Here is a 565,315-nt window from a genome sequence, read left to right as displayed (position 1 = left end):
GCCTGGCATGGAATTTTTTTTGATCTTCCTTCCTCAGCCTCCTGGGATTACAAGGATTTGTATTTTATAAACTCTAATCACATTTAAAGTTTGACCAATGTAGAATGTAATCTTATTTTATTGTCCAAGGAAAACATACTTTAAAGTCAAAAAGAGATTCTTTCTTTGTGAGTTTATACAAATAAATTCTCAGCATTGGAAACTTTTTCATTTCCGCTTTGAGTAGGCTTCTTTCCCTTTTGCAGTTTAAAGAAATAATTTCTTCTTCCTCCTCCTCCTCCTCGTCCTCCTCCTCCTCTTCTTTTTTGTGTTTTTAATTCTTGGTAGCCAGAACTAAACTACCTTGTCAGCAAATTATACCCTTTGCCTTTTACCCATTCAGTAGGTTTTATTAGCAGTGTTGTACGAACTCACTCATGTAATTTATCCCCCACGCCTTCTCTAGGCTGTCTGCTTTCTGGAATGCCTTTAGGCAGATACTTAATCTGTAATATCTTAAGAATCTGGAATTGTTCCAGAAAGATGTAAAGGAATATGATTTGCTGACAAGTTCATTTTCAGGAATAAAACCTGCACTGAAGTGATAACAGGAAGGAATGATGAGGTCTAGGTTAAGAGAATTAAACATATAATACCAAATGCCTGATCAAGTACCACCTTTTTTTTTTTTTTTTAACCTCTGTTCCTCTCATCCTCCAACAAAACCAAAACCAAAAATTGAAAATAAAATTTTGGGCTTTGAGGGGCTGGGGTTGTGGTTCAGTAGTAGAGCGCTCGCCTCGCACGTTCGAGACCCTGGGTTGGATCCTCAGCACCACATAAAAATAAATAAGTGAAATAAAGGTATTGTGTCCAACTACAACTAAAAAAATAAATAAATTTTTAAAAAATATTTATTTTTTAGGTGTAGATGGACACAACACAATGTCTTTATTTTTATTTTTATGTGGTGCTGAGGATCGAATCTGGGTCCCGCTTGCGCTAGGCTAGCACTCTACAGCTGAGCCACAATCCTAGCCCCAAATAATTTTTTTTTTTTAAGTTTGGGTTTGAAGTTAGACAGGACTTGGGACCAGTTCTGGTGTTATGATCTCGGACAACTGCCGCAGTGTCCTCATCTCAAACATAGATTTTAATTGATTGCTGTGAGATGCCTATAGTAATTGGGTGACAAGTGTAAATTAAGCACAGAGTGGGTGCTAAATATCAACTAGTGTTCTAATATTCACCCGACTCCATGATTTGTAGTTTTGTTTTGCGGGGGGGGGGGGGGGGGGGGCGGGGGGCGCTGCAGTGCCAGGGATTGAACTCAGGGGCCACATCCCCAGCCCTATTTTGTATTTTATTTAGAGACAGGGTCTCACTGAGTTGCTTAGGGCCTCAATCAGTTGCTGAGACAGGCTTTGAACTCTTGATCCTCCTGCCTCAGCCTCCTGAGCCACTGGGATTACAGGTGTGTGCCACTGTACCCAGCTAGATGCAATTTTAATGGTGTGTAACACCAGGGAAAGCACAAAGCTAAAGAAGGAGAAGGAAAAGGAGAAGGAGAAGGCGACAAATGGATGATTATTACTTTAAAGCAAACATAAAAGGGAAGTAACATTGAAACAAACTCAAACTCTCAAGCTAAAGTTTGTGCTGTCTTGAAAATATCAAGATAAGCCTCCTCTGGCAGGCCCTAGCAAACACAGCAGTCCTGCAGGACCGGGCAGAGTCAAGGGACACTGGCATTTAAAGTGAAGGGGTTCATATCCTTACTTTGAAACTGGATGTAGTCAAATGTAACAATGAGTTGCTTTGTTTTCCATGCTGTGTAGATGTTTGGAGAACAGAATCATCCCATCAATCATGTGGATGAACATAGGAAGTAATCAGATGCACCTTAAAAGAAATCCTTTCTTCTGAAGTGTTGTATTTGGAAGCTGTCCAAAACCGGTAGAACTATAGAGGGAAATGGAGACCTACCTGGGCATCACATTCCAGAACACAGTAATTTTAAAGGACCTCCACCTACATGATCTCACTCGGTCCTGCATAACTGTGAGGAAAATATTAGCACCCCTGTTTTGTAGATGACAGACAGATTAGACATGTTGCTAATTAGTGACAAAATGGGTCTAGAACTGAAGTTATTCTTTCCAAACACAAAGAGGTTCTTCCCATAAATGAAAGCTTGTGGGAGGGAGTAGTGGAGGAAGATGGCAGTGAAAAGTAAAATTAGGCACTGTGCTTAATACTGTAAGGAGTACATGTGGAAACCAAGAGGCAAATAATTTCATGAAAAGTTTGGATACATTTAAAATGTAAGTTTTACCTTCTTGTCCATTTAAGATGGATAGGGCATTATTCAAGTCTTACGTGATACGGTGAAGGCTGTAGGGAATCTCTTGAGGTTGACAAGTGGGACAATTGGGGCTCAAGCACAGCCCTCATGTCAGAGCTGGCACTGGTCACTTGGTTGCAGTCATTCTCTCCTGAGGTTGAGATATTGCTCTAGGCTGAGCGTCAAAGATGGCTAAAGCTGGTCCACCCCTCAGGAGACTAACATCTAATACAGGAGCTAGACATGTCAAGAGCCACTGTGACATATTTTGAGGAGTGTTCTTATTAAAGGAAAAGGGAAGGATGTCTGGAGCCAGTCAAACAAGGAAGATTTTTTTTTTAATTGAGGTTATAAAAGTCAGTATTGAGGTCCCATTAGCCCTGTTAGTCCTCTTACGGTCTCCCTGGAAAATGTGGAGTCAGTTTTTGGGACAATTTCCAGTAACTTTTGTGAGGGTTCTGCTTTGATAGACTGGCATCTAGTCATTTAGTAATGCCAAAATGTGCAGACAAGGATCCAAAGATGCTTGCTTAAAGTTGGCATACACAATTCTTCCTGTACCACCTTATAACAAGCAACCAGGGACATTGCTGCCAAGGTTTATGCTGCCAGTTCTACATCTTTGATTCTATCAATTAAATAAATGCAGAGTGGATACAGAAGTGGTAAAGTAAACTCCTTGTTTGCCTATAAAAGGTCCATTAGTTTCCCCCCCTTTTTTTTGTACTTGGCATTGAATTTAGGGGCACTGTACCACTAAGCTATATATCTCCAGCCCTTTTCAATTTCATTCTGAAACAGAGTCTTGCTACATTGCTGGGCTGATCTACAATTTGTGATCCTACTGCCTTAGTTTCCCAGGTAGCTGGGATTATAGGCATGCTTCTCTTCTTCTTTGTCTAATGGCCCTCAGATTTTCCTTTCTGAAGGAAGCAATATTTACCCTTCCTTATTAGACAGCACCCCACGCTCCACTAATGGGCTTTGAGTTAATTTTATCCTCAGTCTATGGATCGCTCAGAGACCAATCCCATCAGAACTCCAGGCATTGGAATGTTTGTCCAGTAGGTGATTTGGTTTCACCTTTGCTCTTACTAGAGGCAAGTGATGATATGGCCCAGATGAAGCCAGCCTGAGATCATAGCACCAAGCCAGAGAAGATAGATCCAGGGAATCATAGGACCCAAAATAAAGTATTGTAAATCCTTTGGGCCTCAGTTTTCTGATCTGCAAAATGAGATAAGGAAAAGGCTGAGGTATATAATTAATGCATGTCTCGTGTAATTCCCAATACACAAGAATGAGCTGGTAATTAATGGTAATGACTGTATTGGTGCCCTGACTTTAACACAAAAGGCATGCTTTAATTATGAGTAGTAATTTTTTCATAAACTATCATGTCAGGCTATATGATGTAATTGGAAGAGGTCTGTACTGGGAATCCAAAGACCTGGCTTTGATCCTGCCAATGAGTGATTTTAGGCAGTTAATTTAGGTTTTCTGGGCCCAGATTTCAACCATATAATTTGATTTGTTATGAATCAAGAAAATTTCCAGGAACCCTTCTAGCTCAAAAATTATGACAATTTAAGTAACAGTATAAGCCATAAAAAGTCTTACATTCTTTCTTTGACTGTAACAGAAGGTGGCAAGTAACAGGGGAAGAAGTCCAAGTCTCTCCATGTTGAGATCAGAGAGTTAATTTGGAGACATATTTATGTTCACAGATCAACTACAAATTCACCATAGACACCTGCATGGATGTTATATTAGTCAGCTTCACATTACCATAACAAAATAGCTAAGCCATCAACTTACAAAGAGAAAGAGTTTGTTTTGACTCAAGGTTCTGGAGATTCTAGTCTAAGATCAAGTGATCCTATGCATTGGGTCTCTGGCAAGGTCAGCACGTATTGGCAGGAGCAGGTGGTGGAGCAAATCACCAACCTCCTGAGCCAAGAAACAGAGAAACAAAGGAGAGGAAGAAATTGGGGGAGGTTCACACAATCCCCTTCAAGGGCATGCTCCCAGTGCCCCACTCCCCCGACAGCATCATCCTGGGGACCAAGTCTTTTAACGTGTGGACTGTTGCATTGCACTCATACAAATCATAGAAGATATGTATAAACCACACAATTATTGAAGCAATGGCATGATAAAATAGAAAAAAAATCTGATTTAGGGACCAGGAGTTCTAGAAGCTATATATAAACTATGGATTTGTTTGAGCCATTGTAAGGCAGGAGGCTGCTTTTCTGGGAACTCCCAGGTGAAATTCCTGGTTCAAGAAAGCCCAGATCATGCTAGTGCCCTGCTGTAGCTCACAGCCCTAGTTTCAAATGCAGCCAACTGGAGATGGACGTAACCTGCCAAGCCCCAAACAACTTGTTTTCCCCACTCTTATTCTGTTTTCCTAAAGAATTCCTTACTAATCCCTTCAGTGTGTCCCACTATAAATAAAGCATTTGTGGCCTTTTTGTTTATATATATATATATATATATATATATATATATATATATATATCTTCATTCAAAAGTGGGGGCTTGACCGGTGGAAAAGATCTGATAGGTCTTATCATATATATATATATCTTCTTTTGTGTTTATTTCTTAATATTACTTGCCTAGCTTTTATATCCAGCTGGCCCACACCTGCGATGGGTACCTACTCTCTTCCCACATAGGTCCTGAGCAGGACAGGATATTAACATTCATTTATTTTCCATAACCCACTACCTGTCTGACTTGAGCAAAGCTTTGAATTTCTCTGTGCTTAGAATCTCAGCTCTATAAGGCAAATCCAGAACTGATTTTGTAAATACAGTCAAGAATAGGCGAATTATGCCCATTTTTTGTTAAGAACTGTGATTTAAGAACACTTTTTGACTACTTTATTTATTTATTTATTTTTACATGGTGGGGAAAGATCAAAAAGAATTTTTTTTGTTTGTTTTGGTATCATGTGAAAGAGTACATCAATAAAGTTCTATTGGACACATTCATGTGGTCTTAGTTTTCTGTTGCTATAGTTGAAATATAGACTGGGTAATTTTTTTTCTTTTTTCTTTTTTGGTACTGAGGATTAAATCCAGAAGTGCTTAACCACTGAACCATATCCCAGCCCCCCCCCCCCGCTTTTTAAAAAATATTTTATTTAGAGAAGGGTCTTGCTGAGTTGCTTAGGACCTCTTTAAGTCCCTGAGGCTGGCTTTGAACTCGAGATTCTCCTGCTTCAGCCTCCCGAGCTGCTGGGATTACAAGCAGGCACCACTGTGCCTGGCCAGATTGGGTAATTTATAAAGAATAGATGCTTCCTTTGCTCACAGTTCTGGGAAGTCCTAGAGCAGGTCAGCTTCTGCTGGGCTTCTGGCGCGGGTCTTCTTAATAGCATTGTAGTGCAGCCAGAGCAAGACAGCCAGAGAGAGCTCACTTCACAACAAAGCCATTCCCAGGATAACCTCAGCCTTCAGGATCCCGTCACCTCCCAAAGGTTCCACCTCTCAACACTGTTGCCCTGTGTTAAGTTTCCAACAAAATAAACTTTGGGAAACCAGACCACATGCCTGAATCGTCTACACCTGCTTTTATGCTACAAGAACAGAGCTAATTAGTCATAGCAGAGAGAAACTATAGGACCCAATGTCTAAAACATCTTACCTGGGCCTTTACAGAAAACCAGTCCATCTAGCTCTAAAATTCTGTGAACTAATACCCCTAAACACTTTGTAAACTCGTTTACACTCATTCACATGTAAGGGGTTTGCATAAAATGGAATTCTGAAATTTAGAAGGCACAGCCAGAAGACTCATGCCCAACAAACATTGTTTATGATGGAGAGGCTCTGGATAGTGCCAAGATTAATCCTGTGCAGCTAGGAAATTCTTTGGAATTAAAAGCAAAGTTGAAAAAAAAAAAAAGGAGAAAATCATCTGGATGACATTAAAGAAGTCATGTAATTTTGCTCCTTTTACGGTAAAATAGCCTCTGATTCACAGCAGGGGTCTTTATAGCAAATTGTTCTTTCTTCCTACATGCAAACTCTTGGTGTGTCATCGAAGGGCACAAAGCCCCAAGAGGGTGCCGCAGGACAAGCCAGAGAGAAATATGCTCCTTCAAGGCAGAGGAATGTTCCTACTCCATTTGGTAAGTGGGAAGTGAGCGCACTCCCTGACCAGAAGGCAGCCCTGTGTGGGTGTGAATGCTGGCCATGGCTGCATATGACTTTGACCTTGCTCCTAGACATTTGCTTGAAAGAAAATATGCTTTTTGCACGCTAAGTCTTCAAGTACTCTTATTTATTGGGAATAATGGAGCTACTATTTGTCAAGGCGTATTTGGTACCAGAAACAATATTAAATAACTTGATGTATTTTATTTTGTTGAGGCTTATAAAAATAGGGGTTGTTATTTTTCATGGTTGAGGAAATAGAGGTATGATAATAATAAATAACTTCCAAACTAGAGACATTCAAACCAGTTTTGTACAATTTCAAGACTCCCACAATTTTTCCTACTCAGAAAACTAATTATATAATTAACAATTGATTTTATGTTAAAATTTCATAGATTGTTTTAAAATAATTTTTTGAGCTACTCAGGATTAAACCCAGGGGCTCCTTACCACTTGAGCTATATCCCCAACATTTTTATTTATTTATTTTTTTGTTTTGAGACAGAGTCTTGCTAAATTATTGAGGATGACCTCAAACTTGCAATTCTCCTGCTAGGATTACAGAAGTGCATCATCACTCTCAGCTACTAAAATTTCATAAAATTTTAAAAATTAGAAATGTCTTGACAAATAGGTCATAAATTATAAAAAGACCAAAGACTTTAACCATGGGTATTATTTCTATTCTTTTTTTTTTTTTTTTGGTACCAGGGACTAAACCCAGGGGCACTTAACCACCGAACAACATCCCTAGCCCTTTTTATATTTTATAGAGAGACAGGGCCTCACTGAGTTGCTTAGGGCTTCACTAAATTGGTAAGGCTGGCTTTGAACTTGCAATCCTTCTGCTTCAGCCCCCCAAGCTGCTGGAATTATAGGCGTGCACCATCATGCCCAGGTATTAATGATTTCTTGAATTCTCAAATATTTAATTAATGCTAGAAAATATTGAATTGGAGGTTGGAAGAATTGGGTTCCAATTTTGATTTTGCTATTTCCTAACTGTGGGAGTTGGGGCATTTACTTAAACTCTACTGGCCTCAGTTTTCCTTATCTGTAAAACAGGGGCAGCAAAGTCTACCTTGCAAACATCTCAGGGATTTTGTGAGGATCAAATAATATATGTGAAAGTGCTTTATAAACACTTATTCATATGAATCTTGACCAGTGTAATTCCATATCATGTACAACCACAAGAATGGGAAGTTATATTCCATGTGTGTGTAATGTTAAAATACATACTACTGTCATGTAGAACAAATAAAAAAATAAGCATTTATTAGTTCTTGGTCACTGTTTAGATTCTTTTTTATGTTGAATTTTTTTGGGGGGGTGGTACTGAGGATTGAACTTAGGGGCACTTTACCACTGAGTTATATCCCCAGCCTTGTTTATTTTTTATCTTGAGACAGGGACTCACTTAGTTGCTTTGGACATCACTAAATTGCTGAGGCTGGCCTCAAACTTGTGATTCTCCTGTAACAGCCTCACAAGTTGCTGGGATTGCAGGCACGGGCCACCTTGCCCTGCAGTTTTGAATTTTTTTGTATTAAGATGTTACTATCCTAAGGTAAACAGGAACATACTTCAAAGATTTAAATAGCAATAATGCAAGCTTCATACATACTATTGGCTTAAAAATGTACTTTTTTTTTTTTAACAAGGAGAGAAATGAATTACAGTGGATGGGGTAGAGAGAGAAGATGGGAGGGGAGGGAGGGGGGATGGTAGAGGATAGGAAAGGTAGCAGAATACAACAGACACTAATAGGGCATTATGTAAAAATGTGGATGTGTAACCGATGTGATTCTGCAATCTGTATTTGGGGTAAAATTGGGAGTTCATAACCAACTTGAATCTAATGTATGAAATATGATATGTCAAGAGCTTTATAATGTTTTGAACAACCAATAAAAAAAATAAAAATAAAAAAATAAATAAATTACATTTATTACAGGCAAAAAAAATGTACTTTTTTAAAAAAAATGTATGCCCCTTGTAGTAAGTCTTTTAAAAGGAAAATTATTGCCACAAAGAAAAAAAAAACACTTTCTAACTTTCTGTAAGATGGTATGAAAAGAGAATGGCTCTGCGACAAAGTCCTACAGGGTTTGAATTTTAGACAGAGGTGGCAAAAGATTCCATATCTACATACCAGACTGTGCACATCCACACGTGCCTAGATTTTAACCCCCACAAGTATTTCCATAAGTCCCTGCTTTTGTAGCCTTTCAAATCTCAGGAAACGCTGGGCCACAGCTTATTAGTAGTCTCCATGCTCAGCAATCACCACACCGGGGCGGCTCAGCTACCCATCTGCGAATACCTGCAAATTGAAAAGGGCACCATGAACTAAAGGTGTTCCCTTCTCCATGGAAAGCTGTTCCGATCAACATCGCCATCTGCTGGCTGGCTCGAGGAAGGAAGTCAATTATACACATTTTTCCTCAGACCTCTTTGATTATTTCTATTATTTCACAGTGTACAATTAATTCGACCTCAGGAAAATTTTCTTTTCAGTACTGGAAATTGATCTCAGGGTGCTCCACCACTGAGCCTCATCCTTAATACTTTTTATTTGTTTTATTTTGAGACAGGGTCTTACTCATTTGCTGAGCCTGTCCTCCAACTGGCAATCCTCGTGCCTCAGCCTCCTTCCTGCTGGGGATTATAGGCATGATCCACCACGTTGGGCAAGGAAATCATTCTTTTACACACATCCTCCTTCATTTCCATATTAGTTTGCTAGAGTTGCTGTGGGTGGCTTAAACAGAAATTTATTGTCTCATGGCTCTGAAGGTTGGGAGTCTGAGATCAAGATCTTGGTGGGCTGGTTCCTTCTGGGAAGGAAGGAAGACTCTGTTCTGTGCCTTTCTCCTTGGCTTGTAGATGGCCACCCTCATGTTCACATGGTGTTCTTCTTGGGTGCCCGTCTCTGCGTCCAAAATTTCCCTTTTTATGAGGACAACAGTCATATTGGATTTTGGCCCTTCCAAATGACCTCATTTTTTAAACTTTTTTTTAACTACTTACATCTGCGATGGCATTATTTCCAAATATGGTCACATTATGAGATACTGAGGGTTACCACTTCAACACATGAATTTTGGGGAAAACACAATTCAATACATAACAACGCCTTTCTTCCTTCTTCCAACTTACTGAGACACCCCCAAGGCAATCTTATATTCTACTTCTTCCTTGTATCCTCCCCTCCACCTCCCTTTCAACTAGTAGATTATCCCATAGATGATGGGAATGCAAAATAGGCATGTTTAGGAAAAAAGAAAGCCATGTGCTTTGAAATTCAACTGGACCTGCAGAGGGATGTGAGCACCTCTGAGACCACTCAGAAGATTTGATTCTCCATCAGAATGTCCTTCCTAGTCCTCCTCTATTCCAACCATCTGATTTTCTTTTTCTCAAACACCATCATAAAAGATAACTATTTCTTATGCAGCATTTTCCCCATTCCAATCACTAATATTCAAATAGTATTTTGTTCTTCTGTATGTTCATCAGTGTGTAGTATTTTATCTTTTTTAAAATAAACTGGGGAAAAAAATCCTAATGAGATGGTAACTATCCCTCTATGCCCTTTGCCCCATGTTATCCCTACCCCACAATCATCACTACATTTTTTTGTCTAGGTATTTATTGAGTACCAATTATGTGCTGGGCATCATGGTAGATGTTGGCGATCCAAACTTAAGTGGGTTTTGCTGTTTGCTATCCAGATAGACAGATACAAGCATTTCTGTAGGTCTTATAATGGTCAGTTTTTAATAATATGATACAACAACAGAGAAGATGGAGGGATTGATTAAGTATCAGAAATCAGAAATCACCAGCCCCTGTCCATCTAATCAGTGATATCCTTCTTGGAGAAGGTTCAATTTCTTAATAGGTTGAATGATAAGAGAAAGGCCGCCCTGCAGAAGCAAAGGGCTTTTTAGCACATTGTGGGTGAACCAGGAGATAGGTGGGGGCGTATGATATCAGATGAAAGGATCTTTGAGCAGTCTTGTGCCCAACCACTGGTTCGGCCTATTGCTGTGGATTAGTTTGAATTTGTTAAAGACCCCGGAATGTTAAAGTGATGGATGCTGTCTTTGTCCTCAGGGACATGCACATTGCTCAGTGGAAATGAATGAAGTATTTCTGAACTTGCTTTTAAAAAAACTGCAATTCAAGCCCCTTCATCAACTTACAAGAGTCATTATAATCATCCAACCAGTGAATTGTTGACACACTATTTCATCTACCCTACAGATGACTATTATGAGCTGCAATGGGGCCAGTCATCCAGAGAAACTTTTAATTTTCTCTTGGTAGTTAGTTTCACATCATTTCCACTTGCACTGATTCTCTAAGTTTCTTTGAGGCTGAAATATTTCAGCATTTGCCACATACTCATGGAGCAAAACCTGGATGCACCCGTAAGGAGGCTTTAGAATTATTCTTTGGTAAAAAAGGCATCAGAATCTCAATTGTTATTTAAGCCATTTATTGGATTGTGTTATCAAAATCAGAAGGACAATGTCAGTGGTTTTCTTTCTTTTTTTCACCCTTTTATTTTTGTTTCGTTTCTTTTTATTTATGTCTAAAATGCCAAGATTTGGTTAGGATTTTACACAGAGTCTTCTCTAACCACTGATTTCTCACTTTTAACTTCTTATCAGTTAATAGGAGGTGATTTTATTTGCTCTAGTTTGGATTTTGAATATCCCCCCAAAGGCCCATGTGTTAAAGGATTGGTCCCCAGGGTGGTGCCACTGGAAGGTGCTGGGATCTTCAGGAGGTAGATCCTTATGGAGATGCTACAGTCATGGGGTGTGTCCTTGAGGGGAACCCTGACCTCTTCCTCTCTTGCTTCTTAGCCATGAAGTGAGCAGTTTGAGCCACCACACTTCCTGCCATTGCCATTTGGCACTGGAGTCCTAAAAGTAGTGCATCCACCTGATTATGAACTGGAACCTCTGAAACCATGAGCCAAAACAAACCTTTTCTCTTTATAAGTTAAATATCTCAGGTATTTTGTCATAGTTACAGCACGTTGAATACAATATTCATGACCCATTATTTTATTCAGCTTTTTTTGTCACTGTGGTCAAAACCCTGACAAGAACAACTTAGGGAAGGAAAAATATTTTTTAGGCTCACAGTTTCAGAGGTCTTAGTCCATAGATGATTAACTCCATTGTCCTGGGCTCAATGTGAGACAGCACATCATGGGGAAAGGACCCAGCAGAAGAAAACTTCTCAGCTCATGTCAGGGTCAGGAATCAGAGTGGGTGGGGTGGGGAGAGAGGAAGGGGAATGGGCTGTAGTAATAGCACCCCTTCTAAGGCAGGTCCCAGTGACCCATCTCCTCAAGGCATACCCAACCTGTGTACAGTTACCACTCAGTCCATTTAAACTATGGCTATCATAATTTAATAATTCCACTTCTGAATACCTGCATTAACAGGAGCTTTTAGGGATACTTCTTATCCAAACCATGATACTCACATTGCTCCAACCAAATCTTAGGCTCTGCCTTGAAATGGATTTCTGTCCCCAAAATTGTACAGAACCAAGACATTTCAGAATTTTAAAGCTGAGAGAGTTAGAACTCATTTTATCCACTATATCCTCCCCCCCCCCTTCCTTATAGTGCTTGGATTGAACCTAAAGCCTCACTCATGCCAGCAGCATCCTCAGCCTTCTACCATGCACTTTTATGGTGAAGAAGCTGAGACCAGAGAAATGACCTGTCTAGCACAATCCAAAAGAATCCAGCCTCCATCCCCCAATGTTTAGTTCTTGTTTTTGAACACCAGGGATTGAACCCAGGTGCGCTCTATCACTGATCTATATTCCCAGACCTTTTTTGAGACAGGGTCTCACTAAATCACCCAGGCTGGCCTTGAACTTGTGATCCTCCTGCCTCACCCTCTCAAGCTGCTGGGGTTACAGGCACGTGCCTCCACACCAGGCTCCTCAGTTTTGCTTTTAATGTTTTCCATTCTATTTTTTATTCTGTTCCCACCCTCACCTTTTTCTACATGTGAGCCGTGTTAAGGATTCTTATATAAAGAGATGGGGGTCAACTTAAGGGGGTTTTTGTTTTGTTTTGTTGTTTTAAAATATTTTTGTTTGGGGTAGCGTGCTCGCCTGGCATGCGTGCGGCCCGGGTTCGATCCTCAGCACCACATACAAACAAAGATGTTGTGTCCGCCAAGAACTAAAAAATAAAAAAAAAATAAAAATTAAAAAATTCTCTCTCTCTCTCTCTTTAAAAAAAATATATTTTTGTTTAAAAAATATTTAATGGACCTTTAAAGTTGTTGTTGGACCTTTATTTTATTTATTTATATGTGGTGATGAGAATCAAACCCAGTGCCTCACACATGCTAGGCAAGCACTCTACCACTGAGCTACAACTCTAGCCCCAAATGAAGGGTTTTAAGGCCAGAGTGAGCATGACCCATTTTATACATTTTTTTAAAAAAACTCCCTAATGGCAGGTAGAGAATGTATTCAGGTAGTACTATAACAAATATGTCATGGGGTTTCCCTGACCACAGTCCTGACTTGGCTCCATGTGCCTCTTGTAGCCCATTCATTCACCCAGAACACTGCTCAGTGTCATTGGATGGACACCCAAGGACAACAAATCTGGCTATGACCAAGTCATCCAAATAGAGATACTTGGTAAGACCTTACTCTCTCTCCTCCAGAGATTATGATTGAATTATCAAGATGAGACTCCTTTTTAATGGGGATTTTATTTATTTTTTAGTGTGTGGTACAGGACAAACACAGGTCCTTGAGCACACCAGGCAGGTGCTCTACTACCGAGCTCCATCACCAGAAAGTCTAATTTTTCCAATGCCCCAAGTGACTTCAATGACAAGCCCATTTTGGGAGCCATTACTCCAGTGAATCTGAATTAAGAGATACAGAAAAGATTCTCAGCTGTGGTGGGCACTGGACTAGGGTTGTGGTATTGGAGCTTGAAATACTTTGGGGCCAAGTACCAAGTGAATATTTAGAAGACAGAGGCAGGGAAGGGTGTGAGGGACTGTGTTTCTGAATTCCCAGTTGCTCAGGACTTGCTTGTACTTTATTTTGTATCCCCATAACTTATAAGAATATTGGATCTTTACAGTAATCCTTCCTTCTCCACTGCGCCTGTGTGCCTGTGTGCATGAATGTGCGCACGCCCACACCAAGTCAAATGGGTTTCTGATCCTTGCACTGGAACTCCCATGAAGTTGGAGAAATACACAGGCATTCCTTATCTTTTCCTTCCTTAACTCTCTCTTCTCCCTCGTTCACTCCCATCCAAACCCATATCTTTGTCATGGTCTTCCTCTCTTCCCAGGAATGACCTAATCCAACTTGGGGTGTTATCAAATACCAGATAAAGCTGTGGCGGGCACAGGTCTACTGGAGAGCCCTTCCAGAATTCCCAGAGCACACAAAATACTGGGTTCTTGGAAAGCTCAGGGACCACAGTGAGCTGAGCAGGAGGAGGGTGGTTTATGATGGCAGTGTTAGGGGGCTGCCTTATGTCCTATGTTTCGATCACATGTTGACAGTAGAGAGAGATCAGACAAGCCTGCTCCAAAAACTCTGATTTCAGCATTTACTCAGAATCCTGAAAATTCAACTTCATGCCACAAACAGAAACTTTAGTACTGGCCTTTTCTCAAGTCACAAGGACCTGAAAAGCACATTGTATTACCTGTTCAGAGTTAGATCTTTGTAGATGGAGCTAAAAGAATCTACTGAAGGACACAAGAGCAACATTTTATTTAGAAGTGGGTCAAATTAGCTGGTTGTGGTAGTGCATGCCTGTAATCCCAGCAACTCAGAGGCTGAGGCAGGAGGACTGAAACTTTAAACCCAGTCTCAGCAATTTAGCAACATCCTGTATTAAAATAAAAAGGGCTGGGGGTATAGTTCAGTGGCAGAGTGTCCCTGGGTTCAATCCCCAGTGCCCAAAACACAAGAGAATTGGATCAAATGAGGGAAATGGCAGTCACTGCTCTCAAGAAATTTATTTTTCTAGTAGAGTAATCCTTAATGTGTGAACACACACACACACACACACACAAATGTGTAGGTAAAAATTTTGGATTCCCAGAATGTTAACTGAGATTAACTTTGGATGAAGTCATGAGTTTTTATTTTTACTTGTTTAGTCTTTGCTTATCTGTTTTTTAAAAAATAGTTTAAATAATGAATATGACATTTGCAAACACTATTGCATTAGTATTGGAAGAAAATAAAGCATAAAAACTCATTTTTGTAAAAAGAAAGAAAGAAAGGAAATATAGAGAGAAAAAAAAAAGAAATAAAATTAGAAGAGGGAGGGAGTCAGGAAGCAATCTCTTGGAGTCGTGCTCTCATTGTCTAGACCCCGCAGTCTGCCCTGGTGTGTTTTCTTGACCTGTTCTGCAGAGATGGGTTTCCAAGCCCTGTGTGTGAAATGTGGAGGCTAATCTTGCCACCAAGAAGGGAAAAACAGAGGGCCACCATCTGCATGCGGAGAAGTTCCTCCAACAGAGGATTTACTCAATAGTAAAAACACTTTGTTCCTGTTTCAAGTTTAAATTATAGCCACCGCGATATTGAAAACTTGATGAAAGGATCGTTCAGGTCAACTTCAAAGCGGGGCTGAGATGCTGGCTCTGTCAGAGGAGAGCGCCACACCTCCATCCACCTCCTCCCCGACTAAACAAGCCCAGCTTGCTTTGTTGGTTCTCAGGGGATTTAACTGATGGAATCAAGATGAGGAGGCTTCAAGCATGCTGCATTTTTCTGTTTTCTTTTTCTCTCTTCCCTTCCTTGCTATGTCTTTATATTTGTTTACTCTTTAGAGATAAAATTCACCCCCACCCCACCTTCTCTCCCTTTCTGTCAAAAGCCTAGAATGAAAATCTCCTAAAACCAGGAGCTGCCTGGTTGTGTGTGCACCGGGCTGTGACTGTGATTCACAAGCTCCTTCCGAATTGACTGGCTGCATTATCTGCCAGGGCTCAGTCCCAAGATGGGAACTGACCTGGATATAATTTAGAATCTTTCTGATTTTTTTTTTTGGGGGGGGGGGGGCGGTGTGTGCCAGGGATTGAACTCACAGGCACTTGACCACTGAGCCATATCCCCAGCCCTATTTTGCATTTTATTTAGAGACAGGGTCACACTGAGTTGCTTAGCTCCTTCTTTTGCTGAGGCTGGCTTTGAACTCACGATCCTCCTGCCTCAGCCTTCCAAGGTGCTGTACCACGGCACCCAGCTCTTTTAATTTTATTTTTAAGATTGCTTTAAGGATCCCTAAGGATATTTATGTTTTTTTTTCTATAAAAATACATTCATTTCAATTCTTCTAGTACAGATAAGCCTAAAGATGATACCAAACAGGTCAGATTAAACTAGCATTACAGCAAAACTACAATTTAAATTCTGAGCCTCAGAGGTCACATTTCAGAAAAAAAGTATTTCCTTATTTTACCAATAATATCAATCAGCAATTGTGTTTTGTTTTTCACACATACAAAGCATTTTTATTTATCTGACTGCACATACTAGGCAAGCGCCTGACCACTGAGCTATAACCTCGGCCCCTCATTTTCACACTGTCTCAGGTGAAACTTTCTACAACCCTGCAAAGGAAACAGGGCAACTATTGCCTTCATTCCAATTTACAACGATGAGTGAGACTAAAAGAACTAGCGACCTTCAGAAGAAGGTAGCCAGTTGGGAAAAAGCTGAGGTGCCACTGTTTGGCCCATGTCTAGGGCCCTCTCCTGCTCAGCTCCTTCCCAAAAGGAAACACTTCCTCCCCTGGCCTTACCCATACTGCCCTCAGCACCGCTGAGGGTCTGGGGGAGAAGTTGGAGGATCCCTAAAATAAATACATTGTCAGTATATCTTAAAATATTTTATGTCTAATAATTGTTTATCAAAAAAATTTAAAATATATGTGCTGTTTTGATTAACCAAACCCTAATAATATTGAACTCATTCCAGAATAAATTTTTTAAACACCATCTTAGAGACCTAGGAAATCAAATCATTTACATGTATATTTTTATTGTACAAAATTACGATAAGGTAGTCAGTAAAAACTTTCAAGCATAACAAGATAACTAGAAAACATTTTTATGGGAGAAGTGAAATGGAAACACCAGTCTGGGAAGGAAAGGAACATTCCAAACTGTTCCACCATAGAGAAGAGCTTTTCTAAGTACTGCGAATTCATTCCTGTTGGTAGTTTGTCAACCAACTAGTTGGTGATCGTGGTTATAAATTAAATATACTATTTGTAGTTCAGTGGATGTATTCAAAAGAGAAAGATAATGGTGTTGTTTTTAAACTGTTGATATTTATAATACAATAGAAATTGTATCCTTTCTATCAAATTACCTTAGTGATAAAAATTAGATGTCAAAACTATTTAAATATGAGGGGTGCAAATTTTTTTTAATAAAAATTCTTTGAAACCGATATTTTAATGCATTAGGGAAACTGCTGCCTCATCTGAGGATGGAAGCAACAGTGAAAGGTACTTTTCTTAAAAACCTATTTAGTTATTTAGTGGGAGAGAGGAACTTCCAATGGACTAATACAGGCCTATTACCAAATTGGAAACAAGACTTCATTTTGCATTAGATTGCACTTGGCATTTTAAAAGCTTCTAATAAGAGCTGTGGGATGGGGGATTTGACAGAGTACTTTTAAAAAGGCAATAATGGGATACTAAATTGAACTGTTTTGTAATCAATCAAGTCCTGACTGTTCAACAAACCACTTATATATCTTTCTGCCAAAACCATAGTCTTCTTCCTTTAATTAATTCAGCTGAACAGTGCAAATAGCCTAAGGAGAGCCACAGTAGGTTCTCTCCTTAATTAAGGCAGAGCAATATCAGCCTGCACACTCCCAGGAAAGGGGGTGAGGCAGGAAGGGCTTTTCCTAATTTGTAGAAACTTCAAGAAGGGATCCCAGTAGTGAGAGGCCAGAGGGAATTCTGTGTGTTTGTATGTGTGCAAGGTGTCCTGAAAAAATCTTTCTTGATGCTAGCTGGAATTAAAAAAAAAAAAATCATTCGTGTATCTATGAATAAATATATTTATTGCTCTAATGAAATAGGGTTAGTATAATTTTTATTGATTGAACTTGGGGCCTTGCACGTGCTAGACAAGTGCTCGACCACTGAGCTACATCAACAACTCTTTTAATTTTATTTTGATTTTAAGTTAACCAGGATAGACTGGACTTGTGATCCTCCTGCCTGAGCCTTCCAAGTAGCTGGGATTGCAGGTATATGCCAACACATCCTGCAGGTTAGTATGAATTTTATTCCTTTTAAAATGTAAAAACTGAGAACTTCTGTTCATATAAATAATTATATAAGAATGGAAGGTATTCTTTTTTTCCTTGTGGTGCTGAGGATTGAACCCAGGGCCTTGTGCATGCAAGGCAAGCACCCTAACAACTGAGCTATATCCCTAGCCCATTGTTTTTTTTTTTTGTTTTTTTTTTTGTTTGTTTGTTTGTTTTGTTTTAACAGCAAAATCCCTCAGTCTTTTTACCTTCATTAGAATATTCTGTAATCAAAATTATTTTTAATGTTTGGCCTAGAACTCAAAAAGGTCACCCTTCAATTTTATTGAAAACAAATACAAAAATATGTACCTGATCACCAGAATCACTTTCTCAACACTGACTCTGATACAATCTGTCAAATTGACCTTTTCTTAGGCACCCAGATGCTTGTCAGACCCAGGGCCATGCAATGTAGTGAGATGTGAGATGGGTTTTATTTTTCTTTTGTAAAATGGAAGAGGGACAGTTTTTAAAGGAGCAGTCGGAATGAGGGTCTTTGGGCTGACAGGTACGTTGCTGAGTGTGATATTTTAAGAAATAGAAACAGACCCTGACTTTCCATAGCTCAACTTAGAATTTTTCAACTTTCCTGATGGTGCAAAAGTGATATGGATCTGATGGAAACCATGCTTTGAATTTTGAATTTTGAGATTTTTTTCCAGGCTGGCAGGAATTCTGCACCTTCCTCTCTCAAAATGCTGGCCACAGTTCCCAGTCAGCCACGTGATCATCAGGAGAAACCACTGGTACTCTACGGGAACTGTGTTGCCGGTGTTTTTTGGATTCAGGTATTTAATAACTGACATGAGATGTTCAAACACTTTATTATAAAGTAGGCCTTGTGTTAGGTGATTTCCCCAGCCGTAGGCTAATCTCAGTGTTCTGAGCAAATTTAAGATAGGCTAAACTAAGCTGTTATATTTGGTATTAGGTGTATTAAAGGTCTTTTCAACTTTGATGTTTTTGATGTAGGATGAGTCACTCCAGAGCATCTGTATATAGAGGGATGTTGATGATCGAACTTGTTTCTTTTAAAGCTATCTGTGAAGCCAGATGTGGTGGCACATGCCTGTAATCCCAGTGGCTCGGGAGGCTGAGGCAGGAGGATCACGAGTTCAAAGCCAGCCTAACAGTGAGCCTCAGCAATGGCAAGGCACTAAGCAACTCAATGAGACCCTGTCTCTAAATAAGATACAAAATAGGGCTGGGGATGTGACTCAGTGGTTGTGTGTCCCTGAATTCAGTCCCTGTACACACACACACACACACACACACAAAGCTATCTGTGAGCTGCATACCTCTTTAAAGAATTTGTGTACTGCAGAGGTAATACGTTCCAGCTTGAAGACCACCGCCCAGGTGAGTGTCTAGGCTGCATCCCACTCACAGTAACCTCTACTTCTTTGCCCTGTTCCCTCCCTGCCATCTATCCCCTGCCCTATCTCCTCAGGATGTTTGGCTTCACATCTGCTTTCTGAGTCGGTCCTATCCCATCCCTCTTTCCAGCCAAGCATCTCAGAACTCAGCCTGAGTATAGTTCAGAACAAAAACAAATAGACAAAAAAAAAAAAAGACTTGAAAAACTCAGTATTAAATAGCTCAAAATTAAATAAGATAGCCAGTTATTTCAGGAACTTCAGCAAGGACCCTCTTCTATAAAATTGCACAAGGATGCCACAGTGAATCCTGTATATGTATATATCACTATATAGTGATAATGCACTAATTAATAGTAGTACTAGTGGTAGTGAAATACTGCTACTACTACTACTACTACTACAATAATAATAATAGTTTAGGTAGCTAAATGGAAGTGATATGAGCTAGAGATGGGACAGAGTAGAAAATATTATGTGGCCCATGGTCAGAGGAAGATTTTATAAGGATAAACCCACAGTGGAGTAGAGCAAATAGATTGGGGTGAGGGAAGAGGGGAGGAAAACAGAAGGTACTAGGGAAGGAGACTAAGCAAATTATGTTACATGAATGCACAAATAGGGCAAAATTAGTCCCACTCTTAAGTATAATTATAATACACCAATTAAAAAATTACACAAAAAAGGGGTGGGGAAGAGGAGAGAAGAGGTGAAGGGCCCCATAAACAGCAGCAACTACAATAATTGTGATAATAGTTATCAGCAATTGAGGATTACCGTGCGGGGAGATGGGGGGAGAGTCTTCTGTCCATTAAGGCCAAAGAAGCATAGTAAGATTAGAGATGGGTACTATCTTTCTTTTGTAATATGGAAAATCAACAATTATGAAAAGAATGAAGTCCTGATAATGAAGACAATCATCTGCAGTCAATTTTATACTTATTTAATGAATGAGGCAACTAGAAATGTAGGGGTTTGGATAGGCTGCCTGAAGAGAGTCTTAGGAACTAGTTGGTGGAGCTTGAATTAAAGCCCACACTGCTGATTCCCAAGTCCATGGTCTTATCTATTATGCCCTCCAAGCAAATACATGAAAAGTGACCATTTATGGCCTAATCCACCTCTATGCACGGTTAGAGGTGGCAGTCAAGAGCCGCTGATCACCCTTGTTTTCCTGTGACCTACAACCTCCCTGACTCCCCTCTTGCTTTTGCAGTTTCCTTCAGATATACCAATGTCTGCGGGCTTCTAGAGGCACCCTGGGCACTGCACATTCCTGCCCACGTCGCAGAACTCTGTGTACCCTGTCTTTTGTGAAGGATGTTCTGGATTTAGGCCTGTTTCTATGTCACATTCCATTCCTGGACCATTCCCCCCCCCCTGCACTGAAGCCCACACAGAGTAATTAATGCCAAATAATAAGACAAGTTCTTCAATAATTAACACCTAGAAAGAAGCCAGCCAACTGGCATCAAAGCCAGGCACCGCGCAACTGGACTTCATGAGCTGGACAGATAATGAAGAAAAGAACATTTAGTCACCACGGGAGCATTTGGGTGGCAGTGGAAAAAAAAGCTGCATGACAAGCCAGCACACAAAGATCCCTATCTTTGATAAGACAGTGGAAGCCATGTGGAATAATGATGTGGACGAGGGCAGCCCAAGCCAAGTGACGTGCACGGGAGATAGGACACAGTGGAAAATACCATGTGGCCCATGGACAGAGGAAGGCTTTACAGAGTTAAAACCACAGGTCTCATGAGTTCCCGTAAGTTCTGTGCCGCCAGTGAGATGGGGCATTTGGAATAGCTAAACAGTTTTCTGAAATCAGTTCTGTCCCCTCAGAGCTGGCTATGCCCGGGGGCATGAGGAGCAATGGCATAGCTGGTGTGAAATGAGCAGAAAGCCCCACCCTCACAAATGCCATCCTGGTCATCTTTGTTGTGCCGCCGCACATGCCCCACTAGTTACCTTCTGGGTGAGAGCACTAGAGGTGTCCGTGTCCCTGGAGAGCATGTTGGAGGATCCTAATGGGAGCACCAAGCTGTTGCCTTTCATTGATGGAAGTGATCTTTTGCGGGCTGGTTAGGTTTCCCTCCTCCACCAGGCCAGCTGCTTCATGACCTGTGCGTGACAAAGGCATGCCCACCCCCGGCCAGCCACAGATGCTTTGGCAGCTCCTAATGGCAGGAGGGGCCAATTACTCTGCTGCTCTACCATGACATAGACAATGCAGTCTGACTCTAAAGAGCAGTTTAAAGTCCACCGTTTATGACCACCTTTGTTTTAGGTTTTTGTTTTTCAAAGAAAATGTCTCCTCAGTTTTTGCTTGGGTTGACTGAAATAGTCATGTGCCACATAAAAACACTTCAGTCTAGGATGGACCCCATCTCCAGCAGCGCTTGCACAATATTACATAACCTAGAATACAATACACCCTACGATGTCCACACAACGACATCCCCTAATGACTCGGCTCTCAGAACGTTGTCCCCAGTGTTAAGCAGCACATGACTGTACCTAAAAAAATACCTAGAGAATGGAACTTCTGCTTCAGTGAAAATTAAATGCCCTAAAAAAATCACCCTCATTAGCGAGTGATTCATTTCTTTTTTTTTTTATTTCAATTGAGGTGAAATTCACATAACATCAAATTATCCATTTTAATATGAATGATTCAGCCAACTGACATCAAAGCCAGACTCAATGCAATTTGGTTTCATTGAGCTGGACAGATAATAAAGAAAATGAGCAACATTTAGTCACTCACCAGTGTATTGGGGGCAGTAGTGAAGTAATAAAAATTGGACAACAGTGGTATTTAGAACATTCAGGATGTTGTGCAACCATCCCCTCTACCTAGTTCCCAAACATTCTTACCACCCCAAAAGGAAACTTTATACCTGTTCAGCAACCACCTGATTCTTTCTTTCTCTCAGTTCCTGACAACCACCAGTCTGTGTTCTATCTCTGTGGATTTATTTATTCTGGCTATTCCAGGTGAACAGACAGAATAAATAAATGTGACTTTTAGAGTCTGGCTTCTTTAACTTATTTTTTTAATGTTTATTCACATAGTAGTATGTATCAGTAGTTCAGATCTTTTTTCCGCTGCATGATGTTTCACTGCATGAATATACCACAGTTTTGTTTATCTATTCATCTATCAATGGACATATGAGTTGTTGTCACCTCTGGTCATTGTGAAAAATGCTGCTCTGAACCCCTGTGTCCATATATTTGTTTAAATCCCTGTTTCAATTCACTGATGTGTACTTAGGAGTGGAATGAAGGGAATCGTGTTATTTATTTATTTATTTTGTACTGAGGATTGAACCCAGGGGTGCTTTACCACTGAGCCACATCCCTAACCCTTTTCAGTTTTTTTGTTTTGTTTTGTTTTGTTTTTTGAGACAGTGTTCTGCTAAAATGCTTAGGACCTCTCTAAATTTCCAAGGTTCCTCAAACTTGCCATCCTCCTGCCTCAGCCTCCTGAGTCACTGCTATTACAGGTGTGAGCCACTGTGCTCTGCTCATTTTTACTTGTATTACCTCATCGAATCCTCATGACAACCCTATGAAATATATTTAATAGAAGAAAAAACTGAGATACAAATTACTCCTAATCACACAGCTAGAAAATGGTAAAGCTGGGACTTAAGACACTTTTTGGATAGACATGAGGAAAGGTAAAATAGGGTTGGATTGAAGTAGTCCTCCACTCCAATTTTTTTGCCCTGACAATGCTCTTTGAAAGGTGGTTTTTCAGGTTAGTTTGGGCTCCAGAGTTCCATGAAGCTATTCGGAGAGGAAGAGCTGTCATATTCAGAACTGAAATATCTTCAAGAGGGCGAGGGTTCTGGGAGTCTTAAAAGAATATCCATAAAAATAGAAAAAGGAGTTGACTACAATAAGCAGTCCTTGGAGGTGAAATAGACAAGTTTCAGCAAAAACCTGTATGAATTTCCTCTGGTGAATGGGATCCATGAAGGAGGAGAAGTGAGGAAGAGGAGCTCTTCAAAGTGCTAAGACCAAGAGCTCAGTAAAGAACACATGGGAGCCGATGCCGTGGCTCACACCTATAATCTCAGCAGCTCTGGAGGCTGAGGCAGGCAGATTGCGAGTTCAAAGCCAGCCTCAGCAATTTAGCAAGGCGCTAAGAAACTTAGCAATACCCTGTCTCTAAATGAAATATAAAAAGGGCTGGGGATGTGGTTCAGTGGTTAAGCACCCCTGGATCCATCCCCTAACCCCCAAAAGAACACATGGCTATTGATTCCCTACCTCAGAAGATGGGAAGCTTGTTGATGGCTCAGAGATACATCACCAGATGGAAACTTAATGAAAACCAGGGAATCAAAATGCTCATTGGGGAATTTAAAAATAAAATAAAATAAAAACTCAGTGGTTTATGTTTTAACTCAGAAGAAAAAGCCATTCCAAATACCCTGAGTAAGCTTTTTAGTTTTATTTTGTAGCTGGACTCATTAAATAAAGGATGTGCTCAAACTTCACCCTGAAACTATGCTAAATAGCCTTTGATAATGTTATTGGCTTGATAATGAGTGTAATAATAAACCTAAAAACATTAATAAGTTTTAACATAATAATAAATAATAAACCTAGAAACATGAATAAGTTTTAACATAAGTGGGCCCTGAACCTGAGATACATCATATTCCCCTAAAAACCTTCGTTTCTTCACCCACTCCTATCTCTTTATTTAGCTCTTTCTTTCAAGTCTTTTTCCGTCACTAGAAAATACATGTTAATTGATAGCCAGAATTTAGGTGTATAAGAAACTTTAAAAAACTGGATAACTAAATGCCAGAATAAAAGTGGGGTGGGGGAATTTGGAAACCAAGTTGATTTGATGAAGAGAACAAAACTGGCAAAGAATGGGATAAAAGCCAACTGCCCGAGGACACAGGTTGGATTCTGAGTTTCACATCTGATAGTCAACAGACTTGGCAACTAGCCAGTCACCTGCTGCATAGACATTCACTGTGAACTATCAGTAGACACAGAACAATGCTTAACCAAGGTAAGCCTGAGAAGCAGCTTTGAAATTCAGCACAACTGCTGTGCACATGCAGCAGGGAGCAGTGACGTGTTCCCTTGAATTAAAAAAAAAAAAAAGAGCTTGTTACTTCATTAGTCACGCATGTTATCAAATGATGGTCATCTCCTCGGACTCTGTCCATCAAGGGGCGCGTAGATACGATCGTGGGAAGACTGAGGGAGGGAAGAGAGATTACTAGACAGAGTTAGAAAAGATGTCCCTGTGGAGTAAGGTTTGGAGAAGGTTCTGTAAAAAGGAGCCGCCAGAGTCAGGGGTGAGGGGCAGGAAGGATGTGGGAGTCCTTCAGCTGGGGTGGGGGCAGGGAACAGAGACTTCCTGAAAGAGAGGTCGAGAGAGTGTGTGCTCAGACAAAATGAGGGAGGGGAGTCCGCAAGGCAACTGGGATGAGAATGGCACAGTGTGGCAGTGGCCAAGTGCAGAGAAGGGGCTGCCTTGTGGGGGGGAAAGAAAGTTGTGGCTGGGTCAGAAAGTCTGGAGGGTGAGATTATTCTGGAAGCAATATTTGGACCTCAGAAAACAAGAAGGTTGGTTAGAGCATGGGTCACACTGGCCAGGCGGGTCCTGAGAAGCAGGCTTTTGTTTTGATTTGTTGGTTTGGCAGGTGGGATGTGAGATGGGTGCCATCTGTATTGAATCCTGAAACCTCCCGTACAGCATTGATCCGCACGGGCTCAGTCAATGATGGTCCTCATCCCTATGATATATTTCTCTGGCAACAAGAGGAGTAAAATACTGATGATTAATTCAGTGCTTCTCAACCAGCGGTAGTTTTGCATTTGGCAATGTCCGGAGATGTTTTGTTTTTCACACCTGGGAAAACGAGGTGGTGCTATTGATGCGGTGGGTGGAGCACAGGGTGTTTAGCAAGGCACAGGGCAGAGCCCACAACTATTATCTGATCCAAAATGTCAATAGTGCCAAGGGTGAAAAGCCTCCATGCAACAGATTTCCCTTCTCTTGTGCTCTATGTCCACACACGAACACATGGGAATGCACACACTTGAACATGCATGCACATGCACACATATCACACACATGTAAACACACACACCACAGTCACAAACCAATGCACACAAGAGCACACATGCAGAATGCATTCAGGAATCTGGGTTTCAGTCCCAAATGCCAAGGTGGTGGGCTGTCACCTGGAGACCAGAATGACTGCGTAATGACAATGACAGCTACGGATCTGGAGTTTTGTGCCGGGTGCTGTACTTTATCCATCTCTTTTTTCATCCCTATGTGGCCCTGCAAGTCAGGTATTCTCAGTTTGATTTCACAAAGGAAGAAATGGACTTGGGAGGCTGAGGCAGGAGGATTGCAAGTTCAAAGCCAGACTCAGCAATTTAGCAAGGCCCTAAGCAACTTAACAAGACCCTGTTTCAAAAAAAAAAAAAAAAAAAAAAAAAAAAAATATATATATATATATATATATATATATATATTAGGTTTGTGGCTCAGTAGTTAAACATCCTTTGATTTAATCCCTGATACCAAAGAGAGAGAGAGAGAGAGAGAGAGAGAGAGAGAGAGAGAGAGAGAGAGAAGAGAAGAGAAGAGAAGAGAGGAGAAGAGACGAAACTAAGACTCAGTTACATATCTTATCAGGGTCATTCCAGCCAGCCCCTTTAAGGGCTTAGCCAGGATTCAGAACCCTGTTCTGATCAGATTTCTAAAGCCAGGTTTCTAATCAAACTGATTTGACATCCACTGTGAAGCTGGAGCCAGGAATATTTTGCTGTGGAGAGAAAAGGGGCATTAAAGGCTCAGCTGTTTTTTCTACTTTTTTCTTTTTGTGGTTCTGGGGATTGAACTCAGGCCTTGTGCCTGCAGTGTAAGCACTCTACCAACTGAGCTATAGCCCCAGCCCCTCAGCTCTCTTTTGTTTAACCAATGACATTTTGGTCTGATCTTGACCTTCACCCCTTTGATTGAAACTGAGTGAGGCTCAGGGGGCGCTGAGGGATGGAGACAGGCTCAGGAATACCTGTTATTTTAGATTTTATAAGGTAATGTAAACAAAGTGACAGGAAGGTGGCCCGGCTTTGGCCCTTTCGCTGCACGGTGCTCCCACATTTCTTCCCGGTGGGTCATCTTGTGGGGTTTGGCGGGCAGCCTACATTTGTTTTCTTAAATGACAAAGCATTCTATCTCCCGACTGCCCTTCTCCCCTCTCCACAATCTCTCAGCAATGTGAACACTATTACCTCCCTCCGGGTCTCGGCAACCATTTCACAAGTGCTCCTGCTATCTCTTCATTCCTGTGCGTGGTGCAATGTGAGCCTGTGCTGCACATTTATCCATCTCTTCTCCAGAACCGGAACATCCTGTAAGGCAAGGACCATGTCTTTTTTTACCTTTGAAATCCAGTTCCTAGTACATTGCTGACACTCAGTAGTCTTAGTGACTACTATTCGGATGAGTGAGCCTCAAACACGAGGTTTAAAGACCGAGTTCTGGTTGGTACCTTCACTTCCACCTCTGTTTCTCAGGGTTGAGGGGCCATGCCTCAAAGCCATAATACTATGGAAACACTGGATTCTGGTTACTTCAAGCATGGCAGTTGGTCTTTTGTCCCAGTAGAGAATTAGAGAGTCACGGTATTTGTAAAAAGGGGAATTTGATGGAGATTGTTATGGTTGGGATCTGGAATGTTCCCCAAAGGCTCATGTGTTGACCAATGCAGTAATGTCCAGAGGTGGAGTTTGAGGGAAGGGATTGGATCATGAGGGCTCTAATCTCACCAGTGGATTAATCCACTGACAGCTGAATGGATTGCTGAGAGATGGTGGAAACTGTAGGCAGGTGGGGCATGATTGGAGAAAGGAGGTCATGTAGGGTGTGTCCTGGAAAGCACACCCAGCCCCTTCCCCTCTTTCTCTGACACAGCCCCCTCCTCTCTTTCTCTGCTTTCTGACCATCATGAGATGAGCAGCTATGCTACACCACATCCTCTCTGCCATGATGTTTTGCCTTACCTCAGACCCATGGCAATGGAACCAACTAACCATAGACCAAAACCTCCAAAGCTATAAGCCAAAATAAATAGTTTGTCCTCTACTTAATTTTTCTCAGGTACTTGTCACGGTAACAAAAAAGATGAATAACAGAGATACACTCTTTTCTCTGAATTTCAGTACGCTTTTTTTTTTCTTTTTTAATCTGCTTTTTATTTTGGCTTCCTAAGTTTCCTCACATGGCTTTTGCTTTTTTTTATTATTTTTTTTAAAGAGAGAGAGAGAGAATTTTTTTAATATTTTATTTTTCAGTTTTCGACGGACACAACATCTTTGTATGTGGTGCTGAGGATGGAACCCGGGCCGCACACATGCCAGGCGAGCACGATACCGCTTGAGCCACATCCCCAGCCCCTTTATTTTTTCTTAAAATTCAAAATAACCACAATATCAAACATTTAAAATTTATTATGTATTTTCTGAATTATAGCTTAAATAAAGATTAATTTAAAATTCAATAAAGAAGAGGAGAGGATGAGGAGAAAAAAAGAAGGGAGGTGTAATTCTAATTGTACTACCACTTCGTTGTTTCCCCAGAAAAAATGTGTGCTTAGACAGTGGATCTTGGAATTGAAAAACAAACAAAATATGTCCTTAGTGAGTGGGGCTTTTCTTTTTCTTTTTTCATTGATTTTTATAGTACAAATTAAAGAATATTGTTTTTATAGTTCTGGGTTTGATAAAAATCACCCTGGAAAATGATTTTGGAATGTTACTGATTGCAAGAGACTGTTTATTCCATTACTTTGACCAAGCCCACATCTTTCTCTAAAGTATGTCTTATTTTTAGGGTTTATAAATCAGATGTATTGTAGAGCTGGAATGCTGCAAGAAATGTGCTCAAAACAAAAAGCCAGTCTTATGCAGCAGCTTTTACACAGGATAAACAAGAGTGGAGCCTCTAAGACTTTTTATTCCGTCAAGGCCTTTTTGGAAACATTTAACATGTGCTCTCATTTTTTTTTTTTTTTTTTTAGAGTTGGAAATCTGACTTTAAAGAAAAAATCTGGCTACTTGGACAAATTCTTAGCAGGAGAGAGAGGAGCCAACATTTTATTTCAACATTAAAGCATTCAAGTTTTAAATATTTAAAAACTGCTTGAGATATATGAATATGTAAAATGAGTATAATGATAAAAATAGGTAGAAAAAAGTAATTCATTAACATGTGATCCACTCCATATCTAAAAAAGCAAGGATGTGCTCTTAATGAGTGGCTTGTCCTATCTGGGCCCAAGTTCCTTGCCTGAGAGATGAACAGGTGGAACTACAGATGTCCAGCTTCTTCCTCGTATCACATACTATGATTCCCTCTTTCTCACTCTTCAGTGTATTAACCACTTCATAACTCTCCTATGTTAGTCAGTTTTCTGTTACTATAACAAAATATCTGAGATAATCAACTTAAAAAGAGGAAAGGTGTACTTTGGTTCAGTTTCAGAGGCTTCAATCCATGACCAATTTGCCCTGTTGTCTTGGGCTAGTGGCAACACAGTACATCATGGTGGGAGCACATGGTAAAAGAAGCTGCTCACCTCATGGTAGCCAGGAAGCAAAGGGAGAGGAAGGAGCGGGGGTCCCACTATCTTCTTTAAGGGCACATCCCAGCAACCTAACTTCCTCCCACGAGGCCCTACCTCCTAAAGTTGCCACCACCTCCTAATAGCACCACAGGCTGGGGACCAAGCTTTCACCACATGGCCCTTTGGGGGATCCATCCAACCACAGTAGTCACCCATATTTTCATTAATATTGACCCTTAGCTATTTGACAGGGTTCTCTTTTACACATGAGTCTTATGGGAATTTTTGATTCTGCTTGAAAATGGAACAAAATTCTTGGGGGAAATCAAGCTGACGAGAGAAGGGCCAAGTCTGCTGTGATTCACTGTTAAGAGTTAACACAGACCCATGATGAGAAAGGTTTCTTGAGTTTTTCTGGCAGGATCCTGGTTACTAAAGAGCCTTTTATCCCTATCCCCACACCAGCGGCCCCAGCCTCTGGGGAGTCAAATGCCCATGCCCATGTCCATATTATCACATCGAGTCTTAGGCTCAGTACTCCAGGTTTGTTTTCTCGTCCTGGTTATATCTCTGATACATCCCTTAAACCACATCCCGTGTCTGTCCTATGGGCCCTTGCAACTTGACTCCTTGCAAAATTTTTATGCTCGCTGGGTGTTTGGAAATGGCAGTCACCAAGAAGAACCTCAGAACACCTGTTTTCTAAAAATAGCCATTTAATTAATTTATTTATTTAAAAAAACTTCATTTTATTTATTTATTTTATTTTTATGTGGTGCTGAACCCAGTGCCTCACACATGCTAGGCAAGCACTCTACCACTGAGCCACAACCCCAGCAGCCATTTTATTTAAAAACAAAACCAAAGCAAATAAACCTTGCATATTTCACTGTCTTTACTCATCAGGAAAATGAGAATAATAGCCTTTGCTTCCTCACTGAGATGTTGTAAGAATAGAATAAAATGTGTGTGTGTATGTGTGTGTGTGTGTGTGTGTGTGTGTAGTGAAATACAATTTGTGGGAAGCTATCTGAGCTCCTGCACTAGTAACTCCAAACAAAAATGAAGTTACTTACGGTGCATTCCATCCAACAAAACCCAAACTGAGGGGTTATCTGAGGAGCTGGGAGAGAGGGCGAAGCCCAATCCTCACACAAGCTGGTTTTAGTGGGCATGATAAGGAAGTCTCCTCTGCTTTAATAAGGAGTGATTTTGAAACAACAAATCCACATTTTGTTCTGTTTCTGCCTTCCTCAGCCTTTCCTGACTATGAAGCAACCTCCTCTGCCCAGCCCATGGGAACATTCATTCTATTTTTTTTTTTTTTTTTTTAGGATAAGATGTTGCCAGAGTCTAGAATCACAAATAAAAAGCAATTAAGATTTCTGAAATTTGTCATAATTTTGTCCTCAGGCGATATGTGAAACGAGGTCTGAAAAAAATTTCATTACGTATGATATCAGCATAAAGTAATATCCCACAATGAAATTAATGTTAGAACAATCTCCAAGAAATATTATTAAATGTGTGTGATGCCTCTTTGTATTGGCTGATAAATTATAGCTTTCAGATCCAAGTTAATGGAGCGGTGGGAAAAGATCCTTCCTCTCCCCATGCCTCCCACCCGTTCTTTTCTCCTTGCCCGAAACATCTGGCGGCCCTTTGTAGTTCTGGATGATTTGATTTGGAATTCATTAGTAATAATTGATGTGCTTTCTGGAATTTGTTTAAACAGTTAATCATGTGGTGGGTAGCCAAGCCAAAAACGACTGTTCAAAAGGAGCCTGCCAACCTGGTAGAGCTGAGATGGGCAAAGGCTGAGTCCTGGCCGCCGGGGGCGTAGGAAAGCTCCCTACACCCCTGCCCTGCCCCTCACCCAGTTTGGGTGTGAAGGAGCTTGTCCATCATGGCAGAAGCTTACTTTCCTTGAAGTGTGTGTTTTAAGAGCTCCCCTTTTGGCAAAGTAATGAGGAGAGCAGCCAACCAAAGGCATTTGTACTTACTGACTATAGATGAGGGGTCCACACAGATGTGTAGAGTTAGCATTTGAGAAGTTTAGAATCTGGGCAGGCGAACGTCCACTCAGGCAACTATAAGCAGAGTGGAGCAACTCCAAGGCAAGTCTAGGGCAAGGGTTCCTCATCTTTTGGGGTGGGAGGGGTCATGGACCTCTACAAGAATCTACTAAAGTTACCGATATACTTGTGCAAGGGTATGAATGTGTTTGAGTGTGTTATTGTGCAATTAATTCCATTTGGCATACAATTTCAAGTGGTTCACAGGTCCCTGAAGCACATCCAAGAATCCAGGTTAAGAAAAGGGCTGAGGGCACCATAAAGAAGAATGAAATTCTGGTATTTGCTGGTAAATGGATGGACCTGGAGAATATCATGCTAACCGAAATAAGCCAACCCCAAAGAACCAAAGGTCAAGTGTTTTCTCTGCTATGCGGATGCTAATTCACACTGGGGAGAGGGAAGAACAGAGGTATTTGGACTAGACAGAGGGGAATGAAGGGACTGGATTGGGTAAGAGGGTAGGAAGGATAATAGAATGAATTGTGCATTTATGATTACTTGACCAGTGTGATTCTATATCATGTATAACCAGATGAATGAGAAGTTATATTCCATTTATGTATGATGTGTCAAAATGCATTCTACTGTTCTGTATAACTAATTAGAACAAATATATATATATATATATATATATATACACACACACACACACATACATACACACACACACACATTAAAAAAGAAGAGAAAAGGGCTGAGGGCTGAGGGCATAGCACCATGCTGAAGTGCTTGCCTAGCATGTGTGCAGTCCTGGGTTTGAGCCTCAGTACTGCACCAAACAAAAATAATAAAAAAGCCCTGAAACAGTGATGATAAAATACTAAATATCATGCCAGTTATGAATCTTTCTGTTATAGATATCAGGAAATATGTCTTTTTTTTAAAGCATCATTTAAAAAAATTATTCAGTGAGCTCAAAATTACTCTGTCAAATTGCTATAAAAAGTGTCTGAGATGGTTTAGATACCAGGTGTCCCCCCAAAGTTCCTGTTCATGCAGGAATATTCAGAGGTGAAACAGCTGGATCACCACAGCTGTAGCCTCATCTGTCCATCTGAGTTTGAGTGGCCCGACTGGGTGATAAACGTAGGGGTAGGGGGCTGGGGAGGGGCATGACAGGAGGAGGTGGGTCACTTGGGTGTACCCGGAATGGTGGTTTTTCCTTTGGCCCCTTCCTCTCTCTTTTCTTTCTTGCTCCCATGAGGGAAGCAGCTGTCCTCCATTGGTCCCCTCTGCCATGTTGTGCTGCCTTACCTTAGGCTCAGAGCAATGGAGTCAGTTGTCTATGGACTGAAAACCTCTGTAACCATGAGCCCCAAATAAACTTCTCCACCTCTAAGTTGATCTTGTTGGGTATTTTGGTCATAGTGACACAAAAACTGAGGAAAAAAAATCCAAAAACCTAGTTTGTACAAGTATACTCTCAACGTCTGTACTTATGTTATTGAGGACTAGTTAGTCAATACTTTGTAGGCTGTTGTGAGTCCCTGGATCCCTCTCAGTAGCCAGCCCTGTACTAGGTCACACCACTTCTTGTCTACCCAGAAACATGACTCCAAAATCCTCCCCTCTGTCTCCTGGATAATCAGTTTTCTCCCTCTTTACGAAATAACCACCACCATCATTCAAACACACTGTTAAGAAAACACTGCAAACTGACTTAATCATGTCAGGGAATTTCTTGATAACTTATAACCACACAGAACCATCACGAAATGTCTTAAAGACTATTTTACCCCTAAACAGTTCAGTTTAATAGTCTAAAAATTAAGGGCAGTTTCGTATATAACTGTTCTACTAATAACCTAAGACAATATAACAATAATTCCTTAAGATCATCCAATTTCCCCAACTATTCCTCTATTATTTGTTTACAGTAGCTTTATTTTAATCAGGATCCAAATAAGGCTCACACATTGCATTGCTGGCTCTGCCTCCTCAGACTCATAATCTTCAATAGTTTCTCCCCCATCAGCACACATCATTTCTCCCATGCCATTGACTTGTTGAGTTTTGTTTTTTTGTTTGTTGTTTTTGGTGGTACTAGGGATTGAACCCAGGATCTTGTGCATGCTAGGCAAGCACTCTACCAATTGAGCTATATCCCCAGCCCCCGCCATTGACTTGTTGAAAAGATGATCGGTTACATTGCAAAGTCACACATGCTCTATTCCTCTATGGGCTTCCTTATAATGTTGTTTAACCAGATCTTCTAACTATTGTATTTCCTATAAACTGGAAGTCAGATCCAAGGCTTGATTAAACTTGGGTTTAAACTTTTTGATGAGAATATTTGATAATGATGCAATCTATTCATAATGTATGGTATTTGAAGTATAATGACTTATCCGCCCCCACACTTTTTTTTTTTTTTTTTTTTTTTTTGGTCCTGAGGATTGAACTCAGGGGCACTCAACCACTGGGCCACATGCCCAGCCTTATTTTGAACTTTATTTAAAGACAAGGTTTCACTGAGTTGCTCAGCACCTCGCCATTGCTGAGGCTGGATTTGAACTCATGATCCTCCTGCCTCAGCCTCCAGAGCTGCTGAGATTACAGGCATGTGTCACTGTGCCTGGTTCCTTTCATTTTTTGTAGAACAAAAAAAATTTATCAGTAGAACGAGGTGTGGTGGTACATGTCTATAATCCCAGATACTCAGGAGCATGGCTCAGGAGGATTGCAAATTTGGGAACAGCTTTGGCAACTAAACAAGACCCTGTCTCAAGATTTAAAAATAATATCCAAGGGCTGGGGATGTAATTCAGTGGTAGAGCACTCCTGGGCTCAATCCTTAGTGTCACAGGGGAGTGGGGCACTGAAGCTCCAAACCTCTGCTCTTGTGTTCTGACAAAAGAAAATTTAAAGTCAGACATGAAAAGCCAAACAAGAGAATTTTATTATAAATGGAAATAAAGCAAGGCTCAAGGAGAGAGAGAGAGAGAGAGAGAGAGAGAGAGAGAGAGATCTCCTCACAGAGACGGACAAAAGAAACCATGCTGCTTCTAAACTTATTGGTTTGGTGTTTACAAGGAAAACTGGGTTCCACCTTCTTCAGTCTTTACCAATCATATTTTTATCTCCTTCTTCCCATTGGGCAAGGGAACTGTCATGGTGACTATCTTATTCAGGGGGCTTCATCCTCAAGTCAATCCTATGTTAATTCAGGTGCTAGGGTCAATTACCAGGCTGAGTTCATCTTAGTGCATCTGTGCTATTGATGAAATTCCCTTCTGAAATATATTGAGAAATCTCTATCCGTGAATCCTAACTTTACAGTGGCCTCAGTAGACCCTGCCAGGAACTAGCCCCACTGATCTTTCTTGAAGTATTTCTTACTTGACTCCCTCTGTTTCTACCTGTTTATTCTCAGGGTTAGTACACCTGTTATTGTTCTATAAGTTACTTCAATGTTCATTAAAAGGCAATTTCAAGAAAACCCTGTGATTCTGCTGTTATTGGTTCACATTTCACTTTTCATATTACTGCCTAACACCAGTATTGGGAAGAAAAAAAAAGATCAGTGAGTTCAAGAGATGACAATCTTTCTCTCCTTGATAAAGAAACTTGTCTCCATTTATGATCAAGGAATCATCCATGGGTTGATGCAAAGTGTTACAGAATATCAAAAAAGGCTACCTCTGCAATTAATGGCTAATGCCAGAGGCTAGGTAGCTTCTTACAGACATGAGATTGCTTTCCTTTGGGAACTTTCTTACTAAACACTCATGTAATATTTCTGACCAGGTTCAATCTTCCAGAACTCCAGCTGCCACAACAGATAGAGAAATTCCTGTACAATCCTGGGCAGTTTTTCCTTCCGTGTGATTAGGTTTCAGCAGTATGGTAGGAACTCCTCTTATCAAGCCCTTAATCCTCTTCCTCAATAACATAGAACCTGACAAAACTTGTAAGGATTGATGACACTGAATATTTGGTCTGTTTTTCTTTTCCACAAAACAATGCAGTTGTTAGATGTCAAGTATTTTTTCAAGTCTTCTTTTTCTTTTGATTTATGGTATTTGTTCCTCTTCATTTTTTTTCTCTTTTCCTCAAGTTTAAAATTTCAGATTATTCATTCCCAATTGTCTACCGACAAATATTATTGAAGCCAAGTCCTTGTCCTGGAGCAGCAGAGCAGTGGCCCAGGTGGGCTGGGGCATGGCAAGACAGAGCAAGAGGAGCCAGGGCACGCTGACCTGTTGCCCCATAGCAGCCTGGGCCCAGCCCCTGGCACAGTGCCACAGCTCTGAACCCTCAAGCATCCACAATCTACCAACCTCTACTTCCTGGGAAGACCTCAAAAATTGTCATCGCTTGATTACAGCCAAGTGGGGAGAAAGTGGAAGTGAGGCACACCTGAATGAAAGTTTAGACACAAGGATTAACCAATAGTTAGTCATTAGACTCTTGGTTTCTCATTGTGTTATCAAATAGATAAATTATCAAAATAGAATCTAAATGAATGAGAATATTTTTAAAAATTGGAACTAAAGACAAATTATGATGCTATTTATAAACTTATGACCAACCCCCCCCAATACACAAATATCTAATAAATTTTTCTCTCAGATACAGATATGGACATTTCTGAAAGTTTGTAAATACATAGGAGGTATAGAATCTCAGAACTGGGGGCGGATCATAAAGTCATGAAGTCTAAACACCCATCTTATCCCTACTCCCACAGTCTGACCAACGGAGGGGTCAAGTGACCTCTGCTGCGACCTTCCACAAGTGGAGCCATCTCCAGCATTACTCTCCTCATTTTATTGAGCACTTGCAAGGAGCCAGATGCTGAGCCAGGGCCTGATGACTTCAAGAAGCACCTATGTGGGTACAAAGAAAAGGCATAGAAGTGAGGAACTGGAAAGAAAACTGGAACAAAGTGAGATGCTTCTGGATGTCGACAATCAAAACAAAACATAGTGTATCCCACAACATGTAAGGAGCATTTCCTTTCTGCCCTTACACCATCCCTACTGACAGTTGTTCAGCAGACTCACATAGGTGATTTTGTGTTTTCATTCTATGTTCTCAAAAATATCATCACACTGGGTGCGGTGCCACACGCCTATAATGCCATGACTTGGGAGCCTGAGGCAGGAGTATCACAAGTTTGAGGGCAGGCCTCAGCAATTTAGCAAGACCCTCAGCCACTTGAGACCCTGTCTCAAAATTTTAAGAGTGGGGGGCAGTGCTAGGGATGTAGTTTATCAGTAAAGCACCTCTGGGCTCAATTCCTAATGCCAAAAAAGAACAAGAAAAAAATTATTTTATCATTCTGGACCACATTATAGTGACCCACATTCTTGTCAAAGGGTTTTATGATTTAAATCCCATAGAAGTCGAGATGACACTTTAAAAGAATGGGAAGTTTCTGTTCTGTGTCTCCACTTGCTCTTATCAGGACAAACTGTGGATACCGCGTGGGACTCCGTACAGCCAAGTGGTAAATTACATGTCCTGTCATTTCCTAGGACACATTTTCCCCTACTAAATCCCTCAACACAGTCTTTGAACAGCACATGGTAACCTGCCTACAGGTAACCTCTCCATGGGGCTTTCTTGGGCTCTATCAGTGAAAAAAAAGTGGGGAGGAAGGGAGAGAAGTTGAGCTATACTGTGGACATTCAAGGGGAAGGGAAGGAGCCCAGGGGAAAGCAGATGACAACTCCTATCTGTAAAGCTAATCACTCTGTTGTGAGCAAGCTATGCCATTTATATAGGCCAGACACATCTGTATCTCTCCACAATGTCAGAATTTATTGATTAACAATAAACTCACAGGCTACATCATTTTCGTCGGTTGTAATTTAGCAAGTACTTGTGGGTCTGTTGGTAGCCATAAACCTGGCAATCATAGGTTCTTTTATTCCAATCTTGATTACTAATATCTATAACACTCAAGTCACACATCACACTTCACCCAGTGATTTAAATCGGTTACAGAAAGGCTAAGAACTGGTGTGAGGAGGCTGCACTGACAGAAAAGGCAGAAGTCAGATACAAATGCAGAAGTCACTGTGGGTGGTCAGATAAGAACCAGAACCAGCTGAAGAATTTGCTCAGGGAGTGGAGCAGTCAGGGCATGGAATCTTTTCTAAGGCAGGGTCTGGTCTGAGCGCAATTTCAAAGAGGGCCAGATCCAAGCAGGGAGACGGAGCTGAGCTAGAACCCGGGGCATGGTTTCTCTGATATGGGTTTGCTATACCATGCATCCACGTCCTTTTGATTTAATTTGATAAGTTTACAGGTGGACATTTTTTATGAGCACAATGAACTTACTTATCAGTTTATGCCTTCCACTGGTGCTGAGCTGCTGGGGGTTATTGACTTGTACAAAGGTGTAGAGTCAACCTATTTTAGCACTTATACTCAAAATGGAGTCACTCATGGAAAACTACTGCTTTTTAAAATAGAATAGCTGGGGGTGGGCACAGCAGGAACACTGCTGCTCTGCACATCATGGAGTAACTCAGAGCAGGACACACCTGCTCTCCATACTCCACGACACCCACTGCTTCTCTTAGGAATAGGATGGCGCTTTGGCCCCCGAGCCACTAGGCTATTGTTCCCACACACTGACAGGAAGGTTGTGGCTTCCATTTGCCCTATAGGGGTCTCAGTGTCCATTTGATTTCTTTTTTATTTTTCATTTATCCCTTTCCTCATCCTTCCTGTGTGTGTGTGTGTGTGTTATTTTGTTTTTTTTGTTTCGTTTTCTTCCATGATTTCGCTCTTTTTGTTCTCTCTTGCTCTATCAGTCTGTCTTCTCCCTCCCCCGGTTAATGTCTCTCCTGTAGACAGAGAACATTCTGGACTTTGATCTAGAGACTGAGATCAAAGTGTTACTGGAGCACAGGGCTGACAGAACATGGGGCTAAGGTTCAGGAAACCTGCATTCTCTTCCTGGCTTTGTCATTAATATCTATGACAGACAAGATGAGATGAAAGACATGAATGTACTTTGAAAAATAAAACAGAGTGCAATTGTCTATTCTTCCCAGGCCAGTACTATCATAGTGTGATTGTGGATGCCCAACGACAATAAGAAATCCATCCAGTCACCCTACCGCTGTGCCTGGCATTGGGGCAGAGACTTCATTCAGCATGTAGAACTTGTCTGAATTTAAAAAGATCCATTTATAGCAAGAAACCCTAAAGAATGCCTGCAATACCAGGCATGCAGCGAAACCTGAGAACACAGTCATTCCTGAGCTCATTTTAAAATCAAGATCAATGTCATTCTTCAATCACTGTTCCACTGAGCCCCATGCCAAGGATGACTGCCACACTGAGCCATGGGAGCCATTGGATCCAGCTCCACACCATGAAAGCATAACACATGCAGGCACTGTGATCTCTACGCACATACTTGAACCACTACTGATCTCTCTGATAGGGATTCATTCTCATAAACATGCTGCATGGAAGAAAAGTGATCTTTACAAACTGTGTGCTTGCTTAGGGTGGTCATCGCTTCAAAATACCCATGCACTCAAGTCCCCTTTTCACTTCTGGATTTTTCAAAGTAAAGTATACAAAGAAGAGTCAAATAGCTAAAATGGAACATGATGGCTGCTGGGTGACCTGTTCTGATTCAGGACTTAAATCAGACAAAGCAGAAATTCTCACAGTGTGGTCCCCAGTCTAGCAGCATCCACATCTCCTGAGAGCTTGTTAGAAATTCAAATTATCAGGCCCCTCCAAAGATCTTCTGAGTCAGAAATCTTAGGGGATGGGGCCCAGCAACCTGAATTTAACAAGTCTTCCAGTCTTCCAAACTACATGTCTTGGTTTTCTATCACTGCCGTGACAAAGTACAACACCTTTAGTGCTTTGACACAACCCTCAAGTGTTACCTTGCAGTTTTATAGATGTAAGTTCATTGTGCTCATAAAAAATGTCCACCTGTAAACTTATCAAATTAAATTATAACTTATCAAATCAAATTAAAGTCTGACAAGAGTCTCACTGGGCTGAAATCAAGGTGTTGTCAGGGCTGAGTTCCTTTCTGAAGGCTCTGGGGGAATCTGGTCCATGCCTCTTGCAGCTCCTATATTATGCCTCTATTTCTGCTCACGGCCCCTTTCCTCCACTGACAAATCCAGCAACAGTGGGTCCAGTGCTTTTCTCTCTCCTCTTTCTCATTCTCTGACTCTTTTTCTTGCACTTTTAAGGACATATGATTAGACTGGGTCCACTGAGATGACCTAGACTAATCTCCCCATCTCCCAATGTCGGCTCAGTAGCAGCCTGCGTGGCATCTGAAATCTTAATTCCTTTTTGCTATGTCATATAACATGCTCACAGGTTCCAGGATGTGGACATATTGGGTGGCTCACATTATTCCGCCAACCACAGTCCACACCGTGGCCTTCAAAGATCCATGCTGTTCCCATATGCAAAATACATTCATTCTCTCCAGGTGCCCCAAAATCTCCACCCACTACAGCATCAACCCAGAGTACCAAATCTCATCTAGATGAAGTGTGGGTGAGCCTCTGGAAGTACCCCATTGGGGGCATTACTGTGGACTTGGGAACTAAAGAGACAATAGAGTCATTTGCTCGGAAAATACAATGACAACACAGTCATTGGATAACAGAATTGGAAATTCCCATTCCAAACAGGAGAAAATTGAAGAAAAAAGAAATCACCATCAAGCAATTTCAAAATCCAGCTAGGTGAACTCAATTTGGTTTTAGGACCTGGGAATAAACTTCTATGGCTTACTGCTCTGCTGTATGTACATCCTACCTTTTCCATAAAAGGAAACTGAGTGGTTTTCTTATCGCTTTCCTGAATTTTGAAGGATCAGCAGGCTTCTTTCATTCTGCATTCTCTCTGTCTCTTATGGTCAAGAATGAATCTTGTAGTTCTCCAATGGAAGATGGGATTTGCTCCGTTAGATAAGAAGATCTCTCAAAGATATTTCTTAGATAGCTCCATGATTATTTTTTATTTCAGATGATATGTCAAAGCTGAAGAAGGGATTCATGAGCCACATAAATCTGAACTCTATGAAGAGTTTTTTTCATGTGTGATCAAAGACTCAGGGACAAGTATTTTTTTTTTAATTACATAGATTGTTTTTCATCACAATATAATTTAAATTTGTTAGAAATGTTATTCAATTGAATTCTCAGAGACATATACCATATATTTTGTATTCAATTCTCATATTAAACTCGAATTATATACAGTAATGTGCTACATATTAATGGAGCACTGTATATACACGGCGGTCCCATAAGATCATATCACTTGGTGACATTGTAGACTTCTTAATTTGGTTAAGCACCATGACATTCACAAAAGGATAAGATCAACTAACCCAGTTCTCAGGGCATATCTCCTTTGTCAACTGACTCATGACTGCCTTGTTTGGCCTCTAAGGAAACGCTATGTAATAAAAAAGAAAAGAAAGAAAGAAATGTTTAACATCTGTGCAATCCAATATGGTAGCTATTAGCCACACGTGGTGATTGAGCACTTGAAATATGGCCAGTGAAAGACTTTTAAAGGAGAAAAAATGTAAGAGAATTATAATACACAATAACTTAGGTAATATTGTTTTGATGATCTCTTCTTCCAAATGTTCTCCATTTGATGAAACTCAGGTATTCAAGAGAGAAATCAATATAAAGACAATAGAAGTAGAGAAACTGTAATAAAAGGATAAAAGGACTGTGGCTGAACTTTGTTCCATTTAAGTAAAGAGCTACAACTAATAATTGAGTATTTTGGATCACAAAATAAACTATAAATTCTATAAATTGTGCCTAACAAACTAAAAATAAAATAAGTCACAAAATCTGGAATGGGTTGTAAGAAGATAGAAGAAATTTTCATAGTAAAGTGGTCATTGGTACTGCCTAAAATCTTCCAATGCAATTAAAAAATAAAATAAGATTCACACTTCTGAGTGGTAAAAATATCATAGTTGATCCACTTTTAGAAGATTCACAACATACTTGAAGGTATTATAGGATCTGACTAGCCACAGCAACAGAGAGAATTTCTCAAATTTTCCACAGAATACTTTTCACATGATGTTTCATGGGACATACTTCTAAGAAGGCAGCTCTAGTCACAGCATGTAGACAATGACAACTGTCAGGAATTCTGCTGAGAACTGAAGCTGTTTGATCTATTAAAGACAGAAATGGAGTAATCATGGCTTTTAAGTATATGAAGAATTCTGAGACAGGGTCTTACTAAGTTACCCTTGAACTTGCCATCCTCCTGCCCCAGTCTCTAGATTGGCTGAAATTAGAGGGGTGTGTCACCACCCTTGATAGCTTATTGGTTTTTAAACCGTTAACAAAGCAAATTGTGAGAATCATTAGAGACCACACGGCAGACTAGACTCGGGACCTGTGCTGGGGGAAATGGCAGAATGAGGCAGATGAGGTTCCTCCTGCAGGGGGCTCTGTCTTAGTGGAGACATTTCCCTGGAAAACTTGAAGTTTCAGACAGTTCTGTGAAAGGGAAGAATTGAACACAGTACTAACTAAAGTCAATGGGGGTAAATGACATCCTCATTCTGGAGAGCCTACAGCCAATACTGGATTGTGTGAATGCTCTTGTACTTCATCACAAGATGGCCTGAAGAAGACTCTATCAAAACTTGGTCAAGTGGTGAACAAGCACACTTACACCCTGAAGGAGCCCTGAGAGAACCATCTCATCACTTATAATGTGATAATTTCAAGTCAGGCTGTGCAGGTCAGGTTGGCTCAGTGGATATGCGTGTATATGTCTCAGAATCATTCTACCACAGAGTTTGAAGGCTTGGCTCACAGCGGCTGCATTGACCAGAATGTCCTGACCACCAACTGGGTCACTTGTGGGATGGGTGGTGGGCATGGACAACACTAGACCCCATGGAAGCATGCCTAGCTGTTTTGTTTTTAAATGTATGTTAATACTAGAAGGAGTGAAGATATGTTTTTGTTTAGTTTTGTTTAAGAGAGGAAGAAAGGGTAGGGAAATTTAAACACTTAAGGGCACCCAGAAATGTGCTATCCTCTTTGGAGGAGTTTCAGATTTGTGCCTGGTGTTGGTTTACATTCAGGAGCCTATAAAAGGATTTAATGTGACTTGAACCCATAGAACCAAATTTCATCATAGATTAACATTCAACTAAAATTAATGATAAAGAAGATATCATTTGAAGTTATATTAGTTCTCTCATCTTTATCCTTTCATTTTCCTATCTCCTTTCTTGATCATCTTCCTCTCTTTTTCTTTCCCTCTCCCCTTATGTTTGCAACTTATAAATTGGAAGACTAAAGCCCATTAGAACACCTTACTAACATATTAACTTTGCACACACACATGCACAAAGATCCGTCCACAAATACCTGAGCCTGTCCTTAGAGTTTAAGCCTAGGGAAGCATCCCTGAGGTATTAGCTTGTGATGTAGCTCCCATAGTACACCAAGTTAATGTGGGTCCAGAAGGGCTGTAGGATGACCTTGCCTCTGTGTGGTCATGGTGAGATTTGTCCTAGAGCAAAAAGTGCCATCTTCTTTATACCATTCCATTGAGGTCATATAATGTTAGAATTAGTAGTCTGCCACTGTCCCAAGTACTTTGTATTTTGATTTGCTAAATCCTTACAGCATCCCTAAGTGGTAGATACTTTACTCCCAACTTACAGATAGGGAAATTGAAGCACCTGACATTAATACAGAAATTAATCAAGGAAATATGAACATTAAATACAGAATTTAATCAAGGAAATCTGACTCCAAAGCTTATTTTTTTGCTACTCTGCCATACCATCTTGAATCAATGTGTTGTTTTTTCCCATATTTTTTTTATTGGTGCATGATAGTTGTGGGATTTATTGTTACATATTTGTATGCACACAGAAAAACTTGGCCAATATCATTTCTCATTGGATCAATGTGATATAGCTTGTAAAATAAAATATTTTGAAGGAAAACAAAGTCTGTATCTTCATGACATTCCCATGCTATATAATCCTTTAAATTCCATTCCCTAACCTATCACATCTCCATATCAAATCCATAACACCATGATGTACACATAGTGCCACACACCAAATCAATTGTCAGTTTCTGTTCATTACTTTCTATCATTCTCACGTAGATGACAAATCAGCTCTTGAACATTTGCCCATGGATTATCCACCTTTCAAATAAGCTCATCTTCAAGAACTACTTTCTATGCATCTGGCAGGCATTCAGGGTCATGCAGTACATGTTGGAGAATCTGTAGAAATAACAAGATTAAGGGTCCTATTAAAATCCAGAAAGAAAATTTGACTTCTAACCAATGGAGAATAATGGATGGCTTTGAGCAAAAGACTGGTAAAGAGTTGAATATTCAAGTTGGGAAAGAACTTCGAGATCATCCCAACCAGTGCTGGCAAATACACTGAGAGACGCCATCATTGCTTCCTTCCACACATGGGGCAGACATTACTCTTTCCCACAAAGCTCAGAGGGAGCCTCAGAATGTTTTCAACCAACACTCCAGGTATCTGCTACTAATGGAATTGGTTTGAAAAATAGAACCTATTCCATATTTAGATCTAGATCAATCCTTGGCTGGGAATGAAGCTTCATGGTAGAGCAGTTGCCTAACATGCACGCACACATTTATGAATCTTCTAATTTTGTAAATGTAGAAACTGAGTATTAGGTTAAATGAACTGCACAAGATCACATCACTCATGAAAAACTGGAACAGCAAGAGCTGGCATCTGAGTCTTCTGGTTTCTACTCCAGTGCTCTTCTGGGGTAGCACACTATAGCAGTAGTTCTCCAGGAAGCCTACAGGAGAGAGTCATGGAGAGGAGAGAGATTGGGGCTGTCAAACCAGGTAAGTGGCTGTCATAAAAGTTTGACAATAAAATTAATCTCTAGAAACAATCAAAGAAAATAACCCTCAACATACTCAAGAGTTGATGTGATCATCACTACAGCACTATGGGCTAATGTGCATGCAGTGTTCCCATTGGAGGGCAGGGTCATGAAACAGGTCAGAGCAAAGGGACAATCTGCCCAAGTTCAAATCCCAGCATTGCTCCTTGGGGCAAGTTATATCACATCTCCGTGCCTACTCAGAGTCATAAGCTCATCAGTAGTAAAGCCAGGCGTGGACCCTAAATCTCTACACTCCACATCCAGTCCCCGTCCCACAATGCCACAGTGATTAGACACCAGCAAAGAGACTTTGAGTCACACACCACACAATAATGTTTCCATCAAGTGCAGACTGCATATACAACAGTGGTCCCATAAGATTATGAGGGAGCTAAAAATTCCTGTCACCTGGTGACACTGTAGCCTTGTAGTATGTTAGCACAATGCATTACTCATGTTTGTGGTGAAAACAAACTTTATACCAGTTGTATAAAGATAGAATATACACAATTTTATGTGTGGTACATAACACTTGATGGTGACAATAAATGATTGTGTTACTGGTTTATGTATTCACTAAACTACACTTTTTAATTTTGGTACTGGGGATTGAGCTTGGGGGCCCTCAATCACTGAACCATCCTCAGCCCTAGTTTGTATTTTATTTAGAGATAGGGTCTCACTGAATTGCTTAGTGCCTCACCATTGCTGAATCTGGCTTTGAACTCATGATCCTCTGGCCTCAGTTTCCTGCACCGCTAGGATCATGGACATGTGCCACTGCACCTTGCTTAAATTATAATTTTTATCATTATTTTAGAGTATATGTCTATTTTTATTTTTAGTTTTACCATAAAACTTATTCTGTGGGCTGGGGTTGTAGCTCAAGTGGTGGAGTGCTTGCCTCAGATATATGAGGCACTGGATTCAATCCTCAGCTCCACGTAAAAATAAATAAAGAAAATAAAGGTATTATGTCCATCTACAACTAAAAAACAAACAAACAAACAAAAATTTATGCAGTGTTACACTGACAGCAGCCTCATATATTTCATGCTTACTACATCACTCCATTGCATTGAGACACATCCAGTGATTGACATAGACCATCTAGGTTTGTATAAACACACTCCTTCAGGTTTGCACAGTGACAAAATAACCTAAGGATGCAGTCTTAGGACCTATTAAGCAACACTAATATTTCAAAGCAGTTTACAGATGGAACTAGAGACTATCATGCTAAATGAAATAGGCCAGTCCCAAAAAACCAAAGGCTGATTGTTCTCAGATATGGGGATGCTGACACACAAGGGTGTAGGAGTATAGAAGTTCAGTGGAGTAGATAAAGGGGAATGAGGGGAAGTGGGAGTATGGGAATAGGAAAGACAGTAGAATGAATTGGACATGACTTTCCTATGTTCATATATGAATACACAACCAGTGAAACTCCACATAATGTTCAACAACAATAGTGGGATCCTAATTAGAATAATTTATACTCCAGGCATGTATAATATGTCAAAATATACTCTACTGTCATATGTATCTAAAAAGAACAAATTTTTAAAAAATCAGTATTTGGTGGTATCAATCCTAGAGACAGGAAAACTAAGCAAAGAGAGCAAGCTCAGTTCAGGTGCACATGTGGTTGAATTGCTTGTTTGGAAGATCAGGTTGAAAAAGATTGAGCTGTTTTCCTGATCCACCAAGATTACACTAAATATTTTAAGTAAGAGTTTCAGTAAAATTTAAAAGTTTTTCTAATTAGTTATATATGACAGTAGAACGCACTTTGACACATCATACATAAATGGAGTATAACTTCTCATTCTCTGGTTCTATGTGATGTAGAATCCCACCGGTTGTAGGAGCAACGGTTTCCGTGCACCACTTGCCTCTACAGAGCCTTTCATTCCTTTTACTTGAAAAGCTTCAAATGTGAAAATGGCAAGTTTCTTAGAGACAGGATGTAAGACCCAGGTCATGAATAACTGGATGGAGAAAGAGGAGAGGAAGTCGGAAATGGAGAGTCTCTGCTCATCTAGGTAAATGAAAAAGGGAAGTAGTTAGTGATATATAATAACATCTTAAAATAAAATCACAACACTTGGCAGCTTATAAAAAATGTGCTACCATGAGAACTCTTAGGGATACCCATTAATAGAATAAATGGGATCAACATTTTTACAAATTATCTACATCTCAGATTTCACTCTCCCAAAGTAATAGCTACCAAACACCTTTTTCCAAGGTGTAATTATTTAGAGTCTGGGATCAACTGCCAAGATTGTAAGCTGGTCTTAGGAAGTAGTCTGGGTGGGAAGCAGTATTTTCATGACAGTCTAAGCCATTGATAGGATGTATGTGTATGTGAAAATGCTCTTTTTTTAAATGAGTAGTGTTTTTGCTTCTGTAATGATAGGAACAAGATTGGTAAAATGTTCAGTACAAAAAGTTATGGACCATTGCCCTAACACCCACCTGGAGACTATTTCAATCTAACCAAAAGATCAGTTCTAAAATAGGGTATAATCTTGCAGGAATGGCAGTTAAATGCAGAGCAAATTTTGAAGTAACAAATTCCTTGAAAATATGATTCTGAAATATAAATACTTATTGCAAGACCTGATTTTACAGGAGACTATAGAGATCAATAAGGTGGGAAGGGGGGATGGACATTGCAAAAGAATATAAGGTGGATTTAAATTTTTTTTTCTAATTAGTCATACATGACAGTAGAATGCACTTTGACACATCATACATAAATGGAGTATAACTTCTCACTCAACGTGAGGTAGAATCACGTAGTAATATATGAACATAGGACAATAATGTCCAATTCATCCTACTATCATTCCCACCCCCATAAGGTGGATTTTTGTTTTGAGTTTGGATCCAAGCAGTATTTTTTCCTGGAGAGCAGATGTTCACGAGGATCTGGGAATATTGAGTTCAACCAAGAATGTCCCTGCTTTGTTTTCAACACACACCAGCAAACAAAAACCCTCCAGGGAATCTTCTTTTTGTGACTGCCCTCTCCAGGTGACATGAAACAAACACAGCCACCCACACCAAATGGGAGCTGTGTCTGGCTGGAGACTGCTCCAGAGTGTTCTACAATGTGTGGGTGGAGCATTCCAGCTCACTGTACCCCAGAAGACTGAACCATCCCAGGGAAGAGGGTGGAGGGTATTGCATGGCATCCTGGGATAATGCTTTTGCCAAATGCGAAGGCTTCAAAGTCTTTTATCAATAAACTCAAAGCAAATGGGAATTTATCAGGCTTCAACTTTGTTTCTTAAAAAAAAATTCCAGGACAAGTCTATCCACCTCCCCCCACCACACACACACACAAAGCCTGGTTTAACTTCCTGACTTTCTGTGTGTTTTCTCCCCCGGGCTCTTTCTTTCTTTTGAAGGGGCAAAATCAAAGCTTTATTATTAAAGCTGTGTTACATTTTTGTGTTTCTGGGTATCAAATCTATGTGCTCAGGCATGCTAGGCAAACACTCTACTGAGTGTTAAAGATGCCTTATAGACAAATACCCCTAGCACTTTGTATTAATACATGCTAATAGCTAGGTACAGTGGCATATGCCTGTAATCCCAGCAATTTAGGAGGCTGAGGCAGGAGGATCATAAATTCAAAGCCCCTGGGCTATTTCTTATATCACTTTTTGAGTATAAACTTTCAGAGAACTAGTGTGAATAGTCTCTGAACAGGATCTATATTTATAACACACTTGCAGAGTTTAGAAGGAAAACTCAGAGTGGCCAGGATGGTTTCTCCTGGGAGACACTTAATAAATGCCACCAAACCCTTTAGTGTTGTTAGTCCAAAGGAGAGCCTTGGTGCAAATCTCCGCTCTTTAACCCTCGGTCTCCTCATTATAGAATTATTCTCAAAAGCAAAGTGCATTTGGCCATTGATAAGTCAGAAACAATGAAGGATCTGAAATTTTACCCTGCTTGAAGGTTAACAAGTTAGTCTGATGTGAGTGTATATGTGTGTGTGTGTGTGTGTGTGTGTACTGACATCATACAAGAGACTTCTGGGTCAGAAAATGAACCACATCCCCTATGTGATGAGATCAGATGTTACCTGTATGTGCAGTGGGGTGAATCACAAGAGAGGAACCCTGAAATTAGGAAAAAATCTAATCACATGTACATCTGCTGGTGACCTTCCCATCCCTTCTAGAGAAAGAGGGATTACTCATTACCTTAGAATGTAAGCAAATCTCTTCTGGGAAGGGGAAGAAGAGGTCTTTATCTTTATTACCCTGGGATGTCTCTAGAAAGAGAGACATCTCTAAGCTTTATTATTCTGGAATGTCTCCTTATATGAACATTAGCTATAAGTGCCTGTGCTCAGAGATCCATGCAGAAACAGAAGGAATTCATGGATAAATGTCTCTCAGCAGCCACTTACTTGCTTGAAACCCTTGGTGGCTTCCCCCTGCAATTAGAATAACACCCAATTCTGCCTTGTTGTGGCCTCAGAGGCCAGACTTGATCTGGCCCTGACCAACCTTTCCAGTCTCACCTCATTCATTCCCCAGTAGGTACCAGCTTCACTGACCTTATTTGTATAATTGGAACATACCGAGTTTTTTTTTTTTTTCCTTTCTTTCATCTTGGAATTCTCAAACTTGCTGTTTCCTCTATCTGCACCACTATTCGGTGGAACATACCCATGACTGTCTTCTGATCCTCATTTAAAACATAATTCTAGTGTCGCTTCCTCATAGAAGCTTTCCCTCCCCCAACTCCATCACATGATCATTCATTGTCTTCCTCGCCCCTATTAATTGCTTTTGCTCACTGTCTGCCCCTGAAAGTATGTAAATTCTATCAGAATTTTGTTCTCTTATTTTGTACTTGTTTGCCAGGCACGGAAGCTGGGGAAAGCAAGTCATTCAAAAGAGTGGGAAGCCACCGTATTAGAACGGACGGAGCCTGGGATCACATTGAAGAATACAGTAAAGTCTGAATAAGAAGTTCAGACCTAGACCCAGAAAAGAAATGGGAGTGAACAAAGATTTAAGGGACACAGAAGGATAATGGGGGCACACCAATGTTGCAGTTATGTTATCTGACATTAGTCTGTGGGGACCTGCAGAGAGACCATACTGGTCCCAGTGAGAATTGATGAGAATCCAAACCAGGGAGGTAACCATGAGAATGGGGAGGAGGGATGGATACAAGTATTGCTGGAAAATAATTAGATTGCCCCCCACCCTTCTTAATAATACAATGGGTACATCCATGGGGTCTTGGAATCAGCCTGAGTTCACATTCTGAATCCACTGCTTTGGGGACTTAATTATTCAGTGTGTGGATTTCCTCATCTTTAAAATGGGGATAGCATTAGTACCTCTAGGGCATAAATGTATACAAAGAACTTAGAATAGTGTCTAGAAACATATTCAGCCAATAAAACAAAGCAATTATCTCCATTAAGGTCTTTGGGATCTGGCTCCCAGACTTCCTTTCCACTTCCTCCCATTAACCCACCAGACCTGAGTGTACACTATACACACAAGGCCTTCACTATTCATGCCCAAGCCTTTTCTATTTCAGTGGCCTAGCTTTAACACCCCTCATCTTCACTACTTTTCTGGAAACTTGCCTTGGATCTTGTCATCCAGAACCATTTTAATATCCAAAACTTTAAGCTGCTACACTCTACTTTCTCCATAGTCTAGCTCTTAAAAAAAACTAATTTTAAAAAATTTATTTATTTATTCTAACTGGGTACATATGACAGCAGAGTGCATTTCTATTCATTGTACACAATTGCCACACAACTTTTCATTTCTCTGCTTGTACATGATGTAGTGTCGAAACATATGTGCAGTCATACATGTACCTAGAGTAATGATGTCCATCTCATTCCACCATCTTTCCTGCCCCCATGCCCCCTCCCCTCCTCATCCTCCCTTTGTCTGATCATTTTTCCTCCGTTTTTCAAGTTCCTCCATTTTCCCCATGCCCTCCCCGCCATCATGGATCAGCATCCACTTATCAGAGAGAATATTTGGCCTTTGGTTTTTTGGGATTGGCTAACTTCACTTAGCATGATATTCTCCAACTCCATCCATTTACCTTCAAATGCCATAATTTTATTCTCTTTTAATGCTGATTAATATTCCATTGTGTATATATACCATAGTTTCTTTATCCATTTATCTATTGAAGGGCATCTAGGTTGGCTCCACAGTTTAGCTATTGTGAATTGAGCTGCTGTAAACATTGATGTGGCTGCGTCACTATAGTATGATGATTTTAATTCCTTTGAGTATTGACCAAGGAATGGGATAGCTGGATCAACTGTTGGTTCCATTCCAAGTTTTCTAAGGAATCTCCATACTGCTTTCCAGACTGGTTGCACCAATTTGCTGTCCCACCAGCAATGTATAAATCTGCTTTTCCCCCATATCCTGGACAACACTTATTGTTGTTTGTATTCTTGATAACTGCCATTGTGACTGGCGTGAGATGAAATCTTAGAGTAGTTTTGATTTGCATTTCTTTAATTATTAGAGATGTTAAACATTTTTTCATATATTTGTTGATTGATTGTATATCATCTTCTAAGAAGTGTCTGTTCAGCTCCTTAGCCCATTTATTGATTGGGTTGTTTATTTTATTTATTTATTTTGGTGTTAAGTTTTTTTTAAGTTCTTTGTATATCATATAGATTAGTGTTCTGTCTGACGTACGTGTGGCAAAGATTTGCTCCCAAAATATAGGCTCTCTCTTCACCTCATTGATTGTTTCTTTCGCTGAGAAGAAACTTTTTAGTTTGAATCCATCCAATTTATTAATTCTTGATTTTATTTCTTGTACTTTAAGCTCCTGCTCTAACTGGGCCCTCTCCAATGAAGTTCTTTTTTTTTTTTTTTTTTAAGATTTTATTGGATCATGGAAAGTCAGAGCTATTTCACTCATAGGTATTCATGATCATTTACTCACACAAAATATATTTGGAAGTCTATTAAATATTATAAAAACCATGGTCACTTTGTCCTTGAAAAAAATGCTTCAATTTGGCCTTGACCACTCCAGTGACCACTCCAATGAAGTTCTGATCATCAAATCTGATGAACATAATTCAGATCGTCTTATGGACTTCTGTCTTGGAGACTCTTGTTCTCACTGTCCTTGAAGCATTTCACTCCTTTAGAATCCATGACAATCACGCCTCCTCCAACTGCATATCTACCGGCTTCTTCATGGGCTTCCTTTAGCTCTAATCATCCCTTAGAGCCTGCCACCTCTATCCTTGACTCTCTGCTTCTCTTACACTGCATACTTTCCTAGAGCAATTGCAGATGATTTTATCCTTTCTTATGGTTTCAACCACTGTGTACATGCCAATAACTGCCAAAATCTGTATCTACAGATCTTTTCTGGGTTCCAGACATATACATCCTATTCCCATATCCCACTGACATTTCAAACTTGATGTGTTCAAAGTGCAGCTCACCATTTTTCTTTTAAACCAGTTCACCTGCTTATTATTATTTTTTTAATCTCTCAGTTGGCAATGCTTCTTATTTTAATCCAATCACAAAAAGTTGGCAGATGCTTTGGATTCCTCCCCCTGCTTTCCTTATCCCTCACGTCCAAGCAGTCATTCACACCAGCTGAATTTACTTTCTGAACATTTCTGGGCCCTGTTCTTTCCTTAGCACCCTAGGTTGGGCCCTCGTTCTCTCCTGCTTCTCGAGGGCCACAGTGAGTGCCTATTAATTAGTTCCCCTGCGTTCAGTCTTAAAACCCACAAGTCTATTCTCTTTTCTTATTGAATCAAATCCAAGCTTTTTAATAGAGCAGAGGTTTCTCCACAATATGGCACCTGACAAATTTGGTATCCTCATCTCTTGCCCTTTCTTGCCTCACACTTTACACACCTGAGACCTTGACCTGCTTTTGTTCCCTGACCTTGCTCTGCTCTTCCACATTTCTGGTGCTTTTTTTTTTTTTTTAATGCAGAGTACACCCTCTGGCTCCTATACCTCCAACACACACTCACCTTCACCTGCTCAGTACAGCTTCACTTTTTTTGTGGGAGGAAGGAAGGAGGGAGGGAAGGAAGGATCATTTTGTAGTGGGAAAATATAACTTTCATAGACAACAGGCTGATGAAATACAGCAATAAAGAACACAATCATAAACACTTCAGTTCTGTCTTGGTTAAAACTAAAATTACAGATCAGAATCAATTTGATTCTTAGGGACAAGATCTTGTACATCGAACACTGGTTATTAATACAGAGGTGGGCTGAAAAACAACTTCACTCTGATAGTCTCTGTGGTGTAAAGAACAAAGAGTCATTCAGGAGGGAAATGTTTTGTTTAGTTTATGTTTGAATGTACAAGCCATGCCCACTGCTCATGTTTTCTGCAGAGAAAGAAAAAGCTTCCTGAGATGTTCACAAGTTTGTCAAGTGTCTCTCTTTTTTTTTTTTTACCTTAATGGTCCTAAAAGATAAATGCATAGTTGCTGGAATGTAAACTTTAATCTCAAAGCATGTAAAGCAGTGAATTGTTTATTTAATCTATAGAACACATTTGTCTCAGGGACTGGAATTTGCTCACTTTAATTATAAATTAACTGTTAATCTGATTCATCATTATATAAATTGTAGGGAAGTATTTGTTACTAGAGAAAGTTATTCAAGCCCCTGGATCTAGTGTTTCTCTATGCCAATCATGTGATTCCTAATAAAAATAACATCTTGTGGCTGAGCCAAACCCAAACATAAAAAGAAGTCTAGTTTCTTTCTTTTTTAAAATATTTTTTTAGTTGTCAATAGTTCTTTTAATTAATTAGTTGATTAATTAATTGACATATGATGCTGAGGATCAAACCAGGGCCTCACACATGCTAGGCAAGCACTCTCCAACTGAGCCGCAACCCCAGCCCAGAAGTCTAGTTTCTTTGAAAATATATCATCCCTTTTTTCAGTCACATCTTTTTTTTTAATTTTTTAATATTTATTTTTTAGTTTTCAGTGGACACAACATCTTTATTTTATTTTTATGTGGTGCTGAGGATTGAACCCAGCACCCTGCGCATGCGCTACCACTGAGCCACATCCCTAGCCCTCAGTCACATCTTATTATTCTGAATCCATGTTTCTAAAAAGCAGTGCTAAAGAGACAGTTTTTTAGTCTCTGGATAGAAGTTTCTTTTAAAAATCATAGTCTTCATTTATTTTTAAACTTTTTTTTTAATGGAAAAAATAATACAAAGATCCTCTACTTGACCATAGTCCTGAATTTCCCAAACATTGGAAACAATTTGAGGCTGTTCCTTCACCCTATTTTTCCATTTCAGTCATATTTTCCTTTTAAGATATTGAGGTTATTTTCCATTTCATGATTAGGCTGTTAATAATAGGGCATTTAAGAACAGATAGCAGGGAGGGCTGGAAATGTAGCTCAGTGGTAGAATGCTTGGGTAGCATGAATAAAGTGCTGGGTTCAATCCCTAGTACCAGCAATATATATATAAAACAAAACAAAACAACTGATAGCAGAGAAAAGTTACATGGCCAGGAGCTCTGATCCTAGGGTGGGACCACATTCCTTGTCTAATTCTATCACCATGTACCCAAATGAAACACTTCTGCCCAAGAGCATGGCAACAGCCCAACTGTTAGGTGAACAGGTAAAGTGCTGACCTTGGCAGCCTGTATGAAGTAGAACTTGATACTGTGGAAGGCTTGTGCTGTGGTCAGAATGTTTGTGTTTTCCCAAAGTTTATGTGTTGGGACGTAACCACCAGGGTGATGGTATTAAGTGGTGGGCCCTCTGGTAGCATTAGTTTAGGAGGGCTCCACCCTTAGGAATGAGATTTGTGCCCTTATAAAAGAGGCCCATTCTGGGCCCCTGTGCAAGAGTGTGGCCCCTTGGACACAAGAACATCTACTGCAGTGACCAGAGAGACAGGAGTGCCTCTCACTTCTACTCTTTGGTAACCTGCAGGGGACCCAGTGCCTTAGAGAGGTGTCTGAGGGCACCCCACCCTTTCATCTCTAGCTGTACATCCAGAAGACTGTTCAGCCCTATGAGGTGGTTGTTTCTAAATGGTACAACTTGTGATATGACCAGAGGATTTCATGACATGGGCACTCCTCAAACTTCCTTTGTGTGCAGTGGGTACCCTGGTCAATGCTGTGTTCTATGGGATTCAGTGAGCCTGCAAGATGTAATATTAGAATGCATCCGTTCATCCAGTAACATTTTTGAACATATATCTGATGCCATACTTTATTTGAGGTTTGGAAAACTAAGATAAGTATACAACACCAATCCCTGAAGCTCTTCTGACCAAAGTGGATAGATAAAGAAGGACAAACAGCCTAGGATGCCGCTTTGATGGTGTCTCTGTGGTGGGATCTGGGAGGACATTCCAGCAGTCTGTGCAGTTAAGATATTTGAGCTGAATATTTGAGGTTGAGGAGAACTTAGCCAGGAAAAAACAGATGGCAGAGGTATTTGTAGTTGAAGGCAGCCAATGTGGCTAAGTGTAGATTTGCACAAGGAACTGGGAGGAGCTGAGGTTTCTCTGGGTGGTGGGCAGGAAAAAAGTCATTAGGAACCTTTCTGCCATATTAGCAGTAAGGACCTGTGTTAGTCAAACTTTTCGTTACTATGAAAAATACCTGAGACAATCAATTTATAAAGGTTTATTTTGTAATCCCAGCAACTCTAGAGGCTGAGACAGGAGGATTGTGAGTTCAAAGCCAGTCTCAGCAAAAGTGAGGCGCTAAGCAACTCTCAATGAGAACCTGTCTCTAAATAAAATTCAAAATGGGGCTGGGCATGTGGCTTAGTTGGTCAAGTGCCCATGAGTTCAATCCCTGCTTCCCACCGACCCTCCAAAAAATATTTATTTTGGCTCAGTTTTCAAGGTTCTAGTCCATGATTGGTTGGCTCTTGTGCCTTGGGCCTGGGTCAGGACATCATGGCAGGAATGTGTGGTAGAAAAAAAAAACTGATAATTTCATGGCCAAGAAGCAAAAGAAAGGAAGGAAGGGGCAGGGTCTCCTCATCCCTTTCAAGTCACGCCCCAAAGACCTAAAAACCTCCCACTAGACTCCACCTCTTAAGGGTTCCACTGCCTATCAATAGTGACAGAGGATGGGGACCAAGTTTTCCACACATGGAGCTTTAGGGGACACTTAAGATCAAACCTATGCTAGAAATTCCTGAAATTATTTAAATACATTTGTGTTGCAGAAACCCCTCCATCCTTCCAATGTGGAAGATGAACTGAAGGTGAACAGTGATGGTGGCATAAGAAGCAGAATGGGTGGGCCTTGGGGACTGGGTGTCAGAGAGATGGAGGCACCAAGAAGACTGCAGGGGTGGGCGAAGGTGGCACTGAAACAGGAACAGCCAAGGAGAACTGCATGATGGTGTGTTCAGATCTCCTCTGAGATCTCCAGGTGAGCAGCAAGAGAGAGAAATCTGGAGCTAAAAACTGCACAGACCCCGAGGCTCCCTCCCCCAGTCCCAGTGCTCCTGATGGGACCTAATGACTGCACTTAAAACTCTCCCAGGAAGAGGGAAGGAGACGGCGGACACCTCAAAGGGGACAAGCCCCTGCTCTGTGATTAAGTGAGAGCTGACTAATAGGAAGGGGCCCCAAAACCTGAAGCTTCCTGTAAGGAGAACTCTGCTACCGCAGACAACAGGTAATCACAAGGTGTAGCATCCCTATTTTCGTGATAAACAGGAGGTCTGAACATTTGCAAGCCAATAAAACATTTTGAAGGCTTGATGATGAGCGTACTTTAAGAGTTTGGATGAATGCCATTCAGAGAGTGCTTCCTTTTGGAAGGTGTCATTATAATAATGAATGTTTTGCATTTGGGGGAAGTGGTGTAATATGTGGAATGTTCACCCAAAGGGGAAAAGAGTCATAGCTGGTTGTAATACTTCTGGAAAACATGAGAATTTTAGTTTGAATCATTTTTCCCCCCTTCCCCCAAAGTTAAAGCCAGAGTGGAATAAGGAAAAATTGAAAACAAAAACCAGTAAGCTGACTGTATCCTAATAATTGTAAAAGTACTTAATCATATATTTCAATAACTTTTAAAAGTGCTTTGACATTGAATATCCAATTTGACTTAACTTATAAACAAAGTACAATGAAGGCAGCTTGGTTATGCCATTTATCTATCTATCTGTCATCTATCTACCAATCATCTATCTATCTATCTATCTATCTATCTATCTACTTACTTACTTACTTATAATTGAACCCAGGGGCATCTTCCACTGAGGTACATTCCAAGCCCTTTTAATTTTTTTTTTTTTTTAATTTTGAGACAGTGTATCACCAAGTTGCACTGGCTGTCCTCAAACTTGTGATCCTCCTGCCTCAGCCTCCTGAGTCACTGGAATTACAGGTATGTGCCACCACACCTACTATGACAATCCTTATTTAAAGAAATGAGGACACTGAAGATGATACAGCTTTTTCCTCTGTAGTGACATTCTTAGAGAGAAGGCCCAAATTATATACCTCTTCCTGATATATGATAACCATCCCTTCCTCCTCGCTTTCCTTCCTTCCTTCAGAAAAGCATAACTGAGTACTCTGCCTTATACCATATATATAAGATACTCAATCTAAGAAAATCTTATTACAGCCCGTGCTTCCATATCATTCTAATTTCAAATAGACATTCTTTCTAGACTTTGGTGTATAGGAAATGAGAGACAACCTGCATTATGGTTTGGGACATGGGTATTGCATGGTCTTGTATTCACTCACAAGCTCCTTGGACCAGATAGTTAGATAAATTTAAAATGTCTCAGTTTTGTCACTTGTCAAATACCTCCCTTGCTTTTTTTTTTCCTTTTGGTACTAGGGATTGAACCCAAGGCCTCACACATGTTAGGCAAGTGCTCTACCACTGATCCCAATAATAACTCCCTTAGAGGATTATTAGGAGTATTAAATGAATATGTGTTAAGCCCCTACCTGGCACTCAGCACACATAATAAAAGTGTGTTTAATAAATAAACGAGCAGGCTCTGCTGAAGATCCCTCTGTAGAGAAGGATTATTCTTGATTCTCATTGCTCAGCAACTTGTTCACTCGATTATAACTAATCTGCAAACACACAGGAACAGGTCATGTATTGCTTCTCTTCTTTCCACCATGTAGAAGAGATTCCACAGATGAAAGGGTTTATAAGAACTAAATACATATCACCAAACATTTCCTCTGAGGGCTCAGATCCAATGCCTACTTTAGGGGAAAAAAAAAAAAAAAAAGACCGACTTCTGCCCTGTGCTCCCTTATCCCAAACCCAGAGGCATTCTGTATCTGAAATGTTGAGGCGGATGATTCCAGAGTTTTGAGACTATTGAGCTGATTTTATCAGTTCCCTGCATCTGGGGGTGGTGGGAAGATTTTACAGTCTGCTACCGATTCTTTCCAACTGCTGGAGAAGGCGAATATTCACTCATGGTTGCTTCTGCTAAGGTCCTGAGGTCACAGCTTGATTTTTTTTTTCTTTTGTCCTTACAAGGAAATCTTCAAAACTTTCTTCACACAGGAAACCAAAAATAGTGACAAAGAGAAAGGGCTGCCAAGTGTGTGTCCTTTTTCCCCCCTTTATTTCATTTATAGTAAAATCTTAAATCTCTGAGAGTGGTTTTGCACGTTCCTGTCACTAGACACTGTTTATTTCCAGTGGTAATTCTTGCTGCATTTACCCCTTGGCTCTGGAGATATCTTATGTTTTAGTATCGTTGTGACTGTTTGTTTTCTCTTATCAATAATTTTCCAGAAAGTTGAGCTCACCTCTTTCTGACTTAGCCAAGTTTTGTGGGATGTCTGTTGTCTCTGAAAAAGGCATCTGTGGATAGATACACCAGGGTCTCTGGGGAGAGAAGGAGCCACCGCTGGCTTTGAACTCTGGGGAAGGTATCTGTCTTCTGTACTTTCTCACTTGAGACAATCAGATGATACTGTTGCTGCTCTTTCTTCCTCACAGAACTGTCAGAAAGGTCAAGTTAAATAACAATGTAGAAGAACACAACAGCTCCATTCAAAAGTTACATCATTGCAGAGGTTCTCGCCTATAATCCTAGCAACTCCAGAGGCTGAGACAGGAGGATCGTAAGTTCAAGGCCAGCCTCAGCAACATAGCCAGGCCCCGAGCAACTTAGCAAGACCTTGTCTCAAAATAAAAAAAATTAAAAATGAGCTGAGGAATGTGGCTCAGTGGTTGAGTGTCCCTGGGTTCAATCCTCAGTTGGAAAACAAAGTTATATTGACACTTTATGTATTTACTCCTGTAAGGAGAAAATGCATTATATTTCACAATAGAAAAGTTGAATGTGAAAAATATAACTTTGTGATAATTATAAATAATTGTCCAATTTGCAAGATAGAATGTAGCTTATTCAGCAGTTAGTTGCTACCCTAAAAGTTCAAATAAAAAATACATTGTATACTTCAGACACAAATATATGTGAAGTATTAGACGTGTCCTAATGAGGGCTACAAACTTGTGATTTAGCAACTCTGAAATTTTAGAACCTAAGATTTAGAAAACAGATTTTACCCCCTTCAGATGACATTTTTGCATCTTTCCTCATTTGTTTGCATCATTGCTTCACTTTCTGAAGTGAGTAAAAAATAATGTAGATGCAGTCGCATTTGTGGCAGCTTATGAGAAATTCCCATCCTCTCTTCCTTCAGATGAACTTGTTTTTAGATGGGTACACTGGCACCCTGCTACAGCTGGCTTGCAGCTATTTATGGCCATCAACTACGCTTTGGCCAAGAGATATAAGCAAGAGTGAGGTGTGAGACTTCTAGAAAGTTCCATAAAAGGGAGAAGTAGCACTCCTTCCCTTGCACTTCCTGCGATGTTAGGAAGGTGTCTGAGTCAGCAGAAATGTGGCAGCCATCTTGGACATGAAGAAGCAGGCCACGTCCTGGGCATGGATCCTAGTTAGGCCAGAAGGACTTTATACCTCTGGAGACAATGGACGCAGCATCTAAACCTGGATCACCTTGTTCTGGACTTTATATGTGCAAAAAGAATAAACCCCTATCTTGTTTGCCTTTGTTGCAAGGATAGAAGGAAAGTCTCTGTTATTCACAACAGAAGCTTACTTTTCCTGAAAAAACAAAAATGTCAATCTATGGCCCATCAGTTTTAAAGACAAAGTTTGAGCCTCTTTCCTAAAGTAGGAGACCAAGAGACAAAATCATTATTTGGCAATTTACTGATGATTTTGAGATAAACCCCTATAACTTTTGAATTTTCAGTCTGTCATAAACAATATGACTTCAACACAGCATAAGGTTTACCAGTGTCAGCCAGAATAGAATGGACAGAGTAGCTTTAAAAAAAAAAAAATCTACCTGTGGGAACCATGAATCAAGCAGAACATGATAGACTTCCATGTCACTTGATCTTGGAATTCTTTTTTGAAAGAGTAGCCCAGTCACTCATCACGGGTCTACTGAGGATCTAGGGAGGCACACAGGGTGAATGGAAGTCCCTGTGTAGGTACCTGGGCCCATAATTTTATGTGTATCACTGAGGAAATTTAGCTGAACAATGTTTGTACCTGTATCTGGAAACTAATGAAGAGACTGAATATCCCACTTGGATTGATTGGCCACCATGTTTTTGCATTGATACTAAAGACAGTCCCTCTGGGAAAGCATGACGTGATCGCCACGTCCTCAGAATACATGATGCTGTGCTCTCACATATTCATCCAATCACTCAGCAAGTACTTCTGGAGTTCCTGCTGCATCCCAGATAACACATTAAACTGCTGGAACATCTTGGCTCATGAGATTCTCCTTTCTGGGGTGACATCCTTTTATTCTCTCCTTATCTAAGATCCATGTTGTCAGAGGCCCAGGTCTGATTCAGGAAGGACTTCCTTGACCACCGCAGGGCTCAGTGATGGCTCTGTGCTTTGCTCTGAGTTCCTATAATGCTGTGTACCTACACAACCAAACAGGTACTTAGCCAGCGTTGTATTTATTCTGTTTGGCTGTGAGCACCAGAGACACATAGTTGGTGCTTAAAAAGTGCTTGTTGTTGGTATCCTGTTCACTTAGTGCTGAATTTCTTTTTGTTAACATTAATTGGCACCTCCTGCATGCCTTGTACTAAGTGCCAGTGGAAAGAAAAGATGAATATGATTCAGGCTCACAGTCCAACTGGAGAAAGCAAACATTATAATATAACAATAGGTATGTTAGAATAGAACTTGGATAGAGTACTAGAAAAGAGCCTTTTGATTTATTCTTGGAAAATTAAGGCAGACTTCCCAGAAGCACCTGCTCTGGGAAGGGAAGGAAGGTCAGGTGTGTGAGGGGAGTAGTTCAGGTGCATTCCATCAGTGATGTTCCACAACCTCTAGTGAAGTAGGCAGGGCAGGTATAATTTCTCCACTCCACCCATCAAGAACAAAACATGTCAGGGCCCTTCTTGGTTGCAAAGAGAAATGAAGTGTGCCCAGAACCCCAAGACCAGCCTCCTAATCTGGTTCTCTTACTACCAAATCTAACTGCCTCCCTAAATAACATTGATGACCACCATTTCCGCCCTGGAGGAGATCAGGTGTTTCTTATTTTCTCAGGGAAAATGATTCAGGCAACCCAATTTATTTAATTTATTGCCTTTTCCCCTTCCATTTTTCATAATCTTCATTTATGAGGCCAAAGTTCTCAGTAATTCCCCTTCTAGGAATCTTCCCTAAGGAGATAATCAGAGAGGCAGACATAGATTTATGTATAAAAACTTTCATTGCAGAGCTATTTATAATAACAGAAAATAGGAAACAACCAAAATTTCCAACAAAAACAGACCAGTGGGCAGGCCCTAGACAGATTTCCATAGAATTTTAATGACATTTTAAAAATGCTTACAATTAATCTTATTGAAGAAAAGACCAATTAAGGTCTCATGATGCTAATTTTGTGGAGTCTATTTGTCTATATATGCATAGGAAAAAAGGGTACTCAGCAAAATGTTTACTGGGACAATCTTTACACTATTTGCTTGTGTTTTCTACATTTCTCACAATACACATTTTTATCATATAAAAAAACAACAATAAAAATTATTTAATAAAATGCAAACATCTTCTAGAGGGCAATAGTAACAGATATTGGATTTCTGTCAGGGTTCTCCTGAGAAATAGAACTAATAGGAAGTTTGTGTGTGTGTGTGTGTGTGCGTGTGTGCACGCGCATGTGTGAGCATGCACACAGATGCTCCTTGACTTATGATGGGATTACATCATGACAAACCCATAATAAGTTGAAAATATTGTTAAGTTGAAAGTGCATTCATTATGTAACCTAATCTACTGCACATGATAGCTTAGCCTCATCCTTATTAAACATGCTCAGAATGCTTACATTAGCCTACAGTTGGGCCAAATCATGTAACACAAACCTATTTTATAAAGTGTTGAAAATTACATGAGCGATTCAACACTTTACGAATACTGTACTGAAGGTGAAAACAAAATTGCCTCATAGGATGCTCTCATAGCCTCGTAAATTCAAAAGATTGTAAGTCGAACCATTGTAAGTCAGGGACTCTGTGTGTGTACAATTTTTCCCTCAGTATCTATGAGGGATTGTCTCTGGGACCCCCTGTGGATTCTAAAATTTGCAGATGCTCAGTCCCTTATAGAAATGGCTTTATATTTGCATATAATGTATGCATATCCTCCCATAGTCTTTAAATCATCTCTAGATTACTAGGAATACATAATAACATGTAAATGCTATGTAAATAGTTGGTACACTGTATTGTTTAGGAGATGATGACATGTTCAGTACAGATAAATTTTTTTTCCTGAATATTTTTGATCTGTGCTTGGTTGAATCTATAAATGTAAAACACAGAGACGTGGAGCGCCAGCTGTGTGTGTGTGTGTGTGTGTGTGCGTGCGCACGCATGCACGCACACACACACACACACACACCTGCTCATGCACACAACAAAAAGAAAGAGAGATATTTTAAGGAATTTTAGAGAACTAACACAAGCAATTGTGGAGGTGCAATTCTAAACTCTGCAGGGAAGGCCAAGAAGCCAGAGACTCAGGGAAGAGTTACAGTTCCAATCAGAGGGCCTTTTGCCAACCAAATCTTCTCTTATTCAGGGAAGACCAGTCTTTTCCTATTAAGGCCTTCAACTGATCAGATGAAGCTCACCAATCTGTAATCTCTTTTACTTAAAGGGCACTGACTTGAACATTAATCTCATCTGAAAAAGATCTTCACAGAAACTTCTAGAATGTTTGACCAAATATCTGGGTAAGGTGGCCTAGCCATGTGACACATAAAATTACCTTACAATTTCTTAATCATTGAAGATTTCATGTAGGATTTATCCCCAGTGGACCTGACTGAAGACAGGGGCTCTGTCCTCCCCATCTTCCTGTTGTCCAGCAAAGGGTCTGCCTCATGGCAGACATTCAGCAGCCATTGGCACCAGTGGTCTGGGGAGTGAGGGAGTGAGGAAGTGAACTGCTAAGAGGATAAGCAACAATATTACAAAATTATCAACTCACAATGTCACAAATCTACAGCCAGGATTCCTTAGCCTGGGACATGGCCAGCCACCTCAAAGTTTTCCTCCATGTTTCTCACTATAGGGTAAGCCCTGACACCACAGTTATCCCAAACCGTTTCCCACCCTCCTATTTAGACCTACTGAAAACTTGCTTACAGCCCAGGGATTACTGAGGACATTCAGTTTGCCCCAATGGGGTTCCAAGCAGTGGTCAGTGAGAGTCAAGAGTCCTTCAGGACCAGAGACGTGGGCCTTCTGGGGGCTGCCTAGTATAGAATCCCCACTGGAAGCCTCCATTGCTTCAGCCTAAGCAGGTGGCTCTGGGACCAGCTCCTTATGACAAACTCCAGCCTGACAGAAGCTCCTGCTGCTTCAGCCCCTGTTGAGAGGGTATAGCTTCCGCAGGCCCCGAGTTTTCTCCCATTCTGGATGTGGTTTTTCATCCCTTCTGAGTTTCTAGTTTCGCTGGTTGGCTCAACTCTTGCCTTGGGCTAGAATCTTTCTTAAAGTCACAGAATCCCAGATCCTCTGACCCTCTGCTGTTCCTCCTCCTACTGAAGCCTCAGAAGGGCAGGATTCCAGGTTCCCAGTCAGTTCAGTAATGACATTTTGATGGCTATAATCTCTAAAGAGCAGAGGTCAAGAAACTCAAGGGGCCATAAAGTCATGTGAAAGAAGCAGCAAGCAGCAAGGTTGGCTTCCTTACCCTGTGGACAGATAAAAATCTCCCATAAAAAAATATTCCCATTTGATAAGGCAATCTTGTTCTGGTTATGAAAAAAAATGTTTTTTATTTTACAAAAATCTACTATGAGAAATAAGTTCTAATACCTCACTTACATTAAGGAAAATTCAGATCCGAGCCTCCCAATGAAAAGAAGGAGATAATGTTTGCGTTTAGGAGTCTAGAGAGAAACTGTGGCCAGCAGACATCAGATCAAGCCAAAACCCTGTCGCAGGCAAGTCTGAGGTGGTGGAGGGAGCCAGGCATCCCCACGTTGGAGGACCAGGCCTGCTTAATGAGCTTGTGCCTTTTTAAACACAGTAGGGTTGGCATGGGTGCTAACTCGTGTGCAGCAGATGAGAAGCATACCTGGGTGGCCAGGAGGCCCTGAAAATCAACTATCTAGAAAGCACAGCTCATTGATGTTGTCTGATGGACAAGAATGTCACCTATTTTTGGAGTACTGACCATGTACCAGGCACTGCTCCAAGTACTCTGCATAGATAATCTCATTTAATCCTTGTATTTAATCCTATTTAATCCTCTATGAAGTAACTACAAAAGTTATCCCTCTTTTCTAACAAAAGAAGCAGGCCTACAGAGCTGACATGGCTTCATTTGCCCAGAGTGCAGATCTAGTTGGTGGTGTAATTGGGACTCTATTGCAGCATTGCAGTCCCACAACCACCGCTCTTAAACACTCAGTCGCACTGGACACACATATGCACACATATACAATCTTGAGATTCCAAAGCAGATGCCTTTTCTTTTCTCCTCTTGCACAAAAATTACACACAAGCCCATTTGATTACTTTCCCAATCTCAGTCTGAAACAATTTGACTGCTGACCCTGTTCCATCTTGTCACAACATTCCAGTAATAAATCTAACCAGCAGTATCCTGGTCCTTCTTTATGTTCCTTGAGCTTTATGTTCCAGGCCCAGAAATCATCCCTTACTGAAAAAGCAGTCATTCTGAGCCCACTCAACACTTGCTTTTTGTAGTAGTCATGGGGAAGCATGGAAGAGAAGAAGATGAGCCCCAGATCAGGACCTAAGTGACCCTTTCATCAACCAAAGGGGTACCCTCTTGAGCACAGTGTTCTTATCTCTGATTGAAGGATTTGGTCTCAATGATCCACAAAATGTTAGCAAGTTGTGTTTCAATGGTCTCTTTCCAGGAACGTGAGATGGGTCATCCTTCCTTTTGTACCTACTGTGTTTCCCAGGGAGCCTGATGATCAGTCTTTTGGCAAGAATGAGACACAGGGAAATTCAGGAGGAAGGCAAGCATTTCTGGATTGCAACTGAAGGGTGGAAAAGCAGAGGGTGTCTTAGGTTTGGGGAGATCCCTCCTAAATGTCCTCCACATCTCCATGCCCTCAATGGGTACAATCTGGGCTAGGCATAGGATTGCTCCAGCTGGCACCAAGAACTGCACTGAATGATGAGTAAGCAGTGCTCCCTTCCTCCCTAGGTGCCCCCTGCATGTATCATGGAGCAAAACAGGGCCCTGTGCAGACTGCAGCTCACTCATGTGCCGGGGAGGCCTGCATGATATGGGGAGGAAGGTGTGAAGGAGCCACAGAGAGCCGTCTTGATGAAAGCTATGGACAGCAACTCAGGGTACCATCAGACACTGGAAAACAGCGTGCAGAGGGCATATTTAATATCTCCATGAGGGACAGCAGGGACACCACACAAGGGAGAGTAGACTGTATTTGGTATGCACAGATCTTTGGTTTCAAAAGTTTGAGCAACAATGGTTCATGAATTGGGCACCCAGAACTATTACAGGTTAGAGTTCCCTGGGCAGGCAGTGTTTATAAACAGAAAAGGGAAGTGATATACAGAGACAGCTTGATTGGTGACAACTCTGGCATTTGCTTTATTTGGATGTGGCCTGATCCGTGGGCAGCCTGGAGCTGCATTGCTATGATGGGTTGTGACAGTTATTTGTTAGAAAAAATGTAGTCCTAACTGAGCCTTTTAGTTTGTTTCTATACTAAGTCAGGTTGCAGTTCCTTAGATGTGAATTCAAGGTGCAGAGGTAGCCTCAGACTAAATTTAAGTTAAACAGATCTTTGAAAGTGACTTGATGTATACATTATGGGAATGGTGACTGCGGACCTCGTATCCAATGGATCACCTGGAAATACCTGACAACATGGTATCTGGTCCAGCTAGAAGTGGCTGGACAACCAGGGAAGAGGCCACAGGTTTACAAAGAGCTTCCCAGTCTGTTTCCTGGAGGTTTGTGAAAACAGCCTCCACAATCATGAGTACATTACTTCCACCAGAAGCTTGCCACTGATCACCCTTCATCTCAGTGTCCCCTTCAGATGATAAAGATCTCTGATCACAGGGAAAATCTTGCTTGTCCTCTAAACTGTGGAGGCTTATATCCATACCCAGACCATCCCGCTGAGGACATAGAGAAAATACCTGAGTCCTAGGTAGAAGCCAGCAGCCATAGAGCTCCATGGAGAAGGGGATCAAAGTCTTAGAGGTGTTTAGGGCCATCTCCTCTGATTATGCTAAGGATGGGGAGATTCCAACATGCCTTCTGCAAATGTGTTCATGAAATTATATAATGCGTTTGTGGAAATATATTCTCTTCTCTTCTAATTGCAGCACCTCCTCCAATGCCCAACAAAGGGGCAACAGCAATGGCGACACATGCGTTACAGCAAGTGCTTTGGATATGGAGTCTCCAGATTCTGGACACATACATACAGCAGTAGCAGGAGTAGCTCTATGGATTCAAGAGGAAGTGGAGCCGGCATGTCCAGAGCAGGCATCCTCAGAGGGATTCCACATAGTTAGGGCAAGTGCTTTAAGCATGTCCTTGTCCTCAGAGGGTACCTCCAGTATGTCAGCAGGAGCTGACGGCCTCTCCCGGAGGGAAGCATGGTAGTGGTCCCATAGCAGGATGCCCTCCTGTCATCCTTGCAGAGTAAAGACCACAACCACATGAGTGACCATCTAAGACTAAAGCCCAGAGGGAGACAAAGGAAAAGGACAGAACTCCCACAAGAGGTCATTGTCATCACCATATGACTGGAGAGGACAAGTCAATCCTAATACCATCCATCTTCTGGTCCTTACCCTGCCATGCAACCACTGAGAGTGAAAAAGAAAAGGCTTGAGCAGCCCAAGGGGCTGAGGACACATCTCCTTCTGCTAGGGAAATGCCAGCCTCAGCCCTGCCACAGAGGAATCTGACATCTCAAACTAGGAGAAGTGCCAAACTACCAAGAGTTCAGTTGATGCAGAAATGGCTCTTTGTGAACTTCCAAGTCCACCTTACCACACAAGGTAGAGAGAGGGAATTGTGTCCAAGATGACAGAGGAGAGGAGCAGGGAAGCCAGTATGCAGTCAGAAGAGGAAGGCAGGGACAGGAGATCACCAGGACATACCTGAGACCAGTGGGACAATAACCTAAAAGCCCATCAAACAAGGATTCAGAGCACAGAGTATGGAGAACAAAGTGTTTCTGATTTAGCTGGTCTTAGGCTTAAGTAGATTAACAAAAATAAATAAAATATATCATAAGAATAATTTTAAAAACACATAAAGCACAAAAGAAAGAAAGAAAGAAAAAAGAATGAGACAATGCGATTTAGAAAACTGGCCAAACACACACACACACAGCATTTACAGCATCCTTTGGGCCATGCTAAGAAAGATCTGGACACTCACAGTGAATGTGTCTTAGCCAGGTCTCTCAGAGGAGGCTTCTGATACACAGGTTTGACTTTACTGCTCAATTCAAAACAGCTTGCTCTTCTTTTCCTTTCAGGATATTTACAGAGAAGAACTGTGGGACTACTCAGCCATTTGGCGAACATGAAAATGGCATGAGATGAAATGACTAACCTTTTTTAAATCGAGAAGAGTTTCTTGGGATCCAGCTTTGAGAAAGATAAATATTTGTAGTTTATCCATTCTGTGCATTAAAGGGCATTAGGAAAGCACTAAAGAGCAAATATAGTTTCTGGGGGTGGGGGGTGGAGGGGCAGGCAGACATCCAGAAGCCTAGAGGAAGCTGAGCAGAGGCCAAGGAGCCCCATGTTGTTAGGGAAACCACTCCTCACAAGCAAGGGCACAGCCAGCTTGGCTTTGATGCATCGCCCGGGCCTTTGCCAGTTGCTGATCCTTCCTTAGAATCGTGGGATTAATGCTGTGGATCTCAGGCTCTTTCAGATCTTGCTGGGTCACCGAAACCAAGAGAGAAAATAAATATGGTTATTGGCTTGGTAGCCAATGAGGTGGGCGGGGTGCTAATATTTTGTCATTGCTGACTAATTGGTTTCTTACTTTATAAAACCCTCCTTTGTGAAGTAGAATCCCCCCAAAACTACATTTCCCAGCTTCACTTGCATCTAAATCATAGGCATGTAACTAGGGCCAACTATATAATTTGTAGGATCCAGTGAAAACTGAAAAGGTAGACCCAGTGGCTTGCACCTGTGTTCCCAGCTACTCAGAAGGCTGAGGCAAGAGACTTCAGAGTTCAAAGTCAGTCTGGGCAATTTAGAGAGAACTTCATCTTAACAAACAACAAAAAAGGTAGAATCTCATTCAAACAGCAAGGGGGAAAGTGTAGTTAAAGTTACTAAAATATAATCAATTTTTCTTTAAAAATATTTTATTACTTATAAATATACCATAGGGTAATAGTGATACATGGACAGCAAACTTATAACATTGCAAAAAAGTGCCAATTTTAATAATATAAGGAATAATATTAATGTCATACATTGAGCATAAAATTTTTCTAACTTTCTTTTTATTCAAATTTATTTACTAGGTCATCAAAATATATGCTTTTAGCAGCATCACTTTTAATCAGTATAATTGAAAACAATATTGGTTGCTCTTGGCAAATGCAAGATCTCAAATAATTTTTTTTATAATTTTTAATTTCAAGAAAGACTTTTCCTCAAGCGGTAGCACTCTTGCCTGGCATGCGTGCGGCCCGGATTCGATCCTCAGCACCACATACAAACAAAGATGTTGTGTCCACCGAAAACTAAAAAAAAAAACATTAAAAAAATTCTCTCTCTCTCTCTCTCTCTCTCTTTAAAAAAAATTTAAAAAAAAAAGACTTTTCTGTTGATGCCACTGTTGCTGGATTTCTCATATACGTATATGTATACATATGCATGGTACATATATATATATAAATGCACACATATGTATAATAAATATTTTTTAATATGAATTTTTTTAGTTGTCAACGGAACTTTATTTTTTTTTTATTTATATGTGGTGCTGAAAATTGAACCCAGAGCTCTTCCACTGAGCCATAACTCCAGTCCCTCATATGTATATTTCATAGTCTGAAAACATTGGGATAGGGGCTGGGGTTGTGGCTCAGTGGAAGAAAGCTTGCCTTGCACATGTGAGGCACTGGGTTCAATCCTCACATAAAAAAATAAATAAACAAAATAAAAATATTGTGTTCATGTGTAACAAAAAAAATATTTTTTAAAAAAACATTGAAATAAATTTTTGATAATTTTATTTGAAACATAAATGTTAGTACATCCAGGCCTGATGGTTTTCGTAGAGTAAAATTTTCCAAAAAGCTATAACTCTTCATACAAATCAGTTTTGTGTAACGGAATTTAATTTAAGAAGAAAAGTTCTACAGTGGAATTTTACTGTTTCCTTTGACATTTCCTATACCTTGTTGAAATCACACAGGAAACTGAAAGTGGCATCATGATTTGTAGGTAGTTCAAAACACCACTTTGTACATTCTATCACTGTGTCTTCAAATACAAAGAAAAACTTATCATAAAATCATCTTCCACGTGAATATTTGGTACATTCAAAGCTTTATATGGGGATGAAGTTCTTTTCCATCCAATGTGAGAGTTAAAATTTAATTTGTTTCTAACCCTGTGGATATTTACTGTATAATGTTGCAGCAGTTTTCAAAACCAAAGATTCTAAACTATTTTGAGAATTCTAATAATTCCTTGATAGGCTTCATTGCAATGTCTCTGTGTATGCTCTTCTTTTTTTAATAATACCAAGTGCCAGCAGTTCTTATCCCAATTCTCAGACTGCAGGGCTAATACTCCCTGTGCCGAGGCTGCAGTGATGCAGAGGTAACCTGGCCCTTCTCCTTCCCCTTTCCTCTCCCAGGGCCATTATGGACCCTACACAACAGTGGCTACTGCTTATTCTGCTGCTACTATTACTATTATTGCTACCAATCTGGGACCAAGTCCTTGCCAGGCCTCCACCTGGGAACCTCCATCATCTGGAACTATCCAGATGAGGATGTAGACAATGGACATCTAAGCCAATTGATCAGTGCACCCGCCCACCTTTCGCCTGCGGGCCTGAGCCCTGTGTGCATGTGCTACCACACAGGGTGTCTCCTCTGCACGCACATGCTCCATTGTCCCATCAGACGTCTCAAACACAAGTTCAGACATGAAACTGTGAAGAATTTCAAGATTTCGACAGCAACAGAGCATTAAACTAATATGAGGAGAGGAAGCCTGTGGGACCGCACAGGATGTGGGCCATGAAGCCACCCCTGTGTGCAAACACTGTTCCATTGATCAGACACACCCCTGAAAGTATGATTCAGAGGCCGGCTGTGCAGAGAAGCAGGCGTGATGGGGTTTTGCTTTACCAGTGTGACTGCTATGGAGGCAGTCTGCTCCTGGGAGAGACCGTGGCAGCAGCTACCACATAGTGTGGCCAGAATGGTGGAGTGGAGACAGCAACACCTTGATCAGGCCAATTGGGAAAGGCTCTGGGAGTTATTCCTGGAAATCTACCCTGGAGTCCATTTCTTTTCTCTGGGGTTCTCTGGGCCATCTAGTATCCCTTAATTGCTTTCTGCTTAGACAGTTTGATAAAGAGTGAATTCTTGTTTGCAACTAAGAACCCCAATAATATGGTATGTGTCGTTTTCTTCATTTTACAGATGAAGAGATTCGAAGTCATGGAGAACTTGCCAATGCCACAGAACCCGCGAATGGTAGAATGAAGATTCAGACCCCCAAACTAGACTGTTAATCATGGTACCACATCAGTTCTTCAAATGATGTCAAAGAACTCCCTAAATCATCCTTCATATTGCATTAGACCTCTACTGAATATCATTTTGTCCTTAGCTAACATCTTTTTTCATTGGGGAATTGCCTCTTTTACACCTGACGAGATTATCGATCACATGCCGGGACTCCACCATAAATGTGAGATGTGTGATACGGGCTGGGATGATCAGCGCATCCCCTCCTCCTAAACACAACAGTGGAAGATAATATCATTTAGAGCCCACTTAAGAGGACTAATAGGGAAAAGAAGGGCTCTCCTCCTAAGGCTGTAGGCTGATAGGGGCTATTTTTTTCCCTATCCAACTGAGAATGAAAAATCAGCATGGGAAAAAGCAAAACTGAGAAACAGTTCTGATGATGTTATTTGAGTCCTTGGATCTAGCCATTCCTGGAGCCTAATAAGTGAGCCAAGAAATTCCTCTTTTTATCTATGCTAGTTTGAGTTGTTTTCTGTCTCTAAAATATTTTTGAAAACTGCAAAATACTTCATATAGCCAATGGGGCAACAGACTCGCTGCCTGCTTCTGTAACTACTTGTGGAGATTTCTACTCTGTCCCAAACAGCACACCAGGGGGTCATCTCTCTTCCATTATTTACTTTTACTGTGGTTGACAATGGAGGATACATGGAACAGAAATCACTGCCACAACCATCCGCTATACATATATTTCAGCCATCTTTCTTTCTCTTTGCACTCTCTTCCTGTTAAATGGAAAGCATCATTGATCCTTGAGGGAGGCAGAGGTATGCAGAAAAAACTCCTCTTGAAATCCTAGGCTGCCTCTATACTATCTGACAGCACCAGAAGCAACAAAATGCTCTGGATGATGTGATTTATTTTAGATAATGTGAGTTGGCTAATATCAGTGTTTGGATTTTCTTCAGAAATATAAACAAAAATGTACTGAAAGGTACCATGGAGATGCTTCCTTTCAGTGTCAGCCAAGAGTGGGATGATTCTCACAAATATAGAAGAAAGGATTCCATCAGAACATGGACGTAGCATGAGATAGCACTAGATGAGAAGTAAGCCAGTCTTTCCTGGATCTAATCAGGATACAACAACAGACAACCAGGAATTTAGGGTCTGTCTTTAAAGTATCCAGCTTGCATTCTTAAAAAAAAAAAAAAAGTCAGCATCATGAAAGACAAAGTCTGAGGCATGGTTCATATTTAAAAGACTAAGAGACAGGGTCATTAAATACAAAACATCATCTGAACTGGTTTCTGTACCAGGAAACAATGCAAAACATGACATTCCTTCTTGAGTCCAATTGACAAAATTGAATTATAGACTGCAGTCAGATGGAAGTATTACACAATGTTAAGATTCTTCAGTATGATAATTATACTGTGATTATGAAAGAAGATACCCATGTTCTTAGAAAACGCATACCTGAGTATTAAGGGCAGGGTATATGCAACCTGCTTAATGGTTCAAAAAATACATATAAGGAGAGAGAGAGAGAGAATGGTAAGGCAAATATGGTCAGTGTTCAAAACTGGTAAATCCATTAGTAGGAATATAAATTAGTACAGTCATTGTTGAAAACAGCATGGAGGTGCTCAAAAATAAAGTAAAATAAAACCTAGAATTAGAACTACCAGGGCTGGTGTTATGGTTGGATATGAAGACAATGCAAGAATGTTCAAGGGCAAATGATTAGATTATAAGAGCTCTAATCAAATCAATGGTTTAATCCACTCATATGGATCAATTGGGTTGCAACTGTAGGCAGGGAGGGTGTGGCTGGAGGAAGTAGGTCACTGGATGCATGCCTTTCCGTTATATATTTTACTGCATGATCTCACCTACATGTGCTGATGGAGGCTTCTCTGCTTCCTTGTTGCCAAGTCCTGAGCTCCTTCCCTCGTCATGCCTTCTGCCATGATGTTCTGCCTCACCTTGAGTTCATAGCTATCAAGTGGGCCAACCATGAACTGAACCTCTGAAACCATGAGCCCCAAATAAACTTGTCATCCTCTAATTATTCTCATCAGGTCTTTTTGTCACAACAACAAAAACGCTGGCTAAAACAGCTCAGTGGTAAAATGCTTGCTTACCATGCATGAGGTCCTGGGTTAGATTCCCATTTCTAGGAAAAAAAGAAAAGAAAAAACCTACTATATGATCCAGCAGTCCCACTTCTGGATATATGTTCCAAGGAAATGAAATCAGTATGTTCAAGAGACATCTGCACTCCCATATTCACTATAACACTATTCACAGTAGCCAAGAAATGGAACCAACCTAAGTGTCCGTCAACTGATGAATGGATGAAGAGAATGTGATCTATACATAATGAAAGACTGCTCAATCTTAAACAAAGACAGAAATTCTGTCATTTGGGACAACACTGAGGAACCTGGAACAAACAATGTTAAGTGACATAAGCCAGGCATAGAAGGACAAATACTGTATGAGCTCACCCACATGTGCAATTCAAAGGAGAAGGAAGTAGAACATGGTTACCAATGGCTGGAAGAAGGGGAGTTTGGGATATGTTGGTCAAAGGATACAAAAATAGAATAAATAAATTCAAGAGATCTGTTGTGTGGCATGGTCACTATAGTTAATAACAATGTATTAAATACTTGAAAACAACTCAGAATATTTTAAGTGGTGTCACCAGGAAATAATAACAGGTATGCAAGGTAATGCATATGTTATCTAGCTCAGTTTAGCGATTCTACCATTGCTTTGTTATCTCCAAACAACATATTGTATGTGATAAAAACAAAAAACTCACCCAATCTTAGGTGATCAGGATTCTAAAAGATATCCTGGCTTGTGAACCTAAGTTGTATTTAAGGGTTGAAGGGGACTATGGAAAGAGTGGGAAAGCCCTCCTGTGTCTGGCTCCCAGCATCCAAGCTTTGGCTTATTACCACTGGCCACAGATTCCTGGCCTTGTGGATGTCTGTCCATCTCTGGTGCAGAAACTTGATCCTAATTGCTGCAAAAGATGGCTTGTTTTGGCTTACTGTTGAGAAAACAAAACAAAACCCCCTGATAAAGTCAGATAAAAAAAATTACTGGAGTTCTTTTATACAGTCCTTATTGTATAAGTCTGAAATCATTTTAAAACAAAACAAAAAAATTTCTTATGAAAGAGTCAGCCAGTCTTTCAAGTTTCTTTCAACTTGTGATTATGTCAAAGAGAAAGTATCAGTTTGGGAATAATATATCTTTAACACTTTTCTAACACTGCTAATCTCTCCCTTTAATAAAGAGCACACAAGCCTCAGGCTCAGAACCTTTGGCAACCGGCTAGAACTTAATAACATCGTTCTGCTTTTTTTGAACTTACTTTTGCATTTGCTTTTTTATTTGTGGAAAGCAGTGTAGCTTTTGTATGGTAAGATGTAAATTACCTCTTAAATAAATGTGTATAGTTCAAAAGGTGCTCATGTAATGAAAAAATGTCAACATCAAAGTACAGGGGTAGAAAAAAAATATTTAATGACCATTGGGATGGCATTTAAGTCTATTCTAAAGGCCTTATCTTATAGATGGGGAAGCCAGAACTCTGAAAGTTAAATATCTAGGATTATGTAGTTACTAGGGATGAACGTGAGGCAAGTATAGTCAGCTGTTTGTATCTATGGGTCCTGCATCTGCAGATGCAGATTGAAAATATTCAGAAAAAATAGTTTCATCTGTACTGAACATACGCACACTCTCTCCATCATCCTCTAAGCAAGGTAGAATAACCACTATATATCCTGTACATTATATTAGGTGTTGTAAGTAATCAACAGATAATTTAAAGTACACAGGAGGATGTAGGTAGGTTACAAGCAAATCTACATCACTTTATATAAAGGACTTCAGTATCCATGGACTTCAGCATTCGTGGGGGACCTGGAATCAATCTCCCATGGATACTAGATACTGAAGGGTGACTGCACACATACCAAGGAGTTCTGATTCATTGCCCATTCCACCATGCTTTGTTATGTGACCCATGACACAAGCTGCCAAGAGCCGACCCTGTAATAAGAAACACAGCTTAAAGTAGCATCATTTGTTATTTGCACACACAAAGGAACACACGAAAACTCATTATCCATTTTGCAAGTCGGGCAACTCAGCAAAATCCAGTCTCACTGTTGGCCAATTCTCGCTGCTTCTTTTTTCATTTCCAGAGTGACCAATGAAACAGAGTGATTCGTTTCTATATAGTTTATGAACTTAAACTTTATAGTTTAGGTTCAAAAACACTCTTTTTAATTTTTTTTTTTACAAAACGCTCTTTTTAAAAAGCACTAATATGACCCCAGAATCCTGAAAACTTGAAAGAGCGGCTCGATCAATCCTGTAAATAGTTTCAGAAGTGGGGAGGGAGCCACGCTGAGCATTGGCATGCTCCCGGGCACCAGCCCCGTATCCTGGCTCTCATGCTCACCATGCCAGGCATTGACAGTTAAAATATTTTCCTTGTTCTCTGACATTCTTTCTCTCTTAATGCTGTTTTCTATAAATCTGTGGGTGGATTTTATTTGGCTTTGAGTGAAAAGCTAGAACTGCCAGGGCAAGTGCTAATGGTCATGTCTGATCTGATTGTGCCCCCCACCCAGCCCCCAGTCCCAGCCCCGCTGCTGTCAGGAAATTCAACTCATAAACCTCACGAGCAAGGAGGGAATGCCACTTGCCTACAGGGGTGCCAGGGAAGGTCATTTTACCATTTCCTTAAACTCATTCCAGGGTCTAGCCACTCTGTCAGGACAGTCCCCTGCTCCCCACCACACTCCTTGAGGTCACTTGGCCTCCCCATTCTCTCCTTCATGGTGGGCAAATGGCCTCCAATCTTTGTAAAATAACCTCTATGTGTTTGAAGATTATTGCCAATCCTCCCTAAAGTGCACTCACCCCAGGATTTCCATTTTCAAGTAAAAATAACACTTTCTAATCTATGTATCATCTTCAAGGATCACCTTTGAGTTTTCATATTATTTTTTTCCCATCACTCTTCAATTGTGGAGACTATAACAAAGCACAATATTCTGAGGGTTTGTGCAGTCAAAATGCCCAACATTCCTGCTTCCTTGGAAGGCCCAAACTTCCCAGTGCATGCCAGGATCTCCTGACTCCCTGGGCTGGAGCAAATCAGTTCTGAGGCCCTTGGAATCTTAAATATGCCTTCGGTGGTTCAAGTCTCAGCCATACAACACTTTAGATTAAAGGTGGTTGAAAGACCTCAGAGATATACCCTGTAACTATTTTTTTTTTAACCCATGGCCTTGTAGATGCCAAGCAAGTATTCTACCACTGAAACCACACCTCAGCCTTCTCCCTGTGCCTGCCAATTATTTTTATTTATTATTATTTTAATAAATATTTTATTTATTATTATTTTATTATTATTTTTTCAATTTGAGACAGGTTTGGCTAAGTTGACCAGACAGGCCTCAAAAATGCAATCCTCCTCCCTCAGCCTCCTAAATAGCCATGATTACAAATGTATGCTACTGTATCTGGCCTTACCCTTAAACTTCTTAAATGGAAAGTCCAGTTTAGTACTAGTACTAGTCCAGTTTAGTACCCGGTGGTTTAGAAGACAACTAAGTGGTTGACTCAGTCTTAAAATTCCCAGAATGGACCAAATTAACTGTTAGGGGAGCTGATATGAATAGGACATTCTGGGAATTGTCAAACTCTTACCAAAGCAATCCAATTATCTGAGGCTGCTGTAGGGAATTATTTTAGGGGACACTAAAAATTAGAGATGCCTCTCTCCCTAGGACACTGGAAGAAATTCTACACTGTGACCTAATTTCAATTCATTAGGGCTTCATTTAGCAATTCAGCTTAAGAATCTTGCCTGTCCACCTGAGAAAATATAGAGTGGGACTCTTTGAAAACTGTCCAGGTAGGAGAAGAACAGAGAGGAGAGAAGGACAGGGTCCAAGGTGAGAGTTTTTACACAGCTCTGTCTCTGAGGAAGTCTCAGAACTGTCCCAGCCCCTGACCATCACTAAGACCCAAGGCCAGTTCACAACTGAAAGACTTACCTGGGCATGTTTAAGGAGTCAGCTCACCCAAATTTCCAGATTCCCTCAGGGATAGAATGGAAGGTTGTCAAAAGACATCATATTAGACAATTTACCCAAATGGTGAAGAAATTATTCTCTAAGCAGAGTTTTATGCTGGTCACAGGAAGCCAATGAATCTACACTACTTAACACACACATGGAGAAACTGAGGTCCAGTCAGAGTGACATTCCAAGGTCAGACAGGAATTGGCATAACCAGCGCTCTCTGACCTTGACCTTTTTGCCCCCACCCGCTTTGTAAATCCTAGAGCATCAGTATTAGAGATGCCCCCATCTCTCTGTCTAGACATCTGTGATAAATGGGGGCATATGAACAGCCATTCTCCGGTTCAGCTCAGACAGTGAATGTGCGGTGGGTAAGTGGGAGGCAGGGTTGAACAGTGTATGTATACATTTCACTTCTTTCTTTGCATTTTGGTTACATTTAACAATGTGTTACCTCTTCACAGAGTAGTTTATATCATTTGCAGGATGCCAAGAATGACATCAACATCTATTAAAACCTAACATTTTACATTCTCCACTGTAAACATTAACATTGCTTCGTTTCCAGATATAAACTCAAAGTCATTCTCAAGTTGGATGGTTTCTTTCCAAGAAAGTTGGTGTTACTGTAATGAAATTTACCTAATTAATCTCCTTAAGGAGAGAAGGGATCCAATGATGACTATTAATAAAGACCGCAAGGTTCTTCTTATAATCAGTGTAAGGCAATCTGTGGATTCATTTTGGGAAAGACCATAACTTTCCAAATAAATCTTAGTAAAGCTTTGCAGACAGGGCTCTTGAGCGATTTCCCCACTTGGCTGGCTGGCTTTCAGCCTTAACCAGGCCCTGCGTAAACATCTCTAGAATCTCTGTGTGTATTTTTATTCACCTGTGACCTTGGACCCTGATATCCAGGGTCACCATTCTTAATACCAAGAACTATATGAACCAGTCATTCACAGAAACTCTCAGTCTGCTATATTTCACACCATCCCCTCCCTGGCCATGATCAGCACACATCAGCATGGACTCGCTTACTCACTACCCAATTTCCTTTGTTTTTTTTTGATACCAGGGATTGAACCCAGGGACGGTTTACCATTGAGCCACATTTAATCCCGTTTTTGTTTTTTTTGTTTTGTTTTTTTTTTTTTTAGACAAGATCTTGGTAAGTTTCTTAAGACCTCACTAAGTTACTGAGGCTGGATTTGAACTCATGATACTCCTGCCTCAGCCTCCTGGGTCCCTGGGATTACACATGTGTGCCACCATGCCTGGCATGGATCCACTTCCTGATACTAAGCAGTGAGTTTAGAATACAGAGACAGACACCTTCTGCCAGCAGCTTCCCTGAACACCAGTGGGGCCATCCCCACACACATATATGTACTCAAGAATTTCTCCTTTCAAGGGAGTGCAATGTATCACACTAGGGATAGAAGTCTCCTGGTTCTGAGTTCAAGATAGCTGGAGGAGAAGGGGATCCCCAGGGAAGAGGCTTGTGAGAGACAGCCTCCTGTGAAGATGTGCTGGAAGAGATGGAGTTTATTAGCCCTGAAACTAGAAACCCAAGAAGTGTAAAGGATATTATTGATGGTGGTGAGACCCTGGGGAGATTTGGTCAGGGTAATAGAGGAGTTTGGGAAGTTACAGAGAAAGTTGGCAATGCAGCAGAAATCCCATTTTCAAAAGTGGGATAGCTGGTAACAAATACTCAAAGGTAACTTGATCCTCTGCACCGCCCCCCCCTAACTGATAGCTGGGTCTGTTAAAGTTCTTACTGATTTCAGGATATGACCAAACTGAGAAGTGGGGTGCTGCTAGGTTTGCAGGTGACAGGTGGAATGGAGGATGTCAAGGAAGATAGCACAACAGGCCTGACCCCTATCCCAGTAAAGCAGTCAATAAGTAGTCCCAGGAGACTAGGACCCTGAGTACAATTTTCAAGGACAGAATCCTCCCACTCTTTCCATTCTTCTATGGAAGAATATTTTTCAGTCCTTGAGAGGGTAGCATTCTGAAATTTATCCTTACATGGTCATGGTGGTCATTCCATGCTCTGCTGTCTCCAGACTCTTGTTAGGGTTCTGAAATCTGGGACTAGGTTCAGCCTTAATTATAACATCACCCAATGTGGATTGTAAGCTCTATGAAGACAGGGAAGAGATCTATTTCTGTAGATCAATTTCTAGCACAACAAATACTCATGGAATGAATGCATAATGGTGGTTGGTATTACTAGGCTTGAGGATTTACTTTCTACTCTTGTCCCCAATGACTTTGGGCTTGGCTATGTTACCTGCTGTGGCCAAAGGGATACAGGTGGACCTGTTACAGGCACACCTGAGGGGAAGACTGAAGTGTGATCGTGTGGCCTGGGTTGGCCTTGTGTGCTCCTGTTCTTGCAACCAGAGTGCATGTTGCAGGTAAGGGCTGCTCCCTCAGCCTGAGTTCCAGAACAAGAAGCTGCGAGAAGCAGTCAGTCAGTCCATGGCCCAGAACAGAGCTGTGGTCATCTGCTTCTCTCATGTAATATGATGGAGAAATGAACGTTTACTGTAAACCAGTAGAATTCCAGAGTCGGTTGCCAGGGCCAAAGCCCTGACTCTGGAAGAACAAGGCTTCTCCTATTTAATCTTCAATGAAGTGCTGGCACAGCTGCCTTTGATGCCTTGAATTTCCCGAAGCTGGGAGCAGATGGCTAGCAGTCTACCTTGCTGCATACCTTCTAGAAAGCAGTCTTTTCACTGTCCTCCCCAAGAACACCCAGAGAGCCTCTTCTGCCCCAGAGAAACCTAACGGCGAACTGTCAAGGCTCCTTAAACTGAAAAGTGGCCTGACAGCAAGTTTACATATCATATTTTAAACATTTATGTAGTTTTAAAATAAATACAATCCTGCTCTGGCTCCGGTCCCCTCCATTTCTTCACCTGCCAGGCTTTCTCCAATTCTTCAAGAAGCCAGAATTATTTGGGTGCTGGAGGGAGGAGCATTGGCTAGAATCTGCCAGTGATCTGCCTGGAATCTCAAGGACTTTTTCTTCCATGCCAGTCTTCATTTTATTTGGGGAAGATCTTTGAATGTAAAATGTGCATAGCATCTGGAGCACAAGAAAAAGAAGACTGAAAGAAACTCTGGTAACGCTCTGTTCTTTATTCAGTTCTACTATGTGTTTTTGTTGTTGTTTTTGTTTTGGGGGGTTTGTTTTATTTGTTTGTTTGTTGTATTGGACCCAGGGATGCTCTACCACAGAGTTACATTCCCAGCTCTTTTAATTTTTAATTTTGAGACTGAGTCTCACCAGGTTGCCAAGGCTGGCTTCAAGCTCATTATCCTCCTGCCTCAGCCTCCTGAGTCACTGAGATTGCACGCTGTGTCATCACATCTGACGAGTTGTGCTGTCTTTCATGAGAGCTGTCTGGATGGTGTTACAACTTTTGACAAAAAGTAGAAAATAATGCAGTCCGATCTATGAGATACCAAACTGACAAATATTTGGAAACAACTCAATGGTTCAGGCTTTCATCAGAGGCTGTCATGACACCCACATCTACCCTCATAATCTCAGCCCGCACCAATATTGTGATGATTCCGAATTCTACATTTCCAACCTTGACTTTTCTCACAAGGTACAGATCCTTATAGCCACTCGATTGTCCACAACACTTCAGTCTTAATGTTGGAAATTAAATTTTGGATATCTTTCTGAACACTGACTCCTTTCCCTTCATTACCTGCGTGGATTAAGGCGACCTCATGCTCCCAGTTATCCAAGCAGGAAAGTGGGTGTGTGGCTGGGTGCTTTCCTCTCCCTCTGCCCATGGATTCATCGGGTTGTCCAACCCAGTGGTGCTGTCCGCAAACACTTTGTGGGATAAAGCTAGTGATAAGTAATTCATATCCAAAGACATAAAGGTCCTATTTGGTCCTATTTATAGTATTCCTAAAATTTCCCTAAAACTCCTTCCCTCATTCCACTCTGCGTCCCCACCCTGATTGCCTTGGTTCATCTGACCTTGGCATCCAATAGGCCCTGCTTTGGACCAGAGTCCTCTTCCTAAACATGAATCTAAGGATATTACTTCCTTCTAGAAAAGTCCGCTGTGACTTTCCCTGGACTATAGAATAAAACTCAAAGAACCAAGACCTCTGTGACTGGCCATCATGAATCTTCCCGGTTGATCCTTCACAACTCTCCCAGCTAAACCCAACCACCACTCCAAACTCCACCATTTTGGATGTTCTATGTTCCTTTTCCCTGTGTTTACCTGGGGACCCAGCCCTAGGATCTTGCGTGCTCTGAAGGCTGCCCTGACCCTTGAGCAGAGTTAGACAGCCCCTGCTCTGACTTAAAGCCCCATTTCAGCCCCCATGGCACAGATTTTAGAGATATGTTTGCCTCCTCTAGCAAAGTGCAAGTGAAGGGAAGGTCAACCTGAGTTCTCTCTGTCCTCAGGGCCAGACACATGGCCTATTTCCTGTAAATATGAATAAATGGGAGGTGGAAGAGCAAGCTCTCCAGCCATAGCCAATGTATCCTTAAGTGAATAAATGACGAAGTACATTAATTTTCCTTTCTATAAATGAAAATCAGAATGAGAATCAGTAAGGCAGATTTTTTTTAAAAATGTTCTTCAAAAATGAGAGGGAAATGATGGTGACACAGCATTATTACTTATGGAGTGATAATGACATTTGTTACAGAACTGGAACGGAGGATTGTGACAATATCGACATAAAGCACCAACATCCCAGTGGGGTACTATAAAGCGGGTGGGAGCTATTATCTGAAACCTAAGCTTTTTTCTTTTTTTTGTTATCAGAGATTTAACGGAGGGGCACTGTACCACTGAGCCACATTCCAGTCCTTTTTATTTTGAGACAGGCTCTTGCCAGGTTGCTTAGGTCCTCACTAAGTTTCTGAGGCTGGCTTCAAACTTGCCTCAGCCTCCTGAGCCCCTGGTATTACAGGCATGTGCCACTGTATCTATCTCTAAGCTTTTTCCTTTGTGATGAAGAAGTAAAAAGTCCTTTAAATCTATGTAGAGCTCCTCAGACTTCTATATTTTAGCAGGGACTTAGGAGCCAAACTCTGGAAGTTTGAGACTCAGACTCAACATTCACTGGCTCTGTGATTTTGAACTAAGAAGTTAACTTCTTTATAACTCAATTTTTCTATATGTAAAATTAGTACAGTCAACTCTTCATATCACAGGTTCTGCATCCTCAGATTCAATCAATGTTGGATTAAAAGTAGTTTTTGAAGATTGACTCTACTTTGAACATGTACAGACTTTTCCCTCCTTGTCTTTAGAGCTTAAACAATATAGTATAACAAAAATTTACATAGTATTTACATTGTATTAGATGTTTTAAGCAATCTAGATGTTATTTAAAGTGCAGGGGAAGATGTACATGGGTTATATGCAAATAGTGCAGTCTGGATTGAGCTTCTGTGGGGGTTCTGGAAACAATCCCCCATAGATACTGAGAGACGATTACATATTAATAGTGCTTACCCTATAGGTTATTATAAGGGTTAAATGAATTAATGTAGACAAAGCACACATAAGGTGCAGGCATAGCAGAAATGTATGAAATGAAGACATACATTTTGTCCCAAATAGTAAGACACATTTTCTAAGTATCAGAGGTGGTTAGATCCACTTTCAATGGTATTCTTCCTACCTAATCAAGGGTTATTTTTGTATTTTTATGGTTTCTTGTCATTGATTATTGTCCAGGGTTCTGCAAACTCCAATTTTACAAAATATCTATGGAGATTTCGAGAAACAGATCTAATTTGGAGAGCTTCTGAGAGCCTGTCATCAGCTCCCTGCTTCCACTAGGCCCCAGGTTTTGTTCAGGGAAGATCAAGTCAGGACAGGGGTCTGTAGGAACCCGGGAGGCTCATGGAATGTACCTATGTCACTGTGCCATCTAGTGGACACTAGATGGAGTGGAGTTCAGTAGCCAGTGGAGGCCCTCTCAGAACTCCTGGAAGGGAGGGTTTATAGCCTTAACTGTCCTGATGCATCCAGCCAGCTCCCAGATGATCTCATAACTCCATCCCTTTGATGTGCATCATCGGCTCTAATCATCTGAGACACCGGGAATCCCTCTTATGAACCGACAACTCAATGACTGTATTCAGCCTGCCCATCCTCCCTTGCAGTCGGACTGGCAAACCCAGGCAGAGAAGAAAGGAATGAAAATGGATGCAACAGAATTTATAATAATGAGAAAGAAGCTAGCCAACATTCACCTATATTTTAATAAGGATATGTCAAATCAGCCAGCCAGCAAGCTGGGTCGGTGCTTAGTAACTTTTTGACCTCTGTTTCTGGCTTCAACACATCTTGGCACAAAGAAACCTGAGGCTGACAAGGGCTGAATCCTACTTTATTGAAGTATTTTTAGAGGAGGCCAACTACTCTTTGTAAGTGATTAAAAGCTTATCCCCAGAAGGCAAGTAATCACTCCCCCACCAATAACTCAGCTCTGGCATGCAGAGCAAGGGGTATGAACACCATAATGGGGAGAGAGTATCCACATAAAAACCCAATCAAAAGCCAGGCTTGCCTTGGAGGGGCGCTTGGAGGACAATAATCCACCTCGCTTTTATTTTTCTATGCAAAGTTCCTGGCCACAGTGGCCAAGTGGGCCAGCGTTAAACTTGAAAGACAATGGGCTTGAAGTCAACAACTGAAATCCCTCATGTAGGCCCCGGTTCATTGCATTCTGGCAACAGACATAAGAACCATTGTGAAGGTGATGGGCGAGTTCCACTGTATCTCGTCCCAAGTGCAAAATCTTCAACTGATGGATTTATCACATCGTCCTCGAAAATTGCATATTATTAATGTTAGAAAAAATAAAATCTCTGGGACACTATTTGTCTTAGACCACTTAATGTTTCTATGGCAAAACAAATCAAGAAGAGAATTCAAATAGGAAAGATCTAACATGATTTCAAAAAACAAGGGAGTCGGGAGGAAGGGTTACAGCACAGGCATGTTTCGTCACATAAGCAGATACTCATGGTTCTCCCTTTTTGAAACGTCCAACATTACAGAGTTTAAGCCTTCCTCTATTTAGGCCAATCAGAGAGCGTAAACTTAGTCAAAGCATCATCTGGTTTAGTAGCCTTTCGATAGTCCTATTTAAACAGCAGAAGTTTGCCAGTGAGAAGAAATTCTTGTCCCTCTGCTTGGTGACCTGCTCTGCTGAGCCTCACAGTTCAGTCTAGTCCCTTAATGGTGGTCTTCTGTGGATGCAGGTTTGATGGATCTTGAACCAAGAGAGAAGCACCTCTTGCCATCCCTCCTCCCAACAATCCATGCAGGACCCAAGGAGGTTAACAATTATCCAGTAAGTGGCAGAGCTGGGATCCAAAGCACTAAAGTTCATGTTCTTAATTTCATTTTCCATGCTTCTGCAACAGAAACCCATTTGGGGAGAAATACATTCATTCAAAACCGATTTTGAGCTCCAACAAAATATAATTTTACTGTGCATAAAATATAGCCCTAGTGAGTTTGCCATCCAATGGAGAAAATAAGACATCCACCATTAAGGAACAGTGTGATGAGCCTGTTGGATGGGTCCACATGCTATGGGTGTATGACAGAAGCTTCTGAGTCGGCACTGAAGGGTGGAGCAAGGTTTCCCTAAAAGCTGACACTGAACCCCAAACAGTGAGTTGGAGTCAATCAGAAGACTGTAGAAAAGTCCTCTGGAGAGTCCACACATAGGAAAGTATGGTAAGTAAAGGGAATTCCAAAAGTTGCACACAGTTAGATCATAATGCATCTAGACATGAACAATGTGTGTGTAGGTGTGTGAGTGCTGTGGTTGTCAAGGGGAGTGCTGGTAAAGGAGAAAGAAAAAGAACAACAGAGTCCGGGAGAAGCTAGGCCTATGAGTCTTGAATGCCCTACTTCAAAGTGAAGGCTTTAGCCTAGACTATTTACATCAAGATAGACCACTTACATCAAGATGGACCATTTACATCAAGCAAGTACAACTGCTGCTCCTTGTAACCTGAGAAGGGTAAGGAACATGCACTGGTACCCAGCTGCACTGGAGATTCATGGATGAAAACGCAGAAACTCAGATTCATCTGTGTTTTACAGACTGTCTTTTAATGTTCCTACATGTGGTTTTCTAGTCTGGTTTCTTATAGACGAGAGCTATAGGGTCCATAAGTCCTCATCTCTGGGTGATATCATAGAAATGCCCTGAGCAGGCTCAAGAAAACAGCAGCCTAGGAATCTAGCAGACAATTTGAAGGTACAGGCAAACAGTAGGCTCCCACCCTAGTAAGCTCCAGAGACTACAAAGAGATGAGCATATGAGGAATGAACTGTTTCAAGACAGCAAAGCCAGGTCTGCATCTCCTCAGTGCCAGACTTCAGTTTTTAGTTTCTCTGCACAAGCCTTACTGAGCATGTGCTGAGACCAGATTGGCCTAGAGGACTGGGGAGGATCCAGGAAAAATGGGGGGCACATTCTGAAAGACTTTGGGATCTCCGTGGGAAGGATGTAGACTCAGGACACATTGCCAAAATCTGAGGTATAAATATTTACTTTTATTGTACATTTATTATATACCTTGCCAGGCAGCATTCCAGATACTTTTGGAAATTGTCTCTAGCCCTGACCAGTCCTGCAAGACAGATATTGTACCATGTTACACTATTATGCAAGATACAGAGAAGTTCATTTTTCTAGCACACAAAACCAATAGGAAGCTATGGCAGGCTCCCAGGAGAAAAGCAATACAATGACAATGGCACTTTGGAACAACTAATTGGGAAATGATTTTCAGGATTACCCTAAAGTAGAAGAGACTATATGTATTTTATACTAATCTATGCAGAACATGAGGCAGGCTTGTTGCTGTGGAAATAAATGAGCGAGCTTTGAAGAGAGAGATGGGCACTCACCATAGAGCCAGAGGAAAGATCCCGTAAGAGATGACCCAATTGAAGTCAAAAGAATGTTCACTGATGTCAAGTTGTAGATACATGCTCAGAACATACAGACTCAGTTCAAAGTCCCACATCTTCTATCAGATCAGAAAAAAAGAAATTAAAAGTAAACATGTGAGGTTCACAAAGTCCCTTAATCTGAATGACTTTTGGAGGCAACAATATTTGGAGCAGCAATGCCCGCACAAGGCTACAGTTACTGCTCAGCCCACCCCCACTATGCCCCCATGCAAACCTTTGCTGATGAGATGAGTGTAGGTGGCCATATATGGGTATGAGTCCATCTCCAGCATATGCCCATTCACAAGGAGTGGATGTCTGACCCACTGGCCAGTCCCTAGTCAACTTTCTCTCAAAACCCTGAAGTTCAATAGTGACACCATGATCTGATGGAGAATGCCTGGCTCCTAACTGTGACCTATTCCTGTTATGTATTGTGCTTGTTCTTTGGATTTATGTTCAAGCAAAATCACCTTTTATACACTTAGAGATGATGGTCCTTTACTTGAGCTAGCTCAAGTAGAACTATGTTCTTAAGAAACCAAAGGATCCTGGACTAACCAGCTAGGCCAGGAGGAGCATCCAGGGGAGAGCACAGATGTGTCTGCTCTGTCCCAGGCAGCTGTTGCTGCTGTCGTTTTAATTTGAATGTGATTGCCTTTGGACAGAGCATATTATCTTCAATTTGCCTCAGCCCCTTCTACGCCCTATCATATTACCATAATACCTGCACCTCCTCAATCATTTCGCATTACCTGCTTCACCCTGTAATTATTTGAGTTTGAAATCTTTGTTCTATACCTGGGATGTGTGTGTGTGTGTGTGTGTGTGTGTGTGTAGGAGGTAAACTGTACCTGTACCTGTCAATGAGGTATGACCACAATGAGGTAAAATGGAAAGAACACAAGGCTAGAAGCAGAGTTCCCTTTCATCTTTTCAGTTCCTAGGAAGCGAATGTATTTTGTTAGTGAAAATCTTTGGAAACAAAAAAATACAGTGTGTAATCAAAAAGTACAGCCAAGTTTCCCTGATGTTTTGTTCAGGGGCCGTTGCGTAACTTGGTGAATGGGTACAGTGGCTGCATTACTTGGGATGCTTTTGTTTGCGAGTGGCAGAAACCCAGCTCAAATTAGGCTATCAAGGGGTGAGAGGGAGTGGGGGATCTGCCTCAGTATCAAAGGAAGAGCTTCTATAAATGCAGCCTTCAGAGACAGCGGACCTAGTACCCCAGGCCTCTCTCTCTCTCTGCTTCTCATCTCTGTATATGGTCTCTCTCTCTCTCTCTATTGCTGGTTTTATTTTGCTGAAAGTTCTCTTTTTCTTGGAAGATGATTGCTAGCATCCCTGTACCTACATAATCCAAATTCAGCCACCCCCTGGAAAAGAGACCTCTCTCTGCCACCATCATGGGGACAGGACTGACTCCCACAGGAGAGTTTTTAATTAACCCCAGTAGGGTCAGTCTCTAGAGGAATGGGATTCTTTAGTTTGCTGGCCCACACCATGTACCCATGCTATTGGGATTCTGCTACCCAAAAAGAGGGAGACAGAAGAAAATTTGTTAGAAAACAAAAACAATAGCTATGTAACTTACAATTGGTTAAAAAAAAATTCTAGTTAAATAACCAAACTTATATTACTTTGCCCAATGAAGGCATACACTTATCTACTCATATGGTAGGTATTTTTAAGCCATTCCTGGGGTCCCACTAAAGGCCCCCCCACACCCTGTATTGATGAAGCAAGAAGAAGTTCTCATTTTTCTGGCAAAGATTTCTAAAGTTTTTGAGTATTTCTAGAAATTAAAAACTTCCTTCCTCCACTTAATCCAGATTATACCCAAACCAAACAACTAACAAAAGACAACTACTCATACTCATGCATAGGCTAATTAGTCAGAAGACCTTTGGTAGGGGTGGGAAGTTTGGCATTAGGAAGAAAAAAGAAAAGGGAGAGCCTTTAGGGGTTTCCAGAGAAAGGAAGAGGAAGTCACTTATAGGTAGGAGGTGAGAAGATGTCAAAAGCAAATGCAACTTGTTTTGAAATTTTTCTTGAAAATAAGACCAAAGTGCTGGGGAGTGAAATCAGCTACATTACATTGTTATATTGTGTGCATGTACAAATGGGAAACAACAAATCCCATCGTTTTGTACAACTATAATACACTAATAAAAAATGTGGAAAAAAAAGAAAGAAAGAAAATAGTCCAAATGCTACTGGCTCAGGGCTTCCCTGGGCTATCCATTGGTACAAATTAGGGAGGTTCCAAGTTAACCTCAAGAAGATTCACACTGAATCCAGGGCAACTTGACACAAATGGTAGAGATGCTTAGAAGGTGGTTCCGGAAAGCAGAAATTCTACTGTCCCACAAGAGCCAATGAGAAAGAAAAGAAAACGAGGAAGAGGAAGAGGAAAAAGAAGAAGGGGGGAGAGGAAGAAGAAGGAGGAAGGAGAGGATGGGGGGGGAGGGACTCAAAATGGCCATGATTAGCCAGCAAGATAACTGAGAGAAAGGCCTAAAGAAAGGGCCGGAAGATGATTTAGGAATAGCTAAGCAGAGTGAAAGTGCAACTGAAATTAATTGTAACAATTTGAAGAAAGAATGTGACCACAGTGTAGGGGAGGAAAATAATGAACTCTCTACCCTTCTGAGCTCTTAGCTGGGTTGGACCCCTGTAACAAAAGACAGATTAACAAGAGAAAAACAAACAAGTTTATTGACATGTGTATTTCATATATGCTTGGTAAATACCAGGAAATGAGTAATTCTCAAAGAACTGGCTTAGGACTCTTGGCTTATATAGAAACTTCAACAAAGAACAGTCAAGCCTTAAGGAAATGACAAGACACTTATTTTAGTCTCTAAGATGGCAACTTGTAGGAAGGCACCTTAATGGGAGTCTGTCATATGGATTTCTCTGGTGCCATTTCCAGATTGATAGGGTCTAAAGTTATCTTCAGGAATCTTCTTTGTCCTCCCTGGTAGAGAGGGGGAAAGGGAGACTTAGACCTTTGTGTATTTGTGTCATAATTTTAGGAAAATTATGGGAGGGCAGAGAGCTTTTCTTGCATCTGCTTCCTCTCGGTTACCTTCAGCTCAAATAATCCTCATGGCAAAGTGGCACATTTTGGGGTTGTATGTTCCTTACAACAGACCAGGGTTGCAGAGGTTGCTTTGAGTCCTGAGAAGGAAGGGAGACTCTCTAGTCAGACATATCCAAGACGGGGAGCCCGCCAAGCAGAGTCACACTTTAAGACACTCAATTAAGTTCATGTACCAGCATGTTTTCTTGTTGGTTCTGAAGCCCCAGATGCTTAAAGTGATTCATCACATGTAATACGAGCTACTATTTTATGTACTACAAAGAAAACAATCGTACCAATTCCCTATAACAAAATGGTTTCTTATCACTTCGACTTTTAGTCTCTTAGACTATTTTAAGCTTATTTGGATATAGATTTTATCCTACACCAAACCTTGTGCATTTATTAAAAGAAAATTTAACTGAAATGAAGTGGCTACAATAATCCTAAAATTTCCTAATATGCAATGTCTGATTCTTCTGAATCATATTTAGACTTGGTGTCTTTGACATATATTTTTTACTAGCCAATAACATCGCTGGACCTTCGACAATGTTGGTAATACAGTCTTTCTCTCTCTCTCTCTCTCTCTCTCTCTCTCTCTCTCTCTCTCTCTCTCTCAGTAATACTGCATTTCTTACAAAAGAAAAAGACAAATCTGAAATTAGGACATCAAGTTTCTTGGTTGTGATAATGATATAGCTTAGAAAAACGGCCTTGTGCTTTAAAAGATCCATGATGAAGTTCTTAGAAATGAAGTATCATGTTATTTATTCGTCCTTCTACATGATCCAGAAAATAAATAAACAAAAACACCCCCCCCCCAAAGAAAAGAGAGAAATAGTGAGAGGTAATGTCTCAAAATAATATCAACAGAAAAATCTAAGTGAAGAAAATATAGGTAGTCACTGAAATGTTTTTGTTTTGTTTTTTAACATTTTTGTAAATTGAAATGTTTTCAAAGTAAAATGTTACATGGAAAATGTTATAGGGGATTTTTTTTCAAAACAAAATGTTCTGAGCTCCCCTCAAAAATCCACTCTATTTCCTCCCAAGTTTTCTCAAGCTACAACACATGTATCCTTTGCAATATGAAGGTTGCAAGGAATATGAGCTCTTGTCCCATCTGATTATGCCACTAACTTCTCTGCTACTGAGAAGAATAATGAGACTGCATTGCCTGTTCCTGTCTTCAAACAAATTGTGTTGCTGCTATACTTCATTCGATTATTGTGAACACAGAGAGACAAAAAAGAAAAGGGGGGGGCATGAAATACCATTGTTATAAGAACAAAGGTCTTTGAAAGGACAGATAGGAATAATGATCCACAAGAGAGCAGAAGAGCCTTTCTTGTTTAATGAAGTTATTTACTCTCATTCCTTTGGTTCCTGAAGGGAAGATAATCTCAGGAGCTTGTTTTGCTAGCCTTTCCTTTTGTTTGCCCCTTTGGATATTAAAAGCCTGTTCTGAATTACTCAAATATGCCTAGAACCCAACAACATGCTTAGGATGATGTCCTTTTACACATTTAAAGTGGAAAACCCTCGCGAACAAGCACACAGGAATGCGCAGGGGTAAGGAGCCTAGGAGCCTCCTCCCTCCAGGGGTTGCAAAGCAGTGGGGCAGCGCTCAGGTCCTGAAGCCCAGCTGTGCTCAGCCATCAGCGGTGCCACCTTGTACCCCACAGCTGCAGGGCTGTCCTTCCCACAGAGCAGAGCAATCCCTGGAGTGCAAATCCTGACTTGTTGACATTTACTCAACAAGGGGAGGAAATGTAAGTAAATCAAGGCAAACAGAAGTGACTCAACCTTCTGCTTTAGGACTTGGAACACATAAAGATGAAGCGGGCAGATGAAGAAGCACTTTGCCCAGGGCTACCAGGCTCCTTGAACCAGCAAGGCTCAGGCTGGTGACTCTGCACTCCACCCTGTTTTGATCACCTCCTCTTCCCGCAGTCGGTGATGGAGGGAGTCCCGCCCTAGCTTCTGGGGACAGCTGGACACGCAATCCCCGGACACTGGACAGATGAAATCCACACCAGCTCATTAGTCACATAGACTCACAGCCCAGGCGATGAAGACCACATGCCCTGCAGGGCCACACGAGGGTTGCACCTGGGAACAGAGAGAACCAACAAGGACTGTGTGTGGGAGGCAGGACTCCTCTGGCAAGAGGGTGGGGTGCCCTGGTTCCCATTGGAGGTTGGGATGGGCTCCTTGAAGAACTGCGTGGGTCGGCAGCGAACAGAAGCCTGATACTCAGGGACAAGCGGGAACTGTGCCTGTTCCCTGATGCAGAGGGTTATTTGGCCTGAGGGACCTTATCCACGGCAGCAGAGTGGGAAGGGGAACTTGCAGTGATGCCATTCTGGCCTCAGAAGTCAAAGCAGCGTGTAATATTGGGTCTTAATTTTAAGCCCTTAACACACACCCTGTACCACATGTTCATCCCCAGGGCTGCAAAAGCCCCAATGTTCTGTATTATTTTCCGATCCCAAAGAAAGAACTTAGAGGCCTCAACTGAGAGGGTTTGGACATTTTATTACCCATGCACTCCTGGGTGGTAGTGACAGGCCAGGACAAAATGGAGAGCTGTATCACCCCTTCAAGCAGGGGGAAATAAACAAATATCTACAGGATAGATTGCATGCCAATGGCTCATATGGTTTTTGTGTGTGTGTGTGTGTGTGTGTGTTTTGTTTTGTTTTTAGATGTTATATGACTTTACAACCAAGGTCTTTCTGCTTTGATTCCCCACCTCAAGATTGGTGGTAAGGAAAATTTGCCAGTTTCTTCCTCTTTTTTAATATTTATTTTTTAGTTGTAGTTGGACACAATATCTTTATTTTATTGATTTATATGTGGTGCTGAGAATCGAACCCAGGGTCTCGCATGTGCTGGGCAAGCACTCTACCGCTGAGCCACAACCCCAGCCCCCAGTTTCTTCCTCTTTGCCCTCACTCCCAACACAACCTTGAGAGTTCTTCATTCACCTTCAGAAACTGCAAACCTTCTAGGCACTGACTGCATTCACCCCAATACCCATCTCCCTCCTTTTCATCTTCTGTGTTGAGGATATGGATCTCTCCTCAATACCTTTCTCTATCTGATTCTTTCAGCTGTATCATCCTTCATTGGCAATGCCAGTTGCTTTCATATAGAATAGATTCCCACCTCACCAGCAAGCTTCTGAACCCCTCAGTGCAAGGATATTTTCTGGGGAAAACTAAGATATACCCAGAAAAAAATAAACACTCTTGACTCATTACTGTATTCATGGCTGCTCTCAGGAGTTTTGTCCATTTGTGGCAACAGAATTTGTACTTTAATGGCAAATGGGATCTTCTCAATTCAGAGCTCTATTTAGCTGTACACAGAAGAATTGTGATGTTACAAAGATATAAAACATTTAATGAGAATGACCAGCTCTACTCTGTAATAGGTGTCATTCAATTTATTGTTCTTTGTTAATTACAACAAATTATACAGACACAGTTGTGTAACCAAAGGCGCATATTGCAATATTAATGGTTGTGATTTCTGTGGAGTCAAATTATGGAATTTCTCCTTCTTTTATTTTTTTCCTCCTTTTGAAATGATTGGAGATTCAGAGAAGTTGCAAAAATGGTGCAGAGCCCTTCACCCACTTTCCCACAATAATAAGCCCCTCCCTCATAAGTTTTCAATTTCTCAGCATTCTGAGCAGCACGATGCAGTCTCACCCAGTCCTGCCTGGGCTGTGAATCATCCTTCTGTCCAGCGTATCTACACTGTAATACTACTCTCTCATTTTTCACTTAGTAGCTGTCACTGTTATTGGATCCACTGTCAGGGTACTGCAGTGTTCGTGTTTAGGGAACGCTTATTTTATTTAGTGTTTCAACAGTGCAAAACCAATCAAGCTGTGTTAATGAGGATCCATAAAGTACTTCCTTTAAGTAAAAAGGTGAACGTTCTTGACTTAAAAAGGAAAGAAAAAAGATGGTATGCTGAAGTTATTAGGATCTATGCTAAGAGCAAATCTTCTATCCATGAAATTATGAAAAAGAAAAAGAAATGTGAATTGCTGTCACACCTCAAACTGCAAAAGTTATAGCCACTATGCATAAGTGCTTAATTAAGAAGGAAAATACATTAAATAAATGTATGTGTGTGTGTATATAGGAAAAAACAGAACATGTAGGGTTTGATACTATCCATGGTTTCAGGCATCCACTGAGAGTCTTGGAATATATTCCACACAGGTAAGTGGAGATACTACAATGTGATAGAATTGCTAAGACTTTACAGAAGTCACAAGTTTGTTGTGGGAATAAGTCCAACAGAACACTGGCACATGGTCACAGTCAGCCTGGCTTATTGACTAGGAGTTGACAATTCCTCTCTCTCTAGGTCTTTTACCTTTAAGAGTGAAACTCTAAAGTTTCACTCTAAAGGGTGAAACTCCCCCTCCCTCTCCTTCCTTATGGTGCTGTAGATCAAACCTCATGCATTCTAGGCAAGAGATCTACCACTGAGCTACCTGCCTCCCAGCCCTAGAGTTAATAGTTTGGAGTCAGATAGTTACTCTCGGGAGTTAATCTCAACTTTAGGATTAAACAGCTGTGTGACCTTATGAACAGTCATTTTTTTTTAATTTAATTGATTTTACATATGTATTGCATTTCAATTCTTGTTATACATATAGAGCAAAATTTTTCATCTTTGTATATAAGTATGTTCACATCAATTCATGTCTTTATACATGTACTTTTTTTTGCATTACAATTCTTATTACATATATATATATATATATATATATATACATACATATACACATTTTTTTCATATCTCCGTTTGTTTGTATATAAAGTAGGTTGACACCCAATGAACAGTCATTTTTATTTTGCAGTGCTGGGGATGGAACCCAGGGCTTACACTTGCTAGGAAAACACTCTACCACTGAGCTATACCCCTAACCAATTGTGAACCACACTTAAACTGAAATTTCCTCATCTGTAAGTAAGACATGATGCATGCTGAACTTAATACAGGGCCCTGGCATAGCAGGCACTCAGAAAGTTTTGCTGTTATCATCTGTTTAAATTAATGCTAAAATAAGGATAAAAATAAAATCATTGGGGGGAAAAAACTCCTTTTCTGCCCCAAACCAACCTCTAAGCAGTTATTATTATATTATATCTTGCCATTCAGTGATGGCTTGGGAATGTGATGTTTTTAGCTATCGGGCATGAGACAGAACTAATCCAGGGCAGAATTAAAGAGCAATAGGGTCTCCCAGCCCTCTAGGCTGCCAGGGATGAACTCCTGCTAGATAAAAGGCAAACTGTGGAGCTAGATGCACCATGAAAATGAGCATTCCTTTTTCCTTTCCAGGAATTGGCACAGCTTTGGGATGAGCAATACATTTAAGCCAAATTCAAGGAGCTCTAAGAGACAGGAAGGGAGAATAACACACCTCACCTCCACCCCACTCCCCACCAAGCTGGACATTCTGAGTCCCATAAAAACCAAAACTAATTTTTTCTTTCTTTTAAATTCACAGACTGCTTCAGCGAACCCACTTAGAAGCAGAACTAGGTAGAGAAGCTTTGCTAGTGATCACAGTTGGCTTCTAGTTACTCATACTCCTCTTTCAAATGAAGAAAACCAGAACAAATAAACCAGAACAAAACAAAACACTTAGAGAGGCAGTGTTCAAAGAGAATGAGTGATGGAACTGGATGTAGAAGGGCAAACGTGGAAAACACCTCCCAGCATGGTCCCAGGTGGTCCACAGCCAGGGCTGCTGTATTAAGTACAGCATGCATCATGACTCACTTACAAATGAGGCTGCAGTGCTCCTGGGCGTTGAGGGCCACAGCCGAGTCCAGATGACGCGTGGCATTGTTGCCAGAAGTAGTGGTTGAGAGGTGACGCCAGCACCATTAAGATGATGAATTCTGAGTTCTGACGGAGTTCCCTGTTGAGTTCCGCTTGAGCTCTTGCGGGGATTCCCGAAGAGTTCCCATTGGTTGGGAAGTGCCGGAGGAGGGATTTTCCGGTTGTTGGTTCCTGGAGGAGCTGCGTGGTGTTGGGGAGAATTCCCGGGGAGCGTGCGTGGAGTGTGCTGGTGGAGTTCAGAAATAGTTTGTTCCTGCTTCAGTGGCTCCTGATTTGTGCCCAGCCAGACTGCGGCACCTGGGCTCAGGGCTGCAGTGCTCCTGAGCTCAGCAGCAGCTCTCCCAGGCAGGGATGGAGGGAGGCAGCGAGAAGAGCCTTCCTGGGATACTGCTGGCGTGAGGGCCACCCACCATAGGGTCACCGGTAGCCCATTCCCTGAGGTTAGTAGAGGGAACCAGGATCCTTAAGACTGGACAGGATGATAGAAATGCCTGAACTAAGGAAAAATAATGATCTGAATCTAAATGGTATTCTTGATGCCAAGAAAGGGATAAAGATCAAGATGGGTTTCAAATGTATGTGTCTTAGGAAAGGAGAAAAATGATCATTTGGGAACTGAGCAGTACCCTGTAGCCCAACAAAATTCATTTCTAAAGGTTTTCTAGACAGATGATCGGATCAGACTGTGGTATGTTAGGTGAATGTTGAAATGGGAGACCTTGTATACTTGCTAGGAAACGGAAATAGAACCAATGGTATTTGCTGCCCCCAGTCAAAAACTAGCCCTCCCACAAATGGCTTGAGCTTGTCTCATTTTCTCTCAATCAATGGCCTGGGGAGGAGGGGGAATTCAATCCTACCAAGATTTGTTAAAACATTTAAACCCTCTAACAGAGTATAATAAGTCTATAAGTGCAATTCAGAGGCCAAATGAAAGAAATGTGAGACTTGTGATTTATTTTTAAAATGAAAAACAACAACACATTTTCAGGGTTAAGTAGAGAGGTCACAACCAATAAAAGCATCCAATCAGTCTCATTAGTGTTTCTTCAGCCACATTTCTCTTATTCAACAGAGCGAATCTCCTCTGAAGAACAAGCTGATTTCACAATAACACATGCAAAGACCAAAGAAGGAATCTGTGTAATGCAGCTACTACCATTGGACCAGGGAGCATTTGCCTCTGAGGGAGAAGCAGCAAGAAATGTCTGAAGAGGAACAGCAAGCTTCTGGCACCTTGCACGAATCTGTAAAGCTTAATGAAGTTGCAATAGGGCATCCCGTAATATCTCATGACACCTTGTCACCCACCTCCGAATTAGGGTCCATTCTCATCCTGTGGGCTTAGGAGCAGGATTTCTTTCAAGAAATTTAACTTTTCAGGATAAGAGCTGTGCTTACAGCTGTTCTGAGGCTCTGCTGAACATCAAAGAAACTTCTTAGGTCTAAGATTCCAGAAGCAATTGGAAGTCCAATTTGCTTAATAGTCAAAGAGTTAATAGAGTTTTAGTATCTCAAATTTAACTTGAATGAAATGTAGTGTTTGGGGATTTATGGCTTCCTCCCAGATCTAGATTAAAAGCCTCCCTTCAGGGGACCATTTAACTCTTTTTTCTGTTCCTTTGGCCACTGCTTCTCTGTATTCTCCCTCCTCTTCCTCCTCCACCTTATATCAAATGTTGGAATGTCCTGAGGCTTAGTCATGGGCAGCTTCTTATCTAGATCTTTTCCCTAGGTCATGCCATCCAATCCCAAGGCTGGCATTGGAATTCTTTTCTGTGCCCTGGACTTGAAAATCCAACTGCTGACCTAATGCCTCAATTTGATCTAGAACTTTACATATCCATTCTAGACCTCTCAACTCTCCTCCCAGATCTGTTTCCAATCCGTAAGAGGCACCAACACATTCATTCCATTGCTCAGGAGTCATCCTTCATCACCCCCTCATTCTCCTCTTTCAGTCCAATGTCAAGTCCTCTTAGTTTCCTTCTGAAATATGTCCCAAATGCTCCCCATCTCCTCTGGCACCATCTTATCCCAGGCTGCCCTACTCTCCTGACTACACTGGCTTGCTAGCCCCTTCAATGGTCTCCCTACTTCTACTCTTAATACCACTACCACCCCCACTGGAAAATGAAGCATCCACAAAGCAATCAGGGGCAACATTGAAAATGTGAATCATTTAATAGGCTCTGCTGCTTAAAGCCCTGCAGGGAGTTTCTGCTTCCACTTAGGTTGTAGAAAGCACTAAGAGAACATAGCTCCCCCAACAACCAAGAAATAGCAGACAAGCTACAAAATCATGACTTTTCTTTGAGCTCATCAGAGATCTGAGGTCACAAGGCAACCATATAAGTTGAATTCCAAAAATTGGCAAGCCCTGTGAGAGGAGATGGGGTAAAAGCATTGTTTCATGTTTGGCAGCAAAAGGAATGAAGAGGTGACTGCCGTACCAGCGGGAGAAAGAAAATATCTACAATTTTAGCTTATTCTTAAAAGCCAGTGAGGGCTGGCATGTTGGTGTGCTGTGGATAGGATCACCAGAGAGGAGAGGTGTTTACCCCCATTTAGAGCTCCTTTCTACTGGCCTCTAGCAGTTGCTCATGAGAATGATCAGAGAAATGTGAGCAACCAGAGAGAGGCCCATCTCAGTGGTTTGGATATACCTGAAGCCTAACTAAAATGCAAAGAGTATCAGATTGGATTTTAAAAAGAAGACCCAGTTGGGTGCAGTAGCACATGCCAGAAATGCCAACTACTCAGGCAGCTGAGGTAGGAGGATGACAAGTTCAAGTGCAGACTGGGCAATTTAGTAAGAACCTGCCACAAAATTTAATTGAAAAAAAAAAATTAAGGGGTCAGGGTATAGCTCAGTTGTCGAACACTCATTTAGCATGCATAAGGCCCTGGCTTCAATCCCTAGGACCACAAAACAAACAAAAAGATGTCAGATAATGAAAAAATGGTCAATTCTAGAAATTTATCTTTCACCCTGGACAAAAGTTAACTCAAAATAGATCAAAGACCTAGGAATTCGACCAGAAAATAATAGAAACAAACTTCTAAAAGAAACTTAGAGTCAAACACTGAGACACAGGCACAGTCAACCCTTTGCAATAGGACCCCTAAAGATCAGGAAATAGTGGAAAGAATTAATAAATGGATGGCATCAAATTAAAAAGCTTCTGCACAGGAAAGAAAAAAAATTAAGACTGTGAAGAGAGCTGGGAATGGTGGCATATGTCTGTCATCCTAGCAGCTCCGGATGCTGAGGCAGGAGGATCACAGGTTCAAGGGCAGCCTTAGCAATTTAGTGAGGCCCTAAACAATTAAATGAGACCCTGTCTCAAAACAAAAAAACAAAAAGGGCTGGGGATGTAGTTCAATAGTAAAGTGTCCCTCTGGGTTTGATCTCAAATACAGAGAGAGAGAGAGAGAGAGAGAACCTTTACTAGCTACTTTCCTGACAGAGGATTAATATTCAGAATATATAAAGAACTAAAATAATGTAACACCAAAACAAACAAACAAACAACAACAACAACAACAAAAACCACACCAAATAATCTAATTATTAAATGGGAAAATGAACTAAACAGATATTTCTCAATAGAAGAAATATAAATGGCTAACAAATACATGAAAAAAATGTTCAACATAATTAACAATTAGAAAAAGGCAAATTAAAACTACTCTGGGGTTGTGGCTCAGCAGCAGAGCACTCACCTAGCATGTGCAAGTCACTAGGTTTGATCCTCAGCACCACATAAAAATAAATAAATAAAATAAAAGTATAAAAAGAAAGATATAGATCAATTAAAAAAAAAACTACACTGGGATCTCATTTCACTCCAGTCAGAATGGCAGCGATCAAGAATATAAACAATAATAAATGCTGGTGGGGATGTGTAGGCAAAAGTATACTCATACTTAATTGGTGGGACTGTGAATTAGTACAATCACTCTGGAAAGTAGTATGGAGATTCCTCAAAGAACTAAAAAGGAACCACCATGTAAATCAGCTCTCTTGCTCCTCCGTATTTATCCAAAAGAACTAAAAACAGCATATTGTAGGGATACAGCCACATCAATGTTTATAGAACCCCAATTTACATTAACCAAGTTATGGAATCAGTCCAGATGTTAGTCAGCAGATGAATGAATAAAGAAAATGTGAGATATATATATATATATATATATATAATATTATATTATATATATATATATACACACACACATACATACATATAGATATATAGATATAGATATATAGATAGATAGAGATATATATCACACAATGGAGTATTACTCAGTCGTTGAAAAGAATGAAATTATGGTATTGGCTGGTAAATGGATGAAACTGGAGATCGCCATGCTAAGTGAACTAAATCAGACTTAGAAAATCAAGGACTGAATGTTTTCTCTCATATGCAGAAGCTAGACCAAAATAAGGGGGGAAGAGCAGGAGTGGGAATCAGGGGATTACATGAAAATAGAAGAGAGATCAATGGAGCAGAGAAAAGGGATGGAGGGGAGGGGAGGGACTGAAAATGGGAGGAACTATGCAATGAAATTGATCAAACTACCCTATATACATATATGAATATGCCATAGTGAGTTTCATCTTTATGTATGTCTATAAAGCTCTAATTTTGAAAAACTCTTATTAGGGTATGATGACATATGCCTATAATCCCAGTGACTCCAGAGGCTGAGGAGGTAGGAGAATTGCAAGTTCAAGGCCAGCCTCAGCGATTTAGTGAGATCCTGCCTTTAAAAAAGAGAAAAGAATAAAGACTGGCATGGTGTGGTTTGGCTCAGTGGTTAAGCAACCCTAGGTTCAAACCTGAGTGTATGTCAAAATGAATTATGTCAAACCTGAATTATGTCAAAATGAACCACAATATTATGTGTAATGTAATGCACTAATAAAAATTATTGTAAAAAAGCAAAAAAAATACAAACTATTAAATCCTGGAGAGGATGTGGAACAAAAGGAACACTTCTATACTGTTGGTAAGATGGTAAATTAATACAAATACTATAGAAATTAGTACAAAGTTTCCTCAAAAGACTAATGCAACCACCATATGACCCAGCTATACCACTCCTTGATGTTTCTCCTGAAGAATTAAAGCCATAATACTATAGCAATACATGCATACCCATGTTTATAGAAGCACAATTCACAATAGCAAAACTGTAGAACAAGTCTAGGTGTCCATCAACACATGAATGAATAAAAAAAACATGATATATACATGTGATGGAGTTTTATTCAGTCATAAAGAAAAATGAAATCATGTCATTTGCAGGAAAGGATGTAACTTGACATCATCCTAAACAAAGTAAACTAAACACAGAAAATCAAGAGTTATATATTTTTCTCTCATATATGAATGCTAGAGAAGAAAAGGGAAAAGAATGGTGGAGGGGGAACTCATGAAAATTGAAGAGAGATCAATAGATTAGAGGAAAGGAAGAGGAGAAGGCAAAAGGGAGAGAAAGGGAAAATAGTGGGGAATAATATTGGCCAAATTAGATTTTTACAATGTGTGCATGTGTAAATGTGTAACAACGAATGCCAGCATTATGTGCAACTATAATATACCAATAATAAATATGGAAAATATGGTCAATTCATTTAAAAAAAATCATGCATGTGCATGCAATTAACAGAGCTTCAAAATAGATCAACTATAAATTGATTGAACAATAAATAATTGACAAGAGCTGGGGCTATAGCTCAGTGGCAGAGCACTTGCCTAGCATGTGTGAGGCACTGGGTTCGATCCTCAGCACCACATATAAATAAATAAATAAACTAAAGGTGTCATGTCCATCTACAACTAAAAAATGTTTTTTTAAAAAAATAAGCAATTCACAAATGTATAATTCTAATTGGAGACTTTGGCGTGTCTCTTCAATAATTTTAGTTTTTCTTGTGTATGTTTTTGATGTATGTTTTGATATACATAGTGAAATAGTCATTCCTAGAATCAAACAAGTTCACATATCCATATGCTTACATTTTAACTCCCCCTTTTATGTATAGTGTGTGTGTGTCTTAAGAACACCTGAAGTCTGTCTTAGCCAAGTTCCAGCACACGCTGCAACATTGTTAACTATAGTTCCCTGTGTTATACATTATATCTTTAGACTTATTCATAACTACCACTTTGTATGCTTTGACTCACTAGTTCCCATTTCCTTCTTATTCCTTCTCTCACCCTGGTAATTTGCTTTTTACTCTGTTTCTATTCATTCATCTTTTGGATCCCATATATAGGAGAGATCATGCAGTATTTTTCTTTCTGTGCTACGCTTATTTCACATAGTATAATGTCCTCTGGATTCATCCATGTTGTCCCAGATGGCAGGATCTCCTTTTCCAAGGCTGAATAATATTTGCATGTATGTATGCATATGTGTGTGTGCCATAATTTTATTATCCATGCATCTACTGATTGCAAATTTGTTTCCATATCTTGACTACTGTAAATGATGCTACAATGAACACTGTAGTGCATATAGCTTTATGAGGCACTGCTTTCATTCCTTTGGGTATATACCAGAGGGAGTGTCAGGTGATATGGTAATTTTTAGTTTTTCTAGTAATAGCTATATTGTTTTCCATTTTGCCTGCACCAATGTACATTTGCACCAACAATATACCAGAATCTACTTTTCTCCACACCCTTGTCAACACCTCTTTCTTGTTTTTGTTGTTTTGTTTTTGATAATAAGTATTCTAACAAGCCTGAGGTGCTATCTCATTGTGGTTTTGATTTGCATTTCACTGATGACTGGTAATGTTGAACACTGTGTTGTATACCTGTTAGCCTCTCTCAGTAATCAGTAGAACAATTAGAAAATCAGTAAGACAATAGTGACCAACACCATTGAACTCATTGATGTTTAGACATTCTAAAAGTAATTGTTTAATACATGTTCACTCAACATGCTTATAAAATATTCAACAAGATAGACCATCTTCTGGTATATTCTGGTCATAAAACAAACCTTAACATTTTTTTTTAAAGTTGAAATATGTCAAAGCTTGTTCTCTAACTACAACAGATTGAAACTAGAAAAGTAATCAGAAAATTCTCCAAATACTATGTATTTTAAACAAGACCCTTCTAAATAATTTTTGGTTAAAATAGGAATCTACAAGAAATAATAGAAAATATTTTTAGAAGATGAAAAAGAAAAATATCAAAATCTAAAGGATGAAGTTAAAGAAGTTCTTGGAGGAAAATATACAATATTAAATGCCTGTAAAGTGAAATGCCAGATTCGTGGGACCCCAATAGACCTCCAGGAACCAAATCTGATGCAATCACACAAGAGTCTTTATAACAAGCACAAGCCTGGACTCACAACTGTTTCACTCCCAGGGAGTGAGTCCTGACCCTTAGTTCATTGAGGATTTATAGGTTTGGGGATGATACTCTATGTGTCACAACATCACACAGCAAATCATTTCACACCGAGGGAAAATCAAACAACTCTTAACATTGATCAGCACATTCATTGGCAGGAACAAGTCGGGTAAGGGTGATTGGTTAGTTCAAGTGGTTAGTTCAACTTTTGGGACCCCCAAAAGACCACCAGAGACCAAGATCGGTGTAAGCTGCAAAGAGGTGTTTATGGTGAGCTAGCTTTGTCCTCCGAGCGCACACAGCAACTGATGACACTGAGAGGTCCCGAGCCCAGGGTTTGCAGCAGTTTTATACACTCTTTGGGGAAGGCAGGGACTTCACATACATCATAGCATTTCTTAGAAAATCATCACACACCACGGGAAAATCATAAAACAACTCTAAAACATGATTAGCACATTCACTGGTGGGAACAAGTTGGGTAAGGGTGATTGGTTAGTACCAGAGGGGGATTCATTTGAACTGATTGGTTTAAACCATGAGGGGAGTATGTGCTGAACTACATGGTTTCCCAACATGTTATCAACCACCATAAACTACTGGGAGGGTCATCTGGCATCCTAGGTATTTTCCTTATCTCATGGTGTGGTTGCTAGGGGGTTGCTATGGGTCCCCACCTAGCCTGACTGAGTCAGGGACACCTGGCTCAGCAGATCTCTCCTGTTATTTGTAGATAAACAACTCAGCAGGGTGGGTATGTGCCTAGGAGTGCTCTGTGGGTCTTTCCAAGGACAAGGGTCACGCCCCCTTCCTTGGACAGGCTTTGCTCTGAGGTAGAGGCTGGTTTCTCATAGGGAAAGCCAGGAACAAGAGGCAGGTAAGCGAGAAGTGAAAGACAGAGACCAGGCAGAGATCTACACGAGAGTTTATTGGTCAGAGCTGACAAATAAAGGCCGTCTCTTTATAGCAGACAGAGAGGCAAAACAGGCTTGCGTTCTGGGAATTTTATGGGGTAGGTTCAGGAATCAGAGCCAGGTGTTTAAGGGTTGGATTAGTAAGAGGAAGTGGTGAGCCTTTCTCAGAGAGAAATGCCACCCTTGGGTGGGAAAGCGAAACTTTCTCCTTAAAATGGCAGCTGTCACTTAAGATGGCCATCCAGATGCTAAGCAAGGACCTTATATTACAAAAGAAAAAAAAAACTATTAGAATGAATAAACAAGTTTAACAATATTGATACAAGATCAATATGCAAAAAACAATTGAATTTCTATATTCTAGCAATGAATAAGCAGATATTTGAATTACAAATGGCAAAACCATTTAAAACATCATACCAAATGACATTCTTATGGATAAACATGCCACAACATGTGTAAGATTTGTAATCTGGAAACTATGTTAGAAAGATAAAAACAAATAGAGGCACATTGCTTTGTGAATTGAAAACTCAACGTTAGTATCAGGTCCCTTCTGATTTTCCTGTAGACTCTATGCAATCAATCCCCTTCGAAACTCAGAATGCTTTTTAAAAGTAGAAATTGACAAGAAGATTCTAAAAATCTTACAGAAATTCAAAGAATAGCCAAAACAATTTTGAATGAAGAAAAATGAAGTTAGAGAACTAACACTATCTGACTTCAAGACTTTTTGTAAGCCGACAGTAATAAAGAGAGTATGGTGTAAATGTTAACATAGACAACTTGATCAAGAACACTAATACAAGATTCAATGATAGGCAAAGAGCAAAGGCAATTCAACTAAGAAAAGATGGTCTTTTCAACAAATGGGTCTAGAACAACTGGATAACCATATGTAAAACAAAAAAAAATTATAATTTACATTATATACAAAAATTAATACAAGATGAATCATAAATTATCACAAAGGAATCAAGAATCACAAGTTTGTCCTGAGTTAATTTGAGCCTGATCTCATAGACTTACAAATTTTCTTAACTTCCTATACTGATAAATGTGTTCTGTTTTCACTAATATGATTATGAGTTACTGTCTTCATGGTTTTCAGAGACTGGCTTAAATAATAGTTGCTTTTGTGTTAATTGTGAAAAAAATAATGCTTTACTGTCTTGTTTATTTTTATCTTAATATGATCCCTGCCCTAAGTATGCCTTGTCCAGTCACCTGGCATCTGCCACTGTGGACCTCTGGACTGCTCTGATGCTGAATGTCCTTAACTGTCCATGCCCCACTTGATAGAGAACAAGGACTTTGGGTTACTTCCCCCAACTTCACCCGCTTTCAGCAGGAAGGAGCTTAGAAATGTCGTCATTCATTTTTCCATAGAAATGGAATGTAGAGATTAACAGTGGGGAAATGTCACCGTGTCCACTTTATGCTCTGAATGTAGTCCTTGCTGCTCTGCTACTGTAACTTATTTTTAAAATGGTCATGTTTCTTTCTCTTCCTCTCTCCCTGCTCCTCCCTAATCTCTCCCCCTCCCTAATCTCAGGGGAAACAGGATTACTCTTCCCTCCCCATTTTAGGCAGATTTATCTGTCCTTGAGTACACACCCACCACAGGAATGAAGTAATCCAGACTTTGAGGATGGTACCAAAAGTCTCAGAAATGACAATCTCCTGAATTAACAAGTGATTTACAACTCTGTCAGAGAACATGTGGAAGGTGCCTTTGAATCACCTCTTTAAAAGCCCCCTGTTCCTGCTGATGGGCAGAATCACAGCTTTGGGACAGGAGTCCCCTGTGTTTCTCCTTTGCTAGCAAAGCAAAAATAGAAAAAAAATTATAAATCAAAACCAAACTTCTAGAAGAAAACAAAAAATTTTTGCAATCTTGGACTAAGCAGATTTCTTTGATAAAACATGGAAACTTTAACTCATAAAAAACAAAAAACAAAAATATTTTTTTTTACTTCATCAAAATTAAAGGGGACCCAGTGACTTGGAAGGCTGAGGCAGGAGGATTGCAAGTTCAAGGCCAGCCTCAGCAACTTAGTGAGGCACTGTCTTACAATAAAAAATAAAAAGGGTATGGGATGGGGCTCAGTGGTTAAGTGCCCCTAGTTTCAATTCCTGATGCTAAAAAACAATAACAACAACAACAACAACAACAACAAAAACCCAAAACCAAAATCAAATAAAAGAAAAAAGATGGGAGACAGAGATTGAGAAGGAGGAGAGGGAGGGAGAAGGGGAGGGGATGGAGAAATATGAGGGAATGAAATCTACCAAATTATTCTTGGTCCATGTAAATATACAATGATCGTATATATAAATTATAGTGTACTAGTTAAAATAATAATAGCTATAATAGAAGGGAGATCAATAGAGTAGAGCAAGAAGCTTAGGGGAGATAGGAAGGAGGGAATGGGAAGGTACTAGGATGAGATGGATCAAATTACACTAGGTAAGGTCCTCATTTAGCAACTGGACAGTCATCTTAAATGACAGCCACCATTTTAAGAAAACTTTCGCTTTCCTGCCTAAGGGCATTTCTGAGATAGGCTCACCACTCCCTCATACCGCCCCCACCCTTAACCGCCCACATAGGACCTGTGGGGCTCTAATTCTTGAGCCTGCCCCATAAAAGTTCCGAACCCCAAGCCTGTTCTGCCTCTCTCCTCTCTGGAGAGATGGCCTTTGTTTGTCAGCTCTGACAAATAAACTCTAGTATATTTCTCTGCCTGGTCTCCGTCTTTCATTTCTTGCTGGCCCCTCTCCTGGTTCCTCACTTTCACACCACGTGCGTATGAATCCCACTATTATATAATAATTATAATGCAGTAATTAAAATTTTCTGTTCATTAGAATGATGATGATTAAATTAGAAGTTAAGCCATGGAGTTGGAAAAAATACACATCTGATAAAGGAATTGTATATAGAATGTATAAATAATTCTCAAACATCAATAACAAGCAAACACATGCTCCAAAGATAAACCAAGGGAGTATTGCCCAGGGATACTGAAAGTCCAGTACTTTTCTTTTTGTCTTTGATTTATCGCAGACTTAATCCTAATGTTACAATATATTGATTACAAATGTGCCACTGTTGTAAGATATGATTGTGACTCATCTGAATTTTTGCTACACTTTATGATGTAGGCACTGATTAGGCAACGGAGCAACAGCAAGTCAATTTCATTTCTAGTAAGCATTTATAAATTCTTAATTAGTATACAGAATGAGATGATCTAAAAAAAAAAAAAAATGAAAAACCAGCCTCTACCTCAGAGCAAAGCCTGTCCAAGGAAGGGGGCATGACCCTTGTCCTTAGAAAGACCCACAGAGTACTCCTAGGCACATACCCACCCCGCTGAGTTGTTTATCTACAAACCCTGACTCAGTCAGGCTAGGTGAGGATCCATAGCAACCCCCTAGCAACCACAGCATGACAAAATCAGCATGAGACAAGGAAAATACCTGGGATGCCTGATGACCCTCCCAGTAATTTATGGTGGTTGATAACATATTGGGAAACCATGTAGTTCAGCGTGTACTCCCCTCTTGGCTTAAACCAATCAGTTCAAAAGAATCTCGCTACTAACCAATCACCCTTACCCAACTTGTTCCCATCAGTGAATGTGCTAATCAATGTTAAGAGTTCTTGTTTGATTTTCCCGCGGTATGTGATGATTTTCTAAGAGATGCTATGATGTATGTGAAGTCCCTGCCTTCCCCAAAGAGTATATAAAACTGTTGCAAACCCTGGGCTCAGGGCCTCTCAACATTACCAGTTGCTTTGTGCGCAGAGGACCTAGCTAGTTCTCAATAAACACCTCTTTGCTGCTTACATCGATCTTGGTCTCTGGTGGTCTTTTGGGGATCCCAAATTCGAGCATAACAGTATTCAGAATAAGATGATCTAAAAAAAAAAAAAAGACTTTATCATATCTAGTGAAGTTATCAATGTCCAAAAGATTGTTTTTAAAATTAATAACAGAAAGAGCATAACAAAAAAATGGCATTATGAATCAGACAACTTGGATTTTTAGATTCAGTTCTATAATTGCATGACCTTGAGAAAATCACTGATTGAATTAGTTTCCTGATATACAAAGCCAAAGAATCAGGCAAGATGCCAGTTAAAATTCCTTCCAATTTTACAGATTTATGTTTTTAAGGATTTGTTTCAAATCATGGCCCCAACTCAGTAGTGGACTTAGAACAGGCACTTCATAAGTGATACTGAACAAAACTGAGGTGAACATCAGTAACCAAATAAAAATACATAGTTACTGTTGCTAAAATCATGGGCTACATCTGTTCACACATTTAGTGCTGGAGATTGTCATGGCAAGAGATAATCACCAAATCATATATCCATGATATATATCATATAAGTGTTTAAAATTCTTTAATTTTAGCCCAGCGACTTGGGAGGCTGAGGCAGGAGAATCGCAAGTTCAAGGCCAACAACTTAGCAAGACCTTGTCTCAAAATAAAAATTCAAAAGGGCTGGAGATGTAGAACACCCTAAGTTCAATCCCTAGTATCCCCAAATAAACAAACAAACAAATATTAAATAAATAAAATAAACTTAAAAAGAATTTTTTTAATTCCCTCCATTGCAACTTGATGCAACAACAAAATAGATTTATAATTTGAGACACAAATGTAGAGCAATTTTTCCAGATGCTCCTTTGACTAAGAACTTTGTCCTCAATCCCTGAATCCTACTGAGTGGCATTAATCCTTTGCATACTTGCAAGAAGTAATATAAAAGCAAATAAAAAGCAATTAATCAGAACTGTCATAATAGCCAAGCTTATGAACAAGTTCAAAATGGGCTGTATCCGTCAGTTCAATCACAGAAACAGAACCAAGGAACTGACTTACAAAAGGTGAAGCTGGTGTTTTGGTCCACTCAGGCTGCTACAGTCAAATATCACAGACTGAGTGGCTCATAAACAACAGAAATTTATTTATTACCTTATGTAGGTCACAAGTCCAAGGTCAGGGTGCCAGCAGATTTGGTGCCTGGAGAAGGCCCACTTTCTAGTTCTCTTTTTTGAAGTCTCCTCACGTGGGGGGAGGGAGGAGCTCGCTTTTCAGGAGTCTCTCGCTTATAAGAATGCTAATCCCATCCAAGAGTACCCTATTTCGTGACCTAACTGCCTCCAGGAGGCCCTACTCCTCACGCTATCACCTTGGTTTTCGGCGGACACAACATCTTTGTTTGCATGTGGTGCTGAGGATCGAACCCGGGCCCCATGCATGCCAGGCGAGCGTGCTACCGCTTGAGCCACATTCCCAGCCCTACGCTATCACCTTGGGGGGTAGGATTTCAACACGAATTTTCCCTGCCTCTCCCCTAGTTTGATGACTCACTGGCAATGTTAGGTATTCCTTGACTCCTAGAAGCACAACCCTGATCTCTGTCTTCATCTTCACATGGTTCTTCGTGTGTGTGTGTGTGTGTGTGTGTATCCAGATTTCCCCCTTTTTTTTTAAAGACAGCAGCTATATTGGGTTAGGGTTCCACCCTACTCCAGTATGACCTCATCTTCACTAATCACATCTGCAATGACCCTCCTTCCAGATGAGACCTCAGAAAGCAACAAGTGAATTTGGAGGGGACAGCAATCAACCCATAACATGGAGTTACTAGGGGAAAAAGCCAGGAGCCAAATCCAACTCTGATTCACAGTCCACATATTGTAACTCCTCACATGGATAACAGACGAATGAAAGATTCTTAAAAGAGAACTTGGGACTTGAGGGCTCTGCCCTTGACTGTGAATCTGCCTTGGGAGCCACAGCCTCTCTAATCTCCTAAAGGATGTTCCTCACCACCCATGCAGCAGACTGAGTGACCCACTGGCATTTTTTACTCTAATTTGAAAAGCAAAATGTGGCATTATACATCTTTATGTATAGGTTAGGCCTAAAGACCAGAGAACAGACTCAATTCAATTAAAATGCAATCATTAGGATTCATCACCTGAAACCTCTTTAGAAAGAACTAAAGTGTACATTTTTTAAAATGTAAATATTATTTATACTTCTTTTTTCAACATTAATCATCTTTTTAATCAGTGTCCTCTGCCTTCTTCAAAAGTATATGTAACTGGTTCTAAGTTTTTCAGTCAGTATTTCTACATTCCAACAAAAGCAAGCAGAATCTGGAGTTTTGTTTCACACAAGATCATCCTTCAGGGGGCTGAGTTTGTGGCTCAGTGGTAGAGCGTGCCTAGCATGTGTGAGGCACTGGGTTCAATCCTCAGCACTCTATAAAAATAAATAAAATAAAAAGATCATCCTTCAGCTAAATCAAAAATCTTATTCACAAAGTTGCTTGCAATTCCCTCCAGTTATGGGTGTTATCTTTCATTTGATCTCTAACTACAACTTTTCAATCATTCAAAAGTGCCCACAAGGCAAGCTAGGTGGCACACATCTACAATCCCAGCAACTTGGGAGGTTGAGGCAGGAGGATCAAGAGTTCAAAGCCAGCCTCAGCAATTTAGTAAGGCCCTAAGCAACTTTGCAATACCCTGTCTCAAAAAAAAAAGGCTGGGGATGTGGCCCAGTGGTTAAGCACCCCTGTCAATGTCTGCTGTCAAAAACAAACAAATAAAAAACCCTACAAATAAAAGTGCCCACAAGAGCAGGACAAGTGTATGCAGAGTGACTTCATGGAGGCCAGGTGGTGTGGAGCATGGAAACAGACAGCAAAAATCTTACCCAGGCACTCCAGGAACCATTTTCCACACCATGAATACAGTTCATCACAGGGTTCAGGAGCCTGGCTTTGGAATCAAGAGGATTTGGGTTTGAATCCCAGCTCCATCACTTGCAGGCTATATAGGTTAGGACAAGTTACCTAATCTCCCCAAATCTCATCTGTAATGTCAATATCTTATTTATACTTACCTCATTAGGATGGTGAAAAATTGAATAAGATGCTGGATATAAAGTATTTAGTATCCCACTAAAATGACAGTTTAGTAAAGACAGTTATTACTAAATACTTAATGAAAGGAAAAGTCTGAATTGTAGCATTTTATTAGATTTATTACTTTAATATATATTAAGTAACTAAACTACACACGATGACTAATTATCATAATTTTCAACATAATTACCAACAGCTGTTTCCAAGAACTTATTCAGGGTGCTCCGTGCCATAGGCTGAGGAAGGAAGAGATAAATAATTATTTAGCTGAAGAATCAGATCTTAATATAGCCTAGTAAAGACTTGAAAGGATCTTCTTTAATGATTACGCAAAAACAATTTGAATTAGCCTCTTGGTTGTTTTCTTGTGACCTAGGGTTTGTAAGTACTGGAAAAAATATATATATTTCCTGAGCATTTTATTAAAATCTCCTTTATATTATAAAAGATTTATGAAGACTCATTTTATTACAAACAGTACCAAATTAAATTCTAATCACTACTACTGTGAACGGCACCAAATTTAGTTAGCAGAATCTGAAACGATGTGGTTTTCCTCAGATGCTTTTGTATATGGGTAGCATGACATTTATCTATAGCACACACAGAGAGGTAAACAGAAGAACTCATAGGAGATCCAAGTACCTTGGCGTTGGCCAGTCACTTCTAGCCAAATTAATGTAAACTTAGCAAAAGAAAACCTTCTCTGCCAGGTACAGGTATGTTAAGAGCTGGTGGACTTACAGCTGCTTGGATTAGAAACATCCTTCATCCATTTTACAGTTGGCAACTCTTCAATTCTCTGTTGCTGTTTTAAAAGTATAGAACTATGTTTTTGTTCACCTCCTAACAATTCTGGACATATCTTTCATGAAGGGGCTTATTCTCATACGGCAGTGCGCTGGGGAAAAAAAATATCTCTCATGTGGGGTTCAGCTTATCATTGACTATCACCTGCCTCACAGTGACAAGCACCATGCAGTTTCCTTTGTGGGTCTCCTGCTGTGCCCGTCCTCTGGATGGAGTCAGTCCTTAGGAATCCAAGTCGGTGCAGAGTTCAGTGTCCATGAGGGGCTGAGCCTCAGAGGCACAGAGTGCCTGGGGATTCCAACATGTTCTCATGACTGAGACACTTTGAGGGAGGCTGACTGACTAACAAGAGAAGGGCCCTGACCTTTCAACCTGACAAATTCAAGTGTGGTTTGTCATCCAATGGAAAATGAATTTGGCCATGTGTAATCCTATATGATGGAGAGGCCTTGTCCCAGAAAAACACAAGAACATGAAAGAGGGGCATTGAAAAATAAAATCCGCAAGATGGTTGAGAACACACATGGATATGCTAATCACAAATTCCTTTTCCCAAAGAATGAACAGCCCTGTGATTCCTTGGGCTGTGTAGACTCCATTCACACATCCACAGGCGTCAAAGTGGAGAGTTGCTGCTAGTTTTTTTTCCATCCTAGGAATTTAAAGTATGTTTTTATATTTATTTTTCGTTTTCTCCTCTTATCATTTACAATTAAGCCCTCCTATTACATTTATTGGTGACCACTAAAGGAGAAGGGTTGTATTGCAACAGTGTCACAGTTTCTGGTTCCTTACTCTCTAGGACCCTCCTGAGTGGATCAGGAGCCAGGGATGCACAGAATGTGTCCTCTGGGAGAGGCTCAGAGATGCAAACCTGAGATCAAAGTAGCCAAATCCCTCGAACATCTGAGAAGGTATCCTGGTGGGTTCAGCATCTGTGGACCCATTTTTTCCACCAGAGAATTTCCACACTGAGCATTTGTGGACCTTTATATCTCTCTCCTCCCCCCACCCCCCCCAGAGGGTTTTTGACTGCCTTAATATGGTTTCAAAGAGCATTCTCAAAGTCTCTTTTCCATTATTGTGTCTAACTTGCTTAAGCATCACCATTAACTGGGCGGTAGATATAAAGACTGGAATGGTTTGGAAGCCCTATGAATTATTAATTCATTGTTCTTTTTGTGGTGGGGGTACTGGGGATTAAACTCAGGGGCACTTGACCACTGAGCCACATTCCTAGCCCTATTTTGTATTTTATTTAGAGACAGGGTCTCACTGAGTTGCTTAGCTCCTCGCTTTTGCTGAGGCTGGCTTTGAACTTGCAATCCTCCTGCCTCAGCCTCTGGAGCCTCAGGTACTACAGGTGTGCACCATCTGGTGTTTTAAAACACCAGATAGGAGTTTTACTCTCTGACATTCTACTCGAATGGGGAAGTCAGTGGTCAAAATTGGCCAGGACCCAAAGGAAATATCATACTCTTGAATATTTGGAAGTACAAACCTTTTTGTGTTGTTGTTTTGCAGACTAAGGACTGAACCCAAGGGTGCTCTAACTCTCAGATACATCCCTAGCTCTATTTATTTATTTATTTGTTTGTTTGTTTGGACAGGGTCTCTCTAACTTGCTGAGGCTGGCCTCAAACTTGTGATTCTCCTGCTTCAGCCTCCTGGAGTTACTGGGATTATAGGTGTGTGCCACCACTATTCCCCCCTTGGAAACATAAACCTTTTTACAAGAAGAGTAGTCATGAAAACTACACTGCATTGTTTTCTTTCTTTCTTTCATTGTTATAAAGCTGGGCTTAAAAGAGGACGAAGGGGCTGGGGTTGTGGCTCAAGTGGTAGAGTGCTTGCCTAGCATGCGTGAGACAGTGGGTTTGATCCTCAGCACCACATAAAAATAAAATATACTGCGTCACCTAAAACTAAAAAAAAAATCAATATTTAAAAAAAGAAAAAAAGAGGGAGAGATTTGCTGTATCTCTCATAAATGGTATTTGCCACCCCCTGCCCTTTCCTCAGCTTCCCACATGCAACTTCATGCTCACAATTTCTCACTATCCTCCTTACTGACATCCACGCTCATTCCTCCTAGCCAGCCAACACAATGCTTCCTTGACTTGACTGACCTTTCTCACTCTTGTTTAGCACAGCCTTGGCCAAATGTTGAGAACCTTCTAGAACTCATAAACAGGACTAGGCCGTCTGACTGCTGTGCTCACACAGAATCATGCACTTCACTTTTGCACGTGGTCCTCAAAATCACAACTGATTGCTTATGTGTCTGTCTTTCCAAAGGACCCAAAGGGAAGACTCACCTCTGCATTTATTTGTAGCCTAGTGTCTATCCCATGGTGTTCCTGTAACACGACCAGTGGTAAATCATGTTCTCAAAGGCAGTAAATCAGCAATAATTAGGGGCCCCTGTCCTGCCCCACCGTGGGGACTGCGATTTTGGTACTCCCGGAGGAAATAGCACTCAGGATTCACTAAAAATATTGGGATTTATCTGCCACATCTCATAAGCCAAATGAAACCCTCATGCTCAAACTCGCCTGGAGGAGTTGGGTCTTGTATGTCTCCATACAAGTGTTGGGTCTCCAAACCATCATCTTTGAGGAATCTGAATACACCTTGGGACATGATTATATCCAAATGCATCTCCCTCACCCCACAAAGTCAGACTCTGTATATATTCTCCTTTGTAAACAAATAGTGAAGATGATTTAAGGTATAGAGGTGAGATACTATGGCAGTCCAATTCATTCTAGGTCATAAACATGCTACAACTATGTAGGGGTACCAGTCCCAGGATGATGCAGAACACAGACTTTGGCATAAGACAGACTTGGTCAAAACCCCAGTGCTGCCTCAACTAGCTATGAGACCTCAAGAAAATCACTTCACTGCTCTGAAGCTCATTAAAAACAGTATTCACAGTGCTGATGGTAATTTCCAACTTGTTGGGCTTGTAGTGAGGAATAAATGGAATGATGTGTGTTAATTGTTCAGCCCCGTGGCTGACAGATTGGTATGTGACAGTGGTGGTTACTAAGACATGCATCCTCTAAGTATGAACGGCTTTGGACCTGTCTTCACTTCACAGGTCTCCATGGAGATGTGCCACAGTGTCTCTTAGCAGCCTGACACCTCTCTTCATTTACTATTCTCAGACTTCTGGCCCTACCTCCTGACAATGCGGGGAGTCGGTGAGCACTGCTGTTTTCAAGATGGTGGCAACATGTGGTAAGCCACTCGCAGATGGAAGGTTTCCAGTGAATATACTCACATGTCTTTCCTCCATCATTGTTAACCAAGGGTAGTAGGACTGGGAATGAAGAAAACAGCATTGGAAGGGAGGAGAAATCCATTATGGGGCTGGCAGAAGAGGGGTGTGGGTGCCTGAGGGAGTCCTAAATTCTGAACCAAAATAATAAGTACAAGAGTTACATATTGGCGTCCTCTCCTTGAAAAGTGCAGGGGAAAGGCAGAGACATGTGTAAAATGGAGTTGTAGCTCTGTTGTAGAACGCTTGCCTAGCATGTGTGAGGCCTTGGGTTCAATCCTCAGCACTTTGTAAAGATAAATAAAATAAAGGTATTGTATCCATCTACAACTACAAAAAAAAAAAGAAAGAAAAGAAAGAAAGAAAGAAAAGTATATGAACATTCTCATTGAACTCCAATATAAGTTTCTTTCTTTTTTTTAATTCTCTTCCAAAAACTAAGCTAGTTGATGCAACCATTTTTCCTTGAGTTGAAACTGTACATTATCAGGCAATTTAAGAAATCAGATCGGCCACCCTAGTGGAAGACAGCTCAGGAATGCTCATAAAAGTCTTTTTAAACACCAGCATACCACCTCCACTCTAATGGAAGGAGGAGGCTGGTATGCTCCCCTCCCCTCTCCTTCAAGGGAGTGCACAGGTGTCCTTCCTTCAACGCAGATTCCTCAATCTGGATTCTTTCCAATGGTGGTAGAAGCTGTAGATTCTCAAGGGCAACCTGTAATGTTCTTTGTTATCAGGAGCCTGCAAGCCTCCTTTCATCTTATGTAAATTATAGCCTTTCTGCTAGGATGGAAAAGAAAACCAAGATTTGGTAATTGTATCGCACTCAACTGAGGGAAAGTGGCCCATCAGCCCTTCTAGAGTTACTGTGTTATTCATGTGGTTTTTCTGTTTGCCACAACTGCCCCTGACACTCCAAGGCTTTAGCTCCATTCCTGAAAGATGAGGTGGGAACCTGAAAGGTTATAATAACATAACTAAACACCATGTGAAGAGCTTTTCATGCCTTATTTAACAGAAGTTTCCCAGCATGCCTGAGAAATGGGTGATTATTATTTTATCATCATCATCATCATCGTTGTGATTATTTTTTATTTTTGTTGTTATTTTTTATATCTTCATATTCCAGATGACAATTACAGACACAAAACTGGCCACAGTTAACCAGCTAGCAACTTTCAGAGTGGGAATTTGACCCCAGATAGCCCAGCATTGGAGCCCACATGGTTAACCTGTATTCTAACATGAATTTCAAAACTCCATCTTGCCATGCTATGGGTTGAATGTGAAGCCCCCAAATTCATAGGCCTTCTATCTTAGTTAATATTCTGTTGGTACAACAAAATACCTGAGACCAGATAAATTCTAAGGAATAGAAGTTAATTAGGCTCATGATTCTGGAGATTTGGGAGACCCAAGAGCATGGAGCCAGCATGGTCTCAGCATGTGGTGAGGGTCTTCCTGCTGCATCAGAACATGGTGGAGGCATCACATGGTCAGACAAAGCCAGCTGCTAGCTCAGATCTCTCTTCTTGTGATGCCACTAGTGCTACCATGGAGACTCCACCCTCATGACCTTATTTAATTCTAATTACCTCCCCAAAGCTTCAGCTTTAAATGCCATTAACGTAAGAATTTGAAAATTAAGTTTCCAACATATGAACTTTTGGGGTACACCTACTCTCCAGTGTGGTGGTATCAGGAGGTGTGGCCTTTGGGAATAAACAAGTCATGAGGGCAGTCCTTCTAGATGAGCTAGAAAGAGGAGGAGACAAAGAATCTCTCTCTCCCTGTCCAACTCTCTCTCTCTCCTTGCTTCTCCTATGGAAATGTCACACTCTCCATGTTCTTACTCGGAGAAAGAAGGCATCCATCTCTGAACCAGGAAGCAGGTTCTCACCAGATACCAAGCCAGCTGGCACCTTCATCTTGGACTTCCAAGCCTCCAGAACTGTAAGAAATGCCTGCTGTTTAAGCCTCCAGCTATGACGATTTGTTACAGCAGCTTGAGCTGACTCAATCATACTGGGTGAAGATGCTCTCACCATGTTGCTAGAAGGCTCCTGACACTCCACTTCCCCAGCTGCTTCTGAAAGCAACAGATGTGGCACTTGGCCACCAGCCAGCCATCTAGGGCTTCATTCTGTCCCACTATGGCTACCCTGATGCCTTGGTTAGATCTTAAGAGGGACAGGAAATCACATCAGGCCATGGCCGCACCCTACTGACCTTCCCAGGTCATGGACAAACTGTGATGAACCTGCAAAGAAATAGGATGGGGTTGATGAGTTCAATAATTAGATTGGCAGACATTCTCAGGCCACTTAGAGAACTGCATTTTAAATTAACTACTCTGTCTAGAGAAGTTCAGCCATGGCAGAGTGGTCTTGGTGCAGATTCTTGGGGGATCATTTTCCTACCCCTTCCCTTTTTTGTGCTACCCTTCCTTCTTTCCCATTATCATCCTTTCCCTCCCTTACACAGCACTGCAGGTCTGTGGCTCTGGATCCTTCAATGACTTCCCTGATAAAGATGCTCCAGGTTCCAAGTGGTCCTGGAAATTCCACCCAAGAAAGAGGTGCAGAGACATAGGTGACCTGATACCTCCCCTCAAACCACAGTTACAGTGGCTCTCTGTCTTTTCTGAGTGTCAGGCCTTCCAGGATGGGGATTGTGGTTATTTTTCTTGGATTTTCAGTGGCTAACTTAGGACTTAGAACATGCAAGATCTATGTATATTGAAAGCAATTCATTAATTATAATTTTCCTAATAGATTTCCTTTTTGTCATTGTGTTTTACCTCCTGACTTAATCTACCCTCCACACCAGAAGTGAAGTCTTAAAGAAAATCAGTGCTGCGCATTTATGTGAATTTACATTTATATCATCCCACCCATCCACACCAGGGTATAAAATCCTCAAAAGCAAGAGCCATATCCTACTCACCTTTCAATGTCCACTGTAGTGACTTCACACGGCAGGCTCAATGGTTGAAGGATTTGCTTCATGTCTCCAAAAGTAGAAACTGTGTGCTCAAATGAAAATATTCCCTCAAAGTCATCCACAACATCCACTTAAGAATTCAAGACTAGACTTCTCCCTGATCTTGTCAAATTATAACAAAAATTACTAGAATAAGTATGACTTTCACAGGAATTCATGGGTTTGTTCTGTGATGTATCCTTTTCCTTTTGTTCCTTGCTTGTTGCAGGGGGGTATCCCGAAGACACGGGCTTGACATATTTTGCCATCAGTCCTATCCAGCCCACATAAGCAATACCAGAGTCCCTACATTCCCTGGTACATATGGAATCTTGTCCCCAAGTTCAGTTTCCATTGATGTTGAAGTTGTGACAACTAGACTCCTTCCCGAAGCTAGGGGTGAGATGGGTGAATCCTCTGACCCAGACACTCCTCCTAGACACGGGCATAAGCATTTACCAGCCACAGGGGTCTTAGGCCGTGTGCCAGCTCTCAGACCTGTGTTATGTGGGGTGTTCAAGCTGCAGATCCTCAGAACATAGTGACCCTTCTCTTCTCCCCTGATGACCTTTTCGGATCAAAATCCTCCACCACAAAATAGTCCACTCCTGTCTTCTTCATTTGTGGAACCCCAAAGTCTGTCAGAGTTTGGCAATAGAAAGATTCCAGGGCATAAACAGGTCTGCTTGGCCTCCAAAAGGTTGAGGAAGACCTGGCCTTAGAGACTAAAAACCCCCCATTTTCACTGTTGGAGGTTAGTACCATCCCTCCTCCCCACCACTGCCCTGCCCTCCAGCCCAACCCACAGGAGGCTGCCCTCCGGCTACAGCCCCGGAAAACAAGCCCAAGGTCTCAGGAGCTCACCCACTTAGTAATACAAATTGTCATGAGATATTCTGTCACAAGTGCCAGGAGGATCACTCTTTTTTCCCTTTTGTACAAAGCTTCAGATTTATTTATTATTTTTATTCAATTATTAGAGTTGTAGGGGCAAAGCCAAGAAGAAAAAAGGTAAAAAAAAAAAAAAAAAAAAAAAAGAGGAAAAAAGAAATCAGCCCAAAACAAAACACCAAGAGAACTCAAATGTGTAGATGTGAACATAGTGAATGCTGCTGAATTGTGCCCTTAGAAATGATTAAGATGGGGTTGGGAGCTCAGTGTGGTGACTCACCCCTGTAATCCCAGCGACTCAGGAGGCTGAGGCAAGAAGATCAGGAGTTCAAAGCCAGCCTCTGCAACTCAGTGAAGCCCCAAGCAACTCAGTAAAATCCTGTCTCTAAATAAAGTGTTAAAAAAGCCTGGAAATGTGGCTCAGTAGTTAAAGGCCCCTGGGGTTCAATCCCTGGTACCAATAGAAAAACAAAACAAAACAAAAAAGATGGGTGTGGGGTTGTAGCTCAATGGTAGAGCACTTGCCTAGCATGAGCAAGGCCCTGGATTCCATACCCAGCATCACAAAAAAAAAAAAAAAAAAAAAAAAAAACTTTTTTTAAAAATTGGAAACAGATGTGCAGTGAGGAGGAGAAGCCAGTTGTCAAAAATTGTTTCAAGAGTATGTGTCACATCTGCTAATTTGTAAGTCAATTTGTGAATATATTAAATCTGCTAAAAGTATATTGATATTAAATGGCATTGGCTTGCTATGAGCCAAAGGAGTCTTTTTTTCTCATTGTTGTAATTATCAAAATAATTCCTGTAGTACTAGGTTTTAAGTCTGTCAGCTACATCAGAAACAGTTTTAAGAAAAGGTCACTGAGAGTAAGTATTTCGCCAGATCTGGTGGTCAGAAGATTGACTTTTGGTCTCTTCTGATGCACACATTATCTCAGATTTTTATTAGGTTTGTAGAGTTGTAGAAAAATTATAGACTGTCCGGTATGGTGGTGCATGCCTAAAATCCCATTTAATCAAGAGACTAAGGCAGGAGGATCACAAGTTTGAGGCCTGGGCAACCTAGTGAGACCCTGTCTCAAAATAAAAAACAAAAAGAATGGGAGGTGTAGCTCAGTGGTAGAGAACTCTAAGGTTCAATCGCCAATATCTCTCTCTCTCTCTCTCTCTCTCTCTCTCTCTCTTTCTCTCTCTCTCTTTCACACACACACACACACACACACAGAGAGAGAGAGAGAGAGAGAGAGAGAGAGAGAAAGAGAGAGAGGAAAATTACAGACCAATGTCTCTTTAGTTCCTGGAAAAAACATGGCACAAGTGAAATACTCTCAATGATTCAAAAGGCATTCCTCCTCGCATACCAACTTTGTGTAGATATCAACTTGTATTCCAGGAACTGTAAATTGTGCCTGTGGCTGTGAACACATTCATTTTCTGTGTTTAGCTTAATACTCTGGTGGGATCACTATGTCCTGATGGCAATTTCTATATTTCTTTAAACATAAACACCCATCAGGGTGCAGACTGTAAGTATTTTGAAAATGGCATACATTAAGAAGCAAGAACTGCTCGAGGAATCACAAATATTTATTCTAAAGCAGGTCTCAGCTCAGCTTTCTTCTGACTCGGGGCTGCTAATATCATTTATTCAACACCCCAAACCCATTCAGATGGGAGTCAGCTCTTCATAATTCCAAGTGGCAATCCCCCTTATTTGCAAATGCAGAAAAAAATTGGTTAGAAAAACTAGTGAAATGTGAAGCACTTGAAATTACATGGTTGGTTTCATGAGTTTAAGATGGAACTCAAGGAGGTTGTTTTAAGCCACCTTTTTTTTTTTTTTTTTTTTTTTTTTACTACTGTGACTAAAAGATCTGACCAGAACAATTTTAGGAGGAAAAGTTTATTTAGGGGCTCACGGTTTCAGAGGTCCTAGTTCATAGAGGGCCAGCTCCATTCCTCAGGGCTTGAGGTGAGGCTGAACATCATAACAGAAGACTGTGGCAGAGAGAAGCAGCTCACATAGTGGTAAGGAAGCAGAGAGAGAGACTCCACTCCCCAGATACAAAATATATACCCCAAAGTCACACCCCCAATGGACCACTTCATCTAGCCACACCCCACCTGCCTTCAATTATCACTCAATTAATCCAACCAGGGATTAATACACTGATTAGGTTAAGCTGTAACCCAATCATTTCTCCTCCAAACCTTCTTGCATTATTTCACACATTGAGTTTTTTGGGGACATCCCACATCCAAACCATAACAGAGGTACAGTGCTGTGGGGCACTTCCTTTCAGAAACTGAGACACTGAGAGATCCATTAGACTTGGGAACTCTGGTCCTCATTCACACCATCATCCACATATTACATGCACATGTAGCTTATCCTCCAAGGCTCAGATAGAACCATGTGGGCACTGTGAATTGAATGTGGCCTCTCCAGAACCCAGATAGTGGGTGCCAACATGATAGTGTCAAGAGCTATGTTGTTCAGGAATTGATGAGGCCATGGGGTCTCCTCACATGTAAAGGGGATTAGGTGTCCTAAAAAGGCTGACACTTTGGGTGCTGTGTAGCATGCCTGTAATCCCAGGGATTTAGGAGGCTGAGACAGGAGGATTGCAAGTTCAAGTTCAACCTGGGCAATTTATTGAGACCCAGGCTGGGGATTTGGCTCAAGCGGTAGCGCGCTCACCTGGCATGCGTGCGGCCCGGGTTCGATCCTCAGCACCACATACAAACAAAAGATGTTTGTATCTGCCGAGAACTAAAAAATAAATATTAAAAATAAATTCTCTCCCTCTCTCTCTCTTTAAAAAAAAATTATTGAGACCCTGTCACAAAATAAAAAATAAAAAGGACTGGGATGTAGCTCAGTGGTAGAGCACTCCTGAATTCAATCCCCAGTACCCCAAAAGAAAAAAAAAAGTGGGGGTGGTTGCTGGCAGAGGGAGTTGATTCCTTTGCCCTCCCACCTTTCTTCAGGTATGGACAGTGTCCCTCCCTTCTGGAACATGAAAGGCACGAGCTTAGAAATAGAGTCTAGTCATTCACTAGAGGACAAATCTACTTGGTCTTGGACTTTCCAGCTTCCAGAACCGTGAGAAATAAATTCCTACTGTTTGTAAATTAACCAGTCTCAGGTAGGAGTTGCATAAAACAGACTAGATGGGGAATGAAATGGTGTCTTGATTCATAAATCACTGTACAGATGCCATTTGTTGTTAATATTTTGAACTATTGCTTGAGGTTTCTATTTATTTTCTGAGGTACAGAAGTGAAACTTTCCCTCCTCTGAAGCTGGAGACCATCAATAGAGAGAAGAAGGAACTCGTGAAAATCAACTTTGTGACCATGGTCTTCATCAAGTGACCAATACAAACAGTTCATCCATTAAATGTTGCTGTATGAGTAAGCTGAGTGGGGCAAGCAGGAACCTGCCCATGAGCCAGGAATGCAGAAGAGCACTTTTGGAACAAGAGGAACATCTTAACAATGATCTATCCAAAGAGGACTCTAGCTTGCTGGCGAGGCTTAGACTCAGAATGCAAATCTTGGCTCTGCAATTTGCCAACTGTGGGATCTTGGATAAGTTACTAAATCACAAGTTCTTTGTCTATAAAATGGTAAAATAATACCTTCACTTTACCAGTCAGGGTGAAGATTAGAAATAATGCATGCAAAGAATTAAAGTTTTAGATTCTCAGAGCTGCCAAAGCAAATAAACACAAATTAGGGATTTATTCTCTCACAGTCCTGGAGGCCAGCTTTCTGAAATCACAGGCCACCCTCCTTCCCTAGGCAACGGGAGAGAGTCACTTCTTGCCCCTGCCAGCTTCTGGTGGTTGCAGGTGATCCTTGGCTTTCTAACAGCAAAACTCCAATCTCTGCCGCTCTCTTCCCAGGGTACTCTCTTTCCCCGTGTCCTTTTATCTATACTTTATAAAAGCTTGTCATTGGATTTAGAGCCCACCCAGACAATCCAGGATGAGCCCATCTTAAGATCTTTAACTCAATGTCATCTGCAAAGACCCCCTTTTTTCCAAATAAGGTCACATTCACAGGTTGCAGGGCTCAGGACACAGATACATCTCTGGGGAGAGAAACCTTTCAACTCATGATAGTGATAGGTACCTGGCTAGAGCAGCCACCCAGATGAGCTCCTATGGCTTGATACGTAACCATTTGGGCAATAACTGTTCACTATTTTTAGCAAGGAAAGACAAGGCTCTGCACCTCCTGGGCCCCTTCCTTCCTTCCTGGCCTCACCTCTGGTGGGAGGGGAGCTTCTCTTGAAGTGATGAAATGATGCTTCCCATCAAAGTGGTGCCATGGCAGTGACCACATTCACCAGCAACAAGTATGTTACTGCTCACAGCTGCTACCTTCCCATCTGGGAAAAGAATCTCAGAGCCTTGACCTCCCACCACCAAGAGAGATCCAAGACAGGATTGGGAAGGAGGAGGATAGAGGAGTGAGAAGCAAAGGGAGAGAGCTGGGGGTGCAGCTCAGCAGTGGAGCGCTTGTCTAGCATGCACCACACCAGGCCCTGGGTTGGAGGCCCAGCACCCCAGAAGCAAAACGAAGGGAAAACACCAAGATGGGATTTCTGGGCACCCCATGCAGGCTGACTGTATAGGTGAAGTGAAAAATATTTCCACCATCTTTTGGATTCCAAGTGTGTTCATCATCAGACACCTGAGACTGTTTTTGTGGTGACGCCCTCCCACGCAGAGGTTGCTCCCATCCACGCCAGTCCCCTCATTTTAGTTTCCTACTCTCCCCTTTCTCTCCTCCTGCTTCTCACTGATTTTTCAGGCTGCAGAGCATATTCAAGTTCACTTGTGTTAATCAGCTTTTTACCACCGTGACCAAAATACCCACCAAGAACGACTTAGAGGAGGGAAGGTTTATTTTGACTCATGGTTTTAGAGGTTTAGTCCATGGTCAGTCAACTCCATTGCCCTGGGCCCACCGTGAGGCAGAACATCATGGCAGAAGGAACTTGCTTCCCTCACGGTGTTCAGAAAGCAGATAGAAAGAGGGGAAGTGGCCACAGGGAAGATGAATCTTTCCAGGGCATGCCCAGTGACCCACCTCCTCCAGCCATACGCCATCTGCCTACAGTTACCACCCAGGCATTCAAAGTAGGATGAACTGATTATGTGACAGCTTTCATTCCACCATTCACCTCTGAATACACCTGCAGGAACACAGGAGTTGGGGCAGTGCCTCACCTCCAAGCCACGATACTTGTTCCATGGCTCCTGGGAGGAGGGTCTGATCCTCCACCTGATCTATCAGCTGGAACTAAACAAAAATGGGGACCTGGTGGGGCTGGAGGCAAGGTCAAATGGCCTTTGTGTGGGGGTTTCATTGATTTCTTTCTTGGGCTTTCTATCCTCCTCCATTCCTCCTTTCCCTGCACTGAGGACCGTTCAGCCTTGCCTATTGCTCAATTTTGCCCCCAAAATTTGTGTCCAGTCCTCACATCAGGGAAACACAACAAACTCAGTCCCACACCACCTCCAGGTCAGCCTCAGTTCTGGTCAGTAGGAAAGCCTGAAAGGTACAGCAGAGAACATGTTGTCCACACTAGCCCTTGACCCCTGCTTCAAATTCCTGGACTCTTTAACATGTGACTCTTTGCTGTTTATTCTCCTACTTGCCCTAGACCTGATCTGTGTTTCTCCAGCTCTGGGCTGATTCCTGTGCAATGTATGCCCCAGGCTTCACGACTAAGGGCTGCAGTTAGGGTTGGCAGGGGGAAGACACTGGCAGGAGGTGGAATGTTGGGGTGGAAAGAGTTGGGGACTTATCTGCTCCCTGTGGTGTCCCACCTCTGGTATCCCTTATAACTATAGCTCCTACCAGATGCTCCTCTTCTGTAGCAAATCATTTCTACTGGGAAAGCTGATACTTTTCCCATGCCTTAGTCCTAAGGGTGATAACAGCTTACCACCATAATACCCTCTGGGTACATCACAATCTTGTGTGTTTCCTTAACTCTGATATCTTTTTATTTGAGCCACTTCCTAACAGGAGCCTTACCAAAGCATGGTCAGGCCATCTTCTTTGTCCACTTTTGGGTGCTTGGCTTCACTCCTGTTATGGTTTGAATATGAGGTGTCCCCCAAAAGCTCATGTGTGAGACAATGCAAGAGGTTTGGAGGAGAAATAAGTGGGTTATAGACTGAACCTAATCAGTGAATTAATCCCTGATGGGATTAGCTGAGTGGTGACTGGAGGCAAGTGGAGGCGTGGCTAGAGGAAGTGGTTCCTTGGGGGTGTAGCTATGGGGTATGTATTTTATATCTGGAGTCTTTCTTTCTCTTTGCTTTCCGATCACCATGTGAGCGGCTTCCCTCTGCCATACTTTTCTGCCATGAAGTCCTGCCTCATCTCAAGCCCCAAAGAATGGAGACACCTTCTATGGACTAAGACCTCTGAAACTGTGAGCTCTCAAATAAACTTTTTCTCCTCTACAATTGTTCTTGTCAGGTCTTTTAATTACAGTAGCGAAAAAGCTGACTAAAACAACTCCTTACCTAATACACTGGTTTCTCTGGGGAGAGCTGTGGTTTGTGACCCAGATCTCCTCTTTATGGCTGGGGTCCTTGTTCACTGGTTGCTCATAGCACTCGCAGTGAAGTCCCCTTCTCAGGAATTTCTCTCAACAAAAGGGAGCACCTTGCCCGGGGTCATGCCCTTCTCTGAGGGCAGTTCACATCCCATGATCCAATGATATATCTTCGAGAGATTCAGAGGTGAAATAGGTAAAATAAAGGCAAAACCTCCTTGCTGTAGGAGAGACAATCCTGAAGGGATTTTCAGTTCCACAGATGAGGTGGTAGAGGCTCTGCAGAGACGCATAGCTGCTCAAGTCCTTTGCCCATGATTCTGCCTCTGCCTCTTCAGGGAATTATTGGCAGCACTCCCAATGAACTGCCTGCATGCTTGTCTCCAATTTGGTTCTCAGGGGATTTGTCCTTACACAGTGGGTTTCTGTCAAATACACACTGCTATTTTTTGAAGATAGTGCCTTCCTGACAAAATTCGATTTCCTTCTTCTATCAGGTGCTAACCAAAGTTGGCCATTTCATCTATTTGGGTCTGCTCCCTGTTCCCCCACTCCTCAGAAATTCCACTAGTTGGTCTTATCTCCTTCATACTGCCCAGAGAATCCAGTGTCTCTGGTCTGAACTGTCTTATCACCAACTCTGTCTCTGATATTCTTTCTTGCAAAATAATAAAAATACTTCTCAGTTCATATTCTGTGCTGGACACAGTGATAACTACTCAGGATATAGAAATTAATAAATGTACCAGGTGCAGTGGCACATGTCTATAATCTCAGTGACTTGGGAGGCTGAGGCAGGAGAATTCCAAGTTTGAGGTCTGCATCCACAACTTAGCAAGACCCTGTCTCAAAATAAAAAGGATTAGGAATGTCATTCAGTGGTAAAGCATCCTGTGTTCAATCCCTAGTATGAACAAGAAGGAGGAGGAGCAGGAGGAATCAGAGGGGAGGGGGCCTCTGAAGGAGGAAGGTGGAGAAATTTTTGCCTTTGAGTGGCTTGAATCTCAAATATGCCACTTTACTAGCTATTGACTTTGAAAAAAAAAGAGATTGAAAAGAAGTGACCAGAAAGGTAGGAAGAAAACGGAAAGAAAATTATGTCCTGGAAGGCTCTTCAAGTAGGAGGGAGAGATTGACTATGTCTAATGCCACTTGATATGTCAAATAAAAGAAGAATTTCTATTGGCTTGTGATATGCTAGGTCATCAGACAAGAGCTGTTTTAGTGAGTGGTTAGTTGTTTTAGTTGGCTTTTGTGTCTCTGTGACCAAAATACCTGACAAGGACAATTTAGAGGAGAAAAAGTTTATTTGGGCTCACAGTTTCAGAGATCCAGTCTACAGTCAGCCACCTCCATAGCTCTGGACCCTGGCAGGGCAGAACCTCATGGCAAAAGGGCACCTTGCCCAGGATCATGCCCTTCTCTGAGGGCAGAGGGAAGCAGCCAGGAAACAGAGAGAGAGCTTCACTCACCAGGGATAAAATATGAACCCCAAAGGCACACCCCCAGTGACCTGCTTCCTCCAGCTACACCCTACCTGCCTACACTTACCACCCAGTTAATCTGTATCAGTGGATTAATCCACTGATTAGGCTACAACTCTCATATTCTAATCGTTTCGTTTCCTCCTTGGAACAGTTGTAATTGTCTCACTCATGAGTTTTGGGGGGGACACCTCATATTTAAACCTAAAAGTAGTGTTGCCGACAGCCTAATTGGAGCAAGTTCAAGAACGAAAAGCAGGGTGGAGGAAGTACAGATGGTGTACAGACCACACTTCAAAGGAGCTTGGCTATAAAGGCAAACAAATGGAGTAGCAGATCACAGGAGGTATGTCTTCAGTTAGGACTGGAGATTCTGTAGCAAGTTTTTACAGTGTGGAAATGAAGAAGTTAAGAGGAGACATTGTAATGATTCAGGGATGCAATTGCCCTCGTGAGAGGAGATAGGGACTTACCTGCTGTGCAAGTGAAGGGGCTCTTGGGACTCCCTCTAGGGGTTCTCAGAGAGAGGATGTGGATGAGTACAGGAGCAGGTGGGTTTGTAGATCAGGGTTTGGAGTGAATGAAGTTATTTCTAATTGCTCCTTTTTTTTTCTCAATTGCATTAAGAAGGGTCATTAATTCAATGAGAAGGTGGGAAAGGTCTTGGAAATTTAAAGAGAAAAGAGAAGGTGTATAATATTTCTTAGGGGAATGGAGTGAGAATGAGATACCTAAAGATTTTAAAATTGGGTTCTTTGGAAGTTGCCATAGGATTGTAGATAAAAAGCATTTATTAGCACAATGCCCTATACTAATAGGCATTTATTATTAAATCAACCTGGTAATGATCAAGATGCCTCCAAAGAGGCACCCACTCCCAGGAAAACTTGTTAAGGAACCTCAGAGACAGTGAATTCACAGACGGCCTTAAGGAGAACTAAGAGGAACATTGTAACTTACTTTAAAAGCATTATTGCTAAACATAGTACTGTTACTGAGAATGAAATTTTCTTGGAACATAGTCATTTTCATTAATTTACAGATTGTCTATAACTATTTCATGATACGATGTTAGAGTTAAGTAGTTGCAATAGATACTGTATGGCCTGCCAAGCTTAAAATATTTACTACTTAGCCTTAAAAAAAAAGAAGGGAGTGGGGTCTGCTAATTCCTGCACAGAGAATTAGATAATGAGTGATTATAGACCTAAGAAAACAAAACTAGAGACATAAATAGTATCATTGCAGAATTAATAAATTAGAAACAGCAAGGAAGAAAAGAGGTATAGTTAGAGACTAAATTGACCTAGAAGAAACACTAAAATAATCAATGGTGAATGCACCTAGGAGAGTAAAAAAATTCCACAGATTAAAGCAATCAGAGAGAAAATAGAAAATATTCACAAATTCTGATCCTTCAATCCTGCAGATTCTTATAACAGATGAAGATGATCCCAAATAAAGATATTTTGTGTTTCTGAAATAGAAAACTCAAAACTATAGCACAGAAAGAGTTAAGTTTTTGAAGAAATAATGAAAAAAATTTTTCCCCCAATGCAGAAAGAATTGAATCTGGTACCATATTGTTGTTGTTGTTTTGGGTTTTGAGGGGTACCAGGGATTGAACTCAAGGGCACTCAACCATTGAGTCACATCCCCAGCACTACTTTGTATTTTATTTAGAAACAGTGTCTTGCTTAGTGCCTCCTCGCCTTTGCTGAGGCTGGCTTTGAACTCGCAATCCTTCCTGCCTTGCCTCCCGAGTCCCTGGGATTACAGGTGTGTGCCACCACACTCAGCAAATTTGCTACCTTGAATACACTGCGTTCCAGGAAATTTTGATCCAGATCAACCATAGTGAACCATATGCAATCAACAGTGAACTATATTCCAATTCAGTTTCAAGAACCAGAAGAGAGTTGGACATGGTAGTACATTCCTGTAATCCCAGCTACTCCAGAGGCTGAGGCAAGAGGATTGCAAGTTTGAGGCTAGCCTGGGCAATTTATTAAGACCCTATCTCAAAATTTAAAAAAAAAAAATATGAAGATTGGAGATATAGCTCAGTGGTAGAGTATCCCTGGGTTAGGATTAGGGTTAGCACCAAAAAAAAAAAAAATTAGAATAGGGGTATAGAGGTGCATTATTTAACGCATGCGTGCTGCGTGTTGTGTCTCACATCTGCAACCCCAGCTATTTAGGAGCCTGAGGCAGGAGATTCGGAAGTTCCAGGTCAGCCTTGGCAACATAGAAAAGTCTTGTCTCCAAAAACCAAAATAGCACACACATTCCCAGATCTAAGCCATATCATCCAGAGACGGCATTGCTTTTTTTAAAAATATTTATTTAGTTGTAGATGAACACACAGTATCTTTATTTACCTTTATGTGGTGCTAAGGATGGAACCCGGTGCCTCACACATGCAAAGCAAGCGCTTTACCACTGAGCCCCAGCCCCAGCCCAAGGCATTGCTTTTTAATCGGATATATTCATTTGGGAATCTAAATTATATATAAGAAGGCTGCCTGGTGAGCAGAGAATTAGAGAAAAGAAAATGAGTCTTAGGAAATTTCATTGGAACTTCATTGACAGAATTTGTCCTTCACTGAAGTAATTATTCTTAATAAAGAAGCATTTTCTCAGTTTAAAAATCAAGACTCCATCTTCCCATCCTAAATATTTATCGGAAGGTACAGTTCTCCGTGGTTATGATTGATATTGCTTACACTGGAGGGGTTTTCCAGATCCCAAATGCAAAAGGCTTATTTCTGGCAAGATTGTCTTCAATCCCAAACATAAATGTAATATGCATGGTGGTTGCAATGTCAAAAGTTTACCTCTCATCCTTATCTCTAAATCTTAGGTTAATCTTACTTGGGGGTGATATTTAATGAAAAACATAAGTTATTTGATCCCAAGCCTGAAAAGGTGATTAACTATTGTCAGCACATTTCATTTATTAAAAAGAAATAAACATTCCATAAACATTCTACTCCTTTCTTGAACTGACTTGAGTGAACTCTTTCATGGCGCAGATGGAGGGGTGAGGGAGACACGGTTATCCATGTACATAATCCTGGTCTCCACTTACCAGTATAAATGCTCCAAGATGTGTCAATGTCAGAACTTGCAAACTCAACTCAATATTAAGAAATATTTTTGCCTGTGGAAGTGTTACCTTGCCCTAAATTTTAAGGATTAAACCATGACTTTATCAACTGAACTTAAGGTTTTAAAAATTATTATGCCATGAAATTTTGTATAGGAGTTTTGAATCCTAGTAGGTTAGAATCTTAGTTCTTCCACTTTCTAGCTAGAGACATAGTTTAAACAAAGACACTCAATTTATTCCATTTATAAAACAGGAATAATATCATCTTATTTTTTAAGGTCTTTGTAAGGTTAATAAATAATACTAAATGTTAAGAGGACATGGTAGTTCAATAAATGAAATCCACCTGACAGTCAAAGAAGTGCTCATTCAAGAAAGGTCACCAAATTTTTATTGAGAATACCTTTTAATACAGGTAGTATTTGAATCATTCTCCATCAAAATTTATGTGATTTTGAAAATTCACATGTTCTCATATGATCAAAATTCATATGATCCCAATCAAAATATAAACAAAACCATTTAAATTAGTTATCCTCCTAGGAACTAATCCATTGTAATAATGCAGACAAACACATACATATTAATAGTGTATTTGTGTAAATTAATATAAAACATGCAAGGACACCGACTCTCCTCCTCTTTCCGTCTTCTTTTGTCTTCCAGGAAGACTTTCTGCAGCAAAGTTCATTGCACAGACAGGTACTCAAATAATGTTGAGTCAATTAAGTCTAAAGGAAAAAAATCAATGTGCATAAAATTCAGGGAATATAATTTCTCTAATGCTTATATTCCCTTAATTTAAATGACTCTTTGTGATGTTAACAAAATACAAACCATTCCACGTATAACATAAAATATTTATTTCATATTTACATTTCCATTTTTATGTAAATCATTGCACATCATATCACATATCACAAAAAAAAAGCAACTATAAACCTTAAAAAGCAGTGAAGAAAGCATCACACCGTATGGTATTTATCAGTAGTCTCGTAACTCTCGCTTCTTGGCTTTTTTTGATTTTTTACTTGTTTCCTGACGAATGGTATTAAACTCCAAAAGAGCCATTTTGGAAAGTCTTTGTAAGTACTGAACTGGTGCTCCAGTAACGGGGTCACTGAAATTAGAATCTGTGGGGGAGAAAATCAGCTTTTCAAGTTAAATTAAGTTTGCACGCATAATCAGTTTACAAAAAATTGCGAGTAAATAGTGATTTCACAGTGACCATAAAACACTATTAGATCTTCATATAATATATACTTTGAGTTAGAAATGCCAATGCCTTACTTCCCACAATATCTGTGACTATGATGGTAAGTCACATAAAAAAATATTTAATTAAAAAATAATGCTTTTGCCTGGGCATGGTGGCACATGCCTGTAATCCCAGAGACTTGGGAGGCTAAGGAAGGAGGGTTGCAAATTTGAGGCCAGCTTCAGCAACTTATTGAAGACCTTGTCTCAAAAGAAAAAAATAAAAGGGGCTTGGGATGCAGCTCAGCAGTAGCATGCCTCTGGGTTCAATCCCTATATTTTTGCAAAATAATAATAATATTATATATATTTCTATTTAATTATCTAAAACTATTTCTAAGTCTGCTTCTTTTGGGAGGGCGCAGTTACCAGGGCTTGAACTCAGGAGCACTCGACCACTGAACCATATTCCAGCTCTATTTTGTATTTTATTTAGTGACAGGGTCTCACTGAGTAGCTTAGCGCCTTGCTTTTACTGAGGTTGGCTTTGAACTTGTGATCCTCCTGCCTCAACCTCACAAGCTGCTGGGATTACAGGTGTGCACTCCCAAGCCTGGATTGTATCATGCTTCTTAAAACACAGGATGGCTGTGGAATTTATTCCAAAGTAAAAGCACAATCTCTATAAAGAAATACCTGTTTCATATCTTACACATTCATCAAGTTATTTTCTCCAAATAAAATAGTTTCTCATAAATGCTAAATAAAGTAATATAGCAAAGTTATATAGTTAAATAAATCATTCATGTAGGTGAAAAAAATACTAATCAAGCATCTATTATGGAGTAGTAGTAATAATAATGGCACTTATTGAATTATCTATGTCAAGTTTACAACTATTTTATCAATACAACAACACAATAAAGTAGTAGTAAGTAGTATTATCCCAGATTCCAGATCTTTAAGAAGTGATTTAGGGAGGCTACCCAACTTGTCCAAGGGCACATAACTAGGGACTCCATCAGCAGGGTTTCATCACAGAGCCATTAAACTCAAAGTTCCCACGTAGTCACTATATATTGCCTTAAATACGTAAATATGTAGAAATACTTCTATTGAGAAACAGATTGGTCTTTGAAAATAATATACTGACCCATATTCATTTAGGTACTGGGAATTAAACCCAGAGGCACTTTATCACAAAGCTACATCCCCAACCCTTTTTACTTTTTATTTACTTTTTCTTCTTTCTTTCCACTTCTTTTCTTTTGTATCAAGATTGAACATAGGGGCACTTCATTACTGAATTATAGTCCCAGTCTCTTTTATCTTTTATTTGAGAACCTGACTCAGCCTCCCAATTAATAAGAGTACAGGCATGCACCACTGTGCCCAGCTTTATTTTTGAGACAGGGTCTTGCTGAGTTGCTTAGGGTCTCTATTGTAATTCTCCTGCTTGAGCCTCCTGAGTCACTGGGATTATCGATGTGCCATGTTTCTTTAAAATACCATTATGTAACTTCACCTTGAATAGTTTCAAGTGTAAAAAGAGATTTTCAGTTCTCCAATGCAATTGTTATTGTTTGTTTGTTTTGCTTCAAACAAACAAATGGGAAGCTGAGAGTGAGAGAGAGATAAACCTTAAGAATACAATCAGGGTTGGGTGGGATGGGACACACCTGTAATCCCAGCAACTCTGGAGGCTGAGGAAGGAGGATTGCAAATTCCTGGCCAGCCTTGGCAATTTCACCAAAGTCTCAGCAACTTAGTGAGACACCCTCTCAAAATAAAATATAAGAACTCAAAAAAGTTAACACCCCCCCTAAAAAACAAATAACCCAATCAATACATGGGCTAAGAAACTGAACAGACACTTTACAGAAGAAGAAATACTATTGATCAGCAAATATATGAAAAAAATGTTCAACATCTCTAGCAACTAGAAAAATGCTAATTAAAACCACACTGAGATTTCATCTCACTCCAGACAGATGGCAATTATCAAGAATACAAGTAACAATAAATGTTGGCGAGGACATGGAGGAAAAGGCACACTCACACATTGCTGGTGGCACTACAAATTGGTAGTCTAAAGGAAAAAAAGAAAGCAGTATGGAGATACCTCAGAAAACTTGGAATGGAACCACCATTTGACCCAGCTATCCTACTCCTCAGTTTATACCCAAAGGACTTAAAATCAATATACTACAGTGACATAGCCACAACAGTGTTTACAGCAGCTCAATTTACAATAGCTAAACTATGGAACCAACCTAGATGCCCTTCAACAAATGAATGGATAAAGAAAATGTGGTTCATATACACAATAGAATATTACTCAGCCATAAAGAAGAATAAAATGATGGCATTTGCCTGTAAAGGGATGGAGCTGGAGGATATTATGTTAAGTGAAATAAACCAATCAAATCAAAGGCCAAATATTTTCTTTGATATATAGATGCTAATTCACAATGGGAGCAGGTTTAGAGAAGAATAGAAGTACTTTGGATTAGACCAAGGGGAATGAAGGGAGGGGAGGGGGAATGGAAATAGTAAAGATAATAGAAAGAATCAGACATTACTATTCTATGTGCGTATATGATTACACAACCAATGTAATCCTATATTATGTATAATCAAAAAAATGAGAAGTTATACTCCATATATGTAGAATATATCAAAATATATTCCACTATTATTCATAACTAATTAGAACAAAATTTTAAAAGTTCATGTTCTTATAAAAATAAAATAAAATATAAAAAGGGCTGAGATGTAGCTCAGTGATGAGTGCCCCTGGGTTCAATCCCTGGTAACACACACACACACACGCAGAAAAAAACAAACAAAAAAACTCTCTCTCTCTCTCTCTCTCTCTCTCATATATATATATATATATATATATATATATATATATATATATACACACACACACACACACACATACATATATGAATTGAAGGTTGAAATTTATAAGCCTAAGATACACGTTAGAAAAAGAATAAAATAAACCCAAAGAGCATAGAATAAAAAAATATAATATAGGAAAGATCAAACCCAAACAGCATAGAAGAAACAAATATAATATAGGAAAGAGGGAAAATCAGTGAAATAGAAACCAAAGTTAGAATTTAAAGTGACAAAAGTTTTCATTGAAAAGTCGAATGGAAAAAAAAATGCTTCTGGCAAAAGTAATTAAGGGGAAAAAGGAAAGAAGGTGCAAATACCTAATATTAGGAAAAGAGGGACAGAAATACAGCTAGAGCAAAGACTAACTTTTGGGTCAATAAATTTAAAAACTGAGATAGAGGCAGAAGTTTCTTGAAAATATAACTTACCAAAACTGATTGAAAGAATAGAATGCATTGAGTCCTAAAATTAAAATTACTGAATAAATATTAAATGATTCCCACAAAGAAAACAAGTAACCCAAATAATTTTACAAATAAATCTATCAGAGTTTCAACATAGAGATCATTTCGAGTTTAGGTCAAATCCTTCAGAGAACAGAAAGAGAGAGAATACTCTCCAGTTCATTCCATGAAGCCATTATCATCTTGACATTGAATTCAGATAAGGACAGGACCAAAAGGAAAATGAGTGGCAGTCTCATTCTTAAAAAGGGTTTTTTAATTCCTTTTTAATGTTGAGTAATATTCCATTGTGTTTATAAACCACAGTTTCTTTATCCATTCATCTATTGAAGGGCGTCTAGGTTGCTTTCATAGCTTATGAATTGTGAGTTGAGCTGCTATAAACATTGATGTGGCTGCATTACTATAGTATGCTGATTTTAAGTCCTTTGGGTATAGACAGAGGAGTGGGATAGCTGGGTCAAATGGTGGTTCCATTATGTCATTTGCAGGTAAATGGAGGGAGTTGGAGAATATCATTCTAAGTAAAGTAAGCCAATCCCCCCAAACCAAAGGCCGAATGTTCTCTCTTATAAGTAGATGCTGACCCATAATGCGGGTGAACATTGGGAAAATGGAGGAACTTTGATGGGGCAAAGGGAAGGGTGGAGTGGGGAGGGGAAATGGGGGTAGGAAAGATGGTGGAATGAGATGGACATCATTACCCTAGGTACATGTATGACTACACATATGGTGCGACATTGCATTGTGTATAACCAAGAAATGTAAAATTGTGCTGCAGTTGTTTTACAATGAATCAAAAGGCATTCTGCTGTCATATATACCTAATTAAAATAAATAATTCTATTTTTTTAACAAATCTTTTTCTTTCTTTTTTTTTTTTTAGGTGTATTTGGACACAACACAATGCCTTTATTTTTATGTGGTGCTGAGGATGGAACCCGGGTCTCGCCGATGCTAGGTGAGCACTCTACCGCTGAGCCACAATCCCAGCCCAATAAATAAATTTTTAAAACAGGGATTTTATTAAAATTCCAAATGAATTATTAGGTAATTTAATATGGAAGTACATAAAAAGATAGCAATCATGCCTAAACTGGATGACCCTCAGAAGGCAAGAGCCACTTAGCATCATATAATCTATACATGGTATTCTTCAAGTAAAAAAAATCATATCATCACTTCAATCTATCCAGGAAAAATATTTGATAAAATTTTAACTCTCATTTATGGAAAAAAAATCTTAGAAAATTAAAGGGGACTTCTTTAACTTACTAAAGGATAACTACTCAAACCTGTAACTAAGCCAGGCTCAGTGGAGCACACCTGTAATCCCAGTGGCTGAGACAGGAGAATCTCAAGTTCAAAGCCAGACTCAGCAAAAGCAAGGTGAAGCAATGCAGTGAGACCCTGTCTCTAAATAAAATACAAAATAGGGATGGGGATGTGGCTCAGTGGTTGAATGCCTCTGAATTCAATCTTGGGTATTCAAAAGGAAAAAAAAAATTTAAAACCCTGTAACTAACATTATTCTTATAGAGGAGATATTAAGGGAAGTCCCTTTGAAAATCAGAAATGAATCAAAGATGCCTACTATTCCTTTCTATTTTGCATTATATTGGTGGTTCTTGCCAGGTTAGTAAGATAAGAAAACTAAGGCTTAGGATTCAGAAAGGAAGGAAACAAAACTGACATTATTGAGAAATGACCATGATAATCTGCATAGGTAATCCAAAATAATCTATATATTAATGACCAAAAAAAAAAAAAAAGAATTTCAGCCTGGTGAATGGCGAAAAGATCAAACTACCAAAAAATAACTATATTTCTAAATAGTTGAAATAGAAAGTTAGAAATTTTAGTTCAAAAAGAATTGTGGCTAGATGTGGTGGTATACACCTATAATCCCAGCAATTTGGGAGGCTGAAGAAAGAGGATAACAAGTTCAAGGCCAGGCTGAGAAATTTAGTAAAGCCTTAAGTCACTTAGTGAGACCCTATCTCAAAAAGGGCTGAGTGTGTGGTTCATTGGATAAGCACCCTGGGTAAAATTCCCAATGCTAAAAAAAAAGAGAGTAGCAAACTAAATTCCCCTTTCTACTCCTTCTTTCATAATAGAATTTTAGTTGGGCAATTGGTCATTCAGGTATAGATTACATTTACTTTTTAGAGCTAAATATACAGAAACACTAAATAAATAAATTTCTGTTTTTTATAAGATCCCCAGTTTATACTAGTTTGTGATAACAACCCAAACAGACTAAGACGTTTGGATCATTTGTAGGTCTGCCTCTGTTGTCTGTTCCTTCTCTTGGTTGTTGTCCCTCTTCTCTCTGGTAACTTTTTTTTTTAATAAATAAAAGAAAACTTTAGTGTACAAAATTAAGGCCTTCATATTTCATAGTTCACTAAAGCTAGAGAAAGACTCTATGATTTTTATGTCCTTCATAAACATTTCACTTAACTTCTCCCCCCGCCTCCAACCATTTTAAAACGACTTGACCAAATGTTTTCAAAACACATACTATAAATAACACCATGTCCACTTAACATGACTATCCCAAATGTTATTTCTTGGCGTAGGTTATCTTCATGGCATGGAATGGTGTGATCGCAACACCTTATAAAAGCATCCTTTCCAAATTTGACAAAAGTAATGCCATGCCTCCCAAGTATCAATCATACTTCCCTAAAACAAGGGACCTGATTCAACGGCATGAATAACATCTTCTCATTAGTCGATAGTTTGGAGGGTAATCAGGGATGTGAGGACTTGGTATGGAATTTCTTTGGGGATTTGCTGGATTTGGTGTTCCCTGATCAGCCTTTTTGTTTGTAATTGTTGCAGTCTGTTCCACAGTTTTGGCTTATTTCTTTTCTTTGCCAGCAAAAGTGTCATGCATTTTAGACATGTATCAGAATCTGTTTTCACATGCTGGTTTACATTGGTATACCATAAAATGAAAATCTTTGTAACTGTCTAGAAGTATTTGCAGATGAGCCCAGTTGCTTAAATATAACAATGCATATTTGTTATATGGGGGAAAAAAAAGTTCTGTCATCTTATGGCCTTTAAAGCCACAACATCTACCATATGCCCAAACTGAGAAAAAGGGGCATATAGGAAGCTCTTCAATTCTTTTTATTAAAAAGATTTTTGTTATTCATATGGTTGATATAAATTGTGTGATTTGGTCTGATATCCATGTTTGGGTCAAATTCTCAAGTAACCTTAGGGCTATGTGGTCTCCCAAAAGAAGCCTGTCTGGTAAATATTAATTAAATATTAGACACTGTGTTCGGTTGCCTTCAAGGATATGGTTCATTTTATATTACTCTTGAGATAAATTGATTTTCTTCTAGGTAGAAGGAAATATGCTTGAGGAATTTTGGCTCACTTAACTTTGGGTATTCCTTCAGGATCTTGGCCTCTCAAGTTGTCTGCTGGTAAAGTTGTTCTGATACAAGCTATTCATTCCATCAGAGTTAAAAGTAGGAATTTTCAAGGTCATTTTTTAAAAAGAATAGCTATTGAAACAGATGGTAGTTGCCATAGTGATCTTTTTAAAACTTAGACCACATTGAAATCATTCTTTTAATAAAATCATTCAGTGGCTCCTCATTTCAATCAGAGTCACATACAAGGTCCTTTCTAAGGTCCTCCATGACTAGAGATCCTGTTGTTTCTCCTATCTCATCTTCTACTCCTTAGCTAAGCTAGACTCCTAATGTTCTTCCAACAGGCCAGGCACCATCCTGTCTTGGGGCATTTTCTGGACCTACCAGAATAACTTAACTCCCTTACCTCTTTCAAGTTTTTTTCTCAAACATTATCTTCTCAATTATACCTACCCTCATGACCCTATTTAAAGTTGTAAGTTAGGTTGGGAATGTGGCTCAATGGAAAAGGATTTGCCTGCCTGGCATTCCTGAAGCCCAGGGTTCGATCCCCAGCACCTCAAAAAAAAAAAAAAAATCAATAAATGTAATTCAGCACTTCAATAGTCTTAAAGAAAAGAATCACATTATTATGTCAATAGATGCAGAAAAAGCATTAACAAAATGTAGCATCCATTTATGATTAAAACACTCAAAAAAAAACAGGAATAAAAGGATCATACCTGAACACTCAACATTGTAAAAACAATATATGACAAACTCAAGGCCAATGTCATTCTAAATAGAGAAAAACTGAAAGCATTCCCTCTAAAACCAGGAATAAGACAAGGATGCCTACTTTTACCACTTCTATTTAACCTATTCCCCAAATCTCTAGCCAAAGTAATTAGGCAAAAGAATGAAATAAAAGGATATCAATAGGAAAAGAAGAGCTAAAACTAGCTCTGTTTGCCAATGACATGATCCTGTATTTAGAAGATCCAAAAAACTTTACCAGAAAACCTCTAGAACTCATAAATGGAATTCAGCAAAATAGCGGGATACAAAATTAACACTCATGAATCAGTTGCATTCCTATACTCCAATGACAAATCAGCTGAAGAGAAATTAGGAAAACTATCTCATTTGCAATAGCCTCAAAAAATAAAAATAAAAAAACCTGGCAATCAATTTCACAAAACAGGTGAAAGATCTCTGTAATAAAAATTACAGAACACTAAATAAAGAAATTGAGGAAGACATCAGAAGATGGAAAGACCCGCCCCCAAGTTCTTAGCTAGGTAGAATTAATATTGTCAAAATGGACATATTACCAAAAGCACTATACAGATTCAATGCAATTCCCATCAAAATTCTAATAATGTTCTTCATGGAAGTAGAAAAAGCACTCATAAAATTCATCTGAAAATACAAGAGGCCCATAATAACCGAAGCACTCCCTAGTAAAAAAAAATGAAGCAAGAGGCATCACAATACCAGATTAAAATTATACTATAGAGTTATAGTAACAAAATCAGCATGGTATTGGCACCAAAACAGGCAAGAAAACCAATAGAAGAGAGTAGAAGGTGCTGAAACAAATTTGGCTCATCCACAGATACTTTGAGATGTTACAAAGATTTTCATGTTATGGTTTGGCACAAAGGTGCTAATAACATACATTGGAGAAAAGATAGCCTCTCTCAACAAATAGTGCTGGGAAAACTGGAAATCCATATGCAGCAAAATGAAATTTAACCACTGTCTCTTACCTGCACAAAACACAGCTCTAAGTAAATCAAGGACCTAGATATTGACCAGAGACCCTGCACATATTAAAAGAAAGGTAGGCCCAACACTCCAACACATTGGCACAGGAACTGACTTCCTTAATAAAACCCCTAAAGTGCAAGAAGTAAAATCAGTAATCAATAAGTGGGATGGCATCAAACTAAAAAGCTTCTTCACAGCAAAGGAAACAATCAAGAAAGTGAAGAGAGCCTACAAAATGGGAGAAAATCTTTGCCACCTGCACCTGAGATACAGCATTAATTTTCAGGATATTTAAAGAACTCAAAAAACTTAACAACAAAAGAAAACTAAATAACCCAATCAATAAATGGGCTAAGGAAATGAACAGACACTTCATAGAAGAAGAAATATGTTGGTCAACAAATAAATAAAAAAATTCGCCATCTCTAGCAATTAGAGAAATGTAAATTAAAACTACACTGAGATTCCATCTCACTCCAATCAGAAAGACAATGATCAAGAACACATGTGGTTGCAATGGATGCTCCTAGTATGAACCAGATTTATTTATATTTAAAACTATAAAATTAATTTGAAACAATTAGAAAAATCTGTGTATTGACTGGGCATATGGGATTAAGGAATTATCTGTGATTATTTCTACTGTGAAAATATTATTGTGGTTGCATTAGTTCTTCCCATTTAAAAAAAAAAAGAACACACGTGGTGGGACTGCAAATCTGTGGAAAGTAGCATGGAGATTCCTCAAAAAACTTAGAATGGTGGGCTGAGGTTGTGGCTCAGTGGCAGAGTGCTTTCCTAGCAGGTGTGAGGTACAGGGTTCGATTCTCAGAACCACAAAAATATAAAAAAAAAAAACCCAAAATAATATTAAAAAAAAACTTGGAATGGAACCACCATTTGACTAAGTTATCCCACTCCTTGGTATATATCCAAAGGACTTAAAATCAGCATACTATAGTGCACAGCTACATCGATTTTATAGCAGTTCAATTCACAATAGCTAAACTATGGAATCAACCTAGGTGCCCTTCAATAGATGATTGGATATATTTATATGAAACATTACTCAGTGTTATGGTTTGGATGTGAGGTGTCCCCCAAAAGCTCATGTATGACACAATGCAAAAAGGTTCAGATGAGAAATAATTGGGTTGTAAGAACCTTAACCCAATCAGTGAGTTAATTTCCTGATAGGGATTCACTGAGTGGCAACTGCAGGCTGGTAGGGTGTGGCTGGAGGAGGTGGGCATTACTAGTGTGGCTTTGGGGGAATATATTTTGTATCTGGCCAGCAGAATCTCTCTCTGCTTTCTTATCATAATGTGAGCTGCCTCACTCTGCCACATTATTCTGCCATGTTGTTCTGCTTCATCTTAAGCCCCAAGGAATGGAGCAGCCTTCTATGGACTGAGACCCCTGAAACCATGAGCCCTCAAGTCAACTTTTCCTCCTCTAAAGTTGTTCTGGTTGGATCTTTTAGTCACAGCAGCAAAAAAGTTGACTAAAACACTCAGCCATAAAGAAGAAAAACTTGATGACATTTGCCAGCAAGTGGATGGATCTGGAGACTATCATGCTAAGTGAAGTAAGCCAGTCTCAAAAAACCAAACTTGAATGTTTTCTCTGATAAGTGGAAGCTAATCCACAATGGGGGGAGAGGGAGGGGAAGAAAAGAAGTGCAGCAGATTAGACAATGGGGAATGGAAGGACGAGAGGGAGATAGGAACAGGAAAGACAACGGAATGAAACTGACATCGTTTCCCCATGTACATATATGAAAACAACACAGTGAATCCCACCACTGTGTACATCCATAAGAATGGAAACTAGAATAAGATGCTTGTGTGAGTATATCAGAATGGATTCTGTTGTCATATATAACTAAAGAGAATAAATAAAAAAAGAAAATTAAAACTATTTTTTAAATAAAGAGGAATTTACACACACACACACATACACACACACAAAACCAACAACAACAACAAAACATTAGTTAGTCCATCAACATTGATGTTTCCTCTTAATACAGGTACTACTAGGGGAAGGTGCCAAACCTCAATAATTAGGATAATGTTCCTATGAAATTTATCAAATTCCAACAAATAAAGAGTCCTTATTTCTCATTCATCCATCAAATAAGAACTACATGGGGATAACACTTGATATTTTGAAGGGGCACAGTTAGAATATTTTTAATCAGGAAGAAGTCATTCTCCCAAGTTACTGAAAATTATTTTCACTTACTAATAATCTGAGAAATGTCCTCAAACTATAATTACATACTTTGGTATAGTCATCCTATTTTCTTTATGAAGTCCTAAGTATAAAACATTGGTAAAATTAAATAATACGAAGAATCCAAGTGCATTTCCAATTCTCTTTGAATATGAATTTATAAATGTCTCTCTAAAATAAAAAAATATGAGGAGGAAAATATATACATCCCTCCTTTAACTATATCCCATAACTTTCCTTACTCTGCTCTATTTTTATTGTTTCTAGCATGCCTAATTTTTGTGTGTGTGTGTGTGTGTGTGTGTGTGGTACTGGGGATTGAACTCAGGAACATTCTGCCTTTGAGCTATATCCCCAGCCCTTTTTAAATTTTGTTTCCAAACTTGCCATCCTCCTGTCTCAGTAGCTGGGATTACAGGTGTGCATCACTGTGCCAGGCTGTCCTTAATTTCTAATATGCTACATAATGGACTTGCTGATTGTATCAAGTGTTTGTGGGCTATATTTTCTTACTAGAATATATGCTCCACAAGAGCAGGAATCTTTGTTTTGTTCAGGGGTGTATCCTCAAGGCTTAGTAACTAGAACAATACCTGACATATGATCAATACTTAATTCATGTTTGGTGAAAAAAATTAACTGCCTTCTTATATGTCTCTGAAGAAAATAATTTTCAGCAAGTATATTTGTTGCAGAACCTTACATAGGTACTGCAGGGGTACAAAGTTAAGTAAGACAGAGCACCTGTGGTTCTGTTCCTGCTGCTACACCATACTAATGCAGGCTGGATAATTGATAGAACAGAAGTTTATTTCTCACTGTTCCAGAGGTTGGGAAGTCCAAGATCAAATGCTGGCAGAATGGGTCACTTGAAGGCCTACTCTTTGCTTCCAGGATGGAGCTTTATTGCTATGTCCTCACATGGCAGAGTGGGGAAGGCCAAAAGTGGATGAATGCTGAGTTCTCAAAAGGGGGAAGAGCTAGGAGGGCACTAGGGTGCCCCCTTCAACCTCTTTTAATAAGCGCACTAATCTACTCATGAGAGCAAGATCCCCGTGACAATCATTCCTCCAAGTGCCAGCTCCTCCTGTCATCACATTAGGTATTAGGTTATAACATATGGATTTTGAAAAGGCCCGTATATTCACACCTATTCTCAAAGAGCCATAAAGTTGAAAGAGCCATAAAGTTGGTCTTTTGGAAAATAGGCAAACAAATGTTTGTTTGGGCCAAGATGCAAAACACACGTCTTTTGTTCCGATTAACATTCTTATTTTTCTTTTATGCCTTCTGTTGATAACAGAAGTTTTTATGGCTTATGGAAATCCAGAGTAAGGAAATAGCCAAGGAAAATTTTATGAGCATGTTACCTTATGAACTTCCATAGATGTACTCACAAAGCTACTGTCAATTCTGTTACAAACCTCATCAACAGAGGCCTTACAATTTCAGTTTTTATTGTTGTTTTAAGTGATGAATGCACTAGAAGATGACAACCATGGTTATGTTAAAAATAAAGCTGGGTGTGGTGGCACATGCCTATAATGCCAGCTACTCAGGAATCTGAGAAAGGACAAACATATCAAACATATCAAAAACAGAGAGGTGAGAATGCCGAATTTTTTAATATTTATTTTTCAGTTGTAGCTGAACACAATACCTTTATTTTATTCAAAGCCAACCTCTGCAATTTAATGAGACCCTCTCCCTGTGTTAAAATGTCCTTGGGTTCAATTCCCATTACCACAAAAATAAATAAATAGAAAGGGTTTGAAAGTCTGGGAAGGAAATATTTAGTGCATTTGGATAAAGGATAGATCATTTGATAGCCTGAAAGACAAAAAGTAAATAACATATAATGCTGTGGGTGTCATGCTTAGACCAGTGTTTCTCAACTAAAGGGGATTTTGCTGCACTTTTTTTTTTAATGTTTTTCAATATCTAGAGACTTTTTTTGTTGTTTTATTTTTCACAGCTGTGGGTGCCGGGGCGTACAGTGGGTAGAGGCTGTGGATGCTTCTAAACATTCTACAATGCACAAGACATGGCTCACAATAAAGAACTATCTAGTTCAAAATGTTAATACTATCACTGTTTAAAATCCCTGGCTTAAGCCTGGCATGATGGCACATGACTATAATCCCAGTGGCTTGGGAGGCTGAGGTAGGAAGATCAGAAGTTCAAAGCCAGCCTTAGCAAAAGTGAGGCACTAAGCAATTCAGTGAGACCCTGTCTCTAAATTAAAAATAAATAAATAAATAAATAAATAAATAAATAAATAAATAATAAATAAATAAATAAAAAGGGCTGGGGATGTGGCTCAGTGGTGGAACGCCCCTTAGTTCAAAATCCAGTAACCCCTCCCCCCAAAAAAATTTAAAAATGAAATCCCTGGCTTAGACAATAATCAACAAAAGACCCCCACATTTTTTTTAATGGAAAACTTTTAACTGTATGGCTCATGAATCTTTAACATTAACTTTGGACAAAATTACCTCAGGGAATAGCTAGAACTTACATGCTAGTCATATGCATTATGTCATGTGTCAGGTATGGTTCCTTTGGTATAATTTCCTCATAAATCAGTCACATATAAAAGGAAGGAATGAAGCATAAGTATACTTCTAGGAAGTTCTTTACAATCTTGAACACATCATGACAAATCTGAGAGAACAGATTTTCCAGTGTCTATTTTTGAAAAATAAAATTCTGATCAAACAAATCAAAAACAGGGAGATGAGAATGCCTAATTTTTTTAATATTTATTTTTTAATTGTAGCTGGACACAATACCTTTATTTTATTTATCTTTATACGGTGCTGAGGATCGAATCCAGGGCCTCACAAGTGCTAGGCGAATACTCAACTGCTGAGCCACAACCCCAGCCTCAGAATGCCTAATTTTTAAGCTTCAGAGGATGAGCTGTCCCTCTGAATATGGCAAAAATATATCACAACGCTGTAAACCCTCTTAGTCACTATGCACTTCAGAATAAATTGATTCCAGACTCCTGCAGTGGTACATACCTATAATCCCAGCTACTTGGGAGACTACGCATGAGGATTACAAATTCAATTACAAATTCTCAGAAGTTCAAGCCTGTCTCAAAATAAAAAGGGCTGAGGATGTAGCTAAGTGATCCACAGTTCAATCCCCAGTACCAAACCAAAAAAAACCCAAAACTAAAAAGAGTAGTTTTTTGTAACCCAAACTGTTGGTGTAGTGAGATGTCTTTGGTAAACAAGATTCACAAAAAAAAATAAATAAATAAAATTAGAAGATAAGGTTGGAATGGAAAGTTAGGGGAAGTTGGTAAAGGGTTCAATGAAAGACTAAGAAAGTCATACTTAAGTCTATAGGTAATGAGAAGCTATTGTTTTTTGAAGAAGGCAGTAATGTGATTAAAGATCAAGGTGTTAGGGCTTTAAGTCAAAGGATTTCAAAGGTCAGAAACTCAAAACAGGATCAGTTTACAGGCTACTACATGGTCCAAGTGAGGGCCTATCCTAGGGTCCTGAGATTATAAATGTATGTGCATACTGGACTCAAGATCCTCTAAGTTTATGAAATAAATAAACAACGTTAAAAAGAGCATTAATAAAACAAAGACAAATCAATTAAAAATAATAATAAAAAAGGAAGTAAAAAAGATAAGTAAGTGACACTCTAACAAAACATTTGGTGGGAAAAAAGATGAGCCAGTTTACCTTTTGATTTCTCCTGAAGTGGTACCATGGCACATGTACCCTTTGTCTTCTTTATCCTAAAAGAGTATATATTATCATAAAGTCACATGTATATAAACTTTAAAGGATACAATAACACACTTTCAGTAAAACTCACTTGTTTTGGTTTTCTGGTTTTCCTGTTGTGGGGAGGTGGGCAGTGTTGAGGCGGACCCAGGGCCAAAGAATGTGCTGAACCACTAAGCTACACCTCCAACCCCAGAACTCCTTTGTTAAATGATATCACAGGGAACTTAAATAAATGTTAAAAAAGGAGACCCCTTCCATTATAACTAATCCAATCAGAAGCAGATATGAACCAACCCAATGTGTTGGGTTTCCTAGCAAATTTTACCAGTGGATGGGTGCCATGTCTAACTTTGCCTACAATCTTTACTATAACACTTTGTCGTTATGACACAAGAAATACTAAGAGGAGGAGAATCAAGAGTAACATGATATCTGGATGTGTCAGATGCCAACTATTCCTTGTTTGTGTACTTCTTACCTATCAGCCACTGCAGTCTGAATTCTGTCATATTTAACTTTTGTTCCTGCTGTAATCGGCCTAGATAATAAGTGATTGTTAGGGGAAATACATCATGATTGAATCTGCTATGGATGAGATACTGGGTCATGAGAATTCTCAACTTCTTATAGCTATATGAAACATTAAAAGTCAGGAGCGAAACAAATTAGAATTTTAAAAAAGCCAGCAGTGACTTTTAAATACTCTTCACCTCTAGGATGACCATTTTCAGTTATATTTCCAGAGTGTGCTGTGAGAGTCACCAAAAATTTCTAATCATCATTAAAGAAATTTGAAAAAAACATTCAATTCTTATCAAAAATTTAATTTCAAATATTCACATATGGAGAATAAAAGAGAGTAAGGAGTTGTACACAAAACAAACTAAGAAGAGTACTTTCCTGCTTTGCCAAAATTGTTCTTTCACAGGACGCTGTGCGATGTGCAGAGGAGAATAAAATACTTGTAGGCAACTTGACATGTTCTCACTAGAATAGCTAAAATGAACACACACATGTCAGAAGTAGGAGTAAGAATTAACATTTATGCTTGGCAAGCACTTTGTGTACATTCTGTCACTTAGTCACCACAATTCCACTTTACATAGGAAGGAAGCTTGTCATAACATGAATAAAATGTCTTCAGATCATCCTTCGTTGGCTTAAATTAATTCACACTCGAGTCAACATAAAATGTTTAGAAATGGGGCTTGGGGGTAAAGCTCCATGATAGAGTGCTTATCTAGCGTGTCCAAGGACTGGAGTTCCCTCCCCAATACCACAAAACACACACACATAAAAAAAAAATTAAGAATACTTTTGGTGCTGGGGAGGGAACCCAGGGCCTCGCACATGGTGAAGCATGTGCTCTCGAGCTACACCTTTAACCCCAGAACCCACTTGTTAATTGACATCACATGGAAATTAAATAAAGAGACAGAATGGGCTAGTTCAGGGGTACTTTCCAGGATTACCACTCCTTTAAGATGACTGTGTGTTGTGTTATGAAGGAACATAACAAGACTGGTCTGTACTGGAACAAAATCTGTTGCCACTGGCAGAGCATTGTGTCCACAGATGGAAATGATAGAAGTTAAAGGTCAGGGACTGGGTTCTTGGTAATGAGGTAAAATGACTGTCCTTGATAGGTTTTATGCTCGCGTGTCAAAAGGTGCCTCACGCGGCTGGGGATGGAGCTCAGTTGGTAGAGTGCTTGCCACACATGTACAAGGCCCTGGGTTCAATCCCCAGCACGGCAAAAAAAAAAAAAAAAAAAAAATTATCAAAAGGTGCCTCATCTCTAAGCATCCCACCCTCCCTCTTGTAAATACACCAAACTACCCTGCTGCTAACAATTCACTATTTCTCTTCCATCATTGCTAAGGTTGTCTTCTTTTCTTTTAACCTTATTTCAGAAAGAGTAGTTTTGTTTTTTATATTTTTACGGCTTGAAAATCTATCTTCATATAATATTTAAAATGATGAGAAATGTTGTATGTATGATTATTGTTCCTTGTGGTATTATTTTAAAAACCAAGCCGGGCATGGTGGCAAATGACTGTAATCTCAGAGACTGGGGAGGCTGAGGCAGGAGGATTGCAAGTTCACCTTCAGCAATTTAGTGAGACCCTAAGCAACTTAGTGAAGACCTATTTCAAAATTAAAAAAAAAAAAAGTTAAAAGATCTGGGTATGTAGCTTAGTGGTAAAGAGTCCCTGGATTCAATCCCAGCACCAAACAAAATGGATAAACCATGGACATATCAATGGAATATAATGTAGCCAATAATGTTGTTTGAAGATTATTCAGTAATATGAAAAAACACATAATGCATTAAGTTTTAAAAAGGCAAAATAAAGAATTTATTTTTTAAATAAATTTAAAAAGGCAAAATAAAGAATTGCAAGTACACTAAAATCAAAACTAAAATAAATCCATGAAACTAAAGAAGATAGAAGAAAATGCCTAACAGTAAAAAATGGACATTTTAGAATGGGTAGATAATCAAATAATTATTTTCCTTTTTTCTCCAAAGCTCTTACTTAATTTTAGATAAATATTATCACAACTTTTCACTTTTAACATGCTCTAGTTTTCTATTTGTATTAGCACAATTTATTTCAAGAGTCCCTAACAACAATATTAGAGTTGGAAAACTCAAGAAATATATTCTAAAACACCAGTGCTATGTATAACTGGATTACTTTAAAGTTCATTATTTCTGGAAGATACTATGAAAATATAAATCCTCCCATTTAAAAAGTTGCAATTTATAATACCATAAATACCTTTTTTTTTTGGTGTGTGTGTGTGTGTGTTACTAGGGATTCACCTCAGTTTGCTTTACCACCGAGTTCCATTCCCAGCCCTTTTTATTTTTTATCTTAAGACAGTGTCTCACAAACTTGCTGAGGCTGGCCTCGAACTTGAACTACTACTGACTCACCCTCCGAAATTGCTGGGGTTACAGTCATGTGCCACACTAGACCTCATTCTAAAATTGAATTACAGGTTCTATGTTCAAGATACAGAAGACTGTTAATACTATTGAGTTAGGTTGTTTTTTTGTTTTGTTTTGTTTGTTTGTTTTGTTTTTTTGTTTTGGTACTGGGGATTAAACTCGGGCACTCGACCACTGAGCCACATCCCCAGCCCTATTTTGTATTTTATTTAGAGACAGGGTCTCACTGAGTTGCTTAGTGCTTTGCCGTTGCTGAGTCTGGCTTTGAACTTGTGATCCTCCTGCCTCAGCCTCCTGAGCTACTAGGATTAGAGGCGTGTACCACTGCACTCAGAGTTAGCTTTTTTTATTGCTAAGTATTTCAATGTTCTCATGGGCATGATCTAGGGTAGGGTACTCAAGATTTTTCAAAGGAAGTCCCTAATCCTTTCTGGCAATGTTACACTTGAAAACATAGTAAAGTGTCTTTTGTCAATCTGAATAAAATGGTTTAGATTTTAAAGCATAAATCCTTTATGATAAAAAAAAAATCAGTAGGCAAGAAAGAGATTCACTAAGTCAGAAAAAAAAAATCTCTACATCGAACAGTATTACTGTGAATAACTATTGCTCAAAAGAAAGTTACCTATCAAAGATCTACCTGATTGTAGGCATCTGGGCATCTGTGTGTAGCAGTTGTCTATGAATCTCCAGTGGAGTTGAACTTACACTCTTTTGGCATGTTGGCAATACTGGTAAATATGGCATCTTGACACATTCTTTGAACTCTTCCAGACCAAATGCTGAGGGGTATTCTGATGTAAAATATTATCATAATCATCTTGGTTAAAGTATATTACTTTTACTACAAACTCTAATTCATAATAAAATATATCTAATCAGCCATTAAGTAAGTTAAGCAACTGTAATTTATCTAGTATCTTTACCAAGAAAATATCTTTCAATTCCTGTCTATGGAGTATACAGAATAGTAGGATAAGGCTGGGGTTGTGGCTCAGTGGTAGAGAGCTTGCCTAGCATGTGTGAGACATTGGGTTCAAGTCTCAGCACAGCATATAAATAAATGAATAAAATAAAGGTCCATAAACAATTAAATATATATATACACATGAATTAGAGTATAGAATTCATATATGTAAAAATTAGAGTAAGAGCTGGGCATGGTGGAGCATGCCCGTAATCCCAGAGATTTGGGAGGCTGAAACGCAATAATTGAAAGTTTGCAGACAGTCTGGGCAATTTAGTGAGACCCTGTCTCAAAATAAAAGGGTCTGGGGAATATAGCTTAGTGGTATAGCACTTGCCTAGCATGTAGGAGACCGGGGGTTCAACTTCTAGTACCACTCACTGTCCACATTTTTTATTATTTTATTTAATTAGAACTGCCAGAATATTAGCATCACATTTAAATAAGGCACTTTCAAGAGTCTGGTATTACCTACAGCTTTGAATCTTTTCATTTTCCTGATTTTGTACAAACAATTAACAGGTAGAAGTACATGATCATTTGAGTTAGCAATGAGAGATAAAAGAATTAATTCTCTTAGGCATTGATTTTAATTTTCTCTGCAAAAATTTCATAACAAATCTATAAATATAAACAGCAGCACCAAGTATCCAGATTGCTGCTTCTGCTGACCTCACATATCAATGGACAAAGAGATTGTCAAATTATTTTTAAAAATTCAAAACAAAGGCATTAAATGGAAAAGGTAGATGAAAAAGTTTAAAGTTGGGTGGTCTTTAAGCTTTTGTAAATGTGTCTACTAAGCAAGTCAAGCAGCAACATAGTATTTAAGACACAAGTTATTCCATTGAATGTTCAAAATGCCATTTTGCAACCTTTGATTTTTCCTCTTTTGGAAAAAATACTTTGACTAAAAATCTGTAATACAGATTCACTTTTCAACAGTAGATTGAGGGGTAGGAGAGTGGTCAAGCAAGTATTTTCTGAGTATTTTTAATGGGAATCTGGTGAGAAACTTGTAAAAATATTTGTATGTATAGCAACACACTCAAAGCTAGAAGGGATGAAAGGATTGAGTAGTCTGAATTTCGCTATTTTCAAGAATTTTATGTCCATCAATAAAGCTGAAGGCAGAGTTCAGAATAAATAAAAAACAGTTGTAACTTAAAAGTAAGGGGGGGGGAAGCTATTCATATATATGTCAATCATTCTCAAACTAGTCTTTATTGAGCAACTGTAGAATATAAGATAGTCTCCATTTAATAAACTCAAAATAAAGTTTTGGTTGAATTTACTGACACATAAAGTCATTGTTAAAAGTTTGGTGTCCTGCTGGGCATAGTGTTATCCCAGCAACTTGGGAGGCTTAGGTAGGAGGATTTGCAAGTTTAAGACTAGCCTGGTGTAACTGATGTGAATCTGCAATCTGTGTATGGGGTGAAGGTGGGAGTTCATAACCCACTAGAATCAAAGTGTGGAATATGATATGTCAAGAAATTTGTAATGTTTTGAACAACCCACAATAAAAAATTAAAAAAAAAAAAAAAAAAGACTAGCCTGGGCAACTTAGTATGGCCCAAAGCAACTTAGCGAAAACTTGTTTAAAAATAAGAAATAAAAAGGACTGGGGATGTGGCTCAGTGGTTAAGTGTCCCAGGGTTTGATCCCTGGTACAAAGCAAAAAACCAAAAACAAAACAAAACAAAAATTGAGTGTTCTAAAATATAAAAAGAAATTTTGAGATATTTAAAAGGATACACTATTTATGAAAATTAGTGTGATCCAACAGAGAGAGTAATGTACTAAATATAAAGAGAAGTAATTCTTCATTGTTTTTTCTCTTTGGAGGTACTGGGATTGAACTAAGGGCCTCATACATATTAGGCAAGTGCTCTACCATTGAAATGTCTGTCATTCCCAGACATTTTATTATTTGTTTTATATGGTCTTGCTAAGTTGCCCAGACTGGCCTCAAACTTGCAATCCTCCTACCTAAGCCTCCCAAGTTGCTGGGATAACAGGAATGTACCGCCACACCCCAGCTAAGAGAATTCTCTAAAATTGATCTGTCGGGGAAGGGATGGGGCATGGGGTAATTAATGATGGTGGAATGGGATGATCATTATTATCCAAAGTAAAGGTATAAAGACAGGAATTTTGTGAATATACTATATATACAACCAGAGATATGAAAAATTGTGCTGTATGTATGTAATAAGAATTGTAATGCATTCTGTTGTCATATATAAATTTTTTAAAAAGCAAAAAATAAAAAATAAAATTGATCTGTCACAGAATTACATTAATTCATTTTAATTTGCTTCCATTTTCTTTTCCAAGAACAACATATTAATACTCATGATATAAATGTCATAGAAATTATAAAGTGTTTTTGACTGCTTCAAAAACAGGTAAATTCAAGGCACTATTTCTATTTTTTTTCCTTTGGTATAATAACAATAAAAATAAATTTACCTTTCCTCATCTTCTGGGTTTCTAAAATTGCTTTCTTCCAACTACTCTCAAAAAGAAAATAAGTGTTCAGGGAACTTCTGGTGACGTTAGAATTCTCAAATTTGATTTCAGGATATAGCACTGACATTTTTTCTTCTTCTTTCAACAAATCTGATGAAAATGAGATGCTGCTCCAGGTACAGGGTGTGAAGGACAAAGAAAACAAGGTACGGTTTGTAAATATCTTATTTGTTTTTCGTCATGCAGATCAAATATTAACATAGGCATTCTAGCCTATGTTAAATACATATTCTGGGATTTTTTAAAATGATGCCTTTAAGATAAAAGCAAAATGTGTAGTCAGAATTAATTTTTAAATATTTTAGTAAATTCTTTCCAGTTCCAGGTGACAGACATTTGGCAATATATTTAAAAAAAAAAAAAAGAAGTAAAGTCCAACAAGTTGTTATCTTCAAAACAGTAGAAAGCTTAGGATTCTCTCAAAAATACAGCCATTACAAAATGCATCTGTGCCTGAAAAAAGAAGTCAAAAATCTATGTCCCACAGAAAATAAACTTGTCCTCAAGATAGTCATAATTTTACATTAAACACAGACTAACCAATCATATATCCTCCTTATTTAATTTATTAAATACATATTCATTTCAGTCTCCTGTCTTAGGTGTCTATTATGTGCAAGGCATGACTAAACCCCCCAAAGAGAACAGTCATGAGCAAGACTCACTGAAGAATGACAACAGCCACTATAGCCACAATTTATTGAATGTCCATAATTCCAGGTTCCTTGCAGAACATTTTCTTTCCAATCTCCTCAAGCAAAGAATCAGAGATGGCCAGATTCAGCTCTGCTCCTTCACTTGTACAAAATAACTTACTGGAGGTTGATTCTATGTCAGTAATTGCCCAAGCTTTTGGATAAACATACTAATCAAATAGTCCCTTCCCTTGAGAGGGACTTGAGAAACTTAGAATCCAGTAAAGGAAACACAAAGAAACAGATAATACAGTTTAGTCAATGCTATAATGAGAGGGCAGGTGGGGGAACAAACAAACAAAACCAGAGTGCTTGGGAGCACACTGGAGGGAATCCTAGTAGTGGGGAAGCATGTAAAATCACCCCTAGGTGAGATACAGCAGGCTCAAGAACGTAGTTTAATATGGCTGGAGCATGCACGTGTATACTGCACATAGCAGGAGGGAGAAAAAAGAACAAGGACAAGAATGTAAAGGTGAGGGCATGGGGAAAGGAGGAGAGGGAGTCCGAAAGGGTGCCTCAGAGCTGGAGAAGTGGCAAGGGGGTGACCTTCTCCAAGGAAGTCTATTCCTAAGAAGTCAGCTGTGTCCAATCCTGGTGAGGCTACTTATTAAAACAGGAGAAAATGAACTAAGAATATAGGAGGAAAGTCTTTGGGTTTGGAGACAAGGTCTTAGGTCTGCTTGAAATGTAGTGCAAAGATGGTGACCACACCGTCATGAGCTACAGGGCAGGAGTGAAGCATGTTAGGTAACAGTCAGAGACAGCAAGAGGAAAGGAGAATCCAACTCTGTTCCAAGGGCCACTTGGGCTTCTCCAATCTGACCTACAAGTGCTCTGGCGCTGGCCCAGGTTCCTTCCCTGCAGCAAGTCTCAGAGGCTTATTGTCTAATGAGGCCACCACCCTCTCTACTCTTGGGGTTGATCCTCTTCTAAGCAACAAAGAAAGAAGAGTGGTTCATGCTTTCTTTGATGTTCTTAAAGACAAGCTCTTAAACTCTTTTGATTTCATGGGATTTGTTGCTAAAGACTTGAAAAAACAAACAGGGGCTCCAAACGTCACGAAAATGGTGACAAAACTAAAGTGCAATATGGAATAAATTATGATTTCCACACCCTGAAAGGACTCATGCTCCAGACACCATCCCAGGAACTTCTTTCTCTTTTTTATTTGTAGAGGTGGAGATGACCTGACAATGTTCTTTAAGCTTCAAGGCAGCCTCTTAGAAGCCCCATTTCCAGGACAGAAGAGGCTGGGACTAACAGTAAGTACCTGCTACCCTCCGGTGGACACTTGAGTTTCTGAACATCTCAGACCGGAGTTACCCAAAGATAGTCTTATTGAGGCATTTGATCCTATAAGTCAGGAGAAAGCTTCTTTAAAACTAGATTCTTCTAGAAAGTTCATATAATAAACACATGAGACTGGGGGAGGTGGCGCATGCCTGCAACCCCAGCGACTTGGGAGGCTGAGGCAGGAGGATCACAACAATTTAGTAAGGCCCTAAGCAACTTAGTGAGACTCTATCTCCAAATAAAAAATAAAAAGGGCCAGGGATGAGGCTCAGTGGTTAAGTGCCCCTTGGTTCAATCCCCAATACCAAAATAAATAAATAGGATTCATTTTACCATTATCTCTTTTTTTATGTTTGTTTGAAATTTTCCATTATAAAAAAAATTTTTAAACCTACATTTTCAAATATGTACAGCTTCAGGCATGTGCTGAAATAATTAAATTCCAAATTTTATTATTATTATTTTGTGTGCGTGTGTATGGTACTCAGGACTAAACCCAGGGGTCCTCTACAACTGAGCTATATCCCCAGTCCTCTCTGCTTTTTTTTTCTTCTGATTTTGAGATAGGGTCTCAATAAGTTGCTGAGGCTGGTCTCAAACTTGAGATCCTCCTGCCTTAGCTTTCCAAGTATCTGAGATTGCAGCAGTGTGCCACTGTGCCTGGCAAGATTTTCTTTTCATAACCTAGTTTAGAACTAGAAGGAAAAGTTCAACAGATGTTTGTTTGCTTACTTATTATTAATCCATCCTTCCATTCATTCATTTAATAACAATTTGCCAATCATGTCAGGCACTAAGGATGTGATAGGGAACCAAACCAGATAAGGTCCTGGCTTTGAAGTCTAAGTAAGCAAATACGTAAAGTTTATTTCAGATAAAGTACAATGAAAGTAAATTCAATTCTCATTTTTAGTGATAGTTATGTTTTACAGAGTTACTGCAAACTGAATTAGTGAATACTAAATCATTGTTCCTAGGAGAAACACTGGGGTAGGATCCTACCAGCCTCTACTCATTTTCAGCAACAGATCAGTACATAACCGTGTTTTGTGTGTTTCTGTTTAAAGATCCCTAGCTTACTGTATTATTGATTCATTAGTATTGAGCTCTTGGCCAACAGTATCATTGCCCAGCCCTGAAGAAGCTTATCTCATACATGTATTTTCTACACAAGGCACAAGACGGCTTTCTTATACTTAAAAGCATGAGATAGCACTTCAGCATTACACTTAGCACTCATTTTATGTAACAAAATCAACAATGAAAAGCACAAAAATGTGAAAAACACGACACCAACCAGACGATGAAAAGGACACTTGCTTACAGTATGAGAACAAAATCAAGAAAGAAAGGTATCACTTTATTGATCTCTACTGGGGATATGTGACAAAAGTTTTCACAGTTCTGCAACTTTTTTTACCCCACTCACTTGAAATTGAGTCATATTTATACATTTAGATCTAGTGTGTTCATTTGAACTGCTGTCTATATCAAATAAATCGTATGAATATGTAATTGTCCATTTTCCTACAGGTGGTCACATGAATTGTTCACTATTTTCCAATATTACAAACAATGTGACAGTTAACAGTCTTGTATGTGCATGCTTCTCCAGGGAAACATAGCTTAATTGGATTCCCTGGGCCTTAATGTATGCAGATTTTGAACTTTACATACTGTTACTAGTTTATTCTCCATGTACTAGTCTCAATTTGCCCTGAATAAGTGGCTAATCAATTTATATTCCATAAAATTTGTTTGTCCACATTCTTATGAGTACACCATTTTAAATCTTATACTTGCAATGAATATGCTATTTTAACTTATGCTAATCTTTGCATGTAAAATAGTATCTCATTGTTATTTTAATTTTTATTTCCCTGAAAACAGTGTTTCTTGGCCACTTAGATTTCCTCTTTTGTGAATTGCCTATTTCTATGCTTTAGCTATTTTTGTTCAGGGTTTTGTCTCAGACTTATTGGTTTATAGTAGTTTTTTTACATATTCTGAGATTTACTTCTTTATATGTTAAGTTTATTTCTAATACCTTCTTTCTACTACTAGTTTATTGTAACCTGTTTATGGTATCCTTTATTCTAACAAAAATTTTAAAGTTTGGTATTCATATTGGTTAATTTTTTTCTCTATGAATGTTATAATATTGAAGAAATCCTTTCTCCTACCTGAAAACATAAAGCCAGAACACCTAATTCTAGAGTCTGATTCTAGACCCTTTATACTGTTTCACTGATCTTATTAATTGCCTCTGAGCCAATATCACACTGCTTAGTTTCTAAAAATTATGTATTTGTATGTAAAAGGTTTACTCCTTGTTTTACAAAGCTTCCTGAGAAGGGAAAAGTAGTGGGTAAAATTTTTGAGAACATGTATGTCTGAAAATTGTCTACATTTTCCCCTGGCACTTAATGATAATTTGGGATGGGAATAGAGTTTTAGTTTAGAAATTACTTTTCCAAAAATTTTGAAAGGACTGTTTCACTGTCTACATGTTTCTGATATTATTGCTGAGAACTTCAATGCCATCCTGATTCCAACTTCTAAAACTTTGTTGATGCTCTTCTATTTTTCTCTAATTCTTTATAAATTTATGCAATTTTAATTTTTAAATCCTTTCCCAATCATTTCGATAAGATTTTAGGAGGGAGTCAATGGATGTGTTCAATCATTTTCTTTAAACCAAAATCATTTAAGTCATCAGTATTCCTTTTAATTTTCTACACGGGACATCTCAACCCAATACTACTGGTCTTGAAGGTGGAACAAATTTTTGTTGTGCCAAACTGTTCCAAGTATTTCAGAATATTTTCCTAATCCTCCTGTTATTTTTCATACTATCTCATTCTTGCCTTATCATGTCCATTCCTTCATCTCCTTTAGTGTGTGCATGTGTTACTGGGGATTGAACCCAGGGGTACTTTACCAAGTTACATCTCTAGCCTTATTTATTTATTCATTTACTTATTTATTTGAGACAGAGTCTAAGACTCCCCAGCCCTTTTTATTTTATTTATTTTTTGAGACAGAATTTCCCTAAATTGCTGAACCTGGCCTTGAATTTACAATCCTCCTCTCTTAGCCTCCTGAGTTGCTGGAATTAAGACGTGTAACACTACACATGGCTCTTTTATTTCCTTGAATATTATACTTTTTTTCATGCCCTTCTATTACTTTTAGTTTGGGGGTACAAGTGTCCCATTTGCGTATCTGTTAAGTCTCCTTCCTTGTGATTAATTTCTTCACATAATTTGTAATCCTTGACTGCGGCTTTCTCTCTAGAGAAATGCTATCTTTAGAAGTCAACACTTGCTTGATCTAGGGACATCCTGGTAGAGGCTTTTCATTGGTCTCTGAATGGCCTGGAGTTTCAGAGATACCAGACCAACAAGTAAGTCATTTTCTTGGACTATGGTCCCTGACCATGTAGTAACATGAACTGAGACTACAGCACTGAGCCAGTAGAAGGTAAGAAGCTCTGATCTCTAGCAGTTGACTCTTTTCTTACTGCAGCTCAGGTGAATGGCAAGCTTCTCAGACCAACGGTGAGAATTTTTTAAGTTACCATATCTCAGGGTTAAGGTACTTGTGACATGTTATATATTTTTCAAGTATAGATGCACTAATACACTTTCACATGTTCTTCTTCCAATGTGATGTCAACACTCCTATGAGATCTGTGTCCCTTTCCCTTAAACTAACTTCCTTAGCCAAAAAAACAAAAACCAAAAAAAAAAAAAAAAAAAAACAAAAACAAAAACAAAGGAAGTCACACAGTATGATTTCCAAGATTAGGTCATTAAAAAATGACTTGATTTCCACCAGATTTTTCTCAAGGCACCATATTGTGTGGATATCAAGTGATGTGGAGAGTCTACATATAAAGGTTCCAACTGACAATCCACAGATATCAACAGTCAGCATCAACTACCAGACATGTGAGTGAATAAGCCTTCAGGTGAATTTAGCCCCCAGCCTTCAAATCTTCCTGCTGAGCCTCAGACATGGTGGAATACAGTCACACTGTCCCTGCTCTGCACTGTCCGAATTCCTTACCCATGGAGTCCATGAGCACAATAAATGGTTGTTTTGCACCACTAAGTTTTGGAGAAATTTGTTATGCAGTCATAGTAACTGGAACAGTACTCCTTTGTGACTCCCAGCTTTCAGCAGATGGCTCAATGGTGGCTTTCTATGTGAATATTCCTTCATTTCAGGCACCTGGGGATTTCCTTCTCTTGGTTCCTGCTCAACCACATATCCATAAATTATCTTATATTTTACTTAGTACTTGAAAACTAGTGAAGCAAAATGGGATTCTTTCATGTCAGCCCACTCTGCCACAATACCCAGAAGTTCCCAGTAAAACTTCTCAAACACAAATAACTAAAGAAGTTCGATTTTATAGAGTTAAAAATCTTAAAATAATCCATAGAGTGCATTTATTAAGGAGCAGCTAACTGTTACAGAGAAAATACAAATAGTCATTAAAAAGTTCACTCATTTGTGCTCAAATAAAAGCAAAATAATATAAGGAGCTACTATTTTGGCCAATGAAAATGACAGGAACTTTTTTCTTTAAGTCAATAAAAGACAGTATAGGATTGGGTTCAAGGAATAAAGCACTCTTACAAAGTTTCAGTAGTAGCATGGTTTGGTTTATTTCCAGAAGGCAATCTAGCAATATATATGTCCTTGTAATTTTAAATATATTTGACTCAGAAAGTTTTATTTTCAACAATTTATTTGAAAGGAATAATCACTGATACACATAAATATTTGTCTTCAAGGATGTCAAATCCTGTACTATTATAATAGAAAAGAAGCTGAAAATAATCCAAACATCAAAAAAGCAGGAGATGGTAAGATCATCTTTATTTTTAGTTTTGTTTGAACCAAAATAATTATCAAATGAACATGAACAAAGAGAATTATAGATTCATTAAGAAAGATATTTATTTATTCACAATGCCAGCATTGTGCTAGGAGCCAAAATACCAACATCATTAGGATATAAAAACATGCAGTCTATTGGGGGACATAAAGTGAACAATGACACTTCATTATGATAAATATTAATGATGAAGCTACATTTGTATTCTGTGGTAAAATTGCATCTTTGCTGAACTAACTGAACGGGGCAGTGGCTGGGTTTTTGTTTTGGGGTACGAGCTAAGTCCCAGAGGTTTTGACAAGTAGAAAATAATGGTGGCAAAGAAGACTAACTAATCTCTCAAATTCTTGCTCCTCCTCCTAAGAATAGAGTTGTTCCTAGAGGTGGGAATGTGAGCAAACACAAGGTGTAACAAATTTCTACATGGTTTTAAGAAACGTAACTGCTTCATCCACACTTTATCTTTCCCCTCTGCTTACAGGATTATTTTCCAAATATATATTTTATTGTGTCTATTTAAGATGTACAGTATGGTGTGTGTGTGTGTGTGTGTATTTAAAATAGTTACTATGCACTGACTGGATTTAGACAAGAATGAAACACTAATGAATGGCAGAGCCTGGTCTTTTTAGCAAATGAAAGAAAGCTACCAGCTGATTAGGAACACCTGTGTTGAAATTGTTACAGTGTGAATGATAATAAACTTCTATATGTTAAATCACTAACATGTTGGGACCTATTTGTCATTTCAGCTAGCAGTATGCTAACACCTGTGATTTTTTTATTCCCAAGTATATATTAGTTTTTACTCAAATACATTTACTACCCATGTACTATGTACAAATCAATGTGCCGTATGCATGAGAAATACAAAGACAAACTAAATACAGATTCTGCCTTCATGCAATTTCCAATACAGAAGGGGAAAAAATATCCACTTATACAACTGGAAGGTAGGGTGTGTAAAATTAAAGCCTTAGAAGATAAAGCATTAGATGAGTTAAGAGGAGGGAGAGAATACTTTCTGGTGGAGGTTCAAGAAAGATGTGGAAGAAAGAAGAACATGAGATTTCAATAGAATTCAGACAGGCCAAAATGTGGGGAGAGGCATTCTACCCAGATATAAAAGTGTAAGATATCATGGAGAATGGGATGTTTGTATCCTAGTTTGCCTGGAAAAAGGGGTTCAGATAAGGCCATTGTAAGAGTTAATGAAATAATAGATTGGGACGAATCTGAATGCTGGGCAAATGGTTTATATTTTCTTTTCTAAGTAATGGAAAGCCATTGGAGGTTTTGGAATAGGGTTGTGGCATATATTCACTGCTATGCGTTAGGAAAATTAATCTGGCAGGAAGAGTTAGACAGCTATTAATAAGAGTCCAGAGAGTGCAAATTAGAGCAGTGTGGCAGTGAGAATGACAGATTGATAGTACATTGGATGTGGAAAGTTTGGAAAAAAATCAAAGATGAACTGGGATGACTAAAAAAATTATAGAACCATGAATTAATTTCAAAGAGAACATGTTAGTTTCAGCCTAAAGGGCAATAAGAGTCCAGTTTTAGATAAAATTGAAGTACAAGCCATCCAGTGGAGATATATAACCTGGACCCAAGTAGTAGGAATTGAGGATTATAGGCTTGGTTTGGAGATAAAAATGTTACCTATTTATAGGTAACAATTAAGGCCAGAAGCTACATTAAAGTTAGCCTAGGAGATCCAAAAAAGAAAAAAAAAAAAAACAGATTTCCTTAAAATATATGCAAAGCAGAAAGATGAAGAAAGGGCAGAGAAATGATTGGAGAAGAACCAGCATCACTGGAGGCATCAGACTTTACCAATTATACACAAGTTAGTGAAGTAAAGAAATTAATATTAAACACAGGATCTCATTTCCTCCTCAAACTACCCAACTGTTATGATTGGAATACAAAGCATCCCCCAAAAGCTCCTATGTTAAATAGTAAGAGAAATGATTACGTTATGAGAGCTGTAACCTAATCAATCCATCCTAATTTTGAATGTGCTAGGTGCTAAAGGTATGTGGGGTGGCTGGAAGAAGTTAGAGGATGTGCCCTCAGAGATTATATCATGTCACTTCTGCCCCCCCCCCCCCAATAAGCTGAGCATCTTTCTGTTTCATCTTTGGCCAAGAGTGGTGGCCGACCATAGACTATGCATGGGCTGAACCTAGGAAACTGAGCCAAAATAAACTTTCTCCTCTAAGTTGTTAGGTCAGGTATTTGGTTATAGGGATGAAAAGCTAACACACCAAAGAAACATAAATTTCAGCCAATGACCAAGCAGGAATTCAAATCCTACAAGGAACATAGGCATTGGAGTGAAACTGTATTCTAATATTGACTCTGTCTTTCAATAGCTACATAATCATTGGGTCCTGCCTCTGATCCTCATAAGGTGTGTAAAGAGTAAATTTTAAAACACTCACAAAGTGTTCAGCACAATAACTGACATGTAATAAACACCGAGCATAAACTATTTTTAAATTAATAAACATTTTTCCTTATCACGGCCTGCTGATGAAAAGTTAATTCACAATTTTTTTAAAAAGATGTTTAAATTTTTTTAATTGTGTATTTTGATACTGGAACAAGTAAAGGGTACACAACTGGGAAAAGGTTGTTCATTATTTTCTTTTAGATTTATACTTAAAGTTTTTTTAGTTTTATAATATACATATAATTATACATAAAAAGCATTATAATTATACATAAAAACAATTTTTTGAAAGCAAGATTCAACCAAAATTGGTAATGTACATATATCTGACCCTGCAATTCTGCTTTAAGGAATTTATTCTATAGAACTGTTCCTGGGTGTAAGAATGTTCATTGTTGCATTGTTTATAATAGGGAAAAAAAGGAACTAATCTCAAGTGGAAGAGTGGTTACATAAATTGATACATCTACAGTATGAAATACTCAGTACACCCCCTAAGTATAAAATTCATATGGAAGGTTTCTCTGTACCTTAATTGGAAAAGCAATTTTTCAAAAGAATCCATACATAATTTCATTCATGACCAAAAAATAAAGAATGTAAGGATGAACACTAAATTAACTCTAACTGGGGTTAAAGAGAAAGTAGTGGAAAATAAAGAAGGCATTCATTCATCTCCAACTCTATATACTGTGGTGTTCCCATGAAAAGTACCAATGCACTATAGTGTAATTTCAAAACTGTAAGGAAGAATTTTAAAATGCAAATGTCAGAAGTATTTTTTAAAATAAAATTCTAATAGATTTTAACACTATTAAGCATACATATGCACACACAGTTGTATTTGAAGAGCAGAGATTTTTGTGCTTTAGGGAGTATAATGCTTTAAAATTGTTTGCAAAATTGTTTGCATTTATCCAGAGAGGCTCTACAGTTTCCATGATATCTATAACCCCAAAAAGGCTAGATGAAAAGATGACAATAGAAGTCTACCTGCAAGCAACTATTTTCTAGTAGATTTAAGCCCTAGTGAAAAAAGTAGCACACAAATGATAGGTAAATCAGAATTGGTACAAGGCAAAATTGGAAATGAAAACTGGGTTACAACAATCTAATAGGGTCAGCCTCCAAAGTCCTGGCCCATCTGGCTGGGTGCCAAGTGTGGGAGAAAGGCAGAAACATGGCAATCAAAGAAGGAAGTAAGCACATCCCACACTCCCTTAAGGTTTAAGTTCTGGGAGGGGTGGAGAGTGAACCTGTAAGGGTGTGTCCACTTAATGAATAGATACGTTTGCCCGGTATCAAAAGGGGAGAGGGAATGGAATTTACATATCTAGCAAGCAAGCTTTCTTCCCCTGGTTCATTCCCCATCTCCTGTCACCCGACCCTTCAGTGTATACTTGATCAGGACCTTGTGACTAGTTCTTTCTGGAAGCTCCGCTTTAGAGGGTCTGAAGAGAATACTTGGAACCCGCCCAGGTGTCTCTCTAGGTCGTTTTCCCCCTTCTTGGTAGGAGACTCATCACCCCTCTCAGGCCTGACCCGGAAATGTCCCGGCCCTCCCAACCTCCAACGCCTTGGGGTTAGATGGCCAGCCGGCCAGGCACCCGCACTCACTGTCCCTGCAGCTCCTCGTAAGAGGGGAAGGGCTTCTTGTGGTGCCGGGCCCGTGGTAAAAAGGGGGGTAGTTCTGGCAGCGACGACTGCAGTGGGGGTAACGGGCAGCGCGGGAGCCAGCGGCGGCCCTGTGCTGACTCGAGCTCCTGGCCCAGCCCGGCCACGTTGCTGTGCTGTCCAGAGTGGTGGGACGAGGCAGTCGGCCGGGCACTCGCACGGGAGCTGCTCTCAGGACAAGCATGCTCATGCTCGGCGGCCGGCAGCCCTGCGATGCTGGGGAGCGTGGCTCAGCTCCGCCCGGCTGGGGCAGCTGCAGCCACGCCCGTCCAAAGCGCGCAACGGTTGCTAGGGGCCTGTCACCTGGGGCTGCGGGGCTCCGCTCTACCGGGTTGCAGGCCAGTCCTGCAGAGGAAGGGACCTAGCCTTAAGGGACCAGGGTGGTTGCCTGGGTAAGATTAGGAGGCTGCCGGGATTCCAGGGCATGCACCAGAGGTCACTGCTTGGGGTGCTGAGGTGAGCAAGTGCTGAAACAAGGCAGGTTTATCAGTGGTCAGTTGTGACACAACACGAGGGGAAGAAGGGGAGGTAATGGGCAATCAGACAGGTGTATGTAGTTTCTGGGTTGTTTGCTCATCAGCTAGTACCAAAGGCTAACTTTTCAGATTTAAAGCAATCAGGCTTTCATGGGTATTTTAACCCGTACTCTTGATTCCTTTGAAAACTAGGGTGTCCCCTTTCAAAGCACAGCACACTAATTTTGCACAGTAGGATCTAAAGCCTCAGCACTTTGCCAAATCGTTGACACCTCCTCTACTAGAGCTACAAAGTGCACGTGATATGGTTTGACTCCAGGGAGACTGCTCAACACATACATACTTCAATTTTCCAACCCAAATTAGGCCTGGAACTTAAGTGGCCCACCACTTAGAACCACTTACATAGAATTATGTGGATTAAAGCAGCATTGGGACTCAATGATTGTAATCAAAACTTTATTACTAAATGGTTTCTTTTCATCCCTTTTTTTTTTGAGGGGGGCATTGAACTCAGGGGCACTCGACCATTGAGTCATATTCTTCACCTGTATTTTGTATTTACTTAGAGACAGGATGTCACTAAGTTCCTTAGTGCTTTACTAAATTGCTGAGACTGGTTTTGAAATCGTGATCCTCCTGCCTCAGCCTCCAGAGCCACTGGATTACAGGTGTGTGCCACCAGGTTCAACCTCATATCCTCTTGGTTATTACATTCCTACTTCAAACTTCTGCCATTTCTGTTCTGTCATCAGGGGTCTGAATTCTACCTCCTTTGTGAAAGCTTCCAGCTACATAGCATGAATAGTATTCTCTCAACATGTTCTATTACTAAATGAAGTCTTCCCCACTCCTCCTCCTACCATTCCCCATCACCAAATACCCAATGACTGCAACTGGAGACTCAAAATTTCAAATGGCTTAAGAGGTTAGAGCCAAGTGTCTACAATGTACCAGGCATTTTAAAAATTAAGTCTTACACTGGGGAGTGGCTGGGGAAAATGAATTCCAGATAGAAATGCTATAGCTGGAAGCAGAGATGCACACCTGTAATCCCAGCAACTCAGCAAGGTCCTCTCTCAAACACCAGTTCAGTGGTTAGGAGCATCTTGATTCAATTCCCAGTAACAAAAAACAAGAACAGAGACTGCTCTGACATCAAATCTGTCAAAATAGTGGGGGACTGCGTGCCTAGAATCCTGGCAACTTGGGAGGCTGAGGCAGAAGGATCCCAAGTTTAAAGCCAGCCTCACTGAAATGGTGACTTGCCAAGATCCTGTCTCAAAAAGGGCTGGGGATATGGCTCAGTGGTTAAGCACCATGGATTCAATCCTCAGTACCAAAAAGTGGAAAACATATATTTTTAAACCCCAAAAAAGAAAGGAACAGAAAGTTGTCCATCTTCCTGTGGAGCTGGGCCCCTAAAGATATCAGGAGGCTCTGTACATCCCTGAAGCACTCAGCTTACCATATTTGTTGTCCATTTCATCCATCAGAGTGACAAAGTAGAGGTTATTTTACATTGCTCCCAGTTGTACATTTGAAGTGCTCAAATTTACGACCAATACCACACATTTCACGAAACCTTTACATTAAATTTCCACTGAAATCCTATTAAAACTGGTGCCAACATTTCCCCTATTTTACTAATTAAGAAACTAAACAGGACTTATTGGCCCAGACTGAGACTAGATGTGAATACAAGCAGCCTGGTGCCAAACTTGCATTCTTAATATAGACAACCAAAAAACAAATAATAGTATTTACAAATAAATACTAAGTAAAATGGAAATCAAGAGATAAGGTGACTTTTTGACCCTACTAGGTGCCAAGGTTCACATGAATGGGGAAGTGGAACATCTCTTTGCAAATTTAAAGAGGTAGGATTCAAGTAAGGTGCCAATCATCATCTCCACAGTTCACAAAATATTTTCATACCCACACATTTCTATCCTCAGTTCTGTCAGATTATCATTTCACTTTATGCCCTAGGAAACTGCTGTCACCAGCAGACAGCAATGTTGTAAATTTTTCCTACTTACCCCCATACTCACTACAACTATCTACTGATTTCCTAATCCCACTGCATGAGCTTCAGAGTGGACAATCCTGGATCTCTACAATCCCTCCCTTGTTTCTCCACTCTGGTTCTATTTACAAGATGATATATCAATATAAATCCAGTGACTAACAAATGTAGTGCAGGGGTGGTGGTAGGGAGTTGAAAGAGGCTATATATGGAGACAGAGATGTGTGGTAACCCTTCATACTTTCTGCTCATTTTTGCTGTAAACCTAAAATTGCTCTTAAAAAAAATAAATTCTGCTAAACACCACTACTCTATATCTAAGCACCTGTTATTCTTATCCCAATATAAAAATTTCCTCTAACACTGTAGTGTAGCCACCCACCTACACCTAAGCAGTTAGCAATAAAACTTTACTCTGATCTTGCAAAGGCCACTGATGGCCCTCACCATTGTCTAAAAACCTGTTAAGTCAACCAAGGTCTAACATCTTGTGAAATACGCCTCCATTTCAGGACAGTGGATGTGCGAAGACAGGGGTTTAGTACTCATTTAACAGCAAAAAGAGGATAAGCTTCAAAACTTAAAACTCTTTGGCTCCACCTAGAGATTAACATTATATGTATTCTTTTTAACACTGATCCTACAGTTCACTAAAACAAATTTCTAACACAGATATTCTCACAAACATGTAACATGATTTTATGAAATACTTTTTTTTCTCCAGAATTCATGAACTCTTAAGAAACTAAGGCAGAGAAATAGCTTCTGGATCATAAATAAATAAATTCCTAATGTATTTGTCTAGAAACTTCAATTATTGAAAATCAGTTAATGATTCTGGTTTAATAGTGCCAAAAAAATCAACAAGGGATAAATTTCACATTGCTGCAATAAGGTCTCAGCAATAAAAATCATGACTACATGGGGGCTGGGGTTATGACTTAGTGGTGGAGTGCTCACCTAGCATATGTGAGGCACTGGGGGTTTGATCCTCAGCACCACATAAAAATAAAATAGTGTCCACCTAAAATTAAAAAAAATTCAGTGACTACAAAAACTTTGCTTTCATTGTATACTTTGTTATCCTATACATGTAAAGACTTTTTATTTCAAAGTTTTGCTCACTCATTTCAATTTCACTTCTACTTAATATCCACAATGTATAATGGAATTACTAATATCTCATCTAAATTTGGGCAGAAGATGCAAAATAAGAATGAAAAAATGGAATACAAAAGGAAAAATAACACATTCACACGGTAGTTTTCAAACAAGCCAGTGTCTGAGAGACATGGGACTTCAGCAATTAAATGTGTATGATAAAATGAAAAGCCTCACAAACCCAAGAAATGTTTTTTCACAACATAAAAACTTGACCCAGGTTTTCTGTTGATATGACTGAATTTGTATACACACCAAGATTCACCATCATAGCTGAAGGAAGGCAGAGGCAGACTAACAAATCACCAATACATTGAGAGCAGGTACTGTTTTATTAACTGACCAGATTACAAAAATACCATGGTAGATACCTAAAAGGGAAAGAAAATAAACCTATTAAAGACTCTTAGCAGCTAAAGATTAACATTTAATTAGGGGTATTTTTAAGGACACCCAATTTCCATTTTTAAATTGATAAAAAGGAGGGGGGTTCCTTCCCTCCAGAAATGTCTTCAAAAGGAAGGAGAGGAGTAACTAAACCAACTAATCATATATCACCCCTCTCCCACTGAAGAGTACTGATTATATTCAAAATCACCACATTCAATTATTAAAACTACTACTTTCTCCCAGGATGCAGTTTCTCACCTTAGTTCATCCTTCTAATAAGCCTGTTGATCTGGTCTTCCCTGTTGCCAGCATCTCCACCTTCTACAAAATGGGTGGTCTTTTTCTTCATTCCACCTCTTGGAGAAGACAATTTGAAGGGCCACAGGAAGTTATTTGCTTCTTTGAAGCGTTTTCCAACAGTGTAAATCTCATGAATCAGATCTTCCATGCAGATGATGCCATATTTACCTGGAAAAAAATTCATTTGTGATTGCTTAAATTTTAAGGCATACAAAAAAAGCACAATTACAGGCTGAGCTAAACGCAAATCAAAAGTAAACAGAATCATGTATATCTAAAAAAGAAAAAAAAGAAAAAGAAGTAAACAGAAGGGCGCCATATTGCATGCTTGTGCCTGAGTCACTGGGATTACTGGCACAGGCAGAGACAAAAGACAGAAGTTTGAGGGCACCGTCTCAAGATAAAAACTAAAGGGCTTGGGATGTAGCTCAGTGTGCCAAAGCACCCGTGTCAAGATTCAAGCAAATGAAATTATCTCATGTTTTCTTTAAAGAAGGATTATAGGAAATAATGTGAAGGTTCATTAGTGAGAAAATTAAGGACAGGAGAGGCCATAAAATTTCACCATCTAATATCAAACTTCCCCCAAACAAAAAGAACCTACCAAGAGATCGAGCAATCAAAGCATTATCTGTCAAGGCAATTCGTTTTTTATTGATTTTGCCATATCCACGCTTGTAGATTAGTTCATTCACTGATTTCAGGTTTGGGTACCTGAAATACGAAAAGCAGACGTACATGATCAAAGAAAAAGGTTACTGCTATCAAAACATCTAAAATTCACCTCGCTATACCAGTCTATTTGCCAAGCAGAAATCCAAGAAAAAAAGGCACTCACCCCCATGCAATGTAAGGTTCCACGATCCTCAGCATGTTAATTGAAGCCTTGTTGAGCTTAACGAAGGTGCCATTGAAGATCTGGCGAAGGCGAAGAAGTTGTAGCACCTTACGAACCTTTGGGCTCACACCATTGATACTGCAGTGAAAAGGGACCAAAAATTTTTTTTAAATCAGTTTTTACTATCAACTGACAGGAAACTAAACAAACTGATCACACATGTCCCACAAAAACTAAATATCACTGATGTTTTTCCTCTTTACCCTATAATTCCCACCAACCTGCTTCCTCTCCAACTATTTTTGATAAGTACCAGTGAAAGGTCCTGACTTGTGTTATCACCTGTCTTTGTTACAGCACAATAGTGACTGTACACTTTAACTTCTTTTGAAATCAACTGACAGGACCCTGAACTCCTCCTGATTTAATTAGAGTAGACAGGAGCTTTAGGACAGGGCTTGTAACTAACCCCTTAAAATGACACCCACGCCTTTTTTCTAGTCACACCTAAACATTGTTATTCCCATGTTTTAGATCAGTCCTTCCTGAATTAACAGGAAATTTTACTGAGGCTTCTAAACTTCCCTTTAAACCAGATACAGTAAAAACTGAACTTACCCTCTGATCCTGATAACAAATGCCAATTTGGGTTCTGCAGGTACATAGAAGTTGCCGGCTTTTCTTGCCATTCTAGCCATCCGAATCTCCGTTCTGTACATTTGCCTATATTCCTTGTGGTAATGCTTAGCTTTTTCATAGATTAGCTTCCTCCTTGCCTTTCGAAGCTGAAAAACAATTACCAATTATTCATGATTCTTAACTCCCAAACAATTTGCAATAGCAATTTTTAAAATAATCTTCCCTTGAAATTTTTCTTGCCATAGTACAGTTAACATTTCCAAAAGCTACATTAGGAAGCTTCAAGCAATTCCTTGGTACAACAGTGAAGTAAACAAGTCTAGCTAAGAACATTCACTTCATTCTCAATCCCAACCACATGGACTCTCCTCAAAGCTTAGTGCATCCAAGCATTTACTTACCATCTTTTGGGCAAACTTCTTCCTCAGGCGCTTTACCTTCAGCTCTGCATAATTCCTTCGCTTTTTCTTAAGAGTTTCTGGCACAGCAGGAACCTTCTTTTTCTTCTCTCTGTCATTAGCATACAAAGAATATTATCAATAATTCAGAAACCTTTCTGCCTTGCATCACTCCCGTGCTGTACTGAGCAAAGTGTTAACACATGGAGCATCGGTGGCTCTTCACCATCACTGGTATCTTAAAAGTTACCCTAATATGCTCCAGTCTCACAGAATTTTTAAATTTCCTTCAGTAATTTTCCCTTCTAACACACATGTCAGATAATCACACATTTGCGATTGTGGTTTAACAGAATGAACATTCCAGCTCCAGTCCTGGCCTCCAACAATTATACCTTAGAAAATATCTACACAAGACGTATCAGAACCTTAAGACTGCTACAAAGACACCTAACTTTCTGCCTAAAGAACCTGGGATTCTCAAAAATAAAAAGGCCAAATTCCACTTTGGTTCAAGTCCCAAGCCACGCATACTGAAAGCAAAGGCCTGTAAGCAAAAAACGCCCGGGCCAAGTACTAACCAAGGATGAATTCAACTCAAGAGGTTTTGTACCGGCCTCGATATACCTCGGTTCCATCGAGGAATGGACCTCGGCCCAACCGGCTTGGATGCACACATAAATTCTGCGCTGGTACCTCGTTCCCGGTACTTCCAAAACCTTCACCCTATGGCCGCCAGCATCCCATCCCAGCTCGGGGTCCCTACTGGTGTCATGGAGCGTCACAAACACACAGATAGGTGGGAAAACGTAAGAAGTACAACCAGACAGGGAAAAACGGAGACAAATGGCCTATATTTTCGGGGATGGAGAAGGATTCTCGAGAGGACGAGGAGTAACTTACTCGGCACCCTCCATGGTTCCAGCCGGAAAAAGAGGAAGTTGGCGCATGCGCACTGCCCACTTAAAGACGGCGAGAGAAGCCCCACGATTTATAGGCGTCCTAAAATAAGCCGGAAAAGAACTCGGAGCTGAGAGCCCACCTTGAAGTTGCAAAATTAAGAAATCCCCGATTTAGCTTCTTCCAATCAACTTTTGGGGGAAACTTTTGTGGGAAAAGCAAATGCAGTAGTTAGACTTTAATCAATTCAAGTGCAAAGAGTGGTGACACCTTGATTGCTCGGGGTCCTAATCCCTAGGTTGCGTTGACAGGATTAGCTCGACTTCCACCTTGTAAATTAACCAAATAACACGCCTCTGGGGAATAAACTACAAACCCCGGCATGCATCACTCCATGGTCCGCTCGACGGGAGGGAGACGCCTGACCAGGGCTGTGGGTAACCACCGGGGTGGTGATTTCAGCCAGGAAAATGAGAGCCTTTGGGATAATGTCCCACACAGGTAGCAGCGATTCGAAGCCACTTTTGGCCGCTTCTCAACTCTCTGCCACCCATAGTCAGACTCTGGCACCCGCCTTGCCGCGCTGCCGAGGTCCTTCTCGTTGTCCTCTAGCCTTCAGGGCTGTCTTCCGCAGCGCCTGATCTCAGGCGGGGCAGTCTGAAGTCCCCTGGCTAACGAAAGTGGCAAGACCGGGAAGAGCGAGGACGCGACGGCCAGGGGATGATGGCCGGGGCTCCGCCGACCGCGCGGCCTGACAGGCGGAGGCCGGGACGACCTACGGCAGGGGGCGTGAGCTGCGAAGGGAGGTGCAATGAGAGCTGGAGGCTGCGGCCACGGCCGTGTGAGAGGGGCTGCCCCGCGCGGCTCGGCGGACGACGGGCGGAGGGCTGGGGGCTGGGCCGGGGGCGGGGTGCGCCCGGGGGCGGGGAGGGCCGAGCGGAGGGAGGGCCGAGCCGATGCCGCCGCCGGCTCTTCCCCGTCGCGGGTTATATAGCGCGGAGCGTGGAACCCGCTCACAGCTGGCCGGGAGCGCTCCAACTTGCAAGCGGCGCTGTGCTGCGGAGCCCGGTACCCGAGTGACAGCCGCGGGGAGTGCAGGGCAGGGGGACACGAGACCGCAGGGGCAGCTGCAAGCCGTTGGGCAGCGCTCGCCTGAGCCTACCGAGTCCCCCCTTTCCGGCGCTCCTCTGCCCCGCACCCCACTCTCCCACCCTCTCGCAACTTGAGTCAAGTTGACAACTCCTGCGGCAGCCGGCCAGCCGGTGCGGTCTCCACCGCTCATTCCTTCCCCGGGGTGAGAAGGAGCCGCTGCGCCGGCTCCGGGGACGCTCGGGCGGCGGCAGCTTGGCCATGAGGGCAGTGCGCGTCGCCTAACTCACGGCTGTCACCGCCGCTGCAGCGGGACCGGCCGGCAGGACTCTCCGGGACAGGCGGGCGGCCGCCGGCAGGAGGCGCCGAGCCGGGCGGCAGCCGCTGCGGGCACAGCCCGGGGCCACTGTGCGGAGCCCAGCACCGCGCTAGCAGAGAGCGGCGCCGCGCACTGTGGTCCGGCGGGCACCTCGGGGACAGGCGCGGGGTGCAGCCTTCTGGTCCCGGCCGCTCTGACAAGGGCTCCTTTGGTGTGCCTGGCGCGGGGTGGGCGCGGACAGGGGCTCTGGGCTCGCGCGGGCCCCCGGGCGTCGCGATGAACATCGTAGTGGAGTTCTTCGTGGTCACTTTCAAAGTGCTCTGGGCGTTCGTGCTGGCCGCGGCGCGCTGGCTGGTGCGGCCCAAGGAGAAGAGCGTGGCCGGCCAGGTGTGCCTTATCACGGGCGCCGGCAGCGGCCTGGGCCGTCTCTTCGCGCTGGAGTTCGCCCGGCGCCGGGCGCTGCTGGTGCTCTGGGACATCAACACGCAGAGCAACGAGGAGACGGCGGGCATGGTTCGCCACATCTACCGTGACCTGGAGGCAGCTGATGCCGCCGCGCTGCAAGGTAACTCGGACTCACGCCCGAGCATTGTTGGGTAAAACCTCTCCCCTCCCTGCACTCTCCCCTGGAAGGTCCCCAGATCCCACTGTCATGGTCAGCCCCGCTCTAGAGAAAAAGAATACCCTATCATTCTTTTGGAAAGCGAGTGGAATTTACCCCCTAATAAAAGAGAATGATCACCGCACTATTGGAAGAAGGAAAGTGTGCCAAACCCAGCCCTTTAAGGAGGTCCGTCCCTTTGGGGACGACTCTGGTGTTTCCTATACCCTCTGAGCCTAGGGAAGGCAGAGGGAACTTGTTACCTCAGGATGAATTCCTTAAGAAATGTCTCTTGCTTGCATGCGCATGATGGGAAACAGAAGCGTCTTTGAGAAGTTGTTCCTAGACTGGACTGTATATGTGTTACTGCCGTCTGAACCCCTTAGAAGAGGGCAGTATTGATGGTTTCGCTATAACTTTAGCCAAAAGAAAATAATTACATTGTTTCGCCTGCGATAAGTAAGTGCTTTAGTTACTTACTACAGATCCCATCATGATTGAGAGATGACCTGCCTCTTGAGAAAGTTATTGAAGGATTTCAGCTTCATGAATTCATGTAAATTTCTTTCATGTTTCTGGTCACCCCAATCTGCATTTTTTGTATAACCTGAATCTGAGACTTAAGAAGAAGACAATGAAGAAGAAAAAGCCTAAGTGGAAACTGTAACCAAACATAAAATATTGGTCCAGGAAAATTTGATGATTGTTCTTGCTTTTTGACAGAAGTTTTCATTTCCAGGAGAAATATTGAATATTTATTTATTTATTTGAGTGCCACTCTTTCTCTCTGTCCATCATTTGTTACAGACTTCTTGGCACCTGCTTTCTTGATTTAAATTTGGAAATGATGCTAGTGTGAAGAGGTAGCAAATACAGATTGTGTGTGTTCCCTTCCAAAACCTAAAAGATAAGGGTTTCCAGAGAAGAGATTTTGTTTTAAGCCATTCAAGTTTTTATGTGGCCCATTAATTTATGTTCCACCCCAATAAGAACAAGTCAGTGGCCCTACTTTTTCATGAGAAACTTTAAATTCATTTTTTTGCCTATGGATGAATTCAGATTATTATTTACAGCTTTGATTTATGAACTTTAAAGTGAATTTCTATTTTGATGGTGCTCATACTGAATATTAAGAGCTATTTCTGGTCAGTTTCCCCCAGCTCCCCCTCCCACCCCCCCAAAATAGGAATGTGTAATGTGTATGTGTGTTATTCTCTGGGCTGAGATCTGTTCTTTGCAGGTGTCTTTAGCTCCAGCAAGCTGATCCCATGTGGTCTACTTGTTTTGGGCTTGTCACAATTACATGACTTTCCCCTAAGCAAAGTTATCCAGTAAATTGCTGCAATTTCCAAAGACTGGGGGGAGGAAAGCAGCTGTAAGTTCAGTCATTGGCAAGCCTTGTGGTGTCAGAAATTTGAAGCTCACTGTAGTACTTTTGTTTTGTGTGATCTTTGTCCTACTGATTGCCATGTGACTCACTTTCTGTACCTCCTTCTCTGTTCCATTTTCTCCCCCTCATCTGGACTTCTGAGGACAGCTGGGAATGGTGAGGAAGAAATTCTGCCCCACTGTAACTTGCAGGTTTTTACCTACACCTGTGATGTGGGGAAAAGGGAAAATGTCTACTTGACCGCTGAAAGGGTCCGCAAAGAGGTTGGTGAAGTCTCAGTCCTGGTCAATAATGCTGGCGTGGTCTCTGGACATCACCTTCTGGAATGTCCTGATGAGCTCATTGAGAGAACGATGATGGTCAATTGCCATGCACACTTCTGGGTAAATATAAACCTTTTTTTTTTTTTTTAAGTCCTGGGCCCTCTTTGAGAAGGATAGAGATCTCAGTGCCAGCTTGAAAGCCACCTGTACTCCCATCACCGAGCCTCCTAATGAGTTATTCCCCCATGGTGAATTTCATTGTATGTTGGTTACTATTAAATCATTACTTTCTCCTCTCCCCCAAATTCAGTATTTCTTGAGAGGGTAAAAGACTTAACATTGTGAACTAGTTTGAAAAATTGCCATAAAAATAACAAGAGAGAGTATAAAACCCTGGGTTTGTTTATTTTACTTTCCACAGAGTTTATAAAACATTGGTTGTTCTTATGAATTCCTAAAGTCAGGGTTTAGGCTTCCAAATTACTGCTCAGCCACATTTTAGAAAGTGCCAAAGATTCTGAGATCAGCATTTGTGGTCCACTGGGAGTGATCAGGCCACCCTGGCCATCACTTATCTTCACCAGGATCCATATCATTGTCCTGTTGGAGGACATCTCAGGACTTTTTCAGCTTGGAAAAATTTCTCAAATGAGAACAGAAGTCACCTTGATAGGACCACAGAGTGGGGAGGGCATCATGAGACCTGTTGAGCTGTGGACTTCAACAATGTGAACTTCTAGCCAGCAGAGCTACTGTAGCATCTAGGAATTGGTGGGGGGGAGGGGGCTGTCTGCTTGGAGGGACAAAGTAACCATAACTTTTCAGCTGGATTATCTTTAATAAAGGCAGATGTGAAGCTCTCCTCTGTAATTCTGTGCACTGTTGACCCACTATGCTTTTTTTCTTCATAGTATTTTCCCTTTTGTAGATAGGTTGAATCCAATAAAGAAGAGGTAGAGAGGGCTGGGAGTATAGCTCAGTGGTAGAACACTAGCACATGTTGGGCTTGGTTTGATCCCTAGCACTGCAAAAAATAATAATAATAATAATAAAATAAGTAGGGGGATAAGGAGATAGGGTTTTATATTATTTTCCACGGGTAGATTAGTCTTCTATTAGAACACAACAAAGAACTATTTCTAAATAGGTCACAATAAACCCCTTAATTTTTTAGCAACGCTTAAAAACTTAATCTGGCTTTAGAAGTACTTATTTACATGTTGCTTATCCAATAGCAAGTCTATTCTCTGATCCTGGAAGAAGCTTATTTTGATGTTTTATTTTTAAACATGAGCTTCATTTCCTTTCAGAACCTCTAGAAATGAACATATGAATAACCTGAGCTAACTCATGTCCATGTTTCGAATGAGTAAGAAGATAAAGTTTAGGGAAATGTGAATGTGCCCTGTGTGTACATGCATGTCGGTGTGTGTTATGTGCAGTGGGTATGGGGAGCTGAATTTAAGGTGTTTTTTTGGTTTTGTTTTTTTCTGGCAGCAGTATCAAAGGGGTGGTTTAGGTGAGTAAATGCTAGTCCAACTAAATAAACTTAGCAGTATACTCTATCAAGAATCTTGTATGATTATAATTCTGACTAAAACAAAAAACTGCTATTTGAAACAAAAGACAGACATAAATTGCAGGTGTAATGTAGTTTCCATATTTGAAGAATGGTAAAAGTGAAGCTGCCGTAGAAACTGTGTTGGTTTCAGTCAATGCATCATCCTTAAACAGATACACAGCTGTCAGTAGCATAGTGTGCACCACAGGCAACTGGGAATTGTTTTTTTTCCAATAACCTTTGACTGAGATGATGCAAGATTTCCTAACTTTCACCTACACCAAATACTCTGAAGTTTCACCTTCCTGACTGTTCTCTGATTATTTTGTTGACTTGCAAAATTTCAAATGTAATCAGACTTTGGGTACCAGGGATTAAACTCAGGGGCACTTAACCACTGAACTACATTCCCATCTCTTTTTTATTTTAAGACAGGATCTCGGGCTGGGGATATAGCTCAGTTGGTACAGTGCTTGCCTTGTATGCACAAGGCCCTGGGTTCAATCCCCAGCACCACCACCAAAAAAAAAAAAAAAAACCAGGATCACACTAAGTTACTTAAGGTCTCCTTAAATTACAGAGGCTGCCCTTGAATTTGCAATTCTCCTGCCTCAGTTTCTCAACCGCTAGGATTACAGGCAAGTACCACCTCATCTGAATGTAACCAGATTTTTAAAGAAACCCCATATAGTCTTAGGTGAAAAAATATTTGTAACAGGAGAGCATCTTGTCTTCCCTAGACATACTATAAAATGAGTGCTAATGTGTTAGGCTCAGAAAATCCATAGCCTCAGTTTTAGAAATGCACATAAATTGAAATATTGTATTTTTCTTTTTCTCTACATCCCCAGCTACTTTCAAATTTTATTTTGAGATAAGTTCTAAATTGCCTAGGCTAGCCTCAACCTTCTAATCCCCCTGCCTCAACCTCCTCAGTAGCTGGGATTATAGGTATGTGCCACCATGCCCAGATAATATACTGTACTTCTAAGATTAGGTTACTTTTTTTTTTTTTTCCGGTACAAGGGATTGAACCCAGGAGTGCTTGACCACTGAGACACATCCCTATCCCCACCCTTTTTATTTTCTATTTCGAGACGGTCTCACTAAGTTGCTTTAGGGTCTTGCTAAATTGCTGAAGCTGGCTTTGAACTTGTAATCCTCCTGTTTCCGCCTCCCCAGCCACTGGGATTACAGGCATGTGAGCCACCGTGCCTAGTCTACTTTCTAACATAAGGAGGAAATTGAATCACATCTCTAGTGGAAAGATTATTCTGGAACTGAATCTGTATACCAAGGAGGAACACAGCACCTTTCTAGCATCCTCACTGTGCCTCAAGATGTTGTTTAACCACACAATTTAGGGAGTTCTTGGAAGCCTTGGTGGTAATGATGTCACTTCATATTAAAATATGGGAGGCTCCTAAATTCTCCAGCTGTTTTTCCCCTAAGCATCTAAACTTAAGAATTATTTTCAATATTGAGTCAGAAAATTCATTTTAGAGTTGGAATTTCTGACTTCTTGCTGAGACTTAAAACCTTTTGAGAAGAAATTGAAAATTTGCAACTAAAATTTAAATTATTATAATTTTTACAGTGATTTGGGTGGGAAGGTTAAGTAGTACTGTTGAGAGTACTTTCCTTCCAGTAGTACTCTTAAGCAAAAATGTTAGTGATGATTTTTCAAAGATGTGTTGGCCTGACTTGTGTTGTCTTCCTTCCAGAAAAAATAATGATTATATCTTTTTACTGTGTTTGGGTGAGGGAAAAAAAAAATTCCCTTATACATTTTTAAGTACGTCAGCTGAGCAAAGAGCTTGTTCAATTATTTGAATAGATCATCTTGAGCCAGACTTTTAAGTAGCAGTTAATGTCTGTTTTCGTAGAATAACAAATAGTATGTTGATCCTGATTCAGAGTTAAAGTTATGAACGGTGAAATAGAAGACCATGTCGACTTTCACTGAAAAGCTGTGGATGCTCCCACTTCCAAACCATTCCTTATACTGGTCTCGCTGCCTGGAATTGCCTCTTCCTCTACTCCCTGTGCCTTTTAAAGTCTAGTCCAAGTTGTCAGCCTACCCTTCCCTCCCCACTGTAGCCCTTCCTGGCATTCTTGGATATCAGAGCTAAAGGATCCTTAGAGACCATCTGGTCCAACCCCTTACTTTCCAAGGAAACTGCACTTAAATGACTCACATAAGACTTTTCTTTCCCTGGGTGTTTGTTGTTGGTTGTTGTTGTTTGATAGCATTTGTTGTCATTGCCATCCTTTGGTGCATAGTATGGATTTTTGGCATAATTTTGTCTACGTTGTGCCCTATATCCCAAAGTAGACAGCAAGTTGTCTGAAGGTAGTTGGTTGTATTCATCTGTTTGTTTTCTTCTGCCTGAAACAGAACTTTATTCTTAAGTCACTCAATAAATATTCAATAATACATAATAGGCTTCTGCTGACATATTTAGAAAATAACCTATTTAGAGAATGCTCATGTGTGTCTATTGCAGTGAATTTTCAAAAGGTAAGTATTATGTTGAACTAACTCAAGCTGATACTTAAAGCATTTAACTCTAGTCCACATCCACTATTTGTATCTCCTTTTGTTTCCTACTGACTTGTGACTTTTCCAGTCGTCCTGCCCCACCTGTATGCTCAATTTTACAGTAGTGTGTTAACTCTGTTCATAGGTGTGAGGCTGAGGACTTTGAGAAAGCTGCTCTTGATATGCCAATTTGAATCAAGCTCCAATTGAATAATACCAACCAATCATTTTTTCCCAATAACTAGGCCTCAAGGAGAGGACCCCTACCACATTGTTCTGCACAAGTCTGCAGTCTGCTGTGGCACTTCACCTTTTAGTGTTGTTCTACTACCAGATTTCCCAGGAATCTTCTTTTGGTCACCAGTCAAGAAGTGATAGATATGGGGTAGGCTTTGGTGTGCATAATCTGTGAAACACATAGTTAGGAGAAGGCTGTGGAGAACAAATGCACTTTAACACTAGCATAGAAATCATTCACATAGGCTCTCTATCTTGCTAAAATGCAAAAAAAAAAAAAAAAAAAAGAAAAAAGTAAAAGAAAAAAAAAAACCCTTGAAAATACCTCTGCGTTCAACTTTGAAATATGGAAAGGTGATCTCTATTCAGTAACTGCAATCCTATGGTTCCCCTCCAAATATTAACATTGCTTCACTTGATGTTTTTTTCAGAGTGGGTATAGAATCTTGGTTGCTATTTCTAAAAGCCAAAGTTTATCTGTAGATCCTTTCAATCAAAGAGCTGCATTTGGCCTTTATACGTGAGCAGCACATTGATCCCTGATTAACCAAAAGGGGGAAGCAAAAGCATTTAACTCTAGGCCTTTTATGTTCTGAAGAAATTTTGCATGGTAAAGGACTAAATCTGTCAAATAGCTAGTAGGTAATTTACTTCTATTGATATGTTAGTCAGACAAGATAATTGGTAGTTAATTAATAGACCACTTAACTTAAAAGGTTTCACAGTTTTAAAATACTAATTACTGAATTAGGCATTTATCTATATCCAAATGTCTAAAGTCTATTTAGTTAAAATCCATCCAGGAAAAGTAAAAGCCCACCAGCTAGATCTGAGTAATGTAGCACTTAAATGCATTAGTGCTACCATTGTACCTAATATCTCATGGATGGTCCCTAATCGTTAATGTTTAAGTTCTTATGTGATTTACTGGTTTTTAATCTCACATACTGTATTCCTCTTTTTTCTGGTTAGAGAAGCTAGTTTTGTTTTTGTTTATTTTTTTTCCAAGCCCCCTTAGGTTTAAAATGTTTAAAAAATCATTTCTAAAATATTCATATAAAATATTTGTTTGATGGTTGCTCCTCCATACCATAATATTAAGAATTTTAAGACTAAAACATTTTATATAATATTGTTTCCCTATAGGATGTTATTAATGTAGATACTAAAAACTTAGAATTTATGGCCTATTTTTAAAGTCTGCTCTAGAACTGGTTTCTGTCATTAAGTAAATGTCACATGCATAAAAATATTTGAGCTTTCAAAATAAAGACTTTTAATTCTTGAACCAGGTTGTAAATTGGCATAGTTTGTCTTATTAATTCTTGATTATAGTCAAAAACAGGAAAAGAATCTCTGTTGATGGTAACTGCCTGGATAGCTGGGACCATTTATCTGTATACACAAACAAGGATCACATGTTTATTGAACTTTAGTTTCTATGTTTGATGTGTTACATCAGTAACTTGATGTAATAATAATAATTTTTGCCTGGCCCTAATCTTTTGTACTAGAAATCAAAATCCACAGCATGGAAAAGTATCTCTTTACGAAATTAGTGTGAGTAGGGAACCAGACATTAAATCCTATGAGAAACTTCCCCACGTGTTTGATCTGTGTTCTAATCTGTCTAGTTATCTCAGTTGTTTGGAAAATACTGCAGAGTAACCAATGCCATCATTTCTAAGCTATATGAATAGATTGTGGTGCTCCCTCATTGCCAAATGCAGTGTGCAGCTTGAGTGCTTTAGTTTCCATGAAGAGACACCTTTCTGTTCCTCTCTCTGCCTTCCCAGTCCTCTTGGCCTCCCCACCTTTGGAATGTTGGCTCTTTAGGATTGTGTGCTCGGACCAGTTGTCTCTGTACACCTCTTCCTAACTGCGTGAAATCAGCATGTCACAATACTAAACTCTTTGCCCCTTCTTGCATTCCCCAGTTGGTCAGTCAGGAGGCTTGAGAACATCTGCATAATCTTCAGTTCTCTATGTGGGTCACCAAATCCTGACTGTTCTCTCTCGCCACCATGGACTTTAACTAATCCCCTTCTTTCCATTCCCACCCCTTCATGTGTACCTCCATCACCTCTCGCCTAGACTCAGAGCCTCTTAACTTCTTTCTCTGTTCCCATTTTTTGCTCTTCAATCCAGGGTTATCTAAGTAGAGCTGAGTTTGCTATATGCCTGCTTGAAACCCTTGTGTGACCACATGACTCACAGTCCAGCTCATTAGCATGGCATCTTGGGCCTTTCAAAGCTGAATTTCACCTGCCTTCCCAACTCAGCACCTATTACAGCCCCTGCTGTACTATAAACTCCAGCCAGGCTGCTCTTTACTGTGCCCCGAGAGAGCCCTCTGTTCTCATGCTTCATGGAAGAACCTTTGGCTGGCTACTCTGCCATTTGAGTCCCATTTTATTTGGAGACTACAGAAGTTGATTAGTACAAAAAAAAGTATATCACTCCTGCAAAAGAAAAACACAAATTGCAAGTATTTTCATGTTGACTTGATAGTAACTTTATATATTAAGGTGGTAGCCCCTATAAAATAATCATCAAATCCTAGATTCAAGGATTAGTCCCTTCTTCTTTGATCATGGAATGACAGGGGCTATTTGTCTCCATTCCTGAAAGCAAAGTCGTATTTGTTCTTTCTTCTCTTGTTATTTTTTTTTCTTTTTTCTCCTTTTCTTTTACTGGTATTAGTGATTGAACTCAGGAGCACTGAACCTCTGAGTTATATCTTCAGCCCTTGTTTTATTTGAGACAAGGTCTTGCTAAGTTGCTGAAACTGGCATCAAACTTGTGATCCTCCTGCCTCAGGCTCTTGAGTTGCTAGAATTCATGCCTTTATTACCATGCCTAGTCCTTCCTTATTTCTCTATTCAGGACTTTATCCATTATCTGACCAGGTAGAAATTAATCTATAGGACATGTCAAAATGCAAGTATTCTTTAACCTATTCTAATGTAACATTGAGTAGCTTTTTCAAAAAGACTGAATGGAGAGTGCGGTAGCAGTCTTTAGCCATTCATTGCAGGACTCGGTCCCTGAAACCTAAACAAGAGCTACAAACCATATGGCTAGATATAACTGCTCACCTTCTCTCAATTCATTCTCTTCCCTTAAATTTGTTTTTACGCTAATCACTTTTCAGATTTTCAAGATCTTTGCCAAGTTCCAGTAAATTTATTTAATAACTAGTGAACAGATAGTGGCAGTCTGAGAAAATTATTTTCAAGCAATTTAATAACCTTACTTGAGAATTGAATTTTTGGTAGGAAACTCCTTTTTTTATTTAATTGTTTTTCAAGTTAAGGAATAATTAATAACAGATTCACCTAAAATTTCTTAGTTTTTTCAGAAACTAAAATTAAGCCTCCCTCGTTTGTGATAAGTCACCAGTTTGCCTCTGTCTAATCTAGATATCTGCCTATATAAATGTATAGATGCCGTGATTTGTCTATTTGCTTTGTGTTTCACTATATTTAATAAGTAGAAGACATGTGATTATGGTACAGTCATAGCCACTAGAGCTGGGAAAGTATACTTAAGTAGGTCTAAGTCCTATAGACATGTTGAACATCACTAATCCAAACATCTGCTATCTTTTTTTGTGGGGGGTACTGGAAATTGAATCCAAGGTGCTTTACCACTGAGTCACATCCCCATTCCTTTTTTTTTTTTTTTTGGAGACAGGGTCATACTAAGTTGCTTAGGGCATCACTAAGTTGCTGAGGCTGGCTTTGCAATCCTCCTGCCTCAGCCTCTTGAGTTGCTGGGATTACAGGCATGCACCACCATGCCCAGCTGAAATCTTAAACACGCCAAAATCTGAAAGTTTTTGAGTACCAACATGATTTCTGAAGTAGAAAATTCCACACCTGAGCTCACATGATGGGGTCAGTCAAAATGTAGACATACTAAATATAATGTATAAAATTACCTTCCTGTTATATAAGGTATTATGAAACATAAATGCTTTTTGTAATTAGAATTGATCCCATCCCCAAGGCATCTCATTATGTAGATACAAATATTACAATATCCAAAACACTTTGGGTCCCAAGCATTTTGGATAAGGGGTACTCAACCTGTACCTAGAATGTTTTTGGACCCCCAAACTGTACTATGCTGAAGTTCCACTAGGGGGTGTACTCGCAGGGTGGTTTTGCATCTCATTTCTTACACACACCCAGTATTTTCCTAAGAGAAAGGGCCCTTTGTAACTAATCTTTGGAGTATGACAAAATTTCCAAAGATTAAGAAATGGGGAACTATTCCCTGCCTCTGTTGAATGAAAATATAAGTCCCATGTTTTGAGCCTGTAATTCCAAGGATCAGATTAAAATGTGTTAATCTCTCTTGGTTTAATTAGTTGTTTCTTATCTCAGAAGTTAGTGTAGTAAGTTAGCTATTCAAAGACCTATCCCTTCTTTTAGTTTCTGTCAACTGACCTAGAAACTCCTTTCAGGCTGAGGCCCATGGAAGCATAGTTGGGAAATAACTCAACAGACAGATGCTTTTGATTCTTTGAAAATATAGAGTAGGTAGGTAGAACATAACTGCTGGTCTGTAATAGGGTAGCATTAGAAAATGACCCTGTATTGTGTCTTAACACCCTGTTAAGAGACCGTTGTTGAGAAATAGATTGGCAGAGCATGGCCTCGGGATTTCACCGTGTTTACATAATATACCTGGCCAACCAGTCCCAGTCACCTGGATTTATGCAGGTTCCCCAGCTCTGCTCCAGAGGGTACAGCTTTTCACCTGTGGGAATGCCAAAGTCTTTTTTCCAACGTGGCCTACTCTTTTTTTTCTTTTTTACTTTATTTGTCAATTCTCTTAAAACCGAAGTTCACACCTGTCAGAGACCATTTTCCTAAATGCTCTGAAACTAAAATTAAGTGAGCCACAGGGGGGAAAAAATGAATATCCTCTCATAATGATCATAAAACTTTCAACACTGCAGCAAATGCTGCTAGAATATTTAACAACCAAGGGCAATTACTGTGGAAACCTTGAGTGCTGTCAAATTAGCCCCTTACAATGACAAGCCACTTACAGTGAATTCACTTTTGGAAACAAAACATTACTTGGTCTGTGAAACTTTCAAAGATCACACAAAGATTCGGGAAAGGCACCAGTGGTGTTAAACATTGTTTTTTTTTTTTGGTCTGGGGAAGTCACAAGTGTTTCTCTCTTATTTGCTACTTGCATAAAATATGAATTTCTTGCCTCTCCTTTAAATACCTTCATACTGGGATTTTTGAATATTAACAAGTTTCATCTTCTTAGTGATATTCTAAGCAATGGGGCTCAAAATAACACTTCCCAAATCAGTGTAACTGGGAAAATATTTGTGGTGTAACTTGTGTAAACACATAGGTATTTTGAGGACAAGTGAAACTTAAAATTCAAAGCCTGAATTTTCCCACCTGCAAATTGTGATTAACATACTGCCCCCTACTGATTTCTCAAGGATTTTTTTTTTTTTAAAGGGGGTCAGTTCTGCAATCTCTGGCGGGGGGTGGGGGGTCGGGACATAAAGTGTAATTGTTTTAAAATAATTTTTATTTGTAGTATTTCTACATTTACTGGATACTTCTTCATGAATTTTGATTCATAACTTAAATTGTTGTTCTCTGCTAGTAGAGAAAAGGGTTAGGAAGGAGGTGTGACTGGTAAGTGTTGTTTCCTAGCATCATCAAGGATTCTGGAAGAAAGGAGTGAGGTGGCTGAAGCAACTGCTTAGCAACATGCTCTCAAGTCTTTTTTTTTTTTTTTCGTGATCCTATACTAAGTTTTAACCGGAAGTATGGTCAGGCTCTGTGTGGAGGGAAGAAAGGATTGGAAGATATACATAGTAAGAACCAGGAACTGCAGGAACTTAAAGAAGGAAACAACCTATCCAAAAATAGATAGCAATTAGAATTAAAATAGCCTGTAAATATATGCTTAATGAGCCTTGTGTACATTTACTATACTTTTTATGTAACACTTAAATTTACAAAGCACTTTTCTCTCATTTGAGCTTCACAGAAACTTTGAATTAAGTATTATCCCATTTTTATGGATAAGAGGTCCTGAAACTTCTGTAAGGTCACCACCAGGGAAGGAAGAAGCTAGGACCTAGACCCTCAGCCTGGGGCTTCAGGTCAGAACGTGTACAAATACCTACCTGGGCTACTTGTTCAAAGCTCCTGGTATAGTAAATTTTCCAATGAGTCACTTATGGTTTTTGCCCTGTGGTATAATGTAAGAATTAATCTTCAAATGTTGATTTTTTTTTTTATTGGCATGGTTAGCTTAGCAATAACTGATTAACTCTAGCTTAATATCCCCAGAAAGTTTGCTCTATAAATTAGACAAGCATGTAAAATTCTAGCCTGAAGAATCAATGCCACACTAGACTTTTATTACCAAATCTCAACTCAGAGGTTTTTTTCTGAGCCTTTTCTGTAATTTTCCATGACTGTATTCGAGGTAGCCAATATAGTACATCCTTTGTCATCCAGCCTCCTTCCCTTTCTTCCTATTGTGGGTGTTAGCATTGGTAAATTGGACCTGAGAAGGTAGGCAATGGAAAGGGATCTTCTACAAGGACTGGCTGCATAAAGTTGCATAAGTACTTGGGACCAAAATTTCAATAACACTGTGGTTTTAGTTTAGCTTGTTTTGTTGCCTTATCTCCTGGAAAATGTTAAACCTTTATTCTGTTATATAATAATCTTAGGGGATCAGAATTTCAGAAAGCTTCATAAGCTTCCCCTTTTGAGATGTTAACCATGGATTTTCAAAATTCTGCAGTTTGAGATGGTTGATAACAAGTCCAAGCTTAACCCAAACATCTGATTTATAAAGGGGTAATGTTTTTCTAGGTAGGATTTTCTCACAGACTTGCCAAAGTGTGAAAGTTTCTGTGGTTCACTTGCCCAGGGAAAGGTGAAAGAGGGAGGTGCTGAGGCAGACGGGGTCTACGTTGTCTTCAAAGCTGTGGATGAGAGGGAGAGGATTTTGAAGTCCTGAGCTCTCTTTGAAAGCTTGCTAGTGCTAAAAGTGGATCCAAGACAAATACACAGACAGTCCACAAGTTCTCACAGTTGTTCATACAAAGTGCTGAGGGCTCTTGACTTAATAATCACCATAATGGAGGTCAAGGGGCAGCAAGAAGAGAGATGTGAAGATTGTTCTGCCATTTTGCTGAATTTTGAGGAGAAATTGATCTGAAGCCACTTGAGATTTGGAGTAGACAGATTTTCCCCCCCACACACACTCATTTTAGAACCCTGTTCTTGGCCTGTGGTCCAGAGTAGCAGCAGCAGCAGCAGTAGCAGCAATACCACCTGGGGTCATATTAGAAAGAAAGGCTCTGGCCCCCTTCCAAACCTTCTGAATCAGTATCTGCATTTGGTCACATTCCAAGCAATTCCTATGCACATCAATGTTTGAAGAGAAACAGCTCTTCCACACTTCTTTTCCTTTCTACTTTCTCAATACCTCCCCCTATTTTTCCCTGAGTAAACCAGCCCTATAGGAATCCCGTATATGTGCCAGGTATGGTTGCACATACCTGTAATCCCAGCGGCTTGGGAAGCCGTGGCAGGAGGATTGCAAGTTCTAGGCCAGCCTCAGCAACTTAGGGAGACCCTATCTCAAAATAAAAAGGGGTGGGGTACATAGATCAGTGGTGAAGAGCCCCTGGGTTCAATTCCCACTACAAAAAAATTAAAAAAAGATGGTACATGAGGAAAATGTCAGATCCTGCACCCTGGACCCCACCCTTATCTACATTTTTGTTTTAAATTTGGATTAAGGTCCAGTATCTCAAAAGAGTGAGTCCAGGTGCTCTTTTGCTCACTACTTTCCCTAGTTGCTGCGCCCGTAGCCATGAGCAGCATGGCAGAAGGTAGGGATCGTGAAGGGTTGTTCTTCCTGCCCAGGACCAAAATAAACTTCTGGAATTAATTTGTGGGAGGTCAGGGACCTTGCAGGTGTTGCTGTGGATCCCTTCCAGCCTAGTGCCTGGCACATCAGGAACATTCATAATTGTTGGATGACTGAGGAAATGGTTCCACATAGTCTTGCTATACTTAAAGGGAGTAGTAGTTTAAAAGTATACAAACTTGCGGCTGGGATTGTGGCTCAGCGGTAGAGCGCTAGCCTAGCATGGGCGGGACCCAGGTTCGATCCTCAGAACCACATAAAAATAAAGGCATTGTGTTGTGTCCTTCTACACCTAAAAAATTTTTTTTTAAAATTTTTAAAAAGTATACAAACTAAAGTGGTAGGATTTTGAGCCCATTTTTTTTTCTTCAGTGTTGGAGATCTCAGGGCCTCATACATGCTGTGTAAGCACTCTGCCACTGAGCTACATCCACAGGCTATATGGAGCCCAGTTTAAGTTGTGCTCCCCCCCCCCCCCACCAGCTTGGAATGTATTCCAAACCTAGAAAAATGTCATTACAATGTGAGAATTAGATTTGAGGAGAAAACCATCACTGGAGTATGTGGAACTTGGTTTGCTAATGCCCACATCCATACTAGATAGTGGGGGCCCTTGATGGGTCACTTTTGCCTTCAGGCGGACATTGGCAATACATTTTTCTTATCAGACTGGTGAAGCTGCTACTGGCATCTAGTGGAGAGAAGAGAGGACGCTGCCGAAACATCCGTGAGGCCCCCAAAGCCCCCCAGGGCATAAAATAACCCAGCAATAAATATAATGGTGCTGAGACTGGGAAACTGTTCTAGAAAACTGGGTCTCAAACTTTCTACTTATTGGAGTCACCTGGGGAATGTTTCCTCTTACTGCCTGATTTCTCTCCTTTGGAGTTTCTGGTATAACTGGTCTGGGATGTGGCCTGGGCACCAGGAGTAAAACTCCCTAGGCAATTCTAATGTGTAGCAAAGTTTGAGATCCACTTATTTAGAGAAAAGGTGGCTTCTGCAATCATTAAAGTTCTCTAAGAGGTTCAAAAAGGTTTATTTATTTATTTGGGGTAATGCTTAGCTCCATCCAGGTACCATAAACCCTTATATATATTAAGTGACTTCTCAGTATTATATATAGTGCATGTTCAGGAATAAATTTTCACGAGTAACCTCTTGATTATGTCTATCCTGTTTTTAAGTAAAGATTTGTTGTTGTTTTAAGCTCACTAGAAAGCAGGGAAGAATTTGAACTATTTGCACTCATGAATTACAAGGGCTGATGATCATGGGGACATTGCTGGGTTGTGCTCTTGGAAGGGGCAAAGGCGCCCTGCCACTTCAGATGGCCCAGCAGTGGTTAAGCTGGCGTGCATGTGCTTGTGCCTCACGCAAGTGGTTACTGGTCACTAGAGCAGAACCGAAGCCTCTGCCCTTTGGAAGATCTGTCTTTATTACCATTTCTGAGAAGTGATGTGCATTTGGGGCAAAGCAAAGGGATTAATGACAGCCCCTTGTTTGGCAGGTGATTTGGCTGCAATTTTGTGGGTTATTTTCTTTATTCCATAGAGTTATTGAGGTGGGGGAGGGGCCTGGGTCTGAGCGAGATCGTTGAACTCTCCTTTGATCATCTCTGGTCCAGTCAGGGGAGGATCAAGGGAAATAGCATTTTAAAAACAGTGTCCGGTGTTCATAGTTTTGTTCACACGTTGAACTGCCATGGGTTCAAGTAAAACAGAAAAACAACTATTTTGCACAGATAATTCGCAATATTAAATTGGCTGCATGAATTCAAGTTATACTATGTTAAAAGGCACAGCCATGACAACATATAAATGTTTAATGGCTAGATATTTTATTAATCACCAGGGGCTGGCAGCCACACTAATGGAGCTGATACCTTATTGAGTCATTTACGAGAGTCTTAGGCAAGTCATACCTCAGTATTAAGACTTGTATTTTGAATGCACAGTAGGAACTGAAGAAGTCTTGAATATGAACCTAACATTTTTTTAGCTAAAAATCCTTGGAGATCCCCTCTTTTTGTCTCGCAAATGAGTTAAATGAAGATTCAGAGAAGTCAGGTAACAAAAAGAAGGTTGAAGCTTCAGCAGTCAGAACCGTGCAGGTTTCTGGAATCCAAAGACCAGTGTACTTTCCAGATAGATTGAGTTTTAAGTCACCTCATTTCTGGTATTTCTGCTTAGCGAGCCCTAAAGTATAAGGGATTATTGGGATCTGACTTGCAGCCTTGGGGTAGATTCACCCCATCCTTTAGCAGTGGGAAGACAAGTTAATGAAGCATTTATTTTTGCTGAATAACTAATGGTGTCATCATCTAGGTGTTCATTTGAAAAGCCTCGCTCTTTTATTAGCTTCTTGGTTGCAGGGCAACTGTAAGAGTATTCTTGTGCATGTGTGTTAAGTATTAACTGCTGATGCTGTTCAAATGTTAAACGAATCCCTGTAGCCTCACAATAATAATTTTTTTAAAGGATGGTAAATGTAACATTGGTACAAATTTGATGACATATTCCTTGGTCTCCTTCTCTATCTAGAAAGAGATGTTTTGTCTCAATCTGACAGAAATTAAGATGAACACTTTAAGTCAGAGACAGTAGTTCCAGGCTTCAGTTATCTTGAGGCTATTTTGCACAATTAGTCAGGAGATCTTTCTGTGTCTGCAAACATAGCCAAATAGGAAAAGGAACAAAGGCCACTGTGCAGCTGCATGAGTGTCAGAATGTCTCCTGTCAGCTGCAACTAAAATAGTTAAAAGTCAGTATATTGCTTGCCAACAAAGGTTAGGCTTTATCTCCCAATTATAGATAGTTCCATAGTGAAGATTGCCTTTTTGAAATAATATTGTGGTCAAAGTAACTTTTCTAAAGTTTGACCATTATATTTATTAAGCATTATATTTATTATTTGAAACCAGCAAAATTAAGAGTATTTAGGTTCATATTTCCTCTCACAGGGTAACTGGTGGTACATTACCATGTTTAATCTTTGCATGCAGCAATGAGCAATTAACCTTCTTAACACAGTCCAGTCCATTTCCAACGTCTTCAAAAGTTTGTGTGGTTGAATCAGTATTCCAGGAACAGTAACTGAATTCTCAGAGAAGAGTGCCACCAGATGTCATTTTAGCCTTGTAAATATTCAAGAGAATATTCGATAATGATTCTGATAAAAATAAGTTACTCTGCTGGCAACACAGGCAAGAGAAGAACAGGAGGAAAGCTGTTTACCATAGTAGGGACAGCATAAAGCATAAGCACATTCAGGTAGATATTTTTGTTTGATGGACTCTATTGTATTCTCATTTTCAGATCGTACAAAATGCTGTCATTTTAGAGATCTGAAAACCTACATCAGCACTCCATCCTCTATATATGCCATTTCCCATCGTAATATAATTTATAACTCTCTGGAAATTAATGTTTAATCTGTTTCTTGGACATTCGAATAAGATATATAAACTTCAAAATAATTCTTTTAAAAGACTGTCACTAGACAGTCATGCAAATGTACAAAAATCCAACCTAAGGTCTTTTCCTACTGTGAAAAATTAACCGTGCTTTTCCCTCGGTGGCTGTGAACCTGGGGCTGTTTACAGATACAGGGAATGCCTTCTGGGTGTTTTACCAACACCATCTCAAAATTTCAAGTCCGGCTTTGCCAGACACCGTGTTTCTTCACATTCTCTTTTGCTTAACTTTCAGCTAATTTGTCCTGACACCGCAGCTGCAGGCTCTGCACTGCAAAGTCTGTCATTAAGAGCACCAAGAGTGATCTGGAGGTCGGAACTGTTGGAAGTTAATTTGGCGTAAACCCAACTTTCAAAGATTTCTCAAGCTATGACATGCCATGTCTATGTGCAGTCACTTACACTTCTGTGTGAGAAGTTCTTGCCCATATTATAAATGTGACCTTTACAGGTATCTTTCAGAGGGCCCAGTGCTTTGAAGAGGAACCCTGAGGAGCTATGGAGATATTAGACTTGTTAAACGTGTCTCATAGGAATGTCAGTGTTCATTTAAATGTCCTTCTTTCTTTTTCTTTTTCTTCTTTTTTTTTTTTTAATCACGTAAACAACCCTGTCTGCTGGCAGCAGATTTTTAACCTTGTGATAAAATTAATCACAAATAATCAAAGTTCTGTATTTGCCCTTTACAGCCAGAGTCAATTATTATGATTTTTTCTTTTTTAGCAATTAAGAGACCCTAGATCTCTTCCAACTCTAAATTCTCTAAACCTTCCTGGCTCAAATATAGGTAACTGATATTGAGACACCCCCCGCCCCTATAGATCAAGAGTCACTCAGATTTTCTTGATAAAGGACTAGATCTCCTCTGTTTTCTAAACATTCAACTAAGAGGACACAGAATGAAGTACAATTCTGGGTGTTTGGTTTAGCCTCCAGCAAACCTTGCCAACCAGCATGGGTGCCAGCTAACTCTAGAGACTGATTAAATGCCCTTCCTGCAGGGATCCCATCATGCGTTGTTAAGTCCTGATCTAGATAATCTGTCCTTACAGTTGATCTAACGCAGCAGTCCTGGGGCAGTGAATTATCTGACTCTCCCTTCTCAGATCCTCCATGGCAGCATACCCATGAAATTCTACTCACACCGCTTGGGTGTGCATTTCAGATTCGCCCTTTATGTTCTTCTAACAACTCTTTGAGACAAAGTTAAAGATCATGAACCTTAGCTTGAACTGACTGGTGTCATGGCAACTAGAACTTCACCTTTTGCTGGTCCCCACCTCGTACATGCTACAATATTTGTGCACATTAATAATTCATTGCAAAGTGCCAGATTTCTTTGTTCTGTCAAGCTGTGTCAAGGACCGAATATGCTGTGCTATCTCAGATGTCATCTACCAGACTGTTGAGGGCAGGAGTAATTAGAAAGGAAAACTAGTTGGGTTACTTTGGAAAATTCCTGAAAATGCAGTGCTTTCTGGTCACCCATTTATGGCACTTTTTTCCTTGCAAAGTAAGGAACAGAATTAGTGTTGATCGAGGTTTATTTAATAATGCACCCCAGATCCCAGGTGGGGGTGGGCGTGTGGAAATAATGTACAAGGAGTAATTGCTCATGTCCATTCAGGCATCAAGAAATGATTAACAGCCTTAGTCACATGTCCTAGGGTCCAGCAGGACCCTGAGCATGGGCTTAAGAGAAACCCTGAGTGGTCCTGATGTGGGTGCTCTTGCCCAGCTTGCCTCTGATCAGCATAGAGTGAGTGTCTGGCACCTGTTTTGGAAAACAAGCAGTCTGGGTCCCAAAGCTGCTGGCATTACCTGCAGGGTTTCATCAGCAGCTCATGTCTTGTTGACAGCCTTAGAAGTTGTGGTGATTGTGGTATTACCTAAGATTGAGTCTTTCTACATAAAGAATATGGTCTTTGTCTTCAAAGGTACACTATGCACAGACACATTGGATTTCATTTATAAAGAGATCAATTTGTTCCTGTTTAGGCAAAGAAGTCATGTTTTAAACTGAACTTTGGCCCACTACCGCTTTAAATTTTTTTTGTAAATCCTCTCTCTCCAAAAAAAAAAAAAAAAAAAATTGAATTAAAACAAAGTAACCAACTTGTGTCACACTTCACTAGCTACTTAAAGTTGAAACATATTTCCCTAAACAATATGTTTATAACCCACAACTAGAAAATATTTTAATTATATAGCCATATTTGGATTACTTTGCTTCTATTTTTTCTTTCTCTCTTCTTTTTTTTTTTCTTTCAATATAAAACCAGTATCTTAACTCCCCTGCAAACAATTATGGGGCAGGGGCACAGGAGCAGAATCAGAACCAAATCACATTCTTTGGAATGTGAATGTACAGCCCTCCTGCTTATGTGAGAGAGAAAAACTAGAGCTGGTTTACATTTGATGTATCAATTTAACCCAGTTTAATCCTAGTGAGTTTAAATTCTGCTTAGGGACAGGAATGAGACCAAGTCCTGTTTTACCCATTATTACAAGGCCAGATTGTGACACAGTAACCGCACATAACACATGTTCAAGAATGACTAGTTGAATGGAGAAGTGAATACCACCAGACTCATTTCAGGGGAGGGGTGAGGACTTTAATCAGTTTCAGAACCTTGCAACCAATTAAACTTAAAACACAGTTAGGAACTTGTTAATCTTGTATCACTTGCCTTTATATGCTGCTGAGGATCTGGGTTAGTCATTTAACACCTACAGGCAGAACCTCAGCACATGAATATGGGGAACTCATTAGAACCAGCCCACTCTGGTGTCTGTGAGGTACTAGTCTGCCCGCCGCCAGCTGGAGTTAGGATGGACACTGGCCACAGATGCAAGCAGCTCAGTGAATCAGATTTGTCAGGTAGCCAAGTAGCAAATTCTTACTTGTATTTTAAATTGTGTGTAATTTCTTAGGATTTAATATTAAGTTCCTATATTTACCTGTATTAAGAACTTTTAAAACACAAAGATAGAAAGGACTCTCTTCTAACACTAGGCAAATTTTAATATAGATGACTGTGTGACTTTATTACGAGTGTAGTGATATGTGGCATGATCCTGTCTCCATGCCCAATTGTTGGCTAATGTGAATGCTCTGAACAGATTGGAGGTAGGCTAGGCTAAGCCCTGAAGGTTGATAGTTTAGGTGTATTAAGTGCATTCTCCACTTAGGATATTTTCAACCTGTGGTTAGTTTATCACGACATAACACCATCATAAGTTTAGAAGCTTCTATCCTTAGAAGCAATGCCTGGCTAACATCAAGAATAAATTTTATACTTTTTAGTTAGTATGGGAATAATTCATCATTAGTCATTTTATAGACGTGATTGCTTAGGGATATGTTTTCAAGTTTAGCTTGGAATATAGAAGCTTTGTGACGTGACTTGATTTCAGTTCTGGGATATAATGGCCATATTATAAATTATAGAGCCTGAAGTTGAACTATAATGACCTAAATTATCAGTTCTTTCAGCTTTTGGGGGTATAAGGCAGACCAAAGTTATAATTACTGTGATAGTTGCCCTAACAATTGCCATTTGTAACTCTGAAGAAACAATCCAGCTGAAACATGTGCTGGGCCCATGCAGTAATGAGAGGTGAGCACAATCACAGTGTGGCGATTCTGCCTTAAAATTTGTTAAGTCTGACCTGTGTCATCCAGCTTGGTCTGAGACAGCCAGATAAATAAGTATAAAACAGTTAATCAAAATATCATAAAAGCTTGTAATTATGTGTTAGGATGAAAGGTACCAACTATGTGTCTTAGAGAGAGATGGATAAAGTCAAGCTGGTCTTGAATAATATTAGATAACACAGGCAGGTGCATGGGCTGGGAGTGAGCTCCATATCAGAGCACATGCTCATCCTGCACAAGGTCCTGGGTCTAATCCCCAGCACTGCAAAGCAATAGTAATGATGACTCTCTAAATACTTTCAATAAAGGATTATTACAAAATTCAACTGATACAATTAATATGAAGCACCTGAAAAGCATTACAGACTGTATAACTCTGTGATCACTGTCACACTTGGGCTTACATAGAAAGGGATTGGGAATATAGATTCTCAGAGAAGAATTCATAGGTAAAAATGTGCAGGTGAGCAGAAGCATTAAGGAGACCCAGACAAATAGGGAACAAGTCCAGAATGGGGTACTGAATGATGACCCAGGAGACAGACAGGGGAAGACCTTGAGATGCTTTATAGAGATTCATCTGGCAAATGTTCCATGAATTGGAGTGTGGAAAGACTTCTGAATTAATGAGATTGCTGGTTTTAATTTTATACATGCGAAAGTTATCATAACAAACTAAAGATTCATCCAAAAATTCAGTGAGTCCTTAGCCAAGAAATCTCTGAGAAGGGAACTCTTTTTTTTTTTTTTTTTTTTTTTAAGTCTGCTGTGTAGTGCTTTGTTTTTTAACTTCATAAATCATGGGAAGCTGTGTTGGCAGTAGACAATAACTCAACAGTGGACAGATTGCTCTTTTCCTGCTTTCTTTTAAGAAGCAGGTTATAAAACTGTTGGGAGCCTGGTAGAATAGTTAATAGATCATCTTAAGTAATTTGAAGGATTTTTTTTTTTAATGCAGTTCTGCATTTTGAAGGCAAGAGACCAAAGGGGAAAGAGAGTTTAGTAAGAAATCTGTGCCATCTCTGATTTTCACCACCTCAGTGGATCTGCCACATAGTCTGCCACCCTAAGTGGCCAGTCTCCTGCCTCTGTGGGATTTACCTCAGAGACCCCCACAGTGCAGTTTGGTCCTTTGAAAGTCTACAAGTTCTTATCAGTATAGCATTAGCATCGTGTATATTTTTCATTAAAATGGTTGTGTATTTTTACCATTTTCTACATTCTAAAGCACTTTACCTTCTTTCTGCTAACGTGCACATGAACAGTGAACCTTTTGATGGTACAGCAGCTCTTCCTTCCCGGGGCTATCACTAATTAGATGTAGCGGTAGGATAAGCATTTATACAAGGCACCTGCTCTTAGGGAGGCTTCAGGTCCTCAGAGCAGATGGCTGCGCTGAAGTGTCATGAGCGTAAAAAGATCTCTGCCCTGGGAGTCATTTTAGATTAACAGACAACTGTCACTTAAAGGTGATAAAGACCCTTCCACTAATAGCTTTCTTCTCATCTCTAGGCATTGTCCCCCAAAGTCCTCGTGTTACAATCTGGTTGGTCATGGCCTCTAATAGCCCTGTCATGCCAATGAAATGGTACTGAGTTAACCAGACACATAAAGGACCTTCTCTTTTTTGGAAAATATAAAATGTTTTTAAATGAATTGGGAAGTATAATATTGTATGGGTCAGAGTTTGTTCTGTGACCCTGGATTGGGTTTTAGAGGAAATTCAGCAGGTCACTTCTAAAACTTGAATCTTATCTTTCCTTTCAGACGACTAAGGCCTTTCTTCCTACAATGCTGGAGATTAATCATGGTCATATTGTGACAGTTGCAAGTTCCTTGGGATTGTTCAGTACTGCTGGAGTTGAGGTTTGTCAGATATAAAGCATTTCCTTCAGATACCCCGTGATGAACACATCACCAGAGTACCTGCTGCTTGTACATTTGTGGAAGTGTCCAGTTGGCATGCTGAATATAGGATGTTTCCCAATAAACCAGGGCCAGCTGTTAAAATGGAATTATACCTCTTCTGCCATAAAATCACTTCTACTGGCTTGACAAAGTCGCAGCAACAAGAGAAGTAGATGGGCCAGTCCTAAGTATACCCCATTTCCATCAGCAGCCTTGATGATGGTGGGAGGCACAGGGTCAGGAATGGAACCATGGAGAGCAATGGTAGTGCTGTGGGGAACAGATAAATGAGGCCAAAGGTTGATGTTCTGTTTTCATCATCTTGCCAAAAGTGAGCTGCCTTGTGTTGGCTCATCAGATGAGTTGGTTATGTTCAATGTCAGGTCTCTGCATTTTAAGTTTATAATAGTGAACTTCATCAAACCCTGTTCCTCACCATGTTGAAATTATAAAACATATGTAAACTATTGTTCTGTGCTGTTTGTCTTATGGGTACCTATAAAATTGAAAAAGATAATTTCATGCATATATGCAAAGCAACACGGAATAGATGGCTTCTGCATTCAGGAGATTTTTTTATTTCCATTCCTAACTTAAAGTTGGGTCATGGACAAGAACTGTGTATTGTGTGCCCTTAGGTTAAGTTCTAGTTTAAGTTTACAAGCTTTGATTATCATTTTCATTTGAATTTCACCCTAAAGAGAAAGTCAGATCATAACAACTTAAAACCTGAGCTAGACTTGCCTTTGTTCTTCTTGCATTAATTTAAACAAACAGGTTTTTCAGTCTCCTTCACTGAACAAGAGACCATTTGTAAATTTTCCAGACACTTCAAAGTGAACCTCTCTGCATTTTTAACTTCAGCCTGTTAGCTTTCATAGAATCTTTGGCAGTAACTTCCCCAAAGTAATTTGATACTTAGTAGATGTGGCAAAAAGCATTCATCTGTTTCTGCTGTTGCTTTGAAAATATTATTTCTGCACTGAACCACATCGGATATCTGTCTTTTAAAATGGTTTCCTTTTCTTTGCTTGGCCACCTATAACCTTTTGTAGCAAACATCTAGCCAGGGAAGATAGAACCAGGGAAGCTTCAGGTTGTCTGGATTTGAGCATGTTCTTAGCATTTCTGTTATTTCTCCTCTCTAACTCAGGATTACTGTGCCAGTAAATTTGGAGTTGTGGGTTTTCATGAATCCCTGAGCCATGAACTAAAGGCTGCTGAAAAGGATGGAATTAAAACAACCTTGGTTTGCCCTTACCTGGTAGACACTGGCATGTTCAGAGGCTGCCGAATCAGGTGAGTGGGAACATATTACAGATAAAAAGGATAACACTTGGGGAATGTGTGGAGTTGGATTTTCAATCCATCTTTTGCTTTAATTGTCATTTGACAATTAACCTGTAGTTAATTGGTCAGGGTTAATTGGTTTTTAAAATTGTGTAAGTTTGGCAAGCAGGAGACCTGTGCCACACTAACAGTAACTTTCAGAAATTAATTCAAGAAGCATTGTATGTATGTAGTAAGTGGCTTTTCCATCCCTTCAGGGAGAAAGTGTAAATACCCAGGATCTTTCTTACAAGCTGTATCCTCAAGAGTAATTTTCTCTTAGTGTTGGTAAATAAGAGTACCAGAGGAAAAATTCTTAATATAACTTTGGTTTAGATATGAAACAGTGTCCCTGTCACAGAGGAGTAACATGCCTTTATTCTAAAAAAGACATTGCATATTACATTCCAGATTCGGAAATTTCTCTTTTTTCAGCAAGTGTATGTCGCTAGATTCATTCTGACAGAACGAGAAGAATCATTTAGATTTACTAAAGATGAAATTAAAGACCCACACACTTAGAAAGAAGCACATGGGAATATAAATGTCAAGTTCCATCTGACTCACGTTTAGCAGAGTAAACACAACCACGAATCATTAAGAAGATACTTGTGAAGACACGCTTACTTTGAGATCTTTGCTTAAGTGAATCTCCCTGTTGGTCGAGAGCCATTCTTAACACATACTGAACCGGACAAGCAGTGAATTCTGTGGAGGGCAATTTGAGTCGTTCCAGTCTCAGACTGACTCCAAGTCTGGACTGAGAAATGAACTCTAGGGGGTAGGGGTGCAGTTCAGTGGTAGAGCACGTGCTCAGCATGCATGAGGCCCTGGGTTCCATCCCCAGCACCAAGAACAGAAAAAGAAAAAGTAGGAACTCTAGCTCCTTTTCATGAATGTGTGCGTGTGTCAATGGTCTGGCTTTTTCCCCATATGTGTCTAGAACCTGTTGCTGGAGGTCTTGAGGAGTTCTGTTTCCTATTTAGCACAGTTGTATGTGCAGACGTCCAAAGCTGGGGTGGGAGGATAAATGCTAAAAGCAATAAATCGTGTTACTATGCTATTTCAACATGTAGCATAATGAACTAAACTGTAGGGAGGATATCTGTGTGCCCTTCATTTCAGAGCTCCCTAGAGACTGTATTTTAGCTTTCCCTGTTCAGGGGAAAGGTGTAGACCTATTATTTCACTCAGAAAGGCTATGCAAGTGTTTACGTGCCCACATTTTAGCTACCCCTAATCCTAAAAGCTTTGCCTCTTGTTGGGGTTTAATACTTGCTATGCCAGACACCTACTATTTCTACTTAAAGGAAAATAATAGGAAATACATCTTGAAGCATCTTAAAAACACCACCTTCTCACTTTACAGAAAAGCAGACCATTTTTGCTTTTTTCCCCCTACCTTGTTTTCCTTCATACGTAATCAGATATGTTCATAGTAGGAAAATTTGGGAGAAAAAAAAAAAACCAGAAAAGCACCATAAAGAAAGCAAAATGTACCCTGTATCTGGTCACTCAGATAATGTCACAGTGTTTTGATATGTATTTTCAATCTTCACTATTGTTTAATACTGAATTTTATTTTTTAACATAAAACATATATAGGAAAGAAATTGAGCCCTTTTTGCCCCCCCTGAAGCCTGATTACTGTGTGAAGCAGGCCATGAAGGCCATTCTCACCGACCAGCCCATGATCTGCACCCCCCGCCTCATGTACATCGTGACCTTCATGAAGAGGTAACTGTGAAGGGCTCTTCCTCACTGACCCAGCCTTTCCCTACCTGCCCCAGACCTTGATTAACTTGAGGTTTCGAGTTTGTAACTGTGACTTTCCATTTCAGCATCCTTCCTTTCGAAGCAGTCGTGTGCATGTATCGGTTCCTAGGAGCAGACAAGTGTATGTACCCTTTTATTGCTCAAAGAAAACAAGCCACAAACAATAATGAAGCGAAGAATGGAATCTAAGAATCTTTTTGTATGAAATATCATTTCTATCAGAAGACGATCAAGATGTTTCAGTCCAGTGCACATCAGCGTTACTGACATTCTCTGGATTCTAACCCCACGTTGACTTTTTTAAAAAATCAACTTTTTAAAAAAAATAAAGTGTAAATTAACTGACTAGAGTACTTGGGAAGTGTGATCAGTCAAAGTGAGCTAAGCTTGTTGCTAACAGGATCCTTTTAGACAGGACCCTAAAACCAGTCTGATCTTTAGACAAGCACTGTGTGACATCTTTGGGCTGTCATTATTTTTTTAATGAACAGAAAGTCTAGAAATGATAACTACAATGTGTTTCACATGTGTGATTTTTCTGAATTCCCATAGAGTTTATGCAATCTTGTTAGTAAACTCTAGCCAACTGACATCCTTGGAACTTCAAGGACTATAGTGCTATATTTTCTCATCTTTTCTAAGTTCCAGTTGTGTAAAGCCTGTGTGGCTTTTTCATGGTGTCTGTATGTTCAGCTCTTTTTGAAAAGGAATTTTGAAATCTCCATCCATTTGAAGCCAGTGATGTCTGAGCATTACAGTAAAGATGATCAGATCCCATTCTTAAACTCACATTGACTAAAGTATTAGATGATTTTTTTTTTCTTTACATTTGACCTCTGAAATACTTCATTAAGTATCTGGAGACCTAGTTATCCAAAAAGACACGCATTTTCTACCTATGAATTTTGCTGCATATAGAAAGTGCCCTTTCCTCAGGAGTTGCTGTGTTTTGTGTTTTGGGTTGGACTCTTATCTAGAGTACACAGCAGCTTTGCAAAGAACCCATTTCTAAAAATGGGAATTTCTACATTAAAAAGTCCCCATTTTTGTGCCAACTATGATTAGTGAGGGGGAAAATCTTATTCTATGGAGTATGTACGGAAGGGTGTAAAGATTCCTTTGGAAGGTTTATTCACATTGTAGAACAGCAAATGACATTTTTACAGTATTTTTTTGTAAAGCAAACTATTTTGTGCCTTGAATTTGGTATATGTGTATTAGTGAAACATTGTAAAAGTGAACTTCTACCTCTGTATCTAAATGTGTACCATCCACTTGTAAATTACTATGAACTATTATGTGATTGCTTTTTTTTTTTTTTTTTTTTTAGAATGTCTTGTTTAAATAGTGACCAATGTTTAAGGCTATTAAAATAAGCCAACTTTTACTAATTGGGAAGTTTTATAAAGGACTGATTAAACTTAATTAAATTACATACCAGTGACTGTGATTATTATCAGCAATGTTGTAAGGAAAATCATTCTGTTCTTTTTCTTTCATGCCATCCTTATGTTGCATGGTTAAATAAAAATGTTTGAATGGGATAGCATTTGGGAACAGACATAATAACCCAGGGTGTCATGCACCCAAATTTCCAATGTTACCATCTACCTATGTAAGATAGCTTCATCAAAGGCTGCTTGTATTAAAGTGGGAAGACGGGGCTGGGGCTGGGGCTCAGTGGTAGAGTGTTTGCCTAACATGTATGAGGCCCTGGGTTCGATCCTCAGCACCACACACACACACACAAAAAAAAAATTAAAGTGGGAAAACAGAAATACTCCCATTACCTGTGTTTGTCTGGCTGCACCACAGATCAAACCTCACTGGATCCATGTTCTGGAAAGGTCCTGGGTCACTGCCAACCTTCCCAGTACGGTTTTAAGGAAGAGCTTCGTCACCTGTTTGAATTTCTCTTTATAAACGATAACTAAACCCTAAAGCATTTACCAACAGAAGCCCTGGCTGCCTCTTAATTTTCAGTTTGGGATTTAAATAAGTACTTTTAAGTAGCCTTAAAACAGTGTGGGGTAGGAGCAATTATTTTCAGGTTGTTCAGGTCTGCCACCCAACTAACACCCTAGAGAAATTGTTCAAGTTAATTTTATGACCCATTTGTCAACCTCAAAACTAAAGAAAGTCTTCTTTACCTTTGGTTTTATTCTCATGTGTTAGAATCTAAACCTATTTCTATTTTTGTTATTGCTCTTATAAGACTGTCCAACTCCAAGTTCAATAAACTGAATTCATTTGGGGGTAGAAGGCATCGATTCCCATATCCCAGTCCAATTTAATTACTTCTGGGGCTCTCCCTTGACTGTTGTCCAAACTCTTTCCATTTTTAACTGTGGCACTTGGAAAGGGATACAATTCCTGCAAGTTTGGAACTGCAGGATTCCTACATGTCGTCTTCATCCCAGTATCATATTCTCAGCATTATGCTATTTTGCTGGGGGTGGGGGTGGGGTCCTAAACATTAAATCTTTTCTAGTCCTGCATGCTCGTATTGACCACTAAGTTAATCATAAGGTTACTTCTCCAGCTGGGGGCTTATCTGTACCTATGCTACACACATACACCTTGACATTAATGCTGACTTGAAATATGTTCTCTTTTTCTCTCATCTGGCCTGTTCATATGAGTGTTCAGGGCCATTGGGTTCAAGGCTGACACCCTGCCCCCCAACCCTTTCTGTCCCCAGCTGGTGTTGTCCCTGTCCCTCTCTCTAACCTTTCAACCAGTTTAATGATAATCATATTGAGTGGGACTCAGGAGTCAAAAGTTTTGAAGCTGGCAAAGATGAATTCCTACTATTGTTTTCCCCCTTGATCTACCAGGTCTGCTGCTCTGTCACAAAAGATTAGATTAGCTTGACAAGATTGAACAACATAAAGCCAGGCTAGTTTGTGTGTGTGTGTGTGTGTGTGTGTGTGTGTGTGTGTTTTTTAGTATCCTGTTTCCTTGAAAGGCTATAGCTTTCAAATTTTTCCCAAGGTTAAAAAAAAAAGTTAAATGTCCTTTTCAAAGTTTTTGTTTCCAACTGGCAGAAATAATTCTAAATTGATGTTGACCTATATCTTGGAAATTTGCTTTTGCCTCCAACAAAATATGAAATCAGTAAGGTTGGGGGAGGAGGATTTTTTTTTTTCATGCCAAATTAATTGACTGTGACTGATTTAAAAGAAGAGTAGAGATAGCAAAGCTGTGATGGACCAGAAGTGGTTGGGACGCAGGAGTAGGGAGCGTTGAGTCAGCATTTGTCCACAGTTTAGCAGGTACACCACGCATCTACTGAGCCAAAGGGACTCAAGTAACGTGCAGTTAACTCAGGTACAAGGAAGTATACCTGAATGCGCCACATATGAAGCCTCAGAGTGTGGGGAGGGGAGAGAATCCTGGAGGGTTGTGATGGCCACCCATGAGGCTGGGTATGGGAGTTTGGGTACCTCTGGGAACAGATTCTCAGGAAAGGTACAGAGGTCAAAGTAGATAAATTATATTCATTGTGGCTGAAACAGAACATGGGAAGAGAATGGCATCCATTCTCTCAGGAGGTCCCATCAGAGAATAACCTTCATTACAGGATGAGAAATGTGTCCCTCATTTGATACAGAAGAGGGAAGCCCTGGAATTTTTTTTTTTTTTTTTTTTTGGCATGAAAGCAACATGGTCAGAGTTATGAGTTAATAGAATCCGTTAAGCTTCAAAAAACAATTTCAAGACCCAGCAAGTAGGGACACACCAGTTAGAAGGGCAGATGCTATAGTCCATCAGATGAGTGATGAAGGCCTGTGAGAGACAGAAGCAGTGAGAATGTGGGGAGAGCTGGGGTTGAGCAGCCAATGGCACAAAAGAAACTTGTAAGTTCAGGTGACTGAAGATAGCTTATCGCCCAAGAGCACCTGAGTTGTTTTAAGTGGGAAGAATTCATAGGCAGTCCAACTTAGAAATGGTGAATTGGGGATGCAGGATGACAATAACTGGCAGACAGCTGGACAACTGGCTCTGGTCCTCAGCAGGGAGGTTGGTGCTAAGATTCTGCATAGAAACTATGAAGTAAGCAAATCTGGGAGGGGGAAGCACAAAATGAGAAGAGAGCCCAGATCCATGGGACCCAACTTGGGGACCCTCAGGCAGCCTCAGCAGAAATCATAAAAGGTGATGCAGTAAGGTTAAGAGGGGAACTTCCTCCTCCCTAGGAGAAACCAGACTAGAAACAATGCTCTCTTCCTGGACCTAATCCCCAGGCTGAGTCACACTAAAGAAACCTCAGTCTGGCCCAAGAAAAAGAGTCTGTGTGGCCAGCCCTGGGGCAGAGGCCCAGAAGGTGAAGGGCAGTGTCAACAGATAGCACATGAAGTCTTTAACCTTGTACTCGGGTTTCTAGTAACAAAATCCACCCTTAAAACGACCAAAGGAAAATTCCTTCCTAAATGAAACCTGGAAACTGTTGTTCTTTGGCAATTTTGTTTGCTTGGCCTCAGGAGCATGAATTGCTTAAATGCGCAGGCAACTTTTCATGAGAATCCTGGGGGAAAACAAAATACAAATTTCAAGCATCATCAAATGGATACATGTGAGTTCAAATGAACTCCTTTAATGTGCCAAAAAAGATGAGACAGGACCAACTCCTATCAGTCTGCTCGAAGAATCCTATCTGGTCTCTGGAACACTGAACTCGGGCCAAAAACTGCCTTTTTCGAAGCAGGTCCCAGGTCAAGTGGGGCATCCCTGATCTCCCACTAAATGTCAAGGTAGAGCAGTACATGACCACAGCCCAGTTCCTACTTTAGTATGACTTTTCCTGTGGCTTACAGTCCTCCTAATACAATAGCTATCTCAAAGCATTTACACAGTTCATGATTTACCCATCTCTCGGGGAAGCATTGAGGACATACGGCCACACAGGTTAGAGAATCCTGCTCATTTCTGTCGTGAACTAACACAATGTCTTCCAGAAGCTCCTAACAAGCTTATTAGCTGTGACTGTTGAAAGGATTCTTACCACTAGCCAAAAGCAAAAGACATTGATTAGCAAGAAAAACAAAGCATCTTCAGCCCAGATTCTAAGTTTGAGGTTTTCCTGTCAAGGTGATTAAAACCATGCTGCAGGGAGAGATGTGTGTGCATAGCAGCCATGAAAAATGCCCTCTTGCTTGCCCACACGTCCTGGGTGGTCCACCTGGACGCCACTCCATAGGCCTCCCCTCCCCCAAGGGAGGAACTGGAGCCTGGCTCCTCCATCCCAGCCCTCTGCCTGCACGGGCGCAGTCTCCCAGGCCAGCCCAGCTCACTCGGGGCCTGAGTGATCCAGGTGGCTAATGGGCAGGTGGGGGTCCTGGCTCGGACACTGACACACATACATATGTCAACAGCACAGCATCCTGTGGAGTTCCTGCTCAAGAGCTCAGTATTGTGGATTGAATCATGTCCTCCCCAAAGATCGTTGAGGTCCGAATCCCCAAGGCCTGTAAATGTGCCCTTATTTGGAAATAGCCTTTGCAGATGTAATCAAGATGAGGTCATATTGGATTAAAATGGGCCTTAAATCAAATCACTGATGTCCTTTTAGGAAGAGACGGAAACACAGGGAGAAGGCACCATGTAACCACAGAGGCAGAGATTGGAGTGACACAGATACAAGCCAAGGTACACCAAGGAATTGTATCAAGGACCAAAAGCCAGGAAAAAGGCAAGGTGCAGATTCTGCCTTGGAGCCTTTCAAAAAGGAACCCAGCCTGCTGACACCTTGACTTCAAATTTCTAGCTTCTGGAACTGTGGAAGAATAGAATTTGACAAAATCATGCTATGTGCATGTATAAATAAACACACCACAGTGAATTCCACCTTTATGTGTATCTAGAAAACACCAATTAAAAATAAATAGATAAATAAATAAATAGTAGCGTAGAGGAAGGGGAATAGGGGAAGTGACTGAAATGAAGAAATCAAATTTCATGCGTGTATGATTATATCAAAATGAACCCAACTATTATGTTTGGATATAATGCTCTAATAAAAGCATTTTTTTTTTAAATAGAAAGAAAGAATAGATTTCTGTTATCTTAAGCCGCCCAGTTTGTGTTGCTTTGTTACTGCAGCCCTAGCAAACTAATACACTCAGGGTCTGCTGTCAGACAACATGAACTCCAATCCAAACTGGCCTTGTATCCAGGCCTTTGTCTTTGCCTCCCTGTGTCTCAATCTCCTCGTGTTGTAAACTGGCAATCATAGAAGTACTTGCATCGAGAGTATGGTGAGGAAATGTAAGGATACACACAAAACCCTGCTACTGTGCCTCCTACACCTCGTTCGTGTTCAATAGACCGCTTTAGGTTGAATCATATGAAATCGCCGTTTCTCAACTGTTTTGATCTATAAAAAAGGCAATTTCATATGGTTCATCCTAATGGAACAGAGACAAATACCTACATCAAAGTTCCTGTTTATAGTACTATTTTGTGTTTCCAACACTTTGCAATTTTCTGGCACCAACTAGGTGCCCTACAATTCAATCTGCTTTCTGACACTCCCCAGAATTAGTGCAGACCCCACAGGGTGAGGGCTCAATCCCACAAGGCTTCTCTCCTTTGCTTCAGATGCCAGTCCCAAACGGGGTCCCCAGGCTACCCATATATCTAGTCTACCTGGCTAGCTGCAAATTCAGGACCTCCCACAAGTCACCTTAGGTTTGAATTCCCTAGAATGGCCCAGATCTCAGGAAAACACTGTAGTCCTTAGAATACAGTTCACAGATAGACAGCCAGTTAGAAAAGATACACAGGGCAAACCTTGCTCTTCAAGAGTTTTTATCCAAGTTTTATTACACAGAAATGATTGATCAAATCATTGGCTGCTGGTGACAGAATTCCATCTCTATCCCCTCATCTCTCCCCAAAGGTGTGGGTGGGGAGATGTTGAAAATTCCAAAGCCCCCCAAGGGAGGTTTTGAAACTGAGTGCCCACCTCATTAGCATAAACTCAGGTATGTTTGTAAGAGGCTTGTTATGAATAACAAAAGACATTCTTATTGCTACAGAAATTCCAAGGGTTTTAGGAGCTCTGCCAAGAACTGAGGACAAAGACCAAATACATTTTTTGTTTTACCACAAATACTTAACTATGCTTCCATTAGTTAATTAATTGTTTGTACATCTGAGGACAAGGGTCCGGTTTTATTTATCTCAGCAATGCTAATCCTAACATGTGTGAGCCAAGTACATAGTAGATGTTCAATAAATGTTGACCTACGGTGACCCTTTGTGCTCTTCAAATACCTGGTGGTCCTCTTGTCGGTAACACAGGAATATGTTCACTTCTGCCTTACCCACAAGAGGAACTTTCCCAAGTCTCCTGCTTTGTGACTCCTAAAAGAACTATGAGGACAAAGGGATTTACTGTTGGCATGCCCTTTGAGCCTTTATTCTTATAACCTCACCTGTATGCAAAAGGGTAGGCCAGAGAAGTTTGTAAGGCAGCCCCACCAATCCAAATCCACCCCCAACCCAAACAGTGACAGTCCTCCCAAGCCCTCAGAATATATGGTCAGTCATGGAAAACTTGGAGAGTAAATACAGAAATTAGGTACGTTTTGAAGGTCAGGCAAGCACCAAGGCAGACATTAAAAAAAAAGAGAGAGAGAGAACTTTAATCTAACCCCTATATCCACCTGGCTTGAAGTGACCATGGAAATCATCCTTTCACAAAGAAAATAATAAGAAGAAAAACAATAAAAGTCTGTACTGTCCCCCTTTTCTCTGACTCTGGCAATGACTTGGCATTGTCAGATATTTCTGAGATTTACCCCAGGATGCTGAAGTGCTTCTAGAAGTGAACCTGGGGTGCTTTTCCCCTGATGATTCTGGAGCCCAAGCCTCTGCCCTCTGCATTCCTGCAGCCCAGGCCCTCGAGGCCTGAGAGCCAGGAAGCAGAAGCTGGCCAGGGAGTGAAGAAATGAACATGCTGACTCTCGGAAGGAACTGGAAGGAGCGAGAGAGAGCTGCAGGCCCCGGGGGACATTCCCACAGTTCCTCCAGCTGCTCAGACTTCCTGCTTCTCCACCGCCTGGACTCTGTCCCTGAAGACCTCCCAGCAGCCAGCTGAAAGCCCAGGAACCATTTTTCCTCACCTGCTACAGATGCAACAGGAAAGTCCAGTGCATTCTGGAGAAGAGGAACCCGTTGGTCTTCCTCCCTGGGATTGAGCTGTAGGGAACAAGTTTCACTCATTTTTTTTTTTTTTTTTTACATTTTAGCTCAGTGAGCCACAGGATAAGAAGTTGTTTTATTTAGGAATTTCTGGTTTATTCTCCATGAGGAAATATCAGTTGGAAATGATTTATCTCAGAAGGGAAGAGGTGGTATTTTATGTATGGAGGAGATTAAATAAATTTGAAGATAGGTTAAATGTTACCTAATAAGGAAAGGAGGTTCTGATAGACTAGAGAAAGATACAGAAAATCGGTTTCACCTGATCAGTCTGCTATGCACTTCCTGGAACTGAACAATTGCAGGCTAAGTCAGTTCCATAATTACCCTTAGGGTTTCTAGAATTTTCTGTAGAAATCTGGCCTCTAAAATTGGATTCATTTGCAAGCAACCCCAGTTCCAAGATATTAGGGAGACAGAAAGATGAAAAAGAAGAAGAAGATGGTCTACGTTTTCAACTTCAAGTGAAACCTATTTAGGGAACACATTTCAGCCTTAGAAGAATAGGTATTTGGGGGTTGGGGTTGTGGCTCAATGGTAGAGTGCTTGCCTAGCACATGCGAGGTGCTGGGTTTGATCCTCAGCACCACATTTAAAAAAATGGATAAATAAAAATAAAGGTTTTTAAAAAAGAATAGCCTATCTAAAAGGCCAAAACCTGTAGGTGAAATGGTGCAGCCTGTAATCCCAGAGACTTGGGAGGCTGAGGCAAGAAGATCACAAGTTTGAAGCCAGCCTCAGCAATTTAGCAAGACCCAACATAGTATAGTAATAATAAAGGGACATGAGTGTAGCTCAGTGGTAAAGGGCCCTTAGTTTCAATTTCCAGAACTGCCAAAAAAAAAAAAAGATGAAAATATCTGGAGATTAGATGCACAACAGTGTGAACATGCTTAATGATGCTAAACTTTACTCTTAAAACTGGTCAGAGCAGGCGCAAGGTGGCGTGTGCCTGTAATCCCAGTGGCTTGGAAGGATGAGGCAGAGGGATCCCAAATTCAAAGCCAGCCTCAGCAACTTATCGAGGCCCTAAGCAATTTAGGGGGACCCTGTCTCTAAATGAAATATTTTTAAAAATAGCTGGGGATGTGACTTAATAGCTAAGCACTCCTGGGTTCAATTACTGGTACCAAAAAAAAAAAAAAAAAGATCAGGATGGGAAGTTTTGTTTATGAGAATTTCACAACAGTTTGTTTGGTGCTAAGGATTAAACCCAGGGTGTCTGCATACTAAGCACATGCTTTACCACTGACCTACACTCTCATTCCCAAATAAACATTTTTAAAAAAGAGATAGGGGGTTGGGGCTGGGGTTGGGGCTCAGTGGTAGAGCACTTGCCTTGCAAGTGTAAGGCACTGGGTTCGATCCTCAGCACCAGATATAAATAAATAAACAAAATAAAGGTATTGTGTCCATCTACAACTAAAAAATATATATATATTTTTTTAAAAAAAAGAGATAGGGGGTTTTCATATATTTCCTGGGCAAGCCCCAAACTCCTGGGCTCAAGTGACCTTTCTACCTCAGCCTCCCAAATAGCTGGGACTGCAGGTGGGTACCACCACACCTGGCATCAAAACATTTAAAAGACCAGAATGTCCTATCTTTGGAGTCACATTTGAGAAGGCAGCTTTCCATCTGTAAGTAACCATAGCAGATTGTTCTCAGCCCAATGTCATCTTTGCCTGTGACAAGAAAGGAAGAAATCACCGGGCAAACACATATCTCATAAGTTGCCACCTGCTGGGCACCGGGACACAAAGATGACCAGGACACACAGGTCCCCTGTTCCTAGAAACCAAAGGCCAAAATATTTGGTGGCAATAATTTCTCCATGAATAGTACAAAGATTTTTGTCCTGGTGACCTTCACTGTGACCTTGCAATGCCTGCCCTGGCTGACCCATGCTTCTCCAGCTCTGTTAAGCACTCAGGCTGCACCCAGACATAACGTCAAGTGTGTCCGAGAGGTCATAGCCCTCATTCCCCCAAGTGTGTCCCTTGCAACATTATCATCAAGAGATGCTACTGGAAAAGTGCCCCAGGGCCAAAGTCTGTTCCCGAAACACCACTAACACTCCCTAGCACCAAAAGACACTGGGTTCCTCTGAGTAGTCCTGGGAAGGAAGCTGGGGTTTTTTTGTGCTTCACAATGTGTTTGATCCTGGCTGGAGCAGGTGTCCCCTTGAGTCGGGGTTAAATCTTGGTTTTCTTTCTCCTGCTGGGGTGCTTGTCCTCCTCCCCTCCCGTGAGAACTCAGGGCCCCTGAGCCACTGTACTGCATGGCTTCAGACCAAAGGTAAAGATGGAGCTTATTGGGCTGGGGTTGTGGCTCAGTGGTGAAGTGCTTGCCTAGCATGTGTGAGGCACTGGGTTCGATTCTCAGCACCACACATAAATAAATTAAATAAAAGTCCATCAACAACTAAAAAAAAAGAAAAAAGGAAAGAAAGTGCTACCTTTAAAAAAAAAAAAAAGATGGAGCTTATCCCATTGGGAACTAGCTCTCTGACAGGCCTTGGGTAGAAAGCAATAGAATTTTCCCCCCTGAAGTCTTCTGATCCTTCACCTCTGTAGTATAGATGACCTGAGGATCTTAAGAGACCATGAAGCTGACACACTGGTGGGTAAGCGACAACTTGCAGGCAGCCAGCAGAGCCAGCTGCGGCTCCAGAGAAGCCGAATAAGGGGGACAGGGAGGCCACAAATAGTCCTGGGGCCCCGCAAATCAGTCTGGAGGTTAATATAGATGCTCCCTCATAGGAATCAGGAACCCCTGGGTGCCAGGGTCTTGGGGCATTTTTTCTCAGTGACACACATACCCCCGAGCAATAGCAGCCCAACCACAAACCAGCGCGGCCCACTTGTTACTACATCTACAGATAGTTCTTCCCAGGTTGCTACGGAGGCTGGGGCACTTAGTCATAGGGTGAGACTTCCCAGTCATGGTTTTTTGTTTTGTTTTGTATTTTCGTCTTTCTGTTTGCTTTTGGTTTTGTCTTGTAGTTTTAGCTTGTCGATTATTTGTGGGGAAAGGGAGTACCAGGGATTGAACTCAGGGGCACTCGACCCCTGAGCCATATCCCCAGCCCTATTTTGTGTTATTTATATAGAGACAGGGGCTCACTGAGTTGCTTGGCACCTTGTTTTTGCTGAGGCTGGCCTTGAACTCGTGATCCTCCTGCCTCAGCTTCCTGAGCCACTGGGATTAGAGGCAGCTGGTCAGTTTTTAATTGTATATGATCTCATTCACAATTTCCCTCCTACTCACATGCCTGCCCCCATCTCCACTCTCTACATTCAGGATTGGCTGTCTCCCTGGGGATCCCTGGGCTCTGGCCAGGCATTCTTACTGTTTCCCCAACTCCAATAATGACTCCCAGGTTCACTCAGTCCCCATTTCCCTGGGCCCACTTTAGGCCCAGTTTAGGCCCAGCTTAGGCCACCCTCCCTACAATGGGGCCCACAATGGCCCAGGCGTTGTCTCCCCTCTGTATTAACGGTAGAGAGTGGGTCCCCTGCCAGAGACACTCATTGTTCACAGAACAACTGAAAACAACAGAAAGGCTGATCTTAACCTTTTTCATCTTTCTTTCTTCTTTCTCTTCCCAAGTGGCATAGACCCATCCATAGACCCATACTTTGTGCTCAGAAAATGTTAATTGAAAGAACCCAAAGAACTCAACAAAAAAGGCAAACAACCCTATTAAAATTCAGGCAAAGCCAGGCATGGTAGCACACACCTGTAGTCCCTTGGGAGGCTGAGGTGGGAAGATCACATGTCAAGGCCAGTCTGGGTAAGTTGATAAGACCCTCAGCAACTTAGTAAAACCCTGTCTCAAAATAAAAGACAAAAAAAGGGCTGGGATTGTAGTTCAATGGTAAAGTGTCCCTAGTTTTAGTATGTATGTGTGCACGTGCATAGATAGATAGATAGATAGATAGATAAATGTATGTGAGCAAATAAATAAATCAATATGCAAAAGACTTGAATGGACATGTTCATGGAACACTGTTCCAGGTAGTTAAAATGTGGAAATAATCCAAATGCCTATCAATGGATGAATGGGTAAATGAAATCTGGTATACCCAAGTGGAATATTATTTGGCCATAAAAGGGAATAGGCTACTGTAAATGTTCTAAGAATAAGTCTAGAAAACATTATGCTAAGGGGAAAAGTCAGTCACAAAGACCAGAAAAGTCAGTTGCAAAAGACCATGGGAGGAGGCAGAGACAAAAGACTCTGTATTTGGAAGGAGGAGAAGAGTACTGCAGCCTCCCATATATTCCAACACATGGCTCTCCCAGCCACTTCCCAGCCAGGACCTGGAAGACCATCACTTAGGTCCCTGAAGGCCTTATCCCTGCTAGCCTCCATCTCTTGATTCCTACTTCACTCTTCCTATGATCTGATACTTCTATAGTCTCACCTCTTACCCCACAAACCACACACCCTACATCCCACTCACCCCTCTTTGTCCACCATCAGAAACTATAGACCCTTATGTAAACCTACTATTTATATTGTAGATATTAATCAAACACACCATTTCTGTTTATTGTGACAAAACTGTAACTGTCTAAATAGGAGTTCTTTGGTTTAAGGCTGCGTAATGTTTGCATTGGGTGCTGTAAATATTGATCTCCCCCTTAAAGGTGAGGTATTGGTAACCGTCAGGGGCACTACAAGATTATAAGGTAGAAACTGTAATACCTCAGATCTGTACAAAAGACCACATGTTACATGATTCCATGTGTATGAAAAGTCTGAAAGAGGCAAACCTATAGAGACAGGAAGTAGATCGGTAGTTGCTTATGACCAGGGAGGGATTGTGATAACAAAGGGTACGAGTTTCTCTTTGGGGGTAGTGATCTAAAATTGACTATGGTGATAGTTAGACATATCTGTGGAGGTACTAAAAACCATTGAATTTTACACTACAAATGGGTAAATTGCATCATATGTAAATTGCCTTTTGATAGAGTCATTTAAAAAATAAATGAACATGTTTAACAAACTTAATATTCAAGGGTTACCATTCAGAACAAAATATTCATGCAAGACCCCAAAGGTCCATGATGTGCCATCATTTAAAATTTGCTGAGGTTCAGCTTGAATTCCACAAGTCAAGGGGCTGGCATACATGAGGGAGTCCTTGGGTCAAGACGGGGGACTAGAGGCCAGTGTCTTTCTCTCCTGTGACCTAATTGTTATTTAGAAATTAAAAGAGAAGAGCTAGAAACTCTAATACCACCTTCTTTCTCTGTGAAAAGAATGGAGGGAGACATAACATCTGTCTGTATAATAATGTGTTGCTACTCACTAGTTTAAAACACCATGAATCTTGGAATTTAAAATTCCCTTTGAGACTTGTGTTTTTATTAATTGGTACTGGGGACCAAACCCAGGGTTGCCCAACCACTGAGCCACATCCCCAGCATTTTTTTTTTTTTTTTGAGACAAGTTCTCTCTAAGTTGCTTAGGGCCTTGCTAAGTTGCTGAGGCTGTCCTCAAACTTTTGATCCTCCTGCCTCAGCCTCCCCAGCCAGGGTCTTGTGCATTTAGAATCCTAGCTTTTGGAGAGGGAAGGAAGTCACCATGCATCCGAAGGCAGAATGTCTAGATTTGTAGCGCTTATTCCAAGAAGGGGAAGGCATGCTGGCATTGATAGCAAACAAACTGCACTGGCAGGAGGTAGAGACCTCTCCATAGAGCTGCCAAGCCTTTGGGGCCAAGGATAGCCCTACCCTAGGTAAGTGAACTTCATCTAAAATGTGTGGGGGGGGGGTTGGTTATGGACAGTTGGGGGAGATACCTTGTGTGGGGACCTTGCAGGGCTGATAAAGGCAGGATCCAAGGGTGAGGCAACCTGATGGCTATGGCGATTTGCTCCTCCTGTGGGCAACCACTCTGTTATTTATGAAATAACAAAGTGAGTATTCTGAGACTGGGGGTTTAGCTCGGTGGTAGAGCACTTGCCTAGCGAGTACAGGGCAGAAGGAAAAAGAAACAAGTCTTCTTTCTTTGAATAGTTGTTGAAACTCTTAGTTCCTTCCCTCATCTGTTACCACCCCTCCTCTTTAAAAACACTGGGTTTAAAAACCACAGTCACTCATGACTGCAGAAGACAGAAGCTGCAGACTAGAAAATCCAGCAGTAAAGCATCAATACATAAATGCTCAGCCTCACCAGTAATCAGAGAAACACAACTTAAAACCACAAAGAGAGATTGTATGTCATTCCCATCTGGTTTGCAAAGGTGAAAAAAAAAAATCTGATAATACGGCCTTTTTTTTGGTTCTGGGGATTGAACCCAGGGTCACATTACTTCTGAGCAACATGCCCAGACCTTTTAAAATTTTATTTTGAGATGAGGGTCTTGAGGATCTTACTAAGTTGATGAGGCTCAAACTTGCGGTCCTCCCGCCTCAGCTTCCCAAGTCACTGGAATTACAGGCATGTGCCACTGGGCTCAGTTAAAAAATATCTGATAATATAAATGATTGTCCAGGGTGTGGAGCAAAAGGAATTCTCATAATTGTCAGTGGGAGTATATAACCTCCCACATTTTGCAAAGTTAAAGATGCACATGCTGCTTACCCAACAACCTCACTCCTAGAGAGAGAACACCTAAAGAAATACTCACGTGTGCACACCAGAGGATGCAAACAAGAATGTCTCTCTAGTCTGTTTGTTCAGACAAATTGGAAACAACTTAAATGTCCATCAATAGGAGAATGGGTCCATGGTGATATGGACCCACTCAGTGAAGTACTGCAAAGCAATAAGAAAAAGGAATGAGCTATTGCTATATTGTACCAAATGGATTTATGTCAGTATTTATTACTAAGCAGGAAAATAACAAAAGTTATCTGCATATGGTAGTGCATGCCAGTAATCCCAGCAACTCAGGAGGCTGAGGCCGGAGGATCACAAATGTGAAGCCAGCCTCAGTAACTTAGTGAGACCCTGTCTCAAAAAAATAAAAAGGGTTGGGGATGTAGTGCAGTGGTTAAGTACCACTGGGTTCAATCTAATCTCTGGTTTAAAAAAAAAAAAAAAGTCTAAGAACTTAAACATCCTTTGAGGAAAAGGTGAAGCCCAGACTAAGTTCTTGGGTTGAGGGTTTAAGGAAGATAAAGTGACCCCACTCATTCTAGTACCAGGAAAATATCCTTAGGGCTCAGGGACAAAGAAGGAGGGGAGCCATGAAAGAGAATATGAGCCTGTGGTTCCTGGGTAAAGAGCCCTTGCAGAGTTCTGGGGAATTGTCAAGGACTAAGCAGACTTTGGGAATTTGAGTGTAGAAGAGACCGGGGCTCCTCTCCCAGAGACACAAGCTCATGCCTGCTGCCTTAACACAACTGGGGCAATCAATGATTGCAGGGGCCCAAGTCAGTCTGCAGTGTGGCTTCTGTGTTCTGAGGGTGGAGTTAAGGAAAACCATCAGAGAATCACAGAATGCAACTGGGTGTCATTCAATAGCTAAGGGTTATGTGGTCCCACCGGATACAAAGAATATGTGTGTGTGGGGGGGGTGGGATAGCAGGGCAGGATCTGAACAAAATCAGGCAATAAGTAAACTGAAGCAATCTGGGAATAAGGAGAAGAGTCTCGGACCAGATGGGCGACTCAGGCAACAGAATGCCTTTAACCCCGGAGATTGCAACCCCGCCACCCACCGGCAGAGAGTTCCTGTCTTGATGGTTTAACTAGTCTATAAGGATTGTGAGGAAAACTGGATCTTGTGTCCACAGCAAAATCTGCTGTCTCACCTCTGTCCACTGAGATGGAAACTGTAACTTGCTTAGTTCAACTTAATTGTTTCCTCCATGAGTAAGTGTTTCTGTTGACCTTGGGAAGGGTTCAGATGAAGTATGAACCCTTTTCTATTAGGTTCGCCAACAATCTATGTCTATTGGGCGTTTGGAGTGTTTGTCATGTTTAAGAGGAGTCAGTATTAAAGAATCAAATATATGAGTCTCATGATTCCAGTTTAAAAAGTGTAATTGAGTAATTGTTTAGATTTGTGATTTTGCTAGGTTTGTAAACAATACTGGAATGTTTATGAGAATTTGAGATGTACTGTATTTTTTAAGTGTAACTTATGATACTTATTAGAATTGTTTAAGTGTTTGGGAATGCTCTGATCGTTAAGCATTTAAGTGCTTATAAATAAACACAAATATATTCAATTTATAAATCCAGTGTAAAATATATAAGGGGATTTAATTAAGTACGATGTAAAAGATCTCTTTAAAAGTGATTGTTAAAATTTAATAGGTTTATAAATAAAATGAAAGTTGTCAGTTGAGGTTAAAAGCTTAAAGAAAATGAAGGATTTTTTTTTTCCCACTGCATTACTTAAATAAATTGAATGTAACTTTTAAAAAATTAACCACAAATAGTGTTTCTTCTTCGACACACAAAGTTCCTCTCAAAGAACATTAATAAAAAAAAAATCAACTCACACTGGCTACAGTACCTTCCAGAAGTGGCAGAGAAGCCGCCCAGGCCCTGTGTAGGAGGGAAGAAAGGACATCCAGAGGCCTCAGGACTGCTGATATCAAGGACCAGATGTTCCTCTCCCAGACTCAGTCACTGCATAAGCACAGAGTGCCGTGATTTTTTTTTTTTTAATGGGTCTCGCTAAATTGCCCAACTGATCTTGAACTGGTGAGCTCAAGTGATCTTCCTGCCTCAGCCTACTGCGTAGCTGGGATTGCAGGCATGTGCCATCTTGCGTGGGCTGTCCATGGAAAAATTTCCCACCTTTTTATTATGAAATTTTTCTTACCCATATCATCTCCAAAACTGCTGTTTTATAATAAATCTTGACATTTAAAAAATTTTTTTCTTACATGCAAAACTTGAAAATACATAGTATAATGGACACCCATCTAGCCAACATCTACATTCAACAGTTGTCAAATTTTTGTTGCACAGGCTTTATTTATCTTCATTCAATCTCTTCTCCCTCTATTGCAAAGTAATTTGCAGATATTATGACCGTTCAACTCAAATGCTTCAGTATTTGACAGTAAACCTCCCCAAAGTAAGGACGTTCTCTTATGTAGCCACAATAGTATATCACACCTAACAATGTTAATGATTTCCTAACAAATTCAAATGTATCCAAAAGATTTTTTTCTTCTTTAAAGTTTGGTTAAATTTACCATATGTAAAAATGTATATATAATGTGTATATATAGTATATCATGTGATGCAACTTATGGTGTGATGCAATAGTACATTTGTTTTACTGCTGTGTAATATTACATTGTATTTTATCCATGCTACATGTCCATTCAATTGATTATGTGCATTATTGGTGATTCTAGTTTTTGCCTATTCAAATAGTTTTTAAAAAACTACATTCCAAGCAAAGACCATGTACTTCATGTCTCCTCATACTATTTTAACCTACAACAGCCCTTCATTTTTACTATTATTTTCATGAAAATAATGTGTTTGCAGTGGTTAGGCCAGTTGCCTCAAAGAATATCCCAAATTCTGAGTTTGTCTGTTTCTTCCTTTGTAATACTGTTTTAACCTGTTTCCTTAGCTCTGGTTTTCTTGTTAACTAGACATTAGGCCAAATGGCTTGTTTATATTCAGGTGAGATATTTTTGACAAGAATTCTTCATGAGTGGTGCTAGGTACTGAATATCACTTCACATCAAGAGACACATAGAATTTGACTGTTCCTTGTTGTGGTTTAGATTTGAGATGTCCCCCCAAAAGTGTGAGACAATGCAAGAACGTTTAGAGGTGAAATGATTGAGCCCTATCCCAAAGGGTACATTAATTCTCTCATAGTGATTAACTGAAAATCTGGTAACTGTAGGCAGGTAGGGTGTGGCTGGAGGAGGTGGGTGCTGGGGGTGTACCTTTCCTGCCATGATGTTCTACCACATCTGGTGAGCTGGCCTTCTATGGACTGAGACCTCTGAAACTGTGAGCCCCCAATACACTTTTCCTCCTCTAAAATTGTTCATCAGGTCTTTTGGTCATAGCGACACAAAAGCTGACAAAAACATCCCTCTATAACAATGCACTTGGTAAGTTTCTGGAACACAGCAAACATAAAATAAATATTAACTATATTCACCCCGTTTCACAGATGAGGAAATGGAGAGTCTGCACTTTCAGCTCACTTTCTTCAGGTAACCTGACTTTCAAGTGACAGAGTTGGGACTCAAACTCAGACCATCTGATTCTGTATCCAGGTTTCTTTCCCTTCGATATCCAAAATTCTGGCTTCTTAGAGGTAAAAGATACTTTACATTCTCTTATTAGTTCATTCAACAAATATTTAATGAAAGCCCACTATGAGAATGTCAGTCATTATCCCAGGTGCTGAGGATATCACAATGACAAAACAAGCCCTCAGAGGCTTACATTGTAGCAGAATGAGATTGGCAGTGAACACAAGAACAAGTAACATCATAGAAGATGTACTATGACTGGGAGAGATAAACCAGGATCAGAGGGGTGAGGCGGGTGTCACTAAAAAGGTAACTACTTTTTTTTTTTTGCTTTTATTAGTTCATTTTAGTTGTAGTAATAATTGAGTTTATTTTGATATAATGATATATGCATGGAATTTAATTTATTCCATTTCAGTCCCCAGCACCACTACCTTCTCTTCCCTCTCTTCTTTTATTCCCTATTCCCCTTCCTCTACTCTACTGGTGTAAGAAGGTAACTTTTGAGCAAATATTTGCAGAGGATCAATCAGTGAGTCACAGAGAAATCTGAGACTATTCTAAGCAAAGGAAACAGCCCATGCAAAGGCCCTGAGGAAGGAGCATTGTATGCATGTTTGGGCAACTGTGAGGAGTATCCCCTCTTGTCTCCAACCCTGAGCCTTTTTGATAGAGGTATCTCACCATTGCTGATCCCCAGATATGGATGTGTTTGGAAATATTTCTTTGTTTCTTTAACAATTACCATTTAGGTTCCCACTCACACCCGCAGGTGCCTCTGTGTGCCAGCCTATTGGAAGTGGCCTCCCAATACCCGATCACAGAGTATGGGATTCTGCACAATGTGCCTTTAGAGATAAATTTTGGTCAAAGAGGAAAGGAAAGATCAAAGGAGATGTAGGCAGAACTGAAGGTTGAAATCATTTATGTCAGAGCTTTGGAGGCCAAAGATATGAGTGGGAGCTGGGTCACCCCACCCCCTGCAGCTTTCAGGCCCCTTGAAGTCCCCACCCTGGAAGATAGTGTCAACTTGTCCCAACTCAGCCTGTGCCCTCTGGGTTGGTCAGCTTTTCGTCACTGTGACAAATACTCAAGGAAAACAACTCAAAAGGAAGAAAGGTTTACTTTGGTTCACGGTTTTAGAGGTCTCAGTGCATGGGCAACTGGCTTCACTGCTTTGAAGCAGAACATTATGGCCGAAGATCATGGTGGAAGAAAGCTGTTCAGCTCATGGTAGCTGGAAAGCAGAGACACAAAGAGAGAGTGAGAGGAAGAGAGAGGAAGGAGACACAGACACAAAAATGTCCCCTAGGGCATGCCCCCAAGGACCCATCCCTTCTCAGTGGATTAATCCACTGAAGAGATCAGAGTGCTGATGATCCAACCACTTCCCCAAAGCCCACCTCTGTACCCTGCAGCATTGAGGATCTCCAATACATGAGAATTTGGGAGCACACTTCCAAACTGTGACAGCCTCTCATTAGTAATTCTCAGTAGACAACATGAGGTCAGCAGCCATCCAAGAGGCTTAATCAATAAGTACCAGGAGGTGAGGCCATGTCATTTGAGGCTGTGGGACATCTGAGTTGTCTGTCTGACAGCCCACACCCCTGATTTCCCAAACCAAACAGATAGACATGGCTGAACACCCCAGGAAGAAGCTCAGGAGCTCCCTCCAGGAGAGTAGGGGGTCTTTCCTTGGAATGGTGTGGCTTTTCTTAAAGACCACATGAAGCCAATCAGACCTGCCATGGCACCACAATGGTCACAGAGTGCATTTATTAGATACCATTGTGCAAATGAGGGGACAAATATATCCCAGATTTGCATCAAAGTCTTGCTCTCATGGTCTGTGTAGAGTTCCACAAAGGGCTGAAAGGGGTCTCTGAGTGATTGGCCTTCCCCACCCTGAGCCTGAAGAGCCCCAGGAGATCCCCTTAGACCTGAGCCTGTGACACAGCCTTGGGTGGTGCCCCTGCTCCCCTCCTCACACTCCTTACAGTACCAGGCTTCCTTTACGAGGCAAGAATGCTTTGCACTGGGCTGGTGGTGAAGCTTGGTGGTAAGGCACTTGCCTAACATGCATGAGACCCTAGGTTTGATCCCCAGCATCCACCAAAACAGAAAAAAAACTTTCCACCATCTAAAATGGTTTTTGCTCATTATAGCTAGAAGAAAAGTCTTCAAAGGGATACTTCAAGAAGTTCAAAGTAACGTTCATCTCTTCTCCCAAATTAAGAGCTTTCCTGCCTAAGATTCTTAAGGCCCAAAGAGAGATCATGAGAGAATCAAGAGAGTCAAATCAATCACAGATGGAGCACAGAAAGCCATCCTTAGGAAGGGTTCAAGGAGGATTTCTTCAGAAGAATTTTCTGGAATGTTCAGGTTAGGCTTGCCCAACTGCATGCCAAAGGTACTGGGGCAGGATTCAGTTGGTGCAGGGAGGCCCAAGCTAGAAGGAAATGCAGGTTTTTCTGTCTGCCTTGTGGTACTCCCCCAGGCAGCTAAAATGGCCTTTCAAATTCTACCTCTTCATTCGGTGTCCCCGGCCCCATGTCTGATGATCAGAGATGCACCATTTTTAAAGGATTTCATCAAAGTCTTGCTTGGCTACAAAATGAGCCATTACATGAGGCCACACTCCTTTTGCTTTAAAGACTGGCACTGACAAATATCAGATAAGAGAGTCTTTATGTAGTTCAAATGGAAGACAGTCCATAAAGAACTCTGAGGAGACTGGTGAGCAGAGCAGAAGAACAAACATGAGCTTGATAGCCCATGTCCACCTGAAACTGAAATACAAAATCCCAGGATAATAATAGCCAGCCCTTACCGAGATCTGGCTTTTTTTTTTTATATTAACTCATCAATCTTCACAACAACACTATGAGGCAATTACTATTATTAAACTCAGCTACAGACAAGAAACCCGGGCAGAGACCTTGACTCAGGCAGCCCAAGGTCACAGAGTTAGATGGGGTAGAGCCAGGACTGGAATGCCCAGAATCTGATTTCAGAGTCTGCACTCTTAGCCATTCCCCTATCTCATTTGCCTCCCCCCTGGTTCAGGTCACACTTTCAGGTCTCCGGTTCATGTGCTGCATGTGGGGGTAAAACAGGACCCAGGAAGCCCAGCCCACATCCTGGCAATGAAGGGGGAAAGCAAGAGGAAACACAGTATTCTCCATTTTTCCCGAACGGTACAACCTCAGGCAAGATCACCCAAACAAGACCCGCCTCTGATTCAACAGTACAAGCTGTGAAAAGATGTTCACATCATTAGTCAATAGGGAAATGCAAATCAAGACCTCAGTGAGATACTATTCCTTACCCACTGGATGGCTATAATCAAGAAACCAGAAAATAATAAGTGTTATCAGGATGCGAAGAAATTGGAACTTTCCCACGTTGCTGGTGGGATGTAAAAGAGTACACTTACATTGGAAAGCAGTCTGATGGCACTTCAAAAAGTTAAATATAACGTCATCATCTAACCCCAACATTCCACTCTAAAGAATACATACTCTAAAGAATTTGAAAACAAATAAACAAACAAAAGCTTTCACAGTAGCCCTTCCTTATTGGTGGTATCACTTTTGGCTCTTCCTGGTACCCAAGATCAACCTAGGCCTGAAAATATTAAACAGAAAATTCCAGAAGTAATTTAAGTTTAAAATTATATATTTAAGTTAAAAATGATATATTTAGAAGTTTAAAATTGTCATCCTTGGGCTGGGGATGTGGCTCAAGCGGTAGCGCGCTCACATGGCATGCGTGCGGCCCGGGTTCGATCCTCAGCACCACATACAAACAAAGATGTTGTGTCCGCCAAATACTAAAAAATAAATAAATAAATATTAAAAAATTCCCTCTCTCTTTAAATAAATAAATTAATTAATTAAATAAAATTGTTATCCTGCTCCACCTTGCTCAGGACATGAATCAACTTCTTTGTCCAGTGTATCCATGCTGTATACCCTATACACCCTTTAATCATTTACTAAACGTCTCAGTTATCAGATCAACTGTCAAGGCATTGCAGGATTTATGTTCAAGTTATCTTTATGTAGTACCTAACACTGACTCACAATGCCTGCGTCACCTCACCTCACCTCACCTCATCCCACCCACAGGCATTGCATCTTCTCACATCATCACGAGAAGGGTGAGGACAGCACAATAAGACATTTGGGGAAAAAAATAGAGACAGACCACATCCACAGACTTTTATTACAGTATATAAGTTAAACTTTATTGTGCTTAATTTGTAAATTAAGTTTTATCATAGGTATGTGAGTACAGGAAAAAACATGCTATGTGTAAGAACTCTCACATGCTATCTTGTAATGAGCCTCAAAAATATGTTAAGTGAAGGAAGCCCATCACAAATGATCACATATGGTATGATTCCATTTATATGACATATCCAGAACAGGCAAATTCCCAGAGACAGAAAATAGATTAGGGCTTCTGAGGGACATGGGTAGGGGAGCCTGGAAATTGACTACCTAAGGGGTATCGAGTTTCCTTTTAGGATGATAAAAAGATAAGAGATGATATTGTTGCACAATATTGTGAATGTACTCAATGATAGTGAACTATCCTTTAAAATGGTGAAGTTTATGATATGTGAATTTTAAAAATTCAGTTTATCCACACACTCATTCTACAAATACTTATTGAGTACCTACTATGTGCTGGTTGCTTTTCTAGGCTCTGGGTCACGTCAGTGATGGAGACAGAACAGATGCCTGTGGTCACCAAGCTTCCTCCCCAGGAGGGAGAGGTGTGAAGCCTATAAATGTGAGGATGGTCCAGAAAGCAAAGCGAGGGGTAGGGAGTGGCAGGGTGAGCAGGAGGGAGGCTAGTTTAGAAAAGAGAGCCAGAGTGGGGAGGTTGCTCTGAGGAGGTGACTTGAGCAGAGAGCTGACTGAAGTCGGAGAGAATGATTTGGAAAGACCTAGGGCAAGAACAGCTGGGCTGAGGGATGAGAAAACGTGCAGGGTGGGAGACGAGAACAAGCCCAAGATTAAAGAGCAGTAGAGTCTTGTGATCCTAGGACAGGGGATGGGTGCAGGGGGTGGCCCTGGGAGATCAGAGCATGGAAAGTCAGGAGTTCCTGTGTCTGAGGGGGAGCTGCATGCTGGCTCAGTTACCACTCACAGACAACCCCACGAGGCCCATACTCTTATTATCTTTGTCTTCTGGCCTGTGAATCTGAAGCTCAGAGTGGTTTGGGAACAAATTCAAGATTATATGGGTGTTAAGTTTGGAGGTGGGACTTGACCCATGTCCTGTGACCTCAGAGCCTACAATATTAAACCACAAACCACTGCTGCCAATCTCTTCTCAGCCTGAGGCCGGGCCAGTCCAAGCTCCCAGCAGGAGTCACCCACACGAATCAGAATCATACCCTGCATTTTAAGCAGAACCTCGAGAAACCAGGAGGTGCCCAGAAGGAGAGGAGGAGAGTGCTTCTAGTCCTGGGCACACGGGATCTCATCTTAGGACTGATAGTCCCATTCTCCACAGGAGGAAAACAGAGGCGTAGACCACTCTTGAAGTTGCCAGAGGTGGTACAGCTGGGATTCAGGCTCAGACAATCCCAGGCCAGAGTCAAGGTGCTTATGCATAGCCCACATGGTCCTCCAGCCACCTGGCCTCCCTCCTCTCCACTGTAGACTAAATCCACAAAGCTTTCTGTCCACCTGCTGTCAGCTATCGCCTCTGGCTAAGTCCTGCCCAGATGCCTTGGACCTGTTCACACCCTCTTCTCCACACCCAGTGCCTCACCAACTTTTTCATTCTCTCACTCACAAACTGGGCGAGCAAAGAGGATCTGGTGGGACCACACCCTCAAGGTGCTCAATGTCCGGTGGCCGACACACGTGAGCAGAGAACTGATATACAGCGAATTAGCCCACGAGAAAGGAAGGCACCAGATCACTTCTAGACATGGCAACTCGGATGCAGGGACACCCAGATAACCTGAGGAAGCCAGGAAAGTCTTCCAGGGGGAGGTGATGCCCAACCTGAGACCCGCGAGACAGGAGAAGCCTAGGCACTAAAGGCTAACTCACAGCTCTCTGCAGTTTGACCAGATACCAGTCACACCTCCTTAGATCTGATGCCCCATGAATCCTGTGCTCTGTGCTCTCTACCCTGAAGATTTTGTTCAAGTGTCCCTGGGAGACCATGAAACGTGCTTCTGCCATGATGTTTGGCTTTGCTCAGGCCCAAAGCAATGTGGCCCAAAGTCTTGGACCAAAGTCTTTGAATCTCTGAGCCAAAAAGAAACTGTCTCTCCTCTTAAATTGATCATCTCAGGCATCTTATCACAGAGACGGAAACCTGACCAACACATTCTCTGCTCTCACCTCGCTTTTTTTATTGACATTGACAGTTGACGCTCCCTTCTGGGTCCTGTTATCTTTCCATGTGTTTTTAGATTTTCCATGTCTGATCTCCCTTACTAGGTGACCATGGCTGAGGGGAAAGGCCACTCTCACCCGTGTCCCTATCCCATTCCTTCAGCAGCAAGCATGGTGCCATGTGCAAAGAAATCATTCCTATAACACACAGTTGTTGAGGGCCTACTATGTGCCATGCACAGTCATGGGCATTAGAGACTCTGTTGTGAACCGAGCACATGGCTCTCCCAGCTCACTGGATAGACATTCTAGAATATAAACATCAAACATATAAATATCAAATATAAACATTACACAGGAAAAAAAAAAAGAACATGACGTTAAATGCCCTTCTGGTTCACATGATTTCAACTAGGTTCGTTCAGCAATGGAAGACAAAAATAACAATGTAAAATAAGGCAATCCTTCCACCTGCCACTCTACTCAGGGACTCCATGCCTAGAGAGAGTCTGAGACAGGAAAATTGAATCTGTTCTTTCCTCCTGAGCATCTCTCTATGTGGAATGGGATTCCGATATTAATGTATTTTCTCATAAAGCATTACCCTTAAATAAGAGCCAACTGCTTCGTGGGGTGTCTGACCAAAAGAAACACCAATGTGTCCCAACTTGGAGGAAAAATGGTTCTTTCAAATTTACTGAGTGATGTTAAGTTGATTTTCAACATGGCATCTCCCTGGGGAGATTCCAAGGGTTATTGATGACATGTGATTGCCACGGTCCATGTGAACTTTAGAATCTAATCCTTGATGGATGGAGTGGGACTCCCCTGTATTATGCTATCCACTAACTCAAATCTGTGATATTCAGTCACTCAACACCACTTGTTATGATGTCCCTACTATGTGAAGCTCATCTGTGCACCAAAACTAGAAAAGTGAATGCAAAGAAGTACCACAATCAAAAAGTGAGCAGTACTTCTTGTGTTTGTGTAAGGTCATGCATCTCTACACTGTTTTGTGATGCTGATCCCATTTTTCCTGTACGGTGTATTTCCAGCTTTTCTGGGTTTGCACCCTATTTTAGCTTAGACTGCTATAACAAAATACCATAGTCAGGATGACTGAAATAACAGACTTTTATTTCTCAATTCTGAAGACTGGGAAGGTCAGGATCAAGGTACTGGAAAGTTTGGCTCTTAGAGAATCCTCTCCTTGGCTTGTAGACAACGTCTCACTCTGTCCTCATAAGGCCTTTCCTTGGTGCATGTAAAGAAATCTGCTTTCCTCCTATAAGGGCACTAATCACATCATGAGAGCCCCATCTTTATGACCTCATCTAACCTAATTACCACCTCCCAATACCATCACACTGGGGTTAGGACTTCAACCTTTGAATTGGAGGACAGGGACAAAAATATTCAGTTCATAGCAACTCTTTTGAACCTATGCTCTTAGGAAATGCTCTTTCCCACACTGCAACTCTGTAGTGGGAGCTACCATCATTTCTCCAGATGCTGCTTTCCTGGTCATATTTAATTGACTAAAGAAGAGCAGTCCATTTCAATTTGAGTCACTCATGTTATCTCATCCCCTGTCCATGTTGACTAGTTGATGGAAGAGTATTTGGTCCCAATCCAGTTAATCAAAGTTCTCTCTAGGATTTGTCCAAAAGTGTATTACACCATTTTCTATTGCTATAACAAAATGTCAGAGGCTGGGTACATTATAAAATGGAGTGGTTTATTTAACTCATCATTCTGGTGGTTGAAAGGTCCAAACAGGGGGTTAGGGTGACTCTATCACAACATGACAGAGAAATGGAAAGGGAACTGAGTGTGTGCAAAAGGGTGCAAGCCCAAGGAGTGGCCTCACTTCATAACTGCCCACTCTCATGAGAATAAATCAGTCCTGTGAGAACTATAGAGTCCCTCTGAGGACAGTGTCCCCATGACCTAACTACCTTGTGAGGACAGTGTCCCCATGACCTAACTACCTTGCAGTGGCCCCACCTCTTACAGGTTCCACTGTGTCAACACTGCCACACCAGCTCATGAAGCTTTTCAGGACACTCAAACCATATCCAGACCATAGCAAAGTGGAACTGAAAGAAGAGACTCGGCCCGTTGGGTGGTGCGACTCTGAGATCTGAGGCAGGTGAACGGCAGCTGACCAGGTTTCCAGGAAGGAATACGGCACCTGTGCACCGATGGGAACAGAAATGGGAAAGGTGGTGGAGACCCCGCCCCCCAGCAACAACTATTCCCGCCACCCGAGGACCACCAGACCTTTCACCCAACAACACGAGTTGCCTATAAATTCTTTCTTCCTAAACTGGCTCAAGGTGGCCTTCTGTCACTTGCAACCAAAGTGCCTGAGATACTCTTTGTGTGTGTGTGTGTGTGTGCTGGGGATTGAACCCAGGGCCTTGTGTGTGTCAGGCAAGCACTCTACCAACTGAGCTATGTCTCCACCCCTCCCGAGATACTCTTTTTAGACATTTTTTCCATATTTTCCTCAGCTGGAGAAAAGAGCCCAGAGGGGCGAATTGAGCTCTCTGGTACTTCATTGGTATGGCATGAGTGGCAAGAATTAAAATATTGCTTCAGACCTTGATTCATGTCCTGGATCTTTAAAAGAGGTTTCCCTTCTTCTGATCCAGTCCCCACTCCTGTGCGTCCTGCACTCTAGGTGTGCCTTTTTCACAGCCCAAAGCTGCACATGTCCTGCCTGGGTTCTGATCCTCTGGTGACTCACCACCCCATCAGAGTGCAAGCAGACACTCCTCCCCGGGCGCACGGGCCGTTCTGGATCTGGCTCCTGCGGACCTTGCCTGCCCACGCCCTCCTCCCTCGGGCTCCCCGTGTATTCCCTGAATAGCTCTCTGCCTGAGTCATACGCTGCTCCCTTGTTTGCCCACCTCTGAGGCCTGCCACCTTCCTCCAGTTCCCAACCGACCAGGAAGGTCCCCTTGCCACCTTCCCCTGAGGCAGAGCCACAGCCTTCCTATGTAGGCCTCTTTCCCCTGGACCTCCAGTCAAGCATCTGTCCCTCTGTTCCCTAATTCCCAACATCTGCCTCCCAGAATGGAGGTTCACGGGGACAGCTTCAGTAACTTCATCTATCACTTGACTATGCCTGTCACATAGTAGGGACTCAGTATGTTGCTCAGGAGACAAGCAAGTGTGTGTGGAGCATGAAGGTCAGGGCGGGTATCCAGAATCCTATTTCTTTAATAACCAGCATCAGTTTGGGAGTTGACGGATGTGGATGCTTCGAAGCCGGGTGAGAGCTGAACGGGCAAATCTGAAGTACTCTTCAGAGATTCATCTGCACTCCGTGTGCCCGATTAATGCTGAGCCATTCGTCCTTGCCAAAGCTGCCAGGATCTATTAAGCAATTTAACTTATCCTCCCTGCACTTCAGGATAGCTCCCAAGGGCATTTTTCAGGCTTGGGCAGCCAAAGCATAAATGACTTAAGTGGTGAGCTTTCTATCCCTCCCCCTGGGAACCCATCCCACCTAAGCAGAGCTTTAATGGCCCTAAAGCACCGAGAAGCTAACAAGCACCTAAAGCTCTGACCAGAATTATCCTCAACCCTTAAAGAAATGCCCGCCTAGGGCCCCTGGTCAGGGCTGACCTTCTGAGTAACTGGAATAGGAAACCACCCTCTGAGGGGTAATTAGAATGGTCCCAGGAAAGTCCCCAGGCCTTAAGGATGCCCCTCAGCAATTCACTATGGTAGCCAAAATCCCCTCCATTAATCACTTAATAAATATTTATTGAGTACCTACTAGGTGCCAGCCAGGCACTTGGGAAATCTGGAAGGAATCATTCATAACAGTTTTGTTATTTTGAATGAACTCAGGCTTTATGCTCAGCTCAAGAGCAAATATTTCTTTGAAGGTAAGACACTAAGCATTATCAGTCATAGATACCTCCTTCCCAAGGAGACTGCAAAGAAGAAAAGAGCTGTATGGGAGGGATCTTAGGACAGAGAGCAATGCAGGTGTGCTGGAGAAGAGGAGTGAAACCTGTGAGGTGCGGGCTAATTCTTCATGTGGTGGTAGCCACCACGGATCAGGTCACCACTTCCATTCCCACGATGCTGTTCTATGGAGTTGCTAGACCAGGGAAGCAAGCAGAGTGAGCATGCAAAATACACCTCGCTTCTGGGATTAGCCTGTGTTCCATGGCTGGGTCCCACTCTTAATCCTATCAAGAAATGCCCTGGATTTGCGTGTGGAGGGTGGAAGCAGATCTAAGCTTCCAGTTCAGGCAGGTACTTTAACCTCTGTGAGCAGAGCTCCCTTAGCAAGGGTCAACTCTTACACACTGCAACAACAGTCAAAGCAAAGCAGCCACAGCTTCCATTTCTCACGTACCTACCAGGTGCCAGGTGTTCTATGTGATCAGCTTTTCATGATGATGTCAAGGGCATGCATTTTTAGGAAACCAAGGCTTGAGGGGCCAATTGTTCAAGGTTACACAACTAGTCAACAGAGGAGGGAGGGTTAAATGAAATTCCTACATGTGCAACTCTAGTACCCATGTTCTTTACTGTTATGCTTCATAAATCAAGAACAGGGTTCATTGTGAGTTCCATCCTTGGTTTATACCCTGAAGGAATATCACGAGGGATCCCATCTGCTATGGTGTGAATGTTTGTATCCCCACCCCCCAAAAAATTCAGGTTGAAACTTAATCCCCAGCAACATAATATTAAAAGGTGGTATTTTGGGGAGAGAGAGAATTAATGCCCTAAAGAGGCTTCAAGAACATTTGTTTCTTTTGCCTTTCCTTCATCCCCTTTCCATCATGAGAGGAGACAGAGAACAAGGCACCATCTTGGAAGCAGAGAGCAGCCCTCACCAGACACCAGACCTGCCAGCACCTTGACCTTAGACTTACCAGCCTTTAGAACTCTGAGAAATAAATTTATTTTGCTTATAAATTACCCTGTCTGTGGTATTTTGTTATAGCCACACAAGTAGACTAAGACACCATCAGAACTTAGGAAATGAGTGTATAGGTTTGCCCTCTGGGAGGTCATTTATAAAATAGAATTTTAAAAATGTTTACTTATAAAAAGATGGAATGACTCAACAGTAACCTGACCAAAGGTATGGATAGAGGAAGAGGATTAGGTGGTCAGGACTCCCACAAGAGGTGAAATCAGGGGCACGGTTTGCATGTGTTTTTTTTTTTTTTGCCCTGTCCTCTTAATACAAAATGAAAGTCCTGTGCAATCAGTAGGGCAGTTTTCCCACCGTCAGGGACAGAGGCATTGGGCATTTTCATAGCCTGATCCTATCAGCTGTCACTCTCATCTGAATTCCTCTCTTCTCTCTGGGTGTTGGTCCCTACACTGTGCTGCTTAGTGACCACAGACATCTGAGCCTTGATGGTCACAGCTCTTTGCCAGTTAACAAACTGGAATTGTGAGTATTCATCCTCTCTTGTGAACTCAGGATCTCCTTTTTCCAGATATACCAGTAACCAGCTATACCAGATCCTTGACCTCAGTGTCTGCCGGTGCATCCTGCCCCAGGCTGACCCTCAGGCTCCTCTCAGGCCTTCTTTAGGTGAGCATGGGCCCTGCCTCACTCCTTAGGAATCCAGGGGCCTTTGAGCTGGCCTCTTGTCAGCCTTCCTTCCTCATGGAAGCCTAGCTGTGATCTGTCGCCGTTGGGTCTTTCAGGTTTCTTCCCCCTTTTCACTGGAATCTGACTTCAAAGATTTCATGCTCCTTGGCTGAACCAACCAATTGCATGACTCCTTTCCCAGGAATGAAAATTAAAAATGGCGGTAGTGGTGGGGGGAGGTGTGGCCCAATAGTAAAGTGTGCGCTTAGCATGCAGGAGATCCCAGTTTCAATTCCCAGTGCCAAAAATACATACAAAATTAAAATCAAAATTGTCTGGGAAGCATCAAAATTCACTATAACAGTATTATAAAAAATACTTTAAATAAATATAGTATTAAAGGTAGCATTATATATTATGGATATAGATACACATTATTTGTCTATCATAATTAAACTCTAGAACTTTTTGACATATAAAAAGGAGAGAGGAGAATGTAAGGAACTTCCACAGCTTCATCACCTCATTTTAACAGGAGCTGTCATTTGTCAATCTGGTGTCATCCATCTAGCACACTGTTCACTGCAAGCACTTTAAAGCAAATCCCAGAGGACATATGAATTCACTCACAAACACTCAGTTAGACGCCTCTAACCCTTAAAAGCATAACTATGATGCCATTATCACCTATAACAAAATGAGCAGTAAACCCTTAATATAACCAAATACCCAGTCCCAATGTTCAAGTTTTCCAGATTATTCCCAAAGTCCCTTTTTACAACTGTTTGTTTGGGAAGCAAACAAGTTTCATACATTAATGGCACCTGGTTGTTATATCTATTTTCATCGAAAGCCACTCCTCCTCTCTGTTTATTCTAAAACTATTTATTTGTCCTAAAAACGTCAGTCATTTTCTGGTAGAATTCCCCCACATTCTGGACTTGTTTCCTTTTGGCGTTGTTTAACTAGTTCCACTAGGGCCAGAATTTTCTGTAAACTGTGGAGTTGACTTAAGAGTAAGTGGTGGTGTCCAGTGGGAATAGAATTCCAGCCACATCTAAAAAGTTAAAAGAAATGGGTAAAGTCATTTTTAAAATGTTTTATTTAACGTAAAATAGTCAAGATACTAGCACTTCAAAATGCAATTAATATAAAATATAAGTGAGATATTTTATATTCTTTTTCAATAGTCTTCAAAATCAGATGTATGGGCTGGGGACATAGCTCAGTTGGTAGAGTGCTTGCCTCACATGCACAAGGCCCTGGGTCCAATCCCCAGCACCACACACACACACACACACACACACAATCAGATGTACATTGTGCTCTTAAAGCACAAGTTCAATTCAGAAAGGCCACACTTCAAGTGCTGAAGGACCATATTGGATGGGGCAGATCCAGATGCTTAATTAGACTACAATAAACAATTGTTATATACAAAGAATAGAGGTTGCTGTTATTGAGGGTTCTGTTTTGCCTTATATATTTATTTATTTATTTACACAATGCCTTTATTTGATTTATTTACTTTTATTTATTTATTTGAGAGAGAGAGAGAGAGAGAGAATTTTAATATTTATTTTTTAGTTCTTGGCGGACACAACATCTTTGTTTGCATGTGGTGCTGAGGATCGAACCCGGGCCACACGCATGCCAGGCGAGCGCGCTACCGCTTGAGCCAAATCTCCAGCCCCATTTATTTACTTTTATGTGGTGCTGAGGATCTAACCCAGCACCTCGTATGTGCTAGGCGAGCACTCTACCCCTGTTTTGCCTTTTTAAAGAAAGAAGGTCTCTTTATGTTACCCAGGCGGGTCCTGAACTCCTGGGCTCAAGAGATCCTCCTGCCTCAGCCTCCTGAATGGCTGCGGGGTATGGGCAACCTGGTTAAGGTTGCTGCATAGTTCCTATTTTAAAGTATGCTGTCAACATTTCTCCAAATGGTTTTAGTATCTGTTGATGAGCACTTCCAAATCCATTCTTTTATCAGGGATTTCAAAATCATAATTTTCTAATTCTACTCTTCCTTCTGCATGTATTAGGATAAATTCTTACATAAAGATGAATTCTATATCACCAGTTCTTTGGCTACTAGGAAACATATCTTACACAGAAATGGTGAAACACAGGCTTATTCTTCTCTGTCAATTCTCAGAGAAATGAGAATTTCAAGCAACCTCTGATAGTGACCAAAGAGGAGTTCTTCTCTTATCATTATGAACTCATGGATTTCTATATTGCCACCTTTCTGTACATTGCAGTCATTATTCAGTCATTATTCTGTTTTTCTTTTTCTTTTTTTTTTTTTTTGGTGGGGGGGGCGGTACCAGGGATTGAACTCAGGGGCCCTGGACCACCGAGCCACATCCCCAGCCCTATTCTGTATTTTATTTAGAAACAGGGTCTCACTGAGTTGCTTAGCATCTTGCTTTTACTGAGGCTGGCTTTGAATTTGCCATCCTCCTGCCTCAGCTTCCTGAGCAGCTGGGATTCCTGGTATACTCTACTGCGCCAGGCCATTATTCCTTTTTGATGTTAAAAATTCTGTATCTTTGGCCAACAGGTCTCTCCAGCAGGCTCCTCGGCCGGTTTTGATAGCTTCTGTGCTTTCGGGCACAGTCAGGAGTCTCAAGCTCATTTTGGACATTCCCTGCCCCATCAGGAATCAGCTGCTTCTCCTCTGTTGGTCCTCTCAGTCTTCTAGGCCCCTCTAAATGAGATCATGACCCAGAAGAATAAAAGAAAAGAAATTAGACGTACCAAGATGAGTCCACAGGACAAAAGGGCAGAGAAGGGGGAAGGACAGGAAGAAGGATAGGAAGAGACCAGGAGGATTCAGAGGTTCTCATGGCCCGGCTGGTCCCTATCTCTAAATCTCTGCTCTCCTGAACCTCTGTTTGAGGATGAGAACTTCTGGTGCCCTTAAGGGCAGGTGAAAGTTCAGTCAACCGGGAGCTCCACCTCACCTCCCTCTGCGAAGAGCCCAGAGCGTCGGTCCAAAGCTGCACACTTCCCACCCGGCCCTTCCTGAGCCAACTCCCTGGTGTCTCTGGGAGAACACAGTCAGCATCACCCCAATGACATCAGGGAAACTCCTATTTCCAGCAGTTTCTCCTTCAGCTGCAAAAATGTGCCGCGGTAGACTGGGCGTGGACTTCTGAAGGCTCCGCAGGAAGCAGAGTTGTTTTCTCAGCCACCACATCTGAGCGCATCTCCTATGGTGGTAGGGGGTGGGGGTGGAGGACTGGGTGAGAGCTGCAGGAACTCAGCTGATGTGACCCTTCCCATCCCCTCACCCTGTCCTCCACAGCCATGCCCGTCGGATCTGCTAGGCAGGGAGGAATCCATGCCATGTGGGGGGCTCTTGAGAAAGATGGGGGCCCAGCACAGAGGGAGGTATGGGGTATGCCTGACCAGTTGTCCTAAGGGTTCTTTGTCTCTCCCCATTCCCTACGTAAAAGGATAAGACATTTCACTGCACTTAAAATTAGGTCAGTTTAGGAGAGCCCCCAGATGCCCACCATACTCCCCGAGTACAATCATGGATCTATTCTCAACAGCCTCCCTTGGCTGCCAAAAAAACTTTCTCAGCTCATTGCTGTTGCTGCCGCAGCCAGACAGCACTTCCGAGCCATTCTCTATCATTGTTAAGCCTCATGCTTCAGCCAGCTGTGACTGTCTCTGAGGCCAGGCTTTATCCTCCCAGCCCCAGAGGCTGTAAGCAGAGCCACCTGACCCAGTGAACCCCTTACTTGTCCGGAATGTAGCGGGTAGAGCAGCCTTCCCGTCATGCTCTCCACAATTGCCTCCTCCTATAAGTTCACAAGGCACAAGATTCTACAACTCCCTCCCCTACGCTCCTTTCAATCCAATGCAGCATGTCAGCTTCCTTGATGTCCCTGACTCCTCAGCCATGCTCCCACCCCAGGGCCTTTGCATTTCTGGTTCAGGACTGGTGTGCAGTCGAAGCAGGACTGAAGCCCAGGCACCAGGTCTAGAATCCATACCCTTCACTGTGACACTATATTGCCTTTTCCCATCTAATGAGTACTTCACTTGGAACCTTGCCTTTACCTTTTTTTTGAAGAGATGCCCAGTGTTTCAGCTTATTTTCTAACCCCTATGTCACTCACTGAACAGAAGCTCAGGACATCAACAGGAGGACTTCCTGCTGTTCTCCAAAGCTCTTCAAGGCAGTTGTTTCCCAAGAAACTCATAGTGCCTTATCTTAAACCTTAGGGAGCTTGACCTTTTCATAACTGGAAACCTTTTTCAAAGGCTGTTGATTTTTTTCCATCAATGCTTTAGAAGGCCCTGTAGGAGGGGTAGCCTACACTGCTATTGGGCTGGGTCTATCTTGGGTGATTATCACATCTACACTTGCACGGAGGCCCTGCTAGCTGCCACAGGGTAATTGATACCTTCCCTCCCCCGGGCACTTTGTATCTATTATCTCAGTTTATAAGTGGCTATCACTATCCCTTCTTTACAAATGAGGAACCTGTGTAATGACACTAAGGTGTGTATCTAGACCTGATTCCAAAGTCCACACATTTTTTTCATTAAGCTGCTCTACCTTCCAAAACATAGATTATTTTTCCAACCCTCTCAACTCCTGATTTTTGGATCTGTAGTACAGTAAATGCATTAAAATGCAAAGACAAGTCAGGTGCCGTGGCATACAACTGTAATCCTAGTAACTAGGGAGGCTGAGGCAGGAGGATCTCAAGTTTAAAGACAGCCTGAGCAATTTAGCCTGAACTTAAGCAATTTAGCAAGACCCTGTCTCAAAATAAAAAATAAAAATGGTTGAAGATGTGGCTCTATGGTTAGGTGCTCCTGGGTTTAATCCCCAGTACCTTAAAAAAAATTGCAATTGCAAAGACAAATGGCAGTATCTCAATGTCTTAGTAGTAATCAACCCATGCTAGCCTCAGACCACTTCCCCATAGAAAACTTGAGTCTGCGATCCAATAAGGTCTGATTTTTTCAGAGTGTGCCACTGGGTTGGATTCTAGAGTATTTTAGGTGATGGGCAACATTTAAATTTTTGATATGTGTTGAAACCCAATCAGCACACCCAACCCATTGTATAAGATGTTCATGAGGATGAAGCTATGTCAACTAAAAAAGTCATTAAACTGATAAGGAACTAATATAAGTGATTCATAGAGTGTTTGGCAAAAATCGGGACTGTGAGATTTGTGCAGCGGCAGGATCATAGGCAATAAGGTTTATCTGAGACTCAGTTATTGCTAATTGAAAACTTTTCCCAACACCCTGCTACGACAACTTGCAATACGGTCAGCACTGTTGAGTTTTGATAGTCTCTACGAAGGCTGATTTAAAAAAAAAAAATCAAAGCTGTCAATGACATGCATGAGAAATGTATTAGGAAGGAACTATTTCCTTGTCCTTTTCACATCCCAAGCAGTGAACCACCTTTCTAGAGAGGGAGCGAGAGTGATTGTGACACAGCATTGAGTTCCCTTGCTAGAATTGTCCATTGCTTGCTTTTAGCATGAACTAAAAATAGGACCATGACTTCCATTTCTCTGACACATTAAAAAAAAAAATCAAGAATGTAAAATACAGAACATCTTTTCCCCTTCGTGTAGACACCTGGTGGGATTTACCAAAAGACTACCTTAGGGCTGCAAGAGCTTATGGGAAGCAGTGATCCGCCCCAAGAGTAAACAGTCAATGGAATGACAATTTTCTAGGAAGTGCAGTCTGGCTGCCGCAGCGGCAATGAGCTCAGAAAGGTTTCTTGGCAGCCGGGAGGCCATTGAGAACCAGGGGCTGTGATGAAGAAAGCATTCATCCGGTTATCTCCGTGGGAGTGCCTTCCGTGAGGCATCAGGGAGTCCGCCTGCTCTGGGGATTTCCTTTGGCATTACAGAAAATGATGCAGGGAAGCCTCCGTTCTCCGGAATAGGAGGCCAGAGGCCACCTGTGTGATGACTGCGGGTCAGGATCTTCACTCGTCGTCATTTTCACTGAGGTTGGCTCAGAAACTGGGTGAAATGATTCACTCGCTGCCCTGGCACAGTTGGGAGGGCAGCATGGAACTAGATTTCTAAAGCTGAGTCCAGGAGAAATACACTCCCTTCCTCAGTAAAGACTAAGGAGAGAGAGCGCAGAGGACCATGGGAATCTCTCAAAATAAACAGTTGCTCCATGTGCCTCTATGTAAATGGCTTTATGTAAGTGCGGGTTGTGGCGATATTCACAATGGTAACAACCTGGAGGCAGCTCTCATGTTCTCCAGGGAGAGAGACTGGCTCAGGACATGGTGGTATGTCTGGTATGTGGGATGACGAAATGCAATGCAGCTATTTTCAAAAGATTTACAGCTCATCTAATGTGTGAATTGACAGTGAGCTGTCCAACGTGGAAAAGATAAGTCACAGAAAGATCTACAGAGCAAGGTCCCATCATTGTGTACAATATGAACCTATGTGTGTCAATGCGTAGAGAAAGGCCTTGGGCAAGAAGCAGGACCATTTGATGAACTCGGGTGGGGTGAGGAGATGGCACTTCCTCTCCTTTCTCAGTGTACTGTTAAGAGGAAGGGAAAGACCCTGGCCTAAATAGGGGGGTATCTGGGCAAGTTCTCTGGACCTTCTTGGGGAAACTCACTTTTTTGGCCCTTGCTCTGGGACTGGGGAGAATCCAGCCTTGGACCTCCAGCAGTGAGCCTCACCCATTGTGTGTGTTGGGGAGGAGTTGGACTCACTGTTTCCCACGGACCAGACAACCCAGGGTGAAACTGAAGCCAGTAGGGCCTATCTTACCCCTGTCCCTCCCCAGGACCAGGACTGCTTCTTTTCCTTCTTCCGTGGGGGTCTGGGGTCTCCACCTTGCACTTGATTTGCCAAGGGCTCACTGCCCCCAGGGGCTTTCCCTTCTCTCCTCTTGCCCTATCAAGGCTCATTCCTCCAAACCTTGTTCTCCCAGAGGGGAATCAATAAACAAATTCCAGGCCTCTCTGCCAGGGGACACATTTGCATTCTCACTGGAATTTTCCGGGGAAAACTAACTGGGAACAAATCCATCCATTCTATTAACATTGAATCTGTGAGCACCTCAGTTAGTTCAGATCCTGAGAATGAACCTTGGCCACACTGATGAATGGAAGATCCCCTGCAGGGTCGGGTTCTAGCAGAGGCAGGTTTGTCAGAGGGACTACAGACAAGGGGCCAGGCAGGTGCAAAAGATGTTTTAGGAGAAGCGAGTTTTCTCTAAATGATCAAAGCAGACCAAGTAGGCACTGTCTCGGCATCTGAGGGGAGGTATGTTCCTGGGCTGTAGAAAGGAGCCTGGACTTAGGGACAGAAGCACTGGACTCAAGTCTCCACCTACCAACTGGTGGCCTTAGGCAAATCAAGATACCGGAACTCTCAATTTCCTCATGAGTAAAACAGGGATTTTTAAAAAAAATGTCTTTAAGCTGGGCACAGTGGCACACACCTGTTATCCCAGCGTCTTGGGAGGCTGAGGCAGGAGGATTGTGAATTCAAAGCCAGCCTCGGCAAAAAGTGAGTTTTTAAGCAACTCAGGGAGACACTGTCTTTAAATAAAGTACAAAACAGGGCTGAGGATGTGGCTTAGTGGTCCTCCAGTGCCCCTGAGTTCAATCCCCAGTACCCGCACCCACCCCACCCACAAAATAGTGTCTTTATCCTAACCCATGGGATTCTTACCATATTGAATGTGCAATAATTTGCTTTCTACATTGGAATGTTCAAAGTGCATGTTATTAAGATGTTCACTCTTTTTTCTTAAAGGCAGCAGTGTGGCCTTTCACCCAGGCAACAGTGTGGCCCTTCTGCCTTAAGAGATCAGCCCCATGATGTAGCAGGTTGGCACAGTGTTCAAAGGAATGAGCTCTGAAGCCAGGCATCTGGGGTCCATTCATGACCTTGGGCAGCCCTCAGGACCCCAGTTTTCTTGTTTGAAAATGGAGATGATAATCCACAGAGGCCCGATGAGAGGATTTGGTACTTGCAAAAGCAGGTGAGCAGGGCCTGACTGAAGTTGGCCCTGCGTGAATGATGGGCAGAGGCCACTGTGGAGGGATGAAGGAGCTGTTCTCTGCCACTGACTCATGCATTTGACAATAACCACGGCTGGGTGGGGGTGCATCACCCGCCCAGGTTGCAAGAGAATCATTTCCTAAGGAGGGAACTAGGGAGGGAGCCACGGAGGAGAGGAGCAATGATGCCTGGCAGTCCCTATGACACTGATTCTCTGATTACGGTATTCGCCACAGATAAAAACGGTCAGATGCCCAGATATAATGCTTTACTTTTTTATTTTTCTGAAACAAGAATGGGATCTAAATGATAAAACTACCAGTAAGCTATTTTAAAGGGGCAAAGGAAGGAACTTCAACAACCAGTTTTCAAGATAAATAAAATCAGTGGAAGACAACTATTCATAAAGTTATGAAGCTCCCGAATTCTGTGAAACTGACTGCCTTCCTGCTAATCTAGAGTGGAGGAAGGAATTCTGGGAATACCAGGGGCTTCCAGTATCATTCAAATGGCACTGGCATTGGTCAAGTCACAGACAGAGATACGGGGGAGCAAGAAATTAGCATCATCTACCCTCCAGCATCAGTGATGAGAGGATGCATCAATAAAGTCTTTGGGATTTCAGAGGAAAGTGTGGGTAGTGGGGCCCCGGCTGAGTAGGGAGATTCAAGGGAGGGATGAGCAAAGCAGAGAATGAGGAGAAAGGAGTCTTCAATATTGGAAAAGTATCTATCTCAAGCCTCTTTCAACTGGTATGAGATGGTCTCTGTGTTAGACAGTGCTTTTTGCCACTGTGACCAAAATACCTGACTAGAACAACTTAAGAGATGGGAAAATTTAGTTTGGTCTCACAGTTCAGGAATTCGGGTGCATGGGCAGCCAATTCCATTGCTCTTGGCCTGAAGTAAAGCAGAACATTGTGCTGAAGAGGTAGAGGAGAAAAGCTGCTCAGTTTATGGGAGCTAGGAAGCAGAGAGACAGAGGGGAGAGAGAGAAAGTAAGGAAGGAGTCAGGGATAAGAGGTATTCCTCAAAATCATAGTGATCTGCTTCCTACAGCCATGCCCCACCTGCCTACAATTATCACCCAATAGTCCATTCAAATTGCTAATCCATCAAATGGATCAATCCACTGACAAGCCTCACCTCTGAACATTGCTATACTGCCTAACACATGAGTTCTTTGGGGGTCATTTTTAGAACTAAGTCATAATAGGGTGGAAGAAAAGAGAATTTTAACTTAACAAAGTATTCTTATGGCTGAGCATGGTGGCACACACCTGTGACCCCAGTTGCTCGGGAGGGTGAGGCAGGAGGTTGCAAGTTCCAAGGCAGCCTCAGCAAAAGCAAGTTGCTAAGCAACTTAGTGAGACCCTGTCTCTAAATAAAATACAAAATGGGGCTGGGGATGTGGCTCAGTGGTTAAGTGCCCCTGAGTTCAATCCCCGATACTTCTTCCCTACCAAAAAATCAAGGTATTCTTATGACAGATTTAGTGGGCCTGGATCTCTTGGCCAGAGTAGAACCATGATCTCCCCACTGGTGTCTTCTTCTTTGAAGCTGGGGGCCTTAGGCCTTACAACACCATGCCTAGAATGAAAGGCACAAAGTCAGACAAAGGGTTACAGGTTTAAAAGGGTGTTCTGTACTAGGACTCAGCTTATTTTCCAAAAAATAACTTGTTGGATATTCTAATCGCATCATATGCCTTATGGGGACAGTTCAAAGCATTCACTACAACATCTTTGTGAGGAGAACATTATATACAGACGTGTGGCACAGCCTCATGAGATCTGAACTTTGCTGTTTTTCTTTCCTTTTCCTCTCCTAGTCAGAAACTAAGTGTGGATGTGCATTTTTAACCCCCAAAGAGAAATTCTATACAAGGGCAAAATGTAGGGGCATTTGCAGTTGTAGGTCTCACTATGATTCAAGATGGTGCAACGCAGCTCTGATGTAGCTGCCATTGGCTCCCTGTGACAGTCAGACCTGAAGTTTAATCAAGGGCGACTTTTCTGTCAGTGGTGGCCTTGAAGTTACCCACTGGAGAGAGTTCCTTTCACTCAGTCACAAGCCATGAAGTAAGTCTAGTGTTGCAAGGTCCCCAGAAGACATATCTGCAGTGAACCTGTGAATGTGACTTTACCTGGAAAAAGGGTTTTGGTAGATGTAATTAAGTGAAGCATCTTGAGATCATTCTGAATTACAGTGGGCCCTAAATCAATGACAAATGTCCTTATAAGAAAGGAGAAGGTGATGTGAAGGAAGCCCAGAGCAGAGTGATGCAACCACAAGCCGAGGAATGCCAAAGATTGTCATGAGTCACCAGGAGCTGGGGGAGGCAAGCAAGGATTCTCCCCTAGAAATTTCAGAGGGTGTGGCCCATCCAATACCTAGATTTTGGACATCTGGCTTCCAGAACTGTGAGAAAGGACAGTCATGTGCTGCATACCAATGCTTCAATCGATGATGGATCACATATAAAAGTGTAATGCCAGATTCGTGGGGCCCCAATAGACCTCCAGGAGCTGAATTCGATGCAATCACGCAAGAGTCTTTATTGCAAGCTCGAGCCTGGACTCACAACCGTTCCCGACACAGCGGTCTCAGGGAGTGAGTCCTGGTCCTTTGTTCAGAGAGATTTTATAGGTTTTTTGGGGATACCCTATGCGTCACAACATCACACAGCAAATCATTTCACATGGGGGGGGAATCAAACAATAACTCTTAACATTGATTAGCACATTCACTGGCGGGAACAAGTTGGTTAGGGGTGATTGTTTAGTACAAGAGGGGGGAGGTTCTTTTGAACTGATTGGTTTAATCCATGAGGGGTGTACATGCTAAACTACATGTTTTCCTAACATGTTATCAACCACCGAGACTACTGGGGGGTCATCTGGCATCCCAGGTATTTTCCCTGTCTCATGCTGATTGGTGGTTGCTAGGGGGCTGCGATGGGTCCCCACCTAGCCTAATTGAGTCAGAGTACACCTGGTGCCAAAGAGCTCTCCTATTATTCACAAACAACTCAGCAGGGTGGCTATGTGCCTAGGAGCTCTCAGTGGATTTTTCCAAGGACAAGGGTCACGCCCCCTTTCTTTGGACAGGCCTTGAGGTAGAAGCTTCTGTTATTTATTTATTTTTTCAAAAATGGAATCACATCAGTTTCTCACAAGAGCAGTCCATAAGATTATATCACCTAGTGACACTGAAGTCTTCTCATTTGGTGTAAGTACCCTCTATGATGTTCCCACAATGACGAAATTGCGTGACAATGCATTTATCCAAATAAATCCCCAACTGATACATGACTGTAAATTTCTTCTGTTTTAAACCACTGTTGATGGTAATTTGTTCCTGGCAGCTTCAGGAAACCAATATGAAGCCCTTGAGTTTTCTTTATATGGTATTCCACAGGTGTTCACTCAAAAGAGGGGCCTTTGTTTTTAAAGTACTCCTTCCCCATTTACATTTGCAACATATCAGCATCGGGCTCAGAGAGAGCTGGGCTGAGGAGAGGGGCAGAAAGAGAAAGTGGTGGTTCTGGAGTCAGAGGCCAAAGCTGACTCTGGACTGTGTACTCAGAAGAGTTAACCTCTGTTCTCTCTTCGGTCAGATGGGAATATATTGGAGAAGAGCAAACAACATAAGTCATGGGAATGCACCATGTTAATAGCCAGGGTTGGCTGGACCTCACCATCCTTCTCCCCCAACAGTGAGCCCAGCCAGCAAAAGCCCCCTTGCTGAAGTCGCAGATCCAATGGATGCTCACCTTCAGAGGTGATGTCAGCTCTGCTGTCAGCCTGCCTGGGTCCTCCAGCTTTGTGACCTTGGGCAAATTCCTCAGCTGTTCACTCATTCAGTCCTACTATAGATACTAGTAACTAGCCAGTAGCACGATCACTGATTGGTTGTAAGGATCCAGGATCTTAACACATGGAAAGTGATGGGTTATATAATGCTTGGCCCATAAGGAAATTACCTGTTTTCATTAACATCATGATTGGCTCTGAAAACGAAAGCTCCAAGCTCCAAGCAGAAAGTCCTGGTGCCCTGAAGCCAGTGTCAGCCTCCACCTCAGGCCTCCTGGGCTGAGTGCTTGAACGTTACCATTGCTCACTACAGCATTGCTTCTGCGACAGTCCAAGTTGAAAACACATCATCACAAATCAAGGAGTCCAACATCTTTTTCAGAGTTAATATTTGTTAAGTGAACAATCACTTATCCAAAGCTGGACCATGTTTTCAATCCCTTTTTCTTCTGTTAAATTCTCCTCCACAAGTAAATTTCTAACTTAAAAAGCCCATATGTTGAATAATCTCATTTTTCAAAGTTTACCCATCTGGTTCTGCATTTTTCTTCCTATGGCTCTGTATGTCGATGTGCAATGGAAAGGTGTCTGTGATAACGTTCAGCAAATGTTGACAATGGTATGTTATGATGTAATTTTCTTTTGCTTATATTTTTTTTTCCTTTGTACTTTTCTTTGTTCTGTGAGCATGTATAAAAATGCATGGATCATTTTCCATGCATTTTATGCTAAATAAAACAAAAACAATTTTTAAAGTTTATCCGTTGATACCTAGAATAGGCAAATTCAAGGAGACAGAGAGTAAAATAAGAGGTTACTAGGGAATGAGGGAGGGGGAATGGGGCATTATTGCTTAATGGCTAGAGAGATTTTGTTTGGGAAAATTTTAAAGTTCTGAAAAAAAAAAGGAGTGGAAATTGGCTGCACAACACAGTGAATGATACTGAATTGTATATTTGAAAATAGTTGCAAAGGCAAATTTTGACTCATGTGCATTTTACATAATATTAATGAAATTAAAAATTGTGTATGTGTGTGTGTGTGTGTGCGCGCGCGCATGCATACACACATTGTTTTCCATCCTGTGGTGCATCAATAGTAGATGATTGGGAAACCAGTATGCCGAAAAGCCTAGTCAAGGGCTGGCTTCTCCAGGTCAGTACTCGTGTAAATGGAGCTGTAAAGAGTTAACTCTAAGAGTCTTATGCGGGGATTTTAGGATCTTAGGTAGGGCCCAGGAAAGACAAACCTGCTAAATAACTTTGAAAGGAGGGTAGGGACTCTTTCTTTTACCTTTGAAAGTCCAGTCGGTAAGTGGGGGCTTTCTTTTCCTTTTCCTTTGCAAAACTGGCCAAGAAATTCTGACTCTTGTAGCTGTTCTTAGATCCCTCTTTGCTCTGTATCTTCTCAGCTAAGTAGCCCATGTTTGGCCCAGTGATCCAAAAACCAATTCCAAGTTTTCATCTGATTGTCTGGCCTGGAGCCTGTCATCTTCCATAAGGAGGGGCAATCTGCTCTGTTTCTCTGAGGAAGACAGATGTATTAACAAATCATGAACCGGAGAAGGGCCTTCAGGGCCCGTGTCAGGCCTGTCAATTCCAAGACCCTCAGAGTCTTTGTTGTACATTGCTGCCATGGCAATGGCTGGGGACAACACCTGGTGGAGTGGGAGCCTGCCAAGGCCCACTGTAGCAACAGCAAGGGACAAAGAGGGTATTTCCGGGACAGTCAACGGAGCAATTAAGAGACAAGAGACCAGATCGAAGCCAGCCAGACTGAAGAGTCTGGAAGTATTTGACCTAGAGTTTAAACCACAGAGGCTGAAAATATAATTAAAAAAAAAAATCAATATAATTGCTTTTGTAAGTACTAAATGCTGAAGGACACTTCCTAAGTTAGTTTCTGATTGTTTTATTCTAGGGCATGATGACCAATAAGAACGTTGGCCTCCATTCCTGGCACTTCATGGAATTTATAATTACAGCAGATCCACAGAGAGCTCCCAAGCACCCTGGCCCATCCAGGCGAAACCAGCTGTTTGCACACAGACCTTGAAAAGAGCAAAGCTTACAGACTGTAAAACATGTTCTCATGTTAGCATCTTTCTCGTGAGCACTGCCCCTACGCTGTTAACACAGTCCGAGGAGTCAAAGTGGCTTCCCTGTGAGTTTCTCCTCTCCACCCCCCTGAAAAAAAGAAAGAGGGGGAGTTTTAAATTTCACATTCTGTGATCTAACTTCCCATTTCCCACTCACAAACAAATGACATCTGGCCACTCTCAACAATAAACTTGGAAAGATGAGACATTTCCTGTTAGTTCTCCATGTAACCCCTGCTTAAACTTTTAAATTCCTGAAAGAATTGCCTGAAAAATAAATGGATCATTAAAAAGTGAGGAAAAGGGGAAGGGGGGGTGGGTGCTAAGGAACCTGCTACAAGATCCCTGTGACACTTAACTCTGTGAGGTTTTACCAGTATTCTGACTTTTTTTTTTTTTAAATCATGTTTTAGCACTGAAAGATCAAAACAGGTTTGTTATTCTGTACAACCACCTCCTGGAAATCCCAACTGGAAAAAAACTTCCACCAGGCCACTGGATCCAACGATGCAGCTAATTGCCTGATTCCTTTAAGTGGTGGTAGAAAATATTCTGAACTCCTCCTCCTCTGTTTTTTTAGCACCTTGCTTATCTATTCACTCAGTTCCTAAGAAATTGCACGTGGCCTCACAGTCTCAAAAGTTACACAACACCACTGACTTTCAAATCCACATTTCCAAATCTGATTTTTCTTCTTCATCATCAATTCCCAGTGGGATATTTCATCTTGGAGGCCCTGTCCTTATCTCCCACTTAGCATGACTAAGGCCAGTTACTCTCACTAGCCTCCCAAAGCCAGCTCCCTTCTCCACACTTCCTCTTCCTGTCGGTGACAAATTTTCTCCAAGACCCAGTCTCAAATAAGGGCATTACCATGGAGAGCCTGGGCTGTCCCCCTCTTAGGCCCTAGGGACAGTGAGACAATCTATTGCACCACACCCATTCCTTCTTTCTAGTCCTACAATCACCAATCTCTTGCCTACATGCTTGACAAGTCCATTGATCTCCTAGTAAGTGTCCCTCTTCCACTTTCTGTTACCAGAAAAGTACCTGATGGCCAAAATAGCTAATGCATTCTTTTTTTAAAAAATTGTTTTTTTTTGTTTTTTTTTTTTTTGCTGATAGACCTTTATTTTATTGATTTATAATTTATATGTGATGCTGAGACTCCAACCCAATGCTAGGCAAGTGCTCTACCACTGAGCCACAACCCCAGCTGCTAACTAATGCATTCTTAACATTTGCAACCAAGTAGGCTTCATGGGTTCTATAGTATGAATTTAAATGTTCCTCAAAGGCCCATGTGTTGAAAGTTTGGTCATCACAGCGCTGTTGTAAGGTGATTAAACCTGTAGGAGGTACAGCCTAGAAGTCATTGGGGCAAAGGCAATCTATAAACCTGTCCCCAAGTGCCTGGGCTTGGGACCGCAGTCTCCATAACTGGACAAACATCATGCAGCAGACCCTAATTCGGTTCCACGTTTGTGTCTTATCAGAATAAGTCGGAAAGGGATGAAAGAAAAAGCACTAGTGACACAGCTCTGCTATTCTCTTATCTGTAGTGAGCATGATCTTTTCCCATGCCCTCAGTTTCAAAAGAAAATGAATTTATTTTCCTATGGCTGGTCTGAATTTCTATTCCAAGCCCCCATCTCCCTGAGGAGGAGAAACTTATTTGCAGGCAACTCAGGGCTTTCCTTCCATTTCCCCAGATTGGATCTTATAGCCGGGAGAATGATACTAGAAAAAAGCTGGGGACCTGGTTCTAGATGTCATTGAGCCTCCACAAAGGACCCCACTGAAACATGCGGGGCCTCTACAGCCACTGATTCACTATCATCACAGCTGTATCCACCCACTATCCAAACCTTCTTGTGCTCTTTGGGCACATCCAGCTGTGGGGATGTTGTATGACTGGGGGTGACCCACAGAGGCAGGCTGTCCACCAAGAGATGCCACCCTCAGGCTCATGGGAGCATTTCACAGCTCCCAGGTGAGGCCATCACAGCCATGCCTGCTCGGGAGCCCTGGTACTCACCTCCTCCTGGGCTCAGGTCTTAGCTCTCTCAACTTCTTTCAACATGCCTGGGTCTCCGCTCTCATCTACCTGGGATGTGGAGCATAAGAAAGATGGGGGTGGAGAGGGCTGGGGATTCGCTCACACTTTCCTCATTCCCCATTTACTCTCCATTCATTCCAGACATCTAACTCATTGTCCAAATCAAGGGTTTCTGGCCTGAGTTCCCTCATAAGCCACTTCTCTCTAATCTCTCATTCCTCGAGGCAGTGACCTGTCCATGACCCGTCCATGACCCATCCATGACCACCTACCTGGGGTAGAACAAGGGCTATGGAGTAGAAAGAAATTTTGGAGAGAGCAGAGATTAATATTTTAAAATTATATAATGTGTCACAGTCATCTGTTCAACAGACGTCAATCAAACATCCCTTCCACATGAAAGGTACTGTGCTGGTACCACATCAACCACAGAAGCAAAGTGGAACAGCCACAGCCCCCTGAAGCTGAAAACTCGTGGGTGGGCACCCAGTGTGGAGGGGAAGAGCTGTAGATTCCTCTTGTGCTGAGGAAGCTCAGACAGCCGTTCAAAAACGGTCTGCTTAGACACAGGACAATGAGAGCCTTTGGACTTATTTTTATCAATACAGATAAACAGAAGGGACAGTGCCTGAGAACAAAAGTAGTGTGTGAGCCGTCTTGACATCCTTAATGAAATGTACACACATAAGCGTGTAGTAAGTCAAACATTCATTTCTTTGAATAGTGCTATTCATCTTAAATTCTACTTGCCAACCTTTGACTATGTCCCCCCGCCCCAAAGTATGTGTTATCAACTTAATCCACAGTTACTGTAATTTGAGTCTGGAATGGGCCCCCAAGACTCATGTGCTGAAGATTTAGTCCTCATCTGATGATGCAGTTGGGGGGGGTGAAGACTACAAGGGGTGGTATCTAGTTGAAGGGATTGTGCCCTAGATGACGGTATCTTGTCCTTGGCTACTTTTTTCCTGCCCACACCCCACAACCCCAGAAACAGTGGAGCCAGCTGACAATGGCCTGAAACCTCTGAAACTGTGAGCCCAAATAAATCTTTCCTCTTTTAAGTTGTTCTTCTCAGGTATTTTGTCACAGCAATGAAAAACTGACCACTATACCGATGCATTGTCATGGGGAGGGGAACCCAATTGGAAGTATCTAGGTCATAAGGGCTTTACTCCAGCAAATGGATCAATTCCCATTATAAAAGGACTTGGAGGGCTGTGTGCTGGATCTCTTGCTCTCTCTTAGAGATTCTCTCATTATGTGATGCTTTCGGCCATGGGATGACCCAGCAAGAAGACCTTCACCAGATGTGGCTTCTGGATCTTGCATTTCCCAGTCTCTAGATCCATGGGCCAAGTAAACTTCTCGTCTTCAGAAATAACACATTCTGGGGCTGGGGACGTGGCTCAAGCGGTAGCGCACTCGCCTGGCATGCGTGCGGCCCGGGTTCGATCCTCAGCACCACTACAGACAAAGATGTTGTGTCCACTGAAAAACTAAAAAATAAATATTAAAAAAAAAAGAAATAATGCATTCTGTGGTATCTTAGTATAGCAACACAATGTTCCTCCTTTTGAGTTCCTGACCCTCAATGTGTGGAAAAGAACGAGGACTCTTTGGTTTACTTTGTGTTCTTTGAAGTAAAGGGAGAGAGGTCAGGAGTCCTGGTAGCCTCTCATATCCCCCTGTCCTCACCATGGCCAGAAGGTCACCTGCCTGGGATGGGGTGTACTTCCCAACAAGGGGCTGTTAATGAATTTCTCCTGGGCCCCTCCCTTCCTGCCTTGACCCTGGCTGCTTCATGCCTGCCCTTGGCTCACCTTTTGGTCAAGTCACTTGGGTCACAAATAGTATACACAGGATGGGGGGAGGAGAGGCCATGAGAACAAACAATTCTAAAATGTATAAAAGGGGCAGGACACCCCCACTGCCTCGGACACCCAGCTCTGAGAACCCTTCTTTGCAGAGAAGCCTGTCTCTGTTCTATCCGCAAATAAAACTTGCTTTCTACGCTTGTCTTGGTGTCTCTTGAGTGCTCAATCTTCACATCTGGGGAAACAAACTCAGCCCTGACTGATTTTCATCACCGGCGGTATCAGCACCAGGCACCTTGGAGTCCAGCCTTGGAGTGTCAGGCCAGGAGAATACTGAGGAAAACACTGCCCAGCAAGATGCCCACAGGGAGATGTAGGACACACCAACACAGGGGGCCAGCTACATTCTGAGAAGAGCGGAAAAAGAATTGTAAAACTCTCTGGTGGCCCAATGAGGAAAGGAGAGGTTGCTTCCCCAATGCCACAGAATCACATCCAGAAAACACTGCTTTTAAGATTCAGATTGATTTGTGATCACAAAGGAAAGGCATGTTGGTTTCTGGCTCTCTGGTGACGGTGACGTGCTTGATGTTGGATTCTGAAAAAGATGACTTATCATTTATTAAGCAACTTAGGGGAAATTTTTTTCTAGCGTTTATTCAAAAAATTTGTATTTAATTTTTTTTTTAATTGGAGCTGTACGTGTATTTTTCTTAAGCAGTTCTTACCAGCTCAGGTCAGAATGAAGCCACAGAGGAGGACGGTGTTCTTATATGCCTCAGTGTTTGCTGATCACCCACATGGTCCTGGGAATCATTGGTACTGAGGATAAAGGTGGGTAAGCCTGAGCCTGGGTCCTAGAAGAGCTTACAGCACACAGGAGGAAGAGGGTTAATACTCAGGAAGAAAGGAGGAAGTATGTCAAGAAGAAAGAAGAGATGGCTAAATTCTTGGACTAGTTTGCATAGTTAGACCTGCTCAAATGGTTCTCATCTTGCTCTGGGGGAAAGCCAGTCCTTCAAGGGCTTCCAGGGTCCTGCTCCATCTGCTTGGCTCCTCTATAGTCTCATGTTCTCCTCTTCTTCCCCCTGCTCTCTCCCTCCCTTCCTCCCTCATGTTGCCACACTGGCCTTCCACCAGACATCTCAGCCACAGGGCCTTTGAACTTACAGTTCCTCTGATGTTCCTTCCAGAGACACACTCACCTCTATCAGGCACTTACTCAGCTGCCACCTTCCCTGTGAGGCTCTCCTTCCCCCAACTTTCCCATTCCTCTCCACCTCCCACAACAGATTCCAGTTATTCTTTTCTGTTTTTTAAACCTCCCAAAAACATAAGGTGGATCCTGCAGAGGTCTAGGGACCCCATTTTGAGAGTTGCTATGTTAGAATTCCCTGGGAGATTCATTAAAATCCAACTCCCAAATAAAGTGCTAATTCCCCACCACCACCAAAAAAATCCAACTCCCAGCCCAACCCAGGTGATTCTATTTTAATGGCTTTGAAGAGGAACCTGGAAATCTGCATTTTAAAAGGCAATTGTGGCATGATTTTAATGATATGGTCCAAGACCACCATTTGCAAAAACAATGGGAAGTCATTGAAAGGTTTTAAATAAAAAGTGACAAAAATAGGAGTTGTGGGTGTAGCTCCTGATAGAGCACTTATTTAGCATGTGCAAGGCCTTGGGTTAAATCTGGAGCACTGATTAAAAACAAAAACCATAAAAACCCAAAACCAAAAAGTAAGTAACAAGATTAGATCATGACTGCAGGAAGCCCTGGGGTCCATGGAACCAGTACTGGTACCAATCAGTTGAGGATTCTCTTGCTCAATCCAAATAGAAATCTGGACTAGGCAAAGTGCAGCTCCCTTAGTGTTAGCAGCTCTGAGTGTTGAATGCCAGAGGCTCTCTTAGTCTTAGTGGCCATACTCTCTGCTCACCTGAAAGCCAGAACCAGCAACTGTCAACAGTTCTCTGAAACTTTCCCAGCAGTTGGAGCTAGTGGCTCCCAACCATGCTTCATTGCTGGCTCTCACTCTCACCACTCTCTGGCTACTAGCTGATTTCAGTGTTAGTGCCAGCAGCCTAAATGTCACCAGCTCTTAGTGCAACCAGCTTACCTTACTCTACTTGAGATAGAAATCACAAATAGGCAAAGTAAAATTCATTCAAAAGAGATCTTATTGGAACATACGCTTCAGTATAATGGAAAGCAGTGCCTGGAATGTTCTGATAAGGGAATGGGAAGGCTGTTTATATAGGATAAAAGGTGTGCTCTTGCACCAGCAGTGTTCTGCCAGTTAACCACAGTTTGTGCTTAGTCATGGGTAGAAAAGGGTCTTGTGGCCTGGATTGAGAACAGTTAAAGGGCTGCAGAGGGGTGGAGTCATTCAAGAGAAGCTGTATGACTCACCAAAAAAAATGGTTTTGTTTCTTTTTTTGCCATTTTGTGTACTGAACCCAGGACCTTACACAAGCCAGGCAAGTGCTCAGCCACTGAGCTCCATTCATCTGGGATGGACCTACCATGGAAGCTGCTGCAGTCAAAGCAAAATTTTCCACATGGCCACAAGGTGTATGGAGCAGCCATGGCTGTTAAAAATGGAAGAAACAGATTTTTAAGGATACCTCTTGGGTAGTGTTGGGTCCTTCTGTTCGGTTTCAATACCAGAGAGATCATTGTCTAAATGAGAGGCCAGCTAACTATACTCTAGAGAGTGAAATCCTGCTCCCGCCCATTTTTGTAAATAAAGGTTTATTGGAACACAGCCATACTCACTCTTTCCCCCACATCCCTGCCTTGTGGATGGAACCCAGAGCATCAGGCATGCTGTGCAAGCTCTCTACCATTGAGCTACATCCACAGCCCCACAACCATTCCTTTATGCTATTGTCCATGGCTGTTTTTCTACTAGAATTGCAGAGCTGAGGACAGTCAATATTCTATATCTACAAGATCTGCTTTTATGGATTCAAAAATAATTGGGAAAAACAATTGCATCTGTACTGAAAATGTATGGACTTTCCCCTCCCCTTGTCATTATTCTCTAAATAATAAAGTACACCAACTTTTCATATGGCGTTTACATTGTGTTCAGCATTGTAAGTAATCTAGAGGTGACTTAAAGTGTGCAGGAGGATGTGCATAGATTATAGGCAAATACTATACCATTTTATAAACAGACTTGAGTATCTGCAGATTTTGGTATCTGAGGGTGACAATCTCCTTCCCTGTGCCAAGGGATGATTGTAGTTGTGACAGAAACTGCACAGATGGCTAAACAAGAAATACTAAGTGACGCCTTTTGGAAAAACTTTGCTGAGCCCTGGTCTAAACCAAGGGCAAGATTAAGGGGTGGATGGAGTATGGTGGGCACGGGGAAGTGGGAAGGGTTGAGCCCCCTGAGGATGAGCTCAGACCGTGGAGTGAAGGTGCCACCAGCAGATGAGTCATGTGCTGGAAGAAGCCCAGAGTTTGCAGCCCAGCAAGGGTGGGAAGCACATTTGGGGACTTATGTTCTGTACATTCTCCAGGCTTAGCATACAGTTCCACTGAGGTTTTCAGTATGTTTTCCCCATTGTTTAGGAATTTTTCTTCAGAAATAAAACTGTAGCTATAGATAACGAAGGAACCCCACACACTGAGCTAAGAAGGCATTATCTCATATATCCTCAGATCCAATGAGATGATATAATTATTTCCATTTTACAGATCTTAAAAATGTGGTTCAATAATTTGCCCAGGGACAGATCTGTTGGCCTCTAGAATTTTTAGCACTGCCTTTGGCAAACTTGAAGATGTACTGCATACTTTCCATAGATTACAAAGTAATGGTTTTATTTCTCTTTTGCCATGCTCAGTATTGAACCCAGGACCTCACACAGACAGGCAAGGGCTCAACCACTGAGTTACATCCCCAGCTCACAAAAGGGGCTTTCAAAAGAGCAGTCCCAATTACAGGCAGTGAAGGACTCAGCTCTTGGTGTTTCTACCCAGAGTTTCTCTCTACCCTTTGCTTCCTGGTTTGAAGTCAGTTTCTTTATACTTAACCCCATCTATGGTAACTGAATATTTTTATTAATAGTTGTGGTGACATCTGGCCAAGGGTTTTGACAAGCTAAATGAAATACACTGTATCTGTTGGTAATTTAGCCACACTGATTGATACCTTCAGAGCTGGAGCAGGTGATTCAGTCTTGAAGCCATTGAAAGCCCAGTTCTCAGGGCCTCCTGCAATAGCCTGAGGGTGAACACTTTAAAGACCAAAGGCCCTCCCCAAGCTAATGATGGTACCTCTGGGTTTTAGCAGAAACTCAGCTTTCTTCACATTAAAGGCTGAATTTACTTGATAGCCACGAGGAAGGGAAAAGAATCTTTATTCCGACACTCTATTTCTTCTGGCCTCAGCTAAACAGCATTGTAAAACTGCTCCCAGTCAAAAAGAAAGCAGAACTGTGTTTATTTCCAGAAAGCAATACAATAATCTCTGGATAACTCGGGGTTACTTTCCTATAAAGATTAAGGTAGAAAAAGAAGGGTGGGAAAAAAAAAAACAGTAAAATGCTTTTAAAAACACATAGTAAATGGTAGTTCTAGAGACATCCACTTCCCAAATCCATTGCTGTTCAGAATCTGCTCCAGTACCTGCCTCTTCCTTCACCTCCCCACCACTTCCTTTCCTGGCTTCTCACTGCAAGTAAAATGAAACCTGAACTCCATACTGTGGCCTGTGATCTATGATCCCCTGCTGGTCCCCATGATGGCTTCTGTGGGGTCCTCAAGGCCACACGCTTTCCACCTCTAGCCTTTGGCCCGCACTGGAACCATGTGGAATGTTCCCCTGATCTGCATCCTCCAGGTGTGGGCTCCAATTTGACTTCTAGAAAAGCTGTCCAGGAATGCCACGCAGGCTTCAGTCTTCTTCCTTCCTGACAATCAGCGATACAGTTGGCCCTCCTTATCTGTGGGTTCCTATCCACAGAGTCAACCTATTGCAGACCGAGAATACCTGAGGAAAAAATTGTGCCTGTACTGAATATGTAGAGGTGGGTTTTTTTGGTCATTTTTCCATAAATAACACAGTATAGCAACTACTAACATAACATTTGTGGATATTATAAGTAATCTAGAGACGATTTAAAATCTATGGGATTATATGCCCATAGATTATATGCAAATATTACGCCCTTTATATAAAGGGACTTGATCATCCTCAGATTTTGGTATCCACAGAGGTCCCAGAATCAATTCCCTAGAGGTGCCAAGGAGCAGCTGTAGTCTTATTTGTTTTTAAAATGGTCTCTTTTTTCACCCTTCTAGAATGTACTTTCTGTAGGGCCAAAAGCGGTGTTTGCCTTTTTCACTGGTGAATTCTGGAAGGTTAGAATAATGGTGAGCACCTAGTGGGCACTCAAAACTATTAGTTGAATGAATGACTGAGATTTTTTCCCTCCATTTTTGGAAAATGTTTCACAGTGTCTGCCTCTTTTTTTTTTTTTTTTAGGGGTTTAGAATCAGTTCTTTCTAGCTTTAAATTTTATGTAATTGCCCTTATGTAAGTCTTTGAAATGGCTCTGTGATGTTCCTCAAATTCATCTGTAACTTAAAATAATTTTAATCAAAATTCAAACATGATTTTTCTTAGCCCTTAATAAACTGTAAAAATTTACACAAAAGAGAAAATGTTTAAGAATAACCCAGATGTCTGTCCCAAAGTGTAGTGAAGTAGGCAAGATGAGCCCCCCAAGAGACAGACATTACTAAAATTGCTAAAGCAATTTTAACAGCATGGTATTGACACTGGAGCAAATAAAAAAGATAGATCAGGGTATAGACATGGGACTTCAGGGCTTTGTAGAGTTGGTATATCATATCAGAGGGGAAAGGGCAGATTATTCAATAAACAGAACTGGAACAACTGTCCACCCGTGTGACAGATAAATCACCATCTTGCATCACACACACACACACACACACACACACACACACACCAAAGAGATTAAAACCTAAGTGTAAAAACATTAAAATTATTAGAAGAAAATAGAGGTAATCTTAGGTTAGGGAAAGCTTACAAACCTTAGGCCCCCAAATGCAAACTATTGAAACCATGAGGCAAAACAAATCTTTCCTCTGCTAAGTTGATTTTTGTCAGGTAGGATGGATGGAAAGCTAAAGATGTGAGTAAAGGGAATTCTCATGGTGCCCCTTGGGGCAGCATTTTAATAATACCTGTTATAATTCCAGAGTTCCTAACTAAGACACAGCAACTACATTTTATGATATGTCTCTAAAGAAATTTGAAGCAAGATTATAAATGCAGCATTGCTTTAAATAAAAAAAAATATAAATGTATATCAGGAGAGGAAATGCTTAAATAAAACCATATACAGTACATTAAGAAAAATGAATCAGATCTGTAGGTTAATATAGGTAACCCTCAAAACATGTTGCTTGATAATGAAAGTAATTTTCGGATTATATCTCCAGTGAGGTGGTCATTTAAAGAAAAATGCCCACTATGCATTTTCAGGGGATACATATAAATGTATGTAAGGTGGTAAAATGCAATCTGGCTGTATACCCACAAGTTCATAACTACCAGTTCTAGAGAGAGAAGAGTGATAAGTTTGTGGCATGGTGATAAAGTGGAATATTAGCTATTGTAGTGCTCTGTATTTTTGGAAGCATGTATTCCTCTATCTCCTATGGAATTAAAATAATTTAAAAAAAATAATGTTCACTTAAGAAAATAAACCTGCCCCAAATGAATTAGGTACAGAAATTGAAAGGAAACCATAAGAAAATTTTATAGCAATTTGACATTGCCCCAATATCCAAGCTCATGATCCGTGGGCTCATTTCTAAACAGAGCAAAGTCCAGTTGTTAGGCTCAGCAAGAATTTTCTCTGGTGGGGAGAAGAAAAGAAGAAAGATTCTAAGAGAAAAATTCAGCACACTGCATGTTTGTCAGTTTTCCTTCCTGTGACCAAATACCTGAGAAAATCAACTTAGAAGAGGAAAGATTTGTTTTGGTTCATGGTTTCAGAGATTTCAATCTATGACCTGCTTGTTCCTGTTGTTTCTGGGCCTGAGATTAGGCAGAACATCATGGTAGAGGGATGTAGCTAAATAAACTGCTCTCCTTAGGGCAGCCAGGAAGCAGAAGGTAGGTGGGAAGGGGCTGGGGATGAGAAATATCTTACAGGACATGCCCCCATGACCTACATGTTCCCATGAGGCCTCACCTCTTACAGTTTTCACCACCTCCCTATGGTCCACTCAACTATGAACCCAACAATGGATTAATCCACTGATGAGATCAGAGCCCTCATGCTCCAATCACTTCCCGAGTCACACCTCTGAACATTGCTGCGCTGGGGACCAAGCCTTCAACACACGAGTCTTCATATCCAAACCATAAGTCTGCAGATGTGAAGACAGAGGGCCACATGGAAACCAGTGTGAGTGGCCTCTAGGAGCTGATAGAAGGTCCCAGCTGATAGCCAGAGAGAAAACCATAACTTTAGTCCTACAATCACAAGGAGATGATTTTGACCATGCCTAGAAGCAGTTCTTTTCCTAAACCTCAGATAAACCAACCAACATCTTGATTTCAGCCTTGTGGTACCCACTGTGGGAGGCCCGGCCTTCCAACCCACAAAACTGTGTGCTAGTAAATAAGCGTTACTTGAAGAAAAAAAAAAAACTTGGGCCAAACCAAGGTCAAGGTTATGTTTTTCTGGGACAGTTTTTCTAGCCATATATTAGATAGCCCAATCTATCTAAATCTCCACTCCTGCTCTGTTTATCTTCTTTTTATTTAAGGTGTGTGGGAGTAGGATAGAGGTGTTGCTTTCCCAGGGACAATTAAAAACTGTTGTAGGAAAAACAAATATTTGTAGGCATTTGAGATTGTCACAATGACTGGGGGCCTTTCTTGCCTCTTACTATGAGCATAGAAAATGCTATACCCTCAAAAAAATATATATATTTTTTGGTACTGGGATTGAACCCAGGGGCACTTAACCACTGAGCTACATCCCCAGCCCTTTGTATATTTTATTTTTGAGACAGGGTCTTGCTAAGTTGCTGAGGCTGACTTTGAACTCGTGATCCTCCTGCCTCAGCCTCTCAAGCCACTGGGATTATAGGAGTGCACCATCGTACCCAATTAAATCCTAAAATCTTACAATGCAAGAAACACTGCTCTGTGAAATGGTCCTTCCAGTTGAGAAACATGAGCCTGACATAAAGCAAACTGAACCTCACAGCTCACGGTAAGAGAAAAATTCAGCACACTGCATGTTTGTCAGTTTTCCTTCACTGTGACCAAATACCTGAGAAAATCAACTTAGAAGAGGAAAGATCTAAAAGGTTTTAAGATGTCATATATATGTTTTAATCTACAGATTGAAAACTGGTTGCTGAAAGATGGCTACACATTTCCATGGAAGCTTCTCCTCTGTGCAGTCACCATCCACTAGACTCATAATGGCTGAGACAAGCTTACACACAGCTCCAAATCAACGGGGAGGAGGAAGGGTTAGTGCCGTTCGTGGCCCATGGCACACCCAAATTAAAGTCCTGTTGACTTGTGGGTTGTGAGAATTTATGAGGAAGGCCACAGGCAGGAGAGAAAACAATGAACTGCTGCTGATGGTGTAATAGATTTGCGACTGGACACTGCTTATTGGGAATGGAAACTGGAGTCCGGAGAAGGAACTGCGATGTCCCGGGGTGTAGGGAAGTGTGTGCTGGCAGCCAAATCTCAACCCCAAAATAGCTCAGCCCTCACAGGCCGCCGGGCCAGAGAGATTTATGGGCACCGAGGAAGACCTGCGACTGAGGTTGCTCAAAGGAGGCCATGCCTTGTGAGGTGCTGACTGTCAAATAACACGTTGGGGTTTCTTCAGGGGTCCCCAGACTGAGAGATTACATCTTTAACACATCAATAACTTAGCCTCTGGTTAGCAGGGCTCACTGGGGCATGACTAATCAGCAGATGAAAGTGTCTTTGTGGGGATTAACTTTAATGAAAAGAAAAGGGATAGTTATTTGGGGAGTTTGAAATCTTTCATAAATCAAAGGGACACTGACCAAGCAGGTTCATAAGGTAAGAATGAAGCCATTGTGGGAAATGAAGGGACAGCTACTTTTTTACATAAATCACTGGCCAGGGCTCCATTGGCTCAGAATCCCATGGGAACGGGATCCTGTAACTTCTTCAGGTGTATAAGAATGATATTTGGGAGAAGCTCAGCAGTCCTTCAGAAAGCCAGATGTACTGTGTCCTCATTAACCCCTTTCCTACTGGCTTCCAGGAAATCTGGGCCTAGCAACCAGCTTTATCAAATCTTGAAGGAGTCATCTCCACTTATTCCAAGTGCAGCTGTCAAAATATGTTCTGAATTCGTCTCTTACCAAAGTCTCTCCGGGAAATCATGGGAATGACAGACACCATGTGGCCCAAGGATTCTGGAAGAAAGATGATTCTCTTGGCTTCTGAGAGCTTAGACATTAGACTCATAAGAACAGCCAGAGCTTATCTCTTAACAAGTGATAAGGTTTACTCCACCAGTAATGGCGACTTCCCTCCCATCCAACATGATGGTCTCAGCAATATCACATTCCTGCCCAAACTGTGTGACTTTAATCTGATCGTGAGCAACTACAGAAACGCGCATGGTGATAAATTCTCCTAAAATACAAGCCTGTTTCACTTCCTTCCTTCCTTCTTTCCTCCCTTCCTTTCTCTCTCTCTCTCTCTCTCTCTCTCTTTCTTTCTTTTTTAAATATTAATCTCACAAAGGAAAAAGAAAGTCTGAATAGTTTGGTTCTGTGTGCTGTTTGTTTGCAATGCCTGAGGGGAGGGCAACCCAGGCCTCAAGAGTGTTAGGTCAGCCTTCCACCTCTGAGCTGTACCCCCAGCCCACTAAAGAACCATTTCACATTAAAGGACACTAAAAAGAGATGACAATTGAATGTGGCATGTCAACCTGGATTGGGATCTTGTCAAGACAGAAGCACAGCTATAGACAGCTTTGGGGCAAGTCATAAGATGTGCCTACGACCTGTGTTCTAGTAATAGTCCTTTATCAATGTGAAATTTCTTAGCTGTGTAAAAGACTATTCTTATTTTTAAGGAATATGCATGAAAATATTTTGAGATTAAAGTTTATAATATCTACAATATAGTCTTAAAAGTTTCAAAATCCCCCTCCCAATATATATAAAAGAGGAGAAATGTAGTAAAATTTTAACGAACAATTGGCGAATCTAGAAGAAAGGTATACAGGAATTTATTGTACTACTATCACGACTTTTGTGTAGTTGGAAATTTTTTCAAAATAAAAAGTAACAAAAAAATGGAATCAGATATATATTTTTTAAATTATTCTGATTAGTTGTACATGACAGTAGAATACACTTTGACGATTCATACATAAATGGAGTATAACTTCTCCTTTTCTGATTGTACATGATGTAGAATCAAACCAGTTGTATAATCATTTATGTACGTAGGGGAATAATATCTGATCCATTCTATTGTCCTTCCTCCCCTCATACCCATCCCTTCTCTTCACTCCTCTCTGCCTAATCCAAAGTAACTCTATTCTTCCCTAGCTCCCAGCCTTATTATGAATTAGCATCCACATATCAGAGAAAACATTTGGCCTTTGGTTTTTGGAGATTGGCTTATTTTTGCTTAGCATGATATTCTCCAGCTCCATCCATTTACCAGCAAATGCCATAATTTCATTCTTCTTGAAGGATAAGTAATATTCCATTGTGTACATGTACCATTTCTTTATCCATTCATCTGTTGAAGGGCATCTAGGTTGGTTCTATAGTTTAGCTATTCTGAATTGAGCAGCTATAAACATTAATGTGGCTGCATTGCTACAGTATGCTGATTTTAAGTTTTGGAGGTATAAATCAAGGAGTGATAGCTGGGTCAAATAGTGGTTCCATTTCTAGTTTTCTGAGGAATCTCCATACTGCTTTCCATAATGGTTGTACCAATTTGCAGTCCCACCATCAGTGTATGAGTGTATTTTTTTTTCCCCACATCCTTGCCAACATTTATTGTTGGGAAGCAAATATATTTTAATATCAGTAAATTCAAGGAGAGGAAATGCATATAATCCTTAAAACAGAAAAAAATCCACTTGAATTCTGATCTTTGCAGTCAGTCACAGTCTACCAGAGGACATGTATAGCATGAAATATATGGAACAAAGAGTGACCATTAAGAAAGCTTTTGACATCAAGTTTCCTACAACCCAACTTGTATGAATATGGATCTACATTTCTCACACTGGCTGTTCTGCAGCTGGTGAGGAGGCTCCCAGGCTCCCATCTTTTTATTACACCATTTTTATTGGACTGGCTTTTTTGCCCTATAGATGCAGAATGGCTGCAGCACTTCCAGACATCATGACTTTTTTCCAAGAGGAAAGTATTCATATATTCCCTCATATACATGTTACTTTAAAAATATTTATTGAGCACCTACAATATTCTGAGCACTGATGAAAAGCTGTAGTCTCTTTTTTAATATATTTTTTCTTTTTTAATATTTATTTTTTAGTTGTAATTGGACACAATACCTTTATTTTATTTATTTATTCTTTTTTCAAATATTTTTTAGAGAGAGACAGAGAATTTTTTAATATTTATTTTTCAGTTTTCAGTGGACACATCTTTATTTTATTTTATGTGGTGCTGAGGATCGAACCCAGCGCCCCATGCATGCCAGGTGAGTGCGTTACCGCTTGAGCCACATCCCCAGCCCCTTATTTATTCTTATGTGGTGCTGAGGATCTAACCCAGGGCCCAACACGTTCTAGGCAAGTGCTCAACCGCTGAGCCACAACCCCAGCCCAAAGCTATAGTCTCTTAAAGAACTACATTCTAGTGGTGAATCATACCCATTAACAACTATAGGAGATGTCATTAATGGTTAGAGGCAGGAGGAGAAATACTTAAACACCGGATGATATCATAAACGAAAATTGCAACTGACTCAGTATTTAGACATCTCGTTATTATTTACCATGCCATAAAATATGGGCAAGATGGTGTGCAGGTCAGTGCATTTGTGTGAGCATGTATCTGTTTACCTGTGTGTGGGGGGGTATATCATGTTTTCATCTTTAAGATTTTTTAAAAGTCAAATTACTATATGAACTCATTTGCATTTTGCAGAAAACTATGCCTTTCAGTTAAGAACTTACTGTTGGTTTCAGCTCTGACACTGTCTGCTGAGTCTGTTATGGTTTATGTGAGGTATTCCCAAAAATCTCATGTGTGAGACAATGCAAGAACATTCAGAGGTGAAATGATTGGTTATGAGAACCTTAACCCAACCAGTGAATTAACCTCCTAATGGGGATTAACTTAGTAGTAACTGAAGGTGGGTAGGGTACGGCTGGAGGAAGTGGGCATGGGGGCATATCTTTGGGGTATATATTTTGTATCTGGTGAGTGGAATATCTCACAATACATTGGTGAGATATTGATGGTGCTGAGGATCAAACCCGGGTCCCACCCGTGCGAGCTGCTTCCCTTCACCACACCCTTTGGCCATGATGTTCTGCCTCACCTCAAGCCCTGAGGAATGGAGCCAGCTGTCTATGGATTGAGAACTCTGAAACTGTGAGCTCTCAAATAAACTTTTCCTCCTCTAACATCGTTCTTTTCGGATCTTGTAGTCACAGCAGTAAAAAAGCTGACTAAAACAAAGTCTTACAACTCAGAAATTCACTATTTTCTAGGCCTATGGATTTTCTCCATCCAACTGGCCAGTGTTCATAGATTTGAAAAAAAGGTGGGGGGAAATTCTTCAAATTCAGGTTTTAGCAAGCCAACACATAAGACTGACTATGTGCCAGATACAAAATGCTCTACATTATCATGCATTATTTCTTGCAGTAGCCCTTCTGTATAAAGTGGGGAAGTGGGTGGACAAAAGGTTAAATGACATACTCAAGGTCGTAGAGCCAATAAGTGGTTTAGATAGGACTCAAACCTTCCTGTGGGCTGGGGGCGTGGTTCTGAGGTAGAGCACATACCTAGCAAGCTCCAGGCCTCAGGTTCCAACCCAAGCACTGGAAAAAAAGAAAAGTTGGTCTGGTTTGAATTCATACTAGTATCCTAGGCTGTGCTTCTTCTTGCTTTGACCTACAACAATGGAATCTTGGCAGAAAGATATAATCGGGTTTCCTTACCTACTGTTACTCACCTAATTTGTTCCTAAAACATCTTGTGTCAAGGAGTTATAAGGACAAAAATCCAGGTTTTTTTTTTGTTTGTTTTTTTTTGTAAAACGTAACTTTCCCTGAAATCTGATGAAGCCAGAAATAAAATGCAGAGTAATTATGGCAGGACACACACCTAATCAACTTAGGTATACACAGCCGTGTGAGCTTCATTATCAGCCATTCTAGGTTGGACTTAATGACCTTATCACAAGCCAGGAAAACAGCTGATGTCAATGATCTTCCTAAGATTCCAAACATTTTCTCCCACTTTATGTAGTTTCTGGTCATTTATAGTTCTAGTTAGGGAAATAAAAAAATAAAAATTGAATTAAAAGGCAAGAATGATAGCCCACCTATGGGTGGCAAAATGTTTTTTGGGCTCTGCCAGTCAGGGACAAGGGTTGGAAGTGTCCATTCATCTTTCCCAAGAGCTACATGGGGCCAAGTCAGAATTCCCCTAACCTAATTGTTGTTTTTATAATTTTCTGCTCCTTTTGGAATAGCACATGTGAACAACTCTATCGTCTCTGCAGATAAAAAGCCACTTACAAAGGAGAAGACAGAGGAGCCCAGCCATGCCACCTCAGTGAATTCCTGATCCTGTTGCAGCCACCATAATGGAAAGACATTACTTAATTCCAAGACCTGACAAATACTATGGTCCAAATGTTGGGCCACCTATCTTAATTCATTTGTGATGCTGTAACAGAATATTTGAGATTGGGCAATTTATTTTATTTACATTAATTGTGGTGATGGGGATTGAACCCAGGGGACTTATACATGCTAAGGAAGCACTCTACCACTTAGCTACACCCCCAACCCAAAACTGTGTAATTATAAACAGCAGAATTTTTTTTTTCTCACAGCTCCAGAGGCCAGGAAGTACCAGATCAAGGTGTCAGGGATTCATTATCTTCTGAAAGCCCACTTTCTCATAGATGGCACTAAGTGTCCTTACATGTGGAAGGGCAAAAGGAATAGACTCTGTGTCCTCACTTGAACCTTGAGGGTTAAGATTTCAACATTAAGAATCTTGGGCTGTGCTATGGTCTGAATATATCCCCCCACCCAAATTCATGTGCTGAAACTTAATGGCCAATGTGCTAATATTAAAAGATTAGGACCCTTAGGATGTAATTAGGTCATGAGTGCAGAACCCTTATAAATGGGATTGGTGCCCTTATAAAAGAGACCTAGATCCTTTGCCCTTCCACTATGTGAGGATCCAGGAAGAAGTCTGCTACCCAGAAGAGAGCCCTTACCAGAACCTGGCCATGCTGGCACCCTGATCTTGAACTTCCAGTCTCCAGCACTGTTAGAAATAAGTTTCTGTTCCTTATAAGTCACCCCACTTATGGTATTTTGTTATAGCAGCCTAAAAATCTAAAACAAAGTTTATATAGTCACAGGGTTATTTACGTTTCACATTTCTTTAATCTTTAGAAATATGACCTTAATCCTACATATGATTCCTTCTGCAAACCATGATAAGAACTACACATTTGCCTTTGAACATTAATGTTGAGTCCTTCAGATTGCCCTATCTTTAAGAGTCCTACCCATCTCACATCTATGGGACTAGCCTTGAGAGGTATAAAGTCCAATGGACGAAGGATTCTAATGATGTTAGGCATAAGTGAAGTGGGTACTTTCTATGTGGATTTATATCCTAGGGATGGGAAAATTCATTAGGTAAAAGAAATAGCCCCAATTGTCTTCTTGAGGCCCAATATTTGACCATTCACTTTCATTCTTTAAACTAAGTCCTTGGTTATTCTTCATATGCAAAATTCAGTTTTAGGAGTGTCTACACGGTAGTTTGGGGTATATATGTGTGGAACATTTTGGAAAGAGGGATTTAAATTTTTTAATTAATTAATTATATATGACAGCAGAATGCATTTTGATTCATTGTACACAATTGCAGCACAACTTTTCATCTCTCTGGTTGTACATGATGTAGCATCCCACCATATGTGTAGTCATTCATGTACTCAGGGTAATGATGGCCGTCTCATTCCACCATCTTTCCTGCTTCTACGTCCCTTCCCCCACCTCTTCCTCTCCTTTGCCCAATCAAAGTTCCTCCATTTTTCCCATGCCCACCTCCCCAATATGGATCAGCATCCACTTATCAGAGAGAACATTCAGTCTTTAGTTTTTTGAAATTGTCTTACTTTGCTTAGCATGATATTCTCCAACTCCATCCATTTACCTACAAATGCCATAATTTTATTCTCTTCTAATGCGGAGTAATATTCCATTGTGTATATGTACCACAGTTTCTTTATCCATTCACCTATTGAAGGACATCTAGGTCATTTCCACAGTTTAGTTATTGTGAATTGAGCTGCTATAAACTTGATGCGGCTGCATCACTGTAGTATGCTGTTTTTAAGTCCTTTGGGTATAGAGACCTACAAAGAAGAATTAATACCAATACTCCTCAAATTATTCCATGGAAAGAGGTTTTAACAGAGGAACCTGCCACACTTGGGAAGGGAGAGGAGAGCTAGGGAGGAAGCAGAGAGAGGTTCCAAAAATCTTATTGGCTGATTAGATCCATGATGAGAAAGATCACAAAATAAGGTCCTTAGGAGAACTGAAACCTTGCTGGCATCATATTTATTTATTTATTTATTTTTTTTTTTGGTGCTGGGGATTGAGCCCAGGGCCTTGTACTGTGAGGCAAGCACTCTACCAACTGACCTATATCCCAATAATAATTTTGATCCAAGTTGGCTCTGGTCCCAGCACTACCAGGAGAGCCTGGGTTTCTAGAGTCCAGGTTTTATTCTCAACTCTGCTGGCAACTGGTACATGACCTTAAGTATGGCACATGCTTTGTTGCTTTCTTCATTCAAGATGTTATTATGGGCCTTCATTTCATGATGTTATGGATAGCTTGGGGTTTCAGATTCAAAGAAACAAAGAAGTTGAAAGTAAAGGAAAATACATAAAACTATGCAAAGAATAATCATAACAGGGTTATAGTGATGATATTAACATGAGCCACAATATAATTCAAGATAAGAAATATCAATAGAGACAAAAAGAACAATGGTGATAAAGGTAGAATTGCAACACAACTCAAAATAAATTCCCAAATACATGGCAAAAACTCTTAGAATTGAAAAGAAAAATAGATAATTTAGTAATTATAATTAGAGACTACAATCAATACCACCCTTTCCGTAATTGATGGAATAACTAGATAGAAAACCAGTAAAGATATAGAAACCTTGGATAACATTATCAACTAAATAGACCAACTGATATTAATAGAGCACTCCAACCAACAACATAAGACTATATATTATTTATAAGTACACATAGAATATTCTCCATAGACCATATGATAGGATATAAAATAAGTATCAATCAATTTAAAAGATTTTATGTCATCCAATTATGTTTATTAGCCAAAGCAAAATTAAATTAGAAATCAACAACAGAGAAATAATTTGAGATATCTTTCTAATATTATAAAAATAAACAACATACTTCTAATATCTCTGGATCAAAGAAGAAATCACAAGGGAAATTAAAAAAACATCTTGAAGTGAACCAAATGGAGAATACACTATGTCAAAATTTTGGTTGTAGCTAAATTTTGCAGAGGGTAGTTTATAGCTTTGAACACTTATTTTGAAGATGAAGACAATCCAAAACCAATAATGTAATCTTCCATCTCAAAAAGCTAGGGAAAAACAGACCAATTCAAACACAAAATAAGAACAAAGTAGGAAATGATAAAAGTCAAAGTCGAAATTAATAAACAGAGACAAAGCATAGAGGGAATCAATAAAACCAAAAGTTGACTTTTCAAAAAGATCTACAAAATGGATAAGCCTTTAATTAAACTGACCAGGAAAAGAAACAGAAAAGGTACAAAATACCAAAATGAGAACCTATAGAAATTAACAGACTCATAAGAGAATATTATGAGCAATTTTATGCAAATGAATCAGATGATTTAGATGAAAAGACTACATTTCTAGAATGACATAAATTACTAGAATAAATTTAAGAAGAATGTTAAAATCTTCGTAGTTAAAATCTTATGGTGCTACTAAGATTTTAACATTCTTCTTAAATTTATTCTCGTCAAAAATAAATTTATTCTAGTCAAAAAATTTATTCTAGTCAATATTAAATTTATTCTAGTCAAAAAATTGAGGGCTGGGATTGTAGCTTAGTGGTCAAGTAAACACCTAGAGGGTTCCAACCTCAGAACCACATACAAATGAAATAAAGATATTGTGTCCACCTACAACTAAAAAATAAATATTTAAAAAATATTGAATTAGCATTAAAAATTCTCCACAGAGAAAAATTCATACCCAAATGATTTTACTGGTAATTTTTATCAAAGCTTAGAAAGAAATAGCATCAGTCAAACACAAAATCTTTCAGAAAATATGGAGAAGAGAACTGCTTTCAGTTAATTCACTCAGGGCAATATTAATCTGATACTAAAGTAAAAAAAAAAATGATATCCAAGAAGAAAAACTACAGAACAATATTCCTTATGAATATAGATGTAAAATATTTAACAAAATACTAGCAAATTGAACCCAAGACACACACACACACAAATTATGCACAATGACAAAGTGAGATATATCCTAGGAGTACAAGACTGGCTTAACATCCTAAAATCAATAGCTATTTGATTCAAGTACTACATCACATAACTAGAAAATAGGACAAAACTACATAGGCACCTTTCACAGAAGAGCATTTGACAAAATACAATGTCTATTCATGCTGAAAATTGTTAAGGAAGAGTATCCATGTATAGAAAGGAATTTTCTCAACTTGATGAGGGCCATCAACAAAAAAAATAACAGCTAACATCATATTTAGTAGTGAAAGACTGAATGCTTTTCCCTTGGAAATAAAGCAAGAGTGTCTGCTTTCACCATTTCTATTCAACTAGAAACTTTAGCCAACACAATAAGACAAGGAAAATATAGATGAAAAGGAAGAACTAAAAACATCTATTTTTGCTGGCATTCATATGGAAATGCAAAGATCCTGAAATAGCCAACTAAATTTGAAAGTTCCAAAGTTTACGATATAAAGCTTAATATCAAAACTTAAAGTTACAGTAATTAGAAGAAGAAATACAAATGGTCAATAAATACATGAAAAAATGTTCAACATCTCTAGCAATTAGAGAAATGCAAATTAAAGCTACACTGAAATTCCATCTCCAATCAGAATGGCAATTATAAACAATACAAGTAACAATAAATGTTGGCAAGGATGTGGGGAGAAAGGCACACGCATTCATGGTGGGACTGCAAATAGGTACAACCATTATAGAAAGCAGTATGGAGATTCCTCAGAAAACTTGGAATGGAACCACCATTTGACCCAGTTATGCTACTCCTCAGTATATACACGAAGGATTTACAATCAGCATACTACAGTGACATAGTCACATCAATGTTTATAACAGCCCAATTCCTAATAACTAAGCTATGGAACTAACCTAGGTGCTCTTCCACAGGTGAATGGATAAAGAAAATGTGGTATATATACACAATGGACTATTACTCAGCCATTAATGAATGACTTAATGACATTTGCCAGCAAATGGAAGGATCTGGAAACTATCATGCTAAGTGAAATAAGCCAGTCCCAAAAAGCAAAGGCCAAATGTTTTCTCTGATATGTGGAAGCTAACCCACAATAAGGGGGCAGGGTGAGAGGGAGACTAGAAGTTCAGTAGATTAGACAATGGGGAATAGAGGGAAGGTAGGGGAGATAGAAAAAGGAAAGACAGTGGAATGAACCTGACATAATTTTCTTATGAACATATATGAAAACAACCGAGTGAATCCTACCCATTATGTAAATCCATAAGAATGGGATTCTAACTAGAATGAGATATATTCTATGTTTGTATCAAAATGGATTCTGCTGTCATGTATAACCAAAAAGAACCATTAAATAAAATAAAGAAATAGAAACAATTAATAGACATGCAAAAACAAAGAATATATGGTATCTGTATAAGAACATAACATATTCGTGTGAGAAACTCTCATATTTCTGTTCAATTGATTTTGAAAAGGTGTCAAAGTAATTCAAGGGCAAAAGATAGTCTTCTCAAGAATTGGTGCTAGGGACTGGGGATATGGCTCAGTTGGTAGAGTGCTTGCCTCACATGCACAAAGTCCTGGGTTGATCCCCAGCAACACACACACACACACAGACACACACACACACAAGAATTGGTGCTGCGACATCTGGATATCTAAATGAAAAAAGATTAAATTAGACATTTATTTCACACCATATTTTAAAATTACATCAAAATAAATAATAGATCCTCAAAGTAAGAGCTAAATCTATACAACTTTCAGGAGAAAACATGGAAAATCTTTTGGATCCTGAGTTTGGCAAAGATTTCTTAAACATGACACCAAAAACATGATCCAAGTATTATATAAATAATTATAATAATTAATTGATTTTAAAAATGAGTCCCATAAGAAATATTGGTAAATTGGGCTACATCCAGACAGAACTCTAAAAACTTTTAAAAAGCAGCAACTCAAATTAAGTGCTCACCAATGGATGAATGAATAAACAAAATGTGGTATATGTGTACAGTAGGATAGTATTTAGCCTTAAAAACAAGCAAATTTGGGGATATATCTCAGAGTATCTGCCTAGCATGTGCCAGGCCCTGGGTTTGATCCTCAGCACTGAAAACAAAACAAACAAACAAAAAATGAAAGAAAGGAAATTCTGGCACATGCTAGAACATAGATGATGCACTATAACGCTGAAGGGAATACAGAATTATGCACCTGGACAATTTAAATATAAACATTTAATTATTATATAACCCAGCAATTTCACTATTTTATCTACTCAAAAATCTGTCCACACCAACTTATATAAGCAGCATCATTCATAATAGTCAGGATTAGAAACAAATGTTCATGGACAAGTCTATGTCATATTTATTAGATATATTGGTTATATTTGCATATAACAGAATACTAATGCACTAGATATTTGATGATAATAAGGAATTATATTTTTGGCATAACAATGATATTTTGGTTATGTTCTAAGTGTGTTCATTTTTAAGAAATACACACTGAAATATTTATGAATGAAATGATATGATATCTCTGATGTGCTTTAGTGTAATTCAATAGGGAGGGAATTGAGAAAATTGGTGAAAAAAAAGATGGTTTGATCATTACCAAAGGTACGCTTTAGGTATATGTGGGGCTCAATATTCTATTCCATTTACTTTCTTATGATTGAAATATTTGATATACATGCACATAAAGTTATGTACATGTGGGCTACATGCATTATATGTGTATATGCAGGTATCAATACTATAGCCCGCATGTATATAATCATGTGCATGCCCACACACATATCTGGTGTCTGAGAGAATGTGGGGTAATGAGAACTCATCACTAAGAGGAGCATAAAAATGGGTTCAAACATTTTTGAAAACGGTTTGAAATTTTGTGAGAATTTAAGCATTTGCAGGTCCTAGTAAGTGCAATTCTACTCTGCCACAAAGTCGTGCAACAGCCTACTACTTACCAGTGAACATGAGCATAATGTGAGCATGCTATAATTACATAAAACATGGAGGAATCTTAAAAATGCTGACCGAAAAATAGAAGCAAAAGGCCACATGAAGTAGCATGATATCATTTTTATACCACTTCAAAACAAGCAAAAGTAACAATATGCCATGTAGGTACACATACCAGTATGACTGTATCTGTGCAAAGTAGTGACAAACTCCCTAATTCAGGATAACAGTTATTTCTGTGGAGACCTGGGTCCCTGCCTGGAAAAAGAGCATTAGGCATAGGCATTATTGGCAATGTCTTAGTTCTTTGGACAACAGAACCACAGGTTTTCACCATATTTTAAACCTTATAATACAAACGCATGTGACATATCTGAATACGTTAAAGCAAGTCATTTTAGAATAAAAATTTTAATATGACAAAAAATTCTATAATACTATGCTTTGTCAGCCCTTGTGGGGTTGTACTTCCTCTGTGTTGAGATGCATTTCCTTTCTTAGCAATCACAGGGTTATGTGTGCCCGGGATTTTGGCTCCTGCAACTATTCTGTGGGTTTGAGACAGAATGTTGTACCCAGCTAAGAGCCGGCCCTCTGCCACCTCTGATGGCTGTTTCCCACTACACATCTCACTCAGTTGTTATTTTTTCCCTTCTGTATTCCGTGGCTTTAGAATGTTCTAAGATTTTCCATGAAGGTAATTTCCGGAAGAATGAGCCACTGGGTTTGGACAGCAAACCGTTGGCTCAGGTATTGTCCCTATAGTACTAGCAGGGAAGGGCTTGGCCAACCCTACCACCTAGGCGACCTGCCCTGGCCTTGGATCTCATCAGCGTCACTTCCTGAGGTCTTGGTTAGGAGGGGAAGCCAGAAAAGCCATATCCACCTCCTCAGCCCTCACCACTTCCTGTCCTTGGGCAATTAAGCAGCAGGGCCTCCTGAGCTCTCCACTCGATGCCCGTGAGGGTTGAAGGTGTGGTACTGCACAGGGACCTGACCTGTACCTATGTCCTAGGCCAAATCGTACTCCAGAGCAGCACCTTATCTGACCCTCCACCTACTTTAACAAATACAGTTTTATTGGAACAGAGACACACATGGTCATTTGTGTATTGCCTGTGTCTACATTCATGCTGCAATGGCACATAGTGTTATTTATGTGTCATTTATGTGCAAACATCTCGCGTTTTGGAAGAAGACAGAAACACTGTGGCCCACAAAACCATTTACCATCTGGCCCTTTACAGGCGCAGTTCCACACACCATTCCCCAGGGCCTGGGACACTGTATCTACCCTAAGGGCAACCCCCATCATCAGAACTGTCAGATGACAAGAGGTAAGAGGTGGCATAGTATGGGGGTGGTTGTGAATGTCCACGGTCACCTTGGCCATCAAAAGACCTGGGTTTGGGTCCCTTGACTGCCACTGCCTGACAAAGCACAGAATTTCTCTCTACTTTCTTCTGCCCATCTGGCAGATGGAAAAGACAGTGTCTGCTCATGCTCCCTTTCCTGGTGAGGATCAGAAGAAATACCGCCTGAGTTTTTCAAACTGAAAAGTGCGGAGTCTAGAGCATGAACTTTCAAATTTCAGCAGGCGTTGTAATCCTCTGGGGGGGGGGGGCTTGTTAGAAGCACATAGCTACATCCACCTTACAGAATGTTGCATGTCAAAGGTCTGGGGTGGAGCCAGAGAAAACTGCATTTCTTACAAGTTTCCAGGTTGGGTGGCTACCTCTACTGATGGTCTAGCTTCCATCTTGTGAGAACCTCTGCTTTAAAGAATGGTTCTCCATCATAACTTTATGTGAGTGTCTCTAGGAAGCTTTAAAACTCCAGATGCCCAGGTCACAGGCTCAAACAGTTAAATCAGAACCTCTGGGAGGGGCCCAGGGCCCATCTGCGGAAGCTTCATGGGTGATTCTGGTGCACAGTGGAGGTCGAGAACCATTGTCAGAGAGTATTGGCCAGTGACACTGGGAAGAATCTTGGTTTTTAAATATCAGATCAAATGCAGCTACACTGTGGAACAGAAGGCACAATCCGTGTGAATTTTCAGACATTTTGTGTCTGCGATGAACAGTTTTAGGTTTCATCAAACTACGAAAGGCGTGTCATTTCCGTGCAAACATCTCGCGTTTTGGAAGAAGTCGAGATTGAGTTGTATTATCCTGGTAAGCCTTTGTCTAATTCCCTCCAAGAATTTACATCCAGACCAGCCATTGATAGAACGTTCAGGGCTACTTTCTCCAGCTATGAATTGACTTCCTCCAGGATGTACCTGTGTCTCTCCTCCCCGACCAAGCAAGCCACCATCCCTCCCACTTGCATGCTGCAGTTGCTTCCTAATGAGACTTTGGCCACCCTCCCCTGCATTCCCTACCTATGACAAGAGCTGGTGAAATGCAGAGCTGATCATGTCTCTCCCTTGCCCGAAACCTCCAGCCTCCCCTTGGGCCCAAAATAAAATCTAAACTCCATACCCTGGTCTACAAGTCCCACCCCCTGCCCACCTCCTCGACCTTGTCTTGCTCCACTCTCATTCAAACACCCTTGACATAGGGCTTCTCTCAGCCCCTGGAAGAATCTAAGAAGCTCCCCATCCAAGGTTTTCCCCCAACTTTCACACTCCCCCAGATCTCCTCATCCTTTAGGACTCAGCTTAAAAAGGCCACCCAGCAGGCGTCCCCACCACCTTATCTAAGGGCAGGCACTTTCCCCCCACAGATTATGCTCTATCTCATCCCTCTTTCATCCTGCCGCTTAATAACAAAAAAGACCGAGACATTTTGTTCTCCACTGTGTCCCTAGAATCAAACACGGGGCTTAGTCAGTACTTATTGTGTTAGGGTTAGTCTAGTGCTGCTACCAGCCAACCTTGACTTTTCCCTCTTGTCACACAAGTGACCTGACATGCAGGGGTGGAATCACGTCCATGCCCCTGGGGCGAGTTGGGGGATGGGAGGGAATGAGGGCCAGGTCTCCAAGGAGGCGGCTGCTACCCATTCCTGCCAGCTGTCCTCCTGGAGGCCCCTGTTTGTTGGATCTTCCAGGGTTTCAAGAGCTGCAGACAATTCAGATTTTATGTGATTTAAAAATCTTGGCAACTAAACTAAACTTTAAGAAAACAACCCTTTGGGAGGCCAAACAAAACACATAGCACATCTGTGTGCTGGGTCCAGCCCGAGGGCTGCCAGTTTGCAACCTCTGCCGAAATCCAGATGGACCAAATCTGAGGCGCTCTCTGATCTATCAGCCCAGTTACCCTATCAAAGGCGGAAGGAGGTTAGATGTGGTTTGGATTATCAGTGTTTCCTAAGAAGAGATAGTCCTTTGAACCATGGATTTGACTCTGGACTTCAAGGGCTGCAGACCCAGGGATGGAGAGAGCTGGGCCAGCTTGTCATTCAACAAACATTCCTTCATACCTGGTATGTGCCAAGAATTGGGGCATTCCTTTGGGCAGAGGCTGTAGATCAAAGCCTTAAGCCGTGTTGCCCCCCACCAGCCTCTAACTCCCTTTTGCTTCCCCTACTCAGCCCTTTGGAGCCCCCAACTTCAATCTTGACCTGATCCTTCCTACCACCAGCAAAACTCATAACTCCCATCTCACTACTCTCCCTCCATTCCCTGGAAACCTGCTTGTCCCCTAGGACATCACCTCCTCTTCTACAGCCTTATCAGAGGGGGCAATGTGTCTTTCCAGTTCCCCCTTCCCCAGGAGTGACAGCGCTGAAGATCAGTACAGTGGCAAGGGGGTCGGGGGTGGTCAACTGGAGCTGATGGGTTTTGTTGTTTATCTGCTCATCCCTCAATCCATATTTTTCTGATGCATTTCAAAGTAAATTGCAAACATCAGTAGTCCTCAACATGCACACCATTAGTGCTCAACGTTTGTTAATGATCTTTTCTTTTAAGGTAAAATTTGCCTTGGATAAAATGCACACGTGATGAGAGGATGTTGCTGATCCCTGATGAATGAATACATGTTCCTGGGTTACGACTCTTATTGAGATATAGGACGTTAGCATCATCTGGGGAGTTCCCTCAAGCCCCTTTCCCAGTCACAGTCTCCATCTCAGCCAAGAAGTCAGCACAAGTCTGGTATCTTTTTCACCATAACTGAGTTTCGCCTTTTCAAAAGCTTCATATAAATGAAATTGTGCAGCATATAATCTTTTGTGTAAGGCTTCCTGAAATATAGAGCGTTTGAGATTCATCCACGGCATTGATAGGTTTATCCTTGTTGATAGGTTTATCCTGTGTATTGCTGAGTAGTATTCTGTTGTATATCTGTTTTCCTATTTATGAGCATATGGGCTATTTCCTGTTTAGGACTATTGTGAATAAAGCTGAATTTTTGCACAGGCATTCCGTGTTCCTTTCTCTTGGGTAAATATTTAGGTGTGGAATTGCTGGGTCACAGAGTAAGTAGATACACTTGTCAACCAGATTTGACCAGGGTTCCTGTTTGATCACATATCAGCAATAAAACTGAATTTCTTCTATTGGTCCAAGCTGGTTGGTTATATCCAGAAAAAGAAAGAAAGAAATTGTCTTCCAGGAGGTTGCAATCTAGTGAGGAGAACATATGAGCGCATATGGCCCCTTAAATGATAACACACAGGGCACAGTGCTCGCCATCTGCTAAGAAGAAAATTAATGGGGCACCCTGTGTTCCCAGCAGGGAGTGGTCTGATCATCCAGGAGGGCTTCTTGCTAGAAGTGGGTCTTGAACTGCATCTGCAGATGGGGTGTTTCCTTAGAATTTCCAGTTGTAAAAAATTAAATCTGCCATCCCAACACTTCTCCAGTGACATTTCAGTTTTATTACTTAGCTTTTCAGTTAGCTTTATTTTGTTTAGTTTGGGTACTGGGGATTAAACCCAGGAGTACTCTATCACTTTGAACTACACCCCCATGTTTTTATTTTGAGACAAGCTCTCACTAATTGCAATCTGGCCTTAAACCTGTGATCCTCCTGCCTCAGCCTCCGGTGTTGCTGGATTTAGGCAGGTACTACTACTGCTCTAGATTAAGTATCATAAGAAACTGCATTGGATCCCTCAATGACCCAATTCCCTTCCTTTAGGCTCCCCTTCCTAAAGATTCCACACCTTCCAATAGAGACACAGACTAGGGACTGAGTCTTTTACATCAACATTGGGGGGGGGCACTGCATCTCAGATCACAACTATAACAGTAGCTAAGTGAAAACAACTCTGTGCTTGTATTCTACCCTCAGTGGCCCAATCTACAAAACAACTGTGCTCCACATGAGCTGGCGTCATCTTGGAGTTTCCACGTCCAAGAACAGAACTGTCTTTAATGCTTTTCTGCATTCTTTTCTGGGAGGACAACCCATCTCCGGGCAAAGCCAATTGTCTCCACTCCTTATAACCTGTGTATCTTTTCCAGACTTAGCAAAGGAATGACCCTGGACTAAGCCTAGGTCTCTGGCTCAGAATCCTATGAAGATACTCACAGGACCTCAGCAGGAGGAAATCTGTCGACCAGCTCTTACAGATCTCACTTGGGTTGCCAAGGTTCCCAACTGGCCTTTTGATGTGCTTTGCCAGGTCATATGAGGTGGGGCACACTCTAAGAAGAAACAGAGGCCACAGTGTGAATAGCCCGGGCTCTTGCGGGCCTTCCCATGTGATGGACTTTCCTTGGGCATTAGAAGGCACAGTTTGCTGAAAGGGCTCAAGTGGGTTCCCTGAAAAGGTTTAAGTCAGATTTTATCATGTCAGAGAGTAGAATGAATAAGAGCCTTGACTTCCCTGGATGACTGGGTAGCCCTCAGCTGGAGGGCAGTGTGTGTGGAACTCTAGGGATCTTTGCTGTGTCATCTGCTTCTATGAAATTGACTGTCCCCATTTGTTTTTGGAGTTTCCGGTTCAGCACTTAGAGCCCAATGTTCCCGGAAATCCCTCAGTCCTGGGCAAACTGGGCAGGTTGGTTACCCTATGAATAGCAATGGCCCTTTAGAGCACTTTTCTCTAAATAAACATTGGTTTTCTAAAGTTTTAGTTAAAAGAAGCTTTTTGTTTGTTTGTTTTGCAGGGCTGGGGGTGGAACCTAGGACCTCGCACATGCCAGGCAAGTGCTCTACCACTGAGCTACACCTCCAAAAGAAGGATTTTTAGAGCCATGTGCTGAGAGCCTCTAGCCCCAATCCAGAGGCACCTCTCTATCCAGCAGGGTGGCTGAGTGGAGCGCTGCAAGTGACCCTCTTCCAGCTGTGCTGTTTGTGACACGGGTCTTGTAAGTCTTGGCAGATGCAGCCAGCGGTCATGGGGGAAGAGTCAAGGTCATTGGTTTCAGCAGCAAAGATGGTTTCTGGATCAGTTTCCATGTCTTTGATGAGGCAATAGATCTTACATGGCTGTTTTATTTGCAGATTTCAGAGAGAGCAAATGATATACATTCAGCAAGGCTGACTCTGACCTAGGGGTTGGAGGTCAGGTCACTATAAGCTTTTGGTGGGCTTGGATCCATGCCGAGTAGGAGACTTTGTCCCCTCTCCCACCTAGAAGAAAGAGGACGCAGCTTTGGACAGTGATTTGTTGCACCCTGTAGGGTCCCAAGGAGACACTTCAGCTGTGCAGCTTTTATTTCTAGAAGGTCATTCTTTTGTAGGCCTCTTCCTCTCCGCTAGATTTAAAGGATCTGAGATCTCTGCCCCCAAAGAAGCCATTTTTGTTCTCCAAATATGTGAGTTCTGCTCCTCTGGAGAAGATCTTACAAGCCATTTCAGGTGGGGCTCTGGTCTCCTTGGCCACTCTATCCACGTTGCCATAGAAGTTTGGGGAACTGTTCTGAGGTTTGGGGTCCAGTGATCTGAAACAGATATTGTCTAAACACACCCTTGTCACACTTAGTGTTTGGGGGCTCCCTCCAATCTTTTTCTCCCCACCTGATATTGTGTCAATGTACTGTGAACTGATTGTTCCCTGGGAATGAGTGGCTGAGCTTTGTGTCCACTGTCACAGACGATTGTGGATAGAGGTCCTCTACGGTCCTGCCAGCCAGAGCACACAAGGTGTTCTCCATTACAGACTAGACAGGGGGTCTGAATTACAAGGAAATAACTCAATCTAGCAGGCAAAGGTGAAATTGCCAACCCAAAGAACAATTTATGAGATCATCCAAAACTGGATGTGAAATTAATTCCATAACACGATAACTCGTCACAGACCACCTTGCTTAATTTTATTTTTTTTCCTAGTAATAAAGTCTTCCTGCTATCAATGATGTTCCAGACAATATAAAAATAATACAGCCATTGTGCTGGAAATTCCTTTAAGTCTGAAATGCAAAGAGTTATAGCAATGGCTATAATGAGCTTCAAGTACATTTTGTCTGCTATAAACAAAGTCACTTGAGCTGAAGAGCCTGAGCATGTTTATTAACTATCATTTCAATACAGCAAGAAAGGTGGGACTTTGGCTCGGGGGACTGAACCAGAACTTTCTGAGACATTCTCATTTCTAGCTCAAAGCTCTGCTCCTAGGACCACACTCTTAGTGAACTAGTGTGTCCCCCACCACACACACACACACACACAGGGCTCCCATGGGACAAAAGAAAGATGCTTCAGGCTTTTGTCATTCCTTCTGGACCTTTCGAGCAGGGTCCAAGTGATGGCCCCAACCTGGAGAAGCATGCAACTGAGATTGTGAGGGAGTTTGGACCAGGCTCCAGGGCTGAGCAGGACTCACGGTGTTTGGGAGGCTGTGGGGACTTGAGTCAGCAGTGTTGGAGAGACACAACCACACAGTTCAAGTGTCATCTCATGTCACTAATACGGGGTCTCAGTACAAGAAAGTATGGGAACTTAGCTCTCTGGGTCTACCTCGTCTTGGCATCAGGACTTTTCCTATGGAGACTGACTGAAAAAATAAAAAAATAAAAGTGACAACCGCGTTGTCCTATTTAACAGTGGCCTCAGCCCCAAGTGGCTCTGATAACTCATTGAAGAAAGCCCTCTCTTTCTCCAGCTGAATGTCTTCCAGTTCCTTTCTCTCTTTCATGCCTGAGACAGTCATTCCACTGCAGGCACCTGTAGGGAGACTGGCAAAAGGAGCTCTACCCTCTTATGCTGGTTGAAGGGGGTCCCAGGAGGATTCTGTGCAGCTGAGATGGAAGCTTAGGGGTGGTTTGAGGTTTGTGTGTGTCAATCACTGCAGCAATTAGGTGGAAGTTGTATGGAAAATTCGAATGAAAACTGCTCTGGTAATCTACTGTTATGTACCAAACCGCCCCAAAGTAGTTGTGACCAAAAAGAGCAACTCCTGTTACTTCTCACAAGTCTGTGGGTTGACTGGGCTCAGCTGGGTGGTATTTCTGCCCCTTGTGATGTTGACCCAGGCTGAGGTCATCTGAGGCTTTAATGGAGCATCCAAGACGGCCGCTCACATGGTTGGCAGTGGATGCTCGCTGTGGCTTTGGAGCACAGCTGAGGCAGCTTGGCAAAGGGGTGGCCCCTTCATGTGGCTTGGGCTTCTCACAGCAGAGTGACTGAGTTCCCAGAGTGAGAGTAAGTAGGAGGAGAGGTCCCTTCGGGAGGTAGGAGGAGGCTAGACCCAGAAGGCTAGGCCTGAGACTAGTACAATGTGGCTTCCACCAATTGGTTTAGCGATTATAGGGTCAGCCCAGATTCAAGGGAAGGATAAATAAACTCCACTTCTTAATGGAGAGAGTGATCATCTACAACTATCCTTAATCCACCATAACTTAATTATGGCCTTTCTATACAAGATAACATATCCTGGTCTCTGTCCACACAAGGCCCATTCTCATAACCTGCACAGCCCATACCAAGCCGATTTCCAGTGGAGTTTTTGCCCTCTGTTTCATGGCTCTTCTCTTAAGGTAGCGATTCCATCCTCTTCTAAGGTAAATGAAAACTTCTCTGAGAGTGGTAATGCAGTTCTAATCCCAGTTACTTAGGAGGTTGAGGCAGGAGGATCACAAGTTCAAGAACAGGCTCAGCAACTTAGTGAGATCCTGTCTCAAAATTTTAAAAATCAAAAAGGGCTGAGGATGTGGGTCAGTGGTAGGGTGCCCTGGGGTTCTATCCCCAATACTGCTGAGGAAGAAAAGAAAACCTGGCAGAGCTGTGACCTCAAGCCTACCAGAGCAAAGAGTCAACTTATTACCCAGGTTGGAAGTGCCCTCATCTCAGTTCACCCCCATGGTCAGCACCCACAGGTTGGGCATCCACTGCCCATCAGCAGTGACCACCTTCAGAGACCGCCAACACACTCCCAGTTACAGGTCACTGGGGAGGATGCTGAAATGAGAGAGTTACATGTGTTTGAATTCCCAAGGACTCTGGCTTCTTCTGCCTCGCTGACAGACACCAGAACAGGCACCATCCCTGGGCAGTGAGAAAACAGTTACTGACAGTGAAGCTGTTTCTTAATATTTGGATACATATTGCCATGTTGTGCTCTAGAACAGTTGCACCTATTTACAGTCCTTACATCTAGTGCTCTAGTATATCTGGTATCTAGAAAACCACTGGCTTTGCTGGAGCAGCTGTCTAGCTCTCTTTCTTGCATTCTCTACTTTCCTGAACAGGACTGTCAGAGGTCATCCATGACCCCCTAATGCCTGTGCTGATGGGCTCCCTTCCCACCTTTTCTTGTCACTCACGTTCTCCCTGTGGTGACAGGCACTCCCAACTATCCTGCCCTCCCCAGCCATCCTTTTCTTATTACTCCAATTGCATCTTGCGCTCCTCCTCTCTTCGGCTGACCCATAAGTGCCGGGGCTTCCCAAGGTTTTGTCCTTGGACTTTTGTTCTTCATCTGGAGAATGTCAGCCTTCTAAATGTCACTTGTTGATGACCACCAGGGGCTTATTGCTCACAAATACCTTCTCTGTAACTTCAATATCCTCTCCAGATCCTCTGTTACCAACTGAAGATCTTTCTTTGGATGTTCTGTGAGCATGTCAGCCTCAACAGACCCAGAACGGAACTCACTACTAACTGCTCCTCCCCTGTGCTCTCTACTTGAGTGGACAGAAGTGTCACTTGTCCAGTTCCCAAGCCAGGACACTGGAGCCACTAAAGATGGTCCCCATCCCATATCCATGTGTCATTAGGACCTGCTGAGTCTGTCTTCTACTTTCTTCTATTTTTTTAAATTCATGTTTTTATTTGTTCTTTTTAGAGTGTATTTTGACATATTAAACATACACGGAGTATAACTTATTCTAATTAAGATCCCAGTCTCATGGTTGAACATGATGTGGAGTTACGCTGGTGGGGTATGCACATAGGAAAGTTCTGTCTGATTCATTCCACTGTCTTTCCTATCCCTTCTTCCTCCCTTCCCTTCATTCCCCTTTGTCTATCCAATATGCCTTCAGTTCTTCCTGTTCTCCCTCTCTCCCTCGATTACCCTCAACCAGATCCTGATGACTTCAATCCCACTGTCAGCAAATTTTTATGACCTACTGAGAAATAATGCAGGAACATTGTAGTGGTGCCATAATTTGTAAACCCATAGAGCAAAAGGGATGCATACACTGTCTTTCCCACCCTGGCCAGGAGGCACTGGGCTGTTCACAGTTCTTCCTCTACCCCTCCAGGAAACAGAAACCAACAAGCCTAGCTTAGGCCTGATATTTCAGAGTCACCTCATCAATTTGGGTTTCCTCCACTTCTGGGGTTTTGTGAATCCACGTGGGTCACTGTCAGTTTTTTCTACCATTGTCCCTTAGCTCCCTGAGGACCCTAGATGAGGAGGTAGAGCCAGAGGTGTGTGGGGAATGTGGAATCCCTGGGTGAGACCTATCTTCTCATCTCTAGGCCATTCTCACCACAGCGGGCCTGAGGAGGCATTGGGAGCCACTATATTTGGCACTGTGGAAAAAGCATCTCAAAGATGATCCTAAGATCTAAGAAGACCCGTGGAGCTTTCTGTAGATTCCCTCCCCTGAATCTCTGAGAAAATTCAGTTTGGGGTAATATTTATTTGTGTATGTGTTTTATCATTACCTTTAAGAAGCCAAAAAAATCCCTTGATGCGGAACAGACTGTGCTTGATTCATCTCTGCCCCTTTCTCTTAGCACCTGATTATAGTTTCTGGCACACAGTAGTTGATCAATACTTATTGATTAATTCATTGATGTCTTTTGGTCAATCATAACTCATGTTTATGAGTGCTTACTCTGTGCCACATGCAGTTCAAAACACTTTAGATGTATTAACCCACAGAATTAATTTATTTAATCCCCGTAATTACATTGCCATCTTTATTTTATAGTTGAGGAAAGTGAGGCTTGGAGAAGTGACAGTCACTTACCTAAACACACAAGAAGATAGTGGGAAGGCCAAGTGTTGAACCTAGGCAGTATAGCCTGGGAATCCTGACTCTTAACCATGCCCAACACTGCTTCTTTGATGAGGGGGGTAGAAGTAACACACACTGGCAGTTGGGAACATTGCTGGTGGTGGAGGTGGGAGTCATGGAGGGGATGTTGGTTCATAGAGCTACAACTATCACAGGGATTTACCCCAGAAAAAAAAGCTCATGTCTGTAATCCCACTAATTCTGGAGGTTGAGGCAGGAGGATTGAATGTTCAAAGCCAGCTTCAGCAACTTAGGGAGACCCTGTTTCAAAATTAAAAAAAAAAAAAGTCCCAGCGGTTCAGGAGGCTGAGGCAGGAGGATCGTGAATTCAAAGGCAGCCTCAGCAAAAGCAAGACACTAAGCAACTTGGTGAGATCCTGTCTTTAAATAAAATACAAAATAGGGCTGAGGATGTGACTCAGTGACTGAGTGCCCTTGAGTTCAATCCCCAGTACCCACCCCCCAAAAAATTTTAAAAAGGGCTGGGAATGTGGCTCAGTGGTTAAGCACCACTGGGTTCGATCCCTGGATCGAACCAAAGAAAATAAAGGAAGGAAGGAGGGAGGGAGGGAGGGAGAGAGAGAGAGAGAAAGGGAGGGAAGGAGGGAGGGAAGGAGGAAGGAAGGAAAGGAAACATGTATATTGGATTCTTACAGCATCTTAGTTATAGTTGACCAGCCCCAGCCACTAGATGAGAAAAGCAGGAATTTAGGGCAGATCTTCTTATAATTGGCCTAAGATCTCTTAAGCATGTGGGAGTGGAAGAAGCTGAAATCAATTCCTACTGAAGAGCATCTCTCTTCACCTACTTGCACCCTCTCAGTATCTTGTTTCTACTTCATCTTCCCAATTGGGAAAGGTAGAGACCTCATTTTCGGCTTCATTTGGTTTCCCACTGTGACTAATTTAAAGATGGAGACTCAATCTGTATTTGCTGATTGAGAGATCAGAATTCGGTTCCAGCCAGAAATTAGAAGGCAAGCAGTTTAAGCAGACAACTTCAGGCTCGTTGCCTCTCCTCCCAAGGCAGAGGCAGCAGCTGTGGTGGGCTGAAGGCAGGAATGTCTCCTGTGCATGACACTGGCACACTGTGGAAGCGGCTTTAGTTCCAGGCCCCACCTCCAAAAAAGGTCTAGACCTTCTCGGCAGTTAGAGGTTCAGGGATAATCCATTGGCTAGGTTCTCCCTGGAGTTCACATCCAGACCCAATCTTTGCCAAAGCTTGGCGCTTATGGATCATCTTGAGTGGGTGAAGAAGGATCCTATTCCTTCCTCTGGACTCAGAGAATGAGGAAGGACCAGTGGCCAGACATCCTTCTGGAAAGCAACTACCCGTGTAGAAGATTTGGTGGTAGGCTCAAGAGAAATGGAAGATTTTACTCATTCCTGCAGCTGAAAAGACTTATTGCAGGGAGTACCTAGTCTGTCTCTATCAAAGCCTTCTCCAGAACTTTCCATTCCTTCATTCTTTCCCATGGCAGCTTGGCTTCCTTAATAACTTCAATTTTCAGTACAAATTTCTGTCTCTTTCCACCCCCAAAACCAAGTCTCCTCCCTTCCTTCGGTCCTCATGAATATTTGTGAGCAAAATTTGAAAGAAAAGGAGATCAAGGTTGCCTGTGTCTCTCCCAACCAACTTTAGTTGCAAGTCTCAAGAAGTCCCTTCTGGTTCATAACTCTCAAAACAAAAGCAGGAAAGTGGCTTTTGGTTCTCTGGAGGCTGGATGGCCACACTATCACCTAATTTTCTTTTTCATTACTTGTACATGCTGAAGGGAAGCAGTTTCATAATTTAAAATATACTAATTTGGGATCATTGGAAAGATTTTATTTTTTACTTAAGGTAGTTTTGTGACTCATTCAGGATAGTTTTGTGGTTCCTCAGACCCTTGAAAGTAAAGCCTGGAGGATTAAATTAAATAAAACCAAACAAAGTGCTACAGCATTCACAAGCTGGAGACAAATCTAAGACATTTGGAAGAACATTATTCAGTTTTTGAAGCTTCACTGTTTACTACCTTGAAAGAAACTAGCACACGATTGAAATGAGCCTTGCCCCACGAAAACTGTGAGAAGGAGTGGAGGCAGTATCTATTGGGATGTCTCCCCCAACAGTGATTCCCTCTTCTTAGATGGGCTGCTCCACCGAGCTCCCTAGGTATGGACTTGGGGCAGCCATATTCGTACAATGTAGGCCAGAGGAGAGCCCCTGGTCCAAGAGGGACCAGTTGGGGTAGCTTCCTAAAACTCTGGGATTAAAATTAAAGAAAGAAGTCAGTATTCCTTCAGGTATGTATAAACTTGGGTTCTATTGGTAGCCATGTCCTTTGGTATGTGCACTTGAGAAATAGCAGCTGGTTTAGGAAGAGAGAGAGAAAGATAGAAAGGGAAGATAGAGGGAGAACTTCCTAATTTCCCCACAGCTTTTTACTTCCTGGTTCCAGTTTTGTTTTGTGTGTGTATATGTGTGTGTTTCCTGAATTTCTGCTGTTATATTCTGTGAAATACCCCTCTGGCCTTATTAGCAAATTTCCCATTGCTGGTTTGAATTGATTCTCAGAACTTGAAACTGAAAGGATCCTAATTAACATAGGAGTGATATTTTCCTTCTAGGTGGTTGATAAAAACTTCACATCTATTAGACACAAACTTTGAACATAAGCGTGCCGCTAGCAATACATGTACTATGAGAAGATAAGTTTAGAGCTACCATGTTCTTAGGGGCCATCATTTCATACATGTGAAAGCTGAGGCCCAGGAGAGCTGCATCCCTTGCCAAAGTCACATCTGTGTCGAAAACAGGTCCCTAAACTAGCCACACTCCTCGACCATTGCTCTTTCCCTAATCGCCACGAATGGGCTAAAGTGTTGTATTTATTTTCATAATATGTGCACATTTTTTTAAAAAGTCCACATAATACTAAATATTTTTAGCTCCAGATTTTGAATGAAAAGCTGAAACCTAAAGATGTTAAGATGATGTTAAAAGTCTACATGTTAACAGAAATAGAACTAGAAGTTTATTCTTAGGCAAGAGGAAAGCCAGACTTCTCTGTCCATGTCACTGTCAATGCAATTAGATGGGGAAAAATCATCCCAGCAGAGCTTTCCATGCTGTTAATCCACTGAACAAACATTTATTCAGCACGTACTGCATTAAGGTGGGCACTGCACTAGGCCGGGAGACCCACTGAGAAGTAAATTGGGTTGATTGGCTTCCTTTTGTGTTGGTGAGTTTAAGGGGCTTTCAACCCCATTATGTGTGGGTGGGGGGCAGTGGATATTTGGGGTATGGTGGGAGTGAGACAAGATGCACTACTAAAAGAAAAGTTCCTTGAAAGTAGATGTGGCTTCTTTGATAGTGTCTCCAGAATATATAGCATGTTGCTCTAAGAATAGGAAGATGAAGCTACTGGTTATCTAGGCTTATTTTCTTCTTGATCTTTCCCACTAGCTAGAATGATGGGGACTCTTTAATTGAAGTTGTTTTGTTAATTATTTCAGAGTGTCCTGGGGATATAGTCCAAGGAGCCCTTATCTACGTTGAAAAGTTAGAACCTAAGAGGAAAGCTTCTCCCAGTGAGGTAACTTAAGTCCTGAAGGTGAGATGGAACTCAGTGGTTATCTGCTAGAAATAGTCAGTTTAAGGTCTAAGGAAGTCTTTTCTCTGAACCAGATATTACAAGGTCTTTCCTCATGAAGATGTGCACATGAGATTACAGAAATATAGGGATGCATCTGGGATGGGGAATGTTATTAAACCTGCTAACCTAGGAAAGGAATATAAATGTAGAAGTGGGAAGATAAAATAAAACCAAACAAAGTGCTACAGCACAAAGTGCCACATTTACTTAAGTAAGTGAGTGTTTTATTGTTGTTGACTTACCATGTTCTTGATTAAAAAAACCTCGGAGACCCCCTGGGGTTGAGGGTATAGTATCACATTAATAGTAGTGTCATATGTTATCACGAATGCCTATCTCTTTGTTATGCAAGCAGTGAGATTTAAAATTCATTTCTCCAACTTGTGGTGGATGATAGATCATTCATTTGCCCACTTAGTCAATGTACCTCTCATACAATTACCAGGTGCTTATATCATGTGGGTTAGGCTGCGGAAGTCTCAAAGACAAATTCATATGATTTTGCCATTAATGATTTATCAGCTCTGTGTGCAAAACTGTTAGGTTCTCTGTCATTCCTGGTCATAATGGTAACAAGTAGCCTTTGGAAATGAAAAGGTACAAAACAAACTCTGCAGTTCCGGACCTGCAGCAGGATTTAAACAGCAGCTAGCAGGTCTGGACCACATTTCCAAAGTCACCAGGAGTCCTGAAAACCTCTGTGTAATAAGGCACATTTTTTCATTCATCTATTTTTACTTTATGGTGGATACATTGGTCAAAACTGTCAAAAAAAAATCACAATTGAGAATGTTTGCTTGGGAGAAGAATGCTAGGACAACTTGTCAAAAGGGTCGCCTGGGGAGAGGTTTGGGATGCCTGTCCCGATCTGATGGGTGGTGTCTCACCATTGATCTTTGGCAAGTTGTACTGGAAAAGATGGTCAGAGTTCCAAAGTGCAATATTATATTTCCAATTAAAATGTAAAAACAAACCTTTTTCATAAAACACATTGGCCTCAGCACTGGGAAGTGACTACAAAGCCCCACGCTGATTGAGAAAAGCTGAAAGCAGACACTGTAATTGATAAAGGAGATAAGTCAATCTGTATCCTTTAAAGAATAATGAGTTCCATTTTTCATCAAAAAGATCTCCTTGTGCTGAAGAAACATTCTTTCAATAAATCTACTTAATGGTTTCCCCTCTAATGATATATAACATTGCGCTTTGGAACAGAGCATTGCAGCAGGGCCTTGCCAGGAACTGCAGGCCACCCATCATTTGCATTGGTAATTCAATAAAAAAAAAAAAAAATTCCAGAAGACTCCCAGGAAGTGCTGCTGTTCTGGGGAAAATATCTGAAGGCCTTCCTGGGCTCTTCCAGCAAGTAGAAGGCATGGGATTTTGAAGAAATAATTGATTACTAAATTTTAGATGCTGGGCACATCTGCACTCCCACCACCCCCACAGCCACCACAGCTCTGGGGGCTCAGTGACCCGTCAGCGCTGAGGAGGGCTCCATGGCAGACAGCCCCAGCTAAACGCTTCAGATACTTGGGTCGTGAGAACCAATTAGCTTTGTTTGTTCCCTAGGCTCGTCACTCTCTCCCAGACCTGCAGGCTTTGTGACTCTGCAGAAGGTCACATGTTTACTGGGTTGGCTAAACTGAGGAGCCACTTCAGTGACCCTGCCTGAAGTAGCCCCCACCTCATCTGAGGGTGGAAGCCTCAGGTGGCCAAGTCCTGGTAGAAGAAAGGGCCTGTCCCCTTCTATGGGAGTGATTTGGGGCCCTGTGTGCCCTTGGGTTAGGCAGCAGGACGAGATTTCAAACAGTTTACCTCTATGAACCTCCACCTTACAGATGTGCTGTTCTTTTCACTGGGACCCAGCTTTATGTAACAAAACCTACTTCCTGCAAGGGCACCCAACCCTCCCAGTACTGACCGACAGACGGACGGACTTCCTCACATGGGAGTCATTAGCAACAACCCTGGAGTTATTTCCTTATGGTGCTGTTTGTTTATTCTCCAGTCGCGTGTGAGTCAGCCAGATCATGATTCGTGGTGGTTTTGCTTGTGAAATCTTACATAATTATATTCCTATTGTCAGGTTGGGTCGAGCAGTTAGACCGTATAGAGTTTTCTCATTGCACAACATCTGCAAATCAATAAGGAGAAAGCCTGGACAATGAGATGACGTTGGCTGGCCAGAACCTGGCCCGCGCGTCATCCAGGAGGCGGCTCTGCAGTTTCACAGATACGGTTGCTAATTCCTCCGCTGGGCAGGGTGGTGGCCTTTCCAATGGGTTTCACTGAGGTGATATTTAAGAGACGAGAGTGAGGGCATGAAAGAACAATAACAACACTTCACACAGAAACCGACCAAATTTTTACTGCGTTTGCCCCACGCTGGATTCCAACATGCTGGTCCAGAACGCGGCTTGGCTAGAAGCTTCTCCAACAGGCTTTCCCTTCCCCGCCATGTACATCATTGACTCTGATCCTACTCACTGTCCCAAATCCAGAGGTATTGAATAAAGACACTCTTGATGCAAACAGTGAGTGGTTACAACACACGGATGGGGGTGGCACGGTTTCCACGACACAGAGTGGAATCCAGGAAAATGACGCGCAGAGGCAAGACGCCCCCTTCATTGCTAATGGTATCATGGAGCTCAAAACCCACAACTGCTTGGTTTTGTTTGTTTGTTTGTTTTTTTTTTTTTGCTTTTTAAAATTCCTGGAATATATTGAAACTACTTGTTCCTAGCATTATTTCATGTTTTTAATCAAATATCTGACCTGATTTAAAACATATTTGTTTGCATACGTCTTTGCGTAGTGCACCTTATTTATATTGATATAGGATGAAGATTACAAATATCTGCATAAAAAGAGAAACTGTGTGACTCTATATGAAGACAACAACCATCACATTCCACAGCACGTCAGTGGTTAGTTTTCGAATGGTCAAGCATTTTTTCAAACGAGAGAGAGTATAACTGAACACAAGTGCCACGAGAAAACAATCAGAACAACAGAACCAAACCCAACTTCTCTATTAATCATTTAAAAACTTGAGCTCTGTTTCTAACACTTTTCATTAATTGTTATTTTAAGCTCCAGTAGCAGGATCAGATTTCTGCTGCCTCTGGGCAAATGAGTTATGATCTGATCTCAAGTTCCAAGGGAAATGCTCAAAGTTTTATTTTTCCCCAGTTGAATAAACAGTACCATGTACATTATCTCTTGTGTTAGAATAGTGTTGTCTTCACATAAGACTCAAATAATGGTATTAGTCATTCATTTCCTTGAACTCAGACACCCTCATGCGTGCTGACAGGTTTATAAGGATGCGGTGGCAGCCGTGGGTTCTGGGAGTTGCTAGATGGCCGACTTTGATTTCTTGCAGTCCTGAGCGATGGAGCCCGGGTTCGCCTGGTTATTGTCCGCTTTCTCTCTCAGATGCTTGGCTTGTCTAAAAGATTAATACATTAACAAGAGCTGAGGTCCAGGGTTGCACATCTTCAGACATGTTTATTAGCAGATGGCACATAGGATTCAAAGGTCACCACAAAAGTGACATTTTAAAGTGAAACAACAATATTTATGTTCAGATAGTCTGCTGATGAGATCATGTGGAAATGGTTTTGATTAAATTAGCTTATAAGTGGTTGCCAATCTACAGACAACTTAAAATGCCACGTCTGTTTACCAAATGTTTTCTTCTCATGCTCTTACCTTTTAAATATTAATGACCAAATGTTGGCAGTTTTGTTGTTGTTGTTTTTCTGGGTTATTTTGGTTTGGTTTTGGGGGGGTATGTTCATTTAACTACAGGATCATTGTGTCTGGTTTTTACTTCCTGGGTTATCTATTTTTATTTTAATTCTAAAAATATAACGTGTGAGTTCTGAGAACTTGCTGGTTATTATTATTGCTTTGAAAGAGTTTGGATCCTACTATGTAAATGTAATTGCCTTACATTTCTTTAGTATAAATTGGGTCTCTGGAGAGACCCAAAATCCAGTCCCTTAGATAGAGCCTTATGTACAAGTCTCATAAAAATGCTGCGAGCTGGATTCCAGAAATAATTTTTATAGTTGCAAGCCCTAGAAGCCCCAGGCCTGTGGCACTGTTGTGCTGTGTTTCATATGACAATGTGAAAAACCAGTGCAGCCTAGGGGAAGGACATCTCTCTATATTTTTTTCTTTTCTCTCTATTATGTTCACAACTTAGTAGGAACATAAGTGGGTTTTTTTTTTTTTTAATCACAGAAAATGGGTTAGTCAGAGGATGGTCAACAGTATGAAGTGAAAAAAACTTTTTGGTAAGTTTTGCAAAGTCTCTAGGGTCAACAAACTCATAAACATTTCCAATAAAGGCATTCATTAATTCATAGATTAAAACTTGCAGATATATTATAGAAGATGAATATGACCACCTATGCTGCTTTTCATTTATCTACCTTTAATTATATAATGAATAATTTTGCAAGATTTAGATATCTTTGCTTGGATGTTTTTACATTATAATTGTCTATGCCTCATCTTTTGTACCATTATGAAAATTACAAATATAAAAATACCAATGGAGGATTTACTCACTTTTCAAGAGAACCCTTTTCAATATTCATTGCTCCATCAATTGGATCCAGTCCTTGTTCAGAAAATTGTTTCAAGGCACTTAAAGCTGCCTACAATGAAAACAAACAAGGAGAGCCATTCACTGACTTTAATGTAATGCCAGAGGTAACTGTAAAAGAAAGTCGAGATATAGACTATTGTTTTCACTAATCTAAAGAAATGCTTTTTACATCCTTTAGCAAAATTACATTTGAAAGGCTGAGTTATCATAGACCAACGTACATGTATATTTTTATTTTATATATACACACATATATACATGTATATATAACATAAATAATATATATAATGAAAATAACAACAAATAATTTAAAACTATAAATTATAGATGTATGTATACATTTTTTTTCCCTGAACTATGAGACCTTCATTTTTAGGAAGATTGGGAAAAAGAATTTCAATGAGTCTTATGCCTTATCCCTTACCCACAATTTTGCAAATTTCACCTGCAAACGTACACTTCCTATAAACAGGAAATACTTTGCATGTTTTCTCCTCACATGACTGAGATTATGCATCATCCTCTTCCTTCAGATGTGAAGATACCAGATTTTTCCACGTTGAACACTTTTTCCAAAGCTAGCATAAAGGTATTGTTATTCAATTTTGTGGATGTTGAAGACACATTAAGTGACAGAATAGTACCAGAAATGGACAGCAGGTACTCATGCATAGTCAGTGGAAGGCTATGATGGCATCCTGAGAGGAAAGGGAAGGAGCAAGAATCCGGGCTCCTTGGGGCTCTGGTGAGGTGTTGATAGACCCAGAGGTGTGGGATGCTGACGGGTGATGACAGGCTGGTGGAGCCTGGCTGGATAGCTGGGAGGCACCAAAAATGCAACTGCTGATAAGATCTACATAACTTGTTGACACTCTTGTGTGTGTTCCAAATTGTTATTTCTTTGAATAAGAATTTGGTTGCTCTTCCCCTCCCCCTCCCCACCGTGGAAGCTCCATTAGAAGGGCTTTGTTGAGTCTGAGGTAGGTGTGGGCTTCAGGGCTGTTTGCATCTCCAGAGTCCCGCTGGTTCACACTTTGGGCATCTGTGTCTTCTCAGCTGCCTTTGAAAAGAGCTAACTCTTGCAGTTTCTCAAACTTTTATCTGCCAAAGGCCCCTTTTGGGTAGCTAAGTGCATAGTTTCTTTTACATTTCTTTTTACAGAAGATATTTATTTGGAAGATTTCACTTTTAAGTTAATAGACTTCTTTTTTTTCATGCAGTTTTAGGTTTATGGAACAATTGAGGAGATGGTGTGCAGAGTTCCCATGCACTCCTCCTGCCTCCCTGTCCTAAACAGTTTCCCTTATTACCATCATCTTGCAGCAGTAAAGTACATTTGTCATAACTGATGAGTAAATATTGATGTATTATCATTAATTAAATCACAGTTTACATTAGGATTCACTCTTTGTGCTGTATAGTCCATGGGTTTTCACAAATGCATAATGACACGTAGCAACCATCACAGTATCTATATGTAGAATAGTTTCACTGCCTTAAAAATCCTGAGCTCCACCTATTTATCTCTCCCTCTTTACCTCCTTCCCCATCAAACCCCTGGCAACCACTGATCTTTCTACTGCTTCTACAGTTTTGCTTTTTCCAAAGTGTCATATACTTGGACCCATGTATTGTGCAGATTTTTTTGGACTGTTTTTTTTTTTCACTTAGCAATGCGCATTTTAAAGTCCTTCTGTGTCTTTTCCCAGCTCATTTCTTTTATTTCATTGCACAGATGTGTCACAGTTGGTGTAGCCCCTCACTTACAAAGGGGGTCTTGATTGTTTCTGGGTTTTGGTGATTATGAATAAAACCACCGTAAACATTCACATACAGTTTTTAGTGTAATATACTCTCAATTTGGGGGGAAGGGTACTGGGGATTGAACCCAGGGGCAGTCAACCACTGAGCCACATCCCCAGTCCTTTTAATTTTTTTTTTTTTTAATTTTGAGACAGGGCCTCACTAAGCTGCTTAGGCTGGCTTTCAATTTGAGGTCCTCCTGAATATGTAATTCTGAGCCCCTGGGATTTACAGGTGTGTGCCATGGTGTCCAGTCTACTCCTAATATTTTTATCTTTTCTTGGCTTTTCTGGATTTTTTTTGTTTTGTTTTGTGGTACTAGGGATCAAACCCAGGGGCCCTCTTCCATTGAACTGCATTTCCAGCCCTTTTTATTTTTTTTATTTATTTTTAAAAATATTTTTTAATTTTACATGGACACAATATCTTTATTTTGTTTTTCATTTTTATGTGATGCTGAGGATTGAACCCAGTGCCTCACTTGTGCAAGACAAGCGTTCTGCCACTGAGCCACAACCCCAGCACTTATTTTTTATTTTGAGGTAGGGTCTTGCTAAAAATCACCCAGGTTGGCCTCCAACTTGAGATCCTCCTGCTCCCCACATGGCTGGGATCACAGGCTGTGTCACCATGTCTAATGTTTGTTTTGTTTCTTAAGCCACAATTTCTATATACAAACAAAAGTAATGATACGTGGTTTTCTTTTCTTAGACTACTATTCTTTTCAGGTCTTTAAACTGAGCCCCCTAGATCAGATGTGCTAGTCTAAACAGGTATCTGTGTCTGCAACCCTGGCCAAGGTGCCCTGGGACGGGGAGGAGACTGTGCTTGGGCTCAGTTTTCACCATTCTCTCTTTGAACCTGGAGTTCTGCAGAGAGGCGGTCAATGTCCCCATCCCACTGCTCTTGATCTAGACTCTCAGTCATGTTATACAGCCAGTGGCACATTACTGTGGTCGACATTGGCGCAGGAGCAGTGTGGCTGTCTCACTGGGTACCACTGTGGGCTTGAATCCTGCATATGCATATGCAGAAGTCCTGAGCTTCAATACCTTGGAATGAGATCTTATTTGGAAACAGTGTTGTTGCAGATGTGGTTAGTTAAAATGAGGTCACACAGGAGTAAGGTGGGGCTCTCACCCTGCAACTGGCGTCCTTATGTAAAGCAGAAATCTGAACACAGATGCACATTTAGGGAGAACACCGCATGAAGAAGAAAAGAGAGATTGCAGTGTGGCAGCAGAAACCAAGGACAATAAAGATTCCCAGAAGTGAGGAGAGATGCAGGGACCAGATCCTTCCTACCACTCAGAAGGAACCAACCCTGCCAACACCTGATCCCACATTCCCAGCCTCCAGACTGTGAGGCAACAAGCTTCTGCTGTTTGAGACCTGCAGCCTGTGGACTTTGTTCCAGCAGCAAATGAATACAGGTGCACCATGTTCCTCTCTAAAGACAGCAGAATTAGTCTCCCTCTCTTTTGAATGTTTTCCTTTATTGTCATTTTATTTTTAAAATATTTTGTTGTGGGGCTGGGGTTGTGGCTCAGTGGTAGAGTGCTTGCCTAGCATGTGTGAGGCACTGGGTTCGGTTCTCAGAATCACATAAATATAAATAAAATAAAAAACCATTGACAACTAAAAAAAAAATTAAAAACATTTTGTTGTTATAAGAAAGTCAGAATATATAGACAAGCAAAAAGAGTTGAAATATTCATAATCCCATGCCACACCTCACTCCTCCCCATAGCTACTCACCTTCACCTGGAGAAGATCTTAACACTGTTTTGTTACCTGCTCTTTTTTTTTTTCTTTTGTGATTGGCTTCTTTTTTTAAAAAATTTTTTATTGTTGGCTGTTCAAAACATTACATAGTTCTTGATATATCATATTTTACACTTTGATTCAAGTGGGTTATGGTGATTGCAGAATTACATCAGTTACACATCCATTGATTTACATATTGCCATACTAGTGTCTGTTGTGTTCTGCTGCCTTTCCTATCCTCTACTACCCCCCCTCCCCTCCCCTCCCCTCCCCTCTTCTCTCTCTGCCCCCTCTACTGACATTCATTTGTCCCCCTTGTATTATTTTTCCCCTTCCCCTCACTTCCTCTTGTATGTACTTTTGTATAACTCTGAGGGTTTCCTTCCATTTCCATGCAATTTCCCTTCTCTCTCCCTTGCCCTCCCACCTGTCATCCCTGTTTAATATTAATCTTCTTCTCATGCTCTTCGACCCTACTCTGTTCTTAGTTACTCTCCTTATATCAAAGAAGACATTTGGCATTTGTTTTTTAGGGATTGGCTAGCTTCACTTAGCATAATCTGCTCTAATGCCATCCATTTCCCTGTAAATTCTATGATTTTGTCATTTTTTAATGCAGAGTAATACTCCATTGTGTATAAATGCCACATTTTTTTTATCCATTCATCTATTGAAGGGCATCTAGGTTGGTTCCACAGTCTAGCTATTGTGAATTGTGCTGCTATGAACATCGATGTAGCAGTGTCCCTGTAGCATGCTCTTTTTAGGTCTTTAGGGAATAGACCGAGAAGGGGAATAGCTGGGTCAAATGGTGACTCCATTCCCAGCTTTCCAAGAAATCTCCATACTGCTTTCCAAATTGGCTGCACCAATTTGCAGTCCCACCAGCAATGTACAAGTGTACCCTTTTCCCCACATCCTCGCCAGCACTTGTTGTTGTTTGACTTCATAATGGCTGCCAATCTAACTGGAGTGAGATGGTATCTTAGGGTGGTTTTGATTTGCATTTCTCTGACTGCTAGAGATGGTGAGCATTTTTTCATGTACTTGTTGATTGATTGTATGTCCTCCTCTGAGAAGTGTCTGTTCAGGTCCTTGGCCCATTTGTTGATTGGGTTGTTTGTTCTCTTATTGTCTAATTTTTTGAGTTCTTTGTATACTCTGGATATTAGGGCTCTATCTGAAGTGTGAGGAGTAAAGATTTGTTCCCAGGATGTAGGCTCCCTATTTACCTCTCTTATTGTTTCTTTTGCTGAGAAAAAACTTTTTAGTTTGAGTAAGTCCCATTTGTTGATTCTAGTTATTAACTTTTGTGCTATGGGTGTCCTATTGAGGAATTTGGAGCCCGACCCCACAGTATGTAGATCGTAGCCAACTTTTTCTTCTATCAGACGGCGTGTCTCTGATTTGATATCAAGCTCCTTGATCCATTTTGAATTCACTTTTGTGCATGGCGAGAGAAAGGGATTCAGTTTCATTTTGTTGCATATGGATTTCCAGTTTTCCCAGCACCATTTGTTGAAGATGCTATCCTTCCTCCATTGCATGCTTTTAGCCCCTTTATCAAATATAAGGTAGTTGTAGTTTTGTGGATTGGTTTCTGTGTCATCTATTCTGTACCATTGGTCCACCCGCCTGTTTTGGTACCAGTACCATGCTGTTTTTGTTACTATTGCTCTGTAGTATAGTTTGAAGTCTGGTATCGCTATACCGCCTGATTCACACTTCCTGCTTAGAGTTGTTTTTGCTATTCTGGGTCGTTTATTTTTCCATATGAATTTCATGATTGCTTTCTCTATTTCTACAAGAAATGCTGTTGGGATTTTGATTGGCATTGCATTAAACCTATAGAGAACTTTTGGTAATATCGCCATTTTGATGATGTTAGTTCTGCCTATCCATGAACAGGGTATATTTTTCCATCTTCTAAGATCTTCTTCTATTTCTCTCTTTAGGGTTCTGTAGTTTTCATTGTATAAGTCTTTCACGTCTTTTGTTAGGTTGATTCCCAAGTATTTTATTTTTTTTGAAGATATTGTGAAAGGAGTGGTTGTCCTCATTTCCATTTCAGAGGATTTGTCGCTGATATACAGGAATGCCTTTGATTTATGCGTGTTGATTTTATATCCTGCCACTTTGCTGAATTCATTTATTAGCTCTAATAGTTTCTTTGTAGACCCTTTTGGGTCTGCTAGGTATAGAATCATGTCACCTGCAAATAGTGATAATTTAAGTTCTTCTTTTCCTATTTTTATGCCTTTAATTTCTTTCGTCTGTCTAATTGCTCTGGCCAGTGTTTCGAGAACTATGTTGAACAGAAGTGGTGAGAGAGGGCATCCCTGTCTTGTTCCAGATTTTAGAGGGAATGCCTTCAATTTTTCTCCATTCAGAATGATGCTAGCCTGAGGCTTAGCATAGATTGCTTTTACAATATTGAGGTATGTTCCTGTTATCCCTAGTTTTTCTAGAGTTTTGAACATAAAGGGATGCTGTACTTTGTTGAATGCTTTTTCCGCATCTATCGAGATGATCATATGGTTCTTATTTTTAAGTCTATTGATGTGGTGAATAACATTTATTGATTTCCGTATATTGAACCAGCCTTGCATCCCAGGGATGAATCCTATTTGATCATGGTGCACAATTTTTTTGATATGTTTTTGTATCCGATTCGCCAGAATTTTATTGAGGATTTTTGCATCTAGGTTCATTAGAGATATTGGTCTGTAGTTTTCTTTCTTTGAAGTGTCTTTGTCTGGTTTAGGTATCAGCGTGATGTTGGCCTCATAGAATGAATTTGGAAGTTCTCCCTCTTTTTCTATTTCCCGAAGTAGCTTGAAAAGTATTGGTATTAGTTCTTCTTTAAAGGTTTTGTAAAACTCTGCTGTATACCCATCCGGTCCTGGGCTTTTCTTAGTTGGTAGTCTTTTGATGGTTTCTTCTATTTCCTCAATTGATATTGGTCTGTTTAGGTTGTCTATATCCTCCTGACTCAATCTGGGCAGATCATATGACTTAAGAAATTTATCGATGCCTTCATTATCTTCTAATTTATTGGAGTATAAGGATTCAAAATAATTTTTGATTATCTTCTGTATATCTGAAGTGTCTGTTGTGATATTGCCTTTTTCATCCCATATGCTAGTAATTTGAGTTCTCTCTCTTCTTCTCTTCGCTAGCATGGCTAAGGGTCTGTCGATTTTGTTTATTTTTTCAAAGAACCAACTTTTAGTTTTGTCAACTTTTTCAATTGTTTCTTTTGTTTCGATTTCATTAATTTCAGCTCTGATTTTAATTATTTCTTGCCTTCTACTTCTTTTGCTGTTGTTTTGCTCTTCTTTTTCTAGGATTTTGAGATGAAGTATGAGATCATTTATTTGTTGGTTTTTTCTTTTTTTAAGGAATGAACTCCAAGCAATGAATTTTCCTCTTAGAACTGCTTTCAATGTGTCCCATAGATTCCGATATGTTGTGTCAGTGTTTTCATTAATCTCTAAGAATTTTTTAATTTCCTCCTTGATGTCTTCTATAACCCATTGATCATTCAGTAACCTATTGCTAATTCTCCAAGTGATGTATTCTTTTTCCTTCCTTCTTTTATCGTTGATTTTCAGTTCCATTCCATTATGATCAGATAGGATGCATGGTATTATCTCTACTCCTTTGTATTGTCTAAGAGTTTCCCTGTGAGATAATATATGATCTATTTTTGAGAAGGATCCATGTGCTGCTGAGAAAAAAGTGTAACTGCTTGATGTTGGGTGGTATATTCTATATATGTCAATTAAGTCTAGGTTATTAATAGTGTTATTGAGTTCTATAGTTTCCTTATTCAACTTTTGTTTGGAAGATCTGTCCAGTGGCGAGAGAGGTGTGTTGAAGTCTCCCATGATTATTGTATGGTGGTCTATTAGACTCTTGAACTTGAGAAGAGTTTGTTTGACGAACATAGCTGCACCATTGTTTGGGGCATATATATTTATGATTGTTATGTCTTGTTGGTGTATGGTTCCCTTAAGCAGTATGTAGTGTCCCTCTTTATCCCTTTTGATTAACTTGGGCTTGAAATCTATTTTATTTGATATGAGTATGGACACTCCTGCTTGTTTCCGAAGTCCATATGAGTGATATGATTTTTCCCAACCTTTCACCTTCAGCCTATGTATGTCTTTTCCTATCAAATGCGTCTCCTGTAGGCAGCATATTGTTGGGTCTTGTTTTGTGATCCATTCTACTAGCCTGTGTCTCTTGATTGGTGAGTTTAAGCCATTAACATTTAGGGTTATTATTGAGATATGGGTTGTTCTTCCAGCCATATTTGTTTATTTCTGTTACTAAACATGGTTTGTTTTCCTCTTTGATTATTTTTCCCCCCTTTACTGTCCTACCTCCCACTGTTGGTTTTCATTGTTATTTTCCATTTCCTCTTCCTGTAATGTTTTGCCAAGGATGTTTAGAAGAGATGGTTTTCTAGCTGCAAATTCTTTTAACTTTTGTTTATCGTGGAAGGTTTTAATTTCATCTTCCATCTTGAAGCTTAATTTCGCTGGATACACAATTCTTGGTTGGAACCCATTTTCTTTCAGTGTTTGAAATATGTTATTCCAGGATCTTCTAGCTTTCAGAGTCTGTGTTGAAAGATCAGCTGTTATCCTGATTGGCTTACCCCTAAATGTGATCTGCTTCCTTTCTCTTGTAGCTTTTAAAATTCTCTCCTTATTCTGTATGTTGGGCATCTTCATTATAATGTGTCTAGGTGTGGGTCTCTTATGATTTTGCACATTCGGCGTCCTGTAGGCTTCTAGGATTTGGGATTCTGTCTCATTCTTCAAGTCTGGGAAGTTTTCTCGTATTATTTCATTGAATAGATTGCTCATTCCTTTGGTTTGAAACTCTGTCCCTTCTTGTATCCCAATGACTCTTAAATTTGGTCTCTTGATGTTATCCCATATTTCTTGGATGTTCTGCTCATGGTTTCTTAACAGTCTTGCTGAGCTGTCTATGTTCTTTTCAAGTTGAAATACTTTATCTTCATTGTCTGATGTTCTATCTTCTAAGTGTTCTACTCTGCTGGTAGTATTCTCAATTGAGTTTTTAAGTTGGTTTATTGCTTCCTGCATTTCTAGGATTTCTGTTTGTTTGTTTTTTATAACCTCTATCTCCCTGTATAGTTGATCTTTTGCTTCTTGGATTTGTTTATGTAATTCATTGTTGAAGTGATCTTTCATTGTCTGATTTTGCTGTCTGATGTCTTCCTTGAGACTCCAGATCATCTGAAGCATGTATATCCTGAATTCTTTATCTGACATTCCATCTGCTGCAGCTATTACCTCTTCTAACGTTGAGTTGACCTGCATTGCTTGTGGTCCTTTCTTTCCTTGTCTCTTCATACTGTTCGAGTTCCTTTCTACTTGGTGAAACTGTTGTGTTATTGAATTTTCCCCCTATATATTTATATTGGTCTTGTATAGTTGCAATGTCTCCCTCTCAGGCGTGGGCGGCGGCTCTGCCCCTCCTCCAATTGGGGCAATGTGCCTACCATGCTGGCAGGCCACTGGGCCTGCTCTGCCGGTCGGTAGCAGGTCCGCCTACCTTGCAGGCGCGGGCGGCGGCTCTGTCCCTCTGCGGGCCGCTAGGCTTGTTCTGTCGGTGGTCGCAGTTCTGCCTACTTTGCAGGCGCAGGCAGTGGCACTGCCCCTCTGCAGGCCTCTGGGGCTGTTCTGCCAGTGAGTCGCAGGTCCGCCTACCTTGCAGGCGCGGGGGGCGGGGCGGCTCTACCCTTCCTCAGGCCACTGGGCCTGTTCTGTCTGTCGGTTGCAGGTCTGGCCTGTTCTGATGGTGGTCACAGTTCCGTCTACCTTGCAGGCGTGGGGGGAGGGGGCGGCTCTGCCCCTCAGCAGGCCGCTGCTCCTCTTCTGCCGGTGGGTTGCAGGCCCGCCTACCTTGCAGGAGTGATTGGAAGCTCTTTCCCGCCGCGGGCCACTGGGCCTTTTCTGACGGTGGTCACAGTTCCGCCTACCTGGCAGGCGCGGGGGGTGGGGGGCGGCTCTGCCCCTCAGCAGGCCGCTGGGCCTGTTCTGTGGGTGGTCACAGTTCCCTCTACCTTGCCGGCGCAGGGGGAGGGGGCGGCAATTGTTACCTGCTCTTTTCTCTGAACACGAGCAGTTTTCCACACCAACACAAACATTCAGAAGCAGCATTTTCACGCTGCACAGTATCCTACTGACTTTATATGCCTTTCTGTATCTGGCCAATCCCCACTGCTAGACATGTAACAAAGTTCCAATTTTTAAGCTGTTATGAACACTGCACTGAGCTTTCTACTCATTAAATCATTGTTGAACCATCTCAATACTTTATGATAAATCCCTAGAAATTGAATATCTAAGTCAAATATGATGCCTGTTCTTGCAGATCTTGGTCTGTACTCTCTGCATGTCCTCACAGGCGCACCCACACCAGCAGTGGGAGGAAGGCATTGCGCTCAGTGCTTCTGGAATTACTTCTCAGAACCACTTTGCAGGTCAAGTGAGCAAATCAGTTTTGTCATTTTATGACCCAACCTTGTTTTTAATTTATTTATCTTGACCATTTACTTTATTCATTAAACTTGGCCTTAGTGAGGATTTGGTTGTTTTCAAAAATTAAATTCACTTTTGAAAGAGCCAGATTTGAATAGCTCTGGCCATAGTCCTCAAAAAAAAAAAAAATGCAGAGGAATTTGACTCTTGTTTAGATTTGATTGGGTGACATCTGAAACCCTTTCAAGTCCTGAAATGCTGGGACAGTTATGCTAAAAACAGTCCATGAGTATATATGTTCTCATGGGCTTGTGCCATCAACCTGAGCATGTGTCCTGACTCCCACATGTATGTGGCACTAAGAGTCAGGCCCACTTGCTTCTGAGCTCCAAAGACCATTCATGACTGACCATCTTCACAAATATTCCCAACTTCTTGGGTGGGCTGGGCTAATGAACCTAAAGCTCTTTGTAGTTGCAACAATTTTGAACAAATGACCAGCTATTTTGTTATGATACATTAATATGTGAATTATTGGTGGGAATGTTAATTTTGGTCAATTTCTTCCCAAATGAACTATTAATAGTCCATTTAAATTTGCAGTGAGATATTGCTGAATGAGAATTCTGAGAGCTCCAGGGCTTCTCAGTCCTGTTTTATTCCCAACGAGGCCAAAGCAACAACCCAAATCAAATATTTACATGTGTGTCTGGGGGGGGGTTTACTAGAGATCAAACTTAGGACATCAATCATGCTACTATAGAGTTATACTCCCAGCACCCAAAATGTTTTAAAACCTTAAATTAAAATTGTAAGCTAATTATAGCCCATTTACCTAGGTTGCCATTGGGAACACTTGGTTCCTCATGTGGCCTGAATACCACTACCAAATAACCTGCTTCATTGTGTCCAGAACTATGGCACCTACTCTTTTCATCTAAATAGAGACACACACATAAGACAAAGGCCAGGTCTCAGGGAGCAGGTTCAATGTTTTATCTCTTGCAAAATTTCTGGGATGATTTTATCATCATGTCATTCTGGTCCCCATGCACTGTCAAAATGACTGTCATCATTCAAAGAGCATCCTACAGGCTGGAATGGCGGTGTGCTCTTTCACACTATGCCATAAACGGATTTTCAGAATTCTTGAGTGACTGCTTCCCTCCGAAGGTGTGCTTGACAGCTTCCAAGTAACATTCCCTTATCTACCTGCTGAGATCATTCAGCCCACGTCTTACTGATAACCTGGAATACAATGGCTTATAAGTATGAAAGGACTTCTTTCTAATTTATATAGGACCAAGATAATAATTTATCTTAACTTCTGTAAACAGTAATAGCTATCATTTGATGAGCATCACTCTGCCACAGGCCCTATACTTGCGTGACCTCAGGTGTTATCACAGCCCTGCAAGGGAGGTCCTGCCCATAAGGAAGCAGAAGCCCAGAGAAGGGCTGGCATTGTGGCTCAGCAGTAGAGCACTTGCTTAGCATGTGTGAGGCACTGTGTTCGATCCTCAGCAAAACATAAAAAATAAATAAATAGAATAAAGGTATTGTGTCCAACTACAACTAAAAAAATATATATTAAAAAAAAAGGCGGCTAGAAAATTCACAAATCTACTTGAGTAACAGAGATTTGAACCCCAACCATATTCTTGGTCATTTCCCTTTATTTTATCTGAACTTAAAGCTGTTCACATTCAGCCTGCTCAATTTCAGCATGGCTTCTTTCAAAATTATTTCAAAATCACTCTTAGTTTCTCTTCCATACTCACTCCATTCACTGCTTCCCACAATAATAACTTGAAGTAAGCTAATAAAGTTTCCTCCATTTTCTTGAAGATTTAGTTACTTGTGGAAGTCCCTCAGCCCTCTCTCAGTTTCTCTGGTTTGACTTCCAAGGCTCTACTCAGCACTTCTGTAACACAATTTTGGCTAATGCCAAATGACTACAGGAATTATTTTGTCACTTAGACTCATGCCAGGACCTCAAACAAGATGACTCGATTCTCCACTTCTTAACACTCCGAAGGTAATGTGTCTTGCTTCTTTATTGCCTCCCTTCCCCATTTTTCTGAAAAGACTTTTCCTCTTCTGGCCTTTGAAAGTCTGAAAAGACTTTTCCCCTTGCTGGAAGGAGGGAGAAAGGAGTTCAAGGGTTTTGCAGGGCTTGTGGGATATAGGAAGTTGCAGCAAGAAGAGGTTCTAGGAGCCCAGCATAGTGGTGCATGCCTGTAATCTAATGACTCTGGTTGGGAGGTTGAGGCAGGAGGATCATAAGTTCAAGCTCAGCCTCGGCAACTTAGTGAGGCCCTAAGCAACTCAGCGAGACCCTATCTCTAAATGAAATATATAAAAATGATAGAGATGTGGTTCAGTGGTTAAGAGCCCCGTGGTTCAATTCCCAGTACCCCAAATAATAATAAAATAATGATAATAATAATAATAATAATAAATTTTTTAAAAAAAGGAGGTTCCAGGATTGCAGAAGTGAAATGGACAAAGAGAATAAAGGGTTTGACTATGATGTACAGTCAGCCATGAGCCCAAACTGCTTGGGAAAGCAGAGATGGGCAGGGGCTGCAGACCTTGTGGCTCCTCTTGCAGGTACTAATAGAACATTCTCGGAGCTGCTTCCTCCTCCGCTTGCCAAGAGCACAACTGAGGAATCCGGGGCACTCCTCCCACCTTCATTCTCAATTCATCACCCACTATTTTCCGGGAAAGGACATTTACCAATTAAAGAATTCCACAAGAGATAGGTTGGCTTCTCTTTCTACAGCAAAATGCCCACAACAATAGAAAGATGCAAAATGCCTGAAAAAGCCACAGTACATTTAGCAAGACCCAATTATGTACTGAGGTCAAACAAGCAAAAGAACCTTTTCTATCAGATCAATTATTTCAAAGAACAATGGATAATGCAGTGGCTTTATGAATAAATGCTAAAATTTAACAGTCTACAGAAGTGTTTTACAATACTCCTCCAAAATTGTCCAGAAGATGGTAAAATCAACAAAATCCTCATGTTTAAACTATTCCAACTGAATAAATTGTTAACTTACTAGAGGCCAGCTGCTTTAAAAAATTCCGAACATATTATAAATCTGCTACATAGTATTAAAGGACACTTTGGAAAGAGGGGGAAATCAAAGAGCTCTCATTTGGGAAGATATACTTGGAGGCCTGCTTAAGAGGCAAGTTCTTAATTGTCTATTTACTGAGAAGGTAAATAGATAACAAGATGTTCAGGTCGCACTGCCTGCAGTTCACCCTTCAGCATGGACAATTTGCTGTGTGATGAATGTAAACTAAACTTGGGGAGTCGTGGGAAGGAGGCAAATCTGGGTTCCCTAATGAGGAACATCCTGGATGATGCTGAACCCAAGTTGTGTAACTTCCCACTCACTGTGGATTAGAGAATTTCAAAGATACACTAACATAAGTACCCAGAACCCTCCATAAGTCTTTGGCTATAAACAAATAGACAACTCAATGATTTCATTTCCAGTGTTTTCCTAGCAAACCAAAACAAACATACTCGGCATCCATTTGTATGGCACTGCAGCCTACCAACCTCAGTCTTAAACTTCAGCCTATGACAACTAATGTGCTCTGTGATTTAAAACAATCAATGGAGCTTTGTTTGGGACAAAAATTAAAGACATATTTTAAATAAGTGGATGACACGTCCTGTTTTTATCCTGTCTTTTCAGCCCTGCACTTATCCATTTTTGTGTGTGTGTGTGTGTTTTCCTTAGAGGAAAGCATCTGCATAGTGATATGGAAATATTTTTGTCCCCCAAAGATTTTACAACTGCTTTGTGAATGAAGCCCCACAGGTTCTAGAACAGATGTCGCCACCGACTCATGTGTTGCTTGTTTGGTGCGTAGTTATAGCGATGCCAGAAACACGATGCCAATAGATGTTTTCCATGCCTATTATTGGTCCTGGATTGTGTGTGTGTGTGTGTGTGTGTGTACAGAGAATGGTGCATCTTTCCAGTCATTTCTGCAATTTGGAACTCTCCTCTTGACGATAAGCAATTAGCAAATAGTGCTAATTGTTAAAACCAGTACCTCTTGTTCCTGCTTCCTTCTTCAGGGATTAGTTTGTAATGACAGTGTAGCAGCATTAGGTCATTCTCTGAGAGACAACAGTCTTCATTAGCAAAATGTGATTTTTTAACTCATTTTCCTGACAAGCAGCTCTTTGTGAAGTCTTTGAACAAGATGCCCAACGAGTCCTTTTATTCCTTTGCTTCTATGTCATACTTTTCCCACCAACTTATCCTGATTCCCAGAAACAGACAGGCTGTTCCTATTAAAGTCAATGATAACCATACACGTCTGAATGTGGCCTTCGTTTTTTAAGTAAGTGTTCAAGGTTTGTTTTGTTTTGCCTTTTCTCCCTAAAGTGCTTGTTCATGTTGATCTCTTCCTGGGAGCAGATCTAACTGCTAGATTCAGCTCACAATGACCATAGTGGTCATGTATGCAGTTAATTAAATCAATCTCCTGCCACGAGGAAATGATAGGCTTCAAAAGCAAACATCTCCATCTGCAGTGGAGGATTCTCCTAACTTCACATCTCAACAGTCTCTGGGACTGACTCTATATTAAATCACTCAAATGATCAAAAGACCGTTCTTTAGTAAGCTTGAAGAACGTGAATTTTAAGGTTTCTAAGAGAATCTTTTGCTGCTTTAAAAGGTCTATAATTAAATGCCCTGTCTCTATATAAAACTAGAGAAACCAAAAAGATATTTGTGTTTCTAAACTTTATCACTATAGTCTATTTCATTTCAGATGAATCAAGGATGTAACTTTTTTAAATTAAAAAAGGGATTACACTCAATGTTAATTAACTCACTTGCTGCCCTGCTTTCTAACAATTTCATTATAGCCTGCACTTCTTATTCAAGCTCCCACAATCCTATTAGATCAGGTAATTTCCATAAAATTGGTACTTTATAAAATGACTTGCCCTTGGAACAAAGGACTGTCTGCCTCAAGATGATGGTTACTCGTTGGTGGGGGGGGACTGGTTGTGAAAAAAAAAAATGTAGGAGGGTGGGTGATCAGAAACATGCAGATTTTCCATCGTTTCCTAAAATAGGTGTATTGGCTCTAGAATCTGAAAAATTGGTTTTAAAAAATGAGCGAACTTAGCCACCACCTTGATTTCCGCAGTCATGCTCTTAGAATGGGTAATTCATATAGCTGCCAGCCATGACGACAACACAGAGATGGATTTAAAGCAGGATTAACTGTGCTGAGGAATGTCACCAATGTGCTCAGAACACACTTGAGCAGCAGCATCCACTCTCATGCCTTCCTCTAACTAGGCTCTTTCTATTTGGCCAACATCATTGCTGCTCAAAGTCCTCTTTTGCCCTGTATTTAATTTTTTTTTGGATTCAACACAAAGTTCCCTTTGTAATGGGGCTTGTCACAATAAGGTGTTGGGCACACTAGTGTGCTGGCAAAGTAAGTGTCATAATGGCAGCATCGTTCCCTGTGGAAGGTAGAATAATACTCTCCGCCACCAACTTGCCCATATCCTACTTCCCAGAATCCACATGTTACCTCACATGGCAAAAGGGATTTTGCAGATGAGGTTAAGGCATGAATGCTGAGATGGGAAGATTAGCCTGGATTATCTGGGTGGGTCCACTCTAATGCTCAAATCCTTAAAATCAGAGAACCTTTCCTGGCTTTGGTCAAACAAAAAGATGTACCAGGGAAGAATAATCAAAGAAGTATAGTGTTGTTGATTTTGAAGATGGAGGAAGGGGCCATGCGTCAAAGAGTAGAGGCAGAAAATGGAAAGGAAGTAGATTCTCTCTTAGAGTCTCTAAGAAAGAACTACTGAAACCTTAGTCTTAGCTCAGAGAGACCTCTGACTTCTGGCCTACAGAACTAAGATAATACATTTGTGGAAAGTCAACAGGTCTTCAGTAATTTGTTAAAGCAGCAAAAGGAAACTAATACACTCTCCTTGTCACCTGGACAAGGAAGAGAAAAAGGCCTGGTATTTGGAGTCTGCTATACTTTGGATCTTGAATGCCCCCAAAGGCCTGTGTTAAAGGCTCTGTCCCCAGGATGCTACTACTAGAAAGTGGTAGAACTTTTAAGATGCAAGGACTTGTGGTAGGTCCTTAGGTCATTAAGGGTGTGTATCCAAAGGCAACTGTGGGACCCAATCTCTTTCTTCTCTTTTTTGCTCCCTGGCCATGAGGTGAATAGTCTTACTCTGCCACATGCTCCCACCATGATGTGCTCCTTCACCGCAGGCCCAAAACAATGGGGCTACTCAATCATGAACTGAAATTTCCAAAACTGTGAGCCAAAAATAAACCCCTTCTCTTTATAAGTTGATTATTTTGTTATAGAAATGGAAAGGTGACTAACAGAGTTTTTCAGACCTGGATTAAAATTCCAGCTCTTGCAATCCATCTATGTATCCTTTGCCCCTCTCAGCCTCCTGTTCTTTATCTGTAACTTGGAGACTACAACTCTTACTGCATTGGATTATACAAAAAGTTAGAGGTTATTAAACACTTTAGAAGTTATTAATAAATGAGAGCTTGTATTATATATTTTTCTTTGCTATCTTTTGAACCCAACATCCAGTGATAAAATTCTTATACTCCCTTTCTCCTCCCTGTTCCTTTAAATCTAGTTCTCTTTATATTCCTCTTAACTTTTTTCAGTCCATTGCTCTTGTTCTCCCTAATAAAACCTTAATCAAAAGCTATTAAGAATTCCAAGCCCTAGAGTAAAATTCAGTATCTTCACACCTAAAAATATTAGTAATCAAATATTACATCTAAATACCCATGTTAACATTTCTTTGATAGTCTCAAAGATGTATTTTTAAATTGGTTTTTTAATCTATATCCTAATGGTTCACTCATTTTATTTGATTGATCAATCTTTTAAGGTCAAGGAGTCCTGTGGTAGTGGAATAATGACCTCCAGTTGTATCCATGTCCTACTCTAAGGTACCTGTGAATATGTTGTTTTACATGGCAAAGGGGACTTTGCAGATGGGATTAAAATAAGGGTTTTTGGGATGAGACTTTTCACCTGTATTATGAAGGTGGACCGAATCTAATCCCAGGAATGCTTAGAATTAGAGAACCTTTCCCAAGTGTGGTAGTGGTGGTGAGAAGGCCTATGGGAGAAAAGTCAGAGAGCTATGTCATCACTTGCTGATTGCTGAGAAATGGATTCTTCTCCAGAGCCTCCAGAAAGCAGCAGAGCCCTGCTACCATGCAAGACTCCTGACATGGAGAACTGCAAGATAATGTACGTGTGTTGTTGTAAGCCATCAATCTGTGGCATTTGTTATGGCACCCATCAAAAATGAGTATGAATCCGTTAAAGGGAACTGCAAGTCACAGAGTTGTAAACGTCTGCTGTTAGAGTCTCTCCTGAGACTACACTGGTGCTGGACCCAGGAAGGAGACTATGAGGGCCTGCCTGGGATGGCTAGGCAAAGGGAAGGCCTGAGAAGAAATGGGGTCTATGGTGCTGAGGTTCATGAAGTTGCCCCTTCAGGTTCCCTGCAAGCCACAGTAGGTGGGAAGAGAAGAGCTCCCTACACCTCTCGAAGCAACCTTAGTAAGATTATGTCACTTCCCACCTAAGTCCTTCAATGGCCTCCTTCCACCTTGTCCTACTGTCTCTTCACTCATGTCTGTGCTGGGCTCCTTTCTCTTCTTCTACTGGGACAAACTCCCTTCCCTCTCAGGTCTTTCTGTCCATCCCTTCTCATCAACCAATGCTGGTCTTTCATTAGGTCTTAGCTCCAGGATAACTCCCCTGACCACATCTCCTCCCAGGAAATCACAGCCCTGTTTATTTCCCTCATAGCATTTGTCTGTCATTATTTCCTTGAGGGAGGGGCCTGACTCCCCACTGGGAACTGTTATTCATTCAACAAATATCTACTGAGAACCGGGCGCTGTGCTAGACACTAGCAAAACTAATGCCAACGTACATGGCTTTTTGTGGGTGTCTCCCAGCATGGAGAATGGCCTGTATGCGATGGCCCTGCAACACAATGATAGCTGCAAAGAAAGAACAGTGAACTGTAGCCCCAAGAAAGGGTGCTCATTGTGGAGAGGCAGCATTTGGGGTGCTACTTAGGGTAAGAGAAACTTTTGGGGTCCAGAGAAGCAACATGTGTGAAGCCCTGCAGGATGCTGGAGCTGGGAGGGTGAGTAGGGTTGGGGAGCAGAGCAGGCACTTGTCACAATCTTAAAGCTGCTGTGTAGAGAAGAGAAGTGCCTTACTATGGAAAGCCTGCGCCAAGCCCAGGGGATGAAAGCCTATGGCAAAAGGATTCTGGGATCAAAATAAGAAGGAAACTGTCCAAAAGGAAACTCATGGGCAAGGAGACCCTGAGGAAAGACTGGGTGGGGCCCATTGCTGGGACCATCTGTCAGGTGGCGGGCTGTGCAAGCCCTGCCATCTTCAGCTCCTTGGTACTCACAGTTGGGCCTGTTTGCACACACACAGCCATGCAGGTTATACCCCAGCCTGTGTGCACAATGACAAGGGTTTTTGGAGAAGTGACATGTAGAACTACCTAACAAGTTGTAAGTATGGTCCTCTGAGTTCTCATGGTGAGGGTAACATGTGGACCTGAGCTTCACCACTGGTCATGTGAGGAAGGATCTAGCCCACACTGTGCCTCAGCATCTCCATTTAGAAGACTGAATCAGGAAAGCCATTCCACTGTAGGACTTAATTCTACAATGGATGTTTATATACCTCCCAGACAGTTCTTCCATGTACAAGTAGTGCTGGTAAATGTTTAACTGACCCTGGCGGGGGGTGGGGGGCAGGAGTCCTGACCTGTAGTATCAGCCCTTCCATGGCTGATTTTCACCTTCCAAGGTGACTCAGTGGACACAGAGTTGGGAGATCTGTGCAAAGTTGGTAGCTGCGAGCCAGCAGGATGCGCTATAGCAACCCACTACATGCAAGTGTTATGCATGATCTCCAGCTCCCTGGGTCCTGCTGCAGGCAGGGAAGCAAAGTAGGTCAGAGCCTGGGATTTGCAGCTGAACACATCTGGGAATCAATGACTGACTCCACCTGTTACTAGCCTATATGAGTTTGGACAAGTAAAAAACTCAACGATTAAAATGCCCACCTAAAGCCCGTGCTTTGTGTATACCCATAGTAAGGTTTTGTTTGCTTGTTTGGCACCAGAGATTGAACCCAGGGGTGCTTAACCACTGAGCCACATCCCCAGCTCTTTTTATTTGATTTTACTAAGTTGCTTAGGGCCTCACTAAGTTGCTGAAGCCAGTCTTAAACTTACAGTCCACCTACTTCAGCCTACTGAGTCATTGTGATTACCGATGTGCATCACCACACCAGTCCCAGAGTAAGATTTCTGAAATGTAAATGAAAACAGATCACTATCAAAAGCATGCAAGGACCTTCTTTCTTTTTTTCTCTCTTTTATTTTTAATACTGGAGATTGAATCCAGGGACCCTCTACCACTGAGCTACATCCCCATCTCTTTTTATTTTATTTTAAATAAGTTGCTAAGGCCAGCCTTGAACTTGCAATTCTCCTGCTTCAGACTCCCAAATCACTGAGATTATAGGTGTGCTCCATAGTGCCCTACTATCCAAATTCCTTTCTATGGTCCCAAAACCCAGTGTGATTCTGCCTAACCTCCAGCTCCAGTCTCTCACCTACCGTGCACTCCTGGGCCCATGCAGTTCCAGCAAACCAGCCTATCGGCTCTTAGAACTCCCAAGTTCTTTCAGGCTCAAGGCCTTTCACGTGACTTTCCTGGTTGCTCTTCCAGCTCTTCACACAGCTTGAACCTTTTCTGCTCAAATGTCACCTCCTCATGACCACTGGATCTAAAGGAGTCACACCAACCCACTTCTGCCTGATGTTCCATATCTCTTCAAACTGCCTGATTTTCAGTAAAATTGTATTTCCTTCTAAATTCCTGTTACATATTTAACCACTTACTTTATTAATTATGTCTCCAGGCAGAATATAAGTTCTGTGAGGGCAGGAATTTGTGTATTTTATTCAGTGTGAATACTCAGCAACTAGAAGAGTAAATCCTCAATAAATACCCACTAGCTGACTAAAAGAATGAATGAATGGTTAAAATAGTGCCTGTGGTTAAGAATATCCAGTTACCTCTAAGCCACATTTTATATACAGTTTTATTAATTCTTAGAAGTTCCCCACAGAAATTAAAGAGCAAATTATTTTCCCCAGTTATGGAAAGCCACAAGTTAACAATTCATATGATTTTAAAGACTTAACTAGTCAGATGGAGTGAGTAGTGTCTAAATGTCAGGCTTTCAAATGAAGCATAATTTAATTAACTCTAATTAAATGTGTTCTAGAAGGTTTCTTTTTTTGTATTAGCACAAATTCAGAATCACTGAAATTTCAAGAAGTAAACTCTCTCTTTTTTCCCCCTAGTTATAACTGGAAGAAAAGCATATCATTAATAATACCACACTTTGGTAATGTTTAGAAATTTTATTAAAAGCAATTTTTAAAGTCTGTGAGTAAGTAACTATCTCAAAGGAAAATCTGGTATCCTGATTTCCTCAAAACATCTTCATTAAAACAATATAATCAAACAGAGAGGTTTACTTTATATTGGAATAATATGGTCACAAGTGGTCCCCCCACTTATCTTCATTCCAAAATGAGAAGAAATTTAGAATACTTTGGGGGATATGGGTTAGATATGCGAAATACTTGTGTAAGAAGTTCTCTTGTTTCTAGAAATTGCTAGTACTCCAAGAGGGTTGATACATTCTAATATATCCAAACACCACTTTCTAATTTCTGGGTTACAAATGAAGATGTAAGGTTATAAGTATAAGAATGTATGTTGGAATCCTAATCCATCTTAAGCTGCATGCATGACAACTGGCAGGGTTGTTGGGATTTTTTTTTTTTTTTTGGCCTGAGGGTAGATTCTCTTTCAAAAGCAGAATATTTTTCTTCTTTTGCTTTTTAAAGATATCACATTAAATTCCACTCTTGATGGTTAGTCTTTTAAGGAGGCAAGATAGATAGAAGAGGGTATCTATGATAGTTTCAGAAATTTGGGACAAAATATAACACAAGGCATTCCAATATGAATTCAAAATCAAAACCTTAACTTGAGCAAGGGACATTATATCAACTAACAGCATTCTTTAGAAATGCCTGACATTCAATTGGATAGAATTATATATTGAAATAGATTGTAGGCATATTGCAAATGTTTTCCCCCTAGCATCTGGTAGTATCAAAGCCCAGGAGGAAAGGAGGGTGACCATGCCAGAATTAAAAAGCTGCCTCGTTGGATAAATATGCGGAAAGAATATGAATTAAGTTATCAAAAGGCTAGAAGAATTTGCTGAAGGGAGGGGTGGTTTCTAAAAGCAACAAGCTATTTGGAATTTGACAGCATGCAACTTTAGGGCTTTGTATAGCTAGTATTATTAGCCAAATGAAGGTAAAATGATATTTCAAAGGAGGAAAATTAGTGAATGAGCACAAACATCAAAAACAACAAGGCAATATCCTGATTTGTAAAAGTAAATAGTACTTACAGTACCTGAAATGCAATACAGGATATGCCCCAAGGGAAATCAAGTACCTTCTCTATGAAGTCTTTCTGTAATGGGGAGTACTGAATTATGTACTCTGTGTACAAGTCAAGGTAAACAAACTGCTCAACAAAAACCCCAGGGTCTCAATGTCCATGGAAAGCTCAACTGGAAGTTCCTGTGCAGTGGATCCTGATCAGCAAGGGATCCAGACCCTTCTGAGTTTGCTCCTCTCTGGGCCATTTCATTCAATCCTCTCTAACCAGCCAATGTAAGAGAAAATAAAATGGAGGACGGTGTATGGGAGGAAATTATGAATGAGGAAGAAAGCCCTCACATTCCACAGGCCAGAACCTGGTGACAGGACACACTTAACTTCATGGGAGGTTGGGTAACACAGTCAAGCTATGAGCTGAGGAAAATTCCAAGAAAGGAGATGAGAATAATCAGTCTTTATCAAGAGTGGTACCAGGGCATTGTGCTCCCTTATGAGAAATCTGAATGTCTGTCTACCTGTTAAGTCCCTAGAATAGGGCACAGATGGATCTTAATTGGTTCATGTCTGTAGCACTAACACTGGCATGTAGTTGATGCTCCATGGGTGGGTGGACATGGCTGCCTGGTACTCGTGTTCTATTATTCTCATATTGCCAAGAAATGCACAGATCTTCCTCCCTTCCTCAAAATTGCCTCCTGTGATGACACCTTCAGGACAGAGAGACCACAAGTCAACAGTGAGCACCTGCTTTATTATTCCCACCATGTTTTTATGTAAGGAGAAGCCTTACAAGGAGAAAGTCATAGCACCCTTGCTTCCACAAGGGGCTCCCATGGCAGGGGAAGTGAAGGGTGGGGTCCTGGGAGACCAAGGACAGGTGGAGGGTTTTTAGTGAACCCCAACCTCAAGAATAAAAAGAAGCAAAATTGAACCAGACTTCCTTATCAACTGAGAAAGAAGTCAGAATTTATAGCTGAGTTAGTTGAACTACAACTTCATAAAAAACAACCCTGTGTGAATATTCAGGAGAAACAAAGATAAAAGTTTCTTCAGGGTTCAACACAGTTTACAAGCAGGCTGGGATAAGATGATTCTTAAGGAAGAGAGTGAGGCAGCACACAACCTCATTCACTTTTTAAAAGCAAAAGAAAAACTGATGAAATGGACGATATCAAAACTACCAACTTTTGCTCTGTGAAACACTCTGGAATAAGATGAAAAAGACAAGCTACAATTGGGCAAAAATGTTTGCAGACCACATATCTAACAGAGGACTAGTGTCTAGAATACATTAAGAACTCCAAAAACTCAATAGCAAAAATCACATAATCCAATTAGAAAATGGCAAAGGAAGTGAAGAGACATGCACTTGTGAGGATTTTGGAATGGCAAGTCAACACACAAAAAGATGCTCAACATCACTCACTGCCATTGAGACCACAGTGTCACATCTCTCAAGACAGCCAAAATAAAAAGTCATAACACCACTAAATGCTGGAGAAGTCCCAGAGAAACTGGTCTCTCATCCATTTCTGATGAGAATGTAAAACAGTTCATCCATCCTGAAAGACAGTTTTTCATTAAAAAAAAAAAGAAAACCAAAAAACTGTAAACATAAACTAACCAAGTATCACATTTATCCCAGACTAACAGAGGTTTATGTCTAATGCAAATGTTATAGTAACTTTATCTAAAATAATAAAACACTGGAAGCAATTAAAATATACCAGAATAGGTGAATTGTTCCACAAAAGTAGTATGTTCACCATCGACTATAAATGAACTATCAATGCACACAACAAGGAGCAACTTCAAGGGCATTAGGTTGAGTGAAAAAAACAGCCAATCTCAAAAAGTCACACACTACACGATTCCATGTATATAACATTCTGATATGACAAAAGCACAGAGGTAGAGAAAAGATTGGTGGTTGCTGAGGGCTGGGAGCATGGGCAGCAGAGTGAGGGTGAGAGTGTAGAGGGGCAGCAGGAAGGAGACTGGGTACAGAGTACACAGTACCTCTATGGACCTTTTTTCCCCCCAACTTTGTGTGCACCTATAATAATTAAAAATAAAATTAGCTAGGCATGGTTGTACATGCCTGTAATCCCAGTGACTTAGGAGGTTGAGGCAGGAGGATCGCTAGTTCAAAGCCAGCCTCAGCAACTTAGTGAGGCCCTAAGCAACTTAGTGAGACCCTGTCTCTAAATAAAATATAAAAAGGGGCTGGGAATGTGGCCCAGTGATTAAACACCCCTGGGTTAAATCCCTGGTACCAAAAAATAAAAATAAATAAATAAACAAAAATTAAATATAAGGGGCTAGGGTTGGGGCTCAGCAGTAGAATGTTCACCTAGCATATGTGAGGCACTCGGTTGGATCCTCAGCACCAAATATAAATAAAAGAAAGGTACTGTGTCTACCTACAACTAAAAAGATATTAAAAATTAAACACAAAACCAAAATTTTGGAAAAATAGTATTTTTATCTTAAAATGAACAATTCCCATGGTAAAACTTTTTAAAATATTTAGACGGTAAAGAAAAGTCCCCCATATTGTCTTTCCCTTCAATGAATTCCAATCCCACATAACAGAAGTTACTACCATTCACATTTGGGTGTTAGAATACTTTTCATGTATTGTATTTATTATATTCTTGTATACATATATATGAACTTTGTATTTTTTCCCTAGATGAAATCACCATACTCATTTTTCTGCAACTTGCTTTTTCTCATGTAACAATACTACCTTGGACATCTTTTCTTGGCATCATAAATAGTTCTATCTCATAGCAACATCTTATTTCACTATATAACTGTAGCATAACATATTTAATGTTTCCTAGTAATAGACATGTAGATTATGTCTAGCTTTAACAAATAAAGTTGCAGTGGATAGTCTGCAACATAAACTTTTTACAAATACATTCAAGACAAATATAAAAATTTGACAGATATGCCAAATTATTTTTCCATAGTGGTGTAATAAGTTACGGGTAACAGCAGATTGAGAGACTAGGAGAGTGGCAGTGTCACCAGGGCCAGGAACGGAAGGGGACTGGAGAGTACCCTGCTCAGATCTGTGTTTTGGAAGGCACCATCTGCCTTGAAACTGAGGTTGGTAGCAGGGCACCCAGGAGGCAAGTAGAAGGCCTCCATCTTTCAGTAGCTGGTACACTGCTGACCTCCTCTTGCTGTTACAACCATTTTTGCTGGGTTCACTCTCTCGACGCAGGGAGCCCAGGAAAGCTGACTGGGTGGGGTGTTGAGAAGGAGGTAGTGTTGGCATCCCTCACCACCTCCTGCACAATCTGGATGAGGAGCTCTGTGTGGTCCCAGCTTGGACAGGGCCCACCCAGTCCCTTCTGTGAACACAGAAGGCAGCAGCCCCTTTACAGCAGGGCTCTGTGGTGGTCCAAATCCCTTTCAAGTCACACAGTCCCAGACAAGGCTCCCAGAGGCAAGGGGGTAATGAAGAAATAAATGATATCCCCACTACCCCAAGGGGTTCAATTGTGAGTGCATGGATCTGGGGGCTCTCTGAATTTAGATAAAAAAGCTGACATTTTTATATGTACCTGTTGAGTACCTCTTATCCAAAATGCTTGGGACCAGAAGTATTTCAGATTTCTGAAGTTTTTTGATTTTGGAATATTTTCGTAGACTTCATATATTGAGCATCCCTGGTTCAAAAATCCAAAATCTGAAATTTAGATTAGGTGCTCATAATTTTTTGAGTTTCTCATTTTTGGATCAGGGATGCTCGACCTGTATTAATGTGTAATAAAAATACTGGAAGTATATTAGAAGTGTAGTTATTAGACCAACTGCAAGATTTTTTTTTTTTTTTTTTTAGTCAATGTCTTAAGCACTTGGCAGACATCTTGCCCCATTTCCCTCCCAAAGCAACCAAATAAATGTAATCCTTGAACAGTGCCTTCTCATTCCCAGCAGCTCTTTCATAATTTCGTGCTTTCCACTTTCTGAGACATTGTCTTGGCTCATCCCACTTGAACTTACAGCCGTCAGCTCCTTTATAATAGGGGTGTCTATAAAGAACTGCCCTGAAATATGCCTTTCCAGTGCATTTAATGTCTTTCCAATTAGATCCAGATGTGAGGAGCTGAAGGAACAGTTCTCAGGACTGGACAAGATGACATAAATCTTGCAGCTGACAGAGATCCCACTGAGCTCGGTTGGGGAAATTCACAGAGAACTTGTTTGGGGCCAGAAAAGCGGCTGGGTATAAAGACAGATGTGTACACTCTGATTCAAAAAAATACATTAAGAAAGAGAGAACTCTTCGCTAACACAGTGCCTACAAATCGGGCTGCAGGCCTGAAGCAGGTTGAGTTAGCTCCCCCTTCCCACTCACAGCTAGATCAAAGGAGGGGACTGAAGAGGTTGCTAGAAAACAGACCAACTCAGCGATGCTTCCTGGTCTCCTTAATTGCTCTTCTCAGAGAGAGGAAGGTGGGCACTCCTGACAGACCTTTGCTGGAAGAGAACAAGGGCTGTTTGTGCAGCTGAGGGTTTGGCTTTTATTTTTTTAATTATCAGGTCTTGTACACTTTCCAGAAAGTTCCTTTTAAAAATAGTATATTCTTCCTCCTCTTCTCCAGATGCTAGGAAGTGCAGGTTCAGCCCAAACCGTGTCTATTTCAAAGGGACACAAAAACCCAGGGCTGGAGTTAAAGGAGTTTGGTGGCATGACGCCCAAGGACTGAAGGCTTTGGTTTTCTTTTACCCTCCCAGTAATTTTGTTTTTAAAGTTTGGAAAACAAATTCCACTGAAGGATCAGCTTCTGCAGGATGCAGCCTGGAGAGGGCAAGGCGGGCAATGAAAGCAAGGAGCTGGGAGTAGGGAATGAGCCAGCAAGGAGCAGACATGGTTACTGTGACAGATAGGTGCCACAGTGAACAAATAGCTCCCTGATGTATGCAGAAGGCTCACTCTCTAGAGATTCAGTTTCATAAAAGAGCAGTTATGTTTTTTTTTTTCCCCTTCAAGAGCCTCCTCAAATGATCCACTGCCTCTTCTCTAACCCCTCTCCTACTCTATCACGATAGCAGTTTCTGTCACAGAGGACAGAGCTCCTGGACACTCACTCTGAGGCACCTCACAAAGGCTACTGCAGCACCTGATCAAGGCCACTCCTTTGAGATTTGCCTGGTCCAGTCCAAACCAGGATCAGGAGGAGGCCCTGTCCTTTCTCAGCTCTGGCCTTTGGATTTTTCTTGCCAGGTATCCCACAGAAAGCTTACAGACAGTGCATTTCGTTGACAATTTTATGACCCTGATCATTTCCCTTGTAACCATATCTTTGAAATTGTCCCTTGTCTTCAGGTGGGTGAGAGCAAGATTGCTCTCCTCTCTACTTCCTGCTGCTGAGATGTTTGCCCAAAACAACAGGACTAAAGTAGTAGAAAGTTAGTTCTGGATCACAGAACAGCAAACATAACTTTGACCACTTTTATTTTCCATCTCAAGATAAAAGCCAGAACATCTTTTTTAAATTTATGTTTTACATCTTTTAGTTAGGCATTACTTTTCTGAGTGAATTTGAAGTACTGTAAAGATGTCTTCCCAGACAACTCCAACTCTATAGAAATTAATGCAAATTACAATGTAGCTCGGTGACATGCTAATTTATAGCACCACAAAGGTACAGTTCAAAGCTTGAACAAACTAGAAGGAAGTTGGTGGATTGATGGTTTGCAGTAAGAAAGGTTTAGAAACAATAAAACATAAGTGGGGTTTTCATTTGGAAATGAACTAAGGGGTTCATTTGTTCCACGTTACTGAGTTTTTAATTTAGATCTGCTGTTAAAACCTAATGCATTTTTGTATTTGTGGTTAGTAAGTGACTCTTACTCAATATCTTTAAAAAATTTCAAAAGAGCAGGAATAATTCAGGAAGATAAGACTCACAGCTGCAGGTTTCTTTGCTAAAAATGCAATCTTAAAATCTCACCTTTAAAATGTAATTACAAAGCAAAAAAGTAAATTAAAAAAACACCTGTGATTTTTAAAAAGAGGTTAGCAATTATTGCAAAAGGAAAAGAATGTTTCCATAGAGGCAAAATTCACCTGTAGTAGCATATAAAATATTGTATATTCATGAGCCATTGCTGGCAATTATTAATCTCAAACATTCATTTCTGAGTCAGAATGTAAAAACTGTTTTTCCTGTGTCTACGTAAGCATGTATCCCCATTTCTTATCTCATATTCCTGCCTTTTATATTCTATCATTTATATTTTACACCCAAAGTGCAAATATATTCAGAAAACATACTCTTCAGATTCTGAGGTCTGTCTGGGAAAAATCAAGAGGGACTTTGCTACCCAAACCAATCTGGCAAAAATTGGCACAGATGCTTGGGTGCTTTGAGGCTGGAGTAGTTAAACCAGTTTGAAAATGGATAGCTCTTTTTAGAAATCAGAAGGAGAAACTTTTTTTTTTTTTAAAGAGGAAATTAATTCTCAGTGTAGGTAGGGTTTTTGTTTTTTTTTTTTTTTTTTCTTCATGGTGCTGGAATTTAATCCAGAGCCTCACATATGATAGGCAAGTGCTCTATCACTGAGCCACATTCTCAGCCCTGACTTCTTCTTCTTCTTCTTCTTTTTTTTTTCATGTTTATTCCAGCAAGAAATAAAAAATCTGGCTTGGTAACACAAATAACATCTTTTTATAAAAGATATGAAGCTACTGAATAAGCATGTGTTATTGTTGTTTTAAGAAGGCAAATGTCCTAGGTGAGGGTCAGAGCGTCCAGGCTGCTCTCTCTTGTGTGGATGCCAGTTCTGGAACTGACTCCATTCGAGAGGGCTGAGCTTTGTGCTTTCACTTGGATGCACATCTGTGTAGCCAGGAAACAAATGGGCACTCACTAAATGCTGTCTTCCTTTTGTTCAAGACCACCTAATTCTAAATACATTTCTTAGAGAAAAAATCCAGAATACTAGACTATTTAAAAATGAGTTACCCTAAATGAACAATTATCTATGAAATAAAGGTTATTAAAATTGTTTCTCAGGCTGGGGTTGTGTATCAATAGTAGAGTGCTTGCCTTGCATGTGTGAGGTACTAGGTTCGATCCTCAGCACCACATAAAAATAAATAAAAAGGTATTATGTCCACCTACAACTAAAAATATTTTTAAAAACATTGTTTCTCAACAGAGCAAACTCTGAAATAAGAATTCTGTTCACCAGACTAAGCAGCTACATTTAGCACTTATTGGGACACTCTGTTAGCTTTCAAATGCTACACATTCATAAAGTTGCATTTCATTACACAGACCAAAACTTTAAATAATAATTGTGTTATAACACCCACTGAGCAAATGTAAAAACTGTGGAAACCTGAAGAATAATATTTCTTATTAGATTATTTTATTGCCTATTTCATTTGTAGATATAACCTAATTTTAAAAATGTTTAATGGATGCACCTACACCTCACATATTGACTTCTGCTTCTTGACAAAAATCACCAAAAATGGATTAAGTGGATTTAAATGCTTTTTGTGATTTGTTTGTACTTGTATTGAGGGATATTTATCACATCCTGAGTTAGTGGTGGAAACAGAGAAGGGCAGTGAAAATTAGGATCCATAGGAAAGAGTCCTGAATCAATTTTCCCCAATGCTACATGCATATCACTTATCTATCCACCCTCATCTTCAACCTAACAATAGCAATAATAGTCCATGATGAAATCTTATATTTCAATGGCATTTAACATCTTCTTGTTTCTAAAGAGAGAAGAATAAGAATACTAGGTAAGGAAAAGACTATAGGACATTCTTTCAAAGGCGATTCAATATTATTTCAGCTTACTGAGCTATGGAGGTTACAGATGTTCAGCCTATGTGTTAATGCACACAGATAGTTGCTTAAATAACATTAGAGTAAGGCCAGCAATGGGATTGTGCACTCCAGGGGACAATGACACCCCTTGAGAGCTGCTGACTACATAAGTCTGTGATTGTTGGTGCTGGGAGCCACCCATGGCTCTGGAGCATGCAGAGTGGTTCCCCCCAGACTGGAAGAAGGGTGGTTTTGGTGGGCTCTCTAAGCCAGCTCATGCTTAGAGATAGGATTGAGCCTCTACTGGTGATGGAAATATTTAGCCAGTTCATTCTACTCAGTGTTTGCAGTATGACACTGTGGAATTCTACCATGTGCAAAATCACCAAACATGCCTTGCTGCAGGCAGAAAGCCCATCTGGATCCCATCTTCTAGAAAGGTGCAGGTCACGAAGCCTACTGACTGCTTTGCTTAGGCTGGCTCTAAGATGCGCTATTTGTTGTTGTTGTTTTGCAGTACTGGGGATCGAACTCAGGGCCTCATGCTTGTTAGGGAAGCACTCCACCACTGAGCTACACCCCCAGCCCTTTTATTTCTCTTTCTTTTTCTTCTCTATTTTTTTTTAGGGGGGGGGACATGTCCTCAGTAAGTTGCCCAGGCTGACCTCTAACTTGCCATCCTGAGCAACTTGGATTACAGGTGTGCACCACTACATCCAGTGAGATGCACTGTTTAATGGTGGAAAGTTTACTTTTGCAAAGCTTCAGGAAGGAAAGGTGGTGACATTGATCTGGGAAGTGAACAACTTTGGTCTCTGGTCAAACTCAGGGCCATGTGTCTAGGGTGAAGAGCCCAGGTGGCTAGGGTAAAGAGCCTAGGAGACTCACTCCAGCCACAGTAGATATTGACTTCTCTTAAACCAGGCCTCCCTTGGCCTGGAGAGTGGGAAATGTCCCAAGTGGCTCTGAGACAGCCTCAGTTCAGAGCAGTCCAGAGCAGACTAATCCAGTACCTTCACAGAACCTGCAGACAGGCTCAGGAGGTGCTCTATGGCTTTGCTTAGGCCAATCCCTCCGTCTAGAAGGTGCCTCCCTCTGGTCTTTGCCTAAAAACCCATGACCTGTTATTTAAGATTCAGATGAACTATTCCCTCTCTAAAATGCTACTCAAATTACTTGAGTGAGTTGTTTTGTCCCTAGTGCTTCGAAAATACTTTGCCTTTATATCTGTTATAGGTTTTTATTGCACTGATGATATATTGAACTATGTCTCTGTACCTCACCTGGCCATAAGCTACTCAAGGTCAAGGGGTGTTGTACCTCTAGCCTCAACACAGAACCTGAAACCTTATGGGTATTCATTAAATATTGGACAAGTAGATAGATAGATAGATAGATAAACTGAGGTTCAGTGTCTGTCAGCCAAGTCCAAGTTCATCTGTTGTTTTTAAGAGTCTAAAATATGGGTTCAATGTATAGGTCCAAGTCAGAAGGGAATCCATGTACTAGCACAAATCAATCTAGTGGGCAGACTTAGGCTCAGTAGTAAGACAAATACCCTTCAGGTTTGGGAACAGCATGTATTGCAATTGTGCTGCCACTAGAATAGTCAAATTAAAACCCAGAAGTTAAATGGGGACATAAATAAACATACTACATAAGATTAGGCACAAAAGGGCAAATCTAAAATTTATAGTATGGACTATTTAAAACAGATCCCAGTTGGTGATACAGAGGACTTTAAATAGATCGTATCTAAAATAGGTGAGCCTAAATTAACCCAGGGTAAGAAATGAAACCTCTCATCTTGCGTTACATGGAGAAAGAATAACTGAAATCTGCCCAGAGTTATCAATCATTCATTCAGTCCAGGATCTTCTGAATGCCTCCTAAGTGCACAATAGGAGGAAGTAAAGAAAAGAGGAAATGTGCACATGAAAGAGGAAGGATTTGCAGGTAGGAGGAAAGAAAGGGGCATGAAAGGAAGGGGCAGAGCAACCCTGGTTATTCAGCAGAATGAGCATGCAGCCCACATCCAGGGAGTCTTGCGGTTCCCATTCCATTCCATCTTACCAGATGATTATTCTCTTCCTACCATCCCTGATGATAAAAGTCCATATTTATACAGTCACAGACCATTTTCTTCCCCTATGATGATACTTACGTTTGTTTGTTTGTTTGGGCAGTGCTGGGGATCAAACACAGGTTTTAGTGCATACTAAGCAAGCACTCTACCACTGAGCCACAGCCTCAACCCTCAAAGCTTTGCTTTTTAAGTATAGAAAAAAATCATACATAGACACATTAGGGCATCCATTCTTAAATGGAAACAGTACAGGTGGGTGCTAAACTCAAATTGAAGGAGTTATACAGAATATTTTATTTAGTAGTGAATCACACATGGTGTACCGTAGAACACTTGCCAAATGAATGAAGGTCTTAATGCTCCCAAATCTTTGGTTCCTCAGATGTTACAAATGTATTGCTACTTAGACTTACTAATGACATTCTTTTAGCTCTGACATCTTTCTTTAATTTGCATTGGAAACTCTTTGAAGTGCTAAGATTTTTCCTCAGGGTACATTATAGCCATAAACTAAGATTTTTCTCACAATTCTCTCTGGCCTTTTCTTGCTCATCAAGCACATTGAAAGGCACAAAGATGTTCACTATGCAGTCTGATGACTGTTTTCCAATCAAAGAAGGCAAGGATCTTAAAGAGACTTTTTCACAGTAAGAAAACTCAACAACTCAAAACAGCACTTATCTTCCAGTATTACTATATACATGCCAATCAATAATACAACAGACTGGAGGTTGGTGTCCAAGTTCCAAGTTCAAAAAGTGGAATCCTGTCCTTGGTGCCTTGTGGACTCCAGGAAGCCCCCAGTCAGCCATGACTCTTAAACATGCAGTAGTGTCTTCATCTCCAATGAGCAATTCACGTTTGGGTAACCTCTTACATTTCCCTTTGTAATGCTGTTATAAAAGAATTTCACTTTATACTTTCCAGATTAAGTAATTTGGTACAAAAGAGTATGTGGCCAAAATAAAGGAGGGGGGAGGAAAAGAATTCTTGCAGACTCATGAATCGGCAAAGCAACAGGCTGAGAAAAACTATGCAGTGACTTTAATCTTTTCTCATATTTCGATGACTCCAAGGCTTTTTATCCAATCTGGTTTTTAAATACCACTCATAGTTTTCTCTTTGGTGTAATATCTGTATTTGTATGGCTTTCCTCTCAGTTTTGAGGTCCCCTCAGTTTAGCTGTTTTTATTCATTTATGTCATTTCCATTAGGATAGTATGACATGCAACACACTGAACAACAGGTAGGGCATGGGCCCTGACCAAGCTGAACTAACAGTACCTTGGGCTGGCGAGAGGCCTTTGATAACCTATGCTGCACTGGATGTTACCTGGTAGTCGCTGGGTTTCAGAAGAGGGCACTGGGCGGCCAGGGGGGTTGGTGAGGGTTACCAAGCACTTAAGGCCATAGCTATTTGCCAATGATATCTAGAAATTTCATATTTTAACAACCAGTATGGGCATACAAGGGCACACTAATACCAACCTGTTAAGTATCACCTCCATTAAAATCTACCCTCCAATTTCATTCCTAAATTTGACTTCTAAATTTTCTTTGCAGGAACCTCACATAAAGAACTACTATTTAATTAAAATTATGAGCTTTACCTCCATAAAATAAAATCATTCCCAGGACTGACTTGGAATTTCAGTTTCTACATGTACAACTTTTCCTCATTAAACAATTCAGCTTCATGTTAATGTACTTGAATCTCATAGTTTCTACTTTGAGTCCAGTTTAATATTGTTTCAGGATATTCAGGAAATAGATTTTTTTCCTTATTTTTAATGTACAAATGCCTTTTTTTGCTTTATCAGTTTCTTGGACCTAATAATAAGAAAAAGAAAAAGAACCTGCTGCCTTACTATCAGTTTCCAGATAGTCTTTCCCAATACCTGTCAAGCCAGGCTCAAGGAGAAAGTTAAAAACAAAAACAAAACAAACAAAAAAATACCACCAACAACAAAAAGATTTCCTAAGTTGCTATAGAATGCTATTTTAAAAAATAAAACCTTACTAACTTGACTATTATTTTATTAAAATGATGGCTTATTCTGAACCTACTGAACAAAGAGATAAGAAATTTACTCCTTGTTACATGAACTTGGTTCTTGTCATGTGTATTCTCCAAAGGGGAAAGCAGAATTTTATCTAGATATATTCAGCACCAAAGTGGTGTAAACCAAGCTCTGAATACAGAGAGAACAGGAAGAAGTTGATGCTGGTCAGTGGGTGGATGGCATTGGAGAAGGGCAATAACACTTGACATTAATTATACATCATCCCACCCGATCCTAGTCAGGGTTTTTGCCAAGAAGTTCTTACATTCCTGTGGCCAGGGAACAGGGCCACACTAGAGTTTCATGGAAAACAACAGTGCATTATAAAACACTCTAATTACTCCAGCTCCTTATAATGACTAAATAATTTAATAAAATTATTTCATTGAAAGAAAGCCTACTTTGGTGAAAATAATTAAATTTTTGACTTTCAAGTTTTTGTTTTAAAGAAGTTTCCTAAGTTCATTTTTCTCCAGTGATTAACAACTGCTGATTTAATGTTAACCTGGCAAGGTTTTTATATTACTATGGCAAATGCAGGGATAGAATTGGAAAGACTAGTGGTACATATAGGATGCTTTTCCTTTGAGAGTGCATATTTTAGAAGAGATGCCAAGCTCCTCACCTCCTATGAAAAACTAATTCCAAACAAATATAGAGGATATGCATTATTTCTGATAAGTTTTATTATTTATATTTATGCAAAAGTCATACTTTTCTATTTATAGAAACAGCTTTAGAGAATGCATTTTCCATTTAGCAATCAGAAACCCCTAAATTCATCCTAAAAGGCACCTTGAAAGTCCAGGGTTTTTTAAAATGACAACTTTAAATAGCTGAGAAGTGTTCCAGTTTCTGAAACAGTACTTTTACCCTCCTTTCTGTCAGGAAACTGGGCCTCCTACGAGAAGTCGGCTCCTATTAAGATGATCCTCTCTGTAAAGACCTCAAACAGCAGCCCTACCCTGTGCAGAGCTCCCATTGAAACCTAAACCGAACCTCGGACTCATGCAGCTCTGCCCCCACATATTGCCACATCCCACACATGCTGCTGTCATCACACCCACACTGTTGTCACAACACCCGACGGGCTGTTACTAAGGGGCCTGGTATGCTGCCGAATATATGCATTCAACAGGAATTTCCAAAACATATTTCAAGAATACTTATCCTTGGCTCTCATCTTCATCTGCTCAATGCAGGCTCTGTCTCTGGAAGGAGCAGCTCCTATCAGGCATAGCTCCCTTTGACTCTTGAGGCCTCCTGCCTCCCCAGCCCAGCAGTGAATACACAATGGAGACCAGAGGACAGCTGCGGGAGGAATCTAGGGCAGTGCTTAATTGGATTGTTCTCCTTCCATTAGACCGTACCTCCAGTCTGGCACATCTCACTTCATCCTCATCCTCTACCCTGCAGTGGCTGCCAACCCCAACCCCAACTCAATTCAAGTTTTATATCTTTGTCTTAAGATTCTCAATGCCTTAGCCTGAGGTACCTGACAAGTTCTGAGGCTGGCAAACAACTCTCATTCCCTTTGATGCTGTGGAGTAGTTGCTGACTCTGTATTTAACCAAACAAGAACCCAAAGAAAATGGGAAAAGGGTGTTGGGGCTGTTGTTGTTGTTCTTTTGAGTAAGGTAATTTGAGGGAGGTCATCTGTTCCACCTTAGAAGAGAAACATGACTTGATAGCAAAATTGTGAAATTAATTCTTGGGGGGGGGTCTTCATTCTTGTTTAACACACATGCTAAATTACTTCAGGGGATGAGAGAAGTTGTGAATGAGTTTTGGCACATTCGATGACATCCAGCATGGAGACTGATGTGAATAAGCCATCATGGTTAAGGAAACCTAAATAATAATTACAAAGGGCTTTTGAGGAAAACACTGAAGTGGAGGGATGATCTCTGTCTTCCACCAAGGCTCTAAGTACACTTCCATCCATGATCTTCAGACATAAGGCAACTTGTAGATTCCCTAGGGGCTTAGGAGGTCTCAGCTTTGGTCACGACAGAGCCTCAGTTGCTCCCAGGATGAGAGCCATGATTATTCAGTGCCAGGTTCTATACACAGCTTTATTTTTCAAACTGAGGTTTTAAGGAGCACTAGGATTGTCCTATTATCATTTTAGGATATGTTGGTCACACACCACTTTCAATGGCTTCTGAATTGCAACTCATTCCAAACAATTTAGCTGTTGACACTAGAACCAGCTTAGGTTTAAGAGACTATAATGTAGCAAGAAGCTTCCATTTTGGGGATGTGCTTGCCACCCTCCCCTCCCCTAACTCTTTTCCTTTTTTCAGTTGAGCTCACCAAACATTCCTAGAGTAATTGGATCCCAGATACTTTGATATGTCTCAGGGAGTTGGTGATTATATAGGCTATGGAGTTAGACCAATCTGAACTGGAATTTGGCTGGGAGACTTTGGCTAAATTGCTTTTCCTCTCTGGGTCTCCTGAAATGACATAATGCATGTAAAGTATTTACCATAGGAATGGCTCTCACTATTGCACAGAGGCACAAACAGCTCATGGGGCTAGAGAGAAGAAAAACACTAAACAGGTCATTTCCTTATTTCCTGGCAAGTGCTAAAGGAGTAACACTTATTCTAGCTTTATTTTAGTAAGTAGTTAGGTGGAAGGTAAGCATCAGAGGAGGAATACAGGAACTGACATCTAATCACATCCTATTGAATAAACAGCGGAAGACATCTTATCCCTGTGGTTCAGAAGACAAATCACAAAATTCGTAGAGTTGAAACAAATATGGCAAATATGGGGTAATTCTGGGGGCTACACACCATATCTTCTATGTACTTGCAAATGCATCCATATGCTAAGGAGAGGTACCACTTCCGTCACATCATGCTGGTATAGCCAACAAGGTCAACAGACTGCATGGGCACAAGCATGGCAGCATGTGGGAGGAGGGTGGAGGCTGTAGGAGGGAGAATGAGGTGGGAAGAAGCAGAAGTCTGGCAGCGATGTAGCCACAGGCTTTCACCCATCGTTGGAATGTAGGGGAACTCAAACTCAAGAGCCTGCAGGGATGGAACTGGACCAGTCTCCTAGAACTTCTTGCCTGGTGCTCCACCAGCCACGGCCACGCCCAGCAGTTCTGTGGTTCCCAGCAGTTCTGCTGAGGCCTTTGCTTTCTGTCAGTCCATTTTCCCTGCTTCATCCAGTTTCATCTCCTCCCGATTTTTTTCTCATTACTCCTCCATTTATAACAATTTTTTTTGCCCACATCTACCAGTAAATGACAAAGTATTTTAAATCTAACAAAAAAATCTGTAAATGTCTTTCCTTATTCCTACTGCATCTATGAACTTCAACACTCACCTACATGGTAGGAGGTTGGAATCTCAGTGTTTTTAGTCTAAGCCAGATTTATTATGAAATTTTATGATACTAGTATTTTAAAAATGTCCAATTTATTTGAGTGCAAATGGAGTATATACAAAAAAAACTGACCTGGTAGTAAAGACTATGGGATTGCAGACTGCATTGCCAGTAATGGTGAAGAAGCTGCCTCTGAAAATGTTTTGGCACAATATATAACAAACTAGAAGGCAGTCACAGTGAGGCATTGGAAGTTCCTTTTTCTTCCTTCCAGTTCCTGCCTTCCTGTCTACTCTGACCTGACCAGCATTTGCTGAGCTAAAATGGAGAAGTCTGATATACCTGGGGTTTGACTTCTGCCTGGCTGACATGGACAAGTTATTTAGTCACATGATATTTACTAGAGAGTGATAAGAGAAATACTATCTAGTTTTATCTTACTTTGTACATTACTAAAGCAATATGCCAATCTTAGAAAATGAAAATGGCTACAGACCTTTATGTATGGCAATATGTATGTGCTAGACTCTTACTGGTTCATTTTTAACTCTCTTCTAACTTGCCTTGAGCTGACGAAATGCAAATTAAAATGACTTTTATAACAATGCTGTATAAAAATTTGGATTCCTCATGTTTATTTCTTCTCATGAATGCCATTCTGAAGATTAAAAGGGCTTTGTGTGAATTTCTGAGGACTTGCTCATAACTATATTGCATTATAAGAAAATCCATTGAAAAATAAATCACCCTGATTATTATGTAAGTTCATGACACAAAACAAATGTTCACATTTCAGTTTTCTAGGTCTTTCTAAGTGGTGAAGGCCTTACTGTGATATTCTTACCATGACTTTGGCAAAAGTTTACTTTTTGATTTGTAGTCCAAGATTTTAAGACTTACTTTTGTGGAAGTGTTTAGAAAAAGGAGTTGGGATATCTACTTCATTTGTGAAACTAACTTTTAAGAAGGTAATTTTCCTTGGTTCTGATTTACCCCATATCTGGGATGAATAAAAGTTTTGACTTTTGCAAAATGATTTCTGCTCAGCAAGCAGCTACAAAGGATGTAGCATGAAATAAGGCAAGTACCTTAAGTCTCATGGATTGACTCTGGACATTTTTCATTTTAACCTTCCACAAAGGTTCACCAACCTGTATGTGTGTATAGAAGAGGAAATAGGCCTTCGTGGCTATGAAGCCAAGACTTCAAAGTGGAGCATCATGATCCTTTCCATTAAAGGCCAGATTTGTTATGAAATATCTTTAAGTCGCCTATATTTTTTTTTTCCTTTTGATAAAGAGTTGGGTTTTTTAAGACCACACTTAACAAGTTGCCTGAACATTTGTTACAATTTCTGGCTTTTGAATGAAACTTTTCTGAGATGTTGCCTGAAGCAGAAGGCTCTGTTTCGTGTTTTTTGTTTTGCTTTGTTTTGTCCATTTGCACACAAGCTCATAAGAAACAGAGTGACAGGCAGATTAGGCAGAACTGTTTTGAGAGGCTGTTCAAACTTCTAAGCTCACGTGAAGCTGTAAAGCTGTTTCTCAGAAGTCTCCATTTTCTCCTGGAATCCTCTCTGAATGAAGGTCCTTGGGCTGCTTACTGTTCTTTTAGAGGGTGACACCTATTCTCTATTCTCCTTCACTTTGCATATCATTTTTCAAGCTTTCTGGGAAGCGCTGTTACACTTCTATGAAGAGACTCCAACTGCCAATCTTGAAATATTCTTTGAAACCAGTAACACCAGGTGCTCTGTTCAAGAAGGAAGGAGGCAGCTCCGTATAATATACAATGCAACATTTGTTCCCAGCAGCATTGGATTCTCTCTCTCTCTCTCTCTCTCTCTCTCTCTCTCACACACACACACACACACACACACACACATGCTACAAAACTGCTGCCTAAATAGCTCAATGTTTCTCTTGAAACACTAAGGGTTTCAGGAAACACAAGGAAACTTTTAAAACCAAAGCAGTTAAAAAAAAAAAATGGAAACAGAAGAATCAAAGAAAACATGAAGAAAAAAAAAAAAGGAACCCAAGTTGAACATGGCTTGTAATAACATACTTAGAAAAGGAAGTCGGGAAGTTAAATGAAGTCATATCATCAACCTGTAGATAAGAATGATCTCTTTCAGAATGATAAAAGATCTACTCTTTGTAAGGAATTTTAGAGGTGTGGATTTGTTTTTGTGACATCATGTCAAGAAGATACAGCTAAAATGAGATCATCGCCTGTTGGAGGATGTTACTATTTTCTCAGCATAATTTCTGAAAGAAACCAAAATCAGTGGAAGTGTAAATATCAACATGATGCTTTCTACTCTTGCTAGAAAAATATTTATTTTCCTTTTGAATTTTTACACAGCCTTGCTCATCAAAGAGCAGAGACTCGCAAAAGAGAGAAGTCAGGTGGAAGAGAGAGGAGCCTACCCTGGCCACACACATGGACAGCTGCAATCTTTTCCTTTCCCTGCAGCTGGGGCAGTGTGGTGGAACAGCACTGGGGCATCCTTTTCCATTTTCAACACTTCAAAAAACACAATAAACATCTCAGTTTCTTTTTGGTCACATATTTACTGTTTTCCAGCACATGTAATAATATCTTATTAAGTGTTTAAGGACCTTTTAAACCATAGTTTCCAACCATAAAATATAGCCCATCCTCCTTGCCTAACTTCTACATTTAGAAAGAATGTTTTTGACTAGAATGCATGCTAGTTCTATTATCTTTGTTAGTAGAATTATTGGAATGCCTTTAGTATTTTATTTCTTATTCATTTTTTTGAACTAATTATCTCTTTCAAACTAAGTTTGGGTAGCTACAAACCCCTTTTGGCTTTTGCAGGACAACACTTTAAAACTCCTTCTTCTAACCTTTCCTAGGACTGACCACTTTGAGTTTATTGTGCCAACACTGTACAGCAGTAATTGTGTATATCCATCATAGCCTTGCTTGGTTGTGAACCTTGCAAACACATGAGCACACATGTATGTATGTGTGTGTTTTGCTTAATTACACCACATGGGACCTGATACTCTCTTTCCCTTGTTGTTCACTTTATTGCTGCCTACTTTTCATCCCTGCATTTGAAGGCAATGAATGCTGTCACAGGGCTCTGCCTGAAGGCTCTCATCTTCATCTCAACCAAATCATCACACACTCGGTATGCATTCTTGCATTTTAGACTTTGCACACTTCTAGACTTCACAAACCTGATGAGCAATCCATTACTCTAAACAAAATATCATCATCTGGTCTCATAACAATTTTTCTGGGTGTTTCAGACTCATGAAGTCACCAATCATCTTTATTAATTTCATGTTCTATTAATTTTTTTTTTTTTTTTTTTTTTTGGTGTTGAGGATTGAATCCAGGCCCTTGCATATGCTGGGCAAGTGCTCTGCCACTGGATGACACCTCCAGCCCTCACGTTCTTTTCATTTTAACATGGCTAGAAAATGTGTGCTCTTCCTCCTTTTCACTGAAGCTCTGAATCTTCAAAAAAAAAATGATTTTGCTATTATATCCCTGGTCTTTGTAATAAAATTCCTCTAGAGGAGAGGTGAAAGGGCTTGAGCAACGCCTTTCTTCCCTCTGGCTTATTAGAGAGGATGAAGGTTTCTGGGCAGGATGAAAGAAATAATCCAGGAAGGAAGCCAGGAAGAAAAAGGGGGTGGAGGGAAATTTAAGCCAGTGTCAAGAGGTTGGTGAATGGAAGAATGTGACACAGAAAAGGGGGAAAAAAGAAGCCCCTTCGGTAAATCTCACCAGAGATTTCCTTGAAGGCCTCTTTCAAAGGCTGTCCTCCATGGAGCCACCCTGGCCTTCCCACCTCTCACTCCCTCCTCATCATTCGTTGTATCTGTTTCACTTGTTGCCCTGGCCAGCTTCTACTTTGTGTTATAGGTGCTAGGTGGCCTCTGGTAAGCCCTCCACTCATTCATCATGTCATCAAGGTGCCTTCCTGTTGCCAGGCGTTTTGCTGGATGCCAGGGGTGAAGAGGTGACTGTGGTGTGACCCGCCCTCCAGAGGCTCAGGCTGCGGGCTGTTGCCCACAGCTCTGGCCCCTCTTATCATGCCCAAGTCTTCCTTATATACCTTTGCTCTGTTGGTGTTTTCCCTTGCCTGAATGGTCCCTCCTCTCCCTTTATCTTGTTTGTGTTTCAAGGCTCAGGTACAAACTCCTCAAGAAGCTTCTTTTGAACTTCCAGATTGAGCTCCTATAGAATATATGCACTTTTCTTCTAGCATTTTTCCATAAACTAAAACCTTCTGTTTGCAACTCTATCGCTGCCAATGGACTTGGGGTAGATGCCATGCCTTCTAATCTTTGTTTCTCTAAGCTCAAGAACTATGTCTGTTCTATGGTAGGTACCCACTAAAAGTTAGTTGAATTAAAAATTGGTAGTACTCTAAATTCAGCACAGTACAGTGATACACGCATACCCATGTTTATAGCAGCGCAGTTCACAACAGCCAAATTATGAAATCAGTCCAGGTGTCAGTCAACTGCTGAATGGATACAGAAAATGTGATGTATATACACAAAGGAGTATAAAAGTCATAAAAGAAGAATGAAATTATGTCATTTGCAGAAAAATAAATGGAACTGGAGGACTTGTTAAGAGAAACAAGCTAGATTAAGAAAGTCAAGGGTCATGATTTTTTTCATTTGTAGAAGACAGGGAGAAAAAAGGGATTTTCATAAGAAAAAAATAAAACCACTAGAGTAAAGGATGGAGATGGGGGTGGAGGAGAAGAGGAGAGAGAAAGGGGTTAAAAGGTATGGCGGAACAAAATTGATCAAATTATATTATATGCATATATAAATATACCAAATGAATGTCATTATTTTGTATAGTTACAATGCACCAATTTAAAAAAAAAGGAGTGAAAAAATTGATTAATTCTCCTCATAATGTCTCTCTATGGGTGGAGTGGGAAAGGTATGATTTGCCCCCCCCCCTTTTTAATATTTTTTTAGTTGTAGTTGGACACAATACCTCTATTTTATTTATTTATTTTTATATGGTGCTGAGGATCGAACCCAAGGCTAGGTGAGTGCTCTACTGCTCAGCCACAACCCCAACCCTCATTTATCCCCCTTTACAGGTAGGAAAACAAAGGGATGGAGATGAATGACCTGTTCCTAAATTGAAATAATGGTAGGATTGCACAAAAAAGCCACACCTCCCACTCTCTTCTCCAAACTCAATAGACTTGCTATGATAAAAGGGTGTGCCCGTTTACTCTGACTCCTCTTAGGGAGAGAGTTTGGATGTGAGACAGAAAAGGTTTGGAAGGTAAGAAGACAATACAGACTTGGAAAGAGGCCTATTTGGCATAACATGGAAATGACTGAAACAACCACATACAGTAGTTGACAGAAGACAGGCTGGGGCTAGTGCTGCTGCAGGGATTCTCCATGGTCAGCTCAAGGAAGGAAAGGAATGTTGGCTGAGGACAACAGGGTGAAAAATAGATTAGCAAGTGACTGCTTCTACTGGGCAAGAACTCAAAAAACATCTGAACAGAGGCACCTGGGAAGAGTCAGATTAAGGCTGGAATCAAAGTAAGGCTGCTTGATGAACAAAACTGAAAACCAGAACAAATGGGAAGTAGTTGAGCAGATTTTGAGTGAATTTTCAACTGATGTGACTTCTAAATATATAGATATATTATTATTTTTCTTTTAAGTTGACCAACAGGCAGCATCCAGAAGTGGGAGGAGCCTGGTTGCCTCATTTGAAGCCACAAGTTCTGCTTTTATGAATAAAAAAAGGGGGATCTCAACAGAATAGAAGAAAGGAATCAAGAGGGAGAGAGGAGGGGAGAGTATGGGGGAGTATTAGGGAATGAAATCTACCAAATTATGCTGTCCATATATAAATATATCACAACAAATCCCACATATGTATATGTGTGTGTATAAAGTCGTAATGTATTAATTGAAATAATAATAATAATAATAAAAGAAGGGAGACCAGCAGAGTAGAGCAAGCAGATCAGGGGAGGGAGGAAGTGAGTGATAAGATACTAGAAAAGAGATTGATCAAATTATGTTATGTGCATATATGAATATGGCATAATGAATCCCATAATATGTATAATTATAATGCAACAAAAAATTTAAAATTAAAAAAATCTTTAAAAATTTTTATTCCATTCTATATATGCGTTTTGTGTGTGTGTGTGTGTGTGTGTGTGTGTGTTTGTTTAGACCTGCTTTTAGGCCTCTCAAAATGTATAGGTTCTATGACTGGGCAAGCCACTTAGCATTTCTGAACCTTAGTTTCTCCTTAAATAGTGAATATAATGCTTTCTGTTTACAAGGATGTTGTGAAGATCAACTCTCTTTTTCATTAATAAGTTCAAGTTTGTTTCCAAATCACTACATTTGGGGTTAGAGCAGATTGTTAGTCAGTTTTTCAGCAGCTGCTAGGCAGATAGCCCCTATTGTGAGGTATTCTGGGAAAATCACTACCAGTTTGGGTTTTATTTTTGTTTGGCCCGAAGGTAGAAGGGAGTTAGAAAATTTTGCATTAGTTAACTTAGGCCAAGTACTCCATATCCAGTAGCAATGGCATATGTGTAAGAGACAGAAGGAAGGCAGCCTGAGACGAATATAGCTAAGCAGTAGGTGTGGGGTGATGAATCTAATTAGGTAGTAAATTAAAATTAATAGAGATAGTGGCATGAAAAGCCCCCTAAGAGAAACCCCCACTAATTTCTAGCAATAATAATACACAGGCTGGTTTCCAGCAAAACTGAGTGAGTTACCTTGTGTTGTTGCTTGGAGTCTCCCTTTTGTATTATCTGTTGTCACCATTTTCTTCTTACTCCATCCTCCACCCCCAAACCCTCATGGTTTTCAGCTCCTTTAATTCAGTACTCCTGAATGCTATTTTAGGGTAGGCTCCATTTCCTAGGGTTTTCTTTATCTTTCTCTTTTCCCCAATAAGTTACTATTCTTGGTTATTACTTCTACAATTAAAAAAAAAAGGAAGGAAGGAAGAAGGAAATTCAAGCTAAGATCAGGGCGTATCAGTGTTCTCTTATAATACCTGTATTCCTATGATGCTGGAATGCAAAGTTCTGTGGCTGATTATATGGGTATGTTTGTGGGTGCTGCTGTAGGACAGAGCCAGTGGGAGAGAGTTTATGGATTAGGGGACCTCACATGGAATTTGTCAGATGTCACATATCTACATTGTTTCAGCTAAGGGCTAACCCTCTTAACAAAATCCAGAAGTGGAGGTACAGTAAGAGAATGCAGAATGGATTTGCCTTTAATCAGCATGTGGTGTGATAGGACAGGGTGGTGGTGTACCAGAATTGGGTGGGGAAGGACAGATCTGTCAAAACACGAGAAGAAAACTTGATGTGCTAAGAAGAGATGACACTGGGTTTAAAATAAAGCTTCATAAAAAGCTATCCAGTTGGGCAACACCCAATCAAAATAGTGCCGCTAATGGACTAATTACTAGCACAGAGATATAACTGTGAATTACACACAAGAACAGAGGAGGAGGAGCAGGGAGAGGCAGAAAAGGATTGGGGGAGGTCTATCAAAGGTAGATGAAAATTTGGCTTCACATCAGATGGATAAACCAGGCCAAAGTTCTAAAAAAATGTTTTTGCTAGCTTATCTTTCAGTAAAACATATGCTTTCTTTTGTCCTGTGTGTTCATCTATGAATGCATATGATTAGAAAACCATCAGTGAAAGCAAATATATAGATAAATTAGGGAATAATTACTCATAATATAAAATAAAATTATGAGTTTTACAAAAAGATTCTCCTTGAGGTTTCTTTAAGTGCCATTTAGAATATTCTTCAGTATGTCAAAGATTTTCATAAAGTAAGGCCAGTTCATGTATTAAGAGAGAAAAGATTTCAGTAGAGTTGGTTTGATATAAAGAAATTCCAAGAAACACACACTACTAATAGCAAAGGGAAGTAGAAAGATGCAGCCCACTTTCAGCTGTAATACGGGGTCATTTTAACAGCCATGTCAGTAAGCTCTCACTTTACCATGAAGAATTCATTAAGTAGAAAGCAAGTCAATAAAAATGAGCTTTATTAAAAAGAACTGGTGTAATTAAAGGTATTGGTGAAAACTAGCTCAGTTATGAAGGGGAAATGAGTCAGCAGAGAATTTAAGAAATAAAAACATATACCACAGGATCTTCTCCCAATTTTAAGTTATTTTGGAAAAAGAAATCTGGTATGCTACATAATTTGTAATAGACAATGTGAATGCCAGCATGATGGAGGAAGAAAGTGCTTATATAAAACTGTCATTCTTCCAATAATGGTGAATTACAGTATTGACAGTGCTGGCAGCCCTAGGAAGCTATCCACAAGGACAGTGGGAAAGCCCAGCTCATGGTTGCTGATGGGAGGAGGCGATTTTCATTAATACTGTTCTGTGTTACAGTCTAAATAAGAATATTTTATCTCTGGAATACTGAAAGCTGTACACTGGGGAAATATATTTAAGATGTGAGGATCTTAGATCAAATGATATTTCTGTGGGAGGGGGAGGGAATATGTAGGTTGATCACATGTTAGAGCATCTACACATCAAAGGGCAGCAGAGTGGCTGTGCAATATGGCTTTTTAAAAGAATCGTTCTGTCCAAGTTCCTGTGGTCTTAGTCACCTGATTTGAATATGGTGCAAAAATCTACATGCCTCAAGACCAAGCAACACGTGTGCTTGGCATCTTTGCAGGCCTTGGATATATGGATGTGCAAGGAAGGCAGAGGAACTGTGAGTAACCAGCACCTTTCTCCCTGGGGAGCTTTAGCTCTGTGTGGTCTTGTGATCTGAACTCTGGCCTAGAACACAGAGAAATAGCTGACGGCTCGGATTAGCTAGTGACGCCACATGATAAGCCAGTGCCTGGACCAATACCTTCTAACAGAGTCTCATCAAAAGGATTAAGTGCTCACTAGCTAAGAAATAAAATTAAAAGGTGAATCTGTAGGTGCTCCAAGCACTAAAGAGCTTAGGGCAGTATTCTACTACCTGCCTCACCCTTGTGCCAAGGACATCAGGTTGCAAGACAGGGATGATGAAGAGGAGCATTGTGAGCTGAAGGGAGATGGAAGCAGTTTGGAAATTTCAGCTACAAAAGTCATAAATAATCCACCATCACATCAGTTAAAGGGGAAGGGGCTCTACAAATTGGAATATGATGTTTTCAATAAAACAATCTTTCTTGCCCACCTCAGAGTTGCTGAGATAAACGAATGAAATATTGTCCGCAAGAGTAATTTACAAACTTAAATCTTCTGATAATTTATTGTGGTATGTGGCCTAAAGAGTTAAAAAAAAAACTTGGAAGCATGTGGAGGGGGGAGTATCTGAAAATGGGTAGGCATTTATCCAGTCTCTGGAGACGGCAGGCATTTTCCTCTTGAAATATCTGCCCACGCGCATCACAACTGCATATTTTAGGGAAGTAAAAGGGATATTTTATCCTATAAGAAGTAAATAAAAGTTAGTGACTGGATTTGGGGGATGAGTTATTTCATGATCTGACTTCTGTCAACTCACTGTGTGTGATATGTCAGGAAAAAAAAAACAGGGAAAATCTGGTGCATCTGAGACTTAGTCTTACTTAAAGAATGAAATGACCTTTAGCACTCACCATTCACGATCTACTGCTCAAAAGCAAAAACAAACCACACTTTCCAACTCTAAGTAGGTTAAGGATCCTGTGTTTTGCAACTTTATTTTGTGGCTTCTTACACAGAAGAGGTGTACAGTGTTCACTTAATGGGTATGTTTGTTGTGGGGAGAGAGACCAAGAAAAGATAGGCTGGCTTGAGCTTAAATTAATCCATGACTTTTGATATATATAAAATGAATTTCTACTCAACATTCTCACAGATGAGGGATCTGTATGCTAGTACAAAAGGCAACATTAGAACAGAAGTCTCCCCAGTGGATTAAATGGTATGTATATTCATCAAAAGATAGAAGAATGTACATAATATTATTCATAACAGCCAAAAAGTAGAAGAGATAAATGTAGGATAGTCACATAATGGAATATCATACATCCTTGAGAAGAATGATGTGTGGCTATGCTCAACACTATAGACAGAGAGAATATTGAACAACAACAACAAAAAAAAAACACAAAACAGGATAATAAGATTCCACTTATGCAAAGTACAAAAATAAGCACAACTAAATTATGTTGTTAGAAGACAGAATAGTAATGATCCCTGGGAAGAGAGCATGGTGGGGCAGGAGGCTGCTGGGATATTAGTGTGTCTCTTGATTAGGATATTGATTACACAGTTGTGTTCAGTTGGTGAAAATACATCAAATGTACACTTATGTACAATTTTCTGCATTACACTGCATTTCAGTGAGAATTTTTTTTTTAAAAGTGGATTAGTCTATAAGTTGATAGGATACAATTAGATTCACTTTGACAGATTCCCTGATACCAACTGTTCAAAACTTTCTAGTTCTCACAGATCAGGATGTAACTGATGAACAGAAACTCCATTTCTGAGACTTAGTAGCTAAGATACAGAGCATATAAATAAATTTTTTTACTCTTACTATAAATCATGGATTCAATAAATATATCTGTAAATTCACTGCATTTATAGAGACATGGATATTACTAACTCAACATATGATATTTTGGTAATTTTTATTTTATTCCTTTTTTGAAGTGTCTTAAGAACTTTAGAAATTCCAAATCTCCTATATGGAAGAAATCTGGAAAAAATGAATCAAAACCATCTTTAAATTTATTTAAATTGACAAAGGACTTTCCCACTGATATGTGATGAGGGTCTCATTTAATATTAATTTAGAATCATAGAAGATAGCCTTTGAAAAGATGAATGGATAAAGAACATGTGGTGCATATACACAATGGAGTTTTATTCAGCCACAAAGAAGAATGAAATTACATCATCTGCAAGAAAATGGATGGAACTTGAGAACATTATATTAAGTGAAATAAATCAAACTCAAAAGGTCAAGGGTTGTATGTTTTCTCTCACATGTGGAAGCTAGCAAGGAAAAGGGGGGAAAAAGGTAGTGGGGGGCACCTCATGAAAATTGAAGGGAGATCAGTAGAACAGAGGAAAGGGACCAGAGGAAGGGATGGAGGGAGGGAGAGGAGAAATACTGGGGATGGTATTGGCCATATTATATAGCTAAATTGTGTGCATGTACAAATATGTAATAACAAATTCTGCCACTATATATAACTATAATGCACTAATAAAAATATATGGAAAAAATAGTAAATGACCATATAGTAAGCATATCCTTTGACCTGTTGGATACCAGGTGGCTGATCAACAAAATGATCAGACACCTGGTACCCAACAGGTCAAAGGATATGCTTATGGCCATGAGATGTTCAAAAGCAGAATATGGACTAACATTCAGTTCCCTAACTACTTATCCAATCCATTTCATTCTAGCCTCTGGCATTCCTTTTACTGTTGATTCACAGAATTATGAACAAGGAAAAATAGATAATATAAAATTAAGTTATAATGTGACAACATTACAATTTTTATTCATTGTAATATTCATATATTCTAAAGAGCAGGACTAACAAATTATGTGTTCCTGAGTGATTATTAATTTTTGGAAATTAGCTAACAGTTTAGAAACTCATATGTAAACAGTATCACTTAAAAAAATACTAATGCTTTTATATTGGAAATTACATTTACTGTGACCAATGGGGGCTGTGTGGCCTATTTTATTTTCTTATTCAAGAACATACATTGTCAGAACAGCACCGGATGACCAACCAGAATAGAATTCATCAGGCCCTTCCACATGTGTCTGAAAACATAGCTGAGACGGATTTGGTGTTACTACAGAGCAACTCACCTTGAGAACATTTGGCTATTTTTACCTGACAACACCCTTTGAAGGACTATTTACCTGCTGTGGGTCATTTCTCTGTGTAAATAGAAATAACCACCTGAAATTGAAACTGTTTACCCACGTCATTCTCTTTCCCCGGGAGTCATACAGCTTTAATTTGCTTACTACAAAATAAGATGGATTTGTTAGGTTTCATACAATTTATTTTCTGGTCATGTACTGTGGTTAACATCCTTTGACTTGGTATTGTGACCCTTATCAGATTATAAATATGTTTCATTTTTCATGACTGCATAACATTATGATATGATTCAGTACACTTCTAACAATAGGACATGAGAGATTAAACTAGACCTTAAAAAATGGCCATCAATGAAAACAGAAATAATAACATAAAATACTGAGGTAGATGGTAATGTCTGACTGCATTTCCATCCTAAGGCTCCCAGATGATGGGGTGTAGACTGTACTTTGCTCTCAAGTCTGAAGAAATGGTTACCTCTCTCCTGCTATTGTACTCATGGATGCCCTGATGGCCAGAGGCCCAGTGGACATGTAAAGACAAATGCTCATAGCAGCAGCCAATCTGAGAAGGGGCTTCTGAGTACTGTGGAGATTTTATTAGAAAGAAGATTAAATGCACACCTTTCCAGTCCTAAACAAGTGCAGAGGCATGAGGTGACATTAAACCATTTAACAAACAAGATTGAGCACTGGCTCTCTTTATTTTAAATGAGATAATTCATGACAGGGACTTAGCATGGTCACCAGTATGTAACAAACACTTTATTTAAATATCACTAGGGTTACACCTCCTGCAGGAAGTGACATTAAAGCTGGCACTGGAAGGATTAACCTGCTAGAGGGGGTGTGGAGTGTAGAGAGTAGGGACAAAGGAAAAGGAGAACAGTATTGCCCTGGGACACTAAGAGGTTCAGAAGTGGGGGGGGGGGGGATCAAATTACAGGGGACACGACGGGGCTACCCAGATGAGCAGGGAACAGAGCATGAGAAGCTCCATCATGCTCAGTGTAGAGGTAAAAAATCCTAAAAAGCAAAGTTTTTCCCACTGTAGGCTCTCATCTATTAGTTAGCTCTGAAATCACTTTTATTGGGTTTCTGCCAGCACTACTTTTTCAACAAAAGAGACCATAATAGAATAGGATAAGACTGAATAGAAAAATGCAAAGTTTGTTTATATATATATATACTTGTTGGGTGGTGATGTTAAATTTACTTCTCATTGTGAGTCACAGTCTAAAGAGCTTGCAGACTGCTTCATTAAAAGCATCAAAGCAGAGGAACGATAGGTCTTGTGCTTTGGAAAATCAGTTTGGCTGTTGTGCAAAAAGGAAAGGAGGGTGACAGATCTGGGTACAGGAGGCACAGTTGCAACAGTCAGGTGAAAATGCTGGTATTCAACTGGGCATGGAACTCATGAAGATGGACAGAAGTTCTAATGAGAGACACCAGGTTATGGGGGAGGACAAGATTAGAAGAAGGTGTCAGAAATGCAATCCAATTGTCTTAGTTTCTGCCTTAGACAACTGGACAGGTCTTACTGTCTCTAGACAAGGAATGCCAGAGCAAAAGAAGGTTAGGGAACAGAAGATGATGATCAGATTAGGACATACTGAAACAGAAGTTGAAAATATAAAGAATGTGCTCAATTTGCATTACTTTCTCTATAGAGAAAATTCATTATAAATTGTTTATTGTTTGATAATAATAGTATTTAAATGTACTAATGTTAGAATACATAGGTGTATGTGTGTGTGAGCGTGTGCAAGGAAATACAGTAAGTACATAAGGGATGTGCAAATGCCAAGAATTTGGAGACAAAGTTTTAAAAAGACATTCTAAAGCCAAGCCAATGCAAAGAAAAATCATTATTAGTAGAACAAGGTTTATAAAGGTTAAAGACATATGTATGAGCATCTAGCACAACACCTGACAGATCATAGATGCTCAAAACAGTTACTTTTTCTTTCCCTCTATTTTCCTATACCTCATCAATAGATCTTAAGGTACAGCTATTTACATGGGTAATATGACAGGACACTTGATAGCCAGATTTACAAATAGCTGATTCATAAAACTGAGTATATTCTCCTGTATAAAGGCAAGAAGTTAATGGACAAATTCATGATACATCTCTAGTAAATGTACAGAAACTTAACATATGCATTTTGTGTATCTTGCCTCTGTCTCATTTTAAGCCTTTTCCTTAATTCCATCACCTAAAAATTTCAAAATACTCAAAATTTTTAAAAAAGTCCAAAGCCTATAGATAGGTAGGTAGATGGTTGAAATTGATGGATGGCTGTATTTCTAATTATTAATCCAAGAACTATGAATTTGGGTAGCTGGGTCAGTTCCCTGAACCTTCTTTCTTTCTTTTTCTAAAAGTGTTTATTATGAATTAAATTCAGATGTACAAACTGACAGAGAGTAGTGTAATGAAATTCCATGAACTCATGCTTCAGCTTCAACAACTGCCAACTCATGCTCTATCTTGTTTTATCTCTGCCCTCACCCATACCCCCAAATCCTGATTAATTCAAAGCAAATCCCAACTACTATATCATTTTATTATAAACGTTTCAGTATTAATATCCACAGGGTAAAAACTCTTTTTAAAAAGATAACCACAGCTGGGCATGGCAGCACACACCTGTTTTCCCAGAGACTCTGGAAACTGAAGCAGGAGGATTCCAAGTTCAAGGCCAGCCTTAGCAACTAGTGAGACCCTGCCTCAAAATAAAAAAACACAAAGGAGTGGGAATGTTACCCAGTGGTAAAACACCCCTGGGTTCAATCGCCAGTACCAAAAAACAAAACAAAACAAAAAAACCATAACCCAGCCAGAGTGGTGGCACACACCTTTAGTCCCAGTGACTTTTTGAGGCTGAAGTAGGAGAATCTTAAATTCGAGGCCAACCTAGGCAACTTAGAAAGACCTTTAAAATCTAAAAATAAAATTAAAAGGCTGGGGATGAAATGCAGTGGTAGAATAACCCTAGGTTCAACCCTACAATCTTTAGAACTGCTAAAAAAAAAAAAAAAATAAGCAGGATATTTTTCAATAAGGATATACTTAAATATTACACATCCATTTAGACCTAAAAAGAACACCTTACTGTGCATAATTGAAATAAAACCTGAAACTTCAAAGTTTCTGAGACGTTTTATAACCATTACATCTCTCAAAATTCTTGAGGAAAAGACATTAAAATGAATGGCCAAGGAGGTGACTCAGGGGGTACAGCACTTGCCCTAGCATGCTCACGTGGCTCATCCCTAGCACCACAAAAACAAACAAACAAAAAAAGACTTCAGAAATAAAGCATTCAGCAGAGTTGCTGTGTCTTTGCTGGGCTCCAGTTTGCCTTCTGACTGGTTTGATCATCTCCCACTGCTTCCTCCTCCATCTCATTGAACACAGAGGCTGAAGATTAGTCTTCTAAAACACAGATCCAACATGTCACATCTTGCTTCAAAGTTTTCCACTGATCCCCACTGTCTGCAGAAGAGTTGAAATATCTAAAAGTGATGAGTGAGGATTAATACAATCTTCCCCAACTACTTTTCCAGTCTTGTGTCCCACGGTTCCTTCACCCCACTATCCTCAGTGCTCTGGCCATGTTGGAATAGTCCCCTCCCCTTCCTCATGCCTCTGTGGTTTTGTTCATGTGGTTCCCTTCTTATGAAGCACAATACTTCTTCTTTATCCAATATATAAATGCGAATTTGCAATGAAGAGATGAAGATAGGGAATGAGGCATGCCCTTTGCTCTCAGGGAACTCATGACCTAATGGTAAACAGATAAGTAAACAAACAGGTATGGTAAGTAGAGACATATTACTGTGTTCCAGGTTTGGTGATGACACAGGGGGGTTTTGTTGCGGATATGAGATTATTAGTCAACATTTGGAAATACAATGAACATAAAATATATGGAGAAAGGAAAGTTCAATCTAAGATTAAAAAAAATATTAAACATGTAGGATTAATAAATAGCCATAGGATGACTACATCCAAGAGATCAATTTGAAAGCATCTGCAGTTTATTACAGGTAAAGCCTGCAAGAGATTGTAATCACAAACTCAAATATACTTTAAGAAGGCTTTGTTACCAAATCAACACAAACTCTGTGGGAACCAAACTGCAAGTGTTGGCTGGCAAAGGGAGGCTGAGCAATTGGACTTACACATGACAAGAATGAAGCAATTACTTCTGATCAAGAACAAAACATACTAACAAACATGATCAGAGAAGGAAGGAGTTCAGTGTGATGCTGAAATCATGCTATCAAATTTAACAGTAGGCCATACTGGCTGCTGCATATACTCTGATGTCATTTAAATAATGAAAATGGTTTTAAACTCGGGGTATAAAAAGCATAATGCACACCAAAGAATGGTATTTTATTTAAAGTACACGAGTACATGTGCACCCTCCCCACCAGATATTTATGTGCTCCCACCTCCCAGGTTAAGGAACTGAACATTACTCGTAGTTTGGAAGTTCCCAGAACTCCCTCCCCAACTGTCTTTCACTCCCTTCCAATGAGCGGCAGATATTACCTTGCTTTTTGAGTAATTTTTCCTTATAATTTTGCCATCTAAAAAACACTTAGTTTTAGAAAATGAACTAGCATGAATTAGCAGTCCAAAGAAGGAACAATACTGCTCTTGACAGAGGGTGAGGAGAAGAGAGATAACAGGGGTCTAGTCTGGTTCAGGTTCTTTGAGCATTTGCCGAGCCTCTACTACAGAAGTTGGAGGGAGCTGAGAAACAGAGGCTTGGCAGTAGTGTTTGAACTGTCTGTGGTGTGAACCAGGAACTGACATCCAACAGGTCTGTGGTTCAGGTGTGTGCTGCTCTAGTTTAATTTTTATTATAGTAAAATATCTGTAACATAAAACTTAACCCCCCACTTTTGTATCAGGAATTAAACCCAGGGGCACTCTATCACAGTCATGCCTTTTTATTTTGAAACAAGGTCTCACTAAGTTGCCCAGGCTGGCTTGAACTTGGGATCCTCTTGCCTGTCTCTCAAGTAGCTGGGATTATAGGCATGCACCATGACACCCAGCCCATTTTAACCACTTTTAAAGTACGCAGTTCAATAGAATGAAGCACATTCACATTGTGTAGCCATCGCTACCATCCATCTCCAATTTTTTTTTCATCTTCCATCACTGAAGATCTGTATCCACTGAGCATTAACTCCCCATTCCTCTGCCCCCATATCCCATGGCAACCACTGCTCTATCTACTTTCTGTCTTTATCAAATTGACTACTCTAGAGACCTCATATAAATGGAAATACACAGTATTTGTTTTTTAAATTTTTTTTTTAGGTGGACACAATATCTTTATTTTACATTTATGTGGTGCTGGGGATCGAACCCAGTGCCTTGTGCATGCTAGGTGAGCACTCTACCACTAAGCCACAACCCCAGCCCTCACAGTATTTGCTTTTTTAAAAAAACTTTTTTTTAGTTGTAGATGGACACAGTACCTTTATTTATTTACATGTGGTGCTGAGGATCGAACCCAGTGCCTCACAGGTGCAAGGCAAGCACTCTAACACTGAGCCACAACCCTAGCCCCAGTATTTGCTTTTTGTAATCTTTTTTCTTTTCACTTGGCAAAATGTTCACAAGGTTCATCCATGTTTTAAAATGCAGCAGAATTTCTTTCCTTTTTAACGCTAAATAGAATTCCATTGTGTACATAAATCATATTTTGTTTATCTATGCATCCATTGGTGAAGATGGGTATCCATCAATGGATGAATATACTTCTATTTTTTGGGTGTTGTGAATAACACTACTGAAAACATGGGTGTTTAGTCATCTAAGTTCCTAACTTTAGCTCTTTGGGGTGTATAGTATACACAAAAATGGAATTGCTGGACTATAGTTCTATTTTAATCTTTTTAGGAACTACCATATTTTCTGTTATTGATTTTTAATTTAATTCCAGTTTTGCAGAGAACATATTTGTATGAAGAGAATTTCTGTAAACTTTTTGAGGCTTGTGTTGTGGCCTAGAATTTTATGATCTATAGATGAATGCCCCACATGGACTTGAAAACAATGTGCATGAGATGCACATTGTTTGGAGGAGCGTTCTCTACATATCAGTCAGGTCAAGCTGGTTGAGTGTGTTGAGTGTTCCATATCCTCACTGATTTTCTTCTATATGTTCTCTCCATTATTAGGCAAAGGTTGTTGAAATCTGACTGTAATAGTTAATCTGTCTATTTCTCTTTGCACTTCTATCAGTTTTTACTTTTTCTATTTTGAAACTCTGTTTTAGGTACATAAGCATTTAAAACAGTGTTCTCTTGATTAATTGGTCCCTTTATTATTATGCAATGATTTTCTTTATCTCTGATAATATTCTTTGCTCTGAAGTCTACACTCCTTCATATTAATATAAACAGTTCAGCTTTCTTTTGATTTTCCTTGAATATCTTTGAATGCAGATAATACCCATGTATAAAACAGATGATCATCTCTATGAAAAATCTGATGAAAAGCCTAACACTGATGCCCTAAGATGTTCTGAGTAGTTGAAATATCACCTCTAGAGCAGTACAGGCTCCTTGGACCGCACTCAACATCACCTGAGTGTGGTTAGAAAAGTAAATTTTCAAGATCTGCTTAAGATCTACTAAATCCCAGGAAACTATCTCTAACAAGTATACCTGGGAATTCTGAGGCATGCCGAAGTTTGAGAGTCACTGCCTGCACTCCCTTACAGCTTCTGATTCTAGAATAAGTATTTGAATCAAAATAAAACCAAACAGTACTTCTTTGGAGGGTGAACCAACCAAAACTCTCCCTAGTTAGAAAGGTATTTCTGCAATCCACATTTCTATGTTGTTGCCCTAAAGGCCAATTTTTGCATATGTTAATCACATATTAATACTTCTGATTAAATATAACAACAGATTAAATAATTGTACAAAGAACTAAAATTGGTTTTAAATAGAGCTGTATTGCAGGACTACGGGGCAACATTCAACGCTTTGAATTTTCAGCTGTGGTTTTAAAGGTAGGAAATACTGCTTGTGGAAACATTATAATGAATTTTCACTGCATGTAACTAGTGAGTCTTGGGGATGAATCAGAGTTGGGTCTGACTCAAAAATTCCCTCCTTTTAAAACAACTCCGTAGGGCGGAACTTTTGTTTTTCTTTAGGTCTAGTACAGTAGGTGGGCGACTTTCTGAGTAAAGTTTTCCCACTGTGCCATTAGTCTGTGTATACATAGTCTTTTGAGTGCTATCCCAGGCAGGTGGGATTCTTTTTCCTTTTATTTAACTTTACTTTTATACCTGGGGAGCTTCTTTTGCAGCCTCTGGCCTATTGTTTTTTTAAAGCTCCTCTCAGGTATGGGCTGCACTTGGCTCCTCACACATATTAAGTCATCTAATCCCCACTCTAGCCCCTCTGGGTGGGTATGACACGCCTTGTCACAGACAGCTGGAGTTAACGGCCTCACTGCCAGGGAGTCTTCGAATGAACTGGCAGATCAACTCCCTAATTCCAAGTCCCAGAAAACTCCCCCCAGGGCCACCCTAGCAACTGATTGTAACTTCAAAGAAATGATAAAGGGAAAAAGAAAATCTCAGGATCTTAAAAAAAAAAAAAACAACAACAACAACCAAAAACTGTTTTTTAAGTTGAAAATTATAACAGACATTCAACAGTAAACAAGTTAGTTTATTTCAGAACAGGACATGTTTCTAGGCATGAAAACAAAAATCCCAAACCAAACAACAAAAACAACAACAAAAAAACCAAGGGAGAAGAAAGTCTTGGCCGTGCACTCTGAGATAACTGCATGCAAACACGCACTCTGCCACAAAAACCTCATGTCAAAGATGCTACTCCCAGGCACAGTTCCTGATGTCACTTCAGTATGCTGCCTTCCATTTAACATAGGCTACTTATCTGTATTTAAAATGAAGTTTTATAGCTGGGTGTGGTGGCGCATGCCTGTAATCCCAGCGACTTGGGAGGCTAAGACAGGAGGATCACGTTCAAAGCCAGCCTCAGCAATGGCAAGGGGCTTAGCAACTCAGTGAGACCCTGTCTCTAAATAAAATACAAAATAGGGCTGGGAATATGGCTCAATGGTTGAGTGCCCCTGCGTTCAATCCCTGGTACCAAAAAAAAAAAAAAGAAGAAGTTTTATCATCATCATCATCATTGTTTGCAGTGCTGGGGACAGAACCTAGGGCTTTATGCATGCCAGGCAAGCCCTATACCACTAAGTGACACCCTAGCCTTCAAGTTTTATTTTTAATAGGAGTCTTTTATTTGGGTCATTAATTGAGACATAGCAATAATTGCAAATTGTAACATTTCATTTATATTTTATTAATCAAAACCCTTCATTTGCAGAATCATATTAAGAAATTAGAATCAAGTACTAAGTACTTATGCCAAGGTTCAGGTGTAAAGTATGGATGCTATTTAGCCAACTGAGACAGCGTCAAGGGTGGTTTTCTTGGCAAAGAATGCTAAACAGAGCTCCCATGCCTCTTATAATTTCCTTGTATCAGGATCAAAAATAATATTTAGTATTTGCTTTATACCTTACACAAGAATTTTTTAAAAAGCCCATCCATAGAATAATCAATGGTCAGTAAAAGAATGTAAAGCCTAAAACGAGATTCCTTGGAAGATAGAGTGGTTTGCACTTTCTGCCCTGGTCTCTTTTTCTAGTAAAAATGGATTTATAGTAAAAGTGTTTTCAACGTGCTACAAACAGATTTAAAAGAATCATTTGGCTTGAAAGAATTTTAACAACATTAAAGAAGAGGAGGCTGTAAAAGTAAAACCAAAAAGCATGTGCACAAGAACATGAAATCAGGAAAAAAACAAAAACCTCATAAATTGTCTACACAATCATGAGTAATTACTGACTTGGTTTGTTATAATTTCAGATTAATCCCTCTTAAAACATGTGATTTACATGTGACCATTTACACAGCTCTTATCTATGATTTCTTTTTTTTAAATGTTTATTTATTTTTTAGTTGTAGTTACACACAATATTTATATGTGGTGCTGCTGAGGATTGAACCCAGGGCCTTGCACATGCTAGGCGAGCGCTCTACCACTGAGCCACAACTCCAGCCCCTTATCTATGATTTTAAAAATGATCAGTTCAAAACTTAATGAATTTTCTTAATATTGAATTTTTTAAAAAAATTTTTAAGTTGTTGATGGACCTTTATTTTATTTATTTATATGTGGGGCTGAGAATTGAACCCAGTGCCTCACACAATGGGTTCTAGCACTGAGCCATGACCCCAGCCCTAATATTGAATTTTTAAACCTTTGAAATCTTATATTTCAGTACTGCTCTTTTAACATTTAAGCAAAGCTGCATGACCTAGGGAAAATTCTATCTCTTCTGATGATTAAATTTCGTAATTGAACATAAAAACATTTGAAACTAGAAGGGCCATATAAATGAACTGTCAGCATATATTACAACATTACAATGTTGCTTAGGTAAGAAAACGCTCCTTGAAGAAGTTGGCACAATGAGAACCAATTGGAAAAACAGAGGAAGTAAGCAATCACTGAAATAATGAGCAGGAATTCCATTAAGGCTCCAGGCCAGGTATGCGAAGGAGGTGAGATAGACATGTAGGACTCCAAGATTAAACGTGTGGGACTGGACTTTGTGAAGGCCCTGCCCACATGCATCTAACAGTGCTATATTTGGTATCAGAGTTTGACTGAAGTGCTGTTTACAAAGACATTGCTCTTTGCTAGCTCTTTCCTTTTAAATGCTAAGGATTTTGTTTCAGCCACAGTGTCATCAAGGGAGCATGTTCACAAGGAGAAGAAAAATAGAGCCATGTCTGGAGTTAGTGTTACATTAAGACACAATTAGTGTTCACTTTTAGTGTCAACAACAATTTAAAAAGCTACATTTCATATAAAGACAGGGATGACAATGACCATGAGGTCATCAAGTCCCTATGCTCCTATCAGTAGGTTCCTTTGGAAACTGCTAATAAATGTAAGATTTTAGAAGCCAACATAATGACATGATATAAAAACAATTTTAAAAATTTGATATTTATGAGTATGGGAGTATGGAAGAAGGCGTTGTTCTGAAGCTGCTTCTAGAATTGCTACAGAGCATTGGAATCTAGTTCAAGTTAACATAACATCCTGGAGACATTATAAGCTAAGTATTGGTTCTGAGCATACAGTTGTATTACAAATGATTATATAATGGATAGAGGTCAGCTCCATGGATTTGGATACAGTCTTTGAAACATTGTTTCTAGAAGAGAAATGAAGCACTGGAAATGTTGCAGAGTACAACCTAGTTAAGGAATGGCTTTTCATACATGAATTTCAATAAAGTAAGTATTAAGTACTGTTCTACCAACACACCCACCCCCCATTACCTACAATGTAAATGTGATAATCTTAGTTTGTAAGGTAGATATTAGTTCCACTATCCAATCCCTAAGTTATAGAAAAGGGTCTCATTTTCCTGTTGATGACGCCTGCTATATAATAAGAAATGAACCAACTTGCTACCAGCTGACTGTATAACCCTGATAAATCACTCAACTCTGTACAGCAATTGCAAACTCAAACTGGGGCACGCTGGAGGTTAGATTAAATTACTTACAAAGTTTTCTCTAATAAATAAGGATTGACAACTGGCCATGACAGAAGTAAGAGAAATAAACTTAAGGTATTTACTTTTCCCATACCTTACTAATTACTTGGTAACTTTACATCATAATTATACTTGATCCTTCCAAGACCAAATTCAGATATACATATTCTAATCTCATAAGCAGCAGCAGAAAAAAAAGTGGTAATGCAGAGCACCGCCAGAACAGCCCTGATATTTGAATTCCATAATGCATTCCTCAGTTCCAGCAACCATTACAGGTAATTTTTAAAAATGTTGTTTTGTTTCCCTTATCCTTTTAAAGAACTACATCCCTACACTTTTAAAGTAAATCATTTGGTCAGACACGGCAACTGGGGAAGCTGAGGAAGCTGAGCAGGAGGATGGCAAGTTCGAGACCAACCTCAGTAACTTAGAGAGACCCTGTCTTAAAACAAAAAAATAAAAATAAAAATAAAAAAGAAACGGCTGGGAGTGTAGTTAAGTAGTACAGCACCCCTGGGTTAAATCCCTAATACCACAAAAATAAATGAATAAACAAACAAATACATACTCTAAATCATTCAGTTTAATATCACACATGAGCATCTTATCTCTCCTGACACAGGTCCAATTCTGTGTACTTAAAAGATGGCACTCTGTCCCTCCAGGAGTTTACAATCCAATTGTCAAGTGGCATAGCATGACAAGGGCACAGTGCATGATGCATGGAAGGTCAGTGAAGACAGAACTAAGAACCAGCTTTTAGCCCGCGACCTGCGCCAGCTTCATGAAAGAAGGTTCCAATCGTGAGAAACCGCTAGGGAGTTTTGAATTAAAGAGATAAGACTCTTTAAAACCAGCTCCAGGAATGGCTCCTCCTAGCTCCAGCCTCAAGCCACCAAATGTTTAGCGAGGTTTACTGAAGAGGGTAGCGAGCAAGAGAGAACACGGCAGGGAGTGGACTTTTATTGGGGAATAAAAAATTCTGGGGAAAATCCCATCCAAAGAAGATTAAGGGGAGTGGCCATCCCAAGGTCAGGGACGACGATTGGTTCTTTGGGGTAGCAGACAGACACGCCTCTGCAAGGACAAGCCCTCGGACCTGGAGAAGGGTGGAGAAAGCTCCGACACAGCTGTGCCTAAGCGCCTCTCACCCAGCCAGGGAGGTAACTCAAATCACGTGTGAGGACAGCCTCCCACACCAGCTAGAGAATGAACATGCTTCTGGATAAAGGCAAACTCTTAATGGGATTTCAAGCACCAATAACTGTGATAGGCAAAGACAAGGAGAAGCTGAGGAGGAAGCAAGAACGATATCCCCTGGAGAATCCAAAGAAAATGGTGTGTGTGTGTGTGTGTGTGTGTGTGTGTGCGCGCGCGCGCGCGCACGCGCATGGAAAAGGCTGATTGAAAGCCTAGGGCCTACATCTAGGATCTTGGCTTCTTCTCTTAAGGAATATAGCCAATAGGAGAGGAATTTAAGAGGTCAGGCCTCTTTCTACAGGTATCTAACCTGAACTTGTGCCAATTAAATACATAATACAATACCTCTGGCAGACTGTATAGCCCAATGAACATGAGAATCACATTTTCTCACCACATCTATCCTCAGGACCTGTTATAGCACACTCAAATTTTTTTATATAAATAAGTCAATGGACAAATAGCTAGCTTGATTCATTAAAAGCAAATATGAATTGTGCTCCTATAAACATTGATGTGGCTGGTTGTAGATCTTTCGGATACACTGAGGAGTGGGTCATGGTGGTTCCACTCCTAGTTTTTTGAGGAGTCTCCATACTGCTTTCCAGAGTGGTTGTACTAATTTATGTACCACAAACAATGTATGAGTGTACCTTTTCCCCTACATTCTTGCCAACAAGAATTTGTATTCTTGATATTATTTGTATTCTTGATAACTGGTATTCTAGCTGGAGTGAGATGAAATCTCAATATAGTTTTGATTTGTATTTCCCTAATTACTGGAGATGTTGAACATTTTTTCACATACTTTTGGACACTTGTATTTCCTCTTATGAGAAGTATCTATTTAGTTCTTTTGCCATTAATTGGGTTATTTGTTTTTTGGGTGTGGTTTTTTTTTATTTCTTTGTGTAGTCTGAATATTAATGCCCTATCTGAAAAGCAGCTGGAAAAGATTTTTCTCCCATTCTGTAAGTTCTCCCTTACATTCTTTATTCTTTTGCTGTGCAAAAGCCTTTTAATTTGATGCCATCCCACTTACCGATTTTTTATTTTATTTCTTATGCAATAGCCAAGCTATGGAACCAACCTAGGTGCCTTCAACAGATGAATGGATAAAGAAAATGTGGTGTATATACAAAATGGAATGTATATATGCTCAGCCATAAAGAAGAATGAAATTATGGCATTTGCTGGTAAATGGATAGAAATGAAGATCATCATGCTAAGTGAAATAAACAAGACTCAGAAACTCACAAGGTCAAATGTTTTCTCTGATATGTGGAAGCTAGTTCAACATAAGGAGGAAAGAGAGAGAAAAAGGAAAAGATGGTGTGTGGGGGAGGGTGGAGAGAATTCCTTCAAAATGGAAGGAAGATCTGTAGACTGGCTGAAGGGGATAAAAGGGAGGGAGGAAGGATGGGCTACTGGAAGAACAATGGAATGAATATAACCTTACTTTCCTATGTACATAACATGAATATACTACCATCTTGTACATTCACAATACCCTAAAAAGAAAAAAAAAACTACAAATAGCAGAAAGATAAGCAGAATAGAGGAAAGGGAATGGGGGAGGGAAGAGAGGAAGGAAAGGGGAATTACTGGGGACTAAGTCAGAGCAAATTAAATTAAATTCCATGCTTTTATGATTATGTCAAAATGAATCATAATATTATGTATAACAAAAAAAGAACCAATAAAAAAGGTAAATATGAAATTTTAAATTTTGCTATTAGCGTATTTCTTAGTGAAAATAAGTCTTGTATGCTTTAAATAAATGCACACTTGAGTAATAAAGAGTTTTCCTTCCTTCCTCTAGGCTATTCAAAATATCATATAAATAAATATTATTAAGCTTTACATGCAAGGAGATGATTATAAACTTGTATAGTACTAGAGACTGGCTTTAAATATTATCAACTAGCTATTTATATAAAATTATTTTATTTTACTAGACATGGCATCTAATTTTAGAAAAACATTTTCCTATCAGTTTTTCATGGAAAAATGATCTACTACCCATATTTGTATTTGAAAGGGTTGTTTTGGGTTGGGGATGTAGCTCTGAGGTAGAATTCGTTTTTTAGCATAGATAAATTCCAGATTGTATCCCCAGAACTGAAAAAATTAAATAAAAAAAGGGGTTGTTTTAAGTTTGAAATACAAGAAAACCTTTTTACACTGGCCACACACACACACACAAAAAAAAAAAAACCAAAAACCAAAAAACTATACCTAATATTTTAGAATCTCCCTTTCTCCTTGGCCACTGAACTTGAGATTGGGAGGGATGCTAAAGTCAGTAAGTCTTGCTTCCTACCAATGGCAGCATTTAAGCAAGTAAGTATTTTTTTAAAATTTTTTTATTAGTTGCTCAAAACATTACAATGATCTTGACATATCATACATTTGATTCAAATGGGGTACGTAATCTTATTTTTCCACGTGTACAGATTGCAGGATCACATTGGTTATACAGCCACGTTTATACATAGGGCCATACTAGTGTCTATTGTATTCTGCTACCCTTCGGATACCCTGCTCCCCTGCCCTTCCCTCCCCTCCCATCACCTCTTTCTACCCAATCTACTGTGACACGTTTCTCTCTCTCTCTTTTTTCTTCCCCCTCACACCATCTTATATGTAATTTTGCATAACAATGAGGGTCTCCTACCATCTTCCGTGCAATTCCCCTTCTCTCTCCCATTCCCAAGCACCTCTCATCACCTTCTCATGCTCTTCCTCCCTACTCTATTTTGAGTCGCCCTCCCTTATATCAAAGAAGACATTCTGCAAGTAAGTATTTTAAAACAGCCATGATCTAAGAACACTCTTGTCCATCACGTGGTCAGTGCTATCTATGGGTCAGTTAGGGAAATAAAGCAATTAACTTATTTTGAAATAATTCTCCAGAAATTACTTCTGGGAAGGACCTTGAAACTCAGTGCCTGTAATTAACTCAGGTGAGGCTGTTGGAGTGGAGATTAGTAAGTCTTGACTGGTAAAGAAGAAAAGGCATCTAGTGTTTCTTTGATCACTGGTGGGACCTTTGGTAATCATTGGAAATGAATAAGAAAGTGAAGGGACTAAGTGTGAATCTTCTGTAATGACAGAGGAGACGCTCAAACAGAGCAGTGATTATGGGGTGAAGACTTGACTTCTTTCTACTTTTTCATATAAACACATAGAAATGTCCTATTTGATAGAGTGACAAGTGAGTTTCTGATTTGTTTAATGTCCAAACTCTTGCCTGATCCTATTGCACTCTGCAATTTGAAAAAGGAGATTTTTTTTTTTTTTTGTAAATTGCCCACACAAGGCATCTTGGCACATCTTTACTCACATATCTACATAAGACAATATTGGGGCAGCATTACTAATGCTGAAAGTGGTTCAAACAATCCCAGGATAAATGATACTACAAAAGAAACCCCAAATTTGGAATCCTAGAAAGGAGAAGTTAAAAGTCAGAATATAAATTTAAAAAGTGGAATATAAATTTCATTAGATATAACCTATCACATAAAATCAATTAATGTTTTGTAAAAAATGAGAACCTATCTTAACTGTGGAGAAATATCTGGGAAAATCAAAGACTGTGAAATATAAATTCTCTCATATAATTTGTTAGGGAAAAAGTCAGTTTAATACAAACAAAAAACACTCTGTGGGGTTCAAATATTTAATCCAGCCAATAAGTTTTGTGGTATATAATTTTTACTCAATAAGTATTAAGGACTATATGTGTGAATGAATGAAAACTTTATCATGACTTTTTGTCTTTTGAAAGCATAACAGGGTATTGTAATTACACTCTTCTACAGAGCATAAACTTTCAAATAACTTAATTTGTAAACATAATTTTATGTCAAATAAAATGATAGGACTAAAACCAGAAAGAAATATAGTTTTTTTTCCAAATTTTATACTGCTTTTGAGATTACTCATGATTGTATCTAGTTGCAAATGTTCAAAGACAAAATAGATTCAAGTTTTCTATTTATAAAACCAAATTAATCATAAATTAGCCTTTGATCAGACAGATGCCAGCATTTATGTTCCTTGAACCACAAGGAAATAAAGTTGTAATAAAGAAAATAAAGCTGTAATAAATTGCTCCAAAGCAAAGGTAAAATGACCATCCAATTAAGCCATAACTTTAAAAATCACCTTGAGGTTAAGTTGGGAAGAAATATGAGGAAAGGGGCCATTAAAGATCAGTGCTTTAAATCTGAGGTCTCCTCATTGACAATGAAAGATTCAGTTACTTTAACTCTTTTTCACTATTTCATTTATGAGTTACTTTTAAACAATATTTCATCACTCAACAGAGGAAATAAGGAATCTTTTAGAAGAAAAAAAAGCTATACCAGGCTATCAAAATCTTTGCTAAGAAAAATAAACTAATCAAGATTGATCTCCTGGGTCTCTCAGAAGTTCACCAATTCCAAATGTTCACATAAGTTTCACAAGAGAAGAAAACAAAAAAGTTTCCTTATAATACAGTACTTAATAAGTCATTGTGGGGGCACAGGAGTTAATAACAGCAGCATTCTGTAAAATACATTTAACTATAATTAAAATACATATAAATTTACTTTATTTTGTAAAAATCAAAGTTTCTCTTTCCCCAATACTAAGAAGTCTGTGTCAATTTTGTCTTTAAGCTCTTAAAGGATTTTTCTTTCTTTTTTTTTTTAAAGAGAGAATTTTTAATATTTATTTTTTAGTTTTCGGTGGACACAACATCTTTATTTTATTTTTTATGTGGTGCTGAGGATCGAACCCAGCACCCCGCACATGCCAGGCGAGCACGCTATCATTTGAGCCACATCCCCAGCCCCTTAAAGGATTTTTCTAGAACAATTTTAAAGCAAAGATTGTGTTGCTCCTAGCCATACTTTCAGTAAAAGAAGCTATTTTTCAAATTCATTATTTTTTAAAAATCAGCAATATAACTAAATAAATATGTTCACAAAGCAAACAAAAGGGAAGCTTCCTTTACACTTAAGCATACTGACCAGTAATTTCCTATCTTAAAGGTCTTCAATATCAGTTACTGATAGAGCACATGAAATGGTAAAAAGTACTAATTGCATTGCTGAAAAGAGACTATTTTTCCTTGTTTAAAAACATTCTTCCCGTTCCTTTTAAATTTTACCAGAAAGCATATTTGCTATAAATGCCACACAAATGGGTGGATAAATAGTTAAATACAACCAAAGGAGGTCTTAATCTAATGTACCATTGACTGTCAGCTAATCTCTCCTGGTTTAACAATCTGAGTTTAACTACTTCATGATGAATGAGACAGGGTGCAAATGACCTGAGTGTTTCAGCCCATAAAACAGGCTTAGGGAAATAAAACCTAACCTGCAATTTTGATCACCAGTCAGACTGGCCATCATGGGCAATGTAGTTAGGGTTTTAAAGGAATTGTCTAAGAGTAATATTAAGTAATGAAATTCTAATAATTTACATTTAAAGTACCATTTACCCTCAAGTAGCCTACTATATGCAAGATTTGCCATTACATAAGTGAAATTCAGATAGCTCTGAATTGAAAGATGGTGAGCTAATTGTCAGAGGACCTACTGAGCTGGAGAGCTTTATAGACTCAGTTTTACAGAAAGTTTTTTGGAAACATTAACATTAAGCAAGAAAGACTCCAGTTGTTAACAGCAGTAGGTCTATTGTTCAAGAAGAAATACATTTCATGAGATTCATTATGAAAGGGGGGAAAATCCTTTTTGGCATTCTGCATATAAAATCTTCTCAAAAAGACATCTGCAGTTTAAAAAAAAAAATCCATCTAATTTTACTACTACAACCTTTGTTAATTTTCTACAGTTCTTTGCTCCAGTAACTTAAAAGTCATTTCCTTAAGAAAACAGATGACAGACAACTTGAGTGACTGATTATATTGTGCCATCACTTTGTTTTTCTCAGAGGCCTGGGTTTAAGAGGATGGATGTTAGTGTAAATGACAGCGAGGGGAGCTTCGCATAAGATTTCACTTCTGTTCAAAGACAAGCTAATGTAACCTCACTGCGGTGCCATCAACTTGACAAATGGACACCGTGCAACCCTCTGCCTCCCACTGAAACCGGAGAGTCTGATTTACACAATATTCACCTCATAGATGGAAAAAGACTTCATGCTGCTAGGCTGTATAATGGGTTGATCTGATAATCCTTCGCATGTAATGAAATTTGATAATAGGGAGGTGAAATGTATCTCAAAGAATAAAGCAAGCTGGTGAACTTATAAAACTACACTTAAGTCTTTTAAAACTTGAATAAACAGAAAAAAAAGGGACGGTTCAATCCATGCTGAGAAAATGTAGCAGTTCTCATGTTGACTCTGCAACCAAAGATATATGGCTTTTACTTACAATGAATAAAAGATCTGGCTTGAAGGAGTACAGCTTTATTCAAACAAGTCAATGTAATCTGTAAGCCTTGGTGTGCCTTATCTTTACCATCGGATTTTGCTGGTTCTCAGTTCTTTACCTCAAGAATTTTACGTTTACTTTATCCTGCTAAATTATTTCCCTGGAAGCTCAATATTTTTCCTTTAAAGTGGGAAATTCAAAGAATTTATAACTACCATGTATTCACATCTGGAGATTTAAACATATCCTAAATTTCTGACACAAAAATCATAAAAGCCAGTACTTAATAAGAAACACAAAAACTGCTTTAAGGTCATCGTATAAATTCTTACTTTTTCACAGTATGAATGTTTAAATAAATTATTTTAGGAAGAAGGTCATGGTACAATATTCTGCAGCAAGGCTGACTTCAAATCCTCTATAATAAAACTGTCTATTGGTATGAATGCATGCAAATAAACACCACGAATGTAAACTACAATCAGAAGAAGTTTAAGCACATGTAAATGTTGAATGAGGTAGAATTTTAGTCTTATATTTACTTTGCTGTTGTCACAAATAAAAAAAGCACTTATGAAAACATTTCATGCTGAAGTGAATGGATTTCAACAGCTGCTGATTTGGTGACATGGAGAACCCCAGAGGAGACATCCTGCTGAATTAACATTTTGGAAATGTTAAAAAGAAACTTCAAACAGACCTTGTTTAGCAGGCGGTCAAAGATTTTGCTCGGTGGGGATCATGTGAAGGCTAGCAGAGCAGTCACTCAGCCATGAATCAGACTTGTCAATAGTTGCCTATTTTCTCAACAGGTGACTCAAACAGGCACACAGTCTATTTCCCCTAATATTTCTGTGTACTTACACAAAAGAAATCATCCTAAGTTCCTGCTCTGGCATTCTGTAGCAAGGCATAGCATGCAGGATTGGGAAATAGTCACTGAAGGGGTTGAAATACATTTTTAAAATTTGTACTTTTGCTTTTTTATAACTCCCCAAATTAGCTATATTATTCTTAAAATCTACTGATTCTTTCCTTTTTTCTTTCCTTCTCTTTTCTGTCTTCTTCTTTTTTTTTTTTTTTACACTGCTTGAACCCAGGGCCTTACACATATATGTTAGGCAAGTGCTCTATCGCTGAGTTACACTCCCAATGTGGAATCTACTGGTTTCCAAACAAAATTTTATCGTAAGTTAGAATTCAGGCACAAAGCCAACTGAAGAACTATAGGAGCCTTGGAGATAGCAAAGATCAAACCCTTCATTTTATAGTTGGGGAAACTAAGTGATTCACCAAAGGTCACATATTTATTTTCTGATGTCTTCAGATTACAACATACATTTTCTGACTCCTTGATATTAGTCCACTATACCTTTAAGATGTAAATAGAATTAGGTTTCCTTTAGCAATATAAAAATATTAAAGGGAAGGTAACTATTAAACTAGGCAAAATCTCATGGTTCAATGTTTTTCTGATTTGGCATGTTTTGATCTCCCCCCCACCCAACCCCGCACTTTTAAACTGGACACAAAGAGATAGAGTTAATGGAAAATTCCTTCCACATACCACCAAGAGGTTATGGGGAGGGGGGAGTCAGGAAGAGGCAGAGTACTGAGCTTTGTTTTCAACTTTCAACATTTAAGAGTTTGGTACAAATATAGAGTACAAAAATAATAAAGCATTTCATTGTTAGTGACTCAGATTGGCATTGTAAACTGTGCCATACAAGCTACTATTATGTCAGAAAATTACCAGGTATCCATTAAATGAGTCCAGGCTGTTTTCTATTGTTCAAGGATGTTTTACTTGTTTTGGAAAGCATAAGTACAGAGTTCAGTGAAAGTTCTTAGAGGTGATTCCACAATCATAGCAGCACTTATTACCTTAGTCAACCTCACCTACAGCTTCCATCAATGCAGAATCATTACCAGCCAACGTGAAGAAGGAATCTGAGCATTAGTAAATCAACTCCTGCTGGCAAAATGCTTCCTAGGTAAGTACCCTGTTGAAAATACTTTCTACATGATTCAGAGATAAAAATTAGTAAGAAAAGCAAACACCAATTTCACATACATACAAATATATATATATATATATATATATATATATATATATATATATACATACATACATATATCTTAGAATCCAAGTCCATGAATTCTTGTTTTCTAAAATTTAACTTTTAGAAGTTTAACTCTTCATATAGTATAAGAAAACAGGTACTCTAATGCAAAGGTTGATAGAAGAGTAAAAGACAGAGTGGATTTATGTATCAAAATGAAAAATGCACTCGTCCTTTAACCCAGCATTCCTACATATAGAAATTAACTCTGAGAAGATAATTCAAAAACTGGGGAAAGATATATGTGGTAAGGATTTTCATGGCAGTATTAGTTATGGTAGTACAAAGTTGGAAATCACATTAGTAAGAAAATAAAGGTAGTATATATACTGGCAAACATGCAGCTTTTCAGATATTACTATGCACTGACTATAAAGCTACATACGGTAATATTAACATAAGGATCAAAAAATAAGTCAATGGAAGAGATTAGAGAGTCCAGAAATAGACCCACACTTATTTGGCCATTTGATTTTAAATAACATGCCAAGGAAATTTAATTGTGTTTGAAAGAGGGAAAAATGAATCTCAACCTCTTCCTCATACACACACAAATATTAACCTGAGGTCTACTGTAGACCTAAAGTGTAAAACTTAACACTATAAAGCTTTTATATGGAGATAGGAGAAAACCTCTGCAAATTGGGACGAGGTATAGGTTTCTTAAAACAAATTAATCATAAAATAAAAAACTAGATTGCATCAAAACTTAAAACTTCTAAAGGAGAGATATTACAAAACAATTCAAATTATATTGTTACATTATGTTCCTGTATGAATATGTAACAACAAATTTCATTGTGTCTAATTATAATGCACCAATAAAAATATGAAAAAATTTAAAAATTACTTCTGCTTATGAAAATACACCAGTAAAAATGAATAAGGAGGTAAAAAGCTATATATGCTATATGAAAATAGATGACAAAGAATTGGTATGCAAGAATATAAAGAATTCCTAAAACTTAATAATGAAAAGACAAGCTGGGAATGGTGAATCATCTGTGTAATCCCAGCAATTTAGGAGATGGAGGCAGGAAGATCACAAGTTAAAGGCAGGCCTGGGCAACTTAGCAAAACCTCGTCTCAAAATAAAAGTGGGCTGGAGATGTTGCTCAATGAGAGTGTACCACTGGGTTCAGTCCCCAGTAAAACACACACACACACACAAACACAACCTAGTTTAAAAGAGACCAAAAAAAAGGAAGAGTCTTCACAAAGAAAGATATATAAATGACCAATAAACAAAAAGTACAACAGCATTAGTCATTGGGGAACAAAAAACTAAAAACCATAATTCAATACCATTATACACCCACCAGAATAACTAAAATTAAAAAGTCAGTACAAAATGTTGGTCAGGATGGGCACCAAGTGGAACTTTCATTCATCCTCAGTAAAAATGTCAACGGGTGTCTCATGTAAAATGTATAACTACTCTATGACCCAGCAATTCCACTCCTGGGAACTGATCCAAGAGAAATTAAAACATGTCTTCAGAGGACCTGTACAAGAATGTTCACAGCAGCTGTATTCACAATAGTTAAGAAGTAGAAACAGCTCAAGTGTCTATCAAAAGGAGAATGAATAAATAATTTATACAATGAAATACTATTCAGCAACAGGAAAAAAAACAGACTAGGGATGCACACAATAGGGTAGAATCTCAAAAACACTGCTAAATAAAAGAAGCATCACAGAAAAAGGTATATTCTATGTGAGTTTGTGAGAAGTTCTGGAACATTTAAAAATAATATGTGGTGGAAAATATCAGAACAATGGTTGCTATTGAGGGTGGTAAGGGCTGGGATTTATTGAAAAGGAAAGTGAGGGACCTTATTGTGATAGTAATGCTTTATCTCTCGATAGGGGTTTGAGTTTCACAGGCTTATGGTCAGAACCTGTCAAATGGTACCTTTCAGATTTTTACATTTTTATCTCAAAAGCAAAAAGGTCCATAAACAAATACTGAACTCAAGAACACCTGCAAAAGTACTAGGAGAGGCAGAGAGTATACAGATATCTGTCTGCCTGCAATACATCTCAAAAGAGATGGATTAATAGAGAACCACAGAAATAAAGATGTTCAATGAAAAGTATAGTAAAATATTGTACAATTTAGGCAATTAACTATATGGTTATGCACTAGAAAAACCTTTCAATTTTTCTGTATGTTACAAAAATTCCACAATACTGGAAAATGATCATTCACATTTACATTTATTGTAGTAGTAAAGTATCCACCATATATGATTAGGAGGTTATTAAATAGTTTTTAAGTAAAACAGTATATTTAGATAGGTATATAATTTGTCTGCAGGAATATTTAACAAACATATACATATTTTCTCTCTGAACATATGTATGTGCACACACATGATTGCAGGTAACCTTAAAATAAACACTTAAGTTTTCTTTCATTTTTAGTTGCCAATGGACCATTTATTTACTTATTTATTTGTTTATTTATTTATTTATATGTGGTGCTGAGAATCAAACCCAGTATCTCACACATGCTAGGCAAGTGCTCTACAACTGAGCCACAACCTCTGCCCACAAGTTTTCAAACTAACATTTTTTCCAAACTGACACTTGACCTCTACTAATAGATACTCCTTTATGTTGAACTCAATGAAGTTTACCTTCTAAAACACAGAACCACTGAATAACTTTCAAGACCATCTACAGCAAATATCCAAAGAAGATAAAACACTAGTTCAGTTTGATCAGATGATTTGAGTATCAAAGTCTTCCACATTTATGGGTAATGTGAAAGGGCAGCAATAGTTATACCACCATCTGTTAAAAATCTATGAAATTTTTTGCTCAGAGCAAATAATCTTTAAAAGTTATCTACAAAAAGCCATTTGAACTGTAACTAGAAATATCAAAATTATTATGAAACATCTTAAATTTCAATGAAAATCCTGTTAACAAATAACATTTAAAATTTGGTAGATATGCATGCATCCAGAAGGAAAAACAAGGTTTTTCAATTGCACTGAGCCAACAAAATGGAGAACAAATAAATAAGATACTGCAAAGCCTCATAGGTCATTTGTAATTAACATTTTTGTTATATTTTCAAACTAATTGTACCATATATTCAGATTAAGAACCTAAACTGTATTCCTTTCTTTTTTCTTCTTCTTCTCCTTTTTTTTTTTTGTGGGGGGTGGGTAACTGGAGATTGAACTCAGAGGCACTTGGCCACTGAGCCATATCCCCATTCCTATTTTTGTATTTTATTTAGAGACAGGGTTTCACTGAGTTGTTTAGTGCCTTGCTTTTGCTGAGGCTGGCTTTGAACTCATAATCCTCCTGCCTCAGCCGTACCAGGGATTGAACCCAGGGGCACTTTTACCACTGAGTCACATCCCCAGCGCCCCCTCCCCTTTTTTTAAGAGACAGGTTCTCTCCAAGTTGTGTAGGGCCTCATTAAGTTGCTACGGTTGGCTTTGAACTTGTGATCCTCCTACCTCAGCCTCCTGAGCCACTGAGATTACAGGTGTGCGCCACCATGCTCAGTTTATGTTCCCATTTCTAAATTAATGTATTCTACTGATTTTTTTTAAAAAGCATTTAGATTCTTATTTTTTGGATATATTTTTATTTGCAATTGAAACCATAATTCTATTTTGTATCACATTCTGGGATAGCTGGGTATAACCTAAAAATACCATGCAAGAAAACTGATCTGTTCAAATTAGAAGTAGGCAACACCTTTTAGGTATACTAAGCACCAAATATACTGATAAATATAAAATTTGATGATAGAAAGGGGAATATGATTGTGGTATTCAATAATCTACAGATATTAAGTATGCTACTTAATATTTTGAAAATCATATAGCAAATCATGGAAAGATTTCTTCATTTGGCTGGCTGTTACAATATACATTTTCCTCTCAGGGATACAAATATGTAACACCATATAAGTTTACAAAATAAACATATTCTGACATTCAATTGGAATTGAGGATTTTTTTATAGTAGTACTAATGAGTGTATTTCTTATGAAATGGTCACATGTTAAAGGAAGTTTATCTTAAGCATTTACATCTTTCTTTAAAAAGCTTATTACAGGTTATTCTTAAAAATAGTTATCAGTTACTTTACCAAACAATTTAGTTTCTTATTTAGTACTTTCTCTATTTAATGTAATATTATACAGTCTTCCAGTTTTCAAGTGAATGTCAATAAAAATTGACAATTTTTCATTATTTAGTTTACTCAAAGTATCTCTCAAAATAAACTATTGGAGGGATAGTTAACAAGGCCAAATATACATGTGTACAGTTAACATTTTCTTCAGTTTATCTAATGAAAAATGTGACTATAAAATAATAATTAAAATATCTAAGCGATTATGTATTCAAATCAGTATTAGTTTGTGAATTCACCTGGGGACCAACAACTGATTAGCACAGTGGCAGAATTCTACTTTGGAACTCCCCTTCACAAGACTGTCTACCTGGTGTGTATGTTCTCTTTCTCTCTTACACATATGTAAACACACACATGAAGCTCCCTTCTTTTATGACACACTTGTTCCAGGCACAGTATTATTTAGCAGACATCTCCAAATATCTTGTAGTTATTGCTAAAAACCCAAGTCACTTCAAAAAGTCACAAATTTGCTGTTAAAAAAAATTTCAAAAATTCTGAAAACATTTTTCTAAGTGATAACTTAAATATGTGAGTAAAATAAGCATGCATGGCCTCTCAAGATGCCTCTCAAATTTATAATAGAATAGCAAGATGACCACATTGGAGGAACTAATACTTACTTGGATGTATATGCTCTGGAATGTCTATGTGTCTGTATAATTTTAACTGCCATACTTGACGGAGTGTGCTAGCAAGGAAGAACTGCATCTGTATCCCAAAGCCTGAGTTCTGGTATAAGCTCTGCTGTTTAGTTAAGTCTTTACTTCTTTGGGCTTCAGTTTTCTCATCTTCCAGTGAGTGCTGACTAGACCAGCACAGTTTAATAGAAATATTATGCAGGCTTCATATGTGATTTTAATAACTTCATTTAAAAAGTAAAAATAAACAGATGAAATTAATTTTAGTTTTATACTTTATTTGACCCACTACACTAAATATATTATTTTAACATTTAACCAATAAAAACTAACTAATGAGATCATTTGCATTCTTTTTGTTTTGGTGCTGTCTTTAAATCCAGTGTGTATTTTATATTTAGGGCACATATCCCAATTTAGACCATCCACATTCAGATGCTTAAGAGCCATATGTGTCTAGCTGATGGTTGAGGAGTTGGGACAGTACAGACAGATCTAGACAGTTGCTAACAGTCCTTTCAGTCTTGAAAACTTTATTACTTTATTGTCAAAATTACTATATTAATAGATTTACTATAAAATTAGCACAAGTATATGAAAACCACAGGTCAAATGCTTCCAAGGAACATCCACTTTCATCAGGAAAGGTTAATTAATTTCTTGTCTGGCATTTTAAAATTCTGGATGATTTTTTTTCTAACATTGAACAATCGTTAAGAAGTAAAGAACTGGCAATTATCTTCTGAACTCAACCCCACAGATAGTGGATTACTTCATCTATTAAACTGGCTCAAGTCTATTAAATAACTGCCAAGTCCCCCTTTCATATTATAGGATTTATATTTTTCTTTAACCTGAAGCTTTAGACCTTGATGTTATCATAAGAATCATAAGACTTGTTTTTAAAAGAATAAACATCTAAAATTACTTTTATAGTATAAAGCTTATTTTTTTTTAATTTAGTCTGAATTACTAAGACCATGGAATGGTTTTATATTAGGGAATCAAAGCACAAGCTAATCAATATTCAATAATAGATATCATTATCTATTGTTGGCAGCTTATTATTGGAAAAGGATGTGTGCCCATTAAAGTGAGTGATATAAAGATGACATTCAGGTTCTAATTGAGAAAAATATAAGTCATTTTCTATGAAGTATCCCTTAGTAACTGAAAGGCTGAAATAGAACCCACTTGCATCAGAGGACTTTTCAATGTCGATTATACTAGTAAACAGACACTCTGCAACTTAGTTATCGCTGAGTACAATCATAATCATCTCAATTAGCTTGAGGTTGTTATACCAAACTTTATAGAAATTATATAAATGTTCTTCCTGATATTAATTTAATCTTTTGAACCTTCTCTCTCAAATTTATAATAGAATAGCAAAAGGGCACACTTAATTGTTTCTCTATCATCATAATTATTATATGACAGACTTTTAATTTTTTTAAAAAGAAGTGAATAAAACATCCCACATCCTTTATCAAATCCAAAAGGTATTTCTGCAAATCTCTAAAATTTGGTTCAACATTATACATAGTGAAAGTTGATGATGCCAATACATATTTGTGGATGGCAACATAACATATTGATCCCTTAAGGACTAGAAGAAAACACTATTTATAAATTTGCCAATAAGATAAAGTCATTTCAGTTAAAGTTTATCTTCTATGTAATTTATATTATTTAAGAAGCATTTAACAGAGCCAGAATATGATATACCACCTCATTTATAGAGGAAAAATAGTAAACTATTGTTATAAATATTATAAATGTAATTCCTCCAGGCAATATCTATTATATGTCACAGGTTAATGAAGGAAGTAATAAAGACAAAGTCAGCAAAACTCTTGGTGCAGTGGGGCCTGTGCCTAGCACATTGCCTGACATTTAGAAGTCATTCAATGTTTTTGAGTGAATTAACATAGAGCTTATGTCTGCAGTATAGTCTATATGTTTGTATACACAGTGGCCTGCATACATTCCATGAATAGAGTCAATAACTAAGTAAATACACACAGACACCATAATATATTAGGTACACGTTTGCTTTTTTTTGCTACGAAGATTTGTTAGTAAGAACTTTTAATGTGATTTTGACATCTAAATTTTAGTTCTATATTCAGGTGACATCTAAAATCAAATCTTTCTTCTTCTTTCATTCATTATACACTCAATTTATCTATTAGGTATCTGTGTAACTGGCACAATGATCTACAGATCATGTAGACTAATGCATATCACTTTTATTGTGTAAACAAGGGAGATTAAGAAACTTGCCCAACGTTAACCCAGCCTGTGAGCACAAGAACCCAAGTGTCAAATCCCAATATGTTTTCCAATTATCCTATGAGCTGGTGAGAGGCATGATAGTTATGTGTTAACTCTGCTAGGCTGTGGTGCTTAGTTTGGTCAAACACTAATCTTGATCTTCCTGTGAAGGCATTTTGTAGATGTGATTAAGAGTGATGATGAGTTGATTAAATCAGGTTAGACTCTATAATGCAAGTGGGCCTCATTCAATCAATCAATATTATAGACAACTGCTGGTAGATGACAACTGCTGGGAAACTACGTCCCAGAAACAGCATATCTCAGAATATGAGCTCTGGAGCACAGGAGTAGAAAAGAACTATCACCAGAAGTGAAATACCTCTGTTTTAGACAAGCAGTTTATATAGGCAAGAAATTGGTGCTCTCATGGACTGCTCTGAAGCTGAGACTTCATGCATTTATTTTATTTATTCTTTGTTTCCCAGGGAATTGAGAGGTGAAGTCATTCTGAGAGTCTCCATTAAATAAAGTATGGAGGGAGGCTACAAAATGGGATTTAAAAAAAAAAAAAAACTATCAGATCCATTCTCTTCCAGTCTACTTGATTTAGTATATTTTTAGTTGCTAAGCAAAAAGTTTTAACCATTCCTAATATCAGGTTACATAGTAAATTGTGGAGACTTTCAGTAAAATATGCTAATTTCCACCAGCAATTAGAAGACAATCATGTTGGCCACCTGTTTTTCATCACTTGTACAAATTTCTTTAAGAAAAGCTTGAAAATGAGATTCCCAATACATAGATTAGTTGTATTTTTCATTACAAAAATAACTATATGATCTTCCTGGCAACAAGAAGAAACTGATATTATAATATATGACCATAATAAAATAGCAGAGTATAATCTTACTATGTTCAATAAAAGACTAAACTTAAAATTAGTGATGTGATCAATAAATCTCCTTTATTATTTCTTCACTGTAAATATTAAAGTGATAATACAAATAATGTGATTTTTTCCCCTTAATATATAAAGTAACCTAAACAATTTTCTCACATTCTACTAAATAAGAACATGAGTGGTTAGAGACTAAGTTTTAAGGTCTCCAATGATGCATTCACTAAACCAAAAAGACAACCTTACTCATTTCAAAATGTTTTACTATAACAGCAATCTCTGAAGGCAAACACAAAAGATTCCACTATGCTTAGATTTTAAAACATAAATAACCAATTTAATGCATCACTAATGATGTACAATGGGTGTCTTCTGTAGCACCAATTCAAATAAGAGACTGATGCAGTCTGCCATAGACTTCAAAGTAACTAATTTGGTAATAGGAACCCTTCTTTTGTGCCAATTTTCCTACTAAAAAGAATTGCAGAAACCCTCCCGGTTGGATATTTATTAAATACAAGTATTGAATCCTTGTTAAAATGTTATTTAATAAAACAAAGATTAACTAAGGACTTTAGGTCTTCAAAATTTATCTTAGATAACATTAGACTTTTAAATGGAAATACATCTCTTCAAAGAAAACAGATATTAATGGCAAAGAATGATCTATTTTAAAAATTCAGATTCTAGATCTTTTGAATACCATGGAAAGAGCCCTAAGAAGCATCTTTCATGTCCCACTTCTGGACACATACCTCCACAAGTTGCCAACAGAAATGAAAACTTTGTTGTTGTTGCATATTTATGTTCTATGTTTTTTAAATTTTAAATAGGTATTACATTTGTTACTCTTGTGTTATATACGCCATGCACACGGACTCTAGACGCCTCATTTATGAAAGCAGAGCAGTACATTTCACTTCTCAATGAATCTTCCCTAGCATGTATGATATAACATTCCCTAGACTTTGAACTTCTAAAGGTAAAAGCTTAGATCAGAGTTTTCCAAGCATATTCTATTATGATGTTCAATAATCTGTTCAGGAAAGAACTGTAGATTTCTCTTTGCCTTTATTTTCCCTTACCTATTATGGAACTCACAAGTTTGGCTTTACTGGGTATGGGGGTGGGGTATGGAGGGTATAAAATTCAACAAGTACATCCAAAAGCATGTTTAATAAAATTGTTGTTCTTTTGTCATTTGCAAAATCATAGAATTTGCAGGGAAATGGATGGCATTAGAGCAGATTATGCTAAGTGAAGCTAGCCAATCCCTAAAAAACAAATGCCAAATGTCTTCTTTGATATAAGGAGAGTAACTAAGATCAGAGTAGGGTCGAAGAGCAGGAGAAGAAGATTAACATTTAACAGGGATGAGAGGTGGGAGGGAAAGGGAGAGAGAAGGGAAATTGCATGGAAATGGAAGGAGACCCTCAGGGTTATACAGTGGAGAGGGTAGAGAGAGAGGAGGGGAGGGGAGGGGAGAGGTGGGGAGGGGGGAGGGTGGAGGATGGGAAAGGCAGCGGAGCACAACAGACACTAGTATGGCAATATGTAAATCAATGGATGTGTAACTGATGTGATTCTGCAATCTGTGTATGGGGTGAAGGTGGGAGTTCATAACCCACTTGAATCAAAGTGTGGAATATGATATGTCAAGAAATTTGTAATGTTTTGAACAACCAACAATAAAAAATTAAAAAAAAAAAAGAAAAAAAAATTGTTGTTCTTTGACCAAGATCATTTGTCAATTTTCCTCTTGGCCTGCATCTATCAACCAAAATATAAATGTAGATTAAAAAGTTTTTCATTTTTTTGTTGTTTCTTTCCCCACAGCAGTGAATTATGGTAAAGTACCTATTATTTCACAAAACAACAACAAAAACAACAAAGTTTTCATTTCTGTTGGCGACTTGTGTAGGTAAGTGTCCAAAAGTGGGACATGAAAGATGCTTCTTAGGGCTCTTTCCATAGTATTCAAAAGATCTAGAATCTAAATTACTTAACCCTAACTGGACCTAGGGGCACAGTATTACTGAGCTACACCCCCCCCCCAGCCTGTTTTATTTTTTATTTTGAGACAAGGTCTCACTAAGTTCTTCAGGATAGCCCCAAACTTGCAATCCTCTGAGTCACTGAGATCACGGGTATGAACAACTGGAAAAACACTTTCCTGAAATCAGAATTTTTTTACCACTAGCAATTGAGAGGCAGAAGATCATTTGATCATCACCTAAGAAGTTACAGTAGGGTTCTCCTTTTATTGCATAATATTTTAGGATATGTGTTTCCAATTAAAGTAAAAATAAATAATTTGAACCATTTAACAATAACACCTAACAAGAGGGCATTACTATATTTATTCCAACCAGAAAAAAAGATATCATGTATGTAAAAAAGTGGATGTGTAACCGATGTGAATCTGCAATTTGTATACAGGGTAAAAATGAGAGTTCATAATCCACGTGAATCAAATGTATGAAATATGATATGTCAAGAGCTTTGTAATGTTTTGAACAACTAATAATACAAAAAATTTTTTTAAAAATATATCACTCAAGTAAATTTTCTAAATTATTCCTCAATTAATGTAGCTTAACTGTTGCCTATGCTCTATACCAGCGTATTAGCCAGAATTGCCTTGCATACATGCAAATATCTATGTCTGCCCTTGATCCACTAGAGGGAATTTAAATTCTCTATTTTGGTGTCAAAGACACTCTACAGTTGGATCTCTACCTCAAGGTCTAACTCCATTAATATTCAAAGATTAACCCTATACTTCAATCATTGGACTGCCAAATAAATGAGCCCAGCTCCTCCCCTCTCACACCTGGACCGGTGCTAGTTCTGCTCTGGACTGAATGTCTCCTATTGCCTAGAGGGAGACTTAGTTCTTCGTACCAAAGATCCCTCCTGTGTTAAAATTTCTTGTCAAAACCATTCCTGCTCAATTCCTAAAACTTCTTAAACATTACTTCTATTTCAGTTATCATTCATTTGCCTTATACATTTTCTCCTAATCATGACAATTAATTCTGAAGGACAGCATCCATTTCTAATTCAGGAACTTTAGGTATACATATTCACATAGAGTCACACTGCCTTATATGCAGCAGACATTTAATACAGGTTTATTGAATGAATGAACTTTTATGTTATGATAATCTTTTATTCTGAATTATTCTTATTTGAGTAGTCACTGCAGAAACCAGTGGAAAAACTGTTACCACTTGTAATTTCCTTTCAAAAGCAAACAGTAGAAATGGTTAAGCTTTCAATTATAAATTCAATTAGAGGTGAGATTAGAGGTCAGCCTCATTCATAAAATGAGGCCATAGAAAAGCCCATAACAATACTGCAGTTAGGGACCAGGCAATAAGCCTGACTGATAAGTTTCCTTGTAACCATGAAAAGGATACACTGCATAGCAAAGTGTACAGGGGAGACATCACTTGGCATAAATATAAATGAATACATGGTGCATTAAAGTGCTTTATAATGAAGTTTTGCTGAATATATGCTTTACTACCCTACTGAAATGGTCAACTTTTAAATCCTCCAAATCAATGAAGCTTAAAGTAATAACAAGGCTCATTTCCTGGGATGATACATGATTCTCTGTTAGGAGTTCTATCATCTACATAAATTAAGAAGACTGGAATGAAAGAATTAATAAAATGGGTTTCTTTTCATAGACCTGACCTAAATGATGAATCAAAAATTGAAAATTCCTCTCAAAAACAATAAAAAAAACCCCCAACAACACCCAAACACCTTGCCTCTTGTTAAAAAGCAACAAGAGCGCTCTCTCTCTCTTTCTCTTGCTCTCTCTTTTTGCACATGATACTGAATAAATCTTTGTTGAATGGATGAATAAATCACAAGCTGCTTTTAAAATTCGAATATTTAATAAAAACAATTTGACTAGTGACGCAATGCTAATATCTGAGTATGTACTTCAGGAGAAGAAACTGAAAATTCGTTTGCTGAGATTTGGGAAATGTTGCCCCAATTTTACACTGTCTCTGTTTCTGAAGGAAAAAATCCATTGCTCTGCACTACTGGCCTGGGCTTACAAACCTTAGTGAGGGAGTCAGTTTCTATTAGAATAAAAGCAACAGTCTACCATCCTTCAAAGATATCTGGAAACAGAAGGACAATGCATAAAACTAGAGAGAAAAGAGGGGAAAAAAATCTACTAATTTTAATATGAAAATAAAAATAGACCATTATTTGGTAATTAAAAAAGAAAACCTCTGAATAGCACATTTTGAAAGTAATCATTTGTCTCAGGCTATTTTTTTAAGCATATTCAAAGTCCCAGATAATTATTAAAACCCCTGAAACTTTTTATATTCATGAAAGTCCAGAGAGGAAAGCTACTTACAATGACAGATAACCATTTAGAATTGACTTCTGATAGCTCCCTATCATCTATTCAGTAGCTTATTCTAAATGAAATTCATCATTTAGCTCAGCATTTAATAGCTGAATTTTCCAAGAACTCTTGGGACAAAATTGTCAATGGTCACAGTAATTTTTTGTTTATATATAAATACTAAATATCCCAAAACATTCATATCGCTACCCCAAATCAACACAAAGTGTGTTTTTGCCCCTCCTTCATTTTACAGATTTTGATTACATAGGCTATATACTTCAAAAGTATAAAGTGTTTGAATTTTTCAAAGTGGTGGTTTTAAGGACACAACACAGGAATAAGTGACAACACAGGGTGTGAGAGTGGGGCTGTCTTGTCTCTCCAGCAGCTTACTTTTGCCACCTAGTGGGAGAGGCAGTTTCATTGTCAGGTTTTGTGTTTTGTATGATTGTCTCCTTTAAGGCATAGATTGGCTTCTTATGAGAAAATTATCAAACACACTTATCTTGTTTATAACTGTAATTTTTTTTCTTCAAAATGATCTGTTCCACATTTATTGCCTTTATTTTTAAGCAGCTAGTTTTTTAGTACAATGGATTAACCTAGAGAATTCAAGGTAAAATAAAACCTTTGGGTATACATTTACTATTTTAAATATTTTGGGGAAAAGTTAACCTTTTGATTCTAGTCATTCTCCTTCACCTTATCTTGCAGTTTTTCACAAGGTTGATGTTTTGGCTCATTCCTATTTTCTTATTCTTAACTGGGGACCAAATCTACATCTTTGTCCCTACTTTTTCAAATCTTCAGCTATCTACCAAATATCAGTTCTGGAATTAACATTTAATATGGCAAAAACTGAAGTCACCAACCTCCAAAAGAAACAAACAATGGAATTTCCATGTGAGTCAGTGTAGCAGGCTTAATAATTAGCCCAGGGCTAAAAAATGGCAGAAAAGTTGGCTTTTTTTTTTTTTTAAGTATGTAAAAATTAATGAAACAAGTTAGGCAAAAGGAACAATCAGAAGTCAGGATCAGTTTATTGGGCTGGGCAAGAGGAAACATGATGACCAAGAGTTAGGTGGAACAATAATAATTAACAGGAATTGGGGTCAGGACCATGGGAAATTTAAGAGAGATCACAATGCTAAAGCTAAGAAAACTGGAAATAAAAGGTAAGAGAGGTAGAAAGAATACCATGACTCAAGTCTTCAAGCTTGAGGTACACAGGCAAGTAAGAAGGCTGTGAGCTGCCAGAAATTTGTTAAGTCTTGGCCTTGGAAACATGTGCTAATATCTGTTTTTCCATTTTACCTTTGTCCAAATTTAAAATAAAAAAAAATTCCATAGAAAGTCTGCTGTAAAATTCCTTGAGGTTTCTGACCCATATAAATCAGTGCTTACCAACACTTCCATTATCATCAACAGCCTTAAAATGAAAATTATACAGCTATTTTTAAACACCTTTACTAAGGTATAATATATATATCCTAAAGTTCATCCATTGAGTAGTTTTAATAAATTTAGAAAGTTGTGTTAGCATCTCCACAATCTAAATCTGGAACATTTCCATCACCGACAACAGTTTACCAGCTCTCATTCCTAGCTCAAGGGCACTGCTGATCTGTTTCTAACCTGCCTTTTCTGAAAATTTTGTGTAAATGGGAATAAAATATGTGGTCTTTGTGTCTGTTTTATATATATAAAATTTTTTAAGTTCATCCATGTTGTAACATAGATGTAGTGCATAGTGGTTCCATATTTCATTTCTTTTTATTGCTGAATACTATTTCTTTGTATGAATACCCCTTCACCAGCTGGTGGGCATTTGGGTTGTTTCCAGTTTTTAGCTACTATGAATAATGAATAAGTCATACACAAGTCTTTATGTAAACATTTTTTTTCTTGAATATATAATCTAGGGGTGGAATTAATGGATCATGTGGTAAATTGGATTTTATTTGTTAAGAAACTGCAAAACTATGTTCCAAAGTAGCTGTACATTCCTACAAGCAATCCATGAAGGTACTATTTTCTCTATAATTCCAACATTGGCTATTATCTGCTATTTTGGTTATAGCTATCTTACTGGGTGTGAAATTACATGCTAATGTGGTTTTACTTTGCATTTCTCTGATAGCTTATGCATTGAGCATCTTCTCAGATGATTACTAGACAACTGTATATTTTCTTTAGGGAATTATTTATATCATTCATTTTAATTGAGTTGCCTTCTCATTATTACACTATGGGCACCCTTTGTATGTCCTAGACCAAAATAATTTATCAAATATGTAATTTTCAAATATTTACTTCTAATCAGTGGCTTGTCTTTTTACTTTCTTAGTGGTATTTATGAAGTACAAAAGTTTTAAATTTTGACAAAGTCTAACCCCCAGTTTTTTAATGAATTATGCTTTTGATGTTTTATCTAAGAATTCTCTACCTAACTCAAGGTCATAAAAATTTCTCCTGTTTCTTTCAGAAGTTTTATATAAAACTATATCACATTTACATTTAAATCTACTATCCATTTGAGCTATTTTTTTGCATATGGTACGAGGAAATGATCTAAATTTTTTTCTTATGGATATTTAATTTCCCTAGTGCCATTTATTTAAAAAACTAACATTTCCTCAATGAATTTCCTTGGTATTTTTGCTGAACATTGAACATAAACCGGAAGTTTCATTTCCTGACTCAAATGTGTTCCACTGATCTACATATCTACCTTTATGCCACTAACTAGAATAGTATAGTTTTTTTTAAAATAAAGTTTGAAATTGGGTAGTGTAAGTCTTCCAATTTTGTTCTTCCTTTCCAAAATTGTTTTAGTTATTCTGATCTCTTCATATTTCCAGTTAGATTTTAGGATCAGCTTCTCAATTTCTACCCAAAACAAGCCCATTGGGATTTTGTTAGGGATTGTATTGAATCTATATATCAATTTGGGACAAAATATCAACTTAACAACCAAGGAAACTTCTAATCCATGAATATACTGAATGCCTGTCATATAATCAGATATTTGATTTCTCTCATCAGTTTTCTATGTATAAGTCTTGTACCTCCTTGTTTAAATTGGTCCCTGAGTATTTATTCTTTCAGATACTATTATGAACAAAATAGTCTTCTTATTTTCACTTTTTGATTATTTATTTCTAGTATATAGAAATATAGTTGATTTTTTGCATCAATCTACAATTGATCTGTACATTCTATCTTGTCTGTAACTGTACTAAACTTGCTTATTAGTTCTAACAGGTATGTGTGTGTGTGTTTCTTAGGATTTTCTACATACCAGATCATGCCATCTGCAAATAATACAGTTCTTTTTCCTTTCCAAACTACATACTTTATGTTCTACTCATATTCTTTTTCTCTCCCCATCCTTCCCTCTTTTTTTTTCTATCTCCTTTCTTTGACATATCACACAGGCTACAATCTCTAGTACAATGCTGAGTAGTAGTGAGTGCAGACATCCTTTCTTTGTTCCCAGTCTTAGAGGAAGGTCTTTCACCATTAAGACAATATTAGCTGTAGGTATTTTTGTAGATCCTCTCTATCAAATTAAGGAAGTTATCTTTTACTTCTGGAGTGTTTAGGGTTTTCAACAAGGAATGACTGTTGAATTTTGTGAAAGCTTTTTCCTGTGTCTACCGAGATTTTCACAGGAGTTTTTTTTTAATGAAATTTCTTTTATGAAATAGCATATGTAGTAACTGAATTTTGGAGGGTAAACCAACCTTTATAAGGGTGTTTAATCCTTTTTATAGGTTGATGTTGCTGTATGGTTTCTGAGGCTTTGTTCACTTTTTTAAATCTTTTTTTTTTCTCTGTTATTTCAACTAGATAGTTCCTTTTGATCTATCTTGAAGTCTATGGACTTCTTGAATCATCTTAAATCTATTAGTCACCCTAGTGACTTATTCATTTCAGTTATTATATTTTCTAACTCCAAACTTTTCTTTTGATCTTTTTATTAATTTCTATCTTTGTACTGAGATTCTCTACTTGTTGAGTTATTGTTGCTATACCATCCTCTAATTCTTTAAGTGTGGTTTTTGTAATTCCCTTTGTTCATTACAACCGCTTCAAGTCTTTGTCTACTAGGTTCAACATCTGAACCCATTCACAAGAGCTCCACTACTACTTTTTCCCTCTAAGTACTGATCATCCTTTTCTTTCTTTACATATCTTCTAAATTTTTATTGAAAAATGGGATTTTAGATACAATATTGTAGAAACTTTGGATTTTAATCTTTTCCCCTCAGGGTTGTTCTTTCTATTGTTTTACTGTTTACTAACTTTCCTGGACTAAATCTGTGGAATCCATCGTCCTCATGGTGCACAACTTCTTGTATCACTACTCAGTTTTTAAAATTTTAAGCCTGGCTTCCTGGGGAGTCGTTCTGTGTATGCATAGCTTACAGGTCAGCCAATGATTGGTTACTGGTTCTGCTCCAACACCCTAAACCAGTAAAGCTTCTATCCTCTGCCAGTGGATCTGTGTAGGTTGGGGCTCACATCAAGTTCAGGTAGTTTTCAAGCCTTCCCTTGCATTTAGTTTCTGCCAGGTCCTCCTGCACCTCCTTTGCATATGTGCAGAATTTCAGTCAACCAGAGTAAATAGATAGTTTAAGTCTCCTCTAATCTCTCCTGCACATGTATAAAGCCTTTTAGTCAGTCAGGAACACATGTTTAGTTTATCAAGGCCCAGTAACACTGTCATTTCCCAAATCTCCCTGATAAATTTATGATTACTCTACTGGTTCACCACTGGATCCAATTAAGATTGTAACATCAGTCTCACCAAGTTTACTAGTTCACATTTCTTGTTCGTTTGCCACTAAGATGTCCACTGTTTATCACAATGCTGATAGGTATGAGCCTTTTCACATTCCACTTTATAAGGCCTCTCCTCCAGTGAAACTCCTAGGTTGCATGGCTTTTCCTGACCTTGAGAACTACTGTGCAGGTCTAGAGGTGGAGAAGAGCATACCCCACTAGGAACACCATAGAATCCTACTTTTCTTACCTTAAGTGCAGTAGTTTTTCTATAAATAAATGCTTCTCAATTTGGTAAATGCCCTCTATTATAATTTCCAGAATCCTAACTTTGCTGTTTTTGACAACTTTGTTCAGTTTTATTACTGCTTTTTGAAAAGAGAATTTACCCACCTCTCACTGTGCCTTTTTGATAGTTTTCTTTAATGGCCATTTTTAATTGTTTTCATTCTTTCATCATTAAAGCCAATGGATTCTCTGAATGTCTTTCTGGAAAATCTGCTGCTTTTGTTGCCATTTTCAAGGTTACATCCATCAAGGTAATCAGCACCCATTCCTGAATTACTGGGATAGAACCCATCCTCCCCATCACAGTCAGTCCTGCATCTGGCTATCAGATTGATTTTACAGATACCAACCTAGTCATATTCCTTGTCCTAACCGAAGAATGGCTCTTGGCTGCAAAGAACATTAATTGCATACTGTCCAGAGTAGCTTTTAAGAATGTATTAATGCCTTAATCTCATTCAGCATCATTTAGTCCATGAGCTCCTACCAAGCTGAGTTTTTCTTTCCCCACATATTCTTTCGCCAACTTCCATGTTTCTATCTTTTCTCATGCTGTTGCCTATATGGAATAACCTTATAATGTTTGGTCCATCAACTCCTAAAAAAAGCTTCATCAAATAATTATTCTTTTATTGATCACTCCTATTTTCCACAGCCTTTCAATATATTTCTATATTTATAGATTTTAAACTATTTCTGACACAAAGTTTGCAACTGGTCCTCAATGTTTTTGTATGTATTATCATTACTTGGCCTTTGTGATTTAACTTCACAAATGGTAAATATTTGGGGGTTTAAAAATGCCTTCAAATTTCATCCACTCAGACATGTAAAAGAGAAGCCAATTAATGAAAGGGCATTTTAAAAATATGAGATATTAAGGCAATAACACCAACATAGAAAGAAAGAGAGCAGGCCAAAGAACTATCAGCGATGAAAGAATAATATTGAAAATTTTAAAATATAAGCAGTAACCAGTTTGTCCAAAAAGGAATTTTGGACATGGGGAGAGAGGCATGACTTAATTGAAGGTGTACTGCTAGAGGAGAGGAGGTTACTGTTTTTCAGTTTTAAATAGGGCAATAAATCATGCACAACACCATAATTTGAATTTATGAGGAAGGTAATACTCCTTAGGTTATAAAAGTGACCTCCAGTGGGCAATAAGGCTCTCAAATCTGTGGCCCAGGGATCTATATTCCATTGATCGTCATTTTTAAAACTCTATATAGGCAACAGTTTTCCACTCTAACTTTCACATCCATTTAGCCAATTATATACATATGGTATTTATTGGTATCTGGTTATGATTTATTAGTGTGAACTGTTAACAAAAAGATCTTCAAACCAACATCAAACATAGAGGCATGTAGAATAGTAAGAATACTAAATTCCTACCTAAATATTTTTAATATAGATGGTACATTAAGAATTAGAATACTGAATTAAAAATTAAAGAATTAATAATAGTAGGGCATTATGCAGGTCCAAAATTGACACTAGAGAAATTCTGGATTCTATTTATACTTTAATTTATGTCTTATAATATCATAAACATGAAATTATCTTTAAAAAGATACACTGGCAAAACACTGATCTATAGCTATGCTGAGGTATAGATTATATAACCACACTAAAACTCTCTCTCTTTTTTTTTTTTTTTTTTTGGCAGTGTAGTTAGGAAAGCTGGGTTTTTATACTTAAAATTTCACACATTTTGCTGTTTAAAATAGGTGTTATTCATCATTCCAAGGGAAAAAAAAAGCGGGAGAAAAAAGCAATGAGTAAATTCGTGGGTTTTGACTACAGTCCAAAATTATTTTATAGCTCAAATTAATAAGTCACTTGTGAGCACAATATCATTGGATATATGCAACCTCTTAGAAATGTGGTCATGCTGTACTAAGCATAAATGAAATTATGAGTCAGTTATAAAATACATAATATTCAATCTTCCCACTACCTTCTCCTATAATTCACTGTTATTTCTGGAAACTGCTTATACATCTGAAATGAAAGATCACTACAGAAACAAATGAATATTCCCTATAACTTAAAAAAATCCAGCCATGAAGTGTTTCTAAATGGAATTTCAGCAAGGAGACAAAAGTAATCTTTGCTATAGGCAAACTTTATTTCAATCCTCTAATGAAAATGAAGACAGACTTATTTATTATTCCCCGAGAATAAAACTGGTTTTCACTGTAGAGTAAATAAATCCAAAATCCATGTTCAAGTCTTATTATGCTATAATATGGGCAATATTTCTAGGACACTGAGTCTTTTCTGAAAGAGAATGAACTCTGAATGACCACATTTAATTTAACATTTGATATAAAATACAAAAGCTTAATGTTTTCTCCTTTTAAACCTAGGATTAAATTGGCAAACACTTTCTGTAAAGGGGCAAGTAGTAAATATTTTAGGCATTGCAGCCAATGAGGTTTCTGCCTGAACTACTTATCTCTGCCACTGAAGTGTGTAAGTGGCCACAAGCAAAACCTACATCAATGGTGTGGCTATGTCCCAATAAATGCATTTATGGCCAATAAAGTTTGAATTCTGTATTTTTGCATGTCATAAATTTTCTTCTTTTTATTTTTTTTTAACCATTTCAAAATGTAAAGGCCATTATTAGTTTGGGTAACAGATTAAACTTGGCCCTTGGGCTACCTATGCTGTCTTCTGTTCCAGTCTATCTATCAATAAATAATATCTATCCAGTGGCAAGAAGGAGTTACTGGTGAGTATCCTGCTCTAATTTATTTTAAGGTATTAAAGTTCTTAACTTAAAATGGAAAATTTATAAAGTTAAAAGCAGAAGAAATTTTTATTTCTCCAATAAAGGGATAAGCTCCTGATAGAGGAAGTATTTTGAAAGATAAAAATCAATAAGAAAGCACTTTTCCAAAATAAACATTAAAGTTCATTTGCCTTTTTAATATATCTATTTTGGCACCCTGATTCATAAAATGTAAGCAAAACTCAAAGTTATATTTTGAATCCTGGCAGCTACAGGATCTCCTAGAAGCTGCCAACGGCAGTAACAATACCCAGTCCTTCACACCCCATAGCGCTCAGCTCTGTGGCTGAATATATGGACCTGGGGAAGCAGCTCAAGTTCAAAACCTACACTGCATCTGTGCAATACTAGAAATGCCACTGCATCTATCTATAGGATAATGATGTAGGGTCTATTATTGTAAAATGTCACTTAAGTATATTTTACTTTAACTAAAAGTTGTAATTGTCTTGGGTAATTGTTGCTATAGCCTATTATGTTCCTGCCTCTTTAGATTCTGAGGAATGCAGTCACGAACAACATTATTCAGTGACTATTGGTTTGTTTACTATATGACAGATGCTAGAATCAGGAGATAGTTCCTGGGACTTGAGGAAAACAATTCAGGACACCAAGAAGGCTATGAAAGATTAGAAAAATGAAAGGTTATAAGTAGTCAGTAAAAGAATTAATGGAGATATATGATGGACTCCTAATGATAGCTACATATTTGTACTCAGAATATATGAATACTTTGAGGGCAACATTTTGAAATACTGAGATCACAAAAAATATCCTTAGATGGCCACCATCAGAGAAAGCTTTTTTGGCCATACATTTCTCTCACTAATTTACCTAATAAATTCTACCAAATACAAGTTATTCTAATTTTCTTAGAAATCTCAATTTAATTCCATCCTGTAAATATGTACTGAGTACTTCCTGTCAGAGCACAGACACCAAGAATACCAAAAGCAATGAGACCCTCTTGGACCTCAAGGTGGCTGTTGCACAGGAGGGCAGACCAATACCAAGACATCATGGGGAAAAGTCTGATAACTGTAGCCATGGGATAATATAAAAAGTACAGTGTGCAACGAAAGGAGAATTTTGACTCTGTAGGTTTAAAGACGGCCTGTTGACTGGAATGACATCTTGGCTGGATCTGATGACACAACAAAATTAAAAGTTGTAATGCAACAAAGTTAAAAATTAAAGTTTCCCTATGAGCAAAGAGAATGGGCAAGGCAGAAGGAATAGCACAAGTGAAGACAGGGATGAATAAGAGCACAAGATGTGGTAACTCAGTACAGCCAGGACAGAGTATGGGTACAAACTAGGCACAAGGGGGGATGGTGGAAGATGAGACTGGAGACACAGGCAGGGACCCAGTCATAATGTTCTTGGGGTTTCACCCTATAGACCATCCAAACATATATGACTATTAAGCACCTAAAATGTGATAGTCTAAAATCACAGGTAAAGGTAAAATAGACAAAGTTTCAAGAATGAGAAAAGTTGATTACATAGTGAAATATTTTAGATATATTGAGTTAAATTAAATGTATTATTAAATTTTAACTACTTTTGAAACATGTGGATACCAGAAAATTTTAAATACATACGTTTGCTCCCTCATGTTGTAGTACTGGTGGATGATTCCCCAACTACCACTTTACCAGTGGTCTTATTTCTCCTGTGAGTGACCTATTTAAAGATGGGCACAGGATGGCCCAACCAGGCCTATAGTGATGAACAAAAGATGGCTGGAGTGGTTCCCAATTCAGATGTGTTTGTCCAACACCCAAGGTCGGGTCTCTCTTTCAGAAGTGGGTAGGATGTGTGACACATAGAACTACTCTGGCTATCCTTCTAAATCAGAGGATGAAGTAGAAGATGACAAAGCTAAGAAATGGTAATGACCTAAATCCTTGCTGACATCACTGAGCTGCTTCCCCAATCAACCTTGGAGCTCACTTGTCCTCTGAATTCACACGAGACAGTGAGGTTCCTTAGTACTTGAACCAGTATGAGTCATGGTTTTTGCTCCATTACATTATAATGACCTCAAAAGCTAAGGAGTATAGATATTATCATTTAAGACATCTAGTACCACAAAGGTTTTGTACATAGTCTACAATCAATGAATATATGATTGTGATGTGGAAAGGTTTTTTTCTCTTTCTTTGAGTTTTAAAATATCAGTATAAGACTTTATGGCATAATTACCCTGGGGAAAAGAGAAAAAAACCTATGAGGAGAACTTAATTAATCAAAAGTAAAACCAAATAACCATCAGAGCTGCAAATTGTTTCACTTAATGGTCATCCCTTTATCTAGAGGCCTGACTGGAATCCTAGTTGAAGCTTACCCACTAGGAACCACTCAGCTTGATTTCACTAATTTGTACACAAATATACAACTGATACAGTTTATACCTCATTCAAGTAACTGAAATAAATAAGCAAAATGTCTGGGCTGGGAATGTAGGTCAGTAGTAGAGCACTTGCCTAGCATGCTCAAGGCCCTGGGTTTTATCTCCAGCACCACAATAAATAAACAAACAAGCAAGCAAAATAATACAGAGAGCCCAGCACATGATAGATACACAATATATAAGCCTGGTTCTTGTTTATTTTTTGTAAAATTGCTAATTTTTTTTTTATTCCAAGTAACGTGTCTCTTGTTACAATCTTACTTTTGTTGACTAGAAGTCAGATTACAATAAATACTGATATATATTACACTTAAGATACTTAAAGTTAGTTTGTGCTTGGTTAAGTGATTGATTTACTAACTCATTCTTTTATTTATGTGAAGCAAGAATGTCAGAGCTAATCTGAACACAGTATGATAGAGAGCAGTAAAACTATTATCTAGAAACTAAGGTAAAGCATTTTTACCCAATCTTTGTGAGACTGGAGATTGATGGTGCAATCTGAATGAAGAAGAATAAAAAGAAAACAAAGGGAGGGAAGGTTCTGACTTTGGGGCTATAACTAGAAGGTGACTGATATAATTAGAGGAGATAGGAAAAGATACTCAGTAACATCTCATTGTGATGAGGGAAGGTGCAGAAAAGGTATCAGCCAGAAAGAGAAAGTAAAGAATAACATACTTGGTGAATTGTATGAAGCTATGAGACTTCAAAACCTATTACTAAGAATTACGCTTTAATAGCATACAATAACCAATATAACTTTAATAGGCTACACTAAAAAATATTAAGCAGATCCCTCACTAGCTGAATGTGTTTTTATTCAACTTACTTATAAGGATGTCCTTGAAGTCACTATATGATCTATAATTTTTAAATTTCACAAGACAACTGGCTCACCAAGGACGAAGGTTAGAATCTCCTTATTTTTGTATGCTCCAGTGTATAGTGAAATACTGACAACCCTGTTCACTAAAGCTAATACACATTTATTGTAGAAATAAGTGTCTGGAAATTTAAACTTTGTTTTTGTTCTGGACAACTAAACATTCTAAAGGAATGTGAATTTCTAATATCACCCATTTATGATGCATAGGAAAAATGTAGAGCATTCCCACCCAGACAACATGGGGGACCTACAGCCTGAATGTCTGTCTAAATGAGAATTCAGAGTGTCTCATTTAGAAACTCTGACTGACTCATAATAGTTATCATTCTAGGAAGTCTGAAGCAGGTCTTACTAGGTGCTAGCATTCAGAGGGGCTCTAAGCCAGGCATTCCAAAGTGGAATCAACATATCAGAGTATGAAGAGGCAAGAAGATGTCATCCTCCTACATTTCCTTGGGGTCAGTACTGTATAAGTAACTGATTAAACAATAAACCTGGCTTTTTTTCTTTAAAAATATGTTTATTCAGGCATTATCTACAAGCAGTAATATTTACCCTTTTTGGAGAACAGTTCTGTGAGTGAGGAAAATGTATAGAAATACTTCTACCACCACAGTTATAATACGGTCTGTTTCCACCATTCTGAAAAATTCCTTCAGAACATCTTCTACTCAATCCCTCTCCACATCCTCAGTCCCTGACAACCACTCAGCTGTCTCCTACTTCTACAGTTTTGCCTTCTCAAGAATTCATATAAATGGAATCTACAATATGTAGTCTTTGAGTGGTTTCTTTCACCTACCATCATGTAACTAGCCACAAGGCCCATGAGACTGGGACACAGTCAGTGAGCAGGAGAGGGACAGGAACTGAGACTGAAAAAGAGGAGGGGGGTCAAACCACAGAGAGGCTTGTATGCCATGTCTAAAATTTTGCCTTTTAATAGTAGGTATGAAGGGAAACCTTTTGAAGGTTTTGAGCAGTTGAGTAGTATGATTAATTTAAAAATAATTCTGCCTATTGTACAAAAGACAATAATGGGAAAAAAGTAGAACAAAAATGAAGCTACTTTATAGAGGATATTGCAGTTTCTTGTGTTTAAAATAACAGTGACTTAAGCTAGTATGGAAACAATTGAGGACCTGGGAAAGCAGCTGATAGTGAATTACAGAAAGAGCTGCTGGGACTGTGTAGCATGCTGGGGGACAGAGGAGTGGAGGATGGTTTCAAAGATGTCCTGGGCAACAAGGTAGGTGGGGTCATTTACCAGAAAGGGGAAAAGGAAAAGACAAGGGAGGAGGGAGCAGCAAGTTTGATAAGGGGAGATGGAAAATTAAGAGCTCCACAAATTTGAGTATCTTTAGGATACAGATGGTACTGAATCTTTCCCCTGAGCATTTAGCATACTTGTATTTGATAGAGAAATTTCATTTAATAATCCCTTCCTTGTTACTCTTAAATACAGTGAGTGAATGCATTGAATAATATATTCAGTCTCGACTGCACTGAATTCCTTGAGTTAAATTTACAAAAACAAGAAGATAAACCATAAAGGCTCAAAATGAGAGAGCTCTTTCACATCTCCATTTCATTTTCTAAATAGTTAAGAGCATTTGAGTTTCATAAGGCCTCTAAATCTTATATATACTTTTTTTCTTAGAAGACCAATTTCTTTTTTTTTATTGGTTGTTCAAACATTACAAAGCTCATGACATATCATCTTTCATACATTTGATTCAAGTGAGTTATGAACTCCCATTTAGAAGACCAATTTCATTTGAATCAACTCAATCCCTCTGGAGACAGAGACTCAAATGAATTCAGAAATATATTTTTAAATTATCATAACTTTTCTTGCTTTAACATGTTTTCCCATTCACTCACATTGAAAAATCAATTGTTGAAAAAGTATTTGGTGGTTCCTCCTTTCCACATTATGAGACCAAGTCTATCTTGTTGGTATATCAAAAGAGTAACTTTTGATCAGTTACAACTTCAGGATGGGGAGCGGGTAATGTGGCAACATGATGTGGAAAAGCCAGAGGTTGTGGAGTAGAGGTTTACTTTGTGTCTTCCGTCGTGAAGGAACCTATCTAAGTACAATGGAGGACCATTGATCACACCAATATCCCCCAATGTACAACTCTGAAGCCACCAAAGTGGTGTTCAATGCACACGATGATCATTTCTGTCAGAGATCCAGTCATGTATTCATTCATCATTTGACTATTATCAACACATCTCCTGAAAGTTCATTTTTTTAAATCTCAAAACTCCATGAAAATTTGTTATCTGTAACAAATTATTCTTGCTTTAACTAAAAATGTCTTTATTTACTTACCATTAAGTAAAATTGACATTCCAGATAAAGTGTAAGACCACTACGTACAGTTGTATAGATTGTCAAGGAAGCACTGCTTACACTGTAGGTATTGTGGGTCTATTACAAAAAAATGTTCCTTTGGACATCAGTAAATTGCCTTGAGGAAGAAGCACTGTTTTTCTATTTTGTAAAGGTGCCTCATGAGCTGATAGCAGCCCTGGATTTGGCACAAACCTGAAATAGCCTCATCATATTACATGTGAAGAAGCCAAGTTCCAAAGAGGTGAAGAGAGAATATCCACAACTAATTTATGGCAGAGTTGAATTTGATCCTAGTCTCCATTCCCAGTCCAGGGCTTTTTAATAGTAACATGCTACCTTTCAGATGTGTGGTATATTGATGCACTCTTTCAATTCTTTGCTCTGCTTCAGAAAAGACTTTCACAGAATGGATGCCCCAAGCTGCTCAAGCCATTTGTTTCTGCCATGAGTGGAGACAGAGATAGATAGGGTGGTAGCTATACTTGTCAAATATTCAAAGGGGTGAATATACTAGACTAAGTTCCATGAGAGCAGAAAACATGTCTAACATTCTCACTATGTATCCTTAGCACACATCTATAGCTAAATTACAGTTGTATATAACTTATAAGAAATTTATATAAGAAATTTATTACTTTCTGTCAGTGAGTTTAAGTTACACCCCTCAGATTCTTACTGTACTGTCTTTTGTGCTCAGGCAAACATCAATGTAATAAAAACACTGAAAAGCACTGGCATGTTCTCTAGCTATTTTCTAGATCAATATGCTACACTATTTATTTTTGGTTAGGTTCATTTAAACAGGAGCAGTAATATCAATCACAGAATCATAAAATGTGAGCAATGGGATGCATCTTATGTCATTTAATCTAACTCCCTCATTTAACATTCTAGGAAGCCAAGTACAACAAAATGATAGAATCCATCCAGGTAACACACCTAACTTTTGCCATAATTAATCCTAAAAGTCAGATTTTCTGGCCACAAATTAGTTGCTCTCTTCTGAACACATATTATCTCCCCACTAATCAAGAAATAATGACTGGAAACCCACAATGTCAGAGACATTGTGCACTGGTAGGCATGCCTTTAATGGAGTTTTGTTTTTAGTTGGACAATGATAAATCATGAGTTTGAGAAAATGCACTATTATGTTCTTTTATTCCCTCCATGCAAGAGGCACTACTCAGAAGAAAAATGATTAGTCAGAAGACTACTAGAAGTCCTGAAATTTAGCAAAAAATGGATATGAAAGTATGTTATGCTTGTTCTGTACATTGTTAATTTAGAAAGCATAGCGGGTTAGTCATATAGTAAAACTGTGTATGTCTATTTACTCTGGCTCCAAGTTAGAAATTCTATGACCTAGGTAATTAGTATAGTCTAATGTGATGATTATTTTCATTGAAAATACATGCTATCTTGTAAACAGGATATTCTCAAGCAGCTATGTAAACTAAAGGAATGTGTTTATTTAGAAACAATACTTTCAGATTTTCAGTTTGATTTCAGAAATAAAACTTTAAAACAACACTGGAACTTCACTTCAGTAATATCCCAAATTATGGGACTAAATTGATGGTTCTGAAAGTTCACATAGTGAACTTTATACACATGGTGAATATTATACAAAACTCTTCTCTAACAGAACCAAATGAGCATGAGACTCCAGTATTATCTATACTCTTTTATGTTTTTATTAAAGAGTAAAAGAATATAGAGGGAAATTATTTGTTGTAAGAGAATTCTATATTTATAATGAACTGCAAACAAAAAAGTCTAAAATCATTTAAATCCCCTACAATATATTTCCCAACACAAACTATTTTGATTTTCAAACATCTAGCAAATGGCACTAGTAGATAATAAATATATGACAGAAAGCAAAGCTATATGTGTGCATATAAGCTTCCATTCTGCTGGCCTCCAACTTCTCAGCGGGGCCATAATGCAGCAAGATGGCAGTGGCATATTATACCTGATTATGGCTGGCTTCAACGGAGCTTCCAATAGCATGGAAAGTCATCTGCACAGGGGCTAAGGTCAGACAGGTCACATATTCTTTGCCACTTTGTTTATCACAGTAGTGAACCTATAATAGAACACACGCAATCTGCTGAACACCATTTTTATGAGGGAGTCCGATGTAAAAGGTCCTTTTTCAAAGGTTCTAGATTTTTAAAAAAATTCAAATGATTTATGCAGAGCACACCTCAAATACTTAAAATCTATGAACCTTCCAATTTTCTATGGAAAATCAATTCCATTTTAACCCATTTTGTCCCATTGTCCCAGATTAGAACACCTATAAAAACTTTAAATTGAGCAAAAAATATGCCACTTACGGTAACTTTGAAATAATATTTGAATATTTAGTATGTTCACAAAATGGAAAACTTGGGATTTAATGGGTTAAGTCTTTTTGAGGTTTTAAGGGAGTTTAAGAAATGCCTTTTTATTATGGCTAGTATAAAAATGCACAACTAAATGCTACATCTATCTTTAAGGTCCAGCTTTTCAGGATGCATAATGTATAAAGGACTCAAGTTTGTAAGCATTAGTCAAAGTCCATTTGATTCTAATGGAATTTTGCCAACCTGAATTTTCCCTCATCTTTGACTCCACGTGTATGTGATTGCTGTTTAATTGGGAGTGACAATTCTTCTCTTTCTACATTATAGCCCCTTCAAAATCAGTGAATATATGTGTTTGTCACTATACATGTTCTGTTTGAAATATTGACATTATAATCAAATTGAATTAAATTGAAATGATTTATAAAGTGCAGACTAAAATAAAGTTACAAGAATATTATTTTTCTTTTAGCTAAATATAACTAACCATTATTAAAACCACATGTAAGACAATCCATATCAGAGGTAAGGCACATGTGATAGAGGAAAGTATAGGTCCAGTTTCATATTAAGAAAATTTTCATCTTTCCATTTATCTACTTTCAAAAAAGTTCTGTTTTTTAAACTGTAAGCCAACAAGGTAATAAGAGTATTGCCTTTGTGATAAATTAATAAAAATATGTCTATAAAATGGAATGGGATTCCTACCAATTATATTAGAGGGAAAACTGGTTTTATTAGTCATAACTTGCTCAATTTGTTAACGTGTACATATTTAGAGTAAAGGTTTAGATGAGAATTTTGAATTTCTAAGCAAGAATATTAACATATAAGTTCCTTGTCTGAGGTTTTATTCTAATAGCTGCATAATGTTCGGACACCCATATACCTTTATTACAGAATATGGCCCACATTAATTTTGTCATGTATAATAAGAATCTGACTGAAAATTATAGCAATATGAATCCTGGTCTAATAGTTTAATAATTCAACTGTTTTAAACCAGTAGGGTTGTTAAGAATGGCCATCATTTTCCCTGGAGGTGGGGAAATTTTCCTCTTGGGAATCTATAAAAGTAGCATAGGGCTCAAATCAAGTCAATATAAAAGCCTTGTTTCCAAAGTACTATAAAGATTTTGTTATAAAAACATTTTTTCCTGAGTTAACCTTAGAGAAAAAGATTTGACAACAGTTCTAATTCACTGTACTATAACTCCTGAGCAAATTAAAAGCTCAGTCTATGTATAGGAGTTAAAAAATGTGGAATTGTTGTTTACTATGTGTCAGCTAGGTATGATGGGAAAAAAAATGTAACTTATCACATAATAGGTTTATGCAAAAGCCAATAAATGGTGACACTATAACAGCTACAGTTTGCAAGCATTTATGGTATCGTTAAAATATTATGTCTGATATAGTGCTATTATAAAACATGCTCTTTATAAATTTAATAAAACATAATCACCCATTCAATTCCAATTGAAAGTAAATATGAAAGATATGACACTCTCCTAAAAACACAGTTGACACTCTTGTATGTGAGCTGACTTATTGCATTTCTATTCTTTATCCTAAAGAAATGAAAATTAGAAAAGACAAAAAGACAACTATAGTTGAAAAAATAGGCTTCAAACTTGGTTTTCGTCAGTGGCTTGGATGTCATAACTGAAAGATTTAACTTTTGTCCTAACTATATACAAGCCACCATGAGCCAATTACCTAATAAATCCTATGGACCCATGCAATTCATGTGTGAAAGATAAATATAAAGGTGCAAGTTAGCACACAGTTCCAACGATGTCACATCTCTATTGCTGTGTCCTCCAGTATTCTCCCATAGTAATTCTTAGCTGGGCAACTAGATGCTCAGAGTAAAGACTATACTTCTCAAGGTTCCTTATAGCTATGACTGACCAGATGTCCAAGGAGACTGTAACTGAAAGAATTCTCTGGCAGTTTCCTGGAAACTTTTAAAAATAGATTTCAGATGTATGCTTTTTGATCTCCTTTACCCATTTTTGCCAACCTGCGCTTAGAGTGTTAATATTGCCATCATGGACCCTGAGGAAGAGCACAGTCCTTGAGGACTTCATGGAACAGCATCATACCTGCCTTAGACTCTAAGCTATGGGCTTTTATTTATGCAAAATTCAACCTCTACTCTGTTTATGTCACTGGGCCTTTTATCATTCAAAAGAAACCTAATTCTGACAAGATGTTTCCTATGCCCCCAAACTGACACCAAGACTCACAGCCAATCACAAAAGAATCTCCAGAAAGCTGCCAACATTTAGGACTTAGCCTTAATTTCCTTCCCTCACTCTCTTTATAAAAGTTAGCATAACTGGTCCAACCACAAAGAATCCACATAGGAACAGCAACAGTAGGTTAACGGGAGGAAATCATCTGGATTTGTCAGCCTTATGAGGAATAGAGTATTTTCAGTGAATGAGGTAGCTCTAAGAGAATAGTTGACAGACAGTGGGAATACCTATACAAAAGCAATACTGACATTTCATTCCCTGGTGAGAGGCTTGCTAAGAATTGAACTTATAGGCCCCTCTCAGTTTAAGTTATGTCCCTGGCAGTCTGGAAGCACATGAAAATGCAGCAACAAGGCTTGGATGTATTTGAGCACATGTTGAAGGAGTCTCAAGACACGTAGCATACTTGAAAAACAAAAATGATGGAGCAAGACATGCTCATCTCAGATTTTCATGGCCCTTGCAAGAAATGATAAGAGAATCTTAGCAGAAGATTGAAACCCACCAACAGTGAAACCCACCAACAGAGGGGACTAAGGGCACAAACCATTAGTAAAGCCCAAAGGAAACAGTTGCCCCTTAGGACCAAGGGAACTGGGAAAACCTGAGCACTACCTAAAGAAAACCATAGACATCATCCATGTGGAAACCAGCAGTGGATGAAACTACACTAAAAAGTGCCACCTCCCCTTACCCTAGTCCCAATCTGAGCTTTCTAAGACCCTAAGAGTAAGGTCATGAAATAGAAGTAAATTGTGGAAGAAAGTGTCTAAGAACCAGACCATGCCCCCATCTCACCAATGACCAACACAAAGATGTGGGAGTGAGAGAATGAGAGGAAGAGAGCCATTAAGTCTACTGAGCCAAAATGAATAACTTGCAATGGAAGGATATGACTTATAGTTTTGCACTGAACTGGACTAATTTTTTAAAAATTTTTAATCAATTAATTAATTAATTTGGTGCTGGGAATCAAACCCAGGATCTTGTGTGTAAGACAAGCCCTGTACTACTGAGTTACATTCCCAGCCCTTGAACTAGATTTTTTAAAACTAAAGGTAACTGACAAACTAAAGGACTTGCCAAAAACAGTACAAATGAACATGAATAAGAGATTTGATAAAGCATAGAGGAAAGCAGTGACTAAAGAAATATAAAATCACTTCATATTTTCCTCCGAATGCATTGAGATTTCCCAATAAACTGGATAATATGTGAAAAAGTACATGAAACTATTACTCAAGGACTCAATTTTAAATTAAATAAAACATAATGCATAATAAAAAGCCTTAAGAAAGTATCATGTTTTGCATACTTGACCAATGAAAACAAGTTTGATATGGCTCTCTTTAGGTATATATTTTCTTCTTGGAAATAAAAATAGAAATGCTAGGACAAATGCTAGGACAAAAGCAGTGTGTTTCCACAACTGTGACCCTAGAAAACCCAGTATACAATGTCTTAGCTACCTAAGACCTTGATTTTGATGAAATAAATGAATAAAGACAATTTTAGAAGATTACAAAAGTCATCTCCCTATATTTAAGATTTACTGTTTACAAAACTTACCACTTTCTGTTTTTAATATTTTAAAATGTAAGCAGTGAATGTTGTATTATTTGTTCAGGATTTATAACATTAGTCAACAGCTATGTATTGACATTTTGTTTCTTATGAACTTATAAAAATAATTCCACTAAAAGGTGAGTCACAAATTAACATGTCAATTAAATAACCTGGATTCATTTGAAATTTGCAAACCTATAGTGATTTTAAAATAAATTTCCTAGTATGATTTGTACTCCAATAAACCCAGATGAGATATGATACTTATACATTCTGACATCTTGCCAGCCTAAAGATTACCTTTATAAAAATTATTTCAACTCTTCATATAATGTAAGAAACAAAATTCTACTAGTCTTACAATATCTTATGTAAAAAGCTAGGTATGTGAATTTTTTATACCCATTTGAAAATATGAGGGACTATGCAAATGAAAATTGCTCTTTATCTCACCCCAAACTGTTTCCTGCAGAGCTGAAGGTCCTTGATGTTGCAGGACAACTAAATACTTTACTAATCTCAGCAGAGAACTGGTTAACTGCCTGTCTGTCAGATGTCTGTACTGGCCACCTCCTGTGGGGACAAAAATGAGGAGAGTGTGGAAAAGACTCACATTTAAAGAAAGCTGCTCCTTAGATCATAAAGGAAAGATAAAGGCCTACATATTCATATGTGATACACTCCACAGTCACTGTATTAAGACAGCACAGGTTTGATTAGCAAACCTGAGGTTTATTAACCTGGGGCCTACTTCTCAGTTGCACGTAGCAGAGCCACAGAAGCCATCTTGGCTACTGCACAGGAGCCCCACCCACAGAGTAAAGACAGCAATGATCTAAGAAGGGGCAGCTTTAACAATAAACCTTAGGATACTCAAAATATGCTTGATTCTTGCAGAGTCTGCATACCAGCTGCATAAAAGAACTAAGTTTTGTTAACATAAATAGCATGTTCTTAGCAAGGTATGAAATAGATTTGTTTCATAAATATTGACCTAAATAAGTAGAATGAGTGCATCTTAAATATTTATTAACTATTTTCTTTTTAGATCACATATGAATTATCTTATTTGGGTCAACCACAGTCAATATGACAAGTCTACATTATATTTATACGTAAGTAATTAATTTATAATAAATGAATAAGATTGGTTTATCCATGAGCCGTATTTAGACATGTGACTGGTTCACAGTGTTTATTAAAATAAATATTAGATATTCTATTACTATAATATCCCAAAATAATAAAAGATGACAACACATATAACTTTAAGAATATTAACATGGATAATATCTGTTACTGACTTCCTCTAAAGATTTTTTACTCAATTTCATATCTAACAAACATTGTATCATTTGTAACAAAAATGTACACATACAACTAACATGCTCAGCCACATACTAGTCTTTTAGTTGATGGGTAATCTCTTTCACTCATTCTTATCACATTAACGCCTCCTAAGGGACAGGAGTAAATGAATAAATGAAATCACATAACAGACTGAAACACAACTGGCAGTTATCTTTTCTATCATTTAGAAATTCTGTGTTTGGAATAAACTTTGCAAATTACATATTTATGTTTGGTTTTCAAAATCTGGCATTAATATATAAAGATTTATCTGTAGTGCAAGTCATAGATAAAAATCATGTAGTAAATAGCAACAAAAGATGTATTGTGAGCACTGATTTTTAACAGTTACTTTTATTTACCAGAAAGGAGTTGCCTTCTTCTGTAGCGCATACTCTTGTTGTTATAAACCCACATACATTCATTTATGTGTAAGATAAGCCACATGAAAATCTAAAGGGTTTTTTAAGAAAATAACTTTTTAATAAGGAAAAGTCTTTCTCAAGGTCAAAAGAAAACTACAGTTGTATAGGCAGTCAATGTATCTTTAAAGTTAAACTAATGAAAACTCCTCTCTCAATAGGGCCAAGTCTATCACTTCCCAAATACTAGAATTCAATTGTATTGGGTATCACTTCAAAAAAAATGGTATAAAAGACAAGATATTACCAATCTTTTCATTACATACTAGCTTAACTAATAAATAAATAAATACAATTTAATTATATTTTTATTTGTTCTTTTATATATAGAATATATTTTGACATATTTATACAAACATGGTGTACATTTTATTCTAATTAGGATCCCAGTCTTGTGGTTGTGATGTGGAGATTCACTGTGCTGTTTTCATATATACATAGGAAAGTTATGTCAGATTCATTCTACAGTCTTTCCTATTCCTGTCCTCCCTCCTTTCCCTTCATTCCTCTTTGTCTAATCCAATGAACTTCTATTCTCCTACCACTTCTTGTCGTGTTAGCATCCACATATCAGAGAGATCATTCGGCCTTTGGTTTTGGGAGATTGGTTTATTTTGCTTAGCATAATCTCCAGATCCATCCATTTACTTACAAAATTTTAACCTTTCTACTCAGGAATTACATAGTTTAGAAATATACAATACACACTTGTATTTACAACAGTTACATTCTTACAAAAAGACCATGTATGACTTCTGCTACCAGGCAAGATGAAATAGATTTACTTTTTTCTTATTCTTCCTGCTAAGTACAAGTAAAGGTAATAGCTCTTGATGTTATGGATAAACATAAGAGAATGCAGAAAAGTGGAAAGAAGGAGGAAGACTACCTAGGGGTTTCAGGACTCAAGGAAAAACACAGTGGTGAATTCCTAAATTTTCTTTTTGTTTTAAATATCCTGGATTAAGAGAATGCAAGAACCTGGAAATGCCAATGGGTGTCAATAAAAACAAAACAAAACAAAAAACCCTAAGAAAGCCTGCTCTAACCAAAGGATCATAGAAGAAATAAGCTAGCAAGATAGAAAACTTTTAGACAGTAATTACAATCACATGGCAAAAAAAAAAAAAAAAATGAGGAGAGCCATTCCTAATGCCAATAACAAAGGCCAAATGGGGAGCCCTATATTTGTACCCTCAGCAGACTTCAATAAGGCAACCCAATTCCCCTGCTAGTGTGGTAAAAGAGACGGGACCATGGATAATCAAGAGTTTTTAATCCTAATGAATCCTGGTGCACCTCCACCTAGTGACACTGAAGTACCCTACCTCTCCTTGCCAAGGTGCTAACAGGAGAGGCATAATGGAGGGTGAGGATTTTCACCTTCATCCAGTTGTAATAAAGTCCCTCTCCTCCACCAGATGTCAGCCGAAACTAAGTGCAAAACATAAATTCCTAGTTGGTGCCGCGTCAGAAGAGGCTTGCTAAAACTGAGCTTTTAGGTATATGGCACTCAAAATGTCCAGAATTCAACAGAACATCACTCCTTATATCAAGAACCATAGTTTCAGCTTGAATGAGAAGACAATTACCAGATGCCAACAGCAAGATGACACAGACATTAGATTTACAAGTATCGTAAAGTAGCCTTAATAAAAATATTCCAATAGGGGCTGTGGCTGTGGCTCATGTTAGAACCCTCATCTAATGTGTGTGAGCTCCTGGGTTTGATCCTCAGCACCACATAAAAGTAAATAAATAAAACAAGGTATTGTGTCCAACTACAACTAAAAAAACCAAAATAAAATAAATTCCAATAATTAGCTGAACTTGAAACAAATGAAAAATGACAGTCTCATCAAAGAAATAGAAGAAAACAGATGGTCCTAACAGCAAAATGGAGAAAGTAGAAGAAAGAATCAGTGCATTTGAAGACAGAAAAATACAAATTCTCCAATCTGAAAAACAGAGAAAACAGAATGAGAAAAAATGAACAGAGACTCAAGGATCTATGGGACCATAACAAATGATATGGTAATACTTGTATCATCAGAGTTCTAAAAAGAGAAGAGAAATATGTAAAAATTAAAAATAATTCAAAGAAATAATGATTAAAAATTTACAAAATGTTGGTAAAAGATATAAACCTCACTCCTTTAAGAAGGCGGAAAAACACAATAAACACCAAGAACCCAGACATATAATAATTAAACTTTTGAAAATTAAAGAAAAATCTTGGAAGCACTGAGAAAGAAACAACCTCTAACCTACAAAAGTAAAACAATTAGAATGAGAGCATTTTCTCAACTGAAACCATGAAATGAAAGCCAGAAGACACTGGCATATTTTATTTTTCAAGTGTTGAAAGAATTGTCAACCTAGAATTTTATGGCCAATGACAATATCTTTGGGGAATGAAGAGGAACACAAAACATTCTCAAATGGAAGGGAACTGAAAGTTTGTTGTCAGTATATCTACCATAAAACAATGGCTAAAGTTAAATTCTTGAAACAGGAAAAATAAAAGCAGGAATCTTGGCACTCCATCAGGAAAGAAGAATACAGAAAAGAGCAAAAATACTTGTAAATACAATAGATTTTCCTTCTTTTCTTTTCTGAATAATCTTTGACATTTGAAGTAGAAATTATAGCACTGTCTGATGCTGTTACTAATAAATACATAGAAAATATTTAATAACTATATTACGAACTGAGGCATACAAAGAAGCATTGAAAAAGGCACAACAAAACAGAGGGGGGCACAGCATAATTTCTGTGATATCCTTACTAAAAATAACTCTTAATCTAATCATAAAAAATTAGAAAAACCCAAGTTCAAGAAAATCTTATAAAACAAGATTGGCAGCCATTATGAAGTCAAACAACAACAAGTGTTGGCGAGGATGTGGGGAAAAGGGTACTCTTGTACATTGCTGATGGGACTGCAAATTGGTGCGGCCAATTTGGAAAGCAGTATGGAGATTCCTTGGAAAGCTGGGAATGGAACCACCATTTGACCCAGCTATTCCCCTTCTTGGACTATTCCCCAAAGACCTTAAAAGAGCGTACTATAGGGATACAGCTACATCGATGTTCATAGCAGCACAATTCACAATAGCTAGACTGTGGAACCAACCTAGATGCCCCTCAATAGATGAATGGATAAAAAAAAGTGGCATTTATACACAATGGAGTATTACTCAGGACTAAAAAATGACAAAATCATGGCATTTGCTGGGAAATGGATGGCATTAGAGCACATTATGCTAAGTGAAGCTAGCCAATCCCTAAAAAACAAATGCCAAATGTCTTCTTTGATATAAGGAGGGCAACTAAGAACAGAACAGGGAGGAAGAGCATGAGAAGAAGATTACCATTAAACAGGGACGAGAGGTGAGAGGGAAAGGGAGAGAGAAGGGAAACTGCATGGAAATGGAAGGAGACTCTCATTGTTATACAAAATTACATATAAGAGGAAGTGAGGGGAAAGGGAAAAAAAACAAGAGAGAGAAATGAATTACAGTAGATGGGGTAGAGAGAGAAGATGGGAGGGGAGGGGAAGGGAGGGGGATAGTAGAGGATAGGAAAGGCAGCAGAATACAACAGACACTAGTATGGCAGTATGTAAAAATGTGGATGTGTAACCGATATGATTCTGCAATCTGTATACGGGGTAAAAATGGGAGTTCATAACCCACTTGAATCAAATGTATGAAATATGATATGTCAAGAGCTTTGTAATGTTTTGAACAACTAATAATAATAATAATAAAACAGCCAAAAGAAAATCTTATAAAACAAATGATCAACACTTCAAAACTGTCAAGATTGTAAAAGATTGAAAAAAAAATGTTACTTAGAAGAGACTTGAGAATTAACAACTAGAAGCAAGGTGGGACCCTACACTGAATCCTAGACCAGAAAAGGGGCATTAAAAGAAAAACAGGCAAAATTTGAATAAGATCTTTAGATTAGTTAATAGTATTTAACAGTGTTAATTTCCTGCTACATTTTATTATGGTTATAGAACTATTAACATTAAACTCACTAATACTTCTCTGAAAGTCCATTTTCTTTTCTAAGGGGCTATTTATAGTAGAAAATAGAACCCTGAATGCTCAGAATTAAAAAGATTTGAAAGAAGCCAAGCAATTATTAGACTAAGGAATAAACCTAAGTTTTTCTATGCATAAAATAATTTTAGAATAAGAGAATCTTCAGACAATGAAATTAAAGTTTATCTGCTATAGTTTAGGTCTTGAAAATCTCCTACCAGCCCATGAGTTGCAAAGTTGGTCCCCAACTATTAGAAGATAGTGGAACCTTTAAGAGTGTAGCTTAGTGGAAAGACACTAGGTTGCTGGAGGCGTGCCTTAAGGGAGATACTTGGATACTGGCTTCTTTCTTTCTTTTTGCTTCCTGGATGCCATGAGGTAAACATGTGTTCTCTGCCATGTGTTCCCACCATGAAGTACTGTGCGGCCAAAGTCCAAAGCAACACACCCAAGAATCCATGGACTGAAGCCAAGTTCAAGGCTAGCCTGGGCAACTTAGCAGGACTATCATAAAAATAAAATGGGCTGAAGACGTAGCTCAATGGCAGAGTGTTTGCCTAGCATGTGTGATATGCTAGGTTCCATACCCAGTTCCACAAAAAAATAAAAGCCTGCAGCCTCACCAACTAAAGGAGTAAGAAGAAAGAGCTATAACTAAAAAATAAAATAAAATAAATTCCAATAATTAGCTGCACTTGAAACAAATGAAAAATGACAGTCTCATCAAAGAAATAGAAGAAAACAGATGGCAGAAAAGCTAGATATTTAAGGAAGAAATCCTAGATGTCACAGAGCTGCAGAGGTGATACAACATCAAATTTGAATATAAACTCCATCCAAATCCCAGCAGACTGCTAAACTTCACATATACAAGGAGACCCTAAACCGCCTGGTGTGAAAATAAGCAGAAACCAGTGAGAGTTGGTAGAGATTTAAAAGTTTGCTACTTTTTTAATTGAGTACAATTTCCTGGAAATTTAGGGGGTAAATGCTAGAAGCTAGAAAAGGCAGAGAATGGATCCGAAAATCTGAGCATAAACTCAGCTCAAATTATCATCTTATAGCTATAGTATGCAGGCACAGGGGAGACTACAAGAGGAAAAAACTATGTTGGAGGTAAAAGAACTGAATGGAGACTATTAGCCAATGGATATCACCAAGGGGAATAGTTTTAATCAAAGCAACTTAACTGATAACTAGATAAAAAAAAATGACTAGAGTTGATACAACATGTTATCCACAATGTACATTTTTCAAACAAAAGTTAAAAACATGAAAAACAGTAAATAGTTAATCACACGAATAAGGCTGTCAATAGAAACTGATCACTACAGGGTGGAGATACTGAAATTAATTGACAAAAAATTCAAGCAGTTAACCATAAATAAATTTGAAGAATTGAAGGGGGCTGGAGGTATAGCTCAGTGGTTGAGTGCTTGCCTTGCACGTGTTGAGCACTGGGTTCAATCCTCAGCACACATAAAATAAATAAAAAATAAAGATATTGTGAGCATCTACAACTGAAAAAAAATATTTTAAAACAAGATTTAAAGGAAAACATGATCTCAATAGCTACACAGACATGGATCTCAACAGAGAACCAGAACTATTTAAAAATCCAAATGGATGTTAGATTTTTAAAAACACAGTAAGTAGAAATGAAAAAATTATTATATGGGGTCAAGAAAAGAATTGGAATATAAGATAAGTGTAATTTTGTGGGTTAGTCTCTGTATCTTCTATTCTGTACCATTGGTCTACCAGTCTTTTTTGGTGCCAGTACCATGCTGTTTTTGTTACTATTGCTCTGAAGTACAGTTTACTCATACATTGCTGGTGGGACTGCAAATTGGTGCAGCCAATATGGAAAGCAGTATGGAGATTCCTTGGAAAACTGGGAATGGAACTACCATTTGACCCAGCTATCCCTCTCCTCGGTCTATACTCAAAGGACTTAAAAACAGCATATTACAGGGACACAGCCACATCAATGTTTATAGCAGCACAATTCACAATAGCTAAACTGTGGAAGCAACCTACATGCCCTTCAGTAGATGAATGGATTAAAAATGTGGCATATATACACAAGGAATATTACTCAGCAATAAAAGAGAATAAAATCATAGCATTTGCAGGTAAATGATGGCATTTAAGACAATGCTAAGTGAAGTTAGCCAATCCCCCCCCCCAAAAAAAAAAACAAAAAAACAAATGCCGAATGTTTTCTCTGATATAAGGTGATTGAATCACAGTGGGGTGGGGTGGGGGAGCATGGGAGGAATAGACTAACTCTAGATAGGGCAGAGGGGTGGGAGGGAAAGGGAGGAAGCAGGGGGTTAGCAATAATGGTGGAATGTGATGGACATCATTATCCAAGTACATGTATGAAGACATAAATTGGTGTGAACACACTTTATATACAAAGATATGAAAAACTGTGTTCTATATGTGTAATTAGAATTCTAATGCATTCTGCTGTCATGTATTTAAAAAATAAAATCAATTTAAAAAAATAATTGGAATAGAGGTAAGAATTGGTAAACTTGAAGATAGATCAATAGGAATTATGTAATCCAAAAAGAATAAAGAGTTCAGAGACATGAGGGATAATATCAACATGTTCAACACATGTATAACTGGATTATAAAAGCAGAGGATAGAGAAAGGGTAAATCATTTTTTGAAAAAAGTCGTGGCCAAAATTTTCCAAAACTGGCTTATAAAAGCTATCTTATAGTTTTATGAATTTAAATGAATTCCAAGCTCAATTTGAAACCTTCCTAGACTGAGCATAGTCAAAAACCAAATATAAACGAATATTGTGAAAACAGCCAGAGAAAACACAATACATTATAAATGTAAGGTTGAAAAAAATGGCTATTCTGCAAGAAAAAATGAGCTTCAACTCTTATCTCATAACCATACATAAAAATTTAACTTTAAATACACCTTAGCATTAAACATTAAGGATAAAACCATAAAATAAAATAAAGATAAAATCTTTAAGACCTTGGAGTAGTCAGACATTTCTCAGATAAGACCAAAAAAGCATAAGCCATGGGGAAAAATATTAAAAGTTTTATCAAAATTGAAAGCTTTTCAAAATATCACATTAATATAATGAAAGGACAAGCCATATGAAGGGAGATAATATGCAAATGACTTGTATTTAAGATATAAGGAACTCATAAAAATCAACAATAGACCAAAAACATTAGAAACTGAGCAAAAAAATATAGAAACTTCACAAAGACATACAACCAATAAACACAGGAAAAGAAACTCATGATTCCTCGTCAGTGAAATATAAACTAAAATTTTAATGACATACCACTATAGGCTCAATAGAGTCTGACCACAGTAATATATGGAACCCTCAAAGATATTACTGGTAGGAATGAAATTATACAGCATATTGAATAAGAATCTGTTTTTTTTTTAATAAAATTGTACATACACTTACCATATGATCCAGTAATTCCACTTCAAGGTATTTTTTCAAGAGAATTGAAAACACATGTCTGCATAAAATTTTATATGTATTGTTCACAAACAGCTTTATTTGTAATAGCCCTAAACTAAAAAAAACCCAAATGCCCATCAGGGAGGAAAACTGGACAATTTATAATATATATCCACCATAAAAGGGATTAGTGCTTAGCAATGAAAAGGAACAAAACACTGATTGACAAAACAAATAAATCTGGAAAATATTGTACTGAGTAAAAAAAGTCAGACACAAAATTGTACATATTATATATTCCATTTGTATTAATTTTATATTAATTTCTTTGAAAAGGTAAAAAACAATCTTTAGTGCCAGAAAGAATACTATGGTGGCACAAAGACAATTTATATAGTAATGGAAACAGTCCCTTTTCACTGTAGTGGTAGTTACATGGTTGTATACATGTTTTTTTCACTGTATCAAACCATACAACTAAAGCAAGTATTTTAATTGTATATTTATTAAACCTGAATAAAGTTTATTAAAACATTTTAAAAATATGTTGACACAATTGGAGACTTTAAGTTATTATTTATAATTCTCACAATTAATGTCATAATTAATTTCCAAGCCCTTGCTACAGTAGGAGCTTAACGCTATTTGAATTTGGCATATGTTCAGATGTGATTTCCTGCCTTTCCACCTGTCCCCCCAACACACATACCCATTCTAATGTTAGTTCCATGAGGCAAGAACCTTGACTGTATATTCATGATGTATCCTCAGTGCCAAGAAGTATACCTGGCTTAAGGTACTCAATACATATAGGTTGAATTACTGAATAAATGACTCCTGTGTGTTAGTATTCATTGGGAATCTTTATTAGGAATTTGTTTACTTTCCCTAGTCAATCCTATCTACTTCTGTGCCTCCAAGTATATCTATATACTAATGACTCTCAGGTCTGTGTATCTTATTCTTTCTCCATGATCACCAGAGCCATTTTAATTGACTATTGGACAATTTCACTTGAATGTCCCACAAGCAACACAAATTCCCCATGTTCAATATAGAACTCTCAACTTTTCATAAGTTTATTCATCTCATCCATACTAAAAATAAAACATTGCCTAGAACACCTCCCATTCATATTACCTCATTTACTCAAGTGATTTCTACACTGCAACACATTAACTCCTGCTTCTACCCTAAGCAGCCTAGTAAAAGTGTCCTCTCAGAAGCCAGCACAAGGGATCATTTAATTCTCCCAAATGCATGTTAGACAACTGTACCCCAGCCCCACTCCTCTATGCCCACTGGTTCTGTCTTAATTCAATCTTTATTTTCTTCCCCTGGATTTGTGTAAAACCACTCTAAATCTTTCTCCTGGTGGTCTCTCTTTTCCTTTTCTTTTTTTTTTTTTTTGGGGGGGGGGCAGGGGTGTCTACTTCTTGTTTTACACAGCTTACAGAATTATCTTTCCAAAAAAAGAATCACATAACTACTCTTTTAAGGTCTCTAATTGCTTAAAAAAACTCAAACCCCAATAAAACACACATATCAGTTCAGCCTCCCCATCAGCCACTTGCACTTTAAGTATTTTCTAAAATATCATACCCTTTTATGTCTTCAGTACTTTGTTTTTTTCCACCTATAATTCCTTTTTTTAAAATTCACCTTAAGTTTCTATGTACTCTTGAAATCTTAATTCAAATGTCCCTTCTGCTGTCAATTTTTCTCTAACAGGGAAAAACTGTTTATACCCATTCATGATTCTACACATCAATTATCACATCTCAAATTAACATTTACAAAGTTACGCTGACTATGACACACAATATGTGGGGCAGGCACTATACATTGTTCCACATTATTTCATGCAGCATGCTAAAATTTAATTATTTTTATCAAATTGTTGTGCGATGTTTGAACACTTATCCCCACCTAGAAATTGAGCTAATTTGTGATAGTAGTTCATCTTTTAAATATTGGTTTATTTACTTGTCCAGTCCCCAAATGGCCATAACTTATTCTGCATCCAATGCTTAGCATGCTACTTAGTATTTACCCAGAGTGAATAAACAAATATTCATTTCCTGTTCTTCAATGGAATTAATTTGAATGTTCAATGGCATGAAATTCTACAGCCAGATTAATTTCATAATCAAGTTCTTCACACACTCGCTTGAAAAGATTAAAAACTGTTCATAATGTTACCAAGAAGTTAATAAGAGATATTAAAACTGTAAACTTGGTATCAAGTAGTCCAGTCCTTGTTTTCTCAAATGTTCCAACCAATGGACTTAATTATTGACTTCTCTTACACTTAAAAAAAGTGATACAGATAAAAACAAGAAGTTTTTAAAATATCCATTTTGTCTGACTGTTAAATTTGTTTTTTGATGGGACCACATAAAGATGGCAGAATATTGTAGAATGTAAAATGAGTCAGGGTTTAAAATAAACTAGTAATCCCAGAGGGGAAAACAAATATACTATATTAAAAAGTAATATTTTACTTATTTGCCCTTAAATGTGCATTTACATATGAAATTTAATTTTAGAATAAAATCCAACATCCATTCCAGCTCAAAAGTGTCAAAATCTAAAATGCCTCACACTCAGTTGTGTATAGAGTTAAGAATAGAACTAAATGTATGAACGAAATCTATGATTAAAATAAACCAATATCTGGAAGACCACCACAAATCAGTCCTCTCCCATGGACCAGTCTTCAAACATTAAACAATACTATAATTTAAAAAATTTATATTTGTAAGCAAAAATGTATCAAGACACTTGCAAAATAGCATATACAATGCCTACTTCACTACCTAATATAGCAAGCCAGTCAATAAATGTCAGTTTCCTTCCTTTGTTTATCCATTTATCTCCTAAATGAAGTAAGTTAAAGCAGGTACTTTTTTGTGTTGCTTTTTTGTGAGTGTGCAGAAATTCTTGACATGTGGTATTTCCCATGCTATTCTCTTACCAGTTGCCTCTGGTAAAGACAGAAAAATACATACGAAATTTTAGCCATTGCTGTTTATTCAAAAAATCTCTCTGAATGTTGGAGGGAGGGCAACACTGAGACATTTCAACATGACTTGGAATGGAGTGAGGTAATATCTGCCAGCCATGTAATGGGTACTATATTTAATCTTATGTCATTAGGTAAAAGGAAATGTAATCCACATTTAGATGAAAATGTTTTTTTCTTCAGGCTTTGATTTTCAAATAAAATTTTAAACAATTTTCATGTTGAGTTGAAAATCTCTTGTGATACATAGAAAGCTACGGGTTGTTCTACTTAGGGAGTACACATAGTAACAGTCATTTTTTTTTTTTTCTGCACCATGGTGGCTCATTTCAGGTCTACACCAAAGTTTCTGTGTTAGAAATGGCTCTTACTGGGGCTGGGGATGTAGCTCAGTTGGTACAGTGCTTGCCTTGTGTGGACAAGGCCCTGGGTTCAATTCCCAGCACCACATGGAAAAAAGAAATGGCTCTTATTGTGCATGTATATTAACTTAAAAAATATTTTATGTGCCTTACTATGTATACACTGTGCATGAAGGGTTAAGATGAGTGTCTTTGACCTTTTGAGTTCTTAGTTACATACTGCTGTGACTGAGGGTGGCGTTAGTCCCAAATAATTATTGCAGCAATGATGAACTGTTTTACTCCAAGTCTGCTTATTTCTTACCTGTATTATTGTTACTCATCAAAGTGTGTTTTTATCTGCATCAATATTTCTTTCTTCGAATGTAACATTTTTCTCCAGTTTATAATTTCCATAAAATGAGTTGATATGTAACTCCACTGGTTTTTGTGGAAGAACAGTTATATCTGCAAACCCCTGGGGGTTTGGTCAGCATATAAGATCTGAGGGTATCTGACATGTTAGGTCATAAACTTGGGCTGCCCATTCGAAGAACACATCTGAGTTTTAGGATAACTATAGGAAAACCGAGCCTTTAGGAGAGTTCAAATACATACCTAAATTTCCAGGGTCTTTGGAAAGCAGTAGAAGCCAAGTTTAAGATATTTTCAAAGAGTAACTGAATCATAGCATCATCTGCTGACCCCATTCCAAACCTACAAATGTGCTTTGCTCATTTACAGTACCATTTGTTTAAGAGACTAGGTGAAAATCTGAGCTAAGATGAAATAATATGTTATGCTTCAAGGACAAATTAAAAATGAGGGAGAACATATTTCTATGTGAGTATACATGTGTATATGAATGATTTCTTTCTGCATCTTTTCCTACTGGTAAATTATAAAGACTTATATTAGTCTTTTTACAAAATGGATACCCCGTTCTTCAAAATACACACGCACAAGCTAAAAATAATCACTTCAATTATAAATATATGGATTACAAAACATGAAATACAGGGAAGATGGTAAAAAAGAGATAGGAAAACGGATGATGATTTTCAGATTCTCAGGGAGCCCAGCCACCCCTCCCACCCTACCCCCAACCCCATCTCAATGTAGTCTATACTAAGATCATAGTGTTAAATACTTACAAGAAACCTGTAACTAAAAAGAAGACTGCTATAGTCGTATTAAATTTCACAAAAGTAGACAAATAAACTGAAATATATTAAGTGCAAATTATATTTGAAAAAAAAAGTTTTTAATGGAAGTAGACCTTCTCATCTTGCTGGAAATAACACCATCATCTAAAATTCACAATGGTGAAAAGCCTTCTAGAAAACACTTCTTGATTTTGGAAAATATGCCAGTGAAGTTTAACTAAAATATTAAGTGCTCCTTTATATTATTTATATATATTTATATTTAATATCTTTATGTTATTTATATATATATATTTATATATACTTATAAACATATACTATTTATATATTTAGTATGTCATATTTTACTCTGAAGTTTTCACAAATTGTACTATTCAATGGATAATGATCACATGAAAGATATAGAATACAAATTGAAATTAAATCCATCTAGAAAAGATAATTTACTAAAATAATCCATGCATTCCTAATCTAATATTTTTCTAATGGCTCATTTAGGAACTATTTATATTTATTAGTTACAAAAGAGTTTTAGTATAATTAGTATGGAAAAGCATATTAAAGACATAAAAACAGAATAATGTAAACATGAAATCTACTTCAGTTCAAATGCACAGCATTTCAAGAACATTTTTGCCATAATTTTCTTTAAAAAGCTAAATGATTTTGAAACACTGTAGTATTATAATAAAAGATTATGAAGTATACAAAAAAGGAATTCTAAAACACTATGGTATTGAATGAGCTTTTGAATGAGTTTATAAAATGTGTAGAAGTTATGGAAGCAGACTGAATATGCTGCACAACATCTGAGGTTCACAGAACTACTAACATAAAACTTTTCTAAAAGTAATAAATCACTGGGTGTGGTGGCATCTGTAACCCCAAACTCAAGAAACTGAGGAAGGAAGATTGCAAGTCAGACTTGCAAAGACCTAGCAAGAACCTCAGCAACTTAGTGAACTCAGCTTCAAAAAAAAAAAAAAAGAAAGAAAAAAAGAACCGCAGATTTAGCTTAGTGGTAAAGTGCCCCTGGGTTCAATCCCTAATACTATTATCATTAATAATTAATTAGTCAAAAATCATTTAAGAATGTTCAAGTTTTAAAAGAAGATAATTAAAACGCATTCAAAACTCAAAAGAAAAAAAATCCATTTATGATGAGATTCAAAGGTTTGCTTCTAAAATGATAAAAATCTGGGCTGGGGTTGTGGCACCACATATAAATAAATGAAAAAAATAAAGGTCCATCAACATCTAAAAAAATATTTTAAAAAACTGATAAAAATCTTCAAGTTAAGTCCAAGCCAGGGTAAAAGAATCACTGAGAATGTACAAGTATTGAGTTATTTTCTGTTCTGTGAAATTAGCTGTTAATAACTTGAATTGTATAGTAATTTTCCTTGTTGTAAATATAAACAAAAGGATGTGAATTTAATACCTACATTCTAATGAACAAATTAACTTTGTAATTTATAATATAATTTCAACTATGAAATGAAAAGACTAAAGACTGTACAATGAAAACAGTTAAAAGATAAAACAATTTCATTTTCCACATACTCACATATTTTTACTTGGTAATACAATATAGCCGTCACATACAATAGCTTGGTTAGGATTAAATCAACTTGCAATGGGCAAAGGAAGGCCAAAAAAAGGTTTATACAATATTCAATAAGCAATAATATTTGTTCAGTGTGCAATAAAATGAAAAGGTACTAACCTAGAAACAAAGAAAAAGAATTTATTGTTTTTAAATTCCAGAAATAAAATTAACAGAATGGCATATTATCCTTAACAAAACTGGTCCTACAATTTCTAAACTATTGTCTAATTAAAACATTTAAGAAATAGAAACAATCTACATGTTTTTCTACTAGGTATATACACCTATCTAGAAAGAAATAGGCTTTAAAATTCTTAACCACAAAGAACTTTCTATGGTGACATGAAAATGAGCTATGCATGTGACAAACACTAAGCCACTTCCCACAGAGATTTTGTTACTTCCCAGCTGTGGTTGTGATCCATTAGCAACAATATTTCACATCAATACCAGCTCATTCAACCAAATAAGCACAGTAATGTTTTAAAACCACGTTTATATTCATTAGTATGTAAAATTCACAGTACACAGATCTGGAAATGTTTAACTTGTCCATAAATAAGAGTATATTGTCTCAGTGTAAGTTTTAAAAGAAGTAAAGAAATCAGTCTGATAATGGGGAAAGCAGATTATATTTTGGCTACAGTGAAGATATGTTCAAGTTATAGTTGTTGTCATTGTGAAGAACTAACAAATGAAAACAAATTTAAAAAATTAAGTTCTTCTGGCAACAAAATTATATCTATTGTAATACTGTTAAGCAAAAAGTCAATTCAGAACTTCAATGCAATTTTTGCCTTCTATAAAAATGTAGTGTTATGCTCAAACATTTCTAAATGACTAGATTTGTAAATAAGCAGTTAATTTCTTTTCATCAAAGTTTATTTCTAATTCATACTACGCAGATTGTAGGTAGAACTAAATGCTACTTAACTTTTTTCTAGTACCTTAACTATATGAATCAAGGTCTTTTTTTTTAAACAGTGATTTATTGTGATTCTTAAAGTAAACAACAAAAGCAAATTCTAAAATTATAACCTGAAATTAAGCATTTGAAATTTCAGATGACAGAGCCAATAGTTGGTAACAGCTTCTTTAATTTCATATTAATAGTCCAATTAAAAACACTAACAACTACCTAGCAATAGATTTGAAAGAATCAGAAGGATTCTGTGAAGGAAAAAAACAAAACAAAACATGCAAAATGCCCCCCAAAACACATGATCCTCTCTCATTTTATAATCTAAAATTGTAAAATGGTTATAAATACATGATCATTCTACATAATACAGATCTTCTAGAGCACTTCTAAAGGAAATTACAGTTTTTGGTCTTAAAGAATAAGACTAAGATGAAAAGGGGGATAAGAACAGCGAGATCTGGGGAGTAGACCTTTCTACACGAGCAAGCCGCAGTTCATCCAGTCGAGGTGGTGGTTACAGTTCAGCACTTGATTTTCAAGGCAACTAAGAAATCAGGATGTGTGTTTCCCTTTCCTGGAGTTAATAATTCTTTAAAAATCTCTAAAACATTCATAAAGAAGTGTTGGACTTTTTGTTTCCCCAAAAGGGAATGAAGAATAAATAAGTGGGGGTGGGTATTTCTATCCCCAAATTCACACATACAAGTTAAACCCAATGAAATAAAGTTGTTGGTACCATCAGAGGCAGTTGCTACTCTACCTAGATGGTTCAAAACATGATTCAATAAAACAAATACATATTATTATGCCTCAAACAACTAGAAAGCGTTGCATTATTATTCAAATTCCATGTTTAATTAATTCCTAAGGTAATAGACTTCGATGATGTTAAATAGTGTACCTGAATCATTACTAGCAATAGAATGTCAAATTCAAAATTGTTATAAAAGTAAACCCATCATTAGAAAAACTCAACCTTAATGTTAAAAGAGGGAGAAATGAGTGAAATACTAACACCAAATATTGGAAGGCAGAATTTTTGTTTGTGGAAGACTGAGTGAGAAGATAGATGCACCCAACTGGAAGACAAAACAGAGTATGAAAAAATGTTTATAAAAAAACAAAAGAAAAGAAAATGAGAGAAAGCCAGGCAGCAAAAGAATTATTGGATAGACAGAAAGTAAGAGAAAATGAGGCATGTGTATATGGCTCTCTTTTTTTTCTGTCCTCTGTGTTCCTAAATAATTTACGATGTAAGTGGCATAAAGGTCACACTAGCAGACAAGAATGGACCTTCTGATGGATTGAGATGAAGGATTTGGGGCTAATGAATTGTTTTGCTTTTTGTTGTTTTTGCTTTTTAATTCATACCTGAAAGCCTTGAATCCTTGCTAAATATTCCAGTTGTTTTGAAGGTTGTACTGGAGAACAAGGGGGAGTAGGAGAACTTCCTTTTAAACCTATGGCTTCAGCTGTAGGAGATGTTCCATTCATAAGGAGTTCCCTGGCAATTGTAGCTGAACTATTCGATGTGGGAGATATACTGAAGAAAGAGCTTGAGGGTTGGTTCATATCTTTGGGTGACAAATAGCCTAGAGTAGTGCCAGAGATTACTTTGTGACGGCTGGCTTCCATCTCTTGATAAACATCAGGAGACAAATGAAGAATTCCTTTTGGAGCTATAAATAAAATGAAGAAACACTGTTATTACACTTAAAATAATTGAGAACAAACATAGCATTGTTAGCTCAATGGCTTCCTTAATTTAGTAACAAAGAAAGGAGAAGCACTGCCAATCATTATCGTCCTCATGCCTGCAGAGGCAATTGCAGCTTCTATTTAGAGGTGAATAAAAAAATATAAACAAAGTTAAAAAGTATGTGTCAATATTCCTAAAATCAGAAGTTTAAAAAACTCCACAAAAGTGGTTTCAGTGGAACTTAATGTGTGGTAGGAAAGCCATGGAAGAATAAGGGAAATTGACGTGTGGAAATATAATGAGGAAGAAGATAGGATATATGCAGTATCTTTACCCTGAAGTTCAATATTTTATGGTTCATAAATAGAAAGGAACTGCCCCATTATATGCAGCAACTGAGGTACAAAAGATAAAATGAAGGCCATACCAGTCCAAACATTTTCAGAGACACAAACCTATATATGCAATGGCCTACTGGTCCTCTCCTTTCCACATGGATAACCCACAGAATATTCTAACTCATGAACATGTCAGAAAGGGCATACTCTTCCCAAACTGACACTGTCCCTTTCTTGCTTAGTTAATTATGACACCACCATTTATATGTGTATTGCCCAACTTATACTTTTGGAAATTACCTCTGATTCACCTATAACCAAGAAGTTATAGTGTTCATTCCAACATCTCTAGAATTTGCCCTTCATCATCTGGTACATTTGTTCAAGTCAGGCCATGGAAAGGTACTGTAAGCGAAAGGAGCGAGACGGATGCTATGTCATCAATTAGAGGAGTTTAAACACAGAGGCACCCTTTGCTTTGACTACTATTTGTCTCAGAGATGTTTCAAGCCATATTTCACACTGCTTGTTCTGATGCCTTCTGTTTAAGCTCAAATCATATTATCTTTCAAAATTAATGAAAGTCATCCCTTGTAGAGAATGTGCCTTGGGAGATACAACTTAATGCCCTTGCTTTCACCCCCACCCCACCCTCCTGCCATTAGCTTTCTAATTGAAACCTCCGCTGTTTCACATGGGGGCTACAGTAAGAATCACTGAAAGATTTCACTGCTGTCTACACAGCATTCATTTTGTGAAATGTGTTCTATAAGGAGTCTGCAAAATGGGGCTGGGGATGTGGCTCAAGCGGTAGCGCGCTGGCCTGGCATGCGTGCAGCCCAGGTTCAATCCTCAGCACCACGTACAAAGATGTTGTGTCCACCGATAACTAGAAAATAAATATTAAAAATTCTCTCTCTCTCTCTCTCTCTTTAAAAAAAAAAGGAGTCTGCAAAAAAAGGTGTTCCATGATAAATAAATTTGGGAAATAATGCAAATGAATTCTCTCTCCCTGCCACCTTGCCATCGTGTGTGTGTGTGTGTGTGCGCGCACACACACACACACACACACACACACACTTTTCAAGGGAACTAAAAATGCACATTAGCATAGTAAAGAATCAAAGAAGCCCAGAACAGAAATATATTCAACCTGATTTAACCCAGAATTTCCCAAGTTAATTTATATACAAGCATTCCTCATAATATTAAAAGCAGCTAACATTTTGGGAAATCCTGAAAGGCCAGCCCATTCTCCCCTAATTCCCAATGGTCTTTTTAAAAAACTATTATTTGTTCTAATTAGTTATACATATCATTAGGATGCATTTGGACACATCATACATAAATGGAGTATAACTTCTCATTCTTCTGGTTGTACATGAGGTAGTATCATACCTGTCATGTAATCATACATGCACACTGGGTAATACTATCCAATTCATTCCACTATCCTTCCTACCTCCAACCTCCTTCCCTCTTTTCACTCCCCTCTGCCTAATCCAAAGTACCTCTATTCTTCCCGAGCCCCGCTTATTGTGAATTAGCTTCTACATATCAGAGAAAATGTTCCGCCTTTGGTTTGGGGGCATTGGCTTATTTCGCTTAGCATGATATTCTTCAGCTCCATCCATTCACCTGCAAATGCCATAATTTCACTCTTCCCAATGGCTTTTGCTGAAACTTGTGGGCTGTTAAACCTCTCTGGTGATTTTTTCAATTCAGTTATTTAGTCTTCAACTTCTTGGTTTCCATTTTGGACTTCTTGAAGTTTGAAGTTCTCTGATGGAATTAGCACTTTGTTCATAAGTTACTCTCCTGACTGATCTGAGCATCTTTGAGAGTCATTTTGAATTCTCTATCAGGTAAATCATATTATCTCCATTTCATTAGCATCAATTTCCTGAGACATCTCATTCTCTTGTTTAGAAAATATCTTTTTCATTTTCCTTGCTTCTCTCTGTTGGTGTCTGCACATTTGGACAAAAGAGTCACCTCTCCTAGTCTTCAGGGACTGACCACGTACTGCAGAAAACTCACTAATCTCAGTCCAGTCAGAGATTCTCAGTGCATTTTAACCTTTTATGTTAGTCTAACCTGTTTTTCATTGTTCTTCAACCCCCAGGTATGCAGAGTCTGTCATTCCCACCAACACTCAGAGACAAGCAAGACTGAAGCCAATTTCTTCAGGATGCCCCCAGATAAACTGAGTCATTGGACATATGGTGCACCCCTTTATCTCCCCAAGAATCTGTGTACTAGAGTTTTTCGACTGTCACCTCTGTGCTGAGTTGGAGGTGGGGGAGTAGGTATAGTGACCATCTGGTATCACTGTACTCAGGCAGCTAGAATATGCCATGTGCCATCAGTACCCTAAGATAGGCTAAACAGAAGCCAGTCCTCTGGGTAGCCCTCAGAAAAGTTGGGGCACTGGATGTATGATACATCTCTTTCCCTTCTCAGGGAGCAGCTTAAAGATTGTGTGTGTACTGGGGGTGGGGGAAGCTGTCTTGTCTATATGGCACAGTGCCAGAGTCTGAGATTTTGGTATAAGGATATTTTCCTTCTATCAGTTTTCCTACCTATTTCAATATAGCTGGTTTCATGCTTGCCCGAGGTACAGGAGCTTCTTACAAAGAGAATATGCCCATGAGTTATTGTTAAATTGGTGTGTTCATGGGGTAAGGAGAGACAAAGGCTTTGTATTCTACCATTTTGCCAAGGCTAGATCAATCTCTTATTTTAAAAAAAAATTTAAATTGATTTTTTTAAAATAAATGACAGTGGAATGCATTAAAATTCTTATTACACATATACAACACAATTTTTCATATCTCTGGCTGTATATAAAGCAAGTTGACACCAATTCGTGTCTTCATACATGTACGTTGGATAATGATGTCTATTACATTCCACCATCCTTGCTAATCCCCTGCCTCCTCTCTTTCCCTCCAACACCTCTGCCCTATCTAGAGTTCCTCTATTCCTCCCATGCTCCCCCTCCCTACCCCACTATGAATCAGCCTCCTTCTATCAGAGAAAACATTCGGCATTTGCTTTTGGGGATTAGCTAACTTCACTTAGCATTATCTTCTCCAATGCCATCCATTTACCTGAAAATGCCATGATTTTATTCTCTTTTATTGCTGAGTAATATTCCATTGTGTATCTATGCCACATTTTTTAATCCATGCATCTACTGAAGGGCACCTAGGTTGCTTCCACAGTTTAGCAATTGTGAATTGTGCTACTATAAACATTGATGTGACTGTGTCCCTTTAGTATGCTATTTTTAAGTCCTTTGGGTATAAACCGAGGAGTGGGAAAGTTGGGTCAAATGGTGGTTCCATTCAGGTTGGGAAGTTATTAATTAATGCTTCAGTCTGTTTACTTGATACTGGTCTGTTTAGTTTTTCTATATCATCATGGTTCAATTTGGATAAATCATATGTGTCTAGAAATTTGTTAATATTTTCTAGATTTTACAATTTATTGGAATATAAGTTTTCAAAATAGGCCCTTAAGGAATCTTTGTATCAATTTCGCACTCTCACAGAAATATCTGAAAGTGCCTTGTTTCCTATTTTGGTATTAGATGTTATAATTTTTAAAATCCTTGCCACTTATTTACTGTGACAGAAAGTAAGACTGAGATTGCCTGAGAATAGTATTAGCAGGAGTTACAGACTTCAAAAGGCATGAGGAAAGTTTCAGGGAATGGAAGTGCTCACTTCACAGGTTTATAAACATGTCAAAACTGATCAAACTGTACACATTGTGTACAGTTTATTATATTTCAATTAACATTGTAAAAAATATTTGCTAATTTGATAAGTGAAATGTCATTATTAGAATTTTTTAGACCTATTATTATTAATTTTTTCACTATCTGGATACATTTACATAATTCTTACTTAAATGGTATGACTCTCACTTATATACTCAATTCAAGAGGTCAAAAAACTTAACCACATTACTTCAGGATAATTATTATATATCAGTAATGGACTTTCTTTTTTTATTGGCTTTATTTTTTAAATACATGATAGCGGAATGCATCACAATTCTTATTACACATATAGAAAAATTTTTCATACCTCTGTATATAAAGTATGTTCACATCAATTCATGTCTTCATACATGTACTGGACTTTCTAATAGCAATATTATAAAGCAACAAAATGCTCTCTCAATACTTAAGGGAGGCATACATCACAGTATAAAGACACAGAGTTCAGGTTCTCCTACTATACAGCAAAGCCCAAGATGACTTTTCTCTGTGAATAAGGAAGATTGCCTTCTACGGAGCTCAACTCTAGCAGAATGGTCATAGAAACAGTATAAAAAATACATGGATTTATGAGAGTCTGCAGTCAACTTTTATGTAATTTTCAACTTGAATATCAGTAATAGTGTTGGATTAGTCATAATTTATCGAGTATTCCTATAGAAATTTAAATTGCTGTTCAAGAATAAAATGGCCTAAAAGTAGAATCAAAGAGTAATTTAGTATATACATATTTAGGGACCTTTAACTTATTTTGCCAATTTATATTTCTATTAGGATACGTGACAAAATATTTTTTTCACACATCTACCAAAAAAGGTTTCAATAATTCTAAAGTCATTGCCACCCTATGATAATTCATTATTATCTTACCTTTATTTAATCATGGTTTAGAATAGATTTTTCTCTTATGTAACCACCAATGTCTGTGTTTTTCTAACCTCAGCTTTGCTCATGGACTTTGAACACTGCATTCTCCTGCTTGGGCTTATTACATCCCATTATACTCACCCCTTATTGGAAGAGGTTCTAAGCCCATTCTCCCAATACCTACTTTTGTTCCTGATTTTGCCTTTCATACTCCCTCCTTGGTTTGTGACCACTGTACACAGCTACACTGCAGACACAATACCAGCACTGTTCGTTATCTCATTTAATTCTCACAACCACCCTATGAGATGGGCATTCTTAGTCCTATATATTAGAGATGAAAAAAACTGAAGCATACAGATGTTAGGCAACTTACCCACAGGGATATAGATAATAAGCAGCAAGCTAGAATGGTTACTCTAGGCAATGTGTCTCTAGAGAATGGACACTTAACTATTCCATTAAATGGCCCCCTAAAAGAACAGGCAAGGAACTAAATCTAATATCCAAACACCTAAGGCTCAACTCAGAAAGTAAACTCCAAGCCTGAAACTTGCCCTGATCGGTTCCTCAAGCTCTGGCAGTGTGCGCCATATGGCAGGGGCCTTGTTGTCTCCCAAGGGCACTTTGAGATCAATTGTTGGGTGAGAGATCCAAGAAGGAGCCCACTGGACCACCCTGATCTCTAGGGAGATCAGAAACAAGACAGAATCTGTCCTCAGCATGATGTTTAACTGGTAGGCTGATGTGAATTACAAAAATATCCTCTTCCTGCTGCCCTATTGCTGGGATCCACTGGAACAGGTATTTGATGAGACCTGCTTCCCTTTCTCACATAGCTCACAGCCAAACTAGTCTTCTGGCTGAGGCTGCTGGATCCCTAGCTCTGCCTAAATTTAAAATCACATAAATACTGTTTATGAAGTAAAAAATCAATAATGCAAAATTCGAAGAAAAATTTTATGAAAGCTAAGTTGAAAAAAGAAACGGCTAAGAACAATACAATGAAAAAATGTCAAACTGGTACACTGTTTTCAAGAAGTTTCTTTTAAAGGTCAGTCTCAGAATCACCTTGGAAGGTAAAACTAGAAAGAAACAGCAACTATAAGAAATCACTACTGAACAAGTGAATGAAATGATTGTATTTTACATTCTATGGAGCACATATCACTGTGATACCAAAACCAAATAAAGACACATACAGGAAGAAAACTACAGACCACTAACCCTGATGAACACAGATGCAAAAATCCCTAATAAAACATAGCAAACTACATTCAAAAACACATCAAGAAAATACACCATGATCAAGTGGGCTTCATCCTAGGGATGCAAGATTGGTTCAACATACACAAATCAATAAATCAATTTAATTCACCACTTAAATAGAATTAAGAACAAGAATCATATGATCATCTCAATAGATGCAGAAAAAGCCTTTGATAAAATCCAGCAGTCATTTATGTTAAAAATGCTGGAAAAAACAGGACTAGAGGAACTTACTTCAACATCATAAAGGCTACATATAACAAACTCAAAATCAACATCATACTGAACAGAGAAAAACTGAAAGCCTTTCCTCTAAAGTAAGGAACAAGACAAGGATCTAACCAATACTCAATATAGCTCTCAAAACTCTAGCCGGAGCAATCAGGCAAGAGAAGAAAATGAAAGGGATACAAATAGAAAAAGAAGAAATCAAACTATCTGTTTGCTATGACATGATCCTATATCTAGAAGACAAAAAAATTCTAACAGAAGACTTCTAGAGCTGATAAATGAACTCAGCAAAGTAGCAGGATACAAGATCAACACTCAGAAATCAGTAGCTTTCCTATACTCCAATAGCAGTTCTGCTGAGAAAGAAATGAGGAAAACATCCCCTTCACAGTAATGTTTAAAAAAAAAATCCCTGGAAATTAATCTAACCAGGAGGTGAGAGATTACAATAAGAACTATAGAACACTGAAGAAAGGAAGAAATCAAAGAAGACCTTAGAAGATGGAAATACCCCTCCATGTTCTTGAATGGTTAGAACTGATATGTCAAAATAGACAAATAGACGTACTTATAAAAGCAATATACAGATTCAATGCAATTCCCATCAAAATATCAATGACATTCTTCATAGAACTAGGAAAAAAGTCCTTTAATTCATTTGGAAGAATAAGAGACCCAGAATAGGCAAAGCAATTCTGAGCAAGTAGAGCAATAGAGAAGGCATGATCTCACATTATACTACAGAACTATAGTAACAAAAACAGCATGGTAACAACATCAAAACAGACACAAACATCAATGGAACAGAACAGAAGACACAGAGACAGACATACTTACAGCCACTGATACTTGACAAAGATGCCAAAAATGTATGATGAAGAAAAGATAGCCTTTTTAACAAATAGTGCTACAAAAACCGAATAGCAGCAAAAGAATGAATTTAGATCTCTCATCTTGCACAAAAGTCAAATCTCAATGTATCAAAGACTTAGGAATTACACCAGAAACTATGCAACTGCTAGAATAAAACATAGGGTCAACACTCCATCATATAGGTGCAGGCACCAATTTCATCAACAAGTCTCCTAATACTCAGGAAAGAAAACCAAGAATCACTGAGGTGGATGCTGTCAAATTAAAAAGCTTCTGCACAGCAAAAGAAACAAGAGCATGAAGAGAGCTTACAGAATGGAAAAAAGTCTTTGCCAGCTGTTCCTCTGACAGGGTATTAATATCCAGAATATACAGAAGTCGAAAAACTCAACACACACACAAAAACAACCACCCACCCAATCAATAAATGAGCAAATGAATTAAACAGATTTCTCAAAAGAAGACACACAAATGGACAATAAATATATGGAAAAATGTTTAGCATCTTTAGCAATCTCAGAAATGCAAATCAAAACAACACTAACATTTCATTTCACTCCAGTCGCAATGGAAATTCTCAAGAACACGAAAAATAATAAATACTGATGAGATGTGTAGAAAAGGTACATTGATACATTGTTGGTGGGACTGCAAATTAGTGCCACCACTCTGGAAAGCAATATGGAGATTCCTCAAAAAAACCACCACCAACAACAACAAAAACTAGGGATGAAACCACCATATCCCACTCTTGGTATTTATCCAAAAGAACTAAAATCAGCTTATTCTAACAATACAGCCACTTCAATGCTCATAGCAGCACAATACACAATAGCCAAATTATGGAATCAGCCCAGAAGTCCATCAATACATAAACAGATCAAGAAAATGTGATATATATGCACAATGGAGTTTTACTCAGTCCTAAAGAAGAATGAAATAACAGCATTTGCCAGTAAATGGATGGAAATTGAGAACATCATGCTAAGTAAAATAACCCAGACTTGGAAAATCAAGGTATGAATATTTTCTACCAAATGTGTAAGCTATAGCAAAAAGAGGGGGAAGAAGGTGGTGGTGGGTAGACCACATATCATAAATATATAGGGAAGACCAGTGGAGTGGAAGAAGGAAAACAAGAGAGAGGTAGGAAGGATAGAAAAGTGGAGGAAATATGGAATGAATTCAACAAAATTAGGTTATATGCATATACAAATGTACCAAAGGGAATTTCACCTTTACATGTATGTAGAAAATACCAATCAAAAATAAATAAACAAGCAAAAGGAAGATAAGTAGATAAGAAGAATAAGAATGGTGGGGGTGGAAAGGGGAAATTGGAGATTAAAATCAAATTCCTTCCATATATGATTTTGTCAAAATGAACCCAATTACTATGCATAACTATAAAGCTGTAATTTAAAAATAATGTATTTTAATGTGTTCAAAAGCATAACTTGAATCAGTGGTGAAATTAACCTTGTTCTTATCCCGAGTTGGATGAAAGCACTGATTTCATCAATCTGTACATTTCATTGGCATCTTTTTTCTTTTTGCTATACTTACTATAATCATTTACGAAAAGTTATTAATTTGGTGAATATTTATGAATAGAATTACTGAGAAAGAACTTTTCAGTGAGATACTCAAAGACTTTTTCTTAGCATAGTACTAAGAGTGCTTAGTCTGGCCCTGGCCTACTAAAGGCAGAACCCCAGGGCACAGCCTGGCTGGAGACTCTGACAGAGTATCCAGTGTACCTCAAAGAGATGGTTCCTCATGCAATTGGCAGGAGAAGTAAGATGTAAGAAGTAGTAATGATAAATTTGCCTTAAAAAAATAAAAACAAGGGCTGGGGATGTAGCTCAATCATAGAATGTTTGCTTAGCCCACATAAGGATCCTGGGCTCAATCCCCAGAGCCACCACAAAACAAATAAGCAAACAAAAATCCTAAAAACAAACAACAATAACAGCAATAAAATTTTGTTGAATTTTTCTAAGAAACTGGGAAATATCTTTGGAAAGCTTCTTCTACTAACCACATGTACACAGCTTAGCCAGAGAAACGAGATATTCAGAATTTTCAAATGGGGCTAAAATGTTAATTTTTTCTTTAAAAGAGAAAAATAAAATGTTTATAATAACAAAGGATAAGTATGTGGGTTAATAAATAAACTATCTTTTTTTTTTAATCTTACACTAGTAGAATGATTTATACTTTGGTCAGAAATTTTCTTTAACAAGAAAATCTGGAATACAAAGTGAGTGATATGAATCAAAGAGTAGATCTGGCACAGGTATTCCAACAGAGATCCATGGATATGTGTTAGGAAAATAATAACCTGTTAAATTTTGGCTATATATGCCAACATGTATCTTTCTGGGAAAATAATCTAAAGCTTACATTAGGAACATGAAGAGACTGTCAATCACCACTATCACCGCAAATACACTAAAGACCTACTCAGCATATTTCTATGATTAGAAACAGTTTTCAAATAGAAGACATAAATATAGATTAAAGATGAGGGGAAATTGTGTTAAACAGTTTGACTTGACCAGAACAGTGTACTTCATAAGTAACTCCTAAGTATAGTTTAGGGAGCTAATTGGGGAGTCAGGCATTCCTAACACATGTACCTTTTTCAAGGCTCAATATTTTCCAATAAAGACAGAACTCTTAAGTATTTTTACTGAAAAAGACAGAACTGTTGCAATGAAAATGATATGAGAGCAGCTTGTGAAGATAGTTATCTTCAATTATTAGTTGTTATGGTTTGGACGTAAGGTGTCCCCCAAAAGTTCCCAAATGACACAAAACAAGAAGGTTCAGAGGAGAAATGATTGAGTTGTGAGAGTCTTAACCCAATCAGGGAATTAATCCCCTTACAGGGATTAAGAGTGATAACTGAAATGGTGGGGTGTGGCTGGAGGAGTGGGAATTGGGGCATGACTTTGGTATATATATTTATACCAAATATACTTGGTATAAATATATATACCAAATATAATATATATACCAAATATAAATATATATACCAGGTATATATTTCTACCTGGCAAATGGAGTCTCTCTCTGCTTCCTGATCACCAGGTGAGCTGGCTCCCTTCACCACACTCGTCTCCCACAATGTTCAACCTTACCTTGAGCCCTGAGGAATGGAGCTGGCCTTCTATCAACTACGACCTCTGAAACCACAAGCCCTCAAATAAACTTTTCCTCCTCTACTGTTGTTCTGGTCGGGTCTTTCAGTTGCAGCAGTATAAAAGCTTATTAAAGCACTAGTTTATTTAAATGGGGTAAAAATGTGGTTTGTTAGAGATCATTCTCATGGATCACTCCATTAGTGACTGTTTCCTTAAAACTGTAAGAAGACTGAAATATAGATTATGTAAGTCTACCATATGACATAAATGACCTGACAAGGTTACTGCACCAATACCAAAAAAATTACACCACAGAATTCCTGTGCTAGGATTTTGAGTATTTCTTTATAGTCAACATCTTCAAGCAGCTCACAAAACAGTAACAACCATAATACTAATTATAACTAAAATTCATATAGTCCTTACTAGATCTCTGATTTGTTTCAAATGCTTTGCACATTTAGCTCAGTAACCCTCACAATGACCCTATGAAGGATGGACTATGATTATCCTTACATTATAATTGAAGATGCTAAGGCACAAAGAGGTTGTGTGACTTACTGAAAGTCATAACCAGTAAGTGGCAGGTGTTAGGACCAGAATCCAGGCATCTGGCTATAACAGCAACACATGCAACTGCCTTTACAATCAGTAAATAAACAACAAAACAAGAACTTTTATTGATTATATCTATACACCAAAGAAATTCTTCACATCTGTATTCCTAAAATATTCTAATACCATGATGAAGAGAAACTATCAAAACATTGATCTGAAAATGAAGTGTCTCTCTTCATTTCAAACCTGTTTTCTAGGTTCACTGAACCAGAGTCTGCCCTTGTATAGTAATAGAAGAGATGGATATAAGAGGAAGGAAAAAGTTATTTTTTAAAAAAGTCTCACTATGATACCACCCCTGGGGAAAGATGTCAAAACAACATGCTTAGCTATTTTCATAGTTGTTGTTGTGGTGAGAAAGTAATTTCAAGTACTAGGTTAGCATAAAAGAAAATTTTAAGCACAGCTTTAGAATAAAAAATCTTAGCTCACATAATTTCAATTTCTCTTATATGACATAATTGAGATTTATCAATGAATTATAAATTAGTCTATATGTTACTCGGAAACTTATGAAAGACTCCATAATATTATGAATAATAAGAACTGAAATTATATAAAGACTAAGTACTATCCAATTTTTTAATGTCATAAAAATAACATTTTTAAAAAATTTTTTCACATTTTTACTGGTGCATTATAGTAGTTCATAATATGGGATTTGTTGTTACATATTTGTACATACACAGAATATAACTATATATATATATATATATAAATAATTTGGCCAATATCACTCTCCAGCATTTCCCCCAAGGACAAGAAAAGGAGAAAACTAGCAAGACAGAAAACTTTGACCAAAATGATGTTGATTCAGACAAAAAACAAACAAACAAACCCTGCTGTCCCACTCTTACTCGTGTCACCAAAACACAGAATGGGGAGGGACTTCCACCTTCACAAAGCTGTACTGAGGCTCCAACTTCCCTAATGTGGGAGTAAATGTCAAAAGAAAGCCACTTAGGGCACTGGTACTTTCATTCCCACTCTGCAATGTTGGTAAAGACCACTTAGGGAGCCTAAACTTCTAATCCCACCTGGCAATAATGAGTGATCCCTTCCCCTTTCCACTAGAAGGATGTCAGGACAGGATTTTAAGGGGAGCCAGAACTAGTGGGGAAAAAGTCACCCCACTGTAGTGTCTGGAGAAAATGTGGAAGGGGGCCCAAATCCCTAATCCACCCAACAGTAATGAGGAAGACCCCACTTTGAGTGTCAGTGGGTACACAGTGGGGAATCTGGACTTGTACCTCCAACCAGCAATAGCAAGGAGAAACTCCTCACTTTACCTTCTTGAGGTGGGTCACAAAAAGCAAAATAAAACAAGAACAGTAAAAACAGAAGGCTTAAATAAGATACAAGTTTTCATAATGTGAATATGCTTAGGTTTCAATAAAGACATCACTAGACATAGCAACAACCATGGAGATCTCAAAGTGAATGAGAAATTAATAGATGCCAACAGTGAGATGTCAGAGACATTAGAATAATCTTAACAATTTACTTTAAAACAGCCATGAAAAAAAATGCTTCAACAAACAAATACAAATATGCAAATACAATTGAAAATATAAAGTCTAAGCAAACAGGTAGTCTGATTAAAAAATTAGAAGATAAAAAGAACCAAATGGAAATTTTAGAACTAAAATACACAACCAAAAATAAAAAGCACAACAGATAAGGAGCAGAGTAAAGGAAAGAATCAGTGAACCAGAAATTACCCAATTAGAAGAACAGATAGAAAATAGACTGGAAAGAAATGAAAGAAAATGTAAACAATAGAAAAAACAAAGAGAGCCTCAAGGACCAACTGAGACTACAACAAAACATATAACATTCATGCTATAGAAAGGAGAGGAAAAGTATGGCTAAAAAAGTATTTGAAAGATATAATAGCTGAAAACTCCCAACTGTCAGGAGATATAAATCTTCAAGATGCTAAAAAATCCCAAACAGGATAAACACAAAGAAATCCATGCCAAGACACAGTGAAATTCAACTGCTGAAAACTAAAGACAAAGAATCTTGAAAATGGCCAGAGAAAAACAAAATCTAACCTTAGGGAAAAAAACAATTCAAATGACAGATCTCTTATCACAAACCACAGAGACCAAAAGGGAGGAACACAATGTTTATCAAGTGCTTTAAAAAAAATTCAATCCACAATCCTATATCCAGCAAAAATATATTTCAAGAAGGTGAAATCAAGACAGTCTCAAGTGAAGGAAAAGTAAGAACGTTTTCTAGAATACATGCTAAAAGAATAGCTAAATCAAGTCCTCTGATTAGGAAAGAAATGAAAAAAGAAAGATCCATGGACATGGGGAAGGAAAAAAAAAGTATGGTAAGCAAAAAACATAGAGCAAGTACAATGGAATTTCTTTTTCCTCTTGAGTTTTTTTCTGAATTGCATTTTTCTGATAAAACAATATTGTAGTATTATCTGATGTGATTCTAAATGTATAGAGGGAAAATACTTAAGTCAATTATAAAGGCAGGGGGAAGAAAGACACAAAAGGAAATAAGGTTTCTATACTTCAATCACACTGAGAAGCAACATCAGTAGACTGATGTTTATGTATACACTGTAGTCTCCCTTAGCCAGAGTTTTACTTTCCATGGTTTCAGTTACCCATGATCCACAGAGGTCTGAAAATACTAAAAGGAAATTTCTAGAAATAAAAAATCATAAGTTTGTGTTGTTCTGAATAGTATGATGAAATCTTACACCATCCTGCTCTTGCCACTCATGAATCATCCCTTCATCCAGTGTATCCATGCATATATATTACCCATCCATTAACCATTTAGTAGTCATCCTGTTTATTAGATAAACTGTCCTGGTATCAGTTGTATTCAAATAACCCTTATAATTAATAATGGCCCCAAAGTGCAAAAGTAGTGATGCAAAGGAAACACCAGGGAATAAAACCTGAGGAATAGACTAATTCTGGTACAATGTGGTAAGGTTTCAGGGTGTATGTGCGTGTGTGTGTATGAAGAACTGGTATTATCCATGGTTTTTCTTGAAATGAATCTCCTAAGGATAAGATGATAATATTAGACACTATTAGATAAATAAATAAGGTAACAACTAAGAAGACTATATAAGAAGACACATTCGTGGCCTGCGGCTGGGGCTCTGCTGTAGAGCACTCATCTAGCGTGTGCAAGGCCCTGGGTTTGATCCTCAGCATCACATAAAATAAATAAATAAAACAAAGCTTTTGTATCCAAGTACAACTAAAAAAAATTATTTAAAAAAAAGAAGACACATTCAAAAATGCTCTAGACAATGTAAATAAAGTTCTAAATAGAAGTCAAGTAACCCACAAGAAGACACAGGGAGAGCAACTATAAAAGCATAAAATGACATACTTAAGCCCTAAATACCAATAATTTTATTAAATGTAAATGATCTAAGTATACCAATTAAAAGGAAGTTGGCAGTGTGGATTTTAAAATGTGATCCAACTATATACTTTCTACAAAAAACTCATGTCAAATGATATAGACAAACTGAAAATAAAAGGATGGAATAATTGATACATCATGCAAACATTAATCAAAAGAAAGCAGGAAGTCCTACTTCCAAATGATAACATGAGAAGATCCACAGACCCACTCCCCTATAATCCTAAATGGTACAAATTGATTTTTCAAAAATATAAAAGTTTCTGGAAATGTCATAGGGGACTTTGGCCTTTGTCCTCAGTTTTGGAGGGTAGTCTGTAAATTCTTGGAATTTTCTGACAAGAATTACTCCTGGTGGGCCACACGGACCACACAGCGTTTATGTTAACATATTGACTCACATTGGGCCCCTAGATAGTTTATACAATGAGAAGATTCAAATGGGGGATGGTCATTTCAGAAAGATCACATATGAGTAGTATAATAGGCATCTGAAAAAAGGCTTTGAGCCATATGATGTCAACCTGAACTCCAAGAGCTACAGGTTCATACCAATTTCAAGGCCAAAGTCAGCATAATGAAAGCCCAATAAAAATACTCTAGACAACCTGGGAAGCTTAAGTGAGTTTCCCTGGTTAGCATTACTCTCTCCATATTATTACACTTCCATGTGCCATAACGGTGATGTGTCCTATCTCCATAAAAGATAACACCAAAAAATTCATATTTAGTATACTCCCAGATTTCACCCAATGTGTCTCTTCCTGGTTTGTATTCTCTTCACTACAAAAAACATATAATTGTAACTAAGCACCTTCCCAAGATTTTTGATTGATCTAGGTAGTTATCAAACCTGATGGAGTAGGAAGAACTCACAAATTTCTAACCTACTGATCAGCCCTGAGAATCCCCAAATTTTGCATCTGGTATCAGAGTAAAAGTAGTCTTGTGCAGCACCATGTCTTTAACCTATGAAATTTAGCCTAATTTCACATTTTACATCTGAAGTCATTGCACATTTATTCTAGAAAATCTTGATAATGATCGTAAAAGCCTGTGAAATTTCAGCAATAATCCGCTCCCTTCTTCCCCCATATAGTTAAGAAGATGGGGGCTCTTTTTCTTCTCCTATCAAGGAATACGGAATCTCACCAGAAAGGGCAGGCTGCCAGAATTTCTCATTTCTTCCAGTTCTAAGATGCAGAAGCTAAATTCCTGGTATATGAAGCAAAGATGTTGGAGGGTCCCTTTTTCCACACAGCTGTCACCATACAATAATGATTGTACATAGGTACAGGAGGGTGAATCCTTACACACTGATATTCTTCCCCTCAGCTTCTTCAAGAAGGGAGGCTCTGGGCTAGGGTTGTGGCTCAGTAGTAGAGCACTTGCCTCGCACATGTGAGGCACTGGGTTTGATCCTCAGCACCACATAAAAATAAATAAAATAAAGGTATTGTGTCCATCTACAACTGAAAATATTTTTTTAAAAAGGAGGAAGCTTCTACATCAGAAAAGGAAGCCAAGAATATCAGAAACTACTTCCCCACCTGGTACCTTTATCATAAAGTAGGACATCACCGAAAGAGAAGTGGGGCACTGTCTTTAAATTTCTACTTTGGAGCAATGGCTCATAAATTGTACCCAAGGGGGGAGATAATCTGCTGAGAGCCAAGGCGGAGTCTGTATGGCCCCTGGCATTTTGCCAACAGTATTGATTGACAGGCGAGGCATTACTATCCGCCTCTGCCGCTACTTTTGAGTTCTCGCACTATTTTAGAGTTCTCGTGGGGATTTCCTGAGAGTTCCCATTGGTTGGGGAAGTGCAGGAGGAGGGATTTCCGGGAGAGATATTTCCGGTTGGGGGTTCCTGGAAGAGCCGTGTGGCGTTTGGGAGGATTCCCCGGGAGCTGTGTGAAATGTTTTCCTGCAGTTCAAAAATAAAGTTTGTTCCTGCTTCAGTGGCTCGTGATTTGTGCCCAGCCAGACTGCGGCATAATACATAAGAAGAAAGAGTTCCAGATATTTCCAAAAGAAAATTACTTTATTTGATATAAAATGTGGGAAAGTTCAAGCCTAAGGGTACTCAGGGAAAACTGTGGAGATTTTGTGGATAAGCACTTCATAAGTATGGTAGTTTTATTAAAGTAACAAGTTATACTATAAACCAAGTTTGTCAGAAACAACTTAGAAAGAGCTAAGAAGAATCCTCTTGGGGTCCAAACAAACTTCAAGGATTGACCTCAAAAGCTATTCCTCAAAGCAGCCCAAAGTTGAGTGGATGAGACCAGAAACAATTTAAGTCTCACAAAACAACACAGCATCTCTAGCAATCAGTGGAGCCAAACAGCTACATATAATACTAACACAGGTGGAAATCTCAACAAAGAACAGAGACACAGGAAAAAGAGCCCTACTAAATACAATGGCATCCCAGGTAACCATGCACATGCTCAGGAATCTGCCCTCTGGGAAGGAAACAGGCTTGTACTTCTCAAAAATAGCTAAGTCAAGTCATCAAACAACAAAAATAAGCCCAGGAGAGGTAGAGAATCACTACCTAGAGTTGTTGCAACAGTTTACCTAAAATGTTCAGTTTTCAACATAACATTCTGGAATATCCAAAGATACACAAAAATGTGACAAATCACAGAGTGAAGCTGAGTGGGGAGAAGCAGGAAACAAAAGCAGATGTCAATTCTCCCCAAACTGATATACAAGTTTAGCACAATTCCTATTAAAATCTCGACACACCAAGGCACATTTAAATGAAAATGTCTAACATACAGAATAAGGATAGACTTTTAAAGGCTAAAAGACAAAAATATCAGATTATGTATAGGGGGAAACTAGTTCAGATCTCAGCTGATTTCTCAACCCAGACCCTCAAAGCTAGGAGGTGCTGGAATAATATATACCGAGTTCTGAAAGAAGATGGATACCAACCAAGAATTCTATACGCAGTAAAATTAAGCTTCAGATTTGAAGATGAAATAAAAACTTTCCTGAAAAACAAAACTTAAAGAATTCACAACTAGAAAACATGCGCTACAGAACATTTTCAACAAAATATTCCATGAAGAGGAAATGAAAATAAAAAAGGAAAACTGGCAAAGGAAGGAACTACACTACAGAAATAGTCAATCAGGGCTGGGGTTGTTGCTCAGTGTTAGAACACCTGCCTTGCATGTGTGAGGCACTGGGTTTGATCCTCAACACCACATAAAAATAAATAAACTAAAAATATTGTGTCCATCTACAACTAAAAAAAAAAATTTAAAGGAATGCTCAATCAAAGGAGAAATTAATTCAAATTAAAAACTAGAAATAAACCAAAATGACCAGGAAAACAAATCATATCTCAATAATAACTTTGAATGTAAATGGCCTAAACACATCAATCAAAAGACATAGACTGGCAGCTGGGATTAAAAAACAAGACCCAACAATATGCTGTCTCCAAGAAACTCACCTCATAAGCAAAGACATTCACAAACTGAAGGTGAAAGGATAGGAAAAAACATTACTCACATGGATTGCATGAACAAGCAAGGGTTTCCATCCTCATCTTAGATAAAATGGACTTCAAGACAAATTAATCAGAAGGGACAAAGAAGTACACTTCATAATACCTAAGGGAATTATACATCAACAAGACATAAAAATCGTAAATATTTATGCTCCAAAAAATGGAGCAAATATGTACATCAAACAAACCCTTCTTAATTTCAAGAATCAAATATACCACAACACAACAATAGTGGGTGACTTTAACACACCTCTCTCACCACTGGATAGATCTTCCAAACAAAAACTAAACAAAGAAACTATAGAACTAAATAATACAATCAATGATTTAGACATAACAGACACATATAGAGTATTCCATCCATCATCGAGCAAACACCCCTTCTTCTCAGCAACACATGGATCCTTCTCTAAAATAGACCATATGTTAAGCCACAAACCAACTCTCAGCAAAAAAAAAAAAAAAAATACCCTGCATTCTACCAGATCATAATGGAATGAAACTAGAAATCAATGATAAAATAAAAATTAGAAGCTACTCCAACACCTGGAGACTAAATAGCAGGCTGAGTGATGAATTGATAGCAGAAGAAATAAGAGAAGAAATTTAAAAATACCTCTAAGGTAAATAAAAACACTGATACAACATACCAAAATTTCTGAGACACCATGAAGGCAGTGCTAAGAGGAAAGTTCACTGCACTGAGCTCACACATTAACCGAATAAAAAGTCAACAAATAAATGACATGACATTATATCTCAAAGCCCTAGAAAAAGAACAAAAAACAAAACCAAGCAGTAAAAAAGCAGGAAATAATTAAAATTAGAGCTCAAATCAATGAAATTGAAACAAAAGAATTCAAAAAATAGGCAAAACAAAAACTTGGTTCTTTGACATAATGAATAAAATTGATAAATCCTTAGCCACACTAATGAAGAGAAAGAGAAAACTTAAATTACTAAAATTTGTGATTAAAAAGGGAAATATCCTGATAGACACTACAGAAATACAGAAGATAATCAGAAACTATTTCAGAAACTCATATTCCAATAAAATAGAAAATCTTGAAGACACTGACAAATTTCTACAGATGTGTAACCTGCCCAAACTGAACATACACAATTTAAACAAATCAATTTCAAACACTGAAATAGAAGACACCATCAAAAGCCTACCACTTAAGAAAAGCCAAGGACCAAATGGATTCTCAGCCAAGTTCTGCAAGACCTTCAAAGAATAATCAACACCAATAATTCTCCAATTATTCCATGAAACAGAAAAGGAAAGAACCCTCAAAACTCATTCTATAAACTCATTATAATGAAGATATGATCACCCTGATACCAAAACCAAACAAGGAAAGGAAACATCAGACCAATATCCCTGATGAACAGAGATGCAAAAGTTCTCAATAAAATTCTGGTAAATCACATACAAAAGCATATTAAAAAGATAGTGCACCACGATCAAGTGGAGTTCATCCCAGGGATGCAAGGTTGGTTCAACATACAAAAATCAATAAACATAATTCATCACATCAACAGACTTAAAAAGAAAACTCATGATAATCTCAATAGATGCAGAAAAAGCATTTAACAAAATACAGCACACCTTCATGTTCAAAACACTAGAAAAACAGGGATAGTAGAAACATACCTAAACATTGTATAAGCTATCTATGCTAAACCCAAGGCCAACATCATTCTAAATGAAGAAAAATTGAAAGCATTCCCTCTAAGAACTGGAACAAGACAGTGATGCCCTCTTTCACCACTTTTATTCAACATCATCCTTGAAACTCTAGCCAGAGCAATTAGACAGAATAAAGAAATTGAAGGGATATGAATAGGAAAAGAGAACTCAAAACTATTACTTTTTGCTGATTATATGGTTCTGTATTTAGAAGATCCAAAATATTCCACCAGAAAAATTTTAGAATAAATTTGAATTCAGAAAAGTAGCAAGATATTAAACTAACACCCATAAATCAAATGTATTCCTATACATCAGTGATGATCCACTGAAAGAGAAATTAGGAAAACTACCCCATTCACAATAGCCTCAAAACAAATAAAATATTTGGGAATCAATTTAACAAAATAGGTGAAAGACCTCTACTACAAAAACTACAGAACACTAAAGAAAGAAACTGAAGAAGACCTCAGAAGATGGAAAAATCTCCCATGCCCTTGGATAGGCAGAATTAATATTATCAAAATGGCCATACTACCAAAAGCATTATACAGATTTAATGCAATTCCTATTAAAATCCCAATGACATTCTTCACAGAGATAGCAAAAACAATCATGAAATTCATTTGGAAAATAAGACCCAGAATAGCCAAAGCAATACATAAGAAGAAAAGTGAAGCAGAGGCATCATAATATCGGACCTTAAACTATACTACAGAGCTATAGTAACAAAAACAGCACAGTATTAGCACAAAAACAGACAGACTGACCAATGGTACAGAATAGAAGACACAGAAACAAACAAATTCGTATTTCAAAAATACAGACAAAGATGCCAAAAACACACTTGTGCGAAAAGATAGCCTCTTCATCAAATGGTGTGGGAAAACTGGGAACCCACATGTAACAAAATGTAATTAAACACCTATCTCTGGCACTGCACAAAACTCAAAGTGGATCAAGGACTTAGGCACTAGAACAGAGACCCTGCATCTAACAGAAGAAAAAGCAGGTCCCAAATGTTGGCTTAGGAACTGACTTCCTTAATGAGACTCCTAAAGCACAAGTAATAATTCAAGAATCAAGAAATGGGATGGAATCAAGCTAAAAAGCAGCAAAGGAAACAATCAAGAACGTGAAGAGACAGCCTACAGAATGGGAGAAGAAAAATCTTTGCTACACGCACTTTGGAGCATTAATCTCCAGAATATAAGAACTCAAGAAACTTAATAAAAAAACAAATAACTCAATCAATAAATGGGCAAAGGAACTGAACAGGCACTTCACAGAAGAAGAAATACAAATTGTCAACAAATATATAAAAGAGGGTTCAACATCTCTAGCAATTAGAGAAGTGCAAATCAAAACTACACTGAGATTCCACCTCATTATAGTCAGAATGGCATCTGTCAAGAATACAAGCAACAATAAATGTTGGCAAGGATGTGGGGGGAAAAGGCACACGCATACATTGCTGATGGGACTGCAAATTGGTGCAACCACTCTAGAAAGCAGTAAGGACAATTCCTCAGAAAAGTTAGAATGAAACCACCATTTGACCAAGTTATCCCACTCCTTGGTTTATACCCAAAGAATTTAAAATCAACATACTACAGTGACATAACCACATCAATGTTTAGAGCAGCTCAATTCACAATAGCTAAACTATGAAACTAACCTAGGTGCCCTTCAACAGGTGAATGGATAAAGAAATTGTGATATATATACACAATGGACTATTACTCAGCCTTAAAGAAGAATGAAATTATGGAATTTGCTAGTAAATGGATGGAGCTGGAGTATATCATGCTAAGCAAAATAAGCCAATCGCAAAGAACCAAAGATCATGAATGTTTTCTCTGATATGTGGATGTTAATTCACAATATGGGCGGTGGCTAGGGAAGAATAGAGGTACTTTGGATTAGACAGAGGTGAGTGAAGGGAGGGGACAAGATATACGGGTAACAGAACAGCACAATAAATTGGATATTATTACCCTATGTGCATATATGATTACATGACTAGTGTAATTCTACATCATGCACAACCAGAAGAATGAGATGTTATACTCCATTTATGTATGATGTGTCAAAATGCACTCTACTGTCACGTGTAACTAATTAGAATAAATTTCAAAATCTAAGCAAAATTTTTTTGTAGATAGAGGCAAAATTAGTTTAAATTTTATATGGAAACACAAAAGAAGTGGACCACCTAAAATTATTTTGTAAAAAGAATACAGTGGGAGTAATTGTTTTGTCCAATTTAAAGATTATATTGGTACAGTAATCAAAACTGGTATTGGCAAAGAAATAAATACATATTCACTGGTAAAGAACAGAGAAGTCAGAACTAAATTTGCAAAAGTACATCCAAGTGACTTTTCACAAAAATGCAAAAGCAATTCAGCAGAAGACAGACAGCCTTTTCAACAAATGGAACAGATGGATAACCATGGAGGGGGGCAAATCTTAATCTAAGCCTCACATTTTACACAAAAATTATCTCAAAATGGACCACTATTTTAAATGTAGAATTATAAAATTTTTAGGGGAAAAACATAGAACTCTTTGGAAGCTAGGGTTAGAGAAAGAAATCTTAGACTTGACATTAAAAACACATTCATAAAAAGAAAAACAAATAAGTAGGACCTACCAAAATTAAAAATTTTCCTGTGCAAAAATCCTGCACAGAAACAGAATGAAAATACAAGCTATAAACTAGGAGATAATATTTGCAAACCACATATCCATCTAAGGATTACTACCAATAATGTACAAAAAAACCTGAAGCCATATTTGTAAATCATCATCATCATCATCATCAAAATAGAAAATGGGCAGGAGACATGGAGATATTTTACCAAAAAGGATACACAGTTGTCAAATAAGCACATGCAAAGATCTTCTATACATTAAACATCAACATCATTAACCATTAGAGAAATGAAAGATTAAAACCACAATGAGATATCACTGCATACCTATCAGAAAACCCCAAATTTAAAAGAAAAAAAATGCTCGCTAAAACAAATAAATCCTGGATTTAGAGAAACTGGATCACTCAGACACTGCTGGTATGAATGAAAAATGGTACTCTGGGAAAATGTGACCTTCTCTATAAAAAGCAAACATGCAACTACCATACAACAAGTAATAATATACCTGGGCATCTACAACACAGAAAAAAAAAAAAACAGGTTCACATAAAAAATCTGTACAAGAATATTAGTATTGCAATTTTATTTGCAATACCCCAAAATTGAAAGCAAACTGATTAGACTATCTCATATGATAGAATACTACTTACAAATAAAAAAGAACAATAATTGCCACATTCAATAATCTGGATGAAATCTTCAGAGAATTACGCTATCTTAAAAAAAAAATCAATCCCAAAAGGTTACGTACTACTTACTGTATAATACCATTTTTACAACATTCTTGAAATGCTAAAATTAAAGATATGGAAAATAGATTACAACTGCCAGGGGTTTTGGAGGCAGGAAACAGGGCAACATGAGAGATCTTTGTGGTGATGAAATTGTTCTATATCTTGTCAGCATCAATATCTTAGTTGTTATAGCATACTATATAGTTTTTAAGATGCTATCATAAGTAAACTAGGCAAAGAATTACAAGATATCTTTGTATTAATTCTTACAACTTATATAAATCTATAATTATCTCAAAATAAAAGAGCTTAAAGAGAATAGAAAGCTCCACCTTATTCCCCCATAAAAACAGATTGAAAAATGATACACAAACTAAAACACCTTTATGAGAATTCCAGAATCTAGTTAAGAAGTTGCAGTACACCAGGTGGGCATGAAGCCAAGAACAGTCACATTGAAACAGGTAAGAATGATTTCACCTTACACACACTAACACCTTCCCCAAGTCAACATAGCTCAGTGCCTGGAGAGAATATTTCAGATAACAACTTCTCCCTTAGGTAGAGAAGAGTGGATTGTGCATCCAATGTTCTGGATTTTATGACAGTTTCCCAAGGGACTGGTTATTGTCTCACTTCACTTGGAATGCTCACAAAACCAATATAATTTGGTTACCAGAGGGCTGCAGAGAGCAAAGAAAAGCAGGGAGCAGTTTGCTATTGCTGGCACACCTCAGCATGCTCAAGAGAAGGCAAACAACTTGAGGTTTCTTTCTGGAGGGAGAGAAACGAAATATGCATTTAACATTGTGGCTCTAAGGAGGGTTTCCTGAGGGACTAGTATCTTACCTACTCTGAATTGAGGTTCTGATAAACGAGCATAGTTGGATAGTTAGTTGGTAAATGAGAATGGTGGTGAGTGAAGTAGCTTCCTGATATAGAACCAGAGAACCTACAGACATCAAAGGGAGCAAAAGATTACAATCTCTGGAAAAAGAAACTGGCAAACCTCTCTAATTAAAATAGTGCATGCACAGACCCTGAGAAATCACAGTCCTTCCCAAAAGGTTCCAGAGTTCTCCAGAATCTTATCCAGGCTAACTACTGATGGTCTTCCCCTACACAAAATTACTTCATAAAGACTGGGAGAGGTGGCTGTTTTTTCAAATGAGATGCTCCCAACACAAAGTTAGAGACACATAAAGAAACAGGGCAACATGGCTCAAAGAACCAATTGCCAAAAACTGACTCTAAAGAAATGGAAGCACATGATCTTTGACAAGAATGTCAAGACTACTCATGTTGAAAGGAAGTTCTATCAACAAACAATGCTGGGAAAACTGGACATTTGCAAGCAAAAGAATGAAACTGAACTTATACCATGCATAAAAATTAACTAAATATTTAAAGATAATACTTAAACTATAAAACTCCTAAAAGAAACACAGGGGAAAAGCTATATGACACTGTTGTTGCCAATAATTTCTTAGGAATTACAACAGAAATATAGGCTATAAAATAAAGCAGACAACAGGACTACATCAAACTAAAAAGCTTCTGCATAGCAAAGGCAACAATCAACAGGATTAAAATGTAACCTCTAGAATGAGAGAAAACATCTGTAAATCATATATCTGACAAGGGTTTAATCTCCAAAATAAACCCTCTTACAAAAGGAACTCTTACAAGTCAATAGGGGGGAAAAACACACACACAAATAACCCTGGGCAAAGGACTTCAATAGACATTTCTCTAAAGAAGACATACAAATGGCAAACAGATATAGGAAAAGATATTCATTATCACCAATTATTAGGAAAATGCAAAAAAAACCCCACAATGAGATATCAGCTTACACTTTTAGAGATGGCCATTGCAAGAAAGCTGGGGTGGACGGGGAGAACAAGTGTTGGCAATACAGAGTAATTTTAACAACTGCGCACTACTGATGAAAAGGCAAAATGGTGTAGTAACTATAGAAAACAATTGGAGTCTCTTCCAAAAATTAAACATAGAACCACTATATGATTTTGCAATCCCACTATTTACCCAAAAGAATTAAACATAAGATCTAGAAAAGATATTTATACTCTGGTATTCATTGTAGCATTGTGTATAATAGCCAAGAGGTAAAAACAACCTAATAATCTACCAACAGATGAAAGGATAAAAAAAATGTGTTATACATATACAACAGAATATTATTCAGCCATTAAAAAGGAAAGAAATCCATAAATGAACCTTGAGGACATTATGCTAAGGAAAATAAATCACAGAAGGACAAATACTGCATGATCCCATTTATAGGATGTATCTAAACTAGACAAATTCATGGAAATAGAAAGTACAACAGGGCTTGGCAGGGGATAAGGGGAGGGAGAAATGAGAAGTTTCTGTCCAGAAAATCAGTCATTCAAGATGAAAAAATTCTAGAAATCCACTGTACAACAATGGGCTTATAGTTAGCCATTCTGAATTGTTCATTTAAAAAAATGTATTAAGCAGGTATAACCTATGTGTGTGTTTACCACAATACAAAATACACAATTAAAAAATTTTAAGTGGCAAAAAGAAGGTCTGACATTTAGTATTAGCACAAAACATGACAAAGTCAAAGTAAACACAAAAGTGCAGTGGTAAATGGACTAGACTGAGCCTAGCTATCTGGGTTCAAATTGGGATAGCAGATAGCCTCTTTATCCTGCTTTCTTCATCAGTAAAATGAATTAGACTAGAGGAACTTAAAAATATCTTTCAGCTCTAATAGTCTATGAATCATCTTAACACAAACTGGAAAGCTTGGAATAAAAGACCACAGTTTAATAACATCACCCAAAAAGCCTGTTGAGTGTTTTAGAAATGGACTATTACTAAAGTTTTCTAAGTCTTAAGGAAAATCAAGTAACACAGATGTCTGTTCCACTGATGTAATAATAGTTAAAACAAATACTTCACATAGTTTTTCAGCCATTTAGTGTTTTTACATGATCCACCCAAATATCAATGTGGCATATGAAACAATAGTTTGGACATTTTCCATGTTAAAAAACATCCTAAGTGTTCTTTTTTTAAAGATCCTGGTATATGATGTATAAAACATTCTTTCAAAACATGCACACTTAGTTTTAGTGGAATTTCTCAAAAACATTATTTTTTTCTTAATTTTCACCAAGTACTATGTCTAGAAATAAATGTGTCATCTAGTAGCAAATGCACAGACCTTGGAATCAGAGGGCATGATTTCAAATCTTCCCTACCTTCTGTCATCAGACACATTATAAAAATACCTGAACGTCAATCTTTCTATTTGTAAAATAGAGACTGAATGTTACCCAACTCAACTTTTCACACTTAGGACCCCTTATGTTGTTGGTGGTGGGGTGGTGGTTTTATGTTTGTTTGTTTTTATTTTGTTTCATACTAAGGATTTAACCCAGGGTGCTCTACCACTGAGCTACATCCTAAGCCCTTTTTATTTTGAGACAGGGTCTCATTAAGTTGCTTGAGAACTTGCTAAGTTGCTGAGGCTGCTGGACTTGAACTTGCAATCCTCTTGCTTCGGCCTCCCAAGTTGCTGGGACTTCAGGTGTGAGTCACTGTGCCTGGCTATATTATACTCTTTTACACATACCTTGTTTCAAAGGATCTGTCTTTCAGACAACCGGGATTTATTAAGTAATAATAAATCATCTAAAGACTGCCAACATGAGATTCAAAATATCCTGAAATATGAATTTGGGTAAAATTTTAACCCAACACAAATTTCCTAAGAATAAATATATTATTTCTGTTAAGCTATTGAAATACAAATAATGCCACTCATAATTAATATTGAGTTCAGCAACACCAAGCTGACAATTACAGGTCTAAGCACTATCTAAATTCTAAGAATTCCATTTTCACCAATTTTGGGGGGAACTAATATTATTCATTATGAATTCCTTAAAAGATCATCAAAACAGTGGAAAAAAGTGAAAACACATTCTAGTCTTTTATTTGTTCAAATACTAAAAACCAAAAATGTCAGGTACTGTGCTATATGATTTTTTAATTAAAAATAATTGATAACTTTTTTCAAATAACACTTGATCAACTTTTTAAGGTTTTCCCTCTTTCTTTTTTAAGGTAGGGAGATAGCAGTACTGTTTATTTTACAGATGGTCTAGATTTTCAAGCAATATCAACTTTAAAAACTACTGAAATCATTCACACCAGTCAGAATGGCGTTATCAAGAATACAAACAACAATAAGCGTTTATGAGGATGTGGGGGAAAAGGCACACTCATACATTGCTGGTGGGACTGCAAATTGGTGCAATATAAAATGTAGTCAATAAGTACTTTCTTAATAAATGAATGAATTAATGATGCATTCATAACACATACAAGCTTTAGGGACACTGTCACCACTGCATTCCAAACTTTAATAGTACTTTATAGTCATGCTCAAACTTCTCATACATCTTAGTTTTGATGTTAAGGAGAGATTTGGATGGGGTGGCAGTACTAGGAATGGAACTCAGAGCCTTGGCATGCTAGGCAAGCATTGTACCACTGAGTACTACAGGGTAGCACTGTGTCCAGCCCTCAAGGAGATTTTTATCTAAAAATTACTTGTACTCTGTGTTGTATGTGCAAGAAGATCATGGACCAAGCAGGTCTTCATTTACATTTCTTTACACAGTTTTAAATTTATATATATTAAAACACAATAAAGATTCAATAAAAAAACTGTGTATGAATAAACAGTCAATTAAACAAAAGAGAATAGAAAGTCCAGAATGAAACCAAATTCATACAGGATCTTAATATATGGTATCAAGGAAGTATCAAAGCAGTGGGAAATAAAGTTGGATCCATAGTTTCAGTATAAATCCCAAATGTATCAAAAATTTAAGTTTCCAGAAGATAATTTAAAATGTATTACAGTATCAGAATAGGGAAGACATTATTAATTACACCAAGATAACAAATACTAGAAGAGAAAGATTATTTTAAAAGGTCATTAAGAGACATTAAATACATTTATATATACTTAGAAAACTAAGCTTTAAAAGGAAATTCCATTATAAACAAAAAAAGTCTGTTAAACCATACCATAAAGGCATATAGACACATAAAGTCCTACCAGGTAAACACATAAAATACCAATAATCTAATTTTAAAATGCGAAATAGATATGATCATATTTTTGATAGAAAAGTGCAGAAGGCTCATAAACGTACAAAAAATGCTCAGTCTCATTCTTAATAGGAGAAATTCAAAATAATACTATACTGAATGCCCTATTTCAACTATCAGATTGGCAAAAATCCAGAATTTTGACAGCCCACCAAGGTTTCAGGAAAACAAAAAATCTGATATATGCTGGTAGGAATGTAAATTGGTACATACGTGTCTATTTAGGGTAGTCTGGCAACATTTATCAAATTTAAATTATACGTAGTTTAAAGATGTATTTTTATTTTTTTCTTTGTTCTAATCAGTGATACATAACATCAGAATGCTCTTTGATTCATTGTACACAAATGGAGCACAGGTTTTGACTTCTCTGGTTGTACCAAAGTTGGGTCACACTATTCGTGCAATCATACATGTACCTACAGTAATGATGTCTCATTCCACCATATTTCCTATCCCCATGCCCCCTCCTCTCTTCCCCTTTGCCCCATCCAAAGTTCCTCCACTCTTCCCATGCTCCCCACCCCATTATGGATTAGCATCCACTTATCAGAGAAAACATTTGGCCTTTGGTTTTTGGGGACTGGCTTATTTCACTTAGCATTACCCTCTCCAATTCCATCCATTTACCTGCAAATGCCATAATTTTATTCTCTTTTATTGCTGAGTAATATTCCATTGTGTGTGTGTGTGTGTGTGTGTGTGTATGCCACAGTTTCTTTACCATTCATTTATTAATGGGAACCTAGGTTGGTTCCACAGTTTGGCTATTGTGAACTTGTACTGCTATGAATGTTGATGTGGCTGCATCCCTGCAGTATGCTATTTTTAAGTCCTTTGGTTATAGACCAAGGAGTTGGATAGCTGGGTCAAATGATCGTTCCATTCCAAGTTTTCTAAGGAATCTCCATACTGCTTTCCATAGCAGTTGTACCAATTTGCAGTCCCACCAGCAATGTATGAGTGTGCCTTTTCCCCCACACCCTCATAAACACTTATTATTGTTTGTATTCTTGATAACACCATTCTGACTGGTGTGAAATGAAATCTTGGAGTAGTTTTGTTTTGCATTTATTTCTCTAGTTGCTAGAGATGTTCAACATTTTTTTTACATATTTGTTGACTGACTGTATATCATCTTCTGAGAAGTGTCTGTTCAGTTCCTTGGCCCATTTATTGATTGGGTTGTTTTTTTGGTGTTACCCTTTTTGAGTTCTTTATATATCCTAAAGATTAGTTTTCTATCTGATGTGTGTGTGTGTGGTGAAAATTTGCTCCCATTCTGTAGGCTCTCTATTCACCTCAATGATTGTTTCTTTTGCTGAGAAGAAGCTTTTTAGTTTGAATCCATCCCATTTATTGATTCTTGATTTTATTTCTTGCACTTTAAAAGTCTTGCTAAGGAAGTCGGGGCCTACCTAGTCTGACATAATGAAGATTTGGGTCTATTTTTTCTTCTACTAGGCATAAAGTCTCTGGTCTAATTCCTAGGACTTTGATCCACTTTGAGTTTTGTGCATGGTGAGAGGTGTTTACTTTGATTTTAATGCATATGGATTTCCAGTTTTCCCAGCACCATTTGTTGAAGAGGCTATCTTTTCTCCAATGTGTCTTTTGGTGCCTTTATCTAGTATGAGATAACTGTATTTATGTGGGTTCATTTCTGTGTCTTCTATTCAGTACCATTGGTCTACAGGTCTATTTTGGTACCAATACTATGTCATGCTTTGCAACTATTGCTCTGTAGTATAGTTTAAGGCCTGATATAGTGATGCCTCCTGCTTCATTCTTCTTGCTAAGGATTGCTTTGGCTATTCTATGTCTCTTATTTTTCCAAATGAATTTCATTATTGCTTTTTCTATCTCTATAAGGAATGACATTGGGATTTTAATTGGAATCACATTTAATCTGTATAGCGCTTTTGGTAATATGGCCATTTTGACAATATTAATTCTACCTATCCAAAGGCATGGGAGATCTTTCCATCTTCTAAGATCTTCTTCAATTTTTTTCTTTAGTGTTCTGTAGTTTTCATTGTAAAGGACTTTCACCTCTTTTGGTAAGTTGATTCCCACATATTTTATTTGTTTTGAGGCTATTGTGAATGGGGTAGTTTTCCTAATTTCTCTTCCAGAGGATTCATCACTGATGTATAGAAATGCATTTAATTTATGGGTATTGATTTTATATCCTGCTACTTTGCTGAATTCATTTACTAATTCTGGAAGTTTTCTGGTGGAATTTTTTTTGATCTTCTAAGTATAGAAACATGTAGTGGGCAAACAATGATAGTTTGTTCTTCTTTTCCTATTCATATCCCTTAAATTTCTTTCATCTAATTGCTCTGGCTAGAGTTTCAAGAACTATGTTGAATAGAAGTGGTGAAAGAGGGCACCTTTGTCTCGCTCCAATTTTTAGGGGGAATACTTTCATTTTTTCGCCATTTAGAATGATGTTGGCCTTGGGATTAGCATAGATAAGTTATACAATGTTGAGGTATGTTCCTACTATCCCTAGTTTTTCTGGTGTTTTGAACCTATTTAAAAGGTGCATTGTGACATTTAATACATGTATACGATATGTAGTGATCAGATCAGGGTAACTGACATGTAATTCACCTCAGACGTATCATTCCTTTGTGGGAGAAACATTCAAAATCCTCTCTACTTGCTATTTTAAAATATCACTTAGTTTTTGTCAACCAGTTTTCTTACCATATTGCAGAACATTAGGAGTTACTCTTCTCAACCAACTGTAGCCCTGCACTAGTTAACCATGCTCTCTCCAATCCTTCCTCCCCCACACTCTTCATTTGCTTTTATTTTTAACTGCTTTCTTGATTTTATTCCAAAAGTCACAAAACTAGAACAAGTTTAAACAAAAAAAAAATTTGTTCTTACAAGTTTCAAAATATGCATCCCTAGATGTTAGCCAGAAATTTCAAATACAAAATCTGAAACAGACTATCAATTCTCTGCATTGTACATGTGAAATACCAAGACATTTTTCTCAATAGTACAAATGTATTGATCACTAAAATTCAGAGTTAGAGATGAGTGAATCAGTGAACTGTGGTTTTCTTAACAAATAAAGCCAACTTTTTTTTTCTTTCACATATAAGTGAGAACATGTTGTATTTGTCTTTCTTTGCTTGACTTATATCACTCAACATAATACCTTCCAGCTTAATCCATGTGGCTGCAAATGACAGAATTTCGTTTTTTTTTTTTTTATGGCTGAATAATATAGTAATCATATTCCACTGTGTGTATGTATACACACACACACATACACACCATATTTTCTTTATTTATCCATCCATTAATGGACACCTGTCTATAGAATTAACTCTGCTTCCCTGTTTAATATATAATATTTATGCTTAAATCCAGTTAACTTGACTTTAAAGACGGGAATAGCCAATTTGTGAGAAGGCCACATTGCAGAGGAACTGTGGGGACCTCTAGGAGCTGTCTGCAGTCCCTACTGATAGTCAGCAAGAAAGTAAGGACCTCAGACCCACAAACAAAAGAACTGAATTCCACCAACAACCACATGAGCTTATATAAGAACTCAAAGCTCTAAAAAGAAATGTATCCTGGTTGAAACTATGACTGGAGACTTGTGAGTCCTTGAGCAGAGGACCCATTTAAGCCATGCCTGAACTGATGACTTAGGAACTGGAAGAAAATAAATGTCTTAAACTGATAACTGTGGTAATTTATTACACAGCAAAAGAAAGACAATATACTATCCAACGTCTCTAGCCCTTGTGTGCTCCAGGATGTCATTTTCTTCCTGCTTCTAACCAACTTTTTACTTCTTTTCTTCTTCTTCTTTTTTTAATTTATTTATTAATTCTTTTTATTTGGACATGACTTTTGATTTTTAATCAACCAACCAACGTACAAACCGTTTTTGCAGTAAGTACTGGATCTTTTAAGATCATTTTTGCTCCTTAGGCATCTCCAGAAAGGGTTTCATAGAAGGAGTCAGTCTATTGTCCTATCTCCAAGGTCCCCATTTTGCCTTTGAAGATCACCCTTCACTCTATGTTGTGAGTGAACTGGCAAGAGGAGCAGCAGGGAGATCAGTTAGGAGGCTACTGTGGAAGTTCAGGTAACAGATGACTTAACTAGGGCATGGCAAGGAAACTAGACAGAAGCAGAGGGATTTGAGGGAAGGTAACAGAAGTGACCCCCAACTTAAGTATATATTGATAACCACTGTTGATATTATAATAGCCAGGTAATATTTAGCATGTTTTCTTTTTCTTAATGCATATGTTTATAATAGTATATTTTTAGAGAATTGGAATAACATTTTGTTTTTATTCATTTATTTATTTACTTATTTTTGCGGTGCTGGAGATTGAACCCAGGACCTTGTACATGCAAGGTAAGTACTCTATTGACTAAGCTACATCCCCAGCCTTTGTTTTTTAATTTTATATTTTGACCCTTTACCCTTGTTGTGACCATTTATCTAAAGCGCTAAATACCATTTAAAAACACATAAATAAATATAGTCATCTAGTGCATTTCTGGTTAAAATCTTGTGTCTGTGAGTATTTTAAATATATTTGATTTTTTTCTAATTATAAAACCTAGTTTTACTTCATAGAAACCTATTCTATTTTTCCTTACCTTTTAGTTAAGCTTTAAAAAGAAATGTGTCTAAGTATTGTACTACTTAGGCTAATAACCTTCAGAAAGAAAACACTAGTTCTCAACGCTATCAGTAGCATGTGAGTATGTGTTTCCCCAGTAGGTAGAATTATCATTTTTAAATACCTGACAACTTTTATAAATCAGAAATTGCATAATATTTATTTTTACTCTGTACTTATTCAGTATTGCTGAGAATTTTTCATTATTTATTGTCTGTTCTTTTTTCTACCAGGGCACTGGCCTTTTTTTTTTTTTTTTTTTTTTTAATAAATCAACTTACACGTGTCCTCTATATATTTAACTTGTTACTATATATATTCACAGGTTATGCTTTCTATTTGTCATTTGACTTCTTACTTTTATGCTGTGCTCTGAAACCATTTTTAGTTTTCATGTATCTAAATTCATCTCTTTTTTTTTTCTTTGTCATTTCACCCTTTGCTCTTATGCTTAAAAATACTCTCATACTACAATAATAAAGGCATCCTTAAACTGTTTTTTATGGTTGCCTTTAAAAAAAACACACACACAAACTGTTATCTGAAAATCATTTTTGTGTATAAAACACGAGTCAAGCAAGTTTTTTAAATCATGAAAATTTAAATTCATTAAATTTTTCCTAAGTATATTTTGGAAAATATGCTATCTGTACTAATCTGATCAAACACTTTCTAATCTCAAATTCTTTTTCCTTTAAACAAATGGGCCTTCAAACACAGACTTAACTGACATGACTACGATAGAAGCAAACTTAACGCTACCTCTAACCTTAGATTCAGTGGACAAGAAAAGCAAATCCTTGTCAAAGCAATTAAAACAACAAAAGGCTACAGCTTCTCATCACTCAGACAGTCCAACATAGCACCAATGTAATCTGGGGAGGGTATCTTTATGGAATATTACGTCTTTCTCGCTCATGGTAGAAAGAACGTTTCCATCAGCAGTCTCAGATAGAGAGCACCAGTCTGCTCAGCAAAGGTAACTCACCAAAATCTTTCTAAATAACATCACTACAGATCAGCTACACTCTTGCATTTTGAACACAGTTGTTTATGTCTAAATAAACAGATAAGATGTATCACTCAGCTTTATACTTAAATCCAATTGACTACAACTACTTTAATTGTCTCATTACAAAGTGGTTTCTGTTACGGGACCCCCAAAAGGAATTTGTTTAGGGAACTCTCCTAAAACACTGTTAAAGCAATAATGTATTAATCTATTATCATCAAAGGACAACCCCCACACTCCACAGGAAAAAAAATGATAAGTAGAGGTTCTAGGTAAGGTATACTGTTATCAGGGAAACAAGCAGGCAACCTATCCAACATCCTATCAACGGGATAATATAGGTTCCTAGTTTTAGGATGTACACTGCATATGACTTGCATATGACACAAAAGTGACAAAAATGTTACTGAGTCAACTTAAATCCTGAAAAAGTCACTCTATTCTGTCCCAAAAGTATTTGTCTTGAGTTTTCTCTAATGAACCTAGAAAAGCCAACATATTTCATGAGGGCTAAAACTTTTTTAAAGGTTAATGGAAAAATATTTTTGAGGAAAAAATGCCTCCAAATAATATTTTAGTGGGTGGATTCGGCACATACCAGTGAATACCTTTGAGCTTAATCCAATTTTGAATTAAGCTAGAATTCACCTTTAAGAAACAACCTGTTTCAAGTAAAACCCTGTTATTAATAAGAAACATGGACTGTGAATAAAAAAAAAAAAAGAGATTATCAACTGAACTGTATCTAAATATTTTACAAAGTTTTCCGTAAGCAATCAGTAAATCTTTAAAATGAATGATCTTTTAAAAAATTTGTTAGTCATTCCTCTATAAAAGCTAGCTTTTTATGTGTATGCCAAGCATAAAATTGCCCTATGACAAATTTAACAAAAACTTCACATTATAGTGTAACGTTTTCTAGTATTTCAACATAATGACAATGATTTGAAGGATAAAAACACAGAATAGTCTACGTTCTGATACACTTCAGTATGATGAAGAAAGCCTGAGAAGCAAACCAAAATTAGGTCCATATTTTAAAGCTGCAGGTAATCAAGCCAGGAAAATAAATTGAGAAACGAGTCTATGTAATCACAATCACTTGCAAAACCATTTCAAGTATTTTTTCAATTGTAACTGTTAGCAGTTTCTATGACTATAATGTTTTTAAAAAAATCTTCCACTTCAAAAATTAAACGCACATGTACATTAACATTTTTTGTCTACTTATAGTTAGGTGCTAGCTATGCCAGATTAAAATTTCCTTCTTTCACTTTCCAATTCTGCATTCCCTTCTTTTAATTTTTGTATATTATGACTTCAAGTTAATTTTGTGTTATTTATGCATATAATGACTGGCTAGAAATTTGATCTTCAAAGCTACAGTAATGTAGAATTTGACAAAGAAAATGATGCAGAGAGTCACTTCATGACAACACAATGTTTTTCACAAGGTTAATGTTACCTTTTCAGATGTTTTTCAAGGTTGGTTAATCATTTTACAAATATTCAATAATTTAAGTGTCTCAACATTATAAATTTGTATATATAACTCTTAACATAGCATATTGAAAATAAGATATAAAATGAACTGTTCATGGCTTGACAATATGTCATTAAGGCACCTAGTGCTGGCAACCTCAAATTTCTATCTTCCTCAACCTGTGTCATCCTAAAATTTCCAAGATTTAACCCTTGCCTAAAACGTTAACAGGTATTTTTCACAGGGCAGAAATCACTTAGAGCAGAATTTCAAACTTAAGGAACTGATCAAATAAAAGAGAAGTTAACCTAAATATTACCATTAAATTAATTTTCATGTAATTGACTTATCACCTGAGTGATCCATTACTAAGCAGAAACCAACTTTTTCCTAATGTATTTAAGTAGTTTTACACTGGCTCTGATGGATCTGGAGCTTCGTTCATTAGTGAGCCATCAAACCTTGGGCTACACTACAGTTTCTATTCTTCAGATTCTCACCATCTATGGTAACCTGAAGCAGAACCACCTGTGTTAATTTGAAGAACTATGTCAGCTTTGTTATCCTCACAGTTGGGAAGGGATGTAAGAATATTCTTTGAAATTCCAAATTTGAACCATTATAGAACAGAGAAATTCTTTTTTTAACAGTTTAGTTAATTTGTTGTTGTTTTGTTTTGGTACTGGGAATTGAACCCAGGGGTGCTTTACCACTGAGCTATATCTCCAGTCCATTTTTATTTTTTATTTTGAGACAAGGTCTCGCTAAGTTGTCCAGGCTAGCCTCAAACTTGTGATTCTCCTGTCTCAGCCTCCTGAGTAGCTAAATAGGCACACACCACTGCACCGAGCTCAATTTAGTTGTTTTAAACTGGCTTCAAATAGTTTAAACAATCTTTGGGGCACTCTTACATATTTCTGATCACTTAATAAACTGATTAGCTGTGGGAGACCAACCTCGCACGTGACTGAGTTAACTCCCCTGCTGGGCAATCTGGTGTCAGGCAACCAGGCTACTAGACTGCCATACTCTTCTAGGGTTCAAGTGACTGTTTTCGTGCCTGGGCATGTCTTGCTACAGCCTCATGGATGGAGCTAGGCTCACCTGTTCCTTTGTAATATTACCCCTTACCCTGTTTAGGATAGAATCTTCCATGGAAGTGCCTTGTATGTGTTCGCTTCTCTTACTGTGCCCTTGAGTGTGGCCAACCCAGGTTTTTAGTCAACCTGCTGGCAGTGGACATCATGAAGATAGACTCAGCCCTCTGAAACCTGACCCCTTGCCTCATTTGAATAGATTCTCCTCAATAAAAGGGGTCAGCATGTGCTCTCTCTCTCTCTTTCTGCGGACCCTTAAGGTCAGAGGAGCGGTCACAGTGACCCCAAAGAAAAAGGTATTTGTGTCTCTTGTGTGGTTATTTCGTGCAGCCCAGTTAGCCCTGTTTACCTGGAGTGACCCCTGAGCCTTTTAGTCCTGAGAACAGAAACCCGGCAATTAGCCTTTTTTATATATATTCTTTTCATATTTGCAAAGGAGTTCCAGTATCATTTAGCAAGTTAAAAAAAATCAACACATAATACTAATAGCCAAAATATCTCTGTTTATTGTTTGTTTTAGAAATGTGTTTTTTCTTAAATGTTTTAGTTGTAGATGGACACAATATCTTTATTTATTTATTTATTTATTTCTATGTGGTGCTGAGGATCGAACCCAGTGCCTCACACATGTGAGGCAAGTGCTCTACCACTGAGCTACAACCCCAGCCCAATATCTGTTTACTGATACAGCCTGTAGGCTATCTACAATGTGATTTCATGTCCAGTTAATCACTATATGACTTCCATATTCAAATATGTAATGTTCATATGTTCTTCAAAAACATGGCTAGTGTCAAAATATGACTCAGGAATAAACTATTCTTTAGTCACAATGTTCATGGTAAAATATATCTGACAAATAAAAAGTATAAGAATTAAATTTTTGGCAAGAGTACTTAGACTTTTATCACTTTTATAAAAGATGGGGAAAGGAGGATGGAAAGAAATCAACATTCATTACAAAATTACTAGAAACAGGTACTATGTTAAAATACTTTACACAAAACTTCAATCAATTTTAATATTCCCTATGTTCTCTTATCAAATTATTATAAGCCAATATATTCAAATATCAAAGGAATTAAATATACTCTCTTAGAATCCTGAACTGATTCCATTTTTTCTATGGTGTATATGCAAAACTCATCACATTTTTCAACACTACTATATAGTCCAAGGTCTCTCAGTCACATTAATTTCAATTATTCTCAGAAAGTTACCCTAAAAATACCATTAGCTCACTGAAATATTCTTTTCAAGAGGCTAGTTGAGTCAAGAATTCAATTCTTACAAGCATGCATTGGTAATATCTGTTATTAATTTCATTATATATACATAAAGATGTGAGCTGCCAATCTTAAAGACTAAATACCCTTTGTTATGGCAATTTTCAGATTTAACCTCCTTTTTCAGTGCCTAGAGGTTGTAAGGAAGAGAAACAGGGTTAGAAATTAGATAGATTGAGCATTTTCAAAACCAAATGTTTTCATTCATTGATTTACAGTAAAATGGTCATTTCAGTGAAAACAGATGCTTTTAAGAGGGTACAGTGTCTAAAAGTCCAGTGCAAAATATCTTGATTAAATACATTTGAAAAAGAAATAAACTGAATTTGAGTTTTAAGCATTAAGAATACTATACATGAAATAAGACCATAAGCAACTTTATATTTATATTTAGTGATTTTAATTAAATAATAAAAATTCTAATGACTCAGCAAAATGTGGAAAATGTTTATAGCACTATTAAAAGAAAACAACAATAAAAATTTTATCAGTATAATTATATAAATATTTGCATAGACATTAAAATTAACTTTGAAAACAGCTGATCTGAGAGCTAATTGATTTGTAGATAATTGGTTTTTTTTATTTTTATAAGAATATTATATCAATAAAATGACAGTTTGAAAAATATCATCACTATATGCATCTGCAATGGTTTTGCCATTTTAAGGATATGAGTGTCTGTGTCTTAGTTTCCAGTTTTCTTTCAGGAAAGCAAACACCACAACTCCCCTATATCCTCCACAATGTTTAAAGCAGCATCCAGTGCCCAGACAGAACCAGTCAGTACTACTGATGAACACCAAATGCAGACAACATAAAAATGAGAACTTACTGTTATTTGTTGGTTCAGGAAACCCAGCCTTTGGACCACTCCAGCCTTTGTTTTCTCCTGTCTGAAAGATTAAATCAACTGTTTAAATCCAGAGAAAAAGGCTTATTTACAAAATGAAATAAAATACTGACAATCAATTAAGCAAAGTAAGGGTAATGATTTCTCCTATGGTAGTTCTGTGTACTCTCTCCAAAGAGAAGATGGCTACAAGAGTAACTAATGGGGCCTGGGGTTGCAGCTCAGTGGCGGAGTGCTTGCCTCACACATAAAGCACTAGGTTAGATTTTTCAGCACCACATAAAAATAAATAGATAGATAGATAGAAAGAAAGAATAAAAAGGTATAAGAAAAAGAGTAACTAATGTAAACAGTATCATCTATATTTGAATCTATTTCAAACTCTCCATCAACTTTCAACTGCACATGTAAATTTACAATTCAAAGTATCAAAAAAGCCTAATATTGGTGCAGTGACGCACACCTGTAATCCCAGCAGCTTGAGAGGATCAGGTGGGAGGATCATAAGTTCAAAGCAAACCTCAGCAATTTAGTGAGGCCCTAAGCAACTTGGCAAGACCCTGTCTCAAAATAAAATACAATAAATAGGGGCTTGGAACATGGCTCAGTGGTTAAGTGCGCCTGAGTTCAATCCCTGGTAGAAAGAAAGAAAGAGAGAGGGGGGAAGGAGGGAAGGGAAGGGGAGAGAGAGGGAAGGGAAGAGGAGGGGGAGGGTAGGGAAGGGGAGGGAAGGGAGAAAGGGAGACTAATATTAAGTGTAGTGTGTATAAGATAGGCTCTAAGTGATTAAAAAATATTTAATTCATTTGTAAATAAACAATATTAGTAATCACAAATACTAAAGTGACTAAAAGACCTTCATTATCAATCCTAAAGTTAAATTAAGAATAGAAGTGTTAACAGGAACTTACCTCAACATTGTAAAAGCTATTTATTCTAAGCCTCAGGCAAGCACTATTCTAAATGGAGAAAAATGGAAGGCATTCCCTCTAAAATCTGGAACAAGACAGGGATGCCCTCTCTCACCACTTCTATTCAACATAGTTCTCTAAACACTGGCCAGAGCAATTAGACAAAAGAAATTAAAGGCATAAAGATAGGAAAAGAAGAACTTAAATTAGCACTATTTGCAGATGACATGACCCTACCCTAGCAGACCCAAAAGGTTCTACCAGGAAATTTCTAGAACTAGTAAACTAATTCAGCAAAGTGGCAGGATGTAAAATCAACACCCATAAATCAAAGGCATTCCTGTGTATCAGTGACAAATCCTCTGAAATGGAAATGAGGACAACCACCCCATTCACAATATCCTCAAAAAAAAAAATAAAATACTTGGGAATCAACCTAACAAAAGAGGCGAAAGACCTATACAACGAAAACTACAGAACCCTAAAGAGAGAAATAGAAGAAGACCTTAGAAGATGGAAAGATATACCTTGTTCATGGATAGGCAGAATTAATATCATTAAGATGGCTATATTACCAAAAGTACTCTATAGGTTCAATGCAATGCCAATCAAAATTCCTCGCAGAAATAGAAAAAGCAATCATGAAATTCATCTGGAAAAATAAAAGATCCAGAATAGCTAAAGCAATTCTAAGCAGGAAGAGTGAAATAGATGGTATAGCAATACCAGATAAATAGCACTCTGATGGAGAAACAGATCCCTCCAAGGATGACAGAAATTTTAAAAGATTTTGAAAAACCACTAAAAATTGTTATCAGTATGAAAACCTTGTGAGCAGAAAGAAAATATATTCAATATTTTTTTTCATTCTTTCTTTACATTTAATTTTATTAATAGCTCCAACAGGGGCTGAGGTTGTGGCTCACAAGTAGAGCACTCGCCTAGCACGTGCAGGGTCCTGGGTTCGATTCTCAGCACCACATAAAAATAAATAAATAAATAAATGGGTGAATTAATTAATTAATTAATTAATTAAGGTGTTGTGTCCAACTACAACTAAAAAATAAATATTAAAAAAAAAATAGCTCCAATACTGTTTGTACTTATTGAACAACTAACACTATTTAAGTACTTAGAAAAATATTTATGTTTCAGGAATTCTAGAAGAGTTCCACAATTAGCCTCAGGACTGTCTAGACTTTCCAAATGAATAAATTACATTTTTTAAATGTAGAATTAAAAAAAAAACTATTACATAATTGTATTAATTTTTCTGTCCTTTACCTTGCTTTTTTATTTTAACTATATATTTGAAACAGGGAAGTAACAATTTTCATCTGAGAGCTTTGTCTAATATTGAAATTTCTCACTCTTTTAGGAGAATATGAAGAAATAAAGTCAACAGGGACAAAGTCAAAGTGATTATTAATTGTTGAGAGACACAGCCGAAGCAGCCCCAGCAAACTTCCAGCTGATTGGCTCACCGCAGCCCCAGCAAACTTCCAGCTGATTGGCTCCTCTGCAGTGATGCTCATGGGGCTGTTTCCCCGCCTTTTCAGACCACGGAGCTGCTCATTGGGGGATTCTTTTGGCTCTGCCCATGCGACCCAGCCAATCGGCCTCAAGGGCGGGAAGAGTGCCAGTTGAGGTGCTCGCCAGAAGAGCCAGTGGTGGCAGTTGGGCTCTGAGGGAATTCCTGAAGAGCTCGTGTGGTGCGGCCTGTGTGTTCTAAAAATAAAGTTCGTTCCTGCTTGATAAGTGGCTCGTGAATTGTGCCCAGCCAGACTGCGGCATTTGGCGGCCCTCACGGAAGGACTGAGGGTAACTGATAAGGTAAACTGCTCGCCCCTGAGGGCAGGGCGAGAGGATGAGTAGCCATTTTAAGATTCCTCTTTCGTTTTGTTTCGCTTTTGTTTTAAGTTACCTGTCCCTGGAGATGGGTGAGACGGAAGAAAAACTGCTCATATCTGAGGAAAAACTATTTGCGTCTGAGGAACAGATAGGGAGAAAGGATAGATGTACATTTCAGGATAGAAAGGCTGTCATAATGAATTTTTGTTCCATTTTTGTTTCATTTTGTCTCGGTTTTGTTTTGCATTATCTTAGTGAGGGGTATCTTTGTCACGGAAATATGGGATTAAAAATTAGTAAAAAACAAACCGAAAAAATGTTAACTAAATTGTTAGAGGAAGGAGGCACCCCAGTAATATCAAGAACAATTAGGGCATACGTTGAAGATTTAAAAAGGATAGAAAAGGAAAGCCCAGGAACTCTGCCAGTTGACACATTACTGTTATGGATGTTGGTACAATCTTGTTTACTTAGTCAAGGAGAAGACATTTTAGATCAAGTAAAAGAGGAGGCCTCTCGAGATAGAAAGGGGAAGAAAGTTTAGAGCAGAAAAAGCCATTAGGAGAAAAGTTACAACAGGAGACTGCTACTAACACCTTTCTATCACCAGAGGGCGTAAGTGTCCAACCAACAGCTCCACCTCCATATGCTGGGAGGCCCCCAACCCCCATAGTTGATAGATGGGATCCTGAGACAGGACCTCAAACATTAGCATGCCCTGTATTTGAGCAGGCAGGAGGGCAGCGAATTCACCATGCGTTAGATTTCAAAACAGTGAAGCAGCTAAAAGAGGCTATAACAACCTATGGTCCTCAAGCATCCTTCACTGTAAGCATGGTCGAATCCATTACCAATCTGAACATGATGCCAGCAGATTGGACTAGTATGTGTAAAGCTGTGCTAAATGGAGGACAATACCTGTTATGGAAGGTTGCCAATGAGGAATTTTGCACGGAGACAGCTAGGCAAAATGCAGCAGCCGGTTATTCTCAGAGAAATCTAGATATATTGTTAGGAAAGGGACCTTATGAGGATCAGCGGCAACAAATTGCATATGATCCTGCCATATATTCACAAATTGCTGTAGATGCGGTTAGGGCATGGAAGACTTTACAAGGACATGGAGATTTACAAGGTCAATTATCTAAGGTAATACAAGGAGCTAATGAACCTTACACTGAATTTGTAGATAGGCTTATTCAAACAGCTACCAGAGTTTTTGGGGATACAGAACAAGCAATGCCATTAATTAAACAGCTAGTCTATGAACAAGCGAACAGATGGTGCAAGGAGGCCATTGGACCATGGAAACATGGAGATTTAAACACATATATTAAATTATGTAGAGACATTAATAAACAAGGGCAAGTCTTGGCAGCTGCAGTACAACAGACTTTAGATGCCAGGCCAAAAACATGCTACAATTGTGAACAAACAGGACATTTTAAAAGGAATTACCCCATAGGAGGAGGGTTTAACAATACTAGGTATCAAAGGGGTAGAATACCGGGTATTTGCCCATGATGCCATAGAGGGAGACATTGGGCTAATGAATACCGTTCTCAAACCACCATAGAGGGTACTCCGTTATCAAAAAATAGACAAGGACCAGGTGTTTACCCACGAAATCATGGAGAAAGGCATCGGGCTCCATTGCCAAAAAATGGACATGGGGGCCCAATGCTCCGGGGCCCATGACCACAAATATATGGGGCACTGGAGGAACCCAGCAACACCATCAGGGTAGTGCCCAGGACACATTATCCATTAGATCCCTCACTAGACAAACCATGTCCTAGAACGAGAAAACTCAGCAGCTCATCTCCCAAATTTCACTTCCTGTAACTCTTCTATTTTATACCTCAATCATTTTCTTTATTTCTATAAACATTTGTAATTAATTTCATTCAGTCCTCTAAGTCTTTGACTTTTCCAGTCTCTCTCACTACTTCTAGCTTATTATTTGCCTTGCTTGGATCCCATATCTGACATGTCCCTTCTAGTTCTTAACTATTTACCCCTTTGTCCTTCTGTTCATTCATTCTCAAATCCCCATCTACAGGTCACCTGTTTGCTTCCATGTCCAATATTCTAAAGGCTGCATAACCTTACAAACTGATGTCATTTACATTTGTAGCTTCTAACCATTCATGATAAATGGTCCCTACTCTCTGATATATGAAAGTTGATTAGAAAAATGCACATTCCCATGCATTTGAGAGCTCCATTGAAGTTGTTAAAAATATATTTACTTTTTTGTGCTTCCTTTTTTTTTTTATTTTCTTTTTCTGGAGGTAGTGGGATGGGGTGGTCCTGGGGATTGAACCTCTGGTGCTATACCATTGAACTAATCTCCAATTCTTTTTAAAATTTTGAGACAGGCTTTCCCTAAGTTTCACAGATGGCCTGGATTAGATGTGTGGGCCACCATACCCAGCCTCGTTTCTTACTCCCTTTCCTTCTACTAATGGCCAAAGATATTTAAATACTAGGTTACATTTACTGTGATTAACTCTTCATCTTCAACTGAATCCCAAGTCTACTGCTCTCCGATTTCTCCTCTAACACTAATGAAACTGCTTTATAAGGTTCCCATTTAAACATGTCAGATTGATCAGAAGAGCAAATTCTTTTCTTTCTCAAAATATCTCTAAATTAATAATCTAATTCCTTCCTCCCCCAGACATACACACACACACACACACACACACACACACCACACCACACACACCGAAACAACAGAAGAGAACATCAATCAAAATCTAGAACCTGAACAGCAGGGTTCCAGACTGAACAAGTTGTAACTCTCTTAGCAGACATAAATGCCTGAAATCTAATCTGTAATAAACAGGATAAACATAAGAAATGTGCATACAATTTCTTTTTTTTTTAAATACTTTTTAGTTATAGTTGACACAATATCTTTATTTTATTTATTGACTTAATATGTGGTGCTAAGGATGGAACCCAGGGCCTCATACGTGTTAGGTGAGCACTGTACCACTGAGCCATAATCCCAGCCCATACATGCAATTTCTTTGGGGAAAAAAGATGGAATAAGAGACAGATTTCCAAAAATCTACATTAATGGAGAAATAATCTTGTTCATGGATCAGAAGACTCAGTATTCTTAAAAAATTTGTAAATAAGAAAGCAAACCATCTAATTCTTTAAAAAGGCAAACAGTTTGAACATACACTTCAAGGAATAAACAAACACATGATAATAAACACTCAACATTACTAGAGAAATACACACTAAAATACAAACAGACCAGAGTAAGACAAGAAGGGAGCAGAAGAAGATGTACTAAAGAATGAAACTGACCAAATTATGTTATGTGCATGTATAAATATGTCACAATGAATCCCACTATTATGTATAATTATAATGCACCAATTAAAAATATCCAAAAATCCAGACATGGTGGTGTGGTGGTGCACACCTATAATTCCAGAGATTTGGAAGGCTGAAGAAAGAGGATCACAAGTTTGAGACTAGTCTCAGCAACTTAGCAAGGCCCTGTCTCAAAAAGAACTGGAGATGTGGCTCAGGGGTGAAGCACCCTTGAGTTCAATTCCCAGTACCAAAAATAAAAAAATTTTAATTTTAAAAAAATTATACACACACACACACACACACATACATATCCCCAGAGACAGCATAACCAAACCACCATCAAAAGTGATGGTGGTAGGGGGCTGGGGTTGTGGCTCAGCAGTAGAGAGCTCACCTAGCATGTGCGAGGAGCTAGGTTCAATCCTCAGCATCACATTAAAAAAAATAAATAAAGATATTGTGTCCAACTACAACTAAAAAATAATAATAATTAAAAAGTGATGGTGGATCAGTTCTTAGAAGGCTTGTCTCACATGCACAAGGCATACCAGCCCCCCGACACACACACACACACACACACACACACACACACACACACACACAAAATGATACCAACAAGAGCTAGAGAGGATGTGGAGCAAGTTGAATTTTCAAATATTGCTGGTAGGAATGTAAAATAGTACAGCCTCTTTGGAAAAACAGCTTCATAATTTCTTATAAGATTAAACACATACTTATTAAATGAATGCATACATACAGGATATAACAGAGAAATATGTACAAAGATTGCTAAGTGAATGTTTATAACTGCTTTATAATAGGCTCAAACTAATGATAAATGTGAGGTAGATAACTTTCAAAAGCATTATGTTAAATCTAATGAATAAACAGATACTTCTCAAAAGAACTATAAACGAATGGCCAACAAATACATGAAAAATAAAATGTTCAACACCATGAGCAATGAAGGAAATGCAAATCAAAACTACAATGAGATTTCATCTCACACCAGTTAAGAGTGTCAGTCATCAATAATACAAATAATAATAAATGCTGGAGAGGATGTGGAGAAAAAGAAACACTTTTACATTGTTATTAGAACTGTAAATTAGTACAACTGCTATGGAAATCAGTATGAAGGCTCCTCAAAAGACTAGGCATGGAACCATCATATATCCAGCTATACCACTTCTCAGTCTTTACCCTGAAGAATTAAAGACATCTCATAAAGTAAGGTACATGCATACTCATTTTTATAGCAGCACAATTCATAATAGTCAAACTACAAGTCTCCATCTATGAATGAATGGATGGATAAAGAAAATGTGATATATACACACACAAAATACAGTTTTGAATTATTCAGCAAGAAAAATGAAATTATGGCATTTGCAGGAAAATGAATGGAAGTAAAGACCATCATGTTAAGTGTAATACATCAAACTCAGAAAGTTAAGGGTTATATGTTTTCTCTTGTATATGGAAGCTAGAGAGGAAAAGGGGAAGTAAAATCAAAGAGATCAGTAGAGGAAAGGGACTAAGGGGTGAAGGATAGGAATGGGAAATACTGGGGAGTAATACTGGCCAAATTATGTTGTTATATTGTATTCATGAATGAATATGTAACAACAAATCCCATCAATATGTACAAATATAATGTACCAATAAAAATGTGGGGAAAAACATCATGCCAAGAAATAAGAAGTAGACACAAAATAACTATATAATGTATGGTTTAATTGTTTAATATACTGCAAAAGGCAAAAAGGAACAGAAATCAGATCACTGCTTGACCAGAGGATGAATATAAGGGATCAGGTTAATTTTATAAAGCATTAAGGAATTTAAGGAAGTGCAAGAAATGCTAAAGGTCTTAATTGTGGTGGTGAGTAAATATTATCTATTTGTCAAGTTTCACTGAAGCGCACATCAATAATCTGAATTTTTTAAGTGGGGGTATATTAATGGATAAGCATAGAATATACCTATAAGGATATGTATTTTATTTTTATTTATCAAGCCCTTATGGAATGTTGAATGTATCTTAGACACTATCCTGAATGCTATACAAATACACACTCACAGTGGGAGATGCCCTTGGGACTATAAGAAGATGAGAGAAACTTTTATGTTTGATTTCTTTGTTTAATCTATTGTTTCAATTCTTTTAACCATGGATATATAATACCTATTTTAAAAAAAAACTGCTTTGCAGGTTTTTAAAATTGCTTTTGCCATACCAAAGATCTGTTGACAAATCAAAATATTCAGTACTTATTTATTTGATTTCTCTGCAACATATGACTACCACCTAGTACTTTCAGTCTTTCTCCAATCCTCATTTTTGCAGATATTCGTTTCCCCTCCTTCCTCTTCCATCCTTCATGAATCTTATCTGCTACTCACATCATGTACCAATTACACTGCTGAGAGATCTCTGGGGTCTTTCCCCTCTCCTTTCGGCCACCACAGTGTTAGTTTAGACCCTTGGTATCTCTTTTTGGTGGGGGAGGAGGGGAGTGGTACCAGGGACTGAACTCAGAGACACTTGACCACATCCCCAGCTCTATTTGTGTTTTATTTAGAGATAGGGTCTCACTGAGTTGTATAGTATACCTCACCATTGCTGAGACTAGCTTTAAACTCTTCTTGATCCTCCTACCTCAGCCTCCAGAGCTGCTAAGATTAAAGGTGTGTGCCACTGAGCCCGGCCTTCAGTATCTCTTGAGGAAACAACTCTACATGCCTACTGGCTGGCCTCTCTGCCTTCAGCCTCACCCTAACCAAATCCATTTTCCACATTATTTACAAATTATCTTTTGAAGAATGCAAAGTAGATCATTTCATTTTCATGTTCAAGACTTGAATGATTCCTCAAGCTCTTTACTTCATATAAAAATGGTGGCCTCAGCTTTTCCTGACTTTCCAGACTCATCCCTGTGTACCCTAGGTTCCAGTATACAATGTTTGTTGTATGATCGAAACCCCTCACTCCCAACATCTAATGGTTCATTCCTTGAGTGTAAAGATCAAGATTCAGTAACCCTGTTATCTTTAGTTTTAATGGGTGTAATAGGTAATTTTATGTGTTAACTTGTGGAGTCATAGTGACCAGATAATGGGTCAAACTTTATTCTAAGTGTTTCTGTGAGAGTTTGTGGATGACATTTACATTTAAATTAGGGCCTTTTAAATAAAGTTGACTGCCCTTCCACATAAGAATGGGGTTCATATTATCAGTTGAAAGCCTGAAAAGAACAAAAAGCTGCTCTCTTGGAGCAAAAGGGAATTTCCCAGCAGATTGCCTTTGGACTGGAACTGGAACTCTTTCTTTCCTGAGTCTCCAGCCTACCAGCCTATCTAACCAGACTATAATACCCTCCACAATCAAATGGGCCAATTTCTTAAAATAAATCCCTCTGAGTGTTTGTATATGTGTGTGTATGTATGTGGTTGGTTCTCTGGAGAACCCTAATACGGCTTGTATGCAAGAAATGTTTTTCAAATAAATAAAATTAATTAATAAAATTAACGCTGATTTTTGTCTTGTTTTCTTTCACTTAATGTATAAATAAGTGTCTGTGAAGAGATGTATTTTGACATATTTTTATAAATTACTCACCAGTTTTAAGTCAATACAAATGTGTTAAGTTAAAACAACATATATACAATATAAGATCTACAGAAACTGGAACATATGTTAGGTTTCACGTTACAAATACTTTTAAAAGAAGAAAAAGCATTAACTAGCCAGGTTATAAAAACAAAATTGAAATTGCTAGCAATACTACACAAATGATTTTTTAAATCATTAAAAGAATCATGGCTGCCTCAAAAGGAAACATAAAGTTAAATATTTTTTAACAGATAACTTTATTTATTATTCTAAACTTCATAAATTTGTTTATGGAGAAACTAAATATATCTCTGAAACAGAATCCTTATGTAAGAAAGACCTGATCAAAAGCATATCAGTTTTATAAAAGTACTTATTAGGCCTGTTTCATTATGAATTTCCATATAAATAAAACATTGAATCATTTCTACATATGAATAGATAAAATAAGTTAATGCAAAATAAAATTAAGCCAACTCTCACCAAGTTATCTGCCAAGCCCTGAATTCAGGGTTCTGTGCATCTCTTGCAACAGAGGTAGGTGTTAATGATGTCATTAACTGCTGTAGAAGAAATTGGGGACCATGAACACAGGTCTTGGCAGAAAACAAATATCCTCTGAGTTTATCTTTAAATTTAAAGTAAACAGAAAAATCAGTTTATAGAGTGTCTGTCTAATATAGTTCTTGCCCTAAAGGGATACGTCAGAATTCTTATTTCTGTGTTTTCAGCTTAATTCCCAAAATAAAGGCTAAAACCTCTGTTCTTAAAAGGTGCAGATTAAGACTACGTCTATAGACAAAAACAATTAACTGACAAAAACAGTCATTCAATAAGTTAAAAATTATTTAACTAATATTACAGAATATGTACAATCATATAAAAATTTTTATTATTAGCTAATTATAAGATTATAAATACTAACTAATATTTCATCCTTCCCCTTAAATAGATGTTATTTTGCACCTGGAATATCTGTCTTATATAAAGATAGAGCACTGCCTCAGAAAAGTTAAAATTGACACCTACTTTAATACTAGTCATAATCAGAATTTGTTAATCACTTTAATATTCTGACAGAAAGCACACAGGCATGTAAGCTTTATTCTCACCTTGTCAAGTTGATCTTGAAGACTAGTGGATGCTTTATAACCAAGTTGTAACAGCATTGCTTCTGCAGCATTTTTTTTGGCTATCTTTTTATTAGGCCCTGTTCCAGTAGCAACTTCATTGCCTATCTTGACCTGATAAAATTAAAGAAAGAAATTAATAATAAGTGTGTTGACAAACAGGAAATCCTTACATTATAAAGCATTGTATTCCACTCTAATATTCAAAAATAAAAAGCTCAGTCCAAAACAAAATAGGAAGATAAATCCCACTATTTTATAGATATAAATGAAGAGAGAAAGCTTCATTAGCCACATGCCACTTTAAAAAAACACTTCACAATGATAATGTACTGAATATTAACTGCGAATACAAATAAAATATTAAAACCAAGATTTCAAGACCATGGTTTTAATTGACAAATAAAGACTGGATAGATAAAATTTGAAAAGGAGGGTATTTTAAGCATTCCACCTCATTCCCAGTCCCCACCATCTACCAACACATAAGGTAAGCATCCTTCGAAGTTCTTGGCTGCACAATGCAGCAATTAGATCACTCAAGCAATTCTGAATCCCTTAGTCCCCACAATGGTTTGGTAGGCACTCACTGTCCTAACTAATTTCCCTGATAGCCCATGAATTCATGATTTTGGCCTTGCTCCATCTATTACATTCATTCTTCTAAATTTTGTTTCTAATTCCATTTGTCTCCAATTCCCAGCAGTCAATGGACTCTGGCTGCAAAATGTAACATAAAATTAAAAGATAGACATTAAATGATAAACTCTGGGTACATAACCCGTGTGAACTCACAGGCCCGTCAAAAACTCATCTTGTCTATTCTAACATGTCCTTGACACTAGTATGTATCCATCAAGTTGACAGGTTTACAAGTTCAAATGTAAACATCATTTTATTTTCTGCTATCAAGTTCTAGTTTGTCTTTCCCCCATATCTCTATTCCAACCTGAGGATTTCTAAATGTTTTCAATAGCTTTATCACTTTTTAATATAAAGGTTAGAAATACCTGCATCACAAATTCTCGACGTCGAGGCATTCCTCTTTCTGAAAGCAAAACATAATCTGGTTCCTTTTCTTTTTTGGCCTGTTGAATTTGAGCCAGGCGACTAATGGGGTTCATTCCTTGACCATATTCTGGTCCAGCCTACAAAATAATTAAAGAAAAAAATTTCAAAATAAGCCTAGAAAACTTGTTATTGGATCATTAAAGAAACCATCGTTCTCCCCTCTATCTCTACACCCCTAAAGTGTGACTGCAGAAGGTAAACAAGAGTCATTTATGAAGATTTATGAAGGCAAATCATAAAATAGACCCATAAATAAGGCTTTTATGGGATTTAGACTTATAGGTCTTATAAATAAATTGGCTCAACCATGTCTTAAAAAATTGATTCAATTCTTCAGTATGGTATAATTGCTTCACAACTTCGTATTCACCAAAAAGAATGTGAGAGCATAAGCCATGGAATGGGAAGAGATGTTTGCAACACACATATAACTTAACAAGAAATCTCCAATATTCAAATTGTGTTTTTAAAAACTCCTAAGTGGTATTAAGAAAAAGACAATATAAAAGGGAAATGGGCAAAAAGATGACAGATATTTCACACACACACACAAAAAAAACACATATGAAAAGATAACTTCATTAGAACTTGAAAAATGCATATTAAAACTACAGTGAGATACTAGTTCACCACCCCTCCACCCACCCAGTTTATCAAAAATTAAAGTCTAACAGCACCAACTGGTGAGAATGGGAAGTAATATAAACTTTTTTTTAAGATGGGGTCTCATTATGTTACCCAGTAGACTTTTTAAAAAGTTTAAAATTCATAAGCCAATACTAAAATTTGTGTGAAACTACAAAGGACAAATAACCAAAACAACCTAAGATTCAGAGTGCCTGATTTCAAGATTATAAAACTATAGTATTCAACACAGTATGTGTAGTATTGGCATAAAAATATATAAAGAAATCAACGAACAGAATTAGCATCTGGAAATACACACACACACACACACACACACAGAGTCAACTTATTTTCAGAAAATAAGTTGGTCTTGTCAACCAGTGATACTAGGACAATTTACAGGCAAAAAGCAAGGAACTTCAATACATATCTCATGCCATTTATAAAAATGATTAACTCAAAATGTTACGCATAATATTAGCATAATTTTTAAAACTCCAAAATTTCCAGAATATAGGCAAAAATTGTGTGGTCTGGTTAGGTGACAATTTCTTAGATACAATGCCAAAATCACATTTGTAAATAATAATAAATCAGACGTCTTCAAAATTAACAATTTCTGCCAGGCCTAGTGGCACACACCTATAATCCCAGCAGCTCAGGAAGCTGAGACAGGAGGATAAGGAGTTCAAAAAACTCATCTTGTCTATTCTAACATGTCCTTGACACTAGTATGGTGTGTCAAAGATAGCCTAAGCAATAGTGAGGCATTAAGCAACTCAGTGAGACCCTGTCTCTAAGTAAAATACAAAATAGGGCTGGGGATATGGCTCACGTGTCCAGTGCCCATGAGTTCAATCCCCAGTACAAAAAAAAGAAAGAAAGAAAGAAAGGCCTCTCATATACAATTATTCTTTTAAGTGAGCAAGAAATTTTTTTAAGTAGACAAAAGATCTGAATACTTTATCAAGCCTCGTATGCCTTAAGCACATAAAAAGATTCTCACTATCATGAATCACTGGGGAAATGTAAATTAAAACTATAGTGAGATACCAATAACACAGGTATTTGAACACCTGAAATTTTAAAGGCTAGTTTTATTAAGTTTTAGCAAAGATGTAGAGCAAATGGAATTCTCAGACAAGGCTGATGACAAAATGAGACAGTAGAGTGGTAGTACTTTGACAAATAATTGGCAGTTTCTTAAAAAGTTGGATATACACTTACAAAATGACTAAGCCATTCCACTTAGAAGTATTTAACCAAGAGAAATGAAAGCATATGATCATAGATGATTTCTATACAAATGTTCATACTGGCTTTATGTACAACAACCAAAAACTAGAAACATCTCAAATATCCAACAAGTAAAAGGATAAACAAATGGTCATATATCCATACCATGAAATACTGTACTACTCAGCCATAAAATAGAACCAATGATCGATATATGAAACAACATGGATAAATCTCAAAATAATCATGCTTGGTAAAAGAAGGCAGAAAAAAGGAATGGTTTCTTGGGAACTGAGAGTGAAGGATTATCAAGAAGCCTGAGGAAACTTTTGGGAACAATTTATGAATTCAGTATCTATTTCTGGAGAGGGGAGGTACCAAGGATTAAACTCAGGGGCACTCAAATATTAAGCCACATCTGCAGCCCTATTTTGTATTTCTTTTAAAGACAGGGTCTCATTGAGTTGCTTAGCACCTTTTGCTAAGGCTGGCTTTGATTTCACAATCCTCCTACCTCAACCAGTGTATCCAATCTCAATTTAGTGTCTTGATTATGGTCAAGGCTTTACAAGTGTGTACATGTATCAAAATATATCAAAAAAAAGTGCACTTTAAACATGTACATTACACTATGCATAAATATAAATATGCATATATATTAGAAAAAGAAACATTTCAAAACTGTAAAAAAATACATACAAACTAATAATGGTTGTCTGAGGGAGGTGGCATTGAGCATGTGACAGAAAAGGAAGATACAGAGAGTCTAAACCCTATTGAAGTTCTTTCTATATGCTATATTTAAGTTCTATGCTCTATACTCAAAGGGGGCAGTAGGTCTTACTCATATTTAATTAGCATGCTTTTCAACTTATATACAAGTTTATAAATAGATTTTTGCATGTATTATGAGTTAAAAACAAAAATTCTTTATAAAGCAAATATTCTTTTACTATATGAAGTTTCTTTACGTTTTTCTAAAAACGAAGGTCTGCATATATCATATGGCTGAAACTTTACTTCCACCAGTGAAAATTTGTTCTTAAACAGGTAGCAGAGACAAAGACAATCACTATATTACAGATTACATGTTACAGTAATCTTATGTAAGAGACACTGTGTAGTCTTAGCTCTTTCTAATAAAATACTGACACTCAGGGTCTTGATAATGTCCACACGGTGCTTCAGGTACAGCCTGCAGGTCAGTTCCTTCAGCCTCTTTTAAACTATGTTTAGTATTCTGGAATTTATCCAAAGAGAAATGAAAAACCCTAATAAGCAGAGGCATGGCATGATTAGATAGGTGTTTCTAAAAGATCACACTTTTTAAAAGATCATTTTGTATCCAGAGTACTTGTAAGAAAGTTAAAACCTGACTGCAGCCAGGTGTAGTAGCCACGCCTATAATCCCAGGGACTCAGAAGCCTGAGGCAGGAGGATTGTGAAGTAAGTTCAAAGCCAGCCTCAGCAACTTAGCAAGGCCCTGAAGTAACTTAGCAAGACCCTGTCTCTAAATAAAATATTAAAAAGGCTGGTGATGTAACTCAGTGGGAAAGAAATCCTGGGTTTAATCCCCAGTACCAAACAAAATAAAATAAAACTGACTGTAGTAGTTCAGGCAAGAGATCATCGTGAATTTGACCAGAAGGGATAGACAGAAAGAACCAAATAAAGACATATTTAGATGATAGAATCAACAGGACTTGATGATTTATTGGATATAAAGAGTAATAAAGAAGTTTAAAGTGACTTCTAACTTTCAGTTTCAGCAGATTTGGATGGTGGTGGCAGTCACTAAGATAAGGAATGCTGGTAGAGAAAGACATTAGAAGGAAACAAGAAGAGTTTGGGACACAGAGTCTGAGATGCCTGTGAAATATTAAGCAATGGTGCCTAATACACAGTGTAGAGTGCAGAAGAGTGCTTGCAAATAATCTATCTAAAGACTGACTTGAACCCCTAGAAGTAAAAGAGCAGTCTAGGGAAAGAAGAAGAGGAAAAAGAGCAAAAACTACCATCACAAGGATTAGGTGGAGAGGGAGACGAGAGAACAAAAGAGACTTTCAGCTTTTGATAAAGTACTTTTCTACTTCTACTCACATTCTAAATAAAATCTGAACAAATTATAAAAGGGGTGAAGGAGGGATGATGGGAAAAGACAAATACAAACAATAATTGGAAAGTATAAGATTGCAATCCCAGAAAAAAGGTAAAAAAAAGCTTTGAGTCTGGCACTAGAAGTATGCCTAGCACATGAAGATATTCAAATAAACAAACATGCATTCCCAATGGTAATGTTGTATTTTCCTCTTTGACTCTTATAAGAATGTCTTAAAGTATCAAAACAAATTGTTGTAGATATAGATTCCAATGACAAAGACCATATGCATAAATCCAATTGAGATAAAGAAGGAATCCTGAGAATACTGAGAAAGGATTGATTTCTTTCTTTGATTGAAATTAATTAACAGTACCTTTGACAATTAAGTTATTCCTGAGATAACAAGTCTCAGATTCTACAAACCAGAAAGAACAGTCTGATATATCCAGAAAATTTTATGTCCAGCATTGGAAAGCCTTCTTTAAAGTTTCATCTTGTGGAAAAGAACTATATTGAAGAAAGGATAAAACCCAAAGACACCATCAGAGAAGCTGTACATGTTAACAGCATAACTCCATAGAGTAAATTTAAAATCCAAAAGGAGATCACAATTAACCAGTTTCAAATGGACACTAAAGTCAGACACAACAGGATCTGAAATCTGACTCTGCTACAGGATTTGGGGTAACACAAATGGCCTCATCTCTAAGATGGGTATAACAGCTACACCACAGAATGATCAAGAAGATGATGAGACAGTGTGACAGTTTTATTATTTTAAATAAAATCAAAGCAAATCACCTCAGATATTTTCTCTACTTCTATTGAACATAAGGAACTGTATGATGTATAAGACATAAAAAGAAGTGAGAAAAATGTTAAAAGTTGAGATTCTGTTCCAAACTGACCCATTTATCAGCAATTATACTTAAAATTCTACAGAGTCCAAATCATTATATGCATGTTGTTTTCTCAAAAAAATAAAATAAAATAAAAATTACATTTCAGAGGCTAGCTACAGGATTTATTTTACATAAGACAGACACAGCACAAGTAATTTCAAGTGTGATGTAAATAAGGAAAAATGCAGGGGGGTAACCAAGTCTAGGAGTGGAGGAGGATCAGACAAGGGTTCCCTGAAGAAGTCAAGTTTAAGCAGAAATATGAATGATAGATAGGAGGAAGTTCCAGAATAATGTGTTTATAGAAGCAGTAGCAAATAATTTTAAGAATTTAAAATGATTCTCCCATCCTTTGCCTCTGGGAGATTAAATTTTAACAATAATCTTGTTTTTAACAGCTAAACTTGGAACAAGAATTAGATTTACACCCTACACTTTAGAAATATATAGATTTTTTTATAGCCCAACAGCTTCAAATTCTTATATTAAGATTAGATTTAGTTTAATAGAATAAGTGGAAATCATTGTAACAAGTTTTGTACTTCATGTTAATGTAAAGCACTATCTTTCCATTATAGAAAAACTACACCTTTTTTATATTGAAGGCTTTACAAATATATATCATGGGTAAATTCACATACATATAAAATGTGAACAGTTATTAGATACAAAATGCTAATAGTTGATGTTTATTGAGTAATTATGTAGGGACAAGTGTATGCAGTATTGCATACATGGCATACATTAAGGATGTCTGAGTGGCAGGCCACTCCCCTTGTGCTAGGTGTGTGAGTGGCAGGCGGCTTACCCAGCAGGCACAACCCTGGGCATGAGGCCTTGTGTTGCAGTCTCTATGCTTGCTCCACTGCCCACTCCTCAATAGGTTGCTGCAAGGGCAGTTAGCAGAATTGCATTGGTGGCTACCTGTAATCTGCTTAGCTACTGTCTGAGTATATATACATGGTAACTGTGCAATAAAATCAAACCTGCTTCCTGCTTGGTCTTTGGAGATCTTGAATAGTGACTCCGCAGCCACACTCTCCTTTACCCTATTCCATGGATCTCCTCAATGGGAAGAGAGAGCCCACGCATAATTATTTCTTGCATTATTATTATTAGCAATATATACTTAATATATACTTACTGCATTTTGTGCATTACTTTGAGACAACAATTTGACAAGCAAGAATAATTACTATTGCCAATTTATAAGGAAGAAATATACCATTAGAAAAGTTAAGTGACTTATTCAGGTCACAGGGAATCATACTCAAAATTGACTCCAAAGGTCATGCTCTTACTAGGTATACCCTCCTCCCTTACAGCATATGAATGAATGCCAGTATTCTTCAGAACCAATATGACTCATGATGAGTGAATCCTTTATTTTTTGTCTACCTCAGCTCTAATGTAGAATACTATTTCAGTGAATGCATAACCTACAACTTCTAAGTCAAATAAGCCAGTATTCATTAAAAATATGTATTTTCTCTAATATGTAGATGCTAATTCACAATAAGGTGGGGGGCACTAGAGAAGAATAGTGTTAGATTAGATAGATGGAAGTGAAGGTGGGGGGAAGAGGGGATAGAAAAAATAGTAAAATGAAACAGACATTATTACTTTATGTATATATGTGACTACATGACCAATATGATTCTGCAACATGTACACTCAGAAAAATGAGAAATTATATCCCATTTATGTAAATCAAAGTGCATAAATGTGTTCTACTCTCATGTATAATTAAAACAAATTAAAATTTAATAAAAAATAAATATATGTAGTTATTTATGCATATATATAGATATGTATTTTTAAATACAGCAATTAACTACAGTATTAAACCCATAAAAATATCTAAGTTATGCCACTGTACAATTTAAACAAAGGAAATTCAACAAGGATTAACTATATCTCTTATCTGCAATCCTTAATTTGTAGAGTCTAATCAGAAATCTGCTAAACAAGTGAGGCTAAAATGGCAATTGAAATGCGGACAGCTAAAGACTTTCTCTAGAAACACAGAACTCTAGCTCCATTCATGTCACACACATAGAGCATTCAGGGGCACTGTTCTGCGCTCAGTGCTGATTCCTTTAAACTTTGCCTTTTTTCCTTTTTAATGGAAATAATGTAGGATCCAATAAAAGTAATAAGTCTCAATGTCTTAAAAAGGGGTATGTTCTGTATTCTTCTTTGGCAAGTATATATACCTAAATGAATGGAAATAAAACAATAACATCAACTTCACAGGGCTGCTATGAGGATTAAATGTGATAAGCACACAAAGCTCTGGGACAAAGTCTGGTACATAGAATGCTTTATAACTTCTACTTGCTGCTGCTGTCATTCTTGTTGGTTTTATTCATATGGCTGTTACCTTGTATACTGTTACTATTTCATGACATTCTAACACATTACTATATGGTGGTGTTGTGGCCTAAATAACATTGGATTAGACAGAACAGTTCAGGCTGTTCCACATGATAGCTGAATAAAAATGAGCAAATTCTTTGAACATGTTTTGTAAACCTTTTTGTAAAATGAGGGATATCATCATCTACTTTACATGGTCATAATGAAAATTATACTAAAAGAGATATAAATTGGAAAGCACTTTTTAAACCATAAAAGGCTATAAAATATCTAAGGTATCATCATCATCATCTTGATGAACAAATATACAGGTGTTTAAAAAGCAAAAAAGAACTGTCATTAATTTATAGTTATATGTCCTATCCTGATCTCAGGATTATATATAATCTATATGTACAGGGACCCACATTAAGAAAAACTTTTGTCTATAGCCACTGTGTTATGGTAATGTATCACTTGTGATAAGCATTCTGAAAAATGCATCATTAGGTGATTGCTTACATCACAGCATATACTCATGCAAATTTTGATGGTGTAGCCTACTATACGCTAAGGCTATATGGTATAGCCCATTGCTCCCAGCCTACAACCAATACAGCATGTTACTTACTAAATACTGTAACACAGTGATAAGTATATATATATATATATATATTTAAACATATCTAAACATAGAAAAGTATGATACAAACATTAGGCAATAGGAATTTTTCTGTTCCATTATGATCTTATGGGACCACTATCATGCATACAGTCCAACACTGACTTAAATAACATGCAGCATGTGACTACTTATTTGGTAAAACTGATTAATGTTCACAAGCATATACTTACCTTTACTATTGTTTTAGGGCGCTTTTTAAAAAATAGTTTTGGCTTTTCCACTACGGGAAGAGGTGGAAGTTTTTTAAGCTCCTGTAAGACAGTGGTTGCAGCACGCTTCTTAGAGAGTTTTTTGCTATTTCCCTCTCCTTCTGCAGAGAACTCTCCTACTGATACCCGAGTAACAAAGCTCTTCATATGTGGTGGTCCACTTTCTTTAATAACCTATTGAATACAAGTAAAATATTAAATAATACATAGGCACTTAAGATATATTCTTTCAGCACAAATACTTATTGATATTCTTATCATAATAAAAATTGATATTCATAATTACAATAAAATTGTAGTATTTAAGAAGGCTATGATGAAATATGATACCAGTAGTACTCATTTATGACATAGCTGATTCTTCCTGAATTGAAGTAAAAGAAATCTAAACAAATACATTCATAGACAAAATTGTTTTAATCACTATTTCCCCATGTCTTACAAAACACAAAATTAAGAATATAAAACATGCCAAATAAATTGGATACTATATTAGATAAGCCATCTAGACACAATTTGTACATAATTGTGTACATACCAATCTTCTCCTCTGTCAGGGTAAGTTACTCAAGAACAAAGACGATGTCTTATTGTAATCTATAACCTGTGAAGCATCTTACCTTAACTTCTTCTTGACAGAGACCTCAATGGCTATTTTACAGCAAGGGATATTTACTTTTCTGACATGATCTTAAAAAGATACACTGATATGCAATAATATCTAGCTTTCTAGAGTAATGAATTATGAATCTGTCAGCTGTACATGTTCCTTAACCCTACTTAATCCTGTTCTTACTTTTATACTATACCAGCTTTTGCGGGGGAAGAGGCGTTCCAAACCCTGAGTATTCAAAACTTTAGTCTCTTTGAAATTCTGACATATAGAAGATATATATTACATTGAAATTTTGTCTTCTAATATTGGATACCAATTAGGAGAAGGGAAGAAAACAACATAACATCTCCATAATACAACATAATTAGGAATAAGAAATTTATTCATAGTGACCAAGTAATTTAAGTTCACTAGTTTAAATGCCAACAGTTTACTCTGATGAACATCCTTCTCAATTTAAAAAAGCACGTTTTATGAACTTAACTAAGTTCGTAAACTAGAAAATACTGAATATTTAACCAAATAAGAGCATCATTATGAACATCAAATATTCTATACTGTAATATACTCAACAACTTGTAAGGACTTATAAAACTGTCTGTTCCTATTTACTATAGTCTTTTAAAAGATCCTACACACCAATAATTTTTGTATATTCTGATTACTTTTTATAAGTATCTTATATTTTCCCTATCATTTCTTGCTGGGACTAATAAGACCCCAAGTATACTCTCTCTCTGCCCTCCTCATATTACTGCTTTTACTCTGCTTCAGGCTAAGAAATCAGATAACTCAACTTGTCAGAACTGTGTACAAGAAGCACTACTATTTCTCAGTCCAGTTCAGATGATCCTACCAACAAGTACAATATGGAAGCTGTCTAGTAAAAGGATGTTGCACAATTTTAAGAAAAGTTCTCCACAACTATTTCAGCTTATTTCATGGTTCTTGCCCACTTTTCAGTCATGAGCTGCAAAATCAGTGATGTCTTCATAATGAGGTATTAAAATGATAATTTTGAAGTTTCCTCTTTTTTTAGTTTCTTTTTTATTGATTTTATTTTTTTTTAAAGAGAGAGAGAATTTTTTTAATATTTATTTTTTGGTTTTTGGCGGACACAACATTTTTATTTGTACGTGGTGCTGAGGATCGAACCCAGGGCCATGTGCATGCCAGGCAAGCACGCTACCGCTTCAGCCACATCCCCAGCCCCATTGATTTTATTTTTTAAAACACACAACAGAGGTAGGCATTACAATTCTTATTACACATATAGAGCAAAATTTTTTCATATCTTTGTATATAAAGTAAATTCACGTCAATTCACGTGTTTATACATGTACTTTTTTTTTCATTACAATTCTTATTACACATAAATACCACAATTTTTCATTTCTCTGTGTATAAAGTATGTTGACACCCAATTCGTGTCTTCATACATGTACTTTGGATAATGATTTCCATCACATTCCACCATCCCTGCCCCCTCCCTTTCCCTCTAGAATTCATCTACCTAGAATTCATCTATTCCTCCCATGCTCCCCTTCCCTACCCCACTATGAGTCATCTTCCTTATATCAGAGAAAACATTTGGCATTTGTTTTTTGGGGATTGGCTAACTTCACTTAGCATTATCTCTCCAATGCCATCCATTTACCTACAAATGCCATGATTTTATTCTCTTTTATTGCTGAGTAATATTCCATTGGGTATATATGCCACATTTTTTTTTTATCCACTCCTCTACTGAAGGGCATCTAGGTTGGCTCCACAGTTTAGCTATTGTGAATTCTGCTGCATAAACATTGATGTGGCTGTGTTCCTGTAGAATTCTGTTTTTAAGTTCTTTGGGTATAGTCCGAGGAGAGGGATAGCTCGGTCAAATGGTGGTTCCATTCCCAGATTTCCAAGGAATCTCCATACTGCTTTCCATATTGGCTGCACCAATTTGCAGTCTCACCAGCAGTGTATGAGTGTACATTCCCCCCCCCCATCCTCGCCAACACTTATTGTTGTCTTCATAATAGCTGCCATTCTGACTGGAGTGAGATGATATCTTAGAGTAGTTTTGATTTGCATTTCTCTAATTGCTAGAGATGATGAGCATTTTTTCATATATTTATTGATGGATTATATATCCTCTTCTGAGAAGTGTCTGCTCAGGTCCTTGGCCCATTTGTTGATTGGGTTATTTGGTTTTTTGTGTTTTATTTTTGGTACTTAGCTTTTTGAGTTCTTTATATACCCTAGAGATTAGTGCTCTATTTGATGTGTGAGGGGTAAAGATTTGCTCCCAAGATGTAGGCTCCTATTCACCTTACAGATTGTTTCTTTTGCTGAGAAGAAACTTTTTAGTTTGATTCCATCCCATTTATTGATTCTTGGTTTTAATTCTTACACTAATAAAAATATTTATGATTGGGCTGGGGTTGTGGCTCAGCGGTAGAGCGCTCATCTAGCACGTGTGGGGCCCTGGGTTCAATCCTCAGCACCATAAATAAATAAATAAATAAATTCATTGTGTCTAACTATACCTAAAAAATAAATATTAAAAAAATATTTATGATGTATTCATTCAGTTTTAGAAAACAGTTTCCTTATTTCTTGATTATTTCTTAATTTAAGGCTGAACATACTTTGGGGGCTGGGGATGCAGCTCAGTTGTAGAGCACATGCTCAGCATGCTGAGACCCTGGATTCAATCCCCAGCAAACCCTCCCACCCAAAAGTCAAACATATTTTAGCCTCCACACAATTTTTAAAAAGCTATATAGTAACATAAATGTGTCACTAAAAATTAACTTGACTATTAACTTGAATTAAATAGAATCAAATTAGTATTATTTTTTTCTTATTTAAAACACCAAATCCTAAAAGGTATTACAAATTATCTTGTATCCAGAATATAGATGTGATGATGAAAACTGAAATGTCACGTATACAACCATCTTAATATAAAAGAACAAAAAGATCAGCAGGAATCTATGATATTATCAAAATTTCTATTTTCCCCAGGGCCCAGGTTATTTCAAGCTAGTGAATTTGAACTTAAGGAAGCATATTAACTCTTACAGGATTCTACTACACCAGTTAATTTTATTTGTTTGCTTATTTTAAATAACCATAACAGGAAAAAAAATTGAAAGATCTCTATGAGTACATACCTCAAAACTGACAGGCATATTTCTCTTCAGAGCAATTTCAAATACTAAGCTGATCTCGGATTTATTTGCATCTTTATCATCATCCATTTCCTTTCCTGATTCACCATTCTAAATCACACAAAAAAAATAAAATAACATTGAATATTAATTTTACAACAATCTTTATACGTGTGTGTGTGTGTGTGTGTGTGTGTGTGTGTTCCACAATCAAGAGAGCCTTGCTAAAATACAACAAAAAATAACAAACTCTGGACTGTATCCAAATGAATTCCTGTCTGACTACAATAGTCAAGGTTTTGCTGTGAGGCTTTATATACTTGGTTTTCAGGGAGTTTTGTGTGGGTGTTTTGTTTTGTTTTGTTTTTAACTTTACATAGAAACATTTAATGCTGAGTTTGGAAATCTTTTACACAACCATATACTACTTTCAGAATTTATCCTATCTTCCTAGAACCAATTCTCTTATTTGAGAGCTCCCTACCCACCACCCCTCACACCTTGCTCCTACACGAGTCCCTAATAGTTCAAATATGACCTATGAAAACACTAAGTTATAGAAAGAACAAAGGATGCAAACCAGGACATAGGAGCTCTGCATCTGGCACTGGCACCAATTAATGTATTCACTTATTTAACACATAATTCTAGAGGGTCTCATATGTGCTGAGCACAGTAGAAGTATTAGAGAGAAAGAGAGAGTCAATAAGCTTATAACCTAATGGAAAAACAGACAAAGAGTTATGATAAAAGTACACAAGCAGAAAAAGACCAAAGTCTTCCATTAAAACAAATCTCAAACAAGGAGAACCAACAGATTTGGGGAAAGTAAGTGTCTATAGATGCCAAACTGTAGGTTTTGAAATAACTAAATGCAGAAGTCCAATAAGAAGGTAAATATATTATAGGATATGCCTGAGCTACAAATACTATTTCGAGGCCCATGGATAAATAGGCTAAAACTATAAAAATGGGTGAGATTACTTAAGAATAGCCTCAATATCCTCACTTATAAAATAAAGTAAGACTTAGTTGGGACTGTGGCTTGCCTAGCATGCGTAAGGGCACTGGGTTCAATCCCAGGCACCACATAAAAATAAAAACAAATAAAATAAAGGTATTGTGTCCATCTACAACTAAAAAATATAATTAAAAATATAAAAATAAAAAATTTAAAACTAAAATAAAGACTTAAGGATCCATAAAGATCTCCATTTTATATCTCTTGGTTCTATATTAACACATTGTAATCTATGCTCAATGAATGCAGCATTAAATGCAAGGCAAATGAATGTCATCTCACATCCTTATACAGACATCCCAAAATTCTGAGCCACCTAAGAGGTGAATTAGGTCACACTGGCAGGCACAGGTAAGACTCATGTAGCAAGACAAGTAATCTGAGAAACAAATCTCAGCAGATTATTATCCTAGTGTTCTTTACCACTGATATTTACAAAGTATATTTATTTTTCTGATCAATAATCTCACTGGAGAAGTGTAAGACAGATACAGCCACATGTAGCAGCACCACACCTGAGACTTTTCTGGAATAGGTTCATTCTGCAGTGCTTGAAGGGCTTTCATTGCAGCATTGTGCCTTGCAGCTTGTCGAGTCTTTCCTTCACCAAAAAACTCGTTATTTCCTACCGTTAGCTGAACATAAAAGATCTTAGGCATTGGGCAATGATACCTAAAATAAGAAAATGAAACAATTAATGTTAGTTCAATAAAACTATTCTACAATCATTAATAAGATTTGCTTTATCAAAAATGTTACCAACGATACAAATGTACTATATCCTGTTACTAGCTCCAATAAAATTTTAACCCTATGAATGTACATAAAAAGATAAAAGGTGTGTCAATACATCTAAAGATAAATGTATACTACTCTCCATGGAAAACATATGTAGAGTACAACAATAAACATAAATGAATATAGAAAAATTATTTAGTTATATCACAGAGGATTTCCTGGCATGTCTTCAGTCAGATTTTGCAGAAGAGAACAGAATGGTTTGGTGCTGAGGATGGGGAGCTATAACAGACTCTGGAGACAGATGAGCCATTTAAAAGACAACATGATGATTAATGTGCTTTTAGCAGAAGGCAGTTTTAATCACTAATGTAGAAGCAGAGATGAATTTAATATGATACAAAGTAATGAGATCAAAGTCAATGTAAGGAAGAAAAGAGAGTTATACCAATTTCAATTTTTAAATGATACATAGTAACTATGTATGTTTATGGGGGTACACTTGACATTTCATACATGTACACAATGTGTAAAGATCAGATCAAGGTAATTGGAATATGCATCGCCTCAGACAGGTAATCATTTCTTTGCGCTGGAAACATTCAAAATTCTCCCTATTTTGAAATATTCAATTAATTACTGTCAACCACAGTGACCCTATATAGAACATTAGAAGTTATTCATCCTATCCAACTGAACCTCATTAACCATCTGATCCCCATCCCTCCGTTTCTAACATCCTTTCCTGGATTGGGTAACTACTATTCTATTCTCTGCACATCTTCAAGATCAAAGTTTTTAGTTTCCATATATAAGTCTTACTTATATGTTCTTACATATAGTATTTTTCATTCTGCCTGACTTATTTCACTTAATGTCTTCCAGTTCCATCTATGTTGCTGCATATGAAGAATTTCATTCTTTTTATGGCTGAATAATATTCTATTGTACGCACATACCATGTTTTCTTTATCCATACATCCATCAATGGACACCTTGATTGATCCAAACCTTGGCTACCGGGAATAGTACTGCAATAAGCATGGAAAGTGCAGCTGTCTAACATACTGTTTTTCAATTCTTTTTGTATATGTCCTGTAGTGGGATTGCTGGATCATATGGTAGTTCTACTTCTAGCTTTTTTTGAGGAAACTTCATAATGTTTTCTATATGGCTGTACTAATTTACATTCCCACCAACAGTGTATGAGAGTTTTCCTTTCTCTATATCCTCATCAACATTTGTTAATTTTTGTCTTTTTGATAGCAGCCCTTCTAACTGGGGTAAAATAGGATCCCAATGTGATTTTGATTTGCATTTCTCTGGTGATTAGTGATAGGGAGCAGAGTTTATGCCAATTCATAGGGGGAAAGATAACAAAGTGTATTTAAAGTGAAAAGTGTCAGCAAGTTTGTGTTTAATATGACTGAGTTAACAGAGTATAACTGGAAAGCTGCAATAATACAGGTAGGAGGGGATAAAGGAGACTAAAAGAAGAATAACTCTAGAAGAAATTAAGAAAAAAAATAGGAATATTTGCAATACAACACATTAATTCAACAATTATTTATGGAGTATGTTCCACATGACAGGGGACTATGACAATGAACCAAAATATTATAGTGGAAAAAACAGGCAATAAATAAGATAAATATGTAGAATATCTAGAATGTTAGAGATAATGAAAGAAAAAGCAGAAAGGGTTCAAAAGTGTTGGGAGGTGAATTTTTAGATAGGGTTGTCAAGGAAGGTTTCATCAAGAAACTAATGACATTGTCAAGACTTGAAATGAATGAGGAAGCAAACCATGAAGGTATCTGGGATACTGCATCAAGCAGAGAGAACACCAAGCACAAAGCCATGAAGCAGAAATGTGCCATGCACATTTAAATCACTCAAAGGAAGCATGTCTGGCGAGAATTTAGGGAGTGAAGGAAGGAAAGCTAGGAAATGAGAAGTGGCAGACTGCACAGGGCCTTCCCTAGAAATTCTTTTAAGATTCTGACTTTCACCATGAGTGAAATACTTAGCTATTCTGAACAGAAATAAGTAACATAATCTGTCTTTTATTTTGGAAGAATCATCTAATATGTTGAGGACAGACTGAAGGGGAAAAAATGGAGAAGCAGGGAGGTCTAATAGGAGGCTGCTGAGATAATCCAGGGAAAAGTGATAGTGATCAGAAGTAGGTACCGCAGTGGATGTGATGAAAAGTCACTGGATTCTGGATGAATTTTAAAAGCCTAAACGGGTTTACCTAAGCACTAGATATGGAATATGAAATAAAAATAAAACATGACCTGTTCATTGAGACACAAAAGGAATGAATTTACTGAGACTGAGTATCAGTAGCTCATTTTAGAAACGTTAAATTATTAGAACTATTAGACATACAAGAGGAGATATCAAGTGAACAATCAGATTTATGAGCCTGGGCTCTAGGAAAGAGATCTAATGTTGAAATAAAATGTGGAAATCATCAATACATAGATGGTATTTAAAACTTTAATACAATGAGAATTCTTCTGGAGAGAGTGATAAGAGGGAGACCAAGGAAGCATAGTGCCCTTACTGAAAGCTAAATGGGAGGGGAAAGTTAGGAGAGATTGATTGTATCTAGTGACAAACACAGGCTAAGAAATGTAATGATTGGGAAATATGACCTTTGAATTGAACAGTTCAGAAAATGAATAGGATTAATTTAGATGGACTGACAATGGCGAAAAGTCAAAAATTAATGTTGTAAAATGTTTGCTTCCAGGCTGGGGATGTGCCTCAAGCGATAGCGCGCTCGCCTGGTATGCGTGCGGCCCGGGTTTGATCCTCAGCACCACATACAAACAAAGATGCTGTGTCCGCCAAAAACTAAAAAAATAAATATTTAAAAAATTCTCTCTCTCTCTCTCTCTCTCTCTCTCTCTCTCTCTCTCTCTCTCTCTCTCTTAAAAAAAAGTTTGCTTCCAAGCAAAGAGAAGCCCAATTGAGGCCATAATATTTTTTGTTGCTGTTTTACAAAACTAAGAATCAAACCCTGAGTCTTACAGCTATTACTCTATCAGTGAGCTGCATTCCAAACCCAAGATTCTATTATGTCTTAAATAATTACTAAACATCCATGTAGTGGTGTTCTATAGTCAAGCTGGGATAAATGGATAGAGCCAATAGTATAAAAATTCATTGGGCAGATGGAATTAATCAATGAACATTTAATGAAGGTAAAAGACTAGAAATGTAGATTGGTACTGAAGATGCAGATTAGTGAGGCAATAATTGAAACCAGGCCAGTGGATAAACACCTGGAAAGAGTAAGTGTAAAGGAACCAAAAAAGAGCCTTAGGCTGGGATCTGATTGATGTCTATGATCAAAGTGCAGGAGAAACAATAGATGGCAGTGAAGGAGATGAAAGAAAGTCAGAGTTAGAAAAGAAATCACAACATAATGTCAGAGGAAGGGATAATCAATAGTGTCAAATGAAATGGAGAAATCCAGAGCAACAAAAAAGAAAAAGTTCCTATTTTAAACTCTTAAAATTAATTTTCTTGATGTACAGTTCTCTATTAAGATAAAGTATTTTATTATCAAGTCCTATGTTCTCACTTTTTAATTAGCAAATATAAAACAATTAAAGGAAGAAAAAATTCAATGAAAGTAAAAGTATTTTTAATGTCCAAAGACTAAAAAGCATTTAAAAACCACAATCAGCTTTGTTCTTTGATTACAATAACTAAATAGGGTACCAATATACACAAATTCCTATAATCTATTTTATTTTAGATCCTTTTAATATAGAAATCTAGACAGGCTAATATGAAGATTGCAAATTATCTTTATATCCCACAAAGTTCAGTTTTCCCATCTCCACAAAATTTTATGCATATTTTAACTGGTTCTGCAAAAACCTTAAAACAGACAACTTGAAATCATAAATTTACTCCTGATCTGATCTTTCACCACAGAGCAAATATTTACAATTAATTATAAACTTCTGAAAATAGAGGTCCTCAATAAGAATGCTAACTAACAGACGTTTAACTATGGTAGAGGGAGTGGGCGCCACTATAATCACTAAGGCCTGCTGACAATTACAAAACTCATTTGGGTTTGCCACAGAGACAAACAAAATTTCTGTTCATTATAACTTTACTGGAATATGATGTCATAACATATAACCATACTGAAACAATCTGCTGATTTTTTGACCAAAATATTAATTGCACATTAAAGAGCCCTTGGGGCCTCTTCCTTTTTGGTCATCAAATATGGCTCTATGCATATGTATGTGCATGTTGATATATATGTACATATAAATTATATCATATAAATATCAGAGGGAAAATTAAGCATGTTGTATTTTGGACATTAAAAAGTAAAATATTCTAGCACTAACAACAGGAAATACCAAGACCGGACGCCTGACTTGTTTCATTCCAGTTTCATTTCATCCTCTTAACAATGATTCTTAATAATATACCCCACATGGCTTGAATACCTTACACATCACATCTCCTCACTGCATCATGACAATTAAGATTAACCAGAGCACCCTGATTAATGGTATCCAGATTGGATTATAAAAACGATGATTTCAAATGCTTCATCACACAGATGTGCTAGGATCTTGTGTCTAAATATTTATTTCCTTTGTTAAAGAAACACCAAAATTTATTAGCTCTAAAGTTGATATGTTCTATGTAATGGAGTTCTTTCTTCTATTTTTATTTTTTTAACTTGAACTTGGTACTTAATAATAAGTGATTTCCTATTCCTACGAATCAGCATGCATTTAAACTACTTGGACACAGCTATTTTTGAATGATTATTCTCAATTAGAATTTTATGGTCAATGTTTAGTAGATCTCCATAGTGCCTACAATCCAAAGATGACCCTTGGAAACCTCTTCCAGATTATTTAAGGGTCAAATGGTTTTTCCTCTCCACAGCCTCCAAAGTATGATACCATTTTCATCAGAATCATCTTTAGTGCTGGTTAAAAATGCAGATTTCTGTGCTTCAACCTTGATATGCTTAATTAGAGTCCTTGGGAATAGAATGAGAATCTTAAATTGCTGGTGACTGTGCACACCAACAATCTGAGAGCTACTGCTCCAGGTTAGCATCACATCCCACAAGATTAGGTGAATGGGCAATTGCTTCAAGCGCTATTCAAATGGGTGGCCACATGTATTCCTAATAGCATAATGGTTAGATCTTTCATATTTCTTTCTGATTTAATCCTCACAGCCATCTAGTGAGACAAGAGAGGCCCCAAGGTCACCTTGCGAAGTAACAAATCTCTACAGAGGTGTTGGGAATCAAATGCAACTAATTTCAGAGATTCAAGAAACTCTTAAGAATTTCCCCAAAATCTTTTACATTTATTAAACTGGCTATCTCAGAAAGCGGCGGAGGAGAGAACTTCATCAATACCAGCGGCGACAGAAACAGTTGGTCTCCTGGTAGGGGGGGTGAGGCACAGACACCCGAGTCTCCTCAATTTGTCGTCGAGCCAGAGGGGAGGAGCCGGGCCACCGCCAGAGCCCGGAGCAGGCACAGCGGCTCGCCAGCGTGGTGACCGCGTGACCCCAATTGGAGAGGGGGCGGAGCGGAGCCGCCACCCGCACCCGCAAGGTGGGCAGACCCGTGACCCAGTGGTACATGTGCGTGGTAGGAGGGGCAGGGCAGAGCCGCCGTTCGCGCTTGCAAGGTAAACAGACCTGTGACAGCCTGGCGGGTCAGGCCCAGTGGCCTGCCAGTGTGGTACACACGTCACCCCAACTGGAGTAGGGGCAGAGCAGATCCTTCTCCCACGCCCGGATCAGGCCCTGCCGGTGTGGTGGCCACGTGACCCCAATTGGAGTGGGGGAGAAGAGGAACCGCCACCCGTGCCCGCAGGGTGAGCAGACCTGTGACCAACCTGCAGATCAGCCCCAGGGGTCCGCAGGCGTGGTAGGAGGGGCAGGGCAGATCCGCCGCCCGCGCCTCCAAGGTAGGCAGACCTGCAACAGACCGGCGGATCAGGCCCAGGAGCCTTCTGGCGTGGTACACACACCACCCTAATTGGAGTAGGGGCAGAGCAGAGTCGCCGCCCGTGCCAGGAACAGGCACAGCGTCCTGCAGGCGGGGTAGTCACGACACCCCAATTGGAGTAGGGGCAGAGCAGAGCCTCCACCCGTGCCCGAAAGGTGGGCAGATCTGCGACCGACCAGCGGGAGAGGCCCAGTGGCCTGCCGGTATGACAGACACGTCACCCCATTTGGAGTAGGGGCAGAGTAGAGCCGCCGCCCGCGCCTGCAGCGTAGGCAAACCTGCAACCGACCGGCGGATCAGGCCCAGTGGCCTGCCAGCGTGGTACACTCGTCACCCCAATTGGAGTAGGGGCAGAACAGAGCCACCGCCAGCGCCCAGAACAGGCCCAGTGACCTGCCGGCATGGTAGACACGACACCCCAATTGGAATAAGGAGAGAGCAGAGCCGCCGCCCGCGCCTGCAGGAAAGATACGCAAGCAGTATGAAAAGACAAGGAAAGAAAGGACCACAAGCAATGCAGGTCAACGCAACTTTAGAAGAGGTAACAGCTGCAGCAGATGGAATGTCAGATAAAGAATTCAGGATATACATGCTTCAGATGATCTGGAGTATCAAGGAAGACATTAAACAGCAAAATCAGACAATGAAAGATCACTTCAACAATGAATTACGCAAACAAATCCAGGAAGCAAAGATCAACTATACAGGCAGATAGAGGTTATAAAAAACAAACAAACAGAAATCCTAGAAATGCAGGAAGCAATAAACCAACTTAAAAACTCAATGGAGAATACTACCAGCAGAGTAGAACACTTAGAAGATAGAACATCAGACAATGAAGACAAAGTATTTCAACTGGAAAAGAACATAGACAGCTCAGCAAGACTGTTAAGAAACCATGAGCAGAACATCCAAGAAATATGGGATAACATTAAGAGACCAAACTTAAGAGTCATTGGGATACAGGAAGGTACAGAGCTCCAAACCAAAGGAATGAGCAGTCTATTCAATGAAATAATACGAGAAAACTTCCCAGACTTGAAGAATGAGACAGAATCCCAAATCCTAGAAGCCTACAGGACGCCAAATGTGCAAAATCATAAGAGATCCACACCTAGACACATTATAATGAAGATGCCCAACATACAGAATAAGGAGAGAATTTTAAAAGCTACAAGAGAAAGGAAGCAGATTACATTTAGGGGTAAGCCAATCAGGATAACAGCTAATCTTTCAACACAGACTCTGAAAGCTAGAAGATCCTGGAATAACGTATTTCAAACACTGAAAGAAAATGGGTTCCAACCAAGAATTGTGTATCCAGCAAAATTAAGCTTCAGGATGGAAGATGAAATTAAAACCTTCCACGATAAACAAAAGTTAAAAGAATTCGCAGCTAGAAAACCATCTCTTCAAAACATCCTCGCCAAAGCATTACAGGAAGAGGAAATGGAAAATAACAATGAAAACCAACAGTGGGAGGTAGGACAGTAAAGGGGGGGAAAATAATCAAAGAGGAAAACAAACCATGTTTAATAACAGAAATAAACAAATATGGCTGGAAGAACAACCCATATCTCAATAATAACACTAAATGTTAATGGCTTAAACTCACCAATTAAGAGACACAGGCTAGTAGAATGGATCACAAAACAAGAACCAACAATATGCTGCCTACAGGACACGCATTTGATAGGAAAAGACATACATAGGCTGAAGGTGAAAGGTTGGGAAAAATCATATCACTCATATGGACTTCGGAAACAAGCAGGAGTGTCCATACTCATATCAAATAAAATAGATTTCAAGCCCAAGTTAATCAAAAGGGATAAAGAGGGACACTACATACTGCTTAAGGGAACCATACACCAACAAGACATAACAATCATAAATATTTATGCCCCAAACAATGGTGCAGCTATGTTTGTCAAACAAACTCTTCTCAAGTTCAAGAGTCTAATAGACCACCATACCATAATCATGGGAGACTTCAACACAACTCTCTCGCCACTGGACAGATCTTCCAAACAAAAGTTGAATAAGGAAACTATAGAACTCAATAACACTATTAATAACCTAGACCTAATTGACATATATAGAGTATACCACCCAACATCAAGCAGTTACACTTTTTTCTCAGCAGCACATGGATCCTTCTCAAAAATAGATCATATATTATGTCACAGGGCAACTCTTAGACAATATAAAGGAGTAGAGATAATACCATGCATCTTATCTGATCATAATGGAATGGAACTGAAAATCAACGATAAAAGAAGGAAGGAAAAAGCATACATCACTTGGAGAATGAACAATAGGTTACTGAATGATCAATGGGTTATAGAAGACATCAAGGAGGAAATTAAAAAATTCTTAGAGATAAATGAAAACACAGACACAACATATCGGAATCTATGGGATACATTGAAAGCAGTTCTAAGAGGAAAATTCATTGCTTGGAGTTCATTCCTTAAAAAAAGAAAAAACCAACAAATAAATGATCTCATACTTCATCTCAAAATCCTTGAAAAAGAAGAGCAAAACAACAGCAAAAGAAGTAGAAGGCAAGAAATAATTAAAATCAGAGCTGAAATTAATGAAATCGAAACAAAAGAAACAATTGAAAAAATTGACAAAACTAAAAGTTGGTTCTTTGAAAAAATAAACAAAATCGACAGACCCTTAGCGATGCTAGCAAAGAGAAGAAGAGAGAGAACTCAAATTACTAGCATACGGGATGAAAAAGGCAATATCACAACAGACACTTCAGAAATACAGAAGATAATCAAAAACTATTTTGAATCCTTATACTCCAATAAATTAGAAGATAGTGAAGGCATAGATAAATTTCTTAAGTCATATGATCTGCCCAGATTGAGTCAGGAGGATATAGACAACCTAAACAGACCAATATCAATTGAGGAAATAGAAGAAACCATCAAAAGACTACCAACTAAGAAAAGCCCAGGACCGGATGGGTATACAGCAGAGTTTTACAAAACCTTTAAAGAGGAACTAATACCAATACTTTTCAAGCTACTTCAGGAAATAGAAAAAGAGGGAGAACTTCCAAATTCATTCTACGAGGCCAACATCACCCTGATACCTAAACCAGACAAAGACACTTCAAAGAAAGAAAACTACAGACCAATATCTCTAATGAACCTAGATGCAAAAATCCTCAATAAAATTCTGGCCACTCGGATACAAAAACATATCAAAAAAATTGTGCACCATGATCAAGTAGGATTCATCCCTGGGATGCAAGGCTGGTTCAATATACGGAAATCAATAAATGTTATTCACCACATCAATAGACTTAAAAATAAGAACCATATGATCATCTCGATAGATGCGGAAAAAGCATTCAACAAAGTACAGCATCCCTTTATGTTCAAAACTCTAGAAAAACTAGGGATAACAGGAACATACCTCAATATTGTAAAAGCAATCTATGCTAAGCCTCAGGCTAGCATCATTCTGAATGGAGAAAAACTGAAGGCATTCCCTCTAAAATCTGGAACAAGACAGGGATGCCCTCTCTCTCCACTTCTGTTCAACATAGTTCTCGAAACACTGGCCAGAGCAATTAGACAGACGAAAGAAATTAAAGGCATAAAAATAGGAAAAGAAGAACTTAAATTATCACTATTTGCAGATGACATGATTCTATACCTAGCAGACCCAAAAGGGTCTACAAAGAAACTATTAGAGCTAATAAATGAATTCAGCAAAGTGGCAGGATATAAAATCAACACGCATAAATCAAAGGCATTCCTGTATATCAGTGACAAATCCTCTGAAATGGAAATGAGGACAACCACTCCATTCACAATATCTTCAAAAAAAATAAAATACTTGGGAATCAACCTAACAAAAGAGGTGAAAGACTTATACAGTGAAATCTACAGAACCCTAAAGAGAGAAATAGAAGAAGATCTTAGAAGATGGAAAAATATACCCTGTTCATGGATAGGCAGAACTAACATCATCAAAATGGCGATATTACCAAAAGTTCTCTATAGGTTTAATAAAATGCCAATCAAAATCCCAACGGCATTTCTTGTAGAAATAGAGAAAGCAATCATGAAATTCATATGGAAAAATAAAAGACCCAGAATAGCAAAAACAATGCTAAGCAGGAAGTGTGAATCAGGCGGTATAGCGATACCAGACTTCAAACTATACTACAGAGCAATAGTAACAAAAACAGCATGGTACTGGTACCAAAACAGGCGGGTGGACCAATGGTACAGAATAGAGGACACAGAAACCAATCCACAAAACTACAACTATCTTATATTTGATAAAGGGGCTAAAAGCATGCAATGGAGGAAGGATAGCATCTTCAACAAATGGTGCTGGGAAAACTGGAAATCCATATGCAACAAAATGAAACTGAATCCCTTTCTCTCGCCATGCACAAAAGTGAATTCAAAATGGATCAAGGAGCTTGATATCAAATCAGAGACACGCCGTCTGATAGAAGAAAAAGTTGGCTACGATCTACAGTCGGTCGGGTCGGGCTCCAAATTCCTCAATAGGACACCCATAGCACAAAAGTTAATAACTAGAATCAACAAATGGGACTTACTCAAACTAAAAAGTTTTTTCTCAGCAAAAGAAACAATAAGAGAGGTAAATAGGGAGCCTACACCCTGGGAACAAATCTTTACTCCTCACACTTCAGATAGAGCCCTAATATCCAGAGTATACAAAGAACTCAAAAAATTAGACAATAAGAGAACAAACAACCCAATCAACAAATGGGCCAAGGACCTGAACAGACAATTCTCAGAGGAGGACATACAGTCAATCAACAAGTACATGAAAAAATGCTCACCATCTCTAGCAGTCAGAGAAATGCAAATCAAAACCACCCTAAGATACCATCTCACTCCAGTAAGATTGGCAGCCATTAGGAAGTCAAACAACAACAAGTGCTGGCGAGGATGTGGGGAAAAGGGTACACTTGTACATTGCTGGTGGGACTGCAGATTGGTGCAGCCAATTTGGAAAGCAGTATGGAGATTTCTTGGAAAGCTGGGAATGGAGCCACCATTTGACCCAGCTATTCCCCTTCTTGGTCTATTCCCTAAAGACCTAAAAAGAGCATGCTACAGGGACACTGCTACATCGATGTTCATAGCAGCACAGTTCACAATAGCAAGACTGTGGAACCAACCTAGATGCCCTTCAATAGACGAATGGATAAAAAAAATGTGGCATTTATACACAATGGAGTATTACTCTGCATTAAAAAAATGACAAAATCATAGAATTTACAGGGAAATGGATGGCATTAGAGCAGATTATGCTATGTGAAGCTAGCCAATCCCTAAAAAACAAATGCCAAATGTCTTCTTTGATATAAGGAGAGTAACTAAGATCAGAGTAGGGACGAAGAGCAGGAGAAGAAGATTAACATTTAACAGGGATGAGAGGTGGTAGGGAAAGGGAGAGTGAAGGGAAATTGCATGGTAATGGAAGGAGACCCTCAGGGTTATACAGTGGAGGGGGTAGAGAGAGAGGATGGGAAGGGAGGGGAGAGGTGGGGAGGGTGGAGGATGGGAAAGGCAGCGGAGCACAACAGACACTAGTATGGCAATATGTAAATCAATGGATGTGTAACTGATGTGATTCTGCAATCTGTGTATGGGGTGAAGGTGGGAGTTCATAACCCACTTGAATCAAAGTGTGGAATATGATATGTGAAGAAATTTGTAATGTTTTGAACAACCCACAATAAAAAATTAAAAATAAAAAAAAATAAAAATAAAAAATAAACTGGCTATCTCCTTAGCTGGCCAGAGAATCTAATACAAGAGTTCTAAACAAAGGTCCACCAGTGAACTTCAGAGGTATGTTACTGAGTGACTGAACTCTACAATGAATGCCTATGTCTCTAAGCATGTCAAGCCCCAAACAGTCTCAACTGAGAGCTACAGAGTGAAAAGTCAAAATGAAGGGCACTATGTGCCACACTGCTTAACAGTCCAAATTTACAAAGACTACTTACAAAGCCTTTTGACCATGCTACCTTGCTCTTTATCTACTGAAAGCCTTTCAAAAAAAAATAAACAAAACTGAACATACAATGCTTTCCTTCTTTTCTTTAGATCCCTCAAAAGTCTTCATATTTGGTCTATCTTCAAGACAATATAACAATTAAAAAAAAGATGTATATTTTAATGCTTTGAATTAATACTTCACATTCCTTATATAGTCTTATTTTTTAAGTGAAGGGGAAATTTTATACTTATTTATATTTGTTTGTTGTAACAACATTCTATACAATATATCCTTACCATCTTCCCTAATTTTACTCCATTTAATGCCCTGTTTCTAAACTCACTTTGTATTATCTTTCTAAACAAAACTAAAATCCCTTTGTCCTTCCCATCATCTTGTGACTGCTTTCTTCTTCAACATCTCCACTTTCTTAAGTATCACTTTTACAAGGTGAGAAAGACATATTCCATATAACACTAAAACTTTTAAAAATTGAAAAATAATTACCTCATTTTATTTGATAGCATGACTCATAAATCTCAATACAGCTTAAATGTTCATATCTCCTCTACAGGTTTATGTCCTAAAATATATGAAAATGTTATCTTCTGATCTAATAGGGAGACGTTTTGGATTCTGTGTTTATTTCTAACACTGACTGAACACAGAAATGTTACTTAACCTTTCTATCTCAGTTTACTTATCTGTAAAATGTTTGCAGAGTCTATTATTAAAGAATTCTAAAAGCCAAAACTTAGGATTTCAAATGACACGTTGATTATTTTGATTCTCTGTACACTCCTTGGCACTGCTAAGTCAAAATTTTTCTCTTGCTACAGAAAAATAACAAGTTTTATCATAAAGCTATAAAGTAGTCCTTGGCACAATTTCAAACTTGTATGTATATAATATGCCTAGATATTTGGTTCTTTCTCTCCTCACATCTATAAATTTTGAAAATATATCTTTTATGGGATTTCAGCATTAATTCTTAAGGAATTTCAAATATTAGGAATGATGAAAACAGATTCACAGGTTAGCTAAAATTAAGTTTCCAAAAGGTTTAAGATTCTATCTGTTCAATCACTATAACTATGTTTTAAATGCCTGGGGGGAAAAATTCAAAAAGACATGCACTAAAAACCAGGATACAGTGTTCTGAAGTGAAAGGTTATAAATGACATTCTCTTCTTTCATACTTTCAAGTTTTTGAAAATAATTGGTTGCATGGGGTAAAAACAGAAGGAAGTGTTTAACTGAACCAAGTGTAATCTCTTTCAAAACAAAGTAAATAAATCTGTGTTCAAGTTTAAATTTGATAAACTAGCGGAATGATTTATGGAATTTAGAATATGAGCCAAGAGAAAAAAGCACTTGTACTATGTCTCTAACACTATTACCACAATCAGGACAATATGGAAAATACAACATGTTATCAAAGAGCCTCAACACAAGACCACCACCCTCAGTGCCACACTCAGATCCAGCATAAGCCTATTCTTGCCCCTTCCCTAAATATATATCTAGATAAATCATCATCAACACCATTATCGTACTTGAGGCAAAAACAAAAAAAGCACTTGCTGTGTGCCAGACACCACACTATGCTAAGCATTTAGATATTAATCTCACTCAATCCCCACGCAACTCCAACTTCATTTTACCAATGAAGAAACTGGAAAATACCGACATTAACTAACTTTTCTAAGGTCATCCAATCTGAGCCAGCACTGGAGCTCAAGGAGTTTCAGTTCAGAGCCATTCTCTTAACCTTTACACTGTGGTGCCTCTGAATTAACTGGATAGATGAGCACTATAAACTGCAGAAGTACTAACTATAAACTTTGGGGAAGTCGTCCTGGACTCAGATAGAATATCAAGACAACTTAAATCTGACTAGACTTCTGGCAGATTCTGAAGATCTCTGAAAGCCAAATGTAATATGTAGGACCTCAGTTACTAAAGGAAATTCTGGAAATACTACAAGTCTGGGAGACCAATTTAAGTGCAAAGATCTACTACCCCTCTGTTCATTCTTTGTCTTCTCTCACAAAGGCTCGACCTTTCTGAAGCCTGGACTTCAAAATTATATTTTTCCTATTTCTTTTCACAATTTAATTTACTTAATTATGTCAGTCTATACCTCCAAAAGAGAATTTGGGGAACAAAGGGAGAGGGAGCATGCGTGAGTATTTGTGCATATTTATAGTGTGTATGCATTTATAGTGTATACATTTTCTATTTTACAATGTTAAGAAAATATCAAATTACTTAAAACGCACTGAGTTTGCAAAATCAAGAATGGACTTTTTAAATGTCTTTTCAGCATCTGCATGGCAGTAATGATTTTTACCTTTCACCCCTTAATAAGGTGAATTTTTACCTATTTTCTAATACTGAAACAACTTTACATTCCTAGAATAAATTCTAGTTATTATGGTTACTCTTCTTTCAATGTACTGTCAAATTCCATTTGCCAATATTTTATTCAGGATTTTCCCACTGATATTCTATAATAATACTAATCTGAAGGTCTCCCTTCTTTGTTTTTTAAACTAACATTGTTGAATTAGATGTCAATGTTAACAGCCCCCAAACAATTCATTTCCTGTTGTACAAAGCTCCAATCTCTCTGTGGAACCATCTAGGCTAGTTGCTTTTCTTCAGAGTGGTGTGGAAGACAGAAGTGGCTATTTGTGTGACTACTTATTCTATTAATTCTAAGGCAATTAAATCTCTTTTTCTCTTCCAAGGTCAGTTTGGTAATTTATGTTTTCCTGAAAAATCATCCAGTTCATTTGGGTTCTGAAACTATCTTTATCATAAGTTGACTAACACAGCGTTTTACAAGAATTTTTACTTCTTATGCAGCTATACTCCCGCCCACTAATTAGCAGTCTGTATTTTTGCATATTTGAGCTTAAAACCCATATTTACTTATTAGATTATGTAATATGTATTATGTATTATACTTAAAACCCATATTTACTTACCTTATTAAAATACGAATTTACACATTCTACTGATTCTTCCTAAGAACAAAATATTAGAGTCTGAAAATATTTTCTATCATTCTTCTGTTTGCTCTTTAAATATATATGCATTCAATTGCCTTCCTCTGACTTATTCTGTTATTCCTTTGGGTTGGATATTCAATTTCTTTTCTTGGTATCATTGAGATATATACAAGATTAATGAATTTGCTTTCTTGTGGGCTTTCTGTTGTCCTTAAAGTCTTCAAGACAGAATAGTGTTTCTGTACACAGGGCTTTTTAATTAAGGTTGGTAATGAAAACCCTTTTATAGTGAACCATCCGGTGTATCTATAAAACATCTTTGGGATATGCTGTTGTAGGCATTTTGTCATAGATAAGAGTCTATATGCTCTCTAGGTCACATTAATGTTTTTAAATCTTGAATGTAATAAAAATTTGCATTTTAAGAAATGTAATTTAGCGCTGGGATGTAGCTCAGTGGCAAAGTGTCTGAAGGTCTCTCTTCTTTGTTTTTAAACTAACATTGTTAAATTAGTTTAAACCCCCAGTTCCAAAAAAGACAAAAAAAAAAAAGATTAAAAAAAAAGAAATTTTGTAATTTTAAATTGTCTACTGAGTAATTCCTATAAATTGGAGTAAATAAAAAAGATCTTTACATTTAGAGAAAGATCAACTGAATTTAAGTTCCAATTATTAGATTAATAACTGGACAAGAAGCTTTATGTTCTCTAAGACTCCTCAGTAACAAATGATCTTGTCTACATCAACTTTCTCAATCTTATTCAAGCAGCAAACCAGGTGGAAATTATTGTATTTTCTATGAAATAGCATAGCTATATATTTACTTAGGGACAATTTTCAAATAAATACATATATATGTACACACATACTTTGCACTTAAAAAATGTTTTTTTAAGAGAGAGAGAGAGAGAGAGAGAGAGAGAGAGAATTTTTTAATATTTATTTTTTAGTTTTCGGCAGACACAACATCTTTGTTTGTATGTGGTGCTGAGGATCGAACCTGGGCCGCGTGCATGCCAGGTGAGCGCGCTACCACTTGAGCCACATCCCCAGCCCCCACTTTAAAAATGTTTATAAAATGTTTTTAAAAATCAAATTTTAAGTTTTTAATATGTTTGCTAAATAATGCATGTTCCAAATCTAGTAACAGAATCCTAAGTATTAAGAAAACTATGGAAATTATGGTTTATATTTTATTTGAGTTATAAGAATAATCCCATAATTAAATTCCATCTTTGATTAAGGGTTCTCTGAAAATGTTCCTTGAAAATCACTAGTATAGAAAAAGTCTTTTCCAATAACAAAACAATTTATGAAACTGGTTCTAGAAAATATCTGAAATACTTCCGCTTTTCCATTATTTTAAGCCCATAAACATGTTTTTCAGAAGTTTGTTACGTATAAATACATAAGAAAAATAAACATATCAGATTATATTTTAAAGGGGTTTTATACCTTTTCTTGGATAAATTTCTTTTGTGATATCTAGAATACAAGATTCAAGTGGAAAATTATGTTTGTACTGGAATCTTCCAAGACCTCCAGAAATTGTTTGCTTTGTTACAATGTCCAACCCAGACATCTCCTCCAGTGCTTTCGCTGATCAAAATTAACTATCAACTTTGGATGTTTGCCCACTTCAAATACTCCCCAAAGTAACACAGAGACATTACATCAGCGGTATTGCAGAAGATTAATGTGCTTTGTTTGGAGATACAAACAGTAATTATACTTACTCTATACTTTTAGTATTTTGTCTCTTTCACCCAAATCTAAGTGAATCTGGTTGTACATCTGTATATAGTTTGATGATAACAAAAATGTGTAAGTTAACAGATATTCATAGGAATATAAAAAATTTACTTGGCAGTTTCCCAGTTAATTGTTTTTACAGCTTGACTTCACCTTATGCATTAGCTGCATTCATAAAAAGGTTTACATAAAGCAAATATTTTCATACTAAATCCCATTTTCCCACTGTTGCCCAATATTAAATCCTGAGTTATATTTCTATAGAAAAATGCTGGCTCCAACACATAATAAAAACTGTAATTAAAAATTTTAACATGTATGCCAAGGAATAGGTACATTTAATAAATTATTTTGTAAAACATTTTATCCTCTCATCTGCAATAAAAATTAGCCTAATAGATAATCATTTTGTTTCATATTCTCACAATCATTCGAAGGAAATCTATGGTTTAAAATAAGAACTGCAGGGCTTTTAAAGTGACTTCACAGAAACTGAAAGTAGAAATATAATTTATTAGCTGGAAGTGCCACATAGAGATATGCTGTCAGATTTTAGGCAATCCAAATAGTCTCTTATTACTGACAAAATCATTCAAGAGCCTTGGAATTTTCTGCTGTGATTGGCAATATACTTTGGTGGTTTCACTGCAATTCATACCAATTTACTGGAATAATACAGATCCTCTGGAGTCAACTCCATTGTCTGACTCAAAGTTTGCTTTTCAAAGACACAGGGAAGAAAGACTTGCTCAACTACCAGGATCCTTAAATGTAAAAGGCAACTTCTGCAATACCAATAGAATATCTGGGACCTTTGGGGAACTCTTACTGTTTTTGCAGCAGAGCGGGGGAGCCCAGAGATTAAAACCAGGGGTACTTAACCACTTAGCCACATCCCCAGCCCTTTTACTTTTTAGGGGGGTCTCACTAAGTTGCTTAGGGTCTTGCTAAGTTGCTGGGCTGGCTTTGAATCTGCAATCCTCCTGCCTCAACCTTCAGAGTCACTGGGATTAGAGGTATATACTGTCACATCTGGCTGAAAACTCTCCTACTTTTAACTAATGGTATATTGAATTGGTGTTAAGCAATTTCATCTTAAATTAATTTTTTAAAAATTATCTACACAAATACTATGTGAACTGCAATTATGTATACTGTCTTTTCCCTGCAGAAAAACAAGGCATATTTTTACATCAATGTGAATTTTGCTGTTTTATTTCAAAATGGATATGAAACTGAATATCACCAAGTCCCCTTTATTTCTACCATGTACCCTGAGAGAAACACAAGGCAACAAGTAAGTGGTAAAAATATGACACTGATAACCAGTTTGACTACCACACATAGGAACAGTGTGATGTAATAGTGTGATAGCTTTGAAAGGCTATCGGTTCTGGCCTCTGATTATGATAGTTTATTCCTATTCACAATATGGATAAGATACTGCATTTCTGTCACACTGCAAATTCTTTTCTATGGGCATAATAGTTTTTGAGAATACTAGTCTGGAAATAAGTCTGTCATGTTATCTCAATACTCTCAAAGAGCAGATGTTTACATGAGCTAGCACAGGGAGTAGTAAAAGCAAGAGCTAGATTGGAGGGTCAATTCAGCCCTTTACCAGCTGTAACCCTGGACAAGTTCAATACACTGTGCCAGAACACAGAAGGCTCAGGAAATCACAGTTGTTTGCCCTCCTTCCTTCTTGGTAACTAACCCTTCAGTCTTCTTAGACATTCCACAGTATTCCTGTGATGCTTCAGCACCTCTTGTGCTTTTTGTTATTGCCTGTAAGGAATAACCTTAGCCACTAGCTCCTCACAGAACACAGGGCCCATGTCACTAGTTCCACATTGTTTTGTCTGCTTGAGAGAGGTTTAAGAAGATTATAATCATGCCAGCAGTGTCTTCCATTTCATGTGCTCTGTAGAACACCCTGACAGTGCTAGTACCATACCAGGGAGCCTCACACCTCCCTAGGAACCCTGACATTTGGATCACTGGTGGTTCAGGAAATGCCAATGTACTTCAAAATATCAGTCACTGGGCAGAAGATACATTGATAAGTTCAGATATTGTAAAAAACACTAGAAACCAACTAAATACACCTCCAGAAGATTTTAATGTAAAATAATGAAGAATGTTGCTACAATTTTAAAATTTTCTTTGTCTTATATCTTAAAAGGCACTAATTACATACTTGGGGTGATGTTCCATAGACTGTTCCTTGACCTGTCAATCACAGTGTAGGAGTCTAGTAACTCATTTATCTTTGAAGAAGTGCATCTTGACCAGAGAACGTGAGAATGTCAACAAGTCATAAGGAAATAAAGAAGGCGAGTAGGTCAAGGTCCTGGTAACTTAAGCCAAGAAAAAGCCTGGGAAATTAGTGAATAATAAGCTCCCAGGAAACTCAAACTGAGAAAAGCAGTAAACCATGAGGAAAATAATACCTGAGATGATTAAATATATAGTCCAAACATTACTGCCTAAGTACCTAAATCTTACCCAGAAGTAAAAGAGAATAGACAAACCACTGAAACTGCTTATTTTCATCTCAATGAGAGATGGAGAGATAAGAAAGAGAAAGAAAAGTCTTGCAAGAGAACAGGGCAAAAATTAACTGATGTTACTAGGTATGCTATTAACATTATTTCATTATAGTGCATTAGAAATATAATTAATAAAAGCCAACATAAAGAACTGATTTGGATTTAGGAAAGATTAGAACAAAAAATAATATTATTTTTGTTTTAAAGTGGAGACAAACTAATAAGTTCAACACAATAAAAAAAAAAAAGTCTTGCTGCCATTATTGATTTAGAGAAAGGTTTCCATATGTTCTTAAAAAGACAGGATGTTGAATGAAACCAATGAGTCATTCAAACCCAGTGTGTATAAGGTTTCTTAAGTATCTGAAGAAGCAACATGGAAAATTCAGAAAAGTAAGAATACGTGTGTGTTAAGCAAATTTTACTTATTTTTCTTTTTGTTATTTTTCTGAAAAAAATCAACAACAACAACAAAAAAAAAGGATTTGCAAACAGACCATACAATCCTTATTTGCAGAGGACAATACTTATTGTGAAAGTTGGAAAGAAACCTACAATACAATCTGAGATTAAGACTCAGAATGCCAAAGCACAAGCATGATCAAAACTGACAAGAGTATGACCATGGTGATCTCTCAGGAAGCTAAATCACCTCAGTTATGCATAAGAAATTCTGGCCAGAAACTGAACACCTAAGAGCTGGCAAGCTTATGATGAAGTTAAATAGATGAAGAGCTAAACTTATAATCTTATTTGTCACTTGAATCTTGTTTTATCAAAATGTAATTTTAATAAAATCAAAATAAGCATATCCTTCTATTTCTTGAATTTAAGCAGGACTCCTCTACAAATGCTTGAGAACCCTGTAGTCAGTACTTTGAGCAGTAAAACATACTGTTCAATGATGGGAAAATTTTACTGTAAATGATTCACGTGCTATTCCAGGGGTAGTGTTCTAGGAAGGTTGCAAGGGAGACAGATTTCTGCTGGTTCACAGTACTAGTGTCTAGTGTCTACCATGACATCCAGCACTTAAAAGAGTCCATTTAATACCCATGAGATGAGAGAGTAATCATAGCTAACACTAAGTGGTTTTGTAGAGGCCAGCACTATGTACTCAGTAACTCACTGAATCACCACAATAGCCTTCTGAGGTAAGTACTATTATTACTTTTACTTTATAGTTGAGAAAAATGAAGAACAGAGAGATTAGGTAACCTGGAATAAGTGGAGCCAGCTTTCAAACAAAGGTAGACTGATTTCATGGACCTCCTTGTCCCCATCACTACTCAATTCTCCTCTCAAGGTGAGAATGAATGACGGTGAGGAAGAAACATGGACTTGCAAGGGACAGGCTTTCAGCTATGTAGGATAAAACAAATCATGCCCCACAGAAGGGCAAGTTCAAAGTGAAAGAAGCATGTGGGATCTGGCTAGGAAAGTGCTGCGGGTGGACCCACTTAGTTGTGACAGGGGCGCCAAGTACTTCCCAACATCAGCATGATCTGTCCCTTGAGGCAGCTGCTTTCATTTTTGTTTATACAATGGAAGGGACATGAGGAGCTTTAAGAAGTACTGACTACAAATCAGTAGGAAAACATTATCAAATCAACAGAAAAAGAAGCAAAGGTTATTCATTCACAGTTCACAGAAAAGGAAATATAAATGACTATACATGTATGCTAAAATGTTCAACCTCATTCATAATTAAAGAAATGCAAATCAAAATGCCAAAGAAGTATCTTTTTTTTTTTTTACCTAATAATATTGGCCAAAAAATTACCCTCTCAAACATTCAAAAAAGTCTTATGTTTAGTCTGGAGTACTGTAATAACTTCTCAGTGTTTTCAGTTGCCAAAGTGGTCCATTCAAAATTTAAGTCAGATCAGGTAACTGCTGAAAACCTATAATGGTTCCTCACTGCACTCAGGAAAAGCTAGTATTCTTAGAGGCCCACAAAGCCTTACATAAACCTTGTTCCAGCCACATCTCTGACCTTCTCACAGGATTCATCACTTATCCCACTCTAACTACATTCCTACTCTCAAACTTACCAGACACCCTGGGGCCTTTATAACAGCTGACTTCTTGTTTCTCCCCAAACATCCTCACTCTCTCTGCTCCTTAAAAGTCTTTGTTCAGATCTCACCTTCTCAATAAGACCTATTTAAAACTATAATCCCCTTCACTCTGCTCTACTTTTCTATTATCCACAGCACTTTTCATTTTCTAATCTCTCATGTTGTTATTATATAACATACTACATCTTGTTATACTTACATACTCATCTACATATTTATTATATTTATGTTTTACTGTTTGAATAGAATATAACCTTCAATGATGGCAGGAATATCTATTTATTGGTGTGCCTAGAAGAATGTTTCTCATGTGGCTAAAATGAATGCATAATGTACAGCAAAACATTTGAAACAACTAAATGTCCATGAATATAGGACTGGTTAAATAAATTATGGAGCAATCACACAGAGGGATATTAAACAGTTCTTTAAAAATTTTAAACAGTTCTTCAAAAAAATGAAGCAGAAATCCTATTTCCAGTGTGGGCAAATAAGTTGATTGGACCAATTCTCCTGAAGGACACTATAAATGCTGAACAAAATATAATAATCATCCAAAGGCATTAAAAAGTAAATAGAACAGGCAAGATACTGAAGGAGAGTTAACATCTGGAAAAGAGAACAACATAAAATGAGTATTTGTATGTCTGTTTCTTTCTCGCCCCACCCACCCACCCTCATCAGCTTTAACTTGAAGGCAGGCTCCATCCTGTTCCATGCTCACATAGAAATGCCACTATAGAGTATATAGTCTCACTAGCTTGAAGATCTAGAGATAGGAGCTCTAGGCAACAATAACTACTTGAATATGAAGGGGGAATCCTGGAAATAAGAGATTAGAGAGGGGGAGCATCATGTTCTGTAGACACAACTGCACCAAATCTCTATCTGACCCCTGAACATGGGACAGATTCAGAGAAACTCAGTTAAGATATTGAAATCTGAGCTATTGTACAGAGTAGAAGAAAACAGTTTTGTTGGAAGACTGCAGCAAAACTAACTGCCTACTTAAAAAATTATTACACTTCAGAGGCACATAACAGAATGAAGTTTCTATGACATCTAATTAGCAATATTGAAAATACAAACCAAAATTACACAATATATGAAGAAGAAAAAAGATAACAGAAACCAATATTGAAGTGGACTCAGAGGTCAGAACTAGCAGAAAAAGTTACACAGTACTCAAAAAGACAAAAGAAAGTATGCTTTAATTGAATAAATGTATGGGTCAGTTGTAGAACAGTAACTATAAAAAAGATCAAATGGAAATTATAGAACATTATACTCAAATTTAAAATTCATTAGGTAAACATAATAGCAGAAAGGAGATGACATATGGCTCAAGATTAATTAACAGAAATTATGTGGGGAAATTAAGTGAGAGTATGGGGCAAAAGGTATATTCAAAAAACTAAAGAGAAGGAAGAGACTGAAAAACAAAATGATTCAAGACTTATGGACCTGTTACAGTCTGACAGACAAAATAGCCACATTACCAAAAGCATTACAGAGATTTAATGTAATTCCCATCAAAACACCAATGATATTCTTCACAGAACTAAAAAAAAAAAAAAAAGTCCTAAAATTCATATGGAAGAACAGAAGACTCAGAATAGTCAAAGCAATACTCAGCAAGAACAACAACACTAGAGGCATCACAATACCTGATCTCAAATTATACGACAAAGCTATAGTAACAAAAAACAGCATGTGTTAGCATCAAATACCAATGGAATAAACACCAATGGAATAGAAGACAGAGACAAACTCAAATACATACAAATCATCAGATACTTGACAAAGGTACGAAAAACGCTAGAGAAAAGACAGCCTTTTTAACAAATGGTGCTGGGAAAATGAGAATTCCATATGTAAAAGAATGAAACCAGATCCCAATCTTTTAAGGTCCACAAAAGTCAACTCCAAATGGATCAAAGACCTAGGAATTAGACTAGAAACTTTGCAACTGCTAGGGGGAAAAAAAAGGCTCAACACTCCAACATATTGGTATTGTTGCAAGTTAACAAGACCCCTAAATTTAAGAAACAAAACCAAGAATCAATAAGTGCAATGACATCAAATTAAAAAGCATCTGTACAGCAAAGGAAATGGAGGTAAAGAGAGAACCTACAGAAAGGGAGAAAATCTTTGCCAGCTAATCTTCCAAAAGGGATTAATATATAGCATATATAAACAACTCAAAAGTACCAAAAAACCAAATAACCCAATCAATAAATGGGAAAATAAAGACATTTACAAAAGAAGAAATACAAATGACCAACAGTGGAATAAGACCAGAATTTGTGAATACTTAGAAAGTCAAGGGTCATATATTTTCTCTCATATGTGGGAGCTAGAGAGAAAACAGAGGAAAAAAGAGATTTCATGAAAATAGAAGAGATCCATACAGGAGAGAATGGAGGCCAGAGGGAAGGAGGAAGAGAAACAAGAGATACTGGGCAATGAAACTGACCAAATTCTCTTATGTGTATGTACAATGAATCCCACTTTTCTGTACAATTTTAATGCACTCATAAAAAAATTCTTCAGTTGTGGAAACTGTCTGTTTCCATGTTATTTGAAAGGAGGACATGATTCCTTCAAAGTTTCATTAGAGCTAAGAAGGCTCTACTGCTAAATGATCTAGAAGAGAAATGGGACAGAAAATAAAACACATGGAAGCCTAGCAATATTCAGCTAGTTTTCCTTCTCATAAAAAGATAGTGAAAGGGGCTGAGATTGTGGCTCAGCGGTAGAGCGTTCGCCTAGCACGGGCGGGACCCAGGTTCGATACTCAGCACCACATAAAAATAAAGGCATTGTGTTGTATCCATCTACACCTAAAAAAAAAAAAAAGACAAGGAAAGAAGAGAAGTTCAGAGGATGAGACAAAGGGGAATGACAGCAAAGGAGGGAAGACAGGACCCAAACCATGAAAGACAGTGGAAAAAAACTCACATAACTTTCCTATATACATATATGAATCCACCACAATGAATCCCACCATAGTATACATCCATAAGACCGATTCCCTAATTAGAATAAGATATATTCCATGCATGTATAATTTTATCAAAATAGACTCTATTGCCATGTATAACTAAAAAAAATAAATAAAATAAGACAGTATTAATAGTAAAATGTTATTGAACTAAACTTGGTAACTATTCTTGTCCTCTTCAACCCTCTCAGATCACTCAGGATGAGAATAAATTTCTATATCACAACTGAAACTAAAAATTGCCTTTAAAAAGTCATGCTTAAGCCAAATATGGTAGCATACACCTATAATCCCAGCTACCTTGAAAGCTGAGACAGGAGAATCACTTGTTGAAGCTCAGATTGAGCAATTTAGCAAAAGCCTAGGGGGCTGGGGATGTGGCTCAAGCGGTAGCGTGCTCGCCTGGCATGCGTGCAGCCTGGGTTCGATCCTCAGCACCACATACAAACAAAGATGTTGTGTTCGCCGAAAGCTTATAAATAAATAAAAATTCTCTCTCTCTCTTTAAAAAAAAAAAAAAAAAGCCTAGGAATGTAGCTCAGTGGTAGAGTGCTTTCTTAGTATGCACAAGCCCCTGGGTTCAATCCCCAATGCTGAAAAAAAAAAAAAGTAAAATAAAAAAAGACCATGTTTAACACCTTAGAGTTACCTACATATTTAAAGATACCTCTTTAAAACTTAACATTAAAGTTGAAGAAGATAGCAATAGTTTCATTATCCTTGCTCTGGTTTGATAATGTTTTCTCCTCTCCCAAACCATGAAATGTATAAAAAGAAATAATTCATTTTCAAAATTATTCAAATTTTGAAAACAAAAATTTAACCAATTCTCTTAAAAGCCAATGAACAAGCTATTAAGCAGAATATATAATACTTAATATTGTGTAAAATTAAGCTGGTGGTAACATTCAAATCAAAGAGATACAGTATACTAAGAATATTTATTCCAGTTGTGTTAAAAAAAAAAAAAACAATAGCTGGACATGATGGAGCATGCCTATAATCCCAGCAGCTTGGGAGGCTGAGACAGGAAGATTGCAAATTCAAAGTCAGCCTCAGCCACTTAGCAAGACCCTGTCTCTAAATAAAATATATAAAAAGGGATGGGAATGTGGCTCAATAGTTAAGTGCCCCTTCGTTCAATCCCTAGTACTCACCCAAGAAAATTTTTAATTCAACTAACTCTACTAATAGAATCATTTTCAATAATTACTTTTAAAAATGACTATCACAGTCAACTTCAAATATATCAGTTTTCTCCATAAATCACTTATATGGGGAAAATACAAAATTATTCAAAATTTGTTTATTCTATAAAGAAACAGTTATCAAATCCAAGTGCTTCCTATCATAATATGACATCATATACTGTTTATTGATCAATAGGAAAAAGGAAGAAAATTAAATAAAATTAAAATGAAATACAATCTACCAGAAAATAGAGAAGACTAGAACTACTGAGGATAAATACATGGAAATTATTAGAAGACAATAATTTGGAGCATTGGTTGTATATAAAACAGTTCCCTTTACCTCATAAACCCATCAAATAACCCAATAAACTTCATCATGCACTAATATAAGCCAGGGGCAGCAAATTTTCTCAAAAGAGTCAGATGGTAAGCATTTTGGCCTCTGCAGGCCTACTGGTTCTAGCACACCTGTCTAACACTGCTTCTGTAGTGTGAGGGCAGTCACAACATAAATGAGTACAGCTCTATGCCAGTCAATCTTTATCAAAGGATATTGCAATCTGAATTTCATACAATCTTCACATATCACAAAATATCATATGTCTGTTTTTTTAATAATTTAAAAATGTACAACCTCAAATTATAAGTGCTTTATACAAAAAAAGGTAATCCTAGCTTGACCTGAGAACCAATCCCCAATCTAAAAACACATGAAAAGTGGCCACTAGAAACACTTTCCAAACTCTCTTTTTAATAGAACATACATAATATTGCATTTTATATGCCATTATTTTTCTCATATATTAAGTTCTAAGATATCATTATCTGCCAAAACTATGACTATACCAAAGCTAGAAAACCTAAAATGAAGTATTCTTAATACATTTTTAATATTTCAAAGTCACAAAAAAGAGGCAATAAAAAGAAAAGTGTTATTTAATTACACATTCCTAGGTCATAAATTTCACATAGAATTAAAATCACTCTATGTAGTATTTGCCCATTGAGTTATAAGAAGTTATTAGTCACATGTGCCAAATTTATAAGTTCATTAATCCCAAATGTAATATACTATTAAAATACAGTCACAAGAATCCTAGCATTTTCATAGTTAATGCTGTTTTATATGGTAATATTGAAACACATTAGAAAAATCAAAGGACAGATCATGAAAATTGTTCTAGTTAAGATCTTCAGAAAATAATGGAAACCAGCATTTCCTAAAGTTTGCTCAGTATCCAAAGATGATTCATTAATATAACAGGATCCATGGCCTATTGAATCTGGGAAGTGCTATACATTGTATGCACTTCTAGAAGATTCATAATGTACATACGTATATCATAAGTACTGAGAAGTCCTGCAGTGAAAACATCCACTGTTGTAACCCAGCACCATCCAAATGTACTCAATTAATTACTTTCATTGGTACAATACTTATTAATATCCCCAAAACCTAAAATTCCTTAAAACACATTTTTAAAAATTATCTAAACTCTTAACAGATTAGATAAATATCAAACACAATGAAACTTTTTCTAATCTCTAACGGAGAATAAATAAAATCCCTCAGGTTGAAAATTTTTAAATACCATGAGACTATTTCTAAGTAGTAAAACTTTATAAAATTTTATAAACCTTTATAAACAAACTTATAAAAGCTATTCAAATATTAAGTTCAGATTTATAAACCAAATTCTTGGGACTAATGCATTCTTTTATGCCCCCACAACACTATGACTTTTCTATTTCAGAGCAATTATCTTTGGGTTGAAATTATCTCTCTAGCCTTTGAGACTTACTCTTTAAGTAAAAGACAGAACTATGCCCTATTACTCCTGGCTCCTTCAATCCCTAGCACAGTGTGTGAGTCATAAAATGATTTTGTTTTGCTCCTCTTCTGTCTCCTACTTGATCTACCCCAAATCTCCTACTTGATCTACCCAAAACCACCCATGCCCTTTTCCTATTGATCCTGTATGCAAATGTGCTCAGTTTTCTACCTACTTAAAAATGTTCATCCCCCACTGCTCTGAACATGAAGACCAAATTTCATAGAAAAGCCCTGAAATTCTGCCTCCCCTCTCCAGTTTCATATTCTTGCTTAATCTGCTCTAGCCTTATAAGGTTAGCAGAGGTCATACTAAGTGGTACAGTGAAGAAAGCAGGGCAGAAAGTTGAGGCTGTCAGGGTGTGGTGAGGTGGGCTATAATTTTAACTAGGGTAGCCATAAAAGGCCAAACTGAAAAGGTTGTATGAGACCCCAATAAGTAAGAGAAAAAAGAAAATAACTCAAAAAAGAAAAAAGTATACCTGATATTTTGGAAAGTGTAACCAACTACAACAGAATGGTGGAAGGAGTAAATGAGGTCAGAGAAATAATGAGGTCTGGAACAGTTGGGCCTTATCCAGTACTGTACATGGAGACAAAAACCATATTTGCCTCTCTAATTTAGATCTTCCCCTGAGGTCCGTCTCCTATATTGACCACATACTTGACAATTCCTCTTGGATGTCTTACAGGCATGTCTATGCCAGAAGTTTTAAATGCACTCCAAATCTGTTTATTCTTCATTCTTTCCTATCTCAGTAAATAGCAGTGACAAAACTAAGAAATCAGAAAAGTTTCTCAAACTAGAAAAGACATGAAATTCCAATTAAACATTCCCCAAAGTAGGCAGCTAAATCCCTTGATCAGTTTAGAAAACATGGTGGAGAGCCTAATCCCATATATGTACCACTCCCCTAAATATTACTATGTATATATTACATATATACAGGAAGAAAATCACTTGGATATGACTTCCACAAGAGGGAATTAATATTCCGGAAGGAACACGGGTGACATGAACTTAAACAATGATACTAGTGTCCTCTGAAATGCCAAAAGCACATCTAAGACAAAATGGTTCACATATTTACAGTTTAGGCCTAATAGCAGCTTCAAACTAAGAGACAGCAATATCAGAGGAAGAACTCCATATGGCCTTTGACAATACAAATTTAGAAGTGGGAGATCCAGTGAGGATCAATGTCTCAAACAGCAATACTTTTATTCTTTCTAAAAAGAGAAGAAGAGGTATGTGTATAAAATGCTGCATACAATTATTACATAAAGACCATAGTTTTTTTTTTTCCAAACCTTGTGTTTATATCCCAAGTTAAGGGGCTGGGGTTGGGGCTCAGTGGTGGAGTGCTCGCCTAGCATGCCCACAATGTAAAATAAAGATATTGTGTCCACCTAAAACTTAAGAACAAATATTTAAATTTTTTTTAAAATTTAAATAAATAAATCCCAAGTTAATAACTACTGATGTACAGTTTTCCAAAGGAAAATGATTCTCTAGGCTACAGGCAGTATTATTCCAAGGTCAACTAAATTCTCAGAAAAGCCAAAAATACCCATATTTGCAATACAGAATTAGTCATTCCTCTATAAAATATATACCAAGAATAATAATAGAATCATACCCTGTTTGTTTAAATAGGCACAAGTGAATTTTTTTAAATATCTCAAAATAACAATATCTAATTGGGCATGGTGGCACATGCCTATAATCTCAACGGCTCAGGAGGATCACTGGTTCCAAGTCAGCCTCATCAACTTAGTGAGGCTATAAGCAACCCAGTGAGACCCTCTTTCAAAACAAAACTAAAAAAGCCTATGGATGTGGTTTAGTGGTTAAGCATCCTTGGATTCAATCCCTGGTACAAAACACACACACACACACACACACACACAAATATCTAGTGCAAATACACTGATATTTTGATTCATTTAAGGAACTAAAAACACTATGGATCATATGTGGTTCCTGAATTACTTTATTAAAAATTCTAAAAACAACACCACAAGGAAACATTTATTATTTATTTCTCCTCAAACTACAGGGAAGTTAACTGAGAATTAGCCTGAGGAACCTGCTCAAATCCACATAGCTATGATTCCAACCTTGGAGTCTAGACTTGTAACTAAAGCTATCACCTGCAGTATAAAAGAGCTTATAATCATAATAATAATTATTGTACAAAAGTAAAAATTAAACAACCTACAGGCAAATCATTTTGTCCTCAAACATTCTATGAGATAGATGCTATTTTATCCCCTAGAAAGACATTTATAATGTTTGTGGCCAAATGCCTGAGTGGAAAATATGACACATTTTAGAACTATCTTTAGCTTCAAATCAAGTGAGTATTACAAAATGTATCTTTCAAACCAACTTTTTTTGGATAAAATTTACACAAAATGAAATGTGCTCATAGGTTAATGAATTTTGACATTCATCATATAACAATCATCAAAATCAAAAGCTTTCTTGTATAGGAAATTCCTATCCCCAAATCTAGGGAACCAATGAACTTCTGTCACTAAGAAACAGTTTTGCTATTCTAATATTTGCTATTCTGTCCCTGAGGAATTAGTTTTGCTAATTCCAGGAAAAAAAAAAAAACAGAATATCAAGTATGTATACTATATATCTAGCTTTTCCCCCTCACCATGTTTTGGTGATTCCAACATATTGTTTTATGACTAAGCCTTACTGCTGAACAGTACTCCAAGGCAAGGTTATATATAAAATAATTTTTTATCCATTTATCTGATAGTAGATATTTGGGTAATTTCCTATTAAAGGCAATTATAGAGAAAGACATTACAAACATTGATGTACAAGTTTGAATAGCTATATGTTTTCATTTATTTTAAATATATGCTAAGTATGGAATTGCTGGATATTGTAAGTATATGCTTAACTTCATAAGAAATTTATAAATTCTGACAAAGTGACTGTACCATTTTATATTCCCAGCAGTGATATATGATAATTCTAGTTATCAACATCTGGTGCTGTCAAATCTTTTTACATTTTAATTATGGTTTCAATTTGCATTTCCCTGATGTCTAATGGTTTTGAGGAACTTTTCACGTATTTATTAAACATTCTCATCTCTTCCTAATTGAGAGTCTCTTCAAATATTTGCCCATTTTTGTTGACTTGTTATGGTGTTGTAGGTATTCCTTTATGTATTCTAGAGACAAGTTCTTTCAAACACATGTATTACAAATGTTTTCTTTCAATATATGTCTTACTTTTACATTTTTTTAAACAATGACTTTCAGATATTAGAAGTTTTAAATTTTGATGACATTTGACTTCTCAATTTTTTCATGATTTGTGCTCTCTATGTTCTAAAAATCTTTTCCTATCTCCAAAATCCCAAAATATTTTCTTCTGGAAAACATGACTTGTGAACTTGGTGTTCTAAAAAATCTTTGCCTATCCACAGAGTAACAGAGGTTTGTTTGTTTGTTTTATTTTTGTAGCTTTAACTTTTACATTTAGGCCTATGATCCATCCTAATTATTTTTTGTCTATGATGTGAAACAGGTTAAAGTTCTTTGTTTCTGTCTTGATATCCAATTATTTCACCACAGATATTTAGAAAGAGTATCCTTTCCCCATTTGTACCTTCACTTAAATTATGAAAAAATTAAATTCACCATCTCTGGATGGATCTATTTCTTGTCTCCATATTTCTTGTCTCCATATTCTTCTGTAAAGAGCTTTATAGGGCATACAATCTCTGTTACAGCTACTCAACTGTGCTATAGTAGCACAAAAGCAGTTATAGACAATATATAAACAAATGATTGTGGCTATGTGCCAATAAAACTGACATGCTCTTAAAATTTCAACTTGACCTAAATTCCATGTGCTATTAAATATAATTTTTCTTTTGATATTTTTCAGCCATTTAAATATGTAAAAAGCATCCCTACCTTGCAAGACACACAAAAATAGACAAGTCAGCTTTGGCCCATGAGTCATGATATGCCACATTCTGTACTGTTTTATTCCACAAATCCATACATTTGTCCCTAGGTCATTGTCTTGATTAAGGTAGATTTTTGCAAATCTTGAAGTCAGGTAGAGTGAGCCCTCCAACTTTGTACTTTTTCAATATTGTTTTGGCTATTACACATCCATTACATCTCTATACAAATGGCAATGTTAATATTAATTTTATTAAATAGCTATAATTTTGACTGAGATTATATTATATCATCATGTTAACTTTGGGAGAAGAGTGTTCTTTAATTGTGAGCAATTATTTTATAGCATTCAATATACAGGCTGTTAATTTATTCCTAAATATGATGTGCTTTTAGGCTATAGTCATTTGGTAGCCGTTCATTACTATTAAGTAGAAATACTACTGATTTTTCTACATATTAATGTTTTATCCTGTTACATTGCTAAACTTACTTATTCTACTACAGTTTTGATTTCTTAGAATTTTCTACATAAAAGGATCACAGCATCTACAAATAAAGATAACTTTACTTCTCCATTATTTCCCAAGTAGCTGGGATTATAGGTACATTGTGCTTGTCTCAAATACTTTTTCTGAATCTAATGAGGTGCTCATACAGTTTTCCTCCTTCGTTATGTTAATACAGGTCATTGTTTTGATTATTCTGTACTAAACAAACCTTGCTTTCCTGGAATAAACCCCACTTAATTGTGGCATATTATGTTATTTAACTTTGATGAATTTAATATGCTAATATTTTGTTAAGGATTTTTATATCTGTGACCATGAGAGCTACTATCTTTTTTTTAATTAAATTATTTATTGGGATGGGGCTGTGGCACAGGTGTAGGATACCTGCCTGGCATGTGTGAAGCACTGAGTTTGATTCTCAGCACCACATTTAAATAAATAAAATAAAGGTCTATCAACAACTAAAAAAAATTATTTATTTATTCTAATTTGTTATACATGATGGCAGAATGCAATTCATTTCATATTACACATGTAGAGCACAATTTTTCAAGTGAGAGCTACTATCTTTTAAATACACTCTTTCTCATTCTTGCTTTGGTAACCTGTTCAAATTCTCTTCTCCGGTTCATAAGTGTTTTTAACAACAATGTATTTTTTTAATGTGTCTTACTGTTAAAGTTTAGATTTATTCCTCCAAATGAAAAACATCCTCAATAAGGAGGCATCATTTTTTTTCTATACTTTTTTTCCCCTTTTTCATACTGAGAATTGAACCCAGGGGACTGAGCTATATCCCTAGCCCTTATCATTTTTTATTTAAGACAGTTGCCAAGGTTCTCACTAAATTGCTAAGGCTAGCCCCCAACTTGTGATCCTCCTGTCTCAGTCTACCAGATTGCTAGGATTATAGGCATGTGACACCACACCCAGCAAGAAAGTAACATTTTTAAAAGCCTTGACATGCATTCCATATATAAAACACATGATAAAAGAAAAAAATATATATTCCCCAAATCAAAGCATATAGGACACAAAGGCAAAGTTTTATGTAACTCTCAGAACAAATTCCTGCTTTTCCCCCACTTCATGTGTATTCATTTATAAGAGATTTCAAAGTTGTATACTGTTTTATCAATACACAGGCACCATCTGGTGGCAGAAACCAAAACTGTAGGTTTATGTCTATTTATATCACTGCTGGAACAAATATATTCAATGTTTCTCAGCTGTTCTTTTTCTTTTTTTAATTGTAGATGGACACAATACCTTTATTTTATTTATGTTTTTATGTGGTGCCGAGGATCGAACCCAGCGCCTCCCACATTCTAGGCAAGCACTCTACCACTGAACCACAACCCCTACCCTCAACTATTCTACTTTCTAATATGCCTTTTGAAAGGGTTTTACAAACAAGAAAAAAAAAAAAAAAAAAAAAAAAACCTTATACTGAAAGTTTGAATAACCTCAAAATAAACAGCACACCAACATTATAGTACTTAGCAAAATTTCAGCCTCTGTAACATAAACTTTGAAAGACGGGTTAAACATTCCTAATCCAAAAGTCCAAAATCTGAAATGATCTACAATCTGAAACATTTTGAGTACTGACATGATGCCACAAGTCTTATGGTTCAATACACGCAAACTTGGTTTCACAGACAAAAATTATTTATTTAATTTACTATGTAAAATCACTTTCACAGCCAGACACAGTAGCTGTGAAATCCTGGGTACTCCAGAGGCTGAGGCAAGAGGATTTAAGTTCAAGGCCTCAGCAACTTAGTGTGGGCCTAAACAACTTAGTGAGACCCTGTCTCAAAATAAAAAATTAAAAGGACTGGGAATGTGGGTCAGCGACTCAGTGGTTAAAAAAAAAGCTTCTCATTATGTAAAAATGTGGATGTGTAACCGATGTGATTCTGCAATCTGTATTTGGGGTAAAATTGGGAGTTCATAACCAACTTGAATCTCATGTATGAAATATGATGTGTCAAGAGCTTTGTAATGTTTTGAACAACCAATAAAAAAAATAATGATAAAAATAAATAAATAAATAAAAGCCTCTTATTTAAATTTCTAGTACTAAAAAAAAAATGCCTTCACTTTATGTGTACAAAGTATATATGAAACATAAATGAATTTTGTGTTTAGACTTGGGTTTCATCCCCATGAAACCTCATTAGGTAAATGCAATTATTCCAAAGCCCCCTAAAATTCCAAAATCCAAAACACTTCTAATCCCAAGCAACTGGATCTTTTTTTCTGCCTTCTGGCCACCATGACATGAGTAGCTTTGCTCTGTCACGTCGTCCCCATCATGATGTTCTACCTTACCACAGGCACACAGCATTGGAGCCAACGTACTACGGACTGAAACTATAAGCTTAAATAAATCTTTCCTCCTTTAAGTTGATTTTCTCAGATATTTCGTCACAGCAATGAAAAGCTTTAACACAATACTCCATCCTATCAGTCCCCAATGCTGTCAGGTCTATCGTCTAAATATCTATGAAAATTATCCAGTTTTCTATATTTTCACAATTCTGGGCCCTCATCACATTTAGCCTTAATTACAACAAACTCCTTGCTTCTCCTTTGAAGTGTAGGACTACCCAACCTATTTTGCATGCACTGCCAAGGCAATTTTCCTGAAACATATATCCAATTATTTTATCCCTCAGTTTAAAATCCTTCAATGACTCCTAATCACCTTCAGAATAAAATCAAAACCACTGGCATGACACTTGAAGACATCCAGATATAGGCCTGGCATGAACTTCAGCTTTTTTATTCTAGACATACTAAACTACTTGTAAGTCCATAAATAAACTAAAATTATAAGGATCCCTAGTCTTTGCTACCAAAATTTGTATTGTTTTTTCTTCTCTTCCTCACCTGATTAACCCTAAAGATTCAGGTCAAGTATCAACTCTTCCTGAAACACTTCTTTGATGCCCAATCTAAGTGAGGCCCAATGTTTCCATGGCATCAGACACACTCTTATCACACTGTCATTGTTTTTTTTTTTTTTTTTTCATTGTATTCCTCTTCTACTATACCTCAGAATCTATTACACTGGCTGTCTTTCATCATAATCTCTACTTGAATAAAATATGTAGTAAAGAGCAGGCCTGAAATAAATGTTTGTGAAATGAATCAAACCTCACAAAATTAATTTCATTTGCTGTTATTATTTCTATTTAACAAATGAGGAAACTCATGGAGGGCCACTGTCTTGTCCTAGATCACAAACTAAAAGCATCAGAACTAGAATTTGAACAAATATTCTGACTGTTTGAAGAACATTCTATAAAATAATTGCACTCTGGGTACAATTTGGATGGAGATAATCCCTCTTTCTCCGGGTTGAGCACAAAATCCAGGCTTAGACAATTAAAAATATTCCCCCATGCTAAACCCAGTTTGAATATGAATTCTGGGATGGAAGGTCTACTCAAAGTGTTTCCTAAGACATTTCTAAGAAATTTCTAAAATAAAATATCTAAAATAAAAACAGGGCTAAGGATGTAGCTCGATGGCAAAGTGCTTGCCTAGCATGTGCAAGACCCTAGGTTCAATCCCTGTACTATAAAAAATAATAATAATAATAATAATAAATTCAAAAACATCTCGACCCTTTTCTAGAACTACAAGCTTACAGAGTATGTAACACATGAAGTACAATAAATGGGCATGAACTTCTTTGAAAAATGAAGGAAAGAAGAGGAAAAATGAGACAAGAACTACAAAAAGAGAAATGAAAAATAAGGAAGAATCAAACTAAAGCTCTTTATCCAATCTCATCTTAAGATCTCCTCAAGAGCCTTCCTAGTTACATGATCCCAAAATCTCCCTGTTCATATAATCTATTCTAAATTGCGGTCCTTTGAAAATCTGTATTAACAGATCAAGGGACTTTCTGGCCATTTGTCAACTAACAATACCTTTTTTATTTATGAATATACAAAATTAGTAAAAGTCTATAGGAGGCCTAATTACAGACATTCTATTCCTTTATATAATTTTTTTTATAATAAGGGAGAGTAAAAGCATTACCATGGTTTGGAAAAGTTTGCCCTAAAGAGCCATACATTAAAAACTTGTCTTCTGGCCTGTGGTTCTACTGGAAGGTAGAGGTACCTTTAAGAGGTGGGACTTAGTAGGAAGTCTTCCAGTCATGTAGGAGTGTGCCCTTGGAGAAAATATTGGGAATTTAGTCCCTCCTCTTTTTTTTTTTTTTTTTGCTTCCTGACTACCATGAGGTAAGCAGCTTCCTCTGCTATACATTCCTGCCATGATACACTGCCTTACCACTGGCCCAAAAGCAACCAGCCCAATGGACCATGGACTGAAACCTCTGAAACTGTGAGCCTTTCTGCTTAAGCTTATTATCTCAAGTATTTTATTACAGTACTAGAAAGCTGAAAAACATAAGCAAAAAATATTCTCCAATCTTTACTTTATCCTTTGCCATATGAATTTTTAAATGTTTTCTACTTTTTAACATATCTGTTAGTGAACAGTATCCCAAAAGAGAAACAAAAAGATGTAACTGGATGTATTCCTTGTCAAATATCTTGGGTATAACAAAAGGAGACAGGTTCTTCAGAATTCAGGTAACAACTGCAGTATTTGCCTATGAACAAATCTTTTTTCTCCACCCATTATAAAACAGAGCAGAAGGGCTGGGGCTGTTGCTCAGTGGTAGAATGTGCTTGCCTCACATATGTGAGGGTTCAATTCTCAACACCACATAAAAGTAAACAAATAGGGGCTGGGGTTGTGGCCCAGCAGTAGAATGCTGGCCTAGCACGTGCAAGGCCCTGGGTTCAATCATTGGCACCACATAAAAAAATAAATGAAAGGATTATGTCCAAATACAACTAAAAAACAATTTTTTAATTTTTTTCAAAAAAGTAAAATAAAATAAAGGCATGCTGTCCATCTACAACTACAAAAAAATTAGAAAAAAAAAAAACAGAACAGAGGGGGAAAAATCTGTTTTCTTTAAGACTTTGAATGAGTACAAATGGAAAAACCTCATCAGCAAAGAATAGAGACAAAATAGCAGCATGGGTAATAACTAATTGTTACTTAGTATTATTTTAAGTAAATAATGAGAGGATCTTTTCAAAAAATCTCTCTAAATGATATCTGTCTCTTAAATTCTCAACCTTTCATTCCCTGCCTGAAGCAGCTAATGACTCAGGCTGGGGATGTAGCTCAGTTGGTAAAGTGCCTGCCTCACATGCACAAGGCTCTGGGTTCAATCCCCAACATCACATACACATACATACACACTCACACACACACACACACACACAGCTACTGACTCAGAATCTGACAAGAAAGAGAAAGTCTCCTCTGATTTTTGACTCCAAATTCCCTACAATACATTCCAGTGGTGTCATCTATAAATTAAGGTTGTGTGTACCATCATAATTTTAACAGCCTACTGAATAATGGGAAGATCTACTCTATTGAGAGTAGAAAGTTTTTTAAGTTAAAACACAGCTTGTAGGCTTAACAGTACTTCCCTATTTCCTTTTTATCCTTTTTGTTACTTGCAAAAAATCATAAAGATTCTCCAAAAAATATGAAGGAAAGTTTACTTTATTAAGACATACTCTTTTTTTTTTTTTTTTTTTTTTAATTTTTTATTGTGGGTTGTTCAAAACATTACAAATTTCTTGACATATCATATTCCACACTTTGATTCTAGTGGGTTATGAACTCCCACCTTCACCCCATACACAGATTGCAGATTCACATCAGTTACACATCCATTGATTTACAAATTGCCATACTAGTGTCAGTTGTGCTCCGCTGCCTTTCCCATAAAAGACATACTCTTTATTTATGACTTCTCTGAAGTCATAAATAAAATTCTTTCACCCTCATGACAACTACAGAATCAAAGCTTGAAACTAGAAATTGCCAACAAAGGAAAAATACCATCATTCTTATTCTAGAAAAGAAAAGAAAATTTCAAACCAAACCATATGACCCCTGTTGCCTCCTCTGATTTCATGTACCAACTCATCCCCTACTTGGTTCACTCTAGACATGCTGGTCTCCTGGTGGAAGCCTCCACATACCAGGCTCACTCCAGCTGCAAGAGGCTTTGTGCTTCCTATTTCTTATGCCTAAAGCCGACCAACCTGTGTGCCTCTTCTCCCTCCCTCCATTCACGTTTCTTTTCCTCTCTTCCTTTAGTCTTCATCAAACGCCACCTTCTAAGTGACTAACCTCTTACTGACAGACTACTTCTCTTCCTGGAACATGAGCTCCATAAGGAGAGAGATTACTGTCTGATTTTTCATGTCTTTTGCACCGTATTTCTTTCATTTAAAAATAATAAATTCCCTAATCAAAATTATAGCAAAATTTCATTAAAGGACTGAAGATATTAAAATACAAAAAATATATTAAAATATAATACTCATGAATCTATACACTATATTACATTAAAAATAAAGTATCTGGGGCTGTTCAGTAGTAGAGCACTTGCCTAGTATGTGTAAGGCACTGAGTTCGATTCTTAGCACCACATATAATAAAAATAAATAAATAAAATAAAGGTCCAATGACAACTAAAAAATATTTTTAAAAAATAAAAATAAAAGAGTAAAGTATAAGGGGGGCTGGGGATGTGGTTCTGTGGTAGAGCATCTGCCTGGCATGCATAAGTCCCTGGGTTCAATCCCCAGCACTACAAAAATAAAGAAATAAAATAAAGTACCTGGCTGGGGATGTAGCTTAGTGGTAAAGCACATGCCTAGCATAGGCAAGGAAATGGGTTTGATCCCCAGTACCATAAAAATAAAAAAATAAAAAAGCATATTTAAGTATAGAAGGGATAAGGTGCTTCTTACTATGATAACTAAATATAACTACAGTGCTGAAATGAGCTACTAGCTTTATTTATATTAGGTAATTTAATTTAAATAAAAGGCAACTGATAATATTATACCCACCCCCCCACCCCACCCCACCCCCGCCGCCAGAAGAAGAAGGAGGAGGAGGGAGGGAGGGAGGGGACTAAATCACCTTTAAATAAAATATTATATCCCCTATGCCTCTTATGTGGTATGACAGGATTGAAAACTAGGAAGCCTGTTGCTGGATGTTCCAGTTAAAAGCAGGGACTCTACAGAATAGAAGAATGGAATCACATATGAGAGGAGCCAAGAAAAGTTGAGGGTTTAGGCCAAGTTAACAAGGGGAATGTTACAATACCCTATGAAAGCAAGACATGAGGGGTAAAATGAACTCAATGTCACTAACTGCAGCTTTCAGCACCTGATAAACAATAGATATCACTGTAAAAAGCAGAGGTACCAAAGGACAACATAGGACTTACACAGAAGGGCTGGCCCTCTTATTCCTAGCATATAGTGAACTCCCAGGCATTCTAGGAGGAAAGGGGGAGGGAAAGAAATCTAAGAGATCCTAAGCAATAACACTTTAAAAAAATATATATTTACAATTTGAACAGGACTAAGTGATAATAAATATGATTAAAGGTAATTTTCCATTACCAAGCAAGATACCAAAAAGTATCAAATTATAGACAGACTAAATAAATATATTCTCTGCACATCTGAGTTGTACTGTCAGTAATCAAAACCATAACAAAAGCATCAGCAAATATCTGATCACATGTGAAAAAAAAAGAATTTCTTAGGCATAAAAGCAAAGGGAAAAAAATGTTTTTAAAAGCCAAAAGATTAGACCATAAAATCTTTATAATTTTATAAAAAATTAAAATTCAAACTTAGAAAATTACAACCAAAAAAATAGACTGAATATTAATACCTTTAACACATAAACGTGAAAATAGGTCAAAGTAATGCTATAAAAATTAGTCAACTAAATTAGACAAATCACAAAGGATAAAAACAACTAGCAAGGTGGGAGGGAGGAAAGAACAGAAGTTCAGTGGATTAGACAAAGGAAAATGAAGGGAAGTTGGGAGGGGATAGGAAAGACAGTAGACTGAATCAGACATAACTTTCCTATGTTCATATTTGAATACATGACCAGTATAACTCCACATGGGAAGTTATACCCCATGTATGTATAATATGTCAAAATACATTCTACTGTCATATATAAGTAAAAATAACAAAGGAAAAAAAAACTAGCAAACATCTGAAAAAATATCCAGCTTCATTAGCAATCAATAGCATTAAATTTTTTAAATTCCATTTTTTAACTATAGAACAATTTTTCAACTCAGTGTTGTAAGAGTACAAAAGATATTCTCATATACTATAAGAAATCAGGATAAACTTCAATGCAATTAGGCAATACATTATTCTTTTTAACTCTAATATTCCCTTTAAAATAATCTACCTTAAGGAAACAAACAAGGATGCAAACAAAGATTTGTACATTAAGACTTTTTAACTCAGCATTATTTATAACCAGAAAAGGGGGTAGGGGTGCAATCTAAATAACCAAAACTAGGCATACAATTATAAAATATACCTTGGTCACATGAAGCATTTTATAGCCAGCAAAAATACCTCTCAAAGATTATTTAAAGATATGAAAAACTGACCTATATTAGGTGAATACAGGGCATCATACTGCATATGCAGGATAAACAAATTAAGGCATATTCATACAAAGGAACAATCTCAGCAATAAAAAAGGATAAAACCCAGACATAAATAAAATGGATGAAATCTCAACACAAACAAACAAGAAACAAACAAGAGAACTATTATACAAAGTGAAAGAAGCCAGACATACAGTGAATACTGTATGAGTAGATTTTATATAACTCATACAACAGGCAAAACTAATCTGCGCTGACAAAATGTGATTACTCCTGGGGTGAGAGTATGCTATCAGCAAGAGGTCTCTAGAAACCCTCAGAGTGATAGGAACTTTCTCTACTGTGATATAAGTAGTAATCAGACAAGGATAAACACATATAAATAGTCATCCAAGTATAAATAGATATATGCATAAATAATAGTTATCAAGATGTACACTTAAGATCTGTATATTTCACTATATTATACCTCAATAAATAACTATTACAATTACACATGAAGACAATTTTGATTCAGTTAAATACATTATTATGCTTAAAAAAAACAAGGTACATTAAATCAGAATATTAAGGGTGGCTAATTCTGGGATTACAACTTATTTATATTTCTTTACCTTTCTGTATTTTCCATATTCTCCACATGAGTTTTATATGACTTTTATGATCGGGGGAAAAACTCCACAAAACTTTATTTTGAAACTTCTGCCATGCTTGTAAAAGAAAATTCAGTCATACTTGTAACTATCATAAAGTCATGCAATGTACAAAAAGACAATAAATCCTTGCTTCCTCCAATAAATTACCTATAAATTAGAAATATTTATGTTCATTCATATATTCAGACAAATCAAGAAAAACACTTAATTCTGCTTGGTGAAGGAATGAGAAAGTCAACTGAGAAGTTGACACTATAAACTTTGGGTTGACTTTAAAACGTGGTCCTGCCTTCAACAAATACAGAGCTCTAATGACTCAATAAAAACTAATTTCTGAAAACTGTGGGGGTTTTTTAATGTCTTGCTTTACATTCCCCTCATGAATCTGATTTATCTAAATTCCATGCAAAGTGCACAAAGTGAATTGTAATTACACTGAAAATGCTATCAATTTCAGAAACTTTTCCAATATGCATAAATAATAATGAACAAAATCAAAGAAGACATACAAACCTCTGATTGTACATGCCCCGAAAGTTGTAATTAGCTCTATAATTTGGGAATGGCTTTGGATCTAAGGGCCTGTAGATGGCAGGCTCTCCCCTTTTCATAGCAAGCCCATTCAGTTCCACAGTTGGAGTTATACTGCCTGTTTTAAAAATATATATATATTAATTAAAGGCACAGAAGTGAAATATTCCACAATAAAATGTACAATCTAAACCTTTAATATATTTAATTACCATGGAAGAAGATGAGAGAAGATAACCCCACTGTATGAATTTTAAACAAAGTAAAAAACAAGACAACAGTTTCTAGTGAAATCTCTGGGTATTTTACAATATTTTCTGTACATCAGTGAATAAAAAATTCTACTGTGTAGTCATACTACTTAAAACAAGGTAAACATGAGATTCTTAGATTGCTCAGTTTGGATATTAAGTATTAAACTTCAACATTACTTACCCCAGAAAGCTTTGCATTGTATTCAATCATTAAAAATATCAACTGTGGATTTTTATTTACACTTTGGTAATCAAGTAACAAATAGAGCAGAATATTACTATAATAAATAAGCAATGAATATAAGGTTATCAATAATTCTTGAACTTTATCTAACAAAAAACATTTTTGGAGATTTTTTTCTATAGCCAACAAGACAAAGTAAATATAAGTGATGCTCTGTGGATGACATTTCCTAGAACTAAAATGTCTTCTATTCCTAGGAAATACAAAAAGATACGTACAAGTAGTGCTATCAATGCAAAAAACTAGAAACAGCCTTAAAAACCCATCAAATGGCACCATTTACATAAACATTCATAGCATAAAATACTAAGCAGCTATAAAAAGTATATGAACCTTTGCTTTTGCTTTTTTTTAAAATTTTAATTTAACAATATACCTTGGAGTTTATACTTTAGAAGAACAGAATATACTGTTAAATGAAAATAAGCACAGTACCAATCAGTATATATTATCTGTTATCTAAGAAAGATGAAAATACAAATATATATTTGCTTATTTTTTAAAGGGATAAAGTCAAAGCTCAAAGAAAAATACATAGTTATATAAAGAGAAGGCACAACAGAAAAGGGGAAGAATAAAAACTGGATTTCTTTGAATGTATACTGTTTTATAGATTTTACTCTGAAAATGTGAATTGTTTACAAAATTATTTTAAAACTCCATCAAAGTGGGAAGGAAGCAATCCCTAAAATCAAAAGAAAAATGGAACTGAATCAAGCTGTAAATTGAGTTGATGAATCAAACAGAGAAAATTTGTAAAAGACTTCAAAAATACTATAAAATAAATAATGAGATCCACCTTATAGAAAAAAGAAAATCAAAGAAGTTTCAAACTGTCTTCAATAATCATACTGCCAATAACATGATTTTTAACTAGTAATATACTGTTATTTAATTCAAACAAAATTAAATCATAATGGGGAGCAAAAATCTCTTAAAAAAAAAGAAAACAATGCAATTAAGCTAATAGTAAAATCAAATTGGTGGCCTTAGTTGTACAAAGAGTAATTATTTCAAATGACTTTAAATGATGGTAAAATATCATATTTCTAGAGAAAAAGAAACATGCAAAAAATCAGGAAATTATCACATATCTATAAATAGATATAAAACAATGAAAAAAAGTAATTACATTTATGTTAGAAACCATGATTTATAGCTCTATCCACTTAAGAGGACTAAAATCAATCCACTAACAATGAAGACAGCCAATATCATTTGTTTAGTTTATAACACTTCCCAATTTAAAAAAAAAAAAAAAAAACTTTAGAGAAATCATTGGTTCCGGATCTGTTCACAATACTTAGAAATATAAAGGGAACGACTCAAGGATTTATTTGTCTTGCCTCTACTGAATAAACTATACTCAGAACAAGCATATGATGAAGGAAAAGCTCTTTATCTATTAGCTAAAAGAATTCCAGCTTATAAATGCAGAAGGAGTAAGTCCCACCAAAATCACCAGTTTTCATCTCCAGATAAAATAATGGATCTTCTAAGCAATGAGCAGGCTGCTACAACAATTAGATCAAATGTTAATGGGAAACTGGATAATGGATGAACCTGGCTAACAATAAAAGAATCACCTGATCAACCTTAAAATCACAAAATAGGAGACCACAAGAAATTGTCTTCTGAGATAATGCAATACCTATAGACAAAATTACCTATAAAGCAGTCTTGGCAAAAAAAAAAAAAAATCTGAATCTACATAGTTTCTTAAGTCATTCATTTACAGGAAATACAAGAATTCGGTGAGGTAAAGCACCCCTGAGTTCAAGCTTCAGTATCACCAAAAAAAGACTAAAGAGACATCACAGACTAAATGCAATAAATGAATCTTGTTTCAATCTTCATTTAAATAAGCCAATTATTTAAAAAAATGAGACTATATGGAAATCTGAACTCTGGACTTTAATGTTAAAAAAATGTTGTTTTGCTTTCTAGATAATGATGTTATTAATTTTTAAGAGTTCCTATCTTAAGGCCAGGGATGTAGCTGAGTTGGTAGAGCGCTTGCCTTGCATGCACAAGGCCCTGGGTTCTAATCCCCAACACCACCAAAAAAAAAAAAATTAAAAAGTATTTAGGATAAAGTAATATGGCTGAGATTTGCTTCAAATAGCCCAGGGAGGAAAAAGATGAGAAATAAGATTGGCTGCCATGAATTGATAATTGTTGAACCTAGTAATTGGTACAGGGGACATTCACATCTTGTTTTCTCTACTTTTGTAAGTTTTTAAAATTCCATAATAAAAAAAACTTAAATATAAAATTATGTCAACCTATCTTAAGTACCAACATAGGTCATTTAGCAAAACGTGTACATATGTTAAATAAATATCTATTTATTTCCAGTTAGAGGCTATTATGTATAAAGCTATCTTGAACATTTTTGCATAAGTCTTTTTCAGTTCCCATGGATAACAACCTAACAGTTGATCTGCTAGGTCACAGAGTGGGTTTATATTAACTTTATTAGAAACAGCCTAACAGTTTTCCAAAGTTTCCTTTAAAAATTACATTTTAAATTTCATGAAGATTGTGTTAATAATTGACATGTTAATCATTCAAGATTTATGTCACCTTGAATTCTATTTTGCAAATCACAAATAGGATAAAATTCAAACGGAGGCAGAAAAAGCTTAAAACACCTCATCTTCAAGTAAGGCAATAAATAAGAAATCTAATGTGTTTGAAAATCACCAGTTGGTGAGGATATGGGGGCAGGAAATCACCAGTGAAATAATAAGAATGCATGGGTGGGACACACTATATCTGCCACTCACACCATGAACTGGATTTTAAAATAATTGGAAGAGTATTGTGTTCATGTGAGATTAAGTGGATAATACAAATTTTTCATTTGAAAATACAACTATAGTATTTTTTTACAGCAATGTTAAAAACTGGTCTTTATGAAAGAAAAGTAAATGAAAAGCAGAAAGCTCAAACTATATTGAAAAGGCTTCACCTCTCAAGGCACAGTCTCCCTACTTCCTTCATACAGATTAAGCCCCCCCCACCCAAGTGCATATCTTCTTTACCTCCCCAGGAATGCTTCCACAGAAAAATATCCACAGTACCACTTCAAATTACAAGATGCCCCCAGGAAATGCTAAGCACTCTTGTTTTCAGTGTGAGAGAAGTGGACCCAGTTACATAATGATAACCATCACATAGGGTGATGGACTATATTTTCAGTAAGCAGTGCTGGATTAACTGAATGCCTGTATATTGAAAAGAAAAAGAAAAATCCCAAGCTCTACCTAACATCTCACATAAAACTTGATTCCTGACAGACTGTAGACTGAATTAGAAAGACAAAATGATAGTTTCTAAAAATAAAGTGATGTTATCTCCATAACCTTATGGGAGACAAGAAGTATACCAAAAAAGGCACTAACCATAAAAGAAAAGACTACAAAATTGGTCTTCATTATGTACCATACAATTGTATGGAAAGTGTCTGATATATATATATTATATATATAATATATATATAGACAAAGGATATGCATCCAAATCAAAAAATAGAAAAAAAATTTAAAAGATAATGCAGTTATTTTTTAATGGGAAAAAAATATTCCAACTGGCACTTTAAACAGAGGCTATCCAAACACCACAGACACCATCAACAAGTACATGGTGTTTCATTAGGCATCTTCACTAGTTACTACGGAAATTCAAATTAAAACTTCAGTGAATTACTATTAAATCCCTTAGCATAATAGCCAAAATTTTTTGAAAGCTAAAGATATCGAACTATTCATAAGAATGCAAAAAACTCTCCAATACTGCTGGTAGAAAATAAATTGATAGTGTTTAACATTATTTATTAATATTGAACACGTGCATAACCTATTGGAATACAACAATTCCAAATACATACATCCTCAACAAAAATGTATAACAATATTCATGGGGCTGGAATTGTAGCTCAGTGGTAGAGTGCTTGCTATAGCATTGGTGAGGTACTGGGTTCGATTCTCAGCACCACATAAAAAATAAAGGTTAAATTCTTAAAAAAAAAAAAAAAAGAAAGAAAGAAAGAAGAATGTTCATGGCAGCGTGGCAGTATTATTTCTAATAGCCCCAATTGGAAATAATTCAAATAACTATCAAAAGTACAATGAATAAGTAAATTATGGCATATTCATACAAAGGAATACTATATATCAATAAAATACTACACTGTTAAACACAATATGAATAAATCTCACAAATACAAATGATGAAAAACAAGTTATCACAGAACACTCAGTGTATGCTTCCAATAAGCAGGAACAACTAATCTGACAGATATCAGAAGAATGGCTTCCTTTGGAGTTTTTTAATGGATTGAAGGTGGCTTCTGATCTGGGAGCTAGTAAAGCCTGTAGTGAGATGTTCACAGTATAAAACTTCATCAGGCTTTACAAATGTAACCTGTGCACTTACATGTATGTGACTGTATATTTTAGAAGTTTACCCAAAATAATCTATTCCTTTTCTCAGTTTACTATGATATTCAACAATGGAAACATCTCCAATGGGCTTTCAGACTCTCTTGTTTGCTTCTCTGACTCTTGGTAGGTTACTTCCTGCTATAATCCTCTAAATGTGGACTTCACTCACAGCTCAATACACAACTACTCCTGCTTTACATTATGTGCCTTGGACAGTTCATTCTGTTCTATTCAAAGTGCTACTCCCAGCACCCTTTCAGAGTGGGGGCATATTGGACTCAATGCATATGAATTTCTCTCTCTCCACCCATTAAACTATGGCAATGATTTCCTAACTGATCACCTTGATTTTACTACCTTCCACCTTCCATTCACATGTCAAACTGAATGTCTTAAAATGCTCTTTTTAAACCCATCATCCACTTTCTCATAAACATTAATTCCCCCAAACTACAGAGAAAATTCAATCTTGAAAAGCTGGTATTCGAGTCCATCACAATCCACTCCCTATCTACACCTCCAGTCTTTTTACTTACTAGTCACTTGTCAACTCACTCTAATTAAAAACTAGCTACCAGAAAAAAAAAAAAAAAAGTTGTTGTTTTTTTTTTTTTAACCAAACCATTGTCCAGACTTCTGCCTCTCTTCATTCTCTCAGTCTAGAATATTCTTTCCTCTCCTTCTCAACCTGGCTACTTTATTCAAGGCCCATATCTTATTTCAGTCCATGTTTATCATTCCCTACAATATTGACTGCTATTACTATTCACATGGCACTTAATCACCAATGTTATGGTTTAGATATGATATGTCCCCAAAAAACTCACGTCTGAAACAACGCAAGAAAGCTTAGATGTGAAAAGACTGGGTTAAGAGAGCCTAACCTAATCAGTGCCTTAATCCCCTGACGGGGATTAACTGGATGATAACTATAGGCAGGAAGTGTGTGGCTGGAGGACTGGAAGAGGTGGGTCATTGGGGGCATGCCTTTGGGGGTATATATTTTGTCTATGATAAGAGGATCCCTCGCCCCTGCTTTTGGTGCCATGTCCTGAGTCACTTTCCTCTGCCACATGATAATCCACTGTAGTGGAATATCATATTCCACCATGATATTCTGCCTCACCTTGGACCCCCAAAGAATGGAGTCAGTCATCTATGGACTTAGACCTCTGAAGCCTTCAGCCCCCAAATACAGTTTTCGTCCTCTAATTGTTCTTGTCAGGTCTTTTGGTTACAACAGTAAAAAAGCTGACTAAAACAACTACCATTTGTTACGCATTTAGGTATAAGACTATAAGCTATTCACAGAAAAGGATAATATTTTATACCTTTTAGATATGAAAAGCAAGAGCTTAATAAAGAGTGGTAATAGTATGGTACTAATGACCAACCAGTAATTTGAAGACATCTTTAAAAATTAAAAAAGTAGACAGTCATTTGTCAACTTATTGAACACAATAGGTTTCTTCTTTATTATAGTAATATTTTTGGCTTGTGTAAATTAATTGCCATTAATAAAAACTATAAACAACTGAACAGAAGTAAAAGGTCTAGTACGAAGACAGCCATAGGAACTCTGGATAGAGCAGTCCTTGAAACAGCAGACTTATTCCTACCTAGTGCAGGCTGCATGAGAAAAAAATAGTGTCTATGTGATTTAATTATGAGTACAAGCTTGGAGATTATAATTAAAATAAAGTACAGAGTCATCACTGGCAGGCTAAATGTCATTTTTGTTTTTTACTCCATCATAAAAATGCTTAAGGTAATATTAATACTGATCAGAAGAACTTATATTAATAAGTTAACAAATGAATGATATAAATGGATATACAAATGATACTAAACTTATAGGAATTTTATTAACTTGATGCACGATGTTCAATACAGATTTGCCTCTTCCCAAAAATAACTGGACACATAATGCTGTTGGTATTTACACAATAAAAACAACTTTTTAAAATTATCCTTGGGATCTTAAAACTAGAATGATCATTTACTCAGCATTTTATACACAAGTGGTTTTGAGATTTATGGGTTTCTGAATAAACATCATATAATGTTAAAAACTGAATAACAACCACTTCTAAAATTTTACATCAACATTCAAAGTATTTCATAAGATGCTCACAATTAATTTTATAATTGTATTAAACTAAAATAAAGAATAACTTCATTGTTAAAAATGCATATCATACATTTGAAAAGAGAGACTGATCATTTCTATTCTTATTTTAGAAAAACACTCAAATTTTCTGGACTTTGCATGCAAATATTTTCACCAACATTGAAAACATAAATAAGGTACCTTAAGAGTATCCACTAAAGCAAATTTTTAGAATAACTGTAATCATCTTCCTCATCTTCTCACCTTCAGTTATTATTCAGCTGTACTGTGCATACACACTACTATTAATATGTGCAACAAGCCTCCTATATTAAAAAAAAAAAAAAAAAAAAAACAGAGAACACCATATATGCCACATGACACAACAGAAGAAAACAAGTGAGTACCATACCTGGGTTGTTATTAACATTACTTTTGGGAGGTTTCTGTACTGGTTTGGGAAGTGTAGATTCAGTCAAAGCTTTATTAGCAACAGCTTGTTGGGCCTTCTTTATACTGCTCCCTTCGGATTCCCATGTCTGCTCCCCAAGACTCAGCTGTACTGAGAACATCTTTGAAAATATAAACAGACAAAGAAAACATGAAAATTTTTTCAGGAAATAAAATGGGTTGTCTGAGTGAAACATACATACCACAGAATCAGAATTTTAGTGGTATAAGTGACCTTAGGGATCAATGCAACAAAAATCTTATTTTATCTAGTAAAATAATTTTAAGAGGTTGTATCAAATTGTTTTAATGTAGCTCAAAGGTTAACAGCAGCTCTAAAAGTGTACATTTTGAGTAGAAAAAAATCAGATAGCAAACCCTTTCCTAAATAGAATCACATTATTAATGTCTCAAATAGTCCCCAGAAAAGTACAATAAGTACAAATAAAAGAAACTGTCATAGAAGCCAAAAGGTCCTGTCACTATAAGGGATTTATTAAAAAGTAATAACTTAAATGTTATCCTTAGCACAACATAGTCAATAAATTAGGCAGCCCTATTAAATACTTTATCACCAAGAAATTCAATCCCTACAATGAACATTTAACCAGTCAGCATATTCTGTCCATTTTAACCTCATGAATATTTCTCAAATCTTCCTCTTCTTTCTGCCAATGACACCTCACTAGATCCAGCCTTTCATCATCTGTAGCTTAGACAATAATTTTCAAACTGCTGCTAAAACTACCTTTCTGAAATTCAAACCCAATTGTATTATCTCAACCAACACCAGGTTAAAAACCTTCAACCAAAGCTAGGAGTGGTGGCTGAAACAGGAGGATGGTTTGAGTTTGAGACCAGTCTGGGCAACATAGCAAGACCCTGTCTCCAAAAAAAAATTCAATTGTTATCATTTTAGCTTGACACAAAAGTTCTACTGTCTATTCTTATTTCACATACATTCTTTCCCTTCTACATTCTACATTCCATTCACACCATTATTTCCATATGAGCTCAAAACCATACTGTTCACCTTTAAAATTTAGGATCGAGTTAAACAATATATACACAATCAGTTTGAACTCACAGACTGCTTATTACTTTGCAGTGTTAATACAAAAGTATTTATATTACAAAAATAAAATGTATCTTTGCAGCAAGATCATGTAGAAAATAGCTTAACCAAGTTATTAAAGTTAACATCAATAATTATACAAATTGACATCATGTGCCTCCTGATAAAATCTAATGAGAAGTACACATCAACAATTACATACTCTTCTTGGCCAACAAATCTAATCTTAAGGAAACGATCAGATCTAGATTATGGGATAGTCAATAAGACAACTGGCCTAGACTCCAAAAATGTTGTAAAAGAAAACTGCCCCCGCCCCCCACCCCTTTTCTTTATCAATTAAAGGACACTTAAGAGACATGAAAGACATGATAAAATACAATGCAAGGTCCTTGAATAGATTTGTAGTGGGGATTTTAAAGAGGAGGAAAAAAAGGACATATAGAGGACAGCTGGAGAAATTCGACTTTGAAAGATGCTGTGGTTTAAATGTGTCCTCCCCAAGTTTATGTGTTGAAAATTTAATCTCCAAATGTTAAAAGAGGCAGGGCCTTTAAGAGAAGATTAGGTCACAAAGGGTTTGCCCTCATGAAAGGATTATTTATTACCACAGAAATGGATTCTTACAGGAAGAGTAGGTTTGTTAGAAAAGAAATGCAGGCCCCTCTCGAACTCTCTTGCCATTTAGCCTCCTACCAGGGGATAATGAAGCAAGAAGGCCCTCAAAGAATGCAGCCTCTTAATTTCAGCTTCCCTGCCTCTAGAACTATGAGCCAAAGGAACTTCTTTTCTTTATAAAAATTACCCAGTCTCTGGATTTCTATTATAGCAGCAGCAAACAGACTATTACACAACATGACTAGTAAATGTTGGTTCATGAGTGATAGAGGATGGTTATGCAGAAAAATATCTTTAGTCTTAAATTAAGAAAGAAATGTATAAGTATTGTTTTTTTTAAAGGGAAGTTTTATAATGGCAGAAATTTACTGTCGAATTGTATAGGAAAAATAAAGATCTATACAGAAGAAGCAGGAAGTGATGTAATATGACAAATACACTGATTAGTAAATGTGAAAGATACATAAGTCTTATTGTACTATTCTTTTTCTTTTTCTCTTTTTTTTTTTTTTTTGTGGGGTGGGGGATACTGGGGATTGAACTCAGGGGCACTCAACCACTGAGCCACATCCCCAGCACTATTTTGTATTTTATTTAGAGACAGGGTCTCACTGAGTTGCTTAGTGCCTTGCTTTTGCTGAGGCAGGCTTTGAACTCTTGATCCTCCTGCCTTGGCCTCCCAAGCCACTGGGATTACAGGCATGCGCCACTGCACCCAGCTTGTACTATTCTTTTAGTATTCTGTTTTTCAAAACAATTGAAAAATCTCCATTTGTAATTCAAAATATATACACATCTGTTAAAAATGATTAAATTTTCATATATTCTGATATAATTTAAAACTTATACTTAAAATATATATTTAATACATTTACCTGATTTTAAAATTATTTTTCTTTTTTTTTTGAATATTTACTTTTTAATTTTAGGTGGACACAACATCTCTATTTTATTTTCATATGGTGCTGAGAATCGAACCCAGTGCCTCACGCACGCTAGGCGAGCGCGCCACCACTTGAGCCACATCTCCAGCCCCAAAATTATTTTTCAATGAGCTCTTTTTATTTCAAATTTTGAAATTTAATGAAGAAAGTTTAAAGGTTTTACATTAGATATATATAATATATATCTCATAATTAAAAACAGAAATAAGTATGTAAATATTAGACCTTAAAATTCCTGATGGCATCAGGAAAGCATGTTAAATTTATTCTGGCCAAGTGTGGTGGCACAGGCATATAATCCCAGCAACTCTGGAGGCTGACACAGGGGCATTGCAAAATTGAGGTCACTCAGCAACTTAGTGAGACCTGTCTCAAAATAAAAAATAAAAGGGCTAGGAATGTAGCTCAATGATAAAGCACTGTTGGGTTCAAGCCCCAGTACTGTGGGGAAAAAAATATATATTCTGCATCTCTCCAAACATGACCTCTTTATAGGTAATAATCACATAAATTTAACTGCTCACTACATATTTCTACTAACTTAGGAGGAATAAGTCAAATAAAACATCATCTCCTCCATGCCACATCCCCCCATCAGTTTATATTCCAGGATAATCTGTCCATTATTATCCCAACAATTCCAAGTAAAACCTTAACAGCTTCTTTGATTATCTTTTCCTATTGGATCCAGAGATTCAAGAAATCTGTCAGGCGACTGATTATCTACGGAGGTAACAGAACAGATTTCAGTTAACCACACACAACAAGGAATACGGTCTATTATAGACTGTATACCCCAAAATTCATGTTTAAAGTCCTAATATTCAATATAATAATATTTGGGAAGTGAGATCTTTGGAGATAATTATGTTTAGATAAGGTCAAGAGGATGGGTCTCTGAGACAAGATTAGTTTGCAAAAAGAAAGAAATCCAAATCTCTCTTTCTCCATTATGTGTGGATGCAGCAAGAAGAAAGCATCTGTAAGCCAGGAAAAGAGTCCTTAACCAGGCAGTAAATTAGGTGGCACCCAAATCATGGTACTTGACATGCATGAATGTAAATGACTTTGTTTTCCACAAAATGGATCCCATTAATATTGCTTAAACTTATAACTATCTTTCATTTAAGAATATGCCAATTATTGTAGTACACACTATTTTTTAAAAAGAGATATAAGGAACTGGGGATGTGACTCAGTGGTAGAGCACTTGCCTAGCATGTGCAAGTTCCTGGGTTCAATCTCTACCACCACAACCCCCCACCAAAAAAAAAAAGAGCTACAGCCAAAAGGAGTGGTCTATGACAAAAGGCAACTGAAGCAATAGGCATAGATTAGCAAAAAGAAGATTCTCAGTCTTAGAAAAACCCAAAAGGAATCCTGAGACTGCCTAGAAATAAAGAGTCTACAAGACCCACTCCCCCTACACACACACACACACACACACACACACACCACGGTCCACTTTCACCACAATTCTGTTCAGCCACCAGGCATGGTGGTGTACATCTGAAATGCCAGAGACTCAGGAGGATAACGCAGGAAGATCACAAGTTCGAGGCCAACCTGTACAACTTAGCAAGAAAGACCCTGTCTCAAAAAATAAAAAGGGCTGGGATGTCGCTCAGTAGTAGAATGCCCCTTGGTTAATCCACAGTACTGGGGAGAAAACATTCTGTTCAGACTTTGAAGTCTTGGCAGTGAACTATAAAGTTTATAAGCTGCTCAAAAAATTTCAGTATATTCCTAAAAAACTGTAGGAAAATCAGAATCCTCCTGGATTCCTCCAGAATTTTGCAAGGTAGCCTAGTCTTCCTTTACCACACACAGAGGGTAGAGATGGGGGTCAGTAACAGAACAATCCAGCTCATTTCTCTTGGGGTAATACCATCAAAGCTCTGGACTAAAACCTAAATATGCATGAGCCTTCAGGAGGAACAGAGCTAATTCTAATTATTTTAGCTAAAATACCATAGTCAGTGGTGTTTCAACACCACAGTGTTTCTACTTCTGCTGAAATGAACTCACTATAAGGATAAATAGTGCTCCTCAGACAAAATGTGAGTTCACAGAACTCTTTGAGAGTCAGAACTCTTTCAATTAATGACTTACAAATGCGTCTTTTCTCTGGACTATAACAAGATTTAGGCCAAGATCATCAAAGCAAATATTAAATAGTGACTATCCCTTTGAAAAGAAATACATCAATCTTATTCTTTAATGTACATGCTGAATTCTTCTAACATCCTATTTCACAGATTTCTATTGTTCATGAACACATATAAATCACTTTTCCACTTTATAATGTTTTCACTTTTGAGCTTCAGAGCAATGTCAGGAAACTTTAACAAGGGAAAACTATTTTGAAATAAACAACGATACACTGGAAATCCTACTCTTTTCAAAGTTACAGAAAAAAAGAATCTTTAGTTCCTTTTTGTTTTTTGCTTTTCAGAAAAGCTGACTATTGTTATTCACACCTTGAATTTAATTTTTCATTCATTGTATTCATTCACTCATTCAATAACTACTTACTGTCTACTATATGCACCATTACAGGCAGTGAGAACACAGCTGTAAGCAGACAAAATTAAAGCCCTGCCCTCATACGGTTTATAATTGGGGAAGACAAAAACAATAAAATATCTTAAGTGGTTAAGTATTACTGAGAAAAAGAGAACATGTGTGACAGAGACTAGGAATTCAGTTCCAGATGTACTCAGCTTGACTTATTAGACACTCAAGTAGCAATGATTAATAGGCAATTATATATGCAATTCTAGATGCAAGGGACAGCTCTGGCTGAAGACATAAATTTGAATACTGACAGCATGTAAATGTTATTTAAAGTTATAAGACTGTATGACATCACCAAGGGAGTCCAGTCAAGGGAGTAAGAAGAGGTCCAAGATCTGAACTCTGGGACTCCACAACATTAAAACGTTTAAGAGACAGAGGGGTGGGGGGAATCAAAGGAAATTTTTAAAGTGTGGCCAGTTAAACAATAGGAAAAAACAGCACAGTGTCTTGGAAGCTAACAAAAGAAACATCTCAATAAGGAAATGAATATATTTCACCTAAATCAAATATAGGCAACAGATCAAGTAGCACAGGACTGACAATTGTTAAGAAATTTAAAGAGGATATTACTGGTGACCTTCATTAGACCAGTTTTAAACAGTGGGAATGGTGGGAACAAAATCATGCCTACAGAGGAATTCAAAACAACTAATGTGGACAACTCCTTTTAGGAGTTTTGCTATAAAGAACAGGAGAATTAGGTTATCAATGGAGGAGGAAGTGGAGCCAGGAGATCTTTTTAAGATTGAAAAAAATGAATAGGCTATCTGTATGCCAATGGGAATAATTCACTAGCAGGGGAAATTGACAGCACAAAAGCAAGCAGGGGTCAAGAGAAAAGGGCAGGGGGGGAAGTGAACCTGGAGTAATGGGCTTGTGGTCTAGTACACAAATGGAAGGCTTGGCTTCTACAGGCCATTCTTCCATTATTCAGAAAAGAAGGCAAAGTTCAGATTTGAGGTTGGGATTCTGCCTAGCAAGTACCCGTCAACAAGACAGACAAGACAGCTAAGGACATTTATATACAAATCATTCAGAATTTTAAGTTGAGCAAGGACCTAACTAAGAAATAAGGGAAGTGGGGCTGGGGCTATAGCTTAGTGGCAGAATGCTTGTCTAGCACATGTGAGGCACTGGGTTCAATTCTTAGCACCATAAAAAAATAAATAAAATAAAGGCATTCTGTCCATCTACAACTACAAAAAGAAACAATGGAAGTGAGGAACAGTAAAAAGCTGGTAGAATCAATAGATTGGTCATATGGAAGGACTGTTGAAATCAAATTACAATAAACAATGATCTAGAAAGTTATGAGGTTCATGTCAGCAAGAGATGAGTCCCGGAAACCAAAATTATGGAGGATTTTGGGGTCACTGGTAGTGACAAGGTCAAGAGTGCAATTACAGAAATGAGTGGCTGAAGGAAAGTAGAAAACAAAATAAATGGAAAAGTTCCAGGAACTGAAAGGTCAGCATGCTGGAACAATTATCTAGTTAGATGTCAAAATCACTAAAAATTAGCCAGGTATGGGAGTACACACCTATAATCCCAGTGACTCAGGAAGCTGAGGCAGAAAGGCTACAAGTTCAAGGCAACCCTCAACAACTTGGTGAGACCCTCAGTGACTTAGCAAGACTCTGTCTCAAAATAAAAAATAAAAAGGACTGGGGATGTAGCTCAATGGTAAACTCCCCTGGGTTCAATCCTCAGTATAAAAAAATAAAAAATCACTAATAATTTAAATGGAAGGAAAATTGCAGAAAGTGAAAGGGAGCCATGAGAAATGTGATGAATAACCCAGAGATCAATAAATTACTATCATGAATGGAAGTGGGGCGTTTCTGATTACATGACACCAAAACTCGGAATTACCTCAAGGAAGAATACCTAGAATTGGTAATAAGGAGTTGAGAAGGACATGTGGGCAAGGGACATAAGGAATAGTAAATATACAACCCTAAATAAGCAGAGGGTAAGAACAAAAGTAACACACAACATATACTACTGTCACAATACGGTAATCACTACAACTTCAGGTCCTGCTGGAGGCCCAGTGGGAAGATTAGAGGTTTAACAGAAGTTTGGAATACAAGACAGTAAGCTTGGTGTTCAATAAAAGCAAAAAGATCTTAAAGGTAGAGAGAAATCTAACTTAGGCAGAGCACAGAAATGTGAAAATAACATGAAATATTCTGAGAAATGCAAACAGTTCAACATGATTAAGAGCACAAAGTATATAAAAGAGAGTCAGGATACATAGATGAACAAGTAAATCCTAGCCAAACTATTTTCTCTGCCAATACAAGAATACGAGATAATATGAAAAACTTAAATAGTTGCCTATGAGTCCTTCAGAAAAGCCTCTACCAGGGAGCAACACTGACAGATTTTAATTTCATTTTATTTTCCTTACTTTAAGGGAGATGATAGAGAAAAATTAATCCAATAGCCAATGGCTTTATGAAGATCAATCAACTCTTACAGAATCAACTGTTCCTACATTGCATATAAAAATTTATAATTACCATAATATCCAATATTTAAAATGTGCCAAGGAAAATTAGGCACAACTGAGATTTTTCACAGATGAACAGACATCAAATATACTAATTGTAGACTTCTTTATAACATGTATATATGTAAACGTGTATGTAGCTATATACAAATTGCTTTTCCATCTAAAAGAATAATATTATAACAATACACAGATGATAATGCTGGAATACACAACTTTCATAAATGATGAATCTTAAAACTAAACATCACACTGGAGAGGATGTATCAATAGTTAACCATTGCATGATCTGCTCTGTCTCCATTATACTGTATCAGCTGTGATTTAATGGAAAGAGTACTGTACTTGGAGCCAACAAACATACTTAAGTGCTAGTACTGTCAATTCTGAACTATAAAGCAAGTCACTTTTCTGTGCCTGAGTTTCCCAATTTACAAAGCAGAAATTTTAAAAACCTGTATTTCTTGTGTTTTTGATAAGGTTTTTGTGAGGTACTGTATCTGAAAGCATTTTACAAATCATAATAAGCAACAAAATTGTTTACATTTCAAAATATTGATACAAAACAAAGAGCCTCCAGGTCATCTACCACCCCACACTCCAAAATAATGTACAATTAACACCTGAGATGGTAAGTCTGCTAATTTGATAAGCATGTCTGACCACCTCTCTTCATAACCTTACCTTCGAATGAGCAGGCCCGCTTTCACTCAGAAGTTTATACTGGGGTTGGATGCTATTGAAACGGGCCAACTCATTTACCAGACACATTGGAGTTTTCTCTTTGGGGTTTGCCATTTTATCTTGGAGAGAAGCTGTAAATAAAAAGGCTATAAAGTTTTTGTCAAGAATGACTTTACAAAATGGAAGAAAACTAGTTTCACTTTTTGGACTAAAATTAGATTGTATACATGAATAAATTATTTTCATGAATTTTGTATTTCAAAAATCAAATTGTCTAAAATGTCTTCCATTACATGCAACAGAAGTATATATCACATTTTAAACAATAAAGTACCTTTTTCTTAAATACTTCTCTATACATATGTAACAACAGCATAGATTTTTAAATAAGGTTATAACTTTCAATTTATATTATAAATTTCCTTTACTCTCAAGAAATTCTATCATAATCAAGTAAATTCTTGACTACTTATTACTAAAAAGCTTATTCTGTCCACCTTTTCTAGCCTTTCTTTTTTATTTTTTTCCTTCTCATTTGGAGGCAGCACAGTAGTAGAAAAGGTTATAGACTTGGGAATCAAGTTCTAAAAGTAAGTACTTGTTCTTCCAACTATATTTGGGAACCCTCAGCAAATTAAACTTTCTTTTCTTTTCTTTTCTTTCTTTCTTTTTTTTTTAGGAAATTTTGAAAGTTAAAAGTAGAAAAAATAATTTAACAAATGCCCACTACCGAACAGTCAGAACTGAAATCGGTAACATTTTCCATATTTACCTTAAATCTTGATTATTTCACATTATAGTTATGAATCTCTTCTATTAAAAAACAGTACTTCAACTAAGTTCCTTTTATCTTTTCCAGAGACTACTAATACAAAAATTTAGAATATACTCCTGTAGGATATTTCAAAATATATTTATGGACATACATGTATATTCATGAGAAAATACACTTTTGACACATTTGGTTTTGTATTTACATAAACAATAATAATAAACTTAGAATTTTTCACAATTTACATTCCTCACTCTTCATTATGTTTTTACAATTTTAACCTATATAGATCTAGTGCATTACATCTAACTGCTATAGATTTTTCCATACAATAATGTAGTTATCCCTCTCTCTACTAAGAGACATTTAGGGTGCTTTCTAATTCTTCACTCTTACAAGAAAATGCTGCTAAACAGCTTTCAGAATGACTGTACCAAATGAAATTCCCCTGGCAGCATAAGAATTACAATTTATCCTCAAGCTTGAAAATATGGAGTATGGGGGCTGGGGATGTGGCTCAAGCGGTAGCACGCTCGTCTGGCATGCGTGTGGCCTGGGTTCGATCCTCAGCACCACATACCAACAAAGATGTTGTGTCTGCCAATAACTAACTAAATAAATAAATATGTTTTAAAAAAAAAAAAAAAGAAAAGAAAATATGGAGTATGGCAGCCAGGTACTTTAATTTTCCATTACTTGATGTTTGACAAATGGTATCCCACTAATGTCTCTTGGGTATTTTTCCCTACTATTATTTTTATTTGTGTGCCCAGATTTAACTAGTAAGGTTAAACATTTTGTCTTACTTTATGCATCACTGTGAACTACTCCTGTTCTTTCCTGATTATCTTATGTGTTATAGTTCTCTTTTTTATTCATGCATATGATACAAGGGATTGATCTCATGACCTGATACATGGTATGCAAGTGATCCACCACTGAACTACATCCTCAGCCCTTTTTTTGAAACAAGATCTCATCAAGTTACCCAGGCTAGCCTCAAACCTGGTATCCTACCTCAGCCTACCAAGTAGGTGGGATTACACATGTGACTATCAAGAGTTACCAATCATTTCTCTTATAGTTTGTGCTTTTTATATCTTGTTTAAAAAATCCTTCCCTAACCTTCAAGGTCTTAATGACTTTGCTTAAAGTTACTAAACTTTCTATTCTTTCTATAAAATGAAGGTAGGAAAGCTACCCTACTTAATTCGCAATTTTATTGTGAGTTTAAGATTTTAAAAAGTATAGTATGGTTTTCTAAACTATACTGCAAATATAAGGTATTATTATAGCTTCAGAATAATTTTCTAATATTATATTTTTTATCCTATATTTTTCTTCATCTCATTTATAGACAGATTTAACTAATTTTCAGTTTTCCTTTCATCTCCCATTGATCAATGCCAATAAAAATTCTAAAACCTAGCTATTAAACATGCAAGTTTACTTAAATAAACTATAGGCACAATGTATGGATAATACATAAAATAAACAGAAATTGCTGATTTTAAGAACTTCATCCTCAAACTTTCTATGGCAAAGATTAGTGTGGAAAACAGTATTCTTTTAAATTCCTAATTACTCTTAAACCAATAATTTACTACAATGACTTGATCATGAACATTATGATTAAGAAACTATTTGGGGGCTGAGATTATGGCTCAGTGGTAGAGTGCTCGCCTAGCACGAGAAAGGCACTGGGATTGAGCCTCAGCACCACATAAAGATAAATAAAAGTATTGTCCATCTACAACTAAAAAAAAAAAATTTTTTTAAAAAGAAACTATTTTATGGGCTGGGGTTGTGGCTCAGTAGTAGAGCAGTTGCCTAGCACATATGAGGCACTGGGTTTAATACTCAACACCATATAAAAATAAGTAAATAAAATAAAGTTTTTTTAAAAAAGAAACTATTCTACAAGAAAACTACATAAATACCTGATAAGGCCTAAGTAAAAAAGAGAGAAAAATCTAAGAAACCAAGTGTAGAACCAATACAGCTGACAGCTGAATTTACAATTAACTATTTTTAGTGTCTGCAAAAAAAAAAAAAAACATAAAAACTAGCAATTATTTCTTTTGGGAATAGTACAAAGAAAAAAGACAAGAGAAGTTGAGAAAACCCACATTTTACTTAATCCATTGTGTGTTCAATTTGGAAAATTGGTTATCATGGAAAATTTGGTGACCTGCAGCTATAATCAATTTTAGTTCTTGCTTACCATGATATGAAATACTCAAGTGCAACAAATAGCATGGCTTATTGAACATCAAAAAGCAAAAATAGAATGACTTTTTTTTTTTTTTTTTGGTAAAAATGAGAAAATATTGAAAATCTGGTAAAAATCAGCCTATTTCATTTAATACTGGAACAATAGTTATACTACTAATGTACAATTTTCATAATTCAATAATGCTGCAAATTCATCTGATGCAAAAATATCAGAGCATAGCTGGCATAATGTAAAATTTTATAGTATGAAAATGCTTAATTGTTCAAGTTTTAAATATATTAAAAAGTGATTAATGGGGCTGGGATTGTGGCTCAGCGGTAGAGTGCTCGCCTAGCACAGGCGGGACCCGGGTTCAAACCTCAGCACCACATAAAAAAAAAAAGGCATTGTGTTGTGTCCATCTACACCTAAAAAATAAATATAAAAAAAAAGTGATTAAGCCAGTGTGGTGGTGCACACTTCTAATCCCAGTGACTTGGGAGGCTGAGGTAGAAGCATCACAAGTTTAAGTCCAGCTGAACAACTTAGGGAGATCCTGTCTAAAAATAAAAAAGGCTGGGGATTTAGTCAAGTGTTCCCCTGGGTTCAATCCCCAGCAAACCACCCCCTCTAAAAAAGTGAATAAGATGGTACATTTATAGTCACATGAGCCTTTTTTGATTTAAAAAAAAATTGATCTAAATCCTTTTAAGGAAGTGCTAATAACATGCTATACAACTTATATTCCACTAATTTTAATTCTGTATTCATAAAATTAACATGAATCCAACAAAGCATTTTAATGTTTGATATTTTGGTCTAAGAACCTACTTTACTTTGTTTTGTTTTTGCAGTTCTAGGGATCAAACCCAATATCTTGCACATGCTAGGCAAGTACTCTACCACTGAACTACATCCCTAGCCCAAGATCTTGCTTTGATAAAGCTTCATAATTAAAATCCAAAATATTTAAAGTTAATTGATGGGAAAATAACTGTAGTTGTAATGTTTTCCTTTACAAAATGATTAAAACTTTATTCTAAATAGCTGTTTCCCTATTTATTAGTATTAACTATTCGACAGAGCCTAATGATACAGCAATAATTTTAGAATTATACCAAAATTTGGATAAAGCATCTACAAATTATAAAACAAATTGCTCTATAAAAATGGAGATATAGAGCTGAGGAGTATAGCTCAATGGTAGAGCACCTTGCAAGAATGTTTGTGGCCCTGGGTTCAATCCCCAGTATCACATACACAGACAAAAAAAAAAAAGAGAGAGAGACAGAAACACAGATAGACTTAATTTATATATAACATTTTAGAAAAGTTAACACTGCAAAAAATGAGAAACAATTTTATGTAGATAGACATTTTCAAGAAACCTAAGTTATCCCTGAAGTTATTTTGAAGTAAGCTTCAAGTTCATTGGGTAGCTGGTAAGCAAGAGCCTACTTACAAGTAAATAAAACTGATAATAATGGATTTCATTATCTAAGACTCTGCCATTTGGAGAGAACAACTGGGTTGTTGATTTCCTCTTCTGGTAAAGAGCATGTTTTGGATATCTCTGTCTCTTACTGATATCTATATGACCTTAAGAAAGAACTTAAATCCTAGCTGGATACAGGAGGCTGGGACAGGAGGATCACAAGTTCAAAGCCAGTCTCAGCAATGGCAAGGGACTAAACAACTCAGTGAGACACTATCTCGAAACAAAATATAAAATAGGGCTGAGGATGTGGCTCAGTGACTGAGTGCACCTGAATTCACTCCCTGGTACCAAAAAAAAAGAAAGAAAGAAAGAACTTATATCTTAAATCTCACTTTCTATATAGTAAAATAGGGATAGTAGTTGTTTTATCTTATTAGATGATTGTATAGGTTGAATAAAATGATATAAGACACTGTTAACTATGATTAAGAATCCACTGTTATTGTGATAATAAGTATTTATTAAAACATGCTATCATCAAATACTAAAACTATTAAGAAAGTTATACAAATGTTTTTCATGTCTCCCTATTACAAATATTTTGAACTAAAATGTTCTGTTAGGATAAATTGATTTTATTCATAGAAATGTACTTCTTGAATATATGTGAAAAGCATGTGTTATTATTTTTCCTGGTATATCACACATGCCTAATGTTGTTTTCCATGAAAATTCCCAAGTATTATATGAATTACACTTAAGATTTTTCATATGTGTATAAGGGAATATTCTACCTTTATTGATCTGAAATTTATTTACATGTAACTTGCCATAAATTGGATAAGAAACACTGATACCAACAGTAAATGCATATCCAACAAAAGCATAGATACATTCTATTTTTTTAGATGTACTCTACTTTTATATCTATACAAAATTTCTTGGACTCTCTGGGACTTGAATCTTTAAATTATACCGAAATAATGTAGCTCACAGTTTTCAATGAACAAGCAAATTCTCTGTATCCAAAGGAGCTCATACTCTCCGAGAAGAAAAAAGACACATAAAGTAGACACATACAATAATTTACAGTATTTTCAGTGCTGTAATAAGGCTGTTATAAGGAATCCTCATGAAAAGGAGTGTAGAAAATAAGGTTTTAAGAGGTGGCAATCAGGTTAGTTAAGGAAAGCAGGAATCTACCAAGGCAAGATGAGAGAAAGTCACGCTTTTCAAAGACAAGGGGAAAAGCACAGAAAACATCATATTTGACAAATGCAAGCAGAACATTTAACACAATTCAAAATGAATGGAAGGCAATAATGGGGAAAAAATGTAATTAGAATTCACTACAACTCCAAAAGTTTCCTAAACCAGAACTCCTACCTCCTCTTCCAAAGCATATTTCTCTAGAGAAGAGTCTATTTCTATCCCTATTCCTAGAAGTGATTTGGACACAGTTTTTATATCTCTTTCCCGACTCTCCTCTAGAAAATCACCCTAATCTCCAAGGGAAAAAAAAATTTAAGACAAAAAATAAACTCTTGCCTTCTACAAGAAATGCTACTTCAGGCTGTCCAAGCAAAATCACTGCTGAACTATTTAGGTGTTGAACTACTCTATTATAACATTTATCTACCAGGAAAAAATGTAAGTTCCTATCTCACATAAACACAAAAATAAATTCCAAAAGTATTAAAATACAAAATACCACAAAAGCACACAAAAAAAATTGGACTAGCTATATTTCATAGTCCTATAATATAGAAGGTATTAAAGATAAGAAACATAGAAGGTACAAAAGAAAAAAACTGATAATTAACAACATAAAAATGTAACATTTTGGCAAAGCAGAACACACGATCACCAACAATAAAAAAATTAAAAAAAAAAAAAAAAAGAACACACGATAAATAACACTAAGAAACAATCTATGGAAATACTGGTAACAAATGAAGACAAACTGTTAACAATTATAAAATACAAAAATAACATAAATCAGTGTTTTTTAAAGCCAAAAGAAAAAAGGGAAAATGTATACACAATCCATGTAATGTTTTAGTTTCCCTTTTTTTTAAAGTGCTCTACCACTAAGCTACATCCCCAGCTCCAAATCACATAATTTACTGAGAAAACATAACTGTTCCAAAAAAAAAGAATTAAAAAAATAAAAATTCAAACTCCAGTGAGATATAATAGCTAGCAATTTTTTTCTTTTTTTAATATTTTTTTAGCTATAGATGGGCTATTTATTTAATTATTTATTTATGGTGCTGAAGACCAAACCCAGGGTCTCATAACTGTGAAGCAAGTGCTCTACCACTGAGCTACAGCCCCAGTTCCTTTTTTTGTTTTTTGAATTAAATTTATTTTTAACTGATACATAAAAATTATAACTAGTCATGGAGTAATATGATGTTTTCAATACATGTATGTATTGTATAATATTTAAATCAGGTTGAGTATCTCTACCTTCTCAAACATTTATCATTTCTTTATAGTAAAAACTTTCAAAATTCTTTCTTCTAGCTTTTTAAAAATGTACAGTGCATTAACATAATTTTTTTTAATATCATGTAAGCACTGGCAAGGATGTCAGGAAACGGTTGCAAACATTACTGATGCAAACATAAATTAGCGCTAATTTTTGGTGTACAATGTTGATTCAAGTTTCCACTGTACCTAAGTTTAAAACAGCAACTCTACATCTAGGCATAAATACAAGTGGAAGATTAAAATAAGAAAGCAAGACTGTAGTAATAAGAATTATAAATAAGATAATTTATCCACCAATAATGGATTGGTAAAATAAACTGTAAGGATATGCAGCTTTGAGGCCACTTTTTTTTTTTTTTTTTTAAACTAAGGATTGAATCCAGGGCCTGCTGCATACCAGGCAAGCACTTTACCCCTGAAATACATCCCCAGCCCTAGGACTATGCAGCTTTGAAAAAACTAAAACAACTGGGCACAGGAGGTATAAGTCAGTAATCTTAGTGACCAGTGACTTGAGAAGCTGAGGCAGAGGATCACAAGTTTGAGGCCAGTCTCAGCAACTTACCACAAAGGCCCTAAGAAACTTATCCAGACCATCTCTCAAAATAAAAATGGCTGGGGATATAGCTCAGTGCTAAAGCATCCCTGGGTTAATTACCAAGGAAGGAAGGAAGGAAGGAAGGAAGGAAGGAGGGGACTAGGGGGGGAAAAGAGGGGGGGGGAGAGAGAGAAGGAAGACGAGGAGGAAGAGGAAGAGGAGGAGGAGAGGGATTAAAAGAGGTATAGGGCTTATAGAATGACATGGGAAAACACTGCAAAATGCTGAATTTAAAAAGTTACAAATTGGGCTGGGGTTGTGGCTCAGTGGTAGAATGCTTGCCTAGCACACGTGAGGTCCTGGGTTCGATCCTCAGCACCACATAAAAATGAAGTAAAGATATTGTGTTCACCTACAATTGAAAATAAATAAATAAAATAAATATTTAAAAAAAAAAAAAAAAAAAAAATAAAAAGTTACAAATTATTCTGATTGTATCTTTATCTTCTTTAAAGGTGCATGTATTTAAAAAGTGGGATTGGGAATATTCTCACTTTCTATTTCAATATACGGTATTCTTTTACTTTTTTCACATGAGCATGTTTAACTTTAATATTATTACTTTATAAAGCCATACCAAAAGTAGGGAATGGTTTATAATATGTCTTAAATCCTAATTGCTCTTGTCCTTTATAAAGTCTTGACAGTGCCACCACGATTCTGAAAAACAGAAAGAAGATGCTCAAGGATCTGATTCAAAGCAGGCCCTAAGTGTCATGCCTGCAATCTCCAACTTCCAATAAGCTATCTTGAGATTTAAACACTGCAAAAGCATATGGTATCCTTACCAACACTGTTATGGTCATCTTTTTAACGTCAGTCATTGTAATAGATGTATAATGGTAAATGGTTTTAACTTGCAATTTATTTTGTCCATTTTGACAATACAGCATGTAAAGATTGGAGTATAAATCTATAGATTACTTTGGTGACAATCAACATTTTAACAAAGTCAAGTCTTTCAACCCATGAAAAAGATATGGTTAATTTTCATTATTGAGATAATGATGTGTTTTATGTGTTTCTGTTTAAAGACCCCCTACTTTACATAAACACATACACACAACTTTCATATATTTGCAAATAAATATATGTTTGGTTGATTAATACTGAACTCATAGCCAACAACACAGATATTGTGACTAAATGAAGACTCCTTAACATATGCCTTCTTGGGTTTAGGAATACTTATATAGCACTTAAAAATTACACCTGAGAGTCATTTGAAACAAAGAAATAAACAAGAAGCACAGAAATGCAACAAATGTGACACTAAATAATCCAGGAAAAGGCCACTTGGTTACATCCGAAAGCTGAAACAAGAAAACAGAGTGTGGACTTGTTCAACCTCATATGCGCATTAGGTGACTTGAATTCTTTGCCACTCTGCAAGTATCTATAAACAGCCACAAAAGTACCAAAAACATTGATTTGGGGATTACAAATAAGTTTTAATGAGGAAGCCAATTCACAAAGAAGAAGTCCATGAATAATGAGAATCAGTCATAATTCTCTATTTATTTAGGCAGTTTAATTTCTCTTATCAATGTTTTTTTAAATTTTTTTTAATATTTATTTTTTAGTTTTGGGTGAACACAAAATCTGCTATCTGCACTGAGTATTATTTTCCTACTGAATAAAGGAGAACTTAATTTTCTTCTAGATGGGGTATATTAGTGGTGCATTCATTCAGCTTTTGTGTATTTGAAAATTGTTTATTTCATCTTTGTTTTTGAAATCTGTTTTCACAGTAAAGAATTCTAGGTTAATACTTTTCATCTTTCTATACTTTAAAGATGCTTCTCCACTGTTTCCTTGCTTGCATTAGTTTTGTTTGTTTGTTTGTTTGTTTTTTGTACCAGGGATTGAACCCAGGGATGCTTCACCACTCAGCCACGGCCCTTTTTATTTGTGTTTTGAGACAGTCTTTCTAAGTCACTTAGGGCCTTGCCAAGTTACTGAAGCTGGCCAACTTGCAATCCTCCTGCCTCAGCCTGCCAAGCTGCTGGGATTATAGGCAAGCGCCACCACATCTGGCTCCTTGCTTACATCTTAATCTTTGCTCCTCTGCATATAACATGACCAAGTCTCTGGCCACTTTTAAGATTTTCTTTTTAATAATTGCACTCAGCAATTTGACAATGACATACCTTGGTATCATTTTATATTTCTTACACTTGGAATTCATTTCTTTGATCTGTAGGCTTCTGGTTTCATTAAGTCTAGAATGCTTTTAGCCATTTTTTTCCTGACACATACTTATCTGTGTCCTGCTTCCCTCAGGAACTTTAATCCCTCATCCATGTGGCTGTTTGAAGGTACCCTACACTTCGCTGATGCTTTCTAATTCTTAAAATTATTTTTTTTCCTCTGTGTGGTTCATTCTGGATGGTTTCCTTGCTGTTTCTTCAAGTTTATTAGTCATTTTTCCAGCAATGTCAAATTTGCCTTTAATCTCATCTGGTATATTTTTCTTCTCAGATATTTTTTCATCTTTTTAAGTTTCATATTTATATTTCTGTATTATCTGTATCTCTGACTTCTTGAACATCATCTGTGTCACCTGTGTCAGTTTTGATACATTATTTACCTCACTACAGGGCATTGTTTTTAAGCTTCTCTGTACACAAAGAATTTATGAATGGACTCAAACAAATATCTATACATCCACATTCACACAGCATTATTCACAACAAACCAAAATAAGGAAGCAACCCAAATATGACCATCAACAAATGAATGGATGAACAAATTTGGTATGTGTGTATTAAATAATATTCTAATATATATATATACATGTATATATATTAGAATATTATATATTAGAATTTTATTTAATCTTAAAAAGGAAGAAAATTATGGTATATGATAAAATGTGAATGAATCTTGAAGACCTTAGGCTAAAAAAAGCTAAGCCAGTCACAAAATAACTGTATGATTGTTTGTATGAAGGTACTTAGAGTAGTCGAATTCATAGAGACAAAAAGTAGAGTGGCAGTTGTCATAGGCTTGGGGTAGGGAAATGAGGAGTTGGTGTTACAATGGTTAATCATAACAGTTAATTGTTTAATGGGCAGAATGTTCCAGTTGAGAAAATGAAAAAAGGGTCTAGAAATGAATTATACTGATGGTTGCAGGAAAATATGCATGCACTTAACGTCACAGAACTGTACACTTAAGAATGGTTATGATGGGGCTGGGGTTGTGGCTCAGTGGCAGAGCGCTTGCCTAGCACATATGAGGTCCTGGGTTCGATCCTCAGCACCACATAAAAATAAATAAATAAAGTTGTAGTCCAACTACAACTAAAAAATATTTTTAAAAAAAGAATGGTTATGATGATAAAATGTTATGTATATTTAACATAATTAAGAAAACACAAGAAAAAGTCACTTCTTTCTGAAAAGTATTTTCAAAAGGAATAAAATGCTAATTTAATAAATATTTTTCTTTCATTACTTTAAAGATGTAACTCCAGGGCTGGGGTTGTGACTCAGTGGTAGAGCACTTGCCTCGCATGTGTGGGGCACTGGGTTCGATCCTCAGCACCACATAAATAAGTAAAACAAAGGTACTGTTGTCCATCTACAACTAAAAAAATTTTTTTTTTTTTTTTGCTGGAGATTGAACCCAGGGCCTTGTGCATGCGAGGCAAGCACTCTACCAACAGAGTATGTCCTCAGCCCCTTCTACAACTTTCTTATGGCCCACAGCTTCTAAGAAAAGTTCTGTGGTAATCTTTATCTGTATTTCTGTTCAGGGTTGGGGGTGTAGCTCAGGGATAGAGTGCTTACCTGGCATGTGTGAGGCCCTGGGTTTGATTCCCAGGATGGCAAAAACAAAAACCTCTCTATTTATAGTGTTTCTTTTAAACCTCAGATTCCTCAAAAGATTTTCTTTCAGTATCACTGGTTTCCAGAAATTCGATTATGATGAGCCCTGTTTTTCATCTTTAATGTTTCTTCTACTTCACGCTCATTGACTTCTTAGATCTGTGGGTTTATAGTTTTCACTAAACATAGAAGATTTTCAATCATTATTTCTTCTAATAGTTTGCCTGTTGCCCTCCCTTCTACTGGGATTCTACTTACATGTATCTCAGACCACCTGACATCACCCGACAGTTCACTGATGTACTACTATTGTTTCAGTCTTTCCAACCTATGCATCATTTGAAGTAGCCACAATTTCTATGTATTTGAGCTCACTAATCTTTTCTTCTACAGTGGCTTATCTGCTATTAACCCATTATGTCCCATCATCCTATACAAAGGACACATACAAAAACTCAAATAGAGAAATTGTTTAGTTTTTTGAGGTGTCCTACATACAACAATGATATATAATTGGCTATAATTCCATTCAGTATTTATTTTTTAATTTCAGATACTGCATTCTTAATCTCTAGAAATTGCCTTTGGGTATATTTTTGTATCTTCTATCTATTTTCACATCATGTTCCTCCTGCTTTCCTCTCTTTTAAACATTTACAGCACCTTTGTCTGCTAAATCAATCACCAATCTCTTTCTAATCAGTGATTTATTTATCTTGGCTATGAATAATATCTGCTTTCTTCTTTGTAAACATTTTAATTTTTTATTAAAGTAAAATCGACATAACAACAAAACATCTAATTAATCTATTTCAAGTGAACAATACAGTAACATTTAGATCATTCACAATACTGTGCAACCACTACCTATATCTAGTTCCAAAACATTATTACTCCAAAAGGAAACTGCATGTCCATTAGGCAGTTGTTCCCCATTCCTCCTTACCCCTTAGGCCTTGGCAACCACCAATCTGCATTCTATATCTATGGATTATATATTCTGGATATTTCATATAAATGGAATCATTTTGTGTTTGATTTCTTTCACTTAAAATCATTTGCAAGGTTCTTCTACATTGTGGCATGTATCAGTACTTCATTTGCTTTCTATAGCTAAGCAAAATTTTATGGTATGTAGGTAAGATAAATATGCCCATTCATCCATTGATGGGTATTTGGGTTGTTTCCATAATTTTTCTATTGAAAACTGTACTACTACGAACATGCATGTATACATTTATTTGAGTACCTGTTTTCAATTGTTTTGTATATATACCTAAAAGTGGAAAATCTGGGTTACATGACAATTTAGTTTGAGAAACAAACTCTTTTCCACAATAGCTAAACCATTTAATATTCCCACCCACAACATGAGAGTTCCAGTTTCTCCACATCTACACCAAAACTTGATATTGCTGGAGTCTTGATTCTAGCCAAACTAGTAGGCATGAAGTGGTACCTCACTATGGTTTCCATTTACATTTCTCTGATTATGAATGATTTTGAATATCTCTTATCATGTTCATCTTGGCTACCAGTATATCTTCTTTTAAGAAATATCTATTCAAGTCTTTTGCTTGTTTTTTAGTTGGGTTATCGTTTTGCTGTTGAGTTTTAGTTCTTATATTTAAGTCACAGATCCATTTTGAGTTAATTTTTGTATACAGTGTGAGGCAAGGATCCAACTTCATGGTTTTGCATGTGTATTTCCAGTTATATCAGAATGATTTGTTGGAAAAATTATTCTTTCCCCATTGAATGGTCCTGCAACTATCAAAAATAAATCGCATACAGATGAATAGGTTTATTTCTGTACCCTCAATGATACTCTATTGGTGTGTGGCTGTGACTGTGTATGCATTTATATTTATATCACTAGTATTACACTGTTTTGATTATTATAGCTTTGTAGTAAGTATTTTTTCCTTTTTCAGAAGGGTAGAGAGAGGGAGTACTGGGAATTGAACCCAGGGCTTCATGCTTGCTAGGCAAGGACTCTAACACTGAGCTACATTTATAACACTCTTTTTTTTTTTTTTTAATATTGAGACAGGTCTTGCTGGCCTTAAAATTGAGATCCTCCTGCCTCAGCCTCCTGAGTAGGTGGGATTACAGGTATGTGCTACCATGCTTAATTGTAAGTTTTGAAACTGGGAAATATATGTTCTCCACCTTTCTTCTTCTTTTTCAAGGTTGTTTTTACTACTTGGGCCTTTTGGAATCCATGAGTTTGAAGATCAGCTTCTCCATTTTTGCAAAAAAGGTCATTAGAATTTTGATAAAAATTGCAATGCACCTATAACTTGCTTTGGATAGTAATGCCATCTTAACAATACTAAATCTTCAAATCCATGAATACAGTATGTCCTTCCACTTACCTAGATCTCCTTTTAATTTATTTCAACAACATTTTCTACTTTTGAGTGCATGCATATTTCCTAAAGGAGTGTACTCCTTTTGCTTTTGGATGTTACTTATAATGGAACTCTTATTTAATTTCCTTCTTTGATTGTTCCTTTCTGGTATACAGAAACACAACTATTTCTTTTGTATCTATCTTTTACCTACACATTTGCTCAATTTGTTTATTAGCTTTAATGGAGTTTTTTGAGGGTTGCTGTTTTTTAGATTCACTAGGGTCATGATAAATTGCTGAGGCTGGCCTTGAATGCAATCTTCCTGCCTCAGCCTCCTGAGTTTCTGGGATTATAGACCTGTGCCACCAGGCCTGGCTAAGATCTTCCTTTTCTAAATGTAAATATTTACTACTATTAATGTCCCTCTGAGCATGTTTTCACTGCATCAAACAAGTAATTTTTTTTTAAATTTTTGTCTACAAGTATTTTCTAATTTCCCCTGTGGTATTTTTACTTTGACCTATTGTTTAAGAATGTGTTTAATTTCTGCATATAGTAATCCTTTGATATCCTTGAGAGACTGGTTTCAGGACCCCTAAAGGATACCAAAATCTTAGAATGTTCAATTCCCTTATATAAAATGGCAGAGTAAGTGGGTGTGATGGCATACGCCTTTAATCCCAGCAGCTGAGGAGGCTGAGGCAGGAGTATCTTGAGTTCAAAGCCAGCTTCAGCAACTTAAAGAGGCCCTAAGCAACTCAGCAAGACCCTGTCTCTAAATAAAATACAAAAAAGGGCTGGGGATATGGCTCAGTGGTTAAGTGCCCCTGGGTTCAATACCCAGTACCAAATAAATAAAATGACAAGAGTATTTGCACATAGCCTATGTAAGTCCTTCCATATAATTTGAATCATCTACTTATTACTTATAATATCTAATAAAATACATATTCTATGTAAACAATTGTTACACTGTATTATTTTAGGAACTAGGGGAAAAGTCTGTACATGTTCCATACAGATGCAATTTTTTCCCTAAATGTTTTCAATCTGCACTTGATTGATTCCACAAATACAGAACATACAAATATGGAAGGCTGACCGAATTTTAAATTTTCTAAATTTTCTAATATTCTTTCCATTCACTGACTTCATTTCTAACTTCATTTCACTGTCCCTGGAAAACATACTTTTTATTATTTCAATCTTTTTAAATTTACTGAAATGTGCTTTGTGGCAAATATTTCAAATGTACTTGAGAAAAATGGGTATGTGGCTGTGCTTGATATTTTTAGAATGTCTGTTAGGCCTAGCTGGTTTATACTATTGTTTGAATCTTCCCTTTCCTTACTGATCTTCTATGAAAGTTTTATTCATTACTAAACATGAGGCAAACATTTTTATTTTGTATTAAATGACAATAACTGTGAATTTGACATTGTTAGATTCTGAATTGTATTGTATTCCTCTAGGGTTTTGGTGCATAGTTAAGTTACCTGAAATCACCTGGAGTCTTCAGGGCCCGCCATACAACGTCTTTCAACCTGGGCTGTGAGAACACTATTTCTAGCCTTGTGTAAATTCTAGAAATTGTTTTTCTTACTGCTTTGTATTACTATTTTCTCTAGTGTCAGGTAGGTCCTATCAAGCATCTACAAATCAGACACAGCCAGACTCCAGGAGAACCCTCTGCAGGTTCTCCAGGATGCTCCAGGATGCTCATACACTGGCTTTTTAGTGTGTGCTCTCATTGTGCGTACCCCACCACCACCACCACCCACACACACACAGTGCATCTTTTTCACTGGTACTCTGCCCTGCAGTTCTTTTCTTCTTCTTCTTCTTCTTCTTCCTCTTCTTCTTCTTCTTCTTTCCTGTCCTGTAATTCTAACCACACCTTGGCCTTCCCAATTTCTTACTGTTTTCTACTTATCTTGACAAGATTGCTGGGTTCTGTTTTGGTTCCACCTCCTTGCAATGAAGCCAGTAAAATTACCTTTGGGTTCTTCTGTAAGTTGGTCCAATAAAAGGGCTGAACCTCATTAATTTCCTTTCTCTCAGGGATCACAGTCTGGTGCTGCCTGTCAATCAATGTCTAAAAAAACCACTGTTTACATATTTTATATGTTCTTAAGTTGTTTAAGGTGAAAGAGTATTTTTTGCTGCACAGCAAATTGCCCCAACTTAGCCTCTTTATAAAACAGTTGTTGGGAGTTTTTTCCAGATAGTTTCTAAGAGCTAGCAATCACAGGGCAGCTAAGCTGGATAGTTCTGGCTCAACGTATCTCATGAGACTGCAGTAAAGGTGTCAATGGGGCAGTAGTCTAGGACTACAAGCTTGACTAGTTGGGAAGAGTTGGCTTCCAAGAAGGCTTGTTTACATGCTGTTGGCTAGAGGCCTCAGTTCCTTTAGTTGTTGGCAGGACCCAATTTCTCATGACATGGCTCTTTCCATTGGGCTGTTCACAACATGGCAGCTAACTAATCTCAGAATAAGCAATCTGAGAGAGAAGGGGTGGGGAGGGAGAGGGAGAGTGAGGGAAGGGGAGGGAGACAGACAGAGAGAGAGCAAGCAAATGAGAGAAGGCAAGAGAGAGAAAAAAGGGAATAGAGTACAAGAGAAAAAAATGCAAAAGCCACAATGTATTTTATAAATAATCTATCCTAAAAAATGATCCATCACTCTGCCATGCTCTTTTGATCACACAGACCAACCCCAGTATAATGTGCCAGGTGATAACACAAGGGTATAAATATTCTGATGCAGGGATCACTGGAGAACATTCCTGGAAGCTGACTACGCATAGAATAAATACAGTTCCTTTCACTGGCAGCATAGGGGAAAGAAAACATACTTCTTATACTTTTTAATCTCCTTATGTTTCTATTTTTCTTATCCCCTAACTGCAGATCTTATTCTATGACTATGAGGAAAGATGGACAGACTGTAGAAAGTACTTCTCACCAAGAATTGAAGAAAAATAGAACTAAGAGTAAGTAGTAGGGCTGGGGTCATAGCTCAGAGGTAGAGCATTTGCCTTGCATGTGTGAACCAATAAGTTGGATTCCCAGCACTGTAGATAGAGAGATAGATAGATAAAATAAAGGTCCATCACAATTTAGAAAGAAAGAGAGAGAGAGAGAGAGAGAGAAAGAAAGAAAGAAAGAAAGAAAGAAAGAAAGAAAGAAAGAAAGAAAGAAAAAGAAGTAAGTAGCAGTAATTTTTACAAGAAAGAATAGAGTTCCTCGTACCTACATCAAGAAACAGGAGGGTACCTGAAGCCAATCTGGGCCCAAGTGGCTCATTCCTCCAAGTATTCAATGACCTCCCTTGAATGTCTGCTCTCTGCCTTCCAAGTCCTTCAGTCTCCAAAAACAGGCAGCAACAGCAACATTAACAGAAAAATTAACAGCAGTAGCAGTAATAACAGGACCAGTGCTAAACATTTTGGCTTTGCTAATTCAATTGCTCATTACAACATGTGAGAAAGACATTACTCTTAAATTCTAGGTCTTTACTTTCTTGATAATCACAATCTGGCTTTATGCTTCATAGTATAATAACAATTTTATATTTCCTACATCTGGCTCCCTGTTGCCCTGCAGGGCCCCTCTACTCCTCTGAAACTGAAATTCTGTTTTGTCCTGCCTGTCCTCCCATTTCACTTTAGCAGACCTTAAAGTTTCCTTTTGGTTTCCATTTTCCCAGCATCTACTACCAAACTTTGTTAAAAGGAACTATTAGACCACTTAGACCTCTATAAATTCTAGGCTGCTGGGCCCTCCCAATTCTACAACTGCCTAATTATAGACTTCTCCAATCCCTTAGGATCACTGACCTGTCTAGTCTGCCTCACCAGCTAGTCCAAAAAAAGTGGCCCTATTTCAGCCACTCATTTTTTTTTTTTTTTGAGAGAGAGAGAATTTTTTTTTAATATTTATTTTTTAGTTTTCAGCGGACACAACATCTTTGTTTGTATGTGGTGCTGAGGATCGAACCCGGGCTGCACGCATAACAGGCGAGTGCGCTACCGCTTGAGCCACATCCCCAGCCCCTCAGCCACTCATTTTAAAACATTATTTTATAGCACATGTGCTTTCTTAATTTGCATTTGCTGCAACTTAATATTAAAATGAGTTCCCTTTCCCTAGGGACTCAAAGAAAGGCCAAAATATACCAAACCTCCATCTACTGTAGTACCCTGGAAACTAATAGATTTCCATTAGTTATCTGTTGAATAATTAACTAAAAAAGGGAAGTAATAATTATAAATAACAGCTCAAAAAATTCTCAAAGAATATCATTTTCAAATGAAAAGAAAAGATGATAGTGGATACCTACAAGCAATTCACAAAAAAACAAAGCAAAAAAATAAACATACACAAATCTCAGAAATGCAAACTAAAATACCATTTTTTGTCAGATATTGGCAAAGACTGAAACATCATAGTAAGTAAATTTTTATTTTTGGTATTTGTGCATCAAGTAACTTTAAAATTCATAGACCCAGGGTTGGGGTTGTAGCTCAGTGGTACAGCATTTGTCTAGCATGTGTTAGGTACCAGGTTTAGTTCTCAACACCATGTAAAAATAAATGAATAAAATAAAAGACCCATCGACAACTATAAAAATATTTTTTATAGTTTTTTTATTTATAAGTGGTGCTGAGGATGGAACCCAGTGCCTCACACATGCCAAGGAAGTGCTCTACCACTGAGCCACAATTCCAGTCCCCTAAAAAATATTTTAAAAAATTCTTAGACTCCTTTGTACAGTATTTCATTTTAGAATTACTTATAATAACTGGGGGGAAAAAAGAAGTATATTTAAAATCTTCACTGTGTTTCCTCTTGGAAACATAAAAATCTGTCCAACAATGAGGGCTTGGTTAAACAAATTTTAGTATTTCCAAACAAAACATATTAGTAAATCACTTCAGAATATTATATATTATATAATACCAGTTTTTAAATATAACATATTCACACAAAAACATAACTGCATAGAAAAGAGGTATACATTCCAAAATGTTAGCAGTCATTCTCTCTGTAAAAGTGGAATGTGTATGTGTGTGTGTGTGTGTGTTTTGATTTGTTTGTGGCTTTTTGCTTACCTAGATCACCTAATTTTTCTATGGTAATCATGGGTTACACACAGATAACAACACATATTCTTTTAAAAAAGCAAAATGAAGATCACAATTTAAAGGTAAAAAAACCATTATGACACAGTGTAAAACACCCCAATATTCCATAATGTCAGAGTTAATATCAAACAAAATATCAGATAATCCAGTATCTTAGTATAATCCAGAATCTTAGTATAGCCCATTTTTTAATTAGTTTTAGGAAGATATGTGGAAGAATCTGTAAGGACAAGAAAAGCGTGTAGTTATTCAAGCATTTTAAGAAAACAAAAAGAGCTCCCTAATTTTTTAATTCTAAAAATTTAGAATCAATCCTAGAGAGAGTGTTGAAAATCTCATAATAAAAAGCAAAATTATTTCTAGTTTAAGATCAGCTTAAATCTTCTTGCCATCTCTTTTTACTTTAAACTTATGAATCTTACTTTCCATGAGAAAGCAATCACCATGAAAATAAAAGATAAAAATCATTCATAAATTTAGGAATTCAAATTTAGGTGTGGCTAAAGATAAAATCTTTACAATAGCTTCTACTATTCTCAATTATGTTAACTCTTTCCCTCAGACATGAAACATTTTGAGGGATGAAATTTAGTAACAAGAATGGGATCTTAATTGACTCTAGCAATGCTTGTCTTTTGCAAGCTAAGTACTGTGTATAGTTTCTAGCCAAAGCCCAGGAAATTGCTTGTGGCCATGCTAAACGTTGCCTAGGAATTGTGTACAATGTCCAATTCAACATGAACTGCAATGTAAAAAGTTAGTAAATCCTCAGTACTAACCCACAAACTATAATTTCTACTAAACTTGGCTGGCATAAAGTGAATGATCAGTTCTACCTATCTATACAAGAACATGGAGCAAATTATTCTAATTATACCCATATAATTAATAGCAGGCATCCACAGAAAGTCATTTAATGACAACTTCACACCTACAACACCATGTGCAAGACAAGTATCAGCAAGCCTGATGCTTCAAATGGAATTGATAGCAGACGCCAGGGTATAGGAAGTACCAAGTACAGTAACAATAACAATAACATCTATTTAAGCCTCTATTAGAAATGTCTTTGATGAAAGCAATTTTTGTTGCACAAGAAAAATTTCTGTTATAGGAGAAAAAAACAATTTTTTTTTTTTGCACCAGGTACAGTGGCACATGCCTATAATCCCAGCAACTTGGGAGGCTGAGGCAGGAAGATCGAAAGTTCAAAGCCAGCCTTAGCAATTTAGCAAGGCCCTAAGCAACTTAGTGAGAACCTGTCTCAAAATAAAAAATAAAAAGGGTTGGGGATATAGCTCAGTGGTAAAGCACCTTGGGTCAATCCCCACTACCAAAGGGGGGAAAACAGAACAACTTTGCATAAAGGAGATCTTATGTTAATGACATTTGTATAATGAAAGCATCATAAAATACAAAAATTTTAGACCACACAATTATGCGGTTATTACTGAAAAGAACAGAGCTCTCTTTTCCTTTATGATAACCCTAGCACCATTCGTCCACTCATCCAACAAATATTTGAAAACCATTTACATCATTCTAGGACCAGGGAATACAAGAGTAAACATACAAAATCACTGTCTTCATAGAGTATACTATCTAGCAAGGGAGACAGTTATTAAACAACTACAGTAATCCCTCCATATAGGGAATTGATTCCAGAATGCCCTTCAGATACCAGAATCTGTGAATGCTCAAGCCCCTTGTATAAAAATGTCATAATATTTGCATATGACCAATGCACATTCTCCTGTATATGTTAAATCACTCTAGATTACTTAAAATACCTAACACAATGTAAATACTATATACATAGTTGTTATACTCTATTGTTTAGGAAACAATGACAAAAAAAAAAAGTCTAATAGATGCAAATTTTTTTCCAAATATTTTCAACCTGTGTTAGTTAAATCCACAAATATAATACCCATGAGTGTGAAGGGACAACTGAAATTTCATATTTGACTATAACTGCAAATGTCAAAATGCCACTAAATAAAAGGGCAAAGTTCTAAGAGAGCATATTCTAGGCCTGGAGTTGAGTAAGCCAAATATAGGGGAGGAAAAGAGAGGTACAGAAAGAAGAAATCTGTGCAAAGTCCCTGAAGCCAGAATGACCTTACCCAATGTCGGAACTAAAACAACCAAGTATAACTGAAGCGTGTAGATTATTTCTCAGAAATATGTCAAATCTGAGATATGTAAAGACATCCAATTTAAGCGAGCAAATTGATAACTATTACAAGTGTCTGGAGCTTAGAAACAAGGCCTAGAGCAGGTACAAACTTAGAAATCACTGGCTTGGAGATGGTATTTGATGTACAAGAACCATAAATTTCTTAGGCAAGGTGAGTGAGACTTCAGGGTGGGGAGGGCAGTCAGGATTACTTTCTCAAATCACAGAAAACCAATTTACTTCTCTGTTGATATGGAAACAAAAAAAATTGAAGTATTTTGTAACATAGTTATGACACAATGTTTTGTTTGTTCAGAAAAGGTAAAAATTAAATGTATAAAATTATTGGGAAAATGCCAAAACCTAAGAAAAATACTTCTTTCAGTTAGTTTAAGGTATTATATGCTGCTATTTATTTAGCAGAACACTTCCTTCTAGCTTTTTCAATGCCCTAGAAAATGAACCTTTTTTTAACACACTGATACAACTAATTTATACAATTTGTCTCTAGAAATGCTGAGTCTGCAGAACTGCCAGCTACTGAAGGTGTATCAGAAGTATTCTTAACACACCAAGTCCTGGAGAGTGTGACATCAAGAACAGACAAACTTTCACTCTATACACTCAGAAGTTATCAATTTTCAGGACTATAACTATTTTCCTTAAAAAACCTGCCCTATACTATCTCCAATGATGATTATACACTATGTAAAAGTTTGACAAAGCAGTGGTCAAGTTATGGCTGTAGAAGAGCTGAGTTAAAATGTTCCATAATTTATGTCCAAAGCACCATGTAAGTATGAAATGCCTTAACACAAACTCACCTGATTTATTTGAAGCATGTTAAGACAATAATGATCAAACTGCTGTATCCCTCACGGCTCCAAAAACTGGAAAATGAAAATGAAGAAATAAAGTTCAACTTAGTTGATAACTTCAACGACTAGTATTTTAAATACATGATCAGAATCAAGTATAAAATGCAGTTGATCCAGATCAGCATAGTGCTTTCTATGATAATGAAATGTTCTATACTTGTGCTGTCCAATTAGGTAGCCATTAGCCACATGGCTAATGGGCACCTGAAATATGACTGATTTGACTGTTGTAGCTGAGAAAGTAAACATTTAACATTTCTGAATGTTAATTTGAATTTAAATAGACACATGTGGCTTATGGATATCATTCAGATCTAGATTGATAAACAAAGTCTCTAATGGCTAATGACTAGCACTCAGATCTAGATTGATAAACAAAGTCTCTAATGGTTCTAGACAATCCCCACAAAAAGAAAACTGTTAACAAGCCCAAAAAGTCTCACTGATGTTTAATGTATATTCTCTTCACTCCAGTCAGGTTTTAAATAGCTTTGTTCCCATCTTCAATGATAACTTATGATAAATTAATACTAAAGAAGATGCAACATACACAAGTATTCTTATATGTTACAGAATACACAATATGATTACCAAGCTACATATTTTATGTTTTTCCCTTATTATCAATATGAAAATGGTATTCACATTAAAATGTCATATAATCTAGACGTGTGCCTTTTTACATAATAATTCATTGAATGATTTCTCTTTTATTCTGTTATTGCTGATAAAAGGATTTACTCCAAAATAAAAGTTTTCCACACAATGCAAAAAAAAAAAAAAAAAAAAACACTAGACATGTGGTGCACACCTGTAATCCCAGTTACTCAGGAGGCTGAAGCAGGAAAACCACAAGGCCAGCCTGGTACCTCAGCAAGACCCTGTGTCAAAATAAAAAAGGGCTGAAGGTGTAGTAAAGCGAGCACTAGCATAGCATTCATGAGGTGCTGGGGTTCAATCCCCAGCACTATAAAAAATAATTAAAAAATAAAAATTTTACATAAAATTTCCTAGAAAATCAATCACATCACAATCATTGTCCCATTGCTACATTTGGGTTTGTTTCTTCTGGACCTAATAACCACCCATGGCTGTTATTTCTTTCCATGTGGTACATCTCTTTTTATTTAAAGATATATGCTAAAGAAGGGAAGGAAAAACCAAATTTATAAACAAACAAACCACAAGCTCTCATAAAGGAAAAGGTTAACATAAAATATAAATTATGTTACAGGCACTTTCCCTTCCAAAATTATCAAGCAACAACACAGGAAAATAAAAAGGACTAAATCCCATCATTTGGGTAGAAATTTTATGCTTTAAAATTTTAATATTGAACTTTCCCTCAGAAGCAAAGGTTCTATAGATATACATGCACAGAAGGAAACACTCATGTATCTAGTTACCATTTTTTCAGGAAGATAAATTGGGCCAGGAATGATGGCACAAGCTTATAATCCTAGTGACTTGGGAGGTTGAGGCAAGGGGATCACAAATTCAAGGCCAGCCTTAGCAACTTAGTCACACCCTGTTTCAAAAAAGACTAGGGATGTAGCTGAGTGGTAAAGCTTATCTGGATTCAATCTACAATACCTACCCCCGGCAAAATAAAAAAATATATATATGACAACCCTGCTATCTTTAAAATTCAAGAGGTGAACCTAGGCAGGACTCTCTGGAAATTTTTCTGGGATTCCTAGTAAAACTGGAGTGCAGTACTCTCTTGAAAATATTCCCTTTCCCTTTTCCTATCCCTTCAATAAACTCATTGCTGCTATTCTGAGCAACAAGTCTGAAATCTTTCTGACTTGACTGCAAGAACTAGGGTTTGAAGGGGGGCAGAATCGTTGCATTGTCTCAGTTTCTTGGAAGGCCCCATTTAATCCATTTAATGCTTGTATTAAAAATATGCCAACAATTCAGGTGCAGTGTCGCACGCCTATAATCCCACCAGCTCGAAAGGCTGCAGGAGGAGGATGTAGAGTTCAAAGCCAACCTCAGCAAAAAGTTAGGTGCTAAGCAACTCAGTGAGACCCTGTATTTAAATAAAATACAAAACAGGGCTGGGGATGTAGCACAGTGGTTGAATGCCCTTGAATTCAATCCCCAGTACCCCTCCACCAAAAAAAGTGCCATCAAACTATAAAAAAAAAAAAAAAGAACGATGACAAACCAAAGTCAATTCAAATCAACTCTGAAAACATTTAATGTTTCTTACAATAACGTCCTCAGCATCTGCATTATTTCTTTTCTTTCACATTTTCCAAGGGATTGGGACGCTACAGAAAAAGTACAAGGTCTAAATTTGAGTGAACTGGAGTTTTAGTATAAATTCTTCAGGAGATTACCTCCTTCTTGATCAAATTATTTTATGTATCTTTGAGTCTTTTTTTTTAAGTCTTTAAAAAATAAATTGAAGTCTTTGTGATAGGAGGCTTTTAACAAATAGAACAGAAATAATGAGATACCACTTCTAAGATTAGGTTATAAAAAGACTGATATCGCCTTCTCTTAATCTCTCACTTGTTTGCTCTGAGGGAAGCCAGATGCAATACTGTGAGCTGCCCTTAGGAAAGGCCCACATGGCAAATAACTGAGAGAAGACTGGCCAACAGCCAGCAAAAATTGAGGTCTTCCAATGAACAGTCCCAAGAGCCAGCAACTGAATCCTGCCAAGAGTTTGAAAGTAGTCTTCCACCAGTCAAGCTTCCAGATGCAACTGCAGCTCCAAATGCAACCTTGACTGCACCCCCTAAGTCACATTAAGCCACAGGCACCTAACTTGCACCCAGACTTCTAACCCATAGAAGCTATGAGAAAATAAATGTTTATTCAATGTTTTAAGTCATATTAACTTTAAGGTAATTTATTATGCAACAATAAATAAGACAATCCAGGTAACTCTAAAATTCAATACTCCTATGGTGCTTTAGGTATTATTTAACCTAAAATAATTTCTGTTCAACATGAGCAAATAAGTAACATTAAAATTCGAATGTGCTAAATTATAAAACTTAAGCATTTATATTTTTAAATCAAAAGTTGAGATCATTAAAAAGTGTTGCACAAGGGTTGGGGATGTAGCTGAAAGGTAGCCAGCACACTCAAGGCCCTGGGTTCAATCTCTAGTACCACCAAAAAAAAAAAAAAAAAGTGTGACAGTAGTCAAATGGTATTAAAACACACTTTCTATGATTAAAAGTATAAAACAGGACCCACAATAAAAAATTTAAAAAAAAAAAAAAAAGTATAAAACAGGGCTGGGGATGTGGCTCAAGCGGTAGCGCGCTTGCCTGGCATGTGTGCGGCCCGGGTTTGATCCTCAGCACCACATACAAACAAAGATGTTGTGTCCGCCAAACACTAAAAAATAAATATTAAAATTCTCTCTCTCTCGCTACCTCTCTCTCACTCTCTCTCACTCTCTCTTTAAAAAATAAATTAATTAATTAATAAAAGTATAAAACAAAACCAAGTATTTAATTAAAAATAATTCATGTGACCTATTAAAACAAGTATATTTTATAATTTTTATTAAAATTATAATTTTATATTATACTTTTTCTTTTTGACCTATTTATGAAGTATAAATAAAATTTCCAATATTCCATTATAAAATAATAATAATAATAATTCAGTTGGCTGGGCATAGTGACACACATCTGTAATCCCAGCAGCTCAGGAGGCTGAGACAGGAAGATCTTGAGTTCAAAGCCACCCTCAGAAAAAGAGAAGCATTAAGCAACTCAGTGAGATTCTGTCTCTAAATGTTCAAGTACCCCGAGTTCAATCCTCAGTACCCCAACTCCCCCCCAAAAAAATTTCATTTGGAACATAAAAATGTAAATAGACCAATAAAATCACTAAGTACCTTCTAAAATTTAACATTATTTATTAAGCACTCCCCAACTATGAGAAACACCATTTTGTTTTTATCTAGTATAAGCCTCTAAAAATACTTATCTACAAATCTGTATGTATTTCTTCATCATTAGAGTTTGGTAAGTGATTCCAAGAAGTAGCCACAGTAAGATATTGGGGTGGATTTCTTAAAGTTCTAATTTTCTGATGCACAAATAGTACTTTTAGAAGTAACAAAAATTAAATCATCTATTCACTTAAAATCCACTGTAAAATTTCAAATACTCTGAAAGCTTTCTTTAAATGATTTAAAATAAGGAGCTATATAAAACAGATGAAGAGAGGGACGTGGTGGCGAATCCCTGTTAATTCCAGCTGCTAGGGAGGCTTAAGCAGGAGGACAGTAAACTCAAGCCCAGCCTCAGCAACTTTGCAAGGCCCTAAGAAAATTAGCAAGATCCTGTTTCAAAATTTTAAAAATAAATAAAAAGGACTGGGAATATAGCTAGTAAAGTGCCCCTGGGTTCAATCTCTGGTACCAATAATAATAATAATAATAATAATAATAATAATAATAAATTCAAATAAATGAAACTAATATTACTACTCTGAGGTAACTAGACATTGTTCTAAAATTATTATTTTTCATCAAACAAGTTATACTAGATTTACATTAGTATAAAACCTGTACTTCACCACACCTATAATCCCAACAACTCAGGAGGCTAAGGCCAGAGGACCCCAAGTTCAAGGTCAGACTCAGCAATTTAACCAGATCCTGTCTCCAAAAAAAAAAAAAAATAAAAAATTAAAAAAAAAAGAAAGAAAAATAATTTGTAATTCACAACTATACTACAGACAATTGAGAATGCCCATAATAGCACATGTCTTTAAGATTTCACTTCTTCTTTAAAGATATGCCTGATCTATGGTCCTGTATTTTAAATTTTTTAAAAAAATATCAAGACATGTCAAAAAATATCAAGAGATCTCAATAAAATGTGGAGCATCTTATACTGCCTATGATTTCATAATGCAACTCTCCTTTCTTTGTCAAAAAAAAATTTCAGATACAGTTCAATCCAACTAAAAGTACTTTCAGAGAAACCTATTCACATACCTCAAAAAACCTTACAATGATAGCCAGTCAGGCACATTAGGACATGCAGTTCCAGATTTCAAGCTACCAAAAGAACACAAGTGGAGAGAGTACTACAAACTAGGGAAGACTTGCTATTCAAGAAGAATTAAAGGTGCAACCTGTATCTGCTGATGTAACACACCCCTTTAAAAATGAACTGTATTTTGCCAGGCGAGGTGGTGCACATCTGCAATCCCAGAGGCTTGAAAGGCTGAGGCAGGAGGACCTGGAGTTCAGCCTCAGCAACTTATCAAGGCCATGAGCAAGTCAGCAAGACCCAGGGTCTAATAAAATATAAAAAGGGCTGGAGATGTGACTTGGTGGTTAATTGCCCCTGAGTTCAATCCCTGGTACCAAAAACAAACAAAAAAAAAAACTATATTTTGCCCATCTAATGAATTAAAATCTATACAAAATTAAATTTATAGCATCCTCAATAAATACCACTTTATAAAATGATATTGTGATTAATATCCATAAACATTTTACATCAGCACCCATCCTACATCTGGCAGACAGTTCTCATTTAAACATTCTTTTTGACAATATGAAAAATAAAAGCATTTTCTATCCTGATTCTTAGACTATTAACTATGGCCCAACTAAATATCAATTCAAAGCTTATTTTAAAAATCCATGGGTTCATTAAAAAGCTGTTTAAAAATGTTTTTTAGTTGGGTACAGTGGTACACACCTGTCATAACACCTACAGGGGAGACTAAGGAAGGAAAATCACAAGTTCAAGGCCAGCCTGGGCAACAAGTGAGACCATGTCTCAAAAATAAATTTAAATTTTAAAAGTGTTGGAGATGTATCCCAACAGTAGAGCACTTGCTTAACAAGTACAAAGCCCTGAGTTCAATCCCCAGCAGTGCCCTAAAAAATGTTTTTAATTTTAGCTTTTTAAAGCAGGTACCTGAAACAAACTTAAGGAATTAAATATCTATTACACTATGGGGGATACCAGGATACCAGCTATGTTCCCCTCTCCCTCCTGGGAGACATCTATGTTACCCTTTATTAAAATAAACCCTGTTGGGCTGGGGTTGTGGCTCAGCTGTAGAGCGCTCACCTAGCATGTGAGGCACTGGGTTCGACCCTCAGTACCACATAAAAATAAATAAATAAAAATAAAGGCATTGTGTCCACCTACAACTAAAAAAAATCTAAAAAAATAAAAACTAGTTCAGACAGGTTCAAAGTTTTCTTCTATTCACCATACACTAAATTATAAAAGACCTGCCTTCTTAAGATTTTTCCTACACCAAAGTCAAGGGTTTATCCTAAACAAGGCAGCCTACAAAACTCAAAATCAAACAATAACTAGGTGTGGTGGCACATGCCTATAATTCGAGCAAGGAGCTGAGGCAGGAAGATTACAAGTTGGAGGCCACCCTGGGCAAGTTTGCAGGATGCTATCTCAAAATTTAGAAGAGAGAGAAAGAACACAAACTGGGGTGATCCTCAAAAGGAGTACAAAAAAAAGATGACCAGGTGATACGGGCCTGTAATTCCAGCCACTATGGAGTCTGAGGAAGGAGAATCACAAGTTTGAGCTCAGCAACTTATCAAGACTATCTCAAAAAGTTTAAAAAAGGACTGGGAATCTAGCTCAGTACAGTGTTCCTCAGTGCAATTCCCACCACTGCAAAGTACAAAAGAAAAAGAGAGAAAAATGGGAGGAAAGAGGTTAAGTATAAAGAGGGAACAAAACACACCTTGGCCAACTACATAGTCTAGAACCTAAACAGAAAAAGCTCTCAACCTCACTTTCATTGTTGTATATTTAAAACTTTAATTACTATCTTAGATGTTTTTATATTCTTTGTTGAAAAGCAGACCAAGCCATTCTTTCTTAGAACTTCATTCCAGACAAGACAAAACACAAAATTCTTACGGTTTTCCAGAAATATTTGGGAGCAAAAAGCCATAACATATGTACTATACCCAGAAAGAAATATTGTGTGTGTGTGTGTGTGTGTGTGTATGAGAGAGAGAGAGAGAGAGAGAGAGAGAGAGAGAAAGAGAAATAGAAAATGGTAAATAGGTGACATGGTAACAGGTGAATCTGGGTAAAGGTTTCAAAGATGCTCTCTGTAATATTCTATTCTTGCAATTTTTCTGTACACTTCCAATTATTTCCAAACAAGTTAAAATTTAAAACTTACATGACATACCATTTGAAACTAACAACATATACTTGGATTATACAGCAACATTTTTACAAATACAAAACACTGTTTAAAAAAAAATGAAGTGTGAGGAAGTATGCACCATATCCTACAAAGAAATCTTCACTTAGAAGTAGATTTCATATTACACTGCCATGTATTGAAATGTGGCAATGGTGACTAGAGCTGAAACCATGGGGGGAATAAAAAAGTGCACACACACCACATAGATGAACATTACTGCTTCATAAATAGAGGCCTGCTGCAAAATGCAGCAAATCTAAAATTCAAGTGATATGTGATATCTCTAGTTTGCAGTAAAATATCTACAAACTGAACAATGAACAACTTGTCACAATACAAGACTATCCAGAAGTAGCATAAGTCTTGGTTTTGATGGTTTTATTAAGGTTGTTCCACTGCAGCTCAAATCGCAACAGTATATTCCAATCATTTCAAGAAAGCAAGGATAGGGAAGAAGTAAACCTACCAAAGAAATGTTGCAATCTTGACTCCTACAAGGTAACTATCATCCTGACTGTCCATAACAATTTTGATTTCAAATGTTCACCATGCTTTTTCCTAAAACATAGGATACACCAAAACCCAAGTAACGCTCAGCGAAAGTTCAGCTGAACACTGTGAAATCAAACCTTAAACAATAAAGATTTTCAGTGAGTGAAATACATTTAAAGGATTATTTCTATCTTCCTGCAGGATCCACCCACTTATAAATTCTTCAGTAAATTCCCGGGTCTATCCTAATTGGATGGTCCCCTCAACACCCTAGCATTCTCACTTAACCTTTTGGGAGGTGAGACAGAAAAAAAATGTAGGGCAAATACGGACCCCTTCCAAAGAAAATTAATCACTATGCAAAATTCTACACATAATTCCAGGGACTTCCAGAACCCCACAGCCATTATCTCCACCCCCTCACTAAGAATCCCAGCTTTGCTATCTCTTCAATTGCCTCTGCGGGAACCCCCCACCCCAACACACACACACACAAACACACAATCCCCAGCTCGCCCCAGGAGGGACTGGAGTCCCTATCCTCACATAGTGGATTCTGTAACCGAGCTTTGTCTATCGCCCAACTCCCTTCGCCCCGGCAAGGTCACTACTGCCAACTACCCCTTTAAGCCTAGCCACCACGGTAATAGTTCCTAAGAGCCACAGCAGAACTTGCCCGTCATAGGATATATTTTGTCCCCTCGGCCCCACCTACCTTCCCCATTTCGGGGAGTTACGTCTTTGCCACTTGCCCATTACACAGAAATAGCCACCGCCGCCGCCACAACCCCCCAACCCGGCGCACCCCGGCCCCACCGCTCCGCCCCCAGCGCCCCGGGCCCATTCCCCGCAGACCCTCCGGAGCCTCCCCGCACCGCCCGCACCGCCCGCACCGCCCGCACCGCCCTTCCCTGCCCTCCTTCTCTCCCGCACCGCCGATTCTCGCCATCCTCCTTTCTGCAGTGCCCACCCGGCCCCCAAGACCCCCGGCTTCCTGCGCCCCCCGCCAGGTCCCCCCACCTCGGCACCCCCACTGGGGCCGGCCTCCCTGCTGTCCTCCCAGCTCCTCCCCTCAGGACACCTGTGTCGTCCCACCCCCTCCACACACGCCCCCCCATACATTCGCCTCCTCCCCGGCAGCCCTGCCCCCCCACCCACTTCCCCTCCCCCTCCAGCCCCGGGAGCCCGAGGAGGGAGGGATGGCGCCGGGGAGGGGAGGGGAGGCCGCGAAGGGGGCCGTTCGGCTCGGGGTTCGCCGCGCCGCGGACCTGCAGGGCTCCCCAGCGCCCTCTGCCTCCTCCGCCAGCGGGGCGGAAGTCGGGGCCTCCAGGGCGCCCCCAACGAGGGTATTTACCTTCTTGCCAGGGACACTTTGCAGACGGCTCCAACATTGGCAAACACTACAGAGAACTGACCCCGCTCGGCCGCCGCCGCCGCCGCCGGCTTCCACCCTAAGGGCTCCCCGCCCCCCGCCTCTGCCTGCCTCCCCTGCGCTCCCGCCGCGCCCTCCCGGGCTCGCGCCGCGCGCCCCCGCTTGCGCAGCCGCTCCCGCGCCCCAGCACGCCAGGCCCGCGCGCGCGCCCGCTCCAGCCCTACCTCCACTCAGCTCCCGCCCGAGCGCGGCCATTGTTCGCGGTGCCGCTCCCGCCCCCTGGCGGCCGCCCGGCCCCCCGCAGCAGCGGGCGCTGCGGTGCTGGCGCCGGCGGGCGGGACCTCGGGGCGACGGTCGTTCCTATGGGCGAGTGCGTGGGCAGCACGCCCTAGCCGTGGTCTCCTAGTCCTCAGGACGGCTCCCTGCCCCCTCGGCCGCAAAGGATGGGCCCAGGGCAGCCCTGTGCACACCTGCACCCGGCAACTTCCTCCCCCACCCAATAGACCTTTTGGCTCTTTCTAGACCGTGGCCTGGGCCCCGATTCCCTGCTCGTACCTTCCCCGGGGCTCTAGAACTACCCCCCTCTGCAGCTCTGGAGACGCGTGACCATCCCGCGTCTGCTCCGGCCGCAGCTGTGCGACGCACGGTTTAGCGGATCCTGCACCTTTCCAGACTGGGGGAGGGAGGCAGCAGGGAGAAGGCTGGTTCACTGTCTGGCCCAGAAAACTGTGGAGATCCCTAATCACCTGCCCTCCCGCATCAGCGTGGCCAAGCATCCTCCTGGAGCAACAAAATATCTTATGTGGTCACTCGAAGAAGAAATCTTTGGGTACAAAAATGAGGATCATCTTAAAACAGTGCCCTAGATCCTTGATTTTTGAGGCAAGGGTGCCAGAAAATTCGAATTACTTCTTGGTTTGTCCTGGTTTTGAAGTGGGTTACTTATGGCCAGGTAACTTCAACCCAGTTAAGCCAAATGAAACGTAACACTTTATTTAGTAAATGACACCAAAAATAGTCTGACCAAAAAAAAAAAAAAAAAAAACACGAGAAATAGAACTGTTATGTGTGTTCTTCACAAACTTATTCATTTGCATTATTATTCCCTGGATTCCTTCCTGGTATCACTTACCTGCCTGAGTTATGTCTACGAGGCCTGTGATTTCAGTCACCATCTAAAACCAATAGTTCTGTCTACAGATGGAGAAACAGTATTGTGTGCATGTTACCCTATGAATCAGTTCATTCTTTTTTTTTTTCTTTCTTTTTTTTTTTTTAAGAGACTGAATGTGTTAGGTATAAAAATGTGTAAATAGAGCCTGGCATATGATAGGTTTTATTTGGTACAATATTGGCTCCTGCTACATTTTCCTACCAGAAATGTTTTTTGGATTCCTTTCACCTTTTGCCAGTTCCCTCAAATTTAACTTGCCTGGTCCTCCTTAAATCAGCACCACCCCTGAATTAATGACTTCTAGCTGCTTAGATGACAGTTCAAATGTTGAAGGTTTTGAATGAATACATACCCTTGACACCAGCTGTCCCTAGGGATAAGCCTCCCCCTCTCTGTGCTTTTCCCTAGGTTTCTCCCCTCCCTATAGTCCATCCTTCCCTCACCTTTGAATAAATCATCCTTCAAGCCAAAAATTACCTGGCTGACAGGCATTCTCTAATTCCATAATCTTTTCTTGATGCCCTCTTCTCTGATATTGTAAGTATATTACAATTGTTTGTTTTCTAGCCTAACTTTGCCTACCAACCAGTGCATTGTCCAAGTCAGGCTCTATGTCTCATTCATCTATGTAGTCTCAGCATCTAACAGCAAGTGGGTGGACAGTAAATGCTTTGGGAATAAATGAATGAGTTTATGCTTTTGGAAATCACTCTGAAGTGGTCAGAAATTCCATTCACTTTGATTCAGATCATTAAAGTTGATTTAAACTTTGTGCCATAATTTTTTTCTTACAATTGATTTAAAGTTTTTAAAGTCATAATTTCCAGAAATTATTATTTAGCTTGAATCAGCATTTTCAACTGCTCAAGGTATACAGGCATCAACACATGAAATCACCTAGGTGACATGGAAATTCTCACATAATTCTATGATAATTTTAGGATTTACTTTAAATACTTTTTATGAGAATTGAAAATAATGAATATTTAAAAAGCAGTGGTCCTATTAGCAGAAAAGCAACTAATTCACAAATGCATCTTTAGGGTACCATTGTAAAATATTCAATCATCAGAAAAAGGATAATGGTGAGCTGGGGTTGTGGCTCAGTGGAAAAGCACTTGCCTGGCATGTGTGAGGCCCTGGGTTCGATCCTCAGCACCACATATAAATAAATAAAGTAAAAAATCCATTGGCAACTAAAAAAAAAGAAAGAAACAAAAAGGATAATGCTTTCAAATCACTTTATTATAATAATAACACTTTTAGCAGTTTGAATGGGACCAATGTTAGAATCCCAAACTAGTTTTTTTCTGATGTCTTTTCATTTCTTTTAATATTCATTTTCTGTAAAATTTTCTAGCCCCTATTATTCATTTTTTTTTAATTTAGCTTTTTTGCCACTGTGACCAAAAGACTTGACAAGAACAATTTTAGAGGAGGAAAAGTTGATTTGGGGCTCAGATTTCAGAGATCTCAGTGCATAATTGGCCAACTCCATTGCTCTGGGTGTGAGGTGAGGCAGAATACCACAGCAGAAAGAGGAAAACAGCTCAGGACATGACACCAATGAAGCAGAAATGGAGGCTCCCCTCATCATGGACAAAATGTAATCCCCAAAGGCACACCCTCAGTGATATATCTCTTCCAGTCACACATTACCTGCCTACAATTACAACCCAGTTAATCCATATCAGTGGATTAATGTACTGATTATGTTAAAGCTCTTATAACACAATCATTTCACCTCTAAACTTGCTTACTTTGTCTCACACATGAACTTTTGGGGGAACATCTCATATCTAAACCATAACATTCTTCATATAAATTACTTTCCCTTGTATGCTTATATCTAAATATTTTTTATCACTACACACTGTTTATCCCACTATACTCTAAAATCACTGAAGAAGAGAACAATGACTTTCTCATTTTTGTTTCTCCAGGATCTAGCACAGTGGTTCATAAATACTTGTTGAGTAATGGAGTAGTCAATTTCCCAAACATTTACTAATATCTACTATGGGTCAATTACTATTCTTGGCATAGAAATACATAGCAATGGAAAAGATCTGCAAAGTATTTGTCATCGTGGAACAGAAGTAGGACAGAAGAATTTTATCTTCTGTAGAAATGTAGAAAGAATGTAGAATATTGAATGTAGAAATAAAATGTAGAAAGGAGACAAAGGGAAGGACAAGGAAACAATAACCTGAAAGTCTTTTGCTTTCCTCCACAAGACAGTTGTCTCACTCCCAAATTTCAGGAAAAACCTACAAATCTTCCCTCACAATCTTAAAGTTATTGAAAATTCACCCACTTATGAAAACTACCCTGTGCACTATTAATTATCCTGCCGATATAGATATTTTTAGAACAGATTGGGCAAGGGGAAACATGAAACCAATAATATGGGATACTGTCCCAACATTATCTATTTATCACATAATGGAGAAGACGTCAACTTCATAAAATTAACCAGGGCAGGGGTTGTAGCTCAGCGGTAGAGCACTCACCTAGCTCATGTGAGGCCCTGGGTTCAATCCTCAGCACCACATAAAAATAAATAAATACAAACAAGGTGTTAAAAATAATTTTTAAAAATTAACACTTCCAGGCCAGGCATAGTGGTGCATGCCTCTAATCTCAGCAGCTCAGGAGGCTAAGGCAGGAGGATCAAAGCCAGCCTCAGCAACAGCAAGGTGGTAAGCAACAAAGTGAGACCCTGTCTCTAAATAAAATACAAAATAGGGCTGGTGATATGACTCAGTGGTTGAGTGCCGACTGAGTTCAGTTCCCAGTAAACCCCCCAAAAAATTAATACTTCCAAATATTTTACCTGTATCAAATTACTATTCTAGAAATCCCCAACATATTTATATATTCACTAAAAAATTGGTTGCTGGGAACCAAGTATATTTTTTTCCACAATAATAATGTCAAGATATTTATTAGAGTATCAGCCTCCTAAGTTATTGAACTAAAAAAGATTAGAAATAAATTATGTTGCAAATGCAATCATTAAAAAATAAGAACTGTATTTAATGAAGTATGCAGAGGTTCTTAAAAATAATAGGGACCCAATTATTGTTACATTGACTTTTATTTTTCCTCTGTAGCCATCATCTTGTCTCTTCATTTTTTTTACACTTTCCACCATGCCATAAATTTGTTTTTTATCAATATTTTGTCTAGTAATTTCATTCTCACTTGTTTCTTAAATTTCAAATGGCATTGTTTAGGTTTCATTATTATTTAATTAAAATACAAGATAAAAATTAGAAATCTGTACTTTCATCTTAATCTATATTTTATCATCTGTAAATTGAGGTTGTTTATTGAATATATACTTACATTACATTTATCTATACAGCAAAGCATCATAGAAAGTATTCTTCTGTTCCATGAGTTATTTTTTCTTCTATCCTGGGTTCTTTTCCTTCAATCTTGAATTCTTTTTCTTCTATCCTATATACTGTCTTTTAAATGCAATATTGCTATTGTTATTATTTTGAATGCATTTATTATTTTTGCTACAATAATTGACATAATTTTAATAAAATTTGTTTCTGTTTTTCTCATATTTGATCTGGGAAACTCTGCCCAGATTTTGCATTAGCTTAGCATTTCTTAGTAGAGCTTATAGGGAAAATAAAATTTCATTTCATCCATACATAGCAAAGTCAAATTAAACCCTATCTCTCACCCTGTACAAAACTCAACTCAAAGTTGATTAAGGACCTAGGCATTAGACCAGAGACCCTGAGCCTACTAGAAGAAAAAGTAGGCCCGATTTTCCATCACATTGGCTTAGAAACCAAATTCCTCAACAAGACTCCTAAAGCACAAGAAGTAAAATAAATGGGATGGGGTTGTGGCTCAGTGGTTGAGTGCTTACCTAGCACATGTGAAATACTGGCTTCAATTCTCAGCACCACATATAAATAAATAAAATAAAGGCATGTGTCCATCAACAACTTAAAAAAAGTAAAATCAAGAATCAAATGGGCAGAGCAAGTTGCCTAATGCCTGAAATCCCAGCAGCTACAGATCTGAGACAGGAGGATCTAGGGTTCAAAGCCAGCCTCAGCAAAAGTGAGGAACTAAGCAACTCAGTGAGACCCTATCTATAAATAAAATACAAAAAAGGGCTGGGGATGTGGCTCTGCAGTCGAGTGCTCCTGAGTTCAATCCCCAGTATCTCCCCCTGCCAAAAAAAAAAAGGATCAATAAATGGGATGTATCAAGCTAAAAAGCTTCTTAAGAGCAAAGGAAACAATCAAGAACATGAAGAGAGAGCCTATGGGGCTGGGGTTGTGGCTCAGTGGTAGAGCACTTGCCTAGCATGTGCGAGGCCCTGGGTTCAATTCTCAGCACTACATAAAAATAAATAAAATAAAAGTATTGGGTCCAACTACTTCTAATTAATATATATATATATATATATATATATATATATATATATATGTATATATAGCCTATGGAATGGGAGAAAATTTTTGCCACCTGCACCTCAGATAGACCATTAATCTCCTGGATATACAAAGAATTCAAAAAACTTAACAATAAAAAAACAAACAACCCAATCAATAAATGGAAAAAGGAAGCTCAGGACCAGATGGATACACAGCTGAGTTCTACAAGATCTTCAAAGAAGAACTAATACCAATGCTCCTCAAATTATTTCATGAAACAGAAAAAGAGGCAGCACTTCCAAACTCAATCTATGAGGCCAATATCATCCTGATCAAAAACAAGACAAAGATACACCAAAGAAAGAAAACTTCAGACCAATATCTCTAATGAACATAGATGCAAAAACTCTCCATAAAATTCCTGCAAATCAAATACAAAAACATATCAAAAAATAGTGCACCACAATCAAGTGGGGTCATCCAAGGGACGAAAGGTAGGTTCAACATATGGACATCAGTAAATGTAATTCATTACATCAATACCCTTAAAGATAAGAATCATATGATCATCTAAAAAACACTCAACAAAATGGAGCACCCCTTCATGTTCAAAACACTAGAAAAACTGGGGATAACAGGCACATATCTCAACATTGTAAAAGTTATCTATGCTAAGCCCCAGGCCAACATCATTCTTTTTTTTTTTTAACCATACGATTTATTTTTATTTTTATTTTTTTTTAGTGATACATGACAGCAGAATGTATTTTGATATGTAATACATACATGGAATGTACATACATCAATCATATTGTCTATTCTATTCTGCTCCAACATCATTCTAAATGGAGAAAAATTGAAAGCATTCCCTCTAAAAACTGGAACAAGATGGGGCTGCCCTCTTTCACCACTTTCTATTTAACATAGTTCTTGAAACACTGGCCAGAGCAATTAGACAGATGAAAGAAATTAAAAAGACATGGATAGAAAAAGAAGAACTCAAATTAGCCCTATTTGCCAATGATATGATTCTATATCTAGAAGATCCAAAAATTCCACGAGAAAACTTCTAGAAGTAATAAATGAACTCAGCGAAGTAGCAGGATATAAAATCAACACCCATAAACAAAGGCATTTCTGTACATCAGTGACAAATCCTCTGGAAGAGAAACTAGGAAAACTATCCTATTTACAATAGCCTCAAAAAAATAAAGTTGGGAATCAACTTAATGAAAGAGGTGACAGACATCTACAATGAAAATTATACACCACTAAAGAAAGAAATCAAAGAAGACCTTAGAAGATGGAAAGATCTCCCCTATTCTTAGATAGACAGAATTAATATTGTCAAAATGACCATACTACCAAAGCACTATACAGATTTAATGTAATTCCAGTCAAAATCCCAATGACATTCATCATAGAAATAGAAAAAGCAGCATGAAATTCATCTTGAAAAATAAGAGACCCAGAATAGCTAAAGCAATCCTTAGCAAGAAGAGTGAAGCAGGTGGCATCATTATACAGACCTTAATACTACAGAGCAATAGTA

General features: G+C 38.3%; 4 protein-coding genes, 1 non-coding gene and 1 pseudogene across 15 annotated transcripts; 2 read left to right on the top strand and 4 right to left on the bottom strand.

Moving 5' to 3' along the window:
• Nucleotides 1-129,089: 129,089 nt before the first annotated feature.
• Nucleotides 129,090-165,736, bottom strand: CUNH8orf89 (chromosome unknown C8orf89 homolog). The gene is made up of 5 exons (XM_046460540.2): nucleotides 161,845-165,736; nucleotides 150,807-150,973; nucleotides 148,005-148,158; nucleotides 144,358-144,413; nucleotides 129,090-129,824 (listed from the first exon to the last, which is right to left on the bottom strand). Exons 2-5 carry the CDS (start codon nucleotides 150,931-150,933, stop codon nucleotides 129,676-129,678), a joined length of 486 nt encoding a protein of 161 aa, XP_046316496.1. The 5' UTR covers nucleotides 150,934-150,973; nucleotides 161,845-165,736; the 3' UTR covers nucleotides 129,090-129,675.
• Nucleotides 135,722-136,871, bottom strand: LOC124103845 (U2 small nuclear ribonucleoprotein B''-like; annotated as a pseudogene).
• A 140-nt stretch (nucleotides 165,737-165,876) lies between the features above and the next one.
• Nucleotides 165,877-169,185, bottom strand: Rpl7 (ribosomal protein L7). 2 transcript variants are annotated; one of them, XM_046460538.2, is made up of 7 exons: nucleotides 169,036-169,185; nucleotides 168,136-168,244; nucleotides 167,714-167,880; nucleotides 167,096-167,233; nucleotides 166,862-166,971; nucleotides 166,216-166,425; nucleotides 165,877-165,938 (listed from the first exon to the last, which is right to left on the bottom strand). In XM_046460538.2, exons 1-6 carry the CDS (start codon nucleotides 169,080-169,082, stop codon nucleotides 166,217-166,219), a joined length of 780 nt encoding a protein of 259 aa, XP_046316494.1. In that variant the 5' UTR covers nucleotides 169,083-169,185; the 3' UTR covers nucleotides 165,877-165,938; nucleotide 166,216. The 2 variants fall into 2 exon arrangements, with proteins under 2 accessions (XP_046316494.1, XP_046316495.1); XM_046460539.2 differs by lacking the exon at nucleotides 169,036-169,185 and adding an exon at nucleotides 168,760-168,976.
• Nucleotides 169,186-169,962: 777 nt separating this feature from the next.
• Rdh10 (retinol dehydrogenase 10) lies at nucleotides 169,963-198,559 on the top strand. Its single transcript, XM_046460544.2, has 6 exons — nucleotides 169,963-171,005; nucleotides 172,579-172,814; nucleotides 193,879-193,977; nucleotides 195,173-195,318; nucleotides 196,954-197,085; nucleotides 197,190-198,559. Exons 1-6 carry the CDS (start codon nucleotides 170,717-170,719, stop codon nucleotides 197,311-197,313), a joined length of 1,026 nt encoding a protein of 341 aa, XP_046316500.1. The 5' UTR covers nucleotides 169,963-170,716; the 3' UTR covers nucleotides 197,314-198,559.
• Nucleotides 198,560-232,694: 34,135 nt separating this feature from the next.
• On the top strand, nucleotides 232,695-232,835 carry LOC124103911 (U4 spliceosomal RNA). The gene has a single exon (XR_006855315.1). It is a non-coding gene; the product is annotated as a U4 spliceosomal RNA (small nuclear RNA).
• A 50,701-nt stretch (nucleotides 232,836-283,536) lies between these two features.
• Nucleotides 283,537-558,289, bottom strand: Stau2 (staufen double-stranded RNA binding protein 2). Of its 10 annotated transcripts, XM_046460516.2 has the most exons (17): nucleotides 558,160-558,289; nucleotides 549,928-549,997; nucleotides 549,063-549,128; nucleotides 535,300-535,382; nucleotides 527,204-527,334; nucleotides 518,750-518,909; nucleotides 511,264-511,399; nucleotides 469,376-469,532; nucleotides 467,843-467,950; nucleotides 464,024-464,236; nucleotides 455,884-456,021; nucleotides 454,856-454,987; nucleotides 444,009-444,069; nucleotides 404,952-405,259; nucleotides 383,023-383,136; nucleotides 285,779-285,867; nucleotides 283,537-284,648 (listed from the first exon to the last, which is right to left on the bottom strand). In XM_046460516.2, exons 5-17 carry the CDS (start codon nucleotides 527,315-527,317, stop codon nucleotides 284,555-284,557), a joined length of 1,824 nt encoding a protein of 607 aa, XP_046316472.1. In that variant the 5' UTR covers nucleotides 527,318-527,334; nucleotides 535,300-535,382; nucleotides 549,063-549,128; nucleotides 549,928-549,997; nucleotides 558,160-558,289; the 3' UTR covers nucleotides 283,537-284,554. The 10 variants fall into 10 exon arrangements, 9 of the variants coding, with proteins under 9 accessions (XP_046316472.1, XP_046316471.1, XP_058440386.1 ...); XM_046460515.2 differs by lacking the exon at nucleotides 549,928-549,997 and having other exon boundaries at nucleotides 558,160-558,229; XM_058584403.1 differs by lacking the exons at nucleotides 527,204-527,334; nucleotides 535,300-535,382.
• Nucleotides 558,290-565,315: the final 7,026 nt, after the last annotated feature.

The sequence above is a fragment of the Marmota monax genome, unplaced genomic scaffold (assembly GCF_021218885.2).
Source record: "Marmota monax isolate L192 unplaced genomic scaffold, Marmota_monax_Labrador192_F-V1.1 WCK01_AAM20220418_F8-fsc00063, whole genome shotgun sequence".
Classification (NCBI taxonomy): domain Eukaryota; kingdom Metazoa; phylum Chordata; class Mammalia; order Rodentia; family Sciuridae; genus Marmota; species Marmota monax.
Note: the sequence above shows the minus strand (reverse complement) of the source record. Positions and strands in the feature narration are given on the sequence as shown.

Bases quoted from the DNA above. Each gene is read 5' to 3' on its own strand.
- CUNH8orf89 (XM_046460540.2), bottom strand. From the start codon at position 150,933: ATGTCAGTGCTATATCCTGAAATCAAATTTGAGAATTCTAACGTCACC. The intron at 148,159-150,806 runs GTAAATTTATTT...ATTTTACATCAG, and splicing joins AACCCAGAAGATGAGGAAAG to AATACCCCTCAGCATTTGGT. The intron at 129,825-144,357 runs GTAAACTGGCTC...TCTCCCCCACAG, and splicing joins ACTTCAGGAGAAATCAAAAG to ATTCTAATTTCAGTGACCCC.
- Rpl7 (XM_046460538.2), bottom strand. From the start codon at position 169,082: ATGCGCCAACTTCCTCTTTTTCCGGCTGGAACCATGGAGGGTGCCGA. The intron at 167,234-167,713 runs GTAAGTTCAGTT...TTTTCACTGCAG, and splicing joins TTTGTTATCAGGATCAGAGG to TATCAATGGTGTGAGCCCAA. The intron at 166,972-167,095 runs GTGAGTGCCTTT...TTCGTATTTCAG, and splicing joins GAACCTTACATTGCATGGGG to GTACCCAAACCTGAAATCAG.
- Rdh10 (XM_046460544.2), top strand. From the start codon at position 170,717: ATGAACATCGTAGTGGAGTTCTTCGTGGTCACTTTCAAAGTGCTCTGG. The intron at 171,006-172,578 runs GTAACTCGGACT...TTCTGAGGACAG, and splicing joins TGATGCCGCCGCGCTGCAAG to CTGGGAATGGTGAGGAAGAA. The intron at 195,319-196,953 runs GTGAGTGGGAAC...AAACATATATAG, and splicing joins TTCAGAGGCTGCCGAATCAG to GAAAGAAATTGAGCCCTTTT.
- Stau2 (XM_046460516.2), bottom strand. From the start codon at position 527,317: ATGGCAAACCCCAAAGAGAAAACTCCAATGTGTCTGGTAAATGAGTTG. The intron at 511,400-518,749 runs GTATGGTACTCA...TTTTTAAAACAG, and splicing joins TAATGTTAATAACAACCCAG to GCAGTATAACTCCAACTGTG. The intron at 284,649-285,778 runs GTGAGTAAATCC...TTAATCTTTTAG, and splicing joins GAAAAGGGTTCTCTTGAAAA to ACAAGCCAAGCATCTGAGAG.